Source organism: Pagrus major, chromosome 8 (assembly GCF_040436345.1).
Source record: "Pagrus major chromosome 8, Pma_NU_1.0".
NCBI classification, from domain to species: Eukaryota; Metazoa; Chordata; class Actinopteri; order Spariformes; family Sparidae; genus Pagrus; species Pagrus major.
The window spans coordinates 19,761,120-20,337,835 of record NC_133222.1 but is presented as its reverse complement, the minus strand read 5'-3'; the positions used below and the strand labels follow the sequence as shown (position 1 = coordinate 20,337,835).

Here is a 576,716-nt window from a genome sequence, read left to right as displayed (position 1 = left end):
TTCTGTTTCGAGACGATAAAGAAGACCCGAGCGAGGATGAAGAGAACGAAGACAGATTAATATTGTAAACAATATTGTGAAAACAAATTTCAGCAAGATTAAAATGTATTTTAGATACACTCGGGTTTGGGGTACTTGTGTTGTTATTCAAAGGTTTTTAAGCATTTAGGTGTAGAAAGAACGAGCGAGAGGTTGATTATATTATGAGAAGCTTATATTTGTACGTTAAATTGCTGGAATATTGATTTACAATGTCCATAAGTTATAAATGATAATGGCATTAGTGAACCTCACATGAACAGAGTGATTTGTAAAACATTTCCCACTGACGGATACACACTCACATCCTGAAAATTTGTAGCACACATCGATAATTTGGCAAATTATTAAAAAAATCAATCCGCATTCATACACACTACTGTCGGTCACTTTGTATGCAGCGACCGCCTGCAGGTTTCATTGGGAGTATTTTCTGACTCACACCACAGTGGCATGGATATGTTGAGATACATGAGAAAAATACTGCATGGGTAATTGCTTAATAAAAGGCAGCCAAACCTGCAGTCAGACTTGTTCTTCTTTAGCTCCATCGGAGGTAAACGCACACCAGAATCAGTGTATGTTTCCATTAATTTATGTATCAGAAGGTAAATCTTTATTGCAAACACACGGGAGACTGGTGAAGACATCAACACATTTTTGAGTTCCACAGGAAAAAACATGTATTCTCTTATTTAAGATACAAGTTACAGAACAATACTTTCTTCAAGCTGTCTTTCATTTTTAATCACCAAATGTTCACTCTTATGCAGGTGACTGAACATTTTGGGGTTCTGGTGTTTTTACAGCAGCACTCCAATAGGTGGCAACATCATTATCTTGACAAAAGCTTCAGTGGAGCTCTGCAGAGTCTCACAGGCAGAGGTGGCAAAAGTACACACATTCTTCACTCAAGTAGAAGAACAGACACTGTTGAAAAAAAAAAAAAAAGACTAAAAATACTGATTCAACTTCTTTACTCAAGTAAAAGTTATAAAGTACAGGCTCTGAAATGAACTCAAAGTATAAAAGTGAAAAGTATCCCTCTGAAGGACATTTCTAGCGCCCATTTCTGTGCAAAGCTAACTGAACCTCAGGACATATTAATATAACTCAAAGACTGTTAAACCTAAAGGTAGAATCAGTAGGATTTATCCGAGCTGATCTTCAACGTCAAATACCGACATTTTGGATTCGTAAAGCAGCGTAATCAATAATCAATTCCCCTCCAATGCATTAAGACTAAAGTAACGAGCCTGTTTTGAAAATGTAAGGAGTAGAAAGTTTGATGTTCGTACAGTAACGCTGACTTGGGCCACAGAAGCATAAAAAGTGTGAACTTTGAATTAACCAGCTCATCAGGTGGTCTGAAGATTTACATGTTTTTTCTTTGTACAAATGATAAACTAAAAGAAGAAGGAATATCTGAACCCTAAAAAGAAACAAAAACGGTGAAATGAAGCAAGGATGGAATGAAAAGCGATAACATAAAGCACTGGTTTTGTACACTTGATGGTGTTTGAACAGCATCATTTAGGGCTGTGTGAAACAGTGACAGTTGAACACTCCTGTAGGTGTATCATGAGTGGAAGTCATCGACTAATGCCTCTTAACAAGGATGTGTGGTTTATGGTTAATTGCCTTGAGAAGATCACATGACTGACTGATATTTCTCCTGCTGCAAAAACAGTGATGGAATGTAACTAAGTACATTTACTTAAGTACTGTACTTAAGTCCAATTTTGAGGTACTTGTACTTTAGTAGTAAAGTTTCCATTTTCTGCTACTTCCACTCCACTACATTTTGGAGGCAAATATTGTGCTTTTACATTTATTAAATAACTCTACTACTTGTTACTTTGCAGATTAAGCTGCATCAGAGCCCGAGTAAAAGATTTTTTGGCAATAAGATAGAAAAACACTGATTCTGAAAAATGCTGAATATTGGATACAATATTCATACCGCACTAACAGTACATGTAAATATATGTTTTATATATATGTTATGTTTTTGATACTTGAGCACATTTACTGCCAGTAAAATACGTTTGATACTTCAGTACAATTAATATCAGATACTCTAAGACCTTCACTCAAGTACTATATGTATGGGTGACTTTCACTTTTGACTTTTTAAGTAATATTTTAACATGATATCTTTACCTTTACTCCAGTATGACTTTTGGGTACTTTTTACAACACTGTGCAGAAACACACTGAACCTCATAGGAGCAAACGGCATCTTCTTTCAGATCAGAACTGCCAAAAGTTCTTAGCTCAGATTGATGGAAAATGATTTATTCTAAGAGAAGCACTGAGGGGGGACTTCAGCAAGGTACAGACCCTCTTCTGCTCCAGCCAGCCATCAGTGGAGGACTGGTTGTACTGGGCAGCCCCTCTGCAGATTCTGAATGAAAGTATGTGCACTACGTCAGGGACCATTGAGTAAAAGTAAGAAGAAAACCACAAAAACAAAATGGAAACAAAAGGTGAACATCATTAGTGGAAAATGAATCATGATGTATAACAGGAAATAAAACATTCCACATAAATCACTAAATTGCACAAACTGGAGCGGATGAATATCATGCAAATACATAATTACATTTTAATGTTGTTTTTCAGCCCTCAATAACATGTATTACCCTGTATGTACTGCCAATGGTTTGTGAAGTATTTGAGGTGCAGTGTTTCCAAAAAAATCACAGAGAGCTAAAGAAGTACTTGAAAAGAGGATAAATAAAGACCCTTCAGTTTTTTAGATGACAAATATGGGATGTAGGTTTGGAAATTAAGGGGATAATGAGCCCATTGAATGAGGGCAAAATCGAAAAACAGGATACAGTTGATCCTATTTGGTTGCACGGATGAATGCCAAATGTGCATCGGAGCAAATGTGTGCATCACACCGGAGCACACAAGAGCTGTCAGAGAAGAGAAAGAAAGAAAAGTGTTTTTGTAAAACATTTTATTTTGTTTAGAGGAAATGCAAGGAATAGGTGAAATAAATGGGAACAATCGATACCAGACATGCGGTGTCCAGGCTACTTAAAGCAATACATGATTGGTTAAAAAGCCAATTGCTCAAGTGGATGACTTATTAGCTCCCAGATGAGAGGATGTGTATCAAAATATGTGAACCTAATCTATCGGAGTATAAACAGTAAAGGGATTTGTGCTCTATTCCCCCTGAAGCCTTAAAAGCCTCATCTGTCAGTTGTTTTTACAGTCTTTCCACTCATGCTCTGTCTGTCTCACTGTCTGTCTGTCGGGAGAAAATCAGGATCCACATGGAAACTTCCCTGCATGACTGAGGAGGAAAAAAAATTAAAACCCCCTCTCTATATTCTGATAATTGAGGGGGACGGGAGGTTGAGGACTGATTCGTGGGTTGGTTTGGTTTTAAGCTTCTTTCTCAGCAGTAATCTAACAATCCCACTGTGCCAATGAGAATAGCAGTCCTAATGACACACAGCTGCTTTGAATGGGGCCCTTCCAGTTGGAAATTAGATGGTTCATATAAGAGAAACCAAGAAGCAAGCCCCCATCTCCAGAGAGAAGACGTGCTGCGAGTCGGGTTCCCAGAATCCTGCACCGCAAACCAATTTCAAAACCTGAGGCTTTGGTAGATGCTTCTTTTTAATGTTTGGAGGAATAGCTCAACATTTTGGGGAAATAGAGAGCCTGAGTACTGATGTCATGTCCGGGCTAGTTGCTGTTGCCCTGTCTTCTCACATTCAGCATTTACTCTTTCTGAAACAATGAAGCTCTTACTCTTACACAAATCTCCATCCATCATGTTTTGTAAGAAACTAATACCTCTGCGACTTTAACAAACTTAAACGATTACTTTAAGTGTTCTTACTACACAGAAAAACTACAGTACCAGAAACTACAAGAGACCTTCCCACCAACTTGCATAACCTCTACTGAAAAAGTTCTTCTTCATGTCCCTTGATTCAACTATTGGCTGTATAGAGAGCTGGAGTCACGCCCCTTCCCGTTTGCTCTATGGAACCTTACTTCAGAAAAACTTTGTATACGAATGAACAGTGAGAGACAAATCATCTTTTGATCCTGTTTGAATTGTGTCATGAACTTCACATATGATTTACGTTTGTCAATTTAGTCAATAAAGTCACAGTTTGTCATGAAAGTAATGAAATATAAGACTGTGAAAATATGTAATTATAAAGACTACACAGCCAACAGTTGCGTTAGTGGCGTCGTCTCGTTGAACGGTCACCAAAACGTGTAACTCAAACCTTGTAGAGCTGCTCCTGTATATAACAGCTCACAGACACTGACAAACTCTTCTTTCACATAACTGCAGTTGTCAAAATGACCAGATTTAATGTGATTTTCACCTTTTTTTAGTACCTTTTCTGTGCCAAGTTAGTGGACATGTTGGTGTTGGTGACGTGTGTTGAGCGAGACGATGTAGTTCACTGAGTGGTTTAACACAAAACTAGATGATCACATCATATGTGTAGTTCATGGCACAATTCAAGCAGGATAAAAAAAATTATTTGCCTGTCTCCATTCGCTACTATAAAAAGTTTTTCCAAAATAAGGTCCAATGGGGCAAACTGGAGAGGGCGTGACCTTGGCTCTCTATGCTGCTACACTGCTACCCACAGCTACCAGTACTGCTCTGTTAGGCAATATCCGTAAGCTTTCAGAAAGTGCTATTGGCTACTAAATCGCCAGTCAATATCCAGAACAAGTCCCTCCCTAGCTGCCTGTTTTTACAGTAAATGTGAAACTATGCCGAAGCAAATAGCGCTTCACTAGCTGCCTCATGGTAACTTCAAGTTGCCGTACTTTCTATTTGTAAAATCTGCTGTCTAAAAGTTTCTCTCCTCTCTCTATATGGAACTTGTGAGCTCGGTCATAACTTGAGAGGATTCAGGCCTGTATACGAAATGCCTGGTGTTCAAGTGGTTATGTCGTGAGAACTCCGCTGTTAGGCAACGGCATCTAGAAGCCACCGAGGCTAACACTTCAGCAAGCTAGCATGCAGGTAATCTAATATGGGAAATACAAAGGCATATAAAAGATGAGGTCATTGGGAAAATATTTTCGCAGGGAAACTATAAAATTGAAAAGAAAAACTCTACAGACTAAAATAACAATATATTGACTCACCATCTACTGAAAGATTAACTTAGCTTAGCATAAAGACTGGAAGCAGGAAGAAACAACTTGCCGGACTTTGCCAATGTTTTAAATCGGCCTGTGGATTAAACAAGATATATTTAATTATTAAGCTTCAGAGATGCCAATTTTGTTAACTTACTGCCAGAGCTGGGCTAGATGCTTCCCCTTGCTTCCAACCTTTATGCTAAGCTAAGCTAACTGCCTCCTGGCTCTAGCTTAATTTTTAGCGTACAAACTTGAAAGTGGTAACAATCCTCTCACCTAACTCTTGGCAAGAAAGCGAATATGTGTGTTTCCCAAATTGGTTCTTTAAAAAATGGGGTCTAGCTGAGAATTACCTTAACACATAGCATTGTGTGACTAGAGGTGCCTCAATGAGCACTCCCCTGTTGCATTTACCAGGAAATGAGGTAAAATTTCAGAGGAAATTAGCTGTTTACATTCAGATTTAAGCTAAAGCTAATATTTATTGACTCTATATAGTGTAACAGGCCCTTATGTGCACATGGGAGTGAGTATGGAGCCGCCCCCTTCACATGATCACATGGTAATTATTCACTCAAGAATACGTAGCGCTATTAACTGCAGCAACACAGACCAGCTGAGTCTCATTCGTAATGGGAACCAGCCGACTGACGTTTATATTTTCGCTTTCCTTCCTCGTTTTTAAAGCTCACAATTTTTCCATAAGGTAGTCATTTCCAAGGCTGATGTGAAACCAGACACCCAGGAGTATTCATGGTAAAGGTCCAGAAACAACAAAAAGCCGGCCCGACATCCTCTCACCTTCCCCAATCCCCCTCTCCATCTTGTGCGACTGTTCCTAGGAAGGTAAACACCCTTTCACCGTGTCAGAAATGGGATTTCATTCTGCTGCCATGGCAATTCCTTCATCTGGCCCTCTTTTCTGTCTCTCCCTCTCTTTCTTCTGCTCCCCTCCCTCCCTTTGCTGCCACATCTGGAACCCAGCTCCTCATTTATTTATGTGGTCTGTGTGTGTTGTTTCTTTTTTTTTCTTTTAATTTTTTTAGTCTTATTTAAAAGTCCTTTACCTTGTCTTGTTGGCAGTTTCTCTCCATCTGATGAGGTCTGCAATTACATCTCGCCATAACTGGTCACTCTGCAATTACATGCTCCACCACAGAGTCTTTCTCCCCCCTCCTCTGAGCAGCACCACTGCTCATATGGCAGACCGAAATAGAATAGTTTCATGTCTGTTTGGATGGCGGCCCAGCTGAAACTATGCTCGGCTGCTTGACTGACAGTGGGATGTGGGCTTTTTCTCCCCAAGAAAAACCTTTAAGGCCAGTCATGTTTAGACTCTGAGCAGTCGTACTCCAGCAGGCTTTGGTGGTGGTTGGCCTAGCTGGGGCTCCAAGACAGGAGACAGAGACTGAGTTAGAGAGAGCGAAAGAGAGGACAGAGACAGACGCTTTGCAGTGAAGAGGACAACAACCACGAGCTGTAACCATGAACCCTCCTGGGAACACTTAACCTTTCAGTCGCAGACCAAGAGAATGGGTGAGTTTGACAACCAAATCAGTCTAATCTCAACTTCTTGGAAAGATGCCGTGAGAAAGTTTGACATGAAAGTTGTTCAGATAACTTAAGCATGACTCGGTCGTGCTGCATGTGATTTAAATAGAAAACTTAAGAAGAATCACAAAACATCCCTGTCATGTCCTTCAAACTTCTTCAAGAGCAATGCAGTTGTTCACAAGAGAGTGTTTTCCAGTCAGCGATGCAGTTGTTGCATTGTGCAAGGTGCAGGCAGTGCTTTCAAACTCACGCATTTAAATGGGTGGCAACTTTACTGATGTCAAAGCCCCTTTTTGTCATAAAAGTGTTCTTGACCAACGTCCAAGTCTGCTTCTTCTTCTTTTTTTTTTTTAATCACAGAAATCTTAAAGATTTTCTAAAGAGGCATTCTGACCTAAAAGCTTCCTTATTTATAAGGGATGCAGTATTTATCATTTGGACAACCAGATTCTCACAAAACTTTTAAACATTAGATGGAGAGTGATGTTTTTTTAAATTCAAGAAGCTTTTGATTTTTATAATAACAATGTCACCCTTGCCAAAAACAGTTGTCAGATGAAGCACAGAAAAGTGCCAAGTCATACACAATTCAACTAAACTATATGCTAAAATGTACAGACTCACAAAGTGTATGTTGTGTGATAGAGTAATGCAATTAAAAAGATTAGATGTACATTTGGGAAAATAAATGTTTTGACAAATGTTGTAATACAAGTTAAAAACATCTTTTTGGGATTTTTAAAAACTGATATAAAACACATTTCTAAATTGTCCAAGATAGGAAATGTGATCCAAAAATAGCTCTGAGCAAACTGAATTACTTTAGTGTTTTAGCAAAAATCTGACCATTTTAAAGGAGATCGAATTAGTTTTTGGGCTCAAGGGGGCAGCACAACAAGCTGTAAACACAACAATGACGTCATCTTTTAAAGTTGGTATGGAAAACTTGTTAGCAAACAATTGACTATTCTCACATCCAGTAGCATTCATTTGGAGTCACATTTCTGGCTACCTGACTGATGTAAGGCCAATATTCACTCTCTTTAATCTCTGTTTTTAGTTGCCAACCTGTCCTGTGGTAAATATTCTGTGTTCATCAGCTACATGCTAATTGTGTGTGTCTGCTGTTTAGTACTGGACAGGAAGCAGTAGCCTATGGGTGGGCGATTGGAAGATTTTAGATCATCATCCATAGTGAAGCGTTTACAAGTTACTGTGAAGTCACAGTCTTTCATGTCCCCTTACTTCTGTTTCCAGACTTCACGTGACTCCACTGTCTCGAAGATCCAAGCTACATAAACATACCGATAGAGTGACGTAGCTTCACGTGGCCCTTCTGTGGGTGACGTAAACAATGCAACGTGGGTTATAATTAGCAGTATGATGAATGCAGGAGAAAATAGAAATGTTCATTGTCTGTTTCAAGTCCGACGATAGCTAACATTTTTCATCAGATCCCCCACCCCTAAGCAGCAGGGGTTTGCCAGAGCGTTTATGTTCGGACACCTGCTTGCAGCTGCTGGAAATGATGTAAACACTGAGGGTGAAACAAAACAATAAAGTTGCAGGCCCTAAAACCAAAACAATGAGCTGACAGATGCTACAATTTTAGAAGTTAGCTGGTCTCTGTAAACCTAGTGAATACATTGATGCTTAAGTCCTGTATAGATAGTTCTAATATGTATGCAAACACTTAAAAACATTAAACATTCACATTTTAAATCGCAATTAGCATCTCCCTCTTGTGGGAACTTGCACTTGCCAGCTGATGCTATCATTATAAATATGAAAGGTCCGTTCGGGCTACTGTTCAGTGGTCTCTCTCAATCGGAAAATATTTTATGTTTTTATTCTGAGTCATGCTGGAGCCGAACTCCATCGTGGCTAAAACAGTTTGGAGCAGGCTGATCTGGTTTGTGTGGGAGTGATGGCAGCTGAGTCTGTGGAAAACAACAAAGATTACAGTGAGGCTGACGGTAACGATCAGGCCACGGCTACCACATGTCTTCACTGCAGGCTTCCGTGTGTGTGATGTGGTGGTGGAGAAATGTGAACATGTGCATGTGTTTGAGAGAGAGATGGTTAGAGATGACAAAAGAGATGTGTCATTATGTTTTTCCATATGTACTCTATGTGTGTATTTGACAATTGTTGGTGATGTTTGAGCACGTGCACACTTCCTAAGTCTGAGTTCATGAACGTACAGTGTGTCAGTACATGTGAGTGCATATGACTCAAATCTTTGCATCTTATCTCTAAATATAACTGTTTCAGCTGATCATTTACTAATAAAAACATTATTTTAAATATTATACTCCAGTTCTGCCTAGTATACCCCTAAATCCTCCACACTGGACCTTAAACACAGCATTTCCTGTGTGTAAATCTAAATGTATTAGTGGAAAATATGTGTAAGGGCTCTGAATGTTAACAGGAACTGAACTGCAAATATGTCACATGAACCAGAAGCATTTCTGTGGCCATGTATGTCATGCTGTTACTATATAATTATATGACAGAACAGGGTACAGAGCTATATATACATGAACGTTCTGTTCCTGTGTGTTGCTCATTGTTTATAGACAGACCGACATGCTGGGACGGAAGAACTTGAATGCCATGAACTCTTGTACAGAGATTCATGCTCCCCAGAGGATGAATCCTCCAGACTCACAAGTTGGTTTGTTTTTCTTGACAACTTTTGGGTGGATTGCAACTAAATTTGGTGCAGACATTCCAGTCCAGCCAAGGATAAATTATGTGATCCTCAGACTTTTGATATTGCGCCATCATGAGATCAGTTGCTGAAGCCTATTGCTAAGCCCTCATGCGCACCCGAACGCACTGTTTAAAGCAAGTATATCTTGGCCTTAAATGAAACTACGTTACTTGCGCAACAGTTGGGCATGTAGTCTAATTACATGTTTTCACGGCAATGTACTTACAGTTTAAACGGCAAACTGAGATTTTCTTGAGTTAAAAAATAATCTTTTAAATTGACAATTTAGCATCAAATGATTTGATCGCCATACATTATTTTCTAAAATAAGGTCCCATGGTGGGAGAGGGACTTTGCCTCTCTATTGTCATTGCGAACTTGTTAGGATGCTGACGTTAGCATTCAGCATTGCCTCAGAGAGCCAGCAGCCATCTTTCTAGACTTCTTCTTTTACAGGAGCTTTCCGCATGTTATGATGCTAATTTTGGATCACCATATCCACTTAATCAGACTCTGCACGAGTGCCCTGCACCTGCTCATGTTTTATCAACATTCCTAAGTGCTCATAGACTTATGAATGCAGCATTTTTGAGTATTAGAGGAAGAACGAATGCTGTGATGGATGATCTGAGGACATGTAGGTTATTGAAGTTGCCAAAAACACAAAATACATCAAGAAGTAGCTGTAACATCCTCAGTGTCTTGCTCTGTTCTTGTCTTGTATCCAACATTTGGTTGCTGATTACGTCACACAAGTATTACAATGTTACAGGAGCCATTTTGGTATAATAATATGCTATGCTGCTTTTATCAGTCCTACAGGAAAATGAATGCTTAGCTTCAGCGGCGTTAGAAGCTCCATGCTTCATACTTGATGACAAGCTGTGACAACCACTTCCCATAAACATCTGTTTAGCACTTCTATCTAATGATAAATGACTGGCAATTACTCTCTGCCATGCATTCTCCTCTCGCCTGCCTGGTGAACAGCTGAGGAGGGCGCGGCATGCTGACCATGAACCGCACATGCAGGTGTGGCCCTCACTGTGTTGTTCATACTGTTTAATTAGGCTTTTCATGGACAAGGAATCATAGGGTTTCCACTGTAAAAATGATCATCTTGTCAGTCTCACACCCACATTCATTGTCTGAGACATTAAGACAACGCCTTGCCAGTGTAGTCTGATGAGAAGTGACTATCACTGAGGGTGCAACTGAACTCTGTGACCGCAGCTAAAGTTGGAAACGCGAAGCTGCACTTTGCTCCACACGAGTCTGGTTTTTGAGTTCCCCCGTGCCAAAACATTGTCTTCAAAATAGCGTACTCATGCAAAACATTCAGACTTCTTTTACTTATCAAAGACAGTCAGACCCATCCTGTATAGTTTATAGATTCACTTTCAAGACCCTACACTTGCCAAGTATCTGTTATTCTCCATTAGTAGATCCTTTCTTCAGAATGAGGTAGTTTCTTTCTTTGGCTGTTGATATTTTCCCAACCCTCGTCTTTGTGTCTGTGTGGCCTTGTTGAAGTCAGGGCCAGGTCATTTTGGGTCTCCTCCCACGAGTCTGGTGTTCTCCAGAAGCTATTTCTCACACAGCTCGGCCTGTCCTCTGTCACCGTTTTGATCCAGATACCCACTAATTGCATTTTCCTCTGGGAACACAGCAGTGTCACCGTTCCTTCTTATTAAAATAGTGTGGTAAGTTATTCTAGAAGTATTTTTTGTTATATTTGTAGAAAATCTAACATCCTGACAGCCATCCAATAGTCCTTTTCAGCCCGTATGAAAACATTTACAGGCTACCTATCTTTGTACCCTGTGCAGTCATTGCACATGACTGGAGTCTTCCACAAGGCTAGGCGGATATATTGCTAAAGCTATTAGTGAACTAGTGGCACAAGAATGGCAGAGAAAGTGCAGCAAAAATGTCCCAGTTCTAATATATTAGTTTGACAGTGGTGAGTACTAAATACTACCATGGTTGTGCGTTGTATGCATTCCTTATGATTTTATTGTGGTTAGCGATGACAATGATGTACTGAGCTCACAGTACACGGCCTCTGAGCCTGTCGTTCAGCGGCTGGCTAACTCAGTAGCACAAAGCAAACAGCCCCCGACTCAAAGAACAAGTGAGCAGCAGCAGTAGTGACAGACTGTTCGGTAGCTAACCAAGTAGCACAAAGCTCACAGCCCCAGACCCTTTATCGGCTAATTTTAGCATAAAGAACACACATACAACAGTAGGGAGTAACTGACGCGTTTGGTAGCCTTTTCAGACCGAGAGACGAAAATACAGGTATTTTTTTAATGTTTATATGATTGAAGCATTTAACAGAGCTGTTTATTTATATATTTATTTGACCAAAAAGTTGAACATAGCAATCAAGCCGCTAACTCATCTTCCTCAGGGCCAGCATGCTTCTGAGGGCTGAAAGGTGATAATGGGATTTTTTGGTTTGGATTTTTGTTTTGTATTTTCTTCACAATCTTACGATCCCCAGCTTTAACCATTTCACCTGTACTTTTGTTCAGCAAATGAGTACATTTACATTTCTACATTTGCAAGGCTGCGTCAACAATTGTGGCTCTGGCTGCTACCTTTGAGTTTCTGACCTTTGACCTCAGTGGAGTACAGACAACATCTTCCTCTGCATGGAGCCAGCAGCCTGTCTCCGACGTCAATCAAAGAGGCAGTTTTTATGGCTTCCAAACAACTGTGATCAAAGTAAGTTGTGTAAAAATCGTTTAAAGAACCTCCTGCTGTTTATTTTAACATTAATTTAAACAATGAAATGAAAAATAAAAGTTTGGTCGTTTGTAACCCAAAGTTTCTTCAGTGACTGAGCTTTGACATACACTTAAAATAATGTTGGACCACGACATGATGCAGCACCCATGAAAACTCATCACTTTCATGTTTCCTTTGGACGCTGCACATGTGTCACGTGTACTTCTTTGATGCTGCTTTATCGTGGGTAACTGTTGACACATCACTGTGATCAGGCTCATGACTCAGTGGAGGCTCTCTGTTCAGAGTGGGGACTCAATTAGGAGAGTGGAGATATAAATTTTTGCGTAGGTGGGCCCAATATGGCAGCCACTCTGGGGCCCAAGGCTGGAAGATAAATCAATATCAGACTGGTTGAGTTAGAGCGTCAGCGTGGAGCTTCTCTTACGTTTACCTCTTTTTCTTCAATCTCTTCTTTTCTTCCCATCTCCATCTGCTAATTGGACGCAGGTCATGGGCTTCAGTCTGTTTAACTGTCTTTCCTGTCACTGCCATCTACTGCATTTGCTTTGTGGCCCTTGTTACGGTTCATTGGGGAGATCATGAGAGGAAATGGAGGCTTCAGTACTTCTGTGCGTTTGTTTGCTGTGTGATTCAAAGAAGATGAATAGGTCAGCACCTCCTCCTCCTCTTGGAGAAGTCTTGATGCTGTTGAAAGCACCTTAGGGAGTCTTGAGGACTTACTACTTCTTCTCTGTGGTGGTGTCCTGTTCCCTCACTACTACGGTCTGTCTCATGAATCATCCAGCTTCATACGGCAGCAAGAGCAACTCAGTGGAGGCGTTTGAAAATGTGAAACAAACTGTTTTTATGCTCTCTAAACTGTTAAGGTTGATCTTTTTCAGTCAGCTGTGGCTTCTAATTTTGCTTTCAGTAACATTTACCTATAAGTCCCATAGAACATGTTTGAAAAGTAACTTAACTTCTGTTGCATAACGCTGCAACTAATAATGATTTTTGTGACAGGAAAAACTCAAGGAACAAAGTCCAAGGTAGACTGGAGCAAACCATTCATACCACATACTTTCTAATAAAAACATTTCAACACTATTTTATCTGAACCAGTGAACCTGTCTATCCTCTCCACTTCTAATTGATTGCTCCCTCCCCCTCTCTCCAGCCTGTGCTGGATAAGCTCCTAATTAGAGAAAGTTAAGAGGAAGTAAGTCTCTGTATTGTTTGACTCTGATAAGGACGCACATGATGTTGAAAAAGTTTGTCTTTTAATAAAAGTTTGTGGTCTGAATCCATTTGCTCACTTTGTTCCTTGAGTTTTTTCCTGTCACAAAAGTGTCCTGCACTGAGAGCACCAGACAGGCCTCCAGCTCCATGTGAAGCAGTTGAGGCGTGCTAAACTCCTTCCTTGACAATGATTTTTACTTTCTTTTAATTTGATGATTGTTTCCCTCAATAAATTGATTGTTTTTTCCATGAAATGAAAGAAGAATTGCACTACAATTTCTAAGAGACCAATGTTAGGTCTTCAGAACAACCAAAAGGCCAAAACCCAAAGATATTGAATCAACTCCGCCAAGGAGGTTATGTTTTCACCCATGTTTGTTTGTTTGTTTGAAACTTGGATGGAGGATGGATTTCAGCCCAGAATAGACCCCATTAACTTTTGGTGTGAATCTGGATAAAGGGACAGATCCAGGATTTGTTTTCTTCCTTTTTATTTAACTTTTCAAGACAACAAAACAATGCATTTTTGACGTTTTTGTTAATTTCTCAGTAATGCATTGGGATTGGATGAAAGAAATCTGGCATATTCAAGATATCTGAGTGAGTATCGAAGGGGACTATTGGGCCTTGGTGGAGGTATGCACTCTACCGAGTGCCATTCTAGTTAACATGATATCAAATGGAGAAAAGCAACACATTTTCACATTGAAGAACTGTTTGATTTAACTTCAATAGTAAATGTTACACCCTTTTAACGATGAATATCTCATTTTGAAATCACACTTTCTAAGTATTTATTTCTGAGGATATTCTGTATATCTCAAATGAGACATGGCAGACTCTTTTCCAGACTAATTACCCAGAAACTCTCACATGTGTTTACTTTTCGTGCCCCAAGTGGAAAAAATAGCACTGAAATGGCTTTTTGAAGTGCCACATGTGTGCTCGGTGGGCACATATGGAGCTTTTCTTGCATACCTTGCGATTTTTGCGGCCGCTATTTACTTATCACATTGACCCCATGTGTATCCCATTTGCCCTGCGTGTGCCTTCACTTCGGTGGTGGAAAAACAGGCGGAGGAAAACGCCTTGAAAAATTCCACCCTGCCCTGAAGTGGTGCCTGTGTTCCTTGGCTTAGATCTGGGCAGTGGACCTATCCTCCACCTCTGAGTCTTACTCTTCCCTTCTCCCCTAAACCCACACACAACACAGACCCAGCCCACCTAATTTACTCCCACCTCCTAATGTCAAACAGCTGTAGAGTTGACTCGCAAGGAATTGCTGCTATTACGCCCTCCTCCCCTCCCTCTCTGCTCGCTTCTTCTCAGCCATTTTGTGTGTGGCCCCTAATATCAGGTCACTCATGAGTCAAAACGTGATGTCTAAACCAAGCATCCGTTCATGGTTTATTTATGATCCAGGCGTTGGATATGACGTCATGAATTTACATTGTAGGTGCCCGTGGGCGGAGATGGATAGACCCACAGCTGGCTATAAATTGTGCGTATGGATCGTGGTTCTGTAGTAGCCCGGTCTCGCTGACATGTAAAGGTGGGCCGTAACTGGGCCAATGCCATTTCCACAGCACTTCATCTAACTGAAGGAGCTGCCTGACATAAATGCCAGTGAGGTCATTCTCCATGTGATTGACAGGAGAAGATCAGGCGATGATGCTGAGGGTTGAGAGCTCCTGCTGCTGTCGGGAATCTGCTTCAAAGGCCTGTTTTGGCCTCATGCCTGAAGTCCAACCTGGAAACTGATGACACAGATTTCACAAGAATTTATCACTAACTTTAAACCTTTGGCCGCAATATTCAGGACAATGCTGGAAAAGCAATAGACTGCAGATGGCTGATGAAACAGTACTTTATTGCAATGTCCAAAGTTTTTCAGTGTTAAGATCAATTAGATTAGCCAGAATGAAAAAAGAACAAGAGAAAACAGGCAAAATGAAAGCTTATATCAAATGACATAAAAACAAATTCAATGTCAATGTCAGAATCCTCACTCATCTCTCAGAGAGAGACACACTTGTTTGAGCCATATGTTGACTCTGTCCAGTCTTTGTGCAGTATGTTGGTCCTATTTAACTTGATGTGTGATTTAACCTGGAGTGGAGTTCAATAGTCAGGTAGATTTTTGACATGTGTAATGTTCACACTCCAAACCAAAGTAGTCCAATCCAAGGTGCTCAGCTGTTGTTTTTATGGCGCTTTTTCATTAAGACAAGCTGAGGTCTTGCTGTTTTATAGAGAACTCAAACTGAGTCTGAGCACTTCCACTAAAACAACTGGGAGTTTAAAGTACCGTGATGGTAACAGGTAGAAATGTAGTGTTGATGAGTTGAAGATGTTTATCCATTCATCCAGAAGCTTCATTAGCTCTACTTTCTGGTAGTGCCAATGTTTTTTAAAATTCACCCTCTCTACAGTTTCTGCTTATGGCGACTAAAGTATGGTGAGGAAATGTCAGCTATTGGGTTAGGCAATAAAAACACTGGACTGGGCCTAAGGATGTGTTTAAGCTGTGTCTTGATTACCCAACATCTTAGCCACTTATTTCTGGCCCATCAACCAATGATCAGAAACCTTGATGATGTGTTTACATGCCACAGTATCCAACTCTAGTTAGCATATTCGGGTGTCTCAAAACCCTGTCCAAACATCACAGAGAAACCTGATCATAACCAGGATATTCGTGGGTGAACACGGGCGAATCTCAACCTGGTCTGTTTGCTCTGCTGTGTTGAGCAATATATTTGTAATTTCAATGCATAACCAAGTTTGCTGTAACGATGTTTAAATATGTGGTTCTCCGCGGAGAACTTAGCGTTTCCTCAGTGTGTTGCAAAGTTTTGGAAAATCCCTGAATGTTATGTTTTGCACAAATCCTTCGATACTTTCGGTAACCAGCCACATACTTCATGACACTGTGGTTCCATGTGTTTGGATTTCAGTTCTTTTGTTCTGCATTGAGATAATCTGAGTTTTGACAACGACCCAGTCGGTCAAACCACAGACTTTCAAATGGATGCACTCCTGTCTCCTGGTTTCAACCTCAGTGTTTGTTGATATCTTTACGGCTCCCATGTGACTCAGCCGATGTTTCATAGGAAAAACCTGGTTTCTACTTTTGTTGCTTGCAGTTGGCCGTTGCTCGGCTCCGATTGGGTTTTCCCCTCATCTTTGCCACGAGGACTGCATCTCAGCCAATCATATTCTGTTTCTGACGTGGGTGTGGTAGAGGTTAGGTCATCCATGACAACACCCACCAATCTTGTTATTATGGACACAGCACTTTGCTGTAACTGACTGATCTTGCAGGTTTTCCATCCCACTCGATGTCCTCAGTCCTGACTCTTTTTAATACCACAGCACTAAAAATAAAAAAGGAAGTTTTACGAGACTAGACAGAGTCTGTCTGAGGATAAACTAGCACTAAACACACTTGTGGCCCGCTGTGTGTAAAGTGTGGAGCGCTGCAGGGTGATGACAGAATACTTTGTTAGGAACATGTGTCAAGTTGCTCCGACTGATTATGGTCATACCCTACATTTACCTGACCACGCTGTAAGCCTGTCTCCAATTATGTCAGTATGACTCCCCTATTAGCCATGTGGTGTATATGTGTGTGTGCCTCTCTGCAGGCCTCGCTCATTCATTATTAAGCAGCTCCTGATGTTTTGCTGGCTGTTGCTGCACCGGTGTCAGGTACCCACACGATCCCCTTCACTGAACCAGTCTAAGGCAGGATCCAGTTCCAGTCTCTTTGGCCTGTTGGAGCAGCTGAGCTCCACTCCAAACCCTTTTGTTAGCTCTGGTTGTTGTCTCTCTGCCGGCCGGCTAACTGCCGATGGAACTGGGAAGCTTAAAATGCATTTGGATATTTCTCTTGGCGTGACGTTGGGATATTTGAGCTCTTTGGAGGTATGGCGCTGCTATCATCTGTTTTTTGTCTTGAAAATGAGAATTACGGGTCCTTTTATAGCAGACCATTAAGTACTGAGACGACCACGAGTTCACTTTAGCAGACTTGTGGTGAAGCAATGTAGTTATTTATGCAGCTGAATTTCATCTTTTTTGGAGGGGTGTCTCAGGCTCCTCTGGTGTCTGAGGAATGAAAAAGCTGATGTTATTACTGCTATCAGTTGTAGCAATCTGTCCACTTTTATTAGTGTGACATTCAACAGTGTGTCAGATCATAGACCATAGTTGGGGTTCCCCGTCTTTGTGTATGTGTGTCTATGCGTGTGTGCAACTTGACCCTGTCTGATCTCATCCCCATAAGCGCAGGTTGCCTAGAAACCCCACAAGGGCACTTTCATATTATTATGCCAAAGGAAAGAATGCTCCCAGACCCGAATAGATTGCACAGTTTTTGGCCTTACAAGGGAATCTTTTCATTTAGTCTCGTGAGGAGAGTGTTGGGGAAGGATTTAAAGTTTTCATGCCCCAAACTGGGTCATACGGAGACAGGAGGGCAATTATGGCATGCGAGACAAAACCAAAACAGGCCTAATTTCTAGTAAACCTTTTATAGGCCGGTTTTACTGTATGCATGTGCTAAGAATAGCTATACAAGTGTCTAATGTTAAATTGGGAAAAAACACTGTTGTATGCTTTTGTTATCGTGAGACTAAAACTCTAAACTGCACAATTGCTGGATAATTGCTTTTCTAGTTGGCCTTTTTCACAAATATCCTTGCAGCAAAGTCTATTGCTCAGCTGATTGCTGACTGTAAACGTAAGACAACTGTTGTTTCCGTAAACTCCACAAGAGAAAAGAAAAAAAAAATGCTAGAGAAGCTTCCTCTTGTGCCTTGAGAGCCAGTGACCTCCTGGGTGACAGTGGATGGGTACAGTATGAGTGACACAAGTACAATGGAGCAAAACTGCTGTCAGGTACACTGTTCAGGCAAGTCAATCTTCTCTGTAGCAGCTGGTGACAGATGCTGACTGATCACCTGCTCTCTCCTTCTCCAAAGTGGATTTTAACGTTTAAGTCAGGAAGACTTAAATGATCCATTCAGGAGGTATTCTAGGTATACTTTCTGAGCACATCGACCCTCTTTTTCCACCGGTGTTAACTTTCTCACTCTTTTATCTCACAAAACTACCAGCAGTAACTATTTCAGCCCTGTGCCATCCCCACAGAAACTTGACAACCATTAATTCACTCAGCTTTCCTGATGCTGTACTGTTCAAATCTTAACCCGCCCAGCAAACTGTTGACAGTACACTGTAGAGATGAGACATATTGACCTTTTATCAATATACAGCATACTAGAGTCTCTTTTATTTGTGTAGCCAATGAAAGATGATTTACCGAGTATGAGAACTGCTCTTTATTTGTCTCACTATTTGGTTTGGTTTCTTTATTTTCCACTCAAGCCCAGATTCCTCCAGTCCACAAGTGTCCTTAAGTTAGGCTGAACACGCCTAAAATGACATATATCAGTTCCCAAACTGTGAACGTTGCAGCATACCACTGACAGGCATACTGGACCTTCATGTACGCTCACTGTTTGGTTAGGTTTAGGCACTAAAACTACTTGGCTAAGTCTCGGAAAACATTGTGGTTTGGGTTAAAACAGTGACATTAATGTAACCTCAGCTACAAACGTACTTACGCTATGTATGTAACTGCAGATATGTAGGTACATGATGTAACCTCACTATGCACTATGCTTGTTTGACACATGCATCCGTCCCCCCTTTCCTCATACTACTCAGCTAACTTCCTCCTTTACTGCTGTTATAATTACTACAGCCACGAGAAGTTGCCGCCGAACAATGCACAACAATAAAGATCGTAACAAGCGGTTTTCACAGATGACTTATATGGTCATTTTTTCTGATGCAGACGGGCAAGTGCCTTTCATGGTAGAATGATATGTAATGCATCGTAGCCTGCTGCCAAAGCTGTTTTGTGATCATGTGGGCACGTGCCTGAATGGGTAGATGGAAGCCAAATTTTTAAGTGATTTGGATGAAAAGAAATATATAAATGCAGAGTCATTAAGTCCATATTTGTTATATATTTGTTGGTAGTTGTCGTCTGTGCTGTCATCTAAGTGATTGGTTCCAGATGTTCCGCAGCATAATAAAGTTGACGTAGCAGTAAGACTGGTTTGTCTCTTGAGTGAAAGCAAAAATGTTTAAGAAGGTCATTAAAAGAGGCTGGTATTAGACGACAATTGAATCCAGGTAGAAATAATCTATTATCATGAAGATCATTTGGCTCCAACTATTGACCATTGCATTTAGAAAATGGTTATGGGCCATTTTCAGCAGACATTTGTGTAGTTCTGAGGCCTTTTTGCCTTGGAAGCAGACAGCAGAGAGTTGAGATGACATGCAACAGTGGTCCCAAAGTCGTCTTATCGAATATTCAAATTATAAGGACAGCAGCATGGTTCATCATAGTGCTAAAAACTGCAGTCAGACAGTCCAAAGATAAAACATCTACCACCATATAGTGTAGTTTTATCTTGCTGAAGTTTAATAGTAAGACTCCATGTAAATACCTTCCAGCATAAGAAGCACTCTTAGGTCTGCACCATCTGAAGCTCCTATGTTGAAGAAATATTTTGCTTTAACAAAACTTTACCAAAACAAAAAATGTTTTTTTCATGTCACAGTTTATACAGGTCTATGTTGCTACCCGCTTTACCCACAATCCATCCCCCACATTTCCCCTTGTCATTTTCTCGTCTTCTCCACTTCTTCAACTCTTTCAATCTCCTTCCCAAACACTGTGCAGCCTCTTTTTTATAGTAAAAATATGTGGAAACAGGAACGGTGTTTCTTTTCTATCCTCCTACACGTTTGTCTCTGACATCACGGTGTGTCCCACTCAAACCTGTGACGCTCCTGATGCCCCTGTCACCATCGCCCTGAGACATGTCAAGACGTTGACACTGTTTTTCTATCATTAGCCCCTCCGCTACTGTGGTGTTGTAAAATATACTGTCTTTAAAGGCATATTTAAATTGCAATTTCTCTAAAAGAACTAGCCATTTGTGATGATGCACACAGAGACAATACACAGGACTTCAAGTGTTATGTTCCTTTTTTAAATTGCATTATTAGGAGAATCTGGAGTTAACTTTCAGAGCTAACAGTGTTTCCAGTGGTGGGTCCCACTTCAGTGTCAGAAATGATTGAGGTGAAATCTGAAGGGTGTGTTATTTTGACAGACCACGGGAAGAGCTGGTTGTAGGCAGAGGGATCGCTATTTTAATACAGGATTTATATTAGAGTTCCTCCTGAGTGTATGTGGTCAAATGAGTATGAGTGTTCTTTATAGTCTTTATATCAGCTTTATAAAATTAAATCCATATTTTATTTTATTAATCTTCTATTGAGTTTTAAAGTGTATTTTTCTGAGAGCTTATCATATTTACCTTGTCAGTGTTGTAAGATTGATTACATGTTTTTCAGCACAGTCAAGAATCGTATTAACATGATACAATACATGGTCACAGTCAAAGGCATCTTTGATGGTTTAAAATGTGATTTTGAAAACTTTATTGTTTCATCTTTTAAAGTGATAGTTTGGGTCTTTTGGTGTGGGGTTGTATGAGGTACTTATCCCTAGTCAGTGTATTACCTGCGGTAGATGACCGTCAGCTCTCCCCGTGTGGAGAAGCAGCGCGTACCACCGACAGGGAAGCAGAGCATTGTACTGCTAAACCGTACCAACAGCAAGATGTATTTTAGCCACCTAGAAGAAAGCACACCTAAAAATATATATACATTTTTGGTACTTTACATTGCTGTCAGTGCAGAAATACAGACATACGGGATGTAGTCCCAAAATAAAGGGCTGGCTGAAGTGTCCGTAGGTAGGTGGATGATGCTAATTTAAAGTAAAGAAAAGTTTGCCATGCTTGATTAAACAACAGTGGGTTGGTCAAATTTATAAAACCCTAAGAAATCACATTCATGCTTGTAGACAGGAAAACCCAAGTACCCTGTAGACCTCAGTCACAGTTAACATTGGTTCAGGAGGCTCACTAAACCCCTCTGTGTCTGTAGCAAAAAATGCATGTAAGGGTCAAAAACTATGTACTATTTTTTATTATAACAAAGAAGTATTTATTAATTGATTTGAATGCCTTGCTCTGTAATAATAAATGATAAACTAATTATGTGAGTGTGAGGAAACTCCCCAGAAGAAACCGAATTCAAGTTTAATCTCCTGAAATAAACATTTTTAGACAGCTCTGGTGAACCTCAGGATTGATCAAGAGAACGTCTGCTTTACTCCAAACAATTTCAATACATAAACCTTGAGAACATTAATTAACATTAGATCCTGACCGATCCTGTCAGTGTGTGAGGATATTTAAATTATCATTAAAGCTAAACTGCTGTGCCTCATGCTGAAATGCATACTTACTCCTTCAGCTGCAGGTAATGTAATATTTTCCTCATTAATGATATATTATTTCACCCACCGACAATCCATCAGCTATAACTCAGAATGTTAATTTTTATGACCATGACCACCTAATTATCCTTGTGCATCATTTTTACTGCTTCCTCTACGCTCTTTTCCGTTGGGTTGTGTCGTTTGGTGACGACACAACCCAATGCTTAGTTTAAACATACAGGAGTCTGCTGACCTAAAGTGACAAAGTTAAAATTACATGGAGAATAAAAATGGAGAATGTACATATAGGACTCCAAAACACTGACCACAACACAGTACATAGCATACCAAACTCATTTTTAGCTGAGTTTCAGCCTGGCAAAAAAACACATTACACACATACCTAAAATAAGTTGCCCATGTCAGTGTTATCTGTGGAATGCACTGCATTTAGACTCACTGAGATAATGGTCAAGAGGGCTGGAGTATGTGGAGTATTAGTATGACCTTTCCAAAGGTGTACAGGAGACAAATTGATTGACAGTTCGGTCTGCAAATCTGCTGTTCCACTATTGTTCAAACACATTTTACTCTACTATTTTGGAAAGATTTAAATATCCTTTAATATATATAATAAAAGAGGATATATGTGTATTGTACTAAGTATGAAATAACTTGAGAGGGTTGTAAAAAGGATCATGGCTTCAGCCTTGAACAATGTGAGGAACGAGCTGACTCACCAAACGCTCTGACAGTAGCCGTTCACATCAGGCATTATCTGCTATCCTGAGTGGGTCTCTGTCCAAGTATAAGGGCCCACTTTGAGCCAGCCCACTGTGTGTGGGATGGGAATGTCTTCCAGTTGTTCCCACCCAACCACCCATACAGTACCCATCCTGCTCCGCTTTCCTCCCCACATGACAGCTCTGTGGTCAGACTGTGACCGCTGTCTCCTCCTGTGAACTGAGTCTCGAGCTCAATGATAGGACGTGAGCAGCACGGCACCATCAAGTCGCCTCTGCAGAGTATGTCCACTGTATTTAAGGGCCAAAGGCCAGAGACAACTTATTTAGTCGATGCTTTCTTTAGTCTGTGCGAGCAGAAGAAGAGGCATTTTGTACTTAGTCGTTGGCAGTTTTGAAATAAAGCCAAACCATAAGGAATCAGTTACACTGAGAGGGACCCCTGAAACAACAAGGATATTTAACTTGGAGTACACAGCCTGACTCACTCTGTCCTCAACTCCATCACTTTGATTCATGCTGGTTTTGGCCTCTCAAAATGGTGAGTGGCTTCGCTTGTTTCTCCTGATTGCAACAGTTTGATTTCTTCTGTTTTTGTCGAACAGAAATTCATTGCTTTTGGCACGACGTTGAAGCAAAGTCACAGTGGTGTGGTATTTTGTTTTCTGCGGACCAGTTTTTGTATTGCTTTGGTGGTTTCACCCGGAATCTGCGAGAGGCGTTCTGCTTCACCACAGAATATTATAAAAAGGACTGGAAATGTATTTTAAGCAGTGATTTCTGCAGCTATGAAGAGCACAAACAATGAGGTCAGCAGACAATGAATACTTGGTGGTACATTAGCGTGCACATATGCTCCATTAATTTGTGAGACAAAGAGAGAGTTAGGAATGAGACCTACGACTTAAACAAGCTTATAGGAACCAATAGGGAGGATATATCTGGTGCTACAGCATCATTTCCAGATAATCTTTTTTTAAACTGTGTCACAAGTCCTCTAACTTTAGAAAGGTACAATAGGCCTATGGAGATGAGCTTCTCCACCAGTCTGTCAAACGGGGGGGCTAAGTATTAGTGTCAGTCTTGGGTGGTTAGTATTTGTCTGGTGGTGGTGCCCATTCAAGGCAGCTGAAACAGAAATATAATGTAAACAATGACGATACATCTCTCGACAAATAGAGTGAACCATATCACTGTTTACAAAGGTTTAAGTTGTAGTACTGGGTGTTTTGTGATTTTCATTATAACAATGTGGTTTTCTCGAACCTGGAAGTTCCATTTCCATGTGGGTGCTCTGTGGCATCAACCTCTAAACACTGGCTCATTGTTTAGGCCGTTTCTCTGTGATTGCTCGTCACAAGCAGTTGAGCTATGCAGCCAGAACGTGTAACCAGAATGTGTAAAGGCTACTGGGCTCAAATAAGGAAGAATCGAGATGACTCATGTTAAATGCAGGAGTTGTCGTGACTAACTCAGACATTACACGAAACAACGCTAGAAAACTGCAAGTGACAGAAACTTGCACACAAGTGCACATACACAATACTTAAACCCCGTGTGCACACATGCAAAGAAAAAATACAAGTGCTGCAGTAAATCTGGAGCGCACGACGGACTGATTTCCCTTACACGCACAACTTTACTGAGTGGTTGTTATTTTACCCGGCGTGTGACATAAGGCCGAGACAGAGGTGTCCTTTGTATGGCTTACCTACAACCGACACGTTCTCCACGGCAACCGAGTGGGGAAACCCACAGGGCCACTCAGGTTTCAGCCCAGACATGAAAAGAAATGTCCACCCTAGCAAGAAAATTAGCCAGGATCCCATCAAAGCTGACCATCTGCTGAGGAAACTCGTGTTTCTGTAGCACTTGCAGCCTTTTTGTACACATGGGGATGTTTTAATTGCAGCTCAAGGGAAATACAGTCTTAAATACAGCTTTAGCTCTTAAATGTTATGTTACATAAATTATTACAGCATAACAGAGCACCGTCTGTGCCTAAAATCAGTCCGGGAGGCTGTAAAAGAAACCAATAACCTGCTGTAAACTTTGACATTTTGCTAAAAACCTTCCGCTCTCCTCCCTCATGCATCGTTTGCTGTTGGTGGCCACTCACGGCAGAATGACAGAGATCACTTTCAGCGCAATGGTCCTTAACATGGCACTTAGTGGCGCTCTCTAAGTGCTCAGGACTGAATTGCTTGATTGGACAACTCATCTCCATTTGTATGGTAATCCACAGAAGAGCGCTGTAGCAAGCTGGAGGCACCTGTAATGGAATCTGGTGGATCTGTGTCTCGTTGACGGTGACCCTGCGCTTCCTTATAGAGGCAATATAATTAATCTACACCTCTATTGTAATAATAACAGTGCAATTATAACAGATCTATTCTGTGGTATTCTGTTCTTACTGCATTGAATGTGTAGATGTGGGTTTTTCCCCCAAAAGAGAGTGCTTACTTCCAGCCTTCCAGATTTCCATGGACCTGGCACAGTATTGGTATAATTTCTGATTCGCTGTGATGCTTTCTCTGAAAATGGCCCCGGAGGAGCCATGCCAAGACTGCGGTTAAAAGACCCCCTCCTCTTCCCCTTTCTCCCCATCTCTGCATCTTCTTTTTTCCGCTCTCTCTCTCTCTCTCTCTCTCTCTCCTAACTTTCTGTTTGTATCTGTATCCATCTCTTCACTTATTCATCCATCTGGGTATATATTAATCTCAGTCACTGACTCAGTCACTCACCCCACAAAAAAAAACATTTTATTCCCTTATACATCATCAATTGTAGTCCCTTTGTGCTAACAATTACGTAACCCTGGGGAGTTTCGGAGCAATCGAAGCAAATGGTAAAAGAGAATCGGTGACTCCTCTAATGCATCCACCTCCAAACTCTACAGAACGGATCAGTTGTTCTGACATCTTTGGGCTTGAACACTGCGGCACTGAAAAGGCGAGCCATCGTGGGATCAAACGAGCGATGCCTCACGTGTATCACATGTCCCTGCATTCTCAATCGCTTTACCGTGAGTTCTCCTGTGTACGTTTATCGATCCCATAACACTCTGGAAGCATTTAATAGAAAGCAGGTCACGACGGCTGGAACCTGCTGCGTGACACTGGCAGGGTGTGTGTTTGTGTGCGTGAGAGAGGAATAGTCCCACATTGTAACTACCTGCTAATTATACTGCACAGTAAACATGAAATTTGTAACCACACCACTGCAGGATATCATTAACTAAAAGGATTAGAGTGTGGTTCAGGCAGGAGGGCATCTGTGGCTTCTCCCGATTGAAAATGGACTAATCTAAATGGGATACATCAATAAAACGGCAGAATAAAGTTGCGGGCACTTAAGAGCGTCAGCCTCTTTTGCTCAGGCTCAAAGAAGGGAAGAGAGTCACTGGCTGGCAGCCAGCCAAGAAATTAGAAGATAAGAAATATTATTCCACTGGCACACCAGCGGCTTGCAGCTATTTAAAACAGTGAGGTTTATTGATAATTGAATTACTTGGAGGAAAAAAGACAAGACAGGAATAGAATGCTTGGAGGCGGATCAATAAGGAGATATTGTAGTGGATAACACTGCGGTGGCATGCGACACAGCCAGGAGGATGCTGTGTGTGTGTTGTACTCACCGTGTGTGGTGAATGTTACGTATACTACATGGGAGTATTCAGTGATTACAAAATACTTTTGACAAACTTGACTTTATCTCATATTATAGCATAACAGAGTATAACAAAAGAGACTACCAGACCGCAGAAAAGAAACTTAAAGGTGCACTATGTAATTTTGGGGAAGACATTTTAATCAGAAGAGAAAGATCTTCATTGACTCCTTTTTTTCAGTTTAATGCCTAAACAAACTAAATAAATAAACGCCTTTATTTTCATGACTGAAGAAACTGAATACATAAACTGACTTTAAAGGAAAACACAATTTCATTGTTCACTGTTGTACTTTGTTTATATGTGGCGGACCCTGCCACCTTTATAGCCCCAAACAGTGTTCTGGGGACCTTATTTTCCTCTGAGAACAGCTTATTCAGTTATGGAAAGGTATTTCCATGGTATGGATTAGGTATTTCTGAGTTTGTGTTATTATCTCATTTATATTGTAAATATTAAAATTCTGAGTTTGAATTTCTTCAAAGCTCAGCAACCGATTTTACAGTCACACAGAGTAGTTGGAGCCCTATATCACAAAAAGACTGTCTGTGATAAGTTGTCTGTTGTATATGTTGCCAGAAAAGATGACCTCTGGTCCCGTCAGCTGACTTAAAACAAGTTGATAAAGGAAGACACTTTCAATTGTAACCATGATGTTTATGTTGAATGTCTTGTGTTTCAGGCGCTGAGCTGAAGTAAGATGGCCGCAGACAGAATGGCGACTCCTCAGAGCAGCTCCAGACAGAGCAGCTCGCTTTCTTCATCCCCAATGAGGCAAGTAGCAGCACAGTCTGAACTGATCTGAACACAGCACAGGCCAGCTCAAAGGTCAACACAGTCACAGTTGGTTCAGCAATCATGAATGTGACAAATTATATATATTTTTTTATTGATTTAAAAAGAGACGTTCAACCAAATCAGTAGCACAACATATTTTTCCCACTTGCCCCAGATGTTTAAGATATAAGCTACACTGAACGAAAGGTATATTATTTTTTACTAAGAAGTCTTCTGTCAGTGCAGTGAAGGGTGATTGGAATTGTACTAGCTGCCCAAACCATCGAAAAATCACTTTTAAATCAATATGTTAGGTAAGTTTAAGTTAAGTTTCTGCTTCCTGTGCCGTAGGCAACCTTTCCATGTCATGCTACTACTAACCATTACATGCTTTCAGACGGGGGGGGGGGCTACAAAACTTATAAAACTGCAGTGTCCATATCAATCACCATAGTGGCTGTCAAGGGTATAGGTGGATCAGAAAAGACAAATTCATCCATTAAAAAAATACAGATGCTGTCTTAAGTGGGGAGCAGACATGACTCGTCATGATTTAGGCCTATCAGAGTTACAGCTGCTTGATCTATTTGTTTCTTGTCAGGCCTCTCCTGTGTAAGGGTAGTAGATGGTAGGAAACATAAACAGATTCACAATTAGTTTTGCCACAATTTTGTATCGAGACACAGGTGTAGAAACACACAAACAAAACACACAAACAACATTTGGACATTAATACCCATGATAGAAACAAACAACCTTCCTTTTTTATCTGCTGAGGTGAGGTGAGGCCTCGTTCATACTTTGGCCCCTATCTCCTTCTGATTGTGTGTGTAATGGTGGCAGCTGTGTGAGGTACGCTGTTATCATGGCAGCTCTAATAGGAGCAGAGATTGAGGTTTACAGTGGTAACGCAGGGGTCTAGTTGTGTCACTGGTCATCCTCGGTGGTTTGTGACGAGATTAATGTATCAGAGATGTTTGTATTTGGTTCTGATTGGTCCATGAGTTGAAGGACTCACCATAATAATGTCAGAAATGACTTCAAGTGCTGTTTATCAGAGTCAATCAGCAGAATTAGTTTCTGCTTTTCTGTAATCTCAACTGCAAATGGTGTCATTCTAACCAACAAACCAACATTTTGGTCTCTGCATACTTAACTCTTTATATACTATAACGCAGTTGTATCGTTTGCGTGATGCACAACACTGGAACTGAGCTGAAACTCAGACTACATGAACGTTAGATGGGTCATGTGTGTGTTGAGAAAGGGTGAGGCAGCCCTGAAGCTGCTGAGTGAAATCACATCCTTCAGATCTGTCTTGGGAAATATTAACCGGGTGATGCTTGTTGGTTCAACATCACCAGACCAATATATCGGTCTTAGTCAGTATCCTAGATCAACGAATTAGAGGCGGTCAATAGCAGCAGGTGCAAAGGTCAAAACCTCAGTGACATTACAAACACATATACAGACACACACTCCCACACTCCCTGCCACGCACACACAAAACATCTGTCCACAGTTTGATTCCATATTTGAGGTGCATATCAGCACTTAAAATCCACAGACTGAAACCAAAAATGCAGAAAAATCTGTCAGACACATGTGGTCGAGATCAGAAATGAAGTGTGCACATACCAAACAATCAGAAACTGAAGCGAAAACAGAGCAGCGCTGCGTCCACGCTGTCACCAAAAGTTGACAGGGAGCACAAACCGGCCAGCTGACCAAAACTGGACTCTCGTTTCACATCCTTTTTTCCACGTCTTGTTAACTTACAGCCAAAGAAAACTCATCCAAAACCCATTATGTGTTTTCAAACCGTCATGGTCGTCAATCTCTAAATAAACTATTGCTCCTGACTTCCAGAAAAAGTCTCTTTTTGGAGACACAAGACAAAACTGTTGTCACGCAGCAGTGATTTATGTCTTTGTTGTGTCAGATGCTGATGCTTCTTCTTTTAAATGGGAAAAGCCTCCTCATCAGCTGCTTTGGTTGAGTGTATTTCAGTCATCGATAATAAATTTGAATATATATCTTCTGACAGTTGTGTGTTTACAAATGCTTACACAGCGTCGCAGAAGATGCGTAATGAATGCCCTTGGATATCAAATCAGTACAGCTGTCACGCCATACATAGGCAACCACACACGCACACACACACACACACAGACACACACACACAAACAAACATCTTCTACTCTCTTTCTTTGTCTGTCTCTCCTTTACACAAACATAAATCCTGTTTGTGCAGCACATGGCTCACTAACAGTCAGTAAATCTACTAATGAAAGGAGCCCAATGACTGAATTGTATTAAAATAAATTGCAAACACAGATGGAACGCCCACATGCACTCAGTTGACAAACATCTCCACAGCACTTTCAACCAGGCTTATCTGGACAATCCAGCCTCAGGTTTCACTCTGGAAGAGGCTCGGTCATTACGCTGGGTGCAGGTTAACCAAGTTTCTGAGCCTCCATTTGCCTGTGCATTTTCTTTTCTGCCTATATGTTGTGCGACCCAATTGCCAGAATAAGTGCATTTATGCAAAACCACATGATAAGATAAAACTGAAAGTTTCTTTATTTTGCAACTTTATGTTTGTTTAGGTTGAATTTTCTCTCTCTCTCTTGTCACAATGCTGTTTAGGAAAACATCATGGTTTGGCTTAAAATACATGCTTTGGTTGCCACAATCACAGATGGAGATGGTCCATGTATGTGTGTGTGTATATATATATGTATATATATATATATATATATATATATATATATATATATATATATATATATATATGGTAGATGGTCCATGTATGTGTATATATACTTTTATATATACTGTATATATATATATATATAAAAAAATGGTACAAAAGAACGTGGTACAAAAATCAACCTTGGATGCATCTGTGGTTTGCAGCACTGTTAACTGTTAACATTTCATAGTGGCAACTAGGCTCTGATTTGTGTTTGTGGCCCATGGAGGCATGTTGGAAGTTGCGTAAGTGTGGGTTTGCTGATGTGAGACTGAGAAAAATGGAACAAAGTGAAAGATGAGTCAGCTGGAGATGGTTTGAAACAGAAAAGAGCATAATATCTTGCACATATGCCTGCATTATGGGTACTTTCATGCCTTCGGTGCATGCAAACAGGCATGTGTGCGGGCAGGAGGGTGAGTCAGAGACACAGAGAACAAACAAAGGAGAGAATTAAGCTGGAGTTGGTTAGAGTGAGAGGAACAGACTCAGAGTTCTGTTCTAGGTGAGCCTGGTCTTGGCTGCACATTAGAGGCCGTCTGAAACATCTGGGAGTCAGATGTCTGCCTGTTGCCAGGATTCAGCTGTACCAATCAGAGGCCTCAATATCCCCTTACCAGGCTACTACTTCAGGAGGAGCACACATTTGACCTTCACCCATGAAATCAAGGCGTGACTTGCACATTTAAAAGTGCCATTAGCCATATGCTTTTACCATTTTCTTAGCTCATCTGTCACCCTTTTCCACAGTTTTCAGTGGAGCTGTATCCTCTGTTTAGGGAGTTTTGTTCAGAGTTCTCCTCAGCAATATGCTGGTTTTTAAGCAGAAGAGGAAAGCATTAACATCCTATTTGGTCTCTTTGTACTTTTGCCTCCAGATTTAATTCTTTCTGGGACAAGAGTGTCCTTGTTTCCTCCTTCACTCGAGGCCAAAGCCACAATGGTCTGGTCCTCAAAAATCTCGCAGCTCATTCTGCCCACATTTCCATTCACTCTGCCCCGCTGGACTGCGGTTCTGCTGTGGTATTTGAGAAAGATTTCCATTTGTTCACAAGTGACATCAGGCGTCAGGCTGCGATATTCATGAAAAACAGACACTGGACGACCATGAAGGGCTCCATCCCACTTCCATTTCTGAAAACTGTGTGGAGGATACACTGAACTGAATCCAGTCAGATCCAAAACAGAAATAAAAGTGTTAACGAACACATGTTGCTGTGCTTCTTCTCCAAACAAGCTGCTTGGCCTGATGGTGATACTGCATGAAGTCGGTGGACATTTCCAGATGTTTTAAAACATTTGGTGAGGGATTTTATCCAAAGAGTACATGGATACTTATACTAATAGATGATCAAACCCCAGAGCCTGCCAGTCTCTTATCCAAATAAAACTTATTTTCTTTTGTTGACACAATGTGAATATTTAATTTTTTTGTGTCTCTTTGTGTGAAAAATAAACTAACAGGCAGAATTTGTCGGTTTTCGGTGAAAGTTGGTAATCTTGTAAACATCCACACTGATCTCAGAGATGCATTTACTTTATGAACACACAGGAGACAAAGGAAAGGTCAGCAGGAAAATATCATAGTTACAGTTACCTAGTGTATTTTGAATTTCGGATATCTGTTCATTACTTTTTTTATACCTTTTATAGATTTTTTTCATTTGCACTTACTTTGTGCCGAACTGCAGTGCAACGACTTCCCTTGGGATAAATAACAGTTCTATTTTATCTTAAGTTATAGTATTAGTTGTTTAAGGACCTATTTGTAAGAAAAGTTGATTTTTGAGTCTCATTCCCAAATTGTCAAAAAAACGCTTTAAGATTGTAGGACGGGTCACCCAGCTGCCATCTTAAAGTGTACGTTTTGACAAATTGGGAGTTTAAGTCTGAGCTGTAACCCTTGTAAACCTTGCTATGGTGCTGGTTACACAAAATAAAGTATTTGTCAATTATAATGATGAAAAGTGCTCATTATAACTTTCTGAAGGCCAAGCCATCATATTTCTTGTTTTGTCAAATCAACATTCTGACACTTTCAGTTTAATTTTACACATTAAAGGGTGTACTACTACTGCATAAAAAGTAGCATAAAGCCTTTTGTTGGTCCAGAGGAAGCTGCATGTAATCTGATAAATTGTCTCCAGTGATGTCACTCAGTGGCTAAGTTGCATTGTGGGTAATGTAGGCAGCGGGTTTGGCAGGTCTGCTGTATCGATTTTAATAATTTGTTTTTAAACTGTCCATAGTGAGTCCAACAGTGTTATGGGAGTGCATAGCACCCCAGTGGACTGCTTTTCAAAACTTTGTGCCTACATTACCCACGATGCAATTTAGCCACTGAGAGGCCAACACTGGAGGCAATTTGTCAGATTATATGCAGCTTCCTCTGGAGCCACAAAAAATGTTATATTACTTTTTCACATATGCAGTAGTACTCCCCAAGACCTGTAAACATACTTCAATGTGTAAAATTGGTGGTGTTACCCTTTAAACCTATCTCTGTAACTTGCTTCATGTTTTCGTCCATAACAGCATGGAGCCCATTCTGTATTTTAAGACATGTTAATTTCACACACCTTCTTTAAACCAGACTGACCGAGCATCACAGGGCGTCTTCTCTTTAATTCAAAACATCAGTGGGATCATTTGCAGTCTCCAGCAGCAGCACCAGGGTGGCATGAAGTGCAGGGAAACCATTCATCAAGCAGCTAAAGCAGACATTACTCAACCTGTGCTCATAATCTATGAAGTGTTGCTTCTAGTGATATGTAGAACAAGCTGGTAATGGGCAACCGCCCCTGAAGAACAAACTAGTTCCTGCTGTGTAATAACTACCATAGTTGAGTGACAACAGGTGCTCTACCGCTTAGTTTCCAACCTGCCCGTCTGCTGCTCGCTAACCATCGAGCGCGACAGCACAGAGCTGATACAATATGTAAAGCAAATATGTGACTACCACTGTGGTTTAAAGCACTTTACTGTCATTTATTTTCACTATCGTCATGATGTGATTAGGGAATGACCCACAGTCGGCACACGCTATGAGATGAAAGCTTACAGTGTGTTTTCATGCGGACATGGTTTCTGTTTTTAGCCTCAAACAAACTGACTCAGCCTGTGATGAGGGATTCTGTAGGAGGTGCATCAGAGTGTTACTTCTGTGTCTATGCTCGGTGAGGGTTTCCCTCAGCATGGAGAGGCTGTCAGCAGATGATTCCATCTTTAAAGCAGCCTGTCACAAAGTGAAATTCACTGTGCAGCAGAGATTTTACACTTGGAATAAACATGGAATAGAAAATGTTTGCCTTGTTGTCTAGGGGTTGTCTGAATACTAATGCCTGTGATAAGTCATTGTCTTCATCAGCAACAAATTCTAGATACCAATTATTTTCATTCGAATTGTGATGTCTGTTTATAAAAAATAATAATGTTGCATTCACTTTGTCTGCAACCTAAGCATTTGTTGGCGAAAAGAGTATGAATGAAGCAAATGTGCTTCTCTTATTCCCTTGATTGTTGGTTTTGCTACTTGCAGGCTAAGGTTGTTATCCAAATGTCTGACCACATTATGAGAAGTATTTCTTACAGAGATAGAGCTTTTTGTTAAGGAGTAAGATCATTTTTGTAACCAGAATCCCAAATCTTACTCACAGAGAATTCTTAATCTGAAGTCTTCCGAGAGGTGAGTTGTTACAGGAAGATGACTGTGGAAACGTGAGTCACAGTTGGAGAGAGGAGTCTGAAGTATACCAAAAGGAAATGTCAGCAAGAATGAATTTCGTTGAGTCATGGCTAAATATTTTGCTGATTTCGACCATCAAGATGAGGCAAAAACTCACGTAGCGAGATTTCAGAGAGAGCATTCTCCTTGAGCGAGACATGTGTTTCTGCTCACAAAAAAGATGTTACTTTTTCACAAAAAGGTCTACCTCCATAGAAATAGTTTCTGTAATGTAGTCAGACATTTAGAATAACAACCTCAGCTGGTCTGTGGCAAAACCAAGCACTTTTAATGGACGTTACAGTCAGAGTTTCCCCAAAGGATTACGTTGCAGCCATTGGAGCCGTGTTGCAGATGGTAGCTCAGGCTATCTACTGCCGCAGTTTAAAAAGTTTTGGTATATATTGGAAATCAGTTACTTCCCAAAATACATCAACAGAGGGGCAAGGTTTAAAAAATACTGGAATTCCCCTTTAAATTGGATGTTTGAATATAAAAACAAACCAAATCCTGTTGAACTGCTTAGTTTTGTGACTGAACTCTGACTTCTACACATTTTGTACTTAACCACTTGTGAGGACCCTCATTGACATTATGTAATCACCCTGATCTTATGCTGCGTTCATGTCATACCGGTGTTATCGTAATTATGAGTTTCCAACTTGTAAATAGCGTTAAGTCAACATCAACTAGGAAAGTCAGAATTTTCAAAAAGCTTTGATATACCTGAAGTGGCGCTTAATGATATGGTCTTAAACCCAAGCTCAATATCAGCTGAAGTCTATTGTGCAATGTAATTAAAACCCTAATTAGATGGACATACTGTAGTGTTATATTGAGAATGGACAGTATTTAAACCCCCACACAGACTACAACTACATGTCTAACTACAGCCCTTAACCTAACTCCAACTCTAACCACAGTCCTAAAAGCAGTTTAGCCCTCATACACAGAGTGACTCTGCAGTCACAAACGTCTCTCTTTCATAAATGTGGAGTTGAGCTCAGAGATAGACGATTACTGAGCTGAACAGTCAGAGCAGCAGCCTCTCAGTGACTCATCCAGCAGAACAACTCTGTGTGTCTCAAGCACAAGAAAAGTTGAAAAAGTGAATCATTTGTAAGCTCTGGTTATCATTTTCTCCTGATGTGTTACAGGGAGAGTGAGCTCACTTTGATACCAGTCTTCTTTTGTAATCTTTATTGATGCCAATCAGCCAATCAGATTTCAGATTTCCTCAATTTTTATGTTTGTTCTAGCTATGTTTTCCAACAACGATTCTCATGTTAGATTGATTTATTTTCCATTATTTATTTTTTTTTAGGACGCACAGATCAATCCATTATAGCTGTAATATAATATACAGTAATATAACAGTATCTCCCTCTAATCTACGGAGAGAACAGAGAAATGAATCGACTTCCAAGCCTGGTACAAAAACATTTTGAAATTTTTCAGTCGCATTTTTACCCAACAAAACAACAAAAAGGACATCTCGTCTGTTGCTCAGTTTACTGACAGCCACCAGCAGATGAAAACGAGTGGTGCTTCATCTCCACAGGATCCCTGTCTGGGATAATAGAGCCGCTGTCGTCTGACCCTCTCCTGGCCCCGCATGTAAATATTTGTCATTCCCTGCGAGCTGAAGTGCACCGCTTCCCCTCCTTTGGAAAACAAGCCTATTATTATCATCTTTTTTTCCCCTCCCGCAGTGAGGGGAACGTTTTGTGGCTTGATGGAAGTGTAAATCAAGATGGCTTCATCCTTATGTAACTGTGGAAAATGGTTTGAAATAGCCACATTGGGTCAGATATGAAAAGAATTTTGCATATTGTTGCATATCTTCGATGGTTGTTTGTTCGTAAATTTCCTGCCTCACAGTGTCACTTTGTAGCTGATAAACATTATAGAAATATATGCTAACCAAATCTGAATATTTTCTCTGTTTCCGTGTCATCGCGTTTGAAAAATGTGCAGGTTAATTGGGTGAAATGAAGGAGAATGATGCCAATTAAGGATCAAGAGCTCTTCCCATCTCCGGTGGCAGTGACTCTCTGAGCTCATTGTGGCTAATTCAACTCACTTAGTTTGAGTCACTGTGTTATTCACCACTGTGTGATTAATATCTAACAAGAGATGAACTGGAGTGGTTTTAAAGAGGTTTTTGAATGTGAGCATATAAAAAAAAAGAAGCATGGTTCAGTAGTATTTTATTTGCAAGGAACATTTAGGAGAAATTAATTCCTTTAGTCGCAGAGATTTAAACCAAAACTCATATCTCATCTATTTTCAGAAGTCATGATGATAACTATGAGGCCATTTACCCCACTTAGTAGAACAAGCTCCATATTAATGATTACCACGCTGTGTGACACTGTGCAGTTATTTATTCTAGTCTACATTTACAGCTAATTACATCTTCATCCTTTTTCAAATTGAGGAGATTTATTTGCTTGAGAGAGTTTTGAATTGCTCGCTCCGTGGCCGACAGATTTGAATACTTCTGCCTCGTTATTCCACCTCCTCACCTGACAGGTGATTGACTGAATCTACATCTTATATACACAAATACAGTGTGGAGATTTGAGCTCCATACTTTATATTTTACTCCAACATTTGTGCTCTGTGTTTCAGGACCAATTGTGCTGAGACAAGATAATTTGATGAAAGATTTTAACTTAAAGTAAATCTCAAATTACAGTAGATGACCATAAAAAGGTATTGTTCTATGCACATTTATTTGAAATTCCCAAAAATATATAAATATATTTGATATATCTATGGTTATACATGTACTGGAAGACAAATAGCCTCTGTGTTGTGTTCAAAGCGTTGTCATGTAAATACAAAACTCTTAACAGGACATATAGCCCCAACACAGGTAGGTCCATCACTTATTACCACTTATAACTTAATATCACATATCACTTTTTTTACGCTATATTTTCACGAAAATAACTTGAAAGCACCATGTCAGTTTACAGCCAAACCTGAACCCGGACATTATTTTTACATTTTGTGTTCAGACCTAACCTAGCCTGTCAGGTTCAGTATCCATGCTTTATCCTATATTGTAATTTCTTCCTGTTTTCTCTGTTTTCTTCTTTTTCTCATCGTAAAGCTGGCATCCTAAGAGGAGCAGTTTATGCTAATGTCTTGTAGGTCAGCTGTGTTAATGTGCCCTAGCTTTTAATGAGACCTTTTTCTGACCTTAACAAAAGTCCACATTGATTTTCTTCAGCAAACGGCTGCCTTCTGTATGGTTTGATACTGGATTAGATATAATTGGTGTTGTGGCTTTTCTAATGATTGAGTCCCGTGCGACCAGCTCTGACTAAAAGCTGAAACCCAATACCTTCCTGGAGGATGTTATGTAATGACGTTGGCTGCGGCTGGCCAATGACAAATCTTTGTTTTGAGTGTACACACAACCACAATGCCTCTCTTGAACCAGATCAACCAATATTCAATCCCAGTGCAATATCTGTCTCCAGTGAGCTGCCATTTCCCACAAACTGCAGACAATACCCAGAGAGTCAGGAGGAAAATAACAAGCTTCATTAGAGACCTGTTCCATGTGTTGACTCACAGCAGAGGTGGCTGTTGTAGCCATCGACCTGTCTACCTTTCAGGAGCTTTGACTCGCTGGGTGCAGGACTCTGGTTTGCTCCCTTAAGCCTGCGTTCATTAGAGTTGGTGCTGGGAGAGATTGAAGTGGGGAGGAGTGTTTGCTCGATGGAGCCTGTTGTTAAAGCGTCTCCATGCTGAGGAAAAATGACGGTTAAATGAACAAGTGTGGAAACCGGCAGTTATCGGTGGATAATTGACCTCGAGCACACATCCCTGATTTTAGGATGGTGCTGTTTTAGTGCTGCAGTTTCTGATGGCCTTTGGAAATAACGTTAGGTTTCTCAGAATCAGAATCAGAATCAGAATCAGAAATCCTTTATTTGTCCCGCAAATGGGGAAATTCCTTAGTCACAGCAGCCAAAGGACAGTATCACACTTAAACAATAATAAAAAGTAAAAAATAAACAATATAATAGAGATAAGAAATAGAATTAACTCGTATATACATAGTATTTACAATATGAACTTGGTATTTACAATATGACATAGTAATATTCTATTACTAGAACAGACAAACTCGAGGTTTAATCTGTACCTTACTCTTGATTTTGGTAAGCCGATTACAAAGACATCACACTTATTACTCTTCAGTTTAAGAATATGTCTTTGTTGATTTTTTACTGTACTAAACCTACACTATGACCTAAAGTTTCTAATAAAAACAAGAAGGGAATACTTGGAAAAAGGAGGCGGAGGAGAACAAGGGTGGCACAGCCAAGTGAAATGATCTGTCATTATCCCAACAACCAGTTTGAATTTATGAGTAACCACTTCCTTCATTTTCTACTGATTAAGCGTGTTGTTTCTTGTGGAGGAGGCAAAGATGATTACGGTTTTCTCATATAAATCAGGCCAGGCTTTAGTCAGCAGGCCAGTCAGCACAAATGACTTCCCGGATCTTAGACAGTACTGTTCTCATCAACAGTATCTATGTGATACTGTTGATGAGGACTGTACTTTTGCATGAATGTGGTTCTGTTTGTGCAATAATTTGTACTTTCATTTATATATCAATAATAAGCAGCTGCTATGAAACCAAACAGTCAATTATATGTTGATTTCCTATCGGCAGATCAATTCAGAAGCAGGAAATGTAATTTTCTTTGCATACACCAATCAGTCGAGGTCAAGAGAACTTTTCCAGTCTACTGACCGCTCAAAGCACCCGTTCACACACACATTCATACACTGATGGCAGAGGCTGCCATGCAAGGTGCCAACCTGCTCATCAGGAGCAATTTGGAATTTCAACTTTATTTTGTAATAGTAATAATAATAGTAACCTAACGTAAACAAACTGAATAGATAGTGATAAGTTCTGTGTTGTATAGTCCATCAAAATCCAATCAATTCTAGGTCTCCTACCAGGTCATCATTCAAAGCACGTGCAAACTCAGTCAGTGCTGATTTGTTTTAAGGATTTTAATGTTGTGTGTGCCATTAAAATCAAAGTTTAAATCAACATTTCTTTCTTTGATAAACTACCTCTGACTAGCTTTATGTTCATTTCTCCAACAGTACCCGCATGCAGTCTCTCCAGGTCGACTCGGTCCAGCGCTGGATGGAGGACCTCCGCCACATGACCGAGGTCGAGTGTATGTGTGTCCTCCAGGCCAAACCCATCGGGGTGGAGGAGGACGCCCAACAGGGAGAGCTGATTGTAGCCGCGGGGGTCGGAGCAGGGGACCATGTGGCGAGGAACAACCTGCAGACACTCCTCCGCCGAGCGCTGGTGGTCAGCACGGAGCTCGGCAAGATGTTCCAGCGACTGGAGAAAGGACGCTGGCAGAGGGTCCACAGCACCGCCGTGAGGGCCAACTGCCACGTGCGTTCACTGGTGCACGAGTACAGCGCTGCCCGAAGCACACCACCTGAGATGCAGAAGGTGACTGTTGATTTTGGAATTCAGTTTGATGCCTTTACAAGTTTTTAAGCCATCAGAATTGATCTTAAGTACTGAAGGCACAGAGACTTCCCGACACACCAATTTTTTACGCTGTCACATAAAAAAAGCGTGATTTTAGAATGAGATCCATTTATATTTTCCATGGGCTTATCAGTCTAACAATAGAAAGTCCAAATGCTATCAAGTGAGTGCAGAGTCACGGCTGGATTAAATGTGAATTATCTTAACTTTTGAAGTTTGGGTATATGACAATGTACCACTATATTCAGGCGTTTAATGTGGATTATTCCTCTCAGTTAAATGGAGAAGGATTTTCTGTAAGGATATTTGATACAAAGCCATTTATTTTCTGTGTTTTATTGAAGATGTATGTGTTTCTTCTTTCCTTCGGTTGCAGTATGAGAAATCCTTGCTGGAAAAGTGTATGGAGCTGACCAATATTACAGAGAGGTAAAGCTCTTCAAGCTAATAGACAATCATAAGGAACAATAATAAAAAGTAGGTTCATGTGGAACACAATCCAAAATGACGTTGTACCCACAGGTGCCTTCACACAGACGATGAGTTCTTCCTGAAGTCCATGAGAGAGGCCATCCACGAGATCCTCACAGATGTCAGTGACTCCTTCAGCAACATGATCGACATGGCTTTAGCCAATGAGATCCGGGTAAGCAACCCCCAGCTCTGAGATATTCACATGATATATTCCTCCTTACGTGTTCCATCAGGTGTTAAATTGAGGCTGTCAGTACGCATTTGTTTAATCTTTTAAAAGTCGTGGTTGAGGTTTGGGGTAGTTGCACAAACCTGTGAGTTTGTGTGCGTGTGTCTGCCATTGACTCCATTGAGATACCCATTTACTTACTGTACTATACTTAGTGTATAATAGATTTAATGGAAATGTAAACATGCAGGACTAGACTGCATCATCTTTGAGTGAGACAGAGTTAATGGATGCCGCACTTATCTCTATTTATAGGTTTTAATAGCTTAATGCTGCACACGGGACTTGTGTTTGTGGTCCACAGTCTGATCAAGCTGAGCATTTAAGTTAGTCTTTTGAATTTAAAGCAAAAAAAGAAAGTGTTGATGAAATTGTTCAACACCTGGTATATAAGCACAACCTTGGGCTGTCATTGAAATGACATATGCAGTAGGGTGAGAAAATGTTTTCATTTCACTTTTCTTTTTTAAACTTTTGTGTTACTTTTAAGAGGATTGCAGAAACATCAGCAAGAGATGTCTTAAGAACTCACTTTAAAGACACTTAAATATAATTCGACAGCAACAGCTTCTGACAATGTGAACTGCATTGGTTAAAAGGTGATTGTATCTTATATTAAGTGATGTAATGTAATGAGATTTTTTTTTTTTTTTTAGAAATTAGACGTATATACTTTGTCAGATTTTGAGTTTTTTGCAGTGTTAACTTATGCAACGTTTGATCCTTGCAGGTCCTCATTAAACAGATTGACTCATCGGACAACATTCACACCATCGGCAGTGCCATCAGCAACCTGCTGTCCCTCACCCAGGACGGACCTCAGCTCTGCAGCATCATTGCCAAGGTACTGTGGACTCCTTGATCCTTTACTGTAACACCACCTTGATCATTAGTTTGGAGCGTCATTTCAAAACTGGGGCAACAAACACTTATCAAAATGTACCTGTAAGTGCATCACCACTGACGCAAAAACCTGTCAGGTCCGATCCTGACGTCAGTGACCAGTCAGCAGCATGATGTATTATGTTCCTATGTGTACGATTTTCACATGGCCCTCCCACCCAGGCTTTGGTAGAGGCAACTTCATTTGATACTACATCCCCACCGCTCACTTCATCCTCAACATAGCTGCAGATATCTCTTGATACAAGACTCTAAAAAGCTATTTCCCTGTGAGATAAGACAAGACAGACCAGACAGCAAGTCTCAACTGGACATTAGTTAGCCGACTGCTTCCAGGATGCTCTTGATAAGACTCTTCCTGATGGCCCACACACACACAGAGTAACACACACACCTCCTTTACTGCCAGCTTGTCAGATCAATACTGTCAGCTCCCATTAGGAGTGAGCATTGATCACAAATGCAGTTTGCTCAGGCATCTTTACCTTTCAATCCGCTCCACCTTACTTAACTCCCTCTGCAGCGCCGCGGGCCGAGCCCTCGGAGAGGTGTCTGAAGGAAACCTGCCTGCCAATGACTGTTAATGAATACCCAATACAAAACATCCTCCACCTGCCATCTGAATTAATTAGCTCTCACCAGTCTGTCTGTCACACTCTCACATATACACCCTTTACAGTATCTGCTGGCTCATATCCGAGCTCTTCTCTCATTATCATTTTCCGCAGCCTGCTGGTTTTACTCATGCACTTGTTGTTTTCAATAACTGCAATTAGCCGTTGAAATATTTGGCTGGGAACCTGCTGTTTCCGTCCTCTCCATCTCTTTACAAGCGTTGCTGTTGATAGACAGTGTTAAGTGAGCTGCGTATGGAGAAGTGGGGTACGTTAAATGTGTGAAAGTGAAGCCGACAGCATGATAAATAGAGATGAATCATTGTGTTTAAATCCAGACCAGGGTTAAATAGATTGGTACTTATCTTTTTGGTTTTATTCTGCTGGAAGCTGCAGATGGGAAGGGTTTAAAATAGTGTTGAGCAGCCTAATGGACACCAGACAGTTTAAGGCGGTGGCAGCTCCTCAGGGACAATGAGAGTACTGTGGGAAAATTGGGTATTAATTTGTGGCTCACATCAATCTAGCTTGCGTGATGATAATAGCAGATCCTTTAGCTCAATTTGCTTGTTATTTGTCTGTGAATACATCAGCTCCCATGACAGGGTTGTTGTTTGGTCATAGTCATCCCTTGGGTTTGGTCGGTGAACTAAAACACAGTACAAACTAAAGAAGTGTTAATATGATAATATGACTAATAATATTGTCATCATGTAAAGATTATATAGCAAACATGTTAGCAAACCTGTTTGCATATCAGTTGGAGTCACATGTTCTCACTCCCAACTCATCAAATTTGTCAGCTTGGTCAGCGTCCTTAAGCTTCAAACTATGCTGCTCTACTTACCGCTCTAGTAAGTCAGCAATAATACGTAATATGCAACATCTGGTTAGACTTTCAAAGTAAAGTTTGCTAACAAATAGTTCACATATTATGACATATGAGCTTGGACTGTTATTAATACTCCCAAATGTCTGTGTTTTTGATAAGCTTAGACTCCAAAACTACCCAGTTATATTAAGGCTCCAAAACTACTTGGTTAGGTTTAGACAACAAAACTTTTCTTTTTCTGGCCACTTGATAAATGTATGTCCAGAATTCACTCTGTTTTTAGCCCGTTTTGGTCTCCAAATACTCCTGAGGAAAATATCTGGCTCTGGTGCTGGACATGTAATGCGATTGGTCGATACGATGGGTTTTTTCATTCCTTTTTACTTAAAAAAGCTGCCTGCTGCTGGAAACAGCAATAATAGGAGCTCTGAACCAAAAGTGTAAAACAATGAGCTGAAATACGCTTAAAAACGTCTTAGTATTGAGGGAAACTGCAGAGTCGAGTGATAATTCTCTTTGGGTTTGTCATAATACGTGACTCATTTCACATACAAGTAGTAATTTGATCAGTTGTTAATATGAAAATATTGATTACAGCAGCTTCAAATAAACTAAATGAAATTTAAACTGATTATGGCAGGGCTGAGAGTATCTATTTGAAACTTTCTGTGGGAGCTAAATAAATCATATACTTTAAAATTAACGTTTAATTGACTTGTGGATGAGTTTTTTTATTTGTTTGCATATATTAAATTCAATGTATGCATGACAATGAAAGGAGCAGCTCTTGTTTTTCTTGTTCTAAGAGAACTACAAGCATATTTAGTGTTTAACTCCCTTGTGCCTCATAATGGATGTGTGGTTTATACTATAACAGGTTGTGGCTCCTTAAAGCACTTTTCTGCATTTGAGAATCAGACTCTGACTAATCACATAATCGTGACTGATTTGTCACGACTGAATGAACAGCGCCCATCTACCGAGCAGGTCAGAACAAATCGTACAAATTATTCTCAAACACCAAACGTATGTGCCTTTATCTGATGACCCACTCATAATGATAGAACAAACAAAATAAATGTTTTACGTATTCATCCAAAAAAGCCTTTTAATACTTGCTCCATAATCCACCAAAACAAGTCAAGCGTTGTGTCCTTTTCTCTAATGTCACAGGGATGAATCATATATAAACAAACACATTCATTCATTTTCATTTTGAACTGATCCGCGTGTTTGGAAGGAAACAGAAGCCAGTGAGAACATGCAAACTCCACACAGAAAAGACTAGATCAGAGATTTCTTAACAGTAAGATGTTTTATGACAGCGCTGACAGCGTTTAACACTGATCCATGTGCCACCTCATCAATCAAACAGCAGCTGGAGTATAAGAGAGCGACCGTGTCATGATGTACAAGTGAGTTTGCTGTCTCAGTGTTTACCTACTGTCATGATGGATGCTGATCTGAATGTGTCCATGTTGGCAGGCTCCTCATGTGTGTGTCCTTGCTCTCCTAACACTGAAGGCTTCAGACTGCAGGGTGTGAGAGCATGATGTGGCAACAACTCAGGCAGGGTGCCATCAAAACTATTTGGGTAGAGAGGGCAGAGAGATCTTTAAACTCAAGAAACTGCAGACGTTGTGTGTGCAACTACAACAGACCAGAGCACAGAGTTCACATTCAGAAAACTATGAGATGGAAAGAAATTACACGCTGTGTCAGCCTGTATATGCAAACACACAGATAGAGAGGCATTTATAGATGACTAGTCAAGTTTCACATGATTTTGTTAGTGCAGCAAGTACCACAATGCGTGAGTGTGAGAACAAATGCGTTCTACAGGCTCCATTGAAGGAATGAGGATGAAGTCAGTGGAAAGAAACGAACTGCAAGCCGTTTGATGGGGAAGGGAAAGAAACAACTGACGAGCCCAACGATCTGTGAAAAGGAAAAGCAGGAGAGAACTGTAGAGATGAAGCAAACAGAGAGGTGTTTCTACTGCAAACTGATGATTATTTGAATAAAACTGCTTTTTGTACATGAAGGTTTTCAAAGTGGGAGCCGGTCCATGTCAGGGGGCTCCAAACAGTTTTAAGGGGGACTCAGTGAATAGAAGTGAATAAATATTACATTAGTTATTACATTTGTTATCAAAAGGAGATCATACAGCATAAATCTGTGTGCTTTGATAAAATAAATAGTTCAGAGGTTCAGGTTTTTCTACTTTCCCAGTGTTAGAAACTATTAAATGCATAAAATTATTATTGGGCTATCTAACCTCAATTGATGAGTGTCGATGGGATCAAATAACATAATCATGATCCCATAGGCATCCAGAAATTGAGTGAAATGAAGCATGAAACTAGGGAGGATGATCGGGTGCCTTGGCCCCAGCTTTGTCTATTATGAGGCCACCTGGGGGGTCTCACTAAAAACCTGGTATTTCACCTGGATGGAAGCAGCCGTTTTGTTGGTTACATGAGAAGTTTTCTGTCGGAAAGTCTTTAGGTAGTTTGGTGATATGGTATAAAGATGGACAAAGGCTATTTTCACAGCAAGTTGTGTTGGTTAAATGGATCTTGAACATCACTTCCATGCGGGTGATGACAGTTTGTGTCCTGTGTGTGGGTACTACACATGCAAAGGTATTGTAGTATTTTGTTACTTTGTAAGTTAAATTATATCATATTATACTTTTTTTTTTCATTTTTAAAGTGACAAAATATGATTGAATGATAAGAACTAAAGCTCTGAAGTGAATTGGACCTGTCAGAGATTCTCCACAGACTCATTTTAGAAACAAAAATCCACATTTGCGTCACAATAAACAACAGGATCAACAGCCTCTTCATCACTACCCAAACACAGCTTGAATGAGCCTGCAAGCCTCTCTGGAGTTTCAAAAGGTTTACTGATAACTGTCTGACGGTGTGCTGGCAGTTCTTCCAGGTAAGGCGGAACAATATTGCGTAGGCAGCGAACAGGGAAGAGCGGTCAGGTTGGAGGGCAGGATGATTATTCACTCGAAGCCCCAGCATGGCCTTTGCAGCAGCATATGCAGCATGCCAGCCCAGTATAATGGCCTTATTAGGATAATGGTGGTAGTTACAGGCTTCGTCTTCCTCCAGGTAATTCTATCTATCTGCACGCTGCATAGAATTCAATACCTGCAAGTGTTTTTTGTCAGTCGGCTGCTGTAGTGTAGACATGGAGCCAATACAGGAGCTGTTTTTGTTTGTTTACACAAAGCATAATCCAACAGAGAAAATTCAGCTATTATGGCGAGTGAATCATCTTTGTTTCTGCTCAGTGTTTTCCATTCATGAAATATGTATATTCTGGCTGTTTTTATCTGACATGATAGATTGTGTGAGCCATTTGATAGGCTGTGTGTTTGGCAGGCTCGCTGAGTACAGCTGGCCAAATCCATCGGTCAATTCAGGTCTCCTGGACTCCTCAAAACCAGCCGGCTGCTATTGGCTCAAATCTGCAGGACCTGTTGGCTCCGTCAGTGCAGTCTAGAAAGGAGCAATTTGATCCATCATTTTGCACAATCATGTGTGCTTCAAGACAAGAGCTGACTATGACTTGTGGTGTATAATTTGGTGGTATGAGGCCTGTGAAAGTCTCAAAAGAGCTTCACTCTTGCTGACAGTAGTTTTCTAAATCCTAACCAGCTTTTGTTCTGCATTTACTTGTGATGCGGAAATCCTACAAGACAAATCATTGATGACCACAAATTTAGCTTCACACTGTCCTTAGAAATACAGATGAATCTTGTATCTTGCCAAAACTTTGAAACATACATATAAATGCAGTTTTTGTATCTTCTATCTATCTTCTATCTTCTTTTGTATTTTGTATCATCTTTTAAAAACATGTTGTTTTTCTTGTTTCATGTGTTGTTTGTTTTTATTGTTTTTAGTAGAACATAAAGAATTCATATATAGATGGGTTTACTTGGTGTTAAGGGTTTTAACTTGGAAAATAATTGTACATTTTGCTGTCTGCTGCTGCTGCAAAAATACCTTTAATGTCCTGTCTTGGTCGAGCTGAATAGAGAAAAACAAAACAAAGTAAAATAGGAAGAAAAAAAACGTTGCAGAGCGTAAAATTAAAGCAATTTTAAGATAATTAGGGGAATTACAGTCCCAATTATAGTTTTATAGAAATTAAAGCCTTCCAGAGAAACTTCTTCTTCTTCTTCTTCTTCTTCTTCTTGTGCCAATGAACAACGAGGAAAAAACAAAACAAACAAAAAACAAGTTCTTATGTCTCCTTACTGTACCTTATCCTGATTCAATGCAATGACCACCGGCTCGGCCCGCGGCGCTGCGATGACCATTTTATTTTATAAATTGTTCAACAATAACATGAAAACATGTTCTTACAAACTGTGAACAATGAAGGATTTAGAAGCTTTAACTTATTTAAAGAAGCCAAGACACACGGAGGATGATACTCAAAATACTTTTTCTGTTGTGTGGGCTGAACTCATCATGAAACGACTTTGTGTTGGTCCACAGGAAGGAGCTGTGGTGGCCCTGTTTAAGATCTGCAGGCAGGACCGCTTCAGGGATCTCTATGCTCACGCTCTGAGAACTGTGGCCTCTATCTGCTGCGTGGAGGAGGGCATCAACCAACTGGACAAGGTACATATCTCTGTCACACACACACACACACACACACACACACACACACACACACACACACACTATGCAACTCTTTTTACAAGCCCTTAAACAACCTTTGCAAGAGCTAACATAGGTTTTAGATGTGTTTTAAGGCCATATGTTCACATTTTTAGATGTAAATATAGAGCAAAACAGTCTTCTATTTTGAGTTTGAGTGTAAGGGACGTTGCCTGCTAATTCATGAATGAACTGTAAATCAGCAACAGTTGACCTTAAAGGCAAATCTGTAAATGTATTTCATGACCAGATTTAAAAGAAAACAAATAAAATGGGAAAATAAATGGCACATGTGCTCTAATCCAGATGTTCTTGTAACGGAAAAACGAGTATGTGGATGTGTACATGACAGAGAGCAATGAGAAAGTGAGATGACATTCATCTTAAATTAGTCCAGTACTTCCCGTAAAACACCTTGGCTCCCTTCAGTCCAGACAGAGCATGTTTACACTGATCAGCTGAACTTGTAGCTCAGACGGGCGGTTGTTCCTCTTCCCAGAAGCACAGTAAAGTCTGTCTCCTGTTGAACACATTCAGCCATGTTATGACTGCGAGAGTAGTTTATTTTCACAGGTGAATATGAGCCAACAATGGCAGCAGGAGGAGGTTTGGCTGCACACAAACAAAGTGTGTGATCATGGAGTAGAAGGATCAACAGTCAAACACACAGCATGTCATTTCTGCTGCGAGCAGTCTCCATCAAAACAATGAAAACAAAAAACGCGGTTTGTTGATGTTGTGAAGTAGAGGGGGATCTTGGGAGTTGTTGTCTTCATTCTGAAACAACTAAAGGTTTACTCAGATGAAAATCTATCTGATGTAACTCAGGTAACTCACAGATGAAGTAATGTTTGAAAGTTTTATTCACCTTATGTTGAGTCACCTTGAAGGAAAGGAGTCTGTCTTTTAACAAGGGGTTAAGCAGGAAAAAAATGACAATTGGGCAATGAAATCATCTATTCCCTTAACTTTTGACTGCAGTAGTCAAGTTCTCCAGCTTTCTATTCCCTTGATTAAATTTTCATGAATGAGTTCACAGAGTTCAGTTATGCCAGGGCAGCGGAGCCGGCATTAATCTCAGCTGTATAATTTTAGAGTAGGAGTCTGTGAGAAAATAAGCATCACATGGTGTATAGGTTAAGTATGTGTGTTTTTTTCTGATGACAGAATTGTACAGTATGTACACACAAAGATGAGTCATGATTTACAGTGAGTGTCCATGGTTTACAGAGATGAGATCATTATATGGAACCTCCTGACCGCTGCTAAGCTCACAGGTCAAACCTTTAGACCTGAATGACATCCCACTGTGTTTTCGTGTGTGCGTGAAGGAAAGAAGGTGACACAGCGAGAGAGAAAGCTAATGATACGTCCTTATTTGTTTGTCCTTGTTTGTTCTCTATCGAGAATTCAACCAAAATAAACAACAGACGCACCTGTGTCAAGCGAGCGTTTACAGAAAGACAAATATAACCTGATTCCGGCGAATAATGATGCCACAACGGTGTCTGTGTTCACATATAGAGCAGCTGGGACAGCATGAATCATCCAAGTGTGAAAACTCCTTAACGGGAACCTAAGTCCGCCCCAGATTAGCAGCCTCGTCCCCAAGGGAGAGGCTGTCAGGCAAGTCTACGCTACCAACCGCTCACCGGCAATCGCTCAGGCTTGAGAAACACAACTGTCACTGTTGAAGGGTGATCGGGAAAAGGGGCCTGTGTGCATGCAAGATGGACAAAGAAAAAGAAGATGACGGCAATATTGTGTCAGACTGAAAGTTAAAAGTTTGTCTACACAATCATGTTTTTATGAGAAAAGCTACACCAGGCCTGTTAAATGAAAAATGAAATTAAAAGATATGATCGTCCTGAAGTGACTGTATCATATCATTTGACGCAGCACACGCCAGGTGTGACATACAGACAGAACAAACAGACCTACACATGTTGAAGCTACATGTCCTGACATGTTGCCACGCGTCATCACTGTGATGGTGGTTGCTGGTGTGTGTTGCCATTTACAGTTTCATCAGGACTCCTCACTCTGGGGGTCCAATCACACCAGGGTGCCTTATTTCAGAGGAGGATTTAAGTGGTTACAAAACTATGAACATACTTTAATAGGGTCAGGAATCAGGACTGAATCCTAAAACCGGAAATAAGTTAGCATTATTGCACTTCTGGTTCCCTCGTCTTGAAGTCGGTGGATTTTTGAATGGGTTTTTGGTTAACAGAAGTATATGCCTAACTCTCTGAACCCTGAAGTAGTTTCTGGGCAATTTTCACTTCTGTCACATTTTTACTCACTGTGGGCTCATTTCACTGGACCTAGTCACACTAGTCCTGCATCTCTATGGAAACAGCACAGTAAGAAGTCAAGTGTCAAATGTCTTTTGTGCAGTATAAAACAGTTACAATGCCATAAATCATACAAAAAGAAAAAAGCAATTTGAATTTCTTTGTATGTATGAATGTATTCTACACAAAATGAAAAAGAAAAGGAGTTTATACATTCATAACATGCCCCAAAGTGTTAATATGGGATTTTTTAATGCAATGTTTAAAATGTAATTTAATGGATTCTAATGTTTTTTTTCAGCATCTGGTTAGAGCAAACAGTTTATTTCTAATGTCTATTTATAATAAATCTGTGCACTTTAGTCGACCTTGGACTTTTTCTTCTGAGTTTTTCACTTTTCACCTTCCAACTCCATGTCAAGCGGTTCAGGCGCACTAAACTCTTCATGTTGTTCTATGTTCTGTGACATAAATTACATCAGTCAATACCCCTATTTGAATTATTAGGCATTTACGTGTCTTAAAATAGGTGGTTGCTAACAAGTGGCTAAATAGACTACAGATATTGTCGGGCACAACACCAATTATCTTTACGCTTATTATCATCTTTTTACGCTGTGACTTCAGGTTCAAATTATTCTAACTTCTTCTTTAAAACTTGTAGATAATTTATAATAAAGTCTGTAAAGTATATTGTAGTAAGACGCTTAGTGTTGGTGACAGAGTCATGCAACTGTGATGTAGTTTGTTTAGAGCTCATTTTCTGCAATGATCCAAATTCCAGTTAAAAAATACCATAGGCTTTTTGTCACGGGAACCAGGGTGATGCTAACTTTCGGGTTAGCCTACAAATATGCGTTATCCCTGTAGCTTTCTTTAGTGCATGATTACAGCCTCTCTAAGGATTCATGATGTTTCAGCTGAGAAGAAACATAAAACATTTAATTTGGTTTGTAGGTTTAGGATTCTGCACTTTGGCTCCTGAGAACCACATTTCAATCTTTGTTGACAGGCTGAAAAACCTATAATAACAGGATGGTATTAAACAAAAACCTCCAATGAGCAGCAATGGTAAACTTTGTTATCACTCTTAAAAATGCAGAGAAGTTCTTTGGCCTTGGCCCTGACAATATAAACTAAATGAGACACATCCGGTGTATGGTTAGTGAGGTGAGGGAATATCCTATTTTAGGGAGGAGGCGGAGGTGCGGTAGGGACGGGGGGAAACAGAGGGGGGACGGTAGATGAACGGGGGTGTGGAGAGTGGATTGTTCCACGTCAGTGGGTCGCGCTGGCACACTGCTGCTGACGTCCACAGAGACAAAAATAGGGAATTGCCCTGTGAAGCTCAGCGCGCTGATGCTCGTCAGCAGATAAGACTGACAGGTGTGGCTGGCTGAGAGCTGATGGTTTGCCTCACTCTGGATGTCTGTCGCTAAACTTTTGTTTTCAGGAGTGTTGGCTGATGGTTGAAGATCATCAGAAACATTCATTTTCTTTTTTACCAAAATGATAACAATGATGACTGTGGTTGAGAAGTAACCGCAATAAAGACAACAAAATGTTTCTGATGTATCAGTTAATGGATTTAGCACCAGGACATAATTCAGGTGTCCAACACCACTCTCCAAACCAGGATCCTGCAGTTTATGACTATGATTTTTAATTAGAGTGGATGTTTTTTGAGTGTGTGCTCACTCATTTTCAACACTTACACTTATGCAAGACTTGATGAAAATGACTACTGACAGATGCAGAGTAACATCAGCAGCTGTGGTAAAGTTTGTATGTATTGTGCAATACTGCCCCCAAGTGGATGAAGTTCTGCTTCACATCACATTATTTCCAGAAAGCTCTTTAACACCAAATCACACACAAAGATGAGGTAAATATGACCTCATGCCCATGAGTAAACTCCTCTTTAAACAGAAGAGGATTTTCTGCTCCTCTTAAACTCTGATTTCCTCTACAAACCCGATGATGCACAGACCTCGGGTCGATGCCAGCCAGACATACAAGAGTTTCTGAGTGGCACATTCACCCTGGAGGTGGCCATTAAACTGGAGTGGTGTGTTTTAATTGTGATGGCTTTACGGGCAGAGCTGCAAGTTTCAGCCAAGATGACACGATGGACACTTAACTGTCTGGATGGCCAGTGATGCTGCAGGTGTTTTGTCAACTCTGCAGTGTTGAGATGAAAAATTTAAGTGAGAGTTCAGTTCTGGAGACAGATCCCAGTGAAAATAGATAAAAACTAAATGAAACTAGACATCAGAAAAAAAACAAACTTAAACAATACCAAATTCCATGCGTCTAGGTTAAAGTATCTGCAGGGGGTGCCCTTTAGGGGGCGCTAGTGAGTCATTTTGCCCCACCCGTTGCCAGAAACCATAAAACACACAGATTTTCAGCATATGACACACATTCATCAAGTTTCATGAGTTTCTGAGTTTTGTCCCACAAAAATGCAATTTATTTTGGGAAGAAAGAAAGAAAGAAAGAAAGAAGGAAAGAAACAAACAAACAAAGATTATTTGCATTTCATGAGGGTCCTCGCTGTAACACCTATTGTGAACTTCTTAAATGTTGCTTCTGATTAAATATCCCATATAAAGACACACAAAAACTAATAAAAACTAAACTAAAAGGCTCAGGCCCACTCTGGAAACTAACTGAATGTAAACTGAATTAAAAACAAATATGTAAATAAAAATAAAAAATAAAACTCAGAACTATAATAACCCTGAAGTGTGCTGTTTATTGTTTAATGTGTAGGTGGATGGGATCCTGTGCCTGGCTGATATCTTGACTGATGAAAGCAGCGTGGAAGCAGCCAGGGCCGAGGCAGCGGCGGTCGTGGCTCAGATCACCTCACCTCACCACACGTCCACGCAGCACCTCGCCAGCTTCCTGGAGAGCATGCACGACATTGTCACCGCGCTCATCAGTGAGTGGACGTGACACTGATGATGTAATCCTGACCTCTGCCTTATTGTTTGGAGGAACAGGATTTGTTAATAGTTGGAAAAGTATCTACCACTGAGTTTTACTTGTAGAGAAAAACAAATGACGGGATTGATTTCTTTTAAAGGTTTATTTAAAGGTGTTAGACCTCTAGACCAGATCGCCAAAAGAGAACAACCTCAGACTGCCTCAAATAATATGTGAGTCAGCCAGTGCCCTACGTGTATTGCTCTCAACTTAGTAAGTGATGTCTTATTCTGTCAGAGTTGTGCGAGACCGCCTCCTGTGGTGAAGTGTTCCTCCTGGCGTCTGCAGCCTTGGCCAACATCACCTTCTTCGACAGCATGGCCTGTGAGATTCTCCTGCAGCTCAACGCCATCAAGATCCTGCTGCAGGCCTGCAGAGACCGCCAGAGAGTCGACACTCCTTACTCAAAAGACCAGGTACACGTCTGCATGCAGGTGTTGTTTCTCACAAAATAGAAAGAAGAACTAAAATAATACGTTAATGTTGAACACAGATAGGTAGAGTGGATGTAAATGAATTTGACTTGTGCTAGTGCCATTGAGCAGAGCATGTGTGAGCTGTTCTGAAGCAAATAGCAGAAGGTTGTGGAGCTCTCACAAAGTATGTTAGTGAAAGTGTATGGTACAGCATACAGTGCATTTGCAGAGAAAACAAAAGCAAAATCATGTTTCTTAAATATTTCATGGTGTTTTGTCTTCTCAGGTGGTGACAATCTTGGCAAACCTGTCGGTCTTAGAGCAGTGTGCTTCTGAAGTCCTGCAAGAACAAGGCAAACTAATGTTTTTCAATGTTACATGTCATTGCTGTTTTCTGCTGTTGGATGAAATGCACCAGCAAGTGTTGAACAACTTATTAATACACATAAGTTGATGTACAAGTAAGAAAAAATCAGTGTAATTCTTCTTTAATCCTCAAGATGGCAGCATCAGATAATATCTGTGAAGTAGCCTGGAGGAGCCTAAATAAAACATCAACCACAGAGCTTAATGCAAATATTTATAAACAATTTAAATTTTAATGTTCTCTTTTATCATGTTTTTCTTCTTTCTATCATTTTCACTTTTTACATTTTCCATCTATATATCTCTATAAGATATATAGTAATAGATACTGTACAACACTAGGATAGATACACACAGTGTGTTTTCAGTAGAGGTCTGACAGTTTTTCCAGAGAATTTGTATGACTTGCTCTTGCCTCCTTTAGTGTGCATTTACAAAATTTGGTCATAGTAGCCAAAAATATTTATTTCTTTAGTCTGATTGAAATGTTTTTCAAAGTCAGATTGCTGCAGTCTTTGTCCCTAAATTGTCGTGAAGTAGAAATCAGCACAAACCTGAAAATTGATGTCTAACCACCCGAAAGCCTGAGTAACTGTGATTTTTGTGTTTTTAGCTCACCTCTTTCTTTTTGTATTGAGTGTTTCTGGAATATTGACTTTGCTTTCTGACTGCACTTTTGGTCTAAATCCATTCCCACAGTGAATCGTGTAATGTCTGGCTCTTTTCTAATTCACTCAAGCACTTTGTTGTGTCTGAGTCCCGTGTAATGTGATGTTTGTGACGATTCAAACTCATCGTGGAGTTGTTGTTGCGTCTGTATTCTGTTTTCTTACTGCATTGCATTGTCATTATCTTATTTAACTCATACCTTTTTCTGTTTTCCTGTCTCCGTCTGATTGTGGATGTGTTTCCTTCTTGATACCTTTGATTCTTTGGTTTCCTGCTTGGCTAATCTATTCTTGTTGTTATGTCTTTTAGGAATAGAGCGGCTGCTGCTGCTGCTCGGAGAAAAGCCGTCCTCCTCCAGTCCATCAGAGGGCGCTGCTTGCGAGCGTGTTCAGCAGAAAGCTGCTGTCACACTGGCCCGTCTGAGCAGAGACCCTGATGTGGCCCAAACCGCCATCCAGCTAAAAGGTAGTGTAGAAAGAAACACTGTTCCTCTATTTATACTAGAGTCAATAGTATTGTCTATTCATAAAAAGAAGAAAAACAAATCAAGTGCTGAAAACGGTTTAAACGGCAACACAGAATAACATTTTTTGAATGATAATCGGCATCAAAATGAAGGAGTGTAAATTCATAAACATAATGAGAACAAAGCTGGACCTGGAATTGAGCCTTGAGGTACTCCATTTGTAATTAAAGACGCAAAGACAACAAACCCATGAAGAGGACATGATGCCCTAATTCTGCATCCTTTAGCAGCTTGAATTTGTTTTTACTTTAAAGGTGCAATATGTAAGAATTTTAGTTTAACCATTCAAAAATTAACAACAGAGTGTGAAGAAAAAACAACTTTGACGTCGTACTTTTGACGTATGTATTGTGCTGCAGAGATATCTAAGCTAGCATGCACCAACCAGCAACAAGCCCCAGCCTGTCCTGTCTTGTAAACTTGAAAAACGACCTCCTCGGGGCTCCTAAGCTCCTGCGCTTCCTCTGATATTCCGGCTACCTGCATAGCTAACTGAGCTAACTAGCTAACGACAGCTACAATCATGGATGTATAAATAGAATGCAGTTAGCGGTTACTGTGGTGACAAACTGCTCCCTATTTGTTTTGAGTATGTATTCAGCAGCCTGCCAATTCTTACATATTGTAACTTCAGAGATTTATGGAACATTTCTGAATTTAAAATGACTAGACCTGTGTTTTATATTTGTGAGTTGTGTACTTACATTATCTGTTATATCATGCTTACAAAAATGTTCAAAGCCAGAGAAATCCCACATTTTATTCAAGTTAGCGATGTGTTTCATTTGTTTGCCTACCGCTGTGACTCCAGGGAAACATCAGATAAGACATCAGAGAGGGAGGCAGGAAGTTGGCAAACATGACTGAACATTAGACCTGGGTGATATCCAAAATGTTATATCATGATATTGTCCCCATAATATGAAATAAGAACTTTTAAATTAGACATATAGTAAGTGTAATAGTATAATATATTAAGTGCTGCTAGTCTGTCACTGGTGCTCTTCCCTCTAAACTCTAGAAGGCCAGCCAGGTGACAAATATCACTGTAATTCATTACTGTACAGTCAGAGCAGTGTCTGTCAGGTGAAGAATCACACAGCTGTTCGGTATTGTAAAAAAATATTGCTAATGACGGCAAATATCGCGATAATATCTGATATTGGCCCAAGCTTACTGAACATAATGTGAAAGAAAACTTTGAAACATTACCTCGTCTGTGAACATTTCTGCCTGAGTTACGTAGATAGATTTATGTTTTGTGCTGATTGAGAGGATCCTTTTGGCAGAAATCACATACTTTGTGTTTAAGGAGAAAAGAAGGTCTCACAAGATCATTTCACAGGCCAGAGGCAATGCAAGTTTATTTGTATAACACAATTCAGACACAAGGCAACTCAAAGTGCTTTACAGTACAAAGGCATACAATTATATTAAAATACATTAAAAACAAGGAGAAAGACATCAAGAAACAAAACATTAAAAAAACGTTAAAAATTGAAAAATAAGCTAAAATAGCTTTAAGAAAGGTTTAAGAAAGACAAGACAATGTCAGTTACAATGCAGCTCAAGATATTGATCAAAGCCTTAAAATTGCTTCAATAACAGGCAGTGGCAAACAAAAAGGTCTTCAGCCTTGCTGTAGAACAGGTGAGAGTTGGAGCAGACCTGCAGTTTTCCGGGATTTTGTTCCAGATATTTGGTGCATAATAACTGAACGCTGCTTCTCCAGGTCTTCATCCTATCGCTGGACAGAAACACCTCGACTTTAAATACAAACTTAATTTAATAATTATTCAGAACACACACTTGTCTGCACCACTGTTTAGTTGATATCAATGTCTAAGAATGGGACACGGTATAACAGAACGTTTTCCTCTGTCTTTAGCTGTTCCTCGTCTTATTGAACTGTGTCGCTCCCCTACTGAGAGAAATAACAGCGACTCAGTGTTGGTTGCTTGCCTGGTAGGTATAAACTATGTGTCTATTTACTGTGTGTGTGTGTGTGTGTGTGTGTGTGTGTGTGTGTGTGTGTGTGTATGTAGACTGAAACATATGAGTGTATGACTCCATATCCTGAATACAAATATATCATTTAAACATTCAATCTGCTTATTTTAGTCATGCCCTTTACGTATGATACATTTTCAGCTGCAATCAGTATATAGTACAAATTAAGGGCATTATACCACAGGCCCACACATGTAACATCAGTGGATCAAATGACTGTCCAATTTAATTACATCCAAAGGGCAATATTTGAAAATTGAAAATATATCACCACATCAGTATCTTAAAGCTGTGTTGAGATAGCTGACCGGTGCACATCATCTCAAACGTTGTGTGTTTAAATATGTACATATCATGAATAATATCCCTGCTCGTACTTTATCATTCTCTCATTCTGATCATCATTATTAAGACCAGATCTTAGGGCCGATGAGGGGATTTGAAGCGCATAATGGTCAGGCGCTTAATTGGGCTGCCTCGCTGCACCCAGAAATGCCCTCTTCTTCGCTGTAACTGTACTCGTCAGTCTATTCAAATTTCAGTCTATTCAAATTAATGTGATTCTATTTTATCCTTTTAGCCAAGGGTTAAGTAGAGCATTTGTAGGTGTTGAATTTTTACCTTCAAAGGACGCTGAGCTTTCACAGATCATTTGTAATCTTAAATGTAAATGTTGGAGGCTCTGGTGGTTTAAATTAGTTTGAGGCATCACACATGTTACTGCTTTTAAAATTACATGAGATGTGGGGAGCAAAACTGAAACAGCTCCTGGTCTGGAAGGACTTAATTTAGTACAGTATGAATACAGTTTGTTGTTTTTTACTGTTAACCTGCAGACACATAGTTTGTTTCTTGTTAAGGTGTTATTGGCAGGCTTTGAGAGTAATGGAATACAGGTAACAGGATTACATAAAAAGATGAAATTAGATCACAGATACAATTAGTGAAAAAGGGGATTATTAACAAGATTATACATTTAAAATGAAGAATGACATACTAGTCTGTAACTGTGCACATGTGCACACATGACAACACTTCACGAGTCTCACGCGACATCACTCTTTTCTCGAGTGAAACAAGCGTGTGTTCTTAAGGAATTAAGATTAATACAAGTCATCTTATTGATGTTTAATTTCTCTTGTCTGCATATGTTTGGTATTGAGGTAATCCAAAAGTAACACATTACTTTAATATTGTGATACTTGGATTACGTAACTGACTACAATTTTAACCGTTAATTGTTAACTGTACCGGAATACATTTTAAAGTAACCATCTCAACCCTGATTATTAATAACAATCAGCCACTAAATGTGACATTCTGTCTTCTATTGCATTCACGCTACAACACTGCTGTTGTTCGATCATCTGCCCCCTGAAATGGTAGCCAGTTTGTGCACTAGCTAACGTTGCTAACACTAGGTAGCAAATGTTAATGAGACTCTAAGTGCTGTATCGTAGGCAACTGGACGTGTTTCAGTTTCTTGACGACGTTTCACCTCTCATCCAAGAAGCTTCTTCAGTTCTAACTAACTGGAGGGGAGTCACAGGCTTTTAAACTCTGTGTGGGAGTGTCCTTACAGAGTCGTTAAGACTCCGAGTTTCAGAGTTGTTAGGGCCGCTTGTGGGTTGTTGACTTCATAGTTAATGAGACTCCTGAACTCATTCTCAACACTCCATTGTCTAAAATAGATGTAGCACGACTCAAGGACACAATCATTAGACAATAAAGTTACCTTGTACCTTAATGTTGCTCACCCTAGCTAACATCAGGGCAGTACAGTACACTTGGTACTCACTGTAGAACTTGGCCAGTCTTAGGTTTTTTTTCCACAAACTGGCAACCACCAAGGCTGCTGATTGCTGACGAAACACAGATAGCATGTGAAACCAATGGCGTTACACTATTGGCTCACAAACCTTGCTAGAAGCTGGAACCAGCTGTCAGAATTCTTACACAGAGATAAACAAAACAATCATTTTGGACCTGACAAACATTTTAAAATTATTGATTCACAATTATAATAGAGTTTTTAAGGAAAAGAGATACTTTTATTCTGTACCTTTCTATAAGCTCTGTAGATGTATTATTTTTTTGTCTACATAAAGACTTTATCAATAAGACTTTCTAATGTGCACGGATACAATTCTCTCTGCCAAGTTATCTGTATGTGTGATCGCATGTGTATTTATATGATTTCCGTGTGTGTTTTTGCACACAGGAGTGCAGTGTGATCGTGATATGTGATGATGCATATGTCTATGTGCCTGTGCACATGTATACTGAAATGTGTGTGCGTGTGTGTCTCCAGGCTGCCTTGAGGAGGCTCGCAGCAGGGTGTCCAGACAGCATCGAGGCAGCCGACCACCAACAGCTGATCAAACCTCGGCTGGTCGACTCTTTCCTGCTGTGTTCCAACATGGAGGAGAGCTTTGTATGACGGCCTGCACACCGAACACTGATAGTGGAGGGCTGAACTCATGTACAAGATCATGTGTCATGATACGGAAAGGACTAATGAGCAGTGACACTCCAAAATATCTCATCTATTTCCTGATTGGAGCTTCGGTTCGTCACTTACGGAGCCCTGACAAAATTTTGTTGCCCAAATTTCATCAAGAAAGGAGTGAAACTGCTAAAACGGATGCAGATGACATCTTTATGTATATGTACATAACTGTGTTGCCGTGAGCAACTCGGTAATCACATTAAATGCAATGAATGTGTACAGTGTTGTAGAAGGTCATTAGCTTATTTTATTCCACCAGGAATTTCATATCAGTAAATATATGGGTAATTACTTTGTACAAGTAGGTGCTATTTTTTTTTAAATGAACCCGCTTTGAAATGAAACACTTTTTATGCTATCACGGTGCAATTTATTTGATCTTGTCTGAAAGTATTTTATCCAAAGTATTTTGGCTATCTGAGACAGGAGGAAGATCCATCACACAAGTGGATAACACACTAAAATGACTTGATATGATCATCTGAAGCATTCAGCGTCTGAGTACCAAGATGTTTGTCTGATTAAATTCTTCTCAAGTCTTTTATTATTGGTCTGATGAAGAAATCTTTCCTTTTTTGACATTTCAATCAGCAGCCACTTTGTTGGGATAACCATTTTTACAGCTAAATTATTACAGTGAGATTAACCAGCAACATGTGTTCAGTTTGTTTGTTATTTGAGTACATTATTGAAGGGGAACTATTAGTATTTAAAATGTTTGATTGAGGCATATGGTCTTGAATTTGATTATGGAAATGCTTTTTTATTTAAAGAGAATTACCATTATTGTATGCCATGCATGGAATAAAGGCAATCATCTATCTGATGTTCAGTCTGTCCTGAAGTGAATTACTGTCTGGTTAATCTCTATGAACAGATATCTGCATACGAATGTAGAATCTGCTGGCAAGGGACAAGATTTTGGTATTGAAAGCGTTCTGGTGACTGACCAATCATGGCTGAACACACACTGGTTTCATGGAGGTAAACAATCTGCGTGGAGGGCAAAAGAGACGGAACACGGCTGAAATGAAGTCTTGGAACCCGTCAGCAACTATCTGATGATGGTTTAGTTTAGTTTTTTTTTTAACATTTTGAAATTGATTTGCAGTTAAATCAAGAGCCGTCTCTTAACTTTAATTCCATGCACGCGTCTCAAGTTGATTAATGGACTGTTAACGATGACCTGCACATGGAAGAGGAAGTCTTGGCCCTAATATCCGTCAACTGGGTATCATCTGGCTACACCAGAACATTGGCCATTTCCCACAGAGGCTTAATAGTCATCTGAAGATAGCCAGTGGGTTCCGCGATTTCTCAGAACCGTACTCAGAACATGGAAATCCTGCAAGAACACATCGTTAATACAGTGAACGTATGCTGCCAAAACAAATAGATATTCAAGGGGAAAGTGAGGAGTCGCTTAAAGTGATGACCCTACAGAGAATTATTATTCAAATCTGCAGCTCTCCTCAGCGTCACAGAGCTTTGAGTTAGTTTCAGCTCGGCTGTTTTACTGTCTGATCCATGAACTGACTGTTTTGGTTCACTTTTACTGCTCTCGAAAGAATGTTTTCGGTGAGAAAAGCTCTTGCTTTAACTTATCATTCTGAACTAAATACCAGTGTTGGACATCTTACTGAAGAAGTGTAATAAGTTACATAATTAGTTATGTTTCTTGTTATATTACTATATTACCTTTACCAAGTAACTTCTCCTGCAAGTTGTAACTTACCCAGCAACAAGCTTCTTTAGATCTTGTCCACTTCACGTCTCTCGACAATCGTGTCCTGATCTGAAATCCAGTGTCTGTTGTTCAGCCGAGGTTCATGCTGCATCACTGGCAATAAAAGCCTCATTTCCAGCACCAGTGTTTACTTCGACAAGTTCCACGTTGCTATGCTGCCATTTCAGATGCTTCAGTAATTTACATGTTGTATTTTTTGCAGTTAAAGCAGTTTGTTGCTTGCACAAAGTTTGCAACAGACCACAGTGTTGTTTGCATCTCTGACTGAGACAATACGACAATGGTGCTCTGTAACTTCTGTTAATTAGTTCTACATCGTCACTTAAGAAGTGAAGGCAAACATGCACACACACTCTCAGAGTTGAGAAGATGAAATTAAAATTTTAAGTCTATCTGATCTATTTTCAATATGCAGAGAATTTTGAAGCATTATTGAATAGAGAGAGATTAACAGACTGCACTTTAAATTTCATTCATATTTATTGTGCTCACATAGACACTGTTACACAACTGGTACAGCAGACCAACTCAAAATTTAAAATATCAAGCAGAAAGTCCCACCTTAACGCAGAACGAGTGCATTCAAGGTCCATGCAGCCAAAGTTCCTCGGAGGGCCCCCGACCTCCAGCTATCTCAGAGGAGCCATGCTCACACATTCTGTCTTGTCACAAATGCAGGCACAGAGATGAGAAAAGCCTTTGAATGAGACTCACAGAGAAAGAAACAGGCCAAGAGACGAAGAGGAGGTGGACCCAAAGGTCTACCTGTTGGTCCTCCGTGAACCACCAGGTCCTCTCATGAAAACAGGAGGGACATTTGGTATTTAAGCCTCCAACTTTCCAAAAAACCTCAGGTCTCGTAGGGAGGAATAGTGCAGAGTGTAGCTGTGTCCATTAAAAACTTGTCATTAAATAATCTGCTTTCACATGTTGAAAATTCATTCATTCACAATGGCTTTAATAAGAGTTCACATGCCCAAATGTAGCAGACATTTTCAGCTGTGACACGATACAGCAAGTGATTACAAAGAAATATGTGAGGACTTGTCTGCACAACTTGTCCTTTGTATTGTCATCTCTTTGATAAAAACATTCTCAGGTTTTTTTTCTCCATACGCCTTCCTCTCCTTGGAGAGACAATTGAAGGCCTTCTTGCTTTCTCTGTAGCTTCTTTTTCACCTAAGGGCACTGCTGCTGAGCCTGGACTTGTAACACTCCAGCCAAGTGTGGAGACAATTGAGCTGCTTCGTGTGCGCGTTGTCCAGCGTACATGTGGGACCGTGTTCAGAGGCCTTTGTGATAGAATATGCTCCTGCCTCGCTTTGTTGAGACCCGATGAAATATGTATCGACGCAGAGGAGAACTAAACAGACGGCCTAAAAACACAGGTTCCTTTGATATTGTTTTGGTTCGACCATCACCATGATACTATGAACTGCAGCTCAGAGTTTTTCAGTTTCTCTCAGTTTCTGAGCTCTTGAACTTTCCTTTTCCTTCTACTCCATCGTCTTCTGTCTATATGTTGCAGTGGTGGAGCAAGTACTCAACTCCTTAAGTAAAAGTACTAAAAATGTCCCCTGTGACTATCATACTACTATATTTTATATCATTAGATTATTATTACTCATGCATTATGTAAAAGCAGGATTACTGTTGAAGTTGAGATGGAGCTAATTTGTAACTACTTTGTATAGGACTGCAACTAATGATTATTTTCTGAAAAAAATCAGAAATTAGGGATAAATGCCATCACATCTCCCCTGAGCCGAAAACGACGGTTCTCTTGCAACCTATAGGCTAAAGGTAGCAAGTTACCTACACGTGTACACAAATGTAAACAAGCTAGCAGCTGTTACCTTTTTCTTTGCAGGGATTTAGTCATTTTAATCAGGGCATGGCAACTTTGTGGAACTTTGACCAGCAAAATTGCAGCCGTAATCAAAAGCAAAGACATGTGTGTGCTTGACCCCACAAACTGCCTACAAACCAGCAATCTGAGTTCTGTGTGTCTCACATCCTGCATTGCCCACAACCAGCACCGGCAGCCAATTTTTATTCATCTGCATTCATAGTAGCCTAAAACTAACTCCTAATATAAGCATCACAAAATAGTCAAATTATTGTACGCTATTGCTTGTTTGGAATTATTGATTGTACATCAGAAGGCAAAATTAACTTACAAATACAACAATTATCGTACATCTGGCAACGCTGGCACCATTGCTGCATCCTGGGCTTTGAGCCACCCAAGATGATTGTGACTGGTGTAAAAAAATGTATACAAGCCAGAGTGTTTCCCCTCTGTAGCAAAATGATAATGGGTGCAGCCAGACCTTTCCTCCAGAGCTGTGGAGGTAGTCTGACTATGCATAACATAAATAAAAGTGCAATAGTTCCCTCTGAGGTGATTGGAAGTAGAAAATGCCGTGAAAATAAATGCCTCAAGTAAAGTTTAAAAGCAATTGATACCATTTTAAATAAGACAATTTTATAATAATAATAATAATAATAATAATAATAATAATAATAATAATAATAATACATTAATTAATTAATCTATAGAGCTTTTAGAAAGGTGCAGAATATATTTTCCTTAAAAATATAGCTAGCAGTGTTACTATCCTTGTAATATCAAAGTTTTAAGGTGGTGGTCAATAATGAAAAATCAACAAACCGATCCAATCTAATCTAATTATTCATCAAAAGCGTTTCAGAATATCACAACCACCACTTTCTTTTTTAATGGAAATACACATTACAAATGAAACTTGGTACTTCATAATGAAAGGCCGAGCTGCACTACAGAGTCATTTTCATGTCAGCTTCACTGTCCCAAACTATAAATCACAGACACTTTGTGTAGGAAAGCTGAAGTCTAATGCAAGAAGACACTTCTTTGTAACTCTCTGGAGGCTTTAATATTTTATGTCCCACATCTTTTGCCTTTGCACTCTATTTTTCTGGGAAAGTTTTTCTCTGTGTGACTTCTTTTCTTTTTATTTTAGAAAATGATTGAAATTTCTTCTTCCTTTGAAAGTGCTTTCAGATGTTGATACATTAGACTTTACTTTTGCAAAACTTGCAAATTAGTCTGAAATGATTCAACCAAACTTACGAGTCAAGTTCCTTTGGCTTAGAGTTAAAAGTGCTTTACTTCACATTTTTCCAAGAAGCACACAATGAAATGTGGACTTTTGTTTTCAATGTTAGTCTATTGATGAACTGTAATTCAGAACCAAGGACTCATCAAGGAAGAGTTGAAGGCTGTTTTCACGGAGCCCCACTCTGGAGGAGCTCCTGGAACAATGTGATGTCTTAATATCGTGTGTTAAGACGCACATTTAAACAGCTTCTGTCGGTCCTATTAGCCTTCAATAACTTCAATAAGGTGTGAGGTTGTATTTTTGACGAGAGGTCAAGAATATGCAATATGCTCAATATTCAAGGCACCAAGATAATTTATCTGCATTATAAAACATAATGAAATAAAATTTTGTATTTTTTTCATGCTACACAAACATAGAACATATATACAGTTATTCATTTACATAAACATGTATAACAGGTTGTGCATTTTTTTGAAGTTGCATTTGTAGATGGCACATCCCCAATATATATATATGTATATATATATATATATATATATATATATATATATATGTGTGTGTGTGTGTGTATATATATATATATATATATATATATATACATATATATAATATGGAATAAATAATTTAGCTGTAATTGCAGCTTCAGTGTTCAGACTTTGGTTGAAGGACTGGGGAGGGAACAACTGTTTTACTTTGTTTATATGTGGCGGACCCTGCCACCTTTCTATCTTCAAACAGTGTTCTATCCTTAATTTCTTCTGAGTAAAACTTGTTTATTCAGTTATGGTAAAAAAATATATTTCTGAGTTTGCATCATTACCTCATTAATGTTGTAATCTGAGTTTGAATTTCTTCTCAAAAACTACATAGTGCTCCTTTAAACTCTGGCTCTTAACAGACACACAGACCATGCATGTACAGTGTGTGCCTGCATCTAACTGTTCGCGTGACAACTCAGCCTCTGACTGAATGTAAATCTAACCGGTTATTTCATTTCGTTTCCCTCTTTTTCTCCCCTTGTCTTCACATGATAATGCATTAAGAGTCACGACGCCTCAAGACGAGCATTGATTTCATGCTCAAGCTGAAACTTTTCAACTCACACATCATCTCTGTACAAGTTCACAAGACCAAGAACAAATTGAAATTCACTCATGTGTTTGCATTTTCTTCATATGCAAACACGCTCATTCTGCCTCAAAAATGTGCTTCATGTTCTGTCAGTTTTGGACCATGAAACTGTAAAAACTGAAACACACACACAAAGACTCTCTCTCTCTCTCTGTCTCTGTCTCTGTCTCTCTCTGTCTCTCTCTCTCTCTCTCTCACACACACACACACACACACACACACTGCAGCACATATAGACCTCACAGTAAAAATACTAATTATGACTTCAGTGCCATCACCTGTTGGACAGCCAATTAAGAGTGTAACATTTCTGTTCACTGATATCTCTCCCCAGCTGGCTCCCATTAGAGCACCCAGTGGGGATTTTAATTGCTGAAATACAACCACAACATTGAGAGTAAATTAATATCAGCACTTTGCGGTCTCAACTTTTGGCCAAAGTCAGTGGAGGGTAAAAGCCTAATGCCAAAAAATTTCAGGGGTTTGTGTACAGTGGTCATAGCTTCATCCTGTAACCGCAATGCATTGGTACTTCATGAAGTTTTAACCTCTGTACTGCACAAATCTCCAGTCATGATATTATTCTACGGCATGTGTCTTGATACTGCAGAAAATAAATAGTAAATCAACATAATGCTTTAAAAACTACAGGCTGAATAACCAGAGTTTTACCTTTTAGTTTTTGTATTGCAGGACTTCGTTAATATTCATTTAAAATGCTTAAATGAGTTGGTCCCCATTGTGTTTATGTTATGCTTATGTCCGTTCCACTGACCCACAGGTGGAGGTAATGTGCAAAGATGTGGGAATTCACCAGTAAAGACAGGGAAGAAGGAGCATGCAAGCTGGCAAACATTTCTGAAAACAATGCTGCATTTAAAATACCTTTTAAATACCAGTTTTGCAAATGTTTGATGGGGGAAGGAAATGCATTCAACACATTTTAGAGCTCAAGGATGCACACAATGGCTTTGGTGAGTAACAATGAATGCAAACTTAACATTTGTTGGTTCACAGGAAATGTCTACAGGGCACTAATTACCATTTTTACACCAAAGTTGGCATGTATATGCTATTTTTTTTTTAAATGCACTAAAAATAGGTGATTGACTCCTTTCCCATGGTCAAGAGGCGAGTTTACCTTTCATTTTGTTTTTGTTTTGTTGTTCCTCATGTGTCACACCATCATTAACAGAGAATTGGCATGTTCACCCAGGTGTTGTGTTGTCATCAGAGCCTACTATTTTGTCATTAGCCATACTGCCAGTGGCGGAGCGTGGGTCTCAGCACAGAGAGGGCGGAGCATTCTCGATGGGCCCTTGTGATAGTTATTTAAACATTGCATTTATTCCATTATTTAAACATGCCAGTCACACTAAATATTTCTGCAGAAGACAATGCCACAGATCACCCCCTCTGACACACACACACACACACACACACACACACACACACACACACACACACACACACACACACACACACACACACACACACACACACACAGGTCACTGTCTGAGTCAGTGGCTACCATGTCTAAGCCATGTAGCTACCATGTTAATTGTAGACTGTCTGTGTCCATTTAATGTTTATGTTGTACAAAGACATGGTAGCTACTGACTCAGACAGACATCAACCTGCTTGAGCTTTCCGCACCATAGACAGTGTCGGTCACAGACTGACAGTCAGTCAGACACAAATCAACTCAACTCAGTAACCAATCACACAACTCAGTAACCAATCACACAACTCAGTAACCAATCACACAACTCAGTAACCAATCACACAAGCAGCTCCATGGCTCCATGTTGTCCCTGTGTGATGTTCAGGACAGGTGAGGACAGTCTGAGGACAGAGAGCTCTGAGGTTGAAGTTTATAATTATGAAATGCACCGTGAATATGGGGTTCCATTTGTGCCAAAAATATGTCGCCATGCGCACTGTCTATGTCTACTGAACATGTGAGAAGACATTTGTCTATGTCTATTAAACGTTGAACTGTCACTATGTTACTATGTGTCGTTACTATGTGTCATTACTACGTGTCGTCTTGATGCGTCGTCTGACAACGTCGTTATGCCTGGCAACATATTTTTGGCACAAATGGAACCCCATAGTGACAGGTCTGTACGTCTTGACCACATGTCAGCTGTTCAGCTGTAGTAGAGGAAACTCCGCTGTTCTCAGCTCCACCGCGAGGAGCGCTTTTTTAAAAAAAAATTTTTTAATTTAGCTCCGGTAGCGACCCGGCTGAAATGCGTGAGGATGCGCGGATCCTGTGTATTTATCAAAGCTTGGTCACCGTGCTGAGGCACCGGGTTGGTTTGAGCTGTGTTCATGAAGTTAGAGGCTACTTTCAAACTCGTTACTCACTGGTCGTCGGCGTTTTAGCGATCGTACAGCCTGAGGCCAGTGTACAACAGGTTACAGTGTTGTTGTCTCTTTTCACCTCCTCTCTCCCTCGCAAAAACATGATTTTGAAAAGTGGGGGGGACATGTCCCCCCTGTCCCCAGTGGAAATTGCGCCCTTGTTAGAAGGTGTTAGTGGGTTTTGTAGAAGTAGACTGCAAGCTAGCAAACATGGATGAAAATAAATGCTGCATTTAAAATACCTAAAAAGAAAACATTTTTTTTTGTCAGTATTTAGCCAGCATCCACTCAGTAAAACCCAGCAATCCTTGCATTTTTCTAGCTTTTAATATGCAGAACCTCATTTTGGCACAATACAATTCCCTCTGCACCTGCCTGTTGGTTTGTGCTAAAACTACCACTAGACCAAGTCAGACTGTAGATTCTGGTGTTTACAGTAAACTTTCAAAGGCCTTCAAGGTAAAACAAAACCCATTTCTTCTTTGAGCTCAACAGAATTCCTGATGGACTGCCACGAATTTGTTCATTGTTGCCTGAGTGCACCTTAATTCGTGGGAGGCAGGACAGCAGGAGGTCGCTCTGCGTGGGTCAGAATTGACCCTCAAATAAACGCTCAGACAGCTCCTTTTTGTCCCAAGACGTGCGGCCTTGATCAAATGTTTGGCATATTCAGAGACGCAATTTATTTTTCACGCCGTGAAGTAAAAGATAAACAATGGTGATTAATTTTCAGCGACAGAAAATGAACATTTTAGAAGAATTTTTTTTCTTTCACTAAAATAACTCCCCAGCGCGGCGTGCAGTAGCTCGTTGGACGGAGAGCAGCATGCTTGTGGAAAAAGGAATGAATTAATTAAATGTGGTGATTAAAATTTGAGAAGCCACAGTCTTGTTAGTTTCAAAGGGTGTTTTTATTAAGTCTGTATTTTTTCATTTTGGTGTGTGTGTGTGTGAGACAGAAAGAGAGAGAGAGATCCTGCTGCTCTTTGGGGACTGGGGCTATTGCAGCAGAGAAAATCTGCCTTGAACAACTTGTGTACACACACACACGAACACACGTTTGTACCGCTGAACTTACGAGGACCCTCACTGACATCATTGATTCTAGCTCCTAAACCAAAATCATCTTGCGCACGTGACTACTAACCCAAACCCTTAACTGAAACTATGAAAATAATCTCCTCACTAGTGTTGCATTGATGTTTTCAAGGTTAATTCCCCAGATTCACAAAATCATATTTTCTCACTTACCTCTTGTGATATGGTTATCTATCTAACCTACACTGGAGTTTTCTTTTCTGTTATAACCGCTAACAAAGTGGCTTCACTAAGTCAGTTCCAAACATGTTTCATTTCCTACAACTTCATCACTATAAAAGCCCCACGTTAATTAGTCATTTAAAAGCTTTTATTGTGAAGCAGCATTACGGGAACATTGTGTTTTCACCAGCAATAACTAAACATGACTCCCAAAATAGCTGGAAGCCAACACAACAAAACATTAAAACACAACAGATGTTTGAAAGTACGAACAGGAAGAGAGAAACTAAAGTGATTCAGGTAGAAACTATGAAAGCACTGAGAGCTGGTCCATCGGTGTGGCCCAGTTTGACACAGCGTGGCCAAGGTGCTGGTGGAAAAAACGGCAGAAGGGTGGCCGAACTTAGGTCAGTTGGCTGCTTTGTACCTTCCGTGTCATGACAACAGCAGACAGCAAGGTGGTTGTGTTTGTACTAGTTGGAGGATGGCTCCCTAGCTGAAGGCTGTGCTCTGTTCCAGAGTGACGTAGATACGTAGCGGAGGAACAGACTGGACCACTAGAACACTGTTCACTGTTCCACTGAGGAGAATAACTCCCTTTGCTGTGGACTTTGGCTTTTGCAGAGAAGTTCATAAGCACACACTTTTACCAACAAATCAGACAATCTTGCTTTCTTCTACACATGCTCCATGTAAATATATAGGCTACACACACACACACACACACACACACACGCACGCACACGCACACGCACACGCACAGACAGAAATCTGTTTAGATAATTAGAATAAAACGTTTTCCATTGTCTCTTTTAAAAACCATCAGGTTACAGAACAGCCTAACTTAACCCCTGTTCACTACGGCCGATAACACACACTCACGCGCGCGCGCACACACACACACACACACTTTCCCCTCTCTGGTCCTCTGAGCCCTCTCGCTTTTAACAGGCCACCACAGCACGCCTTCTCCATTTAGGTCCTCCAGTCCACCCAAAACCTCCTGTGAACACACACTCACACTCCTGTTTCCTCTCTCCCTCCAGCGTCTCAGAGGATTTGTGGACAGATTGTTTCTCCTGCAGACGACCAGGCAGCAGAATTGTATTTGTTTTCTCTGCAGCGCTGCCTGTAACTGCAGACAGTAGCAAACCGCCGGACTGTGTGTGTGTGTGTGTGTGTGTGTGTGTGTGTTAACTGTCTATGTCGGAGTGTATCATGTAACAGCCTTTCAGTTTTATACGTCTAACAAGCCTGACAGTGTTTGACACTGTTTTGGATTGGCAGGAGCAGTTTTTGGACTCCTGCTGGATAGGAGGAAATGCCCACATGTTACAACTTACACATTCAATTTCTATTTTCTATTTATTTATTCAATATATTTTCACAAATTAAAAAACAGTTAAATAGACAGTTGATACAGTTTTTTAGGGAGAATAAAAGTAAATACAGATTGACCTCATGTCTGTAACCTCCTGTGTCCCAAAGTGACTCTCCTGGTTAAACATTAAGACGGGTGGCTGATTGTGTTTGCCCTCTTGTAGTGGCTGTTTGAGTCTGAATAACTGGTGTTTCTGGGGTTGTGTGTGGCTCTAAACTCTTTTCCTAAAAGTTAGGAATCTCATCCACACATGCATGTGTATTTTTTAAAACAAAGCTTTTTGAATGCATTTTGGCCTTCGTACACACGTAAATAGCGTTTTAGGTCGATGCAAATAGACCTTTTGAAAAAAACTCCTTCCAGGATGAAGATATTCAGTAATTGGTTGTGGATGCAGGAGGCATTCATAACATATGTTCTTCTACGCACAGAATTCTTTATTTTTATTAAGGAAGCATTCACACTATTGTTCTTCTGGAATTTATTTTATTATTATTACATCTTCCGGGTCTGATATTTTGGCCCTTAACTCAACATTTTTCAACGTATTCACTCCATTCAAACACCAAAATATTCATCTCAATTGGGAATTGACCACGTCTATTTTTCTCATTGATATCATTCATAATTTCAGGGATATTCAGCGTTTTTTGGCCATTTTTTCCCATTCAAGCAGAAGACAGAATGTCCAAAAAATCCCACAATTTCACAATTTTTCAAGCATTTTCAAAGCTTATCTAGTCATTCACACTTCCAGATAGAAACTCCATTCAAACTCTGAAATATTCCACAATTTGTCTACATTCAAGGTTGTATTCATCTTTCAAATCCCATTAAAACTTTTGAAAATATTCAACCTTCTTTGAAGCTTTGTAATATCGCAATTATAATGGAAGTCAATTAGAAATCACTTCAAACCCACTCATTGTCCAACTCTTCCCCCTCCTTCATACATTCTCATAGAAACTCCATTCAAACTGTGAAATGTTCACAAAGATTAGGACTTTCTCACATCAATTCAACTTTTTCACAGCATTCATACTTTTTGCACAGTCGCAGTTCAAACATTGGTAACTTTTCAGCCACTTTCAGATTTTTGCATTGGTGTGTATGGGGTGGAATGTTGACAGCCAGAGTGCAGGAGCCAACTGACAGAGTGCGGAGCAGCTCAAAAACATTCAGAAAACCTCCTCTTCAACTCGCGCTCGCTTCCACAATCTTCACTCCAGACGACATCAGATTCTGATTACAACACCAGCTTGTAGGAAAACTCTTGCTGGTCGCTAGAGTGGTTCTCTGGAGGCAATCGGACAAAAACTTTTGGCTCGGTGGGCGTTTAACTGACAGGAACACCGACCAACTGCCGCATTAAGTCCCATGAAACTGAGAGGAAAATATCTGGAGGCAGGCAAACACATCTACTTTTCTGAACTGCTTCACAAGACACATTGTTGACCACACACACACAAAGATTTCACAAAGTGCTCACAAGACTCTCATAGTTTCAACCATATCATTATTTGAGTGATAACAGTTACTGTTTTGGAGGGAGAAGCATGATAATGTGAGGTGAGCCTCAGCTAAACTCACTATTAAATCAACTCTCACAGTCCGTTACCACGACCACCCTGGTTACCATCACCGTGGCAACCGAGGTCAATTGGGCCAACACAGAGAGAGACAGATTTATCAATGAGTCAGTTTAATACACACAGTGACATACAGACTATATTTCCAAACATTGTAACTATATTTAACTATTATCTTTTCATTCATTCAAGCCAGAAACTCCATCTCAATATTAAATGTTCCCAATCACTGATGCACTGACATTTATTTAACTTGAATTCATAAAGTCCTGACATTGTTCAAAGTTTTCACAGCCAGCATTGTGCATTTGGCTTCAGCTTCTCAACAGGGAGCATTCACAACCGCAAGTTCTTCAGAACTTGCCTTCTCTAGTTCTAAGTGTTAATGTCTGGACGGGCAGATCCTGCCGCTAGGCATCAATTATGCAAATATGTGACATGGTGACATAGTGTGATGTCACAAAGTCACAGAATTAAAGGCGGGACTACTGATGAGGCGTTACAGGAGCGGTGTTTTCTGTTGGAGAGAGGAGCTTCTCTTGGTGCAGACTTTGGGCTTTTTAACTTCCAGGACCTTTTACATGTACAAGGAAAAAGTCTTATTCTTTAAACAAATTTGCTTTCTATCTGACCAACACTGCAGCTGCACTCTCTGTCTCTCGCAAAAAGCAGAACAGAGCAAAAAAAAAAAACGCCTTAAATCCAAAATAAAATATAACATTTCCATCTAGTTTTCAACACCTTTTATTGGGCACATTTAATTTTAAATGTTGCTTGTCATGTTTTTCTTTCTGTTTCATCTCTTGCTCTGTATAACAGCTACATGCAGACTTAATTCCATGTATCCCAGAACAAAGCCTCACACAGCTGCTCGGCAGAGAGCATCGAAGCCGCGGCCTCCTTCGACGCACTGTTTCTGCGCTGCTGCCCTCCGATCTAACATGGCAGCGACATTAAAATCTCTATTTAAATCACTCTCTGACACACAGACAAGGGGGGATACGTGGAGGTGGAGGGGGCAGAGTGCTTGTCAAACCCCTCCACCTCCTCCTCACATACCCTGACAGGGGAAATTACTCCAGCCCCTGAACTGAGAGGCTGGCCTGGCCTTCTCTATTAGAGACACTTGTAGACGGAATAAAGAGTCCTTCATTAAGAGGGGAAGCGAGTCACTGTGTGTATTTTCCAAGTGACTGGTATTTCCTCGTAGATGTACAGTCTTGTCAACAAGCTGACGATGGATTATCCTCAACCTGCTGTTAACACTTCGTCTAAGTATTCACTGCTTTCCTCATCAAACCAACTTCATGCTACTTTTCCACTTACCTCTCAACAATTAAACAAGAGCAGCACTTGTAACCAAAGCAGGTAAAGAAGCAGTAGATATTAACTAGACAGAGCACTTGACAGATGTTTTTCAAATACAGCACAGCACTTTCTCCCCCCCCCCCTCAAAAGAGACCCAACAGCAGCATTGAGGGCAGATCTGTGTGATTTTCCAGCTAGATGAAAGTGAATATGTGATTAACATGCTATAATTGCGGGCAGTCTCTCTTTTTATTTCAAGATGAAATGATGCGCGTTCTCTTCCAAGCCAAGGTCAGAGGCCCAAGCCTATGCAATACATATTTAATGGAGAAAGACAGAACGTGAACATATGTGACTGGATAATTGAAGCTGTACAGTATTTTTAAATATAATCCGCAGCTGGCCTGCAGAATACACGAGGCAGTCAAATAAATCACTGCATCTTTACGCTGCATTATTTATTATTTTCAATGTGTCATTAATAAGACATGTTTTTTTTCTCCAGTTTGGTTTCAATCCAGAGAATGATTGTTCATTTCCTCAACATCTAACATAACTCAGTAGCCAGACCACAACTCGAACACACTCTACTTAACATAAAAGTACCTCTGCCTCATGTGCTGACGTGGTTTCGTGGCTCATTCTTCATTTCCAGAGCGTTTCAGCGTTACCGCCATGCCGCCATGCTCTATAAACTGTGTCCCAACCGCCTGCACTGCTCCCGGCAAACAGCATCACAAGCACGAGTTCAAACATATAAAGTGAGCAGAATTTAGCTTTACGAGTGAGCCCCAAAGAATCAACCAAGGCTGGGACAAGACAGCATTGTTGGATGGTGAACACCCCGAAAGATTGTGGTGAGAGATGGAGCTGGTTAAGCTTCACTTTGCCAATGATATCAGATTAAGCAGAGCTTTCAGGGCCCGTCCGGTGCTGGCTACGTGGATGACCTCATCAGCTGTGGCTCGGGCGGTTTGGCAGCGAGGGAGCGTGTATAAGCTGTGGCAGGAGATGAGAGAAAACACAGTAGAGACGTTTTCTGCAAAAAGAGCATGTTGGTGCCGACACTGGCAGCATTTTTAATCCTTAAATGCTTTGTTTGATAGAATTAAGACAACAAGAGTAATGCTTTGGAAGCATTTGGTGGATTTAATCCTTAAAGGAATCAGAGACTTTTTATTCACTTTTTATTATATGTAAAAGCTTTGTACAGGGCAACGGTAGTTTAGACAGTGTGGTAAATTTTCAACAAAAAACAGTTGTAAGAAATCAGTAAAATGCCAGCAAAACACTCTGAAGCACTGAATCATTAACCTGTTAAAAAACAACCTCAGTGGTCTCTGGACTACAGTCATCACACATGTCTCTCTTGAAAGGCAAAACCTTATGGTGTTTTATCAAAAACTAAGTATTTAGCTGCATCACAATACCTATACTACTGTACTCTTTAGTGTCCCAGAAATACATTTAGCATTCCCCAATACATAATACATCAAATGCCACATTCCTCTGCAGAGTGCCAGATACAGTATGTCACTGAGCCGCTGAGAGATGATTGACAGATGGTTCCTCAATGACAGATAGCATCACATTCGCGTGAAAGTACTATTTGTTTATGTGTGTGCAGCAAGAGCAAGAGGTCAAAATTCAAGACGCAATGTTACATGAACAATGTTGGGTTACTGCGTTATCTACTGAGAAGAGTAGATGAAGCAACTGCTTCATTTTATTCACTGTATTTTTGGGGGGGACAAAAGGAAAAGAAAATACTTTTTTTCCAGACTATTTTTCAAGTAACAGATTGCTTTTATGAAAAACTAACTAAATAACGGTTACTTGCATCACAGAACTAATGCGTTATGTTACTTGTTACAACAAAAAAGTAATCTGAGTGCTGTAAGGGATTACTTTGTAACAACTTACCCTCAACACTGATGATGAAGTAGTTTGTCCCAATTGTATGCATACTGCATGCAATGTTCTTTGTAAAGGCAGCTGCAGATTGTACTAAAGTAAAAATAAAAGTATGCGATTTGGTAACGCGATGCAGGATCTGTTACAGCGACACTGAACCAAACTTACAGTCAAAAACTTTTTCCCAACACAGACTCATTCCAAAATGACTGAATACGTATGTATCATCGCTCCTAAAACTACGGAAAGAAAACTACCTAGTTAGGTTTTGGTTTGGATTAAAATTAAGTATGTTAATTATATTACATTATGTACGTGACGTAACTTTTACTGGCAACAGACAACAGAGACATGGGTTACTGACCAAACACTCTATAACCATGACCTATAACCACTGTTGCAATATAAAGGTATCTAATACTTATTTCTATTAAAAAAAACATTACTTACAGCAGCTTACCATTAACTTATCATTCTGAAGTAAATACTGATTGCACAGTGATGGCTGAAGAAAATTGAAGATTGGATTAAGTCAGTCTGCCATTGCGAAAAATCAAAACAGAAAGAGGCATTCTTTTCCCAGGTCGCTATCCCCAGGTTATGGAGGAACAACTGGAAAATTTGTGGAACCCCGCTAATGGAGGAAGCAAAGAAGGCGAAGAGGGAGAGTGATAGAAACCGAGGTAAAACAAGAGCGAACGATGGAGAGTGCTGGTGTTGTGTTTAAGTCTGTTCCCCTGTTGATATGTGTTTCCCCTTGCCACTGGGACCTGAGACAGTTCAATACTGGTGTTCTCTTTACTTGATCAGTAAGAAACAAAACCTGCCTACTTATTAATACAACCGGGTGTTTTACCCTGCACTGAGATCAGAATTTCAGGGTCAAATTGGATTTCTCTTGTTCGTTTTTTGCTTTGGACAGTAGCCAGGCTTCTAGTGGTTGCCATGTTGCTAAAACCATCAGTATTACCACAAGGAGACCCAAGGATGGGCGAAAGTTGAAAAGTTGTCTAGTTAAAATAACTCACCGTTGACTTTTGGGACACAAACAGCAGTCTCCCGGGTGAAAGTCCTGTGTTTAACCCATCCATCCCGTCCTCCTTCAGATGCCGACTTCCTCTTTTGCTCCCATCATAATTGCTATGGCCACTAAGGTCGCCACCTAACCAGAAACATGAATATGGGTTGAAGAAAGCTGCTTTCACAGTCCACCTATCTGGTCCTTTTTTTTTTAATGAGGAGGCTCTGGTTTTTCTTCGCCTTACTTTTCAAACTTCAAGAAGAAGCAAAAAAAGAAGTGGTAAAAATATTTTATAAATTAATTAGTTAGCTGATGGAAAAACACCATGTCCTGCTTCAAAGTCCATACATATAAATCAATGAGTTAGATACATCTTTAATTTCCTTTCCCTGGTCTCTTAAGGACGATACCTGTCGTCATCTTGAAGTTGTTGGATCATGTAAACAGTGACTGTGATGGAAAGAAGTCCAGGACTTGATTATTTTGATTAGTCAACTGATGACCTGACCTAAAAATATATTGGGATATTGTCCACAAACCACCCAAAGCTATGCAGACGTCTCCACCTAGAAATGAGTATTGTGTAGTACTACCTGAAGTGCAGCAGTAAAATGAATGAACACTCCTGCAGCTGCTCCAAGACGTGACACACATATCCCATCCACATCTCTGATCTGTCAGTGTGAGGGAACAATTAATTGCAGATGCAAAGTATTTTCATTCCCCATGCAGATCAACAATGTCTTTGGCAATTAGCCTCCCACCCCCTCCCCGATGGCTGAGGCCTGAATCCTGCATGTCACCCTCTTAACATAATGAAGAGACAGCGGGTGTCATGTCTGGACTTTGCAAACTGCTCCTGACATGAGAGTTAGAGTATTAAATGGACTAACTGCCGGCTTTATCATCGAGGAACACCGGTGTCTGAGCCCAATGATTACCGCGGCCCCAAACAAAAATGACATTTGTCTGACAATAAAATTGGATACTAACCTGTCTGAAAGCAGTCTCCATTTGCCTAGAACAAATGTTGGCAAACAGTTTGACACACTTTCCCCTTGAATGCAAAGAGAAGGCGAAGCCATCCTTTGGCTCACGGTAATGGCCCCTCATTGTTGGCCACAGAGGATGTGGCGCTATTCATACCGGTGGATGATTGAAAAGAAAATTGAATCCCTTTTGATGTGATAAATGTGTCTATTACTGCATTTGCACACAAAATGTCGGTGGAAATTATAGTGGGGAGGCAGGGCTCAGAGGAGAAAATACATAGGGATGGCATATTGGCTAGTTTTGATTGGAGCTGAAATATAAATATACTGTACCGGTAGATGTAATGAGTCCAAGCTCCCTGATTTTTCCACAGGAACTTCACAAATGAAAGGCCTTGACAGCCCCAATTGTAAGACTATATAAAAAGGTTAAATGTCTGCATAGCTCTCTCTCTCTTTTTCTCTTCAAAGAGCTGTTTGATAAAGGACACCAACAACTGTTTGCCTTATAATAAAAGGGAATTTTCTCTTTTCAAAAACTTCTGAAAGACAGCGAGAAGCCCGGGGAAGAAAGGAGCCAGGTATTTTCTGTTGCATAAAGTGCTATGAAGGACAGATTCATTTGAAATTGTTAAGACAGTTGATGAAGTGGTTTGATGTATACATTAAGCAAAAATGTTCTCTTACTGGAAGATAAAATATTCCTTTTTTTGCTATTTTGGTAGCAAAAAAAAAAAAAAAAAGGTAAGTATAATTATAAGAAAATAATACAGTATGGTAAAAACATCGGTGTCTCATCCACATATTGAAGTACAGTAGTATTATTTCAGCGTTATTAATGTGACAGTTCTTTTTGAGGGGTCACTTTAAGAGTTTACCTTCAAATAACTGAGCACTCTGTATGAATGAGGGAGAAACACTTGGAAAAATGTTATCTTTTAAAGGTAAAGATTTATAATATTACCTGTACAAGTGCCCGTGTTGGAATGATAAAAGATATGGAAGGTATTCTATAAAGGAATTTGAAGCATTATATTCAATAATGAAAACAAAAACAAGATGATAAGACATACAGTACACATCAACAAAGATCCTGTTACTCATGCGTACTCTTTTCTTCTGTAGTTTAATAAATATAAACCCCAGAGTCTGTTGATGCTGATGAATGTGGCTTTTCATTGAAAAATAGTTCAAAGTTCTTCTGAAGAAAATCTACTAATCGAAGGAATTCACATTGACGGCACTTTAAATGTGATCTCATTCAGTTGTATTCATTATTCATCAAATACCAGACTAATTAGAGGAGACTTGGTATTTAAAAGTCAAGGTTAGACAATTTTCACGTCATTTATTTTACCTTAGTTGGAATGACTCTATGTTCTTCTTCTCCTTTTTGTTTTATATGATTCGTATCATAAGTGCCAGTATCAATGTTAGACCACAGTTTGTAACATTAAGAGGATGTTTGTGTTGTGAATTTGCTGCAGGATGCCCACAGCCGTAACAGTTTGGCGCTTTTTTGGAAAAAAAAAGAAAACTCTCCACATTTTTCTTATTCTGTATACAGCTCTTCTCCAAGCATCTCCATGCATAACTGAGATTCAGTTTACATTCCATACACTCCAATTTATACAAACAAACAAACAAAGATGCAATTCACCTTTGGTAAGACCTTGCAATATATGCACACCTTGCTAACGGCTTTAATGATGGAAATGTGGGTCTATCGGTAGGTTCACCTTTGGTCCAAACTGAAATATCTGGATGGGTTCAGATAAAATGTTCTACAGATAATCTGAGGATAAATCCCACCACCTTTGGTGGTTTTGTTTTTTAGTGAATTATCTATACATCTATATAACATTGGATGGGATGTCAAGTAAGTACAGACATTCATGGTCTCCACATGATGAATCCCAATTAGTTTTGGTAATCCTTAGATTTTCTTTCGTCTTGCTCCACCAGCAAGTCAACAGCTACTGGATGGGTTGACATTTTGTGCCCAGAGGGTGAACCACATGAATATAGTGATTCCCCTGATTTCTCCTCTAGTGCTACCAAGAGATCCATATTTATGGTTTTGAGTCATATTTCTCAACAATTATTGGATGGATTGCCATGAAATTTAGGTTCAGACATTCAGATTCATACTTCAGTGACATTCCCATCAGCCTCAGCTGTTCTTTGTGTTTAGCAAATGTTAGGATGCTAGAGAGCTAGACAAAGTTAGAGAACAGGGTGAATGTTTTTACCTTCTTAGCATCAGCATGTTAGCATTGTAATGCTAAGAAGTATTCCAAAACTTCTGAATAGTCGATTGAACTGAGTCGGTCGATTGCTAGTGACTTGCAAAATGACAAAACAACACGACCAGTGGACAAGCGACAGGTGTACTGGACCATTGTTGTACATTTGCAGTTAGGTTAGGTTTAGACAAGAAAACCACATAGCTAGGTTTAGGAAATAATCGTGGGTTGGGTTAAAATAAATAAGTCATGTAACTTCAGTGACTTACATCACTGCCACTTAACCATCTTAGTCTTAAAAAATCTTAAAAATGTTCTTAAAAATGTCATCTTAAAAAGGTTGAAAAAAAACCCATTCACGTTTGGTTTCACACTGGCCATGAACAGCAGTCTCCTGGGTCAAAGTCCGTGTTTGTTTAACCCAACCATCCATCCCAACCTCCTCTTTATGCTGACTTTTTGTTATGGTGGGGTTTTCATTAGACCCAAATGCAGAGATTAGAGACACGTATTCAGGGAGCAAAAGATTTTTTTTTATTATTTAATAGTGATCTCTGGAGGGTAACGTGGATGAGATGACCAGGCTGGCAGGCAGGCAGGGCTTACTGGAGCTGGCGTGGAGGTACTCAGGTGAGCGGGCGAGCAGGAAGCAGAGCGGAAAGGCGCTTGAGGTTTCTGCAGACGAGCCAACAAAGACACGAGCATTAGCACAAAAGCAAATTACAGGTACACAAAATACTTAGAGTGATCTAGAAATACACTTGACACTTTTTGCTCTTTATACTACCTCACCCGACTTCTTCCTTTGCTTCCGTAATAACTGCTTTTGTATAGGTATTTCTGATTGTACGGCCTGTTGGTCTGATAAGCTGTCAGTCACATCCTGCCAGGAAGTGACCACAGAACTTCAGTGAAATTTGCAACACTGTCAGATTTTATCACTTCTTAATGAAACCTCACTCACAAATATGGCGAACATGTTAGAATGTCTACAGTACTTTAAATGATTGGTATTTATCATGTGTTATGTTACTAAATGCTAACAACCTTTTAAGCTCATTAGCTATAATCCAAACAAAGCCACCTAAATGCTGATTGGTTAGTGTAGCTGAGCTGTTTTGGCAAAGATCTTCGACCGCACTGATGAGTAGAAAAACTGCTGAAAATAGTCCCCAACAAATGCACAATTTTCTCCACAACTGTTTTAGGAAAATATTTAGTCTATTTAAGAAGTGGAATACATGTTTGTCTAGTTTTTAAAGTCATCTTCCGTAGGAACATAAGGACTTGGGGCTGATAGCCACTGACAGGCGAGAGTAGTCGAGTAGAATTGAGAGAATGACTCTCACATTTATTTATTTATTTTTTTTGTCATTTGATGGGATTTGTTAAACATAACAAAAATGAAGAATATCTCCAGCCTTATCCTTTAAAATGGAAAGTTGTGACCATAAAGCACAACCTGCAGCTGTTTCAGTTACTTCTCATTTTTTGCCAATCAATCCATCATCCAGAGAGCATGGAAAATGTTTAGTAGCGGCTTCCATTAGAAGGAGAAGTGAGGACTTAAATATAATCTGCAGATAGTGAAATCTTTCAATCCTCTCCTCTATTATTCTACTCCCACTCATTTTTTTCCCACATTTTCTTCAATAGGTATACCTGGTTCTTTTGCTTAAATGACTTCTGTGATCGTCTAAGTAATGTCAAGAAGTCAAGAGAAACTCCAGCAACATTAACTCAGTTTTATTACTCTTTCATGCTGTCTTCAACACAACTGGTGCTTTGGTGATCCTTTCATAAATGATTAATTTTCTAGGCTCAAAGGCCCAAATGTTAATGTCTGCAGACTCCATATTTAACAATAACGAGGGACAAGAAAAAAAGACAAGCCAGACATACAGTAAGTGAATCTGTCTGCAAAGTGTCATAACAGAATATTCATGCATGCATGGGTGGTTTTGTATGTCATCTCTTTTTCAAACCAGCCCTCTTGTTCGGCTGTATTTGAGAGGTACACGCAGCAACACAAACACAGACTGCGCTACTCGATTCTACCGCCTGACCCTTACATTTTTAATCGAGACACTCATCTCTCTTTCAATACACAACATCTTTGATGATGAGACACTCTTTGATGGCAAGTGAATTTCATTTGCGTCTAAAAGCTTGCAGAAGTATTCGGTTCAAGATGATCACCACATTCGTGACTTCTAGGCAATTACTGTAATGATGCAAAATGGTAAACATTGGCCCAACATCTAAATAATTTAACAGACTGAAAACATGCTGCTCCAATGTTTATGAAATTCGTTTTGTGTTTACAGAGTGATCATGTTGAAATGTTCCATGGCATTGAGTGAGCATGAAAGGTCATGTTTAACCCAACTAATTGTATGATATTTAAATGGGTCCTCTAGATGACAAGATGTCTTTGGTTAAACAATGGACTCCACCCTTTAAAAGTCTTTGCTGGCGCTGCACACAAGCCAAAATGTGATGCATCTGAAAATGATCAAAAGTGGCCTTATTGGGCTGATTTTTGTCGTATGCCTACTTTTTAGCTTGAATAAACTTCAACAAAGTAAGCTGTAACCTTAATTCTGTATCCAGCCTCTGGGACTTAGTGCAGTGATGTTTTGCAGCATGCTCAGTTTTTTCATGTTAGAACAGCGTGGTAGGGCATCAAGTATCAGAGAGCTGTGCCTAAATTGACTGCAAAGAGTTTTAGGAGAGAAAATATGCAGAGCTCAAATTGGACACAAGTGTCACATCTTCATGGCTGACAGCGCATGACATCTGTTTAATGACATCCAGTCCATACTGCGCGTTCACGTCTAGAGGCAGGGTGTCTCGATTCTCAATGAGATATAGGGGTAGGGCTACATGGCGATCCAAACAGAGATTCCTAAGAGGCACACTTCAAACTGTGGGTAATGAGATCTCTCTGTCGTTTCAAGGTTTTATGGTTCTTTTCTTTGTAACAAGTATAAAACAATCGGGAGCATTTTGCTGATGTCTCAGTTGCTAGCTTCTCTAGCTGGCTAGCTAGCTCTATGCATTACAGTCCCACATTTTGATGGATTTTAATGTTGCATTCCCCCCTTTAATGGCATATGATGCCCGTAACTTAAGTCCAGCAGTGAAGTAGCTGCAGTTGGTACCACTTCTTTAATGTCAGACATTAGAGTCATTACAGACATCAGAATTTTTCTCCAGAAGGTTTTTCTTTGTCCATGTGATCAGCAGCAAACTTCAGTCGAGCTTCAAGGTACCGCATCTGGAGCAAGGGCTTTTTTGTTGCACGGCAGCCTCTCAGCTCATGTTGATGCAAAACATGCTTGACTGTGGACACTGACACCTGTCTTCCAGCAGCTTCTAATTCACCGCAGACTTGCTTTTTGGTGGTTTTTGTTTGAGTCTTGACCACCCAGACCAGTTTTCTCTCAGCAGCAGGTGATAGTTTGTGTTTTCTTCCTGATCATGGCAGTGACACAACTATGCCATGCACTTTGTACTTACAAACAGTTGTTTTCGCAGTTGATCTGGGGACCTGTAACTGTAGCTGAAGATGCCATATTGCAAATGTCCGTTCATAACGTAAACACCATCAACTTCAACTGATGACGTATGAGGGCCCTGAAGGTTTGTCCCAATGGGTCCCAATTAGTAAATTTATTTACAGGCATACTACATGGTTAACACGATAAATTACAGCTGTAAGTAACTTTTAAAAATTTTTTATTGATGAATCTGATTATTTTCAAGATTAATCGATTCATCATTCAGTCTATAAGCTGTCAGAAAATGGACGAAATAAAATGCTCGTCACAATTCACCAGAGCCCCACTTGACTTCTTCACGTTGCTTCTTTTGTCCAGTCACCAATTACTATGAGAAATGATTAAGAAAAACAGCAAATCCTTAAACCTGGAACCAGCAAATATTTGACAATTTAGCTTGAAAAATGGCTGAGAGGGTTAACTGATTATCAAACTAGTTTGCAGATTGACTAAACCATTAACTGACTAATTGTTTCAGTTCCAAATTGAGTAAATATAAGTAAAAATCTGATTTTAAGGCAAATTTTAATCATCATCCTTTGGTTTGTTATTTTATCAAATGACTTCTCTTGTGGAATTCTGTCTAACACCACACGTGCCTGCAGCAGAGCTCCAACCACTGGTAGTTAATGTGTAAACTCTGCAGCAGTGGGGATGAAGACGTCCGATGGCTCTCAAATTATTCTGACAAAGCAGAGCAAAGGCCTCTGTTTTGGATCATTCAGACCTGTCTGTCTCACCGTGGCCTATGTTTGGATGGTGTGGACATAATTCAGCTGCTCTTAGAACTGAGTGGGAATAATATAAGACTTGTTGAAAATGGACAGAATGTCTGCTGGTGCTAGGAAGCAGCTTATCCATGTGGATGTCGGTATTGATGAGCTGGAACCTCGTAAAGGAATCCTGGACCTCTTGAGAAGACTCCGTCCTCATTGGAAGGCACAGGATATTCAGATGAAGGCAAGTGAAAGTTTGTGTCACCTGTGATTCACTAGCCACTTTGCAGAGAAAAAGATATGTCAGTTGGTTGAGGCTTGGTCATTCAGATAAACTTCTCCTGCTGTGACTCATGAACCCGCTGCTCACCTTGTATTATACAGATTGAGCATTGCACAAAATGCATATGCATTTTATCACGTAATGTCTTACTGCCCATAATAAGTAATGTGTAGCTCATAAAAAGGTGAGTAAACCCTGTTTGATTCAAAAAATCTTGGTGAACTGACTTTCATCCCATTCGCTGTTCAACTCCACTTCCTACTGCAATCAGCTGGTCATTTGATCGAGAAGATTTTTTAATTGATTTGGGGACAGTGGTATGGTTGTTAGCTAGCTTGTCTTGTTGTTTAACATGCTGTGAAACATATTTCTCTCTTCATCTCCTTGCTGCTGTTAATGTAGCTGCTTTGACCTATAGTATGTTAGTGTTCAAGTTTTCTGCTGTGTTGCAAAGTATTTTCATCGTTGTAAATTGTTGCTGATAACTACTAGATAAGATAAGTTACCTTGACCACATACCTTGACTTCCAGCGTCCTTGTGTCGACCATTAATTCCTGATAATGGACAACTCATTGGGCATTATCTCTTACATATTTGGGATCCATTAAAAATAATTGGTGTGTCACATTTTTAGTTTGCTCTATTTTAACTATATCTGTGCTCCACTAACTCTAAATGAGATGTTGAATGCCACATTTATCATGTGGCACGTAGACCTGTCTTTGACATTGTCACTGTGACATTTGTAAACTGCCTCTGTCTAATTTTGTATGTTTAGTATCTTTACACAAAAACAACAGCTGAAACTGAAATGTCTTATCTTCTGTACATTTAGCATGATATTGAATGACATCTTACTAAATACTAAAATACCAGCAGAAACTCCAAGGTAACAAGTCAACAAAGGTACCTTTCTTTTATTTTCTAAACCTGGGAACAGATGTCTAATGTTGTCAGAACAGGATAATCCCAGTCTGGTCCCATGTGCAAACACAAGGTCCAATCTTTCAGAGAAATAGGGTTTATGTTTGTTATGTGACAGCACATTGGGTGGGTGACCTCTCAATCTACACCAGGTCCTGTAATGTACACAGAGGAGTAGATGTTTCTCTTTCAGCCCTCAACAGTCCCTTTAATGATGTATTGTGTTCAACTGAGTGTACAAGGGAAGGACAGCGCCTACTGTTACACCTGCCCTTGTGTTTCTGTTTTATCTTGCATTTCATCTTTGAATCTATTTTACTATTCTTGTTTTTAAGCCTTCCTGTGAATCACTTTATAATCTGTCTTTTTGAGAAATGAAACAAAAGATCAAGCTCAAGGTGAAACAAGTTGAGGCAATTTGAATGCCTGATATGCACTTTAACTTTAAAAGGAATGGAAAACTAAGGAATACAAGACAAATTTACACAGGAGAGATTGTTAAAAAAAATAAAGCGACAGTGCTTCACACAAAAGATTTAATTAAAATAATTGCAAAGAGAAAAAATATATTAGCAAATCGAGAGGCAAGGCTGAAACAAATAATTACAAAAGGGAGTGTGGTATTTGCATAGCTTTTTTGGCACATTAATAAAAGCAGTTTAGGTTCACATGTTCAGAGTTCAAGCTTAGGAAGAGCTTTTAATAGTGAGTTTTTGTTTTCAAATGACAATTGATGCAAATAAGAGACAAAAGGAATTTGATAACAATGTCAAAGCTAGTGGAAAGTATCCACGTTGCCCTCCATCCACTATATAAATACATGATCAGATGTCAAGGTGGGCATGTTTGTTCACTTTCCATCTTGATGAGAAACTGTGGGCCTGCCTGTCTGAGGCTCACAAAATGCCTTGGGGACTGTGGCAGAGAATGAGAGACTTTGAGAAACCACTGAATGACAACAAATGTCCGATGAGGCCTTCGCAGGCAAACAGCGGTCACTGCGGTATTGTTGTGTACACACACGGAGCGGTTCAGGCTGTGCTGCAAGTGTGATCTGTAACGTGAACTCATTCAGGCTGCTGCTTTCTACAGCTGTGCATCTGTTTACATATCTGTCATTCAACTGCCGCGGCATGCACTCTACCTGTGCATGCCTGTCTGTTTCTCTACATGCAAGGTTAATTTTATGTTCATTTACTTCGGTTGTTTTCTGACTCAGTTTGGAAGAAGGATTAACTGTTAAAGACACTGTGCGGGCTTTAGTCTGTCCTTCAGGGTTTCAGTGATTTTACTGCTTTCATGGGAGCTTAGACCCTACCTCAAGGGTGCTCAGCTCCCATTGGCTCCCACTTATCTCAAACCCTGCTGCAGGTTCAGTAAAATCAGTCAGAGGTCCAAATGTAATTTCTATCCCTTCACTTCTTTACATTTCAGATTGTTGTCCTGTTCACAGACAATATCTTGACAATATCTTATGTCGATTAAAGTTTTGTTCGGAGGCTACTTTTTTTTTGTCATTTCCTGTTTTATTTTGGTAATTTTATCCTTGTGTGTCATGTGTCACTTTCTACTTCCTCCTTTTGTCTGTTCCCCTTTCTGCGCCTCACCTGTGCTCATTTAGTTAATCACTCCCTGTGTTATCCAGTGTTTTCTCCTCACTCTTCGTTGGTTTGTCTGCGTCTCACGTGTCCCCCCGTCCTGTGTGCTATTTGTGACTACCTGTGTTGCTTCCGGTGTTCCCTGTGTCTCCCTGGTTTGTTTAGTTTTACACTTGTTGATTTCTGTTTTGTTGACTGAGTTTTGACTGCCAGTCTTTGCTTTTTTGGGGATTTTCTTTGCCTGCCTTTTGGATTTTTGATTCTTGGATTTCGTGTTTTTGACTATAAGCTTTATTTTCCTCATCACTTTGCTAGTGACAATAAACTAAAATTAAAAAGAATATTTTAAAACTAGATTTTTGACATAGAGTCCTTCTTAAAGACAGAGCCACACCATTAGCTAATGATGATGATTAGATAATAATGATTACAATATGCAATTAATCAAATAAGCAACTCTATTTCATTCTGATATGAAATATGTTTTACACCTGTTAGCAATGAGTGTTAGTGATGTGTGAGTGGGCGTATATACGCATATCTGTATGGATGTTTGGTCTGTTATGTAAGTTGACAATTTTTGTCCTTTCTTTTTTTGTTCTTACTCACCTGCCCAGGGACTACGGATGGAAAGTAGCTAGTAAGCTAAATCCGGTACAAAGCATCTTCTCTCATCTCGAGACTTATGTCATTTTGTACATTGTCCCTGATACAAATAAACTTATTATTATTACCGCCAGACACTCAGTGAACTTAACACTCTTACTCCCGTGGGAGTCTGGGGCCCCTGTGCAGTCACCTGCTTTGCCCTTTTTGTTATCTTGCAGTATGACTGACATTATTTTAACAGAAACATCACTTTCACTTCGCTCTTTAGGCACAAATACTGGTAATGTCAATTTATGAATTATCAATAAATATATTTATGGTATAAGTAACCAATCCCAATTGGTGGAATGTAGGGTTAGGGTTAAGTACTTAAGAAGTGGGCTTAATTGTGATTTTGAGGTGCTTGTGCTTTACTCAAGTATTTTATTTTTATGCTCCTTTATGCTTCTACTCTTCTTTTAATATTATTCCACAGCCATATTACCAATTACTTTTCAGTTAAGAATTGTCTTTGTAAATGTACAATCAGTTTAGAAAATATGAAAGACTAAACTAGACACAGTTTAGAACATACAGTCGATGTCACTTTGACAATATTACGTTCAATAATTCATTAGTATTATGCTGATGTTAGTACTTTTAGTTTTGATCATTTAAGTACACATTCCTTCCAATACTTTTATATTTTTACTAAAAACGTACCAAAAAAAACATTTACGGTGGGACATTTACTGGTTTTGAGTATTTCTTATACTGTGTTTTTACTGTTTTTAAGGTCTTAATACTTCTACCACTGCTGATTCTTCATGTCTTGCAAGTTGTGGTTCCATGTTCACATCTGTGAAGATCTTTACATATTTGAGAAACTCTCATTCAAAGTACACATGTATTTTCTCAAGTTTCTTTTCTACTATACAATTACTGGTAAATGACCACTCTGCTTCTATAGTTTGCTTTTGCACAATGCTGTGCCTGTGATGGTAGGTCAGTAGAAAATTTTAGATAAACGAGCCATAACGGCAGTAAATTAGCAGCCTGTAAAATGATATGTTCCAGTGAGTTGTAATCCAGATCCTTAAACGAAACATATTGCATCTGTTAGCTGCACTTATTTACCTTCTAAAGCTCTGAGTGCAACCATGTTTGGTGTGATTTGAATAACTCAGACTGAGGTTTAGTAGTGGGCTGTTAAACTTTTACAGAATAGGGACATTTTGTAACTAAAATGGTTTCGAACACACTGCAATTGTATTGTCCACATGTAATAGCGTAAATGCTATCATTAAGACAAGTCCCCCTTTTTACAAGAGGTTGCGTTGTCACAGTTGTTATCTGTTAAGCATCAATTTCAAAGTTGATAGAAAGTCAGTGCCAATTTAAAATGTTGGACTATTTGGAGATGTTGAAGTGTTTCATTTGCTTTGTTCTACCCTGAAAAATCCAAGCTCGAAGTATTTTTCCATGTTCATTTCCCCTTTGATTTCCTTTTATTCCAGACATTCACAGAAGGAATCACCAACCAGCTGATTGGTTGCTACGTGGGCTCTCTCCTGGAGCCTGGTTGTGTTCTGGTGCGACTGTACGGCAAAATGACAGAGCTCTACGTTAACCGGGACCGGGAGGTGGAGATGTTTCAGGTCTTCCATGCCCACGGGTGTGGTCCTCAGATCTACTGCAGCTTCCAGAATGGCATCTGCTACGAGTTTGTTCGAGGAACGGTGCTGGATGATGAGCTGCTCCGGCAGCCCTCCATCTACAGGTTTATGCTTTTTAAATTGGGATTTATTTCTATTATTTGAATGTGCTGAGCATGTGTAGGTTTTTTTTTAGTGAATGTGCTGGTTCACATTGTCATTCACAGCTAGAAACTAGCCTGTTCAAGCACTAACATGATGAAGTCCCACAAATTGGTCATAAAAATGAAAAAAGGTTGGAAAAAAGCTGACGTTTCTTAAGAGTTCATAGTTAAAGAGATGAATCTGAAACAAGTTGCGTGCAGAATTTTCAAATACTAATGCGACTCAGCCTTACCACCAGTTTTGCCTTGGAAATGGTGTTTTTTGTTGTTGTTGTTGTTGTTGTTAATATACTGTAATTAAACATTGAAGGCAAAAAAAAAGGATATTTAATCATAAAACCAGAATTGGAAAAACACATGTGAACATTAACTAATGCTTTTCACATGAGTCGTGACAACAAATCATCGTGTTTGGGACACATGACATGAGTGTTCGTGAAACAGGTGAACTGTGCCAAATTTATATAATATGCCGTACCAGTACAGTAAAGGTCATCATGGTGTGTGAATGTAAAAATGTTGCATAAATGGCTACCTATTTGAAATTTCAGCTTTATAAGTCAAAACATAATATGTCGGCTAATACATAACTTACCACAGGTAAAACTTAGTGAAGCTTGGTCATTCAGTACCATCACTATCACAGAAAACACAACAATAGCTGAATAATGCCAATGCACATTATTTTCAGGTCCATTTAGTTGTCAAGCTGTGCAAATTCAACAGGTTTATTGAGAGTGATGTGAAACCTTCAACATTTGTTTTCTAACAAAACAGTTAGTGGTGTTTGTCATGAGGTCGTGTGTGTGTGCATATATGTTGAGCAATTCAATTGTGCTGATGCAGGTGTTTTTTTTTAAAATTACTTCAGTTGAGTCGTGTTTCATTTTGAGCAATGTTGTTTAGTCGTGCCCCCGGTTTCATTCATCATCCTCGTGATAACAGGCCAGCGTCATTATTCTCTCCATAGGACAGTGGGACACAACACAGCCAGCCAAGGCTGAACAGCCAGGGCCACGATACCCATCAATCACCTGCTCTGCCTGATACCCTCTGTGGGGAATACCCAGAAAACTTAGTGTCACCACTAAGATGCCTCGAGAATGAGCACTCAAGTAGTCAAAAGGTCACGAATGCAACAAGGCCCATTTTTTGAGAAGAAGAACAAGATAAGAGCGCTAAATGGAAAGGGAGTTGTGTTTCTACTCTGATAATGGTTGTTTGTGCAATAACAGCGTCAGCCAGGCTCATCTGAGAAAATGTTTTCTCTCCGCAGATTGATCGCAGCAGAGATGGGGAGAATCCACTCTATCCAGCCAAAATGTGGTCGGCCTGTTGAACCTCTGCTCTGGACAAAAATGTCCCACTTTCTCACACTGGTGCAGAACAGCATCCACAGCAGCCCAGCCGAGCAGCGGTGCACTAAAAGGTACAAAATTGTCTCAATGTTCTGGTGTTTTAGATATTGTACAGTAGTCATCAGAACACGTTTGCTTTCTGAACACAACATGTTAATGTTTACTATGCAACCACAGCTTTACGCTGACCACTGAGCAGTAGCACTGGCATTGCTCAAGAGCACCCCAACAGTAGCTTTTCTAAGCCAAACTTTATCTTGGAAGCTCAGATTTTGGCTCTGAAATTAGGTCTGGATAATGGATTTGTTGGACTTGATCAGCAAAATGGTGTTTGTTTGGCCAAAGAATGTTAAGTCAATGACATGACCCGCCACCTTAAAACTTAACAACTATTTTATTTTTTATACATAAATGTGACTCCGATTTATCACCTCAGATTCACTGACAACAAGATTTTGGTGGACAGAAAGGTGTCTACATCTACCAAGGGTTTAACTTCAGGTTTAGGGTTAGGACTGGAGAAAGGGTGGGGTGAGTGACTCTGGAGAAACATAGTTGATTGCTGAGTCTCATTCCCAGGTTGTGAAATGCGCACATTTTGGTTTGGTGGGTCAGTCAGAGCTAAAACAGCCATGACAACCCCAAACATCACTATTTAATGACCTGGAAATTAGTGTCTATCCGCTCTGACATAAACTAGAATGTCAGAACTAGCTTAACGTCAGCAGTAGTAACCTCATGCTGTGTTCTGTCAAAGGCCAAGAAGCAGTTAGTAAATGTAAAGGTCACGTTTAAAAAAAACAAAAAACGTTGCATTGGTGACTAGAACATGCACCGTGTGGAAGCTGGGATGCTGTCGTTTTGCCTGAGAAATACAGATTCAGGGGAGCTATTCCTGAAGGGGACTCCAAAGGTGCCACCAAAGGTAGGCCTACTGTTGTATTAAATGTTTATAGAAGAAACATCACTGAACACTATTAAACTATAGTGGATAATTAAAAGGTAAATAACTTCAGGGTTGTACCAGCATGTTAAAAGATGCAGCTTCAAAGTGAGAACATTGTGGCCGCATAGAGCGGTGCGGCAATGACATATTTTTGAAGGCTAATCTGAGAGTCAGCATTAGAAATTATCATAAATTAAATCACTAGCAGTAAAAAGCTAATATTAGGCTTTAAACAGACTACATTACGGTTGCATAACTTGAATGTCACCACCACTAAGCGTCTTACTACACAATTACTATACATGTTTTCTGTTAACTGATCTATGTACAAGTTGTAAAGTTAGAGTTAGAATTATTTGTAACTTAAGTCGCCCTGCCTCATTTAGCCACTTGTGTTTTTCCAGCTGATTTTAAGACACGTGAGCACTTTATAATTAAATTGTGGGACATTTAATGATGTATTTTATGTTGTAGAACAAAACGTGTAAATATCTTAAGCCTGTGGAAACCACAGACATTATATCAGGCATTTAACCGAAAACCAATTAAAAACGCTCATAGACTTTAAGACGAGGGAACCGGATGTGCAAAAATGCTAATTGATTTCCTTTTTTTAGGACTCATTACTACAGCACTCTATTGACGCACAAGATTCAATGTATAGAACAGCCTTGTAATAACTTTAAATGTGTTTTATTCTATTGAGTGCAGACATAAATAAAAATGTCAGACACACCTTTTGTTTTAGGTTAACTTTAGCAAAGAAGCTACTTACTAGAAGTGAACCAAACCACTGTGAGGCATATAAAGAGTTGATCCAGTCTTTAAAAACTTAAAAACACTTTGTTTTGCGTCTATAAGTTTTTCTGGTGCATATTAGTATGTTGTTTAAATTATATGTTTACAGTGATATTGGCTATTCCCCAGAGGGAGGTGGTCCGGACCCCCTGTTCCCCCTGTAATTTCTAATAAATTAATAAATAAGTGGGTACAGCTGATAAAGTTCTCATTTCAGCAGTCGCCAACTAGAAATGAAAAGAGTGCTTTTGTCTGCTTCTGTCTAAAATCACGAATGACCACGATTTTAGAGTCATTTTCTGCCACTGTTCTCGTTGTAAACTGCATCATGTGCCATACAATAACGGAAAGCTTGACAGGCGTAGCAACAGTAACTACTGGGGCAACAGTCTTGGTGAACGGTCGGCTGTCTCGTCAGGTGTAGGAAAGATTCAAATTAATGTATGAGTCAGAGAAGAAAGCTGTCAATTATCTACTGAACTAGAATTGACATCCTTTTAAACAAATACCTGTTGCTGGTGTTAGGAGGCACCTCAGAGTAAGATTTTTTACCATCATCTGTTTGATGGAAACCAGCAACATTTTCCACATCTTTATCTTTCAGGGAGCAGCACTTCCACTGATGCCTTATCATTTTCTCACATTTCTCAAACCTGCCCACAGTGAACGGTCAGTGCCCGAGTCACATTGGCACATTCACCTCTCTCAACACGTGGAAGGAGGTGGTATTGTGAGCTGTCATTGGTCGGAGGGATGAGGCGGGGGAGTGGCCTCCGTGGCAATGACATTGCATTATCTCTGACAGGGTCAGGGGGTGAGAGGCGAGAGAGGCCTTCCAGACACTACAAAGAAACAGAGCTCGGCCCACAAGCTTCCTGCAGAGCTCTCTCTTATCGGTCAAACGTTCAGCCTTGTTTATATTTGCTGCGAAGGGGTCGGAAGTCCACGCAAACTGAAGCTGGAAGGCCCACAGTTGCTTTTGAACAGCTTGAGTTACTTCTTTGAGTTTTATCACGTGGGCACTGGAGCCAGTCATCCATTAAGGAAAGGGACTGTGGAGGAGACAGTCTTTTATGATAAGAAGGTTTAGCTCCCTGGATTCAGATGTAAGAGAAAGCCAGAGTGAGTCAGCTTCTTTGTCATCAGGAAGACAAGACACAGACAACTTTTCTCGTTCCTAGTGAGCATTTCCTGTTTTGTCTACTTTTTCTTTATAAATCCATTTTAAGGACTTGCATTATCAAGCCCAATCTACTGATATTTTATTTTCTGCTGTCAGGGAGGAAAATCAGCAGATCTGATTGAATCTATCATCCAATCTTTGATTTTGACATCTTTCACTTCATCACCGACAGTTAAGTGAACTTTTAATGTGTTCAGCCAGCATAGAATGATGCATAAAAGGACACACTGCCACTGAAAAGGAAGGCACAGAGGGTGACATGAAGCACAGAGAAGGAGTGAACTGTAAACGAGTTGAGACTTTGTCAGGGTTAACGTCTACACGTCTACTCTCACGTTTAACTTTATTTTTCTTTTTAAGCTTCAGTTTTACACAGAACAGAGCAGTTTGGGAGTATAAAACTCCTCATTAGCTATTTTATATACAGCGTGATGACAAAAGTGAGTGATGTGTATGGATGAATCAACATATTACATATCTACTGAATGAGACTGCACCACATTTAGAGGCCCAATAGATGGTGCTATATTGTGAGACATTTGTGCAACTGAGGGGCTTGACACAGTCCACCGCTGCTCAAACAGACACACTGAACAACTCAATATCAATAATTTGGATATGTAGAATAATATTAAGTGTTTGAAAAGTAAGGAAAAATTGATGAAAGGAATGCGACCGCAGAATTTATGAGATTTGAGATTGAAGAGATGAGATTTAACAGGTTAAATCTCATGTCTATGGTGTGTATTGGCTTATATAGGCCTACTGGTCTCTTGAGTGTATGTATGACACACACACACACACACACACACACACACACACACACACACACACACACACACACACACACACAGAAGCAAAGACAGAGCAAACCAAGAATATATATATATATTAAAAAAAAAGCAAAAGGGATTTTAAACAGGCATCAGAGAAACTTTTGTACTTGAGAATGTACGAGTGCTGGTATGAATGTGATCTTCAGAGGAAATGGTAAAAGAAAGGCAGAGAGAGCAGGAAGAGGCTGCACCTGCAGAGGAGGTCTTCAGCTCTCAAGCCACCCGCTGTGCAAAGAGAGAGATACAGATACAGAGAAGAGAGGGAGAGGGAGCGAAGAGAGGCTGCAGCAGCTGCAAGGTTTCGGAGAGAGAGTGCACAGTACAAGTCAGAGATGGGAGAGAAAAGAGAAGAGAGAAAAGCGATGGAAAGCCGGAGTGCAGCGTCTTCTTCTCCAAAAAGGCCCCCTGCTACGTCTCCCGTTTGCACTCCCATGAATTGCATAAAACCGCAAGAAGACAAAAAAAAAGAAAGAAAAAATCAGCAGTGCTCGGCTCGTGTTTGAAATCATATGTAAATAAGGCACATTGATAATGAAGCGCCAGAGGAGGAAATTCCACTAATTACCTTACAGAGACTTGACAAGGAGCAGGAGGCGAATGTACTTGACATACTGTTTCTTGTGAAAAGGACAGAAAAGAGAGAGGAAAAGATCTGATGGCAAGACGACAGGTTTCCATTTAAAGTCAATGCAAGTCTTTCATTTAGCTTTTGACTCCGAGTAATCGTGGCTTTCTATGATAAAGTCAGTTTGTTAAGTTAAAGAAATGGATGGGTTGAAAAGGAATCAGGGTGATTCACCATTCAACTGTGTGCTTTAACTCACATTAGAGAGGAGATAGATCAATTATGCATGTCAGAGGGGGTTGATTTTAAATAACAGAAAGATTTCGTTCAAATCAAACACTCTGACTTCTGTATTCTAGGCCTGCAGTTTTTGAAAATACAATTTGGAATTGAATTTTACGGTATTTGCACAATTTCAGTTGACAACAGAAGTAAAATAATAAGAAACAGAACGATCCAAAATCCAGCAAGACACAGCTATTTTTGTATATATTTGTTTTTTACATTAAAGGAAAGCTAAGACCTCATCGTGCTTTTATTGAATCAATCCTTTCTTGAAAATAATACACAGAATTGACTGTGTTGAGGAGGATGTGTGGGAGGATTTAGCAGAGCCTCTGTGCCACGACTATAAACAAGGCTCCGCTCCTCTGCTTTTATTGTGCGTTCCTAACAGGCCTCACTAAATTATGTCTACAAGTGTGTATAATACTGGAGCATCTGTTTGTTCCCCTTCGAATAAATAGGTAGTGTTTAAATTACACTGTTTAAATTACCCTCTTATCGTGGCCTGACGACTGAAAAGGAAACACGAAAATTAATTAGAAGACGGATGCTTGCGCAGCATTTCTTCCAGGTGCATTTTGCACTGACGTCCAAGGACATTACTGCCTTGTTTGATAGATGGAGTAATCAACGGAGTGAAAACAAGGCATGTAACCTCTCAATGAGGCTCGCTGAACTGCTTCAGTTTACAAACATGTTGCTCAGAGAAGAAAAGTGTGGAGTTCATGACAAAGTCGGTCTTCCATATCTGCATTCTTTCAGCATCGTTTCTTTCTCCCTCCGACAACTGTGCCATTAAAGTCTGGTCTTCCATTCATTTATGCAAGTTTAATTCTGTTTTTTTTCCCCGTGACTGCTGTATACTCACATACTCTTTTCATATAACAATAAATGTTCAAAGAACCAACTATGAAGATTTCTGAATACCAATGTTTAAGGCATGTGTTACCAAAACAGTTTTTATGATGAAATCAAGGATTTTTAATTTTTTTAGGCTGTGTTTTTGTCTTTTCCCCCCCTGGTTGATAACCCTCTGAAACATCATTCACAGTAGACAATGGGAAAATAACAAGCAATCCAGACAAATCAAAATTCTTTTAGAGTGACCAAGTCTTAAAAGCAGGTGAGTCACCATGTGGAAGGGGAAATTTTCGGTTAAGTGAGCCCTTTTAAGAACAGTTGAAGAGGAACAAAGTAATAATAGTACCACTTTACAATAAGGCATTCTTGCAGTGTTCAAAACCAGGGTGCCCAAACTTTTTCCTTGGACAGCCAAAACTGAAATTTAATAACACCTATTGTATTGTATTGTATTGTATTGTATTGTTAAAGAATAAGATCCAAAGTTCCTTTAATTGACCTGTTTTCTTACAGAAAACAAAACAACTTTGGAAATTCTGACCATATGTGAAAATAAATGAATGTATGTAATTCACATGTAAAAATTTCTTATGTGGATGTTTTTATTTGTCATGTGTGAAAATGTGAACTACATGTGGCATTATTTGTTTTCACGTTCAACTGTAGTTCTCATGTGAAAAGGTGTGAAAATTCATATATGGGTAAAATTTGGATTACATGTGAAAATGTGTAGGAAATGTGGAATTTACATGTGAAGAAGCAAAATTTCGTGTAGTTTCATGTGCCGTGTTTTGTCTCCACATGTGAACATTTTAATCCACATGTGACAAAAAGCCAAGCACGTTTAAATAAAATAAATAAAGTGAGAAAAGCCTAACACTTGCGAAAATGTCCAGTTCACCTGTGACATTATTTTCTTTTCACGTTCAGTTGTATTTCACATGTGAAAAGGTATGAAAATTCACATATGAAGAGGCAAATTTCACATGATTTCATGTGCCATGTTTTCCACATGTGAAAATTTTAATCCATATATGACAAAAAGCCAATCACACATGAAAGTTTGCAATCCATGTGTGAAATGTAAATTTCTTGTGTTTCATATGTGAAAAAAGCCACTCACTTGTGAAAATGTCCAGGTCACGTTTTCAAGTTTAGTTCACATGTGAAAATGTGTAATTCACATATAAAGAAGCACATTTCACTTGATTTCATGTTTTCTTTCCACATTTGACAACTGGCCACATATAAATATTGTATTTCACATGTCAAAAAATACATTTCCTACATAATTTTATTTTCATGTTAAAATTGTTTTAGTACATGTGAAAATAGCCAGTTGCATATGAAAATGTTTTAATGTTTAATTTATATATAAAGAAAAAAAATGTCATGTGCCATTTTTTGTTTCCACATGTGACAAAAAGCCAATCACACATGAAAGTTTGTAATCCACATGTGAAAATTTGACATTTTCATTCATATGTGACAAAAAAAATGTCTAGTCCAGTTTTCTTTTCACATTCAGAGTTTAGTTTACGTGTGAAAATAGCCAACTGCATGTGAAAGTGTGTGAAAATATGGAAGTCACATGTGAAGAAGCAGATTTCACATGATTTTACGTGCCATGTTTTGTTTCCACTTGTGAAAGTTAAAATCCACGTGTGACAAAAAGCAAGTCACATACACACACATTTTTTGTATGCAATTCACATGATTAGAATGTAAATTGGAAATGTAAAATTTTTCATTCATATGTGGAAAATATCCAGTTCACAAGTCACATTATTTTATTTTCAAGTTTTAAGTTTAGTTCACATGTGGAAATATTAGGTTTACATGTGGAGGGCTGAGAAATTTAGAAAAATTTCACGTCTCATTTTCGTATTTAATCCCTTTAATGTGTTTTGCCTTGTGACATCCTATGATGACACAGTGTGTGATGACTTTGTTAAAATGAAATGTATCGGTGCTGCACTTGTCTCATTCAGTGATTCAAAGCTCTCGTCTTTCTGCAGCCTTTGGTATAAATCGTCACACACTGGTTAAGCTGGTCATCATGAATGTGAATGTTTACAGTTTATCACATTTGGTGTCTCTTGGGAGTTAAACTTTGACTCCAAATGTGCCCACTGCCTTGTACAGCTCTGAATGAAAGACGGCCCTCTTTCACAAAACACTCCTCAAAACGCTGGTGTAACAATCTTGCCTTCTCTGTTATGAAAAAAATAATAATAATTTCAGTGGTTTTACCTCTTACAGCCCTGCCACTCTACGAGAGGTGCCCAGCATCGAGACTTTGTCAGTTGAAATGGAGTCATTGAAGAGACACCTCTCTAAGATTGATTCGCCGACCGTGCTCTGCCACAACGACCTTTTGACAAAAAACATCATCTACAACCACACAGAGGGTGAGGAACTGTGGTGCACATCACTAAAACATGGTGGATATAATAATGAAAATAAGATAGTTTTTAATTATTTTTACATGGACATATAGTGGAAGCATTGAAAACAACTGAATGCTGTTCAGAACGAAAGACTGCCTCATGCTCTTTAACTGTAGGTCTGTGAATGAAGAGTCTGACGCTGAAGCTTACATGGAAATAGATTAATGTTTTCTCTTTTCAACAGTTTGAAGTAATGCGGCTCGTAGAGTTTTCATACTGTACCTCTTCCCTTTTTTTCCCATACAGAAGCAAACCTTTGCACCGCTGAAAAAGCATTCCCACTTTATTAAATATCTTACCTCATTTGTATTCTTTCATTATGATTGTATTTCTCTCACGTTTTACAAGGATGCCCAGTGTGAATGTCAGTCAAAAGAGACTCCCTTTTCCTTTGAGTCCCACAAGGTTCTGTACCTTCAATAAAGGGAGGGAGAGTCGTCAGTTTAACGCCCATACCTAAGATGTGTTCATCATGTTGTCCTGGTAACCACTGCCGCTGTTTTCCCTCTCCATCCTCCACCAGGAATGGTGAAATTCATCGACTACGAGTACGCCGATTACAACTACCAGGCCTTCGATATTGGCAATCACTTCAATGAATTTGCTGGTAGGTATGTGCTGTGATGAAAAGATGTTCAATTTTCTTCTGAATCTTTTTCATATAAGACGGCCTAATGTGGAATATCAAGTTGTATAGACAGTATGTGATATGAAGAATCATTGTCCAGTTTGTGCTGTCTCTTTGACTGTGATATCATTTATCTTTCTGCTATTATGTGCCATGAAACTATGTCCTTCTTCTGAAGCGCCTAAGACAAATTGCTGTGTACAGTGTGTATTCTGCGTGGTGATAGAAGTGGCTTTGATGTGCCAGCTGTGTCACAGCAAAGCTTGACAGGGTTAATTTGAACATTTGTGGAACAATCATCCATTTAATACGTTTAGACAGTTTTGAAGAACCATGTCGTGTCAGCTTTCATGTCAACTCTAAATGATTGTAAATGAAATAATGTTTGAGATAAAGCTGTGTTGTGCAAACTTGTTCCGAACAAAATGATCACGATGCCAAATTCTGTCTGGAACGAGCACAAAAATGTTCATATGTCCGGGCTTTTTTCATAACATCGTATAAATCCCTTTTTTCATTTCACATTTTCCTGTTAATACTACAGTCAATTATTATTATTATGTCAACTTGTCCTTCATTTACACCATACATCAGTTTTCATCTGTTGCGCATGTCATAAAAAAGCCCCCGCTTCTTATATTCTGGTATGTGTCCAATTAAATATTCAGTATGCAGTGGTGGAGGACATATTCAGGGCCCTTAAGTTAAAGCATTGATAACCCACGTACAAAAAAACCCAAAAAAAACCTCAGTTTTTAAATGCTGTACATATATAATATACAGTACTTAATGCAGAACAATTGCCTCTGTGAGTGTTACACTCTTTTATTAATAGATGTAGAGCTCATTTCAACTATTAATTGCCCTGTTAAGCAGTTTCTATCTATGGTAACCACTGACCTTTGCTGTGAAGTGGATATAGTGGAGTAAAAAGTACAATATTGTCTTCTGAAATGTAGTGGAGCAGAAGTGTAAAGTGGCATTAAATGGAAATACAAGATCCTAAAATCTGTGCTTAAATGCTGTTATACATGTACCAAGTTAAATTACATCAATAACAATATGTTTCTAACATCTAACTGGGAAGAGCATTTTCACTATTTTCTTTTTAAAAAACAAAACAAATAATACAATATGGCAAATAAGGGACATAAAACAAACAAAAACAGCATTCACGAGGTCATGGAAAATCAGTAAAAAGGCAAATTTATTTTAAAATAAAAGTTACACAGGGTTCAGTGTTTATGAAGGATTTGTCTGATTGTCTTTTTAAAGTAGTATGAAATAAGTAATCAGCTTGAAAAGATATGAAAATTGTACTGATACTAAAACCCTTTACTAAGATTTCTTTAATGATTGATGCCACATTTTAACTGATCTTTTAAAGCCAAACAAATAATTGTAAAAATTATTATCAAGTAATTGATCTTTGAAAATCATTAGTTGGAGTCCAAATTCTTTCATGTCACAGTGTCACAATTTTTTGAGCGCACATTTGCACCATTTTGATCGAAGATTGCTCAGGTGAAGATGCTGTCATGCAGTTTCCATGCTTATTTTTTAAAACCAGTGCATTATAATAAACGTGTGTGTAGCATTGTGCTCACTGAAGACTTATTGACTGAGAGGTTGAGCTGATCTTAGCACATGTGGCAAATCTTTAAAACTAGTTTAAGATAAGAAAAGAACAGGGTCCCACAACAGGGAACAAACAGGGAAATTTCAATTTCTACAGCAGTAAAGGGGTTTGCAGCATAGATAAGCGTCAATAAAAAAAAACAAAAGAAATATTAATGAATAAGTAAAAAAGCAAGATATGAAAAAGAGGAAGATAAAACAAGGAAAACAAGAAACAAACTCAACAGTTGAATTTTCACTATTGCACATAGGAATATTGAAATATAGGAATATTGCATTGTGTTGAATATTATCTCTGACAGTAGCTCCACTAACATGTGCATGTGTGTGTGTGTGTGTGTGTGTGTGTGTGTGTGTGTGTGTGTGTGTGTGTGTGTGTGTGTGTGTGTTTTATGTCCAAGGTGTGAATGATGTTAACTACAGCCTCTACCCGAGCCGGGAGCTGCAGAGAGACTGGCTGACGGCCTATCTGGAGAGTTACAAGCACAGCTCGGGACGTGAGGTCACTGTTACAGAGGCAGAAGTTACACAGCTCTACATTCAAGTCTGCAAATTCTCACTGGTGAGTGTCTGCTCCCTCCGACTTTGTTGAAATGTTGAAATATGTCATTATGTAGTGCCTCAACACTTTGGAAAGACTTTGGAAAGTGACAAATCTCTCAACAGTTATTTCCCGTTTTTAAGTTCTGCTCTCGGAGGGACTCAAATATCTCAATATTATGAGATTAGTGTGTTCATTTCAACAATATCCATGTGTCTGCAGAGCTCTGAAATGACAGGGCGGCAACACCTCACCATCACATTTTAACAATTTACTTTTCCAGCTCCCAGAAAAAAAAAATCCCCAAAGAAAACCAAACCCCATCCACAGCTGACCCGTCACTGTTCAAAGTTTGATGGACTCCATCTGAGTTGATTAGAAACTGCCGCAGGGAAAAATGAAAGACAGCAGCCAAAATTATTTTTCTTATGACCACAATTTTCATTCTTTGGTGGCTCGAGTGGTGCTGGGCTATCTGTCTAAAAGTGCTTTCATAGCTCAACACAATATGCAGAATTGTCCTACCAATTTCGGGGCGGTGTGAATGTCTCTTGAAATAGCCCAGAAATGATGAGGAAGCATATTACTTTTTAAAATAACTTGCGCCTCGGCCAAAAGACAGAGAGGGAGAAGTGAGAGGAGGGAAAAGAAATAAAGCCTGAAATGGGCTGAGAGAGAGGCGATAACATCACGTTGATTGAAATCAGATTTTCTATGACAAACCGAGGGGGACTCTTGACTCGAGGGAAGTGGGAGAAATTGATCACTGACGCTTAATAAGCCAAGTTTCCAGCTCCACTCATTTTTGACAGCCGTGTGTCAAAATGAGGGATACAGAGCCTGTTAATGGAGAAAATCACAGGGTCTGCTTTTCATAATGTCAAGGAATTTCTCCTTCTTTCCAGAATATTCATAAATAACAGAATTTTACATGTTGTGTTTCTGTATTTAGTACTTTGCTTGATTAAATTTGATCCTCAAAGTATTTCATTACTAGTTTTTCTTTGTCACAATATCTAATATTTCTTTTGTCCTCTCATGATTAAAGATCATTCGACACTGTCAATTCTCAACTTTATGATGATTAAGTACTTGTTTCAGCTTTTCGAATGTGACATTTGTTGTTGGTTTTTTAAAAATAATATTACATTGCCTGTCTTTGGGTTTCGGACAGTTTGTCCGAGAAAAACAAACAATTTGAGGAATTCACGTCAGACTCTTTTCTGACATTTTATAGATGAAATGATTAAACACAAAATGTTTTTAGATTATTTTGCTAGAGAAAATATAAGGCGTGTGCTGCACTGAGTTAGGAGTAAAAATGGAGTAATGTAGATGTAAAAAAATCACGTGCTCTTCAAGGATGAGGACAAATAAAAAATGTGACCGTCCAGCTTACTTGCAAAGAGTCTATGGTATCAGTATGTAGGCAGTCTGACTGAGCATCTGAGGCAAAAAAAAATCCTTTATTAACTTAATGACTATACCTACACATTTTGACTTGTAAGGGATTATTTTGCTATTTGAAAACCATTGTTATTTGTACCTAAACCATTTCCATCAGGAATGGCACAGTGACATTTGTGTCCACACAATTTTTGACCATTCATTTGCACAAACAGATCTCAGAGATGTCTAGGATTTTGAAAGTTGTTTCGCATAGTATTCGGTAAAAACAGATCATTTTTCAGAAGGGTTTACCAGCTTGACAAGACTCATGTAGTCTGATGCATTTTGATATTTTTGTGGATTTTCTTGTGTTCCCTTTTTTCATGAATTGTATAAAATGCTATTTTAACCTTCTGTATCACTTCCATATCACTCAATTATTGCTTGGTATAATCAAACTACATTGAATTCACACTATAGCTATGTCTCAGCAGATAAGAATACAGATGAATAGTCAAAACTCAGGAACCAAGGAAACCAGTGTGCACTGAAGGAAGCTGTGTGGCTCCGCTGTGTGGCATCGACAAAGCCTGGCCAGCTGCCAAAGCTCTGCGGCGTGAAGCTGCCTCCTCCGAATCGTAATCCCTGGCAAACTGTGCCAAGACGCAGTGGGGTCTTTACGACTCGTCCTCTCCTCCACAGGGAACCCCCGTGATGTCGAGGCTGAAGCCTGCGGCTCTGTGATGTCACTCCCCACACGTCTCTCATCTCCGTTTTTCTCAATGGCTCCCTGTCACTGATGGTCTCTGCTTAGTGTTAAACTAATGCTCTCTTAATGGAGAGCAGTTATTAATCATAATGGAAACACGCTCAATCTCTCTCTCCAACTCAAGACAGAGATTAGAGATGAAAATCTGCCAGGGAGGGGAGTAAAGCCAAGGGAAAACCGCACATTGCTCTTCAAGTATTTCATTCCACCCTTTATTTGATTATCAAATAAAAATGTGATTATATCACTGGGCCACAGAACAGAGGCCCGTCTGGATCTTATTAGGAGTTGCTATTAGTGGTCCTACCATGAAGATTTACAATAAGGGTGGAGAACAACAGAAATTTATGGAGGCATGGAAGTCCGCAAGCCTAAGTGAGCAAAGCCATTAAGGAGGGAACCATTCAATACAGAGGTTTGTCATTCTGACTGAGCAGCTCGCAACTGGCAGGCAGCAGCAGCAGCAGCAGTCATGGGAGCAGTTATAACACGACAACTGGAGGTCACAGAAGTGAGTTTTAACAGTTCTGCTGTACGGCACGGGGAAATGCAGCAAAACATCAAAGAAAAGCAAAGTTGGTGAATATTAAATTTACAACATATTTTCATAAGTGTGCAAATACCACAAACATACTCCAGATCTCTACACTTTTGAGACATATCACTGTTCTATATCAGGATCATGGACAAGCTGCATGTAGTTAATGAGCCTGTCATTCAATTAGATGGATTCAATTCAGTCTCTGTCAGCTGGCATTTGCCCTGCTGAAGTGTTCTCGAGCAAGACGCTGACATCTGACCCCGCTGTGACCTCCCTGCAGGGGGACCTGAGGAAGTGTGCTTTTGAAGCTCTAACTGGATCATGAAAAGGGCGCATGACAATTACATGTCAGTCACACGTTCTTGCTGCCAACAACATCAAGTATTGTACTGAGCATGCACGCACATCAAATTATGTTCTTTCATGTTACTGCAAGTGGTGCGACTTGTCTTCTGCTTAAGTATTTTTCCATTTTATGCAATTTTCTTCTTCTACTTCAGCACATCTCAGAGGCAAATACTGTACCTTTAACATGCAGCACATTATTGCAGCAGTGCTATTAATCCTAAAACATCCCATATAACGTTAAAACACTGACAGCGACTATTTGTCTGCAGAATTTGTACTTTTACTTTTGATACTTTCTTTTTTTACTAAAGTACATTCAGCTAATAATACCAACATTTACATCTTTAAGGTTTTCAATGCACAATTTGCAGTAGTAGGTTGTTTTCACAGCATGTTTTTACTAAAGTAAAGGATCCAATTTTTTTGGTATTACCACCACCGGTTATTGCTGTAATTTTGATAACAAAAAAACACACAGTGCTTGAATTCAATTTTTTTTTTAAAATGGATTACTACTTTTACTGCATACAAGTTTGAGCTCTCGTCAAGTAATTTCATTTTGCAACAAGAATGGCACTCAGTAAAGCACATACTTCCACCAAGGCCCAACAGTTACCTTTAATTCAATCGAGCCTAATTCAATATCAAATAAAACATCTTTTAATCTGCTAGATCTGGATTTTTATTGGGATTCGGATCAAATTGTTCTCACTAATAGATACCAGGCTAAATATGTTTATATCAGTCGTGCATACCCTGAAAAGTTAATGAAAATGGGGCAAAACATGCTATCTATCCCTATAATGTGAAAGAAAGTGATAAAAAATAAGAGTACATAAATAGTGATCTAAAACATGAAAACTAATGTCATTGTCCTTTCATGTTGTTTTCTTTCTCTTCTACCAGGCATCCAACTTCTTCTGGGGTCTCTGGGCCATCCTGCAATCACGGTACTCCTCGATTGACTTTGACTTCCAAAGGTTTGTATTTCTGACGTAGACAGCTGAAAGGGCCCGTAAAGATCGAGAGAAAAGCCTCTCCGTGATTACCTCATGTCCACATTGGGAGGTTTGCGTCTGGGGGTCATTTAGCATAAACATAGCCCTCAGAGAGGTTTGATATTGTTAATATTCAAATCAACATGCTCCTGACAGTGAGCACCACCTTCACATTAACACTACCTCAACAACTGTTTAATGTAGAAACACATGAAACCACAAAGAAAATTCTGACATCAGAGTAATTTCATGGGACCCCCTTTTTACTGACCATCATCATGTCACTTAAATAATCACGAATGGAAGAAACAATCCTGCAAATTCAATTCAATTCAAAAGCACTCACTATTTTATTGTTTAGACAAATAGGATCTTCATTAGGATTCCCTGACAAGGCCTTTTTTGCCAGAGAAATTGCAATAAAAGACTGTGAACTTGAGCCCTGAGTGTGGAAATACCTCATTTCTTTCCACCGGTGCTTCAAGACTTTGTGTACCGAGGATCTGGAATAAAGCAGGCAGGACGAGCACACTTCTTCTACACTTCTTGTCACTTCTAAAAACAGACAAACCATTTAAATTCTCTGCTTTTCTTCACTCTTAAACCACAAATTATGAAATGACGAAAGGCTCAGCTTTCACAAAGACTTTCTCAAGAAATCAAAACTCATTTCTTTTGTTTTTAAATATATTATGATCCACGTAGGGACTAGTTATCTTTAAAAAGTCCAGGAGAAATTCCTCAACACCAGCAACCAGACAATAAAGTTCAGGAGGGCGAAATGTTTCCCTTCACCCCCACTTTTTCTCCCTCCTCTGCGTGCCCCACACCCGCCACAGTTGTGATCGTGATCCTAATCACTATTGACATACGGCACCCTCCCCTCTGTGTGGCTTTCTCTCCTCGCTTGCTAGATCAGCGACAGGGCCCCCACCTCATTTCGATCTGGACCTCGGAGGAAATGTGATCCAGAGGGGTGCCGAGGCACAGAGGCACTATTGTTCCCATGCCGTCGGTCCTCCCTTACATATACGTCTCTCATCCCTGGCTGGGCCACATGCGCCTGCTAGACGTCTGCTCCTCTAAGCCGCTGGCTGAGGTTGTCCTAAAGTGCATGGTGAGGGTCGGGTTACCTTTCCTTAACTGGAGGGATAAACTGAAATGAGAGCAACAGTAACGGTGGGGAAGCAGGTCTAACATTTGAAGGCATTGCTACCCTGCCAACCTCAATGCACACACACACACACAAATATCCGAATTCCCTCTTTCAACAGAACTTTCAGAACCATGATCATTCATGCTGTAAAGAAAGAGCAGTGGTCAAGTTTGTGATTGAAATAGCATAAAGTAACCTACATTTACATTCAAGTAATTTTACTGTAACTTTCCTATTATGTGGAAAAAGGTCTAACAGAGGAGATGAAAATGGGTGCAATAGCTCACTAAATAGAAGTGAATTAAATGTTGCACAAACCTGAGAACAAAATGCCATGACGGAAGTAACGTGCATGCTACAGGAAAAGGAGATATAGGAATATCTGGCTACTTTGCCAGAAGAAATGTTACTCTCTGCAAAAATACAGATACGTTAAAACTGAATGTTTCTTTATGTTGCAACTTTTATCTTTGTTTAGGTTGAATTTTTCTATTTTTCTCATGTCACAACCCTGTGCTTGTGCTCTGCTTAGGCTAAGGCACAAAAACCACTTAAAATACCTGCTTTGGTCGCCACAAAAACAGCTGGAGATGTCCCCAGGTATCCTTTAAAAAAAAAAAAAACAGTTTTGTCGCCACAAAAACAGCTCAAGATGGTTCGACTTCCCGTGAAAAATAGCTGGCTTTGGTAGCCACAAATACGGCTGGAAATATCTCCACAGACTCAAACTGCAGTCGCCCGTTTGGCAGCCTTGTAGCTCCTAATAACACCACCACCTTCCCCTCCACCTCTGGCTGTGAAAGTCAGCCAATAAGCAGATAATGTGACCGTGTTATGCCACGTTTGGAGCAAATGTTAACCTTGGACGTATCTGTGGTTTGTGGATACGTTAACTGCTAACATTGTATCCTGGTGACTGTGCTGCCTTAGCTGCTAGATGTTCCACTTTTCTCACCAGCTAGTTGCTAACTGTCTCCTACGACAGTGAAGCTTTTTTTTATTTTGACCATTAATGATCTTTCAAAAACTTTACCCAAAGTTTGTTTTTACTATTAGGGAGATTTCTTCTTAAAAGAACCTGACACACACAACAAAAAACAAGGCTCTTTTTTGCTACCACACCAGCTACCCGCTAACATTTCATGTTAGCTTACAGGGAGTTTATCAAAGCCTCATTGCTGAAAACAGCTGCCTTTGAGAGGTTTGAGGGTTGAGAGGCGGTGAGACTGAACCGTAAAATTGTTTATGAATGCAAAACAGTAAATTTGCCATAAAGTTTACTGCAGAGTTGCGTAATCTTTCTCTGTGGGTTAATTACAGCAAGAGATCTTTATACATTAAATCCAGTCATTTGATTTGATTCAAAATATAATGATTAATGCAGCTTTAACCATGATTTACTTCACATGACCACAGCCGTACCCTAAGCTTAACCAAGCGGTTTTACTTCCCTTAACTTAAGAGAGAACACACAACACACTGTCGCTTTATGCCTTCGTGATAAACACGGAAAGAGATAAAGAGTTAAACCCTGGATGTGTGTGCGCGTGTGTGTGTGTGTGTGTGTTTCCTCCCACTGTTATCCCCCTGAGCCAAATCTGCCGACTTCCCAACGAGTGACAGGCGTCGCTGAGGCCTTGTGCTTTAACCAGGGCCAGATGTAGAAGTGACAATAGGGAGCCACAAGGGGAATGCAAACCCGCCCTCCCTCTACTGTCCATATTTGCTTTCCTTATATGATTTTATTCATGTGTTGAAAGTGTCTGCGAGTCAGCGGTTTAGATTTGTGGACGTGTTGGCAAGGTGAGCCGTTATTTGACAAAGACATTATTATGAGGAAATGAACAAGGAGGAGGCCCACTGTTTGGAATAGCCTGACTGCAAAATTGAGCGAATTGTGCACAAAAGCACATTGTGAAATGGAATACCTGCTTTGGAAGGAGTTCATTTTCCTCTACTTCTGCTAAATAGAAAAACATCTCAGTTTCATTTCTGATGATGATAAATGTTAAGCACGCTAGTTGTAAGTGTCACCCTTAATAAAAATAAGGATGAATGGGATCCAACGTGAAGGTTGCTGTTCTTTTAAATTGCCGGACTCAAATATAATTTTACTTATGAAAGGTGTGGGCATAATGGGTAATTAGATTAATAGAACAACACTCTTTGACCAGTAAGTTTTTTAAAGGTTTTTTTATTTGATACAGTGACATTGACGCTCTTTTCATTATATATTCTAATAATATATCTTTAATGACTTTGACATTCATCTTTTATACTAAATGCTATGGCTCAACATTTCAAGATATGTTAACTTTTTAAGAAGAAATTTAAGCAGATAATATTTCATGCATATTTCAAGAGCTACTTGATCCGAGTACTGAAGGTAAAAGTCACAGCATCAAGATCAAGCGGGATCATCTTAAGTTATTTTTATGATATGAAAGGAAGTTTAACTAAGAGACGCGACTGCTGAATTTGACGTGACATGGCTGGACAGAAAGAAGACGTCCAACTGAAGTAGAAATTTTTGGAACATCAAAAACACAAATTCCACTCTTGACCATAAAGGAGTGTAAGAGAGAGAGGAGGTTTTTTTTTTTTACCTCACAAACGATCTTTAGTCAAGTACACACAACCCTGAAACCCAACAACAGAGTTATGATTAATTAGCCACAGCTGATATGACCTGCTGCTGCTTTTGATGGGTGAGAGCCAGGTCATTGTGGAACCCACTGCTTTTCTTGCAAAGACCTGCCCTTCTATGCCTCTGATATTCTTTTCAAGCTAGCGCTTGCCACCGAGCTGCTTGTTGAGGGGCAGCCTGCCCTTCGGACATTCAGCCTGTCCACTCTCTCTCGCCCAGAGACACTCAGGCAGCGCAGAGAGGAGTATAATCCAAGAGGAGAAGCAGCCTGCCGGTCAGGAGAGACTACAACAGCCGAGGAGTGTAGTGTATTTATTGGGGAAACTAAAGGTCACAATCTGGTTATTAGCACTGCTGCTAAGCACCGGAGGAAAAGCCAAAAAATGCTATGCTTCCAAGCGGACCAATCACAGTCGTTGCAGTCCACGTTGCTGTGACGTGCAGTTCCATTTCTGTTGCTAAGGCATACAGCATGCACCTATGCAGAGGGTATATGCTGTAGGTGCACCGTCTATTCAATGCAGAAGCATAAATAAAGCATTAAGCATGACTTTTCCTAAATTCAGTAATCACATTACAGTTACTAATCAAACAAATATTATTTATAATTCTTATATAATCCGGACTACTAAACCATGCAGACGACTCTAGTGAGTTTGTTCGAGTCTGTTTCGCCCGTTAAATACGAAGTTAAGTTTAACTGTGTGTTTTTAAAGTCTGTCATCATCATCTGGTCAGGCCAGTCTATTATTCATATATGATATAGAGGCAATTAATATTTGTGCTAAGTGGTCAGGGTAGGGTTAATGATACAGTTTTATTTTGAGATCATTACTGCACACATCATCTTTCTGTTAAGTGCCCTTGGACACTTCATGTCCTGTCTATTTTGTGGTATTACTTTATTAAAGAACATAAAAGATCTTGTGTATGTCCTCCATGAGGATATGACTGATATGGGCATATGTAAGGTTTAACAGCTTTATTAACTGGCATTTACAGGACAGGGCATCTCAGGCAATGTTGAGGTGAAAGTAACGTAACAAGTAGTGTAACAAATTGTCTTCTACAGGGAGTAAATAAGTAAAGTAATGTATTCCTTCTTTAAAAAGTAACGTGTATTTCTATTTATGAGTAACTACCCCAACACTGTCCATAGCTGCAGTCTTGATAAAATATAATGCCTGAATGTACACTGCTCTTTCTAATAGCAAAGAGAGAGAGATTCTGTAACAGATTCATTAGCATCTTAGCTTGGTGAATCTGTGTATTTTGTTAATGTGTGTGTCCTGACAGCATTTAATTGGATTCATTTTAACTGATCCCGATCCATTAGACTGCCCAGATCGGCCCTGATGATGATCAGAGTTTTAAAATGATTCTGCATAGGCTTGGCTGATATTTTGCCAGCAATTTACATGAACTTATTTTGGAGGATAACAGCTGCAGTATGAAGAAGCAAAGATTTTACACAACACAGCCATATTCTGCTTTCATCCAGTCGCGTTTACAAAGCTTCGTTTTGCTGTCTGAGTGAATAAGAGAACTGTAAATCATCAACTGTAACACATAGTTTACAGCAAATTAAGTCTGTCCATAGAAAACGCCTTTTGAGAGAAAACTCTCTGTTGGTTCTACCAGGCCAACACCGAGGATTTCTATTACCTCACTTTTTTTTTTTATCAACTACTTTCCAGGGCAAAGGTTACACACATACTGTACTACATGTTTCTATCTACAAGCCACAGATGTACATTTTATATGTAAAGGTGGCTCATAAATTACCCAAGAAACTACAAGAAAGAAACTGAAAAAATTGTAAGGAGTAAACAACAGAAGCCAGACCCTGACACAACAATTACAGAGTAGTTTTACCCGGAGATACAGGTGGGGAACAGACTGATGGAGTACAAGTAACTAAAAGGCATGTGTCAGAATTATCTTTTTGTCTCACAAAGCAATAAGAGAGAGAAAACTGATTCGGCATTGAGGAGTTCAGTGAAAGCACTGATTAAAGGACAAACTCCTCTCTGTGCCTCCATTTTCTGAGCTTTTGAAACTTCACTTAATTTCAAAGGGTATAGTATAATGGCCAAGGGCAACAGCGTACTCAGACATCAGATTTATTGAAAGCCACTTTTCTCACAGTTAAGTTCTGAAATGTGCTGAGACTTTGGCACAGCTTTTAGATTCTCTGCTTCATTGAATAGAGACTTGATGCTATATTGTTACGCAGGTTTTGCAAACAGAACACATAGTGCCTACCTTGAGCTATGAGCAGGGTCTGCATTGTGACCTGTGAAGAAACAGGAAAAATGATTTTATGATAACTTCCGACTGACACATCCACAGTGCATCCTCAAGATGTTTGCTTTTATGTACACTGAGAGTGAGATAAAAAAAAGTTACAAGTGATCTATGAGTCGGATTTTTAAAAATGACAGTATGTTCTAACTCAATACTAAAGGAACGCTCTGGAGATTATTAGTATGTCAAAAAAAAACTTCAAATACAGAGTAACAGTCAGTATAGTTATTAATACAGTTAAAATTACCATATTACTAAAAAATGCTGTACTATTACTAATTTAATAGTTTTCATATCTGTATAGTGTATTAAGACACCTGCGATTATGTGCTTAATAGGAGCACTACCCCAATTTTGCAGATTGAAGATAAGTTTACTTATCCTAGTGAGTAACAGCCATGAAAGAGGATGTATAATATTTCCTATCCCACTGCAGGAGCTTTGTTAAGTGTGAGTAAATAACCCTGATTATGTCATATAACATTTTACACCAAAATTAGCATGTATTAAACATGGTTAACACGCATCTGGAAATTCAACATACATCATAGTAAAATCAGCATCCGCCCAGGATGTCGTGTTTCCATCATTGCTGATTGGAGATTAGTCTTCTGGGTCCTCTCAGTTTGGGCTCAAGAGTTCAACATTTCTTAAAACTTTTTACAGAAAATGCCAGTAAAAGTCCCCCAATTTTATGAAAGTTTAGTACTATATCGTTTGAGTACACTGTGAAGCAAATCTAAAAATAAAGGTTCATTTGTGAAACACTCAGGAGGTTACCTGCATCAAATCAAGTGAAATTCCAATTGTGCGATCAATTTTAAAGCAACATTATGTAACTTTTTTTAAAATCTTAAAATAACAGCTTCAAATCATTTTGATGGTTCAGTGTCTTGTAATAGTGTGAATGGTGTCTTTGTCTCAGCCACTCCGCCCCATCACTTATTTATTTATTATATTATCTACCTCTTGTTGCACTTTATACAGTATTTACTCCACATTTGTTACTAAGCTTCCTGCTTCAAATAAAGACTTGGTTTTAGACAGCACACTGGCTTTCAAGCAATTAAATGTGTGAAGTGGAAAAAGTAACCCATCGATGTGCAGTTAAATTCTGCAGGCTTTTAAGAGTTGCCCAGCTCATTCTCTGTAACTGGTGTTTAACCAGCACTCACTGGCCAAAAAGACTACATCCTCGTATTTTTGTGAAAATATTGAAGTTTGAATTGCTTCTCTAATCTGTCATCTTTTGCACATTTTGTTAAGGTGACATTCAGTGAGGAAGTTCTTTATTATTTTTCAAAACATAGACTATAATTACACTACAGAGGCCTGAAAATCAAATCTGGCAAAAGAGAAGGTGAAAAGTTATCTAATTATTGGATCAAAACTCTTTTATTCAAATTCCATTTCTTTTGCCAAAAATCTGGTGAAGTTAAGTGGCGAATCAGTTACTCTTTCCATTTATGTTCTCTGTATATACAATACCAAGGAGTTGTGATAGACAGAGTTTCGCTTTTGTGTCATTCACAACTATTTCTAGTGTCTCCTGCAGACCTGCACCCTCACAAAGAGAAGACATTTTTGATGATGATGATGTGCTGCTATTTTTAACATAATATACACAATGGCAAATAGGACTTTGTTTTGTTAGTTTTCTAAGGACGGATTTCAGTTAAATGAAAGCATTCAACATTAATGAGAAACAAATTGAAAAGATTACATGGAATATTACAGTATGCAGCCACTGTATTGTGATTATGCACCTTTTGAACATCCAAGGACAGTGGATGGTATATAGAAAAAAGAAAAGAAAATAATATTTGTGTGTTCTTTAATCATTCCTCGTTATTCTCTGCTCTCCTCCCAGATATGCCACTGCACGACTCAACTACTACTTTGAGAAGAAAGAAGAGTATTTTGGATTAATGATGAGCTAGAATGATTGGATAAGGAACCAGCATTTACACTGTGATGTGACCCGTGTTTTTTGTCACATTGTACAATCCTCTGTAAATCCACTGTGGAAATGAAGGCATAGATAAGCTTATAAATGTGCTCCCTATTGTTTGTTTTTCAGTCTGTAGCGCGAGTTAATATGTTTTGCTATCACTGTGATTTTTAAAATATTTGTTTTACCACAGTCAGTATGCCGATAAGCTTATTTGGCAAATTGAGATGAAGCTCGTGCCAGAGACACATTAATTGTTCCCACATTTAGCCGAGTCGCATGAAGCCACAAAAACTGAGCCTGATCATAAAACCCATAAGAGGGTTATTTGCATGCTTATTCAGTGCGTACCACAGTTCTGATGGAAAACAACTTTCTATTTCAACTTATTTACCAAGAAGTGCATTATTTTAAATCATTCTCTCAGAGGGACTGATGTTGTAAAGCTGCTTTTTATGTACCTTACAGGATGTTCACCAATCATACAGTGGACTGCAGACCTAAGATTTATTACAAATTAATTCACCTCATTTAAGTGCTAAAACAGTGAGTATCAAACAGTGTTTGTTTCTGAATTAGGTTTGTGGAACAATTTACAATTCATGTTACAAATTGATCCTGGGTTTTAGAAGGTAGTGAAATGCCCAGAGAGTCAGCCGTTTGTCCAAACGCACAACATACAAATATGGCCAAATCCACTGTAAATAGGATATTTGCTTACTGACTGACCGAGAGGGCTGTTACTACACTTCTGTCTGACCCTTTTCACCATGTCAAAGCAAGACAAACACAACAGCAGTTTATAGAATTAATAATAAGTTTGAGTCGCTGGTGCTACTAAACTATATAATACTGAGTTTTATAAATGCTTCAACAACTAAATTAAACCTAAACATTCACCTTATGAGCTGCAGCTGCAGCTGCAGTTGTCTGAGAAGTGTACATCACTTTTTACACTATAGCCTACAGTTGTGGGGGCATACTGTTGATATTGCAGGTAATAAACCTGTCAGTGTCCCAATTTTTTCAAAATCAGTAACCTAAGTGTTTAATATTTAAATCAGTGTATAAAGAAGTATTAGACAATGCACAGTATTTAATGTACTAGTGCAATGCCCCTTCAAAACATGCTGTTCAACTCAGATAGTCTGGTAAATTGAGGGGTTTCCAGATCCAGTCGTGCACCTCTTGAACTGCTCACAGACTCATTGGGGCCGCCCCGACTATATCAAACATGTTTGATATTGATGATTCAGAATTTGGATGATTACATCAGTACTTTCCAAGCTGGATCACAACAACCAATGAGAGAAGCATCCCATCCCAGAAAAAAACCCACGTGGACCACGCCTTGCCAGTCATCCAGACTCATTTAATCTTCTGCTTTTGTTTCCTTTCTCACTCACTGTGTTACAACGGCAAATTCTTGCACCCCGCTATTCTCCATTTTGTTTAGGTCTGCTTCCCCATGAGATCACATGAGGTGGTTCATTGTTCCCTCTGGTATGATAACCTAATCAGTAACGTGTCCCCCATGGGACCTTATTTTGGAAAAACTGTATGGTAGTGAATGGGGAGAGACAAATAATTTTTTGATCCTGCTTGATTTGTGCCATGAACTACACAAATTATTTTTTTCAATTTAAAAGATAATTCGCCAAGTCAAGAAAGTCACATTTTGTCGTAAATAAAGTCAAATATCATCTGTTTTGTGTAAAAACAGCTCAGTGAAATATATCGTCTCGCTCAACACACGTCACCCACACCAACATGATCATGATTTTTAGAAATGCAATTCCAGACATGAATGCTGTGTCAGTGATGGTGAAGAGAAGATCAGGATGAAGAGAAGACATTACAAGTGGGTGTTGATAAGGATTGAATACAGGGAGAACAAAGGATGTGGAAGGCTCCGTGCCTGTGTTTGCCTCAGTCCCCAAAATGACTAAATCTGGCCCTCTGTGTGAATGAATTAGAGAGAAGAAAATCGGTGACGATTTTAAAAGTTCAGTCGTGTGAGCCCAGCTTGAGTCTGCAGAGTCATGAAGCCAGAACACTGTAGCCACAGCGTTCACCATTTAATTTTAATGTGTTAATATTGAATCTGTTGGGTGTCCTAATTGAACCAAATTCGACACTGCACTCCCTCTGGTTCTCAGCAACACACCTGCCAAGTGTGAGTAGATCAGATGGAACGGTTCTTGAAAAATGCGAAGGACAGACAACAGACAGACAGAGACAGATAGACAGAGATTTCTTGTATAATTTAATATATAATGTCTGACTGAATTAAATTAAGAAAAGATTTAATATGTTCCACACCCATGCTCTATATTCTAGTTGGCCAGATGTGTCTGTCAGGGAAAGGACCACTACACTGTAACATCTTACAGACAGTTAGTGGAAACTTTTCTCATTAATTTAACATAAATATGGAAGTTTTGGTTAAATTTCAGCCTAAATAAACCCAAAAATTAATTTCTTTATTGTTTTCAGACCAATTAAGAAGACATAAGCATGGGTTCACCTGACTTTAAGCACTTGAAATGATGAGTTTTATACAAGTTACAAGGTTGAGTTATTTGGGCTGTTGTTGCTATTGAAAACAAATCATATAAATGGATGAATGAATAATCAGTCTTAAAATGAACTTTTGTGGTGCAGTGCAGAGGATGAATTGAGGATTGCTAATGAGAGGAGAGGTCATTAACCTAATTAAATTTCGAAAGAAGCAGCAGCAGCGTATTAACAGACTTCCTAATGCATTGTTTGAGTTAAAACTCGAGAGATACTCATCCTTTTTTTGTCATGTTATAAATCAATAAATAAATAAAATAAATTTTGAGATCATGGTTGTTTCTTTTTGTAAAATATGCTATACACAATGCAGTATCAAATTTAGTCCCATCTCTTATGCTTATAATTTAATAAAGTCACTAGGAGCAGCCTTGCATGTTTATATGCTGCAAAATTGCCTCCAATTGTTGCCACAGCTGTGTATTCTTCATGGCAAAAAGAAAATGGAAACAGGAAGCAAATTGGTTGGTAATGTTTGTAACTGAAAAGTTGTGGATTCAACTAAATATTGTTGTTGAACTTGTTTTCTCATGTTTGATGAAGTTGCCTCTGTTGGTTTCACATTTTCACAGCTTGTGAAGAATTTGATCAAATAATTCAACTAGTTCAGATCAGCTCAGTCGCCAAAATAACGACATAATATAGAAAATTGAACCTTAAGATAGGTAAAGTTGGAACATAAGAAAATTGTGAAGTTTCAACATGTCAGTGGTTTGCAAAATGTATATTGCTAATGCGCAACTCCAGTTTTAATTGGGTTGTCAGTTCATTCAAATTTCCGTCAGGATTTTGTTAAGATCATGTGAATATACAGTAAAAATCATATGACTCACGCAGTAGCTGAATGTGTAAATTGCTCCCTTTATTAGTGAAATGCAATTGCTAATGATTAAGTAATTCATCTTTAGATTTATTGTCTGTAAATTAATTTTAATTTATGACAAAAGAGGCCAGTCCCTGACATTTATCTATTTATAAGAGATTTTAGTGCAGTGTGTATATGTACCATGTACAATTAAAGACATTGTCAGCTACTTCAGGCAGTAGAAAATCTCCTAGTTTTCTAATGACATCTAAAATGCGTAACAAACCGAGTGTGGTGGACAAATGGGAGTTTCCTCCTGAGTATATTATGTGCTATTAAGTGCTTCTCATGATCTCTTGGACACTGCAAATGAAACTTTCTCTCTTCTGTATTTGGCGCTATGAAAGTATCAGATTGAGAATTAGACATAAAATGAGCAGTGTAATTAAAAGGTTTCCCACATGTCACTTTTTACTGAGCGAGCGAACGCTACAAGATATTTTATGATCTAACGCGTCCTTTATTTCTTTGTTTGCAATGGCCTCATAGTAATCAAAGTCATTCCTCAAGTGGTTAATGTGTCAAACACCACCTTGAATCAATAGGTGTGCATGTATGAGGGAGGGAACACTAGCGCTGGTGACTAACTGACACAAAAACATTAATTTCATACTGTAGTGCCATGGTGGCGTTACTGTAAGATGACCTTTCCCACAAATGATGTTTATACACAACTCATTTGCATTACCCTTCATATTCTGTAAAATGTAACTCCCTCTGGAATATGTTCAATAGTGATGTTTTTCTCCAGTGCAAAGTAGTGTGACCCTGTAATAGTGATGGAAGTTTGTGGTGCAGAAGGCGGGCTGGATGGCAGAGAGTACAATGCTCATTAGTTCGACTCTAATTCTTCAAATCACTTCTGACTTTTTCAGTATTAAACCAAGTTCACATACTTTCTCATAGTGCTTTGCTTGCCTACTCTTGTGATGTATTTGCCAGTACCACAGTATTTCCAGGACGTTAACCAAGTGCTTTAAGTTGCCTAAACATAGTCATGAAGCTCTTGATTATGATTAAGTTGCCAGAAGCAGATAGTGCAGGGAAAACAAAAGAAAAACATTTGGTTGAAAAAAAAAAACTAAATTAAATAAAGTTAAAGTCGAGGGTTTATTCTTGACCTCTGGAAATAGCAATTGACAAAACAATCTCACCACAAGGGTCGAGGTTTCTTTCCATCATATTGAATTACCTTCATAAGAGTATACAGTGCACCTATTTTCAATGGAAGTGTAGATGCCCAAATTTTGCTCAATCTTCTAAGCTAAGCTATTTAACTAATTTGTCATCCATTTTGGCTTTAAAATTTGTCTTAAGTTTTAGTTTTGGGATTTCCTGTTTGATGTTGAAAGTATTTCTTGTACATGCAAGAAAGAAACGCAAGTTTTACTTTCCACTTCCCGTCTTTTTCTTTTTCCTGCCCTTTTTCTGTTAGCACCTGTGTTTCATTTGTTACTTAGCCCCTGTGTATTTCAGTGGGTGTTTTTCGTTCACTCCTAGTTTCGTGCAGTCCTGTGTTTGCTCCTCATGTGTCCTCCAGTTTCCTGCTTTTGTTCCTTATGGCTTTCTGGCTTGCTTGAAGTTTTTGTATTTCTCTTCAGTTTTCTTGGATTTTACTTTGCCTGCCTTTTTGATGCCAGCATTTTATGGCCTGCCTTTTAATTACAGTACCTGCACTTTGTTTTTTTTTTAAAAAATTTATGATTTTCCTAACATAACAAAATTGAGGTTGAATATTTATTCTTGACTATAAAGTTAAAAAACAATTGAGAGTTGGGATCAGCGCATCATCATGTAACCAGAATAAATGTTGCCAATGTATGTTTCTGAACAGCATAAACATGTTGAAACTGTGTGTTTCTTTAGGTTCAGTTTTCAATTTTATATTGTGACAAAGCTTCTTTATGGTCTGGTTGGGTTTAGGCACAAAAACTTGTTCAGGTTTGGTTCGTTGCCACGAACAGGGCTGGAAACATCTTGTCATCTCGTTAAAAATATCCAGTGCTTTCACACTTACAAATGTTGAAACACAGTCTCGAACAGTGGTCTGGCAGCTGACATACCACCATCATTTCCGTTCACTTCCAGACATGACAGTCAGCTTATAAACATGTAATGTGAACGTGAGCTGACGTGTATTGTAGAAATCTTGATATGATACATATGACATGTACAAGTCTGAATGTATCCGTGGTTTGCAGAAACGTACAATGCCAACATTTTATTCTTGTGACTTGGCTGAAGGTTTAAACCCTCCAGACCAGTTGGGATAGTCTAAAGGATACAGTAACAAAATAATCTTAGCTCTACAGAGATTAAAACATGTACTATAGTCAGTTTGTTGAAATGTTACTTGATGTTCCCTCCTACTTAGACACCACTGAGCACTGTTTGATATAACATTGTACACTCTTTGTTGTTTAAACCTGAGTCTGTTCAGTTCGTCTTGTAAACAAACTGCTTCACAAACATTTTGAATCATGAACAATAAGTTGGTGTATAGTCAGTGTAACAAACACATCAGACTATGAAAAATGAACGCAATGTGCTCAGAAATATCAAGAGTCCCCTTCTCTGCATAACTGTGTCTAGTGTCTTTGTCTGCGAGGGAAGCACAAAAGGGAACGTGATTGTAAAATCCGTAGAAAGTATTATGGCGGGTGAAATGAGGGGAGGACTGGCAACAATGCAGTTCTTTACCTCCTCATGGTCGCACACAGTTCCAATCATCAAGGCTGCAGCCGTGTCTTTGAGTCAAACAATCCAGCTGCTTTCAAAGTGCATTTTTCGTTAAACATATAATATTTAATTAGCGGACTAATGCACTTAAAAAGACCCAAGGACTTTGCCTCAAAAAGGAAAAAAATGGCCTTTTGTCCATTGCCCATCCAAAAAGTGCTGTAGATTTTTTTCCTCACTTCTAATTGCATTAAAAAAAAGAAGTATAGGCCTTTATGCAGTGTTTCAAAGACATTGAAACACAAATGCAGCTAAAGCAACTCCTTTCAGAGTTTTTTTCCTCAGATTTCCTTTTATTCAGTTATTACATTTAGCTTTTTCGTTATAGTTGAAGGCCTCCCAAGGCTGCTGACCCTTTCTAATAAGGACTCTTAATTTACAGATGTTATCAGTTTTCATTTTGCTTAAAAGTGTCCAAACATGCATTCAATAGAAGGCTTTACTATGCACTGGCTAATGTAGAGTATATATCTATATTTTTTTACTGACTCTGAGTTATATCAGTACAAGTAGATCAAGAAATCTCTTTTTTCTTTTGGTGACACATTATATAAGTGATGCAGTGAAAAACCTGATTACTGTTAATTAAATCTTAAATCTAGAAAACACAACCTGCATTCGTGTATTATATAAATCGTACCACCATTGCAATTCGTGAGTACCTGAAAACATATTGTGTTCTCATAATTAGGATTCATCCTACTGCTTTTGGTGATCACCTGTCTTTTCTTGTAGCATCTCCGTGAGGTTGACATTTGTGGTTTCAGTGAAATGTCTCAACGACTATGAGATGTATTTCCATGAACCTTGGTAGAGACGTTTATGTTTCCCGCTGGATGAATTGTTGAGACTTTGTTGAACGCCTGACTTTTCATCTAGACCCCAAATCAATTTGTATGACAACATGCAAATCAAATGATGTGTTTTGTGTTTATTGCTGCTTAGCAAATATTAGCATGATAAGTTGCTAGCAGGCTTTACCTGTACTTTTGATCATTAATAATTAATTAATTATTGCTAAGTACATTTGATATAAGATACTTTCAGACTTTTACTCAAATACAATACATTCATACTTTTCACTCTTACCAAAGTAATATTTACATGATATCTTTACTTTTACTCAAATATGACTTTTGGTTGCTTTTTATAACACTGCTTTGAGTCTTGTTTCCCAGCGAAGACCTACTTGAGAACAGATATTTTGGAGGATGTCATGGAGGCCCAAGACATTTCACTTTTCATAAGTATAATGTATGATGAAAGGTAAATCTCAAATTGAAACAAAACCACTGAAAGATGCTGTTTATTTAAAAAAAATTGTGAAGAAAAATACATCCTGTCTGACCTCAACTGAACATTTAATTAACTCAGTCCAGATTTCTTGTGACACACTTAAAGCAACAGTTAATTGTAACCTGAATGTCCAAAGTCTCAAATGCTGACTCCAAAACACATTTGTACCTGCAAAATCACACAAACAGTGCTCATTGTGAAACGCAATCATCTCAGTGAAAGTGCGCGGGTCAATTTTTCCCCTCATGAATCAAACACACTTGAATGATGAAGCATCATAAGCTCTTAGCTCAAAGAGGATGATAGCGTGCTGCAGCACCGTGACCACTCTGTGCACTTTAATGAGTAGTGGAGCCTCCATGATCATAAACAGGGTGGCTTTGATGCCTCATTGAAAGAGCCTCTCCAACACGTCTGAAGGGGACTCCTCCTTTGTAATAACAATTTATAATTCTCTTGATCTCAAAGCCTGATTGGTAGGAAGGGGAAAAAGAAAGGATTTTGTTCTCTCTAGTCTTCAAGATGTTTTTTAAAAAAATCAAAAACTGAATTTGCCTACAGGGCCCATCCAAGACCAGGCTGAAGTGAGTGTGTCATTATGGCTCATCATCCCCACACACATCAAACCCACAAGAAAAGAAAGGTAAATTCAAAGCCTGTTCAATCACAGCTCCATTTATCACTATGTCAATTTCTCCCTCACTTGAGAGGAACATTTAGTGCAGTACCAGGAAGCAGTCAAGCTTTACTGCCAAATATCCAGTTTATACTCTTTCTTTAAAGGATAAGTTTACCCAAAAATGAAAATTCACCAATTATCTACTCTCCCTCATGCCGATGGAAAGTTGGGTGAAGTTTTGTCGTCCGCAAAACATTTCTGGAGCTTCACAGTAAACAGTGTTGCAGCATTTAACTAAACAGCTGAAGTAGATGAAGACTTTTGTTTAAAACATAAAAAATCACCTGGCATTCTGGGAATCTGTACACGTCACATCAATCTGCTCGTCCATCAATGACAGATGCCTTGGTTATATTTTGCCAGATGGACCACAGTAGACGCAACAGTAGATGGAAAAAATCATGTGTTTTTTGAATGTCTGATAGCCACCACTAACATTTAAGTCCTGTCTTATCTCGTCATATCATAGTTTTTATTATTTACCTATTTTTAGCTCTTTATCGCCTCGTCTTAGTTATGAAAAAAGGTCATCTACGGAGATTTTTTGTCATAGTTTTCATTAAAGTTACACAGCAAATTAACATTGCATCCAAATGGACATTGAACCATGTTTTTGTGATTTTTGTTTTGTTTTTATGTTCAACTTCATCTATCAATTAGGTGAAACCATGTGTGGCCACAGCAAATGTTCTGTTTCCAAAGTTAGTTAGTTAAATTCAGTGGGCCTTTTCCTTACCATACTAAATATAGTTTCTATTCATTAATAGGTAGGTATTATTAGTATGTAAGAGAACTTTTATATTTGGTAAATTAAAAAAAATAATGTTTCAGTTTGGAGATGTCACGCTCTTACCTCTTGTGACTTTACCACAGAAAACCACAGTCTCGTTTTATGTATTTTTCTGACTCACTTTCAGATGCACCATCTGGTTGTCAAACTCCGTGCACACAAATTCTAAAAAATATTTACAAATTTGACTTTTTACATTTGAATTTGTTCTGATATTCTAAGTGTGACTCTCTTTACATTAAGCTGCCAGTAGCTTTAACAACAGGGAAATCAAGCAAACTCAATGGAAAATCATGGCTTACATCAGTTCCCTTCTGGAATAATTGAAGTCTCTGTATATATATGAGTGTATGTATCGAGTTATGAAACTATGAATGCACTGTAATGAACTACTCTCTCCTTTGTTAAGGTGCTGAAAGCTTTGCATACACTCACACAACCGTGCACACACAGAAACAATCTGTCAACTTGCAAACAGCTAAGTGTTCATCCTGCAGAAAGGAAAAAGGAAATGTAAATTATGATGACTTATTTAACGAGATTAGCATGGCAACAGCACAAGTATGATTTCAAACACCCCTCCCAACTAAAAGCACCGCACACATATACACAAGTGCACACAAAGGAGTGTGTGACAAACTTGCCGGCGCCCCTCGCAGGGTGACGCTACAGTTGATTTGGGAATTACAATTAGATTTATGATGTGGCTGCATATGGCTGAGCTCTCTGTTTCTGTCTCTGAAATGCTGGGATTGGCTGCAGCGAGCACCGGCGCCGTGGCGTATACACCACAGCACAGTCAGAATGTGTGGCGTTTCCTAACACACACACACACACACACACACATGCACACAATGGAACAATAGGCCACATTTACTGTAACGGGCCACCAAAATATAAAGACCAAGTGGAATAGCTCGATGTTGGAAACAGAAAGCCTTGTGTTGGAAATTATTAGATCCCTGGAAAGTAAGAGCACCATTTAGAGCAATGGAAATAAAAATTCATGCAGCACTACCTGTAACTTGTCCACAGTGCTTTCACATGCAGAACACAATAGGTACGAGTGCTTTTCTGCAAATGAACACTTTTATAAAAAAATGCAACTTATCTTTCCACAAAGGTCAAAGATACACTTGAAAAGCAATACACAGATAGCCTGGAAAAAAATCTCAAGTCTTTTACTTTTCATTTATTTATTTATTTATTTTTTTGATTGTCTTTCTCACCAAGTTGTACTGACACTTTTTAGAGCCAAAGCTGGCTAATAAATACAATGAAATGTTAAAACGCACAATTGAATTTCAAATACAATACTCATCACAAAATATGTCTGACCAGGAAACTTATGTTCTGCTTCTGCAGGTCACAACTGATAAGAGCATGAGGTTACCTTTTCAAAGAGATCAGAGGTGATTCGACCCCTTTAGGCGGCACTAGAGCTGCGGCAACAAAACTTGCTTCAATAACTGAAATGCTTCTAAAGAAATGGCAATTGACCTTTGCCTGGCATGTACGAGGCTTCCTATAGAGTCCAAGCATGTGACTTTTGACTGTTCTAATTTATCATGTTGATAATCAAACAACAACTTCACATTAGTTAATACTAAAAATAAAAACATAGAATTTATATCCAGTGCTTAGGATGTGTATGACACTAACAGAAATGTCTATGCATGAGGCTTTTTTCCTGTGATGCAAGCAAAAACCAATGTTCAGTCCCAGCTTGTGAAGCTTTTCCAAGTAAAAACTGCCAGATATGGTCATAGGAAGAAATATGGCGTCAGAAGACGTGTGAAACAGCTAACAGCTAAACAGAGCACCCAGAAACCACCCGAGGTCACAGGTGTTGAAAATGGAAAAATTAGGAGTGTGGTGAAAAGAGACAAAGAAAAAATATTACGTGTCTTCAGAGAAAGAATGTGACATTTGAATAAAATAGAGGAAAAAGTGTGCACACCCAGCATGATGCTGACCGCTGAACCGCTGAACCGCACCAAGACGAAGGATTAACATCTCGCTTCAGACTGTGGAAAAACTTGTGTGCTCTGACTGGGGTGGTTGACTGAGAATTGAGAATTGTGCACCTTTTTTTTCCTCCATTCTTCTCTTAATAATTTACTCCTCTTCAAAATATACATGCAACGTAGAAAAAGGTACCCTTTTTGAAATAACAGACCTATTAAACCCATTTTTTTGCACTTATATAAATTCTTTTTTAAAACACAAGTTTGGTGTATCTCTCCCATGTGATGCTGAGAAGACATTTATAAATATTAACAGGCTAATAAAAATAGTAACATTTTGTACACTTTTGTACCGATTCAAAACACAATTCAAAATACAGTGAAGGGATCCAGAATATTAGAAACTCTTCTCCTACAGTAGGGTAATTTTGGGGCTGCTCATCCCCGATAATATGAGGCTGAATGAACTGAGCTATAGGTGCACCTCGAAGACTCTTTGAACTCTGTCTATACCTTTAGCCAGATTGAAAGGGACAGACTCAAATGCTAAATGTTTGATTGGTTACACCGCACTGCACTGTGCTGGCCTCACGGAACTATGGGCAATGTGGTTCATAAAAGCACCAATGCAGTGGAATTGAAAAACTGACGCCTTCGATGCTTCGAGGGGCTATCAGAGGGCGACACAATGTGTGTGTGTGTGTGTGTGTGTGTGTGTGTGTGAGTGTGAGTGAGCGAGTGTGATGAAAACATATCCTCCCTGAGCTCTGCCTACGATTGGGCCAGGAGGGGAGCCAGCAGTTACCGAGTAGGAACCCATCTCATCAGATAGAAAAAGCTGATTGTATAAGACTTTTTTGCAGCATTGGAAGTTAAGACTACAACATCCCAAGTGAATGTGAATGTAGGTTTGGCACATTTGAAGTAAATCTGTACAATGCCTGGGTACTTGCTTACTCAATAATAATAATAATAATAATAATAATAATCATAATAAAAATAATAATAATAATGTGATATTAGGGATTTTGCTCCCTTTATTTCATTGACAGTCTGAAAACTCTACCACTCTTTTTGTATGAAAACAAACAAAACAAAAAAAAACACATTCACAAGCTGGCACATCATACCTGAGCTGGGATATTTAAAAAAAACAAAACAAAAAAAACAGTAATGTAATGTAAGCAGTTTGTCAGAAAAAAAAAAGATGTAGATGCACTGTATTCGTAAGAAACAAAAGTAAGACTATAAGATTACAATAGCTAGGATTTATATTAAAACTTTTCAGATTTCAAGTTCCGACAGTCCAGAGTTTGTACAGGCAGTGACCTGTCAGAAAAAAGTCTATAGAACAAAAACAAAAAGGAAAAAACAAACAAACACAAAAAGTAAATACATAATGATGAAAACTAAATCACTCCTTAAACATTTAAGACCAAATAGCTGTTGAAGACCAAATCCTGATGCTTCAAAATCCATGCATGCTCTTTACAAACCACACAGCAATGTGTTCGTCGCTCATTTGTTCTTTGTCCCATTCTCTCTCATTCTCTCTCTTTCTCGTCTAGTTAACTCTTATTCGCTCCTGTTAAGATTGTCAAAGTGTCGGAAACTGAAGTTCATTGTCAGTTGGATGTCTGAATATCTGCTCGGTTTGTTGTCTTGGGTCACATTTTTCCCATCAGCCGTCTTCTTCAAATGGACGTCCATCAACACTGTCTTTTCTTTCTTTTCTCACGTTGGGAGCAGTATGAATCCTGTCCGGGCATGCTCAGTGTGTGACACAACATGTCCTGAAAGTTTGCCTGAAGGGCTCTGTAATAAATTGTGTTTTCAAAAAGCGTCTCTGAGAACAGGAGTTTTTTTTTTTTTTCCTCTCTTTGTACAACTGAGACAACTGAGATCACACTCAGTTGGCGCTGATGGCCTCCCGTGTCTCATGGTCACTGCTATAGTCTGACTTGGGCTCGTCCTCAAAGTCTTCGTACATGTCCATGTCGTCGTCTCCGTTGGTGGGGTCGCTTGGCAGATCCAAGGCTCCGACCCCGCCGACATTGTTGCCTCTGCTGCCGGGCTCGGACTTCACTCCGTACGTGCTCTGAATGACGGGGATGGCAGGTTCAGGGCTGGCGGAGTTGCTGGAGCAGTCTGAGGTCAGGTGTGGGGATGGTGTGGCTGTTGTTGCCATGGTTATGGCGCCTGGGTAAACGCCTACACCGGGTGGGGTGTTACCGAGAGGCATCGTTGGCTGAGGCCTGAGAAGGGAAGGGGAAAAAAGTAAAGTATTAAATGGAGGTTTGTCAATAAACATTAAACAGCCCTGAAATAGATACAACCCTGATTCCAAAAACAACTTCAATGCCAAAAACTGTTTCAAACAAGTTGGGACAGGAGCAACAAAAGACTGGGAAAGTTGTGAAATTCTCCCAAAACTGTTTGGAACCTCAACAGGTAAACAGCTTCACTGGTGGCAAGTGATAGTATCATGACTGGGTTTGAGAGGGGCATCCATGAAAGGCTCAGTTGTTTACAAGCAAGGACGGGGCGGGTTCGCCATTTTGTAAAAAACAGTTTATTTTCAAATGATTGCATTCTGTTTTTATTTATGTTTCAGGGCCCAGACACAACAAACCGTAATCAAAGAACTAGTGCAGACAAAGGCCAGCTGTTGCGTGACCTCGCGCCACCTGTGTCTTGGCCAAAAGGCTGCACTTGAACACATCATAAAGACTACAGCTGTTTGCTAACTAGCTTGTGCGTTACTAGCTCTTATACCATTCCATGAGGTGCCAGTAGTCTATATTCATCATTCAAAAGGGGGAACCGGAAGAATCAGGATCGCGGATATACAAACCGTTGCTATGATCAAGCAGTGATTTGCCTACCATTATGACACCACTCTTGCTAATATAGATCTACTAAAGGTTTGCGTGTATTAAAACGTGTGCAAACTCCTTGCACACGCAAAAACATTGTACAAACTGATTTACTAACAGTGCGCAAAAAGGGTTGCGTCTGTCAAAGGTGCAAAATAGCGCGTCTGCATCCAGTTAGTACGTTTGCAGCAATGAATATGCAATATGGGGCGTTTACACGCAATTGTGCATGTTCCGGGTGGAGAAAATGTAAATATTGAAGAAACACACTCCTCGATGTCAGGTCAGGTATTTAATGACAACGATGAAGGAGCCCTGCAGCAATACACAGAATAGCAACATAAGCTAAAACAAATAGCTAATTAATATGTGATACTGTGTAGCAAAGGTAACAGTATGAGCTTAACCAAGCTTGATAGTAATGAAAATAAAATACTAAGACTTACAGGAATATGAACAGAGATGAACCTCCAACCACCATAGCAGGAACATAATAAACAGATACTCACAAAATGGCCGACTACTAACTGAGCCAGTGTAGCACTAATAAGATACTGCTCCCTAGTGGCCAGGAGTACTCCTCATCCCCCCCAGTCCGTAAAGCTATGAACAGGAATAGGTTAACGGACTCAGTCACTTATCCAATGACCAGTCTCAGGCTCGTAGCGCCTGGGCGGCCTCCTCGTGCGGCCCGGCTGCACGAGCAGGGGCAGCGATGGTGGGGACTGTGACACCGTAGGAGACGCCTGCGGGGTGACATCTGCAGGAACGGGGTCACCTCGGGTCCCGAGGCCAGGGGATGTCTCATCAGGGGACGCCAGCGGGGAGGTGTCCAAAGCGGTGTCGCAGGGTCCATCCAATATCCGTGGGACGACCCCCTGGGGCATAACAGGTCCAGGGTGGACAGGCACGGACTGGTGTTCCAGGGCCAGCGGCAGCGGCAACGGCGCAGCTGGCTGCTGTCGGGTGTACGAGGAGGCTGGCGTGTAGCCGCGGAGGAATCGCCGGTTGCGCAGAGTCAGGCGCCCCGACCCGTCGACCTTAATCCGATACTGATCATGACTCAGCGACTCCACCACCACGCCCGACCTGTCCCACTTGCGAGGGCTCGGGCCTTGCTGATTCTGGAGGAACACCCTCTCACCAAGCGCCAACGGGCGGAGAGGCCTTGAATGAGCTCTCAAAGACTCCGTGGTGCGGGACATCCGGGTCCGAAGGGCATCTTCCTTCGCCGCCCATGCTTGGCGCCAGAGCGGTCGGACATGCGGGTTTGAGAACTTCTCGAGTCTGTTGATGAAGGATAATGAATCTCGAAGAGGTCGACCAAAGATGATCTGCGCTGGTGAGAGGTTGCAGTCGGGGTCAGGCGTATTTCGCAACCGCAACATGGCACGCAGGAAACGGTCATTATCAAGACAGCCTGTCGGGCCAGTGTTGGACATCAGGAGGCGCTTAGCAGCCTTCACTGCAACTTCCGCCCTTCCATTCGACTGTGGGAAGCCAACAGAGGACATGCGATGCTTGATGTGCCACAGGTGGAGGAAGTCCTCTGTATGGCTTGCCTTGAACTCCGGGCCACCGTCGCTTGAAAGTTCCTCCGGTACGCCAAAGGTGGCGAAGAACGTGCGCAGGTGGCGAACCAGGCCAGCCGAGCCTCCCAGATCGGTGCCCGCTGTAGAGCTCAGGACCTCTACCCAGCCTGAGAGTCGGTCTCCAACAACCAGGTAGTGCCGGCCCCCGTAGTCGAAGAAGTCAGCAAACACCGCCTCGAATGGGGTCGACGGTGGCGAGGATGGTAGGGGGGGTGTGGCTGCCTGTGATGGAGCATTGCGGTTACAGTCTGCACATCCGTGCCTGGTGGCTTGGATGTCCTTCGACATCCCGGGCCAGTAGACTATGGCGCGAGCCTGCTGCTCCATCGTAGAAATCCCTTGGTGGGCGGCATGAAGGTGGCGAAGGACCCTTTCACGCAGCGATGGAGGAACCACAACACGGTCGCGGAATAGTAGGACGCCATCCTGCGCGTAGACGGACTCGCATACCGGTGACAGACCCATCAGAGCAGGGTCGTTCGCGTCGATCCCGCCCCCGTGCTCAATCAGGTGCAGAAGGTGGCCAAGACATGCATCAGCCGACGTCTCTTGTGCGAGAAGGGACCACGAGATAGCCCCAAGGTCCTGCGCATCATCACGGATGGAAGCCATAAGTGCTGACTCTACGGCGTCGGGCACGCTTGGTGATCCCAGAGAGAGGCCATTCGCCGAGCCTGAGGGGGAGGGATGTCTTGAAGTCGCGTCAGCGGCATGGTTACTCTTGCCGGGCAGGTGCACGATGTCAAAGCGCCATGGGAGGGTACGCTGCTTAAGTCTGAACAGGCGTGAGTTTGTTATCTCATCCAGCGTACGGTCGCCGAAAATCTTCACCAGAGGCTTATGGTCAGTGACTATGACGAGGTTGTCACATCCCTGTGTGAAGTACCGAGTCTGCTCCAGGCCCCAGGCCACGGCCAGGGCCTCTCCCTCGATGGCCGCATAGCGTTGCTCTGCCGAGGACAGGAAACGTGAACCTGCAAGGGTGATCCTCCATCCACCCGTGCAGCAGTCTGGCACCCCAGAGGTGCATCCACAATGTTGTTGGAGTAGGAAGTAACCAATGCCGCGCCTGGACCAGTCAGGGCGGAGGCAGGTGCGTCTCTGCATGTCGTAGATCTCCACGCCCTCACGGATGGCTTCAACTATGGCTAGTTTGGACGTCCGAAAGGCTTCCTCCAGGTCAGGGGACCACGAGAATTTACAGCGTGGGCTCAGGAACGGCTTGAATGGTGCCATCGTGTCGCGCAACTGGGCGTAGTTGGCCACCTGGTTGACAAGGCCGAACCAGCTTCTGACATCCGTCGTAGAGTCCGGGGTGGGGAAGTCACGGATGGCGTCCAAGTACTTCGGGAGTGGTTCGATGGTAGTGTCTGATACCCGGAAACCAGCAAAATCGACGCACCTCTCCGCGAACTGAAACTTATCCGGGTTTAACACGATGCCCGACCGGCCAACACATGCCAGAAGGTCGATGGTCCTCCACCAGTGTTGCTCCAGGTCAGAGTCATAGTGGATAGTGTCATCCACACAACGTTCCTTACACTCAAAGTCCGAGAGGATGGCATCAAAACGGCGGTTGTAGCCATCACCCGACGATAGGAAACCTTGCGGAGCCCTGGTGTAGCGCCAGCGGCCGAAGGGCGTGATAAAGGTGGTCAGATGACGATCCGATTCGCGGAGAGGCACACTGTGATAGCCGTTCCAGGCGTCCGTGACGGTTTTCCAGGTGTCCTTTGGGATGCGACGTGCGAGGTGGAATGGGGACTCGGTGGCAAAAGTCTCACGTAGGCAGAACTTGTTGAGAGGTGAGAGGTCCACAGTCCTACGGGGGGAACCATCGTGCTTTCGAGTGACTACCATACGATGGCACCATGTCACCGGTTCACCATACGGGACACGTTCGATGACACCAAGGGCTTCATCCCGGAGGAGGTCGTCATAGACTCTCTGCTGCCAGTGTAGAGGCACGGTGGCCGCGGTGTGGCATGCTTTGGGTGTGGCTCCAGAGTCCACATGTATTTCAATGGGAGGCCCATCCATGCATGGCAAAGCTCGATGAGGGCAAGTGTTGAATGTAGATGAAGCATATCTCTCAAGTAGCCAATCCCTCATCTGGCCATTGTTCTCTGGAGTGCAAGGGAATGGTAATGTCACTGGGCGAAGCGGGGGGACTGCACGCAGGAGACATGAGCACTGGGCGTCATGGAGATCCTTCGGGTACTTACAGCCGCTGTTGGTGGACCTTGTAGCATTGACAGACGAGGGCTTGTTTGTTGAGTCAGGAGCGCCAGGGCCGTGCTCGTCTCTGGGTCCTCCTGCGCTGTTACTCGACGGGAAGTCCTTAGGCAAGAGGCCGAGGTCGAGCAATGACTCATAGGAAAGGTACATGGCACGGACCGAGCTGCTCACGTAGACCATGGAGCGGCAGGATTTCACGCCACCGCTGCAGGGAGCTGTAGAGAGCCTAGCAAAGAACGCTCCTTCAACTGCTATGGGGGAGCGGTTGGCGGCTGACAGGCTGAGTTTCACTGGACACAGGTCATCGTGCGAGAACCCACAGGCAAGGAACTCCTCCAGAGACCAAAGGTCAGACTGCGCCCCGGTGTCTGCAATGGCAGATATGTTCGCCTCGTGGTCCGGGCCCCGGGTGTTGGGTCGGCTTCCCGGTCCAACAGGCTCGTCGATCGAGATGGTGATCGACACACGGGGGTGGTCCCTCAGCTTGGCCCGCCTCCATCCTCCCTTAGAGAAAATGTGGTGCTCGAGCCTGACGGGTGTGGGTTTGTTGACATTGCTGAGTGTCGTTTGAGTACGGCATCGACGATGACTCCTGTAGTGTGGGCCAGGGCGGGCTCCAGATTGGACTGAAGAAATCTGGGAGATCGGCTCTGACTCAATGGCGGCCTGTTGACTGTCAGTCGATGGCTGTTCCCGCCTCTTTCGTCTGCGGGTTCTGTAGCAGTCGATACAAACTTGGTGAGGCTTGGTATTCCATCCACGAGGCCCCTCCGTGAAGACCTTAAAGGTGCTCTTGCAGTCTGGGCACGAGGCTCGCTTAGCCTTGTCTGCAGGGGCTTGGGTCGGGGCGGGGCTGGTTTGTGGATTTTTCTTCAGGCGCTGGAATGACGACATGGCTGATAGGGTGGACGACGGGAGCGCATTGCGGGCCATTTCTTTGTTTTCAACGAGTGCGACCACCTCGTTCACTGGTTTTGTCAGGATGTCAGGCGTCCCCAGTATGTCGCGGCGTATGTCCGAGTCATAAATCCCGTTGATCAAAACGTCACGGATGATGTGGTCGGTGTAGTCTACATCCTTGCCACACTCGCATACCGCCTTGTAGGCGCAGGTCTCTGCTTTACCCCGCACCCTGGCGGTGAAGGCGCGGAATGCTTCGTCGCGTTCCTGGTGTAACTGAAGCAGCTCGGTGCGCAGGACACATGTAGCGACTGGAATGACTGCTAGTGAACGCATGGCAGCGATCAAATCCGGCAAGGTCCCAGAAGTGGCGTTGGGGTTAGCTTTCAATAGGTTATCTCCGAGTGTAGGCCCAGCGCACTGAAACAACTGGAAAGGGGCCTGGGCCGCTCCTATGCCTGAGCCGGTGCAAAAGACCTCCCAGCGACGGATGAACACGTTCCATTCCTCTATCGATACGCCAACATCAACTTTAGGTCGATCGAGCTTCGGGCCTTGAGGAGCTGGGGCTTGGGCCAGCGCAGCCATGACAGGCGGTGGGTTCTGATGGGCAAGTCCATGATTTGTCAACACAGCAATGGCGAGTGCTTCAGACACGTCACCGGTGTTGAACGTGCAGTTGGGAACAGAGCACTGAATGATCACCATGGCTCCTTCATGAAGAAACACACTCCTCGATGTCAGGTCAGGTATTTAATGACAACGATGAAGGAGCCCTGCAGCAATACACAGAATAGCAACATAAGCTAAAACAAATAGCTAATTAATATGTGATACTGTGTAGCAAAGGTAACAGTATGAGCTTAACCAAGCTTGATAGTAATGAAAATAAAATACTAAGACTTACAGGAATATGAACAGAGATGAACCTCCAACCACCATAGCAGGAACATAATAAACAGATACTCACAAAATGGCCGACTACTAACTGAGCCAGTGTAGCACTAATAAGATACTGCTCCCTAGTGGCCAGGAGTACTCCTCAAATATATTAATTTAGCACACGCAAAGTGATTTATCAAACCTGAAAGCAATGTTGCTAATAGAAACTGCTTCTATATTTAACACGTCTCAAAGGGAGGTGCAAACGGTTTGTATGCGTAATTGCGCACACATGGCTGCGGTTATTGTTGCAAGACCGAGACGCCGAAACAATGGAAGGAGACGCCGAGAACGCATTTTTCACCCTTGTGTGAACATTTTTGGGATGAATGAGGAAACTATCATTAGAACATATCGCCTATCCAGCCTTGCCATTTTGGAGCAGATTGCACCTGCTCCTCAACGCTGGTCAGAGGCGTCTCATCCACGGTGCCCCCGCCTGTTTTATTTGCAGACCTTTTATTATACGCCAATTTTTCTTTTGTTCTTCTTCTGATGTCTTGGTGTCTCCTTTTCACTTCATCCACTGTTCGCCTGTTTTTTCCAACAGCATTAACTTTTTCACCGATTTTCTCCCACACGGCGTTCCTTTGCGCGACCGTCAGATTCCTTTGCTGCAGCTCACTGAAATGTTTATTCGCTTCCTCTACCAACACTTCTAATTCCAAAGGATTGAATTTCACTTTGCGCTTTCGCTTTCTCAAACTCGCCATGCTGAAAACCATGAAACACGCTAAACCCTCATTTAAATAGGCGTGTCTCCAACACGTTTGCGCCTGTTGTCATTTACAGTATTTATGGTCATTTATGGTAATCCATCAGATAGTTATTGAGACTATTTACACAAAACCACAAAAGTCAACCTCATGGTGGCACCAAAATAGTTAGCGGATCACTAAAAGTCAGAAGGATTCCTCCTCTGGGAACCATGGACCATCCGTCCAAAATTTCATGCAGATCTTTCTGTCTGGACCAAACTAATGGACAGACAGACATCACCTTTCTTACAGCAAAAAGACAAAGAAATAGAATGCATAAACAATAGCTTTTGTAATGATTAAATTATGAAAAAAAAAGGATGATTTGGTCATAGCAACAGTTCATATAGCATCTAGTTATTGTACAACGTGGACAGATCAGCATGTGATGGATTCACTCTAACCTCCTTTGAACAAACAGCTTCGAACAAAACATTAATTCTCAGGCCACTTCAGTTAAACGGCAGCGCTTCTCATCTGGCCAGGCATGTCCTAACATGGAGCTCTCCTTGCCAGCTCACAGCAGCACCGGCTAAATAACCTGTTAAGATATAGATGGAATGAGTGTAAACTCACATCACTCAAACAGGCCCTCTGGCTCCTCAAATGAGCCACATAAAGCAGGAAAATTGCTGTCACTTTTCTCACCTAACAGTTTTCCCTCCTCCGTCTCCTGAAACAATTACCGCTGTACACTCTGACAGACTCATTTTCACATTAAACGCTTTAAAACAACACTGGTTTAGTTATATGGAATGTGCCAAAAAACTGGTTGTGTACTGGCTCCCAGTGGCTATTTGATTTAGCTTTGATTGAAAGTCCAGGCCTGGAGAATCATAAGCTTTTTCTTTGCGTTTGCTTGACCACACACAGTAAATGTGGCATTCAGCCTGTGACGTCTGCCTCGCTCTCGTTCCCTCTCAAACATCTGCTTACATTTCATATTCCACTATGTCTGTCTGTGTCCAATTTCACTGCCCGCAAGCGCCCAGCATTGTCCTAATTTAATAAATGACAAGCTATTAAAAATCGCTCCTATTCAAAGCCGTGGCCTCTGGTAAATCCATCTCAAACACAGGCCACTGTGATGGCTTTAAACACATCCATGGCTGGTTCCTATTAAGACAATGCCACTGTTTTTCCCCTTACTTCACTGACTACACTCTAAAAAATATGCTCTTCAGTGAGTGAGTAAAGGGTTTTGCAGATAGAACCAAAGGACTCCAAGAAGAAAACTTTCATAAATGGTCCCTGATGACCACTCCACAAACCTCTAGCAAATGGATGTAGAATATTTATTTAATATTCATATTAAGACACAAAAAAATCCTCATGTAGTGCTACGAAACGGAGCAAATGCAAGAGAAATACTTGAATGAAAAATCTTCAAATCTTTTGCTAAAATACCCATACTCAGGCAGAGGTGGCTCGCAGGATGGCATGTTTATTAAAGAACTGAAAGGTCACAGGTGCAGTATTAAATCAAGTGTTCTTGAGCCGAGACTTGTGGATGGTACTGCACAATGTCCCCTCTTAAGAAATGTGCAAAATTCCTTCTTTACATTTTATGTAATGAAGCGATGGAGAAGAGTTCCTTCGAATTACAAAAAGTCATATTGAGAGTAACTTTGCAAACTGTCACATTGTGCAGTCATTGTATGGTTACACATGAAACATTCTGATTGCGTTTGAACAAGGCTGCACATCTTCTGTAAGCGTGCTGAGTAAAAGGTGAGAATGGGAACAATGAGTGAATGTCTCCACCACCTCCTTCTTATTCGCTAAGGGAAATCAATAGGCTCAAAGATGGTGTGGGTTATACTTACTTCATGTTGCACAATTTCGAGGATTTAAATCAAAGTTACAATTTGAAGGTCTTAAAATGTAAAATAGGCTTATACATCTATAAAATTTAATTTTCAACCCACACAAAAGGATTCTTTCAAACTAGTATGAGCAGGTACGTTAAAAAGTTAACTACAACATTCAGGGACAACTTTCTAACTCACCCCACGAAGAACTGCCTCATCTCCTGGCGTCGTGACCTCATCATCTGCTTGTACTCTCCGATGCGCAGCTTCTTGCCGTCGATGATGCAGGTTCTCTTGGGCCGTGGCTTGTACTTGTAGTTGGGATATTTCTCCAGATGGATCTTACTCAAGCGGGCCTGCTCCTCATAGTACGGCTGCTTCTCCTGGTTGGTCATGGCTTTCCAGCGAGAGCCTGGAGCAAATGATTGAGACTTTAGTTGATTCTATTTTCTAGTTTTTGGTTTTGTTTTAACTTTAATTTCTCATTAAATGTATATGTATCGTAAGAAATCAACACGACAGACTTTAGGGAGTGACAAATACGAGCAATATTGGCTAGTGACAGAATTTAAACCTCTGTAGATTTTTTGGGGAGTGACAACACAGGCAGAGGTGAAAAAAGTACTTAGATCTTTTACTTAAAAGTAGCAATACAATAGTTTAGAGATGCTCTGTTACAAGTAACATTCACACGAGTGCCTCGTCTCAGTGCCTGTTTCCGCTCCTCTAAAAGAGAGCAACAGTAGCTTGCATTGGTTTAAAAATGGAGTCTGCTAACATGAACTACTGACTGGCTTCCAGCACACACAGAAGTTCCAGAGAGCCCCTTTAAGAAATCAACACAACAGACTTTATAAAGTGACAAAAATGAGCAATTTCAGGGAGTGATGAAATTCAAACCTCTGGTTGAATGGAAGTTTAAAGGAGCAGAAAATGGAAATACTCCAGTACAGTAAAAAGTACAACAAGTACATCAAAATTGTACTTCAGTCACTGTTATTCACTTTTGGACACATGCTTTTTCTTTTTTTCAACAGTGTCAATAATACTTTCCAGCAGTGCTAACATTCTGTAATTTCAGCTACACTTCAATTTAATCATGAAAGAGTCACAAGGCCGCTGGTATACACATTAAAAACATCAGCATTTCTGGTGGTTTCTTCAGGTTGGGTGTTTTTTATCATGAGAACAGACACCATCAATTCTTTAACCAAGGAGGCTGTTTAAAATCAGGAGTGGATTACACTCTGCTCCCTCTTGGCTCAAGAAGAATGATACATTGTATACTTCTTATTTTCCACGCTAAGAGGACCTTCTGAACAAGTGGACAGGGCCATTACCGCAGGAACGCAGCACATCTGCGAGGCACTCCGACAACTGATTATACACACTCCGCCTCGCGTCTCTGTTTATCAAGGTTTATCACAAACTGGTCTTGTACTTTTGTGACACAGGAAACACAGAGGAGTTTTTTTAAGCTTGCCACCCACTCCCCAAAGTCCAGCTGTGTTATTATGTTGGAGAGACATGAATTGTACACATGCAGTTATATACACATACACAATTGTCCACTTTAAATTCTGCTTTATGTTCCTTTTTTACCACAGCTTTGATAAAATACTGAAGAATAATTTCTTAATGCCTCCTGCCAAAAGGATCTTGCGATTCATATTTGAGTGTAAACATGACTTTTAAAAAAATGATTTCACAATGACGATTCATTATAAAAAAAGGAAATAAGTATTGGTCTAAAATTGATATTCTCTCAGTGAAACTTTGCACAAATGACACATCATATAAATGCAGGAAGCATTTTGTCAAACACAAAAAGCCCCTGTATCAGAGGCCATTCAAAGCTCTGAGCCAGGAACACAGACCCACCTAAGAAACAGCAATTTGTTAATGTTGCTCAGGAGGAACATTTACATTCAGCAACCCTCGAGCTCACTGGAGCCCGGCATCGGACAGTGAAGGTCTTAAGAAAATTTCATGAACAACCGTTATGCTCAGCACCGTGTGAATGGCTATCTGTGTCGGGGAGGTTAGTATCAACACGGCTACTTTTTAACTGAATGCATCCATCACAGTAGTCAGGCTGACACAGTGGAGCTCTGTGTGTGAAGTGTTCCAGGTTTTAAAACACACTGGTCCTTCTTATAGTCCGCAGCCTGCTGGTAAGAAACCCTGTGAACTGTAGCAATGTGCCGTGTCTTTAAACAAGATAATGGAAGGAATTTAGTGTCTGATGTTGATACACAGCACATAATGGTCATGTTTTCTTTTGTTGCTCTTTTTAAATGTTAACTTAATAATACACAGGATTCTTAAAATAGTGGATTTATGTCCCAACACATCCACAAGGTGATGAGTTTGTTGGGAAAAGAAATAGATTGCTGCAGTTTATGGTAACTGAGGTCCTCTTATGGCAAGACCAATTCAGAAAGTCTAGAGAAAAATGCAAATAAGCTGCTGATTATATACTCGTGTCTCTTTAAATAACTACAAAAAGGTAATTCTAAAATACTACTATCTCTTGAATTTGTGTTTTATTTTTATTCTGTTCTCTACTATTTCCTAATATTCACCACAAAAGCAGTTAATACACACACATACAAAATGTAGTTCACCTCAACTTCTCACTTGGAGTTGAGAAAAAAATTAGGAAAATCCTCCAAAAGCAGACGATTAATGATTAGCAGACAGTCGAAATGAAAGCATGAACCTGAGAATGAGCGTAACATGGGATCTTTAAAGTTGAATGTTCGATGAATTATAAATCTGCAAAGTCTCACCAAGGATCTTGCTGATGTTGGAGTTGTGCATGTCGGGGAAAGTCTGAAGGATCTTTCTCCTCTCATCCTTGGCCCACACCATGAAGGCGTTCATGGGCCTCTTGATGTGGGGTTCGCTGTTGTTCCTGCCCCGTGCCTCCCTGAACACTCGTGCCTCTGTGATACTGCTCCCTGTGTGACACCAAGAAAAGACACCCTCTTTATGCCCCTCATTGACACAGTCATCTTTCATACTTTTACGCTTGAAATGCAGGATAATGCTCTGATAAGGATGAGCCCTTCCTCCTCCTTGGGAGAGGATGTATAACATAACAGAAGTCTGTTGGGGGTCTTTGCTGGGGTGCCCTCAACATGCTTACACAGACACACATAAACTATACACACCATAGTCAGTTTGCTTCCGCCTGATAGTATCTCAGTGCCTATGCTCCCATGTTTACTCATCTGATTCTAAACTAAACCACAATGAGCAGTCCTCGAGTCGTCATCGCCTGTAAACAGTGGTGCTTTATGAGCAACAGGTGGGATGGGAGAAAAAAGCCTTAAACACCAAGACAGTATTCTTACAGTTCAGAGAAGGAAACAGTATAACTTACTTTTAAATTTGAGAATTCTTATGTGCAGTCCACCTTATTGACCATTAACTACAAACAGCCTGCCTGTCCTTGCCTGCTTTTGTTTGCATACTTGTACTGGGTGGGATCTTGTGTCACAAACACTCCTTTCAAGAGAGTAAAATGTTGACATTGAACGATCTGTTTAGCTGTTGAGGGTGTCCTTCATCGTAGCTTCCTGAGGAGCACAATAAATATTTGTATTCGCTGAATACCTGCATGTTCTGGCTCTCTGGAAGATGCCCTTTTCTTTATTGTGGAGCTCTGAGATGTGAGACCGCCAGAAGCAGGGCCTCTTCTATGTGGGGCCCACAGAGTTAAGGGTCACTGGTATCAATTTAGTCAGAACAGGATGTGACTGCTTTTAACTTAGACTCTGCTTCTCAAGACGCCAGCATCCATTTTCTCTCATGCAGGTTGTGCATCTGCATACATTTCTGAATCACAAAGACTATATGCAACCAAAAGTGAGGAGGTCAAGAGTCAGAAAAGTAGGGAAACATTTATCAAGTTCACCACCAAAAGAAGAAGGCTAGAGAAAGGGGAATAGGGGAAGGCAAAAACCAGCGGAGGTTCTCACCATCCAGATCTTCTGGTCTCGTCAGATCAATGACTCGATGGACCATCTTACCAGCATCCTCTCCAAGCTTCCCCAGGTGCTGGCTCAGCGTCTCGTAGTGCAGCCGCTCCTGCAACACAGGAAAAAGGTTTGAAAGATTATTTCAAGCAGGCTGCAAATAAAATGAAGCTGAAGTTGCCAAAAAAAAAAACTTTTTTAATGTTTCAATCCCTATTCAGTTTTTTTTTTTTTTATCACTTAATGTCTGGACCTCGTCCCCATGTATGCCTGGAATGTTTAGAAATTGGGTCACTAGGAATTATTTGGATGGTAATCGTGATAAAACTAGCAGCTGGGTTCAGTTGGGGGTGATGAAAGTTTTAATGCATTTGAGGGTAATTATCAACTATTTTTACGCTGCGTCATTGCACGCTGCCTTCCCAACATCACAAAGAACAGTTCGGACAAATCCTACTGATTCGACCTTTTAAGTTTGATAGTCTTTGAATTATATTACATGACGTGAGGTTCAGTTAGCTTTGCACAGTAATGGCTGGTAGAAATGTCCTTCAGACGGATACTTTTATTTGTATACTTTGAGTACATTTCAGAGCCTGTACTTACTGTTACTTGAGTAAAGAAGTTGAATCAGTACTTTTTTTTTTTTACGCGTTTCTGTACTTCTACTTGAGTAAAGAATGTGTGTACTTTTGCCACATCTGGTTATGCAATAAGCTAATAGACATCTCATAGCCCCTTTAAGGCCACATCAAGCAACAGTGTCTTCTTCAGCCTCCCATCATCATGCACTCTCTCTGATTCTGCCTTCTGCCTGCCACTCCACTTCTGAGACAAAATAACTTCTACGAGCAGCCTGCCTTGGGCCCTTCCAGCTAAAATTACCCAACCACGCTCCTAAACTGTGGTGGAAAACATCGAGCCCTCCGCACAGCTACCGCACAGCTCCACTCCTCCTCTCCTCTCCTCTCTTCTCTTCTCCCCAGCCTCCCCTCCCTCCCTTCCTCCCTCTCGGCTCTCCTCCTTTTTCTGGTGACAGAGGCATTTTGTTTGACGCAAGGAATGGTTGCCGGGTGAAGTCATGCCGCGGTAGCCGCTGGCAGAGTTGGTGGAACTTAGGGGCCGGCGTGTATGTGTTTGTGTGTGTGTGTGTGTGTGTGTGTGTGTTCGTTCGTTCGTTCGTGTGTGTGTGTGTGTGTGTGTGTGTGTGTGTGTGTGTGTGTGTGTGTGTGTGTGTGTGTGAGTGTGTGTGTGTGTGTGTTTATAGATGAGGAGTCGGCGCGGGCCAATGTCAGCACTACGGCAGGGCTGTAATCAGGCCCACCACAGAACATGTGCCTGGGCAGTGCCATACTCACCGCAGGAAGCAACCGCCTAACAAAGGACTAAAGAAAAGAGACACAGAGAGAGATAGAGAGAGCGAAGAAAAGGGAAGAGGAGTGGAATGGAAAACTAGTCCACAGACAAGAATAAGGCCTCGACTCCACCGAGAATTTCTTTTTAGGCTTGCAGTGCTAAACAATAGCCTGGGGTAAGCGGTTGTGGCTCATGGTGATGCTTTCAGACTTCTGGAAGTCAAAGTTTGGTGCTCTAACACTAAAAGTTAGTGTCATTTAAATTTGAAAATTATGCTTAACATCATACTGTATTTTGTAGCATGTTTAGGTGCATTACAGAATATAATTACTAAACATCCAAAGTAGTTAGAGACGTATGAATGGGAGGAGACTGATGGAAAAGTAATGCACAGTGGAGTTACGCTTCTGGAAAATGGACTAGGACAGCATCAATAGAGGTAGACTGATCCAAATGCAGATTAACAGCAGACCTGGGTCAGAATTTGCAAATACTCTGTGCGGTTGGTCTACTTTTGGTCTACTTGAAAGCTCTTGTGGCAAATGCAATAAGGAGCTGTCTTTGCTTTGTTTAGTCAAGATTGAAATAGGTTTGGCGTGTGCGTCTGCTGGTTTCATACTGGACTGTTGCCTTCTGGAGCAGCATTATAGACTTTTTCAAAAAACTTTCTCTTTCATGAGACTCCATTTGTATTGTGTACAGTACTGGATTGTGCTCTTCTAAATGATTTTGCCTTAATCACAGAGGGATTACTTGGTTAAAAACAGTCAATGTCAGCGGTTGTGGAGTCCTGATGCTCAGGCAGTTAGAGTGAATAGGAAGCACACTTTTGTCTGGAATCTGAATGACTTTGAGGCGGGAAAACCCACCACCCATCAGACGCTTGATATTTCATTACTATTTAACCCAGGTATGAATTGGACCAAAAAAAGTTGCACTTGACTTCAAAGCGGACAAGTTGACTACCCAAGGACTAAATTAATTACACAATGAAGGTCATGTGCAAAGGCAAAGATAAAAATTGAGAATGACGACAAATTAAAAATATCAGGTTGAATTTACCACAGTAGTTACCAAGTACCACAGAAACAAATCCTGTCTGTGTGCTTTATGTTTAACACAATATTACTTTCACTGGGACTTAAGCCCAATATTGCTGCTGAATGTATATTTCTAAATTTAAGAGACACCCAACTCTTTTGTTCTGCCTGGTCTCCCCTCTCCTTGGCGTTTGCGTCTCTCCACCGTTGCTTAGGTAACGCTCCAAACATTGTTTTTTTTTTTTTTTTTCATCCACACCGTATTGAGCTCATTACCACAGTTACAACTCGCCTACCGCCAGCACGGCGTGCCTCCAGCTGACCCGCAACCGTTTACTGTCTCCTCCCGGGCCAATCAAGTTTGGCAACCTCCTCAGCCCCCCTCCCGGCGTTCCCTCTCTCTTCCCATTTTCTTCATCTTTCTCTCTCTCTTTCCTTCTCCAGACTTCTCTGTGTGCCGATAGAGCTGTCAGTCAGCTCTGTTCTGTTTTCTTTCCTCCTCCCCTCCTTCTCCTTTTCACCATTCCTCCTATTCATAGCCCTTAACACCACCACCAGCCCTCCACCCCTCGAGGCTCCAACCCCAAAGAAGTAGACACTCAACAGTCTATTTGCAGGTGCCAGACTCAGCTTTGTAGTGTACTTTATTATAATGTATATCATTCAGGCTTCAAATACAGCAACATTACGTCGACCTTTAATCAAGACTTGGAACAGTCTGAGCTGTCGGTTTCACAGGCTCACTTCCTACAAAGACCAAAATCACCAGCAGAGCCAATATAAACTTCTATACAACCATTTCCTCCCTCCTCGCCTTCCTCCAGATTTATTCTGCTCTACCAACAGAAACTGCGAGCACGCCGACTGATTGACTCAGCAGGGTACAGACGAACAACATTTCTCTATAATGGGACACATTAAATTAAAACCCTTAAAATTTAGAGATCTGGTACATTTCAAAACTGTACAAAAGATAGGAATACACACTTGCTTAAAGTACACAAATGTATCTGAGAGGAACGTGCATGTACAGTGTGTTAAACTTTTAAATTAATTTAATTAACAAGTATAAAATGTATGATTTATAAACTATAAATTGATCAATCTACAAGTTGGAAAGTTAGAGACAGAATAGTTTGAAAGTAAAGTCCGCCTGTAAAGACAGACTAGTGAGTAGATGAGTCTCTGTGTTTGGTGTGATGACGTTTTATGTCCCTGACAACCTCTGTAGTCTCATTTAGCCACTTGTTAGCAACCGACACGTTAAGTCAAATGTGGGGTATTTACTGTTGATTTTATGGGTTAAAATGTGAAAATCTCTTAAGCTTCTGTTAACCACATAAGTTATTTCAGGCATCTAATTAACTACTCTAACTGCTTACTTGAGTACTGTACTTAAGTACAATTCTGACCTACATGTAATTTCCATTTTCTGCTACTTTATACTTCGACTCCACTACATTTTGGAGGCAAATACTGTACTTCTCCTCCACTACATTTTTATGATAAAACGCAGATTCCAATAACTATAAAAATGCTGAATATCAAATATAATAATCAACCAAGTCAATAATCGGTCAGCCCCTACAGTAGTATAAAGTGTATACATACATGTAACTATATGTCTTATTTACTTGTGCTTTTGATACTTAAGTATGTTTAATATCAGATACTTTAACACTTTTACTTAAGTACTATTCGTATGGTAGACTTTACCAAAGTAATATTTGACATGATATTTTAACTTTTATTCAAGTATGATTTTTGGGTACTACAATTGAAACTCCCAACCCACTTAGTACAGCCACTGAGGGACCTGCTCACAGCAGAATACAGCAGGTTTCTGCACATCAACCCTTCGATCAACTTATATGTTAAGTAATGTGTACAGTACACCGACCCCGTCGCTCAGTGCTTGCAATTTAGAAAAAGCTGTTGAGTGATTGTGTGCACACCAAGCTTTATCCAAAGTGAGAAAGCAGTTTGTGCTCCTTCTTATTTGGCCTGTGGATTTACCTGCTCTCAGTCTGCCATCACCCTCCATGTTCCCCTCCTATGGAAACAGGAAAAGTAGTCCCTCGTGGTTCAAAGCAGTGTATTATTTTTCTACCATATTTCATGTAAACTTTACCACGCTCCTGTGCAAAGCTGTTTAAGATAACTTACCATGCACACTTCTTTGTTATTACTTTATATTCTAATGAGTTAAAGCCTGAGTCAAAGATCTACTGAGGACACATGGTTGAATTTTGTGTTTTTCATCCAAAACATGCCATGTAATGTGGTTATCTCTCAAAAACTTTTTTGTTTTCCTTTAAGTGGGTTTAGGGAGTGTTTTGTGGCTGTTTGGATGAAAAAGTCGCACACAGGCTTTTATGCGCGCGCGCACACACACACACAGACACACACACACACACACACACACACACACACACATATACAGAAACATACATGCACACACCCACACAGTCATACACAGTGGCTATTTCAGTGAGCTTTGGCAGCCACAGACCAGCTGGAAGCAACGTAAGCGTAAGGTGATACTCAACAATGCCACTAACTGGCCAGGCCTCTCGTCTGTACACCAGCTATAATGACATTAACATGGCCAAGGCCAGTGCAGAGCCAGGACACACACACACACACACACACACACACACACACACACACACACACACACACACACACACACACACACACACACACACACACAAAAGGAGCCCAGGATCAGTTTCAACTCTCAGGGAAATGTCTATGTCGTCTATGCTTTAAATGAATGCTGTGGGACAGAAATACACAAACAGAAAGCGAAATAAACACAAACACACACACTCAGACGTCACCGCGATGGCTCCCTTTGAGTCGAATCAGCGTGGGCAATAAATAGCTCAACACTCAATATTACACTGACATACCATTTGCAGCAGTTGTCTCATTCCCTCCAAAGAAGCCCAGTGTGCTGTGTTAGTACAATGTCATAAAACAAAAAGGCTCGGGCAGAGCCTCAAAGTTTCTGAGGGGAGGATTTGAGTAACAAATTTATTCGACGAACAGAAAACAACGCACAAATCCAAGGTAAAGAAAAAGAGCTGGTCTCACTGCCTCCCGAGGTGGAGCGGGTGAGTCACACTCTCAGCATCCAGCAAGTTCCATCCATGAATTGTTTAAGACAGAGCAAAGCCTTTGAGCGCTTTAGAAAAAACACACACACACACACTCACAAAAAAAACTTCTCCATCCCAAAGAAAAAATTATGTATTTAAAGCCGAGAGAAAGAGTCTTTGAGCTGCTGTTGTTAGGTAACGAATAACAAACTGACAACAAACACCACAGCCTGCTGTCGTCCCTGAACCGGAAACAATTACTTTGAGACTTTCCAAATGAGCTTTTTATTAGGAGGCATGGAGCTATAAACCAAATTACTGCATTGCTTTGGTTTTGTTCTTATAAAGTTGGAAAATATAGAGAGAGAGGCATGTAGGGCTCTCCCTGCAACACACTCACCTTAATCATGTCAAAGTTAACTTTGTGCAAAAAGCTCTTTAAAGCATCAACTTATTTGGGAACATCGGTGGGGTTTTTCACCAGACCTGCAGCAGACAAATCTCATTAAATCTTAATAAACAATTTATTAGTATAGGCTGTTGTATAATTTATATTTATGAGTTTCTCAGTGTTTACTAGTATAATGACTTATAAAAAAAAAGTCAACTTGGGACTGAGGATAAGTACAGCAAAGATATATTTTGCCAGATTTTGGATGTTTTCCTCCTGAAGATGCAAGGCAAACAAGTCCAAAAAATTCAAAACAGCCTATCCTTGGAGTGCACCAATCATGACCTAGTTGGGGTTGGTGGGTTCAAAGTCTCCACCCCTAAAATATTCATGAGCTCCTCTCCTCCCCCTTCTCCTCATCCTTGCAAGCAACATGGGATCAATTGCGCAGGAGAGCCGGTCTAATCATGTTCCTTATTTTACTGAATGTCTGATCCCTGGATCTGTGAGTGGCTGATCAGACTGATTGAAGATGTTTTGGAATATGGATTTCCCTCTGGACATGAGATCCTGGTACAAAGGCCCTGTCTCCCTCAGCCCAAGGGGGAGAGATGAGCGGCGGAAGAGGTGAGTGTGGAGGGGGGAGGTCCCTTCTCTGAGAAAGGCCCTTTAATTGGGCTAAAACCCTGAGGCCGGGATCCCCCCTCCAGGGCAAGTGGAGAGCTGGACTCCATTATACACACACACACACACACACACACACACACACACACACACACACACACACACACACACACACACACACACACAAACACACGCATACACACACACACACACACACACACACTAATGTTAACACCATCTCTTCTCCAAAAAAACACCCACTCAGTCAAGGCAGGCACACACACACACACACACACACACACACACACACACACACATACGCCAAAACCATCACTTGTCATTGGCCCAGCTGCTCCCTCTTCAAAGCTGTTGGCTTCTGGGTGGCCGTGGAGATGAGAGGAGAAAAGAGAAGTCCTCAAGAGCTGCAGCCCGAGCCAAACAACACCAAATATCATCCATGAATATTCTTCTTCAGCCTGATGCACGAGCTGAGCTGAAACCTTTAACACTCGGCCAATGAAATACCGGAGAAAATTTAACACCGGAGCGAGGAGTAGATCTATCTGTACACGTCCGTTCACATCTTTTATTGAAGAAAAAGTGGTGATACCACATTGTAAAAGTAAAAGTTTACTTATATGTAAAACGATGTAGAAAGAGAGTACTGCCAGCTCGTTGCTCAAGTATATGGGACCCAGTGATATTCATTAAGAAGCCTCAAAAGGCCTTTTTCATTTATAATATCTGAATCCAAGAAGGCTGAATCAGAATTTTGGCAAGAGAGAGTTTTTGTGACTGTATCCTGAGAGTGTTTGTTTGATGGGTTCTGTTAGTTGCATAACATTTTGTTGTGTGGTTTTACTTTGAAATTCATGTGGTGGAGGCTCGGCTTGATTTAAACGCTGGTCAATATAACCATCAAAATTTGTGGGTTGAACGCATGATTTGATTTGACTAACTGTAGTTGCTGAATGTGCAAAATACATTTTATTTACATTGAAAATGTTTTGAGATGTTTAAAGAAAAAAAAAATTGTGGTTCTGTCCATTTTTCTCAGTACAAGGAGTAATATTTTCATTGTAATCCAAATTTAATCCAAACGTATTCATTCTAGATTACATTTTTTGCAATCCAATCAAGGAGTATGGTTTAGACCTGCTCAATTTGGAAAGTGTCGTGAGATGACTTTTGTTGTGAATTGGTGCTATACAAATAAAGTCTGATTGATTGATTGATTGGTTGATTGACTGACTGATAGAATAGATTACGCAACTATAGCAAAAGTTGCCATGTAATTTGTATTTAATAACTGACTACATTTCAAGGTAATCTGATCCAACCCTGTATACTTACTGTCCTGTTTAGAGTGTCAAAATTAAATTACTGAGGCATTTACAGGTAAACAGCCTTTTACTTGGTTCAGGTGGAGCTACTTTAAACTTTCAAACTTTTTTGGAGCTACTTTTACCTTCTTTAATCCCTATTATGCAGCCTATTTTAAAGCTGATGAAGTGTTATGTGTGTAAAATCTTAGTCTGCAAAGTGAATAGTCGACTCAAGGTACAAAGTAGCATTAGATGGAAATACTCAAGTGATAGTACCTTGACACTGTACCTCAAAAAAGTACTTGGTGCCTGTCTGTTGATGTGTGTCACATGCGCTGTAAATCATGTATATCCTTCCATTTGTGTAGTTCATGTGGATGTGTGCACGCAGACCCATCAGCGTTTCAATCAGAATTCCTTCTCAACATGAAAGAAAATGCCTTTGAAAACTGCATTTAGACCATGGGATTCTTATAGACCTTATCAGCCAAGTCTGTCTGTGCATCTTCCTCTGTAGCCACACGTGATCTGTCTGTCCCTCTAACCTTGTTGCCGTTGTTGAGGGTCATGCTGCTCAGAGCTGACAGTTTGGCCTCCAGACTGTGGTGTCCCGGCTGCTGCTGCTGCTGGTGGTGGAGCTGCTCCCTCTGGATCTGCTCCCTCATGCTCCTCGCCTCTTGGATGGCCTTCATCACCGCGTCCTGGTCCCCAAACAGTGCTGTGGAGTTGAGGCTGGACAGGATGTCTGGGAGGGGAGAAGAGCGACGGTTTGTCACTTTGATTGGCAGCACAGGAAAGAAAAGCAAAGAGTGTGTGGCTTTGATACAAGAGGCAAGGCTTTTATCCTCAACCACAAATATTAAAGAATAAATAGGGAATGATTCAAGTTTAAGTCAGAGTACAACTAAGCCAATTTTATGTGGTTAAGTGGTTTGATTAGATTTGACAATAGCCTGGCTTCATGAGCAACAACCCTGCAACTGTCATCAGAATCAAATGTCGCTATGTTCTGATTGGTGTCGAAATATATATATGAGATTTATTTTTACCAACCAAACCACTTCTAAGTAGTCAGACAAGGACCGAGGAAAAGACAAATAAAGAAATCGATCATTTGAAGTCACAAAATTTGTTCCAACTTCGGCAGGAAATTGTCAGCTAAGTTAATGCTATCTGTCATACTAAAGCTGAGAATATAGGTTTTCTGGGTTTTTTAGTATCGTTTCATTAACTGTAACCAAGCAGTTCTTAAGAAACGGCGACTTACTGAAATGAAAAACTCTCATGTTCCAACGTGAGCCATTTTCTCTGAATCCCTTTTAAACTTTTAAATTATGCTTTATGTTCGAAGACAGCTTGTCCGGCGTAGTCCAAGTCTCTGGAAGCCCAGAGATCCCAAATTGATTTAATTTGGTTGTTTTTTATGTTTTAAAAGAAGTCCCCATCTACTTAAGTTGTTTAGGAGAGTGCTGCACCAGAGTTTTGCTGTGAAGCTCCAGAAATGTTTTGGCGACTACGAAAATTCACCTGTCTGGCATCAGGTTGAGTAGATAATGACTGAATTTTCATAAATGGCTGAATTTATCCATTTCAAATGTAATATTATTTTGACTAGAACTTAAACAAATATACTTGGTAAGATTTAGAGTCTTTGTTCTGTTTTTTTCCAGGTTACCTGAGAATCTGAAGAACCTAGTTTGTTGCATGTGCGTGATTTCATGCTCCTATAAGTCCACAGTGGGTGTGAAAACCAGAATCGCTGCATACGGACTCGTACAAAATGCTAGATAAACTTCTTAATAAATAAATTAATATTTCCAGTCTTATCAGGGGCAACTGCTGCTAAAGTTGTTTTCCAGTCCACTTGTGTCTAAACATGACTGAACCTCCTCCCCCTTGTTTATGCGCTTGCTTCACACTTTTGAAGCCGATGCACATTTGAAGAATGAGAAAAAAAATAAATAAAAGGATGCAAAGTTTCCGTCGCCCTCCTCGTTTAATTAGCAGACAAGTAGGAAGCCCTGTATGCTTGGGTGGCCGTTAAAATGGGCAAAAAATAACTTTGCAGGGAACACAAGCGACGCGTCCTCAAAGCCACTCCAGAGGAGCTGGCGAAATTGTTTTCTGGGGGGATATAATGAGAGGGTTTAGATTGGCCTTAATAACAGATAGCAGAGGTAGGGGCATAAAAGGTCTAGCGCGGGCAGACAATGATGTGAGGAAGCTCTTAAAAACCAAATAACGTGTGCTGGGTTTCACTGCTTCCGCTGCCGGGGTTTTCATTGGGGCTAAATACAGGGCTTTGGACTCCTGTAAAACACAAACACACATACACACACACACACACACCAATACACACACACAGGTCTCCTCGTGGGGTTGAGGTGTCTGCAGTCTATCAGGCGCATGCGACGCTGCCTGGTTTGTCTGTGTGTGGCGCGGAGAAGGGTGTTTGGGTGGGTGATGTTTTTGTTTTTCCGGTTGAGGGGAAGGCACAGTGAGGACGTGTTTGCTCTGGATGGATGTATAGTACAGATGTGAACAATACGCTGGTGTTTGAGTTTGTTTGTGTCTGAGAGAGCATGTATGTGCAGAGTACGTCAGTGTTTCCCCTCAGAATTAAGTCTTGGCGTGGTGAAACAGCATTTAGACTTGTGATTCTTATTGAACATGTCAGTAAAGCCAACGTTAATGTATTTCTTTTAGGCAGAGTTGCAGTGCTAATGCTGTGGCCCACCCTGTCTACCAAGTGGTAAAGGAAACACTGGTGCTGAAGTGCATGAATGTGTTTGTTACCTACCCAGAGAGGTGTTCCTGCCCATGTTGGAGATGGGGCTTGGGATTCGGCCCTTGCCCATGCCTGTAGGGCTGGTCTTGTTTCCAGAGAACAGACTCTGTGTCGGGGACGTCGGCGAGCGAAGAGGCTCGGCTGTCTTGGGTCTGGCTGAGAGGTTCAATGGCTGTGTGGATCCTTCTTCCTGTTAGTAGAACAGACACAACAGTGTTTGGTGGATCAGGATGTGTATTAAATGACACTAAAAGAAGCCGTACTTGCAACTGTATTAGTAGTTGTCGTTGCGTGTGAGGAATTAGCATGCGATCCTGCTTGTAATTCAGTGTTACTACTTATTGCTCGCATGTTTTAAGTGTGTTCCTCATTTTGTCTGTCTCTCGCAGCCCAGTCGCCAGGATATAATGTTAGCAGTTAATGTTTCTGACATTTCTTCAGTTACATCCAAGGTTGACACTGGCATTATTACAGCCAATAATTCTGCCAAATGCCCAACCACAGTTCGACTCAAAGCACTGGGTATTTGTAAGGACACCTGGGGATATTTCCATCCGTTTTTGTCGCAACAAAAGTGTTTTGTTTTTTTAAAGAGACCTGTGGACATTTCCTGTGGATTTTGTGGTGATCAAAACCAGCTATTTGTCAAAGAAAGTTGGACCATCTCCATCCATGATCATAGCAACCAAAACAGCTACAATCAGCCACATCATGATGTTTTTTTTTAACCCTAATCAAGTGGTTTTTGTGACGAGAGAAATAGAATAAATACGTAAAGCTGAAAGTTTCATCTGTGGTTTTTTGCAGAAATGTAGAAAGGCTTGCCAGTAGTTTTCATGTCATTCCACTGACTGACATATGGTGGCAGTAATGCACCAAGAAACATAGTACTGCAGCAACAAAATCAAGGAAGAAGAAGACTGCTGGCAAGCCGACGTACTTAGATGTTGTAAACATTGTAAGTTTCAAATTCTTTTAAAAATTGCAAAAAGATGCATTAAACATTTAAAATCAAACACTGTACGATACAATTTTGTTTGTTTCTATTTCCATGCCAGAAAAATCATATCAGGATGTCTTAAATTCATTTTGCGACCACTTCTGGTGGTCCAGGAACACCCCGCATCTCACCCTCTCTACATTCCCCACTAAAAACACGATTAACAGAAATGTCCTCTCTAGAGCTAGTGTTTGTTTTGTTCATTCAGGGCTACTGTAGAAACATGGCGGTGCAACATGGCGGACTCTGTGGCAGAGGATCCACTCCCTCTGTCTGTGGTTATACAATAATAAAAACATAATTATGATTATTAAGTTCCATTCCTGCCAAGATTGGACTCGATCTTACACACTGGACCTTTAAAGCAAATTCTCCACCCAAATTGAAGAGTCAAACACCACCTCCACCTGCTGGCTCGAATGGTGGTTGTTAAAAGATTAGTTGCCTCATCAGCAGACGGCAGCACATTCAGTCAGTACAATCAATTTCTGAAGGATTTCAGCTGTGGCTTGTTTTCTAGGCAGGAAAACTGCATCAAAACATGCACTGAAACGTCTCAATCCTGCAGCATAATCCACTTCTCCTTTTTCCATCCATTGCCACACTATGTTTCAAGTAATTTTACTGTAGTTCCCCAATAATGTTTTTGCTAAATACTAAAATAAAAAATATAAGTTTTGGATTGTATATACAGCGACACAGGCACTTTAAAGCGAATGTTTCTGTTGTGAAAATGGGTCACCATTGGAAGTGTAATTGACTGCGGGTGGCATGCCAAAGTGGGGGGGTGGGCTGAGCGTATGCGGAGGTTAGCAGAGGGTGGGGATTTTGGAAGGCGCAGCACTACTGTTTGAGTGCGGTGAGCTCTGACGCCGGTCTATTGTGACGCCGGTTTGCAGCTGTGCCCCACACACACACATGGCTTCCATTACTGCCTCGTCGTCGAGTAAAGATGAGGCGTACGCTCTCTCCAGTGAAGGGGTCTGGGCTCCTGCCAAACAGCAGCCAGCGCCAGTGTCAGTTTGTGAGTGTGTGTGTGTGTGTATCAGTGTGTGAGTTTTAAATAAGCTGTTTCTAATTGACGGTGAAGAGTACAGGCCCATGTGCAGATCGTTGTTTCAACAACTTCCAAATTTCCAGCCTCTCACTTTTACTTGAACTGCTTATCACAGTTATTATTCCTGTGTGTTTTCCTACCATATTTACTCTGAACTCACTCTTTTCTTTGTTTTATCATGTTGTCTGTTACTTTATGCATAGAGACCCTGTTTTGCTCCCGTATATATCCCTTATACTTTAATGTATTTCGCAGTTGGTTGTTTATTGAATATAGTCACATTTTTATGTCTCTGCCTACTGCTATCTCTTTAATCGCAATATTTGCAATCACAATATTTTCCAACTGACTCTGAAAATCCAGCTGAATCATTTAGACGACTCTGCCAAATCACATGAACCATTTTGCAACATCTGCAACAAAGGACTCACCTTAATCTGAGCGACAGGACTGGATGCTCGCTTCTCGCTCTTCAGGGCAGAGGGGGAAAGGGGACTGGAGGAGTTGGGAGCCTGCGGGAGGGGAGTCATCTTGGCTCCTGGCGAGATCTGCATGCTTGCCAGCTGGGCGGCATAGAGCTGCTGCAAAAAGGGAAGAAACCAGCAAAACCGACAGGCTATTAACATCGCTAGCCAGCAACTAGTCAGTGGCTTTCCTCTTTCATTCTCTCTCTATTTTCTTGATCCTGTTGTTTTTTTGTTGTTTTTTTTTTGCATCCACTCCCTGGTGCTGCTCGCATCTTCTGAGGTTTGATGAGTGTGTGTCTGCCAAACACACTCAGAAGTCATGGAAACAAATGTGCGTGTACGTACACACACCTACATCTGAAGTTGACAGGAGTGTCCCACACAAACGGAAAATTTGTTTGAGGGGGTGAGTCTTTATAAAGGAGTCTCTCCAGCAAAACATTTTTATTTTAAATTATCTACAATCCATCTCTGACACTTATTCTTTCAACAGATGCTGGGAGCAGCTTGTGTATCGATTTGCATCGAGAAATAAATCCAGACAATAGCTGAAGAAACATTTGAATGCTTTACTTGAATCCTCCTTAAGTTGTATCTGCACAAATCTGAGACTGAGTATGGAAATTAGATTTTTAGACAATGCCTGGCTCAGTATTGTGAACAATAAAGGGCTGGTTTCCTTTATATCTCAAAAAACAATGTGAACCACAATGGAAAAGAGCCACATGGCTGTTTTTGTAATCCTGACTATTTAACCTTTTTTAAAGTCTTGGCTTATGATAGTCAAATAAAATAAAATAAAATTAGGACTGCAAACAGTATGGGTCCTAGAAAACACTTGAGACTGATCATGAACAGTGCAGACAATTGGGCTTCTTCTCTAACTTTAATCCCAAAGACAATAGTGGCGAATCATGTTTAAGTAGGTGTAGTCATACTGAAATTACATTTTGGGCAAGAGTCAATTGAAAAACACTTTAACATATTGTAAAAATAATAGAAAGCCTTCGAAAAACACTTGGAAAGTAGAAGCCATCTGCCTTCAGGGTTGGACGAAAACATTAAATGTACAAAAAAAAAAAAAAAAAAACCTGTACCGATTTTCCATCCAACGAAAATCAAAGAGTCAAATACTCGGCCCAGTCCAGGGTCTTCTAAATCAAAGCTAGCTGGCCAGACAAACCACTGCCTGTAACCACTGTCAACCCCTGTCTAAATGCATTGGAGTGTGAGTACTGGAGTATCAAAGAGCCTGTCCTCAGGAAAACCACCCAGACGTGGCTGGCCTTCACTTAAGACTCCCTCCACTCGTTCTCTCTTTTCTGCTTTCCTGGTTTCCTCTCATTTTTCGTTGCTCTCACCTCATCTATACTCTCCCCCTCCTTCTACGTTTCTCTTTTACTTTTGTCCTCCTCTCTTTTGATCTCTCCCTTTTTCCTCTGGTCCTCTGTTTTGTTCCAGAATCGCTCTTCACATCTTCTCCATCCACCTCCATCTCTGCTTCTTTCTGTCTCTGTTTTCGCTCTCTGCCCCCTCAGCCTAAACGGCCCCCAGTGTTGTGAGATCTGATTTCCCTGCAGTCAAAACTGCAAAGCCTCCTGGGACCTGAGATCCAAAAGCAAAGAGTGCGCGATAGAGAAAGGGGGATAGAGAGTGTTGCGCTGCAGACACACGAGACCACCGTCGCTTCACCGCTGAAGCGCCAGGCTCAGTGGTTGGGGCCAGAGAAATTGGCTGGCCCTCTTTCCACTTCTCTCGGAGCGATATTAAACACAAACAGAAGGGGCCTCGCCGTTGAAACAAAGCCCTGATGTCACGCCGCTTATTTTCCTTGGAAGGCACCAGGAGTGCTCGGGCCAACCCCTGGCGATATGAGATCCCCGTAAGAATGTGCCTTGAATGGCTGGTGGTGAGGCCTCTCGCGTCAATCAAGCCGACCGCAGAGTTACTTCTGGTGATGCCTGATATTCTTACAGCTCTAAGGGGAGCAGACACACGAGTCTTTGAGGTAAAACACACAGTTAGGATCTCACACCCACGCCTGCTTGTGTGCAAACACACCCACGGCTATTGTGCTGTTAGCAGCGATTCCGTCAGCAATTCCTAATAAGAAGTGGGAACTGTTGAACAAACAAAAGACTGAGAATCAGAGCTTTTACTTTATTTTTCCTCTGTTTCTCAAAGACACTCTGAGATTGATTGGTGACTGGGGAGGCCAATGTGCAGCGTAAACAACCCCAACTACAGCTCTCGCCATTCAGTCAAACCCCAAGGGAAGACAATGTTGCAATTTCCTAAATTACAAATTGACAAAGAGAGCCTAGAGCCACGCCACAGCTGTCCAGACTATCTGACTGGCCTTTGGACGTTAGTGCTAATTTGACTCAAATCCAAATGATTAGTCCATCATTTTCGACCCTCCTGATCATCAGCAGGTTTTTCAATAGCCTTGGCCTACTTTGGCCTAATCCTTAAGCAGAGAGAAGGTGATGTTTTTGTGGTCTGGGTGTGGGCAGCACCATCAGACTGCTGTACTGTAGCCTGCCAACAGCCACCTCCGGGCTCAGACCGGCCTGTCCTATTAGGACTGAGTGAAGAATCCCTTTAGCCGGCCTCTTTAAGTGTCGAGCTGCGATCGATCTCAGGAGTACACAAAACAAATGGGGTTTTGTCTTTTTCAGCAGGTTTGCAGGGAGAGAAGGAGGAGGAGGAAGAGGGTGAAATGGATCGACTGCCACTGAACTAGCCCACACAGAGGGTAAATATTTCACTGGGAGGGTTAGTCGTGTCCAAGACAGTGAAAGAGATACACAGAGAGGCAGGCTGCATAAAGACAACCATTATCTCACTTCCAGTTCTCTTTTACGGAACAGATGCTTCGTTTTTAAGTCGAGACGAATCACATCTGATTGCCTTCCAATCATTGTCCTCATTTTATGACAAAGAAAGCTATTCTGGCTGAATTTATGTATGTTGGAGACGAGGAAGAATCCATGACTCTGGGGCACAGAAGTTTGTTGCTTACCATCGTCTCCATGTCGCAGACACTGAAACAGAAATAGGCAAAACACGGAGACAGACAGGGAGAAATGTCTTATGATTTCTACAAGAATGTCTGCTTAGCAACTGTATTTTACTCGCATTAGCCACGACAAAGGAGGTCTTTCTTCAGTAGGAATCCACTGTTTGTGAAGGGGTCTACTGCGAGGCTCTGGAGACAATTGACCCGATGAAGTTCCCACGCTGATAAAAACATTTGTGCTATTGAAATTGTGATAAGTCAGGCACAACAAGGCAGCTTTTACCAAATATTTCTGTTGTTCTGCCTTTAATTCAATAGGTTTCATCAGTTGATTAGAGCATAAAACAAAGGAGATGAACGATTATTGCTTTGCATTTGCGTTTTTCAACACTTATGAATATCTTCTCCGATGAGTTGGAGAATCAGCAAACATCTTGTTGCTTGCAGGTTTATTCTGTATGCACTGTTGACCATTCGTGCCAGCCAGCTGTCTGAAGGCATGCTAAGGGGCAGTCTATGAAACATCTGGAGGAGTCTGGCTAAAACATCTGTCCATCCTGCACTGAGTACAGATCTGGCATTAAACGGGTTTGATGCCAGCTGGTGTGTACTACATGTAGCAGAGGAGATTGCTAATGCAGAACTAACATGGTGTAATTGTGTATTTACAATGCCTTTTTATAGGATAATGCAGATTCACACACTGGAGTTGAGGCTATTGTGAAGTGGAGTGTAACTGAGACTAATGACTAAAAAACACTCAAAAACCAAGAAATTATCAACGCCTTCACAGCAGTGGCTTATTTACATCCCAACTGACTGACTCACCAAGACACAAAGGAAAAACATACTCTGTTGATCACAAACGATGATTAATGACTCATTAGTACATGCAACTTCATAAATTAAATCTTGTGTTTGCCTCAACCCATAATTCATTCCATATTGTATATGCAATTGCTTGTCTGATGCATTTTTATCTTATTTTTAGTGAGTTCAACAGTACATCTGGCCTCACTTCACACCAAACATGACAAACAACAAACAGCAGAGTCAAAGGGTCAAAGCCAGAGGCAAAGGCCAGAGACAGTTTCATGCATGGTAAATAAGTGATGAGCCATTCACAAAAATCGTGAGAAATCGGATTTTCAATGCTGTCGTTGTCCCTCACCTCCCAAAGGCAGAGCCCATAAAGAAAGCAGAGCCAGAGCTGAGAAAGAGAGAGAGAGCCACTGTGGCACTACAGCGTAACCGCGATGGCTACATGCAGGCCAAAGGGCTTAAGATAGTGCAGGATGTAGAGACGTCAAATGTCTCTGTTCTACTCGTCAGTTTTCTTGTTAATCTCTTACATCAGAATCACGTTAGTTTAGGGTTTCCTGCAGAAGTGGACCGCCTGACCTTAAATAAAGACCTGCACTAACATCAGGAGGAGTGATTACATTTAAACATGAAGAGGTGCTACATGACACAGAAAAGGTCATTTCTGTGACAAGCTGCATTGTGCAAGTTACTTTTTACTTATTACGCCATTACAAAGTAAGAATATTACTTTACTTATTACTTAGTATCAAAAGTAAAAAAAGTAGTTATGTTACCCGTTATAATACTGTATAACTTTGCGAGCTTCTTTAGGTCTTGTTTCACTTAACGTCTCTCCACAACCGTGTCCTGCTCTGAAATCCAGTTCAGTTCATTAGCTGGAGTGCAGAGAGCGGTACTTAGGAGTGCATGCTGCTTCCCTGGCAGTAGACACCTCGTTGTCAGCACCAGTGGGTTTTTTTGTTTTTTGTTTTTTGTTTTTTTTTCAACAAGTTCTGCTTCGCTGTGCTGCTGTATCAGAAGCTTCAGTAAATTAGATGTTGTATTTTTCATGGTTGAAAGCGTTTTGCTGCTTGCACAAAGTTTGCAACGGACAACGATGTTCTTTGCATATTTAACTGAATGAGACTCTAATTTCCAGCTGTTGAAAGTATACTCTCCCCCACATCCTATATTTTTTGTTCAGCTTTTTGGCTAGTGGCTGATGTGAAGTACCCTTAACCTGCCCTATGTACGTGTGTACCTACAGCAACACAGCAATGCTGCATTACTCAACATAGTAGCTGTAATATAATACTGATTTGGAAGTTCTGATAACCTACCTCATATAATGCATTATTGCTCAACACTGGTGATGAATTAGGCGTTTAGACAACTACACAGTAATTACATTGATAATGAGTCAAGATGTGTCCGGATCTGTCAGACTGACTTAGCTGTGGATCACATGATATGTTGACTGTGTAGTAATTATTAAAACCAATTACTTATTTTTCTGAGGGAAACCCTGTAGTTGTCGAGCTCTCCGCCACACGCAACAAGCAGCTCACACACAGCCAAGACACTCCAGATATATATGATAATATATATGATATAATATATGTTACATGTCTACAGCGGTCAAAGTGAAGTGTTGATTCACCTCAAAAGGCTGAACAATATCAACTCAAAGTAAGCATTAACTGCAAGGCTGTTCGACTGGATAGAAGCACACTATGCAGGTGTTTCATTGTGTCCACCCCGTCTAGTTTCTGTATGATTTCTTTTTAAAAGTGTTTTGTATCACAGCACAAAGAGTGCTGCTGGCAAATTTTTGAGATCAAGATACATAACTAAACAAGTACAACTCATAAATCTCATCATGATTGCTTTTGGCGGAGGCATTGTTGTCAAAACAATGTCCAAACATGTGCTGGGAGCCAGTGCCTCCGTCTCACAAAAATTCCTCAGATAATCATCCTTTTTTTCCTCTCATAAACACTTCCCCTATGCTCTCTGTCTTCTGTCTTCAACTCGATTTCAGCCAACGCCGTGATGAGAAGCTTCCTCTTTCATTCAGGTTCCTCTCTGCCTCTCATTCTCCACGTCTCAGGCAGTGTTTAAATGTGAATGAGTTTGCATCTCCGACATCATTCATCCTCTTACCTCTCACTCTTGTAAGAGGTAAGAGACTCTTTTGATCATTTCAAAGCCAGGAGTGGAGATAGGCTGCGCCGAGGCTCCCATCCCCTCAGCGCAGCACGGCGCTTTGCAAAGTCAATAGCGGCTAATGAGGGCCTCGATAAGTGAAAACCACAATTCAAATTGAATAAACTGAGATAAGGATTCTTGTAACATCCAAAAGCCATGCTATGGTAATGGCTGACATGATGAAGCAACATTGTTTGCCAGTGAAAAAGCTTTTGAGGGCTTTTGTTCTTTCCTCTGATAGTAGGTACAGCAGGAGGGGTGACGGGGCCGTGTTGAGAAATTCCAAACAGCCTTTAGGGAGTAACGATTCCATTTTTCTTTTCTTTTTTTTGTTTTTGTTTCACTTTGTTTTTTCTTTGCAAATATGCTCAATGATAACCATTATGGATAAGTGCTATTCTCAAACCACAGGTGTCAAGCGGCAATAAAATATTTGATGAATTGCCTGGGCCAGGTGTTGCGCTGGTGGGGCGGAATTCCTCTGTGATTCATCATAACAGCTTTTGTCTCACACAGCTGACAGGCAGGAGATAAGCGCTCTAGCATGTTAGCGTCGGGCTATAAAGCTTCATTTTTAACCATAGTGTCATGTTGTTTTATTGAAAAAAGTTAACTTGATTCAAATTCATAAAGAAATGCATGCATGTTGGGCCTCCTCCAGCTTCCATTTGTGTTTCCCACCCATTCAAACATCATCATTTTGCTCTTATCGATGTTTTTGGAGGGTATTTATATGCATAATGTATACTGCAACACAGTGCAGGAGAAGAACCAAAGTCAGAAATACTACTGGTCTCAAAGGCTAATTATAGTAGCAACTTTGTTTTTCAATTTAATGGTATTTTATTGGCCTGGAATCTGCACTTTCCAGAGATCACCTGTTTTTTGTTGTTGAAGTTAGACCTTCTGTCATGGTGATTACCACTTTTCATGCAGCTTCCTTTTTGCAAGTGCGTTTTTTGAAGAAAGTCTACTAGACACTCAGCAGGTTTTCTATTAGCCTTGGCCTCTTGATCTCCTCTGAGAAGTAAAAAAAGGTTTCATGCACCAGGTACTGATAAAATCACTTTTGTGTTGTTTGATTGGAAGCAAGTGTTTTTTCTAACTCTGAAATTGTTGCAGGTTGTTATGCCCCCTTGAACTGCGGGCGAGGTTAGAACAAGAAGGAGTTTCATTTAATTTGCCAAGGCTTCTTATCTTGACTGTCTTTTCTATTTATCAACTCACTTCTGCACAATTTTCTTGGGTTCTGGCCTGCTGGTTACACCCTCAAGATTAGATCCATATGTACTTTGTCACTCTACAAACCCTCACCCTCATGGCTCGATGTGTGAAACACTCACTCGAGTTATCATTGTAGATATACTGAAGAGGCACTTATTTAGTTTGCTTTGTTGGCCTTTGCCCTGACACAGTTTCCAACTCGGCACCTCTTTTTTACTCTGCTTTGAAAGGAGAAGTTGAACACAAGGTTTTCTTTAGTTTAAGTTAAAGTAAGTCTAACATCTTTGGTTTAGGAAGGACTTTGGGGTTTTAGTCATGGCTAAAATTTAAAAGTTCCTGCCAAAGAAATTTATAAAAATCACATATTTCCTGGGTGCAATGTTTTTATGAGTTGAGGAATAAATCCAGGTGAAAGTGAAGTGTATATCACACAGAAATAGACACCCACCAACCTCCACACCCTTACTTTTTCACACTTCACTGTTCACTGCTTGTGTGATCCTTTTGTTGTGAAAAGGCATTACTCATCCTTTCTTGTGCAGTTTCATTTTAAAGGTCGATTCCCTCCAATGACAAAACTGTGTTTTCTGTACATGCAGATAATCTTGGTCTTGTTAAGATTTTTGGGTGATTTGAATGAAATTTCCAGGTGTTTTCATCTTACCTGTAGTTGTAATGGGCTGAGTCCAGATGCTGCTGCAGCTGCCATTGTCGATGGAATGAACTGCATGGGGTAATTCTCACCTGTTGAAACACCAAAACAAAACATATTGTATAGAGAGGTGGGGGGAGGTACAAGAACTAACCTGCTCTTTACCTTCAGCCAGCCCTCTGTCTGTCTCTCTCTTTCTCTCTCTCTCCCTCTGTCTCGCCTTTTGTCTCCTTCCTTGTTCCTCGCTTGCTCTCATGTTTTTATTCATGGCAAATGAAACATGAAGGGTCACAAGTGTTTTATTCGAAGGTTAATAATAACGCTCATTGTCGGTACACATGGGTGCTTGAGACCAGGGCGAGCAGAGTTCAAGTCCAGCGCTCCCTCATTGGGATGCACTCATAAATTCATATACGAGCACCGTGTATAACCCCTACTGTTTGTCCCTAAAAGGCTTTCCATGTCAGAGCCTTTGTTGAGAACAGACCAAAGTCAAAGGAGAGTGTAGAATAATGGCTTTTTAATCCCTTTCCTCATTTCTGCCTCTCTTTGCAGCCTCGTGGGAGTGTGTGCTCACGCAGTAGGAATAAACATGAATTTTTCTGTATGAAGTATGAAGGGTCAGTGGTGTGTGGCGTCGGGCAAGCACCTGGAGGAATGCATAGAAGAGAGGAATGTGTGAAGGACGAGGAGAGAGCAAGAAAGCAGGTGGTGGCGCAAATCAGATGGTGTACTTGAAGTGAGTGTTTCTGCTTGTATAGAAAGTGTTTGGTGTGTCTGTTTGTGCAAAATCCTTGTTGCTTAAATGTGCAACATGCAAGCAATTCTTCAAGTGTGTTTTTGGGAATGCAAGCGATTCATCTGTCTGCATTTTCTGTATGTCTACATTGCTGGGTGTGTGTGCATGTTTGTGCGTGCATGTGTGTGTGTTTGTGTGTGTGTGTGTGTGTGAGAAAGTGTGAAATTCCATGTTGCAGATGTGTTGTGCAACTGACATGCTTTCAGCATGCCATAAAAGAGACATTCCAGTCCTTGCTGTGTCCAATGTATTGTTCCTGACGTGAACAAGCAGAGCTTGTAAATCTCTCCGCTCATTTCCAGAACATTCCTCACCTGACACACCTCATTAACATAGACTGGGATCCCAGTGTTTGTGTGCGTGTGTGGGAGACAGAGAGAGAGAGAGAGTTTCTTTTATAGTTAATGAGATCTGTCAGAGTCGTAGAGCTTTTGTTTGAGGGGGGCGAATGTTAATCCAAAAAACATATATTTCCTTAACACTCGCCAGTGTGTTATCTATTGGGCAATCATCCAATGCATGTGTGTGTTTGAGTGGGTGTGTGTGTGTATACCTGGCTTGTAGGACATGCCTGGTGGGAAGAGGAAGCCTTGCTGTGCAGCGGCGGCGGCAGCCAGAGACCGCTGGTCGTGAGGAAACACTGGGATCATCAGAGGAGGCATGTGACCCTGAACCTAAGAGAGAGAGGGAGGGAGAGAGAAAGGAGATGTTTGAAGGCCTTTCATGAAACATGTCATTAATTTAAAAAATCGGGGATGCTTTTTAAAAAACTACATAACATAATAATGTGCTAATCTTCTTTGACATTTAATCAATAAAAAACTGTACAAAGAAAATATATTCCCTGTTTCACCTCACCAACTTCATTGATTTTTGTAAATATCTGCTTTTTCTGAATTTAAGGCCAGCAACACATTTTAAACAAGTTTGGACAGAGGCAACAAAAGACAAAAGAAGTTGTGGAATGCTCCAAAAACACCTGTTTGATTGGTCACAGGTGATAGATTCATGATTGGGTATGAAATGGGAGAATCCCCGAAAGTTTCAGTCTTTCACAAGCAAGGATGGAGTGAGGTTCACCACTTTGTGAAACACATGATTATATAAAGGATATAACTGCATGGGCTCAGGAACACTTCGTAAAACCCTTGTCAGTAAACACAGCTCGTTTGCAAATGAATGCATGTGGGTGGGGTTTTTTTTGTTTTTTTTACATTTCCGTACACAGTATCCCAACTTTTTGGGAATTGAGGCTATGTGCAAATGTTGCACACATATACACACTGAATGCAGAAAGACCAGCAACAAAAAGAAATATAAAACAAAAAACGGTGGTCCAAATGGAAAAAAAGGTAGGATAAAAAGGAAGAAAGGAACAATATAATATAAGGATAGTCATATAAGGAGATGAAAGAAAGAATGCAAAATTCTTAAGATCAGTCATGAAGAGAAAAGAAAGAGTGAAAAATAGTAAATAAAAAATGATTGAAATATATTAAAAATGGAAAATGTTGAATTAACATTAAGAGAAAAGGATTCAGGAGATTCAGGAACACAGCTCGTATACAGTAAAAAGAAGAAAAAATACACTAAGTATTAAAGAATTAAACAATCAGCAGGGTTAAGGAGACAGAGTAGAGAAACAGAGACCAAACAACAAATAAAAATGTACATTCTTGAGAGACAAGTGTAGAAATGTGAAACAAAATGCCTTTAAAACAGCAGAGAGAAGTAAGAGCCGCCTTTCATGTCGGCTTGAAAGACTCTTAAAGACTGAGGGCTCGAACTGACGAGAGCAAATCAAAGATGCGCCTGCAGGAATCTATTAAGGCTGGTTGTACTAAACCACTGGACTGTCTCACTCTCTTCCCTTCCATCTCTCCCTTTAATCACCATTTTTCTCTCTGTTCTTCATTTTATTCTGACCTGTTAAATTGTTTGTCTCATTACCTCCTGTGTCTCCTTTTCTTGTCTTTCTCTCTGTCTTTGCTTCTTTTTTATTTCTTCTCACTCGTGTCTGAAAGTAAGGCATATATCTCACATTTTTCAAACATGCTAAAGGCATTAAAGGTGGAGAATTGGAAAGATGATTTTTCAGTCTCGTACCCAACTCCAACACTCCACTTTGGGATTGTAGGTCAGGTCAGTGGCCATCAAGCATCATTTCTTGATGAGTTTGGAATGAAACTCAAAAATCTACTTTTCTTACAAATAAGATAATAATTTAATTGATATTTGAATGACTTCTTATTGATCTTAGCTTCTATCAGTTACACGCATTCAACACTATAAGCAGAAGGAATGACAAGAAATTCACTTCTAAAATTAGTTATACAGTCAAATGTATTAAATTCTGCCATTTCTATTAACATTGTATAGCTGTCTATCAGTTCTCCACCTCTTTTCTCTCATTCTGTAGCATTTTCATGTTTTTATTTCCCTTACTCCTCTGTTTCTTAATTTGAAATTATTTTTATTTCTAGTCTTGACAGTCCCGATTCTTCATCTCTTGCTCTTTTTTCTCTCTTTTCTTTTTCGTCCCTTTGTACTTCCCACATTTTTTTTTTAGGTTTGTTTAGCTCCATCTACTTACTTCCTCCAATGATCAGTTCTTAGTTCGTCACTATGTTGTCTTTGCCTCTCTAAATACTGCTCAGTTCAAGTCATGTTTCCTCCATTATCCATCTTTATTTCTGCCCTTCCTTCCATCGCTCCCCGTTTTTTTTTTCTTTTTCTTTACTGCGTCACTCTCAAAAATGAACGCTTGTTGACACCTCTCTTTTTCCCTCCATTTCCCTTTTTACCTCTGTTCAATGCCATCCACCTCCATTCATCTCCTTTACTACCAATTCATTAGCCACACTGACCCCTCCCACTGTCCTCCTGGGATGTTTCATCATTAGAGCCCAAATTTACACAATCAGCATGTTGTGTGGTTACAGTGTTTTTTTTGCATTTGTGCTGCCGGGTTCACGTTGTTGAATTAGATGACCGTCCTCCTGGGATGTTTGAGTGTGTGAGGGGGGGGTGAAAGGAGTTGCGGTAGAGAGGTTCAAAGAGCATGATTAAATTGAGTGAGAGGGATGAACAGGGCCATCCTTGACTCGTGAGTGTTTGCTGAAGAGCTGGAGAGATTAGTTGATCTGTAAGAAGATCGACAGAAAATTAATCGACAACAAATGTGATGATTGATTAACTGTTTAAAGCATTTGGCAAAAAGCATTTGCCGTTCTAGCTTCTCAAATGTGGAGATTTACTGCTTTCCACTGTTTCGAATAATTGTAAATTGAATATCCTTGGGTTAGATATCAATTTGGGCTCTTTTGACTTTTTCCAACCATTTCATTTCATGAAAATAACTGAAATCCTTGTATGCAACCCACTCACGAAACAGAACTTTGTACGTGTAGTCGCCTTGTTTTTCTATATTTCTGTGTAGACCTTGAGAATGGGAAGTTTTGGTACTTTTTGGCTGTATGAGACTTAATGTAGGGTAGAATTAGGTTGTCATGTGTGAGTGTGTGTGTGTGTGTGTGTGTGTGTGTGTGTGTGTGTGTGTGTGTGTGTGTGTGTGTGTGTGTGTGTGTGTGTGTCTGAGAGAGAGAGCATACATCTCTGCCACAACTAAGCATCAGACGTCTGTAGTACCCACAGTTATCATTGTTCGGTAAGCATGCAGATACATGTGTCCCTCACCTGACTGATGTTGCTTAAGTCACAGAGGCCCTCATCACACACACACACTGGAAATTCAGGGCACATTTGAGGCATTCCCATACACATTCACAGACACCAGCCGTCCGACGTCTTGTGACAAGGAGAGAAGGGAATGAAGAGAGAATAAAAACAAGTCTGTCTGTCCGAACGGCTAGAAAAAAAAAAGAAAAAGAAAAAGAAAAAGAAGAAGAGAGAAGTGGGGGGGTGGAAGTTATAGAGTGGGACAAAATGCTCCCATTCATTGTATTCCTCTGGGAACACTGGGACTGACTGGGGCTGCTTCACTAGTGCAAACACACAAAGATCTTCTTTTACCGATGGGAGGGGGGGGGGGAGGCTGGATGAATGGACTGGGGAAGGTGGTGCTGCGGGGGCCCCGCTCTGCTCAGCCCCTAAGAAAACACAAGGCCCCCTTCCTCTAACTGCCCACCAGACACATCGACATACACACCTAGGCACAAGGAACATGTGTACACGCGCAGACACACACTCAGAATTAATGGTCCTCTTGTGTACGGGCAGCAGGGTTAGGGGGCAATGAGGACGTATGTGGTGCGTCTGTGTGTTGAAAGAAAGAAATGGAGTCGTCTGGTTGTGCAGTTGGCAGGTACAGACTGTGCAGTCCCTTAATGTTGTCCATCACTTCACTTGAGGTAACAATCTGCAATTTCTTACAGGTAAAAATCTTGCTTTGTCACTATCTTGATCCACATGAAAAATACCTACGATGTTTTTTATTCAAGAGACTTGGTCTTCGATTTCAGCATTAAATGAAAAAAATGAAAAAGAATTATGTGAATGAATTTCAAGGACAAGATGCTGCAATGCAGAAACGTCACAGCCATGAAGATTTGTCATCTTGGATGATGACTTTTCCGAGCCTGTCCTCATCAGAAAAACAACCATAGAAGTCGAAATGAAAGAAGCTTATTACAACTCATATGTACGTATATTACTAGGCGGCGACCTCTAGTGGCTATATTAATTATTAGAACTGCACAGGGGGAAGCTGGAGCAAAAAGTATTTTCAGGATGGAGGTCAGGAAACAGATTGTCGGGTTGAAAAAGCACAGAACTTTTAATCAGGAGACCGCTGTTCATGTCTGTAGTGAAACGAGAAGTCAGTGAGTTACTTAGACTTACTAACATAGTGAAGTAATGTCACTTACATAGGGTAATGAAAGTTACTTTGGTAATGTAGGTATGTTTGTAATGGAAGCTACAGAAGTAACATAGTAATTTTAAGCTAAATCACGATGTTTTCCTAAACCTAACCAAACTGTGACCGTATGACAAAGTGTGTCGCTGTTACTGTATGCAGCAACAGTCTTGTTGTTTTGGGAGACACTGACAATTGACCTATTGAGTCGCTGAAGTATGTGAAGTGTTTGCTGGTTTTATGCAGTGCTGTATAAAGTACCCAAAAGTCATACTTGAGTAAAAGTAAAGATGTTGTGTTAAAATATTACTTTGGCAAAGTGAAAGTCACCCATACAAATAGTTATTGACTAAAAGTATCAAAAGTATAAATACAAGTAAATTGTACATATATTTACATGTATGTAAATATTGTATACTATGGGTTGACTGATTATCAGCCTGGCCAATTATCAGATCCATACAGTGTTCATTACTATTCTGATTATCTGAATTAATGTTATCTGATTGTCAATAAAATGCGTTAATTTAAAAATGCACTTATTTGGCTCTGATGCAGCATGCAATCAGAAAAGTAACTAGTAACTAATGTTATCAAATTAATGTAGTGAGTAAAAAGTAAAATATTTTTTTCCAAAATGTAGTGGAGTGGAAGTACTTGAGTATTACTCAAGTAAAGTACAAGTACCTGAAAGTCGTACTTAAGTACAGTACTTGAGTAAATGTACTCAGTTACACTGATTCTATGGTACCCTATGTATTACAAACTAACATCATGATATATGATATCAGCGTATCTAAGGTATCTAAGTGACCGTTTGCTAACATGTTAGCCATAGCCACTTGATAAGCTAACTTTGCACTAGCGTGGAGCTGTTTTGCCCCCCAGTGGTCAGACTTTGCTTGATGCAGCTTTAAGAACATAGGTGTAATATACTTACAAATAATGACACCGCTCTGTTTGTTCTCTCACCATCTTGCTATGCCCATGTGAGCACAATGACACCGGAGGATTTTTAATTGAAGCACACAGGATTACTGTATGCTTATAGCATTTTTCTATAGGCTAACACACAGGTTAATACACTGGAGTGAGGGCCATTGTAGAGTCAAGAGTTAGCCATTCTCCATAGCTGGTGAGTCCAATCGACGTTATGGGCCTTCCATGGCTTTCCGAGTCATTGTGTCTGAAGCTGTATGTGCTGACATAGGAGCTGCCTGTCTGTCTAACAGCCATTTGCCTGCTCCATTAGTTCTTATGCATGTGTGTGTGAGTGTGCGATTATTGTGCTTGTGCCTGTTTGTCTTAACAGAGGTTTAGTAGCCCAGAAGAGAAAAGCTTCGATTTGGACTAACAGAGGTGAAAGAGGGGGTTTAGAGGAGTGAGAACTCTGTAAAGAAGCTTTTTAATATATCATGATTCATAAATGAGTGTTACAGTTTTTCCCGCAAGGAATGACTGCAGTTGAAACTCATTTCGCTGTCATGCATGGCCAGTTCTGTGTCAAAAGCTCTTTACTTTAATTAATCACAACATAAACACCAAAAACAGTGGGCTTATGATGTTTCAACAGTGGGCGATATACAGTAATTATGGAAGAGATTGCTGACTACATCATCCACAGAAGAAAATAATACAACGTGATGAAATTGAAAAGTAAAAACAAAAAGAAAACAACACTCAAGAGCTCGGAGAGGGAAGAGGAGGAGGGCAGGCGAAGGAGGAGACAGAGGAGTTATAAACGAAGAACAGAGAGGAGGAGGAGGAGGAGGAGTGTGGCTTTGCAGTCATTAATTAGCCCGTTAGCTAGGGCCCGGGCGGTGCGGTTAGGGCCTGTGCCTTTGTGGGCCCGAAGGAAATGGGCCACATATGAGAGCCATTATAGGAACTGACTTAACAAAGACACATGCCTGTCAGCCACCAGGCTGGGCTGGGCCGCTCTGCCTACGGCACACAAAGGGCCCACCACCACTGTGTGTGTAGTATGTGTGTGTGCCTATATGTGTGTTTTTGTGCGTGTGTGCCAGGAGAATATATATAAACTGTCCACATGTGTGCCTTCATGCATCAATATCACCTGTATCTACTTTAAGTTATTATCAGATGCCTGTTTATGTGTAAGTACAGTATATGTGTGTGAGCTTGCATGCACATTGTTCATTTTGTGCATCAATATCAGTTGTTCAGTGACGTTTCCTCACATGTTTGTGCGTGCATGCGTGCCTGTGTGTAACCATATCTATCAGAATGGGGCCTTCGGAAGCGTTTCTTTAACCCGTGGACATCCCCCGCTGGCTCTCCACACCATTTAAAACCACATGACAGGAAACCTGGGTCACTTTGAACTACACCCCTCCTCCTCCTAGAATGCTGCACACTTGCTGACAAACACACTGACACCACCAGACAGGAGAGAAAGACGGAACGATGAGAGGCAGAACTGGAGAAACGGGCTGAAAAGTTTTCATCGTCTCTGTTCATGAATTAAAACACAGATAAGACCCAAGTTTTATGCTGATTTATGAAACTTACAAAATTTATGATAATAAGTAATGAAATTAATGCTAGTTAATCACTGACGCTTGCTGTGATGATGTAACAGATAGCATGTTTAAGTCCTGCTCGCCAGGGAGTTGCAACTATTCCACTTTTCTAGCAAAAACCTCTCTCAGTTTCTTATTTTTTCCATCTGGACAACATTTAGTGCTTCAAATTAAGATATGAACAACAGCAGGCACTTCTAAAAAAGTGGCTTCACCACACTGAGGCCTATTCTTCTCAGCTGAAACAGTAGCATTTGGTCAGCTCCTCAGAGTATTGGCCTGAGAGGAGCTCAGGTCTGGATTTGATAAGTGGAAACAGACCGGTGCAGCGCTGCCTGTGTGTTTAAAGCCAACACACATCCGACACAGCGTAAACAGCCCATACCCCAGTGACTAAGCCCTGGAGCTTAGCCATAATAATTCTAAACCTCTGTACAGTAGATACACCATATGCTCCTATTGAGCTGGGTTTGTTCAGCAAGAAATGCTATTGTTTTAAAAATAACAAGAAGTTTCCCCTGCTGTGACGTGTATCATATTCAGCAACTGTTCAATGAAAACAAAGTGTTTGTTTTGATTTCTTTTGTGCATTGAAGTAATTCAAGCCATTTAAAATTAAATTAATCGTACAAAATAAGTGTGAACCAAGAGATACAGGGGAGTACATTTCACTTGAATTTACAGCAGATACTTGTGAAGCGCTACATGATAACGTGCTGCTCTCAAGAGCTATTTTCTGCATATCCCTTCATCCTCAAAACCAAACACGACACAGTATCCATGCTTCACAGCGTGCAAGAGGATCCGAGTTGGAGCTGGTTTTTATGGTCTCGCTCTCCCCTGGGGCTCCGAGGCCTAATGAAGTCCGATCTGAGCTTTATTAAGATCCAAGGGTGGGGCCTCGTAATAAAAAAAAAAAGACGAAGAGGGAGAAGAAACAAGTCCTCGTTAACTAGCTCTCACCTCCGGAGCACAGGGAGATCCAAAGCTCTGGACCGATGGGGGGTAAACGTGGCACGGGATGAGGCTGAACCGGTCAAGTGGACTCAGATCAGTCTCACTAGCAGCAATCCAACCACTTAAAAAAAAGACGATGAAATACAAGCTGGCAAACTTCCCACACGGCTATCGGCCACAGTGTGCAAATTTAACAGCATTTGGTTCCCAGCTGGTGGTAATTCCTCAGTTAGTATGTATGTATATACAGTGCATCAGGTGGCACAGTGGAACAGATGTAGGAAGGAGAGGAAGAAAAGTAAATCAAGGGAAACAAAAAAAACTGAATCAGGCATAATAAGAAGTGTGGACGAACTGTTTTTTCTTCATCTGCAGATGTCTCTCTGTAATAGAGAGATTGTTTATGTTTTTCTTTTTCTTGTTATGCTTTTATTGTTTTCTTCAATTCATGTTATGGGCTCGATTTATTGCAGCTGCAAAAGGGGTAAATAGAAACAGCAGGTGTAACGTGAGCTGTGAGGAACAATGAAAGGTAAAATAAAAGGTTTGATTGAAACAGACAGAGAGAGGAGTGCATGATGGGGTAAGGAGAGGAAACACATGTTGATGAATAGAGAAAGAGAGAGTAGGAAGAGGCCTAGAGGATGCTGGGATATTGATCGCTGAGTGATCAATGCTGCAGTAAATGATCCCGCCATAACCAAGGCAATTACTGGGCCATAGTTGTGTGTGTGTGTGTGAGTGTATCTGCTACCTCAGTATGCATGCAAGACTGTCTTGGTGTAACTGTTGAACCTCTCGCATCAAAGAAAAGGTCACGACCTCTCATGTTATTGTTGTTTTCCAATCAAACAAGACTCAATAATAATGGAGCTGGAGGAACAGGAGGAAAACGAACACTTAGATCATCAGGACGGAGGAGAAAAGACAGACAATTGACTGCTTCCTCACAGAGATGGACACAGCAAAGAAGAGATGAGGGGAGTCTGCGGAGGGCAGGAGGAGTCAGCTCAAAAATGTGAGGAATGAATGAAAGAAGTGTGTGTGTGTGTGTGTGTGTGTGTGTGTGTGTGTGTGTGTGTGTGTGTGTGTGTGTGTGTGTGCATGTGTGTGTGTGTGGAGGGAGGTAGGGAGGTGTGTCTGCCTACTAACCTGGATCTGTTGCTGGAGAATGTTTATCTTGTGCTGCTGCTGGAGGAGCTGCTGCTGTTGTCTGGCGATCTGCACACACACACACACACACACACACACACACATAGAGACAAAAAGAAAATGTAATAAAACAATAAAGTGTCTTATTTCTATATTGTGTTTTCCATAATTCTGAGCAGATGAACAATGGTTGGCCTCAATATGTTTGTTTAATAAAATATTTTTTTACGGGAGAAAATCTGCTTTACAATATAAATAATAAAAAAAAAAAAAAACTGAATGAAAGTCCCTAATGAAGACGTGAAAGCTGCCAGTCAGACTGGGTCATCAGTCAGTCTTCAGATTTTGTGCTTGGTGGCAAAAAGCGACGTTTGGGAACCAGTCTAAACACTGATGGTGTCATCATTCTATGGCCATTTCAATGTGCAATCAACATTTACTTCATAAGAAGCAAAACAAACTCTATTGCCAGGTTAGATAAAACACAGACAATGAGTTCTTCCAATGAGGTCAAAAATGTTTCAAAGTCAGCACAGTAAATCAGAAAGGAGGTACAGTAGCAGTAAGTTAGGTGTCTGTTTGACCTCCTGATTATTATCTCAAAGGCTCTCAGCCCAGTTTGATGGATGGTACAACAAATTCACACAATTAGCAGCGTGGAGAGTTCCTGAACAGATTTCTCAATTGACTCTGAGCCTGTGAGATTGACATGTTTACGAGGCCGACGAACAACACCCTGCGTGCCTCTGAAGCCCCGCCATGCACCCACCCATCAGCACTCATCATCAGGAGGGGCGATCATAGTTATTTCTTCCTCTGTTGATTTGATGTACAATTATCTGATAAAAAACACCTGAAGTCAAACGTTAAAGCATTGAGCGGCAGCCAGTGACGGGCAGCTGAGACTGGCCAGTCACGTGAGGTTAAAATCCTTAAAGGGGCAGCATGTCAACGACGTGATCCCGCCCACTCTGCGCCAGAGAAGTAAAGCTGCTGCCTCTCTTTTTTTCTTGAGGAGTCGTTTAGTATATTTATTCTGAAATGTAATTACAGGCTGCTGAATGGGAGGCGGCGCCCCATTTGCACACATGTCATATTTCATTAAAGGCAGATTTCTCAGGGTTTGTCTGTAGGGCATTATCCTATCAAGTCTCAACAGCCAAATGACTGGCTGATATTGGAATCTGTCTTTCTTTTCACTCTCTCCATCTCCCCTGTTCCTTTGTGAAGCTGTGAAAGGTGGAATGTGTTGTGATGGGAGGTGTGGACTTGTCCAAACAGAGCCTGTTGTATGCCGACCTACAGTAACGTGTCAGAAAACAGCGAAAACAAAGAGCAGCTCACCTAAACACATCTCTGCTCAGGTCGTCTCTCTCTTTCTCTGTCACACTAATTTTTCTACGTCTGACACCTGAAGACATCAGCATCAGTAACTTTTTCTACAGCTTTTGAAGCCGCAGACATACACATACACACATACACAAAATGTTGTTTTTCATTTCACAACTTAGGCCTTATTGTGGAAGTTGTGCCATCATTATTTTTTAGCTATGATGAAATTCTACAAACAAACTTCACCAGGAAAACAAGAATATCACTAAATCAAAGTCCAACTTGGAAAGGGTTATATGAGAGAACAGGTTAAACTCTCAGATAAACCATGTTCCTAGTGGTCCTAGCCTGTTCCCAACACGTCAAAAATACAGCTGGGTCAGCGGCTTGATGCTTCAAACTATGACACCGTAGGCATCCCTCAAGCATAGTAATATGAAGAGCGAGAAAAGTCCACAATGACTGGAGGTTGGTGGAAATTCAACTTATAAGAAGCTGACAACTTTAACCCCTCTCCACCTCTCATTGACAGTCCTCCTTCTGTCTTTATCACTTAACTTACTGCTAAAACTGTATACTGTACTTGAAACAAACCACAGACAGCTACTAAAAAGCTGCTGTACAGAGACCTACTGCCTACACTTGTTTTTCCTTTCTTCCCCTTCTCAACTACTTGAGTAGTTGTGTTAAGACACTCTGAGCCTCATTACCTGCTCCTGCTGCTGCCTGGCCAACTCCATCTGTTGTCTCTGCTTCTCCAGCTGTGAGGCGGCCATCTTTTTCTGCTCGTCATGGGCAGAGAGGAGCTGCTCCCTCAGATTGATCAGCTGACCAATCATGGTGGAAAGTTGGCGCTCTTTATCCTCCAGTGACTCTGGCGTACCTGGACAGGATTGAGAAGAAATTGCAAGAGAAGGAGGGATTAAAATGAGATGATACAGTATTTAATAAGCTGTAGAAGAGGACGGTTCATAGCCAGAATTAAATGCTTAATTTCCAATGTTTCTCATATGCTAGAGCATGGAATTAACTCTACATTGATTGGGTGCTCAGTTCCCTCATAATCCTCTGAAAGTCATCTCGCACTTATTCTTTTAATATCATTGTCAAACCAAACAAGCACAAAACAACATTAGGATAGCTGGCGATGACTCATGATAACATTTGATTTGCTATGATGAAACACGTTTTTTGTCTCTGGCTTGAAGTACGTTGGAACTTTTCCATTTATACAAACTCCCCACACTAAAACAACTTCAACAAATGGCTCCACAAACTAAAAACAAACACACAAAAAAATCACATTTGTTTGGCCAAAATGAACAAGAAACCCTTCAGAAACTCCCATTCCTAAATTCCCATAAATCATCTGACTTGTAGTTACATCTTACTACTTATTATCTCCTGTCTAGTCTCTACATGCCATCCATGTTTATCACTTAGTGTATGCTCCCAAGAACAATAAAATCACTTTGAGTTCACCTTTGAAAATAAGTAGCTGTTACAGGCTTTTGTCAGGTTTATGATTTAGAAATTCTTGGGAGGTTTTTGTGGGGAAGAAGAGCCAAGACCAAAGAGATCCTGTTCAATCAGTAGATTACATTGCATGTATGATAAAAGACGTGATGAAATGTCTCACCTAACGTCATTTCTGTCAATATTGTTACTACAAATAATATAGACTGCCTTTGGCTGTGCACTGGATTTCACACCCGCACCTATTTCTTATATCGAATGTGAAACACCCTCAATACTGTCTGTCTTTACTCATCAGTTATTGAAAACCCTGTTTTCTTAAAAGTATAAAGTAACAGATAATGGGAAATACTCAAGTAAAGTACAAATACCTCAAAACTGTACTTACTGTAAGTTCAGTATTTCAGTAAATTAACTTAGATGCTGATGTTATTAACATACAGTACAAAAGCCTTGTTATATGTAGCTTTCATTAAAAATATGTCATTTTATCTCCTCAAAGTTGTTTCCCGGTGTATCGAATTTGGAATCAAATATCGACATTGTATTGTTATTGTATCAAAGATAGAAATTCCAGTATCATGACAAAACTAAAGCACACGGGGGGATGTTGGGGTGATGTAGGATGCTGCAGCAGAAAAGGATGTTGGCACAAGTGTGTCGGCAGGGTAATGGCTCATTTCATCAAATGTCAGCACGCTGGAAAACTTGACCTGCCACTCTTTTAAACCTTGAATCCATGTTGAATTGTTGGGGTCTGTGTTGACAACTATAATCTTTATTGTGTGAGGGGGTACAGACACAACATGCAAGTTTATCTTGCTTGTGGGAGTATGTGTGTGGAACATCATTATCCACAGTGAAGTTTAACTTGTTTAGAAGTTCTCATGAGTGTGTGTGCATGTGTGTGTGTGTGTGTGTGTGTGTGTGTGTGTGTGTGTGTGTGTGTGTGTGTGTGTGTGTGTTTGTGTGTGCGTGTGTGTGTATGTGCGTGTGTGTAAGGTCCTGCCCTGGGGCCATGTAGGGAGACTGCAGGGTGGCCCCAACACTACCTGCATACTAACAGAGTCTCCATTGTAGTCCTGTCAGGCCCCTATTGTACCCCAGACTGCCCCCCCAACCAAACACACACACACACACACACACAGAGACAGAAATTACCCCTCAGTACCCCTGTATCAAAGGCAACATTCTCCTCTTCTTGTCTCTTGTCTTTTCATGCTTTCATTCTTTCTTTTTTTCAGTTTTCCCCAAACAACCTCCCCATCAGTTTCCAAGTCCACATTCTCCCTAAGGTCTTTCCTCTTTTCCTTTCCTCTTCTCTCTGCTCTCCTCATTCCTTCTCTCCTACCCTTTTGTTATTCCTTTGGTCCTTTCCTCTTCTCTGCTCTTTTGATTCCTCCTAACTTCTCCTTCCTGCTTCCTCGCCCCTCTTCTTTCCTTTCCTCTGCTTTCTTTGTTTTTCTTTTCCTCCCACCCTCTCCCCCCCTCTCTCCTCCTCTCATCATCTCCACCCTACTACTCATCTCCTCTTACTCATCTGTCGTTCCATCTTCCCTCCGCTCATCACCTCTCCTCCATCTCTTCTCCTCCCCTCTTTTAACATCAGCTCTCTTAATCACCTCTCTCCTCTTCATCACCTCCTCTCTCTTCTACTCTGCTCTTATCACCACTCTTCTCCTCCATTCTCCACCCCTCCCTAAGTTTCTTTTTGCCAAATCAGTCTTGCAACACTGATGGATACTTTATAATGCACTCACACTCACACACACAGGCTTCTTCCTATTTTGCTACATTCCTCGGAGGGAAGTAAAGCCTATTGTGTAATCGCAACAACTGCGATTACAGCTCCATGATTCATCTTTGTGGATTACGGGTTGTGCATTCCTAACACAACGTCTTGCGTTCCTTCAACGCTTCTGGCACCACTAACCATTTTAGACGTTTTCCGTTTTCCATCCATCAGGATTATTCCCGACACCTGCTGAGGGCACCAGCCAAAACACAAAGCCATTAAGTGTTTTCTCACTCTGTTTGGACGATGAGGAGGAACTGTCTCTGAACCATGAGCACCATGTCAGAAGGTTTTTACAGTTTTTGATTTATAAATATCAAATAGAGCTTTTTCTGTAATCTTATTGTATTCATATCACACATATTATATCAATGCTACTGTAGAATATGTAGTACAAAAATGCAAATCACAGTCATTGTCAGTAATATTCTAACAGTCAGTTTTTCCTACACCTCCCATCTACCCATGCATGTACAGAGTTGTACGCAATTTTTTTTAATTCCAAAATGTTTTATTGTTCTGGTTTCATTTTTTATTGCTTATAAAGTAAATTTATAGAGTAGATAGTCTTTATTGTTTTGAAAGTGGTACTGCAAATATGCAAAAAAAGTATCTCTTCAGCCAGAAAGAGTTGCTGTCTGATGAAAACCATGTTTCAATTTCAATTAAAATTAAAATATTGCCTCTTTAAATAAGTGGAGTCACTCAATATATATTTGGGCAGCTGTGGCTCAGGAGGTCGTTCACTAATCGGAAGGTAAATGGATCCGCCGGCTAATGTCGAGGTATCCTCAGGATGCTGAAGACACTGAACCCCAAATTGCCCCGATAGCTGTTCCATCACTGTCTAAGTGTGTGTGAATGGCCATGCATAGAAATATGGAGATGGTTAGGATAGGAAGTGCTGTATCGCTCCTGATGAGCAGCCTCTGCACTCAGTAGATTAGAAGCACTCTATAAATGCAAGTCTTTTTTACCATATGACAAAATCTTTTCCCAGCCACCAGCCCCCTATACTTACACAAACACACCTAATGACACACAAAAACCATGGTACAAACAAACAATCAAACAAACAAATGATCACACTCACAATATTACACCTCCTGACGACTCCAGGCGCCTTGTGCTTCTGCCAAACCACCATGCTTTATAACAGCATCTGTGTGCCAAACTCCCAGCATTCCTCTGTATGACTAACCCTTCCCCTCAGTGTCACACCACAACAAACACTCACACTTGACTTCCCATCAGCCCACAGGCCCCGAGACAAACACAGTCGCTACATTTTGTGCCATCTCCTCGGGGAGTCAGAAAGACCACATTTATCTGCACGCATTCAGGTTGACTGTACACAGCTCACTCCTCCAGACAGTCAGGAGCATATACATGAAAATAAAAAAGATGTAATGGGTAAGATGGCTGATTTAAGTGACTCTTGAATGTCAGTGTGATTATTGCTGCCAGATGTGCCAGCTTCTGCATCTGACAGGATAATCAGACACTTTCTGTCCATCTGTTCTTTTGAGCCTTTCCAATTTGTAAAAATTTAAATGTACAAAATTAAAAAATGCCTAAATGTATTAAAAGTTTCACTAAGAGGTGTGACAAAATATTCTGCAAGTTTTTGGATACAAAGTCTAGAGAGGAGAGAAGTGTGTAGACAGGAAGCAGCTATGAAGATTCATGATTTCCTTGAAAAGCTGGTACTCCCTTTTTTTAAATTATGCATCCTTGACAATATTTGCAAAACTCTGTTCGGACGGAAAATTAAGAGATATTTGCGCAAAAAAACATAATCTAGAATTTACCAAAAATAATAAATATAATATAATAAAATGAGAGACATTCAGACATTCTTCCCTGCATGAGTAAAAACACATTGTTGTTGAGAGCAAATAAAGGTTAGTCATACAGTTTTGTCAATAGATATGTTTGAACCTTGAAGCAGACTGGCTGCAGCAGCGGAAGGCCGAGTAGCTTTAACTCCAGTTAGTTAACAACATAATCATGAAGTTAAAGTGAGCAAATAATCACCGAAGTGAAGTGAAATGTCTTGCTGGAGCTGCAAAATTGGCTGCAGAAAAAGAGTGAAGTCATTCTGGACACATTCACAGATGTGTGTGTGTGCAACACTGAGACATACTGTAGTTAAAAACAACATGTGTACATATACATATATATAAGCACCATATAAAACATATAAATGATAAACATTTTAAGCATGATCACTGCTAATGAGCAAGAAGCAAGAAGAAGGAGGTCATCAGTTTTCTTCACCCTAAAAATAACTGCGACTGAACAAATAGGTTCAGGTTGTTGTGTGAGGAGACACAGAGCAACAGTTGTCTTTGTGTATTTCGGTCAGCCAGACTGGGCTTCATTTCAGCCATCAATGAATAAAAGTCTTCGACCCTTGAATTCAATCACAGCGAATCTTTGGTCAGGACACAGCTGGACGAACACAGACATCTGTGTGCGTTTGTTCATGTCTGCATGTATGTATGTACTGGTACATTCTATATTTATTCATGTTTATTAGTGTCTTGAACTAACACACAAGAAATTGATATACTGCACATTCCAGCTCTATGTAAAGGACAAGCATGCAGTTGTCCTAGGTCTTGTTGCCTCCAGTGAACCTCAGTCAAAATGTACTTACTTTAAAGAAGCCATGACTGGATTTTCTGTCCCACAAAAAGTCATGCCATACTCACTTTTAACAGTCAGCAATACTGAAAAAACATGAAGCTAAGATTTACCACAATAAGTATAAACATAATATCTGGTGTCTTACAAGCCAGTCAAATATGAGCCTTTGAGATCAGCTATTATTACCGTCCGTCAAAGGGTCCTTGTGGAGTTTTTGACCTGTAGCAGTGCTATAGAGCTGTATTTCTATAAGAGGGGGGCGTAATACACACCCCTGACTACACTGTTACAAGTGGGCCAAAAAAAGCAGTAAAGAAAAAAACTTCAAGCTAATAAACACAGATGTAAACAATGCTGGATTTAAAATACGTTTTATGAGGTGTTTTTGGTGAGTAACACTGAATGTAGACATGAGGTTTGTTTGTTTAAAGGAAAACACAGGGCACCTTTAAATCTAATCAGAATCCTTTAGTTATTTTGGTGAAGCATAATTTTTTTAAGACTTTTTACCCAATCCTCAGTCTCTCAGGCAGCACTTATTTCTAGGCTTCTCGGCTTCCCCTCCACCAACCCTGTCTCCTAGAAATTGCATTTATATATTACTAAATTAGTTTACCAATTACATTGTAGTAGCAAACATAATCACTGCCTGGATTACGTTCAGAGGGAGGGATTCTTTGAGTGAATGAAACGCTACATCCATGGTGGGAGTGCAGAGACCAAACTGTGACACCAGAATCCAGGTTGGTCGCCCCTGTTTGTGGTCATGTTTGGTGTCCTGCCAAACTGTGTATTAGACCCGCCAGTCTACAGTGTCAGTGTCACGTTTCGGCCTCGGTTTAAAATAAAGGCACCAAAACTACTTGGTTATGTTAAGGAAAAGATCATGGATTTGCTAAAAAAACAAACAAAAAAAAAACCTGTACTTCAGTTTGGGTTGATGTTAGGACTAACCTTTAACATCAAAACTTGGCCTCACACTGGCTATAAATAAAACACTACAAATAAACACCCAGCCATCCCGTGGACCTTTTGGATTTCTCAAGACAAAGACACAAAAAAGTCGAGTAATTCGTTTTCATGAGCTGATAAAAAAAAGAGAGAGAGAACAAAACAGTCAGATAAAAGCAGTAAGACTACTTTTTTTGAGTAAAAAGAAAAAAGTGTGCTGCTACCAGTACATACAGTATGGGTTAGGGTTATCTTTTTTGGACAAAGGACTTGATAACATATTGTTCACGAAACAAAGGTTTTAAAAGAGTTTGAGGACAGAGGTCAACAGAGTAACTTAATCTTATGTTAGAGGTTTGTTATTTTCAATAGACAAAAGAACCAACAAGAAAGCATTTTTATCTTAACTTTTCAATGTAATAATAATATAATAATAAGAAAAATAAAAGTGAAGCTGTAAAAGATCTTGCACTTGACCTGCATTTAGATTAGATTTCCCACTTTAATATTTTTAGTGAAAACAGACTGATACAAATATAAAATATTCTAAATTGGAAAGTGGAAATTATATGACTTATTTCTAAAAGAACATGATTCATATAAAAATAATTTTCAACTCAATAGATCATTACCAAGTCAAGTCTTAAAAAGCTTTTTTAATAAATTCTGTATTATTTTGCAAAAGGTGTTGAAGTGTGTGTGTGTGTGTGTGTGTGTGTGTGTGTGTGTGTGTGTGTGTGTGTGTGTGTGTCAGTGTTCGTGTGTGTGTGTGTACAGATGGAGGGTGTCAGTCAGTGTGAAGAGAGAGAGAGAGAGAGTCAATGTAGGTGCTGTTCTGCTGGAGAACGCTCTCTGTCGACCCTTTTTTCCACTTTCCACAGAGGAAATGCTTTCCATTTCAACGGGAGACGATCACAAACGGTTTCTCTCACTGAGAGGAGCTCGACTACAGAGCCATTAGCGGCTAATGTTACTGAATACGAACAAAATTTGATGTAGCTCCGGAGACTGAAGGCGTTTCTGTGTGTAAATTTATCAGTTGTCCACAGTCACGTGTTTTCTACCAGTGTTATCTGTAATTTTTCTTTCTAATTGTACAGTATGTCCTTACCAGGGCCGTTTCTAGCTTTTTGGGGGCCCCATATTTTGTGAAACTATAGTGGGAAGATTCCAACCCTATTTATTTATTTTGACATAATTATAAAGAACAATGTACAGTGTCCCCTTAAAGCATACACCTAACATATGTTGAGGCAAAGAAAAAAAATACTTAAGCACAGTGAAACACAAATCGTGTAATCGGATGTGCACTATATGATCTTAACCAACTGACCATTTCGGCCACCTTGAATTCTTATTGGAAGGTAGAATTACTGATCATATAAGTTAACTGTACTGTACTGTCAGGTCTTTGTCTTATTTTATGTTACGATTTCTTAAAAATGCATTATTATTGCTGAGAATTAATATAATACTCCATGTGTTTTGTATAAAAACAAAAACAATGTTTCTTATCTGCAATATAATGATGATTACAATGAGGACGATGGAGGACACGTTTTCTAAACAAGCAAAATATGCCATACGACATGAGGGGAATAAGGCCGAAAAGATGCTAGTTTTTGGTCATACCAATAAAATGGCAGCCTTGTTTGCTTTCAAAGGATGGCCTTTCATTCCCACCTGTCCCTCCTGCTGCAGCCGCTGAATGAGATTTTATCATAAGACCCCCGCCCCTTCACACACACACACACACGCACACACACGCACACACACACACAATGCTGCTATTTTCACCGTTGAATACCAGAGCATGTCGAGAATACATTTGCCTTGGTGCAATTTATAGCTTCATAAATGCTATTTGCTGACAAAAATATTGGAGCATGTGCGGCCTCTCCCTTCATTCACACCCTTTAATCAAAGATGCAATTACAACCTGTCCTGTGTAAAACCGGCCTTCACTGCTCGGTCTGTGGTGACAGGTAGGCCTGCCGACCATTTACTCTTTTGCTTTTATATGCAGAAACGCGCTGAAAGTACACACACGGAGGAGAGAATTACAACATGTTTGAATATCTCTAACCCTTGAATTTAGCTTTGCAAAACGGTGTCTGTTTTTTGTGCACATACCATTGGCTTGTTTTCTAACACTGCACATTTTTAGGTTAGCCAGAGAGAATAAAGATGTTCCTCAGCTGCTAAGTATCTGCAGGTTTCAGACATTTAGAACAAAAATAAAGTTTCTTTCTTTTTCTTTCCTTCTTACCAGCCCACATACACATGTATTGTTGTGCCATCTGTTGCAGAAGGCCACAGTGAAGCAGGGACAGAGATTGTCAGCATCCTGTAAACCTTGACAGCTCACTGTTTGTGGCTGTGAATGTGAATGTAGGTTTAGTTGTACAACCCCAATTCCAAAAAAGTTGGGACGCTGTGTAAAAAATAAATAAAAAACGAATGCAATCATTAGCAAAGAAACTGTGTTAACAGACAGCCCAGTAGTGCGGTTATATCCTTTATACAGTCATGTCTTTCAGGTGAACCTCGCCCCATCCTTGCTTGTGAGGCTCTCGCGGATGTCCCTTTTATCCTAATCATGATACTATCAGCTGTTAACAATGAACCTGTTTACCTGTGGAATGTTCCAGACAGGTGTTTTTGAGCATTCGACATCTTTCCCAGTCTTATGTTGCCCCTGTCCCAACTTGTGAAGCAATTTTTCTGGCATCAAAGATCTAGACTAAGGATATTTTTTCAAAAATCTATGAAGTTGATGAGATAAAACATTAAACATATTGTCTTAGTACTGTTTTCAATTTAGCATATGTCTAAAATGATTAGGAAATAATCACATTCTGTTTTATTTTTGTACTTGGCTTCACAACTTTTTTGGAATCAGGGTTGTAGTTGTGCATGTGGATGCTGGCCCTGAGGTGGATGTTATCTCTCTGACTTGTGACTGCTCTTACCTTTGACCTCCCCCAGCAGTTCGTTGGCATTCAGGCGGTCGACGCGCTCCTTCCAGTCCTTGGAGAGGAGCCTCTCCATGCAAGTTGGTTCTACAAAGAGACAGAAAATAATCACCATTACTTGTTGTTTCTTTTAACAGCTTAATTTTTACTGCCATATTCTTGAGATGACAATTATTCAGATTTGTAAAGATTTTTGGAGTAATAATGAAAAGCTTTCTGGGTTGTATTTTCAAACACGATGCAAGTACCACCTGTTGAGATAAAGCTAAAGACGTCTGAGAATATGTATTATGACCCACATATATCAACCTTGAAATACATAGCAGAAGCAAGAGAGGGGAAAAAGAAGAGACAGAGGAGAAAGGACAAGAGAGAAAAGATTCCATTCCTATGAATTGATAATTTTCTCAAAATGGGAACAACAAACCGTATCCTCCCTCTTTCCCTGAAATAAAAAAGAAAAAACTGCAGCAGCCATCCAGCTGACCAAATGAGAATGTCTGCATTGTTCTGAGACACTGTCTTATTTGCGGTTGTCCTCTTTCTCACAATATGTCTCATAGCCTCAGGATAATAGACATCACTGGTCCCACGTGGTCTCATAAGATTCATAAGGTCTCATTTGTTCGATTGGAGTCCTGCTGTGAACTTTATTTAAACAATGGGAACTTTTCAATTCTTAACCAGGCAGAGCAGACACGCAGAGACAGACATCTGCACACATGTTTGTGTGTGACTCGTCCAAAAGAAGACAGAGATGCACAAAGTCAAGTATACATGCTATATGTGGTGATACAGGTATCAGTGGTGAATTTTAGCTATATACATTTACTCAAGTACAGGTTTGACGCACTGGTAGTTTACTTTTACTGTTATACTGAAATTCAGGCATTTCCCTCTGTTGGTAAATTCTGCTCCTGTTTTCTATTCTAATCACGCCCACACAGAGCTGATCTTTATAATAACCTCATGAATTTATAACATATAGCCTTTTAACTGTTCCTGGATAAGTGAGCCGTTGCTTCTTCTGCAACAATGAAGTTAAAGGACCATAAACTTGTGTGATGACCCGTGGGGAGTGTTTTATTTCATGCCTGCAGTCTGTGTGTCTGTGTTTGTGTCTGCTGTTCATCCCTGAGAAATAAAAATGACCACAATAAGTGGTGACACTATTTCTAATAGTTTATCAGTGTGATTTATTGCCTGATCTGCTCAGGGCACAAGGACAGAATAGAACAAATGCCAAAAGGATTGCTGCAGATTTCGAGCCGACCACAGAGCACTGTGGCCCTATTGGTTAACAAGGGCACCAAAAGGAAGTAAGCAGCGCTTTCCATGCCCTTTCACCTCCTGCGTGTCCCCGGCGTTATATTGAAAGGGCAGAAAAGAGTGAGAAGTGCCAGTGTGTAAGAAAAAGTCATGGTACACCATAGGGTAAATTGCAAAGCACTGCATTATCTGAAATTAAGGTCTGTCACAATATAAGTTTTTTACTACATGATCATGGCAAAAATAATTCACGGTAAAGACATTATTTTGATATCTAGTGGTCTATTTTTTAACTCTGTTGTTTGTGTATTTTGTCTCCTTTTTGGCAAATAAATAATCCTCAAAATACGAGTGTGGGGAGGTAAAAGGGACTCTGTAACCTCAAGTGTAAAATAGTATTCAAAAAGAACAATTACACTTCGGATGAACTTATCATCATCATATAGTGTATTACAGTATTAAATAAAATAAAGTATTATTAACGTGACAACAATATTTCATTTTTTAATATCATGGAGAAAGAGAAATCCTATTTTTATTGAACTGAATTTGAATATGAAATTGAATTTCTCCTACAGTAAATGTACATCTTATGTTATCTTTATTCAAGGTAATGATGCACATGTACCGAACGCCAGCTGATATGTCAGCAAGTGAGGAAAGAGGTCAGCAAACACAGCTAAACATGACGTGAATAAAAACTTTAAAACATTACCTCGTCTGTGAATATTTCTGCCCTCGTCACATGAAATTGATTTAATCGACAATGGCAGCATGATAATAAAGACTCCCATGATCTCTCACTACTTCACCACGTCATCAATCTACGTCATTTTTGATTGAGAGACCCCTAATGACAGAAATTACGTTCTGTGTGTTTGATCATAAAATGTAAATACTTCTTCCACCAATTTTAGGTGTGCAATAATGTGAGTGTGTGTCTGCATGTGAAACTGCTCCCCGCACATACTGTACATGTTCACACACTCCTCATCTGCCTGCGTCCGTATGTATTCTCTGGATTTCGTGCCAGTGGACACGCCACAGATGGAGTCATGGTCACGCAGGGCCCCATGCTGAAGCCTCAGCCACCAAGGACGTAAAAAAAAAACACACACACACACAAAAAGGAGACATTCTTGGGTGCTGTGCGGAAAGCATGCCCCGAGGGCTTGCCTGATTTAGAATGGTTAAGTCAGACAATAGCTCATTTGTGGTGCCTTTATCCTGACAAAAGGCGCTATAGGCATTCATAAGGGCACATGGCCTATTGTGAATGGCTTAATGTTTAGTTTGTACGTATGGGCCCATTGTGTGGTCAAGACATGCAGTGCGCCGGCCGAGCACAACTTCCTCACCGAGTCCATTAAAGCCTTGCATGTTTACAGTCGGATTATGATTGTTGTAAATAAGCTAATGCAGCCATCCAGATCACATGGGATCAGTGTAAACAAAGGGGGGGACAATGGCAGCGAGGGAGGGGTGGTGCACAGCTACACAACAAAGACTTAAAAAAATACAGGAATATATGATGGTGGTTTCCCATATTTGGGAAAAAAACAGCAGGTATTTCCAGACAGGATGGTCCACATAGCAGTGAAATAAGGTAGTTAAGACAATTTCCCCACCCTCAGGACAAAGGAATCCACCCATATTTTCACAGATTTATTGGACGAGTGGCTCCATTGCATATGAATTTGTATACATTTGGTTCAATGGGTGATATTTACAGCCACTAAAGGGGGGAAGCTGGAGGCTGGGGTCAGATGAGCTGCTTTTTTTCTCATCACAAGACCTAAAGACGCCAATGTGCGCTCGTCCAGTGGGCGTCCTATAAAACAAAATTAGGGAAGACGATTTATGGGAGCACTTAAGAAGGAAAATACAACCTGTAACTCCAATGCATCTGCATAAGTCAACCGTGTGTGTACTCTGATGCACAATTTATACCCCACGTACCGATAAACAGATCGGACACAGAGACAGTGGGGGATGGGAGGGGTGAGGTGAGAGTGGGGATGAGAAGACGAAGAGAAGAAGAAGAGAGGGATGAGAGGGGAATGTTTTACCCTAGATGGCTCTCTATCTGTCCCCGAGACCGAGTCAGGGATCAAGTGCTGTTTAGATTGGAGGGTGGATAAAAATTCCTTGCTGTCCGAACACCGACTCCTTTATCAAGTGGAGGAGAAATGCGGAATATGGGTGGTTGAAAGAAGGAGGAGGGAGACGGTGGATGAATGGGGTGAGGAGAGAAGGAAGTGTGGATGAAGAAAAACAAGAGGGAAGGTGAGTTGAGGAGCAAGATTATGAAGATGCTTGTTTCATGCTCTGTAAGTACAGAGAGCTGTATGGAAGGATGAGAGAGAGAGTTTAGAAAAGTCAGCAATGAAAGACAATGAGGGGGAGAGATGAGTCCTCGGAACAGTAAGGAGAAATTGAGGAAGCCCTCGTTAAAACATGTTTTATTTGTATTATTTTGAACTGTAGCAGTAGCTTATCAATCACCTTCTTTATTCTCCTCGACAAAAAAACAAACAGACACAAGTGTTATTGGACGTTTCTAATTGGTTGTAAAACGGTTACAACACATGACAAGGAGGAGAGACAGAGAGAAGGAGTGAGTGAGCAATAAAACCAAAAAGACACAGAAGCGAGGCGAAGGCGATAAGAAGTGGATAAAGGGAGAGAGTTGTAGTAAATCAGCACCGAGACAGCCAGTCAGCCGGCGAGTGTTTAGGGTAAACACACTTTTATCACCTGTCCCCACGCCAACCTGCCAAGAGACAGTGTTTTGGGTGTTTTACACAAGCCACAGGCAGTGTGTAACTGTGAGTGTGTGTGAGGCAAGCATCAACACTCCCAAACATCCAGTGCCAAAAACAACACAGTGTGCCACAGGCTTCCACTCAGACTGAGTCGCTCTCTCTTTTCCCTCTGTCTGTCTTTTACTCTCTCCGTTTCTATATTTTCAAAAGTTTTTCATGGAATGAACTTTTCAATAAAATGTTCTTAATAGAGCACAATGGTAGTATTTTCCCATTTCAAAGTTTTCTTAACATAGAAACACAACGTCATACTGGATAATGAAGGTATTATAATTAACTTTATTATTGTTATGGTCGTCTACTTAGCTGTACTTTATTTTTGTCAAATCACGATTTTCCCACCAGTTTGGTATGGCTGACTACAATAAACATTAACATCAGCTGATGTTGATATGGACACAAAGTCACTCAGAAGTAAATTTAAAAAGCCTTTTTTCGCCATAATTGCCAAATTCCTCCACAGCTGTCCCACAATCTGAAAGTTAACGATGTTAGCAATGCACCAAAATAGCTGACAAAATATTTGAACAAAATGTTCAGACATAATGGTAATTCAATGGCCTATATAGTTTGAGTAAACTATACAGAGCCAGCAGGCAAATAGCTTAGCATAAAGGTCAGAAGCAAGGGGAAACATTAAACACTAAATAAGCGTATTCCTCAAGATGACGAACTATTCCTTTAACTCATATCATTCCATCTTTATGTAAACAGGATTGTACATGTAAGTTATTAATAGTTTAAGTTATAAAATGTTTTTGAATCAGTAGAGCTTGTTCAGTCTCATTGTACAGCAGCAGAAAAATGTCCAGATATGTGAAGATAAAGTTGTCACACCTTCTGTGGAACATCATACATGTCAAAACAAGACAAGTCTCCATTGTGGTTGTATGGTCATTAGCCAGATATATTTTTCTGTGTTTGGCTTCAGGTGAAAGTGTGAAATTTGACCTTAATTCAAATACACAAAAGAACAATAACAATACTTGAGAGAAAGTTCCCATTTGTTTTGACATGCAGTAGGTCTACATTCAGGAAGCTGGTATGTTTGCTTTATAGAAGCATACTTAGTTCACATTTTAGATTTGATGACTTTTCAAAAGTTCCTCTATAATTCACTTGACATTTGGATGGAAACACAGCGTCTCTTTCACTCACTTTCTCTCTCACACACACACACAATGTGCTGTGCCAAAGCTCAGGAGCTCCTGAGTCTGCAGTCAAACGCCAAAGTAAAGAGAGAAAAACATTAATCTGAAAAATTAGTTAATGTTAAAAACAACAAAGGCCAGTGTTCGAGCGAGTACCTGATGTTTGTGTAACACATCTACGGCTAAAAAAAAAAAAAACATTTCAGTCTTAACTCTGCTACTGAACATGTGTAAATGGAAGCTGACAGCTACACTTTGCACTTCCAAATTTATGTCAGTGGTGTGACTTTAGCTGCAGACCCCACAGCATCAGAGAAAGAAAGGAAAAGAAAAAGAAAGAAAGAAAGAAAGAAAGAAAGAAAGAAAGAAAGAAAGAAAGAAAGAAAGAAAGAAAGAAAGAACGAGCAGCTGAACAGACAAAAAGATAAATAATACAGAAACAGACAAACAAAAACAGTAAAGAAAGGTAGAGAGACAATAAAATTAAAGAAAAAGTGAAGAGCTGAAGCGAGAGGCTGACCGACAGAAACAGACAGATAGGAAGAAAGACACAGAGAGATAGAGCGAGAGCGGCTGATAGAGTGAAAGAGAGAAATAGAGCGAGAGAGGCACAGAGAGAGCAGCTGTCCTAACAGCTGGCCAGCAGGATTGATGTCTCAGTGAAATAAAACTCAACATATGTCCAAACATGAGGAGACAGGCCAGCCAGGAGGAGGAAAAAGATACACACAGACAACACACACACTCACACATTCACACTGATATGAGAACACTGCTACACTCTGAAGCACTTGAACATACAACACACACCACACACACTGATTAAAGAATGCCAGTACAGTGCTGAGACATTTAATTGCACAGAGTTTATAACACACACACCAACACACACACACACACTACACACATACACTTCCAATGGTCTATCACTGCTCGCTCAGTGTTGTAAAACCATTAAACTGCAGAGTGGTTAGCCTGGCTGCGTGTTAGCACGGTGTCCATTTCACACACACTATTTTCATCTGTCAGATGACACCGAGACTCTCTTGTCGCAGAACATGGCCTGAGAAAGCAGCCGGCCCCCGAGGTCGGAGGGGGAGGTGGGTTTCTGAGGGATAGTAGCCCTGTGTAACCCTCTTTTCATACGTCACCCCTTCATACACTCACACACTTATACACTTATACACACACATTCTCTTGCTTTTGCTGCCCAGTGATATGCTCAGAGTAGGCCACCTGTAACAATGCAACAAAACATTGCCGTGAATTAAAAATGTGGTATAAAAAAAAGGATAAATGGGGAGATAGAGTAGCTAAAATTCTGATTGATGGATAAATCTGTTGATTATTTTCTTGCTCGCTGGACTATACCGTTATTGGTCTGCAAAATGTCAGAAAATAATGAAGAATGCCTTTCACGATTTCACAGAGCCAGAACCAACATATTGCAGGTGACAAGGCTGCGAAGCCAGTAGCTGTGTCCCAATTCAGGGGCTGCATCCTTCGAAGGACGCAGCCTTTGGAGGGACCTTCGAAGGCCGCGTCAACCGTTGTTAAATGGGGTGGTCTAGCCTTTGGAGTATTTCCTGGTTGTGTCACCAGATGTTCCCGCCCTTACCCTTACGTCACGATTAGAGAGTAGAGAGTTTGACAGAAAAAAGTTGGAGGTTTTAAGGTCCCTTGAAGTTTTACATATCTGGTGTTGGATGTTCAAATGAGTAAAAACCAAGTATAAACCCAATACTTACATTTAAATGTCAGATCTGCGCCACTTGATGTTGCCATTTTCTTTCTTTCTTTCTTACTTCTTTTTCGGGACTGAGCAGTGGCGCACAAAGAATCTTGGGATATGGGAGGCCACGAAGGATAGTAGCGGTGCATCCTCCAAAAAGAGGGAAAAGAAGGCCGCATTTGTGGGGTCATTTGAAGGAACCTTCGAATTGGGACAGCCTTCGCGCGGCGTTGTGACGTAATTGCCGTCCTTCGAAGGATGCAGCCCCTGAATTGGGACACAGCTAATGACTGCTGCTCTAGACTGCTTTTCACCGTTTGTAAGTGAGAAACCACTAGATACAGCTGATAAGGGACCACTGAGTTCCAAAATTAGTAAATGTCACACCACTGGATTTTTTTGAGGAGACAATCTCCTGCCGTGTTTGTGGCGACATAACCTCCAGACAGCTCCAGCCATCTTTGTTGACCATAAGCACAGGAATGTGACAGGAGAAAAATTTATAGCAGAGTGAGTTAATTAGTATCTGCTACTCCAACCAGCTGACAGTCAGAAAGTAATTTCAGCATTTTTATATCCTGATCTGACAAAACAAAACAAATTAATAATTCAGCATAAAGATCACCTAATGGCAGTTATGGGCATACATTTACATGGCAACCAACCTACACCCTAGTTCTGACCTTTGATCTTTAACACAGAGCAAAATTAAACTGCTGTATTTAACTTCACCTGCAGCTGAGAGACTAAAGACAGGCCCCAACTTTGCCTGGATGGAGCTTTCATTCCCACTGGGGCCACCCACGCTAAAAATACTCACACAGTACTCCCTCCCGGCAGTGTGAAGTACTTTATGTGATATAAGGTGGCAGTGCTGCAGAAGGCGCTGGGTCAAAACCCTGCCGCCCTGAATTAGACAAAGGATAGTGTTTCGACTGAAGGTGTGAGCTTAAAACTAGAAAAGCCTGGCTGCTGATCCCTGCTGTGCCACCAGAGAGGTCAGGTCTGCCCTGAATTATGGCACTGATATTGACAACCAACAGTCTGAAGGTTGGGAAACTCACTCACTGCACTGATGGAGCAGCAAAAATTAAAGATAAAAATCTCACGTCATCAGAACTAATGAAGTCTGACTTACTCAAGACACGTTTGGCAACACGTGGGCAGATGGTACATCTTAATACTGGCTGATTTCATTTCTCAACTATCACTTGCTTTGTGAAGGAATAAAATCCCAACATTTTTCTCATATTTTCCAACTTCTCCACCTCAGCTCTGGAGCTGGAGAACAATCAAGCAAGAGTGACTGATAAGCTTTAAAAGCTGTACAAGCTTGGGCACATAATGATGCACAGCAGCAACAAGGTCACTTTGGATTTAATTAATTTTAAATGTTAAGTAAAACATCTATTCACTGTATTATTTTTTTAAAATAAAGTACATTTTGAGTTTCTTTAATAAGGTTTCTTTGTGGAGAATACATTATGTGAAATGTTTGTATTTAGACTGGATGGACAAAAAATGGCAATGCAAAGTCACTGAACTTGGGTCTTCAACTATCAAGAGACTGATAGTTTTAGATAGATTTCTCCACTTCATTTTTTTTTTTTAAAATCTTTGTTTTCAGAAAAAAAAGACTATTTGAACCTGAATAGACATCCAGTTTGAAAAATTGCTTCTTTGTTGAACGCACGCTTCCAAATCACCAGTTCAAGACCCGGGCTTCTGGTTCCACTTTAGGCATGATATATGAAACCCTACCCTACTTAGCGCACACACACACCGACACAGACAAACACACATACATACAGCGTGATGTGTGGTTCAGACACAATAGAAGCGTTGTTTTGGACCGACCCTCAGGGAAGCTGATGTGGGCTGGATCTATGGTTTAGGTCACAGAGGAGAGATGGGGGGGGCTCAGGGAGCCAAATATCAGTGGGGGGGTTGAGTTGAGTCGACAACCGCTCCACAGCTGACCAAAGAAGAGTAAAGGAAAGTGGATCCAACATGGCCACCTAAACCTCAAACCGACCCCAATCTGCCCCAACCCCAAACCTGACAACACCTCCATATCAGAAAAGTGTGCAGGATGAGATGGAAAATGCATCAGTGACACAGCTGCTCCTTATATTAGCTGTGATTGGAGCTATCATCAAATTCACATCATCAGGCATCATCTAGTTTATGTTTAGGAGTGGCATGTCCATGAAACAGATTTTTCAAAATAAATGTTTTACTTTTAGATTAGATGTCAGATACATTTGGTAAAAAAAAAAATAAAAAGGGGGGGGGGGAATCTGTAAGAATACACACTTGTGTATTAAGATTAAATAAAAGTCATCGTATTACTCTCTTGTCTTTATTTGCATATGTTTGATGTTGAAGTAATCCAAAAGTAATCAAGTTACATTACTTTAATATTGTGATACTTGGATTAGGTTACCGACACTGGTAATTAGTAACTGCATCAGATTACATTTTTAAAGTGACCCTCCCAATCCAGTTAAGTTTAGAGTTCAGAGCATACTTCCAGAACACAGAGGATCTCATCATGCACCAGATGCCTTCATATGTATTTATAACATTTTTAACTGTCATAAATAAAAAAAGACAAAGATCAAGTCACAGATTTATTCATCAAAACAAAAAAATCGATGACTCCAAGTTTTCAAGAAAATTACTTTGTAAACAAGTAAAATGATCTAATAAATTTTGGAAAAATGACAAGTTAATTAAAGAATGCACTGTATATCAAAGCCATGTGTGTGATGGTTCAACAGCAGATAATAGTCCACATCTTTGAAGCGCCGTGTCAAACACGCTCCACTGGCCTCAAACATGATGTATTTATTGGCTCTGACACAGGCAGTATCTTTTTTTTTTTGTTACAGTTATATCATGTTGGCCATTGCCAGATGCTGAATTATCAGGTGAACAATTTAGCATTTAACTGAAATCCTAGTGAAAAAAGGAGTACTTGATAAAATCACAATTTAATCTGATTCTTTTGGACGACATTCAAAACTGTTCCAGCAAACCACATCGCATGCGCTCGTACCATATGCTGGCTGGCCTGCAGCCAAACTGAGTAGCAGAGGGCTACCAGGCATATCCCACTGACTGTATTTGTAGTCAAGACCCACTGGCTGTGGCTGATCATTAGTAAAGAGATCCCTATCAATTACAGGGGAAGAGATTGAAATCAACCACAAAAAGTCCAAAGGGAGTCGGCCTGTTGGCAGAGCTGAGGAGAGCAGCACTGACCACTAAACACTCGGATATAGATCAGTAGATTCAAGATTTAAGAATGAAGCTTATGTTTGAAAAAAAAAAGCACAGACATTCTACACACACAGTGCTGCCATAACATGGAGAGTCAGGACAGTATTTTATGCACAAGCAGCTCAAATGCTAATCTACATGCACGCACACACAGAGACACACAGACAAAGCCTCTACCTGCACACAATCACAGCTCAAGCTGCCAATCCCATAAAGGAGGGCAAACATAGTGCCAGGGCCAAGACCCTGTTAATTAGCCAATAAGCTTAACTCTCGGGGCCGACCCAACTAGCCTGTTAAGCTGTCATCACAACTACTTCCACCTGAGTGTATGAATCCATAAGCCCTCACACACAAACAGGACAGGCACACAGGGCTTACAGGGCCTGCTTAAGTTCGAAGTTCAGTAATGCACCATAGCTTCATCTGCAGCTTAGTTGAAAAAGCCTGCAGATAAATTAATCATCAAGCGTTATTACTGACAGGCCCGGGCTGGTAGCTAAATTGCTAATCGGAAGAAAGATCCTTTTGTTCCCCTGTAACAAAAACAATATCTTGTCTAAGTCAGGTAGAGCATCTGCAGCAGGCATAGATGCTGAATACACAGAGGGACACTAGTCAAAGATGCGCATGATTTCGCATCAACCCCAACTCACCAGCTCACTAGACCCCCATCCAGAAGAGGACTTACTTTCAACAGTTTGAGTGGCTGTAACAGCGGAAATGTTGAAACAGGCTTTGAGCTGTGAGCAAGAACAAAACGAAGCCTGGCAGAATGTCTCTATTGTCACAGAGCAGCAGGGTTAAAAGCAGGCTTGGCCTTACTCTGACCTCCTCCACCAGCTGGGGAAGCCATTATATGGGTGATTGGGTGCCCAACTCTGGCCTGGCTTCCACTCAAGACACTGTGCAGACTCCTCATAACTGGACAACACAGGCTTAAACACACAGAACAAGGAAGAGGCTCATAAAACAGCTGCTGCACAAGAAGCTACTAGAGGTCACAGGACAAGAAGAGTGTTGGTGTGAAGGAGACAGTCAATCAAGAGCAAACTTATCCCCCTTACAGTACTTTGTGGATTACACCTACATTTATTTGTTAAAAACAGTTCAGACAACTTGGCTTTGACTGTAGGTGTCTTTGTAAAAAATAACCTATGAGGTTTTAAGGTCCTTTAAATTTGATTTTAAAACCAAAAGCAGTTGTTGTGGGTTCTGAATAAAATGTAGTTTTCATGACTAAATTAGCATAAATAATTTTCACAACTGAAAAATACAAAAACGTTTATTTTTAAAACTTCAAAAACTCTCTTAAACTGCTTCATTAGGACTGTGTGGGCGTGGTTTGATCAGACTTGATTGACGATTGGCAATGCACACGGACTCCCTAAAAAAATTGGTATTTCTCCCTTGGGTGGCGCCTTATGTCCTGGGTTGCTTGGTGTGTGTTGTTTGGTGATCATCACTGCTCCTGTCCCATTTGAAACCAAAAGTGAATTCTGATTTATTAATTTAATCCAAACCATGATCTTTTCCAAAACCTAACCAAGTTTTTTTATATGAATCTAACATTGTAAATTTATTTTCTAAACCTAACCAAACTGCAAATGAAAAATGGAGTCTAAAAGCCATAAAACAAAACTTGTTTTACTCATGGGACACAAACTCTGGTCGCTCACTAAAAAATCATAGGTACAATCCACTCGGCCAGCTCATTACTCAGATTCTTCAATAATTATGCATTTTTATACTCCATCATCTAAATATTTATAAAAGTTTTTCCAGCAGAAAACTTCTCATGAAGCCACCCAACAGTCTCACAAGGCATAATATCATCTTCCATGCACATAGAGGAGGTACAATACACAAATTGTTGAGAAACAAGATCCACTCAGAGCACAAGCAGAGACGGTCACAGAGCTCGCTGAAGCATGCACTGCACCATCCAGGCAAAATATAAGTTTTTAGGTAGTACCACACGTGAACAGCCTCTTAACTGTCACCAGATTGTGATAGCTTATTTTGATTGGTGCACTTTGTGACATCACCACTTTCCAACCCCCCACCTATTTCAAGCAAGTGACAAAGAGTACATACACAAATACAGAAATATCTCCTGAAAAAAATAAAAGATACAATTTAAGTTCACATAGGACTTTGTTTCTCATCATAAGAAGCTGATTGAGAAAATAGGGCTTTTATTCATGCAATGATTTATAACTCAACATATTTCCAGCTGAAATAGGACAAAAAGGGAAAATGGCTTCTAAATGGCATCTAATTATGAGTTCAAGTTACCACAAAAATGGATCAATTCATGATGACTTATGAAAAGAAAGCCGGATTTGTTGCATCGCAGACATGCACCGTCACATCATGTTGCCACTAATGCCAGCCTGGAAGCTGTGATGTTGACCATTTCCATATGATGGGAGGGGCAGCTGGCGATGTTCACAAATTTGAAACTGTATCATCAGTCAGGGTTTTGGTGTATGCCTAGAGGTAGTAACAAAACCTGCTGTTTTCTTTTAACAATTATATATTTCTGGGATCTATTCCAAATGTAATAATAAATTGTATACGGTTTTGATGCAACGGATTGTGCACAAACCTCCTAGACCAATGCCTCTTGACTGATGGGTAACCATCAAATACTGTCTGACTGCCTGTCAACACTGTGAATGTTGAGCAATCATGAAAAAACATGAGAGCAATGTCCTGTTAAATTTGTGAGTTGTATACAGTTGGAAGCCTCGTTCTCTCCAGTCAGTCTACGTGCTCTCATCTTAGACTGAGACAACAGCAGATGTGCTCTTATATCATCTGTAGCACTTAGAAGAAGAATTCTCAGACTTAACTCCAGTTTAGAAGTCGAATTCATAAATTAGTCACACAGGTGTCCGTTTTGTAACCACTCTGCAGTGGTACAGTGCAGCGGTAATTGAGCCCAATCTCATTTGCAAATGAAACACGTGAATTGTACAGTTATTCATACGGGCTCGAGAGTAAGCAGGGATTAGAGTGATGTTAAGTGTTTGCAAGGCGCCAGAGCTGCTCTAGGCACATTAGACGGCTGACTAAGTTGGCATGAGGGCACCGTGCCCATGCCAGGTCCCGTTAAGAGCGGGTCGGGGCCCGGGGAGGCACAACAATACAGATAATGATAATTCAGTCATCAAACTGAGGGAGCTTGATTGCACACTTCACTTGGTTTCGTGTCCATCAGGCAGAATGGTTTGGGTTGACATTCAGATAAATGTGTCCACTTTTGACTGTTTTTTTCAGTTTTGTATTGAGGGCTCAAGGAGACAAGGTGAATTCAGAGTAATGATGGCAAACAAGTACCCTATCCATGATAAGAGACGGGTTATTGTTCGGGTTAATTCTCTGTTTATTACAAGCTTTTATTTCCCATCCTCTTTATCTCTTATTTTTAGCTACAAAATGACAGAGGATGGAGGAGCGTTTCCATTCCACAGGATGTCTGGTGCCCACATTTTCTCTTCTGATGTTTCCTCATCCTGACCTTGAACATTTTATTCAGTAACCAGCCAGTTAAATAAGGGCTAAGTGCTTAGCTCCATATAGAGGATACCTTTTGTATGCAGCAAGCCCTTGTGTCTAAACCTTCTCACAATGCAGGCACAACCAAACATAAATGCAAAACCTCGGACCTTCACCCACTTGGTCATGGTGAAAGTCCAGACAGAAGGGATGTGTTTGCAGCAGCCAGCTGTGTGGCAACACGGCTGACACAATCCTGAAGAGTTCTTTATATCTTTTAAAAGCTGAGGCGGCAGTTGGGTTAAAAAAAAAAAAAACTCCCACATTGCAAAGCGAGGCCATGTCTATTCATTAGAACTGTCACAGGCACTTAGGGCTCCTCTGAGCAGCGGACAGCTAACAGCCTGCCGACAGGGGGTGAGCGCAGCGCGAAGGCTAACAACGACATCATCCACACTTTAGCTCAGGGCTACAGTGCACAGAGGGGTCAGCCATGTTAGGCTAAGTGAGTGCTCAGTGGCTAATAGGGTCTGTTCCATTTGATCATACAGCCAATCTAACCTGGGAGAGCTCAGCTGACTGGACCCTTTTCAGCAGGAGGCAGAGGGGGAGGCGAGGGACGGCATTGTTCAAGCTTTAATGTGCTTGCCTTTTGAGCGCTGATGATCAAATCTGGTCATACTATAAAAGGGTTCTGAACAAAACCATGTTTTCAGTGTCAGTCTAAGTTAACACATACCACAGAAGTGACGGAAAAAGATTTGGAGCGAATGCAGAATAAACCTGTGGAGCTTTCTGCCGTGCAACGTTTGAAATACAAAATGATCCACAGCAGGAGTCAGTTTATAAGCCTATTTACCATCATGGCCTTGCACTCCTGTCTGCATTACATTCGTACAACAAACAAAAAATCTGCAAGTAAATGATTTGCCTTTACCCGTAATACACAACAAAGCTTTATATCAGGATGTGAGCAAGGTTGCCTGTTAAAGAGGGTTTCCAAAGATGTGCCAAAAGTGGTTTCAAAGGTTCCTCAAGTTGAAGGATGAAAACAGAAAGGGAGAGAGAAACAGCAACCCCATCAACATACAGAGGGGAGTTGTAATGAAATGAAGAAGCACAATTCCAACAAATATAAAGAAAAAGGGTGTGGATGTTTATTGCTCAACGGTTTTCAATGTAACTGTTTGAATGCTTCATTTAGTGACATCTCCTTTACTGACATCTATTGATCAACGTCTCTCATTTTACCTAAACTCAAAAAGCTGAGGTACTTGTCAATCTCCATACGTAAGGTTGCATTAGGTTCTAAATGAATTGCATTTCCACAGCAGTGCATGAAAGACATTTTAACAATGCGTCTTCAAGGACCACACAGCAATTCACATGGATGTTTACAAGGCCCAGAGTTATTATTCATGCTAACGCTGTATGATTCAGTGTGCCTGGTTATATTGCACATCTTTATCTCATTTGTTTTTCTCTTAGCTAAGTGTTTGCAGCCTGATCAATGCCTCTTGTCATTGGGGACATCAGCTCTGCTACTTAACAAAGGAAGAGTAGAATTCAATAGCAAGCTGTGGGTTTTTTTCCCTTCTTTGTCCCTAAAGAAGGGGGAAAATGTGGAGGAAATCTGAGTCATTTTGGGCATCATTGGGTGAAATATTTCAGGCTGTATTTACAGATGAACTATGGTGCTGTTGTTGCATCTCTGTGTAAAACCCACTGCTTCTCTGTTTGACTTCATAGAGCTTGTCTTTTCAGACACAAGACAGCACAGACACCAATGAAAAGTGATTATTTACAGTTTTTTTGTTTGTTTGTTTGTTGATTTTCTAGCTAGAAGCTGTGACCCAAATCATAACTAAGGGAACCTCAAATTCAACATGACGCCCCTGTTTTCTGAATTTGAACACATCGTGCATTCTTTTCTGCCACACAGTAAACGTTTAGTAATTAGTCTTTTCTGTGCTACATGATCAAAATAATTTATTTTTTTTTAAAGTAAGATCACCTTGTCAGATTTTATCTTATACTGTTGTTTTTTAAGTTAAATATGTTTAAAAAAAAGTCTGTTTACTCATGGAAGTAAGTTAAAACAAGTCTATACTGACATTTGAACTTACTGAAAAGGATTGATATAACTCGAGTGTATGTACTGCACATCATTTGAAAGTCTAAAGACAAGTTAATTGTACACAGAATGAAACACCAGGCTGGGAATGCTATGTTTTCTAAGGTAATAAGAAAAGTCAACACTTTAATATACACATACTCAAAAAGTTCGCCACAAATCACATGATCACACAGGATCACACTTTTCTTGCTCATCTAGTTAAAAGCCATGAAATATCATCCAGTCCAATATGAGACTTGAAAGCTATTGTGATTAAACAATCAAAAATCCTGAAAAAACTAAAGAAGTTTTATTCATGTTACCTGTGACAGATTATTTTAGTCCCTTGCAGTTTTAAATGCTGCACAAACAACAAACTGCAGCAAACAGGAACATTTATTTTGATATATTCAACTGCACAGAACAGGGCCATACGATTTAAAAGAAGCAGAATCAGAAGCTAAGCGGGGTCGAGCCTGTTGAGGATGGGAAAGGAGCAACCTGCACATGTGATGGAAAAAAGTGAAAAGAAGACACACACTTAAAGTTGTCCCCCAGCACATCCTTCCACTCACGTTCCCTTTGATTTGACAGGAAGATGTCACAACACTTTTGAACACAGTCACACACACACATTCACAGGTTTTTCCTTTCTGTACTGTAGATAAGAGGCGAAGCTACCTATCTTTCAACTAAAGACACTGTGTACAGTATTACGCCTCTGGCTGTCCCACTCGGGCCCACTTTACTGTATCAATAACAAAGTAAAAACCTTTAAATGAGAGAGATCAACCGCTCCTCTGATATCATCATGATTACTATGTGCACATAACAGTAAAGAGGGGTGTTAGATGGTTTTAGATCTGGCTTGCTGTGGGGTGGGAAGGGGCAAGCTGAGGCATGCTGGGAGACTCTGGCGCTTTCCTGTATTAGTGGTGAAGATCAGAGGAGCAGAGGAGCAGAGGAGAAAGGGATACCAGTGTTTTCACTGATTGATATTGTGATCTAACAAGCAAGGGATCTGTCAGGTGTAATTTTAGATGTTCAAAGATCCTCTGAAGAGGATGTGTTCAGAAAGGGAAAACAAAATACAGGTAAGGCTGTTCTCGCTTTATTTGAGAGTGAGGCGTAAATGAGGGACAACAGCATCCTGTCTATTAAATATGAGGGAATAACCTCAGCTCTGAAACTGTTTTAAAATGCTCCTCAGTCACCTTCTATCAATAACAAAACTCGCTCGGGTTGCCACCTAGGATAGCCATCTCAGAAAAAATAATGGTTTTAAATCATCATGGTACTTTATATGACCATAATTATGACAGTAATTATAATTATTTTCAGTTACAATGACCCTTAAAGGGATAAAAAGAGTTGTTTAGTTTTTTTTAGGTTTTTTTTATTAAGTGCTATATTATAATTATAATTTTACTTTCAAAAATATGTCCTGACAGATTTAAAAAAAAAAAAATAAAAAAAAATCCATAAAATACCTGATTTCAATAGCATTGATAAGCAAATGTACACAGTACAATAACAGTAATTTTACATAACACAGTATACCTTGAAACTGGTATATCGCTGCAACTCTAAAACTGTTGTTGTTAAAAATCAACAATGTGCCACATGGTCAAATGTTCTTTAGAGTTATTGTGAAGCTGAAATCTGTATCTTATTTTTCCTAGAATGTCATTATTTCCTGACTGTTGTTAAAGATAAAAAAAAAAACACATTTAGTTGCTGTTTATGTGCTGTTATTCACTCTGATTGCTTTAGCTGTCTGGCTGACAATGCAAATAAAGTCTGTTCAAACCAGATCTGTTGTATACAAAATTACATAAACATAAAAAACACTGCAAAATTCATAATCCGAGTTTTGTATTTTTTGTATTAGTTTTTTATTTGTTGCTTTCTAGTCAAAAAATTCTCATTACACTTAATATAAGACACAATAACCTAGAAAGCAGTGTTGTAAAAAGTACCTTGAATAAAAGTAAAGATATTGTGTTAAAATGTTACTTTACTGGTAAAAGTGAAAGTCACGCTTATAATTAGTACTTGAGAAATAGTCTTAGAGTATTGTATTAAATGTACTTGAGTATCAAAAGCAATCTTCTGGCAAAAATACACGTAAAAGTGAATTATACATATTTATATGTACAGTATGTATACTGCATTCTTTGGGTCGACCGATTACCCACCTGGCCGATCGCAGTGAGTAAAAAGTATAATATTTGCCTTCAAAATGTAGTAGAGTAAAAGTTTTAAAAACTAATTTAAAGTCAAAGTACCTCAAAATTGTACTTAAGTATAGCAACTGAGTAAATGTACTTAGTCACATTCCAACACTGCTAGAAAGTAACATTTCAGTGAGACAACGGGACTTGTTTTGAGACCATTTTCACATGTTGCTAATGGCAGACACTTTTACTTGTTACAAGCAAGGAGCAACAGATGTATATTTTGTAAATATTACAAAACATACATTGTGTGCGAATGTATCCTATCAATCAAATATGTTACAGATTGAATAATCCAGATATGGGTTAACACACAACAGTATGAGATGACTTTACCAGCACATACGTGGTTTCTCTTCCTTTTGTTGTAGTTCCAACATCACTTTGTGATCGATTCATCTATAATACTTGAGATATTTGCAAACTGATGCACCAGTCAATTTAACTAACTATAAAAAAAAAACTGACAGTGAAGAATCAACAGTTCTGAAACTTACATGTCTACTGGTTGCTCTCTTATTCTACTATTGCACAGTGAATTACTCTATGGAAAGAAAAATATGCAAAAAGGGGCCTTTGAATTAAAGGTTTATCCTGCTCCAGTAAGGGAAATCCAAATGGGTAACATGAATGAGCTCCATAACTCCTTTTTTAGCATTATGAAACCCTTGAATAAGGCATTTAGCCGCAAATGATTGAACCTTGTAAGTCCTTTTTTGATCGTTTCCCTGCTTCCAAATGAGTTAAAAGATTATATGAACCTTGTAAGTCCTTTTTTGATCGTTTCCCTGCTTCCAAATGAGTTAAAAGATTATATGCGTTCATACCATTTTTCAAATCCATATAAGCTAATAAAATGTATTCTCTCCAAGCCCTTTAGAGAAAGCCAAAAATGCATTTTCATTAGACATTCAATGGTTTTTCTTAGATCTTGTTATGTTCATATTATGGAGATACAAGATTTTCACATGAGCTGTTGCTCATCTTTCCTTGGAGACATTACAGATAAAGCATACAAAGAAACATGCACACACATTACTGTGCAGACGTCTGCCTACCGTCTTGTTCTGTCTTGGTCAGCTCCACAAGTTTCTTCTGTTTCAGTGTGTCCACCACGTCGGCCAGGCTTCCTTTGCGGCGCTCTGGCGTCCCGAAGGCGAGGCCGATCATTGGCTCTCCGCGATCCCTGGAAAACTCTTCTGGCTTGGATGGAGAGGTAGAGTTAGTCCGGTAGGAGTAGACTGAGCAGCCCTTACTGCTTTCATTGTCCTATGAAGACACAGCAAATATGAGAAGCAAGGTCAAAACTTGATTGCCACCCTTTTGTATGTGATCGGCAAATGCATGCTGAGATGTGCCTTTTTCTTTCTTTATTTTTATTTAATTTATAATAGATAAATTATCCAACAGCTCGTATACCTGCACACTGTATATGTTTATATTGTTATTTTGGAGTCTATCATTGGGAGCCCTGTGGTGTCACCCCATTACATTCCTTTAAATTGTCTGCGTCTACTCTTGTATCTATTATTCTACAAATAGACATGCAGGTCAGTGTGTGTTGCAATTGAAGGTTTACAAAAATATAGAGTTGGGCCAACCATTTACTGCAAATCATTCCACATCTCTCCTTTCATTTCGTGTTATCTCTCTACTGTCAACTCTCTAATACAATTATTATGTCCATAACAAAGGCAAGAAGTGACATGACCATGACAAAGAAAAACTGTGAATCTCAGCGAACATCACAGACAGGGATTAGTAAAAATGCACAGCCCATTCACCAGAATAAAATGTTGGCATTGTACATTTCTGCAAACCACAGATGCGTTAAATTTGTACTTTTCATACATATCATATCATATCATATCATATCAACACATCTACATTACACACTGTATATCATATTACATTTGGTTTACGTGTAGTCTATATGAGCTTAACAGGATCAGGAGGAGGGAATGGTGGTGGCGTTCCAAAGTGAGAGATCGCTGTTTGAGACTGTTTTGAGATTAAACCGACATTTTGCAGCTGTCTTTGTGGCGGCATAACCAGAAATTTTAAGTCAAAACATTATCTTTTTCTTAACCCTAACCAAGTGTTTTTTGTGCTTAAACCTCACCAGACCTAAAGCACAGCATTGTCACAACAGAAAATTGAAATGTAAAGAAGCGTAATGTTTTAACATATCCGTGATTTGCAGAAACATGCGATGCTAACATTTATTATTGGGTTGAAATAAAAAACAGTGATTTGTAGATTCACTTAAATGTAACAAAAGTTTTGTTAAACCTGGACATTTGGCGGTTTTGTCATATCGGCTCAAAACTTTACATATACACTTTTGATTACTACTGATATTCTATTAATCGATCGTTTTGGAAGAATTATGGAATCACAATTAGAGGACGAAGTTCTCCAAAGTAGCACAAATTCCAACAATTTAACAACAAACCTACATGTTGGCACAGCTATGCTTATTGTCTACATTTTGGCTGTCTGAGGTAGCTCTAAATTACTGGTAGTGGTTACAAAACTGAAAAGGTATATAGAGCAGATTATTGATCTGTGTTGTAGTTTAGACCTAGAGAAGAGTTTAAAAATTCAGGCGAGGCATTTCCTTCCTCATAATTTGGATTAATTTGTGTATCAATGGAGGAAACACAAACTTGGAGACTTTAAACACGTTGATAACACATGATAGATGTCTAATGAGCCTTTCTATTTTGCGCTGCATGACCAGAGTGTTTCTCTCCCATTGCTGTTTGCTCTCATAAGCCCTTCAGGACGACCACATTGTCCCACACAACAGACACTTTAGCACAGGTGTTCTAACACTTGGGCTATTTCTGGATGCTTTCTCCTCCCCTTACAGAGTGGGGGGATCTCCAAGAACTTTAGGAGGCTTATGTTTCAAAGACAAGGGGCTTTGGCTAACAGCGGGATCTTAAGACGCCCTTGAAATGGCTCCAGGAGGCCCTGTTGTGCACTTTGTCTTTAAGCAGAAGATGCCTCTGTAATGAGGATTAGGAGATAGTGTGTCACTTGTGGATTGTTAAGGTGTGTTTTTTCAGGTCTGCACAGAATGCTGCTAAGGAGTTACACAAGCAGTGTGATGAAGACAGGAAGGCCTGATGGTCAGATCATGTTATAAACCGAAAGGTCATACGTTCAGTCGTCGCAGCAAACAATGAATGTCCATGATGACCTCTGTGAAGTTGTCAGTTGTCCTTGAGTAAGGCACTGAACACTGATCTGTTCACTGGATGTCACACTGGATACAAAGACAACATGCTTAAAAGTAAAACTGAAATAGTTGACTAAGTATAACTAAGTTTCGGTCAACTTTTTTCAGCTGGCCACCACTCATTGGGCACATTTTTTCCCCAATATTTGTTTTAAACTGTTTCGTTTAAAACTGTCCCATCTTTTCTGTCCTCTTGCTTGTTCATACTGTTTTGTGTGGTCTTAACACTTAATCCTCTTGCAATCTCTACACCAAAAACTACCTTTTCTATTTTTCTTTTTGTTTTGTTTTTTAAATTTAGAACAAATAAAAACAATCACTTCTTCATAGGTTCCTGTCGATCTCCTGTGGTCCCCAATAGAGTGATAGAGAGAGAGTATGTAAGAAAACAAGGAAAAGAAAAAAGAAAAGAAAAAAACAGAAAAGAAAAGAAAAGAAGAGAAGGTGAAAACAATTGGTTTTGCTTCAATTATTAAGGAACATTTTGCCTCAAGGCCACTCTCAACCCTACACTGACACTAAGTGAAGGCAAGTTTTCAAATAATTTTATTAATATTTAATTGCCTTTAAAGTTCCTCTTATTCACTAAGAACATAACATAACAGGGTTATAACCTCTACATAAAAGAAGAAGAAAAACGAAACAAAATGAAATCATGTTTTAGCAAAATCCAACAATCCAAGATTTAAATTCTTTTAAAAATCAAATAGGACTTATGTCTCGGAAATGTTAAATGTATTCTGCCACAACATTGATACCTGAGGAAACTTTCCTCTCAGAACTTTGCACTTTCCTCAGAGGCTCAAGTCAAATGTGCCTCTTCCATTAGGGACCAACAGAACCTGAAGCCAAGAAACCTCAACACACATACACACATGAAAACAGGCTGTGGAGATAAGAAGAACCATGGGCTATGACTCTCCAGAGGAGAACCCTCACTGGGCTGCCTACAGCACTGCCTGCAGCACACACACCACAGAGGACCACTGATGTGTGCGTGTGTGTGTGTATATACATGCTTTCACATGTATGTGCATTCATTTGTGCACAATCATCATTATGCATGAGAATTTGCACACCCTTTGTACTCCCGCATGTATTTCATGAGTGTTTTACGAGTTGTGTGCCCTGAGTGCGTACACTGTGTACACACACCGACCACATTTGTTTTATAGATTTGAGTTATAGCAACATATCTCAAGATAAGATATGGTCAATTTCTCAGCTCTGTGTGTAATTCATATCTCACCATCGCAGCAGGCACCATGTTCTCCCACTCAGCATCCGTCAGCTTCTCTCTGATAGGCTGCAGCTCGTCCGGGTGGGGTTCCGGGTGAGGTTGGTCATGCGAAGAGGGAGATGGTGTCTCCTTCAGGCCCTCTCGCTTGTCGTTGGCCCAGGCCACATTGTCCTGACCCATCGCTTCCTCCTCCTCAGACGCTGAGTTGAAGGGAGGCGTTGCTCGCATGGAAGACATCATTCTGTGAAGGAAAATAGTTTGTTTTTGAGTTTGTGTTTGTTTTCAGTTTGTGTTGAAGAAATTCACTTTTTGGTGCCGACGGCAGTACCAATTTTAGAAAGTAAAACAAATTTGCTACTGATGTATCAGTCAACACACACACATTGTTTGCAATGATCCCTCAAGTTTGATTATCAAACACTTGTGGTAAAGGATATTTTACAATTTCACGATTAACATTATTGTCTAAAATGACATTAGTGCACTGAAAGGGTTAACTTCATTGGAAATATTACGAGGAGAGGAGAGGAGAGGAGAGGAGAGGAGAGGAGAGGAGAGGAGAGGAGAGGAGAGGAGAGGAGAGGAGAGGAGAGGAGAGGAGAGGAGAGGAGAGGAGAGGAGAGGAGACTTCAACACACTCTTGATGGAAGAAAGCTCAAGTGAGCATGACCAACTGGAGGTCTTAACTTATGCTGCTGATCTCATAACGATAAAGAGTGAGAGATATTTATCACCAGTGATCTGTGACTGTAACCAAAACCTTCCTAAAGCATTGGTAAGGTTGCTGTGGAACACTGCAAGACTATATATATATATAAATATATTCTAGTGTATAGATGTCAAAATGTACAATTCAGCTTTACTTATTATATGTTCTCATGCATTATGTTAAAGTGCAGCTTCCATTTACTTATTGTGTCCACATGTGCACAATGTGCACAATGTGCACAGATTGAACGGTTGTAATTACTTGGATTATTGTAAATCAAATATCAGTATATCACAATCAAAGGAAAATGCAGGGTGATCTACTTTCAGCATGTTAAATAATAAAAAAAAAAAATTGTCCACCCAGACTGCAAATTGAAGCCACGAAAACACTGGAAATTTAAGGACGTGTGTTTAGATAGTTCATTCAGAACCACAACGTTATTTAAAATGCAGACACATGGATGCTGAAGATGTAATTACAGCTCGCTCACACGCAAGCAATTTAAAGTACATATCATATTTTTGGCATTTATCGGCCGTGCTCATGCTGAGCAATTTATAATGACACATTCACGCTGAATGTTCCTCACACAGACACCGACACACACACACACACGCACGCACGCACACACACATTAAGCACGTTCTGCCATGGGGATAATCTATTAATCTATTAAGCAGCATCAAGGCCTCTCATCACCTCAGAGCTGTTAAAAAAGCAGACGCAGAGTTTCAGTGGAAAAATCTCTCTGTTTTCTAACGTAGGCCTCAGGCTGGGTGAGTCATTAGGATAATACATCATTTACTGTAATGACTTCCCTTTGTGAAGACTTTCATTGACCACATTTATTCCTTTAACCCTTCTCTCTTGTATCCTAATCTCGGCCCTAAATTCTTAATTTAAATAAAAAAACATGCCCACTTTAAAGGATTTTTCTACATCTTTCTGTCATTATGTGGCTAATTGGGACCTTGTAAGTAATAACACACATACATAAACAGACCCACACTGAAACAATTCCACAGAGGCAAACACTCACACAAAATTACCTTGCGATAACTGACATTGCAGATTTCAGCAGAAAGGTTGCAGACTGTTATAAATTGCTTTTGCCCTGATTCCTAAAAACTGACCGCTCCACACAACTCCTGGAAGGTAAAACAGATTGCTACTACAGTGTTAGCATTCAGTAAATCACAGCAGCCCGTCCATCTCTGAAATATGCAGCCTCCTGGGTGCCCTTAAACGTAAATCTGACACTCAATCAAATGTCTGAAGGGAGAGAGCAAGGCTGCAGAGTGCATGTGTGGGGAGGCAGCAAAAGGTATATAGAAGTGTAAATGCAAAATTTACAGCGGGATTTGATAAAGAGTGCAATAACAGACTGAAGTCAAATGTCAATGTGGGATAAATTGAGAGGAAAAAGATTGAATAGACAGAGAATGTCTGTAAAAAAAAAAAAACATGAATGTAACAGGAAAAGTGTATGCAAGTGAAGTGTGAGGTTTATCAACGTTTAAGAAAACTCATGTAGTAAATCTAAGTGAGTTGTTATGTTCCATCTGAAAGAGCTCATTTCTATATGAGCTTGAATGTCGTACAGTGATTCTGAGGGTCATGATGTTCTGTGCATGTTGTCTTTACTGCCTGATTCAGACTGAAGGCACAGTGTTCAGAAGGTAAAATCAGAGAAGTGCTGTGTACATTCAGACTCACTCAACTCTGACCTGAACAGGCTGGAGGACCATTAATAGCACCCTATCATAATTACATCACTTTCTGGTGTAGATTGAAAAGCATTACTTCTCTAATTTACTCTTTTCTCGCATTCATGCTCAATGTAGTTTTTTTTTTTTTTTCTTCATTTTTACAGGCTCTATGGGTTGCTGTGATTCAACCTTTTCAGGCTATACTGTTCCCAAGGTTGATAATAAAAGTATTACAGATTTTTCTAACACTACCTAAGGACACTAAGGACAAAAAACATTTAATTAAAAATTTAAATTCAGTAGGGTGAAGTCAGGGTGAAGTTTCTTAGTTCACAAAACATGGAGCCCCACAGCAAAATAGTGTTCACAATGCATCATTCTCTGCAACAACTGAAGTAGATGGGAACATATAAAATGGCTCCATACATCTCGTCTCAACACAATCCAAGCCTCCAATAGCCCCAAGATCCCAAATTGATTTGAAAAAGACGTTATTAACAACCCTTCAAAAGCCAAAATCTTCACTGTAGCTGCTAAAGTGCTGGCACGCATCACATCTGAAGTGGGTAGACAAGCTCGACTGTGTGTCAAGATTGTAAATTATTTCTTTTCAATCAATTTGGAATCTCCAGGTTTCCGGAGAAGCCTTTTAGTTTCAGTCTATTTTTTACGTCCCCATCTACTTCAGTTGTTTAGGAGAATGTTGCCACACTGTTTTGCTGTGAAGCTCCAGAAATATTTTGTGGACTACGAAACTTCCCTTGACTTTCCATCGGCAGGGAGGGGAGTAGATGATGACTGAATATTCATTTTTAGGTGAACTTACGCTTCAAAGCTTTATATTAAGAATGGATAAAATGATTACATGAAAGAGTTAGTTCATAAGGATAAACCCACAGATAAACATCATCCAACTCTGCAAATTCTCTCAACTCCACAAAACATTTAAGCATCGTTAAGCAACTTCTCATCAGTGTCATTTTCTAATGGAGCAGGCAATAATTTGAGCGTGTAATGCTCAAAGATTTATTAGTAGTTTATTTATTTATTTTTTTAACTTGCCACCGTTGCCTAATTTGACTGATAGGAATAGCAACAGGCATCAGTTGGAGGTTTCAGTTTCTCCAGACCTTCGTTGTTTTACACAGCATTATGAGTACATGAGATTCTAAGACCCGCAGACAACCAACAAACACCAAATCACTAATCCACGATCAACTTCTGCAATCCACACTGGAGCGATGAGAGAGAAGAGATGGGGAGGGAGAAGGCAGAGGAGATCCTATATTTAGCCGACAATATTGCTGGTGCTGTGTTTATGGGGGAGCTTAAGACTTAGTTTCTTGGAACTGGTGTCTCATATGGCCAGGAATGCCCAGCCCCATAACTCGCTGCCACTGATATGGCTTCATCATGCAACAGTACAGGGGTTTGTTGATAAGCATGCCACAGGGCCTTTTGTGATTGGTTGGGGCAGGAAAACAGTACTCCTCATGCAGTCGTCATCAGGCAAGTATAACATTAGATGACTCCATTGTTTCACTAATCTGGGAAATGTTAAGCTCCACGAATTCAGTGCTGAGGACTGAGTTTAGGAGCTACAGTAGTTTTTGTCACGTGACTTGTTGGGATGAAAGGGGAGGTTTTTTTTTTAAACACCAAAAATAAACTTTTTGATAAAAGTGTAGATTTTTTGCCAGGATAAAGTACTGGCAGTTAACGTTTCTGAAAACCACTGATACGTTCACATTTGTACGTGTCCTATCACGTTCACATGTTTACGAACTCACTTTCATGTCTGCAGATGGAGGGGATGGTGGTGGAGTTACAGGTGACAAGGTTGGCAAGCCGGTGGTGCAGCTCGAGACTGTGTTTCAACATTAGTAAGTGTGAAACCACTGGATTATTTTGACATGGGACCATGGCATTTTAACATTTTCTGACAACGCGTTTGTGGCAACAAACAAACAGATATTTTTGACAGGAAGTCAGAACATCTCCAGCTGTGTTCGTTGCAACAAAGAGCCCAGTTCCCAGTATCTAATGTGTGTGGTTTTTTTTAAGGAGCTGTGGAGAAAATTCATAATAAATAAAATCTGTTTTTGTGGCCTCAATACCCAGTGTTTCTTAAGGAGAGCTTTGGACATTTCCATCCGTTGGTGTGGCATCAAAACCAGGTGTTTTTAGGAAAAGCTGCAGACATTTCCAGCATTTTTTGTCGCAACCAAAAATTTTCAGAGGAAATCGGGACATCGCCGGCCTTGTTTGTGACAACCACAATAGGTATTTTAAGCCAAAACATGTTCTTTCCCTAAGCATACCCAAGTGTTTTTGTGCCTAAACCTAACCAGAGCATGAGCACAGTGTTGTCACAAGATAACATTGAAAATTAAACCCAACAAAAAGTTGAACTGCAACATAAACAAATGTAACATTTCAAATTGTCTTCATGTTAATGATTTCAAACATTCATAATGTAAGATAACTATAAAACAGCATCAGAATAAAGTATCAAACATCAGGTATAACCATAGTGTGCTGTAACAGAGGAAGAACTCTCATCCAGTCCATTTATGTGTTGCCATCAGCATGCAGCTGCTACTGTCATGACATGAGGAAAAACAGAGGTACTGTGCTGTACTTTCGGATGTCAGCCATTACAAAAAACCGGACATCACTACTTCTGCAGACAAATATTATCACTGCAAGTTTTTCTTATTCAGACTGGAAGTTTAAACAGTCTTTTATGGTTAAACAAGGCTCCCTTTGAATCTGTTAAAGAGAACAACACTGCACTAAAAAAAAAGCAAACAAGCATGTATTTGTCTTAATTTCTGAAAAAGTGATAAACATTTCAGAGACGTCGGTCTTTCGTCTGACCGCAGCTCTTATGTCTGGAAATATCAGATCCTTCCCTACTGAGACGTAGGAAGAAATTGAGTGATTATAGCTGAAGGAGCAACCTTCTCCCAATGAGACTGACAAAAAAATGAGCTTGGCAACATGGAGAGACTCTCAGGAAATAGTAATATAACGATAATGTTACACTGATAGCTGAAAAACAAATTCATTTTTCACACACATCGCCTTGAGGCTCTCTAAAAGCCTTTTCAGATTGTCAGACATCTACAAAAACAACAACTCTTTCCTCTGAAAGCTGTTTTCCCGTCTAGATATTTCTCGGTAAGTGATACTGGTGAGATGACTGCTTAAAAACTAAACAGAGCATACACTGAGTGAATAGTTTTTATTTTTCAAGCATTTTATACATGTTTTAATGCGTGAAGTCAGGTTGAGATCATGCCACAAGTAGGGTTTACATCTCAGTTGTATAAGACTATTATGTGCTGTATACCTAATCAATCACAATAAAGGTATGCTCAGCAAAGTTACTTACTTTTCTCTTTGAGCATTTTGGTTTAAGTTCCCTTCCCTCCTTTGTTGCCTATGGGAAGTCTTACAGCCTTTATCTCAGAGACACATTTCGACAAACAAACTGTTGCTGGTGGACAGCTAGCTAAGTCCCCTTCTAAAACGTGGACAGTAACTTAGAATCCTTTTGTGAGCGGAAGAAAAACGAAAACCGGGGTCGGAATTTGGCAGGAAAGTGTTGTTCAGATCTGGCCTGGAACCTGGCGACTTGGCAGAAACAATCAGGCATTGTGGAGCGTGGACGGAGAGGGACCTGTGACAGATGAGAGCGGGAGAGAGAGGGCCCCCTCTTAGAAAAACAGTACACAAAGCGCCATTCACAACCCAGGTCCCTTCTGCCACTTGTGGAGCGAGAGAAGGGCTCCGACAAAGGCCTTCGACTCGACCAATTGGGTGTAAAATCTCCAGCCGTCCCAGCTGGATAGAACTGAGGAAGTGGGAAATACCAAAGAGAAAGAGAGACAGAGAATAAGAGGAGAGGGAAAAAAACAGGGCGAAAGAAAACTGAGGCCTTTCCTTGGGATTGTTTGTCTGTGTTGGACAGTCCCAACAAGAAAACACAGTGAAAGAAAAGCTGAGGGAAGCTGAAGGTTTAATGGAGAGAAAACAGAGAATGTATTCGCTAAATCACTGGAAAGATGACATAATTGCAAAAGCATCCAATACAATTGTCATTCTGTGCCCTTTAATCAAGGCACTTAAGGGATAATTCTGGTTTATTACAACTTGGATCCTATTTTTGTTATTATTTCTGTCCATACTAATAATGTTGAACTGACCAAAATAACTGCTGAGATCAGGTGACACAGCAACGCTATGTTGAAGTCTGTTGTGTTGAGTAGTCAGCAAGGTTTGCCAAGTAAACACATCCATAAGGTTGGCAATAATATCTCATTACCGACAAAAACTGTTTAAGCAATCTATGGCAAGTACAGCAGGTCAAAATTGAACCAGGAAGTCTGTATACTGTGATGGAGGTTCACAATGGACAGCCTGGGTCTTTTTTTTTTTTTTTTAGCAATGTTGCCATTGTGTCAGTATCCAATATCAAAGTATCCAAAGAGTCATAAATGAGTAAAAGTACAGATATTGTGTTCAAAAATTACTTTGGTAAAAGTGAAAGTTACCCATATAAATAGTACTTGAGTAAAAGTACTATTAAAGTGATATTAAATGTGCTTAAGTATAAAGAGTACATTTCTGGCAGAGATACATGCAGCATGCATTCTCCAAAGTGACTTATAACTAAAGTGATTAAATAGATGTAGTGGAGTAAAAAGTACAATATTTGCCTACAAAATGTAGTGGACTAGCAATATACAGTAGCAGAAAATGGAAATACTCAAAAATAGTACAAGTAATAATTGTAGCTACTACAACTAAAAAGTACTTGAGTAAATGTAAATGAGTTACATTACATCACTGCTCAGCATTTACTTTATTGAGGACAAAGCTATCAAGACCAATTGATGGGCAAACCTTCAAAAATAAGATCCAAGTTGTTACAAAGTGGAATTATCCTTTAAAAGTGTACTTCAGCAGTTCGCATTTGAGGAAGTCACAACAGACAAAGTATGATCAAAATCAAAGCACCAGAGGCCGAGACATCTTAGCTTTTGGTCTCTTGAATGGGTTGAGCGAAAGAAAACATGCTGGATCCTACACCAGCGTCGATCATCTGACCCCCTGCCTCCTACTACATGGCAACTTTTTTCAAACCTAATTGCTGAAAGTAAGTTGTTTGGTGGTCATCAGTTAAAGTCTGTGGTTGTATCAGGCAACTCCTAGGTGTGAATGAGTAGCAGGGCGTTGCTAAAAAGAACATGTGTGCTCAGTTACTTTTTCCTTGGATAAATAAATGAAAAAAATCATCGTGAAGAGAATTGGCCTTGTATGAGAACGGCTCTCCCAGCTCCTAAATCTTGGGTCTGTCTGGACTCTCATTAGATCATCGCAGAGCGCTGCAAACAGAGGGCACTGTCATAGGTCAGACATGTGGAATGTGAACACACACACTCTGCCCTGTTTTCTCCCAGAGATTCCCTCGTCCCAGCTTTTTTGCTCAAAATAGAAATGTTCAATAGCAACGCCATTTAGCCCCAAACCAGCCCATTTCGTCACTGCCTTAATAGCAAGAAAAGCAGTTTTGTTTTCCGAAATTCCAGCCCATTAACATGGATTTCTCTGTAAGAGGCAGCTCTGTAGCCAGCAGAGCCAACAAGTAGCTGCTCTATTTCAAAGCTGTTGGTGCTCATGGCATGCGACTGCAGGTATTCTCTGACCTTTTCATGACTCAAGTGAAACAATGAAGGGAGGTGAGCAGAAGGCGGATGCTGTGCGTGATGATCGGGTCAGAGCAACTTGTACATCAATCAGTTGTCACAACCAAATTCTCAGGTAAACAAAAGGCATTGTATGACCATCAGTATGTTACACTGAAGAGCTCTATGTATTTACACCGTATTTACAACCACACGGCACACGCAAAAGGACAGCATTCAGGCTAGGTATGGAGCAAAACTGAATCAACTCAACTTGAAATGAATGTTTGAATGTTGTTATCATTTGAAAATCTTTAATATTTGTAATCTTTCGGTTTTTACCCCACTTAAGAATATTATATGCCTCTGTGAGGAGAAGAAATTCGACAACTCTTGAAACCACAACATAAAACGATTAAATATGTGGTCACGGTGAAGGCCAGCTGACGCAAAACTTTCATCAGCCAGCAACAACATGTTTAATGTTTCATAAATGATTGTCTTTGTGCACTCTAAAGTTATAACCTATCATCAGTTTGTTTGGAAAAAACAGAACCTTTGGGGCATTTCTATGAGTGCTGACAGCCAGACATTTGTCTACTGTAAAACTAGAGTTATTTTTTATATCAAGGATATCTGTTTATTAGCTCTGGATATTTTAGGTCTGTTAGGAAGTTGCAATTTAATCAGAGCATCACTGTATTAGCCACGAACAGCCATTGCAATTAATAGAGAGTTTAAAGTCTAAACATATTGAATGTATTAAAGTTACCGTGATAGTCACCGTCACTGACTAGAAAAAGAAACAAACTGAAAAATCAGTAGAAAAAGATATCACAGTGCCAACGATGACATGTGATGTTTGGGAGGTTCAGTGCTGAAACACCACACTAATGAACACATGTTCAGGAGGTTAGGATGTTAATGGGTATTAGCTGGTTGATTATTGGCTGGCGGATATTCCCTGCATCCGTTTGGTGATGTTGGCATTGGCCTAGTTCAGAAAATCTCTGAACAGACGTTCATTTTAGATGAAAGGTGAAAACTGACATCGACAAACATTTTCTTTTTGCACAGTTACAGGTAGTTTAAGACCTTAAAATGCTATAAGCAAAGATTTTGAGGTAGCTAATAGCATCAAAAATATTTTTTAGTAAGTTCTATCTTAAAGCGTGTAATTATTTTGTGAGAAATGGGTGGTTCAATATTTGGTTTTCAAATAAATCTCTTCAAATATAAAATTGCCAAAACATATTCCCTATTTATTCCATGGAGGAAAATGTGGAGAGGAATTCACTTCATCCAGTGTCTACAGAGTTTTTCAATATTAACAAACATTGTAATTTAAGGATTTTGTCTCTCATCAAATGGACACCTGGAGCAAACATGGGGTTTGATGTCTCCATTAGTCCGGCCGATGGAAAATCTCAATCAAAGCCAATGATGGAATACTCAAAAAATTATGAATGCGTCGTTTGTACGGTGGGCGTAAACACACACCACTATGCCGGGTCTCTGTGTTCAGGGACCCGGACCAAAACCGCAGACCCCGAGAAATCCAGAAGTGGCCTTATTGACCAACACCCTCCCTTGTGCTTGTTATTTTTCCTGGCACGCGAACACACCCCGAGCTAACACAAATACAGTACACATATACATTTATCTACTTCGTGGCAACGATACAGAGTAAACCATTGAAGAAACCATTGAAGACCAAAGTCAACACTCAGTAGCTCAAAAGAACTGTTTGTCTGCTACCTCCCGCCCACGGTAGTTACAAGTCCCACAGTGTGAATATTTTGTCTGTTAATCCTTAAAGTAGACCACATTGTCCAGGTAGCTGTGCCATCATATAAACACAGAAAATCTGCCTATAAACAGCAGATTTAATACAGTACTTCATTGAAACAAACAATGAAAGCCAAATTACACATATTTTACTTGCTGTTGGTTATGAACATTTTGCCATCATGCAATATGTTTGGTGAATTCTATAACTGGGGGGAGTCCTGGATGTTTCAACATCTGTGTAAGCCACCACAAGACTTCTAGCCTGTTGTTTGCGATATATACTAAATCCAACAGTGTATAGCCTGCCAGCATGCTCTCTGTTTGCTTGAGGCCCGACGACTATCTCACTGATTGCATCAGAAGATTACTCGATTAATCGAAGACTGTTTGAGAGGTTTCTAGTGAGTTAACAGAGGAGAGTTGTGGTAGATTTGAGGACAGATATTTCTATATCCTCAGCATAACATTTCAAAGAAACATCAAAATTGAAAAAAATTACTTGACCCAGGGATAGCATCTAGGTTCAAAACCGACATAAAACAGAACCAGTAAGAAGAGAAGAGGACCGAGACTAGAACCCTGAGGAACCCCACAAGTTACTGCTGATCTGCTAGAGGTGGACATAACAATACCTAAACCAACCAGGAGCAGTTTGAACCAGTACATCTGCATGACATGAGCGATAAAAGCCAGCAAAAACTGACGCCTCAATAACATATCAGACAAATACAATCTATGACATTTAAAGGTCCAATTTGTAAGAAAGTTGATTTTTGAGTCTCATTCCCGACTCGTCAAATATTGATGCTTTAGAATGGCGGCTGACCACACAACAATCTGAAAGCATCAGTATTTGACGAGTTGGGAATGAAACTCAAAAATAACTTTTTTCTTACAAATTGGACCTTTATTAGTGCAACTTTTGAGCTGCATGCCACAAACAAACCCAAAAGCCTTCTTAAGGAGGGTCTGAACATAAACTTGAGCCTTAAAGGTGCACTATGTATTTTTTCTTATTTTCCTCTGAGAACAGCTTGTTTGTTCAGTTGTTCAGCGTTTGTATTATTACCTCATTGATATCATGAATATTAAAATTCTGAGTTTGAATTTCTCCACCAAAACTACATAGTGCTCCTTTGAGGATATGAAGCCACTATAAACTAACAAATGTATTAGGTATCAAATATTTCATTGGTAAGACATGTAAAGCAGAGAAGGAAGCTTTCATTCTCTCTCAACAATGATCTAAATGCCGGTGAACAGTCAACATCAATTTTAATGCATCCTCTTTCTTCATTCACATCTCTACAACACTCACTCCACTATCCTCATTATCTCTATTTCTTCTGTCCTCTTTTTACCTCTGATCTATATCAGCTTAAAGCTTATGCAGCCTGCCATTAGACAAACACCTTACAGGAGGTAATTCGTTGTTTACCAGCATGAGCTGATGCAGCAGCGAACCACCACATGTCCTCTCACTTCGAGCCAAGATCCTTATTATCCCACCAGTTACCTTTGACCTCTTTGGGTAAGAAACATAATGCCACTGTGATGCACAAATAAGCTTGTTGCACAAGTTCTAAGCCCTGTGGTGGGGTGACCTTTCGATATAGGTGACAGTAGCTGTAAACACAAGGATATCCTATTATCTTAGAATATAGATTATATAGATACAACGATGGATGCCCTTTTCCCAAGAAAAAGGACATTAACTGTCACTCAATATCCGTCCAAAAAGAAGATGCAGCTGGATATTTTTATAGAACACCCGAAGGAATGATGCTTTACGTCAAATAAATTAAGCAGATTAAGCAATCAAAGTGGGTTAATTTACCAAAGGGTTAAGTTTCAAAAGTATCATTGGCAAAGTCTATTTCAGGGTGACATCAAAAGTAGAAAGTCATGACAGAAGCCCGTGGCGATACGACAGCTGCCCTCACACATTTTTTAGAGTGATTGCATTAGCCCTGAGGCTAGCAGCAGAAAAAAGTGAGCTTTAATAAGTCATTATAGGACACTAGGGTCTCACCGTGGCTGAGAACAATCATCAGACATCCATATTTACTGTTTTTCAATGTAATCTACTGCATTTGTCTATCTCTGGTACACATCTATAATTCAGTAAATGTTGAGCTGAGCGGACATGACGGCACAAGGGGAAAAAAATCTTGCTACAACACAAAAGTGGAGAACAATTAAGATACATGTTAATTAGTTTCAGTTGTTGATTTGGCGGCAGACAAGAAAAACAAAGGCATAGGCAATGTACCATCTTAATTAGAATAAAAGTGGATACATTTTTAAAGAAGACCAATGGTTAAGTGGCACTGGAGCAGAGATTTAATGTCAGTGGATCAGACTGCATAAAGCCATTAAGACAAATTTATATACACCTTTAATGTTTTGCAAATTCAAATTAATGATCTATTTGTAAACTATATTTATGAATAGACCTGAGCGTTTGTGATTGTTTCTTCAAAATAGAAAAACAAAATCATTTAAAACTTTGATGTAAACAAAAGAATTAGAATCAAACAAGGAGCTCTGGAGTGTAACATCATCTGCAGGAGCGTCCAAACAGGTGGCTTTTAGAGCGCCCAGGAGGCGCGAAAGCCTACTAATCCCAGATTAGGACTGACAAGTCGTTTCACTGGATGCCCCCATTGTAATCCCAGTTGCCTCTCTATCCTCCGACAATGAGCTTTGTTCCCTATCTGTGAAAGAGCTTTGAGGATTTCCTCAGCTTTGTTAGCATGAAATAGCTGCATTATTCAGAGGCATGCTACTTTCAGTCAGTCAGAAAACAACATATTTTTATTTAATTATTGACTGCCCTGAATGTGTAATGTGTACAGATGGTTCTAACAAGTCATCTGTGCTAAAAACACAGGATTTAATTTCTACACATTTTGGCAGTGTCACATATAAGGGCATGTCAAGAGAAAGAGGGGAGATTTGTGGGAATGTAATTAAATGTTTTAACATATCAGGCATTCATGTGACACAGATGCTCCAGATGGTGTTAGGGTGAGTGCAACACTCCAATAATCTTAAATTCAACCATTATACAACGATGTTTGCATTATTTTACAGTCTGAGATATGAAATTCATAACTTCAAGAATTTTATATCTATTCCCCTATTTCATGACAAATAACCTACAGTACATATGTTTATGATGTGTCTCTCAGGGCCAATGTGGTCATTTTCTTAGGATTGGCTCCAGATAACGATGAATTTTTCCTGCTCTTTTGACAAATTTAACTTCATCAAATTTCACCAAATAGTGATGATGCATAATGTAAAAGTTTAAATGATCGTTTAACTTCCTTCTGTAAAATCTCAAAGAGAAAGTCAAATAAATCCTGAAGATGTAAAACACGAATTAAGTTACACAATAGACTTGAAAGCATTTTAAAGGAGGCAGAGGAGGAGTGATGCTGAACCGGCATGAAAACTTCTTCTCCTCTCCGCGAGCAGTTATCTTGTTTGGCGGTCGGAGGCATGTCAGTGTCCCCCGGTATGTCGAGCTGTCACAATCCACACTAATCCTTTCCATGGTGTGTACCCTGCTCGGGCTGAAGTCGCTCGTTATAAAGTCTATGTGAGTGTGTTTAGCTGTACATGTGTATTATGGGAAACAGGCTGGGTGATTTGAAACAGTTACGTGCGAGTCGATAAGATATATCTGATACTACGGACAAGTGGCCTATATACGATAAACACATCCAGTGCAGAAATGTTGAAGAGGCAGTTCTGTGGCCACTTCAGCACGTGAGGAAAGTGAATAAGTCACACTCTCTTTCTCTGGAATATGAACATAAGCAGGAGTATGTAAAAACACATGTACACATGCACGCAGTCACATACTTGAGTGTAGAGAGGTGTGAGTGTGTGCTGCAGGTCAGAGCCTCTCGACACTGCACGGTGCTACAAGGTATCCATTGTACTTTTCCGGCCCACAGCGAATATACATTGTTCACGGTGCACAAGGCCTCGCTTTAAAACATGCAGGGGGTTAATCTAGCCAATCACAGCAGCCGTTGTTCACATGGACTTAAGCCCTTGAATCAGGGCAAATATTTAGAACTCAGGTGGGGTTGTTCAGTCCAACATGCCTGACGTCAAGCATGGAAAGTCTGGCAATGAACTTTCATATCAATAATTTTCTATTCTGCTGCTCAATATAATCAATTTGAACAACACGGTAGCTTTTAAAACAGTAGTGATTATGCTGCAAAGACAGTTCATAAAAGCTTTTACATTTGTTGTTTTGAACGGCCCATGTTGATAGGTCTTTAATGAGAAAAATATTCTGGCGCAGAAGCAATGTGCCACATGTTTTCAGTTAGTTCGGAATAAATAGGAGAAGAATTGTATAGCGATAGAGAAAAAACAAAACAGCACAAACAAAGTGACACATCAGCAAGCGCACGTCACAGTGCTGCGCCCACTGAAACAGCACAATCACCACAAATGACAAATTGAAAACAGAAACTGGAGCGGGTGGATTAGTACTTTAAGTGAATGTATAAATATCCTCTCTTTTTCTTTCTGTTGCTTGTCGGACTGCGAGTGTAACGGTTACTTGTCCAGCTGTTGTGATTTTTATCGCATTAAGTATCATATCTTGACAAATCTCTCATGAGACTCAAGCAAGAATTTCACAGTTGCTGGAAGGGAGCAGCGTTTTTAATAAAGCTGCGTTTCATTTTCGCCTGCTGCTCCCCTGGTCTCTCTCTCTCTTTCTATTTGGCCATTACTCTCTCCATCGCAGCACTGGTCTTGCAGGCTGTAAATCACAATTAGGGGGTTCATTAGATATGGCTGATTTATTAAGACCCAGGGCTTGTCTCTGGGCCTTTCAGCCGTATATTAGCCGACTACAAGATCTCATACATAGTTATGAGACATGCTGTTTACTGTATGGCATATAGGGTCATATGCCAATAGACATTAATTATTGACTAAGACTCCATAGGTTAAATTAATAGCAATCCAGATGATAAATCATTTGCATTCGTATTTTTTTTTTCTGTACACAGCACTTCTGACTGCATATCCGAACATGTATCTTTCAATAATAACAAACTGGCAACCACATTAAAAATCTGTCTCCATTATCAGCGGGCGATCCAGCATTTGAAAGGGAGCCAAGCATTTTGGAGCCTCATCCAAAGGCTTTGACAAACATACTCCGGAGCTGCTTGCCCTCTTCAACACGCGCACATAAATTTTGGCATGTGTTCATATCACAGTTACTCCAGTCTTAAGTGTCCCTGGCTCACATAATACTGCTTTGTTTCCCCTGTAAATCAAAGTGCATTTATCGCACCACGTATCAGCTACTGTCAACAATCGCCTGTAAACTCACAACCCAGATAAGGTGCTGTAGACGCTTTCATGTCAAAAAGGAATACTGTCTTATTGTGCTACAGTGCATGTGTGCAAATAGCCCATTTTCTGACCTGCTATTGCTGTTCTGCCCAGTTTAAATGATAGAGTTCCATAAAGTACATTAACTTTAGAAAGGCAAAACAAAAACATCATGAAACTGCAATCAACAGCTTTTGATGTCCAAAACAGCCACTCATTAACTGGGCCTGCATTCAAAATCATTTCTCTCTCTTTATGTCTTTCTCTCCAGCATGCCTGTTCATCCTCTGGCACCTCATGGGCCGGATCACTAAACCTCAAGGGGAACTATGGAAATAGTTCTGGATTAGTTACAGCTTGAACAGGTGAGCTCCGACTTGTTCAGGCCTATTTATAGCGAGTGTGAAATCCTATTGTTAAGACTAGAGGAGGGTTTACTGACACAGAGTCGACGGGGAAGAAGAGGTGGAGAGAAAAACAGTGTTGGCTCAGTCAAAACGCTTCCTGTTCTTAATCTCGACACTGATCTGGTCGTAGATCAAGTCCAAAAACACATACATGCCTGGAAGGTGACATAAAGATAAACATCACCTGTGTCAGGTGTGTTTTTGAAAAGAGCTTTAAGAACTAAAGGATTTTAATGATTTTATCATTTTTAATTTTATACAATGATTTCCTTTTTTTAGCCTTTTGGTCAGAACTTTCTCAACATGAATTATAACATCCTTCAACAGAACTCAAAAAATAAATTGAAAAAAAATTATATAAATCACCCAAAATGTTGTAAGTTACTGTGTGCAATTTGCACCTTCTGCAGAGGGACTCAGATTCAAATTTAGGCTGCCCCTAACAAGTAAACAGTTAAGCATTTGTTTTTTGGAAAGTTGTGAAAAAGGTGCATCCCAAACTTCCCAGAACCCCCTAAAAATCCAAAGATATTCAATTTACTGTCGTGTAGGACTGAGAAAACCAGCAAATAATCACTTTTGATAAACTGAAAACTGTGTATTTCTCTGCATGTTTGCCTAAAAAATGACTTAGTTGCTGGTTAATTTTCTGTTGAGCTCTAATTCACATGCATGCAATCAACTTCTGACACTTACAGTAAATGCAGCAGTTAACAGTAAGTGTAATTAAAGCTTTCAAGCACGGGCACGTATCCTCACACACACTTTCCTCTGGCTGACTCCAGGTACGTGACTAATTGACGGTGACAGAGAACAAAGGAGAAGATTAGGGGATTGAGAGTGTGACACACAGCCACAGGTCAGAAGGACAGTTAGTCTTTAACTGTAATTACGGACGGGCAGGTGTCACCAGAGGACGCAGCCACAGCTGACACCTCCACTCCCTGCTGGGCTGCTTGTTCCCATCCCAGTGGGTCAGGTCTGCTGAGTGCACGATGTGGATTCCAAGACATGGACATGCCCCACCACCAGCGTCATTCAGACTAATTTAGATACATTTGTTGAGCAGACAGAAGAGGAAGAGATTAAGCAGGACTTTAGTGGAAAAGTGACATGAAGTCTGTCAATGTGTCAGAACAAGCCCTACTTTGACAAACCTGAAGAAATAAATATTAAAATCCAATCAATGCCAATCACTATGCCTCACTGCTTGTATTTTTATTTTGAAAGAAAAGATAGTCGTTGCTTCCTGCCTTATTGTTTAAGTTTATTTGTGAATCAAAGCCTTGAACTAAAAATCATGGAAATAATTCTCATTTCTAAGCCTATGAAAAGTTAATTCATGCTCTGAATTACTGCTCAATTGTCCACTTGTTATCTTTTGTGCTTTGAGAAACATTGTGTCATTAGTTTTAGTTGTCCAGCCTCTTTATCAGCGTAGCCTCTAATTGCTCGACGGCTCGGTTGATTTTGAAGCTAACCAGGAGCGATGTCATCCCTCTGCTCTCCCTACAATGGGGCTCATTGGATTAAGTTCGAGCAGGCTTTGTTAAAAGCTGGTGCAAATCTAATCAAGGAGGAGACCTCAATTATGCTAGCATGTACTTAAACGATCAGATCACTAAAAATGGAGGAGGGGGTTGGCCAGTGTGGGAATGCAATCAGCAGCCATTAAGGTCAGTTAATTTTGGCTGATGGCAGCTTTAAAATGAGGTGCAGGTTTTTTACTGTAATGGGAATACTGTAATTATGAGGATGCAGTGCCGTTAGTGTTTGGTAGTGAGCTGCATTCAGGGTCAGTTAAGTAGACTTCACAAATGGGAAGCTGCCACAAGTCTCTTAGAAACAGGTGTTAGCATTGCAGCAGAGACATTGTTGAGATGGTGCTTTGTGTCCCAGCCTCACACAGAAGCGACTCAAACACAAGCTATTTAAAAAACCCTCTGTTTTTAATGAACTGTTGAAGGAGACCTGCTGAAAACAACTTTTTTCCAGCTACGGCATGTTGAAGAATGTAACAAGCTGAAGAAGCAAATTGTTTGGAGAGAATAATATGCTGGATCACCATGATCTAAGGACCAGGTGTGGCGACCTTTGTAGCCCAGAGCACAACAGCTGAGATTGACCCTGACCTCTGACCTTCATGACCCATGACAGTTAAAACAGGAAGCAATTATCCTGAATGTCAGCAAGTGGGGGGGCATTCCTCAACAGGAGGCCAGAAGTCCGAGCAGATTGTCACAGTTGTCACCGGAGAAATGAGAAAAAAGACACAAGTTTAAACATGCAGAGTGAATGTAGCTGAATACACACTCACAGATACACGCAAGCTGAGTTTCTGTCCAACTTTGTTATTGCCAATTGAGAAAGCTGATTAGGAACTTTGCTTCAAATCATCTGACATTTTTTACACTTGTTTTTTATCTATGAAGACATTCTTTAATAGCAACAGGAACACTGAATTATCTTCATTTCACAACAGTTTACACAGTCAGGAATGTTGTGAACAATGTTGCAAAAATAAACTAGTTGTGTTACAATTACTCATACATTTCTGAAAGATTTCTAACCGTATCTGTTGATGTGCAAATCATCTACTTTATTTTTGTTTTGAACCTGTTGTTGTTTTGAAAGCGCAATTGTTTATGCTCAATCATCATAGTCATAACTGATTTCCCCCCCAAAAATAGAAAATTAAAGCATCACTGTAAAAAAGAATTCAAGAACACATTTACTTTCACCTCACTGCAACATTTTCCCCGCTCTCCTCCAAATTCAGACCTGCCGGTTCCCCGTGTACTACAGTTCTCTCCACCCTGCCAACTCCTCCGCTTGGGCTGGGTGTGTGTGTGTGTGTGGGATGTGCTTTTTCTGAAACATAGTCAGTCTTTTTTTTCATCATAAGGTTTATACTTCAACAAAATAAAACGCCATGTCACAATTTGGTTTTGAAATCAAAAAAATATATATTTTAAGTGCAAAGACTGTGAACGGTGTGTGTGTTTGTGTGTGTGTGTTGAGGAGCTAGTTCAAAAAGAAGAGGACGAGCAAGTCAAACACAAGGCAAATGCCAATAAAGGGGAGAGTCTTGCACCAAGATGAGTGAAATTTGGAAGCGTATGTCTTCTTCTTGGGACCGGTTTCACCCATTTTCAGCAGCAAACTGAGCAGAGCGGTGGGGCTTACCAATCAGGAGCACAGCAGGAGAAAGGGTTCCAAATAGGGAGACTCTGGCTAAAATGTTTGCAGGAGTGTTTGCAGGTATGCTGCTGAAGACATGCTGACCCCAAAATGTCTCGTCATCATTTTGATAATCTGACCTATTAAATCAACAAATATTGCACTCATATCTCCCTTTTTACTCTCACTATGTATGCATTTCATCATGAAAAACCCTGTATCCAACGCATTTGAGGGCAACAAGCGATGTGTAAGACACACTTGTTGCACAATATCAAAATGCGCTCCCATAACATTTAAAAATAATTTCCCATCACAAAACATGTCAGTTGACAAACAAACTTTAGTATTGTGTTGTTGGAGGTTTGACAATCTTCTCCAGGCATATTGACTCATCACCAGGAGCAACATGCCATAAACAGGGACGCTCCCTCTTCCCACCTGCCAACACTATCCACTGCTTTTACTCTATGCCATCCGATCATCCCACATTTCATACTCAAAGTAACTGACACCATGATTCCCGAAAAGTATATAATTTTCATCTTGGAAAACATGACCACCTGGGGAAATCTTTACATAAAGGCATAATGATTTCTCCTCCCTCCGCTGTCGACTGCAGCGGAGAAGACCAGCAGACACCACTCGCCACTTCCAAGTATGAGCAGTAGTCTCTATGTGAAGCAAGTGTTGCTGAAAAGGAGCATGCATCCCAGTTAAAGACCCTCTCCCTGGATAAATCAAAGGTTAAAATATAGATCCATCCTAGGGCTGCTCTCCTCCTTCACCTCCCTCCTCCTTTCTCACTCTGCCTCCTCATCTAGCCTGTGCATTACCTCATCAGAGGAGGATCTGCCTAAAGCCGCAGCGGTCACACAACAGACAAAAGCGCTCATCTCCAGGAAGCCGCTGCCGCTGCCTGCGGTTTTGGAGAGAGGAGAAGAGAGGGGAAAAAGTGACTCAGCCCCACGGCTCCTTTCTTCTCTCTGCCGACTTAGGGATAAACGGAGGGATAAAGCACAGGGGGAGATAATATTTAGAGCAGGCCCCATTTCAAGGGCAATAGAAGAGAGAAAGTGGGGTATGAGCTTGGGTGGTTTGGGAAGTAGCCACGAGGGTCGTTCTATACTGTTACTGGCAGAGGGCCTCGCACCGTGGATTAATGTGTAAGTGGGGAGGAACCGCTGCTGGCCCGGCCCTGCCTCTAAGCCCCAGCCGCTGCAGCTCCACGAGCCTCTTCAAAGCAAACCAGATGGGCCTCAGACGCGATGTTGATGAGGCATGAGTGTGCAAAACACAAACACGCATGCAAGCACAAACACAAATAAATTGACACAGACACAGCTTGGAAAACAACGACAACGACAAACATAACACACAAACATATGTACTTGTCGCACATGTGCGGGTGAGCTGGCACGCATGAACGAATGTGCCGACTTGAAGCGTGGCCGTAGCAGATCGCTCAAGTTCAGCTCCCTTTATCCCACAGCTAAATGGAGCTCTTTACCACAAACTTGCAAGGCATTCTGTCCACTCTAGACGTAAGTGGACGTTTCATATGTGTGGACAAATCAGATCAATTAGCTAAATGTCCAAGCTCAAGAGGACATAATAACTCACTGTTAACATAAGGTTAAGTACTGAGAAACGACACTAAATTTTGTTAGTAGCGCTGATTCGTCTTACACTGTAACGCAGTCAAGTTCACATACAAAGCCAAAGAAAAAGCAGAGAAGGACATTGTTTTTTGGGGAAGCCAAACAGGTAACCTCAGTGGATTCATTAGCTCATTAGCTCATTAGTTTACCACAAATCAGCCCAATGATTGCTTGCTGTCTGGTCACTTTTCTAACTCTTTGCAAATGACTGCCATTACAGCAACTATGTGTTACAACAGAGCTCTGCAAATAGGCCTGTAATGATGTATGAAGAGGCTGAAATGTTTTTTCAAAGTCTTTCCAACTGCTACTTACAGCTGTATTTAAAGGAGAAGTTCAACCAAAAATTAACATTCAGTCATTATCTATTCACCTCCATGCCGATGGAGAGTCAGGTGAAGTTTTGTAGTCGACAAAACATTTCTGGAGCTTCACAGCAGTGAACAACAGTGTTGCATTCTCCAAGCCACAAGGCTATCTTGCTGTGAAGCTTTAGAAATGTTTTGGCGACTACAAAACTCTCCATGGGCATGAGGGTGAATAGATAATGACTGAATGTTAATTTTTGGGTGAACTTCTCCTTTAAGATGTTGCGAGTTCAGCATAAATACTGTACATCTCTGATGATATATCTATAAATGCCATGCTAGAGCAACACATTGTGTAAATTTAGGGCTAAGTGAGCTGGGATTTCATTCTCCAAGTCGAGCACTAAACAGATTTTGGATACACAAATAAAAATCTGGATGCAGTTCTCCACACTCTGAAGGTAAACACACTGTAACCAATATGAGCCTGCTTCAAGACAGATTTTGTGAATCGTCCAGTGATTTCAGATCATCTGAAACATTAGTCATAGACACACCGCAGCTCTTCTTATCAAAGCCATTAGATACAGTATGTACAGTATAAGTCAAGGCCTTGATTTTTTTCCTTCCACAGTCCTATAAAACAAAGATACCATAAATTGTTGCTGTCACGACAAGATCGGTCCCCTATAAAGACTGTAATTTTGTTAGGAGGGTCCACTTGTCATCTTACCGCCATGTAATTAGATTTGAAAAGCAACTGCATGTTAAAAGAGACAATAATGTGATTTCAAGTTTCCAGATGAACTGATGAAATTAAGAGAGTCTGATGGAATTACAAGGGGCCTTTTTGTCCGGTTTTCCCCGATCATGACACAATTTCAGATTATACAGAGGGGAAAAAATGGATGGTAGGCAATAACTGTAATGTTTACTTTGTTTTATGCTGTTCAGCCATAAAATATAATCTTCTGTTACCAGATGTTACATCAGTTAGGTGCACTAGATAATGGTTCTCAACACTTTTCACATTCAAATGCTTAAACAGCAGCTATGGCTACTTGTGCACGATCTGACATTATAATTAATGCTGTCCAAGGCCTATCATTGAAACTGACTAATCATGTTTTTGTTATGTCATAATGGCTAAGTGACTCTGGGAAAAAGAACACTGTGAAAGGGTATATTTCAACCCAAACCATGTTTTCCTGAACCAGAGTATTTCTTTGCCTAAACCTAGTCTTTCTTTTTTTTCTTTTTGTTTTGTTGGTTTTGAAACAATATTAATTATGGTGTTCTAGGACAAATGCCATCATGGTGATATCAGACACGCCGTCTACTCTCAACATCTTGCCACAGGTTGAATTGGTCAGAAGGTTCTGGCCAGCTCAACTAGATTGAATCTTCCTCCTCAGATTATTATATTTTAATATTGTTAAGAGGTATATAAGGATGTCAAAATGCAATAATTCACAAGAATAAAAGAGGCTAAGATTTATCCAAGATCTATCTTCTGACGCCTTAATGGGTCTGAACCTCCAGGTAGTGATACAAGACGATTTAAACTAGCCATAAATCGAGTCTCTGAAAACTGACTCCCTGACCAACCAGCAGGACACTGATTATTAACCACAACAAAACACTGAAGCTTGTCTGTCCACTCTGCGAATGAGTTGCCAGTGAGAATCAAACAGGCCACTTGTTGACCTAGCAGTGACACGGCTCAAGGGCCACTAGAGAGGGCCTTAATAAGTATTCTTAAACAGGGGGATTAGCCAGATGGTCAGATCACTCTTTTCTCCAACCTCTCCCATCTGTACATTTCATATGTCCCCTGTCTCTGCTGAATCCATTGAGATCGGCCACTGCGACCTCACCAGCTTAATTTGGGCTAGTGTTACCTACAGCACTATTTGACTCCAGATATAATCTTTATTGCTCACAGAGAGAAAGTCCATTAAAAGGCATACTGTAGGTCCCGGCGCTGAAAGGTTCCTGGAGTGATGCCTGTGAGAGTCTTTAAAAGACCCCTTTCTTCACCCAAATGAAAGCAGCTATTGAGGGTGCACAGGGCAGAATACTAACCGGAGTGGAGGTCTGAATTTGCTGTGAAACAAATCAAAAGCGTTCTGTATGTGCCGATGGAGGAGAGAAAGGCAGTGGACATGCACAGAGTCAGCCACAGTTTTGCTTACATGGACACACACACATACACGTACACACACTAGACTTTGCGTGCCGCTCTGTTAACACAACCACAGCAAAACGAGGTGTGTTCAAACACCAGCAGGAGAAGCTCTGTTCAGTTTCAAGGAAACAATGATGTGTTCTCTATGAGAGATTCTTATCAGCCATTTGGTGGAAGCAATCATCCAAAGTGCCTAACAATGGCACAAAAGAATGAACAAGCTCACATTGAGGGAGATCAAGGAAATAAGCATCATTTGTGGGAATCAATTAGGGAGACTTACAGGAATAAGAGACTTCAACTCCAACACCCTCTTCTCACTTGAGGATAACTTTAAAATTCATGAACGTCACCTGAAAAAGAGGAAAACAGAAGAAAATTATTATTATGGCCATGTGTATTTCAACTTTTGTGTGTATGTTTTTCATCAGCAGCATTGATTAAAGGGTCATTTCATCTCAACTACTTCTTACATCTAGTAGATTCTAGCCATACAGATTAATAGTTTTGCTTAATTTTTTTCCGGTTGCAGAGAAATTCAATCTCAGTTTTCACTGTACTTTCTACCAAAGAAATAGCAGACACGCTGTTTCTGGAAGAAGATGTTGCTGTTAAATTAAAAAACAAAAACAAAATTCCTTTCCAAACTATTGGATTGGGGTTTGAGGCAGCAAACTTAGAGACAGATATCTTAGAGACTGGGTAAGTACAACCAAAACTATCCTGCTTAGTCACCAGAATAAAATGTTGGCATTTCACATTTCTACAAACAATGGATACTTTCATTTTTGTACTTTTTATTTCATTCAATTTCTACAAAATGGTCATACTGTGTTCAGATTACATGTATTTGAGCTGACTTTTGTGTCACAAGGTGGAGGGGTTGGTGTTGGCTTAACTTAAACTTAAAGTTTCATTATATCAAATGTAAAGTATCAACATATCCGTGGTTTGCGGAAAGGTACACTGAAAACCTTTATTGTGCAGACTTGGTTGAAATATCTGCATGGCTGGATCTATTTTTATTATTAATTTGTGTGAATTAACCCTTTGAATGAAGAGTGTGTTGCCAGAGGAATACATTTCAATGAATGCTGACCAAATTCTTTGCATCCTGCCAACAAATTGAGGTTTGACAAAGTATGAAAATTTTAATTGGAAAGTGTTTTTGGAGCCCACTGAATGCACTCTCGACCCACCTGAGGTCCCTCTGTAGTGGATGTTCAAGACAGAACAGAGGTCCTGTGTCAAGTCCACAGCAGAGCCAACAGAGGATTAGTGTATTTCTCACACAGCACTTTCACTGAACAAACACTGGCACGCACACAGCCACGCAACGTCTAACAAACGACAAAAAGCGTGATTCTCGGATGACGCTTTGAAGTCGAAAAATTGGCCGCAATTTGTCCTAATACAGTTAGTGATGCCTGATATTTTCTTTCAAAAATTGATTCCAATAAGGGCAGGAAAAGTAATCACTCTTATCAGATGGACAGCTAGTCATTCCTGGGCCGGGCTGGCTTAAACAGTCCACTCTGAGAGCTAACCCGGGGTCAGTCTTATTATAGCCTCACACGCACACAAGTGCACACAACAAACAGCCATTTGCTAAACCAGAGTTCGAAGAAAACAAATAATAACATCAAAGTGGTCAAACTGCTGATGGAGTACTTTGAAGGTACCGTGTTCAGGACGGTACCGCCCTGAGTGGGCCCCAAATTGAGAGAGGATGGGAGCTAGTCTTAATTGAGAGTGGGAGGCTGCTAATTAAAGAAAGAACTGAAGTGGATGAGGAGAGACTTAAAGAGAGAGGCTGCATTCACACAGACAGGCAACAAAATACAGCACAGCAGCAGTTCTCTGACACAACGCATCATGACGGCGCCTTAACACAACTTCTAAGTTGCACAAAGAGCACAACACAAACACGCCTTTGATTCCACAATTTGAGGCTAATTGAGAACAATGAAGAAAAAAGCAAACACTGGGCATGTATGATCTTTTATTCATGTCTTTAATCAACCAAATGATTCTCTCTTAGATGCATTTTTTTCTCTCAGGGCACAATTAAGAGCAATACTGACCAGAACAACTCAAAGGCTTGTACACTAAGAAGTTCTTGTGATAATAATAATGATAACAAATAGTCGGCAAAAACACACTTGTGTGGAACACCCCTGTGAATACTTCTGTAAGATGCTGCTTCTTTATTTTTTATTTTTTTGTGGAAGAAGCAGAATTGCCCGACAAAAGCTCAGAAGCAAATGACTCTAAAAGCCACCTCTTCAATCCCCTGAGCACCGTTCACACTCTGCGGCTCTCGATGACCCGTCTGAACACGTTCCAGATGTCTGCAGAACCAGTTATTCTGTTTCCTCTCCTATTTTTCTTTTTTTTTGAACCCCCTCTCTTCCCTCCATTCCTCCGCTCCACACGCCCTGCCACTCATCTGCAGATGGCAGATCTGACACCTGGAGGATGCTGGGTAATCAGAGAGACAGCTGGCTGCCCTGTAGAGGAGAGTTGCTGCACATGCTCACACACATGTACATTTTGCAACGGCCTTGTGTGCAGGCATATGGTCGCATTCACACTATAACATGCATGGATTCTGCACAAAGCAGCCCATGCTTTTCTGCCTATTCTGACATATTCATAATTCATAATTACACAACTGTATTTGAAAATGGCACTTCCACTTAATTCCACTAGAATTAGTGTATTTTGCATGTTGGATGGGGATAAAACATTCTTAAATAATAGGTCTAACTTACTGTGTGCTGTAGTAGTCACTGAGGGTGTGGCAGGAGAGTTTATGAATATAGATTTCAATACATGCCCCAAAAGCGTTTCAAGCTCGTACATGTGCATATCAACCCATAATTTTTTATTTTGAAAACTGAAGCCAAAGAAATGGCTGGGTGACGATTCAGTGTTGTCATCTTTTGGCTTTAAGTGGAATCATATGATCATGTTGTGTTCAAATGAATGATTCTCACAAACTGTAGTAACAAAGTAAACATTTTTGTTTTTTACACAAGTAAGAGCAACCCCAATTCCAAACAATTTGGGACAGGCAGAATAGGAGAATGTGCTAATCCTTTTCTGACATACACTCAATTGAAAACATTACAAAGACTATATATAATCAACAACCAGAGGCGATCCAGGCACTCCAAATGAGAAAAGGTTTTAAAGCGAAGAAGGAAATATTAAAAAGCTGTTATTAAAGTGGCCAAATCATTAATAGGCTAGACAAAAGCCAACATTTTGACCACTAGGTCTCTTTCAGGGCTCCAAAACAACCACTGCCGTGATGGAGACCTAGTGGTCAAGACATGTTGGCTTTTTTAATGAATGGCTTTCTAATGACTTGGCCACTGTAAGAAAGGCTTTTTAATATTTCCCTTCTCTTTTAGGTACTTGTTCTTGTTTGGAGTGCCTGGATTGCCTCTGGATTGCCTCTGGATTTTGAAGTGTTCTTTTCTTTTTTTCCAAGAGCACACAACACCATGTCCTACAATATCTGCATTGTGTTACATACATCAACAATATATTCAATGTTTTACCTCATTAACTTCATTGATTTTTGTAAATATATGATTATTCTGAATATGATGTTAACAGTTTCAAACCAGTTGCGATGAGCAACAGAATACTGAGAAAGTTGTGAATGTTAAAAAAAACACCTGTTTGGAGCACTCCACAGGTAAACAGATTAATTGGTAACAGTTTTTGTATCTAATTACGTTTTACACAGTTTTTGGAATCACAGTTGTAGTTTTTTTCTGATGTAAAACATGAAACACATTTCTCTAACTCAATATCACTGTCAACAATTTATGCTATTAGCTGCAGCTGACTCATAAAATAACTACTTAATTTTGTGATTTAATAATATATATGATAATATAGATAATATTCATGTGCAAGATGAGTCAAAGGCAACACTACAACACTTGCTTTATGTGTTTTTGAGGAGCAGGGAATCAAATCCCCCTCAAAAAGAGCAATTCCTGCACACTCTTATCACTTCTGCATTGATATATTAGAAAAGGTTGATGTTTCATATTCACACTGATTTTTCAAAGATAGATTTTTACTATTATCATGATTTTAACTTCAGCCATAATACCTGATCCTAAAGGCACAGAACCAAAGAATAAAAATAAGAGTGATGAGATGAGGTGTTGCTCCCTGAGTTACAGTACTAGTCACAGGAACCATTTAGCACTAAAACAGCCCCATAAAGACAAGCTGACACACACTCTCAGACAACAAGCCCACGTTAACAATATCCTCTTGTTTTATTGTCACTTTTGCTCTTCCTCCCTTGCATACACTCTCTTAAAAGGTCATCATGTTTATTTTTCTGTATTTCTCCATCTCACTCTCCCACGTGCCCAGTCCCAACCATTGCTCTTCTCCTCCACCTCTGAGGGGGAGCTGACATAAGAGACCCAGGCTATAAAGCCATTCCAGGCTCCTCCTGACAACTGCAGGAAGTAACAGCTACCTTTTTGGCCCACTGTCCAACAGCTGTAAAATGGCACATGTTACCCTGCCATTGAGCCAGTGGCAAAAATGCACCTGTCTGGAAAAGAAACTTAGAGCAGCAAAACGAAAGGCCAGAGACTTGGCAGAAGGAAAGTTGTGACATCATAGCATTACAGACAGAAACAAGAGAGGTAAGAGATATGGTGCACGACAAGGAGATACACTGTAAGAGCGACGCCTGCACCTGCACAATGAATGCAAGCATTCACGCAACAAAATATGCACAGTCCCAAATGTTGTCTTGTTGCAGCTGTCAATGCCACTTGTGCAGACGCGGACACACTGGAGTAAGAACAATGGAACTCTATGAGACAGAAGCGCTCTCAATGAGCTTAGCACCACATGAGGCTCTGTGCTGCCACTTCCATGTCTGCACCATAGGAAACGGAGTATGGTTCCAACTAATCATATGGGCAATTAAACCAGAATGAGCTTCATTTGACCCATAAATGATGAGCTTATAGCACACGTTGACTCTCAGTGGACCGCTGGCTATGTTGCACAGGCCTCGTAATGTTTCTGTTATTATTTCTCTAATTTCTCTCCAGGGCTGCAAGCAAGCTACTTATCTTCTTATCTCGGACTATTATTTTTGCTGAATTTCACACAGAAATTGTGACTGGTTGTCAAACTGGAGATTTTACACTAGATCAAATGGTTATGCCCAAAGCCTGCACTTTGATCAGAGTTCAGATATCAATCCCATTTCCTAAAAAATATGTTTATACGGTGCGTATCTCCTTTAACAAAAATGTTTTGGAGAAAAAGTAATTGCTGTCTACATTACATTCACTGGCATTGTCTTTGCCAATCCCTAATTTTTGACAGCCTAAAGCCCAAATTATTTGAAGCGAACTAATTCAATGTGCCGTACGACCATGTTTAAAGGTAAACATGTGTATAGTTTTCCTCTGGAAGGTGAAAAGCACGGCATCACAAAGAGGGGCAAGACGCAATAATCATTCAAAAGGGAAGGATGACAAACTCTTTCAGACAATCTTTTCCTTCATGGTGTTGCACTCATTTGTGCACATGAAACAGGACCAAAAAGAGAAAAAGCCTCACTACTTTACTTTCTCACCTTTACACACATACCTGGTCAAACTCTGTGTAAAACTTGTTGGACAGCTGGCTTTGGAAACTTTAAAAAATGTCCAAACCTGCTGACCAATTCCAATGTCAGGAAGGTGTGGGAAGAATGGGTTTCAGACACATTTTGATAAGGTAGAGGCATACTGACCCCGTACTGAACCAACTCAATCGCCAGGATAAAATGTTGGCAGTTAACGTTTCTGCAAATCACTGACACGTTCACATTTCTATGTGTCACTGGTCACGTGCCATATTGACATTGCTACAATAGCACCTTCACGTTACATGTTCATGACCTGACTTTCACATCAGGAGGAAGAGAGGATGGCGGTGGAGTAAAGCAAGAAGGCTGCCAAGCCAGTGACCACAGTTCAAGTCTGTGTTTCAACATCTGTAAGTGAGAAGCCACCGGGAAATTTGAAGGTGACCATGGGACTATTTCCTGCAGTGTTTGTGGCAATAAAACCAGGTGTTTTTAAAGAGACCTTGTGACATCTCCAGCAGTGTTTGTGGTGACCAAAGCAGGTATTTTGAGCCAAAACATGATATTTTCCTAACCCTAACCAAGTGGATTTTGTGCCTTAACCTAACCAGACCATAAGCACAGGATTGTCACAACATACAGCTGAAAATATGACCTAAAGAAATGCAAAGTTGCAACATAAAGAAATGTAAAGTAACAACATATCTGTTGTTTGCAGAAACATAATTGGGTGATTGAGTTTACCGAAGAGAGGTCGGAGATTGGTTGGTTAGTTTGGTGTACAAACGCAGGACTATGATTCCATGTGTGGTTGGGTTAAGGTTGCTTAAACTCTTGCTAAAGGTTGGGGAAAGCTAATCTTTCAATAGAAAAGAAATTGTGGTTATGTTGATAAAAAAGGACAGGGTTGCAAATATGCATGTGGGTGGGAAAACTGCTACTCAGAACACCTTTAATAAGAGGAATGAGCGAAGGGGATGTTTGCATGAGTGAAAAGCCTTTGTGTTCTGTTCACAAAAGACCTAGGTGAACATTACAGAGGCTTAAGTGACAACATGTATTCTCTCCCAAGTCGCTGTTAACATGAAACATTGCTAAAGTAAATGGCAGGAGGGAGGGAGAGGGAAGGTAGAGGCAAGCGCCAGCACATACATCTCAACCTCGCCCCTTCGCTTGCTACCCTTAGGAGATTACATTATGGCGCTCGCCATTGTTCCGCTTCTTCAAGACAAAGCCTGTTCCACTGTGCAAACAGCGCGCCTTGGAAAGATTGTAAAAACAAGAGGTGAATGTCAAAGGCAGAAGTGAATAGGATCTCTCCCTTCTTTTGTCAAGCTGGTAAGGTATGCACAAACACATCGCTGCGTGACAGGGAAGAAAGAAGGGCCTTGTGAGGGAAGGAGTCGGAAAAAGTTGAAGCGTCTTCACATGAAAAGACCAATACCGTGAGAAGTCCCCTGCCTTACTCCTGGGTCTATAGAAAAGCTCCTCTACAAGTATTTGGATGAAAGACCCCCAAAACACACAGAGAGCATTACACTACAGACAAAACACAAGGCCTGGAATGATGACCTACAGCTACAGAGAGAAAAACACTGTCTGAAAAACATTCAGGTTGCAAAACTTTTTGGGATCCAATAAAAGACATGATAGTTTAAAATAACATATTCATCGAGAAAGTAAATTTTCTTTTTTTGCTGCAAAGTGATATCAGATGTATGAAGACCAGCCAACCACTGCTGAGCTTCCACTGTCCCAGCCTGAAGTCAACCTTGTCACGACCCAAACAAGGCTTTAACTGTCACGGGCAATAATGAGCGCGACCTCGGCTCCCTCTAATTTACAAGGCCAGCGCCAGCCTGTAATTAATTGCTGCGTGCATAAATGTAAATGAGTCCACTGGGGAAGCAGAGGGAGAAAAAAAAACGGCTGTCAGGCCAATATTCCAGCAGGGAGCAATCTGCGAGAGAGGGAAATGATTTAGAGGACAGCGCACAAATCTGCTGCTCCGTAAAACACGGAGGAGCTGAATGTGAGGGGAGGCCTGTTGAGATGGAGGAGGTGGTCGTCAGGAGTGGTTAAAAAAAAAAACGAATAGAAAAAACTGTGGTGGCAATAAATATCAAATGTTTTACTTCAATCTTCTCCTCCCCCATATGTCTACAATTTGTAGTCCTTAGAGAAATCAAATAGTTTATCTCATCTGCCAGATCCAAACTCCCCCACCCCACTCTGCTCTGACTTGTTGCACTCTGGTGACATGTTTTTCTAAAGAATTAATGTACGCATTTCATTTTATAGAAACCTTTAGCATGCTGCAAATGTTTATTAAGGATCAAGCCTTTTCCTTTACTTAATTTTTCCACAATTTTGTATTACACAAGTGCTTCTATGTTGCTCTCTCCGTGGCTGAAACAGACTTCTTGCCTGCAAGAGGTCAGTGAGATTCGGTCTGACTGAGTGATTACATGGTTAACAGTTATTGATCTGATATCCACTAAGCAGCATTCTTTTAATGTGTTTGGCATTTTATGATGCTACTCCCATTTTGTGTCCGGTCATTATTTTTAAATGAAATAATCCAGGGAACATTAAGCAGCACTGACACACATTTGTAGCTGGAAATGTAACAGTCGAGCCCTGTGGGCCACAGCAACAACTCTACAGGTGGGACTGGGCACTTAAGCAGAGTTTAATTGGATTAATCAAGCAGTGACAGGAAAGTTTTATTACCATGAGTTGAGCAGGCACTGACTCGATTAATATAAGTCAAGCGAGTCTCTGAAGAGATACAGTATTTCTTTCAGATGTAAGTGTTTGGGTTATGATGAATTGGTCAAAGCTGATACACACTCCCTCCATCATCACCATTGTTATCTTGTTCTTTATCCTTGATCAGCAAAAGTCATGGAGTTGCACAATGACAAAGAGCACATAAAATCAAAGAGAGGCAGGCAGAAGAAATATGTAATCATTTATGTTAGCTACAATAGCAGCTCTCATTCATAAATCTTCTACACAAAAGGCCGCTGCTTAACTCCCTTTGTGAGCGCCATGAACAAACAGGCACCGAGACCATTGTTCATTGAAACCTGCACAAATGTGAGGAAAACACACGTGAAATCCACAATGTATGGGTCAAAGTAGTGACACTTAAAGACACACACATACACACACACGACAGGGCCCGCAGCAGCCACAATAGCGTCTTTATGACATAAGCTCCTTTTCACTACAGTGCTTTACAAAGGCAAATGAGATTTTTCCTATAGCAGGCCTCCAGTAATAACAATTGACATCACAGGCCAGCCTACGTATGTTTCCCATATTAAACAGGGAGACACAGCGTAAGCTCCTGGAGAATGAGACTAAACAGCTTGCTGAGGCAGCGATTTTCCCTCCTGCAGTGGCAGACCCTCCTACAGGGAACCATCAGTTTAAGGGACTGTGGCAAAGGCCCATTTTACTTGGTTACACACCGGCTGCGAGCCAAGACAAATTAACTAACTTTAACAATACAATACAATAGTACAATTGATCTGATTGGTTGTTTCCAGTGTGGTCTCATCTCAGGCTGAACGGGAGAACAAGTTCGTTCCCACATGCAGTGAACAGTAGATGCATGAAGTAGCCCAACAGGTGGGTCCCCTGAAGAGCCTGCAATTCTCTTCAGATGCCTCTCACACATGCACAGTGCTGCTTCCATTACCATTAAGTGTATCTTGCGTATTCTTGTGTGTGAAGCCTTCAGACACAAATGTCAGCAGGCCACGATGCTCCAACCATCTAAAGTGTGTTGGATTACGTGGCGGAAACCTGAGGTCTGAGCGCAGTCAGCTCGATACCCGAGCCAGCGCCACTCCTCTGAGCAGCCCGTCATCACTGAACTCCACACTTCTGCTAATCCAACAGCGTGTACAGAACATAGCATACCATATACAAATAGATATCGTCCAGGAGCGTGTCAGGAGCATGTCATTTATGAATACATTCCCAGGCGCTATATAGCCCTGGGAACTTCATGACACAAGGAATGAACCTGATGTGTGTATCTCACGAAGACAGCTCTGGAAGCAGCCGTACATTTCTATTCTGAGCCACACAGTAGATATACCCAGCCTCCCACTGCTGCCTCCATCTCTCCCAAACACTCACCACCATCTCAAGATGACAACGGCTCGATTAAAGACTTCTTTACGGCCTGGAAACCATGGCAACGCCCTGCGTAGACAAGCTGGCCAGCGACCAATTGGATTCAGGCTCCGGCGGGTGGGACCACGTTATCCTGGCCCTCACTACTTTACCACAGGGTCATTTCGGAGGCCTCGCACCCCGAACCCTGCTGCCACGCCCCATTACTCCAAACCACTACGAGTGGTAAAGTGAAGGTTAGCCAGGCCGCTTTTAGAGGAGCATGACGCTTCTACAGATGGGAGGAGCGGACTCAAACTATAAAAACAATGTAAACATGAGCTCAGGATTCAATCACACCATGCTTGTTTTTCACTTGAAAATTATTATTAAGCTATTTCACTGTGTTTGGCAAGCTGAGGCTGATTATTTGGGGCAGAAGGCAAGTCTTGGTCATCTTCAAAGAAAATCAAATGGCTCTTGATTAAGAGTCATTTTCAATAAATCATGGCGATGTAAGCAATTAATGGCAATAAGGAAAAATATTCTTCAAGAGGAAACTTAGTTTAAATCACTAACTTTACACATCAAGATCAAGTTAACTGGTCGTGGTATCATAGTGATGTCATCAGGCTTAAGGGCTACAAGCTTTCAACAATAAGCCTGCGTTAAACCTTGGATGCATGAGGATTGAAAGATCTGGGCATTTCCCAAGGTCTGACAAAGGGACACTACTGAGTTGCATCATGGGAAATTTAGCTTGAGCATTTTTGGATCTTGATGCAGAATTTGCCAAGTTAAAGGCTTGCTTCGAGCTGGACAATTTGTCTCATAATCTGTCCCTCACAAGTCCTCCGACCCTTTAAAAAGCAGCACTAAGTTGTTGTAGTGCCCCTTTAAATGGTACTCAGCCAGGTTTTGTTTTTCCATTACATTTAAACAAAACATGATACTTGTCTCCCAGACAATTGCCATTGTTTGTCTTTTTCCTATCCAGGCCTTTAAACTTCCAATAACCATCCAACCGTGTTTACACAATGCATCAATATCAGGTTTTTTCTAAAATAAAATAAAACGTCACGTCTAATAGAAAGCAAAGTAAACTCTCCTTTTGTGGTTTGGAGCCAAGAAAGCATGCTACGTGTGACTTTACATGCTGCTCAGTTCATATATGTCGTGGAATGTGTTGTATACCTTAGAATGCATGTGTGTTTGTGTATAGTGTGCATGTGTGTGTGTGCTCACTGTCCGAGCCAAAGTACGCATCCACTGTAACGTGTGGTTCTAATTTGTCGGTCTGAGCAGCGTTTGCCACTTTCAGCGGCTCCCTCAAAACAGTCTGAGAGAGGCTCATGGGAGCAGCACAGGAGGCCTTTTCCTCGCCACAAACATTTCAGCACATTTCATTCTTCCTTTCCATCCTTGAACGGACAAATTCATGGTGAAAGCTTAAAAAGAAACCAGCAGCGTTGTGCTGCAGTGGCTCTCGAAACAACTTGTATTAAAAATCTTTCAACAGCAGATAAAGAGAGAAATATCAAATTCACAGGCACGGCACCTGAGAGTGATTCTTGCAACATTACAAAAACAATATTCATCAAAAGGTAGTGCAAATAATTTCTTTTGTTTGTTTTAACCTGCAGGGAGTGCCAGAGGGGTGGGGTGTATTTGTCACAAACTGCATCACACAAAAGATGAGTAAATGTAGCTTTAAACACTTTCATTTGATTGTCAAAACTTTCGTGCACCTGTATTGTCTTAAATATCAAACCCCACCCATCTGGATCTTAAGCAGGATACACCAAACCAGAAGTTGTTTGCTAATGACACCCACTTTCCCGTATTGACTCCTTGCATTATGTTAAGTACACTCCAGGTTGTTATTGAAGTTAGGAGTCATTTAGGGCGTTTACTTAGAAACATTTGATATCTCCAGCATTTTCTGATAAACTTTTCTGTGGAGTTAGGAATGATCCCCTGAAAATACATTGAAAACTGACTGAGCGAAAAAGAAGGAGAAACAGAAGGAAATTGGAAGGGGGAGGAAAGACTGAAACTCTAAAAGCTCCTGGACAAGCAGACATGCTCACATGTGATTTCCCTTTTCTGTAAAATCATCAGGAGCAGTGTAATTGCCAAAGCATCTGCTGTTCCTGCTGCAATCCAAGGCCACGATTACTGACTGACAGATAAAGAGCCACTTGAGCACCAGAGTCAGTCACCTGGTCACCCTATAGTCTTGTTAGAGATACCAAGAATCTGCAGTCTGACTGGCTGAAAATAAAGAGACTGACCACAACACTTTAATCCTGTAATTTATGTCCATGTATTAGCAAAGAATTAACTGTGCTGGATGTTTTTTCCAGGACTCCTTTTTTAGCATTTACTTTTGGCTGCTGCTCCTGGCGAAACTTAGATGTCCGTCAAGTGAAAAAAAGGAGAGAAAACAGTCTGAATTATGTCTTTTTGCAAATGAAACAATAAAGTTGCAATGATGGGATTTCCATGACCAAGCAGCAATGAAGAAAAGCATGTGAGGCTAATCGATTTTGCACGCAACATCAGAGATTCTAAAGCACTTTGTTCTATTTTTAATCAGATGCGATACGTTTCTTTAGGGGGAAGAAAAATCAACAATTAGTATCCAGATCAGGAGTAAAGAGTGTCAACATTATGTCAACCAAGAGTTAAAGATGATGCTTTGGGATGGCGGCCGACCTACCTGACCTACAATCCCAAGGCGTCAGTATTTGACGAGCTGGGAATGAGATTCAAAATTTTACATTTGACATTTTCTCAGAGAATAATTTTCTCGATCGTGATGAAAAGAATCAGACGTATTTAGGAGGCTTTCTATGAGTGAGTACAGTTTGATGTGGGTCCAAATAAAAATCCAGATCTAGCAGATTTAAATGTTTTATTTGATTTTGGATCAGGCTCGATTGAAGTAAAGGGGTCTGTTGGGCCTTGGCGGAGGTATGCGCTCTGCTGAGTACCATCCAAGTTTTTAATATGATACCTTCATTAGACCATTTCTACATATCAATTTAACTGTCACTGTTTCACCTTTAATCCACTACTGCTTACTCCACTAAAATACAATAGAAAGAAAGAATTATATAACATAATTTGAGGAAATTAATTTAAATCTATATGCTTTCTTCCCCGTTGTCTCCGATTCTAAAGGGGGACCAGCATTAGGTGCAAACAGTTCAGTGTGGTCCTGTCAGCAGAACCAGATCGATGCGATAATGTTTGCCGAGTGCTTCAAATACTGGAGGACTCTGAGGTTGAAGTTATTGTGACCACATACAAGATAAAGCCTGCTGCTCACTATTTCAGTTTCGCGATCACGATAACTTCCTGAGGATGTTAGAAATAACCTGATATGGCTTCCCAAAACTACTTGAGCATTAAAGTAAAAACTGCTGTACCTTATATTTCAACAACCTGGAGAAACGGCAGTGTTACTGGAGAGTGTGATAGTGAGTTCTTTCCACTTGAGAAAAAGTGCTCGAAGCTGCGGTTTGCCATGCAAGCTGTTCACAAATTACAAAATAAACAGAAAACAACAAAATTGCAGACAACATTCATCACCGATAATCAAAATATTACGGGGGAAAAAAAGCAAGTGGTTTAAGTTTAATGTGGATTTAAGCCACCCCTTGTTATTTTTCTCTCTAGGCAGGAGGCCAGGTTTGTGACTGTGTTAACAGTGCAGCAGTCATTTGTCAAAGGCTCTTGTGTAAACCATGCATTTGTAAATCTTACTCAGTCCCTCGCAGGTAAATAATAGCCATTGTTAATGTTGCAGTCATCACACGACGGTGACACACACCCTGATGCCTGAAGAAAAAGGAACGAGAGAAAGAAAAGAGGCGAGGGAGAGGATGAACTGCGTGAACTCAGAGCTGCTCTGTGCCACCAGGACGCCCATGAGCTGCTGGACACCCCGCCGAAACAAAGATGTCGCCTAATACTGTATGTGAAGATGCGAAATGAATGTTGTCATTAGGAGCTGGTGTGCCAGGTAAGCTATTATCTGGAGCTTTGTGAGTGGATGGTGGGGAGCAGGGTGCTGGAGAATCAGCCGGCAGAAAGGAAAGGTGGCCCGGCCATTGAAAGAGAGGATGGAGGAGAATGAGCGCGTGCCTCTCCTTATTCTCCACTCCAGAGAAAAATAAGGAATCTGTTTCCAAGGTTATGTGGTGGTGGAGAACAGAGGAGGGATCCAGAGAAGCACGCCCACCAGCAGGGCACACACTCACAGTCATGAACATACATATGTGGCAGGCAGAAAGGCCACCCAGCATAGACACACATGCAAGGACACACCACAAGAGAAATGCTTTTATATGATACACACTTAACTGTGCACAAGGACATGCATGCATACATGCACACAGGTATGCTCAAGCACACACACATCTAAAACACATTGGAGAAGACGTCAAAATGCACATGAGCCCACTTAGTCACACAGAGAGGAACATTTGACGGATCTGATTATGTCCACAATCACAGAAACACAAAAGATACAGAAAATCCATAAACACACACACCGATATATGTACACACACACACCTAAGCTTGCATTGTGGTTGAGAAACATGGGGGCATCTGCCAGCGCGTTTCAAGTGCTCATTCTCCTGGGCTTCAACCTTTCTTTTTCTGCAGCAGCACTGCAATTTGGGTGTGCGTTGGGCCAGAGATAAGTATAGCTGACTAATATGCACTTAGGACCCAGGGAGAAATACTTAGGGCTAAATGTTTAATTTGTGTTTGTACAACACATGTCCAATTTGGGGGCTGGTGTCTTTTTCAAAGAGCCCGACAACAAATAATTAGGAGTGTCCGGATCGGCCACAGGCTCAGAACGTCGGAGTGACGGTTTTCTGATGAAGGTGAACGACATCTTCAAAAAAACAACATGTGGAAACGCTTAAATCTGCGACACAGTGGTCAGATGGAAGATGGGCGTTCAGCTCAGCAGACAGGGTAAATAAAATAACAGCAATGTTAAGGAGGTGATGCACCCCAAAACTGTAATTAGATGTGATTCACAGTCACAATCTCAAAATTCAGTCCTCCATCTCCTCTGTTCCATCATCCTTCATCTCTCTCTTTCTCTCAGCCGTCATATCTCTTAATCTCTGGTCTTTCCCAGCGGCTTGTGCCCTCTCTCTGCCACTAAAGAGTCCCTCTGTGCCACACCAAAGGAAAAGGCCCCTCCGAGTCCAAGAAAATATATGCAGCGTATTAGAATAACATGTGAGTAATGGATAGATTTCTAAGTATGAGAATTAGATCCTGCAGGTCGGCCTCGCATTACATTTACACCAGTGTGCACATTTTCAGGGCTCAACGTTGAAGGCAAAGTCAGAGAAATGGATGTTTTCAGAGCGGAATTTGGTTTAAAATGAGTGCTTTTTAAAAATAGATAAACATGTGTTGATCCTGGAAAAGAAGAGTGAGCGTGTGTTGTGAGAGATGTAATCAGAAAACGTATTTTCCTATATCAAATCAGAAAATGGGATCAGAAAAAAATAGATAAAATTATTATCTGTGAGGCTGCAGGCCTGTAAATTATGATGAATTTCATTTCTACCTGAGCAAAATGTTTTTTTAAAAATACTAAAATTAGAAGGTTGTAATCAAGATGAATCATTTTGTGAATTATTTCAATTTATTCTATACCACAGGTGGAGATTAATACACATTTGCCACAGAGAAAATAGTCATTTTACGCACAGCTCATGTAATTTTATGTCCCTGACAGAATCACTATAGACCACACAACACAGTGACCGGCTGCTGTTTTCAGGCTTGTCCGCCTGTTGTCAGCGCGGATCCCCACCGAAGAAGAAGAAGTAGAAGAAGAAGAAGGGGGGAAGAAAAAAAAAAAGAAAGAAAATCGCTGCAGGTCTCCCTCAGACAGCGGAGAGAGCGCAACCTTGCAGCCCAGGACAATGTGCTGAATTGGCAGCCTATATATAAGTCTGCCATTTGGACACTCTAATGCCACTTTACCTTATGAGGGAACTTCAACCCGCAGCACCTGCTCAAAACAAAATGCCATAGGAGATCAACTTCTGCGACCCCCCTGCTCGGATTGTTTTTCAGACAGACACTCTCACTTACAAGAGAGGGGGGGTCGCTGGTCTATAAATTGTTCTGCCAGAGTCCAAACAATTAAAACAACTTGTTGGAAATTGTGATTTACTGCGCAGGCCGCTGTGGGCAGGTCCGAACGGGCAACTGGAGGATCTGTCAAGTCGGGCAATTATAGCTTTTGAACAGAGGAGCGATTTGATGCGCAAACAAAAATGTGGATGCGTAAAACAATTAAAGCTGCTGCTGGAAAAATGCGCTTTCATGCTTAACACCAAACATGAGATCAGATGGTGAATCTTTCGGACTTCCTCTTTCAAACTCATTTCGTCCAGCGTGTGTGACCCTCCTCTCTCCCCCCTCTCGCTCTTTTTCTCTAAAAGCTCCTTATCTGCATGCGAGCAGCGGCTTATCTGAGAGGTGTAGCGTGGCTCTAAATATGGGGAACACCCTATAATGACCCTATCAGCCTTATCCAGGCCGTTGTCGTGCGCCTTGTCCTCCTGTACCCCCTGTCACATCCTCACCGTGAACCCACCAGGGCAAACTCTGACGCAGGAGGCAGACCCAGCTGATTGTCCGGGCTGCAGGCTCCTCACTCCGGAGAAGAAAGTGTCCCTGCCTGTGTGCATGGCTCAAGTTCACACACCCGCAATTAACTCAGCGCTGTCACTCTATCAGGCTGCACGACTAACAAGTGAAACTGGCACATTTGATCACAAAGACGCACGGTCCGAACTTCCAGCATAAGAGACAGACAATGATCGCAAAGAGGGAATAAAAATAAACTTACAAGTTATTTCTCAACTCTCCCGCCGTGCTGGGACACTGTCCTGTATCCCCCCCCCCGCCCCCCCCCCCCCCCCCCGGTATTGTCTCCCAGTGGGTCCGTGTTGGGGCTCCGAGTCTATTTTAATTTATGACTCACGCATTCTTCCAGGGTCAGCCTGCGTGACCTCCGGGGGGAAAGTTAACTCGGGCCCTAAAGACGCCTCTTCTTTTCTCCCACTTTTCTCTCACTCTCTACTGTCTATTTCTGTGTATTATACTCCGACACATGTGAGTGGAGACGCGGGGCACCACGGACTCGCAGCCGGCTGAAATGTGAGTCTGTGGAGGTGCAGCAGGAGGAGGACGGGGACGCGCACGGGGACGACGGCGCTGTCCGGCAGAGCGATTATGGACAGAAGGCTACCGCTGTGTGGCCGAGGAGGAAACTACTGAGAGCCATCCCACTGACTCCAGAGGGTCTGACTTCAGGAGCCTTTTCATTTCTTTTAACTAAAAATAAAAAATAAAAAATAAAAATCAAACTTCAGTGTCTCATGTTCTTGCATTTACTCCTATAAATACTGTCCTTGCACAGATTTTTTGCGCATGACGCTTCAGAAACTCCTTCTTAATATCTCTTAATTGGTTCTGAGCATTTATAGCCATTTTTCGGTGCTTAAAAACTGCTGGAACATTTATGTTAATTGTGCGTGACAGGGCTGTGGAGGATGGACCCTGCTATAACCACTTGCACAAAATATTTGCATATTTTATGGCTGAAATTAACCCTGAATATTCAATTTTCTATGTACATTCAACTGGGAAAAAGGGAGTGGAAATGCATTAATTTACACGTGTTTGGATATCAAATGTATGCTCATAGAAAAAATCACAGATTTTATGTTGTAACTGTACTTTTTTAGCCTCCCATCAGCAGCTTGAAGATGAGTCTGTGATGCAAAATCAGAACTATTTGTAAGGTTTTTATAATCATGTTCAGTTTGATTCTCAATTCACAACCACACGGTTTTTATGTTCTCATTACACACTTAACATTGGTTATTTTATAGAAAAAAATTATATTTGTTAATTTGCATGTTTATCAAAGCTAAAACGTAATTAACAATAATTGACAATTGACTCGTGATGTTGCTTCTTATTATTGCTTATTGTTTTATTATAAACCTACTTACTTTAATGCCTTGGTGTCGAAGTAGGATATGCATAAATTAATATATGAAATATTTAGTTGTGTTTTTTCATGATACAGAACGTTTTTAAAACTACAGTCTTATGTGAGTGAGTTTTTGCAGGTCACGTAGGGTCGACCGAGTCTAATCACGGTCCAACTGCAGGTTTACAGACACTGATGCCCCCTGAATCTGCTGCTGTCATCGCTGTTTGTTGTGAAGCACAGATAAGCGGAGTGCGCACCTACTTTTAAAAAACAAGCAGCCCGGAGGACGCGCCGGCCGGCTCACGGTCCCGGCGCTGTCCACATTGATGCAACAGGACTTCTCTTACCTGGAGTCACTTATTCGTCATTCGCTGCGTGTTTCTGGGCAAACTTGAAGGTTGTTGTGGCGGCGCGATGATCAAGAGTTTCAGCGACGAGACCAAAGTCAGTTCAAACAGCCTTCAAATCCCGTGCGTAAAGTCACCATCGCTGGAGCGTGTCTGGGGCTTTGGTAACTCCTCTGTTTGCGCTCCGCCGAGGATCACAAAGTGAAATAAAAACACTTCGGCGTCGTTTTCAGAGGTGCTGCTGAGTCCCAGGAGCTCTCGTTCGGAGGATTTTTTTTTCTCAAAAGTAGTTAAAGTTATTTCCCGTCCGGCACAATGTGGAGGTTAAGTGAGAGTGCGGGACAGTGTCGGGTAAAGAGGCAGAGGCAGGATAACCCCTCCTCTCTCTCCCTCTCTCTCTCTCTCTCTCTCTCTCTCACTCTCTCCCTCTCCCTCTCCCTCTCTCTCTCTCTCTCTCTCTCTCTCTCTCTATTTATCTGTGTCCGTGTCTCTGTCTCATTATCTTCACGTCAACGTTTCATTAAAATACAAAAACACTTTATTTTCTTTTTCTCTCTTAATCCTTATTTCAACTTTTCCGCTCATCTCTGTCACCTTTTCTCTGTATGTTTGTGTGTATGTAGCCTAAACGCACTTGTATGTGCGTGCGTGCGCGTACTGGTCACCTGCTCTTAGCTGTCACTATGAATACTAATTGTTTAATATTAATTGTTGTTTTTATTGCTTTAATTTTACTGGGGCCACTTTTTTCTTACAGACATTTTTTTTCTATGTGACAGAAATCACCACAGATTTCAAAACACACATGAAGTGCAGTCGCATCTTCGTTTCTGTTCATGATTGTGGAGAAACAAATACATGTAAAGTTTTCTTTGTGCTAATATTTTGAATTAAGGAATTCAGCAGTGGTGATCAAGCATTTAAAAAACTTTTCTTTTTTTTTTTTTACAAAATAATTGGGTATTAAATTAGATGTATGTGGTAAAAATTAAAAAAATATATTTTCAAAATTGTCCTCTCCCTTCTTCTCTGAAGCACAGCCGATACTGTAAAGTCTGGAAACTTGGATTAATCTTCATTTTGCACAAGAAATAATGAAGTGAAAAAAATAATAATATTTGCTGAAAATCATACAGGAAATGGTTTGAGCTTAGCTTGATCAATTGGACATAACGTTGATCGTATAAAAAGGGGGCGACAAGCCCAATCACAAACTTTTCGTTCATTACCTCGATGATTGTGTTGCAGAAATTGAGTTTTAGCGTCCTGTCAGAGGTGTGAGCCCCTCTGGGCTCTTTTTCTGTATTACGCTTACTCTGGCGCCACCTTTTGGCGGTTTTGGTACATGTCATCCAATAGAGGGTTCATTTTACACTGCAGGGCCACAGAACATGTCGATGGTGAAATGACAAAGTGAAATAAACAGATAGCCTAAATGTAATTTAATGAGAATAAGTTACAAAGTAAAAGGCCTACAAAAAACTAAAATATCCAAACTCAATATTTGATTTAATGACGCTCCAAGCTGAAATAATGGCGCCAGACAATCAAATCATCCTTTACTGATATATAATCTAAAAAAAATCCACATTTAGAAGATTGATTAGGTTATTTTTTTTGTTGTTGTTCAAAGCTGGAGTATGGGACGAGTTCACATGCTGCTGATTAAGCCTACACCCTCCAGATAAACCTCTGTATTGTGCTGTATCCCAGAGTTTTAAACGTGTCTGTGTGAACACCTGTAGCTGCAATTTTCCTCTAAATAATACAACTCACAAGCTTAATGCAGAGAAACCTAACAGCCACAAGGGGGAGACAATCGTTTCATACTCCAGCTTTATATTTATTTACATTTATTTTTTTCCTCAGTTGATGAATCAAAGACACTTCGAATCAGGCTTACAAGGGTAAGATAAGATGAGCAGTATTTTCTAATACACACTTTAGTTCATAAAATAATTAGGCTTGCTGTCATCGATAAAAGTCCCTTAAGCTCCCTGGCGTTGGACAGTCAACCATTAGTTAGCCTAATGAAGCACTTTATTATGTAAATTAGTTATTCAAGTTAGTTAGATAGTTGCCTACTTGCTGAATGAAATCAAACACGATGTAAACAAAACATTTCCACTTGTGGTCTGACAGAAGTAGCCTACCTGTTCCCCCTCCGTACTTCTGAGGACTTCTCAGTGCTTTGACGTCGATATGTGACCATGTTGTTCTACCTGTCAGTTCCAACGTCCTTAGTCAGTTCAATACGACACTTCTTCTTCTTCTTCTCCCTCTTCTCCCTCTTCTTCTTCTTCTTCTTCTTCTTCTTCTTCTTCTTCTTCTTCTTCTTCTTCTCCCTCTTCTTCTTCTTCTTCTTCTTCTTCCTCTTCTTCTTCTTCTTCTTTTGCTCCTTCTTCTTCTTCTCCTTCTTCTTCTTCTTCTTCTTCTTCTTCTTCTTCTTCTTCTTCTCCTCCTTCTCCCTCTTCTTCTTCTTCTTCTTTTGCTCCTTCTTCTTCTTCTGCTCCTTCTCCTTTTCCTTCTGCTCCTCTCCTCCTTCTTCTTCTGCTCCTTCCTCCTCCTCCTCCTCCTCCTCCTCCTCCTTCTTCTTCTTCTTCTTCTTCTTCGGCAGCTGTCATCCTTTGACACCTCCTCACATAGACATATAAATGTAAAATATATTTATATGTCTATGTCTCCTCATGCTCTCCTCAGTTTTTTAAGGGCGATGTATTAATTCCACCGGTGAGTGGCGGCAGAGAGTTGATATAACTGACTGCAACACTAACGAGGAAGAAAACGGAACAGGAAGTGACGACACAGAGGCTTGTTGACAAAACCAGCTAGCCTTTGCTAAGTGGTATGGTATTTCATTGACATTTTAGTAAAGCTTTCGGTCATAATGAGTTCTCCAGAGGACAGACATGGGACAAAACGACCCGCGTCTCCAAGTGAAGTGAGTAAAATAATAAAATGTTATCGTAATGCGTAGATGAAGGCAATTAATGACATCGACAGCGTTAGCGTCACGTTAGCGTGCTTGCTACCTCAAGGCTTCAAGAGCTTTGTCATGAAATCTGAACACGTCTGTTGTCAACATAAAGTTTACTCGCCTTTTTAGCCTGACTCTAAAATGTACTGCACGAAACATGCCACACATTGTTCTACGTTGTGTCAAATGTGGTCAAGACCAACAGGTTCGTTTTAAACCTATAGTCCGTTTGACAATGTTGACTGGAGGGTTTTACTCAGCAAGATTGCTGACTGGTAGTCTCACATTATCCTCTTCTAAGTAACCACTGACGTTATATGTTCAATTGTTAGTACATAGCATACAAATCACCATTACTGTGTTAAAAAAAAATGTTTGAGCCCGTTTCTACAATATTTTATCACATATTCATACACTATAACTGCAATGTTTTTGCAAAACCAGTGAATGATAGTTTTGCTGTTGTAAAGAAAAAAATATCCTTAATGTTTGTTGTAAAGATCATTTCGCCTCTCTAACAAGTGTTTTAATGATCAAATTGTGTATTTGCATTCTGCAACCATCAGGGGCTTTCATCCTCCACCATATTCTTTATTTTCTAATATATTTACATATTGCTTTGTTTTGGGTGCATGTTACAAACCGTTATGCCAATATTTGAGGTTTTATGCTTCATGAACTGCTTTGAAAAAGTAATTGTGTAAGTAATGAGTGTTATTTTTAAATTCTGCTCATGTTGAGCGCATGAGTCCAAATGGTAACAATGTTTTGCCTCAGCAGGATGGGTCCACCCAGTGGTCATCAGCTGATCTGGGAAGTAACGAAAGGAAACAGAAGTTTTTACGTTTGATGGGTGCTGGCAAGGTCTGTTTTCTGTATTGTTGACCACTGCGCTTTCAGACCACTTTACTGTGGGCCTGTAGTCCATAGCATAAAAAACATTACAGTTTTGTTTGACAAGTACAGTCACTCTGAAACTTCTAGAGAAGTTGTGATGAATAATATAAAATTGGATTTTTTTTGGTTTTCCAGAAAGAACACACTGGTCGCCTCGTCATTGGTGACCACAAGTCGACGTCCCATTTCCGCAGTGGTGAGCTTCTTTAGTTTGCTTTTGTAAAATGCAGCATTTGTTCTGCTAATGTGAGACGTGTCCTATCAACTGCCCCTTTGCCACTTACCCATGCTGCCTCATCCTTATGCCCAATGCAATTAACCCGGCTACCCCACTACACATCCGCCGCACAGATCTATCCATGCATGGATAGGCCTGTATTGGCTGGGTGCGCCTGCTGTTACTGGTGTCTCCTCTGCAGGGCAGGAAGATAGAAAGATGAACGAGCAGCTAGAGATGCAGTACCATCAGGGTATGGATGGAAAGCTATCGGGCCGGAACCGGAGACACTTTGGCCTGGGTTTCAGTGAGGTGAGGTGTCTTCCAGGGTACGGGGAGGAGAAGTGCTGTCTCTAATGTGTCAAACTATGTGTGCAGAGCAGTATGTGGCTGGTAGTGTGCAGTCGTTGTTTGTTATGCAAGTAATACGCAAACAAAAACACTGAACAATTTTCCAAAGTGTCATGACAGCATTCTCTTTGAATTCCATAGTCAGGCCTTAAAGGAAATGATAATGTTTGAATCTATCAGGATCACTACAAAATGACAGGTCGTCCCTTTGCCTAAGACTAGATATTCACCAAAATTCAGGGGCATCTGTTTACAGTCTGGGGTTTTAAAATGTGTTGTCAAACAAATGAATGTAAAAAAAATAAATCTTCTCTTTTTTTCTTGAACCCACAGCCTGAGCCGTCTCCTCCCCCACCTGTGCAGAATCAGACAGAAGCAACCGACCCAGAGAAGTCCTCCAGTGAAGAAGAACCCACAGACACGGAGGACAAAGGCTGCAATCCTAAACGGAAGGAACAGACCTCAGAACAGGCCAAGCCCAGCTCAGACAGTAGCGATGACGAAAAGAAACACAACTACAAAATGGCTTTTGTGAAGTCGGCATAGGCGTGCGGGAAGAGTTAGTTTTTGTAATCTCAAATTTGTACATTTTGATGTTATTTGTTTAATTAAAGGCGATCATCATTTCAGACCTTTTTACTGTGTAGAAATTTGCTCTCTACACACACACACTCATCATTGGATGACATCCTGGTGTGCATTTTGTCAAAAAATTAAGTCTGCAGGTGAAAACGTCAACTTTTGGTTGAGTTGTGTTATATCATGTTAAGATGGCCTTTAGTCCAGGTTTTATTTAGTTTGAACATTTTAACAGTCACTGAATTTGCCACAAATTGTGTTGAATGAAACAGGATTGCTTGTAATTCAGCATGATTGGTATATAAATTGTACATCTTGTGATTTCTTGTTTGAAAACCAATAAAAGCAAGTGTCAGTTGTAATGTGTGTTTTGTCCTTGACACTAGAACTACATTTGTCCTCAGAAAGAGGAAATGGTTTCTGTGTAAGGCTGTTTTTGCATTCTCCATTATGATTATGATTCCTTCCTTGTGAAAAACTTGCAGTGTGTTTGTTTTCTGCAGGAAAGCTCTCTGACCAAGAAGCAAATGCAGATTTATTCACACCTTTAGTGTCTGAAGGCAGCATTGGCACTGGTAATTAGTGCAATAGTTCCCTGAGAAATGTAATGTAGTGTAAGTAGTGTAACATAATATTCAGCTCAGGAAACGACGCCCAAAATTCTTTTTTAAATCAAAAATTAATCACAAGGAGGTCCCTGCACAGCACATATACAATGACTTAAATTATTTTCAACTTGACTACACCTAAGTAAATGAATTATTAACCTTTAAGGTTTATTCAACATGCACCAACTGCAAACTCAGAGGCCCTGAGAATAGGTTCTGGAGAAAAACAAATGAGTGGACCTATTTTAAAAATGTTTTGTCAGACATTGTTTATTGATTACAAGTGTGCGTCCTTATATGTTCTAGCAGTTGAAACATCTTCCAACCCTTGGAAACTTTCTTTCATTTTCTGCACAGGACAGGATATAAAAGAATATAAAAAGACAAAAATGCATATCAGCCTCATGTAACAACACTGAATAACCAATCAAATGCAAATATGCCTTTAAAATGAATATGTTTAGATTATCCTGTTAGTCTATGTTTACTACTACTTTATACAGCCTATGACAGAAATGTTTGTATGAGTGCATAATGGACCCAAACATGTTAAGCAAACGAACAACAAATGTATTTGTTTAATATTTATTTTCTGTAATGACTTTTAATTATTCAAATATTGTAATGCATGTGAGCCAACTGACAGGACCGTGATCAGTGGGTGACAGTGCTAAAGACAGTAGAAGCATGTCAAGCCAAACAATGTAATAAATAAATGATTCATGTCAAAACATTTCTATTTTAATCCGAGCGTGTTGACATTGGCTTTCATTTCACTCTTTTTTTATTCAGTCATAAAAATACAGACCAAACAGCAAAACAGGTAATTACATTTAAAAAAAAAAAAAGCAGTTCACTCGTGTTATAAATTATTGTTACACAATTGTGCAATGTAAGTGCAGAAGCAAGAAAACTTGATAATATTTCAAAACTCTGATCAAAACCTTTTAAAAAAAACGTGTCTTGTTCTCACTCATAAAAAAGCGACTTGTTACAAGTGAATCAATTAGTTGGCACCTGCTGAAAAATTATTCGATCCTTCCCCTTCACAAAGAATCTTTTCTGTTTTGTTTCGTTGGTCGTTGATGTGGGTCAGTGCTCTGCAGAAGCTCTCGCTGAGTGGAAGAAAACACAGTGAAGAAAATCAGTATTTCTTGTTGTCAGGACATCAGGTGCAGACACAGACTTAAATTCAAAAGGGTGTGTATGCAAATCAAACACTTATTTAATTTGCATAAGAATTTTGATTTTAAGATTGTAACAGTTTAAAGTTTGTGATACCTACAGGAGATTGGGCTCAAATGTTATTTGCAAATATAATGTGTATCTAAACTGAAATAATAGGAAATCAAACCCATGTGAGCTACGCTGCTTTAATACAGGAGCCACACACAAACCACTGTGCATGATCCTGAAAGAGTTCAATCAAGTATATTTTTAAAAAATTGACAGTGAACACAAACACACACGCACCAAACACCAGTTCACAAAGAAGGCCGCCACATTTCACCAAAGCAGTCCTGCCTATGCCACACTGACCATAAGGACAGTTGAAAGGAACCCAAAACAAAGAAAAGCAGGTCTGTGCACAGATTTGTTTCAGAGACAGAAATAAAATATCAGGTTAACTTGCAACAGAATTTTATCTGTGGTTCTTTTGAGATATTATTTACATCAGCAGATTTTAAAGACAAAAAGTGACTATTTCTCAGTTTAGGTTTGAGACTCCTTTGCCACGAATCTGTGCACATTCCTGAACCAAATCAAACAGCATATACTGAAACACACAACACAATACAAACCACCCAAAAAGGGAAATGGCAGGTATACCTGGACCAGACATGCTCACGGACTCTCCAGCCACTCAGTCCCTGCACACCAGGGACAACGACAAATAATGTGTTGCTTGTCTGAGATCGTAATCTAGGATGATTCCTGCTAAATTTACACCACTATACCACCATTTGTAAATTAAGAATGTATTTTGACTGCAGCTTTATTCTTCAACAACAGATTGGTAGACAGGTAACTTTAATAGCAGCTACTCCTGCAAATTCATGTAGTGGGAGAACATGTTTTATTTATTTTAGGTTTAAAGGAAACGAGGACATTTTTGGTGAGTCTTCTTCATGAGACTGTTTTAGGGCTGATTTGTTTTAAGGGTAAAGGTTAGGGTTATAAAAAAGGAGAAAACATGTTTTATAGCTGCAATGGTTTAGTTTTAGGGGCTGGGGGATGCATGATGTTAATGAAGGTGTGAGGGCACTAACCTGCGACCAGTTTGCTCTTGCGTGAAGCCTCGGAGGCCAGTGCTTGGGACACGTTCATGATCCTCTCCTGCTGCTGTAGAGCTGAGTCCAGCTCACTGAAGTCCAGCAGCGATGACGGCTGTATGTTCTGAACACTGTTGAAAGGACACAAACACTCAGGACTACAAATGGACAGAGACACAACCCAGTGGTAAAGTAGAACACCAAAAACAAAAAACAGCCCAGCTCCAGTGTCATTATTTGAGAGCTTCCTACCTGGACTTGGCCAGGATGTTCTTGATGCGCTCAGCCCGGCGGAAGCGTTCCTCCTGCTCCTCTGGACTCAGAGGCTCCTCAGAGTCAGACTCTATGTAGCGCTCTGGGATGGGAACTTTCTGCGGTTTGGACAGCTGCATGTTGGACAGAGAGGTAGTCAGTCTTATAGTCCCATATGTTAAGGATGTGATGCCAAAACTGTCCTGTTTTCTTATTTTTCCTTTCTTTATACGACAGATATTAAAATAATTTGCTAGGCAATAATTATAACCTTTTCCACAATGACAGTAAAGAATTCCCCCTCAGGTATTAATGCTATGTTACACAGCTGAACCTTTTCAACTAAAATTAAAACCTTTAAAAAAAATGTTAAAAACTACCACGAATTTAAGACAAAGGTAGTTGGCCAAGCAGATGTGTGTGTCTACCTCCCGGCTGATGTCCAGGTCATAGTCAAAGGGCTCCACATCCACCTCTTGTATGCGTATGGCCGTCGCCTTCACCCACTCATCTGATGCGATCCTCCCTCTCTCTTTCACTTGATTCCACCCTTCATCGCTCTGACCCTCTGCCAGAGGCCGCTCCTCCTGCCAATCAAACACCTGTGAGGGGGCAGGAGTCAGGATTACCTAGCTGGTCTGGTGACTGCAGAAAATAGGTTTACTGATATCATAACATCAGATATGAGTCTTTCAGGAAAGATAAAGTAAATATATATTAATCATAAAACCTCAGTGTTTTGAGGTATGTGTTCAAAAATGTTTTGGATACTTTATATGATTAGAAAATTGATTCTGAGCTATTGATATCAGTAAAACAAGCAGATTTTACTGGAGACAAAATGGTTACTGGTTCAATTACTCAAATTTGAATGCTTGCTGGTATTTCTCATTTACATGATAGCAAATTGAATATCTTTGGGTTTTGGACTGATGATCAGAAAAAATTGCATAATCTTGGGCATTTTTACTTTTTCAGGCATTTTTTGAGCAAAAGATTAATCTAGAATAACATCTGCAGATAAATCAATAATGAAAATTGTCGCTTGTTGCAGCCCCTAGTATTTTACAGACAGTGAAGGTTAATAAAAATGACTTACAACATGTTTTTACCTGTCATAAAGCAAAAGCGAAAAGGCATGGAGCAGAGGCAGACAGGGCAAAAGAGAGTAGTGGCAATCTCTTTGTGAATTAAAAGCAGTGCAGCTTCTGGGTAAAATATGAAATAGCACTGACAATAGCACTGTGGTAAGAGGAAGGAGGTCATCTCCACCATGGTCTCACTAGTTTTAAGATTCTTAGCAAGTTGTTTCAATAATTTATATATATTGTATATTGGTGTATACAGCAGTATTCAGCACTCGTGCCCCTTTTCCACCATTAAGGAACTGGTTTCATTCTGGTCCACACACCTAATTTTGAACCTTTCGGAGGACTTTAACCAAAAATAAATTGGTTCCAAAAACCTGAAAAGTTGGTTCCCAGCTTGATCTAAAAACAATACAGATTTTCCTTAACCTGAAGGGGAAAATGAAGTGGGCGTGTCATATTCTACAGGTCGTTGTTACAATGTCTCCGCTATAGGCATGGGACTATATGAAGATTTAATGTCACGATTACTCTGCCCAACATGATTCATGATATTGTCCTGACAAAAATATTCTTTAACTCTTAAAATAAGTAATCATAAATCATTAGGATCATCCTGTACAAATAAAGGATAAATAAATGTTGGTAACTTCATCTAACTGTTGTTCTTCATTTGGATTCTGTAGTATTTACAAATATTGGATTTAACTTGTGTTTGATCGACTTATTGCAAGTATTTCTTATCGAGAAAAAATCTTTGTTTGTCCCATCCCGACTCCATTGTAAACCAGAGAAAACACGGGCTGGTTTGCACAAAGAATCTTGAACAGAACTGTTAAAGAACCAGAGATAGCTGGTGGAAAAGCGGGCTACAGAAATGCCAGAAAGGCTCTCTAGTTAAATATGTAACGTCTCTGCAGTGGGTCGTGCCTCAGGTAGAGGGAGACAAACTCTGAACTGAATGGAAATCAGATATGATGTTTAGTATTATCACCACAGAGCCACAGAGCAGACCCACACACATGATTAGTTGTTACTGAAAGCTGTAATTACACACATACCACATCCTCCTCTCCAATGTACTCCAGCACATTTGCATCTATAAAAATACTTTTATTCCCTCGTGTGTACTGTGTGTGTGTGTGTGTGTGTGTGTGTGTGTGTGTGTTGACGGGTACTTGTGAGTAATCATCCAAGGAGCATCAAAGCCATGCATGCATCCTTCCCGCTCCAGTTGTCTGCAGCAGGGTCTGATCTGTTGCTGTGTTCACATGCTCTGACAAACACTGCATCCCATGCCTTGTTGTGCTCAGGAGAATCAGTCGCACACAAAAGGACAGAGAGAAAGAACACCATGCAGACACAGATTCATCAAACCCCCAGCAGATTAGGAAGAACACAGCCAAGAGGAGGTTCAGAAGCAAGAAACTCTTTATTGTCGAGTGCAAATCTCTACATGATAGAAAAGAAAAGGGAAAAGAGTTGTGCGTTGCTTCTCATTTACATAGAATTAGGTTCTGATTAGCAGTTCACGTCTCTAAATTCTCTAATATATTTCTACTCTTCAACTGAGCAACCTCCTGTAACTATTTTCTCTTAGATCTGTTATATTGTATGTAGCTGTGGAAGGATAAAAGCAATCTAGTGGAAAAACTTTCAAGGTTAATATTCGTAAGAAAAACAAGGAGCGGACAGCAGCTCCACGGAGAACCAAAACTGTATGTGGAGTATGACAACCACATTGATTTATCTTCTACATGTACAGTACTGTAGAGATTATTTATCTACAGTAACTTCACAGTTTTGATTATTCATTAATTGTTTCAGTAATTTGCCAAGTAAAAAAACTGCCAAACACTTGCAGATTTTTGCTGCCTTCTCTGTTTTATATCATCGTAAAGTGAATATCCCAACTTGAACTGTTGTTAGCTATTTTTCACCATTTTTTGAGATTCTGTTGGTAAAAAGACACACTGATTGAAAAAGATCCCAAATTGTCTAATATTTCCTCTGTGTTGCTCCTTTCTTACTCTTCCCACAGATTCCCCATGACAAAGTTGTCCGCTCCTTATTTACATTTATTTTTTTATTTTTCTATTGCATTTCAGCCCAGTTGCTTGAGCCTGTCCTGTATATTATGATGCATAAAACAGCACAGCATAGGCCACTTAAAAGTACTCAGATATGAGTACAGATTCTCTCCCCAACTCTAATTGTGGCAAATGTAATTATTAACCACTGTCAAACGATAAAAATATCCTTGTAGTCTGTACAAGAAAAGGCTGTTTTAATGAGGATGTTAATTCAAATATAAAAATGGTGTAAACGTGTTTTATGCTGGTGGAGTAGAGAAAATAAAATATGCTCTGGCGTTTATGCTAATATGCATTAAAAAGAAGTGAAAAGTAGTAGCAGAGGATTACAGCCTGTATTGCTCACTGTTACAGCGAAATTTGATTTCAAGGATTAATGGGAAATGTGGTCCGACTCTCACCGCAGTCTGTGTGTTAGTCTGTAATCATAATACCAAACTGGTAGTTATTATGTGACGTGATCTTAATGGAAGACTTTGACATTTTAGATTTCACTGTATTCCTTTTTTCACCCAGGCATGTTAGCATTGTTAGCATTTTTTACTGAAACCAAGGGTCAAATGTCAAAGCGTTCCTTTAGCGGGTTAAAACCAACAGAGTCCCTGCATCTTCCTGACTGAGTTCTGCTAGTACACAGAACAGCAACCTTAAAGTTAGCTCTTGCATCATTTCTATGATTCTGAGGTGGAGATGCAAGCTGCAAACAAACCATGATTAAATCAGATGTTGATTAAGGAGGTAAATTTGGGACAAAGGCAAAAAAGATCATCAGCAAAACAAGGCACTTAGATTTCATTTGAGGAAAAGAAAGAAGGGAGGTGTGATCATGATTTTTGCCACTAGCATTGCCTCTTTCTTCATTTCATCAACCTGAATACTTATTTTCTCTTTTTCCAACATTCCCTCTATATGCTCTATATACCAAATCTCTACAAAATATAACTGTACAACTGTATACTGAAAATATCCCTCAGTAAATAAATAAAAGTGTACAAGTACACAGTATGTAGATGTACATAAATGGGCTCTTCTCTCTACTTTCTGGTGATAAAAATAGAGAAAGGAAGGCAGAGTGATGCCTTCCATTCCCTTCTTTTCTCAATGGATTTACATTCAGAATTGTGTCAGTGAGGTCCCACCAGGGGGCAGTGGTAGCAAGGGGTTAAAGTGACCCCTGAACCTTTAAAAAAAATGTATTAAACAGAGAGTGACACTGTCCCGGTCCAAAGCTAGCCAAGATTTCCCCACAATCCCATGTGCTCTTTTTGTCTCCCATTGGTCTTAAAGCATTAACCAAGCTAGCTAGCCAGCCACAGTCAGTCCCGCCCTTTAGCTTGTTAGTGCTCACAGCTAACGTCAAACAACCATGGGTTACACAAGGCAGAGAGTGCTAGCATGTTAGCATTCCTGCTAGGTTATTATGTGGCAGGAGGCTGGAGGGTGGCATAGCAGCAGTGGTGGTGAACATGGTGCTCCCTGTGTCTGCTGCTGCTGCGCGAGGATGGGGGGTAACGTACGGAGGCAGAAGGATCTGAGGTGTTGGAGGGCAGCCTGGAGGAGGAGGAGGAACGCTGGGTGGTGACAGTGGAGGTGGAGTGGCCCGTGCAGGAGCGTTCGCCCTGGCTGAGGTTCCTCTTGCGCTCGCGAACTAGCGCCTTCTGGTGGCGCTTCATCCGCTCCAGCTGCTCCTCGGCAGTCATCCGCCCTCGAGTGCTCGGGAGCTGCAGGGCTTCTGTTGGTGAGGACAGACGCTCAAAGGCACTCTTAGGTCTCTCCGGCTGAAAAAGGGAATGAAGAAAGATGGAAAGAGAGAGAGAGAAGTAGGACAATTTTCCCAGTCCATAAAGAAACACTTAATCCTTTAGGTCATCAAAAAAAGACTGGCTATCACTCACACTCAAAATCAACAACCTGCATATCAAATGCTATCAAATACCTAATATTTGTATTGCATGTCAATAAATTGTTCTGTAAATATTTCTAGATGTCTGTATATTTCTGTATCTGTATGTGAATATGTGGCTCATACAAATATTTAATAATCACATGCTATACAGACATTTTAAATTCTATGATAAGGTATTATTTGCAACACATGAGGAAGTTATTGCTGTATATTATTCAGAATCTTTTACTATGGTCAAGCCTCACATTTAAAACCCTAAACTTGCCAGTAAACATACGATTGAAACTGAATTTCCTTTTTTTTTTTTTTTTAAATACTGAGAAACCCTACATGTCTTCAGCTGATCACAGGTACCTCCACTTCTGATATCTTGACTCACCCTTGCTGCAGAGCTCCCGGGGGCTCTCCTCAGGGTGACGTAGGACGAGATGGAGGTGGACTGGTTCTGTCGAGACGATGAGCCTACCAGACATAGTTGAGCATCAGCATCAGCAAAGTTTGTTTTAGTGTTTCATTTGCAAAGTGAAGAAAGCAGCAAGGTCACACAGTGAAAACACAGTGACAGAATAAAAAACTAAACATCTTATAACTGGTAAAAATGCAGAATGAATACTTCAGGTGAAACAAAATACACAAGGGTTTCCATTGTGAATGAGGAGTGAGGATTAATGTGCAATATATCAACGCTGAATATAAATGCCTCAACTTAATTGCTAAACATTTACACAATTACAACATTTACAACCTGAGATTTGTTTTATTTTATAAAGAAATGTCTCAAGATTTAGAAGAATTTTAATAAAGTTCCAGAGGATGATCCATCTCTTTGATATATTATGCTCCTCTTGTAGGTGACAATAAATTCTATTACTGAGGGATAATTTATTATCAGACAAGTACGACATTTTTCATGTTTTACTGATGAATCCTCTAGTCTGAATAGATTGGATTTCTAATAAAAATATGTGTCTTCCTGAACATAAATACACTTGTCAACTGCATATTCAAAGTTTCTAATGAATCTAATCAAAGCTTGCTAAGTATATTGTCCTCATACTTTTATCCTTAACAACAAAACCAAGTTTATTTCAATAGAAATAACTACCTGTTGCTCTGCTGTACCTCTTTGGAGTCTATACGTACAAAGACAGGATGATATTTGGCAGTATGGTGTGGTGTTATAAAGGTCTGTATCCTGTGTTAAATGTATGTATTTTACATGTAACTGTTCAGTTACCTTTGCTCTGGAAATACTGGTAGTCAACGTCAGACCCGGCGCTGTGGTGGCTTATTCCTGGCAGCTCTGGTTCACTCAGATATGACCGCAAATCAGTCTGACACCAGAAAGGGTTAGACAGAAAGACAGTATGTATACAGGCGATTAGTGCCTTTGCGATAAATATGGTAACAGATTTTTCTTAGGTCCTAAATGGCAGCATACCTTACAGTCTCCATTGACGACATACTGCCCGCTCTCCCTATCCCTCTTCCTCTCATCTGACTGGCGTTTCAGCCCACGCACCGATGTGTGGCGGATGACCGAGGCCTCTCTGGGTAGAGGAGGCACCACGGGGGGCGTCTCCTCGTAGTCGTAGAGGCGAGGCAGTGGTGGCCTCGGTGGGGCGGTGTCCTCTGCCTGGACGTTAACCAGGCAGAAAAGGATTTTAGAAGTACCATAAGTACTGCTATATAACTGATAACCCTTTTTTGGTGAAGGTTTTAACACCATCAGACTAAATCCAGCCTACAATTCCTGAAAATTAACATGAAGTATACTCTGCTCTGCATCATTTCGAAGCAGAAGAGGGACACTCACCCACTTTGGCACTGTGCTGTGAGGCAAAGTATGGGAGAGGATGGTGGGGATGGAGCTGCGAGGAGGAGGCTGGACCTCTGTGCTCAGAGAAGGCACTGCCAGGTCTGACACTGAAGGCACTAGTTTCCTCTCTGGAGGGGTGTGTGAACACAGAGAAATCAAATATTAGCAGGTATAAATGGATTTACAGTCAGAAAAATGGGGAATGTCTGACCACATTTTCACTAAGAATAGTAGGACAGACATTAGACACAGCTTTAAATAAATGCAGCCACAAGCTACACAATTGTCGTTTCCACTCATACTGTGACATCTGATCTTTAGAACAGAGCAGAACTCTAAACTAAGACAAGAATTATTAGTGTTGCCACAGAGAAAACATAATCCTACAAAAAATACTGTAATCTGACATGACTACAATATGTGAACAATACCAACTAACCTATATACAGTATTTAGTCAATGTGCAACTCTAACTGTATTTGCTGATAATATCTTCTGGGTTGCTGTGGTTCCCGACCTGGGTTCTGGACAGAGTCGATGGTGATCATGTAGTTTGCTTTGCTGGCACTCAGTCCCGCCATCACGTCCTCGATCCTCCACAGCTCGCGCTTCATCTCACCTTTCTCTTGCTACAGTTTGACATACAGATGTAAACACACATTTGACTCCACTTCTGGTTTTGTTTAACTTGGTTTTCACAGATTTGATCTTTCTATAAAAATTTCATCTGTGAATCGTTCTAAATTAAATGTTCTATCAATGAACTGAGGGGGGATTGTTTGACATTTTTATAAAAGAAAAAGATGCATGTAAGATTTTAAATTTTCTGAAAAAATGACACACAAACTAAATTCAAACAGATCAGAAACCATGGATACTGTATGCTAAAACCCAGCCTGTTGGAACAGGTAGATGTTTTAACTGAAACAGTCATGAGATGAATCTGCTCTGAGCTGCAGTTCCAGGTCTCACCTGAGGGGTGGCGTTGTGGTTCATGTGTGCCTGCAGCGCCATCCTCAACTGCTCCACAGATCTCTCCAGCCTGCTGTACTCCTCCCAGGCCAGTGCCATCTCCTGCGTTACACAAACACACAAAAAGTATTTCGTTAAATATACAGTAGTGCCTTAAAGGGACATTCCACCCCCAAATCATCCTCTTACTCTTGGTGATATTTATCCATCCAGACTGTAAATTTTGGAGATATCAGCTATAGAGATGTCTGCCCTCTCTCTGTGGAAAAACTCAACAGCAACATCCCCTTTCTTCTATGGTGGTCAGTGGGTGTAGTTATATATATATAAAGAAAATAGTTTCTACATGAAACTGCTCAAAACAAGGTCTGTGGATTATCTTGAGTAACCGGGTCATGATTTCTAGAAAGATACATTGCTGTTGAGTTTTTTCGAATGTATTTTTTTAGGCACTTTGAGCACCACAAGCTGAGTGCCATCTAGGTCCAATATATTCAAGAGAAGGCAATGACAACACACAAATATGCCCTTAAACATTTACACACATACATTTCCATTTTCTTGCATACATCTGTGTGATGTATACATTGTATATATATGCTCATTTTCAAAAAATATCTTTATAAATACACCAAACTCAACCACAGACAAATACACAAAAGCCTACATACGGTGGAGAGGCGTGATATTTGTGCCCTGATGGTGACCAGATCCTCCTGCAGCAGCCTCTGCTGATAGGCAATCTTTTGGGCGTGGGCTGGCTGCTCCTGGTACTGCTCCATCTGTTGGTGGGACAGATCCAGCACACTCTCCAGCTTGTCCTAAAAGAGTGTGGAGTCATGCAGCAGGAGGTCAACCAACGATACAAAGACCTGCTTCCCTTACAGAATGTTGCACTATTCAGCAGGTAGCATTCAAAGACGCCTCCAGAGGGCAGCATGTTTCTACAGTCGATCACGAGCCACCGTGAGATCTCATTCAACATCCTCTTATTTACTCACCTTGATGTATATGATGAGGCCTTCATTCAAGACCTTTATAATTTGTACTGAGTATTGTACTAAATTTTATTTTAAGTGTGTGCAGCCTGAATTTGGAGCCTTCAGTTTGGGTTGTATGTGTTTCCGTCCAGGTCTGTTAATCAGCCGTTCTAGCTTTGCCAGTCACGAAATTGTGAGTCAGAGTCAGAAACATCAATATCCTCGCCTCTCCTTCAAAAGAATTTCCTCTATGACTGTGAATGCTGAATCAAGAAAGAAATCCACCAGTGAAATCTGATTGTCCTGCTCTTCTCTTTGATAGCTGACTCACTGTCTGTTATCAAACTCCTCTGCAGCTCAACTAATAGCAGCAGTCTAAACGTTGTCCTTGAATGTGGCCACGTCATTCTAATATTTATTGTAATTGTCTAACATTTTCACCTGTTGACTCATCAGACTGACTAAGTACGGCTGACAGAATGAGAACATTTGATTGATTGAAAGCCTACATTTCTAGCAGAGCGTGTACCTTGTCTTCTTTCAGGGAGCTGATCCTCGCCTCCAGATCCTTGAGGATCTTGTCCTGCTCGCACAACCGACTTAACTTCACCTGCAGGGGGAGACACAGAGCTGAGTGAGCAGGGAGGTAGACAGAGCATTGTAGGAACCTGCACTCTCACAGATAAAGTGCGTTGACCTCTGGTAATTAAGTGGCCCATTTGCTTAATTACATCTTCCCCTTGTCTCTGCAGTTGTAGATAAATCCCTATGTGTACAAGAACCTGTATCTCTTTGTATAGTGATTCTGTTTGTATATGTGTTTATGTGCATATATATATATATATATATATATATATTTTATGTTTGAGTGCATATATGTAGTAGTGTTGGTAACATTTATATTCACAGCTCCCCTGGTCTTGTGCAGGTGTAATTACTATGAGCAAGCCCATTACACAAAGTGGGCTCGACCCACCTGTCACTTTTAATTACAGTGTCAGGAAGGCTCTGAGCTTTGTTAATTAATCCCCGATTACACTCTGCAAATTTCAAGGCAAAGGTTAGATCACTTTATCATCCTGAGGTAAAAGAACAACACAACTTTCATGTAGTACAGTTGTGACTGAACAGCTTGATATGAACAAAGTGCTTATCCATACACATTTTTATACACAACTCTAGTTTTTATATTCCATCAAATAAATTATTAATCCTGTTTTTGTCTCCACGGTGATGTTGTTGTTGGATCTGATCAAATATTCATCGCAGACAACGCTCTCATAAATTGTTTAAACTGTTGTGTATGAAGCTGATACTGAGGAATACTTTCACAGGGGCTATAAGGCTGTCTGAAAAAAAACCATAGGGAATTGTTTGGATTATCAAACTGAAAGAGTTGTGGCATTTACGTGTTTACACTCTCTGTGTTCTGGTTGACCCTCGAAGCTGAAGTGTGATAGTGCAGCACCTCTTCCCACACATTTTCCAAAACATCCATATTTTGTTTTGCTTTAATTACCCTTACATTTCTCCCAATTGAACCATAGCAATCAGCGCCGCTCCCTAAAACACACTGAAATGTCATGTTAATGTTTGGAGTGGAACAAAACAGAACAAGACAGAACTCAGAGAGTAAAACTGAACTAGGCTGAACAATCCTGTACATTTGTTATTTTAATGATAGCAAACATATACAGTCTTGGGGATCACTACTGCATATATGAAAAAGTAGTATAATGCCTTTTGTGGCTCCATAGGAAGCTGCATGAAATTTGATAATTGCATTGTGGGTGATGTAGGCACCATGCTTTGCAAGGACGTCCACTGGTCTAGCATTGTACTCCTCTTATACTGTTGGACTCATTATGGTCAGTTTAAAAAAAAATGATCAGAATCGATTTAGCAGAACCAGAGATATCCTCATTTTTATTACACGCATTCATCTTCTTTTTTATAACCTGGCACCTAAATTACCCACAACTTAGCCACTGAGTGACGTCACAGGAGGCAGTTTATCAGATTGCATGCAGCTTCTCTGGAGTCACAAAAGGCTTTACACTACTTTTTTCACATATGCAATAGAACTCCCAAAGACCTGTAAATACATTTTAATGTGTAAAATTGGTTGAGTTACCCTTTAAATTGCACATGGGTATGTCTTTGCCTCAAATGACATGAAAATAAGAAATGTATTGGCTACATTTGCCAGAATTTTTACATTTCATTTCAAGGAAGTACAGAAAATGGAATACACTAAGGTGTGTTTACAGTACTACTGCATACGTGAAAAAAGTAGTATAAAGCCTTTTGTGGCTCCAGAGGAAGCTGCATGTAATCTGATAAACTGCATCCAGTGATGCCAATAATAAAAAAAAATAACATCGGATATCTGCTGCACAGATTTTGATCTTTTTTTTTCTTTCCATAATGAGTCCAACAGTGTTGCAGGAGTCCAATGCTAGAGCAGTAGACTGCTTTTCAACACATGGCGCCCACAATGCATCAGCCACTGAGTGACATTACTGGAGGCAATTTATCAGATTACATGCAGCTTCCTCTGCAGCTACAAAAGGCTTTATACTACTTTTTTCAACATGAACAGTAGTACTCCCCAAGACCTGCAAACACACTTTAATGTGTAAAATTGGTGAAGTCATCCTTTAAGCTTGTACTTACATCCACATCACTTTCTGCAACCTTCACAGGTTTCCCTGAATCCTTCAGTGTCTGACTTCCAGCTACCTAGAGATGCAAAATAAACATTTCCAATTATTAGTTGTTCGGCAAAGTACAGTGACTGACGTGTGATACAGTGACGCCGAAATAAGGAGCTACAGAACACAGAGACCAGCTACAAACTACAGTATCACGAGGCTGAGACAGACTATCTGTGACACATTCTCCTGGCCTCATGTACATGACAATGTGAGTGAGTTTTGGCACACAAAATCAGCTCTTGCCATGAAAAACACAATGGCTATGGACACTTTGAAGCCCTGCACAAACTGACTTATCAATAAAAACTGTGAAAAAAAGAAAAGCAGTGTTTTTTTGAGAACAGGAAAATATGAGTTTTAGGAACACACCCTGAACTGCTGAGTTCAGGTGCTAACTGAAATTAACTGGGGTTACTGACAGGGTTCAGGGTTAAAACGCTCTTCTAGTTTGAAAAACATTAAAACAGTGCACATTTGCAATTCTAACAATGATATAATCACAAAATTTCACTGATGACAGCTCTTTACCGGTTTGGAAATGATTAGTTTAGGAGTACATGTACTCCTTTTTGGAATTAAGTAGAGACATGACACAGCTGAGTCCTGTGTTATTGTCAAGGAGGTGCAGCGTTTCAGAGACGATGGTAGAAGCAGCTGGCTTTTCAACCACCGGGCCACAGCCACAGCCAACAACACATGCACTGCCGAGCCATCCCATGCCCACTTTTCAGCAGCATTGTCACCATCACCACATGGGAGAGGGGGTGGACAGCTCAAAGGTCACATGGAGATAAGACATTTGATGCCATTCAAGCCGTGAATGCGGTGCTGTAAGCAATGGGATGGTCTTTCTAGAACAAAGACTCTCTAAACACACACACTCACATACAGACTACACACATGCATCCCTACTCTGAACACATGCACGAGCATAAATGCACAGACACACTACATACAACATTAGATCTCTTTGTATAGTACATATACTGGATACAGATACACACACACACACACACACACACACACACATACATACAGCTTACGTTCATTAGAGGCCTGAGAGGCCCAGCAGTGCAGTGCAGTAGTAAACTGTGAACTGCGAGGATCAGGGGCTCTAGAGCTCTGATCTGGGAGTCAAAATCACAAAGACACAGAGCCGCAGTCACAAAATGGCGGCTGCTTTCGTGAGATGCTTCTAAAACCACACATTTCAGAGTCTAATGGGGATATCTTGTCTCACAAAGATGCCAAAACAACTCTACTGAAGTGTGCAGTCTAATGTTTCGGCTCAACAGTTGGGCCCGAGTGTTAGAAGTGGTTGTCAGTAGGAAACACCCAGTGTGTTAGTTTGAGCTAGAGACAGTTCAAATCAGAAAAGGCACAGCAGAAATAGAACACTTGAATTCAAGCAGAAGTTAAAATGACAAATAGAGATCGGGGGATAAACTCTGTGCATATCTCACCTTTAGGTCCAGATACTCCAAGTCCTTCTTCAGCTGCATATAGGTGTCATCAGCCTACAGGGTGAAAACATGTGAGTGTGGATTATTGATTTGTGTCAACAGGAATTCAATAATTCACAATCAGGGTCACCTGAACCTGACAAAGCTCCGCTGACAGTTCATTAGTGGGATGTAGTGACATGTATGTGCCGAATTGCTGTTATGTGTGTGTACCAACATGCATCACAACTGACACACTCACACATACAGTAAAAGTCATTCATTTATCTTCTCAGAGACGATCCTACTGCAGCAAACAACACACCAGCACAGACCAGATCCATCAAAAGCTGCAGATACTGAAACATCGCTGAATTCAGCTTTAATTCAGTTTTAATTCAGCGCATATCACTCAACAGACGGTTGAGGTACGGCCGGAAATGACAGATTCACGAATCAGAAGACCAAACTGTCCAACACATCCACAGCCAGACGATTAGCCAAAGCATGGGATGGCTTTGTGGACATTGAAAAGTTAGCAGCACAACATGCTATGGATAGTGTCACTAGAAGCACGATATGAAAACTGACCAGCCAAGAACAGCACATGGAAAAAGAGGCAGATGGATCTATGACGGCTGCAAGGCCATCGTTCACAGATTAACCATGCCTGACGTCACACCACGAGAGCACAAGAGCTGTTGGGTAGAGGTTGCCACTGACATAGTGAGAGCTGACTGATGCTGCCGCTGTTATAACTTTTATGTTTTGGTTAGTCTTTTTTCACATTTAGATATACAGTATATTTACAGTTGGGGACAACCAAGTACAGGATCAACCCGGAGTTAGAGGTTTGGCCTAAGAGTGTGTCTAGATGTGGATGTCTTCGTGGCTTGGACCTGAACAGCTGGATATCATGACAGAAGAAGACTGTTTTATTCAGTAAGCTGATTTACCAAGACACTTTATTTTGCTTTCCCTGTCTCCCTTTTCAAACATCATCAGAGCCATAATGGAACCCAGATAGCAAAATTGTTGTGGGCCAGCTCTGGCCCACACCAGACAGGTTGATCCGGCCCACATACCGCGTGGAATGAGGGCACTTCTGTTTGCCAGATCTGAACCACAAGCCGCCACATGTCAGCTAAGAGCAAACCGAATAAACCGGAACTGGCCCAAATCTGGACCACAGTTCATTTCTATTCTGGTGGGATGGATTTGATCATAAGTCATCATCATAAGTGCCATCATTCCACGCGGTAAGAGAGCCAGATGAATATCTCTGGTAAAATTTTGCTATCTGGAGTGACTGATTTAAAGAATTTTTCAGAAAAGGTTTGACACTAAGGCTGTTTTTAATTCTCGTCCAATATTCATATATATTCAATTTACACAAGTGTTCCTAATCTGAGATCATCAGGCACCTAGTCTATGGTTGCTGAATGATCAGGATCTCAAATTGGACATGGTTACGTATAAAAAAGTCACATACAGCATATTTTGAAATATCTCCTATCTCCTGCTCTGTCAGCATGACAACCTGACCTGGCACTGGCACTAGAGAAAGTTACAGGAGGTTTAATGACTAGGATAACTCACCGCAAATGTAATATAAAACAAAATCAAAGAGTTGGATGAATGAAAATCCATCACCTGGGAATGGGGAATGTCTATAAATCATCATAGAAAGTCATTCAAATAGTTGCTGAGATATTTCACTCTAGACCAAAGTGAAGGACAGACAATTGACAGACAGACAAACAGACAACGGCATCCAAAGAGCCATGAATAATGTACAAGAATATTTACATTTCTGAATGAGCAAATGAAAATTGATAACACAAATTAAAATAACTAAACGTAAATCTGATTTAGGCGTAATGCAGCCCTGCAATATGTTTAGTGGCAACCTCTACCAGCCCATGGTAAAATGAGGGGTGGACAGGCAGGCGTGCCGCGGGGGGGCCCCCACCTGGGTGTTGAAAGAGCCCAGGGGAGCTGAGAGACCCACATGTCCGAGTTGGGACACAGGTGAAGGGACGGAGCTGAGGAGGGGGCTGTTGCTAGTGTTGGTACAAGTGAGGAGGTGGTTGTGGGGGTTCAGCTCGTTGGGACCGTTGAGCCGCTGCAGCTGGGCTAACGTGTGCTGACGTGCGGTGGCCATCTTGGCCCGATGCCGGCGCAGCTGAATGAGGAACAGGGTGAGCTCCTCGGGCTGTCAGCACCACAGGACATTACATCTGGCATCAAAACTGACCATACCAAACTTCAGTGAAACTTCTAATGTTTTTTTAAAAAAGTAGCCTTGCATTCACAGTGCTAGTGGCCACTTTGGCTGATGGACAAATATAACAAGCAGAACAGCAGTTAAATTTAGGAGTATTAATGGTGTTGAAACAAAAGGCAGGACTCACAGCAACACGCTATTCATGACAGGAAATGTCTTCCAAATGTTCAGCTACAGCCAAATGGCTCATGCCAACAAAAGGCTAATCAAGATTTGGTCTATATTTTGTTGTAGCGCAGAATGAATGCACTTCTGGTGACTGATTTCTTAAGTGTCTGGCGAGGAGAACACATTGTAAGAAACATAATACTTGACTAGAAGCAGACTGTGAGAGAGAATTGTACATCACTTTCAAAATAGGCCTCTTAAGCCTTCAGATTATATGATTAAATCCATGCCCTAATGTTATGTTTTTTGAAATATCAATATTTGCAATACACAGAAGTATATTTTGTTTTCATTCGAAGACATACCGTTTTGCCATGAAGGCTGGGTGCACTGACTGTGTGCGTGATGTAACCAGATGGCATTGACCGTCTGTCAATAGTAGCAGCCTGACAACACACAATGAAAACATTTTATATACACTGTTTGGAGTGTGAACACATGTTTAAAGTAAACATGTTTAAAATAAACATGTGTTTAGAGCAATTACAGAGTAAAGACGGTCCCACCTTACATAATAATTAAAAATGGTGAAAAATCTGCTATCGCAACATAAAATGGAAAGTTTCATATCACCACAGGCTACAATTTTTGTTTCAGAGGATAAACTATTTAAATGAGCTTGATAACAAAGTGTATGTAGTGTATTCTTTCTTATCACTTGGCAAAATGAAACTGCTTGTGGGAGAGTGAATTTACATATTTGTGTTAAAAAAGCGATAAGTAAATACTGATGGAGTTGCTCATTTTTATCAGTTTGCATTAATGTGACAAATGTTTTCATCCACACATACAATATATCTATCATTCAGTATATAGTAATAATTATATGTATACAGTCCCAATATAGTTTACAGTTAATAGTTTCTTTTTGACTGATTGCTGACACAGTTGAGGTAATTTAACAGTCTCAGTGCCTTCAGGATATGTCTGCCATTGTACCCCAAGGCACTAAAACAATTATCCTGTTCAGTGGAGCACAGTACTAACATCAGCCCCCCACTGTCAAGATGACTGACATTGTTCTGGATGAGAAACTGTTCTATTTAATATGTTGCACTTGACAGTGGAAAAAAAAAAACATTAATGGTCCAATCTTTCGATGAGCACAAACAACAGGCAGGATGGAGTCAGTTTCATGCAATCTATACAGTGACAACAGGAAATAATCTGTTGTCATCCATATGACATTAAATCTGTCATCTGTCTACGTTTGTCCTAAACTCATTTCTTGTATTATTACTTAAATATTCTGGGGACACTCGAATATTTATCATTGGATTGAGCTCTGAGGAGCTACTGTCAAAGTTTGGGTTTACTGTAATTTTAAATCACCTTGAATAACAGTGTTAGATAACTGTCTGAAATTCCCTTGATTGAGAAATGTCTCATTTGCCCAGTGAAATAGTAGAATTGTGTATGGACACTTTTCAGTGCACAGTAAGTCCAGTAAGATCTTTTTCATCTCCCCTCTGGTATGAAGCCTTACAGACTAAGCGTGGATAGTAAAACTCACGATGCATTACAACATTACCCAATAAAATATAATTATAGGTTGCAGTTTGTGTTGTTTGCAACAAAAGTGAAATTATGGTTCTGCTTCTGTTAGACCTTATTTTACCTTGAGCAGCTGAGATTTGGTCCTGCGGGGGGAAACAACGAAGGGGATGTCGACCACTGACCTATCGCCCACAGGCCTGACTGTCACACGTTCAGCTGGCGTGTGTGGCCTCCGTGTGGGCGACAGGGTTCTGCTGCTGCCAGGTGGAGGCCCGGGTGGAGGGATGTCTGCAGATGAAGGTGGTACCGACACACAGCGGGGTGGCCCTTCAGACCTGGGTGCTGAAGAGGAAGGAGGCACAGTGGATGGAGGGCGGGGGCCGAATGGGTACTCCGGGGCAGGGGTGTAGAGAGGCGCCGTGGGGCTGCCATGGCGGAACTGGTGGCGCTGCTGCCACTCATACAGCTGCCAGACGGTGTTGGACCCTGGGCCAACCTGCTCAGGGGTGAGGCGGAAGTGGCTGAGGCGGTCCTGGGCATACTTGTACTCGCCAAGTCGGCCGGTTGGGGGGCTCTGACGAGGAGTTCTTGGCAGGGTCTGATATGCATCCATTGTTGTGAACTTGTGCTGGGTTGGTGGTGTGCGACGAGGGAGGGTGTTCTCTCTGGAAGGCGGGCTGTGGAATGGGAACACAAAAGGATGTTTTTACGGCAGCGAAGACACATGATATCTATATAAGATTCATCTGATCTTACCTTGACTTATACTTAATGACTGAATAAGAAAACAAGAAGATTATACTATACATTGAATTTCTGTCGTAAACAACAATTAATCAAAATATTATGGAAATCCCAAAACAGCAAAGTGTGATATCCAAAGTGCAGGAGCTGTAATTTTGGTAAAATATGTCACAAATGAAGCACGGTGTGAATGTAGTTTTGTGGTGCTACAGAAATGCTCTGGCTTACAAACTTTATTCTCCAAACATCGGTTAAGGGAACATGCTTGTTTGGTACAGACCCTAGGAAAAATAATATAATCATTTTTATATTTTTTTGACTAAAAAAGAATGCAAAAATTACCAAAGACTAAAATCCTGACTGATGTCGCAATCCCAATTCCTGTTAAAATAATCGTAAAATGATTTCATTTGCACATCCTTGAGTCCTACATATATTTGAATCAGAGTTCACAAACTAAACATTGCATTTGAGGGAACTCTAAACTGTACTGATACAGTACACATTGGAGCGGTCATTAACTTATTAAACAAGGATTTTCTCTTTTATTTAGTTGACCTGATGTGGTGTCCATCTACCCTGTGTGTATGCTGCATAGCTGGTTTAAAATCAGGCTACAAAACTTAATGCTTAAGCATAAAATACATAAAGATGTTTTAACAATATGTTTATGATCATGTGCAATTCTATAAAATAAAACAATAAATAATAATCTTTATTTTCATGATAGATTACATGTGACATTGACCTACCCTTTGTGTTCAGCCTTCTGCACTTGAACCCACTGCTCCACTTGCTCCAGAGTACTCCTCCTCTGCACCTGCTTGTGTGTGTCAGCAGGGGGCGGCGCTGGGGCCCTCTGGTATGTCCCTGCTGCGATCCCGTTGGGCTCCAGAATGGGGCTGGGTGTGGAGACGAGGCCGTTCCGCGTGCAAACGCTGGAGGGCAGTGTAGAGGCGGCTCGTGAAGGTGCCCGAGATGGAACCCTGGACACGGGCGCTGAGGCCGACATGTGGTCTAACTGTGGGAGGGCAGAGGGTGCAGGGTTGGAGGGGAGGGATGTGTGTGTGTCCATTTCCAGGGTCGTACTTCCTATGGGGAGATCCAACATGGTGGTGGCAGGAGATTCTTTGTGGAAGCTGCAGCGTTCGTCTGCGTCACGGTGTATGGGCTCCAGGAGAACCTCGTGGATGATGGGTCTTGTGGTCTCAGAGTCTGGGGTCTTGGTCTTGTGGTGGTTTATGTGGTTTGTCTGTGGGACTGCATGCTGCTGCAACATGTTGAGCTTATCTAACTTGTCAGATGGTCTGCAGAGAGTAGAGATTACATGAAAAGCCTGGATGAATGTTGGCCCCCAAACTAATTTAAAAGGATAATCAATCTGTTTCTCCCTTGAACTGAAAGGTACACTACGTAGTTTTGGGGAAGATATTCTATATCCTCATTGACTGATTTTTTTGTTTTTTTTATGCCTAAACAAACTAAATAAACAAACTGTCTTCGTTTGCATGACTGAATTAACTGAATAAACAAACTGACCTTAAAGGACAACACAATTGTAACACACATATTGTTTCACTTTGTTTGTATTTGGCAGACCCTGCCACCTTTCTAGCTTCAAACAGTGTTCTTGGGAACCTATTTTCCTCTGAGAACAGCTTGTTTATTCAGTAATGGAAAAAAATAAGTATATCTGAGTTTGTATTATTACCTCATCAATATTGTAAATATTAAAATTCTGTGTTCAAATTTTTTCTCCAAAACTACATACTGCCCCTTTAAAATTCACACAAAGTTTCACAAATTGGGATATGTGTCTGCTGTGTCTGTTGATTTAATGGATGGGACAAACTGAGTAATTGAATTAATGGCCTGAATAAAATGTCTGTAAATGAAAGACTTTGTGTGATCAATACCCTTAACCATTATTTCATTTCATTGCTCTAAATGTTTTTTAATTATTATTTGGTTTCAATAAAAAAGATTTAATCAATGATGAAGATGATTTGATGGATTTAATTTTGTTTGGATCCTGTTGTGTCCTTTTACAGCGACGGTAATGAGCTGTCTGGGTTATGTCTTCAGTAATGTCACTGTCTGGCACTCAACTCTTGCTTTGAATGTTTGGATAAACAAATGCCAAAAGAGAAGTGGATGATAATTAACTATAACAGTTATCCTGACAGATGACTTTTTTCCCCTTAAACTTCTAAAAAGGACTTCAGTGGCTTGTACTTGATGTGCACCAATTCTGTTTCATTTGATCACTTCCCTGATTTCCCATTGACATTGTGTTTCACCATTTCAGAAGTCTTAGTCTTTGTTCTGTTGTGCTGAACTGAATGTGAACTAGATGACTGTCACATAAATGAGAAACTTTTAGCCTCAGCCCCAACTTTGACGTGAGGGCTAAATACACCACACAGACCATTTTAAGGCAGGGCAGATGACAAGCAAAGCCTTGTAACCACAATTACATTTTAAAGTCATTAAAGGAATAGTTCATTCTAGAATGAAATTCAGTCATTATCGACTCACCCTCATGCTGATGAGAAGTCCGGTGTAGTTTCTTATTCCTCAAAGTGCAGCTGGAGACCTGCGGGGCTACCTTCCTGCAGCAAAAATCCATATAACGGGCGTAAATGGTGTCCGAGACGAAAAGGTCCATAAAACTACACAAGTTTACTCGAAACGACGTCACTATACTATATTTGCCTGGACGCACGCTCCCGCGTGCACGCGAGTCTCCCTCACAGCCGTTTGCACTACGGAAGCCGCACCAGACAAGATCAACGAGAACTCACAATAGATACACACTGGACACCATTTACGGCCGTTATATGGATTTTTGCTGCAGGAGGGTACCCCCGCAGGTCTCCAGCTGCACTTTGAGGAATAAGAAACTACACCGGACTTCTCATCAGCATGAGGGTGAGTCGATAATGACTGAATTTCGTTCTAGAGTGAACTATTCCTTTAAGGAAATCCCGTGTGAGAAGAAGCAAGAGAAACAGCCAGGTCTCTGAAATTCAACGAACTGTAGACCAGTTTATTTTTAAATGAATTTAACAACCTCAGGGGCCCAAATGCCCTTTCCCCGGCTGGTCTGAATATATTTAATATAAATTAGCCCTATGATGATTGGTAGGTCCCCATTAGATTGTGTTAAATGGGGCATAGAAGGCATTATCTATTAGCTTGTAAGAGTAGTGTTGCTAGCAATAACTTTGCATATTGTAAAAGTAACCAAACTCTTGCAAAAGAAGTGCAACATGCCAGCAAATAATAATACTACTATTATACTTTTTTCAAACACTAAAACAAGGGGTGTAAAAAGGGGTTCAAAAAATATCCAAGTTGAAGCTGTTTCCAGTTAGATTTCCCTTCGGTTAATCATAAACAACTAATGTAGTCTTCTGGGATTCCCCTTCTAAAAACAAAAAATATAAAACGAAGGAGTACGAGCTGCGGGTGTCTGAGGCTGCCAGTGTAGGATGGGACGTTTTTGATCTGTGCTACCTCCCCCCGTCAACACATGAATAATACATGGCGTAAGCGACTGCTTCTTCAAAAACAGCATTTCACAACATCAGAATGTCCTCTTTGAGAGCAAGAAAACACATTAAAAAAAATATACACTCCACTCAGATGTTACAGCTCCAGGACTGACGAAGTGGGATGTTTTTCCAGGAATCACTGTAATTTATGTCACAAAGTGACAAGCAAATGGCAACACTTTCTAGGATGTACTGTGTGTGTTTATAGGATATAACAACTGTAGCTATAACATACTGTAAAGTACACAAACAAATACTATTATGTCACACAATCTGTTAGCAGATTTTTATGTTCTATGGGTTGCACTTGCAAGGATTGATCATTTTATTGTTTAATGTGTTTAAGTGTAGATGAGTACAAACTCAAGTCCATAAAATGTTGGGATGCTATCTTAAACCTATAGAACACAGAATGTGCTAATACTTTTGACATATACTCAATTTAAAACAGTACAACACTAATATATTTACTGTTTTACCTCATCAGCTTTATGCTTACTCTGAATCTGATGCCAGCAACATTTCAAATAAGTCAGGACAGGGGCAACAGAAGACTGGGAAAGTTGAGGAATGCTCCGAAAACACCTTTTGGAAACACCCTTTGGAAAATTTTACAGGTAATTAGGTTCATTGGTAACAGGTGATAGTATCATGATTGGGTAAGAAAGGGGCATCCTCAAAAGTCTCATCCTCAAGTAATTTTCAAGCAAGGATATTACTACATGGGCTCAGGAACACTTTGTAAAACTGTTGTCGGTAGACACAGTTTGATTGCAAATGATGTTGTTATATACGTTTTACACAATGTCCCAACATTTTTGGAATCAGAGTTGTACTTAAATATAAATCAAGAAAGCCAACAAACAAATGCAAGTTCAATGCAATGCCAAAAAAAGATGCAAAGCAAAGGGCCTCCTGCTTGATTAACAGGTGAAGTGTAGTACAAAACTACCACAGCACAGTACAAAGAAGAGCTAATGGGAGATGCCAATTTTAAAGTTATAGGTATGTGTAAGCTTGTGTATATACAGGATGTGTATTTTATAGTCAGGCCTGTTTAGTACACTAGTGATTCATGAGTGTAAGTGTAATCATAATTAGGGATGGGACATTAAATAACTTTTCATTTCAATGAAAAATACAAGAGATAACAAAAGTTTTCGTTTTAAGCAATGCTGGAATCAAAATATTGGCAAAAAAAACACAAGGGGGAGCTCATGGCGCAAGGTGGAGAAATCAATGTGTTGAACATGTAAAAGTTATGACCTGGAACTTTTTTTCCAACTTTTTTTATACATACATGTTTTGTGACTGAATCCACTCATATACTCATGTACCTCACAAGTATTTTGCTGGTATTCTGCAGCTGCTTGGGTGTGTGTGTGTGTGTGTGCGTAGCCCTACCTGATTAGTGTGTCGATGTGGTTCTGCATCAGTGTGGCCTGGTTCATGGCCCTCAGCCAGGTGTTCATGTCCTCCTGGGTGTCTGCACTGAAGTAATACGTCCGCATTCCAGTGTGCTCCGCCTGCGAGCCAATCACAGAGCTCTGCTTGTAAATGTACGAGCGCATACCAGTGTGGCTAGCCTATAGGAAGAGACAAGAGGCTAGGTCAGTGTTGAGGTCAGAGACAGAGAAATCGGCTTTGGTCAAAGAGACAGAGAGATATCATGCTGTCCAACAAGAGAAACAACATCAAGCATCGGCCAATACAGAGAGAGCCAATGAAGGAAACCACACAATAGAAATACGGAGACAAAAACGCCAGCCAGTTACCAGCAGCAAAGCCACAACTTTTAACCAATGACAGGAAAGATTTGTCAGTACAATGGAGGACAGAAAATGTTCAGACAAAAGAACCCCAAAGTCTCCTCACAAACCTGTTTTCGTCTTGTTAATTCAGCTCAAATATCTACTTAGAACATATAAAAGGGCAAATAACAGTTTACAAACATATACAGTAACTTAAAATATCTTTTTATTCATGCTTGCTATATTTTTCAGTTTATATAACAGTATATCTCACAGTATATCTCGCCAAATAAGGAAGAACATCAATTCCCGTGGTCTGACATGGAAAAGTGAGCACAGTGAAATGCATGCGTAATTAGATTCCACACCCTGACAAGGTAATTGTACTCTTTGATTTAAGTGCTGAGCTCATGACAGGCATACTCAAACTTAAGATGGATATTTCTTTGTATGCGCACTGAAAAGGCTATTAGTCAGGTGATCTAATATGCTATTGTCAGGGTGCGACAGTCAAGAGAACATCTGCACCATTTCATCATGGGGAAGCTGGGACTAGCTGGTGAATATAATAGTATAGAGTATTTAGCAGCTATTCACTACCACTTTATTGGGTTAGAATATTTACCTCCGCCAAGGAGCTTATGTGTTCACCCATGTCTGTTTGTTTGTTGGTGGTTGGTTGGTTTGTCAGCAGGATCACCCAACTACAGCTACAGAAAGGATTTCCATGAAACTTGGATGGAAGATGGATCTCAGCCTTGAATAGACCCCAGTGAATTTTGGTGCAAATCTGGCTAAAGGGATGGATCCAGGGTTTTTTTTTTTCTTACGTTTCATTAATATTACAAGACAGCATTTTTCAACATTTTTATAATTTTTTTTAGGATCTTGATGAAAAATTTCAGCTGTATTCAGGTGGCTGGTATCTATCAATGAGAACAATTTGATGCGGATAAAGGGGACTGTTGGGCCTTGGTGGAGGTATGCGCTCTACTGATTGCCATTAAAGTTACATTTTATGTTTAGGGCTTGTTCTGCTGCCCTGATGTGACCAGAAAATCAATCAACGCAGCTTCAACTGATTATTTTCAGTGCCTAGCTTCTTTGAACAGTAATTCTCTTCATTTCCCAGAGAACAAATGAGAAGTAGTTGTATTCCAAATGTCAGACTGTTCAAATAGGCAGACCCCAAAAAGTAGGGACGCCGTGCAAAACACACATAAAAACAGAATGCAATCATTTGCAAATGAGCCGTGTTTACAAAGATTGGTTTTAGAAAGTGTTCCTGGTGCCAATAAACATAAAATTGCATACATAAGGATGTATTTAATCTCAATGATGCTGATGTTATATAACATTTACTTTTTTGTCTTTGTAGTTTTCATTTGAGCATTTGTCAAAAAGGATTATCAATTTAGCATATTCTGTTTTATGTTTTTCACGGGATCCAAACTATTTTTGGAATTAGGGTTGTACTCACAATAGCACAGTAACTGCAGGAATGAAGGAGAGTTGACTTCTACCCAAAGGAAAATGAGAGCGGTTCCTTTCTAAAAAAAAACATCAACATGTTTCTGGCTGCACTGCATTTTGGTCTACTGAGACTACCATCAGTAGAGCAGTTGGTATTTTTGCTTCTCCTATCTACTATAGATTTCTGCCTGAAAGTTTGTTGTACTGTGCATGTCCAGAGAGAAGCCATGAGAAGCTCACATCAAGACGTTCACTATTTGATAATTCATATCGCCCAGTCAGAAAATGTTCCTGCTACGAACTTGTTTTTAGCTGTGCTGAAAATATCTCAACATGATGTCACTGATGTTATAATTAGCTAGCTATCCACAGGGATAAGGAAACACACCATGAAGCACAAGAACTGGCCAAGAAATCCAAGGAACAGTACATCACTAACAGCTGTTTTTTAATTAATAGCACTCTAAGTGTTTTTTGTCCTTGATAAAGATGTCCTTGCTGTGAAAATGGGGTTATTAGAAGCTCCTTTAAAGTGAGCTGCACTCCATTGAGCACAGCTCAATAAATGTCCTACTTTTCCCTTTCCTTCCTTCCTTCCTTCCTTCCTTCCTTCATTCACTGTTTTGCTGGTTGGGACTTGAAGACAAACGAGTGAACCCACTCAACAACAGATGCATGCAAATGAAAAGCAATAAAACACTAAATCCTCCAACCCTAATTCATTCACTGAATAATGAATGCAGGATAATAAGTGTGTTTGGTGTGCTGTGGTGGGATCCCACCATGGCTGCAACACAATTTCTCTGTGATTTCTTTATCTAGTTTATATTGTTAGAAACTTCTTGATTCCTCCGCAATTCGGCTTCTAGTCTGCAGCGTGATGACAGCCAGAAACATACAAAACACCCACTTGTGCAGTTAAATGTACACTCTGAACAATACCATGAATAATACAAAGACTGTCACCCCTGCTGTTTTATCTCTGTTACAATAAACTCTCTATAAACCCCAGCAGACAGATGCAGACATGTACACAAACAAACATAAATACTCCCATTCCTACATCCCTCCCAGGGTCCCCGACAGCTTAATATGTCACCTCCCCTCTGAACTCACTGCTGTCTGACTGCTAAAACAAGCTCATCTCAGTGTCTGCTGCTGTGCACTAATGAAATGACTTAAAATATCATTTCCTTATTCACTATGCTTGAGTATCTACTTGACCCTGATCCAGGTACATATTTTAAAACCTGGGAGTTGATTGCACCACTCACTTGAAGTCCAGATGACCTTGGAAGGTAGTATGGCAGGCGTGTACATGAATGCACTAACACTGGAAGTGAGCAGAGGCTGATCATGTCCTCAGCAATGGTCTTTATTATTTAAGGTTATTCTATTGTCTTCATGAACAGTAAAAATGTTACACCTAATCTACAAAGAAACTGGAAATAACTCTTCACACAATTCTATTAACTATGGAGAGCCCGATACAAGACATAGTTGATTGTTAAGTCATATTTCCAGGTTGTCAAATACATAAACTTTGGGTTGGTGATGCACAGCATCAGCGGTCTCCATAAACTGTTTGTAAGCTTAATAAACACAAATAATATCTAACCGTAATTTTTCCCATTTGTCCAGGACATTGAAATCCTCCAGGACACATGGACCAGTGTCAAACAGTGTTCGAAAGTATTTCACAGACTCCTGCAGAGAACAGAAATTTCAGTTGCATTTGAAAAATACTGCCAAGTGCTAAGCTGACATTCGTGTTTCAACTATAATATCGCGGTATAACACATTATTATTATCAGTTTCAATTACCCTTTGTGTGATGAAAACAGAACAGTTTCTTAGTTGAACAAATGCTTTCTTATAATTTCCCAAAATATTATGTCCTGACAGCTATTTAACTTGATATAAACCTGGAATATACATTTCTAAAAACAATAGTATGGTAGTATTCAATCTTGTGTACAAGCAAATGCACAGGGTATGATTAACGTCAACTTTCATATCATGGTATGCTGCGGCAATCCTACTCAACATCAGAGGCCATGTTGTATGCATGTAGTACTTATGTTTCTAAAATCCCTTTTTATACTACTGGAGACAGGCTGTGTGTGTCTGCTGTCTTAGCAGTTGGTCGACACACTAGAAGTGATTTTTATTCTGACCAAGTCTCCTTAAAGACTGTCTGATCAGATGCATCAGCTGCAGTGATGTTTGGTTAAAATGAAAATTGTGCAGACTCTTTCACAACAAGGCTACCCAGATGAAAACAACAGATGTGCACCACACAGGGCTCAGTTGGCCTGTCAATGTCACAGGAATGGAGATGTCTTTAGGCAGATTTGAGGACAGGAAACAGGCAGGGAAACTAGTTAGCAACCACTCATCCTAAAAACGAACAGGAGATGTGTCCAAAAACACCCCAAAAATCTCGACGAAAGGAATAACAGCATCCTCAGGAAGCAGCTGTCAAAACACGCCTGCCTGCTCACTCACCATCAGCATTCTGACAGACGGCCTCTTAAAGCTACAATGGGACAGGCCTCTTGATGAGAGACAGAGGACTGCGGTGCTAGTCAGATGTTTAGGCATGTGAGAGATACTGGCATGCGTGTGCAGCGCACACACACACAGTACAGAGACTACGGAGGAATATGTTGAGTCAAATTAATTCAAACCCTCATCTGAATCACAGAAACTTTAACCAAAGATTACACCCACATCTGATCTCTAATTCAAATCCTGTTCCTGTATTAGAGTCTGGCCAAAAATTTCTCCAAATCGTAGGCAAAGTCACACCCATGCAGCCTCCATCACACGTTTCAAATCTCGATTTCAATCTCTTAAAACAGCCGTGATTTTTTTCTTATTTTAACACATATACACACACACAGTATCAACAAGAGCCAACACACACCACCAGCACTCTAAAATAACATTAGGAGCCTCTGTCTCTCTTTAGCAGGAATGCTGAGTGGGTCATTCAGCTCTGAGTGCGTGACTGACACACCTACACACTGAACACATACACAGATAAGCCCCTTTGTCTTTATGTGGTTTGTGTCTGTGTGGGATTTTAAGGGTGTTCCTGATGATTTGTTTTCATCACTACATTGTTTAATGACGCTTTGTGGAAAAATATGAAAAGTCCCTCTCGCCATTTATTTCTCTCCTCTATTTAGCCGCGACTAGCCCTCATGGCTTCCTTCCTCTCCACCTATCGCTTCCTCTCTTTATTTAACTTTTCTTTTCCAGCCCTAATCACTTCCTTCCCTTTCTGTGTTCTCACTCCTTCAGCCTCTCTTTTTCTACAAACTGAAAAATATCACTCTGCACTCAGAAAAGGCTTACAATGGTGTCGGCTCGTTTCCTGCGGACAGCCCCAGACAAACACACACACACACTCTTTGTCCAGGCGCTATTTAAAGAGTCATTGTGCTCATACAGATAAGCCTCAGCAGCCAGAGCACCGCACAGCTTCTGATAAGGTACATTCTTCTAAATTTGCAACTGTAGAAATTGAATTTACACTGAAAAACATCCACACTGAGATTGTAGGTGTTTTGGTTTTAAATCATGCCTGCTTTGAGAAAAACATTCAGTGTTTCTACTCTGTTTGTAAAGAAAATCCTGTTATAGGTTAACCGGTAACAGGTTTCTCTACTTAAAAGTTTCCTTCAGCAGCAGCTGCTTTGGAAAAATCACCATTTGAGTGACTGTGGGGTATCACAGCCTGCTTCTCCTTACAGTGTTAACATGATTTCTTTCAGCTCTTCACTTCTGGAAGAGTAGTGTGAGGTGACGTGAGTTCCAAATAAAGTGACATTTTTCTCCACGCCATCAGAAAACTGCATGCTGGTACAGTAGATGTGACAGATGGAAGAGACAGCGAGAGTAGCACATAGATGAACGATAAGCCCCACACCAGATAAGCCAAATACAAAGATTCATATTGCGATAACAAAGACAACACGAGGGGTAGAGAGAGAAGGAGGGGGAAAAGACAAGAGGGAGAATTAAATAAGACAGAACACTGAAAGTAAAAAAAAAAACAGCACGACCAAGTCAGCCACATGGACATGTTATTCTCAAAACATGCAACCAACAGAGGAATATACACAGCTGCTGTATATTCTGTCATGTTTGGACCCAAAAAACCACACCAACAAGGATATATAACGTTTACATCTGTCAAAGTGAGAGCACATGTGAGGGTAGAGTACCTATTTATGGGAGGACTGTCACTGGACGACGCGACACACTCACAGGGAGGGAAGTCCCAGTCAGGCAGCCACGCAATTGGAACAAGAGAGGGAAGAGGATTCGGTGAAATGGGAAGGGGTCTGGAGGGTGGGAGGTTGTCGAAGCTCAAAGGTTTCATTTGTGGGGGTCATGATGTGTATGGGTCAATTTGGTAGTCAACAGTGAAGTATTCAAACACCATCATATAATACCCACCCCATCAGGCTCATTCAGGTAGCTAAATGATCCTTTAGACCTGGGTTTAGCAAATTATTTTAAATAATTAAAGTCACCTTGATACAATGCAAAGGTTCACAGACAAAAGGCTTGGGGGAACGCCTGACCATCTCCATCAGTGCCTGTTGATTTTCCCCTCTATGAGATCAATTATTGCGATTTTATATAGCTGCCATTTTTTGATCCTTTGGAAGGCATATATCTTACCCAGTTTGCAGTGACCATTAGTGAGATGTTTATATATTTTAAAGGAGACATATTATGCTCATTTCAGGTTAACACCCCCCGACCCAGCATTGCTAACAACAGCAGAGCAGCTGTGCTAGTCGAATTCTTAGGTACCAAATTAGCTGCTATGCATAAATTATGCACATGTCAGACATGGTGACATAGTGTGATGTCACAAAGTCACAGAATTAAAGGCAGGACTACTGACAAGGCTTTTCAGGAGCAGTGTTTTCTGTGGGAGAGAGGAGCTTCAGTTGGTGCGGGCTTTGACCTTTTTAACTTTTAAGACTTTTAACATGCAAGAACCTACATAAAACACTGAAGGAAAGGAAAAAACTAAAAAGCATAATAGGTCTCATTTAATACCCAGAGACTAAGCAAGGCCTTTAAGCAGTGAGAAGGTCTCTTTCCTGTTCAAGGAGAGATCAGGGAACGTGACTAGACTGCTACTGTTATCAAACCTTTGACCTTTTGGTACCAAGGCTTTTCTTCACACTTCAGCAAACATGCCACTCCATGTAATAAACCACATTAAAATGTAAATCTAATGTGATGACTCTCTGATGACAAAAAAGTAAACGGCTGTCTGTGATAGATGAAAACCTTGTACAAATATATGCACTGCATGTACATACACCATTTTAATCTATTAATAGAGTCGAAGCCTATATTCACATGTTGGCAAGTTGTTTGTGCTGTACAGTATATCAGCAACTTCACACGTGTCAGGCTCTTGTGCCTCAGGGAATGGAGAAGCTTCATTCCATTCCTGAGGAGCTTTTCTGTCTCAATAAAGACACTGACAGACATACGGTGGTAATGGACATCACCAGAACAGGTGGTGAGTGCTGCACAAAGCTGAGTGGGTGGGCAGGCAGGGATTTGATAGTAGGAAGATATTGATCTGTTTTATTATCTGCCATTACAAGGTAATTTAAAAAAAAAAAAAAAAAGTTAACATTTTGAACGAGAAGCAATAAAAAAAAAAAAACTTTAATTAACAGATAATTTTTTACTTCAAGGTGTTGCTTACAACCGGATGCTGGATTCAGATTACACAATATTAGCTATGTTAGCATGGACAATATTTCTTGATTATGATTGAAATCATTCTGATTTAAGATTTTGAGTCAACTCTTTAAATGGGATAGGATTAATATGGTCTGGTGTTTACATGCAACAACGAATTTAATTGAAACACCTGCATGACACGCGCAAAAGTGATGTTATACTATGCATTCCTCTTCCTTGTCAGATATTTTATCTCTCTTGGCCCGTGATCAGCTCCCTGTCCTGAAGATGGAGATCTATCGTCATCTGTGTAAAGTTCTCTAAGAGTTTGTATCAAAAACAAACTTTCCACAGTAGACCAGTTCACCTTAGAAGCCACCATCTTTGGTAAGTGGAGAACCATACGTCACTACGCATTTACATCAATACGGTGGGCATGTGCAGAAAGAACGCAGCCGGAAAATAATCAGGTTATATTATTGTTATTCAACCTATTTAAATTTTGTTCGGTATATTCTGATTGTGGTGTTTATACGGAGCATTTTTATTCTGTTTGGGCTTTTAAACCGATTATAATCGGAATATTAGGCTCCATGTAAATGCAGTTGCTGTGTCAGTTTGGGTCATTGTCAAAAACTCTTGCCATGGACTTGACCAGGAAACATGACAGACTATACGATGGTCCCCGACCAATCCTAGCTTTCAGGCTTTCACGACATGCATGGTGTTATTGGGTGGAGGTGCTTGGGTCAATGAAACAAGAATATAAACAATCAATGGCATCCGAAGAGGAGTGATACTGGCTGTCTTGTGTTTGGAAAAAAAAAAAAATCGAAGAAAAAAAATGTGACCTTTCCTTTGTGTCACAGTTCCATCTCGTAGCACCAACAACAACATTCCTCTACGCTTCGCCATGTATACAACGGAATTTCTCATAGAAGGCAAAAAAATCTCTAACATGGAAGTCGAGCGGGTGTCAGTTGTCATCCCTTATGATACACTACACAAGATAAGATGCCCCTGGTGCCCATTTTGAAGGCCTGTGTCTGTGTGGTCGGGCTACTTTTCGGGCTGATATTGTGTAGTCGGAATCCGGCATAAAGACGTGTTCTCATTACCATGATCCCTCGTTGTAAAAGACTCTTCAACGTCACACATACAGAAATGTTTTTTTTAAAATAGATAAATACACAATGTCAAGTTATAACTCATAATCTATGATTGACAGTATAGCACAGGGAGAAATGGACACATGCCACCAAACCTGCTGGTCAACATACAACAGATGCTGTAAAGAGGCAGCAGGTTTTCATTTGGGGAGGAACGTGTCTTACTTCTAAAGAACATTTTTGTCATTAACAATACAAACCTCTTGGAGGCAACTCTCATCAGTAGTGCTTTAAATAGCCTGAGGGAATACATTATTAGCACATGTGCCAAAAGCAGGAATAAGAACTTAGTATTCAACATTTTTTGTTCAAGTTTCAAGTCATTACTTAAACATGAAGCATCCTTAAGTCAATGATCATCTTCAACAGTGTCATCAACATTAAGTGTGCAGAACAGAGCTGCATTCATTGAATTGATTTCACTTGTAGAAGAATCCTGTTAGTGCCTCAATCACGTCATCACCATGGATACAAACTTTTAGTCAAATTAGCTTTAACTTTTACAAGTTTTCATGCTATGAGATAAAAAACACTTCCAATTTTAGTAATATTTACTCTTGTTGCAGCTTTAATTGGTCGCAAATGATCAATCTGCACTGCTTTTCTTCATTTTAGAAGGAATGATTCCTTGTTTTGTGTTTTGACTCAAAAGTAATTCAAAGATACAAATCAGCATAGTGTAGTCTGTAGAACAAAGAGAGGCGTACCTTAAAGGCATACTTGCGGCTGATGTGGTCCTCAGGGCCCACAGACGAAATGACATAGCTGGGCAAGGGAATACTGCCCAGTACCGATTCCTCTCTGCTATCTGGAGAGAGTGAAAGAGAGAGATGGCGGAAGGAATGGGAAGGGGGTGGGGGGGTGGAGTAGTGGATAATCAGGTCGAGAAAAGGAGCGAGAGAGATATGGAGGGAAGGAAAGAGCATGAGAATAAATATCACTCATCACCCACTAATTTCATCACTGCCTGCCACCGGTATCATAACACTCACACACACACCCATATGCCGTCATTCATACCGCGGTGTTGTGCCAAACAGTACACTCTGGTATCCCAGTGTCACAGAGCTACAGCTGGCTTGGTCCAACTGGCAGCCAGCCGCCTTTGCTCTGTGTCTGCCCCATCCGGCTTACATGCTGAGATCATAGTGAACACACACATACACATTTTTACATCTATGTTTGTAAGGACCCTCAGTGACATAATGCAGTCCTCAACCTTTCACCTTAACCTAAACCTGACATCTTAACTCTCAAAAAGCCCCGTGAAGAAGTGCAGAGAGCTTAAAATTCCCTCACTTTACAGAGGCATCCTTTCTCTTAAAGTCTTAAACTCAAACTGCTCCTCACAAAGACAGAAATAAAAACACAAACACATGTATGCAACCAGAGTATGTGCTATTTTGAATATTTCACACATCTATAAATAAATATCAAGAGTATCGAGAGTATTTGTTTTCCTCTGAACATTGTGACAGCGTGCTAGAATGTCTGTGTGTGTGCGCGCGCGTATGAGTGTGTACACAACAATTACTACTGTGTAAAATTTAGTAATGGTATGAAAATATGCGTGCACGGCATCTGCGTGTGTATGCATGCGTAAGTGTTTGGCTAAGAGGTGATAAGGTGGGACTGTGGATTAAAGGGGTAATGGGTTAAAAATAATTCAAGGACTTTTGGAGGAGACATTCCTTAACTGGTGGACGAGACGCTGAGGTCTTTTTATCGTCTGTCTCACTCACATGGACAAACATACACACACATACACACACTGAGCAGACCAGACTGTGACATGCGAAGTTTGATAACATCCAAACAGCACAAGAATGGTAAGTTTGATAACATCCAAACAGCACAAGAATGGTAGGATTCTGTCACTCCATTTTGTCTAAATTGAGGGTCTATAGATAGAGGGTGTCATATTTCTAAAGACTGTGAAGATCAATTTGTGATATTTGGCCACATAAATAATATTGACTTGGCTTGACAAACAGATCCTATTCTAGCTTCTTATCTCTAATTATTTTATGGTTATATTTATGACACTAAACTGAATATCTTTGGGTTGTGAACAAAACAAGACATTTAAGGTCATCATCTTAGGCTTTGGGAAATGATGACATTTCAAAGACCAAACAACTAATCGATTAATCAAGAAAATAATCATTAGTTGCAGCCCCACCCGCCACTCTTCTTAATTTATTCTTTATTTTATTTATGTTGCGTTTATTTATGTATTGCTGGCTAAAAAAATGTGTGAAATACCAGAATCATTCTTTGGAATTCAATGAATAAGTTTCTAATTTTGAAATGTGAACATCAGGCTGCTTCAACTCAGATATTTCTAGAAAAACACAAAAATACAAAAAACAAAAGACTCAAAAACAAGGACACGATCTCTATATAACTGACAGAAACCACCGATAAAATAAAGGGAATAATATAAAAAACAACAAATACAACGATGGGAGGTCTGATTGTTTGTGTAAGAACAAGAGATGAAGGCAGGGGATAAGTGATGCTGGAGACAGATCAAGCGTTTTCATGTTGAGAGGAGAAACCTTTGAACTGAGAGAGAAAGATGGCAAAAAGTGAGGAGAAGAAACGACAGAGAATTGATTTCATCCTCCTGTCGAGGCGAGGAGGCAGACGAGCGTGTCCCAAAAGGTTCGGTTAACAGTATGGAGATGAAAAAGAAAGGCGTGGAGAGGCAGATAAAGACAGCCAGAGGATGGAGACGGATGGTGAGGGAGGGATGTTGATAAGAAAACTGTGTGTGTATGTGTGTGTCCATATCTTTCCATGCAGTTGAGCTGTAACCCACTGAGAGACTGAATCACTGGCTCCTTTGTCAGCTGCAGTTCACTTCAAATCTACAATCATCTGAGTCTGATTCAAACTTCTGAACCTTGCCCAAACCTTTTTTTGCTAAAAGCAGTCATACTTTGAGTATAAATGTATACATTTTATCCTCCAAAGAAGGCTATTTCTTCTTGGGAGTGTGCATATTCCTACATTTTGAAGCCAAGCTGCCACACTTGGTTATGATCTCATTGGAAACCACTGGTTGTCATTCTACTCATGGTCCACTCACTAGCTAGCTCTGCTTTCAACAACATATCACAGAGATGCCATCTGCAAGTGTAGTTTGGTTCAGTTGTCATGGAGTTGGTTGAGTAGGGCTTTTCGACAACAATATGGAGTGGCCAGACAATGGGAAGCTTTTTCTCCAGGGGTCCCCTTTTGTAGACAACAATATTCTATTAATATTTGAAACCATGTCTATTCTTGACTGATCAGAACTTTTGTGATGGAAGACATTGATCTTAAAGACATGCCACAATGATAGTTAAAATGTTGTTTTGCAAGGAACATAAATATACTTTTATTCAATGCAAATAAGGAGCAACGCGTCTTTATTCCCATGTCTTATAGTTTATATTTTACGCATGTGACATAGGCCTATTTCTTTCACAACACTGTTGAGTTGCCACCCCAAAAGCTGAAGACATGCACATCCTCAACTACATGTCAGGGCTACAACAGCTACACTCAAAAACATGTTTTAGATAGAAGAGTTCAGATAAATATGTGCTAATAACTGTAGGATTACTCCACAGTGAATGGTAGCAAACTTTGTGTTCTCATGCACTTCATTTTTCAAACACCAGTGAGACAGCTGTAGAATACAATGCAGTCCAATACAATAATCTTTCAACAAATCCCACGTGTGAAGCTTGTAACATAGAGGTTTTGTTGAGACTTCCTAAAAGGTGTTGATGCAATGCAGTGGTAATTTTAAAGGCTTTGAAGGTGTTTAAAATTTAATTATATTGCAAGGTGTTTCTGTTATTTTGACCTTGCATGAATGAATGATTGTGATGGAGCGAAAAACACAAAGAGGCAGGAGGCAGAACAGGTAGTCAGTTTTCCAATGTTGACAGTACCAAGTGAAGACTCACCTTTGTAGTAAAAGAGACAGAAATCAGCCAGGACGAACCACTTCCTCTTCCAAAGACGCATCCCAGAACTGTCCTGCAGAAAGTAAAAGGGGTAAAGAGTAATGAATGAACGAATAATGAGATACCAAGTTGCACAGATTAGAGGAGATAACAAGAAAAAGTAGACAGATATCTTAAAGAGGACGAGCAGGGTGGTAATGAGAAAGATGAATGAGTGTTAGAGATCAGAAAAAATAGCGAGGGACAGTAGATACAGAAGTAATAAATGCAAAAGGAAGGTAGACATGTGCTGAGATAAAGCGAGTGAACAGCAAAGAGGAGGAGGAAGAGAGTGATCATTTGTCCTCGTTCACTGGCTCGCTGGGTCTGCCACGGCTGCTTTACTGCCCTCTCCGTCTTTTATGTTCTCTGGCTGAAAATGCTGCCATTTGAAGAGGAAAGGAGATACAGCAGGGATGAAGTCACCTCAAACACAGATATGTGCTTCTTTTTATGAAGCTACAACCATGTAATCCTGTGATATTGACGGTGTGTAACTATGTGTGTATAATGTGATTGAAGACGTGTGTCCCTGCCAGCATTTAAGTTTTTTTCTAATTAAAACATAATTGCACTGCAATAATAGACTGTATATGCATATGAGCGTCTGTGCCTGTGCATTTACCCATGTGTGCATTCCCGCCTGTGCCTGTGTGTATTGGTGAGTATGTGCCTCTGTGTGTGGTCATTAAAATATAATTGCTTTGCAGTAACATCACTCACTGTTTGTCTTGTACTGAGGCCAAGCGTTTTCCAGTGGGACGCTGCCAACTACAGATATTTTAAGTATAACTTCAAATACAAATAGAGTCTCCAGTAATAGCCTGTCTGTGATTAACAGCAGGTGCTCTATATTGCCAAACCACAAAATAAATAAATATATCAAGAAAAAAATAAAACTAGGCCATTGGAGGAACATTACAGGACGATGCTGTCTGGAACTCATCCCTGTAGTGGGATGAGAGAGACGTGAGGAGGCTGCTGTCTGTCAGTCATAACAGGAGGATGGTACTGTTTACAGTATGTGTTTGATAAATTCACAAACCAATCACCAGAATAATTGTTGGCAATGTATGTTTCTGCAAATCACAGATGTGTTAAAACTTTAGATGTCTTTATGTTGCAAAAAAAACATTCCATTTTATCTTGTTAACACTTGTTTAGGGTTAGGAAAACATCATGTTTTGGCTGAAAACAACTGGTTTTGTGGCCACAAACTAGGCTGGCTCCCGACTTCTTGTCAAAAATATCCAATGGTTTCACACTTACAAATGTTGAAACTCAAACTCTCAACTTTATCCTGGTGAATGGGCCTTCAATTCATGAACATTATATGGTAATAATGAGTTTCAGCTTCCATGACAAACATTATCTGACTAAATTATTTATAATGCATAGTTTAAAAAGGTATTTGAAGAACTATCCTGTTGATTTTAATGATATGAATTACTGTATGACTTAATTTAGAACTTATACTTTTCAATCATCAATTATTCAATCCACAGAAAATTAGAAAAGGAAAGTGAAGATATACATCAGAATTATAATAATCTGATCATGAAAATTATGTTTGCTCTTTCTTCTTGCTCGATTAAAAAAAGGCAGCATTTAATATTATGATTCACATTATTTGCTGTTTGTTTCAAGTGTATCTACCCAGGACTCATTGGAAAGTAGTAATGATACAAAGCGGATTATATTGGTGACATAAAAGAAGACAGAGTAAAAAGAAAAGTAGAAGTTTTGTTTTTATATTTTTTGACAAAACAAACAAAAAACATATGTGAAGAGTTTGGTTACACAGCTGGTTCTGTGCATTCTTCCACACTAGAGGTGACAATTTACTTCCTAAAAGCAAGTTCTTCTTCAACATGGCCTCAACCTGTCTTTGCCAGCTATTGGACTGACATAGAGCAGTGAATAGCAGACCTCTACAGCTTGCACTGTGGGTGGATATCTCTAAATTTGATTATACTGATATGCTATGACCATATTTCAGTAATCAGAAAATACGGTTTCCTGGAAAGTAGTCATTCAGATTCTTAATTTTATAATATGGCAGTAAATACAGTGAATACCACAGTGCAAACACAGTCAAAACACTGTCTTGTTTTGTATGTATGTTGGAGAGAGTGTGTTTCTCAGTGTGTGTGTGTGTGTGTGTGTGTGTGTGTGTGTGTGTGTGTGTGTGTGTGTGTGTTCTTACCTGTTTGTACAGCCATCCTCGGACCACCACAGGGACATTGGGATTCCTTTTAATGGCCTGCTCTCTCTTCCCAAAGCTGTGCACCTTGCCACTGGACCGGGAGCCCTGAAACAAACACAGAAAACTTTAATGAGATGTAAGTAAAAATTAAGCCCTCAGCGATGGCTATGAACAGCTGATAAAGTTACAAATGATGTCAACAATATCACTGTATCTAAAGAATATGGTTCATAAATGTACATGTGACTAAGAGATAACACTTTTGTCTCTTATCAATCAGCTGTTACATGTTTTATTGTCAGCTTGTTATTTAAGTAATAATTAATTTACTTTTCACTTCTAATTTGCTCATAAGCAAAGTTGTGCAGCTAAGTATTGAATCTCAACATTACAATTTGCAGTGACAAATTAGCTTGGTTAATGAACTACCTGAAAGCGACAAATAATAATGTCCAATATTTTAACCAGAACATTTATTCTCAGTAGCAGACTGTGGTTGAAAAGGCTGGGAAGAAAAGCGAGTTCAGCAGTGACTTATATTTGGAAACAGGCCGTCTGTGCCTCATCACACCATTCAGTCTTACTTACAAAATCACTGAAAGGACCTTCTCCCACACCATGATTATCTTTTTTCAGGTGCCTCTCTTTTTATGCTCCAGTTGTTACATAATTGCAGTCATTATATGAGCACAGCCAATTTTCCAGTAGACCTTGTTACAGTGTCAGCCATGGCTGCTGTGGCATTTGTCAAACACTGACAAAGCCTCAATAGACGAGAGGAGGTCAGAAAAGTGCTTGAGACCTGCAGGTCAGTGGTTCGACTGCCAGACAGACAACTGTTGAAAAGTCTAGGCAGCAAACCTGAACAGCTACCATCAAAGAGAGCAAGGCAATAACTCCAAATTGTTTCCGTGTCAGCAGTAACAGACTGGGAGCTGCTGTGTGTGTACACTGAAAGAGCACCTTTTCCTAGATTAAAAAAGTCAAGGGGTCGTTCTGTCCCCAAAATAGCCAGTGTATGTTAAATGTCTCCAACAACACTAAATCTCTTCATCTAATTCAAGTTCTTTGAGATTCACCTGCAATTTTCCTGCTGCTTCCATAGTTATGCTTGGGTTTCAGTGATATCAAAGACGTTATTAAAGTGTATATTCAAGCATTTGAAACTAATGTCAGATCATTGTTCCTAGAAGACAACTAAATCTCAGGAGAGCCTATCCAAGCACACATCAGATTACAACAGGGCTGGAAAACAATGATGTAAGCCCCAGTTGATCCTCCTGTTTCTAACACTCTCTGTGAATTGTGTAGGATTTGTGTATGTATTAAGCCAACATTTATTTAGTGAATGCACCACGTTAGCATAATAAATTAAAATAATAAAAGCCTTATGAAAGAACAAAGGGTTCTTGAGATAATGGAGTTGTTGCCTTAAAGCGATACTAAACTGGTAATTACAGGACACAAACACATTCATTTCTGTTGATATCAGAGCAGTAAAAGGAGGGGAAAAGACACAAGACCAGGACACAACGGAAAGGAAACATGTCTTCAAGTGAGGGGAGTAAAAGGCTTCTTTTCATTTTACTGTTATGCCAGCCCTTGTCATGCTTGTCATGATTTGATTATTGTCACTGAAAACATCTGAACCCCAAACAGAAAAAAAGCTAAGCAAACACAGCAAAACCATGCCAACTTCAAACAGAAAGGCTTGAATTTAAGTGACAGTCCTTTAATTGAAAAGTTCTGAACGACAAGTTGGAGAGATACGTGCATACAGATGGAATCAAACTACATCTCAGCTGACAATTGTTGAATTTAAACATTGGCGCAGATGGCACAATGGAAAATAGACCTGGAAATAAAATATTTACGTAAGTGTAACCCATTTATATATCACTATTATATATTCCAATTGTTTTAGTGATTAATCTGCTGATTATTTTTAGCGATTAATTAAGTAATTTGTCTTAAAGAGTGTAAAATAAAGAGTGAGAGTCAAAACAAAAATAGTTGAAATTATATTGTGAGGAACCAACTGAGCAGACTCACTAAATATGCCCAGCTGAGGTCCATTAGCTGTGTTTAACTCCTTGGTAGTATTTCCTACTGTTCCAGCCCATTAAGCTCTAATTCATCCAGCTGCATAAATGTACAACATCTGAGCCACTGACATCAATTCATATTTCACTGCACATATTAAAGAAATGCATCGATGCTGGTTGTCTCTCGCTCTCAAAAAATCACGACATTCTTGCACTATTGCTGTGTTTGTGTGTCCGCGACTGCTGTATAAGCCGGCAAACATACTTATACACTCTGCACATATTCATAAAATCTCATTTCACCATCCTCTACTCTGAAACCTGAGACTGTCCTCCCGGCACCGCACACACATGCACACATACATACACACAGACGCTTGTCACACTGTTATTATAATAAAAAATTGGTGTGACGGCTGCATCAGTGTGTCTATGGACTGGCAGCAGCACTGGGAGGCATCCGCAGCTGGAAAACAGCATACACACTTGCTAATTAGAGGAAGACTGGTTGGCCAAGCATGATGCAAAGACACAGAGCGGCTCCAACAATGTCACATCAGAGTCCCTTATCTATAAATATACAGTGTGTGAGTGTGCACGCGCATGTTTAATAGGTTTGTCTCTGCCTGTATGTGTGTGTACGATGCGGTGGTCTATTTTTAGGTTGAGGGTAATTCTGTGGAAAAGGCTGTGGTCCCTGCTGCAAAGAAGCGCTCTGTCTGGTAGGTGAGTGACTCAGGGTGCAGCAGAGCAGCTATTTGTTACATTAATGGCACACGATCAGACAACCTAAAAGCCCGGAGAGCCCAGTCTAAGACCTGGAGGTTGTCAGCTCAACTCCCCAGCCAGACAAGACTTATCTGGGAGGGTGAGCTAATTAAACAAGAGAGGTGATTTCCTTTCCCTTTAGAAATCTGGTTCAGGTGTACTTACACTAGGCACCTAATCCCAATCTGTTCAAGTGGATCTGATCAGTGGTTAACAGGAGCTGAGTGGAGTTGAACATGACAGCTCCAAAGAATGAATCTGAGTTTCTTTTAGTGCTAACAATTAATCAGAACGTACTATACAGCACTGACAGAATGTGATAGTTTGATTTATAACAGGATTTATTTCAAGTTTTCAAATGAGGCTTAATTCCTTTTTTCCGTCTTATATCAATGTAAATTGAATATCTTTAGAGATTTGACTGTTAGTCTGACAAAGCAAGTGATTTAAAGATGTCAACAGCAAATTTGAAATGTTTTTCCAGAAAAATAAACCAGATAACATGTAAAACATTGTGAAAATATGTTGTGTGTGTGTTTCATGAAGTCATAGTCACCTCATCACTCCACAAAGATCTGTTTCCATTCTCTTTTTGTGCAATGCTTGAACTTCTTTTTTTATTTTGAGCATATCCATTCAGTTTTGACAGGATAAAAACAAACTTAAACTGGCAATAGACACGTTTTCTACTTCAACATATCATTATAAAGTAAATGTTGATTGTACAGTGTAATGGATACAGAATCTTGAAACCATCACCTTTTACAATGGTCCCCTATAAACGTTGCTATCACTCTACAATTCAGTCTACAAAGCACACAGTCACCATGGAAAAGGAAGATTAACTGGTAATCCAATTCTATTATAGACTAAATGATTGAATGAACTCACTTTTTGTCCTGTGTTGTAGTTATTTGTGACTCTGGGGAAAACTGAAACGATCCAGTTGTCTTTGCAACAGTGGTGCCAACAACAATACCATTGTATTGGAGCATATAAGTGTGATGGGCATTTTTTTTACGAAAAGACTAAATGGTTAATTGAAAAATCTGTGTTTTATCTGATGTATCTCTGTTGAAGTCAGAGTAAACCAAAGTCATTAGGATTCATCCTCTCGTGAATATGAATGTCTCTAGGAAATTACATGAAAATCCATCTGATAGTTGCTGAGATATTTTCGTCTGTTTAAAGCGTTGGATCAGCCCAACAGCAATCCCACTAATATGGCTTTAAAACAACCGAACTCGAAAATTTCAAGGCTGGGTTCAGGAAAAGACAGTGATGAGCAAAGTAATATCCCTAAAGCAATGGATTTTCAAATGTGAGTGAGTCAAATGTGACTGTGTGAGTCTAAAACTTGGTGTTGCATGCTTAGGAAGCTGAAAAAAATATAAAACCTTAATAGCAGAAAGAGCAAAATTACATAAAGGATTACAGTTACAAGAATGTGTGTTTGTCAAACTGTACATCACTACATTAGGAGGTGTACCCCTAATGGCAATACTTGAGGGGAGTATCCTTTTCATTTCACTTTCAGCTAATACAGCAAATCAGAGAACTTTAAATGAAGAATCTTCCTTTAACCTATTACTGTCCAACCAAACAAGCTAATTGGTATGAGCTGGTTTTCATGGTCAAAGTGGTACTTGAATTTAAAGAGCAAGAAAAGCTATTCTCAAATATTGAGGCAGGGAACTGATGAGCCATATAAAGCTGCAAAAATTCATAACTGCAAACACAGAAATTACAGGAACTCCTAAATGACATTGACGACTTTGACAAATCCCAAAGAAGTTGTGCAGACTCGTTACGAACATAACATCACTAAATATGCATCCAGCGACAGAGAACACAAGTGCTCAAAGGAGAATTGTGACAGATTACTCGTGGGAGAAATCTGTCGCGTCGCTCCCTCTGATGTTTTGTCAGAGGCGGAATGGATATGACTTATTCAAAGTGTGGATTATTTCTTGACGGTGGTGTGCTATGCAAGGGGGACACGAATGACTCATCTTTCCAGTGAGACAACATTCCTTTGTTCAGAGTTTTTTTTTTTTGTCAGAATGAGGCTTCTGCACTATTTTCCTGCTGCTTGGTGGCAGGGGTGATGAGCCAGAGCACCTGGGAGGGCTGCAGGCCAGGAAAACACGGGGTGTGGAAATGGCGGCAGACCGTTTTGATGGATGCCCTGTCATCTATGTACCGCGCCCGATGACACATGTTCAATCTCAGTCCCGCGGCACCTGTTGATAGGGCAGGATGAGATTTCACGCCACTGTGAAGCTGTGTACGTGCATGCGTGCGAGTGAGTGAAAGGAGATGTAAGATATAGACTGAACGGGGGAAAAGTGATAGGAGGAAAGAGTCAAAATTGATAAATGATAATTAATAATTAAGCCAGAAAGAGAAGCTTCAGAATTCAATCTAGACATCTTTAAATTGCACAAAACTAGAACGCAAAGAACGTATCCTAAACAGGATCTTCATTTTGTAAGCTCATATTGGAATTTGTCAGCATTGCTTATGCTGACTCGATTCAACAAATTCCATAATTTAGGCGGCAACAGCACATTGCCTGAGCCGATGACAGCTTGAAGGGCAACCAGACAAGAGGAAATGAGATAAAAAGCGCAGGGTCCAAAACAAATTTAATTGTGTTTTGTTTTAGTGTTACTCTTCCCACATTTTTCCAACATCAGTATCTGATGATGTGTGTTGTATTCTAGAGTAGAGGTGAGCAGGAATATATGAACACCATTCTTATAACAGAATTTGGCACCTACAGTGTCAGTGTGACCAAAGAAATCCCAACTATATACAGATACAGTACAAGGACTGATTAAAAAGTAAAAGAGAGGAACAGAGATGGAGGATTTTCCTTTTTTCTGATGGTCTGTTAACCTTAAGCCAAATCTGCAGCCATGCTAGTGGCTATTAGTTTATTAGGATCCCTATTAGCTAATTCCATGATGTCAACAAGTCATCCTGGGGTCAGAAACAGCATTATCATTATATAATTTACTATAGAGTGCTGAAGGGATGATGTATTTATGTAGGCTAACCCAGAATTTAGCATCACCCTGGTTCCCTCAACAAAAAGTCTATGGCACCAAAAGTAAAAAGGAAACGTTTGGCTATAAACAAACTACACCATACTACATTGCTAACATCAGCATGCTAATGTAAACACAACAAAGATTGCTGTCATGTTTAAGTTTATCAGCTATACATTTTCTCATTTTTGTTTTGTGTTAGGACGCTAACATTTCCTAATAAGCACCAAACACAAAGTACCGCTAAGGCTAATGACAACACAACAGCAGAAGGTGAAAAGTTAAGAGATCTCAAAAGTGATTACGACACATTTTAAAAGGGACATGACTGTATGAACTGAATTTCATAGCCATCCAACAGTTTTTGAGATATTTTACTAAATGCCAAAAATGTCCTGATGGTGGCCATTGGGGACTAGTCAGAAGATCAAAAATCAAGTCATTAATTAATATCAATATAAAATTTCATGGAATCCATTAAATAGGTCCTCCTGACAGAACTAAAATTGCAATCCAACGGATCTACGAAGGCTAAAAGCGTAAGATATCATGACAGGTGATTTGATTTATAATTAGCCGTATTTTGCAAACATTTCAGAAAAGAGAGACTGGTCACGATAAAGTATAGAAGTTAATTTGATGCTGCAGTGGCAAAATGTCACTTGTTACATGAATAAATACTGAGTTCACTAATGAAATGTCAAAAACAATGCAGCCTTTAACGGTGAAACTGCCCTTCTGTAACCCTTCCTGCGCGACAGACAGGTAGGAGTCAATTTTAATTATTACAGTACCTGCCTGACTCTGAATCCTGCTTTAATAAAACTTAAACCACACAACTACCACCAACCCCTCCTCCTCTTTCTCCAATTAAGTCTCATTTTTCATTCCTGCAGGTCTGTCAAGGATCTTGGTGAACCACAGAAGACCTCTACACCCCCATTCATCATCATCCTCCATCCACACCTGGCATGAGCCGGCTAAACACTGTTGTTAAGCAAGTCAGTAAGGGTCGTGGCCATGAATAAGAGCAACGGCCCGACTACTATTGCTACTACTACTACTACTACTGCTACTACGGCTACTGCTACTACTACTGCTGCTGCTACTACTACTTTATTCATACATCATAGAACTCATCTCAACATGGAACACAACAATGAAGAGTTGGAAAAGATAGTTGGACATAAAGATGTAAGAAAACTGTGGTTGAACAAAAGCAAAATAAATCAACATTGTGTTCACATGCATATTTTGAGACATAAAGCTGCAGTCATAGCCTATAGGCTTATGTTTAAATTGCAAAGCCGAAGCGAATTGTATATTGTATAATATTGTGAGGACTAAATTCTCTCTTTCTATGCAAAATGTTTGGCCTTTGAACATACAGCTCTTGCTGTTATTTTCTATCTTACATCCAATTCAAATTTATTTAAAAAGCACATCTAAAACAACAGTTGGCCAAAGTGTTGAACAGTCAAAAATAGCAAAAAACAACACAATAAAACAGAAAGGCCATGAGAACAAGAAAGGCAACCCTCCCACTGAATCAAAAGCCAAGGACTAAAAAATGTGTTTTGAGACAGGATTTAAAAACAGGCAGTATAGAGGCCAACTTAACATGTAGAAGCAAGAGACAGGTTGGAGTTAGCCCACTCAATTATTTGTAGATAAACAATAAAATCTTGAAATCAATCCTAAAGCGTACAGGGAGCCGGTGAAGTGAAGTGAAGCCAGCGCGGGGGAAATGTGCTCTCGCTTTCATTTTTCTGTTAAAAGATGAGCTGCAGCATTTTGGACTAACTGCAAGCGTGAGATGGAGGCCTGGCTACCACCAACATAAAGGGCATTACAGTAGTCAAGTCGGGTGGCAATTAAAGCATGTATAACCCTTTCAAAATCACTAAATGATAAAAAGGACTTGACCTTAGATAAAAGCCTCAGCTGGAAAAAGCCAGATTTAATCACTGAGTTTATCTGTTTGTCAAAGTTAAAGTCTACATCACTCTATAAGACACAGATTGGTGCTTCTCACTCCTTGGAGGTTGAGGACATTAAACTTGTCCTGTTCTTGCAAGCATTGCAAACAACCTGAAACAGCTTTACAAACAAGGGTATCAAAAGACAGGTGCTTTTTGGACGCAAGGACATTTCATGGAACCAAAAAAGAGAGAGGTTAGACATGTACTCTGCATTGTAGTCAGTAATTCATTACCCAAAAATTACCAAGGCACACTGCTTTGCAAAAGTTAAAAAGCCCATTTATTGAAAAGTAGATGGTGTCACATATAGAGACACACCTGCAGGTTTAGATGTATCTTTGGCACGACAGGGTCATCCATACTAAACGTAATTGTCCTCAGCATGCCATGATGAGATTTAAAGACAACCGTAGCAGAATGACACTAAACCACACACACACATGCACAAAGACACACACAGAGACTAACCTTGGAGGCAGAGGTGCTGTCCACAGTGGACGAGGTGATGGCAGTGGAGGCCTCGCTGACGGTGGTGCTGGAGAGCTGCTCACCCGCTTGTTTAGACATCATGCGAGCACCCTGCGGCCTGGACAAGAACACACACAAAAAAAACAGGAAAAGGGTGAACACAAAAAAGGAAAACAAAGGAAAAAGAAATGAAAAGAGAAACAGATCTTGTGATCATTCAACTTTTAATGTGTGGCTCTAAATCTGTTTCCCTTTTTGTTTAACAATCATCCGTCATTGATCTGCATCAGTATTGTTAGAGGAATCTCAATCCGACCCCTATGACTGCTTAAAGGTGCTATTTGTATGAAAAATTGATTTTTGAGTTTCATTCCCAACTCGTCAAAAACTGACGCTTTGGGATGGCTGCCGACCCGTCCTATAATCCCAAAGCGTCTGTTTTTGACAAGTTGGAAATGAGACTCAAAAATCATTTTTTCTTCCAAATAGCACCATTAAACTTTTATTTTGTCATTTGGTTGATGTGGAATTACAATTTATTATCATCAATATTTCTAAAAGATTCCAGTAAAGTAAAGTAAGGATGTAAAATAAATAAGGCAATGAGGAGGGAAGGATGGATGAGATGTGCTTAAGTTTGAGGAGGAAGATTCCGAATAGCATATGTCTGTGTGTGTGTGTGTCTGTGTGTGTGTGTGTGTGTGTGTTTGTTTGTGTGCGTGCGTGCGTGCGTGCACACTCATGTAAAAGCCAGACAGCTAACATCTGACACTGAGACAGCTGAATGACCTGAAGACAGGGTGTCCTAAATTTTCTCTCCTCTCCTCTCCCCACCATTACACACCTTAGAGGGTTATGAATAAAGTCCTTTTTCTGTGTGTGTGTGTGTGTGTGTGTGTGTGTGTGTGTGTGTGTGTGTGTGTGTGTGTGTGTGTGTGTGTGTGCGTGTGCGTGTGTGTGTGCGCAAGAGAGAGAGAGTGTGTGAGTGATCTATTTTCCCTTTGTACCCTCAGGCCAGTGCAGACCTATTACCTTACATGACCGTCTCACAACAGGAAGCTGATAAATAGACGTACAAAGCAGGTTCACACAGGTTCAGCAGAAAAATAAAAGTGCACAGAGCAGCAGACTGTGTTATGTAACTGTGTACTTCAGGAAGATGAATTAGCACTGGTTCCTACTCCCAGTGTAAACTAGACAATACCGACACAAATGTGAGACTGGAGACATTATGTCACAGTCAAATAAAAGATTTTTTTCTATGCTTAAAAAAATTATTGTTGTGAATATATACTCTTGTTGGATATAATCTCAATTATGCTTTATGATGAGAAATGGAGTCTTTTCATGGCATTAAGCTTTTGTTCCCTCGAGAAGAGCGAAACTGAAAATATGGGTAAATAGAGGGAGGGCTGGCATGTGACGAGAGTCTGGGCTTAGACTCTGGAACATCACAGGGGAAAGCTAGGCAGACAGGAATTCCCAGAATTCCTCATCTGTACAGAGATTTACTAGAATGACCTCAAAATATGGCAGCATGTGAGTTGATCCACCTGAACAGCCTCATTGACAGTCAGCAGCTACCAGTTCAAGGTCTACTTCTTTCATACAATTTCAACTGGCTGGTGAAACAATGTCAGCAGCTGGTAAGTTTTCAGATTTTTTTTACTATGAATCCAATGATCCAGATCAGTAACAAAGTACAAATACTTTGTAACTGTACTTCAGTAGATTTTCAGGCATTTGTACTTTCCTTGAGTATTTATTTTTCTGACTTTGTACTTTTACTCCCTACATTTTTAAACAAATATCTGTACTTTCTTGCATTTTCAATACAGGCTTATTACTTTAGTTTTAATGCATTTGAGGGGAATCATGGATTATTTTTATTTTGCATTATTGCCTCCTTCCCAACATCACATGACTGATTTCAACCTATCTATAGTCTACCTATATCACGCACGGCAGACGTAGAGAGACGGAAACAGAGAGGGAGACTGGAATGGGGAGAAAAGGCGTGTTAGTGTCTCGTATCTGCAGAGACCCTGCAGCTCTCTGCCTGGATTTTCTTATTATGTCTCTTTGTTGCTGCACTCGGGACGCTTTACCAATCCAAAATGTCGCTATATGATGTCCTGGGAATGAGACACAACAATCAACTGTGTTCGTGGTGAGTTTACAAACAGCTCGGACAAATCCTACTGATTCTACCTCTAAGTTTAATAGACTTTAAATTAAATTAATACGACATGACGTTCAGTTAGCTTTGCACAGAAATGGCTGGTAGAAATGTCCTTCAGAGGGATACTTTTACTTTTATATTCTGATTACATTTCTGAGTACTTTATTACTTTTACTTGAGTAAAGAAGTTGAATCAGTACTTCTACTTTTACCAGAGGCTTTTTCTACACAAGTATCTGTACTTCAACTCGAGCAAAGTATACTTTTGCCACCTCTGTCGACACCCAAATGTCACCTTTTCAGAATCTAGTATAACAACCTTTTTACAGAATAACCACTATGTAATTTAATGTTATCCAACAGTTTAGGCCAAAAACAGATCTATAAACCTACCTCCTCCATGATAGAAAAAAAAGGACTGTGAATGAGTCTCGCAACAAAACAAACTATTCAGGGATCAACAAGTCATTTTCACACTTTTCTGAAAACATACAATAAATCATACTTTACTAAAAAGAACCATTAACACAGAAAAAGAAGAAAAACATGGCAGTTGAAGAAACGTGTTTTAAATATAATTTGTGATATTAAACACAGGTCTGAGTTGAGTATTGAAATGGTTCTGTTCGGGGTTTTGACTTCACTCTTTCACACTTGCACAGCTCACAGCGATATCCAACAGACTTCACATCAAACAGATTTGCTAACCTGCTACAATAAAATATTAACACATCTTCTCGACTGCAGTCTTTTCCACAGCTTATTAAGCTTTTGTTTTCGACACAGTCTTTAAAAAATTAACAGCAGCTCTCACTGGAGATCATGTTCTTATTTATTTTTTAGACAGGCAGTGCGTCTAGACAGTTGTGGATGGCTATCTTTTATCATTTGCCAAGGATAAAGGTACAGCATGACGCCTAAAGGATCATTACCAATTATTATCAGTACCCTCGCTACAGTCACACAATTTCAACAACTACACAGTATTGTTCATGTTAGTCAGTAAAACACAGTATTGTTCAAGTTGACTTTTTTGGATTTGGTCATTTTGATTTCATTTAAATCACTGATGTCACTGAAGCTTTAATCTCCGTTTGGGCAAATGTGCTGTTTACACCATCTGGCTATCACTATGAAATAGACAGTTGTCTCCCAGCAATATGTGAGGATTTTGACTGGTTGTTATATTTTGATGTGCATTGTGTGCAATGATCTTTAATCAGACTAAGGCTCAGATGTACACAGATCAAAATGACATGTAATACAACTGGATAAAAACAGGAATATGTCACAATACATAAACACAATTGGTCTTTTTTCTCCCAAAAAGTTACTGAAACAGAGACAAGATTAATCTCACAAAGTTGTTCGTTTGCTTCCGTCACTGCATCGTTATCAGTGACTTTTTTCGACAGTTTGTTATTATTTCAATGCAAAATTTTTGTGTTTGTGGGACGTTTGTCTTTGGTATGTTCTGCCCTTTGTATTACGTTTTGATTTATGCTGTGGCGATATCAAATTGCTGTTCATCTTTACATTTTTATTTTCCTCCCCTCATTTTCTTTGTGTCACCCTGAAAGACAAACATCACCTTTATGGAAGCTAATGAGGATCTAAACAAAGCTATGCTGCAATGATACAAGGTTACGGTCTATGACATCTAAGTATTACATCTAAAAGGTTGAATTTTTGTAGAATAGCTTTAACAAAAAAAAACAAAAAAAGACAGGACACACAAATCCCAACAAAACTTGACTGCCTGCTTGCTGGCTACACTCCTGAGTATCTGTTTTCACGATGACAGCCCCGTGATTGCTGCTGTCTCACTGTGGTGAGACAGATGAGACGTTCCACACTGGATGTTTTATTGTCAAAAGACTGACACCAGGCGGAGTGTGTGTGTAAATCTGTCTGATTACTTTCAGAAGGGAAAACACTGGCAGCGTAATGCATTCTTCCATCCAAGAATCCAACCTAATTACCTAGCACTATATTTTTCTCTTGACACACCCCTCAATCTTTTTCAAATAAATCCATATATTTTTAGTTCACACATTTGTGTGTCTTGAAGGCTTCCCTTCAATTCAGAACAGATCTTTCAGTGAACAAATTATGCTCCAATTCATTTGATTTAGAAATATTTTTTAGAATAAATCAAAAATATTCATCTCTTTTTACTTTATCTACTCCATCTTTGTCTCACTTTTTATCCTGTATGAGAAGATTTTGTTTTTCTCTTGCTGTATTCCTCCCCACATTTCTCTCTCTCTCTAATGCAAATCAACTGACTGAATGCACTCTCATCTTCCCTCCATATTACAGGCTGCACTATAACACACCAACACAGCCACCAGTTTCAGTACATTACCAACTTCTATCTAAAGATGCATAATGTAAGTCTCTCGAATGTGGTTGTGGGTGGGTTAGCTCTGTTTTCATTCTGCTGTCAAGAGAATTTCGTGCAAACATTTTAAAGGTCAGGAACTATAAAAATGTAAATTTGATGCATTTCATCAAAGTCAAATTAATGTATTCACTGGAAAGATTTTTTAAAAATGTAAAAAGAAAGTCCATTTTTTTTTCTCTCTCATAATTGGTATCAGGGACAGTCATCCTTCTTTGATGAAGAGCTAATGTTGCACATGGACAGGCAGTTGGCATTTGTGTATAATTTCCTTACCATAACATTATTCTTTATGTGTGACTTTTGGGGGAATTTGTTATTTTATTCAGCTTCTTGAGATGCCAGTTGCAAAGAGGCTGTTCAAAGGTAAAAGCGACAGAAGAGCAAGAGAAGAAAAAGAGTATTTTCTGACCTTGCTGAAAGAGAGAGGAAATCACCAGAGAGAGGAAAACAGCAGAGAGACGAAAGCAAGATGAAGTAAAAGACAGCCTTTTATATCTTCACAGAAGTATTCAAAAATCAGACAAATTGTACCATTAGTTTCTCTGCAGTGAGGTATACGACACTCTCCAATGTAAGGACACAGATTCCACAGGGAGTCTGTTAACTGACTTTCTATATAGGTTCAACTTCACTCAATTAAAAACCCAAAAGGGAGCTCCTGAGACCCAGTATTGAGAGCCTCTATTTGGCCAATGACTGCAGACTATAGCTCTTGACCTGAAGGGCTGGAGAAGGGTCTGACCTTCTCTTTTCAAGGAATGAATCCATATTCAACAATGCTCCTGGAGGTCCAAGAGAACACAACCCACTTATTTACTTCAAATGCCTGAAGAGGATGGGGTCAGTTGTGGTACTCTGTTTACTTCTATGCAGTAAACAGAGAGATTAAAGAGAGACTGAAACACAAAGAGTCTGAGAGAAAGAAAAGCAGGAGAGACAATGACAGAAAAAAAGGCAGAGCTATCTGAAAGGGCACAGAGAGAGCAGTCTACTTGCCGGTTTTAAAACTGTTCAGGCAACTTAAGGATTCTCATCAAGTCAACAAATCAAATGGACTGAACTAATTTAATTGAGTGGCCAAGGAGAAAAAGAGAAATAAGGGTAAGATGAGGAGATTGAGTAATTCTAGAGAGACCACATGAAAGGAGACCGTCACACTCCACTGAGCATGTCGCTCCATCAGTATGGTGTCCATACTCTAGCTGTTCAAGCTTTAATCTCATGTGGTGATGATTTCATATTATTGTATTCTATTATTTTTATATTTAATATGACTTTGTTGTCTGTCTATGGTGTGCATCTGTCACTTTAAATGCACTAAACATCAATTTGTTTAAAGCGTTGGCAGCCGTATTTGGATTAAATGGGCACATTGCCAACACCAATGTCAGGAGTCTAACCTTAGACCTCTCAAAATCATTTTTGCTTTTTTTACAGTCTCTTCCTGTCTATTGATATGGGTTTTTTTTTATTCAACTTCACATGTTGTTATTTATTCTTTGTGTATGGACTGGGAGAGGATTTGAAACTGTTGACAACATCAGGGTTGGGCTGATGAGCGGTGCCATGTCCATCATCGATGGCCATCGACTACTGAGCCCTGACCATCGTAACATCATTATTTAAAAGGCGCTCCACTGGCAAAGTGATGTGTCCCCTCTGAGTTGCTGTAAGATAGAGTTGTTGTGAAAATGAAAAGAAGTTTGTTGCTGGTCAGTGCATTAATGCTATGTCTCCATGTCATCGTCCATCATGATGTTTCTCTGTGGACATCATCATCATATGCCAATTCTTCAGACAGCGCCCTACCCTAACTGCCATTACATTTACCATTTTTTGTCTACCCTACAGATAACTTTCCATCAATTTAATTTCTTATAACAGTACCACATGTGCTGTTAATGCCAAGTGAAGTCCATGTAGTAACATATGTCCAAACACAATCACCAATGAGAGTTCATGTAATCATTTTGTACACGGAGACCTCCGATTTCTTGTAACATTAATTCCTGAGCTTTCTGTTACATTATAAGACATCGTTCAATCATTCAACACACAATACACTGGCACTCTGGGAGTTTCCAAATACTGTTAGCTACTAAGCAGTTCAAGTGGAGCAGCTTTGATTTTAGTGCTTTGCTCAAGGGCATGCTGATTGTAGTAGCCGAGGGGGCAAAAGCTTTATTCAGTTCATCTCCCTGCCAAGATTTTTTCAGCTGGTCTTATTATTCAAACTATCAAACATCCCGTTATCACTCAACAATTCTGACCTTTGACCTCTGATCCACATAAATTAAGCCCAATGTAAACTGGGTGCATGATGGTTTTACTGATTTTATCTACTGTATGTCAACATGTCACACATGGTAGCATTTATTGGCATGTGCTGTCATTGATTATTCTGATCAGAAATCAACAACATCTTGAAGATTCAGACAGGCAACAGCCGTCTGTTATTCCGCTGGAAAATCAGAATTAAGGGCGTCAACAAAGCGATGATGAACAAAATGAATCATGCACATAATTAATATCAAATGAAACATGCTACTCTTTGAGCTTGGTTGCTTCTGTTGAAGAGACAATGTGAGCAGTGAAGCATGTTTTGTTCCCACAGAAAGTGTTCCCCCTCCAGCTGTTGACTGCACACAGACAAATGACACCACCCCTTTCTTTAGAACGTGTTACTGTATGTAAAACGTACACACACGTTCCTTTAATTTTAAAGGGTCACTCCGCTGATTTTACACTTTATAGTAGTTTCCTCATCACAAAGAGTACTACTAAGCTTGTGAGAGCTTTTATATAATATCTTCTGAAGCTCTATCAAATTCAAAAAAATTAACTTTGATGATTTTATCAGAGTTATCTCAGTTTGGGCTTGAGGCTTACAACTTTTAAGGGGGTGTAATGAAAGATGCTATTGAGTTGTCATCCTTTAGTGAAGTGTCATTAAAAGGGTACTCCAATGATTTAGTACTAGTCTTCTATACAGTTTGGAGAATCACAGTAGACAGATTAATATAAAATTGTGAAAATCAAAGAGCAGAGGAATCAATTTTAGTCTGTGTAGCTTCAAAAACACTGGATCCTACAATTCCCACAACGCAACTCAATAGTCTTTTCATTACACCACCTTGAAAACCTACAGTAGTTTGACTGTGCGTTCATGGGCTGTCAGAATTATTGGAAACACGTTTTTCCGACTGTGAATATTCACATAAATGCCTCTTAAGTCGGAACAACAACTCAGAAAAGTCTGAGAAATTTTGGCACATGAATTGCCGAGTTGAGCATGACGCTGGAACAACAAAAGTAAACATTGGGTAGATAACGTTTTCCAACGTCATGTATCGTAGAGTCATTGTATGATTTCCTTTGCTCTTCCTTGTCACTCCATACTGTAAACAGCAGTCAACGTGTTGTTTAAACATTCACTAAAATGCGAAACAATTTCTTTTCGGCGTCGATTTGAGGAACACGCGAATGCAGCGTGTAATACAAATTTGGAGTGGTGTGCTTTCAAAGCTTGATCTATACTAAAGACTAAAAATCTTGATATTTCAGCCTTTGCTGCCTCAATTTTGACATTTTTTTTAATTAATCTGTCCCTGAACTTTATGATGTGCAATACTGAATCACTGTATTGAGTACCCCTCTAACAACACTTCACTGAAAGATGGATTTTGACAAATAAAAGAAAGTGATGCAGGAATGGAGCCTAATCTGGCAATCACTTCAGAGAAATCAACTCATCTACCCAAAATGCACTGGGCTGCTGTTTCACCCCCAACCCAAAGACAATCCTTTGAAGTGACTTCAAAAGCTAGAAGCTTCAAAATAAACTGTGCAAGCCTCATCCTCACAGCCCATCATTAAACAAAATGCATGGAAACATGGGACCAAATATCACTAATGAAGACTCAAAAGCACAAACACAATGTTCAGCTTTTGTGAAATCTTTCAGTGAATGCAAATATGCCATTTTACTTCTGCCCTTTCTGGGAATATTCATTGTTCTAGTCTATTTCTGATGTGACAAATGACTATGTGGAGAAGGAAAAAAAGGAGGCAAATAATAGTCAAGGGCACAAGATGAGCACTTACCAACCCAGCGAGAGTATGACAGGGCAGGAACAGGCAGATCTAAAGAATATTGCATAGTAATCTCACTCAGTGAATTGGTCATGAGTCAACAGTGAAACTACAGTCTGGGTTGGAGGGCATTATTGGCTGCACATCAGCAGGAAGGCAGTTCGCCTCCACTTTTCATGTCTGTGGGAGGAAGAAGCGGTCATGTTGTGAACAAAGAGACCACGCAGGAGATTTAATCAAACAGGGAATGTAATTGTCAGAAGGAATCTGACATTTTACAACAAGACTTTTCCTGTATTATAATGATACCTCTCGCCTGAACATGAGAAAAAGTCACTTAAGAGACTCAAAAACTTGGCAAACTCCTACAACCAAAGCTACACATAAAAAACACATACAGCTGCAATGAAATATGTCAAAAATCAACAGCGCTGGCAGCCCACACAGGCACAGCTGACATTTAAATACTGCCAGACTCCCCCCACACAGCTCGAGTGCTGCACACCAAAATATTCAGAAATGTTGCACTAAATTATCTGAGAGAAAAACACAGGTACTCTGTCCTCAAACAGAGAATGGAGATCATTATTTCAGCAATGACACATTGTTAAACCAAATATCCCCTCAACTGTTTGACGAAACTAAACAAAAACTTTCCTCTAAATATATTGGTAAGAACAGCCCATGTCCCAATTTTTAAAGGAATATTACTAACAGTTCTCCAAAAATAATCCACTCCTGCATCTCCAGCTTTAAATTCCCTGAAACTTCTATATAAACAAATCATTCAGCGTGATCGTCCTCCATGATGGTAATAGAGCTAAATTGTCTTATGCCTGTAACTTTGCTTCTGAGTTTTGAGCGTAAGGAAAAAGTTCATATTCAGTTAATTTAGTGGAATACGCTTTTTTGTTAGTTGAGTGAGATGACAAGATACCAGTCTCATATCTGTGTATGGAGTATGTAGCTCTATGGAGCTGAATAAAAAAATTAAAAAATGTACAATTACAGGCATCATAAAAGTAGACTTTACACATTAGATTGTTCAGGCATGCCTCTACCACTGAGTGTATGTCATAAGCATGGCCATTTGGACAGATAATGGCTACCAGTTTGCCTCTGCTTCTAATCTTCATGCTAAACTAGGATAAACACTTCCTGACCAACATATCCTAACTCCAAACTCGTCACATTCGGCAGCTTTGTCAGTGGCCTTAAGCTTTAAACTATGACACTCTACCTACCCCTCTAGTGTCAGTTTTGCACTTGAGTGGCTCCGCGGTCAATTTAGCACTAATACCTTACATGCAACATCTGGTTAAACTTTCAAAATAAAGGCTCTGTGGTTGAGTTAGCAACAATACGTAAAATACAACTTTTGGTTAGACTTTCAAAATAAAGCTGGCTAACAGATTGCATATTATGACATTTTGTACATTTTGGAATGATATTTATGATGTCACCGATTGCAGTTTGGAAAAAAAACCAATTTGGTTACTATTAGTAAAAAATAATCCTAGGTTAGGATTATGAAAAGATCATACTTTGGGTTAAATAACTAACGTAACTTACATCAGTGGCGTAGTATAGGTGACGTCACGTAGGTAAGACGAGGCACCAGCAAAGAAAGCATATAACAATTCTTCTTAAAATCATGAACTACATATTTAAGGTTTTGTTATACTAGGAAATACATTTGTTCATTAAGTGTTGTACCCATTGTGTGCTTATAAGAAAAACAGCAACTAAATTGATCAAGTTTAAACTGACTGAGTTTTGAATATTCAAAATGTGAGAAAATCAATGAGACACTCTTTGCCAAATCACACATACCATCTACAACTGTTTCCCTCTGTTTCAATTCCACACTGCTGCTATGGCAACAGTCAACCAAAGCATTGCCATGCTGCACCCCTGGCAAAGCACCATGTGTGCACTCATCACATTGCTGGCGTAGCTTCTCTTAAATCACCAGATCCCATATCAATGAGCAGGGGCAGGGTCAGAGACAAAAAAAACAATGTGGACAACCAGAGAGAGAACAGAAAAAGCTTCTGGAGAACATGAAGCGGAACAGAGGGGAATAACAGTGAGGAAGAATTGAGAGAAACAAATGTGACAAAAGGCAAGATTTTTTGTTCATCTCCATGCTTGATCTGTTCCAGCAAAACTAACCCTTTTTGACCTGCGCAGTTCCAGTGACAGGTTTGCATTTGATTCCAGAGACATAGTAAAAGACAGTTAAATAGGTGTCTTCTAAAAGATTTTGCTCTAAAATTGGTCTTGAAATCTAGACTAGAGCATGACAAACATGAGACAAGAGATGTGTGTTATGCTCTGCAACAAAGTTGAGCAGGAAATTCTGAAATTCAGGAAAGTTTGGTTAAAATTCTATATTTGGCTGTCAAGAAAAGAAAAAAAAGGACATTTCATCAAACTGTCCAGGAAACGCAACTTTTAAATTCCACTAGTATTCATGAAATAAACATTCAGACAGACGCAGTGCAAAACAGACTTAGACACACTTCAGATGCAGACAGATACTGAGACCCCGACAGCAGCAGCCAAGGAAGTTATTCCATTTCTCCTGCTGCCAAACTAAGAGCTGATAAGGTACTCCTAGGAGCTGTAAAGTCCTGACACTTTAGCCACTTTAATCGGTGATAACCCCTGGTGAGCAGGCCCGCTGACGCCAGCCTCCATACACACACATACAAGCCGCACCCCGCTGTAAATAACGCTCTCAGATTTAGTTTCAACTCTGCTTTGATGGCTTGTGAGCCGATGCCTCCATCAAAGTTGTAACTGACATCAAATGAAAAAAAAAAAGCCTGGCTGATGCAGCTGGAGCCGGAGGTGACAGATATATTAGAGCGTGAGCCCCAGTAAACTCCACAACTTGTGTGCCAGCATGTGGTATCGAAAGGGTGGCAGCAATCTAAAGGTTAGCTCTGCTCCAGCTGAAAGCCTCAGTGGTCGGCTGTCAAAGGTATGAATGTGTGTCGAAATATATTAATGTGAAGCAAGGTGATGCTGAAAAAGAGCAGCTCAGGAGGGTAAAAACTTCATCCTTGGATGAATTTCAAAGTTTACAAAAGAGCTTTAGCCTAAGTGAAAGCCTTGAGTGCTTCATGCAGCCTCATGGAAGCTTTAAATAGGAGCACAGAGATATTTGGAGAGTGCCTGGGGCAGCAGCTGAAATCGTTTTTCTTGTATTGTTTGCAGTGGTGTGAAGGTAATTGGAATATTAGGGTTCACAGCTAACAGACGCAGGGTTTATAATCCTAGCCTCCCATATACATTAATGGTAATTACATGACCTTTGTTTTAAACGGTACATAGTAATTAGATGAAAGGCACTTCATGACTATTTACAACCAAACATGTAACCCATAATACTACTGTTATGAACAACACAGGCAAGGATTATTACTTCACCAGAAATGGAAATTTTTATGGTGAGGGGCAAAAAAAGTATTAAACTAAAGCCCTATAGCAATAACACACAAGGTCATTGGATTTAATGATTATTGGCACTGACGTGTTGTGATTAAAAGAACTAGCCCCTAGCAATCCCACTCTTATTTAACTGAATTAAAGGCCCCAAATATATTGGATACTGAAATGCTTGAAATCCTCACTCTGTTGACTCAAATGCAAAAGTTTGACCAACAGTCTTACGACCTTGTTTCAAAAAAAGTTGGTCAGCTGTGAAAAAAGTGAATAAAAACGCAAAAATGCAAATGAACTATATTTACTGATAGCAGTTTTATGAAGTGCTCCTGAGCCCATGCAGTAATATCCTTTATACAATCAGGTGTTTCACAAAGTGTTGAACCTCGCCCCATCATTGCCAGTGAAGACTGAGCCTTTCGGGGACGCCCCTTTCATACCCGTTCATGATAATATCATCTGCTACCGAAGAGCCTTTTTACCCGTTTACCTGTTGAATGTTCCAAACAGGTGTTTTTGGAGCATTCCACAACTTAACTTTTGTTGCTCCTGTCCAAACTGCTTTGAAACATGTTGCTGGCATCAAATTCAGAATAAGCAAATATTTACAAATAAAAATCAAGTTAATAAGGTAAAACCTTAAATATGTTGATTCTGTACTATTTTTAATTCAGTATATGTATAAAAGGTTTAGCAAATGATCACGTTCTGTTTATTAATGTTTTTCACAGCATCTCAATGTTTTTGAATCAGTTATATTCATAAAATAGAACCCAAATTAAAATTTCATCCTCAAGACATAATGTAGTTTGCAATATTGTGGAAACAACCTTATTTGCTTTCTTGCAGAGAGTAAGATTAGATGGGGGGGATACAGCTAGCCTGGCTCACTCCAAAGTTGCAAAATCTGCCTAAAAGGACCTTTGAAGATCTTATTAAGCTTAAGATAACTATCTTGTTTGTGAAATCTGTCAACAAACACAAAATAACAAAACAACATTTGTGGTTCAGAGTAGTCTAATTATTTCTTGATGAACACTAAATCCATCCACCTCGAACTTCAGAATTGTTGTTTGCCAACCTTATGGTCACACTCAAGGAAGTAAGTATACCTTGCTGTATCTCAGCATGTAGCTGTAACTTTGTGCCCTTAAAGCACAAATTAGTGTTTTGACATTTCTGTTTGTGGATGGACAAAACAAATGAGATACGTGTTAATAAGTGAGCTTTAGAGGTTTTGGTTGGCATATCTGAACATTGGAGTGAGCCAGGTTAGCTGTATTTAAGTTAGTTAGTTTTTGCACCGATTTGGAAATACTGTAACTATGCCATTGAGGTTTACAGTATATGACACAAATGTTGCAGATAAAAAAAAACAAGCAAAAAGAAGTATCTTATATGAATAAAAAATGTCCACATCATGGGAAATGATCTGAAGATTCTTTTAAAACCAAGAGAACTTCATAACAGGCCTGAGTGCTATTCTGATGTCAGCCCAAACTTTTAGTTAAAAAAAAGCACACATTCTTAAAAATGTATCTCAAGACAGTTCAGCATCTTCATTCAACATCTTTGAATGTTTGAATTCTAAATATAGAATAAATACTGTATACTGGGATTAGATAGCTCTCTATTTTCTTTGGGCTCTTTTTTCATGAAGCTTCTTTGGTCAGTATTCATGTGTGGGTTCAACTAGTCTTCCAAAGCCATTATGCATTTCCCTTGAGAATGTTCTTTATTGTAATAATTAAGTTGGTACTTCGATGCTGCCGATGGTACTCAGCTGTGCTTTGCATAATCACAGCGTAGAATGTCCTCGAGTATGTCACTGCAATATTACGCTGAGGTACAAAGTAATGCAAGTGCACATCCTACATGAAAGCACTGGTTCCTTCTGTCCTGTGCATAATTCACTATCTGTTTTCATAACCATACATTTACGCACATCGACTGAAGTGCTTTGTGTGTGTTGCACTGACACATTATTATAGCAGCTTGGACAGGCCTGCTTCACGCCTACACAGCTGCTAATAAGACAGATCCATCAGAACATAGCAAGGAAAAATGTAACCTGGTCCCTCCTCGTCTAGAATACAGACTGACTAAAACAGGAGAGAGAGCGAGAGAGAGAGAGAGAGAGAATGAGGGGGAGTGGGTGAAGAAGATGTTAAGAAAATGAAAGAAAAGCAAGAAAGGGGGTAGAGTGATGAGACAAAGTGCAGAGGCATACGAAGAACCAATGACATACTAAAAAGAGTCAGACTGAGAAAGATGAGGAAGTTCAGCAACCAACTACTGTAGATAGAGGATATAGAGGGATATAAAAGGCATAATGACACAAGGAGGTGTGCATCTGTGGTCAGTGCCAGACGAGGGTGGGTGAGAAAAATGCATTACCTGCCATGAGAACAATAATCGTCACTGGGTGAGACTTTAAATGCTAAAAATAAAAAATGTGTGCTAGAATTGCTTCTCAGGCAGGCAAGTAGAATGGATTTTGCAACAAAAATCTGATGATTACATCTGAGCATTTATTTATATATATATATATATGTGTCATTTGTTATGTTTGTCTTTAATACTAGTTGCTTCCATCTTTAATACATTCTGTGGAGAGACGAGTTTACTTTTGTTACTCAAGTATCACATACATCAAAATGAAAACACTGAATTCCTCTGAACTAACTTGAGTTGAGTGAAAATAATGTATTTAAAAGTAATACAAAAGGGGAAGACAAGCAAGATGCAGGTGTGAAGAAAGATTAGAGATAGAGGTGCGTAAAGGGGGTAAAGGAAAAAGACAGGATTAAATAAAATAGAAGGAATAAAGGGGGAATAGAGGCTAAAACAAGCACAGTTCATGACAGAAAATATGAAGAAAAGATAAAGAAAAGAAAAGTGATTGGACTGGATGGGTGGAAACGGAGAGAACAGGAAATGGAAAATAATGAGATGGTTATAGAAATGGAAAAATTAAAAGAGAAAATAGGTTGGTTGCTAGAAATGGAGTCTGTGCAGTCGAACTTCATTAAATTTTAATGTGTTTCTTCATTTGATTAGCAGCTACGAAAGCTCTATTAATTGTTCTTCACTGAATTAGCCACATTTGTACAAGAAAAATGTTAATTGCCATAACCTTGAATGTAAGGGTTGTCTGTCACTATATGTCAGCTCTGTGATTAATTGGCAACCTGTCCAGGGTGAACCCTGCCTGTCGCACAACATCAGCTCAGCTGGGATTAGCCTCAGCCCCCGTAAGCTTATGTACAGATGCTATTGTGAGCCAAAAAATGTATCTTGTGTCTATGTTGACACGTTCATTTAACAATTTCCTGAGAACCATTCAAGACAATAAAAGCAACAAGACAGTGTCTTCTACTGCTACAAGTAAACAAGTGAATTTTCTTTATATAGTGCCAAATCACAACAAAAGTTATCTCATGACACTTTTTAATAAGACCAGGTCCAAACCAACAAATACGAAAATTCAAGCCAGGACTAGCTAACAAAATCCCATCAAGATCACAAATTTAGATGTGGGAGGTATGAGAACGATATTAACGATTGTTTTAGATGATGCCTGTTGTTTACATTATAAACAAACATAACAGCAAAAATTTTAAATCATTAGTGGGTTCAAAATGGGTAAAAAGAAGCAAAAAATGAAGTGAAATAACCTCATCGATCCTCATCAATATTAACATTTGTCCAAATAGCAAATAGCAAAAAAAAACATAACTTGTGAATACTAATGATCGAGACTCAAATCTGAGGAGTATCGAACACATTCACTCCACTAATTTGACTTGATTTGACGATTCAGTAATTCTATAGAAGGGAAATATCTGTCTGGGGCTGAGAGAGGCCTTAAATTCAAAGCCAAGGTCAACAGCACTGATCTCAGGTCAAGGCGAAGGCCTCAGCTTCACAGTCTCCCACTTATTGAGCTGTGGGGTCTCACATGCAGACAGGAGTGCAAGGAAAAGTTGAAGGAGAGACCAACATGAAAACCTGCTCTGGCGCTCTTGAAAGAAGAGCTATTTTATCAATGTATGTACCTGTACATATTTTAAAGGTCCTGCACACCCACGCAGACGTTTTTTAAGGTCACCAATCTCCGTACACACAAAGACACAAAGTTGTCCCACGTCTGCACGTACCATGCACGTTTAATCGGACAAAATATGGGAAAACAATTATGTTAAGCTTTATTTATTCAGGAAATCTAGTTGACATCAATATTTATTATGTCTGAGAGCAAATTACATATACACAAGATCACAGCAAGAAAAGGCAGTCACGCAAAACAATCATCACACACACAGAGACACTGATTACAACAATTATTATCATTACCAAAGTATAAGGAAGCAAAACTTCCTGATAGGTATAACGAATGAGTGTTTCTAAGTTTAGTTTGTTTAGTAATTCATTTCAGTAGTCAGATGGATAGCTCTGGAAACCTGTGATTTATAGTTTATAGTTAGCAGCATGAGAATATAGGATGTCTCCTTTTGAATTTTTACTTATGAGTGTGGCGTTCAATTTGAGTTATGTATGAATCTGCTCACCAACCAAATTCCTCAGTCTATATCACACTATGCTGTTACCCACTCTGAGGACATGGGTCCATGTAGGTTTATCAATTTTTTTGAGCACTTGTGAAATGTATATATATTTTTTGTCTTTTATCAAGTTGTTCTATGACACAACAAAACCAAACCAATGGCATTCAAGACAATATAGTCAATATACAAATCAGAAATGGAGACTCAGAAAGGTGGAAAAACAACAAAACACAAGGTTCCTCATATTGATCCTTGTGGGACCCCTTTGTCAGCATTGTGGGGCTTGATTTTAAAGGGTTGCAGGCTAAGAATAGTTTCAATTCTACAAAACAAACATGCAAGCTAAAGGTCATATTGAACAAGCAGAAAAGGTTGAAGTAGGTGCTGAATAAAAATATCTCTTTACCTTAACTTTATTATGATTGTGAATCAATAATTTTAAAAGTTTTGTAAGGTCCAAAATTTGTTTATCTCTGCGTAAGAATTCTGACAGCTGGTTCCAGCTTCTAACAAGGTTTGTCAGCCAATAGTATAACGCCATGGGTATCACGTTGTCTGTTTCTCGTCAGCGATCAACAGTCTTGGTAGATGCCAGTTTGTGGGAAAAAAAAGAAAGAAAAAGAATGTCTGAGTTCTACAGTACGCACCCAGCATACTTACTGCCCTAATGTTAGCTAGCTACCGTTGACCCAAACAAAGCAATTATCCTACTATGACTATGAAGATGCAGGGTTCAAATGCAAAATCTGGGGGGTCACAGGAAATTACACCATTACGTTACTGTTATTTTCTTATCATAGAAACATTTCAACCACACCATGATGACTGGCTGACCCATCCCATGTCCTCCACTCTCAGTTCAAGCTTTTACCATCGGGCAGACAATTAAAGGTACCAAAATGTCAAATCAATCGTTTTAAAAACTAATTTGTGCCTTCCTCCATTAAAATCCTAAATGGTAAGACAAAGCCTGAGCCTTACACATATGTCAACAATTTGCTGTTTTTATAGTTTAATACTTCTGTGCAATGCTTCTGTACAGCTCAATGATGATTTGTGAAATACTGATCCAGAGTGCAATGTTGTGTAAAGTCATTCAATATTTTGTTGCTTTGTTTGCTCGTCACATCTATTTTTATTGGCACTTTCATGTACAACACTATCGTATCTTACATTCCTCGTGCAATGACAGTCATATGTTCACTAGCACCATGACTGCTGCAAAGGAATGAATTCAATTTTATCTTTTGAACATTTTATGCATTTGCCAAATGTTTTCTGCAAGCATTCAAAACATCCAAATTCCACTTCACCTCCCAAGGCTATATGCAGGTATATTTGAATAGCTGACAGAAATGGAAGTAGGCCTGGAACAGACAGAGCCCCAGTCTCATTCTAGTCAGTCAACTACAGCAGTTAAATAAATAACTCAAAATATGGGAACGCTGTGAAACATATATCTGCATTTCAGTTATATTCCAGCCAAACTGGTTTGCTTGAAAGTGCCAGGAGCATGATTTTGAGTTATATTTCTCAAGTCTCAAACCCCTGAACACGTCAACATCTCTGTGCAAAAGTTCCTAAAAAGCAGCACAATGCTTGAGGTTTTATCTCGTCTGTTTTTCAACTGTAGTAGAGGTGGATTTTTTTGTACTCACGCTGCAAGAAATGTTTTTAAAAATCCACCTGTCTTTTGGATCTACATCACAATTTGGGGCAGCAAGAGAAAATAGCTTCCCTTCTTGTAACAGAGACCTAAGAGACTCTCTATTGTGGTGAAAGTCTGGTGTCGAGTTTAGTCACTGGCAGGACATCTTTGCCCAAACAAAGCCCTTAGAGTGCAATACAACCTGCCTCTTAAACAGACGTGAGTAAGCACTCTGACTTGTTTATTCCAGAGGGACCTGCACTCACCAGGTCTCTTAAAGTGATAAAGCATCATGGACTGGCAAACGAAGGTAAACATCAATGTGCTCAGTTAACTGATGTTAGTCAATATTGTATACAACCTTCAGGGAGATGGATTTAACTCTGGCATAGAGCCAAAGTTCCTAAAAAGCTCTCCAAGTGAATCACACAAAGACCCCCAAGTTTAGGATAAAAGGAATGGTTTATAGTTCGAAATATACTTGTCTGCCTTCTTGTTGAGAAATGGATGAAAGATATGACGCTATGAATCTGACTAACAACACCTCTAAAGCTCAGGCATGAACACTATATTTAATCAATACAAAAAAAGGTGGAACACAGAGGAGTTGTGATTTTCCAGGTTATATTGGGATAACTTTTTCTTGGCCAGGAGTAGTATCTCCTTGGAGTGAAGACGTCACCCTAAAGTTTGTCCGCTGCCTCCTGTCTTTATGCTAAGCTAAGCTAACCACCTGCTGGCTGTAGCTTCATGTTTGACTGGCAGATTTGTGAGTGGCAATGGTCTTTCATCTAACTGCCAGCGAGGAAGAGAAAGAGAAAGAGAAAGAGAAAGAGAAAGAGAAAGAGAAAGAGAAAGAGAAGATGCACTTTCCAGCTCCAATGGTCCGAACAGGAAGAGAGAGCAACATTTTACTGACTCCTGCTTCGACATCACCAGACAGTGGTCTGCACTGCCTGGTGACACACTCCAACATCACCACATGTCCTTGACAAATCCTCCAACATTTTCCTATTTCACTTCTTTCTTTAAAAAGCAGCTCTGGTGAAATGAAAGGCCCACATCTTCCCTTTAAACAACGTTGAACTTCGCTTAAGATCTACCCACCCAACAAAGTTAACAAACTTAAGGAAAAATATTCAAATGATAACTTTAAGGCGTGGGTATAATGTTTTCAATGTCACTGTTAAATAGAAGGTCAGGCAACTGTAAATGATACTCTCACAAACCATGAAACAGTCATCACTGAAGTCAAAGAGCAGAAGATTTCTTTAAATGTTTTTAGATTTTCCCTTATTTTCAGCATCTTTGCATCTTTTTTTCACAAAAAGTGATTAAATACACAGCTCACAGCTTGGCATTCAAGCCATGAATGAAAATAGATCAATGTCGTAGCCAATTTTAGTGCTGTTATATCTAAAAAAAATAGCTGGAGAAAGTCAATGGTTCTCAAAGTATCTGACATCAAATCAAAAACTAAGAACCTTTCTTTATTACTTGTATTGACGGGGCTGCAGAGAAGTAACAAACTCAATTACTCACTGTTCTTGCAGGATAAAATCCAAGTTCTCTGGAGATATCTGCCCGGTCACAGGATGGCGAAATGTTGTGGTCCTCTGGTTATGACTGAAGTGACAGAGGGAGGAGAGAGAGGAGACAAAATTAGCAACCTCGGTTGCACTGTAAACACTGTGAGGGCATCACCCTGGATTTTCACCCCCACTGAGTTCACAAGTACAGCGGACACGAGCCGATCATTCCCCAGAGGAGTAGCGGGCTTAGAGGCTCTATTCAAACCCTCCACCCTGATGGGCCTTCGTCCCCGACTTTCCCAGCCCTGTGTAGAATGTGAGGAGTGGCTGCAGGATCATCACCCCACCCCACCCATTCAACCCACCAAACCCGTCCTGTACAGCTTGTGTGGACTAAAATGTTGGGCTCAGCACAAAACGCTGGACAGTGCAGGGCTGGGCCTCCATCAGTTATAGACTCAGTCGAGCAGAGTGTAAAAGCATTTGACAGGGTAAACAACACAGGGTGATATGGAGGGTCACAGTGTGTGTTAATGTGAGTCTGTTCAGACAACTGTTCTTCAAATGAATGCTTCACAGCAGAGAGTTGACAGTGACTGCTGTGGTACATTGATGTTTATACTGACGTATGAACAGCTTTGAAGTCAATGAACAAAGAGGATAGGGGGCTACATCAGGTGTTCATCTCTTGTGGAGGGACACCCTATGCTACAAAATGAGTGTCAGTACACAATAAAATTTTAAAAAAAATTAAACTTTAAAGCACAATAGGTGGGGGTGGTTGATCTGGCCAAATCACAAATCACGATCCACAATCTAAATTGACATCTCATTCATCAATTTTGAAATGCCCTGCAGACTATAGCCAAACTTTAAATAGCCTATGAGCCTCTCCATTTGCACCATAAAAACACGATACAGCATTAAAGACAGTTTATTTTGGCACAAGCTCCTCATCTCCTAGCTATAACTTATGATGCCTTTTTTAACTAAACATCACCCGAGCAAGTGCCATGTGAAGTTATTTGTCCAATCAGCTTGGCTTTATCACTATTGGTTTGTTCACATAGGATCAGTAGTCAATTAAGTTATGTTAAGTTTGAAAACATTAATTACTGCAATCTCTATGATTTGCCTTCAAGATCACAAACTAATATCATCAGATTGACCTCCCCTAACAAAAAGTGTGCTTTCTTGTGCTTGCCATACTGATATTGACAGAGATACCAGGAAGTGAGCTCACATGCTGTGCCTTATGTTTGTAGCACTAGCATCTAACTGTTGCTGCAGCACTTTCCTCAGCCCATTTCTATTTTTTGGTTTTCCCCTTTCCCCCACACATGCTCTCATGTCTCTTGCTCTCACATTCGAAATCAAAAAATGATGCACTCCTGGGCCTTTAAGCCTGTGCATGGGCCCTTTTGGGGCGTGTCTTAAAGAAATATTCACATCTGCCACACCTACTGCCCAAGTAGGTCAGTCCCTGTACATACAGAATATATTAAAGTATTCAGAGATAGTCTCCATACGACAGTGGATGGATTTTCTGCAAACAATAGAGGATGAATTGTGGTGATTTGGAAATTTTGTAGTAAGAAGATTTTAAAACTTTGTTAATGACATATCTTTGTGTTTCGGACTGGAAATCTTTCAAGTAAAGCAGTAAAAACAACCAATTGGTTTGATCCTAAAATATGACATCAAATGAATGAGTTTTGGTTTCCAAATTACATCTATAAAGTCACCTGTCAGTTCAATAATATACACCTTTTAGATGTTAGTGTAGAGACTAATGTCTTTCTAAATCTCACCCTTAAGACTGGTGTATATAGAGACCACAGGGTCTCACAAACATGTACGAATAGTTTCAGTGCAGCATGCAGTTTGACACAGAATCACTAATGACACAAAACAACAATCTGCAGTCTACCTGCTTAGCAGTCACCATGTGAAGCACAACATTGACGAGAAACACCATGCACACTCAGCAAACAAACCCCATGTGTGTAAAGGTTCAGGTTCAAACCTTTTCCATCTCTAACAACAATCAATACGTAGTATCACTGTTTTCTTATTCACTAGCAGCTGACATTACTCTTGCTGTAGATTCCTGCTTCATGTAGCAGAAGATCAAATCCTACAGGACTATGAGGTTTCCCAGGAGACCTGGGGACATGGCAGCAGCAGGCTCCATAACAGGGACTTACAAAGCCATTATTAGCTCACAGCACAACACCTAAACACAACTTGTCACATGAAACTGATCACATCTAAATGCACTGTGGGTTCCTTCTTTTAAGCTCATACTATTGTCTGTTACACTCTTTCCTGCTGTCAGATGAGACACTTTGACCACTCAACTGCTCGTATTACTATACTAATAAGAGTAACATGAACATGTTACTTACTTAAAAGGTATTTTGCCTTGAGTTGAATTTACTGCTTGCCACCATTTTGTTTTTCTTCTCAAATTTGGATTTTAGGTTTCAGTAAGTGACAGTGAAGCCCAGGTGACATGGGTGTAACAGACTGATATATACAAGTAATCAACTACCAAAGCAGCTCAACACTTCTACACAGGATTACAAATTCATTCATTATGGGTTTTTTTTAGTTGAACTTAAAATCCATATCAGAATCTTCTAGGGGTGGGCTGTGTACCAGTTTCATCACCATCACTGGGGGCACGGTCTGCTACGGCATGGATTTCACAATACTGTTATTACCGTCTGTATTAAAAATAATGTGCTTTATTGTGACTACAATAATATGTAGTTAAAGGGCTAAACATGTACTCATAGAACTGGAGTTACATCCAGTGACTACTTTGTTTTTCTTGCTAATGCCAACTTTGGTACACAATCGTGTGGAAAGTACATGCAAAGCACCCCATTTTCTCCATTGTTGTCTGCAAGAACCAATACAAACTTCATCTACTCTCACCATTCGAGGAAGCAACGACCCAGTGGATTAACCGTATTTGTGATGGAAATGTTGCCACAACAACTGGAAAACTCTTACAGGCTGTGTGCGCTAACCCTTTTTACTTGGGACTGCCTTCTCAACGAGGCCCAGCAACGTAAAAAGAAAAATGCCTTTCAAAACTCAAGCTCAAGGAGGGACGTTTCTGAGTTCAAACTTGGTCTATTGTACCTGCTTACATAAATTTACCTCGGGGGTTTTTGCAAAAAATGCTCTTGAGATGCCTAATCTTTCCCCTTCTGAGAATTAATCAAACTGCATTTACAAATTACCTACATTATCAGGCAGTCTACTCCTCCCAAAACACATGTTGACCTCTTTTTTATTCCTATCCTGAATAAAAAATAATAATCTTTTTTCTTTTTTAAGATATAGTTAGAATCATGTTTGAGTGGAGTAATCCTTTTAATTATGTAGTACCATGATATAATACGATTAATGCAAAAAAAAGACTTAAATCAGACTTAAATTTTAGGTCATTTCACATAGACAACACATAGAGTACACTAATGAGCAAAACAGCAACAGAAATGTGTTTAAAACAGGGTTTAAACTAACCGAACATGAAATATCTCTCAATATAACACAGAAGTTACAAACTGTACAGTGACTGTGCTGGTTGTATACATTTTATTTCTGTTGTACTTTCGAGGAGTTGGACTTTTCTGCTATTTCTGGCTCCATAATGTCAACATTCTCAACTTCTGCAGGCTATGTGTTTGGTTGTCAGGTACTAAGAAAAGAAAAACATCCAGAGCATAATGCAAAGAATTTATAGTTTTCATAAGCCCTGACGAATCACCTACAATGGCCCTGAGGGGACTGTATGAATGTCTGACAGCTGGCCATAAAAAATCCCCTCAGAGTGAAATGCAAAAGAGTGTTTTGGGGAGCATCAAGAACCTTTGCTCCTAATCCACAGGGAGGAGAGCAGCGCTGTACTGGAGATGGCGTTAGTCATGCTGCGAGTCTTACAGGACAGAAACACCCAGTGCTCTAGATAGGAGCATCCCTCAGGGGGATACATTCTCTGTTTAAACATAACAAGGAGCCTTACAGCCCAGTCAGAGGCACTCTAAGAATTTATAATTGTCTGAATAGGATGGAATTATAATCGATCAGTTGTAGCATGAAAAGGAAAACAGATTGTCCTGACAGGCCTCTGAGCCATGAGTTATGACTGAGCTCTCTGCAGAGCTGCTACAAATTCAACACAGATGCTAAATGACAGCAGCAGTGTGTCAGCGCTGTTTTACTGATAAACAGCTACCTGGCTCCACGCAGGCGATGCCATGCATGTTGTTCTGTGGTTACAGATCTGGAGGAAGTCGTAGCAACCTGTTAAAGGTAAACTACTGACGCAAAAACACACAGTTAATAAGAGGAAAGAGTGAGTACACCTTTTTCTGTGCTTATTAAAACGATGAAAGTATCTGCAGTGTGGTAAAAAAGTACCCAAAAGTCATACTTAGGTAAAAGGAAAATAATTACTTTGGTAAAAGTCACAGTAGCCACACAAATAGTACTTGAGTAAATGTCTCAACTTATCTGATATCAAATGCACTTAAAAGGTCCAATTTCTAAACAAAGTTGATTTTTGAGTCTCATTCCCAACTCGTTAAATACTGACACTTTATGATTGTAGGTCGGGCCATCCCAAAGCATCAGTATTTGACGAGTTGGGAATGAGACTCAAAAATCATTTTTTTACAAATTGGACCCTTAAGAATCCAAAGGAATTTTTGGCAATAAATAAAATAAAATAAAAAATAGTCAAATCCAATAAATCCCAAGTTAAAGTAAAAGTTAATTATACATCTATTTATATACATGTAATTACTGTAAACTATGGGTCAAAGGATTATCAGCCTGGCAGACTATCGAATCCATTATTCAGCATTTTCTGATTATAGGAATATGTTGTGTTTTTAATCCAGTATCTGATCAAATATATTAATCTAAAAATATGTTACTTTGGCTCTGATGCAGCATGAAATCTGCAAAATAACCAGTAACTCAAGCTATCAAATACATGAAGTGGATTAAAAAGTACAACATTTGCCACCAAAATGTAGTGGAGTGGAAGTATAAAGTATCAGAAAATCAAAATACTCAGGTAAAGGGTTCTTAAGTAGTTATTGAGTAAATGTACTTAGTTACATTCCACTACATATTATCCGTATCTGTATCCCTACTCAGATAGGCAATGTTTAAACTGGAAGTGAGCAGGACTAGCTGGAAGTTGTAATTTTAAACCTGAAATTAAAATAGATTAGAGAACTATTTACAGAACAGCCTCAGATTATTGTTGTCAAAGCTTTTTCTTCAATAATGGCTGAATTTGCAGAATTTAAAACACTTTAAATAACAAGAATCAGAAAAAACTTCATATAAATATGTCTATCTACTTTGGTTGATTATGGTAATACATTCTTCAAATGATAAATTTAAAAGTTATGAATTTGTATGAGAGAGGCCTTTGGTGGATTATGTGAAAGGATTAGATTAAAAAAATTAAATACATTGGCAGGAAAATGTTTCATAAATGAGGACTTAATTTACATTAGTATGAAATTATGCTAACAGGATTAATACCATTAACATCATTATTACATTAATGGTTTATGTTAATGTGACTCCAATCCACTAAAAGCAAAGCTATTCAGTGAGTAGCTTCCTTAAGACTGCTCCAGACCACAGTGATAATCTGAGTGTGAATATGTGACGCAAGGCATACTCAAACACCTCTGTCTTAATGAATTTTTTTTTTAAATGCTGTTACATAGGACAATAAATCAACTCATGACACATAAGAGTTTAAAAAATGATCTTAATTTTGAACTGATGAAAGCCGTAAGACCATCTGTCATTCACACAAAAGTGTAAGAGGTAATAGAGGCATGCAGAATTCACAGCGATCTTATGAAATTAAATGCAATATGTTAAACCCATTAACTCCCATCTCTTTGCCAGACTATTAAGTGGCAAAGATGTATTTATGGCTGCTGAGGACTCAGTCACCTCAAATCCTCTCAGTGAGCCGAGCATTATTCGGATATTGATCGCATGCATTCAAACAAACGCTTGTTTATTTTTGAGCTGAAGTGTAGCACTTCTCCTGGGAAACTGATACATCCACGTCTGATTGCTCACAGAATATGAATGGGAACAGCGTGTCAATGTCCTGAGAGGTTGTTTATCAGCAGCTGTGATTTCACCCTGCAGCGAGGTTCAAAATAGTACAAGATATAATAGACGTGATAGTGTCATTTCAGATGAGCTGAGACAAGATGACCTGACCTGTAAAGGAAAAAATGTTGAAAGTAGCCCTAAAAGCTTTATATAGCACCCTTTTAACAACACCCTTTAACACTGGTAATAAAAGACCTGTTTCACAATGTACCCTGCATCTCTGGTTCCATTTGCCATTTGGTGTGTTCTGAATATATATATATATATATATATTTTTATTATTTTTTTTCCAGTGTCCAGTGCAGCTTCAGTGGAGTTGGATGACATAAAACTATCAGTGTCAGTTGCTCAGATTCAGCAAGAGGCTTCTACCTGGAGTGACCACTTTGCAACATTTCAAGAACTAAAAAATTACAGCAGAACCAAGACCAAGAGTCGTAAATAAGAGAAGCAAGATATGAGACGTGCGGCTGTGGCTCAGAGTGGTCGTCCACCAGTCAGAGGGTCATTGGTTCGATCCCCGACCCCTGCAGTCTACATCTTGAAGTGTCCTTGGGCAAGGACCCCCAAGTGCTCCCCTATGACTCTTCTATTGGTGTGTGAGTGTGTATGAATGGTTATTACTGCTGACGAGCCGGTGGCACCTTGAATGGTAGCCTCTACCACCTGTGTGTGAACGGGTGAAGGCTGACGTGTTGTAAAGTGCTTTGAGTGGTCGGTAAGACAAGAAAAGAGCTACGTATATAAAACCCAGTCCATTTACCATATAAAAGCAGTCCATTTACATCTACATGTAGGAAAATGGTGCCATTACATACTAAGCTATCACTAATGTTGAAGTTACCTCCATATAAAAGTGAGACTGTTTATTAAATGGGGCCATTTTTTTGACTGAATTAAGTAGAATAGGATGCAGGAGATAAAGGGAATCAATATGAATGAATGTATGAATCAAGAATTTTTTTAATTAGATTTTAATTAAATATAGATATAACAATGCCTGTCCGCTATGTGTTAAGCACAACAGCATTTAAGTTAAGTTGAAGGGGGCTGGACCAAAGTGGATACGTGTGTATCGATACTGTGGAAAACGAGTATTGAAACCTTTCCAAAAATTCTGACTCGATGAATGATCTCCCATAAATAATACTACTACTATAATAAAATATATGATCCAGTTTATACCAAGACTACTGTCAACAAACTTATCAACATAAAATATATTTGCCGTAACTAATTTTGAATGTTTTAAATATATGTGGTTCAGGTACATGAGAAGAGGTAGCTACACACCAAACAGCTGATGTTTCAGAAGGCTGGACATTTATAATCTGACAACTACATTTGAAATCAGGTTTAATCAGACACATAAAGGCACTTGACCCTGACTGAAAACTCATACATAAACAGTGTCTCATACAACGTTATCAGAGAACGGAAGATGTCATTGTTTTCAGGTCACAAATTTCTGTAGTGCGTTTGTTTTTATGTGGTTTTGTGGGTCTGAGTGACTGGAGTGTTTATATGTTACATTACCTCACTTGAAATGTGTATGAACTCACAGTACACAAACAAACATGTATTCAAAATGTAGCTGAAGTGGGTCAGAGAAAAATGTTTGTGTGAAGGCTTTAAATTCAAAGCTTCTTGCTCAGCCTGTCATTGTGTTCCTGGTGTACAATATCTCTCATTATTTCACTGTACTGTAGCTCACTGTGGCTGAGAGGTAAGTGCACCTGAAACACAGCATCAGCTAAAAGCAAGCAGTGCTGCTGTTAAAATGTATTCCACTCATCCAAACATTTCTGTTGTCCCACAAACTTTCATCTTGAAGGACAACTGAGGCACTACTCTACCGTCCCCTGCTCGCTCTCCAGCCATGAGAGACTTACATAACTACCATATCATTAAAAGAGCTACCTCTTAAAAAAACCCAAAGCCTACTGATTAAAATAGCCCACTTGATGCTGACATGCTGCATGCAGCTTTCCATGTAAGGTGTGGTATTTACCTGCACAGTAGCAGTGCCAACTACAGAAGGTTGATTAGTTCAGAGTCAGAGGATGTAAAGTATGCATGAGCTGGGTATCTGAAAATGCTGAATGCTATTTTACTCTGAGGAACAAACATTTTCTAAAAGCCCTCTCTTTCATTTAATAAAAGAGACAGCATTCTCAAATGGTAATGTTATAATCCTTAAGATTTTTATGATGCTTGGCACAGAAGTAATTGTTGGTTATCATTTGAACCTTGAACCTTGTCAAAAATGCATCTACAAAACAAGGCATGGTGATTTTCTGCATTTTTTGACAGCAGATCAGTTATAAATACAGCAGAGAGTAATATTTTCGAAAAGTAACTAACTCTGCTTACTGTGCTCGGGTGTTGAGTGACAGACTACTCTCTACCTGTGTGAGGTATGAAAGCAGATCAATTGAGTCATTATAAAAAATTGAAAATAAAAATACTGAATTGTATATTGAAACAACTTGTGTTTGTTTGTTTGTTTAACAGTAACATCAGTTGCTCTTCTGTTGTATTGACAGCGCTTCTCAAAGGGACCTGGAAGCACATTTGCTGTTACCACCAGTAACAACAGGTGGTGCAATATCAACCAGTGAACTGAAATCTTAGAATGACAATAAATGTTGTCAAAACACAAGCATCTGTGCAAAAACTATAGTAAAATTTTGATTTAAATTTGATCAAAGGCTAACTGAAAAATATAATTAGCTTTTGGCAATTGGCAGTTTTTGATTACCGGTGCTACTGAGACATTTCACTCAGTGTAAAAAAAGCATTGATGTTTGATAACTGGCCTCATACATTTACCACAATAATGACTTGACATTCAAAAGTCCCGCTGGTTGAATGCTTACTGAACTTATAAAAGTAGAAAAGTGCATTTATCTTTTTTTTCCCATACCGAATATAACTTGATTTATTTGAATGGTTCAAATCAATACAACCACAAGTCGACCTTTCTAATTACTCTCTACAGCAAAACATCTAACAGAAATAACTGCACACAGTAATACAAGTGTAAGCTCACAGTGAATAGGAACTTTTTAACTGCTAAGTGTGGGTGATGGGACATACTTCATGGTCTAAATCGCAGCCCTGCTCATGCACTATGTACAGTACCAACTCAGGTTACTCATGAGCACAGTGCCAAAAATAACATGAAACCTACATATTTTACATTTTACATGCAAGCAGTCGGACAGCAACACGATTTCTCCTGCAGGGATTCTGATACATTCATGCAGGGCTCAGACGGTTTTAACCTTCACATTGTCATTCAAAAAAATATTGTGATTTCCTCCAACTGTCTGCAGCAAATTAATCAAACTAGTTGATTCCTCCCTCTCACCATTAGTGTCAGTTTGTATTTCAAAATCTGAAGCCAAACTTGTAATGACAAAATCAGCTCCAACTGCTTCAGCAGGGTTTCTCAGATGCAGCCAGTTGAAGACTGTGATTGCACCAATCAGCTGATCTCAGACATATTGTATACAGCACATAGATTTCTTGTGATTCTGGCACCTGTTTCAGCACTCATCCCAGCAGGGAAAAATGTGCCTCTATCAAAATCATCAAATCCATCACGGTTTCTCCTCTGTGCACCTGAGATGTAGCCAGAAAAGTTAAAATGAACTTTTACTTTGTTATTGATCGCGTTTTATAAAAAAATAAGCTGACACAGTATCCAGACAAACTATTAAGACAAAACCCCTCATGACTTTGCTGACTGAGTAAGGCACAGTGACATCTCTCCCTTTCATACCAACATCCACTCTCAGACATTAATTCTTGGGTTTTGTGACACGAGACTGGAATCACAAAGAAGATATTCAACTAGTGCTTTCATGCCCTGTACTTTCGGACCAAAGACAGAAACCCTAACAAGCTGTTAAGACAAAATGGCTCATTATTTTGTCATCTGGGAGAAAAGCAAACCAAAGAGCACTCTGCCTTTCAAGCCAGTTGAGAACTTAAATTCTGTTATTTTTTGATCTTTTATTTATCTCCAATTATCAGAATAGTTCCCTTGCAGCTGAAGCAGACTTTGTTTTTTACTCAAAGGCAGGCGTGACATTAGGGGATTTAAACTGAGCTTTCATCTTACAAGACAATCTTGACCACTGAACTGCTGTCAGCTAGTATCCTCTGTGCCTCTGCGTTTGACTTTTTTGCCCTCGTCCCTATCCACATGACATTTATGAAGGACGGCTGGTAAACCTCCGGGGTTACGTAAACACGGCTCTGTCCATGACAGCACTCGCAAAACACATCTCACCTCTCATGCAAACACACATGATCACACATACCACACATGAGCTCTCTAACTTGCAAACAGTGCACACATTGCACCTGCTGTGTCATGTGAGACTGAAGTGTCACCCTGTTTTTCAAGGAACTCCATTTCCTTCACTCCTGTTTGTCCTTGCAGCCAAGTTACAGAAAAACAAACTGCAGACATGATTATTCTATTACTCAACTCTTTTAAAACAATTACCAACAAATTGGGTAATTTGTGAATTGTTTAAGTCATTTATTAATCAAAATTTACTATGTTGCTAGTTCCCACTGAGTCCCAATTGGCTGACAGTGACCTTTATAATTGCATATTGATAACCTGATTGCCTAATAAAGCAAAATAATCATTTTTGGAGGGAAAAGAACAAAGAGACTTGATTTGCAATCACATTTAGTCCAGTTTTGTAAATTGTGTTTTTGTCATTAAAAAGGTGCTCCATATTGAATTAAATCATTAGAACGTATAACTGCCAAATTTATCTTAATTTAATCTAATTTGGAGGAAATACTAAACAAAAGTTAGCACAGATGTTACTGGAGTCTGTAGCTCATATTCAAGGTACTGTAAGTAAGAGTCTGCATCCGAAATTCATAGCTAAATTATTCTATAGCTAAAATGACTCATGATTCTAACTTTTGCATCTCTAAAATGCAGAGCACTGCTCATGGACAGATTATTAATAATCATCTGCTAAACATAAATATTACTAATTTAAAGTTCTCAAAAATCAGTCATTTGCATGAAACCTTGGTGTTTTTTGAAACAATTGTTGCTATTTGCAGATGTCTCCTTGTATTTATTTCAAAGAACATGCAAGATGAAGGCCAGTGAAAGCTTTTTATGACAGTGTGCATTCATTAGAGCAAGGTAAACTAACTCCTAATGAGGTAAAGCTAATATCATGTTATTGTCTTAGAGCAATCGAGCCAAACACATTATATGAGACAGAGTGTAAAAGAGGCTGACTGAGGACTGCCAGGCTTCTCAGCTGGGCTTTTGTTTTGCATTCAGTTGTTATCCAATGACTCTGCCAAGGCTAATGTGGTAATGATTTACTGATGCTAAAATGCAACACATGGCACTCTGACATTTCCTTTTATTGATGATGGACTGATCAATGTGTCCCCATCGCGATGAGCCACACCTCCATGACTGTGAATGATGTTTCAAAAAGCAGAGCTGTTGGTGTTAACAGCAACTCTCATCCCAGGTAAAAAAAAACAGGAATTTGTCTTTGTACCATTTGTCACTGCACACACTGGCTGTTTTTTAACAGATGTGTAGCAGACTGTGCTTTTTTTAATTATTTGGTGAGTGGGTGTTTTCACAGTCAAAGGTCACATCTATTTAAAGGTTTTTTCCAGATGAAATGTGTTTGAAGTGCAGCGAGGGAGGGCGGGGAGGAGTGCTGCCGGTGCAGTATGGGGAAACACAGCAAGGTCATTCCCATTCAGAGCACACTGTACATGTTAAACAAAATATGTGAGAGAGTGTGTTACGTGTGTGCAGGTATTGAGAGAGAGAGCAATGATGCTTGCATTTCTTGTATGTGTGGGTGAGAGTGTGTGTTTCAGAAAAGGGTAAACCACAGCGATGTGTGTGTGTGTGTGTGTGTGTGTGTGTGTGTGTGTGTGTGTGTGTGTGTGTGTGTGTGTGTGTGTGTGTGTGTGTGTGTGTGAGTGTGTGTGTGTGTGTGTACAAGTACAGTACTGATACTCTGCTAAAATTTTACTGTTGATGTAGAAAGAAATAGCTTCATTAAATGTGCTCGGTAGAAGTTATTTTGAACACTGTGGCTACATGTGACCTTTTCAAGTCTAAAAAGCTAAGTGTTTAAAGTATTTTGGAAATAATTAAAGTAAAAAGCCAAATGACTCTTCATTTACTGGCAAATTGACACAATGCTGCACAAAAAATCCACATTTATCCAGTTTAAGACTGGGTGGGTTCTGGTGTGATTCAACTGGCCCAAAAAATGTGCTCTCTGTTAAGATGATAGGGCTGAACAATATGCAAAAAATATCATATTGCAATTATTTTGACAGATATTGTGATATGAGTTACAATTTTAGTGTAAAAATTAATTTCTGTAATTAATAACAATTTTTTTTTAATCTTGCAAGGCAGCTGGACTGCGAGATCATGTGATCAAGCTAGGTGCACACAGGTATTGAACACATAAGTGTCCTTTGAGGAACTACTGGCAGCTATAGAAGGCAGCTACAGGCGTGCTTTTAATGCGACAACCATCGAGAGAAGCAACTGGAGAGCATATTTCAATGACACAAGAACAAAGAACATCACTGAAGGTTGTCCTCTACGGAAAAGATGTGCTCTTCTCTCAACTAGCTTCAGTAAGGGTTTAATTAACCAACTGGCTCCACTGGTGATAGCACTCCCCAGTGCTGATCTGATTGGTCCAAGTTAGCCTGTGAAAGACGGTGATAGACAGATGGTTTGCCCAATAACCTGTCAAGTATGATTTTAATAGTGCCTGCACCTTTTCCAAACAGTATACAGCAATTCCTTCCGAGGTGTTTATGTGTGGCAGATCATTTGGCATGTGAGGTTAACAACTAATTGACACTTTGGTGCATGGCCTAATGTTTAAATAAAAATCTGATAATTGAGTTGCACAATGCCACAGCCGGGTTTTGGGGGGGGGGGGGGGGGGGGATCCTTATTTGGCTGCAGTACCAAAGTAGGTTAAAACATTATCACTGTTGATTTTCAGCAGCCAGCAGAGTGGGCCGCTGGCACGGCAGCTCTGATTATTTAAAAGCCACTGAAAGTCCGAAGAGCTCCCCGATGATCCTTTCAGCCTCCAGCTCTCAGGGACAGATGTTTTTTTTTTTTACAAAAACAGAAGTAAGACAAAGCACAAAGCACACGCTTAATGAATTAGTGCTCAACAATTAGTCAATGCATTGATTGGTTCATTAACAAAAAGTAAATGAATGCCAAACAGTTCCTGGTAAAATCTACACAGAATGTGACTAAATGCTATTCTCAAATTATTGTAAATTGAATAAATTGATAAATGTATTTCCTGTTTATTGTTGTAGGAATGCCTTGCCAAAAGATACGTGGCCGAAAGAAGTATGTGATTTTGTTAGGAGCTTGCCATTGAGCTGCTGCAGTGCAAGTTTCATATGCTACTTAAATTTTGATGATGTCATTCACAATTCCACAAATTCTAACATTTAAAGGTTATTTGGCTGAGGTATAAAAAAAAAACTTTAAATCCACTTAACAGATTGTCCAATTAAAATCAATCCTCATGTCAGAATCTCTTTCATTTCTCAGCCAATTTGGCACTGTAACTGAAATATCGGATCGAATCAGGACCTTGTGAAATTGGAATCGAATCAATTCGGGACATCAGTGGCAATCATCAGCTCTACTTATCACCCCAATCTGACGATAAGTGCATTTTACTGAGTTTAGCAGTAATGGCACAGGAAGGGGGTCATCCCTGGCTTACTTTTGTAGAATTTGGCTCGGGAGAAAAACAGTTTCCTTCAACTGCTCCTGACCTACCTGCACCCATACAAAGAGACATACTATCATAAAACTTATATTTGCAGAGCAGTCGAGCAAGCCAAACATTATCAGTCCAAGAAACATCTGTGAGTCACTTTATGTTGCTGGGTTAGTGCTGGCAGTAGAGAGAGAGCAGCCCTGCCAGCCGCTCAGTGCTGCTGCTGTAACATTAGAGCACACTTCCACCTTGTTTTGCCACTGGCACTGCAAAAAAAACTATGAAAAGATGTAGGAAGCTTCCTCAGCATAATGAAAAGCAGAAAACCATTTTTCTATTTTTTTTTTTTTTTTTTTTTTTTACCTGTGTCCTCACGGTCACTGCTGTCTGTGGCTTCATTACTTTTGTTCCCCTCCAAGCATGTGAAAGTGGATGAATGCAGCATGTACTGCACACTGTGTAACAAGGAGGAGGGAGCGCCAGCATGCTAGCTCAGTCCTATAACTGGCCAGGGGGTAAAGAGACGGAATACAATCTGACCACTACAAACACACACACACACATAGACATGCACACACACATAGACATGCACACACACACACACACACACACACACACACACACACACACTCAGTTACCCTGCTGGATTCCTAGCAGGCTGCTGCTGCCAGTAAATTCTTTCCTTGGCCCAGTGAGCATGAGGCAGTGACACATTTGGTTCAGCTCCATGCTGCTGCCACCATCTCTTGTTCAGGTTTCACAGCCATCCACTACCACCTACCCACCCACACATCCAGCACACATCACAAACACAAACAGCCTCTTTCATTTGATTTTCTCACAGTCCCTCTCTCTCACGCTCTCCCCATCACTCCCTTCCTCACTCCCACTCAGGCTAGGAAACATTCAGAATTGCCCCTTGTTTGATTAAATGAAGGTGTATATGAGTCCACAGAGGTTTTGTCAGGTTAAGTGGTATAACCAGACATATCTGCCTGTGTGACAGAGTGTGAGCTGAATGCTACCAGTGTGCCCAGTGGCATGAAAATCTCTGTAATGAGCATTATTAAACATCTCTTATATTATACCTCAGTCTATCAGGCTGATAAACAAGACCTATTATCACACTTGTAAAGCTAGTCTTTTGTGCCTCGACATGTTGGACACATTTCCTCTCAGTGGTGATGGCTAAGCTTTTAAGTTGCTTTATTATTAAATTGTGAAAGGCCTTTAGAGTTAGGCTGGATGTAGTGTACTGGAAAAAGCTTCAGTGAATCTAACTGGATTTTTTTCCCTGTCTAAATACAACAGGATTCAGTACTTTAACATAAAGAGGACTAACTACATCTGCATCTACAGATGGCATAATGCAGCTCACTCTGAAGCTCATCAATGACTCAACCCCTGCATCATCTCCCACTCATCTAGCTCCTTGTCACAAACATTATTTATCGTTCCGACAGGAAGTATAGGCAAAGTAGATCTGCTTACAACCCAGTGTGTGACCTCAAGCCTTTAGGAGCTGATGCATGACGCATCATTTTGCTCATTACATCACAGCACTTTTATGCCAGGCAGCTCCCCCATCTCTAGTTTCAGTGTGACCCAGTAAATTAAAAAGCATCTCCAGCAGCACAGAGGGGATGAGGTGGGACTGACAGAGGCAGGGCAGTTGCTCAGCACTACTGGCAAACGGAGGACAACACGGTGCCAGTAATAACTGAGGCAGACACGGGCATTGCTGACATCACTGGCATCACTGGAATGGAGACTCTGCTGCCAACACCCAGACAGAAATAAACTCCACCTGCCCATCAGTGCCATCTACAAATCTGCTACTCAATTTTTTTATAACCACATTTGAGGGATCACTGCAAAGAAGGTGTGTATATCGGCTAATATATCGATAGTGGAATTTTATACTCCCTAATATTGGTATCGCCACTGGCCCCAAAAACTGCATATCGCTCTAGCTCCAAAAGAAAATCTCAAAAATTTGTGAAAAATGCTCAACACAATTACCCCGAGCCCAAAGTGACATCTTCAAGTTCCTTTTTTTTGTCCAAGCAACAGCCAAAACCCAATGACCCTTCATTTACTGTCATAAATCCTTACATTTACAACCGGCAAATGTTTGGCATTTTTGTATGAAAAATGACTGAAACAATTGATTATCTTTATAGTTGGCAATCACATTTCTTTCAACTGACTTATCGTGGCAGCTCTCAGGTTATTTTTTAAATGAGTCCAGAAATATAAAAAAATTATTGGGTTTTTCACCATCCACCTGCATTCATATTAGATGGAAACATAATTGTTTCATTAGACATCTTTACAGCAGCAATTACTACCTATTTAGCCTCTTCATAATAACCATTATTACTCCATGATAATGAAGTTAAGGCAGTCCATACGGTGAAACAGAGCTCTGCAGTTTAAATGTTAATACTGACAGTAATGATAGTCTGGATCCCTTCCCACAATTTCGGATCTTGCCAACAGCCAAAGTCAAAGTGGCAGTAAAACACTCAACACCTCTCATCCCTGTGTTGTGGTTGTACCACTTGTATCACACAATAAACACTTCACATACACACCATTGTCTGTGTTGACAGCCCACAAAAGGCAAAGACTTCACAGTGCTGCCCAGCAGGTCCTTGAACAACACCGCAAACGCACCTCCAACGCATCATATGGTGACAAAATAAGTCCTGGCGCTATATGAAGGGGGGTGCATGTTTTCACGGTGCTGCTATGCTACAAATTAGTTATTTGCTGAGATGGTATTGGTATTTGTTTGAGTGATTTACTGCACACTAAACCCTGACATATGCCAAACCCTTTTTCTAGCAGGTGTTGCAGAATAAATCATCACTTGACAAAACCGTAGATCATACTGTTGATTCATTAGGAGCAAAAGAAAATAAGTTGAAGTAAAACTTAGTTGCAGTTTGAATGTTCTGATAAATGTGAGAATTTTTTTCTTTGTCATCCCCCAAAATAAATGAGTGAAATGATCAGCATTCATTATTCAAAACCTTTCGACCTGCAATGGGCACACAAGCTTGGAGCAAGCTGTACTCATAAATTTGAATGAGCAATGTTAACAAGCCAGTTTAATTTTCACCACATGGATGCAGATGGCTGATGCAGAAAAATGACTAAAATTCAACATATCTGTGCATCAGGCTTTGGCTCCCACTGGATCTCATTTCAAAACTGTTGTTAATGATCAGTGTTTTCAAGTTGAACAGCTGTGGTTCTATTGTCCTCCGCATAAAGATGGCTGCAGTAAACAACCAACGTTTTGTTTTTTTTGCTGTAATAGTGGTGTGGCAGTGAAAGGATGGCAGTGTCAGTCAGTCAGTCAGTTAACAGAAATCTCTGATCAACTATTGCATAGATTGCCATGACATTTATAACAGACATTTGTGGTCCCCAGAAGATAAACCCTAATGATTCTGTGGCCCCATGAGTTTTCTGCTAGCAACAAGAGAGGGTTGACATTTAAATGAAATGTCCGTACAACTACTGGATTGCAAGCCATGAAATCGGGTGCAAAAATGCATGTTCCCCTCAGGATACAATGTAATAACTTTTGTGATTCTTCTGACTTTGTCATCTAGCACCATCATCAGATGGAAATTTGTCATGTAGGTGTTTATTGAAAGACATTGGCATTCAGCTCAGCCTTAGCTATACTTTGAGTTTAGTCCTAATTAGCAGATATCAGCATTAGGGCTGGGCAACCTGGCCCTAAAAATAATGTTGTGATATTTTTAGGCTATATTGCAAAAGCACTTTATAAATACTAGGACTGGGCAACAAAATCAATTAAAAGATGAAGATATTTTTGACCAAATACCTTGATATTGATAATGCAACAATATTGTGGGGCTGACTATTGAGATTTTTTGATAATAATCATCAGTTATATGAATATAGTGACTGATTGGGTTTAGGCAAGGGTTAGAACAAGTACAACAGTGTGGTTAGTTCACAAAATTCACTTTACTGTAATGCAGCCTTTAAAACCAGGAAAAGACAACACTTGCCATGTCACGATTAACGATATCCAGAATCTAAGACAATATATAGTTTTGTACAGTATCACAATAACAATGTGATATCATTACACCACCCAGTCCTAGTCAGCAAGCTACTAAACTAAGATGGTGAATATGGTGCACATTATAATTTAACTTTGAGCATGTAAATGGTAAATGGACTGCACTTGCAAACAAGGCCTGGGAAGATGACATATGTTATGCATTATGATAGTGTCCTGTAATCTCATGTGGGATGGGCCAGATATTGGCATGACCCATAAATAAAAATTTACTAACTAACTAACTAACTAACTATAACTAACTAACTACTACATAGCACCTTACAAAAGCACAAAGCACTTTACAATTAGTGGAGAATACGAGTCTATTTGTGACAGAAGAGAACAGCAGCCATGTAAAGCTTTACAGAGCAAAGCATTTGGTCAATTTTATGATAAACACACTGTGCAGACTCAGGTGCATCTATATCACAACAAAGTCAGAAATATTAACAATAAACACACTTAAAAAAAGACAAATTACGAAACAATTTAACTGCATAGCCTACTCAACCATAGCATAATCACAAAATTCAAGATAAAATGATTAAATAAACATTATCTGAGCAAGTCAGGCAGACATGACAATCCACTTCTGAAATGCTCCCAGTGGGATAAAAAGCCAGGTGGAGGATGGAACAAAACAGCATCACACATGTCAGGTAACAGAGACATGCCCAATGGAATCATCGTGACAAAGCTGCCGTACAAGGTGTTTGCCTTTCTATTAGGAGCAGTTAACAGTTCGGTGTCTTGCCCAAGGACATCTCAATATGTGCACTGGAAGATGTCAGTATTTAGCTCAAAGCCTCACAGAGCTGCTAGCATGGCTGTAGATTTTGTCTTGTTACAGCAAACTTCCAGAAATAAAGTTACTCCTCGCTTCATTCCTGGGGCATTGTTTTGAAATCATCACCTTTCAATTTTTTTAATTAGAGTGCAGGAATGAAAACAAGTTCTGAATCCAGGTCTAGGACTGTGACCATCTCAAAGAGTTTTTCATGAAAATACACCATGTAAATGCAATAATAAGGCTGGATAAATCCCAGCAGGGTGACATTTACAAACCTAGAATGATACAGTATGCATTTACATAACTATATCAGCCGTTGATAGGCTTGACTCACAGTCACGAGGGCTCGTTCTTCAACGTTCATTGTAGTGTGTAAGCCCATTCCAATTATCCAGACCACTTTGCAGGAGCATTTCCTGAAAGCTCTACGGAAGTCAGCTCACTGCTTGTTCGACACTTGTCCACATTCAAATCAGCTGTGACGTTTTGGCCCCCTGCCTCAGCGCCTGACTGTTTCTAATTATAGCCACTCTTCACCCGGCTGAGGAGCAGAATGCCTATTAAACGTGCTATTGCAGAGATAATGAAAATATTTTGCATTAGCATAAACAGGAATGGCAGTGGAATGAAGCCCTGTGATTGGGGAGAGCATGTAGAAGAGTGAATAATACTTAGGCTCATTACGAAAGTGCCTGCGCTGCCTAAAAATTAGCCCTCATACTGCAATTTGTGCCTTCACAGCAAATAAGATTCATTGTGAGCACATTGAGAAGCTGCTTGAGAGAGGGGGGATTCGGGAGGCTATTAGGGGGCACAGAATATGTTGCAAAATAAGCAACTTTACGGATTTTAAAATTAAAACTGAAATACTTATGCATGAGTCAAACAGTTTCTCAGTTTTTTAGACAATAAAGTCATCATTTAATTGACGAGAATGAAGATTGGAAAGTAATAGAGGACAAAAATGTCCGAAATAAGTGCAAGGTTAACATAATCAGCAAAGTAACAAGGCTCCTATTTGCAGGCAGCACTTCAGCTGTGTGGCTGGTCTACATGGGCATGGGTCAACATTGAGTGGTAAAGTGTAGGAAAAATGTGTCAGTGGTATAACTCAAGCTGTTGTTCCAAGCCTCGAAGCTGCAGAATCTCTGCCTCCAGTATGTAGGGTTAATAACATAATGTGATACTTTATTGATCCCTGTCGATCACCCTCAGAAGAGCTCTGCCCCCTGCTTGGGATTCAGAGATTTGTTGAAGGGCACAACAACAGGCTAATGCTTGCAATAAAATTTAATTAAACTTAATCTTGAGTATCAATGCTTAAGACAAACAAGTGGTCTTCTTGTTAAAATTGTAAAAATAAAATATATAGCATACACTTAAAGGGATATGAATATTCATTTTAAAATATGTCTTGCTGCTGGTACAGTTTCAGCAGTACAAAGCTCCGCTTCTTGTCAGTGCTAAGTGCTGCTTCTCCACAAGCAGAGCTGATGTCATCTACTGCAGATAATACAAAATATAAATAAAAAAGACCTGACGTATCACTTTAAGCTAAATGTGAATGTCAGCATACCAATATGCTCACAATGACAATGCTCACACACAAATGTTCAGATAATGCCATCTTAGTTTATAGTGTTAGCATGCTAACATTTGCTAATTAGCACAAAACATAAGGTACCGATACAAGGCTGAAAAGTAAGGTGAACAATAAAGTTTTTACAATTCATCCTCTGGGGAACATGAATGTGTGCACAACATTGGACAATCTATCCAGTAGTTGCTGAGAAATTTCACTCAAAACCCCAAAGGTCAACCTCACAGTGGCGCTAGGGGAAAACTCAGAGGATCATCAAGGTCAAATGGATTCATCCTCAGTGGATAATGAATGTCTGCATAAAGTTTCATGGCAATCCATCCTACAGTTATCGAGATTCAGTGGAGCGATTGACTGACACCGGCATTCACAGAGCCATGTCGCTAACTTCGCTAAAAAATAATACAACAAAAAAATCAGTTTTTATGTAAAACATTTTCTGCAAATGTTCTGCAGCCTTTCACAATGAGGTTGACATATAAACATATTTATAACTGGTAATAGAATATCTTCAGGAAATTCCATCCATCTAAATTTCTGTGAATGGCTCAGTGCTTGCAATTAGTATGGGTGTTGAGATGTATGGATGGGTGGGGGCAAGGAGATAATGTTCTTACAGCTTCTTATTGTAAGGCTTGGAAGGACTACTCCTTAATCCTTTTAATTCTTTTGACAGTAATACTTATTGCTGCCACAGAATACAATGCAAGTACAAGAGAAGAGAAGAGAAGAGAAGAGAAGAGAAGAGAAGAGAAGAGAAGAGAAGAGAAGAGAAGAGAAGAGAAGACAGACTAAAAATAAATAATATATCAGGTATATTTAAAACATTACCATCATTAAAACTGAAGAGCAGCTTCGCTCTAGTTTGATCACTGTGGAGAGCTGAACTGTGACTAACAGCTTGTTAAGGAAAGAATCTGTCGACCACAGAACCATCAATCCCCCTGACAGCAGAGCGAACAGGTAGCAGTCCCTCTGCCATGGATGTACAGTATCTGTTTCCACCATCTCTTATCTCGCCTGTCCTGACAATGTGTGGACATGGAAGAATTCCACTGTTCACACAAACATGAGGACTCAGAGTAAACAGAGCAAGACCGGTGGAGCTGAATGCAAATATGCCGATGACAACAAAAAATATAACTGTGAATAATGTAACTGGAGCGGGAGAGAAGATGGCCGACATCAGATAACTGTATCCCACAAGTGATCATCCCAGAGAGACGTGTATGTTGAAGAGAGTTAGCCATTAACTTTAACAAACTACGATTAAACAGTAAGTAAATTAATAATTTAATATGGAGGATAAAATATTTATAATAAACAAAGAATTGAAGGAGATATGAAAGTAAAATATTCAAAAAGGTTTTTTATATAGTTTAACAGGAAATCCCAAGGATGAATAACACATATGGAAAGTTTTTGACCTTGATGTGGGGTAAATTTCTCCTGGAAACAGAAACACTTGATATTCGAAACAAAATGAATAAACTGCAAGTTCAACTTTTTATGTCAAATATGGATGAGAGGTCCCAGAGGTGCTAAGAATCATGGAAAGTTAGAATATCTTTCCTCATGGTAGCTGATAAAGACTGCATAAGAGAGGTGAAAACTCCTGAGCAGGAGAGTGAGTGGACCTTGAGTTAAGATTGTTTTATTAAATTCCCCTCCTCTCAAAAATGTGTTTTTCTTATTCTTACAGTTGAATTTTTAAGCATTAGTGTGTAGAACGATGTATGTGCAGAATTTTACACTAAAAGTTTTCACATTCATTGGTGATAGTGTATTTTTTCTCTGTGCTCAATGAACATCTGATTTTAAGAGGCAGACCTATGAGCATGATTTGTGACATCACAAATCATTTGGAAGCTAAGTACTCAGCATACAAAAGTTATGCTTGTGTTACTCGTGTTGCACTGTGTCTGGGCATACATGGATTACATCACTTGCCCACCACACCCCTACATTCGTTTTGCTTTTTGACGGATGCTACAATAATAAACTGAAGGTGTGTGCAACAGCAGCGCCAGCAGAAGAGTTACAGCACAGACTAGCAGGAGTCGCCATTTCACTAAAAACGTGTTGAGAGTAAAGAAAATTGTGCAACAAGATAATGCCAGAGGATTTGTTGTCAAAGCAAAAGACAAATGATTTAAACCCACAATGATAAAGAGGGAAAAGGAGTTGGTTACCTCACTCAGAAGTTGAAAGTGTGTAGGCTGTCACCTGCAGTTCTTTATCTAACAGCTCCTACTGAATAAAACTCCTCCATGAGATTTTTCAAACTGTTCATCTGTCAACAAATGCCCAAAATGGCAGCTTATGCTCTGTAAACGCGTCTTTGATGAACAGTGCTAAACTCACTGAATACATCGTATTTTCCTGTGTTTCGCCAGTTAAATGCTTTTAATGTGGAGCTGCAGCAGTAGGAAATGCTCACTTGGGATTAGCAGTGAATTAATATAGCACTCGAAAGATAGTGAACATATTTTTCTTATAAAAAAGCCCAGTGTACCAGGTAACACTGGTGTCGTCACAAGATTATTAGATGGGGGAAACTTTGCCATGTGGACAATTATAATAATACTGTTACTATACTATACTAACTATTTAGATGCATGCAACTGTCTTGATTTCAGCCGGGGCTTTAATTGCACGTCATCTCCCCAAGTCTCTCTCCATTTTTCTGTCCCTCTCTCTGCTGTCAACTATCAAATAAAGACAAAATGCTACATAAAAAAATACAAAAGAATCACAAATAAATTTTAATGCCAAGGTTCTTGTCTTGAAATAGTAATGTGTGTTCCCTCCACCAGTCTAGAAGAAGCATCCTCTAAACCCACATTAATTAAATTTCTTGTGCCACATGAGTCACTGTTGTTGCCCTTCACTTTGAGGTGATCATATTTTCATTGATTCCAGGAAAATCAACCTTCGTGCCCCTTTAAAAGTGTGTGCATATTACTATTTATAGAGCATCCGGCCTGGCTTGGCAGGATTAGCTATACACAACCTCACAGCCATGACTCCTACTCATGACCTTTCTTGTTCTATTATACCTGCCGTCTCCTTTCTATCAGGAACAGAATTTCATAATTTATGCTCTCTACAACTCCATTTTTTCTGTTTTTAATCTCCATTTCCTCCCACTCTGTTTTTCTCTTCTCATCGTCCAGGTCTGTTTCCTTCCTTTACTCTCCTTAACATCCTGCTTTTACAAAACACAATTTGATTGAATGTAGGAATGTATTTTGGACAAACTGCTGCCATTTATTTTCTCTTCATCACTGTCATCTCTTCTTTTTTTTTTTTGCTTCCACCCCAGCTCATGTCCCATCACAGCAGCTGCTGCCCCACTCCTCCCCACCTCCCACCACAACGCTCCCCAGACAGATTCACAGGTTATAAAGCTGCCTTGACAGATAATTGCAGCTCTATCAAGTAGCATGATTGAGATTCTTTAGCCCTGATGAGCCGTTCCATCTTGATTGTGGCTGTATTTTGGGAGGGTGGGGTACAGGGATGGTGTAATAGAGATGTCCATCACAACCAATCAGAAACAGCAGACGGAGTGGCGTCCACCTCTGTTGCTATTGGTGATGCCACAAGGCAGAAGCAAACTCCCCCCCAACCCTCAAGAGACTGCTTCGGGACATTTTGTTGCTATGGCAACATCGAGCGGAGGCCATCTTTGGCTTTAAATAAGCCCCTACTCTTTTCCACTGTAATAAATATCGCCAGATAGTGGTGGGATTTTATGGTAGGCTTTTGCAAAAGAAGGAGATTAGAGTGTTTACTACAAGCAACACCTCTTCTGAAAGTGTGTGTGTGTGTGTGTATGCGTGTGTGTATGCGTGTGTGTGTGTGTGTGTGTGTGTGTGTGTGTGTGTGTGTGTGTGTGTGTGTGTGTGTGTGTGTGTGTGTGTGTGTGTGTGTGAGTGTGGATGACAGAGGAGCAGCTTTTAGCCGGACAGCAAGGGACTCGGCATGGAGACTGACAGGCTGGCATGCTAATGGAAGACAAGTCAACACTGCATTCAAATTCAAAACACTTCACAGCGGCTGACGGGCCCCGTCTCAGAGAGGGGAAGGGGGTTTGTATGTCTGTGTGTGTGTAAAAATGTGACTGAGTGTGTGTGCAAGTATCAATGGGAGTCAAATCAAAGGCAGCGAGAGAGAGAAAAAGAACAAAAGAAGCATTTTAAATAATTAACCAACCAAAAAAAGGATGGAAAACTGGAATTTGGTGTCATGATGTTTCTAAAAGATAACAAGAGCTGTTCACAAATCTGTCTATGAGAGGAGGTGAGAGGGAGAAAGACTAACACCAAAATAAACATACTCAGTTGATGATGTATAGATTAATACAAAATGCATGTAATTTGGGAAAGCTTTAAGATGTTGACTATGTCATCGCAATGAGCCCGGGTCTCCCCTCTCTCCATTCATTTCCCTTTTTACCTCTCTACTTCCGCTGTTAGATAAACACAAAAATGCATTAAAAAGTACCTTTGAAAAGATACACAGATTTCTTTCCAGTTGAGTTCATTTTTTATATACATCATATATACATCAAAAGAATTATGGTGGGATCTTTAAAGCTGCAAAAACATTGCCTATTGATCAGCATCATGGACAAAACATTGCACCCATAACTGGTCAACAAGTGAGTGGGTGCCACATACTGCCTGCTTACACTGAAATGCAGCATTCCTGTGTTTGTGCAACTACAAGGCTACGCTGTTTTCCAGCCTTCAAGTGTAAACAAACGTACCATATAGTTGAATTTATGGTTGCATCAGTAGACACTAATGTGGGTCAGAAATCTGCTCTGAAAATCTTGTTGAAAGAGTGTTTTTATGGGTGTCTTTGTTTCATGATTGAGTAACAAAGATGTCGGAAATAAACAGGATATGAGAGATATGCTCAGATGAAGAAATGGAGGGATGATGGAGATAACTGCCAAGATTTCCTCTGATAACATTTATTCAACACAAACAGATATTTTCAGAGGCAGAGTTTGTGTGTGTTTTACAGGTTCGCTATAAATCATGAGACAAATAAAAAGCAGTAGAAAGAGACAATGAGCAAGACAGGTAAAAACAGTCCAGTTACAGAGAGACGGACACGACCACGCCCACACAAACACGCAGACGTTTCCCACTCGAGGCCAAATGACAGCTTCTTATTGATTCAGTTGAAAAAAAAATCTTCTAAATGCCATGCTGCGATACCAAATTACACCCTGATCTGACACTGCAGGACCCTCTGACATCAATATGACTCAATAATAATATGAATGAAACCACTGGCTCCCATGTTTGATTTAGCTAATATACTGCGCTAATCCAGGTGATGAAAAGTAGCAACAACGCATCTCTGAGCATTAATCATGATGAACAAATCAAAAATACCCCTGGGTCCTTGAACATAATAAAACATTTTGCTCACCCTGACAGGGAACAGTTACACTGTTACATGAATACAGAGTATACGACTGATCTTTGGAGTCAAGGCTCCGACCTAGTGAATCCCCAAAGCATAAAGTTAAATTTGCAGAAAGCAACGATTATAAAGCCCAACCTCTTCAAGAGAAATTAAATTCAGAGCCAGAAGGTGGATACTTGGTTGGATATAGACTGATTAAATGTAATATGTGATCAGCAGTGATGAGCCAGGCAGACACTGTACAGATTAAGCCTGATTTTAACCCACACCTAATTAAAAAAAAAACCTTCCTGCCAGATTGGTGGTCATTTGATGTGCTGTATAAGAGGGCAATTAAACGCCTGATTAATTGTCTGAACGATCAGCGATCTGGCTGTTGTACGATCGGACAGATTTCTGGCATGTCTGAAACTTTGGTTGGCTGTCTTGCAGTTTAAGCAATTCCAAGAAAGAACAAGAAAGAGATTTGTTATGAATATAAAGTGGGCCAAGCCAACTGGGAGTTCGATGCTTACGATCACTGTGAGCACCCATGTCCTGGCTGGTCAATTGATCCGAACAATGTAAGCATAAAAGTATCAGGTTCTGACAGAGTACAACCGTTGATCAAAACATGTCTTCTCAGCTTTACACTGAGCAAAAGACTAACGTCAGGCCACACTTTATACAAGCCCCATAACAGCAAAAATTTTAGGCATGGGGCGTCCTATACAATTAATAATTAGTGTTTCATACCAACTGGTAGGAAAAAGGAAGAGCATACCTTCACGATGAAAAGAGCCAAGTTAACTCATTTTCATAAACACTATGATAACATACGCAATATTCGTTTGTGCTGTCAGGCGGTCTCTGGCACCTGACTGACAGCAAGCCATGATTGATCTGACTTCAATGTGTAGTCTGACATGCAGAGCCCGCAAATCTCTCCGGAGATATTATCGGCCGACATTGGCCACCCACAGATATATCGGTGTCTGTGTATGTGTTGGCCGATATGTGCCGATATGAAAACATTTTTAACAGAACATAATGCAGAGACAGATGCTTGGGGCAAGTAATAATTATTAAATTCCCAGTGAAGTTTATCGTTTTAGTGGACTTGGACAAGTTAAATGTCAACAGAAAAATATCTGACCACCGTTTCATGCACATCTTTAAAACAAGTGTTTGATAACCACACTTCAGGGATCATTGCAAAAATGCAAAAGAATATATTTATTTTCTGTGTAAAAAGGAATATCGACCGATTTATGCATATCAGAAGTGTTTTACTCTCTTATATCAGTATCTGCATCAGCCCCAAAAATCCATCATCAGTGGGGCTCGACCAGAATGTGTTCTGGTAAAATCATAGCATGGAATATTGCAGAAGAAACTTATGACTCTATGATCACCCAATCTGACATGATGACAATCTTAAAAGGCAAAAATATTTTTGATTTGATTGTGGCCTTAACTGAGCATGACAGCATATGCTCCTTATTAAGTATGATCTGGATATGTGTAGCTAAGAGTACAACATGTCACTTGAAGGTTTAGAAGCACAACTCCAGTTCTCTGCCCGAATTGGCTCCCACGCTTTTCTCCCTGATCTTCACTGAAAATGTGTCAGACATTTTCTGTCAATTTGATGTCTGTACGATGGACACATTTGTGTCCATGTTTACATCTGCCACTACTTATGCTTCTGCAACTGAACTGCAAACCAAAGCACCTGTTTACATTTTCAGCCCTTCATTGTGTATTGGGGCTGTGAGGTCTGACTGCAGAGCAGTATTGTGGCCAAACAGATTCAGTGCATACAAGGACGCAGCTGATGCTGCTGTGCTGTTGACGTGCTTGTGCTGTGCAGCCCATGTGGATCATTCTCCAAACAATCTTGTGAATCACAGTGGGAGGAGAGGAAGGAGAAAGCAACAGAATTGAAAGAAAATCTGTCAAACTGACTGAATAATTGTAGATGACAATGTATGAGAGGTTAGCAAGCAAGGCTGTGTGAAATGTGCATCAAGTTCTGCACAAATTACTACAGATTTAAATGTTTGTGTGTAATGCATGAGGTATAGGGATACCTAATGTCTGCTGTTCATTTTGCTCATTTTGGTTGCTCACAGGTTTTTTTCACCTACTTGCAGAGAATATCAAGCCACTCCTGTGCTGGAATTTCCACATATTATAATGCCTATCTTATTATGATGGCTCACTGGCAGATGCAGACGTACAATGCTTTTCAAGTTTATTCTTTTTCATTCATGCTGCTTCCGTGATTGGCAAATGCAACATGACAATGGGTTGTGTTTCTCCAAAAGTTAAGTCTGTTTCAACTTCTTTACTGCAGCCGGCTGGATTTCTTTTTTTCGGCACCCCTTGCAGTCTGCACTGCCGCAGTCAAAACACACTACCCTCATTTAAATGAATGGGAGGACCTGCGTTTTCACCGAAAAGCCAGATTTGGTCTGAATGCAGCCTAAGGGTTTATATATTTAAATCAATAGCCTAGAGAAAACTGGGCTAATTTGAAATAAAACAAGCCTTAAGAGCAAAGCCTCACTCTGCTGGCTCAGTCTGAGCAGTGGTGAATTAAAGACTACACCCACATCTGAACCATTGGATTATTTCAGACAAGTATAAAATCCCAAATGTTAAAAAGTTAAAGCCATGTTTCAACAAAATCTCCAAAAGAAAAACTAACTCAGAAGTTCATACTTTTATCAGTGTTAGATTTACATTGTTTCCACTGGCCACAACGGCAGTATTTACAGTTTCACTTCACTGAGACTTGGCTTCAAAGACGTGAACACTTCCTCCCCCACGAGGCGGATCTGCAGCGGCATTCATTACCCAAGAAGCAAATGTGGCTATAAACTAAAAAGTTTCCCAATACAACAGAGAAATGCCAGCACTAAAAAATTATATCCATCCCTGCCCACGTGCTCCTTTTTAATTTAGCGGATACAAAGGCCTAATTGTATTTTAAGAAGCTACTGCTGCTGAAATATTGAAAGTATGGACCTCTGTGGCAAAACTCAGGTATACAATGGCACTTTATGCCTAATTAGAGGGTGGAGAGAGGAATCTGGTCTACCCACTGACACTGAAGAGAAATACTCCAGTTATGCTTTGGCCCACGCTTCTCTTGCTGAGTCCACTGAGACTTACACGAGACAGTTTCTTCTTGTTTGGAGTCCAGTGTAGGAAGTGAAATACATGCAATGGAAATGTGGTTGGGTTGTCCCTTTTGTCCTACTTAACTGTTTTCCTTCGCAGCAGATACTTTTTGCACTTAAAGCCTTGCTGCCGTGCCAAACATACTAAAGTTGGCTTCACAAAGTTACACATCAAGTGCTATTATGAGTTATGGTTGTATAAGGCGTACGCACCTAACAAGTCTTCCAAAATACACCGAAATGTAAACATGTAAAGTTCATCCTTCAACCTGCATTAATCAATATTTGTGATGATTAAAGTATATTGAATTAAATTGCTTTGTAATGTGAATAGATACTTTTAGCTAACTGCTTTGATTTCAAGTCTTGCACATTTATCGTGTGGTTGTTTGTGAGCTGCTCCTCAGTAAAGCAGCACCCTCCAGCAATAAAGCTCTGGTAAATCCACAATATTCTGCTCTCCCAGCATCAAACAATAGACAGACAAAGTTGCCAAGACGGCTTAAAGCATTTTGCTAAAGACCCAGATATTTTTCTCAGGTTGGTGGAATCCCACCACAAAGCTAGAGGGAAAGAAAATCTTGTACTTAAATCCATCATGTGGCCAGAAAAATGACTCCAAAGGAAGGCTGTAGATGCTTCATGTCTGATGGATGTGGAGGCAGGCAACACAAATTGTCAAATTTACATTTCACAGATTAAAGTAGGGTTGCATAATACTGGGAAAAAAAATGACATTGCGATATTTTGCTTATCTATCTGAATTTCCTCCAGATAACTTCAATAGCTCTTTTTGGAAAGAATTTATAATTCTATAACCTGTTGTGATTTTGTAGGGGAGTGCAAGATATGAAACACCCAAAGGAGGACCTGTTTTGCTTGATAAATTGATGAAGAATAATTGTGGGCTGCTGTGCATGCAGAGCCTACATGTCACTCACAATCAACAAACTCCCATGTATCCTAGAACCCTTAAATCCTCATAAAAAAATCAGACAGATGTCTCTTGGAGATAAGTCTGCTTGCTTTGCTTTAGAATCAAGCAGAAAAGAAGTTGTGGTAAGACATGTTGCCTCACTTAACACTGCACAACCTGCAATGTAACTATTGCACATTGCTATATTTGAGGCTGAAACGATATATTTTGCAGGCCTATATTCAAGTTAAGTAAACTGAAGTTTTGGCTGGCAGATTTTCTCAAGAAAGACAAAAGTTGTGTTGCCTTCATGCTACACGAGAAAAAATACTTTTTTATGTTGGAGCGCGGAGGATGAGTTAAAGGAGTCTCACAGCCTGAGGACAGAAGCTGGTGTTACAGCAGCCAATACTACCGTATCTTTTGCTAGACGACAGCAGGGTGAACAGACTGTGGCTGGGGTTGGTGTTGTCTTTCACTCACTTCACCAATATCACCGATGCTCGGTAGATGGATACCAATAATGTTCTGGGTAGATTTAATCACCTGCTGCTGAGGCTTCCACCTCCTGGACACATCCTAACTCCAGCTCAGTACTTAGCACAAATACACAAGATGTCAATCTCACTCTCGGAAAGAGATTAAATAAGCGTATTTCCTAAATAGCAGGTGCCATGGTGATGCTTGTGTTCTTCATTCGGATCAAGTTATCCAGCGGGTGGGTTTATCTCAGTGATCCCCACCCACTCAGTCAATCTGCATCAAAAAGATCAAACAGTTGGCAATAAACCTTGTTGTACACCTGTTCTGAATCAGGGATTCAAATTTCTACATGGAGATACTCCAAACAGACAAACATTTCAAATAAAGTAACTGTCACTTTAAGATCAATACAGTACATCCATACAGACTACATAATTACCTAATGGACGGCCTACTCAATCTTTTGTAATGCAACCAATCTCTGCTCATGTCTGATACAAATGCAAAGTTATTACTGATCTAATCTGTTGAAGGATAATAAAATTAAATGGATAAACATACAGCATGTCAAAGTCAACCTATAAAGACAATATAAATCTGTCTTTTGGTTTTGATGGTAACCATATGGTGTGTAACCTGTATATGTGTGTTTTTTTCCTGCACAGCCCCACCTCTTCATGCATGTACAGTGGATTCTTTGATTACACACAAAGCTGTCTCAGATTAGGCAGGGATTAGAGCTGTGCAGCCCACACGGACTGAAATGTGAGACCTAAGAGACTGTACAAGCTCAAAGGGTTTCAGTGGCAAACAGATGGAGAACAGGAAGCAGGCTGATAGCAAAATCCTACACATCCATCTCTGGAATGAAAGTAAGGGGTTGTTTCTTCCCCAGCGCACATCACTGATAAAACTGCTTCTTAAAATCTGCAGAGACTATAGACTCCATTGACATTAACAGGGTCTGGTCAACACCATTCACTCTTTAATGAGATAATTACAATGAAAAAAACAATACAATTTAGTCTAATTTCCCCTGAGTGCATCAACACATTATCATCCTAATATTAAGAATTAGTGTTTAATATCATAATGAAGCACCTAAATAGAAAAAAAAAATCCTGTGCTCCAAACTAATTGCCTTTGCACTTGAGACAAAGAACACGAGACTAAACAAGACAAATGTGCATCCAGAATCAGAAATCAAAATACCTTTACAGACTATTGTTTTAAATAATGCACTGATTAAACACATATCTGTGCCATTAAGCACCATATTAAAAGTTTCAGGAATAACCCAGACATCATAAATTCATATTAAAAACTGTTTCTTAGTCAGAACTGTAACAACAAAATAAACAAAATTCACATAAGCCTCAATGTTATATGAATGTTAAGATAAATGATGATAAATTATGACATCATTCATCACCATTGGCTGACGGTTATGCCCACTGAGCTCTTGACCATCATAGCATTGCAATTTAAAGGCCTACCAGAGAGAAGAGAAAAAGTAGCGTTTCCCCTAAGAGTTGACATCAGGCAAAGGTTTGTGGCATTTGTTACATGTGGTAGAGAAAATAAAAAGAAGCTGTTGCTGCTGGTCAATGCATTACATCCCTGTTTATTATTTTCTTATTAAACCTGCCCTATTAGGTAAACCAGAGATGCTCCATTACATTGTCGGCAGCAGTTTTTTCTTTTGTCCGGGCTGCTGTTAGTGTGTTTCTTTTAATTGTGCCATTTGTTTTTGTTTTTTTCTTAGCCTAGCATCCTCAGTAAAGCTGGCCACCTAACTTTGTTTCAAGCTTCAGAGGCTGGAGGTGAGAACTGCCAGCTCCCTTCACTGGTGATGGGAGCCAGACAGTTGGTGGTTGCTGTCAGAGCAACAGTGGGAAGCAGCGGTGACTTCAGTGGTGAGCTGATGAGGATTCTGAGGATTGTAAAGTCAAAAACAGAACTTACACAACGACACCTGCCTTATGCCCGCTGCCTTCAAATAACTATCATCGTCTGTCGCAATGTTTCTCTTTAGACACTGTCATATTCTAACTTGGTAGACATAAACCCATAAAGAGGGTTTTTAGAGGGAATTCTCTGAGAATGATGCTATGAAAAGAGTGAGTGAACCAGAACACTAGAGTTGCAGATTGGACAGCTAAACATTGAGCTGAAACTATATAAACAGCCTTGTAAAACCGAGGGGAGCTGCAGAGTGGTAATTCTTTGAAGGTTCAACACTTCTGTTGACTTCTTTTCAAATCGGGTGAGAAGATTGACACAGTACAGATTGTTTTTTACCCCCAAAATGCAAGGCCAACTTTCCAGTTAAGTTTCTCACCATTAATTGGAAGTATTGACTTTTGATGTAGACATCTTGGTGCAACATAAAGGCAAAGAGCTAGCCAAGAGTTACTCATTTCTCTCTCTCCAATGCTGCAACAATTCAGACCACTGTTACATAAAACACAACACAGACATGTTCACTGAAAAAAGGACGAAGCCATGTTGTACTAATATTGGTCTTGACAGAATAAGTGACTTTATTCTCTCCTACCGTCCGAGGTTGAGGCCCAAACAGAAGTCAACACCTCCCAAACAAGTGCTCAGCATCTTGTCTCCTTTCCAGTTCAGCCAAAACCAACAGAGGTGAAGCCTTTGAAGTCAGCAGCCTTTGAGAGGTGCTCTAGGCTACGACCCGTCCATCTGTACTGTACTGTTCAACTCTAATGACCCATATCCAGCAAGATTTTAGGTGCAATTTTATGGGCTAAGATATTTTCTCATCTTGTTGTAATTCAAACTGTTCATGTTCACAGCTGCCTTCTATCCTCTCAGCCCTGATCCTCTCATTCCTGCCACAGCACCCACACTACATTTGATGAAACCAACATTAAAAAAAAAAAAAAGACAGATTACACTCGCCACCAATGGCTTTCTAGGATGGATTTAGCCACCAAAAACCTTCAGTGAACTCTGCTACGAAGAGAAAAAAACTATGGCTTGCTTTAATATCCTCCCACTTGTCATGAATTAGGCAGGTTGAGGCAAGGACAAATCTAGAATAATAAGAAGGGTGACATTTGGACACAGTGTCCCATCTAAGAATGTAAAATGAGCTTGAAAGGTTGGAAATCATACTAATTTACCATCCTGGCTGTGCACAATATACTGTAGATGAATTGAGTTAATCTGGCTAATGACTATAGGGAAATCGCTGACATTAGAAAAAAATGTCACCAATGTCTTTTATATATCAATTTGAATTATGTTTGCATTGTTCTGCAATAGGCTGAGACAGTTTTATAGCCCTATGAATAAATGAAAAATGCATGGTATTTAGTTTCAAGCAAGCAAGGCTGTCTGTCACTGAAATGTTGACAATCTGGAAATGCAAGTTTCTCATCCAACAACAAAAATTTGAAAATGACAATTTTCTCCAAGCAGTCTTAGCTTCTACAGAGAAGTTAATATACTGTAAATCCTCATTGTGTAAAATCGCGATCCGATAATACGTTGTTCAAAAGCTTCTGGTACGGTTGGCATCAATATCTAGATGGTGATAATATTTTGGATATCTGCATATATTTCTCTAATGTATGCAAACATCACATCTAAGCCTTGCAAGTCACACAGTGAGAAAAAGTAAATCCTGTATACTATTTAAAAAATGTGATGCATCATGCTGCATAGATAATCATTTTATAATCACATCATAGCCCTCTTGACTCTTAATCAAAACAAAACATGAGGTTGCTAAAGATTCCCACCTGTCACTGACTTACTATGCTAGTTTCTAATTATAATTTGCTTAAAATTATTTTGGATACAACATTTTTGGAAAACAGTAACATAATTGGAGTGACAACTTAAAATAATTAATTGGACTTTCTATGTGTTTGATTAATCAATTTTATTTATTTTTTTGAAGCAACATTATGTAGTAAATGGCATTTTGTGCGATTTGGCACCCCCCACAGTTTCTGAGTGCAAAACCACTGTCGTAAATACAAATCCAGGTCTGTAACAACTTGTCAGACGTAATGTAGGTGCTAACTACAAACAAAACTCATTACATCTTACAACAATATTATGTGTTGAGAACGTGTATCTTGAAGTAAACATGTATGTAACTCTGTAATCCTACCCTCTCACTGAAGTTACATAGTGCAGAAGCAAGCAATAGGAAGGCGGAGTGGCTGAGACGGAGACACCATCAAAATTATTTGAGGCCATTATTTTAAGGTAATAAAGTAACATATTGGTGCTTTAAAGTCCAAAAAATTGTGAAAAATGTCCATCACTCTCTCAGAGCCCAGGGAGACTTTGCTCATTTCATCTTACAAACAGCCCAAAATATATTTAATTTAAAATTTTTAAAATTTTAAAAAGCAAATTCTTTTCATATTTCTATTCATATTTGAGAAGTTACAAACATCAAATGTCTGCCATTTTTGCTTGACAACATTTTAAAAAACTGTCGAAGATGCTGTTTTCTGTCAATTGACTCAAATAAAGGACAAACAATTATCATATGCTTTGATACATTGCAATATCCCTCTGATATAATCAATATGTAAGGTCTTCATACATTTTGCTCTGGAACTGGTTTGTTGAACTCTCGATTCACTGATCATATAAGAAACCAGGATAACTGCTGTCCTGTAGTTTTTGACTTTGTAGTGAAAATTGACTGACATCCACAGTTAACCCAACATCCTTTCAACACATCACGACTGTCACAGACAACCACCATGTCAAAGAAACCACAGCCATGTCAGCTTTCTCTCTTTAGTCAAGCCTCATCTGAGCCTGCTGCTGTGACAGCCCGGCACTTTCTGACATAAGGGCATCCTCCCTGAGAGCGACTTGTAGGGAATTCATTTTGTCAAAGTGTCAGTCGCATCAAGCATCCAGTCACAGCAGTGTGTCAACACTCAGGAGGAGGAGAGGGCAGCTACAAAGACTGAATGACAGATTCTCCTGGAGAGTCTCATGATAAGATGCTTGGTCAGATTCTTTTACTGTGGGGCCCTTTTCCTTGCACATTTCCTGTATATTTACAAGAGGCATTCAAGTGTGTGTGTAAAAGAGTTGAAATCCACTTTTGAACACATAATTAGATTTTTGGTTTATTTTAGCATCTAGGGTTTGTTTAATGTACTTTCTGCCTCCAGTTTCTACATGAAGCTGGAGGCAGGGCCATTTCCCCTTCCTCTGTCCCAAAATAATCTAGCTCCAGCCCTCAATTGTCTTATTTTCAGTTTATGCTGGTTGGTAATGTGAAGCTGGCTCACACTCTTATGCCTGGCTGCATGTTTATATTGCTTCTGGCTATGTATTCAGTTGTTTTGGTATTAAAAACTATGCCTTCTCTTGCCCAGAACACACTTGGCAAGAATATCTAAGTCAAATGCTGCCATGAATACTGTACAGTACAGTAATGGAGAGCAGTTGCACATGATAACATTTGGTAGTTTACTGAGGAAAAATTTGGAAAAAAGTGAGTTCTCCAAAGGATCAGAAGCATCAATTTATTTTAATTTCAAAAGGTATTTTACACACTAACAGATACATTTTCTTTCTAAGTGTCAATTACATTTTTTGCCTCTGGACATATACATTACTCTCTTTGCTACTTACAACCCCTTACACCATTACAGCGTCCCTCTCTTCGGAGTTATTACCTATGACACTCTCCTCACAGTTATTTCTGCTTTGCCTTCAGATGAAGTTTAACACTGAAAGCTCATTCTCATTCCCTCCTCGGCAAGAAATCCTTTTAAGCAAATGTATTTCCTGACCTAAACTAAAGATAACAGGGATGGCACTGCTATAATAAATTTCCTTCTTGTTGAGTTTCATTAGTCAAACACATTATTCAGAACACGTTTGGAGATTAGCAGGCGATCACACACACTTTGCCATCTAAATATTTGAGTAAGGTTAAGTCGGTGCAAAAATTAAACCAGAGTCAATTATGAGCTGTTAGAAGTTGAATTATGAAATTATTGTGTCTGTGTATGTACATGCGTGTGTGTGCGCATGCGTGCATGTGTGCGTGTGTGCGTGCGTGCGTGTGCGTGCGTGCGTGCGGATGAGGCAAAGGCTTTCAGACAATCTGCTCCATTCACCCCCCACCGGGCAACCAGCCCAAATCCATTTACATCCCTGAGCCGTTGTGAGTCTGACAGCCCTGCATGCCCCTACACACACACACACACACACACACACAGTACAGAGTAAAGTTAGTGTAAAAACTTCACATGCAGGTTTCAGTCGAGACAGGTGAATGCATCCGTGATGTGTGGGTAACTCAGCTCATGCAGCGCTGTAGTCTGCAACTGTGTCATGAACTTTGTCACCTGTCACTCCCCGTCACCTTTCATGGCTCTATCCAATAAATCCTCTCAGTAAATTCTGTGAAATATAGCGTACTGTCTGTCTGAATTTATTTATCTCTGAAGTAATATCCCAATTTCTTGAATTTTTATCGAATATTTCAACGTATCAACATCAGTAAGTCAAACATAGTAGATACGCCCACTCAGAAAACACTTTATTTCCAGTGCTCCACGCAATACCCACACACAACTACATCAATACTCTGAGGCACACACATGACGGCCCCCATTAAGGTTTCACGCTCACCTCATGCCTCCTTGGTTGACTGACGCAGCTGGCTTTTGCTGGATTAGCGCACCAAACAACAGAGTCTGGCAAAGGACTTCCTCAGACCGTGAATGAACACCTTGTCATTTGAATGTAAACACACTGGATTAAACAAAGGGCTGGGGGTGGAGTCTGGCAGAGTCAAAGATGAGTCTGTTGACAGGTGAGGTGATCATTAACTGGATCGACTTGCACAAGGATCACTGGACTTTTACTGAGTTCAAGGAACAAACTTCATTATACTGCTAATACTTCTATCAGTCTAATGTATTATTTTTTGCCTTTGTTATTAAAAAAGCAGTTTGAATTTCATGGGCTGCATTTGACGGTTCACAGAGAGACTCAAATAAAACGGTTGGAACATTTTATAATTTCATTGGAGTGACAAATGCAATATTGAAGCCTTATTGCCTCTTCCTCCAAGAGAAACTAAGATCTAATTTCAGTGCCGTCAGTCTGCTCTTCATATCCTATGAAATGTTCCCTTAATATCTCAAATGTAGAACCATTACCCCCCTATTGTCAGTGAGATGTAGGTGTTAACTTTAATATTCTACTCAGCAGTCGATCTTTTAATACAGAGGGAAAGGGAAAAATCCCCATAGGACTGTAAATCCAAAAAGAGGATTAAAAATCAAGATGAGAAGATGGGAAACAGAGCACAAATGACATTGAGGCACCAAGGAGGACATTGATGTGTTAACAAAATAAAGCATTAAAAGATGATATATAATACAGTCAGTAAATAGTTCATATCCAGCAGCTATCCAGTTTGTTTCATCTGCATCTTATGCATGTCGAACATTGCATTTATGCAGAATAAATGACAAATTTGACCTGAAAGCATAAAGTGGTTGGGCTACAGGTGGAACATTCATGGTGTGAGTCAGAGTACTTCACCATAAGAGAGTAAGAGTGGGAGTGAACAGCGATGGTTAGTTTGTTTTGGAGCTCAGGGCTGTTTCCTGGATTCCTGTGCACTCTCTTCCTATCTCGCTCTCTGCCATGAGCTGGCTGATCTGACAGGTCATTGACCTGCCCAGTGGTCTGAGGTATGACTCACTCATCAGCTAAATCCCTCTGCCCCCCGGTGCAGACCACCCCGATCGCTCCTGCTGCTGCTGCACCACCTCTAGCAGATTCACATAGCCAATGTGCACAACATGGATAGATGAAGACAAAAAATACCAAGCTTTCATAATGCATGTGTGCACTTGTTCACATTCACACTACGATGATTCATCATGCTATTCTTTTTTAAACTATGTCCTCATTACTCAACCACACAGGGAATTCATAAATAACTAGTAATGGTGAATCAGTATTCTGGTGGTTGAGCTCGAGCAGCCTTTAGAGGTTAGAGGCTATTACAGTATCCGACAGAAAAAGAGGCGTAGGCAGGGGTCTGTTCTCCCCTCAGGGAATGAGGATTGATGGTGTTCATTTGAGACTGGGCCACATCTGAAACCTTGTGATAAATGTAATGATGCCATTACTGCTGCCGGAGGGGGGGTAGACCAGGGACATAATGGAAGAAGACCAGTAAAGTCTTATGTAATCTGTTTAAATCAAGTGTTTTTCAGAAAAAAAAAAACAGGTTATATTTTTTCAAATACAGTATGGTGAAAAAGCTCAACAACCTGACTGTAGGAGTGTTTTTAAGGAAACATGATAACAGCTCTTCACTCTGCCACTATTGTCACACTGACCAACAAACCTGCCTATTTGCTAACTTCTTTTATTCTGTACAGGCAAAACCAGTTTCCTTGTTCTGTTCAAGCTGGGCGCCAAACAAATGTTCCTGACGAACCAGTTTGGTCACAACCTCTTGCTTTGAAGAAGACTAAAAACGTTAACATCTTGGCTTACTCAAAAACAAACAAGGCTGTATTCAATCAGACTCATTGGAACAACAACAATCCCGAATGGCAATCCCAATTTTCCCAACAGCGGGCCAAGCATTGACCTCTGAGGGAAACCAAAGATTAAAGTGATTAGAATCACTTTCATCTGCAAACATGGTGAATACACAGATATTTTTTTTTCCTAGTACAAAAATCTAATTAGAAACAAGATCTCAAAGCAAGAAGTGACTTCAACAAGTTACTGTAACTGCACTGAGAGAGTTTGGTCACAAGTTGGGGTTGTGATAGCATACCTGCAGGGTGCATGGTAGAAGGGATATCCGGCGTGAGGTATGTGATTGCAGTATCCAGACTGATTCCACATGGTGCTTCTCTTGTTCCACGTGATGACAGTTCACAAGTGCGGCCACTGTTTCTTTCTGCTTTCTATTTCTAGTGCTGTGGAATCAGACACGAGCTGCTGGGAGTCACATTAATCAGTGTCTCTTCTCTCGTCTCTTGAGTGGCTCCATGGGGAGAAAACGAGGGGTGGTGGTGGCTTTGAAAGGAGGGACTACTGAGAAGATGAGGTGAGAAAATGAGTTAAGGGGGCTGAGTCCAAACAGAGATGGGATGATGATATCAGATGAGTCAAGTCTGGTGTGGTTTACACACCTGGAAATGAAGTCTGCTCCTGCCGCCCCCCCGCTCAACAACGCCACAACTACTCAGCAGAGTCTCAGAAGACTGCCCCAGGTGAAGTCTGACATCACAGGATACTCCTTTAATCTTGCCTCGAGCCAGTCATTTTCCCTCGCATCTCAGGTGTAATCAGGTAAAACAGATGTTTTTGAGGTTAACCTTGCTGAGCTGTATCTTTTGCCTGTTAAATCATGCGTAAAACGCGCCTCCACCTTGCATCTCAATGATTTGGCTCACACCAGGGCTTTCGACCTCTCAGGCGCAGATCTACATCAGACAGTGTTCGAGATAAGCAGAAGATTTCAGAGACCTCCGTTGCTCCAACAATCCCTGATGCCAAACAGGAGCTGTTTATGTCTTTTACACGTGCAGTACATTCTCTCCAAAGTTCACAGGCGCCACAAATCCATCTCTTTCTGACATGAGCAGGTTAAATCCACAGCCCCTGTATCCCGCCACTGTATCTAGTTTGTCTCTGAGGTAGCCGGCTCCGGCACAAGCGCTTATTTCCCCAATCACAGGCTTCCCACCGGCTCTACAGTCTCACGAAACAACAGCGGTGCACAGAGCTGAATGACTGAGCATACTCACGGACAGGGAGAGGGAGAGAGAGAGAGAGAGAGAGAGAGAGAGAGAGGAGGGAGGTGGCAGGGAGAGAGAGAGAAAATGAGGAAGAGGTAAACAGAGCGGAGCTACATTCCTTTTCCCGCCTCATGCTCATCTGGCAGGATACACACTGCTGAGAGGAAGAGAGAGAGAAAATGTGTGTGTATGTGTCAGGGAGAGAGAGAGACAGAGAGAGACAGAGAGAGAGACAGAGAGTGAGACAGAGAGAGAGACAGAGAGTAGGAGGAGGACAAGAGGCAAAGTGAGAATGAGGAAAGAGAGACCATGACAGTGTTTACATGCACACAAAAAATGTTATTGCAATGTAATTTAAGACCTGAATGCAAACCTGGCAGAGGCCTTGTAAACAGCTTTATTTTACCTTTGCAAGGGCAATTATGATTGTAGCAGATTGCAGTTATGTAATCATAATAAAGTATGTAAAGTACTCTGGTATTGTTCTGGCCAGAAAGATCATGTGTGCATCTTAATTACATGAATGAACAATTTGTGCAGGAAAAGATGCTGGCGTAAAGTATGTTGTATGAGATCAGAGGATGAACTTAATGAGCTCATGTCACAACACGTATTGTCACATTTTCCGTTTTGATACCCGCATTTAACTTTTAGATAAATAAACATTGTTTCCTAGACAATAAGTTTTAACATAAGAGGTTATATTAAGAAGTTCAATGAAACCATATGATGAAACGTATGATATGATCATAAAATGCTATTATAAAACTCTTCATTTAAAATGAACAATTCCACTTCAATTCTACCTTGTATTCGTCATCAGTGTTTAATGTAATCTATAACCAGGGTTGCAATTAACTATTTCTTGCCCGATCATTTTCTCAGTTTGATCACTCAAAGGTATCATTTGTAACAAATGGCCAGAATTCAACGATAGCTCAAAAAGTATAGGGGGCAGCATAAACACTTGCTGCTGCTCACTATACTGGACACAGTTCTCTTTGCTGTAGCTATCGTTGGGTGTAGCAACTAGCTGCCATTAGCAGGAAGTTCAGTTAGCAGTGGAGCTAATGGAGGAGGTGATTGGCCTGGAGGTGATTGACAGCGACTACGACCAGGACTATGACTCCGGCGATGAAAAGACACGACAGAGGACAGAGAGAGTGTCAGCAGCGGGGACAGTGTGTAGAGCATTTTTTTAATCTTTTAAACAAAAATTCTGGTCATGTCTTAGAAACTGAACCAATGAACCACTTTGTCTATATAAATTGGTGAAAAATGATCCCCTTAATTTTTGAAAGCCTAAGGCAACATCTCCTTAGTTTTGCTTGATCTGTCCAACTAACTGTCCAAAATGCAAAGATATCCATTATTCATTTCACCATCACTAATGCAAATCCACACAAGTGAGAGGCTGGAACTATAAATCAATGGCTCAGGTGCACTGTTTATCTCAGTACTGGCAACAGCCACATTATGAGTGCATGTGAACACAGCCCATCTGGAACATACGGAAGAATATAAAGACTGAGAGAATACAAGTGAGAGAAGGTATAGAAAACACTAATGGGATGAGAAGCCAGACAGACAAATAGAAAGGAGAGCTCACAGCAGACAGTCTGTTTTTAGTGCACAGCAGGTTATTCACAGCAGCACACAGTCTGACTCCAAAACCTCCCAATCAGCACATGAAGCCTGCAGGTGAGAGGTCACCTCTGTGCAGCTAAACAGAGATGTGCTGTCTCCCTGGAGAGGTGGACTACTCCAGTGCCCCACTAAGCAGAGCATTGCTGTGACCCTGCTGCAAGGACGGCTCTGCTGCACCTGGGGAAAGGCTGGTGACACAGGCGTGAAGCTGGCAAGATGACAACTTCACTCACTGCGGGTCAAAGTCCTCATGTGTAATCTGATATGAAGACGGAGTTCGCATGGGAAGGTAGTGACTTGAAAGCTAAAAACATGTAGCAACTAGATTAGCTCATGAATAGTTGTTTTCCTTTTTGTATTCACTGATGGGATTTCCTCTTCACACCCCTGATAACTTGATGATGAAAGTTGTTAATTGGTGCAGAAGTGTGACATGAGCTCTTATCACATAATACATGCAAAAGGGAATGCTTACTGGTTGAACCTTTCCCTTTAGAGCAGATATACTCATTCCTTTTTGATATCTTACATTCTTTTATGACACTCTTACTATCATCTTGCATCACTGTCCTGTGTGAAGTGAAAATCCCTCAGCCTAATGAGAGCAGGGGCTCATTTCGCAAGTCTGTGGCATTCGCATTTGCAAGAAACAGTTTCTGATAGAAAAACACTGCCAGGGAATGTTTGGTCATGGCATTCATCGACCACTTAACAAACTTTTATCAAAAAGCGTCATGCAGATTTGATAAGTGTCCACACCAGGCATGATTCAATTCATTATAGAAACAGAATAAGTAGTGAGTCCTGTTGCATTTGGAGATATTTAACCCTAACTCAAACCACACAGAAGTTAAAGTGACAGCAAGAGCAGGATAAACCATGCTGACTGATTTATTAAAAGGTGCAAATTAACGCAACTTAACGTAACTTCTTCCTGTGACCAAAGTGTGACAATCTGAAGATAATTCTCTGGGGGAACTGTTCACAAATCATTGACATGTGTGGCACATGTGGGTCACAAGGAGACACTGCTTCCAGAACTGAAAATATTTGTGGATTTTTAACAGAATGTCATTGATATTTCAGCTTAAAGGAATAGTTCACTCTAAAACAAAATTCAGTCATTATCGACTCACCCTCATGCTGGTGAGAAGTCCGGTGTTGTTTCTTATTCCTCAAAGTGCAGCTGGAGACCCGCGGGGCTACCCTCCGGCAACAATAATCCATATAACGAGCATAAGTGGCGCCCGAGGCGAAAAGGTCCATAAAACTACACAAAAACTTTGTAATATTCCTCCATACTGCTCGTCCGCTGCAATCCAAGTGTCCTGAAGTGGCGACATCCAGAGTTTACTCGAAACGACGTCATTTAGTACATTTTTCTAGCCTAAACAGTCACACTTCAGGACACTTGGATTGCAGCGGACGAGCAGTATGGAGGAATATTACAAAGTTTTTGTGTAGTTTTATGGACCTTTTCCTCTCGGCCACAATTGACGCTCGTTATATGGATTATTCCTGCCGGAGGGTAGCCCCGCGGGTCTCCAGCTGCACTTTGAGGAATAAGAAACAACACCGGACTTCTCACCAGCATGAGGGTGAGTCGATAATGACTGAATTTCGTTCTAGAGTGAACTATTCCTTTAAGTCATTGATTTGATAATCGACTACCTGTTTTATTTTTCAAGCTAATTTGCCAAATGTTCTGGTTCTAGCTTCTCAAAGTTGCATTTCTTTGCCATACATGTTAGTATTTGAGTATTTGACTTTGATCGGTCAGAAGAAACAAGCAATTTGAAAATGACTTTTTGGGCTATATTATAATAATTATTTAACTATTTCTGACTATTTTTTTTAGATTGGTAGAGTTGCAGACCCTTTTTGTTTTTATTAAGGTTTCAAAACATCTTGCTTTTACATTTTATTTGTATTATACGTATGGACATTTAATTTTGAAACAAATGTTTGATTAGTGCCACTGGCAGCGTTAAAACCTGTTAACTGCACTAAATCTGACACATTTTGCCAAATATTGCGGAGTCACACGTTCCTGTCTGGTGATCTCTGACATCATCCAGACTTGAATTTATTCACACAGCCTGAAGGAACATCATCAACTGTGCTGTAATGGGCAGGTTACATCAGGCCTTTTTGCTGTGGTGAGAGCACAGACAGAGGGGAAAAAAGGGGAGGTAAAGTGAGGATGGTGGCTGAGAAGCAAAAGCAGGGAGGGGGAGACAGAATGAGAGAGGTAGGGAGGGGGTGAGGGATTGGGAGGGATGAAAAGAACAGAAGAGGTAGGAGGAAGGGAGGTGGGCATGTCCGTCTCCCGCTGGTTGTTTTTGTTGTGAAATTTTATTCCGGCACAATTTAACTATGGTTGTTAAACAGAGGGGACCCTGCTTCTTTGTTTTCTCCATCCTCGTCTGTCTCTGTCTTTACTTTCCTTGTCTGAAGAAGCAGGTTGGCTACACCTTTGCTTGTCTATCCACCCACACACGCTAACACACACAGACATGTGAGGTGGATTTTTTGCACAGCCTGACTTACACACAGATGTAAGGTACACATAAAAGATCTTCATGTGCAAACAGATTTGAGACACATACAAATGGCAATTGTACAAATACAGAAAATTTGTATGGATATACAGCACATGCACACACAGCACACGTACAGCGGTTTGCAGTCTTGCAGACAGCTGACAGCTGTGTTAAATCGTTATGTCAGTGGGTAAGATGGCAGGAGTGTGATTGGCCCTGCGGTTGGGCTTATCACACTTTTACAGTCTACACCTCTTCATAGCCGCTCGCCTTAAATCTACACATACACACTAACACAAAACCTCCTAACACACCTCCGACTCCATTTGCACGCTGTCAAGGTCAAATCTGAAGATTAAAAAAAAAAAACAACACTCACCTGCACCTTTTTCATCCTTCTCTGAGTGCAAACTACTGCCCATCAGCACAAACACAATATGTCTAGTTTTTGATCAATACCATTGATTGAGACATAACTTCATATTTCTGGCTTTAAAATCTAACACCGAAGAACATTCTCTACTTCTTTGGCAGTAAAACCTCCAGGACCTGATATTTTCACCTCAAAGATGGTGCTGTCTATTCAGAAATCACAAAAGAACTTTTCTACCCACAGGAGGGGACAAAATAAAATACACTATAATAGATAGATACCTGAGTAAAACTCTTCACTTCCTGTCCCCTCACCTGCAGCAAAGAATGTGAAATTTTATACAATTACTCCCACTGCTGGGGTCGGGCAATGCTGACTCAACTGGCATAAGACGACATTCACAGTGAAAAATCGCAATGGACGATGACATCGTTGTGAGGAGGGCTATTATGTGTTTCTGAATTTGAGGTAGTGTGTCACCTCAGAGTTGCTTCGCCCTGTCGCTTTGACAGCAACCTCCAACTGTCATCCAGCCAAGAAAACTGTGTGAAGGAAAGCAGATCAACTCTCACATCCCTGCATGGTGAGTGTTCGACATATGTATGTACATCCCCGTGCCGGGTTTAAAAGCGTCTTCGTCTTCACACAACATATCTGTAACTGTAACTAGCGTGCTTAGGGTCAGATGCTTGAATCAATATTAACCAGGTAGCTCGTCTGAGGAAGCTAGGCTGGACACAATAACCCCCCAAATTCCACTGGGCACGTCTGTGTCACATTCCAGCCACGACATGGCCGCAGGAGCTGATCACCGCCATTCTAGACAATGCTTGTGGTTCCAGGATTCAGAAGTGTCCCAGAAGGGGCTCCTCACTCTGCTCTACACACCGAGTCAAGCTGCACAGAGCAGATCAAGCCAGGCAGGAAGTCGGAGAGCAGAACAGAACAGTAGAGAGCATCCAGTCAATTTTCAAAATAAAACACCCTGTGCAGACTGGGATCTGCAGCACAACAAAGTCAGCAACATTAATAATAAACACACTTACAACAGATGAATAAGAAACTGTTTAACCAGTTAGCCTACTCACCCATGGTAGAAGCACAAAAATCAAGGAACAGTGATGAAATACACACAATCTGAGCAACTCAACAATATCAGGCAGCCAGACACTTCGCTTCAGGAGCCATGTGGCAGATGGAACAAAACCACGTCACACATGCAAGTTCACAGAGACGTGACCGGTGAAATTAAGGCGTTAGAAAACACACATAACAACGGAACAGTGGAGCAGAAAGGAAAAACCACTGCTGCCACCAATGTAACCAAGCGTTTTGCAAAGGTTTAATAAGAAAATAACAAACAGGACATGTAAGGTGCATTGAGCAGCAACTATCTTAAAAAGTTGCCAAGTGCAAGTTTAATTTTGCCCACTTCCACACACACACACACACACCTTCTCTCATTCCAAAAAGAGATACAATCTCTTGCTCTATCATTTCCCCTCTACTTCGCCTGTGCTTAGTCACTGTCTGGTGGGACTTTATATTGGTTTTCTCAGGAAACCTTGTTCAATCATTAAGCTGGTCAGAACTCAAGGAGAATCTGCTAATAGCACAAGATGCATGTCTCTAGATGAAAAAATGGACAGATCCGATCAGAAATATCAGTTTCATGTGACTCATATCAGAGTCCATAAAGGGGAACAGGAGCCGTGTGTGTTTTAGGATGAAGGGCTGGTGCATGTGTTATATCTGAGAAAGCTGGAGAAACCCCTCTGTTGGATATACTATTATCTGGCTCATATAATTCAAGAATGTGCTCCTCTGTCTAGAAGCTTTGCTAGAATGATGCAAGAACTTGTGTGTGTGTGTGTGTGTGTGTGTGTGTGTGTGTGTGTGTGTGTGTGGTGGAGGCGGGGGGGTGTTTGTGTCAATATCTCGGGGGATCTTTTGATCCAGATTCTTCAATCTTCAGTTACACACACACACACACACACACACAACCCTACTATTAATACTCTTTCTCTGAGCGCTTTCCTTTCATCATTCCTTAAGGCCTCACATCTCTACATCTTCTCCAGCTAGAATATAACACCACGATTAGAGGAAATCTTTAATATGCTGGATCAGATCCAGAGTTAAGAGGAAGGGAAAGACACTTTCTTCAAACGACTGGGATTGACTGGATTTGAACACCTCTCTGTACATGATTAGCATTGCATGCCTTGGTTCTGAAAAACAGGAGTCAAATAGAGATTCACACAGCCTGCAGCACGTCTTTGCATTATCAAATCAAACGGTGAAAGAATATTAAGATGAAATGAGAAGACTTCTGTTGGCAATATTTTAGCTCTTGGCGTGAAAAGGGCTGAAACAATTTTAATTTTAATAAAAATTTAGATTGTCTAAATAACATGTTGATTTCAATTACTTAATTATAGAAAATATAAATTCTTAAAACAAATAATGCACATTACGTCACTGAACCTATTCCCTTCACGTTGCACAGTAGCGTGGTTAACATGACAGAAGCGGATGACAAACGTTGCTGAGCATACTGAATGGAAAATTTATATTTAAAAAAATTGAGATGTGACCTCCCCTATTTAATGTAGGCCTACTTGTTTCAAACCTGCTGTTATGACAAACGAGTCGTGGGTTAAAAATTCCTACTGGGAGAGAGAAAACTCAAAGGAGAGAAACAAAAAAGCCAAGGAAAAGGCCAGTGTTTGTGCATTAAGGTGGACAATTAAAGCAACATTATGTAATGTCAGCAAACTGTTAAAGCGATTCTGAAGAAAGATAGTTGATATCTGAGTGTCATTCTCAGGTCGTCAAATACCGACGCCTCTTACATTAATATTCAAAAATTCTTCTCACTGCAAATATTGGTACGTTCAATTTATTTTAGAGTAATTCATCATAAAGCATGTAATTAATTACATAATTGTTTTTAATCACTTGACAGCCCTACTAAGAATCTAATCTCATGAAAAATCAAACTAACCTACCACTACAGATCGACATCAATGCTTACAGCATCTCAGCAGAAAGCATCCAGTCCACAAATCTAGTCCATAGAGCGGACCCAAGGTAATGTTCATGTTAGCATTTTATCATTATTGTGATATTTGTGTGTGCCTGCACAAGCTGCCATGTGAAAACAATATAATTGTAGATTGCAACAAACGTATAAGGCACTGCAGATGGATAATTGTTTTGTTTTTGTATTGTTTATGTATTGAAAAGATGCAGCTTTTATTTTGTAGACTGCTGTAGTCTGATTATTGGAAGGACTTTCTGTATAACAAAGTGAATTTAAATGATGAAAAAGTCGCCACCTGCAGTAATATAGAGCATTGGATGTCATACACTGAGATGCATCAAGATGCATCGTGATGCATCGAGAATCGTTTTGCATTTAAATCGTTGACAGCAGAATCGTAATCTAATCGAATTGTGAGGCCAGTGAAGATTCACACCTCTACTGCACACATGTTTTGGTGTTATGATATTATTTATAACTGGAAGAACTGGCTACAGGCTCTTCACTCACATACACACAAATAAAAGCCCTATTGGTATGCAAGGAGGCGAACACAATCCACGAAGACATAATGAAACTGTGATGATCCTGTTGAGAGAATTGGGCTGATGCAGGAGTAAATAGTAATGAGATACAAGATGAGAATTAAAATATGAACAGCAGCGTATCAACCTGTAGGTTATGTAAACAGACACTAAGGATAATTGTACCACTGACTTTGCCATGTATGTGTGAAAAGGTATGGTTTAATAGGTATGGACTATCGTAATGAGATCAGCTGCTGGTACAAATAGGACACTAATGCGCATCATATTTATCCAGCCCAACACACAACACAGTGCTTCACTCTGGAAAAAAAACCCATCTCTTTATGCATTGAGACTTTAATACACAAAGGAAAGAAGCAGCATGACTCTCCTCTTTTGTAAATCAAAGCACATAAGCTCATTCTCCATCCACAAAGAGGCTCAGGTTCAAATACAAGCAATTCTTAGAGCCACACAGACAGACCAGAGGATTTCACTTTTTTCCAGACAAAAAAAATAACTTTAATTTTAGACTTTTTCATTACACTGTGAAACTTAGTATCACAGGTAAAAGAAGTGTACTTAATGTGCTCTTGAATACGTGTTTTTGAATCTCTCCAAAGACTTTTTCTTCTTTATTCTTCTGAAAACTGGCTGTCAAGCAGAGGTTGACTGAGTCCTCTCTGAAATGACAGGTTCACTAACTGGTCATCTCTCTGAAGGCCAAACTCCCAGCAGCTCAGTCTGTTTGCGCAGGTACAATACTAAACCTGGTGTCAAATTTAACTTTGGAAGCAGAGAACTTGACACAGTGTTAGAAAAAGAAAAAATAGCAACCTAAAACTACACTTAATCTTGTTTGGATTGTCTGGTGCTTGTAAGGAGCTGACAGTTAATTTTAGAAGATGCCAGTAGATACAGAAAACATTCAAGTCCAGCCGCCAGGATATAAAGTTAGCAATTAACGTTTCTGTAAACCACATATGCGTCCAAGGTTGACATTTGTACCAAACATGGCATATCACGTCAAAAACAGCTTATTTGTGGCTTTGTAGAAACAAACTTAGCTAACATTTATTCTGGTGATTGCAAACCGTTCCTGTCTCTCAAACCCCTGCACCACCCTACTGCAGTTTTTATGACATGAATGGACACCAAGCACAATTGCCAACATGTGCAACATGTGCAGTATGACTCAAACTATGGGTGATATTTATTGTGTCGAATGACTAATTCTGTAGGAGTCTGATTACGGTAAATGTCCAGTTTGGATTGGAAAGGATGTCTCAAGAGCCACTATTTGATTTATCCTTTGATTTGTCCAAGCACCTGCTTGCTCTCTAGACATAAAAGGCTCATTCAAACACTAATGAAAACCGGATTATAATTATTATATATATATTATATATCTCAGTTTTTGTTATTCCTAACTTTTAAGTTTTAAATGTTCGAAGCTAAATCCTTATGGATTCATTGAGGGATTTGAGAGAGCTTGTTCAGTAAATGGATATGATACTGACTTCAACAAAATTACGTTTTGATACTCTTTCAATCCCAACCCTACTTGAAGAGTTTGGCTGATGTTAGTCATTGTGTACTGCGGTCTGTGTCTTTTTTATTATTTACATTGGGGTAAGAAAGAATTTTTTATATCCCTCACCAAAAAAAATGCATTCTGTTTGACTGTAATGACTCATCATTAAGTAATCATTAACATGGCCAATAGCCAGTTGGGGGAAATTTCTTAAAACACGCATCCCTTCTTCAAACAACATTTATTTTGCAAAAATGGCCACTATCCGTTTTATTTGAGGCCTTGCTGCTTTCAGTGTGGAAGTTGATAACACATGATTTGTAGAGTTTATACGCCTTGGCTGACAACAGAGGAGTGATCAATGGTGCATGGCTGAACAAAACCCAAGAACATCCTCGATAACTGCCAGGGTCATACCTCCCTATCAGATAATATTTTCTGGTTTGGACTCAAACGTATCTGTAACCCTGCAGCTCTGCTGAAGACGGAGCAGCAGAGCCACTTTCTATCTTCCATCAATGTTAAATCTCATCTCTTCAAGCACCTCACATCACCCTCTGCCTCCTAAATCATTTTTGTTCCTTCATTTCGGTCCTCTATTACCAGCACTACTATATAATCACATCTTAAAAAAAACATCCCTTCAACCACTTATTCTATTGCACCTATTTCTAAAATAATTTTTACACGTTTGGTCATAATTCTAGTCATACTGCCAGGGCAATTCAGCTCTATTCTGTCCTGTAATTTCAATGATACTAACTGTTTTAAACTGAATTAAACTGAAATGAATTTTATTCTCTTGCGCTATTCTATGGTGCAGTGCTTATGAGTGTCAGCTTAAAACTGCAATAAGAAAAATCCTCCTTAATAGGAGACCGGCTTTCATATCAGGCTTTCTAAATTATTACACAACCACTGCTTCTCTTGATACCATCAATGATTGCATAATGAATACTGTCTCAGTAGGCCAATGGAGAGAAGTAAACAAAAATGAGGATTCATTAGCTTTCTCACAATGTGGTGTCTGGAAATCAGGCCCTACAGTGTATTTGATCTGCTGTAGTTAAACATCTCAAAATGATATAAAGTGCATTCTAATACAGTACTTTGCCTCTGAACTAATACTCTTAAGTATGATATTGTGTGCATCTCCTTCTGCATTCACTTAGATGCTGATTGCAATGGTTATGACCACCAGTCCCTTGCTGCTTGTCTGTGACGGAGGAATGAAACAGCTCAACCTCCCCATCCAAAAGTGACCCCTTTCAGTTAGCCTTCAAAGGGCCTTGACAGTGAATGGCTTGACAGTTACTGCCAGGAACTGAAGAAGAGCTCACTGTCAGTCCATCACTGGCGGTGGTGACACCAAAGGAAATTCAAGGTTACACCTCACTGTTTCCACTTAAGTGTGAAAACGTGTCAGTGAAGATGTCAGAGACAGACAAATCTTTTAGGGTGCACCAGTAGAGTAATAAAACAGGAAGCAGCGAAGAGACAAAAATATAAAGACCTCTTACAAAAATAACTGGCAATTCTGACAAACACTTTGCATGTGTCTTAGCCTTTAGTTTCTGTTGATTAAATTGCACCTAGCATCTGTTCAGCGGTCTCATTTTTTTTTTTCACCTTAGCTATAATGTGCCTGCTTGTAATGACACGTTCATAATGTGTAAGAAGTGTAAAAGGAGAATTACGCATGAACAAAGGGTAGGAGTGTGTTTAATGGCATTCAGGCTCTGTAAAGCCATTTGCTTTGAGGGAAAATTGGGAAATTCTCCACACACTCATCTTTCTGTCATCACCTCCCCATTGTTTTGAAATGTCACATGGTCATACAGTGAAGGTCAATAGTTGACTTTTAATCACAGGTAAATTGACAGAGCAGAACTGCTGAGTGGAGAAGTCTTGGGTCATTGCTTTAAATGTCTACAACAATCACCAAAAGACCAACAGCACATAAAAAGACATCCGTCCTTTCTATTAAAATGGCAAGGATAAATGCATATCTGTAACATGTAGTGAAAATGCTTTAATGCATAAGTTACTCAATTTTAGACTTTTTTAGACTTTTTATGCCCTCAAGACCTTTAACTGTAAAAGCAAATCATTAGCAACATCTAATATTGACTTTTCTGAAATGTCTTTAGGAAAAGTTCACTGTGTCATGTTACCAAGGACGTCATTTTAAGTGGGAGAGAAATCTGAGTTGAGAAACATATTGATCTGCTCATCTCAGTCACCTTTAGTTATAACAATGCCGTTCAAAGCAATGAGCTTAACGAGCAGCAGTGAGCCATTTGCAGGCTTTTTTTTGTGTGCCGAGTTTTGCCTCTCAGTCCACATAAAGGCTGCCATATCATATTTGCAAAGGTTGCTGGGGCTGTAGGCAGCCGGAAGTGAAAAGAAATGCCTGCAGACATGACTCAGTGTTTATAAAAGTAAAAAACAGAAAGAGGAAGACAAATGTCAGTTGAGGATAAGACAGTAAAGCAAAATGGTCTTTGTAGATAAGATGAAAATACAACATTATCTATAAGATGGTATCAGGAATCTATAAATGTCAAAAAATATAGGGTAGAACTTCATGGACTTAAATTGTGTTTGTTTGAGGGGCTCTTTGGGCAGGGATAAATGTACAAATAAATTAGAACAAAAAAGGCCTTGTGGTTGAATGCCTCCACGCAACAGTCAAGTTGCTATTCCTGTGCTATGGCATTGAATAATGGGCAGAGCGTTTTTAGCAGAATATTCTGTTACAGTGCAATTAAACTCTGACCTTTTGGATATCAAATGTCATAACTTCGTAATTTTACCCTATAAGACATTTGTGTAAAATGTATTTATCACATTAATTCTTGAGTTATGGCCAAAAATATGTTCACAGGTCACAATCACAGTGACCTTAACCTCTGACCACCAAATTCTAATCAGTTCATCCCCGAGTCACAGTGGACATTTGTACCAAAATTGAAGAAATTCCCTCAATGCGTTCTCGGGATATAACAATATTCCAAGGCATTTTCTTTTAAATAATCATGGCATGATCATGTTGAACCTCAATCCGTGTATCATTCGTTCATTCGTTTTTCAAAATAAAACCAAAAATAAGAAAACGAAAAAACAATTCCTTTTCTCAGTATTCGTTTCCTAAACTAAAATGAAAAAACGGATAACGACTCGTTTTTTTCAGTTTTCGATTTTATGCTCAAATGAATAATGGAAAAAACGGATAACGAGCGTTTCCCGTTTCATGTTGCAAGCATTTGGTACCTACACCGGAAATTACCGTCACCCGGAAGTGGCCTGGAGCAAAGCTAACGTTAGCAGAGCCAGTCAATTCTCTGACGTTACCAGAGCGTGGTAGAAATCTCGGCATGCGTTTTACCATCCTCAAAAAGCTGTCCAATTATATCTGCATGATCCTCAAGTCCTGCCATTATTTTTGTTTTGCGCGCCCTCGCAGTACAGAGACAGAGACGGTCACTTCCGCTTCCGGCTCATTGAACTTTTTTCAGATCAAAATGGGATAAAACATGAAACGGGAAACGCTCGTTATCCGTTTTTTCCATTATTCATTTGAGCATAAAATCGAAAACTGAAAAAAACGAGTCGTTATCCGTTTTTTCATTTTAGTGTAGGAAACGAATACTGACAAAAGGAATTGTTTTTTCGTTTTCTTATTTTTGGTTTTATTTTGAAAAACGAATGAACGAATGATACACGGATTAACCTCAAAACAAACTCTGACATGTTGAGTCAGAGTTTGACAAGTTTCACAAGTGATTGTGATTTTTCATATCAGGAAACTATAAAAGAAACTCATGATTTTATCAAAAGTTATCAAGTCCAAGTGACAGACAAGATCACCTGTCACCAATGAACCTGTTCACCTGTGAAATGTTCGAAACAGGTGTTTTTGGAGCGTTCCACAACTTTCCCAGTCTTTTGTTGTGTTTGTTATTAACAAAAAAACAATGAAGTTGATGAGGTAAATAATTACAGATATTGTCTTTGTACTGTTTAAAATACACTATGTGTCAGAGAGGATAAGTAAATTATGACATTCCCTTTTTTTTGCAGTCGGGCTTGTAGTTTGGATTTACATATGAATGAATTTCATGTGCACCAGTTAAAGCCATTGTGTGCAATGAAATGCTAATGACCATTTGGCCACAAATTAAAACATCTGCATAAACAATTTGCATTTGTGATTATGATTTGCATGTGTAACAACCAGTTAGTCAGACACATTATGTCTAGACTCCATACCAGAATAGCTGTGTGGAAGGTGCCTTTCAAAGTAAAGGGCAAGAAAGCTACCTTCCATAGGAAGTAAAGTTAAACAACACATAAGATCCAACTCTGCTTTAGTTATGTGCACTAAACACCAATGGTTCACTGTGTCCACAGTGTCCTGCTGTCCAAAATCTCCAGCTGGGGTCTGCATATCTCATAAAAATGCTGAATGATTAACAGGGAGACTGGATTTTGTACCATTGTGTGTCAGTGTTCTCCTTGAATAACAAGTTGGATGAATAGAGGAGTAGGGATTGTAATACTGCTGAGACAATCAGACAAATATTTACTGGTGTGAGCTTTTCCAGTGTGAGGATTCACTGCTGCTTGTAATAACTGTTTTCTGACTGTCAGATAAAACGATGTCAAAATGTTAAAAAATATATATATATTTATTTTTTTCCCAATTGACATTTTATAGGCAGAATGATTTGATTTAATACTGGATTTGATGAAGCTGATTGAGTTTAAATTGATAATGAAAACAGTCATTAGTTGCAGCCCTACAGTACAATGTCCACCACTTAAGCTGGCAGCCAACAAATGCATGCCATATATCTATATACACTGCTGTACTGTTAAACTTTAAATATGGTATATTTCAGTGGGAACTTATATTGTACCAACTGCTGCTTTGATATCTTTAATAACACTACATGCTGCACAAAAGGAAAAAACATCTGATCATCTCTTATTCTAAGGTGTAAAATCTATTCATAAAACAGAACTGGGGGAAAAAACAAGTGATTTTTTTATTTAACTGCCTCCCACCACAGTGTGTGGAATATGATTACAATACCCCAGGGGTTTGGACAAAAGCAGTCCTTTTACTAATGGACTGCTTTTTACTGCTAACCTGATTCAGTCAAACACACAGTGCTTGGCGGCAACCAAACAGCCAATTCACTACCTGAATACCAAACAGGCTGGCCAATGAGTAGACAGCCTGTCAGGCAAAAACACTGACAAAAAATGTGTGACTGAACGTGTCCCAGTGGCTTGGCAGACTATTTTGATCTGCACACATGGATTGAATGGACTGAGTGTTGCAGAGATGACGCCAAGAAAGTCCACCATTCTTTGTCAGAACTACAATAATACTGAAACCTGCAAATTATTGTGAATAAACAGATAAAGCACTAATCTGTGAATGTGCCACGAGATTCCTAGAAACTTCAATCAGAAACAAGGTACAGCTTTGGGATTTTCCATCTTAACCCAACCCTAACCCTAACCCATACTCTATAGTGGCTGTTATGTGATAATAACTCCCCAATGGTTCAAAAACAATACTAAAATAAATCTGTGATCTCTGAAAGTTACTGCAAGAAATCTTGGTGTAACACTGGAATCAGATCTAATGCCATAGTCGTATCAATGCAAGTGTGCTTTCTCTCACTGTACTGGGCGCTCTGCATATATGACTACTTATTAACTGGGACAACTAGTCAGGGATGCACCGATGTGATACACCAGATAGGTATCAGCACTGATACTGACATCATCAAGTGGATCAGGTATCAGCTATGAAATAACGATTCCATATAAAATACTGTTTGTTGTCAAATCCATTAAATCCAAATAATATGCCGCAGAGGATGGCGTGTAGTTTGCCTGGTCCAAAGAAGAAGAAGAAACAATGGCACTGCTGTTGTTGTCACTACAGCAGTGTTTGAACACTGTAATATTTCCCCTTAAATAGTATGCAATTCATGTACTAGTGGTTTCATACTAAAATTTCAGGCACACTAAAAAATCTCACACACTGTTTTAACATACTTAGAAATAGGCTGGTAAGGAATATCAAAAGCAGCCAGTGTTGCTTTATTGTCCAACTTAATGCAAGCACACTGGCTTGCCTTGCCTTCTGCTTCTCTCTCCTTTCTATTTCTCTCTCCCAAAAACATCATCTTCTTTCTTTGTCAGCAGTATGTTTTACTAAGTCGCCAAAAAACTCACCTAACGTTTTGGATTTTTCCACTTGTTAACCCATAAGAACCCAGACCCATTTCTCCTTAAAGGAAAATTATGGGGGATATACCACAGACCAAGTGGACCACGTAGAACACATTTCTGATGTTTAAAAAAAAAAAAAAAAAGTTTGTTTCATTTACAGATATGCAATTTTCTTCCTGTAATATATTTTATTAATAACTAAACAATTTTACATTATTTTTTGTTTATATTTGTTGGTAGCTTATAATGCACTTAACTTAATTCAAAATAATTGAAACAGCGAAATTAATTTAGCTGCTTATTACCATTTTTGTTATTGTGACAAATATGTCACAGCAGGTTTTCCATAACTATTCCAAGGCTAAAAGCCCGATGTGACGTATACATCACAGCAATATTTTCGTAACTTGTTTTATATTAATTTGTTCAAGAAATATGGTCAGAACAGGTTAAATGTAATACAGAACCACTATTAAAGCATTAGAATTGTTAAATGAGTTTAAACTTACCTTTAGTAAAAACAAGTTTTTGAAATTAGCTACTTCCTTCACTTTGGTTTACCAGTTTTGGAGAAGTCACATCCTGCCACAGTCACATGACTGTCACATGACCACCACCCCCGGATGTTTAGTATATGTCACTTAAGGACTTCATGAGTTAAAATCAAGTATAAAGCTGCATAAGGAAGATTTTAGGCCATTTAAAGTGTCTGTTGCACGGGTGTCACCATGGGTTCTTATGTGAGCATCGTATAAGTGTAAGCTTGTAGTTAATTATGTAGCCAATCAAAACCAACTTGCACCAAACAACATTGCAACAACCAGGTGTACTTATAAGGTTGTACAACAACAGCATACAGTAGTTAGGCTTACATTAAATAGGAGAGGCTGCATCAAAATCAGTACATTTACAGGGGGGATGTAGTAACAGAGAATCTCTTTCTCTCCCTCTCTCTGCAAAGCATGTGTGCCTGACAGTAGCCAGGAGGTGGAGAGCAAGGACAGACCGATAGTTAATCGATTGTGGCTGGCGATAAAATGCTAAAATGGGTCATTAAAATGTACTTGGGTGGACTGCCCAGGTATGTTACTGGCTATGTGTGGGAAAGACTGGAGTTGGAACAAACATCTCGGATTAAAGACATGATCACTTTTAGCAGGAGTTTAAAAAGAAATCTGTCCTCCATTACTCTTAATTCAGTCTGAAGCATGTTTTGGGAGTCTGATGCTGTATTTTAATTGAACGTCTTTAATGCGGTATGAATATCACTTAAATGTCTTTGTGTACATGGAGTTATATATAAGTAAATAAGCCTTTTGAGAAATTAGAGACTGAGCCAATGACGTTGATCTTCCACAGGAATTAACCAGCACCCACGCATGAGACTGACTACAGAAGGGACTTTGTTCCGACACTGAAATGACTGCATAAACAAATCTGACATCCAACCAGGTAAAACCCTTCAGGGAGACTTGTAGACACCCGCTTGCCATTTCTGTCATAACTAAATCAATATTATTACCGTGGGTGAGTCAGAAAGCTTCACAAAAGGGCACCAAGGGTGGGGGAATGTGAAGAATCAAAACACAAGTCCTTCCCATTTTTATGTTACAGTGATCATCAACAGTGTCACATCAAGAGAGCACTAAGTAGCTAAATCCTCCTCCTGAATAATTGACTACATCTCCAGATACAGAAGCAACAGCCCTCCACCCGTGACAGATATTGAAGCTGACAGAATTAGATGCCTCCAGAGAGCTACTCCCACCACCGTTGCAAGGAGAAACTAACAGAGAACAAAGTGTTTCCAGTGTCAAACATGAAACATTCTTGTTCTGTTGTGTCAACAATGGTTGTGTTATAGTTAGGGCTGTCAACCGATTGAAATATTTAATCGCGATTAATTGTATTATAGTTAACTCGAAATTTTTTGGATTTCAATATGTGGGTCTCGCGCTGAGTAACCAGCCAATGGTAGTAACTAGCCCGGACACAGCGCTGCGGAGATAGGTCTGCTATGCAAGACTGTAACTAGTATCGGTATGAATCTTTGACAATCTCACAATTCGATTCCGACTCCGATTCCTGGGTGTCCAATTCAATTTGGAATCAATTTTTTATTCAAAACCACTCTCAATTCAAAATCAATTATCAATTGATTGATTTTCAGTCTTCTGCTGTAGTACTAAATCATTCGCTGGTGTCTTTAATCTGCTGAAATACAATATGAAACATGACTGGAAATGAAGATAAACGATCTGCAGCCTTTTCATTTTAAAAACTTAAAAGTAAAAAGCATTAATTAATTAATTTGAAAGCATACATGCCTGTATGTGGATAACAAAATGAGGGGGTGTGCTCTGCTGTGTTATTTATGTTATAGGTCGAGCAGTGAGAGATTCTGAGGTAAAACAGACTGAGCACCGAGTTATTTCTTTTAACATTTTGAAAAAAAATCAGAATCTCGATTGTTATATGAATCGAACCTCTGAGTTTCTGAGGATAGGTTCTGTCTAATAATAATAATAATATAAAAATAAATGAGTATTCTTGACTCACCAAGGCCAATGCCTCTCTTCTGCACCAGAAGTTTCTTTCTGTATTTCAGTGTTCACTTATTCACTTTTCACTGATACTTCAAAAACATAGAGAGCACCCCTACAGCAACACTTAAAAGTTTGCAGTACTTTTTTTATTGACCCTGTGAGAAAGGGGTATGATGAGTATGTGATGATGGGCTTTTGTCGACCAACATCTAAAAAGTAAAAAGATATTTCATTCTTTGCAGCATCAATTTTGACCATGGATGTGCAATATTCATTTTCAGGATTTAGGTGTTCGTGGAATTTTGTCCACCCCTATTTCAGAGATGAGGTGTTGATAACAGCACACAATAGAGAGAAAGACCGCCTTTGTTGTACAACTACACTGCAATACAAAAATCAGAGTGGTTTAATCACGAAAGCATATTAAGCCGCATTAACAATGTGTTCGATTGAATAATCTCTGTCATTTTAAGGTCTGAAGAGTATTCTTTTTTAGCTATTTAGTCATTTGAAACCTGCTTTTGAATAGTGAACCATCATCCAGTCTGCACCACAGTTTTCTTTGAGAGAATTTCAATGAATATACCTTTCATATCTGGATAAAAGAAAGCATCTATCTGTCGCTGTGCTGCAGCTCTCCGCCACACTTTCATTTCCAGCCACTGTGTTTGATTAAGAATAAATAAACCTTACACTCAAGATGGGTCATCAAGCCAGCTGGCATGTTTAGCCTCCCAGCATAGCCTGCATATTTACCATGTTCGGGTCTCTAAATGTAAAATAGTGGTACTTGGATTTGATGCAAATCCTCACACAGGTGTTTTGAAATTCAAATTGTTTCTGGGGGCACATGTGGAAATTCAATTTTTAAGATTCCATCTGGCCGCATATTTTTTCTGACGTTGTAAAGCACACAGCATCTTTTTTTTTAAGAAAAGCTTCTGTTTGGGCATCCAAGCATTGGAAACAGGGAAGTGCAGTTTAACTGATACTGCGCTTGGATGTGTACCAAACCCATGTCAGGTTCTGTCTGGATTTAGAAATAGAGTCATAACAGTGTGTCTACAAGAAAATAGGAGATTAATGCAGCAATATTCTATAATTTCTTGAAGAATACATCCTCTTCTGTCATCCCTGTTTCCTCAGCCTTGCCTGTGTCCTACAGCAGAAGGCAATCCACCTTTTTTACGCTCTGACCAGCTGAGTGAGGCTAAGGAAGTGCTGAGCATGCCAGTAAAGCTGTCATACAGCTCTCGTCAAGCTGTATTAATCTTATGTCTGCTTTCAACTGGGGATCAGGTTGAGTGTGTTTGTGTGTTTACAGCAAAACTCCACCCTGTCAGACAAAGCCACAACTGTGTGTTTTTGATGTGCGTATGTTCATTTCTGCACATTTGAAGCCACATAACTCTCACTAGGACTCATCCACAACCTGCACAGTGATTTTATGATTTTATGTCTCTTATGTTCCGTAACAATCCCATAAAGCTGACAAACTACAGTACACACAACTTGTTTTATTACGTACAAGGCGATGTAATGAAGAGCAAAGTACCAGAGGGAACAGTGTTTTGCCAGAAACCAATTGGTTTGGGAGCTGTAATCCACGTCATGCTCCTCAGGCAAAGCACAGAAAACTCCTGCAACATGAAAGACTCTTTATACAGGGTCAAACTGACACTAGAGTGGTCAATGTTTAGCAGTGTTGAGATGTAGTATTTTGTGACAGGCTTACCTTGTGTCACACGTCAAATCCCATGTGGAGAATTCATGATTATCAAGGTTAGTGACTACCTTGGCCGTCCCTGGCCAGGCAGCGTGTCGTTTGACGTGAACAAGCTCATGACCGGCCTCCAGTGTGGGGTCAGTGCTGCAGCAGGTACCCATCCTTCCACAACAAATGAGGTTTTCACTGATTCCAGACTTTATCTCGCTAAAACTTCTTGTGTAGTCACTGGGCTCTCTTGATTTGGCTTCCTTTTTCCCCGATTTTCATCTTTCTATTAAAGTATCCTCTACAACCTTTCACTGCTCTCTCCCTGCTGGTTTCTCTTCCAATTCAAATTTTAAGTTTCTGAGAATCTCAATAAAAAATAAACTGCGAAGGGCAGGAGCAAAGTAGATCGTTGATGCTCTCTCTTTTACCATTTTCAGATGTTCTTCTCCAAGTCCATTTCTTGCCACTTTCCCAACCAGTTTCACCCCTTCTATCCTCTCTTGTCTCCGACCTCCCCAGTGCTCATCACATGATTTCTCTCTCTCCGGGTTGCATTGCTAATGTTTTGGTGGCCTGGCCCTGGCAGCTTTGCCCTCCCTTCTTACAGTGACAGAAGTGTTACTGTCTCCCACGAGCAGCCAGACTTTGTAAGAGACACAACATTGTATTAACCATCTTGTTGAATTTCTCACTCGCTGTTTGCATCTATGTCTTTCAATCCCTCCTTTGTGTCTCTCCTCCTTTGCTCAATGTTCGACACAGATGGACCCCCCCCTCTTTCCACTCCCAAGCTTTTTGTTTGGTTCACAGACAACAGCCATGTAGAGAAGAGCGAGACAAGCTGGCCCTACGCTGTGGAGATGTGTGGGCTTGTCATGTGGAGAAATTTAACAAGTGCATCAAGCTTTTGCTCCATGTTTCCATGTGTGGGCTCCACATTTCATGCATTTTTTCATATCTGACATTTTTGGATTTAATAGCACGTCATATCAAAGTCATTTTAGACAAGTCTTGTCACTCAGCAGCTGTCTTGCCGTAGCCCCCGGGCAATTATTTCGGGCTATCAAGACCAGCCGCCTATCTAAATGACTGGCAGAGAGCCATAACTTCACTTTCATTGGACATGCTGTACTGCATGTATAGAGTCATGAGTCAAAGCTTATTAAAAAAAACTCTTAAAAAGCTTGGAGACTTTGCGCCACAATAAGGTTCAAGATGCTTTTCTTCCCACAGGTTATACTTCGAATTTGCATGCGCATGGTTTCACAACACCAGCCAGAGCAAAGTGACATGACACTGTCAACTCATCCCACGAGAGCATTTGAACAAATGCAAGTTTAATGTCTAGTGTTTGAATAACATCAACATCATTTTTTTTATATAATTCTGTGCATTAGCATCATATCCTCCTCTTCCATGCCTATGAGAAGTCAGTCTTCTGCCACACCAAATTGGTTCAAACTTTCATGAATCTCGGCTGTGCGCTCTCATCATCTCAACAACACAACTGGCTGATGTTTCCTGGTTCAACTGTTATAAAGCAGACAACTGTCTGAACTGACAAAAGTGCAATCTTTGGTGTTACAGACTTTTTCATTCAAAATGCTTCAAGTGGTTTGTCTCTGGTCATTTACTGCTATACCATGTGTGCAGACTTTTAATGGAAAATATTGTGATCTATGCACATCTATAATTAAACAGCCTCTTTTTGATCAAGCTTTTGATCTTGTGTTGTACCACCCTGAACCCAAAAAAGTTGGAATGCTGTGTGAAACATAAATATCAATCAGAATGCAATTATTTTCAAACAAACTGTGTTTACAGACGTTTGACAAGCTCCTTTTCATATACAATCATGACACCATAACCTGTTATCAATGAACATGTTTACCTGTTGCATGTTCCAAACAGGTGATTTTTGATCATTTAACAAATTTCCCAGTCTGTTGTTGCCCCTGTCCAAACTTGTTTAAAACATGTTGAATAATCATATATTTACTTAACTCAAAGAAGTTTATAAGGTGAAACATTAAATATATAATGTCTTTCTACAATTTTCAATTGAGTATATATCAAAAAGGATCAGCAAACTATTACATTCTGTTTGTATTTGTGGTTTACACAGCGTCCCAGCTTTATTGGAATTGGGGCTGTCTATCAAATTACAGAATTCTGTGCTTTTCAGTGAGTTTGCTGTTTCTTTAAGGCTTTACTGCCCTTTACTACACATTTCTGTTCTTAAGATCCACATTGTGCTGTTTCACGATATGGATTTTTGATTCAACCATATCTTTGAGTGCACAAATCTTGTTGAATTGTTTACTGACATGCTTCTTTCATGAGCTGTGAGGCAGTGTCATGCGCATGCGCATAAGTGTTGCACAACTGCTATTTTGAGAACCAGATAAAACAGGAAAATTGAACCAAGGAAAAATCAAAGGACGGAGGAAAAACAGAGTACAGTGCAAGAGAGCACTTGATGGTGTTTTTAAATCCCTTAGAGCGTTGCTCAGAGGTGGAGGGGTTGCAATAATTGTTCAAGGCCACAGGAAGTCAGACTGAATAAACACAGGGCACTTGGCTGGAAGAAAAAGAAACTTGCACATTGTAAAGTAAAAGGTTGCTCGACAAAGGATTAATTTCATAGACAAAAATACTCCACACAATACTCCAGAGTGAATATGCCATATGCTCAGGATGACGTAGACCCTCAAGGAAATCATCTGATCAAAGATCCTCCCAGACCAGGGCTATATTCATGTTATTTCTTCTTCAAACACAAAGTTATATGCTTGCTTTAGAAACCCAAAAAAGACTAATCAAACAACGGCAAAAGAACACAAAATATGGCACTGGAGCTCACCAGTACAAAACTTCTAGCCGAAATGCCACAGGTTAAGTGCTGCGGTCAAATTCTACCATGTAACACTAACACATCAAAATAATAAATTATCTGCCTCAGTGGTTAGTGTCAAGTATCAGCCCATACCCGTGCCAGGTTTAAAAGGGTCCTCATTTCCACACCACATATTTGTAACTTGAAGCTTGAAACAAAGTTAGCGGGCTAGCTATACTGTGGAAGTTAAGCCAAGAAAACGCAAATAATAACGGCACAATCGAAAAATTCTGCAGATAAGAAACACCACTGTAGGGGTCGACAGATATGGCTTTTTCTGGGTCGATACCAATAACGAGTATTAGAAATCAAGAAGGCCGATAACCGATGTTTGGAAATGATATTTATTTGCACTGAAATTTAAAATCTTAGAGAAAAATTAGGAGGAAAGGAAAGGAAGTACAATTTTCTCAAGTACTGTTTAAGTACAATATTGAGATAGTTTACTTTTCCTTTTTTTTCTGCTACTTTAATAATTTGAGAATAACTAACAAATAACACACAACTGTCTTTTATCACAATGTTACAATGGTAGAGGACTCAGTAGTCAATGACTTAGTCAGTCCTTAGTTTTTTCTCTTTCCATCCATTCAATCACCGCTCATGCTCATTCATAATTGCCTCTCATTATTTGGGGCTGTCTATATCAGCTACTCACATCAGCCGGGCACATCTATCCAATAGCACAGCAACACACCTTCATTGTTAACCTATCATCTTGCTGCTGTCTTTTTAAATATGATTGTCTCCTGCCTCTAGTTCTCAACTTCATCAGCCTATCTGTCTCAGAAGAGTCATCAACCATCACCACCACCAGTGTCTGGACTCCATAGGGGGGTTTCTTCTTGCTGCTGCTGCTCAGGACAGATGCCCTTCGATCACGAAATCTCCCTGTAGAGTCTAGGCGCCAAAGACTTTCTGACAAGACTCATTATCACTTATCATCTGCTGTAATAAACATTTTCATTCACTAGTCTCTTCTGATTGAACTACAGGTCTGTTGCCAGGACCCCTTGGGTTTGGATCAGGTTGCTTGTGGTGAGTGGATAGAGAAAGGTCCAACTTAAAGGGACTTGGGGCAGGATCAAGAAATAAGACTCCATAGTGACTCGCCGGCCGTTGCGGCCGTTAGGGTAACTGCAGCCATCAGCCAAGCCGGCGTGGGAGCGCACATGAGCTCTTCACAACAGTGCAGCTGATGCCGTCTCATCCCTATTCGTCAGACGTTTGACGCTTGGTCAAGTGCCTTAATGTGAGACACCAGACTGTTTTGTATTTTCCAAGTCAATGTTATGACTGTAACTGAAAGTTGTTCAATAAAATGTTTATAAAAAAAATAAATAAATAAATAAAAAAGCTTCGTCAAGTGCCCCTCGCGTCGATACCTGACGCAGGAGGCTTCCCCTTTGCGTTGGTCTTATCCGCTACACATGAAGCAGCCGGGAAGCTGCTCGCTGTGTGTAGCGACACACAAGCGCAGCGATTTACAGTTACAGTTGATGCAGTCTGAAAGGCACGGGCAAAAGCAAAGACGGCATAGTGAGGGACAGAAATATCGTCTCTGATACGGGATTGCTGTGTGTGAGCGGCTAATGTTGCTACACAGACACAAACAAACCGTTAGCCTGTGGCTACATCCAGCTGCTAACGTCACCTCCCGGATAACAGGTTGGGCTTTCGGTCCCATATATAAAGGGACATATTTCTAACTATTCGGTTTCAGACTAAAGGACCGTGGAAAATGCGCAGTCTGTAACTATTCAGTGTTACACAGCGTGGACTAAGTTACGTGTTTGCAGCTAACGCTACTTTGCACGTTAGGTCACTGGAGTCCTCGGTGATCTCATATGATTTTCAAATCAAGCTCTAAACATGACCTGTGATGTTTTCTTACCTGGTGACTAGAAAATGAGCCATGTCAGCATCCGTTTTCAGTCCCAGTTCAAGTTGAAGCTGCCTCCATGAGTCCAACACATATCCGATGTTTATTCAGGTGCCAGCCCGCTTTGCTCATAATTTTGTTTCGACTCACGACATGCTGTTGATAAAACCTTTGTTTTCTTCTTAGTATGACTTTTTAGTGGACTTTGTGTGATGGTGGGTCGTTTGCTGGCTGTAGCAGAATCCATTACTACCCAAACACTAGTTTGGGTCCGCCGCGTTTGTTTACTTCCTGTATCCAAGTCGAAAGCCGGTCGAGGACACGCATTCGGTGTCATCTGACGTCACGTCCGCAGGACTGCACGGGAAATTCGAGCCCGAATTGCAGTACATTATGCAGCACACAGCCTGTTCAAGGCAATGGAGAGATACGTGGGTGGACTCATTCTTTTTGGTTTTGACCGCTTCATCACCCATTAGCATTAAAAATCTTAAAATGCATGTTTATAATTTCACAGATCCTGCCCCAAGTTCCTTTAATGCAAAATTGTATAGACTTTCGTATCAAATTCTTCTTCTGGGAGTAAAATTTGTGTTCACATTCACCTTGGCATATGCACAGTGATGTGTTGATGTCTATGTCTTAATTCCCCATCACTGTCTTTGGACTCTTGTTAAATTTCATGCCCTGTCATCCTTTTATCTGTATTCAGGTTTCTGTGCTTCATGCTCATGAACACAATAACAAGTCTGCCTTTTTGCAAACACTGTACTGTCAAAACTCTTTTCCAATTTTTAAATAAAAGATTAAGACTGAGGGTGTGCGTGCAGGGAGCAGTGAGTTGGTAATGTTCACTAAATTGTAAAATAAATCCTGATCGAGAACAGTGACCGGAAAAAGCATGCATAATTCTGCTTTCTGCCTTAACATGCCGGAAACCAATTGCAGCTGTTCCCACTCAAGATAAATCAACATTTTTTCATGATGTGGTTGACATTTGAATAGATGGTATGTCTGAGTGAGAAACCTCTTTTTCTGGATGTGAAGGAGTGACATTTATTTGAATCACAATTTGTCGCAAAACTTTACTTTTATGAATATTAAAAGTGATCTTCCTTTTATTAAATTTTGTTTTAAATCACGGAAAGGAGCCACTCAGCTTTTAAACTCTGCACTATTGCACACTAATTATGAAAAAGACAAGAGGGACGAGTGAGAATAGCAAGTGTGTTCAAAACAAGAAAAATATTCCTTTATGATTGTTAAATGGGATTACACCATATTATTGATCAAGCTAGAAGTTTTATCACTTTGTAAACCAAAAGTTTAAAGATTGTTCATTGTAATGTTGTGGTATTAATCCTTAAACAGTGGCAAGCGGATGGATGCAAACGGCTATTTGTAGAGCACCAAACCACTCCCTCTGTGCATCTATTTGTGCATTCAAATTGGTAAACAGATAGCTGAACAGCAGTTTCCCATGCATTCTGTCGCCCTGCTTTGTTAACGCTTCTGACCAAACTGTGTTGTACTCATGTTCTCTATGAGAGTCTGTGGATTAATACTGCAGCCTCTGGGCAAGGTTAAATATTCAAGACATCTATTTTCAGACTAACCTCAAAGAAGGTATTCAACATACACAGACATGTGGCATTATAAAAATGACCCCAAAGAGTAATCTTTGTATCAGTAACAAAGGAGGAAGACGAGAGGGAGAGAATTAGAAGGAAACAGCGTATGAAGTGTACAGATAGCAAATGCGTCCTCCAATATCTCTAAATCCAGCACATTTCCATAAATAACCACAAACCACAAACAAACTGAGACACAGATAATTTACAAGACAACACCTTAACACCACAAAACTGAGCTAAAAATTAGCAGCTAACCAGTAACAAAAAGAATTGGACTTAAGAGAAAAAGTCATTGACACAACCCGTAATGACAAGATTTATATTAACAGCTTGATAATTACCCCACCTGCTCTGGAGAGATTATTCAGTCTAAGTGGACTAGGGTGTGATAGAAAAGATTTACTTGACAGTAACACTATGTGAAAATCAAACTGTATGATTTCCATCTTAAAAGAATAGTTCGACAATTACAAAAATGTGGACGTTTGCTCATTCGCTTTCTGGCCAAGTCAGAAGAGAAGTCTCGTCATGTCTGTAGGCTTATTATGCAGCAAAAGCCAGGAGGCCATTAACCTCACTTAGCATAAAGACAGCTAGCCTGCTACCAGCATGTTTAAAGCTCACTAATTAACACACATTTCATTTGTTTAAGCCATACAAAAAACAAAGGTTAAAAAAAACAAGTTGTGGTTTTACAGGAGTTAGACGGGGTAAGTACTTCTTGCTTCCACTCTTTATGCTAAACTAAGCTAATCGTCTTCCGGCTCAAGCTCTTTAATGAGTGTACAGACTCTATAAGAGTTGAATCATTCTTTTCATCTAACTCTCAGCAGGAAGGCAACTAAGCCTGTTTCCTGAAATATCAAGGTCAAAAACACATTTCCATTGCATTGAAGTAAGTCAGGAAAAAAATATTATTACTGACTATTTATAGGAGCTGGGGGGGTGGAGGGGTTAAGAAGCCAAGAAGTGAAAACTCGAATTCTTCACTATCTCATCACAGCTGTTTAGGAGGTAAATTTCCGTATACAAACTGAGTGTAATAAGCCTTACATTGGACCCTTGCTGGACAAAAACTCCCCAACAGCCACTAACATTTGGCTTTGGTCTTCAATTGGAAAAGGTACAATCGTTATTCATTCCAGAGTAAAATGGCTGCAGTATGCCAGGTATTTATCAGCTCCAGCAGGATCAGCAGTGGTGGAAACATGAAACCCGGCTGGACACCCTTTTCCCCCCCGTTAATATTCCATCCATCTCCATTCAAGCAGCGCTCAAAAATTGTTCAGTCTGTGTTGAGTTTGCAAAGGAGACTGAAGTAAAATATATTAAAAAGTAACTTCCAAAACATTGTCACTTGCTTCCACTTGCTTCCATGCTGTTATCTACTGCAACCTGTTTTCTGGCACGCTTGTGACATCAATCGAGACATACCAGAAAAAAATAAGAGGGGTAGACTACTGGCAATGGAGAATGGAGTACACTACTTTAAGCTATTTTTTACACACATTTGTTTTGTTTTTTAAGCTGCACATATATACTTATTTTGGTGTACAAATGCCATAAGAGTCCAGTGAAAGGAGGTTTTAAGAAAAGTGAAACAGGTATTTTGGTGGTTCAAACAGCCACCAGTGACTAATGCATCAGACTGAAGATGAAAGCTTTCACCAAACCAGCTGTCACACTATTAGGCACAGTCTGGCCATGTGTTTCTGTCTGTAGCTGCCTCTGTACAGCACAGAAACCAGACATGAGGAGAAACCACAGGACTGTTCATCAGGGATGACAAATAATATCATCTACTTGATTCAAGATTGATTACTTGCATGAGGAAGAAATCGATTTTAGTGATATGGCACCACTGGTTGTATGGAAAATCTATGCATGCATGTCTGCAACATTTTCCATCATAAAGGTTTTGATGCTTAGCTTATCGTCAGTGAGTACAAATAGTGTCAGATGATACAAAGAAATAAATTCTTATCTCACAAATGTCCTCCTTGAGAGACCCACACAACTGTCTCTTTCCTGTCTGTCAACAAAACAACAAAAATTATTAACGTGAATGGGTACAATCAGCATTTACTACTCAGTCAAATGACTCTGGAGTAGTCACGCATGAAGTGTTTATCGGCTCCAGCTCTGATCGGCAGTGATGGAAACACAACACTCGGGGGGGACATGCTACTATTCTCCCCTTTTCAGGCGTGTTGCTACGACATGCTCAGGAAAGAGTTTGAAAAAGAGACTGAGGTGAAAGATACTCCATAGTGGATCGGTACCGTACATGTGGAACTCTCAACAGAGATCAGAAAGAAGCAAGATGTCTCACTCTTTCGCAATTTCCGAAAAATTTATGGTGAAAAAACAGTGGTCCTATTATTCAAGTATAGCTGAAATACATGCCACAGTATGTCCTGAATTTCAGGGTTATTTGTTACATTTAGTGTGGCATGAGTAGAGATATTGTGGTTTTATCTTATGTGAAACTGGTAAAGAGATGTAATAAATTAATGTATTTGATTTTTGATGTCATCTCTGACGTTTACTTTCAGCAAGTGGAAAGAGAATAAAAGATGTCTTTCAAGTTGAGCATTTTCTCTTTTATCGGAGTTTGTCCAGTACTTTGAAACAAGGAGAGAGGAATGTGTAGAAGCATGCGCACACAGAGAGAGAGAGAGAGAGAGAGAGAGAGAGAGAGAGAGAGAGAGAGAGAGAGAGACAGAGAGAGAGAGAGAGTGCTTTTGATAAATCATTAGCCAGTGGTGATGCTGACTGAGTCCCTGTGGGGTTTTGGTATGAACACGGTGAGTCAGGCGTAAACACTGACTCAGTGCTCTCATCTCACTCCTTACCTGCACTTAACGTTCGTCCTTGATAACTGCAGCTCACAGCTTCAAATTCAAATTGTGAGCCTTTGAGCTTTTTAGATCAGAAACTTTTTCAAACTTTCACTCAAACTTCTAAAACATTAATGGCAGCTGTACACCCTGCATAACTGATTCTCTGTGATCTGGAGAAAAAACAGATTTCAACAAACTTTTGCAACTTCTTGTCAAAAAACGTGGCTGTTTTTGGCCACATTCTCTGCCAATTTATTAGGATTTCCAATGCTGAAAATATGAGTGAACATCTGCTGGGCTCATCAGTGATTTGGAATTTTGAAAAATTTAACTGGAGGCAAAAATAAATAGAGTAGATACAGATATTTAGCTGAAAAGGATGTAAAACATATAAAAGAAGTAAATCCTCACGATGGGGAAGCTGAGACAAGAATATTTGACATGTTGGCCTGATGAATGACTTTGATGATTCATAAATTATAGTTAATTTTCTGTTGACTGACTACTCAACTAATTGTTTCAGCACTGTTGTAAATACTTTTACTCTAATTGTTGACACTGTATTCAAGACAGTGTTGCTGCATGGCTTTCAGAATTATCACACTCTCTTGACCTCTAAGAGGTATAAAACAGCAAAGTTAGAGTGAAAGTACATGACTGACCAAAATCAGCTATCAAGACATCGATAGAGAGAGTGTGATAAGCAGAGCATGAGAGGAAAGTGTGAAAAGGAGAAAGAAGCTGCCTCAGCAGATGCTATCTCTTGGGAAGATTCCTAGATTTGATGAAAATGTACTCATCTTTATTTCCAATTAAGTAATTCACTCCAAAAAACACACCTTTGTCTTTCAAAACTTCTACTTTGTCTCACCTTCTGAGGCGAACAAACATGAAATCACTCCACTCAAGAGCCAACATTCCTGCACAGGGTGTTCTTTCTTCTGGCTTAAGGCAGACCAAAGCGTGGTGAAACTATTCTATCAAGCCAAACCACAACTAAGCTGTATCATAATAACATCAATACAGCACTGTGATTTTTAAATTCACCAAAACATCTGAAGTGTGTCCAATTAAGCATTCCTGACATTTCAGCTATGTAGCGGGTGACACTTAAGACCTTCAAATCACATTTGATCAGTTTAAAAAAGGAATTTCTGGCATTGTTTCTGCCAAGTACTTCAAAATCTCACAGTTTCAGATGTGCAAAAGGAAGCCAGATAATAGTAGGGAAATGATTTACCTCTGACACCTTTGAAAGTTACTTATTTACCCTCATAGTTTAAAGTCTACTGAATGACAGTCAAAGAGGCAAAAAGCATGTTTTAAAAAACTAAAAATAATCCTGGCAGATGTTGCTGAATAGAGCCTTTGGTTGAGAAGCAGGTGTCGGAAGCAAATATCTGGAGGGAACATCATTAAGTATGGAAGACAACACTGGATGTAAATGCTGTCCTTGGGCTGACATTTCCACAAAATAATCTTTAACTTTCCTGCTGTTCCGAAAGCAAACACAGAAACTGGAGAGCACCTCCAACCAATGAAAACAACAGAAAAGCTATTGTTGACAAAGCTTTCTCTTCCAGCCTTTATTTGTCTGCCAGAGAACTGTTGGTTCTTCGGTTTAGCCGTGGCTCCACGGCAAAACAAAGCGTCTTTTTCATCTGAGGACAAAGAGCGTTAGATGGCGAGTACAAACCAACCCTGCGTTCTTACGCCTTTAATATGATCCATCAGTTTTATTAGCAGCTTCCCAAAGATTCCCCATCAGATAGGAAAACAAGTGCTTTTTCTGGGAAGCTATTGCATGACGTTGTCTGTGTGAGCATAGAGCCTCAAGGCAGCCATTCAAGTGGACTCACCCGAATGCAGTATGGCCTTCTTTATAAACAACATATACATTTAGGTCTATTCAGTGTTGCGTTCACCTGGGGACCAAACATCTCTCATTCAAAATCCAGACTTGAGAAGTAGCCGTTAGTACATCGCCCTGCTTACATCCGTCAAACACAATCCTTCCAGGGACACTGGGATATTTTTTTTTGTGACTCATCAGTGATTTACTTCCTATTGGTTACTGGTGAGGTTTCTGCTTTCGTAATTCTACCTTGAATTACTCAACCACTATAAAAGTATAATAGTACAGTAATTCAAGGTTACCCTACTGTGCACGGAGAAAGTGTTGGGCATTACTATAATTCTTTTTTTTTTTTAAAGTCAAGGGAAATTGTGTTTTCCCATTTCCATTCATGCTGAAGGACTGAATGTGTTTCATTGTGAACCAACACTTTGCTGAGTAAGAGCATTAAGAGCAGTCATTAATAAAAACATTACAGGACAAAAACTACTCTAGTGGTCTTCTACAGTCACTATAATACAGAGCCTTAAAGGGTTTAAGTCTCACAAGGCCATACACTCCTGACATTACTGTAAGCTGCTTTGAGATAAGCCTCTTTGTCACGGCTTCGTGATACTATCATTGTGCTTACGCTGCCAATCATGCAGTGCTCAAATCACTGCACAACCAATGTCAGGCTACTGCCCCAAAGCATCACCTCAGCAAAACTGCAAAACGCCTGAGTCATTCAGTTTCACTCTCATTCGCTATAAGTTAAAATGAGTTGTATGAATTAAATCTCAATCAAGGCAAGCCAATCTACAGCAGCTGTCTGTTTTAAAGTGTTTATAGGGGGAAAAAGTTTAGGGTATATTGTCTTTGGTTTTTTACCAGTCTTACATTATCGTTTTTTTCTACCACCTTTTTCATGTTTTCTATAAATCATTACACGTTTATCATATGCTTTGTAACCTCTTTGTTTTATGTTCTTGGCCAGACACAGTAAAACCTCATCCCTCATTAGCTACAGTCGTTTATACACAGATTAAACACGTTACCTCCTGATCTTATCTCGGAGTACTCATCTGCATCACAGCACAACAGCAAAATCATTTTCTTGGGAGACTGAGGTCACAAAGATTCTGTTATCATTCCTATATTTTATACAGGGAGCTATCACAATATGGGGTCAATGCATGATACATTATTTTGTGAGTGTCTAAGTTCAATCTTGATCTTTGTAAACAGGAGTTTGACCCCAAGAAAGTCAGTGAATAAAGATCACCTCACAAGCAGTTTCTGAGGTTTCAACCATCTCAGTCTTCATCAGTATGGAGACTGCTTGGTTGCCATGGAGATAGCTCAGATGTCATCACATGTCCCATGTATGGTACTTTGGTCATAACAAGTAGTTGTATGTTGAGGTGAGTCATAACTCCCATCTCTGTTTCAAAGATGGTCTTTGAAATCAGATGTGATTGGCCTCCTTGAGCTAATGATGATGTTGAGATGTACTTGAAAGATTCAGGAAATAGCTACTAATTGGACCTTAAGGTACTTATTTTTGTAAAAGTACCTCAACTGCAAAAACGCAACTGCATGAACAGAATAACAGAGATTCTGCAACATTGCCGCAAACAAAGGCTTGCCTTTAAACCGCCTTTGTTTGTTCACACTGAACCAGTCGCTCCAGTGTGTCATTTCATACTGCATGCTGCCATTGTGGAACCAAAAGAGGCATTACGGTACACATCATAACGTTGAGATCTGTGCGTTTTTTTAACGTGTTTCCACCTGTAAATCTAAACATGTATCTGCCGACTCTTTATAATCAATGGATGCTGTTATAAAGTGGTGTGTCCACCATGCATCGTGAAAAGTGACAAAGACACGTTTTTTTTCTAAATCACATCACATAATTGCCATCAGTAAATAGCAATCCCTGTCTGGCTCCCACTCGTGGAGAGGGATGCTGCTTTCCAGGGAGGAGTTCAGTGAAGTCTCAGTCGGGAGGGCTGACCGTCGCAGGGACTTTTCCTCAGTAAAAATTAAAGTAAAGATTTTTTTCTATATAAGCTGCCATAGACAGAAACTAAAACAACACAATAGTGGAAGGTGACAAAGACATTGTGAGTTAAAGATTTTTTTGTGATTTGTGTAAGTTGTCAGACTGTGAATGACATCAGGAGGACACAGCCCTGTGCTGCACTGCCAGGGCTATTGTCTCTCGATTCCTCTTCTTTATGATCATGTTGATTTCTTGATGATGATCTGTATAACACTATGAATCACAATTATTTTGGCCAACAAAACCATGACATGAAATTTTCATATTGTCCAATGCATACTTGGGATGTACCCAGTGAGTTAGGTTGTGGCTGAAGGCAACAGGACTAAACCAGCTGTCTTCTACCACAAACAGGAATCACTCACATCTCACTCTCAGTCTGACTCTCTCACTTTTTGTGCGTGTTTCTGGGTCTTTATTCTCCCTCTCCCTCCTGCCAGCCTTAAATCCCCTTCATTGAAGCCAGTCATGCAGACGTTCCTGCAGGAGGTTTATCCCTCCTTGGATCTGATCGGCTCTGCTCCCCACTTCCGTGCACCAGGAGCCCCCTTGCTGGGAGTGGCTGCAGGACAGGGAGGAGGGAGACCCATCTGGAGGCCTCTCTGATGTAAGAGAGAATGACACAGCATGTCTGTTTGCGTACGTAGGTATGAGTGTGAGCAAACACGAGACAGAGACAAATAGTGAGAAAGTTAGAACATTCTTAGACAAACAGTCTTACGCACACGGAGAAGAGAGGTATGTGAGAGTGGGTTTAGCCCGCAGAGGTGGAAGTCGTCAAACAAACCAAACTCATACTTACGTACCACTTGTCCATAGGGGGACATAAGGGGGGATTATTAAAGCAAGCCCAGGCAAAGAACAACTGAGTGTCAACATTGGGAACAGACATGAACGAAGGAGCAAGAAAACAGCCAGAGGCAGATAAACAGTCTGACTGTTGATGCTGCTGCTACGTCTTACATGAGCTCATCAATAGTTGTGGGAGTCACAGCCACAGAGGTGTACTGACGACAATCGCTGTCTTGAGTGCCAAAACTAAACACTAAAATTTTTATTCTGCTATTCCAAACGATACTCACAAGGCAAACTGAGATACCAGACTGTGATCATTTACCTAAAAAACACATTCAACATTTACGTGCCCTAATGTTGGTTGTGTTGACGATTCGATCATTCAGACTACCTCAGAAGTTTCAGAGATGTCACTGCTGATATGTGGTTTGGTCGCACGTCCAAACCACATCAGGTCTTACAGAACAGGAGGCATTAAAGCTGAACTGAACAACTACCTGCAAGCTCAAGAATGTGCAATAGTCAAAGAATACAGCAGCATAATCATCCTCAACATTTACCTTTTTATTTTATTTTCTTTAATCAATGTTCAGTTCAGTATACTACCTCTAAAATGTTTGAGACACGTTTGAAACAAGCAATTTGTTGTACATATTCATCATTTTATTTATTCAGTGTTTAACATAAAGCCATTTGGTTGGTTGGTTGTGTTGAATGTTTGTCACCTATTCATTCTGACAATAAATAATTGTATTTTATAAACCATAATTAACCTTCTGGTTTGTTTTGGGTTCTGCCCTAAGGAAAATACTCTTAAAACTGTCAATTCAACATTATTATTGTTAAATATACTGTATATCGTGATCATTATCGACATCGATCAATATAAAAAAACATATCGTGATAACAGTTTTGGCCATATCGCCCAGCCCTAGTTCCAGCTAATCAAGCCTGACGATTTGCTGCTTTTCTTGGTTTTATATAATTAGTGAGGTTTCCATCCAAATGTAATGCAAATTTTAACAAAATATCCACTTAAATCTGCCAAAGACAATGAAAACTAATGTTTTTCTAACCCTAACCATCTGTTTTTTGTACCTAAACCTAAGCAGAGCACAAGCACAGCATTGTGACGAAACAGAAATAGAAAATTTGACCTAAACAGATGTAAAGTTGCAACATAAAGAAATATTCAGTTTTGACTTATCTGTGGTTTTGCAGAAACGTGCTTGGCTAACATTTATCCTGGCATTTGGGTTGACCAATCAAACCTCAAATATTGGAAAACCATTGTTTTCTATATAAATTTGTCATAAAATGTGATCTGATCTTCATCTAAATCAAGGGTATTGACAAACATAATGTGTCTAAAATAATAACACAAAAAAATTCTGATCTTTCATGTCTTCATGTCTATTGAACACACTCATTCAACATTCAAAATGGCAGTGGACCTTTAGTGAACCCTTAGAATTAATAACTGGTTGACCCCCCCTTGGCAGCAATAACCTCAACCAGGCGCTTCCTGTAACTGTGGATCAGACCTGCACATCGTTGAGGAGGAATTTTAGCCCATTCTTCCTGGCAGAACTGCTTTAGCTCTGTCATATTCTTTGGACGTCTCATGTGTATGGCCCTCTTCAAGTCAATCCATTGCATCTCTATTGGGTTGAGGTCTGGGCTCTGACTTGGCCCCTCCAAAAGGCGGATTTTGTTTTTCTGAAGCCATTCTGTTGTGGACTTGCTCCGGTGTTTTGGGTCGTTGTCCTGTTGCATCACCCACCTTCTACACAGTTTCAGCTGACGTACAGACATTCTCACATTATCCTGAAGAATTGTCTGATATACTTGGGAATTCATCTTCCCCTCAATGATTCCAAGTTGGCCAGGCCCTGATGCAGCAAAGCAGGCCCAAATCATGATGTTTCCTCCACCATACTTTACGGTTGGGATGATGTTTTCATGATGATATGCCGTGCCCTTTGACGCCAGATGTAGTACTGTGTGTTTTTTCCAAATAGTTCAATCTTAGTTTCATCAGTCCACAAAACATTTCACCAATACCGCTGTGGAGTGTCAATGTGCTCTTTTGCAAACTTCAGGCGTGCAGCAATGTTCTTTTTAGTAAGCAGTGGCTTCCTTCGTGGTGTCCTGCCGTGGATACCCTGCTTGTTCAATGTTTTACGTATTGTAGACTCATGAACAGAGATGTTAGCCAGTTCCAATGATGCCTTCAAATCTTTGGCTGTCATTCACGGTTGTTTCTTTACCTCACTGATGAGTCTTCATTGTGCTCTTGGTGTCATTTCAGTCCCAAAGTGTCTCCATTTGTAGATTGTTTGCCTAACTGTAGACTGGTGAATGTCTTAAGTCTTTGAAATAACTTTGTAACCCTTGCCAGCTTTATGTAAATCAACAATTCTTGATCGTAGATCCTCTGAAAGCTCTTTTTGGCGTGTTCTTCTTGTGCAGAGCAAACTCCAAAAGTTTGAGGGTTTTTTATCAGTCAAAGTAGCTGTAGTCCACACCTCCAAACTTATTATCTTAACGAGACACCAGGTGTACTAAAACCTGACTCCAATTAGCTTTTTTGAGGTCATTAACTTAAGGGTTCACATACTTTTTCCACAAGCACTATGAGGTTTTTTTGGTTGTTCTCAATAAAGACATGAAAGATAAAAAAAATGTTGTGTTATTATTTTAGACACATTATGTTTGTCAATACCCTTGACTTAGATGAAGATCAGATCACATTTTATGACAAATTTATTCAGAAAACCATGAAATTCCAAAAGCCACTGTATGTATGTTAAATATATTAATTTGAAGACCTTTACATTCTCCTCATCAAATACTTTTTTTAAATATACAAGCTCAATCATTAGATTAATCAAAGAAGAAAGCAATCATTAGCTGTATGATGACCTAATGATGAAGAGAAAGTTAAGATGTGCTCCATCGTGTTGTCATCTTTAACAAAAAAAAAATATCTGTGTTATATAAGAGATGAATACATTTCTCTAAGGGCCCCTAACTTTGATCTACTGGGTTTGTTTGGGTACTAAGCCACAGAGGATTTTTCTCTTAACAGCATTAAAAATGATAAAGGCATCTGAGCAACCATCTCCAATCCACTGTGAAATACAACAGCTTTAATAGACACTGTCCTGTTTAAGAGTTACGGATGAAACTGGGCTTCTTTTCTCAGAAAAAAAAAGCTGATACCAAGAACTCTGTAAGCATCTGAAAACAATGAAAAACATGCAGGCACACAGAGGGAGCTGTGTTGTTCTTTTTGCAGTAATAAAAACATGAAAAACATTTTTAGGATAGAAGAGGCTCCAGAAGAGACAGTGGTGGAGCCCTCGAGGGCTGTTATATAAACATGGCCTCTAGATAAATAGCCCCCCTCCAAAGTGAATAGGATATTGGACTTCGAGGTTGTTATTACTTCACCTTGTTATTTCTGTTCAAGAAATACCATTCATATGCCAATTAAAAGTTTTGAGAGGGAGACAGAAAATACACAAATGTGCAACTCAGACAGTAAAAAGGAGTGTCAATTACTTTTTTCCATCTAACCTTTTATAGACCTTTAAGAATATGAAATGTCTGAAAATAATGAACAATGCCCATTAGATGTGCTCAGAGTCCAAGGTAACACGGCTGAATGTCTTGTTTTGTCTTTCCAACAGTTCAATCAATTAGTTGACTGAAAGAAAATTAATCTGCAACTACTTTGACGATCACTATGTTTTAATCACTTTTTTAAGCAAAAATAATAACATCTGTCGGTTCCAGCTTTTGATGCTTTTCTTTTTTATACATGATACCAAACTGAATACATTTGTGTTTTCAGCTTTTGGTCAGATAAAACAGGTAAATCTGATGACATTTCTTTGGACTGTGGGAAATTATTTTCACTATTTTATTTTATCTTATAGACATTCAATTCATTGATTAATTGAAAAAATAATTTAAAAAATTTAATAATTAGTTGCAGCCCAAGTTCGAACCAAAACAGAAAAAAGCAGCAAATCCTCATGTTTGAAAAGCTCAAACTAGTGAATGTTTGGCATTTTTCCTTGATAAATGCCTTCAACTAATTATCGGTTACCAAAATTGGTGAAAATCTACTTTCTGTCGATGATAATGCAAAACGTAGCTTCTCTGTCCTGCAGAAGTGAAACATGATCAAGCCAAGAGTTGGCAATGTAAGCATGAACAATAGGATTTTCCCCTGAACGCATCTTAAAAGAGCAATCATGTCTCAGGATTCAACAATGGAAGCAGGACTTTAGTTGGGTAATTAATTTGATAAACACTTAATAAATAAAACTATTGTATAGGGGAATGTAAAAAACGACCTCAGGCAAGTACACCTCTGCTTGCAAGCATAATAAACACTAACATTGAACTTGTCTGTGTCTGACAGTAGATTGACAGGCATCAGTCACTGTTAACAGGGTGATAATTATCTGTAAAACTGCTTCACTCCAGTCTGGTAACAGGAAGAAGCATAAATTATCTATGTTATGCTAAGGTGAAGAACAAAACAACAGTCCTTGACATTAAAATGGAACGTGTATCAACAGGATGGACAGCGCAGTACAAGGTTGTATTGCCAGAGATTGCTCTACCTTTAGAGAATCAGGGCTGAATATTTACACATTTTTCTGGGAAAATACAGAAAGGCACCACAGTCTTCCAGGCAAACACAACATTAAATCTGACAAAACACAAACAACTGCCTGCTAACAGCTTGATAACCAATTTAGCTACCGAATATGTTTGAGCTGCATGTTAGGGCTAAACAAAAGAAAAAGTGTGGTAAAAATGAAAGGTTCATTTAAAAAGAAAATCCCAAAATAGATATTCAAAAACAAAGTAATTGCCAGTTTCATGCATTTTTCTATGATTCCATTCAGGATTATTTTTAGAGGGTGGCAACAAAAACACACAGACACAGACACATGCGCGCACACACACACACACATACACAATCTGAGTCACACATCAGTGCAAAACACGTCAGACAAATTCAGATGAATTTTAATTTATGTCTAACACAACAAGATGTTTTGGAATAAGCCTGTAAGCCTTTACTCAAATGGCTTTCACTCAAAAAAAAAAATCTGTTTGTACTGAAGCAATTAACATCAACAGCAACATAAATGACCTTTGCCCTCTTTCATCTCTTTCATCTCTGTCAGCTCAGTATCTCAGCACACTAAAACACCAAATCCAGTTTAGGGTGTTAACAGGACTTCAAACAGATGATCAGTCAAAATGTAGAAGTACTGTCTGTATAGGAATATTCAACAACTGCAGAAATTAATTATCCACCAACAAACCCACACACAGAAAATCATAAATGCCAACTTTGCTTGCCAAGGCAATTTGTACTAGAAACTATTCAACTCAAATGATCTTCCTGTTGCTGTGTTTCCTCTATGCTGTGTCGATTTCAGTGACCTATATACAATAGTTAAGGAATGTAAATATTAGCCAAATATTGATCAAATAGTTCATATCAGCAATCTTTATCCTCGAGTCCCTAAACTTTAACACTTAGCACTTTAGCACAGAAACTTAGCAATTGATAATTACTGTATGCAGGGTCTTTACCCATCAAAGACAAAATTTCAACCAAGAGACATTAAAATTCTGCAAGTGTGGGATGAAAGCAATGTTTGCAAATCAAAAGTTTTGGAGGTCCAGAGTCAAGTTAAGAAAATTAATTCCAAGTCCTCAACCTTGTTTTTCAAGTGCTAAACATGCGTTTGATTCCAGTCTGTCTGCTCCTCCACTGCCAAACACACCTTCCCTTCCAGCTCGTCTCGTGACCCGAGTCCACACTCCTGCCAACTATTGTTTGGTGGTTAATTCTTCTAATTATTGCAGACAATAAGCCGAACTATGAAAAGGCATGGTGGCACTGCAGTGACGTGTTTCCAGTGCAGCTACAAGGGAGGAATTAGTCGCTTTCTTCACTCACATAAAACATTAAAGGTCAAAGAGCAAGGGCTTCTACTGAGCTAGAGCTGCAAAAAAAGCTGCTGCGATTAATCAATTTGTCAGTCAAAAGACAATTAATTCCCATTTATTTTGATAATTGACTCATCGTTTCAGTCATTTTTCCTGTTCCAGCCTCTTAAATGTGACGATTTGCTGATTTTCTTTGTCATTTATGATAGTAAATGTAGAGTCTTTGGACTGTTGGTTAGACTAAAGAGGCAATTTGAAGATGGCATTTTGGGCATTTTGACATTTTAAAGGCTAAACGGTTAATCAATTAAATAACAGGCAGGATAATCGATAATGAAAAATAACCATTAGTTGCAGCTGATACTGAGCATTTTGTTTACACATATAAACTTTACCACAGAAGAGGCAGGCAGATTAATTGCAGCAGGACAGCGTCAACAGACCAGAATGCGATGTCTAGTGTAGTATTTCAAATTTGAATTTATTTCACCTTGCTTCTGCAGTCAAAGATCTCATTGTGAATGTTGCTATGTTATTTACTGAAGTGATAAAATTACACAGAAGTCATTCCAACACCTAGAGAGAGCGACTCAAAACATCTGCTCAACAATTCTCAACAGCAGAGGACAGAAAGCAACAACAGCACCTATACCGATTTTAGATTTTCACCACACTTCATCATAATAGGCATTCTTGGTTATTGTGGTAGTTTTGCTCTTTTCTCCATCTATATACAATCAGTTTATTAAGTGCAACTCGATATTACTAAAGCAACCTTACATTACATTATATTAAATTATACATATTTTTTCTTGGATTTCACAGATCCGGACTGAATAACACTTAACCTAACCCAGTGTTTTTTAATCCTGCTCCTGGAGGCCCCCTGTCTTGCATGTTTTCGATGTTTCTGTCACCTGAATCAAATAATCAACTCGTCATCAGCTGATTATTTGAATCGGGTGTGTTGTGGAAGGGAAACATCTAAAACATACACTCCATAGTGCAAACTAACACACTGTATGTTTGTTCTTTGTGAAGGTCATGCATATTGCACAAATAAATATACACTGCACCAATATTGTACATTTGAGCTAAATGTGACCACATGTGCAGGACCAGGATTAAAGAACACAGCCCTTACCCTTTACATTTTGTAATTATACTGTTGTTCATGTTAACAATTGCTTAATAAATGGTTTATAAAGCATTTCATTGTTTGTTAACAGTGAAGTAATTATCAACTTAGTTTAATTCTGTACAAATGTATTTATTATTACTATTATTACCATTTCATGATGGTTACTATAAGGAGTTACTATAAAAAATTGCCATAAAGAAATGGTATTAGAATTTGGTTGTTATGTGTTCTTGTAAAAAACACTGTAATGGTTGAAATCTTTATTCTATTTAAACGACTTGTCATTCATTTCCAAGAACAGGTACTTTGTGTTAATCAGAAGATTAGGAGCGAGATAAATGGTCTGTTGATACATGTTTTAAGCAAAAATTACAAACCTACTGTCTCATAAAGGACTGTTATACTGTAAAACCTCATGTGAAGTGTAATTTAAACACTCCAGAGGAAGACAGACTTTGATTGTTGTGTGAGCTAGGTGAAGTTAAGAATGAAATTAATTTCTTGTTTTGTTGTCCTGTCTATGAGGATGGGATGTACTTTTGACTAAAATGTCTGCCACTTATGCTGATTTCTTTTGATTGGATGATTATGAAAAACTTGAGCTGTGCTTTAGGAAGGGAACTTTTTTTGTTGCAGATTTTCTTTGTCAAGCATGAGAGAGAAGGCAGAATACTTTGTTGAAGGCCGAGCTGAAAAATAATTTGTCATTTTGTAATGAAATGAAAAGTAATGAATTGCTCAACCGCTGCAACTGTATTTTTGGTGTCATGTAAACCCATGAAGGTCTATGTGCATGACACGAAAACAAAAAAATCAATCATCATCATTGGCCAATATCTATATTGTTTGTAACATTTGTGTTATCACATGAACAGTGTCGGCCAGGCTCCAATACCTACTAAACTGGAAACTGATCATATAGAGAGACTATGGCTGAATGCAAAACATTGTTCAAAGTATTTGTGAGAAAATGGATATAGTAGAAAAACAAGTTGAGGTAAAGACATAAATAAACAGTACTACAAATTAACTGCCGCGTGTAAGCTCAAAAAACATCTAAGCTACATGCATCAACGCAGCAAAAACGCATGCAAACAGATCCAGGCACAGGCATAACATGATAAATATAATATCTGCATCTCATCCAGGGCAGTAAATGAAAGCAGTGGGGTCATTAGAGGGTCAGCAGGTTAACTCGTCCCAGTCACACCCCATTTAAATCCACACTGCCGCTGCAGTAATTAGTGCTGCTAGTAGCGGGGAATTAACGTTGGAGGCAGGAGCCATATTAAGCTGCACGGTAGCTTCAAGTAATGCGTATGTGACCAGAGCAATAAAGGGAGAAACGTTACTTACTTTATGAAGAAACTGGCCCCTTCGTCCGTGAAACCTTCCTCCCATCCCCGAGGTAGGTCTGAAATAAACGATTGACTTGTTCGTGACACCTGAAAGTTTTCTCCCCTCGGGCTGGGCCCAAAATACACAATAAAGTTGGCAGCCTAGACAAGCTCGTTATAAAGTAAACATGAGGGCATGAGTGAACAAACACAACTAGCTTCACATAGCTAGCCTACCTGAGCGGATCATGTGTCCGGAGTTGACAGGCTCACCGGAGCGGGGATGGATCCAGGTAGTAGTCCGCGTCTCATCGCTGCCGCACAGACACACAGAGGAGAAAAACACCTGTTACACCACCGGGAAGGAAACACCAGCACACCTCGCTAACTCCCGTTAAACCGGGATAGACGGTGCGGTAAAGCGCTCATTATCCCACTCACTTGATGAAGAAGACCCTGCCGTCCCCGCAGACACCATAAGACCAGTGTTCAGGTAGGGTGTCCCGCCCGAGAGGCGCCGCCATGATCCGGTCTGAAGTCCTATTTCATGTCATTGCCTCTCCATGGAGTCTCCCGGGAGCTCAATGATCACCGCCAGGGCCGGCGCTGCCTTCAGGGACTCCTCTGAAGCACGTACATCCGAGCACCGCTGAAACATGCTCTGACTCTGAAAACAGGGTTGTTAGATAGAGGAGTCGAGGTTTAACAGGCAGTCATACATGAGAGTAAAAGTAAAGATATCGTGTTAAAATATTACTTTGGTGAAAGTGAAAGTCATCCATACAAACACTACGAGTAATTACGTCTTATTATCTTCTTAGGGCATAACTGTCTTTGTTTACTGTCTAATAAAGACCATATTAGTTCTAGTTTTTGAATAATTTGATACAAATTACAACAAATTACATCTTATTAGTTTACTTAGGGTATAACTGTGTGTATTTGTTTTGTAGTTAAGAACATAGTACATCCAGTTTCTGCCTAATTTGATACAAATTACAACTAATTACATCTTATTAGTTCACTTAAGGTATAACTGTTTTTGTTTACTGTCTAATAAAGACCATATTATTTCCTTTTATTGTCCAATTTGATACAAATTACATCTTATTAGTATAAGTGCGACCTATACTTTAGTAATTGTCTTAAAGTATCTGATATTAGATGTACTTAAGTATCGAAAGTATAAGTAAATGTAAATTATATCTACACATATGCATGAACTGTATACTATGGGTCGGCCGATTATCGTCCTGGCTGATTATCAGATACAATATTCAGCTTTTATAAAAATGATTAGTCAATGTTTTTATCATCCGATTGTTGATTAAATAAAGTAATTTTAAAAATGTACTTATTTGGCTCCAACACAGCATGCAATCTGCAAAGAAACTGCTAACTCTAGTTATTAAATAAATCTGTGCAGTATTAAGTAGGCTATATTATTTGCCTCCAAAATGTAGTACATAGCATAAAATGGAAATACTCACCTCGGAATTAATGAAATGTTACAAAGTACTTAAGTACTTTGTAACATTTCATTACTGACAGGTCATATCCTAAGTAATATTTCTTTAACATTAGTGGTTTATAATGACATAAAGATGCATTTATATTCTTAATTACATACATTTTACACATGCAGTGTTTTCTAAGCCTGATTCTAACATGTTTTTGACCGAATTTTGATCATTTTTTGGCCAAAAAATATTTTTCACCAGATTTACATACCTTGTACCAAACTATAATGCGGTGAGGTAAAATGTACACAAAACTGTAACTGAACAGTTCAATTAACTTTCTTTTTTTAAATACGTTAATATTTTAATGAAGTTTGGTCAGTAGCTTGTCAATGATTTCTTACAGGGGTGAGGTCCTGCCAGGGGAATTTGGACTTGTGACCTCAGTTTTTTCTAAAATCCTACTTAGAGCTGTAGTCATGTGAGGCAATCTTGAATATGAGGCAACTAAGTTTTGCCTAATGGGGCATGCTGGCCATGTTGTTGTGTATTTCAGCAGCCAAAGATCTCTGTTGCATGTCATCCTCTCATCTCTCTCTTCCTTCATCTCCTGTCAGCTTTTCACTGGTCCTTGTATGAAGTGCACACAATTGGTTATACCATTTTGTCAGGAGTGCCCCAAAGTAAGCCAATTAAAGATGTGTAGGAAAAAAATTGTTTAAGTTGTTCATACGCACACAGAGTTTTAGGAATAGCAATAGGTGAGATAATATTTACCACCAAGCCTTTAAGCCTTTTAGCTGAGGGGGAACTGCAGCTCAGGTGGAAGAACACGTTTTACATTAATCATAGGGTTGGTGGTTCAACTGCCTGCTCTTCCTTTAGCAAGACACTGAAATCCAAACCTGTATTATATAAACATTTACTACCTTATCATCACATCTCTATCTATCAGCAGAGACACCGACATGTCATACAGGGGTTATTAAATGTGAGCAATCCATAGTTACAACATTTTTCTAAGAACTTAAAGGCATCACACAGCCGGCTCCAACAGTGAGAAGAGAGAGGAGGAGAGGAGCTGCTCTGCCAGTGTTTTTCAGGGCAGTAATTGGGGAGAATTAATGAAAAAATGTGCTGATTTGGGGTTCTTCAAAATATGCGCCACCCTTGTATTTGGGTGATTCAACTGGGAAGGGGCTGATTAGGAGATTAAACACTTCCTTTAACCAATTAGGAATCTCATTTAGAAGAGCTTTGATTTTTAATTACTCTTCACACAGGTTAATTCTCACCCAAATCTGCCTGCATTTTGTCGGACACTTTATTTTATGTGTATCATTACGTATAAGATACGCTTGGCAGCAGGGGTTGATGCAACATGTTGGCTAAAACTTACTGATACTGGATTTTTGAGGCCGATGCTGATATCAAGACAATGTATCAATAAATATTGCTTTTTTTTAACACAATAACTTCACAATATCATTTGCGCAATTAAGGTTCAAGTTTCAAGGTTAATTTAGTCATTTTACAAACCAGGATGCAAAACAAAATTTAGTTTAAGCTCATTTATACTGAATAGGAGAATCAACACAAAACAAAAGTGTGGAAGGATGAATTGATGAGTCTCACAGCCTGGGGAAAGAAGTTGCTCCATAGTCTGACTCTATGGCAAAAACTTAAAGGTGCTATTTGTAAGAAAGTTGATTTTTAATCTCATTCCAAACTCGTCAAATAATGATGCTCTGGGTTTCCCAACTTGTTCAGTTGGGAATGAGACTCAAAAATAAACTTTTCTTACAAATAGCATCTTTAAAGCGTTGAGTGAAATGTCTGTAATGATATTTTACACTCGAACAATAAATATTAGTGTTTAAGATCCTGGCCATGTGATTGTAATGTTTGAATTTGAGGATGGGAAACTTTGTTGCCCGTCATCGCTTCTTTTACTCCCCTGTCACATCACTACTGTCCGCCATCTAAAACGAATAAATAAAGGGAAAAATGATCTAAAAAATGCTTTAAAGAGGTGAACTTTATTTGAAATTCAGTCATCAAAATACTTCAATCAAGTAAAATAAGTTCAAAGTTAAAAATCATGACTGGAACACTGATACAAGTCCATAATTTCCTACTACTTCACAAAGAAGTTCCTGTATGTTTATTAATCCTTCATCAGTTTTGTAAAAAGTAAAAATCACCCATATAAACAGTAGGCTACTTGAGTAAAAGTCTTAAAGTATCAGCCTAGGCGATTATTGCATCTGATATGCATTTTTTTGCTTACCAAAAACAGTATCAGTAAAAATTTGCTACTTTGGCTCTGATGCAGCATGCAATCTGCAAAGTAACTAGTAACTAAAGTTATCAAATAAATGTAGTGGAGTAAAAGTATAATATTTGCCTCCAAAATGTCGCGGGCTAGAAGTGTAAAGTAGCAGAAAATGAAAATACTCAAGTATAGTACCAATACCTCAAAACTGCACTTACGTACAGTGCTTAAAGTAAATGTATTTAGTTACATTACATCACTGTCATTCATTTATTATTGTAAACTTTCTTCTCCCAGTGTGATTAAATGTATATTTGCTGATAGATAAACATGGCACGATGGGATGTTCTGTTGGCCTGCTGTACACTCACTAAGGTACTTAATTAGGCGTATACTTGAAAACAGTGTTCATTCTTGGAAACTTCCTGTGAATTTAAGAGGAAATTGTGATGAGATAATGTGACGAGCCAAAATAAACCAATAGTATCTGACTGCTGGTATGTCAGTCAAGCTCTAATGTTTACATGCAGCAAACATGTTATTGTTGGTTTTCCTCAGCGGCTCATTAAGGTAAATAGACCCTCCGTCAGCTGTCAGACATCGTTTGTTCTGAGTCACTCATCGGGAACTCTGAGCTCATTGGAATTTCATTTTTCCAAAGTGGCTCCATACCCAGGAGGCGTGTGGTGGCGTGCTTGTGACAACATCCTGACACGTTTCCCTTGCAGCCCTATTATTTTAAAATCCACACTCGGAACAAAAACAGTTCACCTGAGCTGCTGTTAAGTTCACAGTTGGCAGGACTTTTCTCACCATAAACAGTAATTTGCAAAAGGCTGGAATCCAATGTGAGGAGCAGAAAGACTATGTTCATATTCATCACACCGTTTTTCATTCAGCAGTCCCTCGAGCGTGGGATTTTAATTCTGCACAGAGACAGCCAAGAGTGCATTTTGTAACACTAAAGCATGTTGAACTTTCTGTGGCTTTTTGGTGATTTCTTTGTTATGTAATCATTCGTAATCTCTCAATTTCAACTCCGGTTTCCAGCAGGTCGGACTGCCAGATTCCCAGATAACCTTGTCATTGCCATTTGACCATTTTTCCAAAACACACAGAGGTTAGCATATTTTTCACATCTGGAGACTGTTGTGTGTGTGTGTGATTCCTCTCCCCCTTGTTTGGTTTCACTCGGCTGCACTCAGTTTGGAGGCACCTTAACGTCAACAAAAGAAACTCCTGACAAGGCGGAGGGAGCTGAAGGGCAGGTAGAGGTCGGCACACACAGCCTGGCCGCTGAAAGCCCAGGGGATTTTTACACCATTTGCAGTGTATTTGTGTGAAAAGATCAAGTGCTAATATAGTAGGAAAGAACAATGATGAAGTTTCCAGCCAAGCAATGATATCACTGGCTAACACATCGGTAAATCAAAGCTAATAATACTGCAATGAGTGTGTGTGTTCAGGTGCCTGCTGCCCTAATGCTGAACTTACACACATGCTGCAGAGTGCAAATTAAAACACTTAAACGCACACACAGAATTGAAAACATGGCTTTCATATTAAAGGCTACACCCTTTGATTTAAATGTAAGATATACTTCACAGCTGACTGGAAAGCAATAGTTTTAAGCATTTTTCACCTATGACCAAAACCAGTATCAATGCTGGGTGCGGACAGAAATTAGCTCTGTTGCACCTGTAACCACACCCAGCCATTATGTCATAGGGTCCTGGAGTACACAAGTACATCACAGCAGTGAAGTGGAAAAGTTAAACTGGGGGTCAGCCAAGACGAGAGACAAGATTTTCAAGGGGTGTAAGTCACTCATTAAAGGTCCATTAACAGTGTCTAGTTGTGAGGCTGCAGATTACAACCAAATGAGCACCCTTCGTCTCACCAATTCCTACAGTGGCCGCTAGAAGTTATGGAGTTGGGGGTGCCCTGATAGCTCACCCCGCAGAGTCCTCAGCAGGCCTCGGTTTGATTCCAGCCTGTAGTCCTTTGCTGCATGTCTTCCCCTCCCCCCCCCCATCTCTTGTCTGATTCTCCTAGCTTGCCTGTCCCTATAAAAGCCCAAAACTATCGTAAACAAAAAAGTGATGGTTGTTAAGTTATGGCAATGTTATGTTAATGATAGCAGTGAGGGTGAACCAAAACAATAAAGCTGTGGGCCAGGAAACCAAAACAATTAGCTGAAAGACACTAAAATACTGAGGAGAGTTGCAGATATTTCTCTGTGGGTTCGTCACACTAGAACATCTTCCACATACACATTGTCATTTGATTGGTTGTTTGTATAAAATATTGATTAGTGCAGCTTTAAATAATAAGTGGGTATATATGCAGGGACATGCACTGTGTTGATGAAAGTGTAGTATTCACATCTCCCAACTGTATCAATTTATATCAGGTCGTGTCTGATTAACCTACCAGATAGAAATCTTGAGTTCTGTGTCATCACTCTCTCCTTTCTTTCTTCGACATAAGAGCACACAATCCCTTATGCACAAAGACAATTACACCCACCAAGAAATACAATATCTCACTGATTGCCACAGGAACCTCCCTTATGACTGTATTTCCTGGATTAGGACTCAATTATACTAAACTTCCTTTGTCATTGCAAGCTTTTTATTGCAGCGGGATCACGTGTGAGCCCAGCTTCAGTCTGTAGCACCATGAAGCCAGAGCGCTGAAGCCCCGCCCCCGCTGCTGCATGGAACGGTTTTCACTGTTTGCTCAAAATGTATTGACATTTCCATTTGCCAATTGCACCAAATTCAGCCCTGCACTTCCTTGGATCCACAGTAGCAAGTTTGAAGTAGATCAGATGAACGCTTCTCGGGATAGGTGAATAACAGACAGACAGATGGATAGAGATTCCTTGCTATAGTTAGATGTAGAGAGATCTGAAACATTTTCCAGTTGCTGCTTTATGGACACATGATTGTGGCCTGAATAGTCAAGAGAAACGCCTGCCTTTTTTGGTGACAGAGCACAGAAAAGCTTAGATATAGAAGAGAACTGAAAACAAAGGCAAAATTGACATCCACACTAAGGATTCTTTGTGCTGACAAGAGTTGGCTGACAGGAATGGGAGTAGTCTTCGTTTAGCTCTGGACCATTGCAGAGACATTGTGGGGTCTCTTAAGCTCACTTCAAGTAACAGTTATTGTATGAACCATTTTGTAATACATATTTTTATGTTTTTAATACCTGAATTGTATCAAAAAGTTGTAAAACTAAATTGTTGAGTACTTCAACCAGGGCCTCATTTTGACTGTCAATAGCAAGAGTACAAAAAAGAGAAGTGAATTTGGCAAGTCAAAGAGTTTATTAAAATTATTTAAGAGGAAGTGAGTCCTGAAACAAGACTGCAGAGACAAATGAAAGTGAGATTTTCAATTTTATGCACAGAAATTATGGGATAAAACTGCTAAACGAGAAATGATGCTAAAGTATACATACCCAGCTTGTCTTTTATGCTTTATACCAGCAAGGAAACACAGAAACACCTGATGCCAAGCTTAGCCCGTGTCACTCAGGTCTACCAGAAGTTGTCATTCGGGTAAACCGGGTTAATCGTCAAGGTCTTAGCCAGCGGGGACAGGATGTTTTCCTATCATTTGCCTTTCAAATTTAGATGTGTTTTACATAAAGGTCCAGTTTTAGCAGCAGTATATGGCGTGATTGTTCATGTCATGGCTTTATTTCTCAATTTGTTTCTTTTACCATCATAAATAAATGCATTTCTTTGTGAAAGTAGCAACAAACAAATTTTCCCCCCGTGTTTCCAAGTGGTATTATTGTTGAACAAGTGGATTATTTCTGTTTTCCTTAGAGTCACAAATAACAACAACACAGGACAAAACATGAGTTTATTCAATCATATAGTCTGTAGTAGAAATGGGTTCAGTTAACTGCATGCCCAGTGGCAGACAATAGTGATAGCCAGGTTAGTATAGAACAAATGGAAATGCATGGTTTCATTATTCTATATCCTTTAGATTGTGCAATCAACCTTTACTTCATAATGACACGCTGAAGCAGAAAACGTGTCTATTGCCAGTTTAAATACTCCTGTTTATGTATTTTCTGTTTTTTAAAGGGTCAGTTTTAATCTACACTTTATGTGGTTACCAGATGATTGTTATTAACCATATACTGTTATTACACAAACTCCACCCATCTGGCAAAACAGCACAAAACAATAATTATTTGAAATAAGTATTTGCGGCTACCATATATTGTAGGTCTGTTGTCTCCTGTAAAATGTTACTGTTGAATGCAGACTGTAATACAGGTTAGCATTTCTGGCATTATAGCTAAAATGACTTTTCAAGACAGTTAAGCAAATAGCAACACTTTCATCCAAAGTCTCGCCAATTCACCACAAAAGAAAGCCATGATTGCAATATAAATCTTTTAATCGTTTTGTTGTTGGCGCACCGTATTACGCAGAACTATTTCATCATGGTGAAGGAATTCTGAAGTAATTCATGTCTAATCCAACCTGTGTTTATTTAACAATACCACAAAGCCTGTTTTGGCTTCAAGCCCTCGGCAAACAGAGTCCTCAGTTAGAGAGAGGGAGACAGACAAATGTGCACGGAAACAATATCAGTCTTTATCTGGCAGTCTCTGCCTCCCTCCCTCTCGTCGTAATGGGTAACCAAGGCTCTCAGGGATTCAGAGAGGAGTTTGAGGGTCTTTGCCCTCGTCCATATTGCATCAACATCCGTTGGCAGAGCAGCAAAAACCTCAGGTGGCAAAGAAACTCAGAGAAATGCTCACACACTGAACACACAGCTCAGCCGTACACAATTCTCGCTCGGTTATGCCCCATTGTGTCTTATGTAAATGTAGGGTGAATAATGCATGGCTCGGCTCCATATGAGAGCTTGGCCTGCAGGCCCGATGGAGCTTCAACCACCCAGCTCAGACTTTCTTAATTTAAAAGCTAAATTTATTACCTGAGGGAGCCCGGTGGATTCAAAACTTAACCTTTGGACTCCAGACAACAACCAGAGAAACAAAAACAATCCAACATTAGTCATTTTATGTATTTATTTATATCGAGATGAGCTCAAACTCTCCAGTCACTTTCAGGACCTGGAAATGTGGAAATTGTTGCTGGAGAAATCAATTATTTTATGCCAATTAAATGTTTAAAAATGACAGTGCAGAGCCAATCAGAAGTACAGTGTCATTTCTCAACCTTGAAACCACTGTGTGATAGAACATTGTAAACTCAAGTTTCACTTACTTTTTCAAGATCTTTCTGTGATTTTTGCATCACAACACTGAATTTTCATATTGACACCACATGATGACACCAGAGCAAGATCCCCAGACTGAAGACGGCTGTGGGATGTGGTCAAAAGCTCCAAAAAGAGGGATTTTCTATCACAAATATCACTGTCAAAAAACACATATGGGGTTTTCTGTGTCAAGCAGCTTCAACTGAACTGAAAAAATTTCCTAAATTATATCATATTAATTTTCTATTATATATTCCTGAGTGTATATTGTGAATGATCATTAAATTGTCATCAACAAAACCATCTGAGACATTTTCTACATTACTCTGTCTCCCTCCAGTGGATGTCAGATATCATCTTCCAGCTGACTAAGACATAAGTATTCAGTGCAGATGGTATATTGATTTTATTTCATCTAAATATGTTGTAAAATGTCAACAATATATGAAAAGGCAAAATCACTAAAGAGCTTTGCTGATGGGAATCATTACAGAAAATATTTTCCAGCTTTTGCATACAAACAAATTTAAGTCAAGCTGTTTCCATGGACAAAAACATCAACAAACCAGAAAATAAATAAAATGTTCCTGCTCTTGGAAGTGCCAAATATTACCAACTGAATTTGTGTATAAAACTTCCTAGGTCACAGGAAAAACACATTTAGACTATCTAGATTAAATCAGAACAACAAAATTATTTTTGTATAGGCTAATTTTGTTGATGTTGTGAAGAACAAACAAGAAAGACAAAAAATGTATGTAAATCGTAAACAGAAAGACATAAAGGGAAAGTTAATCCCATAACACAAATTGTCCTAATTGTCCTCATAGACAGTTTTATTGTGATTCTCTGAGCTGTAGTTTACACAACACAAATAACACAGTTCTTGATAATTCATGGATTCATGAATCCCATTGTATCTAAAAACTACTTTCTAACAAAGTACATCTGCCAGCTGTCAGAAGACTACACAACCTCTGTGAATTACACAGAGCATCTATGTTACAGACTACAGATCAAGTGGTTGAATCACAGCCATTATCCATCAGCCTCAGCAAAACACACCAACCCTCAGCGTTTCGACTGCCCTCTGGGTGTGCATTTGGGTGAACTTTGCTTTTAAACTGACTGCAACAATTTGGATAGATGGGATCTGGGGCACATTAGAGCTTAAAGCAACATTACGCAACTGTTTTACCTTAAAATAACAGCTTCGGAATCATGTTGATGGTTCAGTGTCTTGAAATAGGTTGAATGGTGTCTCTGCCCCACTATCACTTGTTTCTGCACTATGTAACTTCAGTCAGAAAGTCAGCTTTACATACATGTTTACTTCAACATACAAGTTTTCAACATTGTTATGATGTAATGAGTTTTGTTTGTAGTTAGCACCTACATTACTCAGAAACTGTGGGTGTGCCAAACCGCACAAAATGCCACAGGTTGCTTTAAGGGGTTCCCCTCTACTCAAACATAAGTGTTTCTATTTGTTCCAACAGTTAAATGTTTGAGTTTCACTGTGCATAATGATGTGTTTGCAGAGTTTGACAGCAGGAGGCTGTTTTCACCTTATTGCAGCAAGTGGAAAGTTTCCATGTGCTCATTTGAAATCCCATATTTAGGGTTGGGCTTACATGCATGATTTATGACATCACAAATAGTTTGTAAGCCAATCCCGGTCCAGTATTTGACTTCCATAGGAAACACCTGTTGCCTAGCAGTTCAACTTATATTTATGGATTCTTGATTTTTAATGAAGTAGAAGGAGTAGATGTCATTTCAATGGTTTAAACAAAATAATGTAACTTTTTGAAACGATACAAATTATGATTAGAAGTAGAGCAAATTATATAACATGTCCAGGGTGATCTTTAAAATGAGTCCTCTGAGTGAAGACTGAGGACTGAACAGTTGTCTGCTGAACTTTGAACTTTCTCACTGCTGTAGAATTCCTCTATATGATGGACGCAAAGCTGTTTGGTGAATAACATGAGTGCAGCTAACTTTAGCACCACTGACAATGGAAAGCCTAACCAGTCTGAGGGTTGCACGTCATTATAGAGGCACTTTGTTTATTCACACTGACTGACAGATGATGAGGATGTCACATGGAAAACTCTTTTCAGTTTTAGCTGATGATTACACATTCTTCTGTGGGCTTATTTCTTTGAATTTTGGCACTTTTGGTCCTCCTTAAATGAATCCAAAATTTAAATGTATAAATGTATGACCATCAAATCTCTGATGAAACACTTGAACAACCTTCATAAACTCCAAAAACAGCAGGTTAAATGCCTTGTCGTCCTTTCCTAGATGATCCCAGGAAGTTCATAAACTTAAATGTGAGGCTTTGTGATCATAAGCTTGGTTCTCCAGTAAGAAGACCACTGCTGCTGGTCAGTCAGGAGCTGGTCCATCAGCCGGATCAGAGTGGGAAATCCCCCTAAAGCAGCTTAGTGGATTGGATTAAAGTGTTGTTCTCTTTCAAGCCGCTGAACGAAGATGATTTTGCTGTTTACATGATTCTTGGGGACCTTGTTGGAAAATCTGTTTTCCTCTCCTTTCAATACAGAATTCTTGGCATAGAGGTCCAAAGTCAAGTCAGTTGTAAAAAATAATCCAGATTTAAATGTTTTTGGTGGGAAAACATGAATTTATTATGTGTTCCTTGTCAAGGTAAATTTCTAAATGTTTGCATAGGTTACCCCATTTCTTTCCCGAACAATTAGCTGTCTAATTCTACTCCACGGGTTCTATAAGATACAGGAAGTAACAGACAGGCTTGATAAATGATCAGCAAGATTAAAAGTTTTAACTGGAGCTGATTCTGCCTTTTTCTTTATGATCAACTGGGGTCTGAATTTAAGATACAAACAAGTGTCTGCAAGCCTTTTCTTTTGGCCTTGATGTTGTGAGTTTCACCACATGAGGGCAGCAGAGTTACATGGTTTTTTGCCTGAGGTGAAGTTAATAGTGTGTGTCCAAATATGGTCCTCTGGGTATAGCAGGAAGCTCCAAATATGTCCACAAGTTGTAACAATAAACAGAGGTATGTTGATGTCATGGTGACCTAAAATTGAGGGCTGCGCCAGTCTGAAAGACCAAAATAACCCTCCTGCTTCCTTTTACGACAGTAACTGCAGTCAAAACAAATGTAATAGGTCTATATATGATATCACTTGTAATTAAGTATTTTAAGGAGTTGTGTTTTACAGATAGGAGACAAAAGACAACACACATCCACACACACACACACACACACACACACACACACACACACACACACACACACACACACACAAACACACACACACAGCAGTTCCAGATACAATAAGATTGGTAAAAGTGACATTAAAGTTAAAATTAAAATACAACAAAAGAGACAATGGCAATAATGATACATGCGTAAATCAATAAACAAATAAAATGACCTGAGTGGATCTTTGATCAACCAGAAAGGAAAAGGAGTTCTTTTTGACACATTTACTGTTTAAATGTGAATTTTGGCATTAAATAATTCTGACTCTAACACAACCACCTGCAGTGTGATGGTGGAAGGCTGACATGTGATTATTGCACTTGTTGTGGCTTTTTTGTGCTGTCATCTTTAGATAGCCATGATGTGCAGTGTCATGTACCAGAGGAGAGGTGTGTCCCCCAGTGGCTAAAATGAAACATTACACCTATTTAAACTCTTCACTGAGCAATGAGTGTGCTCACTGGGTGTTGGTCAGACAAACTTATCCTCATGAGCATGTGTTGGAGTAGATAAGTGTTCACCACATATGTACATGTCACATACTATTCATACTGTCTGTTTCATCATGTTAATAATTTTTTGCTGAGGGCATCTGGAGCCCCATTAGGGCTTCACAAGGGTCCACGGCCAGGTGAATCTAAGTGAAACTATTAACCCCCTGTGAATATGGAGGAGGCAAACTGCCAATATCAAAAAACATATATAAATAAATAAATTAGTCATCCAATTCATTAAAATTCTAATAAATGCATTAAAATAACATTGAATGAATTTATAAAATGTGACACTGATATTTCTGTTTTCATTTGCTTCTGTGTGGATTTGCATTAATTCTGCTTACATTTACATTCCCATTTTATTTTCCATTTTATTTATCCATTTATTCCCTTTGTAAATTCTACTAACCAACACAATAGGTGAAAAGCTGACCCCATGACAGACTGTGAATGACAGGAGAGCTACCCCTCATTTGCAGAATGAAGCAGAAATACATCAAGAAATGTAAAAAAAAAAATAATAATGGGAAATACATTAACTCATAAATAAAATGGAAAATATAATGGGAAAGGAAGTAAATAAGGGAATTAATAAAAAGGTAAATAAATACAGAGGCAAATTAAAACAGAAATATAGATGCATAATACATTTGATAAATTATTAATGCCTACATTTCTTTTTAATATTGTTTCTATTATTTTTTGTGCATTTAATGACACATTTATTTATTAATTGTATCAATTATTTATTTCTTATTTCTTTGGATTTTGGCAATTCTGTTCCTCGATAAATGAATCAAAAATGCAAATGCATATAAGCATCGGCTAGGCTATGATTTAATGGGATTCATAAAAATAAAGTTTAAACTTATGAAGTTTAAATGTTTAGGTCAAAAATAATGTCGAAAATTAGCAGATGAGGTGTGGACTCTGCTAAATATCCTGGTGTTTTGTATGTAAATTGTACCGTACAATACACAGGACAGTTAGCTTTTGTTTCCTTTTGCATTTCATGTGGTCTGTCTGCATGAGTTGGTGTCAGACACAATAGCTGCTGGTAGATTGCATCATCAGCTAATTGTGACCCAGGAGATCCCCTTCTCTGGCAGGCGAGAGAGAGGGGCAACCACATGTGTGTATGTGTGTGTGCGGCTGAAAACCCACTGTCTCTGCTGCTGCTGATTCTGCTGCTGCTGCAATCACCTGCAATCCTTTCAACGCCTCGCCACTCCTGCTGGTTGCCTGGAGACGGGGTCGCCTAGGCCACAGAGCTAATGATGCTGGGAGAGGATGAGGAGGAGAAAGATGGAGACAAAGATGCAAGGAGAGGAGTGGGTTCAAAAAGGAGAAGGGAAGGGGGCGATGATAGAGTAGAAGGTGGAATTCATGATGTAACTGGGAATCCCGCTGTCTGGTAGACATTTGCATCTTGTTGAAGTGCCCTTGAGCAAGACACTGAACCCTCATCTCTGGATGAAAGCTCCTTGGGTTGTTTTCACTAACAGCAAAATCAGAAACAGGGGTGGCAGACAGAGGGAGATCAAACAGACAAATGCAACCACCCGTCGCCTTGTCCTTGCACACCAAAGAAAAACAGATATTAGAGTTTGTTTTTCACTTTCTCAGCTCACAGCTAGTGTCAACAGGTCAGCGTCAGAAGCCTCAGGAACAAAGGCACGGCATCTAGAAAATGTACACTCTTGACAAACTGGTTCCTCATGCTTGCGTCGTAGAAAGCATTATTGTGAAGGCTGTCAATAAGTAAAGATGCAAGAAAAGCTCTGTAAATCTGAAGGTTTGTTACAAAATATTAAACTCAAAGGTCCAATTACAAGCTAATAGTCTTGGAAAAGCTTATAAAATTCTAATTTACTTACCAGATTTACATATAAAGCTGAAAATCACATATTTAACTCAAAGGGGTTTAAAGCAAACATCTTCTAGTTTCAGTCAATTCATACATTTTTGTGTTTCTTTTAAATACATGAGATCCTTGTTTATTTCCAGCTAAATTTTTTATACTCTGGACTGGAATTTGGGCTGATTGGTTGGTTGAATGTCATGGGATGTGTAGCTATTCTTGGCTTAATAAAACAGGATTCAGACTTTTAAATTATTAAAAACACTTCCCTGAAAATGGTTTTCTTGCCTCATACCAGAGCAGAGATTTTCCTGCTGCTGCGAGAAACTGAAGCGACATGCTCGAGTGGTTCCACATCGATGCTCCATGATGCTTATAAATGTATTAAAAAATGCTTTAACCAATATTAATATGAACTCTTTTCACATATTGTTAAACATTAAATTGATGTTTGAGTTTTTTGGTTCAAATTTGAACCACTAACATCAACAAAGAACCTTAATTTTTCTGTGTGCAACACCAGCAGGAGATCAATTTACATAGACAACATGGATGAGGGAGGGTGGGGGAACAAAATCAGCAAAAGACCCACCGCTGGGTTGACACAGCAACAGTGTCAGCGATTGCTCACCTTTGCACCATCTCGGAGTACGTGTCTTTGTGTGAAAACAGGAGGGGTGGGGTGGTGAGAGCGTTGGAGACCTGCTAATTGATTTCATGTCTCTGGAAAGTCATTTCATCATCCTTGGTGTTTTTAACCCTTGTCTTACGACAGGCTTACAGCAGTCAGTCTGCACTGAGACTCACAGTCCTCTGGGAAATTATAAGCTCATGAGTAAGTGTGTGTGTGTGTGGTGGAGAGAGAGAGACAGGATACAAGAGAAAGGAGTCTAAAAAATGATGCAGGGATTGTTTAGGATGATGAATAAAGCAAAAACCTATGTATGAGAGAATTTCTGCACACTGCAGATATTTAATTGCATCCTAACTATGTTAGGCACATAAGAGGGAGCAAATATTACAGAGACTGCAAACATACTGTAAAACCCAAGACACTGGTTTGATTTTTGCAGAAGACTTGTTTTACTTTTAGGTTTTATATATACTGTATATCTTTGTATAAGTGTTTGATAACCACATTTAAGGGATCACTGCAAAATCGTGTGATTATCGGCTGATATATCAACATTAGGAAAGTCGAGTATGAGTCGGGCTCTAATATTTATTTGTAACATAGACAAAAATGTTACTTTTTCAATCTAGAATTAGCCAGGTAGGCATCCTGATGTCTTTGAACTTTCTAATTTCTACATGAATGCTTATGTGGAAGTCAAAGTTTGGTGTGAATATGTCACTAAAGAAGAACCAGGTTATGCAGTTATCCTCTGTCCCTCCTTGTTTCACCATAGGTGGAAGTCACACACAGGTGTGTACTGGTATGTTGGAAACCTTTCACCCAGTTTGTTTAATTTTTTGTTTGACCGCTGTGAGGGCGCTGCCTGTTGTGTTAGATACAATAGGTTTCTTCAAATCTTTGTTTTAAGAAGGTAAAACCATGTGGATTTTCTGCCTGTTGATTCTGTTTTGGCAGCTGGAACTGTAGTTGTGATTGTGGTGCAGTATTTTAAAAATATCAGTGGCACAGATCTTTTTAAAGCATCTGAACTGATTATGTCAGGCTGTTTCCCAAGAATGTTATCTTGCCAGGCAGATGGGATTCCAGAAGTTTTGATGTGACAAACCATCTGGTCCATCAGGTTACGCAGAATGTGTCCTCACACAGCTGATAACATTGCATGCATTTTGAACTTAGGAAAAACAGCTGAGAAATTTGACCTCCTGTGTGTGCTGTTTACTTGTTCTGGGACTTTGTGTACTGTACTTCACTGATACGCTCAAGGCAGGAAATGGCAGACAGACAAGTAATTCCAAAGAAATTTGCATGACTCAACAACAGGAAGTGATTCTGGTCAGGGTAAGCTAACTGTGTGTCATTTGCTCCTCTCTTATTTTAGTAACATAAATCTTGTGTTACACCTTGTCCGTCTCTTGAAACTGAAAAACAGAAAAATATGATACATTGTGACAAATTTTATTGATTTGACAAAGCACCTAATGACAAATTTGCTACAAATGATTTTTTGAAATATTTTTGGCTACACGATGGTACCATGAGAAGCTGAGTGAGTCACAGGACAAAGTGTTCTAACATTTCCAGTCAATATAATAATGAAGACATCCATCTTCAAGTACAAGACAACATAAATAAATAACTAAAATATTTGAACAACAAGACAAAAATTGCACCAAAACATTTTATGTATTCATCATGCTTAAACATAACTTTTCCAAACACTTTGTACTGTAAAGCTCTGCTTTCTTATGTTAGCATCAGTATCTACTTTTAACTTCTAGATTCACCACTGTTGATTGTTCACACATTTAAAAATCACATAAAAACAGTCAAAACCAAAAGGTAGAAAATAAATGACAAGCTCCATAGGGCATAAATAAGTTACATTACTAGGTCATTAGTATATAAGGCATACAAAAACAACATTCCACACATCAATGCTGAGGTTAATATAAGAAAGTGTCAGTCAGTGCAACAGTCACACAATTTATAAAACCTTTTGAGGTACAAGGTTGTTCAACTTGACACTGAACAATAAAGTTGGCCTAACATCAAATTTCTAATTGGCCTAAATCAAAATCACTGTTGCATTGCAACCAATCACAAGTTCTCATCCAAAAAGGAAATTAAACATTCAGTGTTCAGGACTTTTATTTATTTCAAGGCACCGTCCAGATACGCCCGCATCATCTCCCTGTGGGGCTGGGTGAAGCAGTGGCCGATGGCCTGTTCCGTTTCCTGGATCCGCCTCCTAAAGCGGTCCCGGTCTCGCACCATTTCTTCCCAGTGTCCTTTACGAGATGCCTGTCGAGCAAATGGCCAGGTCCGCATGACATGGACTTGGACCAGAGGAGAAAAACGCACCTGAAATCCAGAAGAAATGGAAACAAATGTTCAATAATAATAATTTGGTTAAAATGATCAGATGATGTTTGACTACATCTTTTAGGTTTATAACCTGCTACGGATTCAGGTAACTTTTTCATTTTATTAACTTTAAATAAAAGTTACTACATTTATGATTATTACCACTCAAAGCTCAGTATTATGTGCATCAAAATCTATGGGAAGATACCCTACAAATTAAAAAAGAAAAAAAAAAACTACACAACAAAGACCATGTACTTCCCACCACTGACAGGCGTGTACTAAGAGTGTAGCGTGTAGACTAAGACTGTGACTTATTTTTCTGCCTCAGGCTCAGGATTTGTTTTTTGTGCCTGATGTAACAGGGCTTTAATGTATAAGTGATTCAAAATGACTTTGCAATACTGCCGCAACTTCATTTAGTCCACGAGGAAGTAAAACTCTCTGCTGACTTGCGAGGATCACATGACTGGCTTAGTCATGACGACCAGTGGCGTTGCTAACCAACAACAAACAACAACTCAGTTTAGCACACTGAGCAGTGCAGTACGTGTCTACTGAGCCAGGAATCAACCTTCATCCTAGACTGTCTCACATGAGGGTGTTAAAGTCAGCAGAAGACACTCCCTTGATATATTACTTCCAGTTTAAGTGATTTGGTCTACAGCAGATTAAAGTAGAGTAGTTACATTTATTTAATCCTTTGTCTTGATGTATCAAAGCTCATTATAACTCTCTGTGGTATTTACAGAAAAGACTTATTATTTCAAATCCCACAGGGATCTCATTTAATGCTGCATCTAATCCTGTCCGGCAGTTTTACTATGAATTATTATAGATAATAACCTTTTTCTGGGTGGTGCTGTCCTTGCTTTCTTTCTTCTCCTCTGGCCGGGACTGAGGTGTTTGTCCTGGTCTTTTCCAGGGTACCAGGGTTTTGTCTGGGTGGGAGTGACTCTTTAAATGTCTCTCTGGCAGAGTGGGCTTGGTGACTTTGGATCTTCTGGGCATTTTTGCCCCCTTTTCACATTTCTTGGCCTTCGTAGGTGATTTTTTTGTGTGGTGAACATCAAGGGCATCTTGATCTTTTCCAGACTGGAGTGATGTTTTTTGAGAGCTCTGGAGGCAGACCTGGAAGTTGAGAGGGTGGTACGGGTCGTCATTTGTGCAGAGAGACTTCCACAGCTGCTCGTCATCCTCCTCTGTGTCTGTGTCAGACTTGGAAGGAGGTGCAGGAAGTGGGGCCTGTTGTTTGGAGACTGTGGTGGTGTTTTGAGGCGCTGTGCTGCTAACTGTGCACGCAGTAAAGCACATGGGATTGTAGGGGTCAGGGCTGCTGAAAAACTCCAAGAGTCTTTCACTCTCTTCGTCGATGTCGGGGCTCGAACCGTCTGAACTGGCCCAACTGCTCCAACTGCTTTCGCTGTCAGAGCGACTGACCCAGATATTCAGGCCTCGAGGCCCTGACATCTCCTCGCTGGTCTTGCTCACTGACATAAAGTCAGTATCACTGCTGTCCCTTGCTTCGCTTTTACTTCTCCCCATGTTTGTCTTTGTTGAAATGCTTGCAGAGAAAAAAAAGGGGTTGTAAGGATCACTAGATTTTGACAGAGACTCCCAAAGCGCCTTACTTTCTTCACTGTCAAATTCTACAACGTTTGGGTCTTCCTCGCTGCTCCAGTGAGAGCTTCTCTCCTCTTCTGAAGTGTCCTGTTTGAAAATGTTCTCTTTTGAAATATCCTGTTTGAAGCCTCTTTCACTACTTTTACGGCAGGTGTCACTTGAACTGGAGCTGTCGTTACTTGATACAAAGATGTTCCACTCGCCTGGGAACCCCATTTTCCAGCTGGATTGGTGTCCAAGAAAGATGCCGTCTTCTTTGCCAGTTGTTCTGGACACAAAATCATCCACTAGTCCGCAGCACAGGTCGTCAGCACGCAGACTGGACAGCAGGGCCTCAGCAGTGGATTTCCCAGCGAAGGAGTCGCCGACATCAGCACAGAAGTTAGAGAGGGGATTGGAACCTCCAACCATCACGCCGTTGTCTCCGTCAAACAAGGAGGAGAACAGGAAAGATTCGGTTGGGTTTGCTGCCGTGGTCATGTGCTGGATGTGTTGACCTGTCTCGTCTGTGATTCTTACGTGAACCTCAAACCTGAACATCTGGAAAACTGGGAAATCCAAAGAAAAGTGTTAGAGTGGATTGAAATTCAAAAGAGAAAGTTTTAAAGTTACATTCGGTGTTATGTTAATTATCATCTCTTTTATCGCTTCTTTGGGTACTTGGTTATTTTAAATAAACATAAACTGCCCTGTGCTTAAAGATCATAATAATAGAACCATGACATGGCCGGGTGATAGTAAAAATATAATTGTCATCAGAACTTTACTTTGATATAAATATACAGTACCCATTTATGCCACCTAGTGTCACTTTTAAGTATTTCTATAGTTAATCTGTGTTAAATCTGACAGCAGAACTGTTTTTTTAATGACTTATAACATAATCTAATAATATTCAACTCACTATGAAGAATCAACAGCAACTTGACGGTTATTATTAATGTGGTAGATGGAGAAGTACAATAAATGGATTAAAGGTACACTGTGTAGTTTTGGGGAAGAAATGATCATCAGGAGAGAAAGATCGTCGATTGCTGATTTTTTTGTTCATGCCTAAACAAACTAAATAAACAATCTAGTTTCCATGACTGAATAAACAAACTGACCTTTAAACAACACATTTCATACTGTTTTACTTTGTTTATATGTGGCGGACCCTGCCACCTTTCTAGCTCCAAACAGTGTTCTGAGGACCTTATTTTCCTCTGGGAACAGCTTGTTTATTCAGTTATGGTAAAAAGAAATATTTCTGAGTTTTTATTTTTAACTAATTCATATTGTAAGTACTAAAATGCTGCATATTAACTTCTTCTCCAAAACTACATAGTGCCCCTTTAAAACGAAACAAACGACGAGAGCTTTATATATCTGAAAATAGGTAATAAACACCTAGATTTAACTTGTAGTTAAAAGGTATTATTATGGGGTATCATAATGAAGGTGTATAGTGAATTTACGTCGTGGCGTTAAGTATGTTAATAAACAAAGGAGAGTGTCGTATAGTTAGCGACTCCACGGTCCCTGGTAAACACATGAACGTTAACATTAAACCACAACTTTTCCACAGTAATGGCGGGTGTGAAAGCAAATAAACAAATACAGGACAACAAAGTTTTTACATTTACTTGGTTCTTACCTGATATGAAGGTGTAGTAAATGACCTGAACCAGCAACCGAAGCTGTTCCCACAGTACGGTGAGTATTTGTTTAGTCCAGGGAAGAAGCGCCATTCCTCCACTACCGAACCTCTCCATCGCCGCCCGCTCAGAACCTTTATCGGGACCAACAATCGTAGCCATTTTTACTTCTTTCCTCTCGGCTTGTGGCGGTGATGTAAGGAAAAAAAACCCTCACGTATTCTGATATTCCTCGTCGAAAACAAACAGATTTCGCGTATTTGTCAGTGACAGATAGGCGTCGATGTGCTGTCGCTTCATTTTCCGGCAAGTATGTGCCATTTTTCGATCTCCTTCGTCAAATGTGCTCATATATTTTCTCCATGTTTCTCTGTTGTGTTGTCTTCGTTGTCGTAGTAGAGGCGAATGACTCGTTGTTGCAACACTATCCGTTAAAAGAAACAAGCGTCGTGACGTCAAGCGGCGCTGATTGGACGCAGCGGGGTTCGTTCACCGAAAGTCCCGCCCACACGTAACAGACATCTCCCCCAGATTACGAGACATCTGACGCATGGAAAGTGCCCGTAATTTCCTCGGTCTCCAGGAAGCCCTTTCTATTGGATAGCCTCTCAGATTAAATCAATACAAAGCGAAATTAGGGTAATATTGTGGGAAAGTCTTAAACACTCACACATTTTCAGTTTCCATGTAACATAATTGCTTTGTTTGAACTTAACACTCCCACATTCAATCGGGGTCACTTTAAAAATGTATTCTGATAGTTAATTAAAAATGTAGTCAGTAATCCAAGTATCACAGTATTAAACTAATGTAACTTGATCACTTTCCGTTAGGTTTGGATTACCTCAACACCAAACGTGAATAAAGACCAGAGAAAATAAATATAAATTACTTTTTAATAACAAGCCTGTTTTGTTTCACAAAACTGATATTGTGTTTGACTCATGAGGCAGTTGTGTGTGCATGAGTAGACTCATTAATCACTTTATTCTAAATTGCAATCCTTTTTTGAATCCCTTCTTACTAAATGTATTTAATTACTTTTCTGTAACTTTACCAGAAGTTACTTTTTGTATCCTAATTACATCCCATTACATGTTTTCAATTAATCAACAAACATGCATACAATGTCAGTGCTATAAACCATTGGCTAAACCATTTCTTGTTGAGATTTCATGATAAACACAGGATTTACTAAACAGTAACTTAAATAAAAACACAGCACAATTTCCAATTTCAACTGTTTTATTAATCCAAAAAGTGTAGAGTTTATGCCACCAGAGCAGAAGCTGTAGAGGACTCGCTGTAAACAGAAAGAAAACAAACCATTAGAGGGAGCACTCCTTATAAATTAGCATCACAGTACATAGTCAATTTGTACAGTTTGTGGTTTGATTGTAATCTCAGACCAACAATCCATGTTTGTGTTAAAGTAAAATGACCCAAAACTCAAAACTCCAAAGTCAGTTAGTTCAAGGTCTAAAGTCTTGTAAATGAATATAGAAGAAAACATGTAACAAAATATATGGTTTCATTGTGTGAAGGGGACTGGCAAAGATGGCACCAAGTAGCCACTCTGCTAATTTACCTCCAGCTTTTTTATAGCACAACAGAAATATCACAACTCTTAATAATAGGAAGAGCAGGACAATGATTTGTGCATCGTTCCATGGAATTAAGCCCATGTAGATCAGTTCATAGTAAATCTATGCAACTGTTGAGTTCAACTTTGCTAAAAAAAAAGTTTGCTAAATTACATTTCATTTACAAATTCTTTGATAGAAAAGGAGCAACTGAGCATACACTCCAGAAATAACCTAGCAGGTTGTAAACCACTCAGCCACATGCAAAAACAGACCAACATTTGGCTTGTGATCTTTGTCCAACATTTAAAGAACAAGTTAAGAAAAACCAGAAGGAATACGTACTACTTCCAGTTGGGGGCCAGTACTCTCTTGGTCTTGTAGTAACGGGCCAGCCTGTGGATCCTGCTCTCGATGAGAATCAGGCGGAACTTGGCATCCTTGTCCTGCAAATAAAGCAACAACATGTTATATTATGTATGAAGTAATTACTGAATATCTGCATTCTCCAAAGTATACCGCATTAATAAGGAAGTTATTGTGCTTTATTTCGAGCACATTTATCATTGCTGAGCTTTCTTTTGTATCTTATTCCTTGAGCATTTTAATTTCAGTACAAATTTAAAACTTCATGAGACCAATGTCAGATAAAAAACAAAAACTGATTGCTACTCAAACTCAACCTAATAGGAATAGTCTTTGAAAAGCTTCCTTATCCAAGTTGGCATGCAAAGCATTGGGTGGCACTTGCAAATTACAAGTTTTGTTATACCTTTCTGTTTCTCTCCAGATGCTTCCTGACTGCCACAGCCTTCTTGATGAGGTGGTAGAGATCCTCGGGCAGGTCAGGGGCCAGACCCTTGGACTTGAGGATCCTCAGGATCTTGTTGCCAGTGACGAAACGCACCTGGGCCACACCATGGGAGTCCCTCAGAATCACACCTATAACACGGTGACAAATAGGTTCAAAAGTTAGAATTTTGTTCAAATAAAATCTGCTTTATGCTTTGTCCTGTCAGCTTGTCAACAATTTGATGTTTGCAAACACATCGGGTTATGTAAATGAGATTGAGCTCGTGCCAAGCTTTTTAAAACTAAACGGATACAAAAAGCCTTCAGCAAGGTACAAATCAAACATTTTTTGCTTAAAACAGATGTTGAGAAGTTAACAGATTACATGACTTAATTTTTGAATGTTTATCAAAATTGATGAATCTTATACAGTAATCTAACAGCCCTAGCAGGATTCTTTACTAATGTTTGGATTGTGAAGGGTGAACTTTCAGTTCTAGTAGGGCATATTAAGTGGGCCAAGATTCAGACGTTTGAAGCTCCAATAGAGCCAATAAAAAGTTCAGATAGAGGGAAGAAAAAACATTTACTGTGAGGAGCATCATCTACAATCAATGACAACTAATGTAGTTTTTGCCAGAAAGATTCCCAACTTGCAATGCAATTTTGTTCCAATACTACTACATTAAAACATTTTTTTTAAATGTGTGCATTAATGAGCCCACTAAGGTATGCAATTACACTCACAGCTCCCTATTGTAACCTAAGCACTTGTTTTCACGAAAGAGATCGTTTTCCTGCCACTTTGTGTGGACACATTGCTGATCTGACAGCGGCACATATGAACTGCCCAGCCCTGTTCTTTGTTCTGACCCATGCCACAGCTAACATTTCACTGGACCAAGTTCATAAAGCTCAGTTGGCAGCCGATGCAACATAGCCATCCACTAAGTACCAGCGCCCTATGTTAAATAATACAATGACAGTAAAACTAGTAAAACGCTGTTTTACTGCAACCCACAAGTTGCCCTACTTGAATATACACTGGGTTTTTAACAGACATAATTGACTTATAAGGTCTGTGAATGGTCATGGGACGTAAAATTTGTATCTATATTACCTTCACCATTTGACAGTGGTCACATCCACTCACATTTGTTTTTCAAAGTATCCTTCTCATACTAGCCAACACAAAAATCCAGTTTAACAGCCTTCAACAGTTTTGTAAAGGTCCTTTATAAACTGCTACATTTGTTGGCACTTCAAATTCAATTTAACATCTAACACAATAAAAAAAAAGATAGGCTTCTTAGCAAGCATCCACATACTCAATGTGGCACAAACAGATGAGTTTTTCCTGCATACCAAGTGCAGTTGGTTGTCACACGGTCAGTCCTGCTATATACTTACTACTTTAAGTGGCTACTAAATATACAATAAAACAACATTTCTCTACCTACGTATCTCATAGAAAAACTTACCAATCTGAGAGGGGGTCAGACCCTTTTTGGCCAGCTTGAAGATCTGCTCTTTGACATCGTCAGATGTGAGCTTCAGCCACTGCAAGTAATATTTACATGATTACCGACTGACCAGATCGATCGATCCAGAATATGTGTACTCTTGTCACTGAATGAGGCTGAAACACATTTCTGAATACTTACTGTGGGAACACTGCGCCTGTAAGGCAGAGCTGACTGGGACAAGCCCTTTCTGTTGAAAAGAAAGACATGCGACTAGTTAGACACCATGGAAGTTTGACGGAGAAACGTGAAGAGAAACAACACATGCATGTTTCACAGTAATGAAGGAAGCCAATATCTAGACGGGCCAGATAGCGTCAGCGCCACACTCGTGCTAGCGCTAGCTATTGTAAACTTGACGTCAAGTTACTTTACATGAGTTAGTTTTTGTCGTCAACAGCACGCACAAATCTTGCATTTAGAATACAAATGTGTAATGTGTAACTGTCTAACTCGGCCGATGAAGTCAAGGAGCTAAATCGTGGTGAGCGGCTAGCGCCGTTGGCTAATGCTAGCTAGCTGAAGATGGATGTCGATTTGAAGGTGCACATATTTTAGTTATTTTCTCGCTTCCATGTTGAATTTAAGAGCTCAATTTGTTCCTTGGCCGTCCACACCATGTTTACAAGCTATAACCTGCCGTCAAAACCGATCAAGAGAGACAAAATCTTTACTTAAAATGATAAAAAGAGAGCTCACCCGGGAGCGTGCATGCGACCCATGATGGCGGTAGAGGAAGAGAGGCCGCACACGCGACAGAAAATGGTATTTTGCGCCTGCGTCGGAAATGACGCAACGACGCAAAGAAGTCTTTACGCTGATGACCCTTCTAGTCTGTTCCAGTCAAACACAGCGATCTACTATTATGTAGAGTTTTAGTTTATAGTTTTCATATAAATGCATTTCTATTTACTGTCATCCTGACAATGTGTCGGTAAAAGTTAATCAGAGAAGGATATCAGTCCTAACTGTTCAAACAGTGACGCATTATTGTCCCACTCCTGTCCTTGTAATTTCTGCTCCTAATTTTTGATCAATTTTTACTTTGTTTTTCAAAAATATTTTTTATATCTATTCTTATTTTATTTATTTATTTAATATTTCAATATCTATTCTTATTTTATTTATTATTAAATATTTCAATTCATGGATTATCTTTATGGATATAGGTAACAATACATTTCCAACATGGTCCCTGATGTCAAAAAAACAGGATGGGATAATCCTTTGAATATTCTGCAAAGTAAATAGGCATCCCCTTCACTTTACTGCATGCTTTACTTTGTATCTCTGTGGTGTGGAGTACAGGGTTATTTCTCTAATCCCAGGTTACACCAAACGTCTAATTTAGTAAACATATAGTGATTTATTTCCCCTAAAATATTATGTTAGAGGTTTCATTTTCAGTAGCACAGATGCAACTAAATGCTCATAGAAATGCTATAGGAATATTAAAGGATTATGACAGAAAGCAGTGAGTCTCAATGATCCTCTCTCAGCTACTTGTCTTTCACAGGGTTCAGATAATCTAAATCTATAGACAATTTATTGCATGTTAAATTCCATATCAACAAACTCATGTTTCCATTCTTTAATTTTGTTTTTCAAATTTAGCATTTATAAATTTCATATTGGGAAATAACATTCACATAAATATAAATGAAAAAAAAAAAAACCCTGACTTATTATAATTATGATGTGATATATTGTTGCAATCGGTCTTTTATTGAATTATAAATTATTTTCATTTGGTTACTGAAATACAATCAATCTTAGTCATACTATGTTATGAAAATAAAAACATACTTCTTTTTGTTAATGTAGACTGTTATAAATATATGTTTTGCTATTATCTCCTACAAGTTCAAAAATTAAAACCATTTGTGTATTAACAATAATAATAATAATAATAATATTAAATGTTAGCTGTGGCTGATTAGCAGTCCAGACAGCTGGAATGTAAACACATAGAGAAAGTAAACTCTTTATTACCCTCTTAAATTTTCTCTTGTCTCTTTCAGAAGTGATCTGCTGTGCAGACGGACTGGATGTGGAATAAAATGTAAAAAGGCAAACTATAACGATGCACATGTCCCTGTACACCACAAACAGAACAGGTCCCAATTATTCCTCTCTACTATTTGAAGGAAACAGGCTGAACTGCAAACACACAATGAGCTAATATTGCTCATCAAACTAAAGACACAACTGAACAAACCGATGTTTAAATACTTTTTTTTTTTTTTAGAAAAATAGAATCACATATTACAGTATGTAGTATTGGCCTATAGTCTTATCTCCTGTCAATCAACTGAATAGAATATATAAAATTTAATTAGATGCTTAGAAAAAGCTAACAGCAAGCTGCTTACACAAACTTTTGTTAACATTGAGGTGTAAAATAAAACAAAAAACAAAGAGACAATGAAAATGAATGGAATGATGGACTTCAACACATGGTGACATCACCTGGTGCACCAAAGACCAGCCAATAGCAAGTGGTGGGGTCACTTCCTACACTAAACAGCAGATCGTCACTGGTGTGTCCAAATCCCCATTACTTTTCCAGTTTTAAACACTAAACATCTTTAAAAAAAAACAAACAAACAAACAAACAAAAAAAAAAGTTTTTGGTTTTGACAGGAAATAGCAAAATATGTATGTTGACATCCATCAAAATTTGATCTTGGAATAACGCTGCCAATTAAACTTCATAAAGAAAAAGCAAAATGTTTACCAAAGATTTCATATTTTTCCTCCTGACCTTTCTGTAGCTGTCTTGCGAAACTTAAACATTTAATTAGATTTTTGCAGCTCCAAGTCTTTTCCCACTATATGAGTCAATAGTCACCACCACACTGTTTTTTAGTCTTTAATATTTATTTAAGTAATTTTGAATTTGAGCAGCTACAACTCAAAACTTGCTTTAAATTATTTTTCAGTCTGAAACTGAGACCCAGCTACCCTGTGATGAAACGTAGGTTTTAGTTTAATTGACAGGTTAGTTAGCCCACACTCAGCTGTAGTTGGCGCCACTCCCACCTGAGCTGCATTCAGACTCTAGCTTCTCTTTACCCATATTAGGACTTCCTGGCTGCCATAGGAAGTGACTGTGCCCTGTGGAAAAGCCCGAAGTCCAGGCATTTTTTAAAATATATATATTAGGCATGACCACACCCACTACCATTTCCCCTGCACCAACAATTCCTGCTGGTCAGTCCAACAAATCAACAAAATGTTTTCGGTGCACTTCCTGTTTGCTTTCTCACTTTGGTGCAGAATAAAAAGTCTTCTACTTTGCATGGTTTGTTGAACCACAGAGATGATTATGATGTCAGAGTCTACAGTCTGAGCTCCACATCAGGACCAGCTCCTGGGTGATCTGGTTTTCTTGTCAGCGTTGAATTCTGGTGACCAGGTAATAAAGCAGGAAGAAGACCAGGACCAGGCCCACAGACATGTAGCAGAGGATGCGACGGTTGTCTCTGCCGGATCGGACCATGGTGGAGAAACGTTTCACGCTGCCGGTCAGCAGACCCGTTGCACTTAGGAAGTTCGAGTCCTTATAGACAAAGGAGAGGAGAAAGGGTAAGATTGTGAAGGGGATTTCACAAATTGGAGAGAGTAGCAGGCAGAATATTTGAGAATCAAATCTGTAATTTAACACCCCTGTACATTAAAAAAAAATGCATTTAAACCCAGAAGAGTTGTGTGGATGTATCTGAAGATCAGCTGACAGCAGCATCCCTTTTTGAAGCCTTTTTAATGGCAGTCACTTGATGTCATATACAATGTAACATTCCACGCAATTCAATAACTACAGCTACCATGAGGCTTAAAAAGTATACTGATGGCTCCGAATCACGGGATGTGTTGTTGTTGAATGGAAAAATAAAAATCACCAGAGACGGATGGAAAAAATCATCTGAGAGAAAGAATAGATGATGCATATCATTTAAATTGACGCCTGTCAGTTAATCAGAAGTCAGCTCTTTCCAAGGATGTGGCATGCAAATGAAAATTCAAAAACAAAGGCTAATAATTATACATTCCTATATGGCTTCATAGATTGGAAGGACTCACCATGCCATCCAGATACTCGTTCTGATCATCTACCTCTCTGTCGATGTCGTACGCCAGCTGTCAGATTCAGAGACAGGACGGAGGATCAAAAGTTAAAATGGCAGGTCTTGCACTAATTACAGACATAAAAGAGAACATCAATGCAGATTTCAAGAAGGAACATACTGTACATCATATTCGTGGCTTCAGAGGAGCAGTAATTTCTTATTGATCTTATTGTCCCAAATATGTCTCAAGGGGCTTTACAATCTGTCCATCATATGACACCCTCTATCCTCAAACTCTCTTATCCGATTCATGTTAGTGTCACATTAATACTCAAAGCTGTGTGGACTGTAGGTCAGACTGAATTAACCATCTGAGGAATCGCCTCGTCTAAAAACCATTAACAGATCTATTGGAAATTATGATACTAGTAGATGAAGAGAGTGCTTGTTGGTTGTGACTCACAGATTTCAGTCTGGAGACTTTATTGGCCAGGTTCTCAGCTATCCTTTTGTTTTCGGCATCCAGCATGTCATCCACAGAGCCATGACCTGGAAACGCACAAACATGTCAGATGATAAATGAAACAGTGGTTAAAGAAATGACTTAGTTTGGGTAAGGTTTATCAGATTACATCCAGCTTTCTCTGGAGCCACGAAAGGTTTTATACTACTTTTTTCACAAATGCAGTAGTGCTCCTCAAAACCTGTGAACACACATTTTAATGTGTAAAATCGGTGGAGTTACCCTTCAAGTTTTTGGCACAGCTAGCAGATGACTGGCTGGGGTGAGGGATAGGGAATAGACCCAGATTTAGGTAACAAGAAACATATCCTTTTCCATGTCCTGTTTGTTCCTCGATGTACCGACAGTAAACAAGCTATCATTTCATCCTCGGAGTTTTAGATGGCAACTATGTGCTCATATTAAATAAGCTTATCACTAACACCAGGAACAATAATGTTGGCATATTCGTCGTGGTCTAGACCTGTTTCATGTTCGGACAGCAACATGAACCCAGAAGCTCTAAAACGTTAAACTCCTCAGCTAGTTAGCCTGCTAGCTAGCTCCAGACTTGTGTTCGGCTCTAAGTGAAGGAACAAACCCAGACACAGAGTAAACTACTAGTCTGAACTGTAGTTTATGTTATAAACTCCATTACATGGCTGTGACGTTAGCTCTGTCCTGCTAGAGGCGGTCAAAGGCTCAACATTTAGAAATGAATACGTGTCAAAAACATTACCTCTGTCCCAGTCCGCCATGTTGACGAGTGACGTCACGATCAGCTGTGCGCAGACAGGTTTGATGATACTTCCTGTTTGACACAGACGTTTTCTTATCTGGATACAGGTTTAAAAACAACTGCAGTTCCAGGGTTTTCCAGAAACACCCAATCAGACTCGTACTCTTCTATTCTGATAAGAAAAATAATGCTGTTATAAAATGAGTAAAACCTGTAGCTGTCCTAAATTATGATCCCAGTATTTACCCTTACAATTATTTGTTAAAACTGGTGGGTGGGAGTAGTCTAGGGCTCAGTTCAAAGTCAAAATGTAAGTCCTTTAACACGTTGTCACCTGTTGAAGACTAATTTATTGATTTCTTTTTTTTTTTTTTTTTTTACAATTAATTGCTGTGGTGGGCCACCACTTCTGTATGAGAAGTATAGAGGAATATACAAGATCTGCAACAATTAATCAAACGACCAATTGCTTGTCAACTAAATTATAAGTCACCAACTATGGTGATTATTGATTAATCAGTTAATTAGAGTAAAGTTAGAGTAAATTCTCTGATTCCAGCACCTCCTCCATGACAGTAAACTGAATATCCTTGTGTTTTGGCAAACTTTGGGAAAATGCAGATGGGGAATTCACTATAATGGGAGCTCAAACTTTGTCCCTTGCATGGCCAAAACTGAAACTTAATGGTGGGAAGCAGGCTTAAACCAAGCACATATATTTTTTTGTATTGTTAAGAGGCTCTATGATATTAGGATCCCAAGCTCTCTTATTTGACTGACTTCCTGCAAAAAGTGTTACTCTTCCAGCCATGCAGATTATGAAATATAATGAATAGTTAAGGATCTTACATATTTAAAGAATGTTTAAAACTGTAATCATTATTACTTTTGCTAAAAACATCTGGCAGGCCACCTTTCTCCCATCTTGTCTTGAACTAGCCAAATTCACATCTGCATTAATGGAGGCAGTCATAAGTGTAACTGCAGTAGTAGAAGTAAGTAATTGTACCTATACCATGTAAATGGTTTGAAGGAATACAATCTTATAGGTTACTCACTCTTATTTGGATAAAAATAGGTTAAAAAGCACCAGTATATATTTGTGCATCAAAACATATTTATGTGCCACTAGCTGGCACTAGTTGCACTTATGTGATTTTTTTTATATGTACGGTAACTGTAAGAGCACTCACATATAAGAATTTAATTGCCAACGACTGTTTCACTGTAATGGTGCATGCTGTTTGACAATTAACAACTTGCCATGTGTCTATAATTCATGCACTTCACCTTCAGAACACCCAACACATTTTATACAACAGAAACAAACAAAACGTCACATAACATTTGTTCCAAAAACATTTAATATGCTTTAGGAAAGAGGGATTACAGTACACACTGATCCATTCGGGTTACAGGTCACCAATTAGGAATAAATAACTGGCCATGTTAATACAAACTCTGCTTGCGTTCTTTGTACAGTCACTAAAAGAGTGGATCAAGTCACTAATATTCATAGTGTGAGTGTTGCCCTTAGATCACAAATGTCTTGTAGATCTTCTCCTAAAAAAACTTTTCAGATAAATTCACCTTAATTTCTTTATTAAACATTAACAACAATTTATAGTTAGCGAGTGGAGAGGAAAGCAGCTAATCTCTTGCTCAGGATCTTGTTCCCTTTTTGTGGAGATGTTTTAAGATAAAGTTGCCTTTAAAGCGCTGATCTATGTTCAGTTTGCCTCAAAACTCAGAATGTTTTCTCATGTGAAAATAAAACCTTGCTGGATCTGAACTTCACTGGCAGTTTAAGTTATTGATAACCTTTTACCCATTTAATCATCACGGCGTCATTACACCACTATTAGGCACTGGGAGTGAGTGTGGTATTGCTGCCTGAGCTGAAACAGCCTCATGTCCAGACTCCAGTTTTTACTCAGTCTCTAAACTTCATTTTGAAAACTCTGATATGTGGTTTTAAACCACCTGAAGGAAACACTGAACTGACTTATGATCAGCGATATTGAGCAACCATAGTCTCTTCATCCAGAGCACAGACAAGAGTGTTTCAAAGCTTATGATACAAATTCCCCTTTAAGGTGTGCTGTGTGAAAATAGTCAAGTAATCAAGAGAGACCTGGTAGTGTGCATTTAGTGGCAGTCCACTGTTACAAAAAAACCTTTAGACCTGCTCTGGAAGAACTACTGATATAGCTTTACAGAATATAGATTTTTATTTAATAAGGACATATCAGATTGTTAATAAAATATATAGCAGTAAGGCCAAGATGAGCATTATAGAGATTGTGAGCACAAACAAAGGCACCCTGTTCAGCTCCCTACTCGGGAGAGTGGTATGATTTACTTTCCCTCTCATTACTTTTGGCACATTCTTGGGGAATCATAAGGTCACTGATGATTTCCTGGAGTCTGGTATGTTGGACTAATTTACCCAGAAGTGTCTGCTGCAAAGCAGGAAACCCTGATGCCTCCTATTTGTCTATATAGAAAATAAACAAGGAAAATGTAAAAATGAGCCCCCTTTCTATTCCTTAAAAAATAAATGTGTCAATCTATATATACTCTTTTGAAAGTAAGCCGTTTTGGTCCTCTAATATCAAAATGTACAAAACATTACAGCTCTTCGTTTTAGTTTAGGAAAAAAGAGAGACAAAATAAGTGGAGATTGTTTTAGCACAGAAACAATCTTGATTAGTTAAAGAAAAATAAGGGAAGAATGGAGAGCAAGGTTCCTCTTTGAGGGTTTGAGAATCGGCCTGTTTGATCGCCCTTTGAGGGTGCGTCTGAAGGAGTTTTTAAGTCTGCATTCATGTCATATGGGAATAATCACAGAAGCAACATGGTCATTGTTACAAACAAAGGTTTGGAGGTGTTCAACCTTTGGTAGCTTTAACAATACCATGATGAAACTCTATAGAATCAGCCGATACTGATCAGTTATCCAACACATATGTACTTAGTAATACATGCTTTTCATCTACAAACTGTAAAAAAAATGGTCCATTTGGTTTGTTAGATTTGAAATGAAAATATCACAATGTATACTTAAAATTTGATGATGTCAGAAATCCTTGAAAAAAATGAGAGGCTCCAGACCCCCCAAGTGCTGAAGTAAATTTTTATGAACTGACACTGAGGTGATTTTCAAGTAAGGCCGCATCTGCCACCTTTCCCATGTGATGTGAATGCAGCTTGTATCTGGAGAGGTCGGAGAGGCAGTTAGGGGTTTAGAAGTAGGGGACGGCCGTAAGTTTGTACCACTTGACCGTCTCCTTGCTGAGGTCAAAGTCTTTGAGTCTGAGCGTGATGCCGCCCAGAAAGTAGTTCTCACGCAGCGATTCGGCGCTGAGCACGCTCAGTTGAAGCTCCCGCAGGCCCAGGGTTTCCTTGCTGTAGCCATTGTACACCAACTGCGGAGGAAGAGGAGGGACAAGTGAATTTTTATGTTTACTTTTATACAACCAAAACCATGTCTTTGAGTTGAGGAATATATAAATATAGGCAATAATGTTTTAGTATTTCCTCACCATCTCATTGAAAGTAGGGTTCCTGGTTTTCCTCGAGATCTTGGTCTTGCGTTTGGAAGTCTTGTGTGGATCTGGAAGCAGGTAGGTTTTCACATATGGGTTGGGATCTGCTCCTTCTTCGGAAACCTGAGATGGAGATGATGGATTAATAGTATGACAGCAGGTAGATAAACAAAATAATAATGAAACAGCATTAACTGTCTCAGGATATGTATGAAATAACTGGTGTGTTTACCAGATCTCGGATGTGCATGACCATGATGAAGAGAGTGCTGTTCCTGTAGGAGATTGAGAGCTTCACTTCTCCTTCCACCCGGCCTGAAGTGGGACTCAGTGGAGGCTCTGCAACAATCAGATACAACATCACATTCATGAAGTTGTTAACACGAGAATACACCCATATCAAATAAACACAGCCTTTGTTAAGAAATAAAAAAAAAATAGAATTATTAAATGATTACCAACATTACAGCTGAATCGTTTAAGTTGCAACCTCCCTGTATCATACTCACTGTATTTGTCGTAAATTGAGTATGACAAATACTTGAGAATGGGACTTTAAAATGCAGGTTTTCTTTACCTGGTGCTTTGGGTGTGGCATCTAAACCTTCTGTCTTGTCATCTCGTGCAATTGGATGAAAGAAGGTGTAGACCAGGTCACACTAGAAACAAAGAACAAGTTATTATTCACTGACTGGAACAGAATACTAACATTGGCCCCAAAACCAATGGACCAGCTTGAAATGCATGTTTTCTTAAAAACAAAACAAACAAACAAACAAAAAATCTCCAAAATTAAACCGTTTATCATAGCCAGAAACTTCAAAACAGAAATTATTGTGGTACTTTCAAATTCAGGTAGGGCTTTAATGAACCATGTACTGAGGTGCTTATGTCTGGAAAAGAAACCAAATCTAAGCTTAAAACAGTAATATTTCCTCCAAATCACATTATTCTATAAGTCTCATTCAAAATTTTGCATCACCTGAACACAGCTGGGAAGAGTTTAATCACTAAGCTGAGAGCAACAGTCATGTGATTAAAATTCAGTTATTATACTGCAGGAGGGGGGAGCCAGAACGAGAGGACAAGTGGAGAGGCAAGTAAAAATGTAAATATTTCGGTATGCATAGCATGTGGAAGCCCAATTTTTTCCATTATTGGTGAAACTTGTGGGCACTTGGAAAAATGTTTTTCATATTGATTATGTTTTTTTGATTTTTAAATAAAATAAATATTTTTTCTTTTTAGGATGTATGGCATTATAACTGCTATACTGCACAAAAGACAGTTTTGAGTTCTCCCTGCTTCTAGCTATGATTGTGCTGAGTCCACAGTGAGTAAAAATGTGTGTACCTGCGTGACTTCTGTGGAGCTCCTCATCAGGTTGTGGACATAGTTGTTGAGCTCAAGCTTCCTCTTTGCTGCCACCTCTTTGATGTGAGTGCGACCGAGCACCATCTTGTTAGGGAAACTAGAGAGAAGGCGACAGGCAAGGTATATTTACTATTTGACAGAATCTGATGCAATTCTCCTCAATGTTACTGTACTGAGGTAACATCTGCATAGCATCCCCAGAAGGGAGAATATTGAATGGGCTTGCAGCGTAGGGATATTATTCCAGAATGTGTGCATGAGCTTCTATTCGAAGCCCTGATGTCAATAAAAAAAAGTACTGTATCACATTTTTCTATTAAAGAATTCAGATCAGTAATTTTGACACAAAGAGGTTGAGGGTCAAAAAGGCTGTGATGCCTTACCTTGGGAGCTTCCAGAGGGGGAAGAGGATAGTGAGTTTGTTGTGAAGCTCCTGAAACTCATCAAAAGTGCGGAAAACAAACTGGGGCTCATTCTGACCTTCCCTCAGGATCCTCACCACATACGTCTGCACAGACATGACAAGGAGGGAGATCAGATGTCAGTACAGTTTACATTCAAAGATGTGATGAAAGACAGAAAAGACAGACAACCATGACACACTGAAACTCACATAGTGCTTGTCGGGGTTGTATCTCTTCTGGAAGGAGAAGATGGAGGCATGGAGGATGCGGCCCTCCTGTTTTAGGGTGTAAGTCTTGGGGGAGAAAGAAAGGATGGGCTCGTCGTTGGCTGGCAGACCAGAGAATCGTAGCTGGGCTAGGTTGTGGATGAAGAAGTTGAACTTGGTGGCCACACTGCCCAGACTAGACTCTATCAGCCTGGAGAGGAGGGGAATAGTGGGCAAGGGGAGGAAAAGAAGAAAATCAGAGAGGTGGAGGTAAAACAATCCAATCAATATTCTGTTTTCTCTTTGACACAAAGTTATACACAAAGTTGTCACAAGGCAACAAACTTGGTTAAAAACTGTCCCACAAAAACAAGACGGAGGTTTTGTTGCTGTAATGTGAAACAACAGCTATTCTGTTCCCTCCTATGCCTATAACGCCACCTGGTGGATATTTTAGATAATAGCAGCAAAGAAAAAAAAGTTGGCCTTGAACTCAAGATAAATGGTCGGGGCAAAATAACAGCTCTGCAACATGGGAATACCCTTTTCCTTGTGAGGTTTCCAATTTAAAGGTTGTGTAAGAGTTGTGCAATTTATTATTATCATTTATTTGTTATTTACTGAAACAGGAGTGGAGACCATTCAGCGCTGGAAGAATAGAAGGGAATGCATTTACCTGGTGAAGAAGATAGTTGCCTCAGCGTCTGTATTGTGGGGCTGAAGAGCATCAAACACATACTTGAGATCCTGAGAGCCGGTCAGCTCTGGGAGGCCTGAGGACGTCATCTATGACAGAGACACACAACGAGAAGGGATGAATTGGGGATTTTTGGGTCATTTCTTTAGAAGTTCAGAACAAATTTATGTTTTTTCTTTTTACAGTCACAGTATTCCATACAATCTACAATATACATATATACCACATATAATAATAGAATTGTTAGGATTTAATCCTGCCTTTATATAATCTTATACTGCCCTTTGTGTTTATGATAAAAATATAATTTACCCTTTAGGAATACAACAAACTGTAGAAATTCTTGTGAGAAACATCAAGAGGCCATATACTAAAGCATACTCTGTAAAACAGACATTTCCAGGACAACAGTGAAGCACTGATTTATTATCAAGGCACAGCTGCTTTGTTTGCATATGTCCTCATCTGGCTCTTGCAGGTGCAAAAGAAAACAGCACAGCTACACAAGGAGGACACTTTAAAAAGGAGGCCAAAATTACTAAAAAGACTGACAAAGATGCTGAAATTCTGCAGCAAGATGCAAGAAAAATAATCTAGAACAATGCACTACAACTAGAGCTGCAACATTTTGCTGCTTTTCTCTGTTGTTTTATAAACTGAATATCTTTAGGTTTTGTACTGTTGGTACAACAAGACATCTTAAGATGTCATCTTCAACTAAGACAAATTGTGATGGGTGTTTGTCACTATTTTCTGATACTTTATAGACCAAACAATTATTTAATCAATCAAGACAATTATCTGCAGATTGGCCAATTATAAAAAAAAATCTTTTGTTACCTTACTTTGTTACCTTGTCCTCACAACAACTACCTAATGTAACACTTAAGTGACAGAATGTGCTGTAATCCTTTCTGCTATGTATGTATGTGTAGCTGGTGTCTATATGAATCTATGCCCCATCTGTTCATATGTGTGTGTATATATTGTTTTTGTCTGTGTGTGTGTTCTGTCTCACCAGCGACAACAGGTTGAGGAAAAGCCCGGAGTGCTTGCGGATGAGGTTGTAGGCCTGGCAGCACAAGTCTACAAACAGCTGGAAACGACTGGTGGGACGCTCGCCTCCATTGATGACGTACGCCATGTCAGAGGTCAGAACGAATGGAGCTCGGTCCCTGATGGGAAAGGCAGGAGGGAGAAAAGATTTAAAATCGGCTTCTGACAAGGGTTAGCCAAGAAGTTTTTGAAAATGGTTTGTGGATCAAAGGTCTGTGGTTTAAATCCCTGGGAAAATCTGGATCAGGAAAGTGAATGCACCTTCTTCCCCTACAATAACCTCAGGGGCACCCTGAGGCAAGATACTACAAAGCCTCTAAATACTTCAGTGGAGATGCTCAGTGGCCAAAAATAGAAGCCAGTTGTGGAGCGGCCCACCTGGACAGATCCCAGCTGGGAATGAGTGCAGTGTGTGAGCTACGAACCAGGTCATGCTTGAAAATACACATTAATTTTGCAAAGTGAAGTACACCAACTCCGACACTGTCAATTCAGTGACCCACAAAGGAGCCTTTGACTCATTTAATTTCTTATACCATTTGTACACCAAAATTAGCAGGGTTTAGATTATTTTAATACAGGTAAACCAACTAAAAATAGGCAATTGACGCCTTTCTGTTTTTTTTGTTTCTGGTGTGTCACGATCAATGTCAGCAATGCATCAGAGAAAGGGAAACAGTAGAAAGCTGCATGGATGCTGTTGACAATGTCATGGTGGTTACTTTTCTTAATTTTACGCCAGTCTCTCTCAGTCTTAACACTGACTGAACGATGTTCGAGCGCTGCTTGAATGGAGATGGAAGGTAAACTATTCACACGCCAATATACTGAACTTCAAAGTGCTTTAATAGCGCCAGAAAAGGGGTGAAAATTAGCATGTCAGCCGGGTGTTTCTATCACTGCTGATCGTAGCTGGAGCTGATAAATACTTGGGACTACTGCAGAGTCATTTGACCTAAGAATGAATGCCATTAGCCATGTCAGTGGGTTTTTGTCCAGGGGGGAAAGAGGTATTTGTATTTTGTATTTGGCCTTCTGCTGATCAACTCACCTAATGAGGAGATCAAATTATGCCATCAAATCGATTCATGTGTCTTTATTAAGTAAATTCTTCTGGTGGGTCCATTGTAACTCTCTGGCATAGATTACAACTGGGAAACATTTCTTAACTTTGAACAAAACTCTGGCACTCTGTGGGCAAAAAACAATTTGCCCACAATAAAACATAGAAATTGTTCTTTGGGAGTGGCAGAGTTTTGTTCACCATTGATTCCTGCCACTTCTGTGCACCCATCATGTTTTTAAGCTTTGGAGATTGCTATTTTTTCAATGTGTTAACTTTCCCCTACTGAAAATCAGCTGTTACCTTTCACATATCATCTGGTAACATCCTGGTAATAAAAACACAGTCATAGACATCCTGTTACACCCTGAAGGAAAACCTTTAAACCCTGATAGCGCTCTAAAGCACGTTTTAGCTGACAAGCACTTGCACAAACGCATGCACACAAACAAGCCCTAAACAGCATATCTGATTTTCACCTTTTGAAGCTGCCAAACATCTGGGCATGTCCCAGGAACTTCCCGAAATCGATGTGGAACATGTGACCAGTGGAGCGCAGCATAATATTGTCATTATGGCGATCACAGATGCCCAGCACGTAGGTCGCCACGCAGCATCCTGCACATGAGTAGATGAAGTTCTCCGATGCCTGAGAAGAGGACGAAGAGAGAAAGAGTGACAAACAGAAAAGAGAGGAACAAATATGAATTATCTCATATATATATATATATATATATGTGTGGTATAAAAAACACTGTATTAACCAGCCTCAGAAATCCATAAGTGTGTATCTAATGACATGTTTATTCCTGCGTCATGCTTAAAGTTCAGGGTCAAATTTGGCGCAGTAGATCTTTAGGGTCAGAGGTTGTGAGTCAGGAGTGCGGTTTCTCATTTATAGGTGTCAAAGGTCAGAAACTTCTACAACTGCTATAAACTTCAGGAGTGCATGAGTGTGTGTTTTTAACTCCTACAGAGCCAAACCACTGTGTCAAAGGAAAATTGTGGCTTTAATATCTGAGCCCTTACTTATCATTCGACACTGAGAAGCAGCTCAGTGCATTTTTCAATTTGTAGGGTTGAAGTAGTTTTACTGCTGTTTGCATATACTATATGTCTTTTTACCTTCTCATATTCATCCTCAGCAGGGTTGTACTTGCGGAGCCACTCTGCCAGCGGTTTGTCCTTGAAGGATCCGGTTACTCCGTACTCCACCTGGATCTTTCTCAGGGTGTCGGAGGACGGCACCAGCTCCACCATACCTAAACAACACATCACAACTTTTATTAACACAATGCAAATACAGAACAGTCAACTGTTGTTGTTTTGCCTTGGATGATCAGAATACACCAGGCAATCATAACCGGAGGCTGTAAAGGAGATGGCATTACATAGATGTCTGCTTGTGAATCATAATTGAGTTTAATATGAAGTCTGTTTGGATTATTGGACATCATTTCTGCCTGTCCCATTACAACAACAGAACACTTCCTTCTTATAAGTTCACACACCGGTAATGATTTTATCTGTTCTTCTCATGGCCATGGTGTTTTTAATCTCAGATAGAAAGGCAATTTCCTTTCCTAACATTGTAGTTTGACGATGACTAATTACTGCTTTCAACATTGACTAGTTATATTAACTTATGTTTATTTCTGACCTACTTGTGCTGTGAAGTTTGCAGTATAGAGTGTTTCTACAGCAGGTTTATGCTTTGGTCAGAGATGGTACAAAATATATGTTGACTGACTGATGTGAGTGTATCAGACCACATTTACCCCACGAGGTCACTTCATGTGTTTTTGGCAGATAAGATAGCTGTCCAATCTCAACAAAGCTGACTGTAAATGAATCAGAGAAGCATTCAAGATGGACCGAAATCTTTTCAAGATGCATTCTAGTCAGACCTCAAAAAGGTGTAAATCCATCTGTCTTTCCAAGATGCAAATATAATCCTCCAATAGTGTAACTTTGTCAGTAAATTGTGGCAATTGCCACTCACTGTCGGTTTTCTTAATACATCTAAAGTGTAGCTAAGTTACACTAATTCATTAATTTATGTTTGTGTTAGCTCATGATGGTGGTTCGCTAACGCTAGCCAAGCTGTTATTGTTTTAAGTAAACTGCTAAAGTGCAGAAGTTTGTCATCAAATGTATTACAGCCTCCTCCTGGACTAGAAACGGACTGACTCTAAATCAAGACAGATTGTAATCAGAGTTGTGATCTGGCTAACAGACACTTGAATTGTAAATGAAACCTCTGTATGTCTTAGACTGTTACCTTTGTCCTTGCCGGTGGAGATGCATTTGAAGTTGACAATACGGAGGTCCAGCCCCTCCTGCAGCCAGATGCGGTCCATAATGCGGATCATCTGAAGAGCCAACATATCCTGCCTCAAGTCTTCTCCAACCTAAAACACAAACAAACAGAGACAAATTACATCAACGCAGTGCATTCTTAAAATTACTTCAGCCACCAGGGGGAGCAGTGCTCATATGAGATGCATGTAAACAACAGTTGGTTACAACAAGTTTTGATGTACCTGATGACAGCTGCCCAGTCTAAGTTAAAGTGTGAGAGACACACAAGAACCAGCTACTATTTAAAATACTAATGGCAGTTCATGAGGTTCATCTGCAGCATTTTTCACTTGCAGTTCATGCTGCTGTGTGTGGGTACAGTACCTTAAACATAACATTGATCTCTTCTCCCAGTGGGTCGGCGTTGACCAGGGCCAGCTTGAGGGGAACTGCGTTGGAGTTGAAAAAGGAGCAGGCCTACACACACACAAACACATGATGTTATATTCTGGACTATATTGTGCTGTTTGTTGTTTTTAATATCCAAACAACAGGATTGAGTTATGTCTTTGTTATTGTTTTCTTTGTATCTTTGATTTGTTTTGCGTTTTAAAAGACACTTTTTGTTTAGTTTTGTTACCAGGGGCCACATACTCTATGTCATCATTATGCTTCGCCAAAGAAAAGTCACCATCCAGCGACTGAAAAACCCGTTTTTGGTCGAAAGTGTCAAGTAGATGCAATTACTCTCTCAAACTATGTGGAACATTGTGTGGATCATATCCATATAAGAGACACATTTACTTACCAATTATATTATAATAATCTATAAAGCCTGGGGTAAAATGATAGGCCAGGCAGACAGGTTGATTTCACCTATTCCTTTTGTGACAAGCAGTGATCATCATCTTACTTTTGGGATTACATGCAGATATTCCGAAAGTGATATCAAAAAATTATCTTTGATGAATATCTGTATGAGATTTTTTCCAAATATGCACATGCATGTGTTTTATATTTTGGTTAAATTGTAGTTTAATGAGCTCATTTCCTCGGCGGTTTGAACCACAGAGGTTCTACAAGAGGAGGAGAATGTGACTGTTTCCTGACCAACAGCTCTGTTAAGGGTTCTCTTATTCTCCTGCTCTCTGTACTTCTATTCATTGTTACAGTAATGAATTCACTAATGCTAAATTCTTTGCTGATCAGTTATATCCAGTGTGATGGAAGGTGTTTTGACCTGAATACAATTATGAAAAATTAACTCAACATTCAGAAGATCTAATTTTTTTGGCAAAATTGACTATTTCTCTTTATCCACGGTCCACGTATCTTACCTTGATGTTTAGCTCCTTGGCCACCAGACTGGGGCTGAGAGGCAGTCGGCAGCTGTTCCTCTGGAAAAAGTTCTGAACATTTTCAAGACCCTCTTGTAGCGCCACCTGAACAGACACAAAAAAACAAAGTATAACACACACACATAGAATATATAGTAACATACAAAATTACAGTCAGATCACAACCCCACACACACACATACTAACCTGTCGTGTGGACCCCCCGGCCTGTCTGACTCTCTCGGCCACGGCTCCCAGCAGGGTCACCAGGTGAGTCTGTTTCTCCAGCTCCGCCCTCAGCTTTGTTCCACACAGACACAGCAGGGCACCCAGCACCCGCTCATAGCGTCGTCCCCAGGCAGGATCCTGCACAGCATCCTTCAGTAGCCTGCAGCCATTACACCCATTGGATTTAACAGGTAACCAACCTCTTATTCCTCATTTTCTGTAGAGAGCCTCAGCACTGAGATCATAATTTTAAAAAGTTGATTATTACAAACTATGTCTTTGTTTTAATGAGTTACGAAATAGACCCTCTTAATGGAAGAATACAAGCAAAACAACATAGTCTGTATGTCTATTCTAAAAGCCACCGAATAAGACAGGAAATGAGGCAAACTTGTGTTTAGACCAATTGTATTATGAATAATGCTATAAATAGCAATGTCACAATTCACACAGAGCGAGGTGCAGATCTGTGTGAGTTTCTAAGCAAGTCTTCTTGCATTCTAAGCAAATGATTACCAAGTGTGTTTTGTGGTGACCAGAGCTCATCATGTCATGAAATGTCATTTTCTCAGATGAGACTCAGTTCTCGCAACATTTCCTTTCAGGTGCTTGTTTGGAAATAACTACATCAGCTTGTTGCTGTTTCAGTACTGCTGTTGACTCACCAATAGAGGTAGTGAGCAATGTTGATGTTGCCTTGCGCTCTGGACAGCAGGAACATGACGAGGGCGCTCTTTAGGTGACACTCAAACTTAAATGCCTGGAAAGAGATAAAAGTGACTTAGAACGGGGGCGATAGTAGCTCAGTCTGTACGGATGTAAAATATCTTATGTATTTGTGCGTCTATTTTTAGCTTTACCTGTACAAGCTGTGGCAGGTAGTCAGCCAGCTCATCATCACTGCTCTTCTCAATCCAACTAACAGCAACATTTCTCACTTCGGTGTCTGCAAACCTACACACATACAATACATACACATGCATTAGACTCAAGACATACAACAAAGATCCACAGAGCAAGGACTGATGATGCCATAGACCAAATATGTGTATTAATGTATACAGTGCATACTTTGAGTCGAGCATCTCCAGCGCGGTGACGGGGGGCAGAGGGGGCCAGTGGTGCAGCAGGGAGTGGATGTGAGCTATGCTGGCCCAGTCCCAGCTGGGCACACTGGCCAGCACCTTGGGGAGGCTGCTGGGGTGGTCCTTCTTACAGTGGAGCTGATGATCCCATAGGAGCTGGTGGTCTGCCCGCTTCAGCCTGGAGACGGACAGAGGAAAGACGGATTAGATGGTACTTGTAAAAAAGATGAACTCAAATTTGTCCCATCTTATTTTTCAGTATTTAAAAACTACCTCTGTTTCAATACTATAAAAATAAACAAAAGGAAAGTATCAAGGACCTCCAATTGAGGATTTTACTTGGCAGGATCAGCAATAATGGTTAAAACAGACAGGAGAGACAGAACATATAAATAGAATCACACAAAAACAAGTATATTGACAGCAACGTGACACGAAGTTAACTACTGCAATTTTCTGAAAAATGTCTGAGAAAATCTGTATAAGGTAAGTGAGCAATACATTCTCTACACTTCCTCAAGAATTATAACTCAATGTACATTTAAACAAGGAATACAGCCCCTACTTGAAGCACTTCCAATATATGCAGTGCAAATCCTTCTAGACAGCTTGAAAGAGTGTGAGTGTGTGCACTGTGAGACACTGTAAGGGTCCCGTGGTGGGCCCTGAAGCAGAAAAAAAAAACGAGGTTAAATTCCTTTGACAGCTCTCTTTCCCCTCACTGAAGATGCTAGCGATATTTGTTTTTACCTGACCTCTATATAGTAATAAAAATACAAATTTCTCCTTTGGGATGGATGGAATATCACACACACTGAATCAACACGCGACAGATCAGTGAGACTGCAGTCTTGTGCCCACAAAGGCTGTAGAAATGAATGAGCAGGACAGAAAGCAGGCGGTGAGAGACCAGTGAGAGAGCGCTCTGTGCTAAAGTGCTGGTTGAGTCTCATGGATGTTGGCAGCGTGGAGGAGATTTGGCTGGCAGCAGGCATAAGAGAGCATTTAGCTGGGCCTGGAGCAGCTGGACGAGAACAGACACACTGGTGCAGACAACATAGAGGCGTGTATGGGGAACTGTGGCTGGCAGAGTCAGTGGCATCTTTTAAAATCTCTTCTTAAATCTACTAAGTCCAACGGATTTTGGGTGGTCTGAGAGTCTGCCAAAAAGATGTCTGCTCAAGCAGAAATGTTACATGAAATACTGTTTCTGTGCAAGTTATTTAGACTTTTGTAACACTAAGTACTGTAATTATAATTAAAAGTAGAATTTGGAAGAACATAGATTCAAGATTAAACCAAACACCTTTCAAAAGCCCTATTTTGATTCCCCGGCGGTCACATTTTTCAATGAGGCAACATGCATTACAAACACTAAGAAAACAAAGCCAATTTTATTAAATTGCTCTCAAACTTGTGACTGTTATCAACAAACACCCTAGTACAAAAATAGTGATGTCTTCAGCACACATGGCTTTAAACCAAGTTTCCCCATAGCGATACTTTGCAAAGAATATCAGGTTTTGTTGCATTTTGACTCGTGCAGATAGACATTTTAAACAAAATTTAAGAAGTTAATAAACTATCCAGATGCTTTGAGGCACTTGTCTTTGCACAAGAAGCACTGCATTGTCAAATGTGAATTTCAGCTTTTTGGCAATCAGCTTTTTTGTGTTATGTTGCTCAGCCTGATGTCTGTTTTACACATCAAGCTGAGCAACATTAAGACCATCTCTCTTGTGCTATTAATTGAAGTCAGTGCTTTTATTTGAAATCAGTCCAGCAAAGCAAATTTCCCTAAAATCTCTCAGAACTGAAGAGATGGAAACAGCCGAAAAAGCTGACACATTAATTGTTAGAAATGTTTATCATATCTACTCTCAGATTGCATCTCACGGGTGACATTCTCCTACCCAAAATTGGAAGCTCGGCTGCAGATTTTCTCTAGTTTGCGCCGCAGATCGGGGTCCAGCTCCTCCTGTGTGTTGGGCTCTGGGCTTGGGGCTTCCTTGGGTCCCACGTATAAAACATCCACTGCTGAGTTGGGGAAGTCCACCTGACAGTATCACAAATACCAAAACTGGAATCAGTTTATTCCTGTGAAGTATCTTTAATTCAAGTAGACACATTTCTTCAACTACAGAGCGTTCCTTTAAAAATACCCTATATTCTTTCTGAGAAAAAAAAAACTCCAAAACAAAACTAAAAGGTTGTCGATATCACAGTTTGACAAGAACTGGTATTATTAAAACCAAAGTACTTTTTCAACTACTGAACCTTACAGTACTGCTACTTTTACGTACTATCACTGGCAGACGATTTTGGTGTATAAGTACTCCTGATAAATACAGCAATAGTTGTAGCCGCCATTGTGCATTAGTTCTAGTGATCATGGAAATTAAATCCGTACAGGAGTAGTATTGTAGCAGCTACAGTGACCATGACAAAAGGCAAAAAGATAACTACTGCTCTACCACCATGACTGCCTTGATCACTACCTATGACTACTGTAAAAAATCACATACCCAATTGACATAAATCCAAATGAAAACAGTACAAAGACAATATATTTATTTACATGTTTTAGTTCATCAGCATCATTGACTTTTGTAAATATACATTTATTCAGGGGGTTGTACTACAGATGCTGTTAGCACCACCACCGACCTGTAGTACTATTCGCTCTGCAGGCACCCTCTTGCGGCTGCCTGTAGAGCCAGCGGCAGCAGCAGCTCCCTGGGCAGATGTCCACAGACACAACAACCTGCTGCCCCTGGCAAGCACCCTGAAAAACACATTCAGCAATAAACAAGAACAACAAACCCAAAACAATCAAAGTAAGGAATTTTACTGGCATATTACTTCCACTGTGAAAAATATGTAAACTTTAATGTGTCAAATTGTAAGACTGAAACTGTTTAGAAAACATCTTTCACAACTGAGCGATAAGTGGGAGATCCAGCCACCACCAGCCACTCCTCTCTCCTTACCCTCTAAAGTCAAAGAGCGGCATAGAGACTTTGCCCAGCAGCTCTGGAGCTTTCCTCTGTTTGTTGGAGTCTGGGGAGCTGCTGGCATTCTGGTTCAACACCCCGAACAGAGTGAGGCTCAGTATGGACTCCAAGGGGAGAACAGCTACTGCTATGGGGAAGTTGATCCTATGAGAGACAAGGAAAGTGTTGTAGCAGAAAGACAGTACAAACAGCATGTTGTTGTTGTTGTTGTTGTTGTTGTTGTTGTTGTTATTGTTATTGGAGAGGAGAGGAGAGGAGAGGAGAGGAGAGGAGAGGAGAGGAGAGGAGAGGAGAGGAGAGGAGAGGAGAGGAGAGGAGAGGAGAGGAGAGGAGAGGCCAGGGCAATCACTCACAGTTCGTCCCATTTGATGTGGTAGAAAAAGCTTTTGTATGTGCCCACTCTCTTGGACTGGACCGGTTTAAACAGGTTCTTGCCATTGTGTGTGAGTGAACACACCAGGAAGTACTTCTCATAACTGCAACAAAACAACACAATAAGTTTTGTTACTGCGTCTTTTTATACAGCCAGGAGCTTTGACGAAACTGTTAGAGTTAAATTTTGATGATGCTTGTTGCTTTCATGCTCTTTAGTTGCTAGGATACGGGCATTATAATGGTAAGGCACAGGAGTGACTATATATGGACGTACTGGTGCTTGCATGTACACTTTTTTATTTAGTTTATTTTACATTTAAGACACAACAATCATGCTTTCCCATTTTCAGCAATGACCTTTTTCACAGAATTACAGTTAAACATACATCCACTTGGGAGCAACTGTGGGCTGAGTGCCTTGCTCAAGGGCTTTTCATTGGTACAATATGGAAGGGGACAGCATCTTGTTAATTCAAACATACTTCCCCAACAGTTTGGAATTTTCCAGCAACCTTCTGGTCTGAATCAGACCACTGCTTGCCTGTCTATGTAGTACTAGTAATAGGCCCTGAACACCCATGCAGGTGTTTTCAGTTATTCTTATTAGACTTCAGTGATTCTTAGATTGAATTTTCTAAAACCTTTTTTTAACATTTATTTACTCAGGGAAAGCTGCTCTGTACCTGCCCACACAGAAAGGAAGAGGTCTAATCAGGCAACATAAGAAAAAACACCTGTGTGGGTGGACCATGGCTGTGCAGGAGCCTTTTACCACTATAGAGTATTATAACTCTCCTTTACACTCACACAATCTGCACCTGAAGCTGCCTACAACAACAGTCTCATCTGCTGGTCACTGAGCAGCTCCACTGCAGCAGTTGCAGCAACTTGAGCGACCTGATTTATCCTGCCAGGTTAATTTCTCTTCCATTAATTAAGAATCACAAAGTCAAAGTACAGGACAGTGAGGGAGAAGGGGGATGTCAATTAAGTATGGTTGGTACACTCCCAGGAATAATCAGGCTGCATCAGTGAAAACACCTGTGGCTGTGTCGAGGTTTTGGTCTTGGTCTTTTTTTTAAAATAAATAAATATTTTCCTCAACATGTTGGCTTCTCGTCCACATGAAAACAAAGTTTCATGTGATCAAAACATAGATTTTTGAAAAACCTCTCTAAGGGTGAGATTTTTCAAAACTCTGGTTTCTGTGTATCCGAAATATATGTGTAAAATGTAGAGTTTTGGAAAAAAAGACATCATCACCCCAATTTGCGCACACCAATTGTTACTTTGTGTAATGACCATGGGCTAGTGGTGGGCTACTGGTTTGTTTATGTCTAGTTAGCACTGCTAGGTCGTGTGCCAGAAAGGTAAAGTAACATGTAGCAAAAAACAAAAATAAATACTTTTGTTTAAGTTTTTAAGCTTTCTCCAAAGTAAAAAAGCTCACTACACATGCTGAGAATCTTCTTTCCTGGTATTTGATGTATTGTTGGTGTAGATGTTATCACCACATACTGGCCTAACATGCTTGTTTGGAAAATATGTGTTTTAAAAAATATTCATGTTGACAAAACCTCAGCATATACAGGAATTAGGAACTATACAGGAACATACATTACCTTACCTCTATATGCTTTCATGTATATACAGTACTGTATTCAATGTAATAAAGGCCAATACTTTGTATCAATAAATAAATAAATAAACAAGAAATTTATATTTGTGGGATTTATATTTGTGATGCTATGTGCGAACAAATAAATCACTCCCAGTATTTAGATTAGCTGCCCTGCTCAACAACACCTCCCAAAATAATAACTATGTTTCAATTAGAGACGTGTGAGATATGTGAGTGGAGAGTGAAAATACAAGCACATCAGTTACACATTTTCACCACTACGGGCTTGATCCACTGCTCAGTGCCATCTGTGTTGGCAGCTCCACCACTAGTCACTGTGTCTCAATATGCTGGCAATGCCATGGCATCTACTGAGGCTCCAGATGGATGACACCCTGGCCACAACAACGCCAAACACTCAGACCTCAATAACTGAGTATTATAGTAACACCACAACACAACAGATATGCCTAAATACTAGTCTGGGCTGGGCAACAATGTACTCGTTGCGCCCCGCTGGCCTTGGGTTGAGAGGAGCTAAATATTTTAGGAGGTGTCTTTGGAATGAGTGTCACTGCAGCAATGTTTGGTGCTGGCTTTAAATAGCTGCTGGAAGAGGCTGAGCTGGAGTAAATAGGCCTGTTATTAAGCAGTTCCTCTCTTTATATGAAGGCCTCACTGGTTGACCAGAAAATTACCATGGAAGGAAGGGATGGCAGCTTTGAAAATGCCTCCAACTCACATTGATAGTTAAAGTTTCTTTATTTCTGATTTCAAACGGCTGCATTTTTAATCTGATGTTGACCAGAATTGGACTTGGTTGGCGTTCATCATGATGTAACTCAGCAATAAAACAACAGCTTTAGAAATTTATTGCTGAGGACTATCCCTTATTGATGGTGAGGTGAAATGACATGAATCTGAACTCCTTTTTCCAACAAGATTATCAAAACTGTGTTCTCATACATTTCTTTCCAAACCTATGCAAATGTGGAAGGGCCTGTCTAAGATGTACTGATCCTGGTCAGTGATGCGTGACAGAGCTGGGAACGGAAAATTTGGCTCTGCTCTGTTCCAGACACACACAGGAGATAAAGTCAGGGTGAAACTGGACACTGGCATGGAAAAATAAGATGTGGGGAGCAACACAGGAGCCGTTTGTTTAGTAGAAGAAAACAAGACTATCTGCTGTGACAGCACAGCCTGTGACACTGTGCTGCAATGTTGTAGTGTCACAAAAATTCTCTCCTTGGTCCTGGCTGCTTACCAATAAATTGCTTGGTTTATTCTGCTGTTGCACTCATTGTATGCACTTGGCAAATAAAGTGATCACAATTCTTATCTGGCTTCCTCTACCTTCTGTCTTCATCTTTGGCCCTACCTTGCAGAAGTGCAATTAAGTGAAATGTGGGTGGCCCGAATAATAGTAATTATCCTGCAGCAAAGGACTTGAAATGTTAACACACATTAACAGCATCATCAGCTACAGAGTCAGATCACCTGTATTTCTGAGGCGCTTATCTGTGTCACTCTACGGTTTTGTGGTACAGGTAGAATACACACTTAGATGAGACACACTGATGTTATCTCAAAAAAAAAGAAAGAAGAGAAACCCCTTAAAATAAAAAGTAAGAATAGAGTATGTTCATCCTCTGACTGTTTACCTGCTGACCCAGTTCCCCGGGATGCCATGCAAGGCAAACAGAGTGAACTGAAGGTGGTCTGTGGTGCCTGAAGCTTCTTTGCTACTCCCCCCCTCTACACTTTCACCGTCTGTAGCCTGGGGCAACGGAGGGGAGCTGAAGGAGGTGGATGGGGGGCAGAAGGAGCGCAAGTAGAGCTTTGCCAGGTCGTACACAGCCTGTGTCAGCAAGGCCATGCTCTCCTCTACGGGACTGGTGTGACCTGTCAGAGTCAGGTAGTTATCAGTGAGGGGTCAGATAGAAATCATGGTAATAGTTGCGACTGCAAATACAGCATTTAGTAGGAGGTTATGTGTGACTGCGTGTATGTACAGAACTTACCATTTGATGATTGACCAGATGATTTGGACCCATTCTACAAAGCAAAACATATTCTTAGAAAGACATTCTTACATCTAATACTTTGTGAGCATGTATGATTCGAAAGCCTACCTTGGGTGAGCGTGTCCGGGGTAAATTGACGGAGTGTCGAAGCCTCTTCATAGCCTCTGTGATGGCTTGCGTCTCCACCTCATCTAGAGCACAGCACAGGTTCTTCAGAGTCTGCGCCAACCGGTCCACTGTCTTATATTGGGTACTCTGAATAAAGAGATACAGCGCAGGTTATTACAGCATTTGTGTCACAACTGCATCAATCTTTACATACTCCACGAGCCTGTTGTGAAAGGGATATCCTCCTAATGTGTACTTTTCTTTTCAGCTTGTCTTTTAACAAAAGAAAACCCATTGTTAAGAACGACACATCAGAATGTCTCTGTGAGCGAACAACCACCAACAATTCATTAAACAGATTCTCATCTAAACTTTATTTCAAACTACAGCCTACTGTGTGTGCATGTCTGTACAAACAAGGCTCAAAACAAACATACTTTTGCATTCTGAAAGCAGATTAATTACAGTACACGCTATGATCTTGTCATGGTTCACTTAAATAAATCTTGATGTGATTATGAGGTTTACGATGAGTTGAGGGCGGAGCATATTTCTAACTTTAGTCTACATTCAATTACTCCGCAATAACCTACACTGGCTGAAAACAGATGTGCCATTTCTAGAAAGCCTGCTTTCCAGGAATGTCCTAGTAAACTTACATTTATGTGTGAAGTATTTGAATGGACACAAAACCCTTGAGGGGAGTTGAAAACAGTCTTTGGAGGCTTTCGTTATACAATTCAGTTCAACATTTTTGTGTTAACAAAGTGTAGCATCAGAGGTGGGATCAGAGGCTACATGAGTCTCAATATAAGGGCAGCTACACAAAAATTCAATTTTAAAATCCATACCTTTGAATGCAGTAAAAGATTTCACAGTAAAATTAATTGTTTGATGTTTTAAGACTGGAATATAGTCAAAACAATTTTACATCCTTTGAATTTTTCTTTCCAGACCTGCACAGGGACCACATGTACCTCATTTTGTTGGCAGATGTTGACTTGATTGTGATAGCCTTCTAAATAGTCAGCCAGGCCTTGTCTGCAAGAAAACGCATAAAAAGAGATTAGATGAGGAATGACAGGAGGACTTAAGACTGTGCTTATTATCAGCGCTAATCAGTTAAAGACTGAATATACTGTAAACTTTACTTCAGTTAACTAAAAGAAACTTAAGCTCTTTGAAATCATTTCAGGGAATTAACATGACAAAAAACTGTATGTAATTTCCAGAAGCTTTCTTATTAATTTGTTAATCCAGCATCCTAAACTAAAAGTGCACATTTAACTCAACCTAGAAGGACCAGACTCAGGAAGCAACTAATATTGGATATTCATATATACTGAAATTCTTAATGCAGGAGATTTTAATGTGGTAAAAATATTATTATTTTCTGAATAACCATGTTGGTAACACATTAGAGATTTGTTTTTTGCATGCCTTGATACATGTGTGGAGGGGATCTTTAAGCTTCACAACTCCCTTTTTTAATTTTTTTTTACATTTTCCCAACTAGTGCAGGACCCTCCTACCTGGTGACATTCTCCTTGAATGGCCTGTCCACTTGGCCGAGGTGCTTCTCTAAATCTATGGAGGAGTTGTCATCTTCCTCCTAAACAAAAGCAGTCAAGATTTACCAACCAAGCATTTCAGGTGACAGATAAGCAGGTGCCAAAGTCTCAGTGATATCTAATCATAACAAATCATTGAGATCATCATTTTCCTGAATGAGAATCAAGTGTCGTCAGTTTCCTGCATTGGGTCAAAAGTTTAAAAATGAGTCTCAGTGGCACAACATAAAATGTATTATGTCACAGTTCAGTAAAATACTCCTATAAAGTTTATATGAGATCATATGTTCATTTGATTGAGTGACTTACGGTGCGTGCCAAGTCTCTTCTCATGGTGGAGTGAGAGAGTAGCTGTAATGTGATCTCATTCTCCCACTTCCTGCAGTTCTGGACGTACTCGTGGCTTCCGAGGCTGTGTTTACTGTGGCACAGGGCAACAGAGAGACAAGGTTCAGAAAACCACACTATATGTTGAGGATAGTAAGGAGCAGTTATTGAAAAAAAGAAACAAGACAGAGACAAATATCTCCTTCAGTTGAGTGAATTGTGTTATTTCTGTGTAAACCATAGATACTTCCCTGAAATGCAAAGTAATATTTATTTACTCTGTATTTTGGGGAAGTGCTATTTAATTTGTGTTGGCATTCTTTTGTTTGCTATTTTTGTCACTGATGTTGTTTGGAAAGGTGTTAAGGCCACTTGTGCACCCACCACTCAACAAAATCAAAAGTTTTCTGTACAATGTAATGCAGCAATAGCACCCATAACAAATGTCCCAAATTAGCTTTTGGGCTATTCTAACAAGCTGATAAATAGAGCTGATATTACGAAGCCAATTTTTTTTCATTGACTTAATAGTTACAGCATCTACTCACTCTGTTACAGTAGATTGTGGTATGCAACTTTAAATTAGACAAAGAATGAGAAGAACAAGCACAGCATGCTTTTGTCACGCTCCTGACATAAAACTGCTGCACTTAGGTAGAGGGTAGAGCAATGCAGTGTAGCCTTGAGAGCCAAACATGTTGTTGGCTCACTACAGCTTATCTTTTCATACCCTCAGGAGTGTATTAACTATAGATTATAAACTTAATTTTAGAATACAAAAATGTAAAATGTAATTTATCTTATCAGCATTAACCATGAGAAGCAGGTTATTATCGGTTATCGATTTTGGCCGAAAATAAACAATTTTGTGCATCCCTAATATTTTCAACGTTTGGGATTTGGCAGATGGTTCATAGCTTCAGGCCGGATCCTGTATCGTCTTTATACAATAACTATCAGTGTATGTGTAAGGTTTGAAAGTTTTCTTCTAAGTAGCAGAGAACAAAAATAGTCACAGAGCAAATGAGATCTCTAACCGTTTCCATGGTTACCACAAGAAAAAAAATTATCATAATGTAATGATTAATGGACATTCTCAGTATGGCCAGAGCGAGGCTGTAAAGACTAGTTACATTATGACAGAATGAATGATCAACATACTAAACATTTGTCAGTTCAGCAGCTATAACCACAACATATTACTGATGCGGCTTTGAACATTTGGCTGCACTGGGCCTTTAAGTCCTGGTATGGGAGTAACTATTCCCATGTTTCCAAGATTAGAGGGAGAAGAGAATTTCTACGGTGGAGGAGGGTACAGGCGAGATATAGAAACATCAGTGAGTCCCTTCTGCACAAGATTTTGAAAGGATGCCAAGATAAGAGTAATAGAGAAGAAGATAGAGAGAGGAATGAGAGACATTAAGAAAACAAATAAAATCCATCAAAACCATATGCATAATTAACAAATCTGTCAAGTCAGCCTGGGAAAAGCTGTTTCTCCCAATTCCTTAAATGTTAATGGAGATATGCATGTACTTTGCTGTTGTAGTGTACTCACTTCTGCAGCACCTCCTCCCGGCCACACACTTTGAGCAGGTAGCTGGAGAAGTCGACCTGGTCCAGGTCATCGTGGACCCAACAGAGAGTCTGACTGATCAACAACTCCACTGGAGAACTCACTGAGAAAGGAAAAGGATGGAGAGATGGACGATGAAGAAGATGGTGATGGAGGCCGAGAGGGAGGAAGAAAGGGTGATCAGGAATATTGATGGAAAGAAAGGGAACCACATGAGAATAATGTGAGGGGCGGGCAGTGAAATGGAAAAGCCAGAAAGAAGGGAGGGATCAGTGGTTGGTGAAAAAAGACAGAAGGAAAGGGAATGATGGAAGAGACCAGAAAGAGAAAATATGTAATGACAATAGCGTCAAATACTTTTAAAACTACAAGATTATGCCTCAGTTTCAGGACACTGAAACAAGAGGGAAGCGACACGATACAAGACATATCAACAATTTATCAGGGGGATCTGAGGTCATGTCATGCTACAATATCAAAATTATCATGTAGAGTTTTGGCCTGTTAATAGACACATATTTGCTGCTGTGGGAACTGAATTCTAGAACTCACATTTATCACAATTTCTCTCTAACTGCAAATCATCCTGCCAAGTTTTGAACGGCTCATGTTTCACTTCAAATCAAACCTCTTTTGGAATCAAAGGCATTACTGCTGTGAGTTGTAAAACGATTTTAAGTGGGGAGGATTTGGGGTCAAGCTTAAGGTGTTTGCGTATGCTCTGATATCTGATGTGTCCGGCCCAGGGAAGACTGGGTGGAGAGCGTAACCTGATACACAGCAGATTATTTTGCTGTTTGGCTACTTCTATAGAGGTTTTAGCAGATTCTTAGCCATACACAAACACGGCCAGACAGATGCACTTCATTCAGAGGACTATCTCAGCTTTGGACTAAGCACACGCACACAACTTAATATACGTTCACATGGACACAAGGGAGGGAGACCACCCCTGGCTCTGGCAATAACAGACCTCCACCCTTCAAAGGAATGGTACATCTTTTCTTACTGCTTACATTCGTAGTTTTAGCTTCACCATCCTGTATGTGTAGACGTGGTGGTCAACGAGGTTATACATTTGTTGCAGTGTTTTCTAACAAAGCATTTAGACATGATTTTGTGAGCGCTCTGAGGTGGTAAGGGAATTCCCAGCAGAGCACTTTTGAAAGCACCAGTTAAAAGAGGAGAAAATTCCTCCGTCACTTGCCTTTAACCGTTTCACACATGGTTGGGGAATGGTACACACATACACAACTAAGGACAAGGAAGTAAAGTGGGATGTAATATAAATCTATCACGGTAACTAGCATAATGAGTAACTTATGATGCAGGTTTTGGGTCCAATCATGGTCATGTAGGATCCACAATGGAAAGGCTGGCGAGAGGGCAGAATAAGGCCAGAAGTCACTCAGCACTTGTTAAATCCACAGGACCCAACATATTTCAGATGTAAAAGAAGAATGATGTAATTCCTACATGACTCAGAGCAAATAGAGATTTCCAACGGTCAGACACAGATTCAGAGACAAAAGGAGAGACACAGAGGCAAATGGAAAACGGTAACTAGAAGCAAAAGGACAATGTTACAGTATAACAGAGTGGTAGAAAATTTAAGCTTGAAAAGCATACAAGTTCCTGATTATGATCCCAACAACTCATCTCATGTACTCTGGTTTTCTTTAGTTCAGCACTCTGCTGAACTCTCACCCACAGCTGAAATCACCTGCCTTTCACGCTACATGAACTCAAACAAATGGAAATACAAAGGGACTGTCAGGGAAAAAACTGAAGTACTAAACAGATTTACCTGACAATTTGAATTTGCAGAGTCACTCCTTCATAACTCCTCGTGGTATAAACTTAATATAGAGACTGAAAAAATTTTTGTGAGCCATAGTGTATCCTTATAGTTTTCAGTATAGTATAGTTTTTGGCTAATTTACATTGGAATGATGGCACACATGAACATGGACAAGTTTAAGTCAAATTCTGTGAAACTGACACCACAATGAAGTGAAGAAATAAAAAAATTGTTGCACTTGGCCTTTTTACATGATTTTTTATTCTTCAGTCAAACAGATATCGTGATGCATGGTTAGATGATTGTCTTGCAATCAATTGATTATCACAGAATTGCTGTATTGTGATAATTATCGTCATTGTTGGCAACATATCATGAATTGTATCATATCGTGAGATACTTTGTATCTGAAACAATTCCAACAATACAGACAAAACAAATGTACGTAGTGTATATGAATAAATAGACTGGCATTTACTTCTTGTTCATATCATTTTTATGTATTTGCGTTAGTATCCCTCTCCGTTAGTGTCAAATTCCTGCACATTTTAAATGAAAAGGTTCTGAGAGTCTGTGAAGTTTGTCTCTCCACGCCTGAAAAGAGAAACATGGTTGTGTTCCCTCCTCTCCAACACTCTCACAGCCGCAGACAGTAACCTGAGCCAGACTTCCTGCATTTCTTCCGTCTGTCATCCTCCCTCCATCTATTTGATCTATTTTATAATACATCATTTTTTCTTTGTATCTCTAACCCTACACCTTTACCACTTTCTTTCTCTTATATCACTCTCTTCCCTAGGTCTCTCCCTTTGTATTTCTATCTTCCTCCTTCTCTCTGCATTCTTTTTCTCTTTTGCATTTCTTTCTATGCATTGCTCTCTCCCTCTCTCGCTGCTTCCATCTCCCCTCTTCAACCACAGTATGCTAGGAATCCCCAGAAGCCAAGCAGTTCACAGCCAAGCCCTGGAAGAATCGATTGTCTTTCTTTCTCCCTGCCCTCTAGAAAAAGGCAAAGACTAAAAGCTACAACAGCATGACTCAAGCATAAAACAATGTCAGAACATCCTAAACTCCTTTTTGATCTGTTGGGAAATATATTTCCAACTTTTCATGATGCAAATCTTGTAAATCATTCTTAAATCAAGTATTTTTTTCATTGTTAACGTCACATGAACACAAGACAATGCAATATTGAGGAAAAATCTACACAATTAAACATTTCCTCAGAAGAGAAGAGTCAGGAAGAAGTAGTATAGCAAGTTTAGGAGGACAAAATAAGAGAAGATAAAGCAAGAATAAGAAGAGATGAAATATAAGAAAGAAATGAAATGACAGTCCAGAGAGGAAAACCTCATGTTAATCTGTACATAGTCGGAGGTTATGACAGGATTAAGAAAACAGAGTGAGACAGAGGATGGGGAGAGAAGAAGGGATAAGGAGATGCTGCACGGAAACAAGGGTGGAGGAAAATATTGTCATGCAAGAGAAGGGAGGGGAGACAAATTGAGTAAAAGGGAAACAGGAGAAAGTAGAGAACAAAAGTAATATTGACACGGAAAAGCAACAGAAAGGGGGCAGAAGAACAAGCGGAGAGGCAGAAAGAATGACAAAAAGGAGTGCAAAAGTACCCTTTCTGTCCTCTATTTCCCTCTATCCTTCTATCCAAGCTTTGAGCAGAACTGAGGCCTATTGTTCCGACGAGCAGATTCCAGCAGTGTCCAACCAGAGGCATCGAAACACCAACAATGTGGGTCAACATGCTGCTGACAACATAGGAAGTCAACCAGGAAATGTACTAGACATAATTTTAGGGAAGAAGGAAGCGTTTCTGGGAAGTGACCTAGAAAGGAGGTGAACTGAGCAGAAGCAGGAAGACGAGGAGTCATCGCAGGAATCTTGGAAAGGGCAATTAGGATGTAGAACGTGGAAAGTAGTAAATATACTTCCTATAGGCTGTTGCTGTTGAGCTGGGGTATAAAAGAGTGAGTGGTGTCTGGGTCAGTAGGACAGTCTGTTACATACACATAGTAGAGAGTGCTGAGGTATGGCCTATGTGTAAATATATGGGTTGGCTGTCATACAAGAAACAAAACAGACCCTTATAGCAGACAGTCTCACACACATACTAACAGACTCGCATTACCACACAAACACACTCACAGTGGTCTAATGCTGATCCTCAGGGACCTACATAGACAGTGGTGAACTTGGTCACACAGTCGAAATAATATGTCTAACAAAAAAGCCCTCTGGATTGGCTGACAGCCTCTAGTGTGCTTGGCTTCAGATCCCAAAAGACACGTCAATCACAGCGGTTGTAGTTTTGTGTGTGCTTAACGAGGGGTTAGCCAACAACAGCAAACACCCAGGGTAGGAAACCAGAAATCTTAGAGAGAAAAAAAAAAAAAAAGACTAGAGTCCCTTTTGCCCCAACATGGCTTCTCCAGGGCAAGGGGACAAACCTTTATTTGTGCGGAAAAGGAACAAAGTGTACTTCCCACGACAGAAAAAATGAAAAGAACAAGAAAAAAATGAGGTGAGGAGGGGGTAAAGAGTTTGGCAGCTGTGAATGTCGTTTCCTCCTTCAGAACTCTCATATCTGCAATCTGAGCAGCTCACTCTTAAAGGCAAAGTGGTACAAGGTTTCCTTTTTGGCTGACTTAAATGCGATGGTGTTCAATCTGTATAGAGGATTTTCTGCACTTTTTAACACTAGGCTATTCTTGTGGTTAAATGTATGTCCATACTAGGGGAAAAAAACTGTTGTCTAAAATACAGAAGATGAAGGCTGCTAAAATATTTTTTCTGATCAACTGGTTACTTCTCTACTTGCTTACTATCATGTTAAGAACTGGTTCAAAGATGGCTTATATGATAGCTATGGGATGCTTACCGTCACAGGTGAATGTTACGGGCTGCTGAGACTCAGAGATTTCAATCGAAACCTTGACAGAGCAGCTAGTGTCACCTCCGCTGTCTCTCTGGGTAATGACAGGGCTTAGGACATAGCCAGGGTTGGTGGACATGTCGCCATGAGGGAATTTGGAGCGCAGGCTGGTATGGAAAAAAATACAACAGAGCAGAGTCAACACTTTTCTGTATTTTGGTCTACTTGGCCAGTAAAAACAGATCGGGGGCAGCCAGAGCCAGCCTAGCATATGGATCAGATTACTTGGATGAGACTATTGGATACATCATGGGCAGTACAACAGGAAAACTGGATGGGGGGAGGCAAGAGAGGAAGAGATTATTTGAATAAAAAATGTATTTATATGCACACTGATACGGTTATGTAAAATCATTTGAGATTTACCATTTCTATCTGTTCTCCCAAGTTGAAAGAGTCTACATGAACAATGACTCATCAGTCTGCCTGTAATTTTTATACTTTGATACTGTTGGCATGGGTAATTGGGAGGGTAAAAGATGATGAAAATGCTATGAAATTATTTTTTACATGTTTTCATTTACACTCTTATGAGAGGTTAAGTTCCTTTTAATTGCAAACTATCTAGAGAGGGTGCTGACCAACAAGCAGGCAGGGTAGATGCTGGGCAGACAGGGGGCGTTGACTCTGTTATCGAAATGAAAGTGGATTCCCTGAGCGCAGCTTCATCATCACTCCACCCAAACTAAGTACTGGAGTGAGAGATTCTGTACAGGCTCAAGGAACAAAACATGCAATTATGTGTATGTATGCATGAAAATGTGTAAGCATGCATTTACGCTTGCATACAAACACGAGAGGAAATGTTGGTCAGTGGGTCCGCCACATCTGTTTGTTAAGGCTTATACTCAATACTTCATTGCCTGTAGGTGGCAACAGCACCATCTCAAGATTTAAACCGTCTCTTATTATTTACTTTTCCTGTAAGTCCCACACGTTGCGTGTGTAGGACTGCAACTTGCCCAATTTGAGTTTGTGAGACAGTTGAAAGCCAGCTCCATAGCATGCTTTGCGTCTATAAAATGTCATTATGAATTTTGAAATGTAAAAGTCAGAGGAGGGCTTAATATCACAACAATGGGAAGGATCTTACGTTGCTACGTCTTCACAGAAGGCGACAACCTCCAAGTTTTGAGCATCCTGTTCTTCCAGCGCGGCATTCTTCACCAAACCTTTTCCTTTTCCCTTGTCCTACAGGAGCAAAAGAGTCACACACAACACACGAAAAGAGTCAGGGAGCTAGAAATATACATACAAGTAACCTGCTTACATATTTCAAACAGAAGCAGGCCAGATAGAGACAGGCAGCAGAGCACATATGAACTCCTTCTATGAGTTTAAAAGGATTGATTGTGGACATGAAGCTCACAGTCTTCATGGTGATTTGTGTTTGAGGATCATTGCAGGGGCAATTTAATTAAAAACACCTCAGAGCTATGAATCCTACAGAGTGAATAAACATGTCAGTAAGAGCAAAGGTCTGACACAAAGAAACACACACACCAGCTCTGCAGCTCTTTTACACCTTTGTCTCTTAAATTCTAAAAAAATGTTTTAACCCTCTAGGGGCTGAGCTGGCTTACTCTTATATTGGAAAAAAATGTCAATACATGGAGAAAATAGTTTTTACTTGCTTATATTTTTTTCATCTCTCTCTGTCACACACGCACACACGCGCACACACGCACACACGCACACACGCACACACACACACACACACACACACACACACACACACACACACACACACACACACACACACACACAGAGCTCCCTTTCCCGGAGGCTGGCCTGTTGCCGGGAACTCGCAGTTGCATTCTGCTTTTTACTGCTGTCTTACTGCCAGTGGCTGAGGAATGCACTTCCTATGGCACAGGAAATGAGGAGTGAAAGGGCCCCGCCCCTTCCTGCACCAGGCTCAGTCTGCAAAAGTGCTCTGTCATGGCTTGGAAATCTGGGACTCTGACATCACTCCCAACAAGGGAGAGAGAGGTTTGCAGACCAGGCAGGAGGGGAAGGGAAGAAAAAATGAGAAAAGGTGAGGAAAAATGTTTGGAATGTCATAGTAAAAGCTTATGTTCTCTCCCCGGAGACTTCCGGGAGACTGTGAACACAGAGGTTTTTTGATAAGCCAAGAGGGAGTAGAGTTGGTTTTCATATGCAATGACAAGGAGATGGAACAATTAAAAACTTCCTACTAGTTGTCTGGCAACTTCTATTTCTTTTTAACCAAAACAATACTTCAGATCATCTATTTTTTTTAAATGGCAAACAATTTTGCTATCAATGAGTCATTGTCATGAGTTGCTCTTACAATAAATTATAAAAGGTGTCATACATTTTCACTGGTGATAATCCAGTGCATAAAGGGCCCAGTATGATTTGTATGATCATTTTCTGTCCTTACATTAATTAATTTTGAAATCACACCACAGCCACATAAGACACGCTTCAAAGGATATTATGTCATGAAGTTAAAACTATACCCAAGGCCCTATCCTTAAACGTGAAGCATTTCACTAAGTATGTGTCTGCTGTAGCTTTAAAAAGTGAGGACAATCATATGGATTTATGTAAGAGATACAAGGTTAGGGCTACAACTAACAATAATTTTCATCGTTGATTGTTCTGACACTTATTGTCATGATTAATTGATTCATTTGTTGGTATATTGGAGAGAATTTTCCCAGAGCCCAAAGTGACAGCAGCAAATCCTCACCTTATAGAAGCTGGGACCAATGGATGTTTGATATTTCTGCTTATAAAATACCATAAAACCACAATGTCCCTGGTTCAACAACATCAGCCAATGATATTTTTTTTACGTTGATCCCGGTCCCCTTTCTTCCTGTCAACTGTCACTAATCCACAAAAACTAATCTTAAAATGAAAAACAAGCATGCCAACCCTAATTACCAAGATCACAACATCTAGCCAATTAATCTGAGATATGATTTAGACCAAAACTGTGCAGCCCTGAGAGGAGAAGACATCTTGTTCAAAGCAGCGAGCTGACCCGACTTAACACCAGGAGAAAGAAACCTCAAAGTCAGCATGGAGCTTGGAAAGGAGGCCAAGCCTGACACCAAACCACCTGCTTCTCCCAGCAAGGGAGCAAGGAGACTGGGTTCCTGCCCGCACAACTTCTGTCTCAAATTTTGAATATTTTTTTTTTTTGGTTCAATATGAATATTTGCAAGATAAACTAAAATAAAACAAGAGAAGAAAATCAATAAACAGTGTCAGGCGACACTGAGAAAAGGAAAGAGAGAGAAAGACAGAAAACGAGATTAAAAAACAGAGGGTCAAAGAGGGAGAGAGAAAGTAAGGTTGATAGAGAGACTGAGAGAAAACATTTGAAAAGCCAACGAGAAAAGAGACCAACAGAGCACATGAGCAGTGTTTATGTTTGGAGTCAGGATTGCCTCAGCAAAAACAAACATGGGCAGATACGCCAATGAGGCCGAGTTAGCTGAGTGTCACACAACAGCGCACACAGACACACACTCAGCAGGCTGTACAGTGGGACAGGCCCATCTTTGTTTCACTCTATCGATTTTGTCAGACCCGGACGCAGAGCTCCTGGTGTCTGAAGTCATGAGAACGGCTACATATGATTCACACATTGACTAATCCTTCATCCTCTCTCTGGTTTTACTGTGATGTGTCAGGGCACTGACTGTAATGCCGGGAACACACTGTACAACATAACGGAAGATTACAACCCTAATGATGGCTGATCTTCAGGGTCAAACAGTACACTGTGGGGTGTGACCCAGTAGTTTAAGCTGGTTGATGACAGACATCTAAACAGAGATGACTATAATCCACAAAAGTCAGTTGTGGAATGTGTGATTCTGAGTCTTTTGACAGTCGGTTTGGGTTTTAAACCCTTATTGTGTACCAACTGATGCTTCTAAGGTTTACACATTAGAAATGAACCCCTCTTTTGGCTAAGAATTTAAGCATCTGTAAATCTAAAACTCACCACACTGATGTGAATTTCTTCCAACTTTCTGAATGATGGACTCATTTTTCCACACTAATAGAAAGACAAGATATGGAACTTGTCAAAGGTTATTTTTCCACACTTTCCAAACCTGCTGCTGAGAGTGCTGACATAACCATTCTGACAAATGTCTATGTTGGCAAGATTCTAGTCTGGAAAAGAGGCGTTGTTGTACTGGGTGTCCTACATCACTTAGTTGGCCACATTCTGCTCCAGAGTGAGACATAATCAATTATGAAATATGTGACTCCTGCTTCCACAAATTACACAGATGTAAAACTATTCATGCTATTTTTCTAGGGTAACTTAACCTTGGAGTTGACTTAGACTCCTAGACTCATGAGCTGTTACACAACCTTCAAGACATTTTTTCTTCAATGATATATAACATTTTGGAAATCTGCATTTCAGCTAAAGTTTTTGCTGGAGACAGACTAAAGGCATCATTGTGCTTCGGTGCTTGCCAGAAATCTCTCCACATGCATTTTTCTGACAACAGAATTGGGGTGGCCGTATCTAACAATTTCTGTTACCTCCAGAAATCAACAATCCAACAAGCACGCCCACTGCATGGAGTGCTGGACCAGGTGTGCAGCTCCTCTCTCAGCTCTCTTTGTTTTATTCTTCTTGCCATTACTTTTCAAGTGCTCAAACCAATGCAACACAATTAATATTTCTAAGTGCTATATGTAGGCAACTGGACCTGGATGACTGAGAACCTTCATCAACATGTAACACAATGAATAATACTTTTGAGGAAAGATTGTCCGAAAGTCTGCCATCATCCCCACTTGTACGCTTTTTTGCATCTCGCATCTCTCTATGACGTCCTGCCATCGCGTACAGCTGTTTGGAAAATGTATAAACACTTATGCCTCGGGATGTTGTTAGAGGACTCTCACTATGGACCAATGTTCTCATGAGTGGGTTCCAATTTTTCTGTTCTGGTGCATGCGCAAACGGACGCACATGGATGTGCATGTGGGTGACACAACACATAGTCGTGCCAATGGTTCAACAGTATTTCACTAATCAATAGGTTGTGTTAACATGCCATGAAACAAAGAAATGATCAGGCAAAATACAGGGAAGAAGCGGACTGCTAGTGGCCGAACTGGGTGGTTGCAATTTCCAGGATATCACATAATGCACACTGGCTCAAAATGCATCACCTTTGTACATGTTATCCGTTTTATCCATGATCTAAACGGTGCAAGTGCCAAAATTTTAATTATACTAAACATAATGTTCCATTCAAAAAATTTGTAGAATTAATTCAAAAATATGGCGCAAGCAAATGATAAAACACTGATGAACAATTCTTATTTATCAACCTTCCGGATGATTAAGTGTTCACAGAAAAAAAACAAAAAACAGCTAATTCATTGCTTGTGTCATCAAAGTTTACACCATCTACACCAATGCCTACTAGCTTCTACCCTACATCTCTCAAAGGCTTTTCATGCTTGCTACTGATCAAGGTCTGACTTTAAAAAAAGAGAAGAAAAGTTTCAGCAAGAACAGTTGTGTTGTCCCTTGAGATGAGAACATGGTCAGCTTGAGGAACTTTGTGGACACAGACAGGCAGGAACTGAAAGGCTCAACTAACCGGCTGGTGGTAATTCCACGCCCAGCATCAGTATTGACTTACAGTACACATCTAGATATCAGACACCTCTTTTCGTCTTTATGCCAACCTAATGAAAATGACCCCAGACTATCCACAGGAAACCTGCACTCAAACATTCAAAAGCCACTGTCAATATCTGAAAGCCTACATGTTCAAAAATCAAGATGTACAGCAACATACTGCATGATGGCTAGTTATTTTTTAATTTTTTCCACTACTGCTCAACTAAGTGCAAGAAAATGTAGACAGGAGGCTTCCTTTCAACAGTAAAACTGTGTGTGGGAAATGCTGAGTGATGCTGTCATGCTGATCCAGCACTTGCTGAAGAGATGAAGATTGATTTTAATGGACTGTGAATACTCAGCAACCTCTCTCAGCTAAAACGTTTTTGGCTGCATATATGAACAACTTTTCATACAGACTTCTCGTTTGAATACAGCTTCATTGGTGAGACTTTGCGCCGTGGTTGACATCAGCGGAACAAGCTGCATAGAAAACACAAATCTACTTCTTCTTTCGATCAGGAAGTGACTGATGGCTAACTAACTCACACTTCCTGAGATGAACTGAAATCTCTGACTTAATAAAGGTAGGTCAAGGGACACTTGGATCTGTTTTCTATTAGGTGGCTGGAAAACATTTACAAACACGAAACTCTCACCAATCTTGACAAATCACTGGAATAGCTTTCTCTGAAACACTGCAGAATTTAGTCTATTCTCCAAATGCTTGTTAGCAACGTTTCTATTATGTGCATTAGTATTTTGTTTCTACCTGCTTCCTCACGCCATCTTCCACAATGCGACTCCTGTTTTCTGCCAGTAAACAAGGTCAAAGGTTAGGAGACATAGAGCTGTTTCCCCAGTGAGTCACACAGTTAACTGGAATGCATGTCACATCCTGGTACTACAACATCTTTTAACCCTGCAATCTGTCTGGCAGAACAAAATTTAGAGAGTGTTGAGTATGCTGCAGCATTTCATACTTCAGCTTAGGGTGTAATTAGACGATAATAAAAGAAAATGGTGTAGAGCCTGCAGTGGGATGGCATGGAGGTGTGAGAGATGTGAAAGAGCTGCTGGAGGTCTTAAAGTCTGCGGGAGAAGGAGAGATTTGACAGTGTTTTAGGTTGGAAAAATGTACAGTGCATGCACCAAAACCCACAGTGCAAACCTACATACTGTAGGTTTTAGTTTCACACATGCACACAGTGAACTTGAAACACAGCACATGCTCAGATAAAAATCTGCTTCCAGGACATTTTGAAGGAAAACTGCAAGAACAAACAGGCAAGCTCAGTAAAACTGCAATGAAAGGGCAAGCAAGGAATTTCAGTGTGTGTTTTAACACTACTCCTCAGAATGTAATTAAGTTGACTAGTTCAGGAGGCTCGACACATGATTATAATCTATCTATTATCTATTAACCACAATCATACTGTGCAACTTCAGTATTACATTTTCTGAAAAACTGGTATTGTTAAATAGATCAAAAGTCATTTAGTAAAATGAAACAAATTCACCTCAGATTTTTCTACACCTTTCATTGTTTCACCTTTGCATAGTTAAAGACATTGTGGCTTGATTCAGTCTGTGTGTATGCACTCACTAAAAATCCTTACCATTTCTTCTCTGGATTTGAAGATCTACTAGACGAACCAAAAAACACTTTACACTGCATCAAGTGGAGCTGCACTTCTTAAGGGTAAGTAAAATTAGTCTGTGTTGCCAGACATGGCCATGTGTGGTAAATGACGCATTAACTTTTAGTGTTGCTTTGCAAACAGTAAGAGCCAGGTCTGAACAGGCATTGGTGCTGTGAGGAATGACGGCTGAAGTGCAGATAGAGCTATTTGTTTGACTGCTGATTATCACTTACCTACTGCTTTATATCTAAAGGCCAAAGCAAGGGATTAGTAGCATAACAGGCAGTCAGTGAATAAAAGGAGGAGGACTACTACCATTTTTACAATATTAGTGTGTGTAAGTGAGATTTTTAGACCAGTATAAACCACACAAAGTAGGAAACTGACTCCGTTTTTGAGCGCTGCTTGATAAAACAAAGACGGGTGGAAAAGTGTTGATGTTCCAACGTCCTTACCCTAAACATGCATCATAGCATCGTGACAGACAAGGGGTAGAAAATTAGCATGTCCACCGATAAACACCCGATAAACACCTATGACCCCTGCAGTCATTTGACGCGGGAATGACTGCAGATAGAACCCCATCTCATTGAAGACAAAAGCCAGATGTTAGTTGGGTGAAGAAAGGTAGACAAACAATTGTAAAGCAATAGAGGTTAAGAAATTAATTGAGATACTGCAGAGAAAAAAGAGCAGACAGTAAATATAGAAAGAGAAAGAAAGCAATGAGTGAAAACCAAAAGAAAGTATGAGACAGACGGTTTGGGTGACAAATCCACTACAAAGTCTAAAGGAAGAGGAAGAGAATGAGACATACGGTAGAGCTGGTGTGACTCCACAGTAGATAGCCTGTTCTGACTAAGCCTCCAAGTTCAAGCTCGTTTGTTCCATTTTAAACCCCTCTGTCCACACGACCACATCTTACACTAAACTCAAGCCAACCACAGCAAGGCTTGGCAACTTCAGGCGGACTTACAGCCATTAAGACACTCATCTTGGAAATAATTGTATTGAAAAAAGCCTCTTGGGACACATAACTGCAAGTGAAACAAAAGTGTAAAACAATTACAATCAAGCCTAGGGCAACACTTTTTGTGGATAAAATGTGTCGTCTTTTACATTTAGTTTTCTGTGCAGTAGGAGTTAATCTCATGTTCATGGGGAGATAAAAGAAAAAAAAAACACTGGTTTCTTTAAATAAATCAATTCCTCAAGGGCTTCTGTTAGGCCACATGTTAAGCCAAGTTTGACCCCATTAATATGTGACATTATATGGAACTCATAACAAGATTGTATCCAGAACCAATCTCACCACATTTGTCAAAGTCACAGTACAGCCTGGAATTGTTTGCTTCCTCAATTGGACTGAAATGAAAAACTGTTTTGTTTTATTTCCAGTTAAAATTTAATGTTTTTGGAAGAGTAAAGAGATTATTTATGTGGCATGGATGAACATTTCAGTTTACAATCACAACCATGATAAGACTCGAACCAGTATTTCAGAATGTGTTGCGAGGCATTTCATTAAGCTTTTAGAGCAAGAGTTAAGAGATGTCTGTTGCCTGGATCTGTTCTGTAACTCAACACCAGTGTCTCTAGCAGGAAAACCTACACATACTGTAGACTGTATCTGTTGAGTTGTTTTTATCTGTCATACTTTCATTAAACAGAGGTGGGTGTTTACTATCATTGCCAACACTTATTGATGGGAAGTTTGCGCATTAAAGTAATTGCTCTACAATCAGCTGTCATAATAAGTATAACACCACACAACAAGTTCCTGTGAAACTGTCATAGATTCACATTATCTTAATGCCCATGACTGCTTTTTGTATGTCCTCTGTGTATGATTTTCTTCAACAGCTCATGAACTCAATGCTCTTTGGTACCTCACTGTCATAATAGATCTTGTATTTCTGGAGTCCCTGACAGCATTCTGTGTTAATGTACCAAGTGTCATCAATAAACGCCACACAATTACAAAGTAACTTTGGCAAGAATAAAACAAGATACATTCACTAGCAAGTTTCAAATTGAAACCAGAGGCCATCTGAAATGGTATGAAAACCACTCAATCTACAACATAACAACATGCTTTGAATTTTTTTTTTTTGCAGTGATGTAAATAGATATGTAGAAAAGAAACACATGCAAAACATTGGTTTGGTCAAAAACAAAACCATTTTCAAGTACATTTTAGTCTTTCTTGGAAAGCAAGGCCAACACTCTGTCCTCAACCAAGCTGTGTCATCACTGTAAAATGATTCGCTCAATACATGTGGCCCACGCAGGCAACTTAAAGAGAGCACCTTTGTAAAAAGACACATTATGTGGTTTAGTAGCTCCTGGTATTATAGTCTCTGTGAGATGGCCATGAGAACATAAAAGCAGGAGTGAAACTAGACTTGCAACCACAGACATCAGCCTCACTGTGTTCAGACTGTTGTTTTTTTCGTACTGTTGCAGATATAGATTCTGTGTTATGCTACTGCTGCTGCAAACTTAATACTTCAAGCTATTGCTTCATATAAAAACTTTCCACACAAAAACTACTGCAAACCTCTTATTGTGAGGCATATAAAGGAATTATTATCTTATATTCCCACAGCTGCTCAAAGTAGGGTATCCCACAGGTTTCCAAACTATAAGGCAATACAACATCTCTCTGTCTAAATGAGCTGCAGCTTAGTGTGATTTCTGTGTGATTGGGTCACTCTTGTGCTTCTGCAGGGCATAAGGGAGCTGTACGGGCTTGTTCCTGTTTATTACAACATGGGCTCCAACTGCCACGCAAGCAAGCAAACACACATACCATCTCACCAAGACTGCAAACAATATGGATGAAAAAAGCAAGAGTCTAAGGGCCCCAAGTTGAAACACAACATGGTAGTCTGACTGACCAGCAAACACGTGCTTGAACCAAGACATAACATATAGATAAATGTAAACAAACACCATTTCATCCTTTCAAAGAAACAGACATTCCTCAACCCTGGAAGACACCGCTGGGTGTGCAGACTGAACAAGTTGCCTTTGATGAATGGTAAAGTATATGTCTGTAAAGTATCACGCATAGACTTGAAGGACCTACTGGAGCAGTACATTTAAACTGCCCTTGACTGGTCATGGTTATGACCTTTTCCACAAGGTTTCTTTATATTTTCTGACTGTACTGTATAGGTATCTGTCCAAACACTGTTTTCAGATTGTGGCAAATTTCATGGCTTTCTTCAACCATGGGGAATTTCGGAAATAAGTCATTTTTATAGTGCTGCAAGGTTAATTATCACCCTAGTGTAAGAAACATACCACAGAGACCAATTGTTTGGTCATGACACAGAGAAACACAAAGCACAGGAAATGGGCTTCTTGAAAACTGCAAAAAAAACTGATACAATGTCCAACACAATAGCCTGTCCTGACCTTAAAAGTACTCTGTGGAGTTTGAGATCATTGGTGGTAATGTAAAACAATATCTTAATGTGAGGGTCTGGGTGTTGTTCGTATTTTGTACTCTACCCGCACGTGGCTGGGGAGGAACAAGCACGAGTTTGAGTACATGGGTGACTTAACACATTTTGTGAGAGCAGTAAAACATATTGACAGCCAGACTTATCACGTCAAACTCCCCCTGTCCAAACAACCTAAAAGAGCTTTTCACTTCTGTCACAATAACTTATAGGCACTTCTGATGAAGCCTGTAGTATCTTTTACTCATTCATTTCCAGGCAGAAGATGTACAACTTGGTTAACGTGGTTAATCTGACTCTCAAACACTGAATAAAGAGGAAGGGACATGGTGACGAGTTCATGTTTGGCCAGCAGGCCTCAGTACTGCTGTAGACTAAAATGCTTGTCATGTCTGAACTCAGGGCTGCCAGCAGTACAACCATACTGAGGCCTACCAGCCAAATGACAGATGGTTGTTTAGGTTTAGGGGGAAAAAAAGATTTAGAAGCAACAATATCCCATGCCACTTGCCCACAGCAGTGTCCCAAATGAAAGTTATAAATATTCATCACAAGAAATTAGATCACTCATGTCTTTGCATGGCAAAATTAATCACAAAATGTGGTCAAGAGAAAATTGTGGGGTGAAACAGTGGGTAGCTAACCACGCTGAAAAACATAATTACAGGGAGCAGAAGTAAAGAGGATGCTTAGCTTGTGCTAGTGATTGAATGAGGAGTATACATGAATGTACAATGAGAAGTTGTACACACGACTTTGGTGGGTGTTTTGGTTGAACATGAAGATGCACCATTATCTGTTCTGAATAAACTTTACTCACTCAACTTAAATGCAATGCATGATTATGCCTATGCTGTCAATACTATACGAAGACAGTTAGTTAGCTGTTAGTAAAAGGACTTTTATGGGTGGCACTGGTCTAGCAGGTAGTATGCTAAAATCCCTGGTCATGGACATATTTGGGGATGTCGAATGACCAAAAACAGCCTATTAGTAAGGTAGTTAGCCAACTCGTTTGGCTAAACTGCACAGTGGCTAACTGCAAAAAGACTGCAAATGATTGGTGCAGTCACCAGGTATAAATGTGAAACAGAATACTTGACATTATTCTTCACAGGTGAAGCTTATAACATTAATCCTAGCTCTTTTTAATTAAAGGCCTTGTCAACACAATTTTTGAGTTTTTGTAAAAAATGATCGCAGTCTAGACGAGGTGAAAAACACATATGACATGACCATTCATGTACACTGGGCCTATGCTTGCCTATTAAACGATTTCTACTTTCGCATACTCTTTACTTACTTTTACTTTCTATCATATATGTCACAGGTAACAGGGCTTGTACTGAAGCAACAAGTATTTTTTCCTCAAACAGGCAGAAAATGACAAGGCAGGAGAGCGTGGCTGCTTTCCATAGAATCCCCCTAGAAAATACTTTTATACAAAACATTTTCAACAGACGTTTTAGTCTTTCTTTGTATCACTATTTTATCAATGTCTGTTTGTGTCTTTCTAAACATAGACAATATAACATCCAATCTATCCATGTACCTCAAATACGCCACGATATGATAGCACATAAACCAAGTTCACATTCACCATTGATACTACATTCACAGATAAGTCCCATTTAGGAAGCAAACGCGGGTGTCTGCGTCATTGTTTCCAAAAATCTCTGTTTCTGCCCGTCCAGACATGAACACTGAAAACAGAGTTTCTGATTATCTGTGTGTTTAAGTTTATAGAAATACCTGTGTACACATGGACAGGACCCTAAGTATCCATTAGGCCATGCCATTGAGCCAGCATCCAAAAAAACAGGGTCTCGGGACTCGCACATTTAAATGCAATCCATTCATTATTAAAAACCCTAAAAGTTTTTCTCTACAACATTACGTATCCACAACTACAGCTGATGATTAAACTAAAGTTAAAGTTCAGAAAAATACCGCATTAGTTATTCAGAGTTCTGCTCCATCAGAACTGTGTGGGTGTGGTTTGATCAGATTTGATTCATAGGGTATATATTACAAATATTGCTAAATCCTGATGTGGTGCACATGACACCACCTCTTTCCGACTAAGCCCTGCCCACATCAAACCAGTGAGAAGAGCACAGACAAAACAGCACAGAGAAATGTCTGATGAAACACAACCAAGCCTTCATCTAATTATGTATGTTTATGTAGGACGCACGTGCACATAATAAAAAGTTGATTGAGGAAATAAGATTCAGGGCCTTTTATGTTAATAATCATTTCGCTATGACTAAATTTGTAGTGTGAAAAGGCCTACAGAAATCTCTGCCGACTTTGCCTGAACTAATTTTCACTTTTCAAACTTTTACATTTTACTGTGATCCTACCTGACTGTTTGGTTTGTGCTGGGAGGAGGTCCCTGGGATGTTAAGCGAGTGACTCCTAGTGACAGCCGCTCCTGTTGATGCTCTTCTGGGCTGCGAGCGAACTGACAGTGATGCTTTCACCTCGGGCTTGGGGCTGCTGCTACTACTGTTCCCTTCAGTCTCGAGCACTGCATCCCAAGGATCCCCTGCAGCAACTCCTGGTACCGTCTGTGCAGTGCCTCCTGATGCCTGGGATACTTCCTCATTCTCAGGTTTACGCTTTGTAAGTGGGTCCAGATCCAGCCAGTCTATGCGGCTGATGCTAGAAGACTCCATCACTGCTGGCTGCTGGGGTGGGGGATTGGGTGCCAGAGAAGCTGCGCCCGCTTGAGAGGAATCTAGGTCAGTGCTGGCCGATTTGCCATTCTTCAAGTATTCTGAGGTACTGGCAATCTTGTCGAACAGTTTGGCCATCTCTGGGTCCACGGTTGGCTGTGGGAAGACCATGGCAGCAGCAGGCTGGATGGGAGGGAAGGCCATGAACGGTGTCTGCTGTGCCGACAGGGGCATGAAGGGTGGCATGGTTGGAGTGAAGCCATTCTGAAATGTGCCTGGTTTAGGGAATGGAGCAGAGGGGAACAATGGTGCAGGCTGATGGGTGGGAGTGGACACACTGGAGCTAGACGGGGTGGACATAACAGGTGTCCACTGGCTGCTCTGGAAAGGAGAGGAGCTACAGACATGGCCTCCAGGGTAGGAGGCACTGAGGTTAAACCCCATTAGCGATGAGGGGCGGGACACTTTGCTGTTAGCCCCAAAGTTCTCATCCAGCAGGAGCTTTTCAAGTTCCTCATTAGTCAGCTTGTCCACATCAATATCCCTGAACTTGTTTTGCTCTGCCTGCTTCTTGGTCTCTGGGAAGACAATGAGGTCCTTTTCTGGTCTATTAGTAGAGGGTAGAGGTTGAGGAGCAGTAGTGGCAGATTTTGATGGTTTTGGTTTTGAGAATGATGAGGATGCTGCAGAGGAAGATGAGGGTGTTGAAGCTGAAACGGTGTGTCTCTTCTCCCTTTGCAATTTTGCTAAAGCCTCTTCCTCCATGCGGAGGGCTTCCTCTTTACCCACAACCCCCTTTGACTGGGGGACATCCAGCTTGAACCCATTACCACTTGATATCTGGGCCATTCTGTCAACTGGAAGGTGCCATGAGTGTGACAGCTGTTAAGTCAGTGTGGCCCAAAGGATTGCGTAGCAAATCTTTATACACCTAAAAAGGAGACAAAACATTTGGGTGAATTTCATCAAGAGGTAGACAAATACATTCAAAAAACTCGAGATATATATATAAAATGAGATTATACGAGCAAACACAAATGACTGACTCTGACAAATTATTATTTTCACAATTAAATAGTTCACAGAGAAAAACTCCCCAAAAAGCATTTGTTAACCTGTACCTGCCTGATCATAAGGGTAAATAAGCTGCATTTACACAGCACATTTTTTACCAAAGCATTTCACAATGTTCGACCCAACACATTAACACACACACACACTAAGGCATGACGCTGGCCTGGGCACCCAGGGTTTAGCGTTTTGCTCCAGGACTCTGCCGCATGTGGACAGGAGGAGCATGGGACTGAACCACCAACCCTTTGTTGTAGCGATTGACCTGCGTGTGCTTCCTCCGGTGCTGCAGCCACCCAAGGGCATCTTTTGTTAAATGGCAGTTCTTTATCTAAAGTTTCCCTTGGCCTTGCTGCTCTAACCAGGCTTTGATTGCTTATTGATTGGTAGCCATTTGTCACATATGCACACCCAATACTTGCATGTGCTTGTTTTGGAGTCAAGGGCATCAATTGGGGAAAATAACCAGCACGGGCTTCATTAGCAGCATGTTCATGACATTTAAATTGATAAGCTCACACAGAGCAAGCTGTCCTCTATCAGTGTACCATAACATTGCGAGGTGCGCATTGCAATTGTTTAACCAAGCAGCCGGGCTGACCACATAACAAAAAAAGACTAAATCAAACAGTTGCACAAAGTGATTTATAACACTGAAGCAACATATGACTCACACTATGTATCGGCATGCAGTTGGGTTACAAATCGGTGTGCTACTGTGCAAGACAGCAGCTAACAATTCATCTAATTTTTCTCTCATCATGCTGTTTGTTTTGTCCAAAATTGATGCCAAACAAGGACATGATAATCTATTTTAGCCGTCAACAGGAGGGAACCAAGAGTATCCCAAGTCAATAGCATGAGAAAAACATTGCTGCAAAGAGTGTTTTGTGGTCCTAAAATGACACAGCGCCTCCTCAAAGCAACCATTCATCGAACGATCACTGCCCCAGGGTTGAGTGAGTTCCTTCCCTCCCCAGGCGTCACCGGCCTCTCCTGAGCTTCCCCTCCCATTGTGGTGGAGAAGGCTGGCTGTGCTGGGGCTCAGGCTAGCCTAGCACTATTGTGCAGCTGAGGAATTTGGCATGCTAAGCAGCCCGACGGGTCTCTCACTCTCTCTTCCTTTGGCTTTCTCTCACTCTGTTAGCATTATGTTAGCACCATGGCCCAAGATTGTCTTATCAGCTGTGCTAACACCAGCGGGCGGTGACAATGTGGCTGCATTCATTAAGCATTTGACTAGGAGAGCTCAGTGCCAACTTTGCCAAGAACACAGCTTGTAGACACTAAATGCATAAAAAGAAAGGTCATCGTCTTTTGGTGCCTGCTGTCTCTGATGGCTTCATTCTGTGCAGAAATATCACATGCTCTGACCAAAGTAGTTCATCTGTATATCATTGATTTTACACACAGTAAGAATGCATGTCCTGACAAGTTGAAGCTCAGAAGTTAAAGTCAGTTTTGCACAGAGCTCCTTAACATATTGAGCCACACACTTAACAACAGCTACTTCCTGATTCTGAATGTAAACACTGTCAACCTGGAAAACCCAAGTAATATTTTCAAGTTCATAAACATTAGTCTCTTTTTCTTGACTGATTTCACTGTATATCATTGCATCAGAAAGATCAATCCAATAAAGTTCAGACTCAAAGAACGCTGAGAAAAAGACAATGGGTTGTATGCAGTTATAACAAAGGAGATCCAACAGGACTCGAGCTACACTAAGAACAAAACTAAACACGAAAGATCCTGAATCAAGATAGCCATATGTTTAAAACCCATAAATAGCAACAGGAGAAAATACAAAGGAGGAATCCCCCTTAAGGGAGTCAAGTCAATTGCAGCCAAGACAAATACTGCAAACTCTGTTACACTGGTAAAGGATGGCAGAGCCAAGGTCCTGTAAGAGCTTCATTCAACATTTAAGCACATCATTATTTTTGCTGAAGTATTTAGAAGACTACAGCTACCCGAGCCATAACCCTCCAGTCAAATGCTTGCTTGAGAGGACTGATTTAAGGATGCAGAGGTCACATTAACAAACAGGACTCTGGGAGTCTCGATAATTCCCAGATCTTTAGCTTGATGGTTTGACAAAACCACCATCATGTTTTCTTAACCCTTAATATACAGTTTATTTGTTTACTTTAATTTGTTCTGCAAATAGCTTTAAAAATCATCTTATTCAACACTGACAGACAGCATCACATAATTTATCATCTTGCTCCAGATTTTCAATAAAGCTGAAAGATGTTTACTGAGAGAAATATATTTACAAACTGGATTCCATGTTTTTTTTTTTTAATGGTAGCATTACTCCATCAAATGTAAAATTTTTAAATATTTTCGCATAATTTTTTGTGTTTGGCTGCAGAGCATGGCATGAAGTTGCACTCGTACTCTGTAGAGATTAGAGGTTAGGTTTGTAACTTTTCAAGACTGTCATGGCCATGTGAACATTGTCACAGGCTCTTCTTGCTGTTGTCATTCCTCCTGCTCATACTGACCCTAAAGAGATCTGTTGAGGGACGGAGGACAAAACACAAAGAAAATACATAGTATATCTGATGCTAGTTTGACGCATGAAGTGGATGTTTTCCAAAGTTACATTCAGAAGAGAGGATTTCAAACTAAAAAGACTGTAACTTTGGAAGATATCCGCTTCATTTAACTAACTCAGACTGCTTACGATAAACTGTGGAATACATTTTGATTTTTCATTGTAGATTTTGTCTTCCATTGTTTCAGTTGAAAGTACATTAGGAAGGGATCTCTTAATGTCCAGTAAGAACAGGAAAGATGATTATACCCAAACAAGACCTGTTTTAACTTTCATATGTGCACCTGATTATTGCTTTAAGACAGATTTCAAAAACCTATCCTTTAATTTAACGGGTAAGTGAGTAAGTGTGTTGCTTTCAACAGCTGTGCAAAAGTGCTTGTGTTAGCACTAGCAAAGTGAGCAAAGTACAGATTACAGCTTTAAAAAGGAAAATTAGTAACCCAGTCAAGTTTATAGATTTTTAGGATAGGTTCTGTGGTAGGTGGGAAGGAAACAATGCAGTTGAACTTCTTTTTCCATGTTCTTTACTTGTCTATTGTTGTAGCTCGCTTACGCAGAACAGAAGGAGATATAAAGAGAAACAAAAACAAAAACTGACAGGACCATTTAAGAGCCCTCTCCACTTGGCCAACACCCCAAACAAGTCATATCACTGTGAAACTATGGTTTACTCTATTAAATCCTATATTTTTTACAAATGAATGCAACATAAAAAATAAAACCTCCAAGTTAACTTTATCTTTTAAACTGCCAGACCGTTAGTTGGACAAAGAAATGCACATTTGGTGGTTGTGATAAGCAGATAAACATGCAATCACAGGCAAAACCAATATACAAGATCTGCTGAAGTTAGTTGTCCAGCTATTTTTCAAAGAGGACTTGATATAATGTTAATCACTGCATTGAAATTACCTGAAAAGCAGGACTTTCCCTCGAAAGACTGGAGAAAACACTGTTGATTTGGCAGCAGTGGGGTATTGCGTTAACACGTAACATTTTTGGAAGACACTCAACCAACAGAAATAGGATATGTTTGTCTTAGTAACGCAACCTGTCAGATGATAAATTATCGCTAGAGAACAATTGCATCGAGCACTTTCTAGCGCTTAACTAGCATATTTGTAGCTAGCTAACCTGTCGGCTGATGCTCACCTGACACCAAATGATGCGTTGTGAATTGTCAATAAGTCGTGAACGTCTGCTTTTCACACACTGTACACATCATAAAATATGAGCTAGCTAGTTGTTAATATGAGATAACACTGACTCTCAACAGACAATAACACAGTGATCAAGCTAACTAACCCGGCTAGCCCGATAAAATGTCACTTTCTGACACTTTTGTTGGCGGTTGGAACTTTAACTTTTGACTTTGTTGGATGCTAAGTTAGCGGCTAAACCAAACAAAACGGGCAAACATATCGTCCACGGGAACATAAACACGACTGAATTTAGCTACACAATGTTAACTTATACGTCTGCTCTGTACTTTAAGGAACACTGATTTATTAATTTAAAAGTACCCTGGCAACTGCTTTGGTCCTGCCAACTAAGTGCCCACAACAAGGAAGAAATGCAGGCTTTGTCAAACGGGAAACGGCCGGAAACTACGGAGCCGCAACCGCCGATTTCAGGCAACTACGAGCTAAAACTTTACCACGCAGACAGCTGCTGTATAAAGGTTCATTTCTTACCTTTTAGCGGTGCCGTGTTTGGAGCCATTTTTCCTGCAGCTGCATTTTTTCCATCCACTTGCACCGAAGAGACGTCAGTTCCTGTTGAGGAGGCTGGATGGAGGTTTGGTTGGACACAGTTGGATTGCATTTCTGCTTGGCTCGGTCGCTTCACTGACGATTAATTGGGGAAGCAGCGCCACCGTGTGGAGGAAAGCAGCCAGTGTCGAAATAAAGCTGTTTATTATGTTCAGTCTGAAGGGATGTTCTGAAGTTCAGCATGTTATTTCCAGTATTACATCATTACAACACCGCATTAAAATATTGTTTATCGCATCTGTAATTATAATCCAAAAACATCTATCTATCTATCACCCAAATTCTTGTCCCGTACTGTAGGAAACACGAATTTAGCTGAACCCAAATTATTAACAATTTAATTAATTTGATTTAATTATTTTCTGATGTATCATTCATTTTTATTTGTTTCTCTTAAAAATAAAATACTCATTAGCGATCACATTAAACCAGTCTATACATGTACAGCTACATCACTGTTTACATGAAAGTTTTTTTTATTTTTTTTACTTATTTGTTTTGTGACCTGTTATCACAAGTGCATCAGAAGTAACAGGAAACCTTGTCAATGATCAAATTTAAGACAAATAATCAATACAAAATGAACACTGACATCCTGTGACATGGAAATAAACACATCCTTATGCCTTGTGTATTTTGACTTACACAATAATGGCAACTTTTATACAAATTTCACACAAATGATACAATTTTGTATGTGGTAGATTCGTACCCATTGGTGGAATGAAGCTAAGTACATTTACCTATGTACTGCAATTCAGTACAGTTATGGAGTACTCATATTTTACCTGAGTATTTCTATTGCATGCTACTTTACATTTCAAATTGTGCTACAATCCAGCTGGAAATATTTTTTCTTCATCATTTTTACGTTTTGATACCGCTACTTTTACCCAAATAAAATACTAAATGCTTGCTTATTTATGTTTTATAGGCTACAGGTATGGCTACACTGTACAAGGCACAGTATTCTCCATCTCCTTTCATTTATTTTGCACTGACCATATGCTGTCGTGTACAAACACATAATAAAGTATTGCCATCCAGTTTTAAGCTATGAATAATGTTTCGCTTCCTTGCATCAAACACTAACTCCGCCCTCGTCGGAGGTTGAAGAACGCCACGTACAGTTTGGCTCAACGCACCTTAAGCCACGGTTTGACACTTTGATACGCTTTGACTGACAGCTTGAGCGTCCAATCAGCTCTCAACGCGACTGTTTCACAAAGAAAGTGTACTTTTTCTGTCCAATAGGCACGACCGGGGGCGGGGCGTTGCCATGGTGAACACAACCTTTTTCTGTAGGTTGTGGCCATTAGGAGGCTTGTATAAATGACAGCTGTAAACAAGCTTCAGAGAGGCTCTTTGAGGGAAACTGGACGTTTAAAGCGCGGTTAAGTGTAAAAAGAGGAGCTCAAAGTAAGTGTCCGTTTACAAATAAGTGTTATTCTACATGCGTTATTTACTGTATATGCTGGAGGTTGTTTTTCAGCTTTTCTACATCAGTGGGATAATGAATTAGCTACCATCTTTACTAAACCTTCCTCACTGAACAACCCGTTGTTTAAATGATACCGTTAGCTAATGTGTTTGTCATGAATTGTTACAGGCTCAAAATACTTACTCAAGTTATAAGGCAGAGGAATTGTTTTAAAGTAAGCTCTCTGTGTCTTTATCCATCAACACGTGCACAGTCCTTTGCATGTGCTAAAGAGTTTTGAGAAGACTAACTTGCATAATCTCATAATGTCTCAAGGTGATGTTGTGGCTTGTTCCCCCTTTGCAAAGCTTGAGAAATTACGGGTGTTGCCTTTTGTAAAGATAAAGCACCTGCCCACATTGTACTGGCTAGACACTAGCCGCTATCAGCATTCTGGTACAATTACAAAGCTCTGTGAGAGACGTGTGACGATCAGGTGATATCGCAAATAACTCTTTTCTCTCCTTCATGTACCAAACCAGATGGTGAGGGGTAAAGCCATGGCCCACTGTGGGCTGGTTCTTCTGAGTCTGTGGCTGTGTATCCAGTCAGTGCCTATCGGTGTGGACAAGACCAAAGACAAGCCTCAAGAGGAACTGGAGCCACCACAGAGTGCTGTGAGTCACTTGGACAGTGTCGGGGACAGGGATACAGGGATATTGCAAGTAAATCTGGGTCTTACAGATAATTACACTAAAGGAGGGAACCATATGGGCTTACAGTGTCTCAGACAGGGCTGTTTCTCATGGAGAGGACACTTGCCTGTGGGTATTTGCTCAGAACAAACAAGAGCAACATCAGGGTAAATTATCTGCCTCAATTCTTTTGCAAGTGTTAGGGCTGCAGTAAACGTCGTTTTAGCTAACTTCCTGTCCATTTTGCAGTTAGCAATTCCCTCCCTCCTCTCTACATCACCACACCTGCAAGACTTCTTTCTTTTCTTCGGGGCAGCTCTCTCGTTTTTCATCACTTGGCCTGTTTGGTAATATAAACTGTCACCAGGAGTGCTGGCATTGGTAGGTTTCTCTGTTACGCCATTGCTGGTGTAGGTACCAGAACGGCAGGATCCTGTTCTCTGGTATTCCCTGAGCAGACAGGACTGTCTTTTTATGGAATTCTTCATCCTGAATGCATAAAATGTATTTTCTCTTTTACTGCATGAGCAGAGGGAAGAGAGACATGAGTTACTGACCAAACACTTCATAACAATGATTACTGTTGGAAAATATAGATATTTGACACTTATTTGAATAAGAAAATAACACTTACAGCAGCTTTAATTGACACAAGTGTTTTGCATTTTTGTACATCAGGACACCGGGCTGCACTACGACCGCTACCTCAGGGAAGTCATTGAGTTTCTCGAGAAGGACCCCCACTTTAAAGAAAAGCTAAAAAATGCCAACATGGATGACATCAAGGTCTGTCTGCATACTCACTAAAAACTCCATTATTTTGTAAGCTCTTTGTTGACATAAACACTTTGTACTGAACTGTGGCATGTTGGTTTTCTGCTTGCAGCAAGGTAAACTTGCCAAAGAGCTGGACTTTGTCCACCACAATTTTCGGACTAAGCTGGACGAACTGAAGAGGGAGGAGATGAGCAGGCTACGGATGCTCATCAAAGCCAAACATGACATCCAGGAGGGGAATGGTAAGTGTCCTTTCTTGCTGATGTTTTTCAGAGAAATTTGTGCTTCTTTAAGTTGCACAAGAAGTTTTGTAATAGACCTACACATCAGCAGTCTGGTCATCGACAAAAATAGGATGTGGTTGCTAGACACAGGAACATGATGTATTACAGCAAGCACCTCAGCTAACACTGACTTATAGTGGCCAGTGTGAGCTGCCGAATGAAAGGTTCTATGGAATTGGATTGAGAATATATCAATGTTAATGCATTTGTGGTCGAAGAACAGAAGTACAGGTTGAACTCATAACACAAAACAAAATGGTCGGGGATGTTATGCAAGATAGTGGAAGTTTGAGAAGATGTGTGAAAAATTTTAGTCATGGTGTCATATTAAATATAAACACAGAAATCCCTTGCTCTGTGCTTAGAAATACATTTATAGGTACTTACTCTTACTTAACTCTTTTCCAGGGTAGATTTGAGCTGAAGCTTAAGGAAACAAACTGGTTGTGTGATAGCTACTTCCTGATTTACAGGAAAGAGTAACCATTGAGTTAGTTTACGTAATGACACAATCTCTCAGTTTTGGTGAAGTTAGTCTAAAATAAATAAAATGTCTGTTTCATCTTTGAAGTCCAAAATCCCTGCAAAACTCATTTTCATCTCATTTTCATTCAGCAAAAATTCATCTTCATCTAATTGGTTTATGGTAGAATACAACGTTTCATTATTCCCTTGCTTGCAGGCCGGACGGTGGACCATCAGGCCCTGTTGAAACAGTTTGAGCACCTCAACCATATGAACCAAGACACTTTCGAGGTGGAGGACCTGGACCGTCTCATCAAATCGGTACAGGCAGTGATGACAAAAACATCTTTACACTTTTTTACTGAATTACTTTTTTATGAAGTATTTTTATTTGGCAACAATAGTTGCTTCTCCTCACTGGTTTGAAAGTTGACCATTAAAGAGAAAATTCATCAGGTATGATAGTTGCTTTTTAGAGTAACCCTATTAACTATCATAGCTCATCCAAATGACTAAACATAAAGCACAGCAAAAGTAAAGCAAAGACTCATTACCATCAGCCACCTGGAGCAGAGGGATTGTTCAGTTGTTGAATATGTTAGTCAAGTCTTTTTGACTCATCCATCACTTTATCTGACTGAAGTTTGTGCAAGTAAGAATCTATGGCTCCGACCATGGTTCTGAAATAGTAGCCTAACTGTGCTGTGCATTGATAAATGCATGACGCTTTCCTTGGTGCCGAAGTAGTAGTATATACTATGTCTACTCACGTCTATACTATATTGTTGCACATATACTATAAAGAATTGTGTCACCTTGATCAAAGCGACAAGTAGCAACATGTATTTGCAGATGAGTGAGAGGATCATAGAGACACACTGCTGCCTGTTGTATTTCTATAATATTTCTCCTGTAATATTTCTATGATCATCATTGTTTGTGCTGTTGAAAATACACACCCAGACCAAGCTTGGGCGGTATATGCACGCATCTGTGTTGGTTGGTGGTGTGGGAGAAGGGGGTTCGCCATCCCCCTATTACAAATGAACAAATCACTGAGTAGGAATAACTGTTGTTGCCTGATTTAGGCATATCATTGACTGTTCAAGTAGCAGAAACAGCTGATAATTTGTTTGGTAACAACCTCCCACACATACACAACATGGCAACCACACACAATCATTTAGTCATCTTAGATACAGATTTCAACATTTTTTGGAGTGATTTATATTTTTTTCTTACACCCTTGGATGGATAAGACTTAATAGCTTCTACTGACCATGTTCCACTACACTGTTTGTGTGTGCTGTAGTGCTGCTGCTTATATGTAACTTTTTCACAGTCGTACATATAATCACTGCGAAAAACTGCTTTGCTTCATATAAGTGCTATATAATTAGGATGGATGAGCTGATAGACAATTACAGGTGTGAGCTGTGTTTCTCAGAACTGCTCATTCATTCTTTTCTGCTGGCTCATGTGTCCGCTCAACCAGTCCGGCCTTTCTACGTCATTCACGGCTTTATGTCCTTTTTTGGAGAGGGCTGTTTGCTCAGAAGTACACTCATCAGTTTCGAGAGAGCAACGTCAATAGGGAAGTCGGCTCACAGTAGAGTTTACAATCAAATGCATATACATTTTTTTAAACTCATTTATGTACTATTTATCCCTGGGGAGTGCCGATCAAATGCAATCAATACTGATAAATGAGTGCTTGCTTTGTGCGTGAGACTTTTATTTGTCCCTTAACTGTCCACAAAAGTAAAATTTCCATAGACTGTATACGGAGTATCTGCAGGGCTGTGGATTAACTAATTGCCTGTACATCAATCTAAAACAATAGTGCCAGATTCAGAAAGTTAGTTAACCAGATGTGAATCATCCCTTCTTCACTTTTTGTTTTCATTCGTAGGCGACCAGCGACCTAGAGAACTATGACAAGGGCCACCACGATGAGTTCAAGCGGTATGAGATGATGAAGGAGCACGAGAGGAGGGAACGTCTGAAGAACATGAATGAGGAGGATCGCAAGAGGGAGGAGCAGCACTACGAGGAGTTGAGAAAGAAACATGCCAAGCATCCAAAAGTGAACCACCCTGTAAGACTCCTGCTGTAATGAAGTTCATGAATACAATAAGAGCTTACAACTCATTTAGTAAAGTAGCATTAAGAAGGAGTCAGTTAAGCAAGTTTTATTTAAATGGTCATAGGAGGGTTGTTTGTTTGTGTGTGTGTGCAGGGCAGTGAAGACCAGCTGAAGGAGGTGTGGGAGGAGGCAGATGGTTTGGACCCAGAAGACTTTGATCCCAAGACCTTCTTCAAAATGCATGGTAACCAGATACCATATATTTGTCCAAAGAGCCAAGAATGAGAAATGACATCAGAGGTTTCCACAGTTCTGAATCTTGCATTGAATTGTGATTCTGCGGTCTAGTGACAGACATCTTTTGCCAAAAGTGTTGTGCATAGGTGTATTAAAATGAAAAAACTATCAATGGATTAAATGATCTGATCAATGAATTAAAAATGTATTTGTTTTGCAGACAGCAATGGAGACGGCTTCTTCGATGAGAACGAGCTTGAAGCTCTCTTCACTAAAGAGGTATTTATGTTGATGTATTGACGTCTAAATACCTGGATCTCCTGCATGTTTTAGCATTATGTAATATATAAATGAAGAAGCCTTTGCCGAAAATGTTGTGTCCATTCGTGTCTTCAAGCTGGAGAAGGTGTATAACCCTGACAATGAAGAAGACGACATGGTCGAGATGGAAGAAGAGAGACTGCGAATGAGAGAGCATGTTATGAATGAGGTAAGCCACCCCATTAACAGAACAGATATAAAGGCTCTCTCATTAGTGTTATTATTAAAGAAATGATCAGCCCTCATCAGGCCCCGCAAAGAATCTTTGAATGAAGATTCAGACGTTTTCTATTGGAATTTTTTAGGTTTGAGTATTTAACTCCAAAACATAGTTCCAAGTAAGTCACCCCTCCATGTTTTGCCAAAAGTGGAGCTTTGATATCTAAAATATAATGTTGTAGTTAAAAATCTTCTCTCAGTTGTAGCAAACCAGTTAGTCTGTTTTTTTTAAACTCTGGATTACAGTGCAGAAATGCATTATCTATCCAAGCAGTGCTGAAATCAGAACAGTAGAGTGTCAGATATCACTTGAATTAGATCAAGATTGCTGGGATAAATAATAACTGCGTTAGAGGCAGTGCTTTAGCAGGAAGTTGAAAGGTCGAGGCTTCGTCCTTTCTCCCATGATTAATCTTGAAGACCATTTATTGTCCTTGCCGTTAATTTTAGAAGCTTCATGTGTCGATACGCAGGTGGACACCGATAAAGACAGACTTGTGTCAATGAGCGAGTTTCTGGCAGCTACAAAAAAGGAGGAGTTTTTGGAAAAGGACGAGTGGGAGGTAAGAGCCAGGTTTTATAGAAAAGTCTGTCATTCTACAATTTATTAAATTCTTTACATCCTATAATTCCCTGACCTCTACAGACTTTAGATCAAAACCCCCTTTACACTGAGGAGGAGCTGAGAGAGTATGAACGGCAACTTGCTAACGAAGAGAACGACATCAACCAGAAGTCGGCCGAGCTGCAGAAACAGAGGGAGAAGCTTGAAAAGAAACAGGAAGAACTTAACGCTCAGAAGCTGGGGCTACAGCAGGTGAATTTAAAAAAAAAAACAACAACAATTATTTGCAGGTGAAATACAATTCAGAATCAGATTTTCTTCCCTCAATAAGTCACTTCACAAGTGCAATAACTGGAGAAATAGCCACACAGTAACACAAAGTTCAAATGTTTTTAAATATTTTCTGACAATTTTTTGGCATGTGAAACATTAACTCCCTTTTAACAGCACTAGTAAGCTGCACCCAAATGTTATTGTTTTCTGTAGATTCTGTGCACGTACAATATCTCTTACTGCTGCCAAGTTTGAGATGCAGTGGGCGGGTTAAAGTAAACAAGATTTAGCTATTTTTGTCAAAGCTCAGAGGATATAAAGGCATGTCAGACTGTAACTTAGTGTGTAGTTATGGCACCGTTGTGTTCCTCACAAAATATTTACTTTGATAAACTGAACAGAGGTTCCCACTAACTTTCTGATGCTCTAACATTTTCCATCTTGTTTTCTCTGCTCAGGCGGTAGACGAAATGGAAAGGTTAAAAGCCCAAAACTCAAATGCTGAGGTCAAACGTAAGTATTGCACTGCAATGATTGTTGTTTAAATGAGCATTGACACAGACCACACTTTTACCTTAACACGCACAGTTAAAGGGCTACTCCTGCTATTTAGTATTGCACTCATATAAAGTTGGAGGACTCATAGGAGACAAAAGAGAAGAATCAAAGCAGCAGAGCCCAAGATGACCTGAAAATTAGACTCCATTATCAACTATCTTTCTCTAGAATTGCCTACTTCAGCTTTAAGCTCCAAAAATGCTTGAAGCTACAATTACCATAATGCAACTCAGAATGTCTTTCCTAAGCCTGAACTACTAGACTCTCAGGAGTGGCACCCAGAAAGGCTCGAAAACTGAGCTGCCATCAGTCAAAGTTGCAAATAGGGAGGGGACATTTGAAACAAACAAACCTAGTACTCTAACCTAAAGGCAAAGAACTGATCGATTACCCTCCTGGAACATTATCGAATCCGGTACCTAGTAAGCGAAGGTATCAAATCAATGTAGTGGAGTAAAAAGTACTGCCAAAAAAACAAGCGAGGTGAGAATTACTAAAACACATTAAAAACAAATAAAATGTAAGAATGACCAGTTCAGGAGACAGCCATTCTGGGAAAAAAGGGTTTTAAGAGAGATTTAAAAGAAGAACTGATCTCCTCTGGCAGCTTGTTTCAAAGTTGCGCAGCCCTGAATCAAAAAGCTTGGTCTCCACTTGTTTTAAGCCTCAACTTAGGAATTAGTAACAGTCCTCTGCCGAAGGATCTCAGGCTACATTCAGGCTTTTAGGGGGTTAGTAGGTAAGTAAATGTAATCATTTAAATGTTAAAATCAGTTCTAAAATGTACAGAGTTGCTAAAATAGGCATAAAATAGTCCTCATGATCATGTAAATTCAGCTCATCAGCTTGGTCCAATATGACTCTCTGTTGCAGAGCCGGCAGCTCCTGTAGCTGGAGGTGAATTTGTACCAGGAAACAGTCAACCACTCCCCCCCAGTCACCAGCAGCAAGATGTACCGGTGCCAGGACACTCTTAGTAGACCTCAATACTTTGTGAGGTGTGTGTGTGTGTGTGTGTGTGTGTGTGTGTGTGTGTGTGTGTGTGTGTGTGTGTGTGTGTGTGCCTTTGCCTTGTTCCAATTTTCCCTTATTGTTTAGGATTTTCAAAAAAACACTTGATAAAAATATGCCTAAATATTAAGAGCACATAAAAGAAAATCTGATTTCAGGCTTCAGATTTAGTGCCAGTGCCCATTATGCCCCATTCGGCTGCATAAATCAGACTGGAAATGTGGAGCCACTCCAGGTTTTTTTTGTGAACAATCATCCCTTTTGTTTTTGTCATTTTGATCTTGTATCACAACAAGTGCTCCCATGTTCTCCATGGGAAGTACTTTGTGGTGAAACGGGGAGGGCTTTTAGCCTGATATGTGAATGTTTTGTTTAGTGTACACTGTAGTTCATTGTCACTTATAGAGGAAATACTGATTTATTTCATTGAAGAAAGTTAGTTATTTCTAAAAAAAAAAATGAATGTCAGAAACTTAACTTTAGAGTTTATGTTGTACTACTGACTAATGAATGAAATGGTCCTATTAACAAGCTATTATTGAAGCAGTTTTATGAAGTAATGTATGAATAATATATTCAGCATATTTACTGAGAGGGGCAAACGTGGATCCACGTCCCTTTTTTAATAACTTGCACTTAACCATGTTCATGCTCACATTTCTTTATGGTTTCATTTAACACTGTGAACATGTACACCTACAGTATGTTGGTGTAAAAGGTTTGCTATCAATCAATATTTCAAAATAAGAGTTTATTTTGTCCTTCAACCTGTTACCTGTTTTTATCAAATCTCTTCAGGACTGTAACAGTTACCTCTTCTGCCATCATTTTATTATGTTTCTGCTTTTTCTTTTCTATTGTGCTGTGAAATTCATCTGAGCTTTTTTCTAACCCCCTTTTTTTTAGTTTATATCTACATATATTGAACTTTCTTTCAGTTATATTTCTAACTGTTGCCTCCTTCGTACCAGATGACTGAAGAACACATTTAGTTTACAGATAGTTACAAATTACATATATTATATTTAAATCTTTAAATTTAATATAATGTGCTGGTGTTTAGAGTGACAATCGTATGGATTCTGAAGTGGTTGTATGTGTTGTGTGTGTGGCGCTTGTGAGTGTCTGTGAATGTGTCATTTTTCGCGATAGATTACTTTTAATTTATTTATTCTCTACACCACCGTAAATCAAACTGGAGCAGGTTAAGTTTGACTTTGTCTCTGCCATAGGAAATGGAAAGCCTGAATTTAACTCCAAAAGGAGTCACAGGGTCAGAAATGTCTTTATTATAGATTAATATAACAGATAAGAGATTGAATAAAGATACAAACATAGTTACAGGTTGTTTTTATTTATTTTTTTATGTCCCTTTCAAAAAGCAGTTAAATCCGTCCACCGGCCAACATCCTGAATTCATGAAACTGTTGTACAAGGTTTGAATGTGGACAATAAAGTGAATGTGCTTGCAGTTTTGGGATTTGTTTTGTTTGTCTTTTTATCACATACACATGGCTCACTGATTACCTAACAACAGTCATATTCAAACAAGAATTAAAAGTATAAAAACATTGTGGGGTCTCAAGTAAAATATTCATAATTTTGGTAAAAGTAACTATGATATAACACGATAAAAGACTTTCCAGGCATGTCTTTAAAACTCAGCAGGGCTCCTTAAACAAAATGGTTCAGGTCCGTCTATATGACTCATTCAAGCGTTGGATGAGGTAATCACCGCCTGTAACTGGAGGGTATTTGTTGGAGCCGTCGCAGCAGGTGATCAGAGCCTCATCATCTGGCTGGACAAAGAATGCCACAGACTGTCGTGTGTGGGAGTCTCCAGCAGGGGGCAGCAAAACTCTGTGTACCTACAATAAGGAGTTTGTCATATTATTGATGCTTTTTTGGGGTTACTTAATGAATTCAAAGTGAACTTGACAGTGTTTGTGTTAGTTTAGGTAGGATTGGTATCTTACAGCATTTTTTAATACAATTACTGTTGTTCTCTTGTAGAGATGAATAACATCAATTACCATTAATAACACAAATTTTCGCTGTTAAACACTGCAATTATTGCCTCTGCATCGCAGGCCATATATGCCATTTTTTCAGTGATGAATGAAGTGAAACAAAATGGTAATTTAGCCTCATTATCAGACTGAGCCAGAGTTGAAGGGTAACTCCACCAATTTTGTACATGAAAGTTTGTTTACAGGTCTTGGATATGTGAAAAAGTAGTATAAAGCCTTATGTGGGTCCAGAGGAGCTGCATGTAAACTGATAAATTGCCTCCACTGATGTCACGTAGTGGCTGAGTTGCATTGTGGGTAATGTAGGCATCAGGTTTTGAAAGGAAGCAGGAAAAAGCTGATATGTTTGATGTTGCTGTATCAATTTGTTTTTAAAATGTCCACAATGTATCCTTCAGTGTTACTGTAGTGCAATGCTAGACTGCTTTTCAAAACCTGGTGCCTACATTACCCACAATGCAACTAGCCACTGAGCAACATCACTGGAGGCAGTTTGTCAGATTACATGCAGCTTCCTCTGGAGCCACAAAAGACTTTATATTACTTTTTCACATGTGCAGTAGAACTGAATATCAATTATTCATTGTATTCTGATATAACCTACTTTATTTATTGATGGATTACTGTAAGTTTTTCAGTTATTTTATTATATTTGCAGGGATTGGTAATTCTGCGAGACACCTTGGCTGATCTCATAAAGAGACCGGTCAGACTTTAAATATGTCTAATTAAAAACCATGAACATACTTGTGACCTTTTTATAATCATAATTTGTATATCCCTGTCAAACAAACTCACCAAACTCAAATCCACCAAAGCCTTTTCATCCAGTCATGAGACATACTGTATCAGCAAAACCGCCTCTTCACTCACCACAGAGATGAACTGATCGCTGGTCCAGCGCTGCAGCAGGTCAGCGATATTGATGAGGACCGCTCCGGGGATGCTGGGAGCACAGATGAATTCACCTGAACGACTACGCACCTGTAGGTGAACAGGTGTCAGGTGGATTACATGCCTAAAGATTTCTTTGTGCAGAAGTAGCCCTCAGTTTGTTTTAAATATGGAAAAAGTAGTTTGTAGTTTGTCAGTGGTGTTACCTGCAGACCTTCAGAGCTCTGAAACAACAGGGTGATGGTGCCGTAGTCCGAATGCTCTCCACATCGCAGCTGACCCTCCTTTGCTTTCTCACTGTTTACTGGAGGGTAGTACAGAGACCGCAGTGTTGTGCCATTCTTATCAGCTAGAGGAGACACAACAACACTGTTAAAACTTGACTGGTATATTAGTATCACAGGAGTTTACATTGGGCTTAAGATTCAGTACTATACTGGGAGGTATAGTATTTTTGGCTGTGATATAAGTACAAGAAGGTACTGTAAGGCTTGGCAGTGTGAGGAAATGTTATGTTGTTACAGTGAATATGAGCCTGTGGGTTATATAGAGAGTCTTCCAAGATGAAGATTTGTTGATGGTAGGTTGGTGAATGAACTTTTTAATTTTTTTTTTTTTTTTTTCATCTTTAATGCTGTTGTTTCTTGTATTATCACTAATGTTGTGAGATGACATTTCTATTGCAATGTTTTCTTTAAGGGATCTTGCTTAAAGGCGTAGTTGATTCACTAATCTAGTGTTTATTTTGTCAACAAAAACAAGACAAAAAATGAAAAACAACCTTTTTTTTCATGACTGTTGTACAAATACATCTTTGATAAGACAAATTATGACGAAATGTATGTTTTGACGAGACTGGAAGTAAAATGTTAGTGTTTGGCTATCATTCAAAAAATGAATGATTGTTTCCCATAAGTGCCTCTAGTCTGTCTGTTAGAATACATACAACCAATATACCCCTGTCATTGATTGATGTGTCCAAAATCCCAGGTGAAGCTGTCCCAAAACAACAACATGATGGCTTTTGGAGAAAAGATGGATGCACGCAGAATCACAGCAGCTTCTTCTGGTTTAATGTTTTTACATAAATGTTTTTACATGTCTGATCTTTTATATACGTCTAAGGACTCCTCTGCTACTCTTCCTATTAATGACTTTCTTTCTTTGGGTCTTGTCGGCTGAATGCTGTTGCTGTTGAGAACAATATTCACTCACATGTATGTCAAGTGTGTAATATGAGAGTGAGTTATAGAGAACTTGAATAGATCGAAAAGGAATAGATCTGTGGACACACTTCATGTATAATTCAGCAAAAAGGAAAACACAATGCAATAAAGGGAGACTGAGAGATGACCTGTGCCTACAGATTAAGTAGATAGAACACAAACGACCTGAAGGACAGCTGAAGTTAGCTAACCTTGACTTTAAGTCCTCATGTAGACTAAGCATATTTGCAGATGTTCAATTGGTGTTACTGAACAGTTGACTCTATCAACTTACAGCAAATTTGCTTACAAACCACACTGGCTGAGCCGAGCCTGAAACCAGTTTTTCTTGTGAGAAAAGTTTGCAGTTTGCAGTAGCACAATAATAATGGAGTACAAGTATGAAGTTGCATAAAACTGAAATACTCAAATAAAGTGCAAGTACCAAAATTTTGTTTGTAAGTAAACAGAAGTACGTAAGTAAAAATACTTCCTGACATTATCACTGAATGTGAGACAGGATGTGCCTGAGAAGATGCTCCGAATACCTTATGCAGATAAACAAGGACTGAGTCAGAGTGTTGCCAAATATCAGCTGATCCAGACTCATTGACTGTCCTGAATGACAAGCAGCTTGAACAACAACAGCAAGCTCCACAGTGACAGCAATGAATGTGGTGTTTTGTACATACTTCCCATCAAACGGTGTGCACTCAGGAAAACCTCGGGGTCCAAACCCAAACTGTGAGCCAACACCCTCATCACCCGCAGACTCAGCTCTTTACAGCGCAGGAAGAACGACGTCTGGATCTCCTGGAAGTCTGCTAGAGCGCCTGACGGCCATTTCTACAGCAGGGGAGAAAAGAATTAGAGCCTGACTGATACTGACATTTGAAAGTTAAAAAATGTGATCACAATTTATTAGCCGCTATTTCCTCTTTAACATAAACACATAACGTAATCAAACATTGATAAAGAGTCCTTTGAGTTGGTTTAACAGAATCACAATTAAAATATGGACTAAGTAAACTGAGTGACACTTAAAAATAAACTGATTATAATGAAATAGGGACTCACCTCAACCTCAAACACATCTTTAGCATTTCTGTAAAGCAATTTACTGTTTCAATACTAATATCTGTGATAATCAATATTGGCTGCTAGTATTGGTATTCCAATCAATCAAATGGGCTACAAACAGAACGGAGTAAAACAGTTATAGAATCACTTGTACTTTTACCCTAAAACAGATAAACTGCAGAACAAAGAGGGATCAATCCACTATTGTTATGTGACCAAACAATCAGTCCTCATGCAGGTTTGAGGTAGTATTCAGATCCTTTACCTGAGTAAAAGTACAAATACCACACTATAAAAATTCTGCATTTGAAACCTTACTTGAGTAAAAGTACTTCATGTTTTTTAATGAATGTTACTTGCTGCATTAATGGTCATGTCATCACATTTTGTTGATGTAGACGTTTAAGGTTGAGCTAATTTTAATCACTTTATATACAGGTGGGTAGTTTAATCTATAGCAATGCATCATATTCTATATGATCATCATACATTTGTTGTGTCGCTGTCCTGTGAGAACCACATCTATAAAAAAATTTTAAAAATCGGAAATGAGGAAATATAAAGTTGCCCTATTTATCAAATGTGTAGTTTAGTAAGTACAAAATTTCAGCTGTGATGGAATGTAACCAAGTAGATTTACTCAAGTACTGTTGTAAGTATTTGTTATTTACATGACTATTTCCATTTTCTGCTGCTTTATTCTTCCACTCTTTACATTTTAGAGGCAAATATTCCTACTTTTTACTGCTTTTATTCAATCATTTTAGTTACTCGATACTTTGCAGATTGCAGTATCAGAACTAAAGTACAACATTTTTCAATTTATTTATTTTTATCAACAATCGGATTAAAAATACTGATAATCGTATATGTAAGTATATGCATAGTTTGTTTTTAATTTTACTTTTGATACTTAAGTACATTTAATATCAAATACTTAAGAGTTTTACTCAAGTACTATTTGTATGGGTGACTTTCAGTTCTACCAAAGTAATATTTTAACACAATATGTTAACTTTTACTCAACTTTTGGGCACTTTTTACAACGCTGGCTCTGAGTTAGGTCTGTTGCATAACATTAATAAAGTTAAACATTGAGAGTGAATCATTACTATGTCAGGGTGAAGTGAAGCACTGTTGAATGCCTCCTTTAGATCTCCAGGTCGACGTGGATTCAACCTGAAAAGCAGTTATTCAGAACGTCATTTAGAAAAGTGTAAATTGTGCAGATCAGAAGTGTGTTGTGTTCATTCTCTGATTTCCCACCTCTCAGACTCCAGAGACACCCAGCCGTGGTTCGGATTATTGGCAAAGCTTTTCCTGCTGAAAGGTTGTTTCAGCTCATCTGGCTGCAGGAAGAATTTCTTAGATATGTCCATAACACGATCCACCTGTCCAAACACCACAGGAGAAAAGACGCATTCAACTTTGAGCCCTTAACACAAATCAAAACCCCACATTCTACTTTACTTGCTCTTCTCACCTCCTCCTGAGTGATCCCAGTGCTCTTCAGAAAAACAAAACCAACTTCTGTAAAAGCTGTCTTCAGCTCTTTGCTCAGGTGGCGCATCTGCTCGTCGGTAACATCTTTCTCACTCAGGCTGTATGCACCAAAGTCCACCACCGGGATGCTCATTTTAAGATTTAAAAGTGTATCTGAGGGGAGCTGCAAGCAGAGCTGTAAAATATCTCACACAACATGAGCAGAGCAGGAGTTTAACAGTCAGGCGTTGGGTCTTCATTCGGCTGTCATGTGACATCTCCAGCCAATAGGAAAAGAGATCCTAAAGACACAAAATTGCACAACACTTGATCACCTGCCCACCTTTGGATGATGTTTGCAGTTGATGTGAACGTGGCAGGTCCCATCAGAGATCTCCATAATTTTAATTTTTACATCACAACAAGTTGGGTTCGTTTCTGTGATGGCTTTGTACAGTGTTGACTCTGAGAAGATGATAGATTTGAAGAAAGAGTGGAGCATCTCGTTTGCAGGATGCGGTTTTATGGGGATTTATTATGTTGGTGCCACCAGTTGTATCCTTGAGCGGTTCCCTCGCTTCATACAAGGCGCCTATAAAATCTACGGAGCCTCTGCAGGTTCTTTGATGGCTACTGTTCTTAGTGTTGGAATCCCCCTCGGTGAGTTGTGGGTCCCTTCTCCAGTGACCAAACTTCATTAAAAAATCTGTAATTTTAACGCTACTTTGGAGAATATCAAATATACTATATTTAATGAAACAATATTCAAGATGTCATTTAAATCACTGCATTTTATAATTGAATTCGGCATAGATCTAATGCGCCAAACGGCATTGTACTTTGATAAATCATGTCAATGTCCATACCAATATAAACACCATGGGGAGTATTTTTTAAACATAAATATCATATCATATATTGATTTTGTAATTGCTTATCCAGGTTTTTCCTCTGTTTCTTCCATGACAGATTAATTTTTAATGAGATTCATATCACTGCTTGGACCCATATTAGTCTCTTTATTGACATACCAGAAAGCCACTGTTGACATTTTGATCTGTGAAGTTGTTGATGTGAGTGCATCTGATTGAGACACCTCTGATTTAGTGACTTAGCCAGACGAGCCTTAGTGAAAAAGAACACTAGATAGGTACAAAAAAAATTCATATTGCCAATATTTTTGTCAGATATTATGATTGTGACATGATGGCCTGAGGTTCCGTGCACAGGTTGACACCAAAAATCAGCTCAAGCCCACTGACACTTTTACCCCAATACATGTGGACATACAGTACATGTTTCGGTCAAACTTGGATTCATCCTGTGTCTGAGTTGGGGGGGTCATCCGTAAAAAAATCAATATCCTAATTTGGGTCTCTCCTTAACATAGTGTTATTTTGAAAATATATATATTTCCTGTTAACCTATAATTATAGAAACCCAGTTCAGAAATTCAACTATGTGTTCTGTGTTCCTCTGTGCAGAGAAATGCTGCGCTGATTTGATGTCTATGGCCAAAGAGGCCAGGAAGCACAAACTGGGGCCCCTGCATCCAGCCTTCAACCTGCTGCAGATCGTGAGGGACTCTATGCAGGCGAGCCTTCCAGAAGACGCTCATGTTCGAGCCTCTGGGAAGCTGTGTGTGTCCCTGACCAGAGTGTCTGACAGGAAGAACGTACTAGTGTCGCAGTTTGACAGCAGAGAGGAGCTCATTGAGGTATATTTCACAACTTTCATCCAGTGTCTTCTGTGGTACAAGGTTCATTTATGAGGCGCAAGGTTTATTTATTTATCACCCTACAACACAGGCTTGTCCCTTTATGCTTCACAAAACAATAATAGATAATATATGAATGAACACTAGGTCAGGCCAGGAGACAGTTTAGTGGCATAATTACCAACATGATTAGTAGAGTAGTTAAAAGAAAGAAGTATTATCTCTCTGATAATACAGTTGTAATTTGATCAGTTATGATTAAGATTGTGAAAAGCTGACCAGACAGATTTTTGCACCAGTTTTGCAATGTGGAGGAAATGGAGATGGAACATATGGAGTCAGAACTGGAGGAGTGATTCTGCTGTTTACCGTCATATCTAATGTGTCTATTAACTCCTTATTTGGAAAAAGGGCTTAATAGAAATTTTGCTCCATCAACATTTTTTCTTTTGTAAGAAACCATTTCTCAATTCTTTGTGTTGGTCTAAACTGGAAGTTCATGTTTCTAACGTGACTAATTTGCTGAAACATCTGTCTTTTCCAGGCCCTTATATGCAGCTGTTTTGTGCCTTTCTACTGTGGTGTCATTCCACCCACTTACCGCGGAGTGGTGAGTGAACCAGCAAGCTGCTATACTCGAGCTGGGAATCTTTCTTTTAAGCCCACTCAATCTTTACTCAATCTCTCAGAATGCAGCCCAACTTTATTTAGCACTTGTTAAGGTGAACAGCTTACCGTGAAACCCCATCATCCCCATGCTGAGTCCAAGAGGTAGACATTGAATGTAGCCTCAAAAGTCAAAATTAGGCAAATAGGGGAATGTTTAAGTCTAACTGTACATTATATTATAGTTTCAACACATTATGACTTGAAATCACACTGAGTGACCAGAAAAATAGAAGCAGTCCCACATCCTAAAGGTGTAATAGTAAAAAGTAATCCCTCTCAATCATCACTTATGAGCCACAGCAAGTGTTTTTATTTTCTTATTTTGTTGGTATTTTCTTGGGCAGTGGGTGTGTAGCCTCAAGCCAATAACAGTGCAAGGTCGAGGCTCTATAAAAACTTAGCGACCAGATTAGATCGCTGTGTCATCTCTCTCTTCTTATCGCTGTCTATCATAAAGAGCTGCCTTTAATGTAATGCAATATACAAGCCCTGCAATAAATACTCTCACTCACTCATCGCCGTTGTCACTCTGAGGTGAAACATAGGCCATCAATGGCTTGTATCCATCGTAGACAATTTTGGGGGACCTTCTCGAGTCTACTCCAGGTGTATCCCCCACGTTTTCCTGATGGATTCCATGGCTGTGCCTGTTTGGTTATATTGTCCTAGGACCAGGCTGCTGAGCGAGCCCGGCGGTGGGGCGGCGTGGCTTGAAGAAGAACCTCTGCTGGCTGCGCTGTGGGGCTGCTGGATGTGATGGTGCCTGTGATGAGACAAATTATCTGTAAAACAAGACAGTTATGACATTAGTGTTAAAGATTCTGCAATAAATACCACCTTACAGGAAAATAAAGCAAAATGCAGCAAACTACAGCCTGCAGAACTTCTATAAGTTAATCTACAGCTCATGGACACAGTGCAGTGTCAAGAAGAAAAGTTTCACAAAGTTTTATTTGTACAGGACTGTTGGATTGCACTCTAATATACATCTAATGAATAATTCACATGTTTGAAACTTCATTCTTCCTCAAGATGAACCTGTCAAATTGATTTAGTCATTGCATTATCACAATATCTTGGACAGTGTTCATTAATCTGATCATTTGGGAACATGTGTTTTTGAATAAATTTGTGGTTCTATACATTGATCAACACCCTCCCTCTCCACTCAGCGTTATGTGGACGGTGCCGTCAGTGACAACCTGCCTCGATGCCACCTGAAAAACACAATCACGGTCTCTGCGTACGCCGGTGAGAGCGATCTCTGCCCTCGAACGAGCTCGCTCAACTTCCACGAGGTACGCTTCAACAATGTGAGCATCCAGGTCAACTCAGAGAACATGTACAGAGTGACCAGTACCTTCTTCCCCCCAGAGCCACAGGTGAGACACCGAATATTTGGGACCGATATTCATTTGCAGTAAAACAGAAAATCAACCAGTGATGAGATAAACCAGAGTACAATTTACTCAAGTACTTTTCTTAAGTACAATTTTCAGGTACTTTACTTGAGTATTTCCATTTTCTGCTACTTTAAACCTCCTCTCAACTACATTTATTTGATAAATTAAATCTATTAATTGTGATCTGTTACCAATCAGATACTGTTGTGGGTGAAACATTGTGTGAGAGGAAGCCGCATCAGAGCCAAAGTAGTACATTTTTAAATTAGTTTAATTAATTGGCAATCTGACAGAGAAATAACAGCTACCGATAATCCGAAAATGCTGAATAACGGCCCCATAATCAGCCAGGGCCAATAATCGGTCTACCCCAACTCAAAATGATGATATTAATGGTGATGACTCACAAAGAAGTCTAGTTTGTGCTTTTTTGGTTATGTCGGATATCAGCTCGACAAAGATTAAATTAACATCAGTTTGACCTCATTTCTAAGACTAATATCTGCTCATATATACTTTTAACTAATATCCACACATACAGGCCATCTACAGTATTGTTTCATCTTCTCCTCTCCAAAGAAAATGAAAACATGTTTCCAAAGCTTGTTGAGAGATAAATGGCTCTGAGACCAGTTTAAATTTCTGTTTTATTACATTTTTACTATCTCTTTTCTGCCGTCTGCTGGTCAGAAAGTGATTACTGCAAAGCACACAAAGACTCGGAGGCAAGTCTTCCATTTATTTTGACACCAATGGACAGTGAACACTTGCAATATTGTATAGATTAATAGATGTAGCTTGAATACTCATCAAGCACTTTTGGATTTTACAGGCAATGGCTGAAATCTGCCACAATGGCTACGTAGATGCTCTCCGCTTTCTGCAAGAGAACAGTAAGGAAATCTTGTCTTAAATACTGTTGATATTTATGTTACCAGAAGGTGGAGGGAAAAGGTTTTTATTCTATGAGCCATAGTGGCTGGCAGTGAGTAATCTAGTGCTTCTTATTGCAGAAATCAAATAAATTTGAATGCCTATCACAGATCTGATCAGCAGTGAGTGCCCCATGAGAAGTCTGGAGATAGATGCACCCAAACCAGCCTGTTGTGAGCTGGCGAGGGAGTCAGATGAAGCTGAAGAGTCCAATGAGAACACACAAAAGAAGCCACCTGAGGAAGAACACTGGTGGCTGGATCCACAGCTCATAGAAAAGCTCCCAGTGAACATTAAAAAAGGTGAAGATGGTCTGCGAAGGGCGGCTGACGTGATCAACAGGGAAATCCTCCTTGTTGGGGGAAAAACTTTGATACAAACTGAAGAAACAATAATATTTCAATGAGGACAGTAAATTTAATACAATAAAACTAAATGTGTAATTTTTTTTTTTTTACTGTATTTGTGACAGCGTTGTGTGAGGCCTGTAGAGAGACGCCAAGTGCTGGAGGTCTGTTGTCTCACATGACGGGGTACCTGCCAAAGATTCCCCAACTTCGGCCTGTGCAGTCGGCTCGCTCTCTAGCCCAGAGGTACAATGACCTAACCTTTATTCAACCTGTTAAACCACACCCAAATTATTTCTAATATGTTAGGAGGCATTTCAGTATTTTCCCATGTGATCATCAAATCATTATCCTTGTCGTCTTGATGCTGTTAATTCCTGTCTGGAATTGTTGTTCATACAAGTTACGACAAATTCTTCTTCTTTACTGCAAATACAAGTCAAAGAGTATTTGCAAGAAGTCAGGGGGATCTTGTTTTATGGTACTATGGAATTGTGTCTTGTATTGTTCTGTCTGTAATTCATGTTGAATACTACATGTTGTGTTCTTATTGTACATACAAATATATACTCAAGTAAAGATACCTGAAAAATCAAAAAAGAACAGTGACGAAGTATTTGTACTTCGTTGGTTCCTACCTCTGAGGGACAGGCATTGAAAATTAGCTGAATAAATGCTGTGGTGTTTGACATTGGGTAATGCTACAAACTGTACTTTTCCCTATATGAATAAATAAATATTGAATTAAATAAATAAGATGCATAAATGACATTGGGTTATAAAGGTTTTTTTTTTATCCTAGGGAGTTCAGTATCTTGCAGATAAACATGCCTCATTATTTTTTTTGTTCCTACACTATATTTCAGTTGTCAAATTAACTGTAAGAATGGTAATGGATTACTTTCCCTTTATTGGTGGCTGATTTTACTTTCACCGATTTTGTTTACATCTCCAATTCCAAAACGTTGTGTGTGAAATGAAAATAAAAACAGAATGCAATAATTTACAAATCCTTTTCAACCTGTTTTTAATTGAATGCAATCCAAAGACAAGACCAAATAAGTTTGAGCATCATTATCTTGTCTTTGTACTGTATTCACTTGAATATAGGTCACATATGCATTCTGTTTTTGTTTATGTTTTAAACAGCATCCCAACTCTGTGGAATCAGGGTTTCCACCACTGCTAATTTTTGCTGATTTCTGCTTTAAGGCTTGTGAACTGGATCCCAGACGTACCAACGGACATGAGTTGGCTTTATGGCCTGGCTGGAGGCATATATAACCAAGCTGGGGAGAGCGAGGTGGAAGAATATGACCGGTAAGCAATGTTAGAATCATTTCCTTTCCAGGTCTTCATAAATGTGCAGACTCTTGCAAGTTGCTTCAAGAGCCATCATGCTTTACGTGATCTCAGTTGTTCATTGACCTGAATGCAGACATTTTCTTTAACTTAAGAGTTATGCAGTAGTTAGTTGTGGCCCGTTGGTCACACTAAAAAAAAAATTAAAAAACGGGGTCTCTTGAGAGATTTCCAAAGTGATGGACTAACACAACAACAGTGCTTTTCCTCAAGCCACAACCCCATCATGGCTTAAACTGAACCATCCCTTCATCCCTGTTTCCACACTGTGCTCTTTCCAGTGAGACTCCACTGCGCCGAAGTACAAGTCTACCATCAGGCCTGGACCTGCAGAATCGGAGTGAAGCGGACAGAAACGCTCTCCCATTGACCCCAGAAGCTACTCCCACCTCCAGTCTGACCTTCACCTGGGACACACATAGTGCGATTGACTACAAGTCCCTGACTCCACCCTCTACACCCACCTTAATCCCCATCGTTGGGTTTGGTGAGGCTGCTGCGGAGTCACCAAAAGGTGCAGGGAGCGGCTGGGGTTTGGGCAGAGCTGTGGGGTGGATCAGAAATATTGCATCCGAGCGAACTTCAAACTACATCAAAACAGAAGATTCACAGTCTTCTGCTGCGTCCAAGTCCACATAGATTTAATATTGCACTGAAAGAGGAGAAGAAGAAGAAGTGAAGTGTTGAATAAAGGAATAAAAAATGTTTTGTGTTTTGTGGTGCCACTATCAAATGTCAGTGGGTTCCTTTAAACTATCTGTACAACTGCACTGTGATTTTCCCTGAGGTAAGCTTACATGTATGTCCTGTCCTCTCCTGTTGGAAATGTTCCTTTTGTTCTGAGTCCATTTTAAACTTCACTTACCCATGTTATAATTATTAACAATTGGTCACATTACTGTGTATAATGTAATGTGTACATGATTGCAGTTCCAATCAGCTCATTGAAGCCTTTTATCATCTCTTATTGTTTTGGTGATCTGGCCTGCAATTTAACTGTTTCAGTTCAGTCTCACTGCTCAACAGCAGCAGCAGCAGGAAGCTGTGACAAAAAAGCACTTATAAATCCGATTGTACACCATCTGCACAGCACCAAACAGCAGGCAGACAAAGTTGGCGACTATGTGGTCAACACCATGGAGTAATGGCATCTAAAGAGCCAGATATTATTCTCAGATGGTGGATGAATATGGTACATACTACATTCATCAGGAAGACATAAAACCAACTCTAAATGAACGCTCTGTTTCTAATGATATGTAAATGGGATGCATTAAATGTTAATGCAGGTTTAAAGTTAAATGATTACTACTGTGTTTGTTTTTTAAAATTTGAGCACATTTCAGTGTAATAAATAAATTAATAATAAATATAAAACAAAAGATGTACATCAATGTCAGAATTCCCAATCAGTTGACTTTATATCAACACTGGCCTTGTAAAAATCACAGCAGATGGTTTGTTGAGCCACATTCAACCAATGAAATGAAGATATTTCTTAAATACTTTTTTCAAGAAATGCATTTCATATAATTTGATTTACAGATCAAAAACATGTTTGAGTGTGAAGTACTTCTTTAAATAGCCTACTTCAGCTCATCTGAAGCTTTGGGAGCGATGATGGTTGAGCCAGCTAAGTTTTTACTAAATGCTAACCTGATGCAAGCAAAATAGTTAAAATGTTGAGATGCTGAAATATTAACATTGAGTACAGTGTGGACAGAAAAGCAGAATCAGGAGAATTTGTCAGTAGATTTCAGTTTTTCAAAAAGATGAAAAACCAGAACTCCTAATTAGGAAAATAGGTTATAATAAGGTTATAATACGTTTCTATATCTCATAATGATACATTTATTGACTTGTACCAATATTCTGTCATGAATGATGCCCTTTTTCCCCTTTATCTGTTATCACATGTCCAAAAATACAAAAACAAGTTAAGTACAAGTTGAAAAATCACTCTGAGTTTGTTTTGCCCCCTTTGGTCCCCCCTACTTGTGTACACAGTATAGTGCTGGTTATGAAAACCATGTCACATGTCATGCAGCTGGCCCAATGCAGTTTGTGAAGGCACTCATGTTTCTATTTCCTAACATGTGACGTTTGAGCCAAGTAGGTTGTGCAACACCACAGAGAAGGTGCCCATTGAACCTGAGAGAGTATAGCGGAGATAAGACTGTGGTTTACATGTTGATAAAATACTGAAGGGAATCCAAATGCACCAGGTGAACTTTGATAGGTGATTTAAAGGAATACACTATTAGATATGTGGTTTTGAGTTTGAGATCTTAGAGAAGATGTTTAACTGGGACGAGGAGTGGAACATCTCTTTTGCAGGCTGTGGGTTCAGGAGTATTTATTATCTGGGAGCACTGAGCTGTATCCTTCAGGAGGTCCCACAGCTCGTTCATGGAGCCTCTAAAATCTGTGGAGCTTCATCCGGTTGTCTCGTGGCTGCAGCTCTGACAGTCGGGATTCCCATCGGTGAGTTGTATTGTACATTGCAGATTTTTTTTCCGGCTCAAATCATCATGAGATTGGATGGGCACTTACATGAGGACCTTTTTGGCTAAAAACATACTCTTGCTGAGATTTGTCATCTGTCTCATGATGATCAACCAATGCATGTAGGTTACAGTTGTATAACCCCTTACACTACACGATTACATGATAAAATCTGGTATTTTCCTCTCTCTACTATATAAAAATAAAGAAGACCTGATCCTTACTTACCAAATAGATGTTTTATGTTAGGAAATCTGGTATTTTCCTTTCTTGCATGTGTCTAAGATAAACCCTGACCATGACTTTGCAAGTAAATGACTAATATAAGTTATTTCTCAGTGGGTCTCAGTTATTTCTGAGCCCTTCACTGACAGTGTGACAGTATGGATCTAGTTATGATTATATTAAATAAGTGACACCTGATGGAAATTTCCATTGTCTTCCTGTAATAAGTGAAAAAAGCGGCCAGTCAGAAAGGTCAGGTTAGCTCAGTGCAAGTGCTGTTATTGATAGTTGAAGTAAACAATGTACTTGGTGGGTTCATTGACACACACACACACAAACACACACAGTAAATGAGAGCATATTCCAGAGGTCACATGGAGTTTAAAACCAAGGGAGGCCGAATGAGGAAACAAACCTGTCAGTCACTGCCTCTCTACTCTTATCTCATTTACTTACTCATAAACACACCACAAAACAACAACAATTTAAATAAATAACATCACAATTAAAATAAATAAGAGCATATTTACAATATTGATCATGTAACAAATGTAAATCCTAAAGATAAATGATAACAGTGTTTCCAAGTAATTAAGAAACAACAAGCAAAGAACGGTGAGATAGGAAAACTACCATTTGAAACAATACATCAAAGACTTGCCTACTTTTACCCAGAAGACATTTCGCAGCTCACACAGAAGGAGCTCAGTGAGTCTACAATTGAGTCAGGGTACAACTTTTGCATCTTCAATACATAAAAAAAAACAAATGGAAGCATAAAAACAATATCAAAAGATAATTTTATTAAACCAATCCCCCAAGTGCAGCTGTAATTCATGACTGATTTTGTCACATTTTCCTCCTCAGAACAGATATGTGTTGATGTTTTGACGGTGGCAAAAGAGGCCAGAAAGCACACTCTGGGAATTTTCCACCCGAACTTCAGTCTGCTGCGGACAGTGCAGGACGCCCTGCTGGAGAAGCTCCCGGCAGATGCCCACCTTCGGGCCTCTGGAAGGCTCTGCGTTTCCCTCACCAGACTGACTGATGGGAAGAATGTTCTGGTGTCAGAGTTTGACAGCAGAGAGGAGCTCATTCAGGTAGAAAGAAGTAGATAGAGGGACTGAAATACTTTGTAGCCTGGTCTGATTTCATAGCACCTGCATGTACTGGTAGCAGTTCATCAAAATGAGGAGCTGAGGGTCTGATACCTGATGTCTTGTCCTGCATTGTTTGCCTCTGCAGGTTCTCATCTGCAGCTGCTTTTTCCCTGTTTACTGTGGTTTCACCCAACCTTCATACCGTGGAGTGGTAAGTAGATATCCTGTACATTTACTAAGTTGTGTATGTATGTTTAAATAAGGGCTTTAAGGTTTAAATAAGGGCTTTAACTAACAAAGACCACACTGTAGAAAGTCATAATGGAATCTACTATTTCCCTCCTTTTAATTTAACATAAATATATACTATACATTTATTTCAAGTTTTTATTTTCAGAACTATACACAACACAAGTTCTTCAAACTTGAAGTCTTTTGACATGACATGATGAGTTGGATGAATGTACTGTACATTTGAATCAGTCAACTCATTAAATAAACAATCAGGATATGAATACACTTCCCAGCATTTTGAGAGTTAAAACTGTCCGGAGACCCTTCTTTTTTGTAGTTCGAAGAAAATATATGTAACCAAGTTATGTAAACTAAATTTGTGTTGAGTCAACTAGAGCGATCTAAAGAAACTGAATTGTGAAGTTACATAAAGTAAAGATTTTACAGTAAAGAATGATTATTATTATCAAGTCTATATGACCCTATTTGTTTTGCATCATTACAAAATTACCTCAACTTGTTTTCTCAAATACAGTCAACTTAAAATTGTAAGGCACGTTTTTCTTGGTGCATGGAAAAGAGAAAAACATTGAATAGGACAATATTCCAGCAACACTTTTAGAATAATACGATGAGAATGTCATCAACATTCAATACATCTGTTCTTCCTCTCAGCGCTATATGGATGGAGCCCTGAGCAACAACATGCCCCTGTTCGAGCAGAGAAACACCATCACTATGGCCCCGTTCTCAGGTGAGAGCGACATCTGCCCCAGAGAGGGAACATTCAACTTCTTTGAGGTGCACTACGGCAACGTTAGCATCCAGGTCAACACTGGAAATGTGCATCGGGTCTGTACGTCCTTCCTCCCACCAAGACTTGAGGTGGGTACCTGTGCAGGTTCGTTTTACTTTAAAAGTTAAAAAAAAAAAAAAAAATTTAACAGAGAGCTTTCATAGCAATATTCAGTTTAAGAGACAAATTAATCTTGAGTTGCTGCAAAACATTTTTTTTCATCTTTTGTGCGTAACAGAAGCTGGCTGAGATCTGCCACAACGGCTACATGGATGCTCTTCATTTCCTGAGAGATAGAGGTGAGCTCTTCCACCTTTTTCTGGTTCACACCATGAAGTAACAACCAAAACATAGTTAATGGTCAACTGTCTGTGATAGATCTGCTTGGAAAGCAGCATATTCCCCCCAGTTTGGAAATGGAAACGGACACAATCAAACCTTGTTGTGAGCTGGTGGAGTCAAAGAAGACACTGTTGAATGGACAAAACTCTCATCAGGAGGATCATTGTTGGCTGGACCTGAAAGTCATAGAAAACCTCCCACTTAGCTTCAAGAAAGGTAAGGAGGGAAGGTAGGACTGGCTCGTAATCAGCAGGTCACAGGTTTGCAAGTCAAATAAAGAGTTAAGTTACTATAGCTTCAAAAAGGTTAAGCAGAGCAGCAAACTAAACCTCTTTTTTTTATGCTTCAGTGAACGGTACGCTTAAATGTAAGTCCTGGATTTATTGGAAGCTTGTTTCTGGACAAGCATTTGTTCAAAAGCCAGGAGGCAGGATACACAAAGAGGGAATAGGAAAGAGAAGAATTAATCTTTGACTAAAGCACTAAACCACATCATGCACCTATGAAGCTCCTCAGTGGAGGATCATCAGTGGAAATGTATATTTTAGGGGGTATATTCGAGGCTCAAATGAAACATAAAAGTGTGGTAGATGAGACCCAGAAAAAGAAACTCTCACAAATCAACTTAGCTCAAACTTACAGAATAAAAAGTAATTTTGAGATGATTCCTTTTTTTTCTAATTTATAATTATTTAATTGTCTTGATTTGTTTATGTCCTAAGAAAAACATTAATTTGTAAAATATAGAACTAAATTGACTTCCTGTGAACTGAATGTGGTTTCAGCCCAAAAACTAAATCTACCACATGTAAAATAAATAACAGATATTACAGTTGGTGTTATGTCCTACATGTTGTGTGTTTATGTTAGTGCTGTGTGAGGCATGCAGGGACACTCATGATGGCAGCAAGTTTCTTCCATTGAAAGTGGTTATGAATCTGCTGATCCTACTGATGATGCCCATTGAGCTGACCGTCTTACTCATCAAAAGGTAAATAATTCGACCATCAGACCAGAGGGGAAGGGAATGCACTAAAAAACACAACAGTCACTCCAACTACTTTTTAATTTTTTTAAAAAACTTATATAATTTTTCTTTTGACAGCATGATATTGTCAGGCTGTTCAGTGATTTTCAAACAGTTGACGCTGACCGCAGTTTTCTGCAGGCAGACATTGAGCAGCAGACGTGAGGATCTCAAGAGGTTTGAGCACTTGAAAACTCATAATTAGATTTTTTTTAACCCTTAAAGCAACACAATTAAATATTCTGGATAAAGGTAGTTGATTGCTGAGTCTCATACCAAGGTCGTCAAATACTCGTGCTTCGGGTTTGTGGCAAAGGTTGTCCCCAACTTAAAGCATCCATATTTGAAGAACAGGGCATGAGATTTTATCCAGAAATGTACTTAATTAATTCTAATCTCAGTTATTGTTTTGGTAATTATTTGTTATTCTTTATATACACAATTAAATACACTATTTTTAATTATGCTAATTTAAATCTTTGTGCTCTCATCTTTGTGTTATCCAGTGCATCTCCAGAGCAGAGCTGCAGCAGCAGATCCTCTTACTCAGACATCAGAACCCAGACAGGAGGACACAAAAACATTAAAACTTTGACCTCAACAACCACCCCAAATTCCAACAAAACTCTTCACTGCAACAACAACTGTAATCTGCACCTCCTCACCCCTACATCTGGAGGTCCATCCAACTTCCACACCAACAAAACACCTACATGTGGCAAGGTTGCTTTAAACCACCGAAGTAAATCAACTCTTCATCAAACATAAACCAGACAGAAAAAAATAATATTTTATAAATGGTATGTAATATATATCAATTGTGTTGTGCAATAAAGTGGATTTTCTCAATTATACCTTAAAAAAAAAAAAAAAGTACCCTGACCTTAAGGAAATAAGCAAAAAGTGCTGGTGAATGCCCGACATTTTGAACGCATGCGTACAATCACTCCAGAGACTTCGTTTGGTTAAGAGTAGAGTAAGAGTAGCCACAATTATCTGCTAAATGTCCCAGTTTTATCTGGGTTTAATCTGGGTTTTAATGGTGTGGCACTGATGTAGTATTACAAGTTCACAATTTTGTAGTTACAGAAACATTTCCATATGATGATAAAAGTAGTACCTTTAGTAGTATATCATACAAAACCTTGCAAAAATTCAACTGAATTCATATGAAGATTTGAATGTTTTCTACTTTATCTTACAAATATGTGACTTGTCAACTACCTCTGAGTTTGTGGTACATTGCTTGCAGTAACAAGCACCTATGTTGGAGTGTGAGGTATATTTTTAAAGCAGCTCAATTTTAGGACTTTTACAGGGCCAAGGCTCTGGCACTCTGTCACCATGACTCTAAAGTAAAGCAAGTAACATAACTGAAGGGTTGAAAATCAGTCCTGTGAATTTCAAAATTAGTTAGGGATATTGGATTATGTGTTTATATATGTATGTGCATGGATATATGGTCAAATGAAATATGTTGCATTATTTTTGGGGATCAAAAATATTTACAAAATACAAAATAAAAGTCACAGATGAGAATATCCCTAACTAATTTTGAGTAGTATATTTTCAAAGCCACTTATGGTACATACATCTTTGAATCAATGGTGATTCTGTGCTGTATGACACTTACAATTAGCAAGAACGTAATCCAATAATGTAGAAAAAGCATCATCAGGACATTTTAATGGACAATTGTTTCATAAAATTCCTTGTGAATAACATTTTCATAAACATACAAAACATAATTCTAAAATTCCTAAAGCAAAAAAGTGATAATAGCAAAGATTAAAATAAAACCTGTAACATTACATTGAGAGGCTTGTCAGATATTCCTAAGGTGGAATCTCTGACATCCGTGAGTCTGGTTGAGTGATCACATTGGATCGTAATCAGTTCATAGCACCATGAATGTAGAACATTAATGCTAACTAAATCCTCAATTCACTGAGGATCAAGCTTATAAAATAATCATCTAGAAAGTATCTACTGTCAAAACAGTAGATGTGACCGTTTACAGTTACTGCATCACAGTGCAGTATGGTACAGTACAGTACAAAGGCAAAACAAACATTTAAATACATGACCTTCTCCAAGGACAGTCAAGCATCATTGTCAAGTCCCTGATTTCACATATTTAAAAAGACTGCCATGAAGATGATCATACATGTTTACAAGACCACAAAAGAAATAAAAGTGCAGAAAAAATGTTCTGCAAAATCTCTAAAAAGTCCACCAATGTGTGTATATCCCACTTGGACCCTAATAAAAAGGAAAACGATTCAAAACCAGACAAAATAAGTCTTTTCCTCATACGCTGCCTTCTTTTGGACCACCGCTGATGTCTGGGATCTGATCTGCAAAGGATTGGGTCATCCACTGTCCGTCTGGGAGCTGGCCTTCTGCTATTTGTGACGTTGCTGCCTCCTGTGTTTCTTCTGGAGACAGACAACACACAGACTGAAGCTCTCTGCTGAGGATAATCTGACACAACTGATATGAGAATTATTTTCAAGATACTCAATCACTTCAGGAGGACAAATCATTGGCAACATGAAAAGTGTCCATGTTGCTCACACATTTTACTTTCTAGTTGTCTGTTCCTTGTCATGTAATTTACATTCACACGAGACAGCATGTTACTCAGATAAATCAGGTAACACAGGATATTGGTCAATGTGTATCCCCTATATGCAGGATCCGACATTACTGTGTTGATGTTGTTTCTCGAACATCATAATTTATGTGGTTCCAGGACCATCATTGCAAGTGACCAGTAATGCTGTTGTGATGTCATTGCTTTAAGACTTGAGAAAAAGAGCAGAAACATGCGCACATGGGAGTTATCTTATGAGCTATGAGTTATTCTTTCTGAAATGTGGTTAACATTGAGAAAGGGTGTATTTTACCCAACCATCTTTCCCTAAACAAAAGTATTTTTGTTGTCTAAACCTAACTGAGCCACAAAAGAAAACTGAAAAAATATTATGTGAGCTTAGTGTAAAAATAAATCAACAGTATAACAATATGTTCAAAGCTCGGTATGAACCCGAGTGTCTTGACTGGGAGTCCTGTCCGTTAAGGTGCTATTTCTATCCTGTGCACTGATTAGAAACCTGGTTTCACATATACGTTGCTTTAAAAATGTAGCTACTCCAGGAACAGCTGACCAAGAATTCAGAAACTTTCAGAAATATTTAGCTCAACGATGGTCAAAATATGTGTCTGAAAAAAACTCATGCTGCACTCTGATTAGATGAAAAATGGAATACAGTATGCAGAAGCAAACTGTTTCAACTGTGTGTGTGTTACCTCTGTTTTCTACAGATGAGAATGTACAGTGACCGTTGGTCTGGCTCGGGGCCTGCTCTCCTTCAGGTCCTTTCTCTGCATATGCTCCACCGTAGGCATCTTCATAACCAGGATCGTACTGCTCCTCCTTAATCGCCATCCTCTTGGCATCCTCTGTTGATGTAAAAAATAAATAAATAAATAGATAGAAAAGGGAAGATTTACCAAATATGGTCTGACCTAGAATCAGAGATCAAACTAATAGGGCAGGTTTTTAATATCAGGATGCACAGAGTATCAATCCAATGACGCTACTACCCTCAGTGTCTAATTCTTTGTACACTATCATACTGCACTCCAAGTGTAAATGATGATCATTGCTTTATTCATTATTTTATATGTCACAGTGCTGCTTTATAGTTTCAGTTTTAGATAAAAGTTTGCCATGCCACTCAGTGGTTAAATACAGGTTGAATAACTTTGATGCCAGCTAAACCCGTCCATTCATCCATGACTGTGCTTACCCTTGGCCAGTTGCAGGTTGAATGAGTAGTCAATCTCCTCAATCTCAGTCTGTTTTCGGATGCCCTTCAGCTGATCTCTGAGCTCCCTCAGTTTGATGTAGAAGTGCACTTTGTCCTGAGCACGAGGGAACTGAGCACAACGAGCGCTCGATGAAGGCATCAGATACAGAGCCTGTGAAATGGGGAAATGACTGTCAGGTCAATTCTTCAAAGGTAACATCTCATCTCATTTAGCTTTCATTCCTTAAATACAATAAATATTTTAGATATCCTGCAATTTTTGAGAATGCACTACTATCACTTCTTCAGTGGATTATGACTAGAATCAAGTAGTGGTCTGATCTATTAATTTTAGTGTCTGGGGTCAGCCAAAAATGTAGAAAATCAATCCTTTTTGAGAAGCCAATTTGGAAAATGAGGCTAACTTTCATGAATATTTGAGGATCTTTTATGGAGCTTAAAGCAGTTGGGTACTCACCACGTCACACTCGGGGATCTTGTGTGGCTGCAAACCAAAGTCAAGTTTCTTTGGTTTTTTACCAAACATTTCTCTGCAGAACATTTCATAAATACCTTGGGGGGGAAAAACAGAAATATTAGTTGAATTCTCGCAGATATGTTACTGTAACCATTGCTATGTAGCAGTGCTTACATTTTCCATTGAAAACAGCAATAAGAGGTCTGAATTTCTTCAACTTCTCGACGAGAATTTTGCCTCCTTCGCGCAACTCTTTACTGTTGAGATGAAAACAAAAGAAAACGTTTAAAATACAGACTTATGACAAACTTCTAATCTCAACCATTATGATTCCTGTTTGCTCATCTAACGTCAGCACAACTCAGATTGACCCCTTTGCCCTAAATATAGATTTTTCTGGCTCTAGTAACATCAAACATGATGGTTAGCAATCAGATCAAAATCCATCAGTATATAAACCTACCTTGACAGGTCTTTGCTCCCTGGTGTCGCCCTGGCCACCATGTTGGTAAAGCCCATTTTGTACTTTGTAGGTAAGGTGGTGTCATGCATGTGGTTTAGCTGCTCCTCAGTAAATCCAGACAGAAACAGGCACTTCCCTGAATTAAAAACATTAGCCATCATTAATCTCCTTGGCTAACAAAAAGGATGTATTTTTATGGTGTCACAGCATTCTGCTTAATCTTAATTTCTCTTTTCTTTTCATCTGAAGGTCTGAATCTTTAAGGAATAGTTTACTCTAGAACGAAATTCAGAAATTATCGAATCACCCTCATGCTGATGAGCAATCCGGTGTAGTTTTTTATTCCTCAAAGTGCAGCTGGAGACCAGGGGGGTACTGTCCTGCAGCAAAAATCCATATAACGGGCGTCAATGGTGCCCGAGACGAAAAAGTCCATAAAACTACACAAAAACTTTGTAATATTCCATGATCGTGACTGTATAGTGACTGTTTAGGCTATAAAAATGTACTAAATGACGTTGTTTCAAGTAAACTATGGATGTCGCCACTTCAGGACACTTGGATTGCAGCAGACAAGCAGTATGGAGGAATATTACAAAGTTTTTGTGTAGTTTTATGGACCTTTTCGTCTCGGACACCATTTACGCCCGTTATATAGGTTTTTGCTGCGGGACAGTATCCCCGCGGGTCTCCAGCTGCACTTTGAGGAATAAAAAACTACACCGGACTTCTCATCAGCATGAGGGTGAGTCGATAATTACTGAATTTCGTTCTCGAGTGAACTATTCCTTTAAACTCCTTATAAACCTACTACAGGATCACGCTCTTTATGTACTTCTTAAGACCTTTGGACAATCAAAACTATTTTCCATCCTCTGATCATTTTTGCAGACCAGCACAGGAACCATTTTCTACCATTAACTAAAAATGATTCTTGTCACAAAACTTACAAAAATGATTTCCAGGACCTGGAAACCACCGTCCAATGTAAGCTGCCATCAATCCTGGATTGATACCAATCTGAAAGCAAAACAGCACATGTTTTTGAAGCTTACAAAATCAAATTCATTCCAAATAGCACAGTGCTTGGTTCCACTGTAAAAACAGATGATCCTTACAATGACATAGTCCAGGTTGTAATCCAGCAGGTCTGGTAAAGTTTTCTTCATGACTTCCTCCTCTGACATCCCCTTGAAGCGGTCAATTTTCCTTTTCACCTTCTTGAAGCTCTCATCAATCTTCTCTTGCTTGCCGTCTGCTTGAGCCTCAGCGGCCTTCTTGGGCTTTGGACCTGGTTTAGCTTTAGGTGCATTTGGGTCTTTAGGTGGCTTCGGTGGCTTCGGTGCCTTCGGTGCCTTTGGTGCCTTGGGGACTTTTGGAGGTTTTGGTTCCTTGGGTTCCTTGGGCTGAGCTGCTCTGCCTCTCTTTTTGGCTGGGGCTACAAGAAAAGTTCAGAGGTGACATCAAAAGGAAGAAATGTCTGAACCTTGCACTTTGTTGAACTGTTGTCAGGCTGCATACTGTAGATTTCTTACTTCATATCACTACATTTAACTTTTGTCGTGTCTCGAAGTATATAAAACTTCAATGCAAACCACAATAGTACACAAAGTAATTTCAAAAAGCCAAATATATTTGACAACACTGTTACCAACTTCCAAAATGCTTCCTCGCAAGCATGGTAATGCAATGCAGTATTACAAAGAAAGCCCTTATCATTTAAGTATTATTGTGCAGAGCTAATGTTGGCACACATTTTATGACAAATTAGAAAATGTGGGACATGACCCAAAACCAGCTGATCTGGTAAATATAACATATCTTTGAGGATATTTTATTTAAAAGGCATCTTAGTACGTTTTGCCAGGTTGGCAGGTTGCTGCTGATCCATCATGGGCTCTGGATTAGCCATGTGTGCCATGGCTGTCTCTCCTGCCTCCCCCTGTGGGTAGTGAAACTGATGGTCTGGGTTGAAGCCTGAATATTGAGCCTGGAGAGCTTGAAACTGCTGTGCAGACTGAACCCTGTGGTGGAAGAATAATTTTAAAAGAAAGGGGGAGAAAATTAATACAACAAGCAAAAGGGTCGTGGGATGTGCTGCCGGGTTAAAGCTGAGTTAGACCAGTGCGTTGTGTAGCCTATGTGCCGTTTGGTTTGGTTATTTTCTGCATTTGATATGTTACCCAGTGATGATAAATAAACACAACTGAGGCATTTTCTCTTACAATTGTTAATCAAAGTCAGTTAATCCTCACAAAACGATCCTTTATGAGAACTTAAAGGTCCAGTATGTAGGATTTAGTGGCATCTAGCAATTGATGGCTGATTGAAACCAACTGAACACCCCTCATTTCACCCTCCACTACGATTGCTATTAAGAAAGTAAAAAGCCCTCTCGATAGCCAGGGTTTGTTTTGTCCATTCTGACCTACTTTATAAACAAACATGACAGAGCAACATGGTGAACTCGGTAGAAGAGGACCTGCCCGTCTGTAGATATAAAAGGCTCTAAGGTAACAAAAACAAAACGATTCGGAGTTTCAGGTGATTATACACTAATGAAAACATTATGCATGTTATAATTCACTGCAGCCAATATTATATTCTACTTCAGCGCCTAAATCTGTTGAGTTGAAAGTGTTTTTAGAGAGGTGTTAGTGGAGCATGATGTCGATGAGTGTGAACTAAATACTAGAAACACATCTTGTATAACTCAACATTTTATTTATTATATAATTGTATATCACTTCTGAAAATGTGGAATCTGAGTATGTCTATGCCAGCAGCAGACTGATCTGTATATTTTCCTACTTATTTTCACAGCACTTAGAAAACCCAGTTCCCAGTCAATGATGGTTAGTGAATCAACAAAGACTGTAACGAAGCACCACATCATATTAAAAGGAAAAGATCACAGACATTTCCCCAATATGATGTTTACTTTGTTCTTTTTGTATCAAACCACAGTAATATAAAAAATGATCAGTGAAAATTATCAATCGTGGTGCACAAAACCAATTATTGTCTTCATAACATATTATGAAGACAATGTTAAAACAAAAGCCAATAAAGGGCAGGTGGGCACACATGCTTTCATTTCATTTTCATCACACTTTGCCATTCAGAGGTTTGCTGGTATGATCAGACTCCCACATGGCCACATTGGGGTGAGGAGAAGACTCACCACTGATGAAGGTACTCCGGGGAGACAACAGGGTATGATCCATTCTGCTTTTCGTCCATCTTTTGGGTGGTTTTGACTTTATTAAATAAATCAGTAGGGATGTTGAGGATACATAGCTTGATAATGTACATGAAGTTAAGTATATAAAAGAGTCTGGCAGTGTGTGAAACTGAATGCATGTGCCAGGGCATTGTAAACAAACTGTAGAGTTAACAACAAAAGATAAACCATAACATAAACAATAACAAAGGATAACTTAAATGGTGATTACACATTAAAACACTTTTATACGAGTTCAACAGCAGATATCCCAAACCCCAAATCATGCGGCTACACATCCCCACCTGCTACAATGCTTCCCCCTTCTTCCATGGCTATGCTACCTCACAAGCTAACGTTAAACCCCAATGAAAAACAACTCTCAGTGTGCCATTTTAAAACAGGTTTAACATACAAAGTCGGTGGGCAAAAGGGACGCGGTTATAGCTATCTAATTTCAATAACAGAGTTTACGTTTTCCATGTAAAAGCCTGAATGGCGACGTTAACAGCAATTCAGCAGCAGTGCCACAACCGCAGCTAATGTTAGCCAACAGCTAGCTGTTCGGCTAATGTAGCATGGATGAATGGTTTCGCGTCCACTGAGATTCCTCGCAAATAAATTGTACACAATTTACCAGTATTGAAAAACTTATACGAACCTGGTGTGGGTAAGGTTTAAAATAGTTTCTTCTGTACAGATAACTGTTTATTTTCCATCTACCCCGGTCTTCTATTCACAACATATTAGGTGCAACACAGGCAACAAAGAAATGACAGCACTGCCGGTCAACTTTGACACCGGAAGATCTCAAGTCTAAGACGTAGGGGTGTGAGAAGAAAAAGATCTTTGAGTGGAAACAAGAAAAATGACTCTAAGGAGCATATTTTAGACTATTGAGTATTAAATCTCATAATTTTAATAAAAGCGTCTGAGCATGGTGTTTACGAATACTGCACGATAAAATTGAAAACGAACAAAATGGTGCGCATCCGTTTTAGCATTGGTATGAGCTGCTCGACTTTTAAACTCCCTGAGCTTTCTTCCTATTGGCTGATAGTCTGTGGTTTTTAAATGGACATGTTTGCAGTTTGATCCAGTTTTTAAGTATTTTGAGTATTGTTTATTTTAATTTGGCAAGTGAAGTCGCGACTGCCATCATTCCCACTATGCTTTTAAAGCAGAATTAATTCAAATGAAAATAATAAAACCACCTCTCTACTGAAGGCCTTTGTTCCGAATTTTAAAGGTTTCAGTGAGGCAATTTTATTGACATGTAATTATTTCTTCCTCGTCAATTACAAGCATGGTACAAACTGGAGGTTGTGCAAAAGAAGTCAGTGCAACCTGATAAAACATCATTGGTGTGCTTTTGATTTCTTCACAGCAGAGAATATGAAGGCATATTACCGTGCTGCAAGATACCCATTTTTGAAATTGATTTACTTTTGTTTTTAAAGACCTAAATAATTTTCACAGTCCAGTGAAAAGCAGATTGACACCATGTACAATTGCATCCAAATAATACATATGTATTCAACAAAGTATTTGCCTTGTGTGTATTCTAGCCAGAAATGTGTAAAGTGGAATTATTTCTAAAATCATTATAACGGTCTTTGTGATTTTTACGTCTGTTTTTTTATTTGTAGTCGTTCAAATATTAGTGTTTGTCTGAACCTATACACTTAATTTAAATTATGCATCAATGTATTGACTACAGGGCTACTGGGAAGAACAATAAGCAAGTGAATCATCAAAATATCTGAATGTTGCTTCCTTTGTCATAGAGCTTTCCACTCAAGTAGGTGTGTTCTGATGGCGTGCTTGTGTTTCCTTACATTGTAGGTTATATATTACAGCTTCACATGAATGACATAAACAATGAGACAATAAATGTCAGCTTTAGAAGAGATTTAATAACTCTGTAATTAGAATTAATTACATCAGAAATCCCAGTACAATTACCTATTTATGCAGCTGATAAATCATAAAAAGTCATTCTTTTAAAATACAAAAAATAAGTCACTGAACACACGTACCATACAAAATGCAATAAATAGTGATAAAAAATGACAACAAAACATGCACAGTCTGTTTGAGTTAGAAAATGTAACCGTTGAGGGCACTTTCTCCCTTGTGTGTCACACTGCGATGCCTCAGGAGACTGTGTGACTCCTTTTGTCTTGTGGTGTCATCAGAAGGTTTCGTAACCTCATTGATGCATCATGCTACTAGTACAGCTGATATCTGGTATCTGTTGAGTGAACATCTCCGGCTGCAGTGACTCCATGTCATGTTGTTCGCTGACTGGCCAACAATGTCCATTTCTGCAAGATAGCACAATAAAAGATGATATGTGCTGCTTACAGAACTTTACTTTATATTTAACATCCATGTTTACTAGCATCAGTCTTCTTCTTTCCTGCCTTTACCACTGCATTGCTGCAGATCTTGGCATGCTACTGCCAACTGTAGATTGGTGTAATAGTGTTAAACCATTGGCAGGAATGTGTATAAGGCCAACAACGTGCACATGCATGTTTTGTCCTTGTGCATGTGCATGGAAGACAAACTCATAAACGGCTTCACAGTGATACTAGAGGTCAATAACTCCACAGGTTTCCTTGAACATTAATGGCAACAGCTTTTTCACACAATGACATAATCTCAAAGATTGACAAATCCATTCTTACTTCAAGGGTGGTTTAGGTCATTGTTTCACTTCATGTCAGTATTGTATGAAAATCAACTCAGACTTCTAAATTGCTCTTGATAGGTAATCAGTCACAGTGGTTTGGAGTCATTATTTACAGTTACATTATATGCAGCTTAAACTCATGAGTGTTTATTCTTTTATGAATACAATGATTCGATCCAGTTCCAGCTACATTTAATTAGAACTACATGGTAACTACACTACCTGTGTGCTACCGCAGACAGCCCTGTTTTTTTCACCTCTCCTCCTTCTTTAGTTGGGTTGTGTTGCTGCTTTGCCTTGCGTTGTCATGCAGGCCGCTACAGCTTTCATACTCTGGATCCACCTGCTCTTCTTTGATTGCAATCCTCTTTGCATCCTCTGCAGAGCAAATGCAACATGAGGGAGTTAGATCTTCATGTAAGACATTAATATATCTGTAAAAATGACAAAGATGTACCCTGCCCGATAATTTTTCCGTTTACCTTTAGCTAGCTGCAGATCGAATGAATACTTTGTCTCTTCAACCTCCTGGCCTGGTGCCAGGCCTTTCATCTCGTCTCTCAGTTCCTTCAGCTTGATGTAGAAATGTACCTTATCCTGTGCACGGGGGAACTGGGCACAGCGAGGGCTTGATGAGGGCATCAAGTAGCAGACCTAGGTGAAAGGAAATATGCTATGAGGAATGTTTGTATTGTTGGGTTTATTTTAAGAATGATCCAGGTACTGTTTCAACATACCGTCTCAGTTTCTGGGATTTTGTAGGGCTGCAGACCAAACTCAAGATTCTTTGCCTTCACACCAAAGGTTTCTTTGCAGAAGATTTCATAAATACCTGCCAAAATAAACAAATGTCAATACACTGTTTCCCAGTGGCTTTATGAATATGCCATCTTAAACACTTAAGGTACAGAAAAGTAGTGTTTCAATCATTTTACCTTTTCCATTAAAAGCTGCTATTAATGGTTTGTATTTCTGCAGCTTTTCAAGTAACTGTCGACCTCCTTCACGAATCTCCTTACTGGGACAAAAACATAAAACCGGAAAAATATCGTCAGTGTTTGTTTTAAGGTGAAAGTTACTCACTGTCATCTTAGTATCTTCAGTCTCAGTCTACTGTAGCACTAGCTCTGAATCATTCTGTATAAAAAGGATAGATCAATGTGTTTTTATAATTCACCTGGAAAGATCTTTGCTGCCAGGTGTGGTCCTCTCTACCATGTTGGTGAAGCCGATGCTGTAATTCTCTGGCAGGTTCTGGTCATGCATGTAGTTGAGCTGCTCGTCAGTTAGACCAGAAAGAAACAGACATTTCCCTGGATAGAAAAGAAGAGTTTAAAGTTTAACTATGCAAGTGCCTATTGAGACATAAGAAATACATCTCACAACACTGGACCCTGATGTTTTTTTAATGGGTTACAGAATATTCTAGTTACTGCAGATGCACTGAATCTTAATCAGTAAGAAAATTTAATTTCAACCTACAGAAATGGTTTCCTGGGTTTGGGTAATGGTGTCCTTTGAAGGCTGACAATAGTCCTGGGTTAATTCCAATCTGAGGAGAAAAATGAATGTGTTACCATGGCAACAGACCTAAAAATGACAGCTTTTTGTGTCTGAATACACTGTGTCGGATTTTTTTTGTACAATAGCCACAAAAAACACCACTTCACTACTAATTCAAATAAACAGATATATGAATTCTTCCAGTTAATAACTCACTATCAAAATGTCAAGATTGTAGGTAATAACGTCTGGCAGGGTTTTGGCCATAACCTCAGCCACTGACATTCCATTGAAGCGGTTGAGAGCCCTCTTGGCTTTTTTGGCGGCCTCAACCTCATCGTCCTCCTCCTGCGTCTTGCCCTCCTCCGCCTGCTGTTTTGGAGGCCGACCTCTCTTTTTCTTCACTGGCGTCACAACTACAATAAAGAGAAGGAATGTTTTGAGGTATGACAGTGATTGTTAAAAAGACAAAGACACCTGAATTCACAAGAAAAGTCACATTCAAGGGAGAAAATACAGTGGACAATGATGTAGACAGGGGTTGGTTAAGAAACAGCACAAGCCACTGAGAGAATTTTGACCTTTGTCCTTTAACTGCAAGACTGAGTCCCCAAATCATTCCAGAGAATCAATGACAACCACTATTTGCCAGCAAAATGTAGCTTAAGCTGGCAGATGGACTACTACTAAAAGTAGAAGATATTTTAATCTATCAGATGTGACAAAATAAAATGTTTGGGATGTGGGTCAGAATTACGCTGATCAATAATCTCCTCCGTACCTTGAGGTGGACCAGCAGGCTGAGGTTGGTGTTGAACACTCGTCTCCTGCTGCTGTACTGTATGTTGATGCTGGGGGTGGTGCAGGTGTGCAGGATGCTGCTGCTCTCTGTAGTTCTGCTGGTAGGCTGGCTGCTGGTAAGCCGGGTCCTGGTAGTGGTTTGGGGCTTGGGGGTAGTTCTGATTAAAAGGTTCTTGGTAAAGAGGCTGCTCCCGGTGCACAGACAGCTCAGCCATGACAGGCTCATCTCTGGGACCTTCTGTGTAATGGCCCATGTTGTGATAGGGCATCCCATACTGCGCCTCGGGGTGCTGCTGGCTGGACTGGTACCTAGAATAGAAGAGAAGAGGAAGAAGACGAAGGTTAAAGAGAAATGGGAGAGGAAGGTTATCAGAAGAAGAAAAAAGAAGATCCGGAGACGGCAAGAGAAGACAAATTATGTCTGGTGTTCAATGGGGTGCGTGAACAGGAGGGTGAGGCAAACTTACAAGACACGATACTTACAAACATATAATACATGCGTTGATATACACCTGTTTGTATTCTCTGCATTTAATTCATTGCATCAGTGTGTATGCCAACCTATGGTCCCTTGCTTTTATTGTGCCTATCTGATTAGTTTTGAGCACATAACCTTGTCTTTTAACACCAACTTTGACGTGCGTTTAGATAAGGCTGACCAGAATGGAATGAAGATGTACAAACAATTGGTAGGGCTTGCAAGAAAATTGTGACTGTGGTTAATATGAAGTCAACTACAGGTCAAAGAAGTGAAGAGTTCCTTTTCAGGCAGCATCCAGAAAGAGAGTAAGACCCAGGTGTATTTATAAAGCCTGTAGCAAGTGATGGTGTAATAACCACTGGATAATGTAGTAACATGTCAAAATTTTAATACATTTTCTCTTAGACTTGTCAAACTAGCTACAGAATACATTAAACTGACATTTACTGCATCTATTGTTTCATACCTGGACTATAACCCTGTTTGTGTAAGTTATTAGTCCTGCATTGTTATTGAGAGCATAGTTTTTACATTTTGACAGGTTATTATCCTTAATAATTACTATCACTTGCTAAAAGCCTAAATATAAAGTACATACATATGCATGATATCGTGTGTCAAATGCTATTTATCTTTCTCCATCTCATGCATGAAAATGAAGACGTAGAGAGGGAAATAACATGAGAAGTTTTCCAGGACCTGCAGCCACCTCCAGCACCAACTCACCACTGCTGAAAATAATCCGTAGGAACCGTCAGTGATGTATACTGGTTTTCTTCCATCTTAACTGTTGACTTATCTAAATAAATTAACATTCATTCTTCTGACAGATGCATTAATACACACTGGAGACATGAGCTGTGTGAGGATTAAGTTATAGCACAGAGGGACATTGTTCGGCACAAAGAAGACGGACGGACGCTGCTACAGGAAGCTGGAAGCTTTAGCTAACAGTAAGCTAACAACATTACGCGGTCCAACAGCTATCTTAAAACCACCAGTGACCTCTACATTAACGAAAAAAAAGGTAAATGAGAAAGCTAACGTACCTGTCATACATTTTGTTCTTTAGTTTTCAATTAAATAGACGGGGGGCTGGGAATGCTCCCAAAACAAAGACCATTTAAACGCTCAACATCCCGTTTAGCTCCGGTTGACTGAAGGCTTAACGCCACCTTTTGGTTAGGAGGTGTACTGCACGGGTCAGACTGAAATACAAAACTATACTTTTACAACCAGTGAGGGATAGTTAATGAGTAAAACCGCACAGGTAATTTATTCATTTTTAACATTATAAAATACACACAGGATTGAAGTTTATGGTCCACGAATTGCATGAGTTCGCACAAGCTGCCACTAGAGGGCGACGTGTCTCGTCTGTGAGGAAGCGCCAACACGAATTGTCGCTGCAGAAGAACGTAACAGCAAAGATGGTGTGTTTTTCGAAAGAACGCGTCACTCAGTAGTAAAAACAGGACCCCCCAAAATACACACAAAGTCCATTTTTAAACGTCCGGATTATCCAGTGCGCTTTCCCCCCAGAACTTTACCGATGTACCTGTTTCAAATTGGTACAACAATGTAAACGTTGAAATACATAGTACAACACGATGCGTATGGCTTGCGAGTTTAGCCGTTCAAAGAAAACCCTAATTTAAACTGGATCTTCGGTCACCAAGTAGACTGAAATCTGAAATCTAAATCTGGAATAAACTAATCCAATCCACGTCAACCAATCAGTTCACATAAGTGGAGCCCACAGGCGCTCAAACAGGCGACGGGAGACGGAATATTCTTGGTATCAGTAAATAGGGTCAGGGTGAGACCTCTTTCTCTTTGAAATTGTCTTCGTGTTAGCTAAACAGCATGACCTGCCTGTGTCCCAATGACAGACAGTTGGGTTTAAAATGGTGAAAATTAGCTTCACATTGCGGCCATTTAATTAATTTGCGGCGTATTAAACAAGGTAAGTCTTACTAGCATTTATGGCTATTGCTCTGTCAGCATTTTCTGTTTTTTAAACTTCTAGCCTCGCTAACTGTTACATCAGGGCTAGCAAACATTGACAGTAGCTAACATGTAACTGGGTTTACTGTGCAGCTGGACAGCAATCATATAATGTTACAGTATATGTGTGATATGTGAAATGCACACTAATGCTGATGCATACTCATAGTAGCTGTATATATAGGATCTCAGTATGCAGTGTGATTATGATACTGTCCAGTTAAATGATGTGGCCCAGATTATGAGGCATACAATTTAACAGACAATAACACTTTTTATCCAGAAAGAAATTATTGACTTGGCCTCAAAATGAAAAGAAGAGCAGACAAAGATTAGATGCTAGCTTTTGTCACATAGTTTTGATTTGTTTTCTCTCCCTATCTTTTTTTCCAGGTTTAGGAAGTCTGTCAAGATGCCAGCTGGTGTGTCCTGGCCTCGGTACCTGAGGATGTTTGCTGCCAGTGTACTGGCTATGTTTGCAGGAGCACAGGCCGTCCACCAGTACTACCTACCTGATCTGGTGAGGGTTTTCTGTGGATGAAATCATTAAACAAGGTTGCAAAGTGTTGGAATGCCATGAAATTGTGATGATGATTGTTATCAGGTTTTTGAAAGGTTTTGAAAATGTAAAAAAACTCTGCTACCAATGCTGTACAAACAACTGGCTATCACAGTGTAGTACTATTGTGATTACATTGTATAGTTGTTATATAGCCTAAGTATTCTTCAATTATATATCAACTCATACTATACTTTATTTCTTTAGTATTTTCCAATGTCATCAATGATGGGCATTTTCTTATATACATTCTGATTCTGATTCTGATTCTGATACATCTAGCACTGCTTGGTCAGAATCGGCTCCAAAAAACTCAACAGTTTACCAGTTACGCATGGGAATGGAGAAAAAAACACAAGACCACCCAATCAAACAGGCTCAGTCTTTCCCTATGTGTTTAACAGTGTTTGCTGTTGTTTTACTTTTCAGAGTATACCAGAGATCCCACCGAAGCCTGGGGAGCTCCAGACAGAACTGCGGGGCTACAAAGTCAGAGAAGAAGCTGCTGCTGTTGCTTTGGAGCAACTTAAAGCACAACAAAAGGTGGACTGATCGACACATCCTCTGTGAGTGATGGACAAAAAGCTAGAAGCTACCACATGCCGGGGAGTAAAATCATTTCTGGGACATCTTCAAATGGACATTTTCTTTGTTTGATGTTTTCTTCTAATGGAAGAAGGTAAAGTGGAATAAAGTGCTGCACTGTTGGAGTCTGGCTGCTCGAGATGAGGATCATATCTCTATCAAGCTCATTTGGTTATACAACTATTTGCATCTGTCTGCTAATACAGGATAAACATCTCTTACTGTTTTTCAATGTGTTTGCATTTTTTGACCTGTGTAAGAGAGTAAGAAAATGCTTCATGAATACGCAGTAACTGCTATCAGACACAATAAATTTTAAATAAAAATATCAAAGTAAGCCTTTGTCACTAGTAAATGTGAGCGCTGCATATGGAAACACTTACAAGCTTTCAAAATGAATCCTCAGCAATTTTGATTGGCTTATTGATTGATCTAGTTCAAATCACTTATCAAGCAAGAATACCAAAGTGTTTCCAGTCTCTAAAATGAGAAGATTTTATGCTGTTCCCTGTGTTGTATTATTGTAAATTAAATATCTTTGGGTTTTACACTGCTGTATTGAACTTGTGATGGACATTGTTCTGTATTTTTGACATTCAATTCAAAAAACGACTCATCAAATTGTCAGGTAAAAGTAGTTTTAACTTGATCAACAGTGAGGGACCTCACAAGTGTACACGACAACAAACACGTTCGTGTGTGCGCGCGCGTTAGATGTTGGTGTATCATAGCAACGAGTTCAAACAAAGTGAAGCGTTAAAGATGGCGACGCAGAGAGAGAGAAACGCCGCAGATTATCTCAAACAACACAGAATTATGGAGCTCATGGACAACCTGACCAGCATGCTCTTCTTTCACAGACCTGGTTAGATCTTATTTCCTGTCTTTTATAGATACAGCACCGTAGCATTATGTGCTGAAAAACGCTAGGTGTTGGTAGCAGCTAGCAAACCATTTAGCTCTGATTATAAAACACAAACCACAACAAGTTTTTGGTTATCTTCTCAGTCAAAAATCAGAGTTTATTTAGCTGACTATGTGCTGGATTAGGAGTACTGTCCTTCTGACTCTCCTCATGCTAGATGGTAAACAAAACATAGGCGAGCTATCCCAACATCACAGGTGTAGCTAGACATTTAGCAATAGGCTTACTGCCATTTGAAAAAATAGTGATGTGTGTCACAGTTTGAGGCTACTTACACACAAGCCAAAGTTCTTCCCCTGGACATATGGACCTATGTGTTGATAGTGACTATAAAGTGTATTTAGATAGAACATTAGTTTTGTCTTTGTTAGTTATTATTCTTATTAGGTCTTATTCTGATGATATTATACCAACTTTCTCCTGATTGTTTCATAATTGAAACACCAGACACACACACATTTGAATGATTTACACAGTGATTTATTGTGATTTATTCTTTGATTCAGAGAATCCCAGAGAGTTTCTCGTTGAGCAGCTGGAACAGCTGAAGATTTCTCGTCAGAGTGATGTGATAGGGCCAAATCTGTTCAACAACACCAACCTGAATGCAGTTTTCGGGATACTGGACCCTACTAATCAACAATACATCACTTTTGCCCAATACAAGCATGGTAAGCACAGGACATGGGGCTATCTTGAGAGGAGAGGCACTCTCAATATGATTAAATACACAATTGTTGTTTATATTAGCAATATAATTCGAAGATGACTAGAACACATAATAAGCAATATCTTTGTCTAGTTATTTGTAATAATTCAATGTTTCTGCATTAGAGCCAATAATTATTGTAAAATGCCATACGTATATAGTAATTCATTCATTCATTCACTCGTAATTTAATTTTTTTTCTGAATAATGACACTGTGGAACTAAAACAAATACTCACAAAGCATTTTTCCCCACAGCTCTGACCACACTGGGCATTAAAGACATTAATGAATGTCCTGAAGGTGTAAATGAAGACAGAATATCCCATGAGACTTTCATAACAGAAGCGTAAGAGCAGCTTGTAAAATCTTACAGCACAGTGACGACAGAAATAATCAGAATTATAAAATTCACCTTATTTTGAAATTAATGTTTGCCTCGTTTTGTTGTTGCAGGATCCAAGGCCTGAAGAGATGCTCAGCAACATACTGTGGAAAACAATGGACTTGATATGATGATATGCATTTGGATGTTATTGTTGGGACTATGATTTATGTGGAGCTGTGTTTTGTAAAATTACCACATTTTTAATTATTATTGTCATTAAACTGCTAATGTTATTTTTTCTGATTCAGGCAGTTTCATTTTCATTGATTCATGCATTTCAGTTCAATTTTTGCAGTTAAGTCAGCATGTATCAAGACTTTATCAGGAGCTCTCAGATAAGTAGGATAACAGAGAACAAAAGGTATTATGCATCTTAAGTCTACATCCTAGCTTTGCATCCCAATTCTGGGTGATTTTCCTTTTCTACTTTTATATTGACAAAACAAGATTCTTTCCAGGTGGCGTAATCTCACACCGTTGGTCAGTTTAACAAAGTCTCAAAAATACAGGATACATTTTATAAGTTTTCATCGAACAAGAACATACTTTGGTGCACTCCTCAGCATTATCTTGAGGATTATCTCTGAGGGTACCCACCTCAAGTCACACCCAAACACACCTTCTGACTGCATGATTCTTGAGGAATAAATGCTCACAGTAAGATAGCCTAAAAAATAAACACAGTTATGAACACAGTGTTTAATAATGATAATGATTACTCATGAAAATATAACATTCTTCCTACAATATACCATACACCCACCCAAGCCACAGTCTGTTCACCCTGCTGCCATCTGGCAAAAGATACAGAAGTATCTGCTGTATACTGCAGTGTATAAAATAGATTTCTTATTATGTAGAATAAAGGGACGTCCACTCCAAGTCTCTGTTTACATCCATGCAGCTCTCATGACAAGATGGATTTACAAAGTTAAAGGTTCATTTAATAGTCATTTAAAATACCATAACCCTAACCCTTTTAGAATGAAATTGAAGTTGTTTGTGTCTGTATCTTCCATAATGTATCAGCTAATGAAAAAGTACAAGTGTTATTCTTTTGTTTTTGCTTTTGTTTACAGTTATAAATAGTTACTATTGCAAAGACGCGCATTTGAATTTTTCAGTTTAAATTTCATTTACTTAAAGGTGCACTATATCATTGAGTATCAGTAAGTGTACTGGTGGTACCATTTTTTCCCCCATAATGTTGTATACTTTTTTCTTCATTTTGCAGCGTTGTTGTGTTGAACGCGCCCCCGCAGAGGGCGTGGTCAGGAAGTGACATGGCCGCCTCCTTATACGGAGCTTCACTGCCTTTCTCCGGTTACTTGTAGGTTAAAGAAATTGGTCTTTATTCCCCCGCACGCACAAAGTTTCTCCCACATTTCCCGGGACAGCACCCTACGGAGCTCAGCATGGGCACCGTCCATGCCAGGGTAAGGAGAAGTCCGCTGACCGTGTTAGCTAGGACTTTGACCTCTCCATGTTCAGTGGGTTTATCTGACAGAGCGGCTACTGTGCTGCAGGAAAAGGCCCTCACTGTACATTCAACAAGGTCCAACAAGGCTCAGGCATTCAGCTCTCTGATAAGAAACTGAATTACTTCACTGCTAAACGTGGCTGCGAGTTTTTAATGTTGCCATTAAAGTAAAGTGAAGACACTGTTTGGTGTGTAGTTAGATGGAAACTATAGACAGTAATGACACATGCTAGTGACTCGCCTCCTTACTGTAGTCTGCCCGCAAGAAGCTCCACTTGTGCTTACTGCATTCATTGTGTTGTTTACTCCAGTTAACTTGCTCGTTTTTCTGATCCATTATTCTTTACAGGGCTGTAGCCAGAGCCAGACTAGTCAAAGATATAACTAGAATGCATCAATAAATATTCTTGTGAGCTAAACGATTAAAATGTAGTGTAAAAGGAAATGGGCCTATAGATTTTATTCTGTTTATTTTTATTTTTCAATTCCCTCTCACACATGTTTAATTATTTATCCAGCCCCATTCCCCATGCAACATTCTCCATTTTCCTCACCACATTTCACATTTTCTTAATTCATTTATGATGATTAGATCTTTCTGACTGTTCAATGATATTTTGGCAAACTCCCTGTATTGTGGTGTGGTGTACAGTAGGTCTGAAACAACTGATTGCTTAATCGATTGGTTGACAGAAAATTAGTCAGTAACTGATTTGATTATTGAATAATGTTAAGGTCATTTTTCCAAGCAAAATGTCTCTGGTTCCAGCTTCCCCCGATTTGATGATTTGCTGATTTTCTCTGTTCTATATAATTGTAAACAAGTAAACAACTGTTTATATTCATTTAAGGGATCCCCATTAGAAGCACACGGTTGCGCCCCTAGTCTTCCTGGGGTCCCAAACATAAAAATACAGTACAGACATGCAATACGAAAGAACAAACTATTTAAAATTTGAAAACAGTCAGACAAACTATGTAGACACAGGCGAGATAAATTAATGATGGGGTGATACATACAGTATACAGTAAACGAAATATTTGAAGATGATATCTTTACCTGTGAAAAAAACATGTCTTTCTTTTACATTTTACAGACCAAATGATTAATAATTGAATAAATGAAAAACATAATCATCGGAACAAACAACAGTAAAAATAATCATTAGTTGCAATCCCTGTCTGCTGTGTAGCATTTTACTGTTTTGGAGAATAATAAATTCCTAGGTGTAGAACTGGATTAGATTCAGAATAAGTCAAATTTATTTATATAGCACATTTTATACCACAGGCGTAGACTCAATGTGCCTAAAAACAAAAACAAAAAGTAAATATCATACATTAAAAAATTGTATACAATAAAAATATGTAAGATAGAGAGCTATAACATATGTAAAATAGAGTAAAATCACCCAACATGTATAAGATGTGTGTAATTTAACAAATGTAATATCCACTTTGTATCATTATGAACCCCCAAAGATTCCCATTGTTCCAGTTCTTTGATTGTGATTATATGTTTGCTCATATTCTGTGTTGTAGAGCCTGGACCCTCTGCCCATGCACGGGCCGGAGCTTGGAGTTCATGCTGACGACATTGAGGCTCCAGAGATTGAGCAGGAGCCAAAACAAGAGGTTCTTGAAAACAAGAATGTAAGATATGTTTTGTTCAAGACAGTAATTATAACCAGACTCTTTCAATGGGAATGTATTTTTTGTTGGATAATGTTTCTAATGCTGTCTGTCCGTCCTGTTTTTCAGGTTGTTGTTCAACGAGTGCACATAGATGGGCTCGGAAGAACCAAGGAGGACCTGTTGACTTACGAAATCTCTGAGGTCTTCCGGGCAAAGAACTTGATTGATGTAGGTGCATGTTAAAACAGCTGAACTAATTAATACTTGTTCAATTTATGCTTGCAAGTAGCCGTTCCTGGCATCGACACATGGTTCAATCTGTTGTGCAGGTGATGCGAAAGTCCCACGAGGCCCGACAGAAGCTGCTGCGTCTCGGTATCTTCAGAAGAGTCGAAGTTGTTATTGACACATCACGAGGTGACCGGTCTTGAAAAAAACGCATGATTACACATAGGCACTTTCCAGATAAATGTATTCATTATAGTTATAAATTTTCTCTGATGAGCTGTGAAATCAGGTTAGTAATAATTCTCTGTTACATACGTCATTGTTTTAAACTTAGCATAAAATAACTCTGATATTTAGTTTATTTTCTCTTCACTTTAGGTGAGGATGCTCTTCCTAACGGCCTCGACGTGACGTTTGAAGTCACTGAGCTGAGACGGATGACGGGCAGCTACAACACCATGGTTGGAAACAATGAAGGGAGCATGGTGAGCACTATGATGGCTCATGTCACTATCTACTTACTGATTTGGATCCAATCTTAGTGTCATACTGATAAATGTATTTCAGCTCGACCCAAATCAATTGATCTGTTTGTGTTTTTTATGCATTTATTTTGTAGACATATTGATTCAAGATTTCTTTTAACACTTGATGTTGTTATTTGTTTATTAGCCTCTAAATACAGAATGAAAAACCTTGTCAACTGACCCATTTTAATTTTAGGTACTGGGCCTGAAGTTACCCAATGTATTTGGTCGGGCAGAGAAAATGACCTTCCAGTTCTCCTACGGCACGAAAGAGACATCCTACGGCCTGTCCTTTTTTAAACCTCAACCGGGAAACTTTGAACGCAAGTAAGACATTCATAAAATACATTTGTTTTTAGGTCTAATCAACTTGATACATGGTATGCATGTGTGTCTATGGTACTTTTGCTATAAGTTATCCAGATCAGTAGCATGGTGGCGACATTGGGATATTAAGGTGACTCATGTGGTTCTTAAACTTTAGATTTGGGCCCATCAGTGGAGGAGGTAAACGCCAGGGTAATCTATGCAGTAACTATAAAAGGATATATTTAGTAATCACCACAGGGTTATGACCTTCTTCTTCTTGTCTTTCTTTGCTTTCAGTATCTCTCTCAACGTGTACAAAGTAACAGGTCAGTTTCCATGGAGTTCACTGAGGGAGACAGATCGAGGCGTCTCTGCAGAAATGAGCGTAAATACTCATACTTTCTATTTATCTGCCTGATTCTTTCACATTTTGTGCAATTAGAAATGTTGTTCGTAAAAACATTGTTCTAATCTTTTGCCTCTTTGCACATGTATTAACATATTTAGGTTTCTTTTTATTACGTTTTTCGACCATATGTCTTACACTAATATTTACATATCATTTATGGATGGATGATGAAAAAGACTGACCAATGAAAGTCTTTTGCAGGCTTTCACATCGCCATTATTTTTTTTTTGCTATTTTACAAACACTCTATGCTGTATGCTCATTTACTGCATAAAATCTGTACAAATAAAAGTAATAAACTGGTTTTTCATTACCAATTTACCACCCACAGTTCCCAGTATGGAAGACCAGCCAAACCCTGAAGTGGGAGGGAGTGTGGAGAGAGCTGGGCTGTCTGGCTCGCACTGCCTCGTTTGCCGTCCGGGAGGAGAGCGGTCATTCACTCAAGTCCTCACTTTCGGTATTTGTCTCCTATTTTACATTGAGGACTTTACTTTTGGCTTTGAAATAGCTGTGGATAAAAGATTTTTGCACAAGTTACAATAACTAGTAACTTATTATAAGTGAATGGTGGATTTTAATTACATTGAATTGCAGTAAAAGACTGAATATCCAATAAAAAACTGTTATAAACACGTTCTAACAGTAGTTGTGTGAATTGTGCTTTTTTGTTTGACAGCATTCTATGGTCATCGACACCAGAAACTCATCCATCCTTCCCAAGAAAGGTGGCCTGTTGAAGATCCATCAGGTTTGTCGTTTGACACTTTTGCAAATGCTATATGACTGAACTTGGAAACCAATTTGATGTTTTGTGTTTTGGTTGTGTAGGAACTTGCTGGTTACACCGGGGGAGATGCCAGTTTCCTGAAGGAAGACTTTGAGATCCAGCTCAACAAAACACTCTTCTGGGATTCAGTGAGATTCTACATTTTTCGATTCAGCATTTTGGCAAATTATCTCATCTGTGGGCACTTAGCGTTGTTTAACTTTAAGCAGTTGGGCCAAAGTAGAAACTAGAGGATAAAGGACTATGAGATTATTTGTTGGTTTAGATTATTCTTGTACAACAATTAAGTGCGAAGTTAGTAATTCAAGCAATATACCCAGACTTCATTGTGAGCATGGTGTGTGAGGAGAAAAATTACCTAACCAACAGACTAATTTCCAATAACCTTGGTGTAGTCCTTCTTTCGCCAGGCACACATTTTTATGTTAAATAAGAAAAATAACCTGACATTTGGCTAGTTTGTTGTTTCTGTTAAACTATTTGACTTTCCCTTCCAGGTCCTTTCTGCCTCATTGTGGGGTGGTTTGCTCTTGCCCATTGGTGACAAACCAACAAGCATAGCAGACAGGTACAGAAATACAGTACACCACCCTATTACCATTACCACAAAAGTCAGACATTATGGGTCCCCCTCAGACAAAATCAAGCTTGAGCCCTGTTTTTTTTGGCCTATATTTGTGTAATCTTGCACACAAATTGGCACCATTAAAAGTATGCCAAATTGGCTATTAGCAGTTCCTGTTTACAGTGTACCCATTGATGTCAAGACAACTGTCACTGGGTTGTTTTGATACTGAAGAAAATGATTGTCAAGTCCTGTGACTATAAAGGGCCTCTTTCTTTCTATGATTTCAAGGTGGATTTATTGATTCTTATTTGAGATGGACATTGTATTATATCCTTGGAAAGTGTAAGTTCCACTGAATCCAAACATAGGTGTATAAATTTACTGCTGATTGTGTTTTTAAGCAGGCAAAAACAGCTATAAACTATAATAACTAATTAAAACAACTAAATTACTACAACAACTAATTAAAACAACAAAATTAACTGTAGGGTTCTTTAATTGATTAATAGACAGCTCATGATTGTATTGTGTATTGTATGATTTGTGTGTCTTTGTTTCCTCAAAGGTTCTATCTTGGTGGCCCCACCAGTATTAGGGGATTCAGTATGTACAGTATGGGCCCACAGAGTGAAGGTGAGACATTAACTTGGCTGAGCTGCTTGGTAACTACACTGAAATTTAATGGCTAATTGTAAGGTTATTTGCTGGTATTACTGGTATGGCAGGCGACTACCTGGGAGGAGAGGGCTACTGGGCTGGAGGCCTCCACCTCTACACTCCTCTACCCTTCAGACCAGGCAGGGGGGGCTTTGGTGACCTCTTCAGAACACACTTCTTCCTCAATGCAGGAAACCTTTGTAACCTCAACTATGGTGAGTAGTTTGAAACAGACCACAAATGTAACGACCATTAAAGGTTCATGTTTTATAGAGCAGACCTTGAGATTTATGACAGAATTCTGTTTGTTATAATTGGGTGACAATTTAGGTCAGGTTTGGAGCGAGGTGTTTTGGTGAAGTAGATGCCCTTGACTTCTGTCTGGCTGAGGTTGATGTTTCTTTTCAGGTCAGGGGCCACGAGCACATTTGAAGAAACTGGCAGAATGCATCCGCTGGTCATATGGAGTGGGCATTGTGCTGCGTTTGGGGAACATTGCCAGGCTGGAGCTGAACTACTGCATTCCCATGGGAGTCCAGAGTGGAGACAGGTAGGGCTGGTTAGGTTAACTAGGGTTATGTAAGATGATTTTGAATGTCACCTATTGGAGACACACTAGGTAAATTTGATGTCCAATAGCCTGCCTGCAAACACACGATGGATCGTGCACTTTAGTTACAAAAGACCAATCACATTAAAACTGCCTATATAGGTGAGCCTCTTTATCTCATGCCTTGTAACTCACACATTTGTCTACATGTGTGAAATATACTCAAGGGCTGATTAATCCAAATATCGTAAATATTGAGCAATGTCATAACCTTGTTCTATCAAAGTTGGGAGGCAGATCCTTTCACAATAAACATAAATCCTTCTCTCTACAATCACATAGACACATGTGATAAATTATATACACATACATTTTTAAGAAACATGTATGTGCCAAAAATAATCAGATTCTTGGTTTGCTTTGATATCCATTTTGTCCAATTTTCTCCGGTCTTTGCAGGATATGTGACGGGGTCCAGTTTGGAGCAGGAATCAGATTCCTATGAAACCACATGACTTGGATCAAGAGCTTCCTTGTGTTTCAACATTGTATGTCAGAAACTTAAATGTGGGGTGATTGATTTTGGAGAAAGATACTTGAGTGTTGAAACTCATTCCCATGTCGTTGGTGTTTGATGACCTACGAATGAGACTCAACAATCAACCATCTTCACCATAATGGCTTGCCACACCTTTAACTGGAGGTAAAATTGCTTGTACAGAATTGTTGTTGCAACTAAGTAGTTCAATAAAAGTGTTTGCACTGACTTTATGTTTTGATTTATCTATTCTTGTCATATGAAATCATTGCAAAAATGTGTGTGTGTATATATTCTGGCAATATAAAAATATCGACCAATGACTGCATTTTTGTACTCCCTTATATCAGTATCGGATCGGCCCCAATAATCCAGTATCGCTCAGTTGTAGCTTAGAGACACATCCTAAAAAGATAAATCCAACAAATATTACATTTTAGAAAATTATAAGCATGTCAGATTAACCTAACCATTATTGAAAATTATAACTATATATATATATAACTATACACTATAACATAACATAACATAACATAAAAAGAATAGAATAATTAAAATACAGTACATAAAATGTAATTAAGTCAAATAAAGAGAGTTGTGTCAAACAGACAGGTGTCATCACGAGTAATTTTACTGCGCACCACTTCAGCGCATACTCGCGGTCACGTGTGTTGTAAGTCGTCAGGCGATTGGTTAAACGTGCCCATGCGCTGTACTCATTGTTCCGTAGCATTATTAGCCAGCACACCAGTGATTGCGGGAAGACAGACCGTGGGGGGTATTCATTCACGGGCTTCTCGAAATTTCATCTCCCCGTCCCCTTTCCGAAAATCATATTTTCGGATAGTACGGCGTTGTTTGTGTTGTAGTCGTTTGAATCGGCACAAAAGCGATCCGAGAGGAGTTTTCGTCTGCGTTTTTATCGGCGGTCTTATCTGTGAGCGGCAGGCACCCGGACGCACGCTGATGGCGGTCACTATCGAGGATCTCTATCGTAGCTACGGGGTCCTTGCTGATGCTAGTAAGGACAACCTCGGCCAGGTAAATAAAGGCATATGTGTTCATTTTTAAACACTGGTTAACCGAGAGGTTTGTTGCTGTGCCATAGTATCTTATTTTACTTCCACTGTTGTTAACTTTGTTGACATAACATTGTTGTGTGCGTGCTAGGCTAGGCTAAGGGTAGCTAGCCAACGTAACAGTAGCGTAGTGACCGGGGTAATGTTAATGGCCTCGCCATAGTGACCCTTACGATAGGCGGTACTAGCTCGAGGTTCATAATTTTTAAGGCAACCAGACGCCCATTTATTTATTTTTATTAGCGAACCCATTTTCATTCATTTTGAAACTAGGGCAACTCGTTTTAGCCTTTAGCCTTTAGTCTGTTGACTCTAATTCACCGCAATACTTCTCTTTCAATGTTTTTTGTTGAAGTCGATGGGAACTATGTGAATGTTGTCAACGGAAAATTTGCATAATTCATATCAAATCTGAGTTAAATTGAGCAACACAAAGAGCACATAGTTTTCGTTTACAGTGAACTGGTAGGTTTTTGCCAGGTCTGTTCAGTCGATGTACTCCCATAATAAAAGGCACACTTTCTATTTGTAAGTGACATGAGTTTGAAACCACCCAGTCCTCGTGCGTATCAGAAACTCATAGGCTTGTTTTCCTCTATAATTTGAGATTTCTTGATCGCAAGCCTACACCTACGTCGGAATCAAGAGATGCGTTAACAGAAGGTTAAAAAAAAAAAAAAAAACAATGCAACAGAGCCTGAGATTCCCTGAAGAGCCTGTTGTAGAAATTTTTGTCTACAATGCAACTTCATAGGAGCTTTGTTATAGTATCTTATTGTATTTTTAGGTTTTGCGTGAATCATAATGTGATGCTAGACTTATATATCTTGCACATGTTAACTTATGTATTGTCCAATATTTTACAGCACAAAGATGCCTACCAGGTCATCTTAAATGGCGTGAAGGGTGGCCCGAAGGAGAAGCGCCTGGCAGCGCAGTTTATCCCGAAGTTCTTCAGCAGCTTCCCAGAAATGGCCGATGCAGCAATTAATGCTCAGCTTGATCTTTGTGAAGATGAAGACGTGTCGGTGAGTATTAAAGAACAGAGGTTTCTATCTAATAGATTCAATGGTAGTTGGAGTTTGTCTTGATCTTTAAATTCACTATGGTAAAAAATAGCTTGTGTCTTCCTTGGTTGATGTGGAGCTTCTTCCGGTGACTGTATGGATTCACGGGAGTCATTTTTATACCATCATAACAACCCCCTCGTGTGAATGTGTACTTGTCTTCATTCAGATTCGGCGGCAGGCCATCAAAGAGCTCCCACGGTTTGCAACTGGTGAGAACATCCTCAGAGTTGCAGATATTCTCACCCAGCTCCTTCAAACAGGTATTGGATGACTCGAACTACACACTTGGGCAATGTTACTATCCTATTTCATTTGTTTTCCCAAACTACCTAACAGATTGGTGTGGTTTTAACCTTTTGATACATTCATGTTGTTTACTTCAGTCATGGCTTAGGTCAGTGTAATGGCTTGGGTTTTTTGGAAATCAGATTGACTTTAAACAGCACATTGGGCTTTGATGTGATTCTGTTCAAAATTTGAATCCTCAAGAATGACCACTGAAGAGTCTGTTATTGTTTGTTCTTTCAGATGACACAGCAGAGTTCAACCAAGTGAATGCAGCACTTGTTTCTATCTTCAAGATTGATGCTAGGGGTGAGTATTGTTTTACTCCAATGTGGAGTTAAATAATGCCTTTGCGCACTTGACACAGGAAACTGAGAACTGTTCTTCTTAATCTCCCTCCTTGGGATACTTATGAGTGAGATTTCATTCTACTTGCTGAGAATGACCTGTGTTGTCTTGTTACAAGCTGTTTCAACTATATGTCCACAGGAAATTCTGTGTGAACTGCCCCTTTATGAACATGGTCAATCTGCGATTACAGCTAGTAGATCTGAAGTAGTTTGTTTAATTAAAAAAAATAAGTGCCCCTTTTTTATATTGAGGAGTAGGACCAGAACATGATGTAATACTGTATTTTAGCCTACTAAAATGGATGTACAGATTGTACTGTTTTGTAAACACGAGACATCAATTGGTCAGCTTGCTGTGTTTTTCATGATCATTGCATCCCTCATTCAAATAGGGGTTGTCATCCCATTTAATTTGTAATTCTTCACTTTCATTGACACATTGTGTAGGTACTCTTGGAGGCCTCTTCTCTCAGATCCTGCAGGGTGAGGACATTGTGCGGGAAAGGGCCATCAAGTTTCTGTCAGCCAAACTGAAGACCCTTCCAGAGGATGTCATGACAAAGGAGGTGGAGGACTACGTCTTTGCGGAGACAAAGAAGGTTCGACCATAGTGTAGAATTGATTTATTATCTTTACCACTCAATGGACTGGAATTAGGATGTGTGAAGACTGCTGCTGGCCAAAACTAATTGTTTAGGCTATGACTGGTAATTTAGCTGAATTATACATTACTTGGCTGATACAATGTCAGATGTAGTTCAAACATTGTGCACTTGGTGAATATTAGCCTGTGTGAAAACAGTCCTCATTGTTTTTAAGAGTATCCTTCTCTTCCCGACTGCCTCCTCAGGTGCTGGAGGATGTGACTGGAGAGGAGTTTGTGCTGTTGATGCGGTTAGTATCTGGCCTGCGGGTGCTGCAGACCGTGAACGGGCGACAGCAGCTGGTGGAGCTGGTGGTGGAGCAGGCTTTCCTGGAGCAGGCCCTCAACCCAGCTGACCCAGACACTGTTGACCGCCTGCTACAGTGCACGCGCCAGGCCTTGCCCCTGTTCTCTGTGAGTACAACCAATGCACCTTTACATCAACCAAGTTCACTGATCAGTAATGTTTTAAGATATAACAGAAACCACTGTTGTGCTGGACTAGAAGTTATATTCAGGTTTTAGTTTGCTTCCCTGTTTTTTTTTAATTTGTTTAGTAGAAGGTGGAGTGCCAAATTATTTTAATAATGAGAATTGAACATTGGTTAGCACTACAGCAGCCAAACCAGTGAATGCTTCATAATCAGGAATTTCAGTAAAGTTCTCTTGTCACGAAAGCCTAAAGTTGCATCTTTGAATTTGATGTGAAAATATTCAGTTTACTATTACATAAGATAAGGAAAAGCAGCAAATCACCACATTTGAAAGGCTGGAACAAAAAATGTTTTGCATATTTGCATGAACAACAACATAAACGTTTAATCGAATATTAAATCAACTAATGGACACATCTTTACACACAGTGCTTTTTGTTTGTCTATAGGCCTACCTTATGATGTGTAATCATTGTTTACTGTTATTAAAAAGTGTGAATTAATCATATTATTTCTCCTGTTTTGTAGAAAAATGTCCATTCCACACGTTTTGTAACCTACTTCTGTGATCACGTCCTACCTAACCTCAGCACCCTGACAAGTCCTGTGGCTGAGCTGGACATTCAGTTGGAGGCGAGTTCTACTTTCACTGTCTAACGAGAAATGAGGACTTTCTTGCTTTTACTTTTTTTGATCACACTCGTACCACCTCTTGGATTGGCGTCATGGTTTTGTCCAGCTGGCTATTTCAACCATAGTTCTGCAGGTCTTGAGAATTTGTGGACCAGCAGAAGTGGTTGTTTTTATTAGTACTGTTGTGAGACATTTGAAGTATGAGTTGTAAAGGCTCTTGGTCCTTGAGTAGGTTTAAAATATCACGTTTTTTGATATCTTTATCAATGATAATCAGTCACCGTTATCATAACCTTATGGCTTTTTTATATTGTACATTGGACTTGGCTGCAAAAACAGTGGTTGCAACTATTGCATGATTTCCAGTTCTAGGTAAGTCTACCGGAGTTTAAGAAGATAATTAGACTAAAGAATGGGGGGACAACACTTCCAGAACCAGCGGCTCCTCCAACTTTGCAACCTTGTAGCCCAGTAAAAAAAATACTAGCCAATATTTCCATCAGACAAATGACTAGTTTCCCGACCTTGATTTATTCAGTCCGAATCAGCACTTGAGAGGCCCGATGAATATGGCCACTGGTGTGAGGTCGATATTCCTAATGTCTGACATTTGGTGAGCGGTTGTAGTAGTAAACAAAGTCAGCGTGGCAGCCACCTGTCAGAGGTGTCAGCCAACTGCATGTTGTTAATGGGTCATTAGTCTGCACCACGCAACACTGTTTCTCATTAGCAATGCACATTACACTGTGTGAGGGGCTCTGCTAAAGCTGTGTGTGTATTTGTGTGTGTGTGTAGGTGCTGAAGCTGCTGGCTGAGATGAGTCCGTTCTGTGGAGACATGGACAAGCTGGAGGCCAACCTCAACATGCTGTTTACCAAGCTGCTGGTGAGAACGGATTGTCCTGTTGTTGTTGTTGTTGTTGGACATGGAGGAATACAAATGCGCTTAATAATCAAAATATACGTTGGCAGTTTTTCAACTGGCTCCATTTTCAGATTTTCTTGCTCTTGTTTTAGTGTTTCCTTGCTTTACAGTCATATTGTTGCACACATACATGCTAGGTGCTGGTCCTCTCAGTCAGCTTTTTACTCTGGGCCCCGGCCAGCTGAGGATTAAATTTCTAGCTAAGAATACGTAGTCAGATTGTCCCATGTGGTCTTGGTATTTTGAACCAACAACCTTCCCTTTTAGCACCTACATTTTTACAACTATTCCTGGCAAGAGTTCTTATATTCAAAGTACAGGAGAAAAGAGGTTGTAGTAATCAACTCAGGTCAATTTAAAAGTGTCGTTCTTATAGTAATGATCTATAATTCACATTAAACTTATTCATAAGATATTTCGGTGCAGACTCCACAACGTTTAAAATAAATACTGGGAGACTAAAACTCTATTCCGTACTTTCTTTTGTTCCAGTAAACTCTCAATTTCTCACTTCAATTTTAACACTTAAGTAGGGGACACAAAAAGGTTCCAGTGATGATTTTTAATGTGTTTTATGTTTGTGTAGGAGTTCATGCCCCTGCCACCAGAAGAGGTGGAGAATGGGGAGAACTCTGCAAACGAGGAGCCCAAACTGCAGTTCAGCTACGTGGAGTGTCTCCTCTTCAGCTTCCACCAGCTGGGCAAGAAGCTGCCAGACTTCCTCATCGACAAAGTGGACGCTGAGCACCTCAAAGACTTCAAGATCAGGTGAGAGAATGGTGCATGAAAATGTCTCTTGGAGTGCAGGTAGTTAAATGAATGATGAAACTGAAGTGTGATTTTTTTTTTTTTTTTTTTTTTTTGAACATGTTGGGTGTGTTTGATGGTTTTGCTTAATTTACAGACAAATTCTCTTTGGTCATTTTATCCCAAAACACCTTTCATATGGAACTGAATGTGCTTTGTCTTACAGGTTACAGTATTTTGCCAGGGGCCTGCAGGTTTACATCAGACAACTGCGAGTAGCACTGCAAGGCAAGACGGGAGATGCTCTTAAGACAGATGAGGTAACAAATACTGTCAACTTAAGTTTGCATAGCTTAAGTAGAAACTTCATGCATAAGCATAGTAAGTTGCTTTGTGTTCTTTTCTGCTGTCAAATATACTAACTTGTCTTTTGTGTGTAATCAGAACAAGATCAAAGTGGTTGCTCTCAAGATCACAAACAACATCAACGTCCTCATCAAGGTAGGGTGTTTGTCATATACACTGAGAGACCAGAAAAATAAGAACACCTGTATGAAGTAATGCAACACAACACAATAAACCTGCATTAAATATAACCCCAGCGCTCCAACTTAAAAAAAAAGAAGTTGGCATGCTGTGTAAAAAGTAAATAAAAGCAGAATGCAATCATTTGTAAAAGAACTGTGTTTTATGAAGTGTTCCTCAGCCCATGTAGTAGTATCCCTTATACAATCATATGTTGAACCCCGCCTCATCCTTGCTTGTAAATGACTGAGCCTTTCGAGGATGCCCCTTTCATACCCAATCATGATACTATCACCTGTTACCAATGAACCTGTTTACCTGTGAAATGTTCCAAACAGGTGTTTTTGGAGCATTCACAGGTTTCCCAAACTTTATTATTATTCCTGTACCAACTTGTTTGAAGCGTGTTGCTGACATCAAATTTTGAATAAGCTTTTACATATTTACGAAAATCAGTCCCTCAAATGTTCGTACTACACAACTTAAAATTTTCAGTTTTTATCCAGACTTCTGCTCAAATTGTGTACGGAATTGTTTTTGTGGTGGGCTGCAATATGTTAAAAAAAATGTAATCATTTATTCATAAAAGAGAAGCAGTAACACCTGACAATAATGACTTCCATTGCAACAACACAAAAGTAACCCAGCACCGTTCTTGTACCGCGTAAACGACAATAAAGAATGACATTTTGCAAGGAAAGTATTTATTACAAGAACGGTTGGATTAAATTGTATTACAATGTACGGGGTTTCTATTCTCTGGTCATTTAGTGAATCTGGGTAATAAAATATAAACTCTGCATTATAATAGACAAGTTTTTTTAAATTTGTCTCTACAATCTTTATTTTCATTTCAGGATCTCTTCCACAATCCCCCATCATTCAAGAGCACAGTCACTCTGTCCTGGAAACCTGTCCAGAAGGCGGAGGCAGTAGCGTAAGTCTGCTCCCACTTCTTGTCACCAGTGTTGACCGTAGTTAAAGGTGATAGAAACCCCTTTCATCACCTTTCGTCATCTTCATCTTCTTTCTGTATATGTTTTTAGGCCCAAGCGCCCGTCAGGTGAGGAGATGGGCTCCAGCGGAAGCACAAAAAAACAGATCCCTCCTCAATCCCGGAGGGACGCACGGCAAATCTATAATCCCCCCAGCGGCAAGTACAGCGCCACAATTGGCAATTTTAACTATGGTGAGGAGCACTCGGTGGCATTTTTTTTTCTTTTCATTTTTATAAACACTGTTGTGTAGCATGTACACCTATAATTTATTTCATACTGCACTTTTGTTTATTTGAGTCATTCATAGCTATATTTACTGTTTTCGTATCACGCACGTGTGTGTAAGGACTTAGATTTGACACAACATTCAAGGGAAACCTTCACTGTCTATGGAAGTAAAAACATTTGAAATGTAGGTGTAATGGTAGCTCTGGACAGTTTGAACTCTTATCCTTAGAGGACAGCAGCTATAGTCAGCTTTGATTCGCAGTAGATTGTTTTGAGTCGTCACAGGGAAAAAGCATCAAACTTTTCAAAATACACCTGCGGCATAATCCACGTCTCCATTATTAATCTGTATAATGATATGATTGATAAAATTATCTCTTTCCCTATAAATATCCAAATGTGTTGCTGCAAATGGAGCTTCAGAGCCATAAGATGATGATGATTGTGTGACAAGAAAATAGTGTATTTAAAGGAAAAGCTCACCCAAAAATGAAAATTCAGTCATGGAAAGTCAGGTGAAGAGTTGTAGTCCACTAAACATTTCTGGAGCTTCACAGCAAAACTGTTGCAGCATTCCCCTGAACAACTGAATTAGATGGGGACTTGTTTTAAAATGTAAAAAACAAAGAACTGCACTTTTAGCTCAGTAGCTACAGTGAAGATTTCGGCTTATGTTTTGTTTTGTTTTTAACATTTTTTTAACAAGTTCCCATCTACTTGTTTATATACAACACTGTTTGTGTGTGAAGCTTGCAAAATGTTTTGTGGACTATGAATCTTCATGCATCATATGACACCAGTCACACACATCTGATCAAATTAAAATTATTTTTGGAATTCCAGACTTTTTAGATATACGCATTGAAGTTTTGTATTATTAAAACTATTGACAGCAAATACAAATAAAAGTGGTAACAATATGTAGGATTATAATGTACTGTTTTGTTTTTTCTGCTATAGAGCAGCGTGGTGGATTCAGGGGCGGCCGAGGACGAGGCTTTGGGGCCAGAGGCAGCAGGAGCCGAGGTCGAATCTATTAAAGACACACACACAGTACATATTGCTCATTGAACTGCATTGCATCAAGATCTCAAGATCTTCTCTGCACCAAGATGGACTATTTGTCACCTACTCTTCTTTTTTCTTTTTTCTTTTACTTGTCTCAACGCCTTTTTCACTTTCCCAACTGACACACCACAATTTGTTTTGTTGTTTTTGGAGGGGGGAGGTGTCCGGGGTTTGGTTTCCTGTCTTCAGAATATCACTCAAGGGACTCAGACTTTTTAACATTTACTCCCAGTGTTCCTCTTGGCCAAGCGGTAGTACTAGTAAATCCACATGGTTTTTTTTCTTTAATTTTACAAAAAAAATACTATTCTGTGTATTTTTGTGGAACAAAAGACTGCCAAGTTGTAACTGATGAATATTTTTTTTGTCAGATTGTTGTAGGAAAAGATAAAGATCCTCTTGTTTTGCGACATGTTGATGAATGCATTACTTTCTACCTTTTTATTTAATCTTGTTTTCTTTTTTATTAGAGCTTAAGTTGGACTGGCTGACTATGCTACTTTGTATGAATCAATGATGTTGTTTCATTGGATTTTTATCATAAACTTGTATGGAAGTATGAACTTTTGTCTCTTGTTTGTGTACAACATTGCACTAGTTACATTGCAAACTACTGCTTCACATTTCTTTTTTTCTCAATGCAAAGCTTCTATTGCATCTTTTAAAACCTTTTCCAATCTTACCTTCTCCCATTCTGTGCTCTCATGTTCCATTCATCCCTCACCCACTCATTCATCCCATTTATCCTCTCCATCCTTCTCTTTCCTTTTCCCTCGTCTTTCTATTTGTGCTCACCTATATCTGTACCAAAACAGAGGGAACTGGGGGTAATTTTAGCGCGCGTTCTGGCGTCTACATTTAGAATACGCACACACATACACAAACGTGCCTTCTCAGCCGTCTACATGTCTGCATCAACACTGCGCCCCCTCCCATCAGTCCAGTATGTGTGTGTTGAGGTGCTGGGGGTGGGTGTGACGGCTTTGAAGTAGAAAAGAGTAGAATCCGGCTCTCAATAATTGAAGGAGCTATAAATAGTCTTTGCCATGTTTAGAACACACATTTTATTTTACACCCAGCTCTGCACATTCAGTCATGCACACATTCTCCCACACACACACAAACCCCTTTATTCTGACATACTAGTGAGAACCTTCCATCCACAACACTGACTCCCGTGAACGTAAAGTGAACTTGAACATTATATCAAAGCCCTAATCTTGAGTGACGATGAACAACTTCATGTCATTCTGATGGGGTTCAAGTTTTACCAAAATCCTCTAAAACAACCTTTAGCCAGTGAGCTCTTAGTATATCTGAAGCCCGGTCTTTAATTAAAGGTAGTTAAACTTTAAAGTGTCATTCTGGGTCTAAATCTTTGAGTTAAGAACAAAAATCTGTCTGGTGTACACAATATTTTTGTTCTGAAAGGTGTTAAATGCGTTGTATTCCTTTTTACCCATTCTGAATTTTACTCTTACCATCTGATCTAAACATCTACCTTTACCTGCCAAATATCTTATATAATCCTAGTCCATATTTGGTTAGAATCCTAAAATTACATGAATTTTAAACCTTGAACCTGATTTGTTGTGTTCTGACTAAACTCAGCACGCACCAGGAGCTTGAGTTCTGTTATTTCCCTCCATTTTCACCTGAATTAAAAATGGTTTCTACTCGGCCAGACACGTCATTGTGTCTGGTGACTCTGTTAGCAGTCGTGGCATGTCTAAAATTCACTTTGAACGTAAATAACAGTGACAAGTTCAGGCTTTATCAGGATTACAGTGTGTGCAGAACTATTTCTTGGTCAGGTGCAGTCACTTCCCAAGGTCTTGTTGTCACAGACTTCCTGTTGTAAGGTCATTCTTGGTTTTTGCTATCTATTTCCCCTGTGTCAAGTCTTTGTGCTATGCTAAGCGGAGGAGTTGCTAGCAGTAGCTTTACATTTAAGGTTGGGGGGGATGGAAGGGGGTCATGTGTCCTTAATATTTGTAGTGACCAGTAAACAAATTGCTTCCAAAGCCAAAAGAAAGCTAATTTTCTGTCCTTGATATTCAGTGTTAAACTGACTCTGAAGCACTCTGGATGTTCACTGAGCTCCGGCTTCATGTTGGTGTATGTGCCAACACTCAGTTCAGGGGCCGGTGCCAAATTCTTCAGCTATTCCGGATCCTCCTCACGCCAGGTGAAACACAGTCTGTTTAAACCACAGCTTCACGGAGACGCACTTTAAACACACACACCTGTGTGTTCCTGCTCCAGTAAACTTTATCAAAATCCTTCTTAAAAACACCTAGCCATTGAGCTCAGTCTGCATTTATCTTAATGTTTGCTGTCTACTGGCTTAACCTGAAGCCTAGTTTTCTCAGTAGTTATGGTTTTAAGTATTATTCTTGGTGTAAAGCTGTAAATTAAAAAAAAAAAGAAAAACCTGTCAGACAATCATTTGATATGAAAGATGTAAAATGTGTTACCTCTACTTATACAGTCCACACTTGGTTGGAATCTTAAAATAACATGAATTTTAACCTTAAGCCTGAACTAAACCTGTTCAATCTGTAAAAGTCTTGTTCTTGAACTTTATTCAGACATGAAAAACAAGGAACAAATTCACGTGCACTCCAAAAGGTCCAAAAGTGGCTCTCATAAAGATAGAAGACACAAACACACAGAGCTCTCAGTGGGTGCTACAGGTCTGCATGTGAAGACACGTGTGTGCTGGTGTGTGTAGGTGGATGCTCTGGAGGAGGAGGGGCGCTTAAACTCTCAATTTTTCTGAATCGACTGTGGCAGCATTTTGCAGAAAGGCAACCATGAATAGATTTAACTCAAAACCCTTAAAACCAAATAATATAAAAGTTGCTAAATAGCTCAAATGCAGCATGAGGTGTTTTTCTTTGCTTGGGCAATTAGTGTGTTATCATATAATATAAAACTGGTTTCCACTGTCTGTAGTCAGTGATGTGCATGAAAACCAACCACTCACACAAACTTCTTTCAGATGCAGGATGAAGTTTATCAGTGTCTAGCTCAAATTGTTCTTAAAGGATTAACTTCAATGCATAAAAAAGATAAATAATTGACAATTTAAACAGCATAAACATGTCTCAGACTATAAAAATGTGGCATTTGCAAAAAAAAAAACTGACTCCTTACATACATTGATTAGAAATACAGTTTTTTGTGCAGACTATTGGACTTTTTATTGCAGAAAATAAAGGATAAAAGAAGCGTGTTCATCCTGTCTCCCCTCTAGAGGGCGATCCAGACCAGGGTTTTCCTCGCAAAGCAACCAGAATCTATTTTTATCCACACCGAACGAGTCACTTAAAGCTTTCATGATGTCTTTTTGTCTCTTTGTATTTCTGCTCAGGTTAAGGCGCATGGAGGAACACTGTGATCTTGGCGAGCAATGCAGAGAAGAGGTTCCTTCTCATGACCCAGGACGGACATATTTAGTGATTAACAGCCTGGTGTATTTGTCAATTACTGGTCAAGTAGGATATTGAATCAGGGCTGAAATGAACTCACAAGGGCATCACAAACTGAGCTTTAGTTGGTTGTTTTGGATGCAATATTTGTGTGTTTAACAATAATACTAATGTGCTAATGTGACGCAATGAGCTGAAACTTCTTTACAATGCATAAATCTCGTCCACCATTTAGTTTCTCTTCATTTTTCCTTCCCTTCATCCTCTCAGAGTTGCAGGCTGATGGTGTATTTTTTGCACAGATACTGTACATCTTTTGGCACAGGCATCATGGTGCGTTTAAGGTCTACGTTTAAGTTCTCACTGCCTGACAGTAGGGGGCGGTGTGCAACCAACATGAACCCTCTCCTCATTGATCGTGACCAGGTATTTCCCAAACCAGCCCGGCAGTCAGTCAGCCAGCCAGCCAATGCCTGGCACATGCGTTTGTGTGTGTGTGCGCGCGCGCAAACACACACACACACACACACGCACACAAACCGCGGAGCTGAAAATAATCAAGTGGTGGAGGAGGAGTGGGCGGCAGCAGCAGGAGAGGAAGCGAAGACGACCCTCAGAGAGAGAAAGAGAGAAAGAAGGAGCGACTGTACGAGTCCATGTGAGAGTAGAAGTGAAGGTAAATCAATAGTCCTGAAGCACTTGGTGGAACTCAACGGGTTTCCTCACTTTATTACCAACCTTTGGGAGGGAGAGGAGGGTTGGTGTTGATAAAATGAGGCCTTCATACTGTACCCCAACAGACCTGAAGCAAAATCTACACTTTGCATGAGCAGGTGACTGTTTCCTGTGATTTTTAATTTTTTTTTTTACTGTAGTTAATAGTCTTAAGTTGCAGTTTTCATGATTTTGTTGCAGTATTGAAGTGTTTATGTTTCAGAAATTAGCATAAAGTTGTGTCAGGTCAGGCCACGCTGCTCTATATGTGGACGGTGCGTTCACGTGTCAGCCAACAAAGTGTAGTGTTGCATTCACTGCTCCTGTTTTGTGGGATATCCGAGACTGGTGTTCTGAAACAAACAATGCGACTTTTGCATTCACATTTGATTGGGATGTGATGATACACTGACGCCAAATATGGACATTTTTGTACAGTAGTACAGTTTTAGACAGTTTGACTTACAAGCGTCACTACTTCATACGTCTTTGTGGTGTAAACTTCTCTAAACTTAATTTACACAGATTAAAAATAATTGGTCAGGTATAGTTGTATCCTTCCTTACACATTTTAACTCCAGAGCTGTTCTGCTTTCTGGTAGCTCAGACTTTAGCCAGTTTATGGCTATTTTACATTGGAATGGAGGCAGACATGCAAAAACAGTCTTACTCTCTTCTCTTTTTCAGGTCCAAAGAAGGGCTTGAGCCTGAAACATCACACATGGAGGTAATAAATGTTCATGGGAGCATTATCGAGTGTTCAGACTCTGTTTTTGACTTTTGAGTTCTGTCCAGCAACCAGTGCATTGTGGTGTCACTGCAAAGTGACACCACAATGCAGTGAATTAATACATAATTTCTGCACTTCGCAGAGAATTTGTGTTCTTCAGTTAGACAGTATCATGATGTATGGTTAGATGATTGTCTTGCAGCATATCGAATATCGCAGAGTGGCTGTATCGTGATACTATCGTGGGCAACGTATTGTGAATCGGATCATACAGCTGCAAGTTCAAATTAATAGTCCATGTGTGGTGGTTTTTATGGCTGCCTTCCTGTTTCCATATGGTTCTCTTTTAAACCGTAGCCTGCAATATCATATGGTGCATACACTGGTGTGATTACAGATTTAATCTTGATATCGTAGATGAAGGAAGAAGTTTACATGCTTCACGTGGAGCAGCCTGTCCAGTGCTCTCAGATTAGGGCATTCTAGTGTAAGGAAAACACACGTGGCGTCAAAACGTTTGTCGTTGAATTAAAGCTTCTTGTGCTCCAGTACACTCAGGACTGTGCTCCTGAAGTTTTAACTTAACCTTGAGTTTGTCTTTGTTTTGGATACAATACTTGATTTTATACCGCAACTTCTAGTGCAGATAGCAAAATGGTCTGCGATGTCAACGACCAACTTTTGGTGTTCACAGAAAACTCTCAGGGCAACTTTCAGTTTTCTGATCTGTCAGACAGCACCTGAACAGACCGTTTGAATCATATCAAACATGGGTTTGAATAAAGAGCGGCTGTTGTCAGGGCTGCCTCACAGACGTGCCCGGGACAAGATGATCTCTGAAGGCCCAAAAAACTGTTATATTTTAAGAGTTTGAGGATCATTTTGGGCTCTCCTATGACCCAGGGCCCGGGACAACTGAACTGGTGTTCCCACCCTGTCAACGGCACTGGCTATTGTTCCCCAAATTGGAATCAAAATGTAATAACTTCAGTCATTTTCAGGTCATTATTAATAGGCCTGTCTATAACGTCCTGGAGGCTTTTGACCACATGTCACATTTGAAACTGGAATCTTTTTACTTACCACCCTAAATGGACCGGCATTTAATTAAAGTGCTTTTCTGGTCCTTCAACCCCTCAATGCACTTTCAACACTTGCCACATTGACCTATTCACACCCAGAGGCTGCCACGCAAGGTGCCAACTTGCTTCACCGATGATATTTCTATGCTCAGCCATTCACAGACATACACACACTGATGGATGGAACAGCCATCAGGAGCGATCTAGGGTTCAGTTTCTTCTCCAAGGACACTTTGACATGTAGCTGGAGCCGGGTTGAGCCACAGCCGTCCTTATTAGAATTACAAACTAAGTCTGATATAAACTCTGAGTGTACTTAAACAGCTTGGATGAGAAACAAGGGGTGCTTTTGAAAAGTATTTTGATTAGTATCTGAGATAGAAGACCTGGAAGTATCTAAATGAACTGCCGGAATACACCCTTTAATTCCTGTTTTCTTTAATTTAGCTGCAGTATGTGCAAAAGTAGAGAATACTAATGTCACTCTTGTCATTCTCAGCTATTTGATTTTATTATACGGTGCAAACTTTTTGCATCAATGAATATTATGTCCAGTGAAAACCCAGCTGTCATTTTCCCTATAGCACCACAGTTGTCTTTTTCAGGCTTTTCACTCGACTTCTTGATGTTTTCCATCAATGTTCAGGAAAAGTTGTTTGGAGATGGAAGAGGATCACAACCTGAAACACTGAGCGGCTGAGTTTGAATGGAAACTGTCCTTGGTGCGGAAAACACACTGGACTTGTGAATGACATGCAGGGTTTCACCAAGGCAGATCTTTGCTTGACAACTATAATGAAAATTAATTTCATCAGTCTGAAAGCAGCATTTGACTGAAACATAGAGCAGGTACTTACTCATTTAATGATTATTACATTACATTAAACATTTGCTAGTTCCAGCTTCTTAAATGTAAAGATTTGCTGCTTTTCTTTGCTGTTTATGACAGTTAACAAAGAGGCTTTGGGTTTTGGACACAGTTGATTGGACAAAAGAAAGAATTTGAAGATGTCACTTTGGGCTCTAAGAAATTGTGATGAGCATTTTTCACAGTTTAATTTGACATTTTACAGACTAAATAATCAGTAGACTGATCAATAAAGAAAAAAGTAGTTAGTTGCAGCTCTGATAAGGTGTCAATAGTTAATGTGTTGTGAGAACATCTTGAAAATATTTAAGAGTCCTGATTTGAGGAAGGCATATTTTTTACTGCCCATTGCTCCACAGAGGTCAGAGGTCAAGGTCAGCTACACATCATGGATGCCTTGTTAATGGATGGATGGTTGACTTCTGCATGCAGCATTATCGGCTCTTTTTGCTCAGGCATTCATTTAACACCAATCAAAACTCTTCCCCATGGTCACCCTTCCTTCTTGAAATCGTAATGGCCTTGAACTTGATCGTCCCTGGGTCTGGTGAAGTATCGGTGGCAGATAGCAGGCGGAAAAATAAATCAGTTTTGAAAAGGGAACTTTTTCTTCCCTTTTTATATAAAAAACAACAAAAAAAACGCACCGTTCGCCCCCTCATGTACAATGCTGGGAATAGTAACAGCACTGTGAGGCTGGGCTAAATATAGCAGCCAGTGAGTGTTAACATGTCAACTTCAGCAGGAGTGCAGGGAAGCGGCTGCTGCACGTGTGACCGCCATGGATGTACGCAGCGTCGCTATAAATACCAAGCAGCCCTGCTATCTGCCGCTGGATGTTACAGGCATACCAAGACTACAACACAAATAGCTGATTTTGTCTGTAGTCAACAGTCACAAATCAAATCTTTGAATTTATACAGCATCACCTTTAAAGTGAGATGTTGGATTTGTGCTCATAAATCCTCATTATTAAGCGACGAAGATGATCATCCACATCATCTCGTGATATTTACACGACTCCGCTGATGAAGGACGGGGTTTGAAATCCAGCTTTCGGATTGGGGGTGGATGATGGATTTTGCGAGGGTAAGGGAGGGATGGAGGGAGGAGGAAGAGAAGGGGAGGGGGCAGTTTATTTTTATCACGACCGCCTTTCAGAAATAGAAGGCAGACTAAAACAAAACAAAAAAAAAGAGCTCATGAGTTCTTCTCAATCGAAGACGCTTGTGCAGCAAACCGTGCATTTATTTGTGATGGAGGGAGACTTTAAACCCGCCCCCCCCCCCCACCCACCACCACCACCACCACCCCCCCCCCCCCCCCCCCCCCCCCCCCCTCCAACTCTGTTACGTAATCCAGCATGTGAATGTCAAGAGACAGAGCGAGTCGTGGTGAGAGAGACAGAGAGAGAGGAGGGGGGGGGGTATTTGGTCTATGCATAGAGCTCCCAAAACTCATACCCAGGGAACACAGTGTACTCCGGTGTCCCCTAAGACCCCAAGCCCCCTCCACATGCGCACACACACCGTGCACGCGCACGCACATGCACACAAGTCGGTGATTCCACCTGTAAGGACAAAAATCCTCCAAAACAAGCAAATAGTGCGCAAACAGATCAGGAGAACAGGTGGCTTCCCACATTAATCCCCTCTGTCCGTCCATTCACAGACTCTCTGCTGGAGGAAGCGTGTGAATGAGTGAGAGAGTGGGAAAGTGATGAATGAATGAATGACTGCACGAAATGAGTGAATGAAGAGCAGCAGCAGAAGAAGAAGAAGAGGAGGAGGAAGAAGAAGAAGGCAGGGGGCGCGCATCGCTCCTGTCCTTCTCAATGGGTTTTTTTTTTCCCTTTCTTCTCCTGCAGAGGGAAGTACGGCTGCACGGGCAATAACCAGGCATGGAGAGCAAACACATACAGTACACACACGGTAAAGGAGTGGGGGGGTTATGGGGCAGGGGGGGGCGAACATGTGACAAAGCCGTTCATAAATATTCAGCGGCTCGATTCATGCGGATTCTTCTCTTGAGGTGGTTTATTGTGCGCAGCAGAGCTCCCAACCAAGCATGTGATGCCAAGGATGGTTGGTGAAGGGTGTGTGTGTGTGTGATGGGGGGTGGTGATGGTGTGGTGTTTCTATAAATAGCATTATAGCGCTGCTTCCATTGACATCATTTAGGCAGGAGAGATGGAAAAATAAATAGGGGAGGGGAGGGGAGGGAGGAGAGGGCGCAGGGTTCCTTAATCTGGGCTTGAAATTCAAACAAAACCTGGCCAGCCATCCCTCTGTACACACTCTCAACAAAATGGTCCTACTAGACTCGAATCATTTCAAGCTTTCTCTTTGACTTTTTGTTATTTTATGAATCATCATTTACAGGAGCTAAACCAGAAGACCGCTTTAAAGGTGCACTCTGTGGTTTATTGGAAGGAATTTTATTTATTTTTTATGCATAAGAAACTAAATAAACACACTCTCTTTGTTTTCATGACTGAATAAACAAACTGACCTTAAAAGACAACACAATTTCATACTGTTTTACTTTGTTTATATATGGCAGACCCTGCCACCTTCCTAGCTTCAAACACTGTTCTGGGGACCTTATTTTCCTCTGAGAACAGCTTGTTTATTCACTTAAGGAAAAGATAAATGTGTCTGAGTTTGTAGTATTACCTCATTCATATTGTTACCTTTTAATATTATGAGTTTGAATTTCTTCTCCAAAACTATTTGGTGCACCTTTACATGTATCTTTTCATTTGGGGATTTTATTTTTATTCATATTTCTGACCATTTTTGGAATTTACCGTTTAACAATACTGGTCTTTGGACTAAAGTTACCAGTTTATTAAGCCAGAAAATAAGGAAACAAATAAGAGAGGCTTCAAAAGTCAAACATTAAGTTATAGCTGCAACAATTGTTGACCAGTCGTTCGAAAGAAAATAAAATGATTTATCATTTCAGTCATTCTTCAGGCAAAAAACGTCAAACATTTACTAGTTTCGGCTTTTTAAATGGAAAGATGTGCTGTTTTTCATTTTTGGTAGTAAATGAAGAATCTTTGTTGTTTTGACTGTCAGTTGGATAAAAGAAGCAATTTGAAGACAGTTATTTGTTGGGCTATAGGAAATTGTGATGAGCATTTTTTAGACTGAATCATGAAATAATCAGATTTATCAATAACCCAAATAATCATTACACTGTAAAATCTGACAAAGTGACTTTCTCTTAAAGAAATCGAGGAAACTGATTACCTCAAAATTACCAAGTAAAGTAGACTTTTAACTTTTAGCTCGTACAACTTCAATTTACTAGTCTACTTGACTTGGTAATTCTGAGCTAATTGGTTTTCTGACTTTTTAAAAGTAAAGTCAACTTTTAAAATTTACAGTGTAGTTGCAGCCTATATTAAAGGGGCACTATGTAGTTTTGGAAAAGAAATTCAAAAGTTAGATTTGTAATATGTATATTAATATTTACATATTTTTTCCATAACTGAATAAACAAGCTGTTCTCAGAGGAAAATAAGGGCCCCAGAACAGTGTTTGAAGCTAGAAAGGCGTCAGGGTCTGCCACATATAAACAAAGTAACTGTGTTGTCTTTTAAGCTCTGTTTGTTTATTCAGTTTATTCAGTCATGAAGAAAAAGAGAGTTTCTTTGTTTGTTTTCTTTAGGCATTAAAATCAATCAGTGTAGATTCAAATGTCGTCCACCAAAACTACTTAGAAACCCAAACTTTAAACCAACAACAACAGTGATATTGTACCCTTCTCTGGGGTCTCCTCTTTTAGTTGTAATGGTTCGACACACCCTGGCAGAAGATCCCTTGAATCCCTCTCTTTTCTGTGTGTCTTCATCTACTGGGGCCCAATAGTAAACATCAGACCAAAACACACACTGTTTCCTAGAAAGACGCAGCCTACGAGTCGCAATGGAAAGCCACAAGGCAGATGGGAGGGGACATCAAACAAATTAAAAGGACCTGTGTGTATACAACAGACACACACACAAGCAGAGAAGTGGAAAAGACGGGGGCCCTGATACACCCAAGGCAAATGTTTTGGAAGGTATTATTATTGTATTGACATGCTTTAAAAAGGGACAAGGCGGAGGGTTGAAGCTCAATAAGCCGTATAGAGGGAGAGGCATTTTCATTTCGTTATCAAGGCTAACATTTCCGCTCAAACAGGCTGACTGACTCGTGTGTTTATGTTATTATGGAGGAGGCGCGCTGTTTTTCCATGGTCGGAGTGTCTTAGTCACAACCAGGATCTCTCTCTGTCTCTCTAACTCTGTCGTCAGTCTTGGCACTGACCCCTGAATACTGCGTGACTTCCATCGGCGCTGATGACGTCCTCTATGATACATTTCTCCCCATGTGGGTCCTCCGCCTTATCCTGCTATCACACATGTCCCACAGCTTGTGCCTGCACCCGCTAACACTTGTTTACTTGTTATTGTTTTTCTTTTTTCTCATTTTTTGTCATTCATCTTTTGATTCCTGTGAGGTCAGAGGTCAGCAGCAGTCAGAGAGCCTCCTTGAAGCCTCCTCAGAGGGCCAGACGTTTGCTTCAACCCTGGACAGACGCTCACCAGTTCAACCTGCCACCCTTGAATCACAATAACCTGGGGAGGTCAGTGTTGCATTCATTTATTTCGGTGTAGATTGTGCATCGTTCCTCTCCGTTGTTGATCACACACTTACTCCTCCCAAACAGCACTCACACTGTTTTTTTAGTGTGTTTGGCTCACAATTCTCACAGCAAAAACCTGAAAGGTGTAGTGCTAAATGGCTAGCAGACGTGAGATGGAGCATCCTACGACATTTGAAATGTGTGTCTCTCAATTCGAGAGGATGAATCATAATGCCTAATTCAGTCCTAATGGTGAAGTATTTTTACCACAGTCTCTCTCCCTCCTCCTCTGTATATATCTTCTTCTCTCTTCTTCTTCTTCTTCTTCACTCTTTTCTTCATCTGTCTCCTCATCTATCACACATGCAAAAATAGTCTCACTTTCTGTCTGCACGCATAGAAAAAAACAAATAGCAACCCAGTGACTAAAGTAGGTTGGGCAATTTTTCAATGGAGCCAGCCTGAAAATTCAAAAACAGGTGGACAGGTTCCACATCAGTAGCCAACATCTGCATGTACGACGTGTGTGGTGTTGTGCATCAGTGACAATGTGTGTCTTGGAGATGGGTGCAGGCAGGCAGTTATTTCCCAAAACATCATGTCTCTTAGTCATGTTAAATTAAAGGAAAAGTTCACCCAAAACGGAAAATTCAGTCGTTATCTTCTCAACCTCATGATGATGGAAAGTCAGGTGAAGTTTCATAGCTTCACAGAAAAACAGCGTTGCAGCATTCTCCTAAACAAATTAAGTAGATGGCGACTTGTTTTAAAATGTAAAACAAAACCCAACAGGAACAAACATAAAATGGATCCATACAGCTTTTCTGGCATCATCCAAGTCTCCGGAAGCCCAGAGCTCCCACATTGATCTGAAAAGACGTTATTTACACCCTCCAACGTGTTTTAGTTTAGCAGCTACAGTGAAGATTTGGGCTTAAAAGAGGGTGTAAATAACATCTTCTCAAATCGATTTGGGAACTCAGGGTATCTTGGATTACGACGGATGAGCTTTATGGAGCCATTTTATGCTTTTGCTGTGACGTTGTTTTGCTGTGAAGCTCCAGAAATGTTTTGGAGGACTAAGAAAATGTTCACAACTTTTCATCGGCATGGGTAGATAATGACTGAATTTTCATTTTTTGGTGAACCCATCCTTTAAAGACAGAAATGACTGATATTGCTCATAAAGATATTTCTACAAACTATAGTTTCTTCACCTAAACTAAAATAACTTTCTACAGACAGGAGAACACAGAGTGTAAAATGTTTGTTGAATTTTCTGCTGATGCTACCAAGGAAATCCTACTTCTAGTCTCTCAACTCCACAGGTAGGTCAAAGACAGCGTTCCCTGGAGATTTCTCAGTGAAAACCCACTGACAAGATGGGTAAGTAATCACACTGGATATTGAACTGGTGACCAGCGCGTCAACGATCGTCTTCAAGATCACTTGACACAGTGATGTATGCGAGTCAACAATAACCCCCAGACAGAGTTTGACAAATAAAAAGCAATCTACTTTCTGAAAAACATTCATTTACGCACATCAGTTTTGATTGTTTTTTTACTTTGACTGATACTGAAACACCGTGGGCTATGAGTCTTTCAACCACTTGGACAATTTCTCCTCTACTGCAGTCGCCAGTAAAGTAAGTAGGAGTTAGCTTGGATAACTATGTATGTAGATTTTGTTTTATGGTTTTTAGCTGTAAAAAATAAAATGTGAAAAGCTGCCGCGCCCAAATCATGGAATGGTAGAGAAAACTGTACTAGTTATCTGTTGGCTAAAAATATTGGTGACATTGTAATGTAAACAGGAACAATGACATTTTTGTAATTATCCCTAAAATGTGGTTGTCTGGTGTTGTATATTTGACATTTTAATGATTTGACCTAATACCTTATTGCCTAAAATGTCATTGTTTCATTGAAAGACTTGACTGGGAATGTAATTATTCAGATTACCTCATCCTTGCCGCATCTTTCACTGCTTTATATGTCTAAAAAAAGTTTCCTATCACTGCATATCGTACAACATATTCACAGATAATAATATATCTGTGATATTGGCCAACAGATATATCAGGCTGGCTCTAAATGTGACACTCTGGATAAGTTAGTAACAATGAGGACAATAAATTCAGAGGAAACCCAGTGATATCATGAGGGTTTTCAGCTTGTAATGACATTTCAGCACCACGGACAGCTTCTGGAGACAATACGCAACAATGAAATTGTCGTCTAAATCCAAATACACTTCCTTCCTTCTTTCAAAAGCTCTTTTACCCTAAACTAAGACCAAAACTACTACAATAATACAGAATAATTCTCAACGTTGGTTTCATCATTTATTCCTAGTGCTGGTGGCATAGTCAAGTCCTTTGAGACTTATCATTTAGGCTTTTTAAAACATAAAACATGTTCCAAAGCAGCAGTGAAAACATATCTTGATCTATATATATTTTATATATTGAGTTGTGTGTTTTTTAATTGTATGTATTAAATGGTTAAGTCTGCTATCTTAACTGAAAATGCCCAAAGAACCCAGCATCCCAACAACCTGTAGAATTACATATGCTGTCTGTCTGCCTCTCTGTCTGTCTGCCTCTGTCTGTCTGCCCCCTGTCTGTCTGCCTCCTGTCTGTCTGCCTCCTGTCTGTCTGCCCCCTGTCTGTCTGCCTCCTGTCTGTCTGCCTCCTGTCTGTCTGCATGGTGCTCTGGCTCCTTGGCTTTAGGAGCTGCGGGTTAAATGGGGAAATGGTTTTCAACATAGTCAGCTGGAGGATATTTTTAGACTGATAGAGCCAGACAGAGATAGAGAGACACAAACCTATTCTGACCTGTTTTTTTTCATCACATTAATCAGTGTTTTCTTTATTTATGCTTTTGTTTTTATTGTCTCTGTTTTTATACATTTTAGATTTTGTATTGTTCCCTCTCTCCACATCGAGCTCCGGGTCTTTAGGCTTCAGATATCGATGTGTCTGGTCCAGCTCTCCGCCCCAGTCTGCTTGGAAATGATGGTGGTCGTGCAGGGAGATGTGGAGGGGGGGATAAGAATCTCAGAATAAAACATGCTACCCCCCACTCCTTACCCAATACCTACCCACACACCCCAACCCCAAACACTTATAAACCCCACCCCACTCTCCTTGCCAGCTGAATTAATTTGATACTATTTTTGAAAGTCAGTGTTTCTAAGGGAAACCTAATGACGCAATGACGTCAATGCAGGTCAATAGCACACTGCTGGAGAAGAGGACCAGGGAGAGAGAGAGACAAACACACACAGAAGGAGAGAGAGAGAGAAAAAAAGAGAAAGAGAGGTGGTTCGTGTGTGTCGTCGAGACACTTTTCCAAAGCTATTCCCTGTGTTGTGACATGAATGACTCTCTCCTCCCGGTTCTTTCTTTTCTCTTTTCTTTTTCCTTTAATGAATTCCCAATCCCTTCCCGCGAGCTGCTTTTTGCCTCGCGTTGGTCCTCGTGCCTTTTTTTTTGTTGTTGTTAAAATTGTGCCAGATTTATTCGTCTCCCGGCGGGTTTGTGCCGATAATAGCCCGGACTCCCAGTCGCGCTTCTCCTGCCCCATTCATGGTTTCCGTCTCTCTCTGGAAGTCATTCACACACACACACACACACACACACACACACACACACACACACACGGAGACACGCGCGCGCGCACAGACAGTGAGAGAGAAAGAGAGAGAGAGAGTCCATGCAGTGAGGTGAATCGTGTTGCGCGCCTCCCCAATTGCGTAAAGTCCCCCTGATTTGGCGGGCTCTTTCTATCAGCTGGCTCACATTTGGAACTCTGTGTGCGCTCCCCCCCTCCTCTCCAACCACCACATTTCCACTCCCAAACCCCCTTTCACCCCTCCCTCCACCACGACCCAACCAGCACCTTTCCTTTGAGCCGGCTCCCTGAATCCTGAATGGCATCACCAAATATTTTAGTCTCCGACAGACCGGAGAGAAGACGCACATCGGTCTGACCTGCTTTCTCCATCCTGACGCAGGGGCAGAGATTGTAGGCTGCCCTGCTTTTCACTCTCTCAGTGTCTCCTCTTTCTATCTCAGCCTCCACAAAGCCACTCTTTAAAAAAAGAAAAAGAAAAAGAGACAGAGAATTTGAAAAGAGAAACAAATCTAAATAAAAAGGTAAGTGATTTCTTTTGTAGACGGCGCAAGTCCCGACCCAGAATGTGCTGCACTAGTCTGGGAAGTTTGCAGTTAGACCACGCGTAGATATTTTAGGACTCAGTGGTCCTTAGGTGCGGGTTGCCCCTCGTTTCTAGTCTGGATGCATCTTTTTGACACGATGATCTAAATCAGGTGAGGATGTCCTTCTCTGTGAACATTTTGATCACGATCGTGGAGTCTCATCTGTCGTAATGAGCCATCAGTCTTATTTGATGCACACGAGACATCCAGGGTGACTTTATTTGGGTTCGTGCTGTCAGACTGAGGCAACTGAATGCATGCAGGAAAGAGATCTTTTGGTTTTTCTGTGTGTGTGCGTGTTGACAACGGATTAGATTTTGCAGACACTCAAAGAGAGCGGGCTGCGGTAATGCGTAGGAGTATTCACGTGTTGGGGATCCTCTGCTTTAGGCTGCCTGCTCTGCTGAGATGCCTAGTAACAACTCAGAGAGAGAGAGGGAAGCTTTGGAAAAATACCGTTTGTGAAATCTGAGATGTATTTTACTGCTTTGGCTTTGGCAACACTCGTTTGTTCCCTCTGGTGCCAATAAAGCAAATGTGTGGCGTGACAGCTCCTCAGTCATGTTATGTTTGAGATTTCCCTTTAGTTCCGCACTTGTAAACAACTTCCCGCAGCGGACTTGCGTCTGTTCACACGTGTTGACTGTGCTGTTTCATGACAGATGAAATCCTGCATGTTTTCCAACTTTGAGCTCGCGTTCAGCGTGAGGCAGCATCAGTTTGAGCAGGTAGTGAAGTGTGTTGTGTAAACTGCAGTGGCTACTTCGTGTAACAGCAAGGAGGTTGTTGGAAAATTGGACACGACTGAGCTGTTCAGCACCGTGGACAGCTCATATTTTTGCTCAGCCCACACACACCAGCACCGGAGTCAAAGTTCATTTAGGGCTGTGAGACACCCCGTAATCATTAATATCGGATGCCGTTCTCTGGAGTTTCACCAGCTTGACTCCATGATATATCTTCTTGAAGTCGTTTGAAAGTGTGTAGTTTGAGTGCAGCTGGTTAAAAATATACATTTATGGCTTCAAATGATTGCAGCAGGCGTTGTGAGGTTGTTTTAAAGTAAAGAAAGCACGCTCCTGGTAATTAATCCGTTCTGTTCCGGTCCTTATCGCTGTGAGATGAAGTCGGACAAAGGCTTCACAAAAGAAAAAGAGAGAGAGAGAGAAGTCTGCTGCGGCTTGCAACTTGCAGGAGTCAGGAGTGCGTACTTTTTTTAAGGAGGAGGAGGAGGAGGAGGATCTCTGGCTGGGTTTGTCGACATCCGGCGGTGATCTTGGCGCACTGCACTAAAGGAACCTCGGCTGCAACTCCCATTGATACTGCTCCCTGTTTGATTGAATGATTCTGGGCTACAGGGAGCTGTGTGTGTGTGTACATGTGTGTCTGCATATGTAGGGTGACTTGTGGTGGTTTGTGTGTAGATGACACACTTGACTGTTGTCTCATGGTGTCGTGCCATGCCTTCATTTTGTGTAAAAACGAGAGCCAGGCGTGAACCAAAAATATCCAGAACATAAACCCTGACCGTGTTCTCTCCTGTCTTTATTATTCTGTGCTTCATTATGCTGGTTATCTCAGCGTATGACCTGCTAAATCCGCTCAGCGTGTCAGTCCCCATACATGCACTCGCCAGCAGTCACGGACATACAGTTGGCCTACAGGCAGGGATAAAAATAGCACAAACCGATGCGACGGGCGCAGCCCTTTTCCCTTCTCAGAGCCGACTTTTCTAGGTAGCTGCCACTCAGTGGATACTCACCAAACCCCCAACACACCATCCCCCTCAGCTCACCCCATCCCATCCCGTAAAGTCTCGTGAATCTCCACGCGGCATGAGTGCAGATGGACGGCATGTGGAGAGGGTCTTACAGTAAAGGTGTTATAGATATAGAAGGGGAGGTGGGGTGAGAGACAGAGCATACTGTGGAGGGAGGTTTGTTTGTGCGCCTTTGCACGGACAAGTATGCGCTCCCCGTGGGTCTGTTCCGTGGGTGAGCGGGGTCTGATGCGTGGGCACGGCCGGTGAATACAGGAGCTGGAGGAGGCAGCGGCTCGCTGTGTTATCCTCTCCTCCGGCTTAGAGATGCGGTGTTTTGCCCGCCAAATGCACTGGATGCTGGGATAAAAATTCTCCAGGACCAAAACAGCACGCTTGGTGGGGGGATATATAGAGACAAGGGAAGGAGGGAGGGAGGGAGAGGAGAGGAGGGAGGCTGGATGGAAACCCAGATGCTCCAGCATTAGAGGAGGGTTTTTACCAGGAGATAACCTTCTCCAAAGCTGCACTTTCCACGAGTCCACACCACATTATCCACCTGTAACATGTTCCTGTTTTGTCGCTCATTTTTTCCACGGCACATTTGCGGAGAGCTGATCACAGAGCGGCAGTGTCTTTAATCAGGCTCTACGGGCTGTAAAGTGAGAGAATCTAAACGTGACGTCAATGCCTAGTAACTGACGCAGCCCTTCAAAAAAAAAAAAAAAAAAAAAAAAAAAAAGCCCGGCTTTTTATTTATTATTTTTCTTCTTCTCGTCAGCAAAGCTTAATTACTAAATTTTACTGTGCTCCGTCGACTAAAAGAAAAAAGAGAGCCCCGCAGGGAGCGTCGGGTAATCCGCGTTCATCAGTATTTGGACCTATTTTGCGTTCATGAGTTTGAGACTGGGACTAGAAGCTTCTGAAGAGGGCGACAAGACATCAAATATTGTCGACGATACTGGCAGCGACGGCGACTTCCAGATTTGTAGTTGTTTGGGGTGAAAGTAGAGTGTTTTAAAGATGAGAAGGAGGTGGTGGCGGTGGTGGTGCTGTTGGAGGCACATTGGGCTCCAAAAAAAAAAAAAAAAAAAAAAAAAAATCACTGCAATGATGCAACGGAGGGGAATCGGGGCTCTTGTGCAGAGTTGGAGAGGCAAAATTAATTTACATTACACGCACTTCACGTAACGTTCCTAAGCGATGCCTTTTGTGAGTGTTTTTTTTCCTCCTTCCTCGTACTGTGACCTAAAAATAGCATCATAGTTTTGATCGTGCGCCAGAAATAGACAGACGGGTATCACTTGTATAAAAAGGGAGGCGATCCTGAGCAAACTTGGACGTGCCACTGTAAGCCTACATAATAACAAATGGAGGACTTAATCTGTTGCATTTCTTCCAGACTCTTGTTGCGGCTTTTCACTGAAAAAAAAAATCTCAATCTGTCTCTGTTTTTGTCTCTTTTCTCCAGTTTAGAGCGAGGACGCGGCTGCAGCACGGTGAGTGAGACGTTTTGCACATGTAATGTTTAATTCCGTGTACTTTTGTGTATTTGGTCGTGCATGCTCCCGAGTGCCTGTGCTGTTTCTCTTCTCCCAGATCTTTTGCCTCCTCCTCTGTCTCATGCACGCAGAAAACAAACAAAAAAAAACACACACACTTGACTCCCGGTCGTAGGCATGGATTTTATTGGCATGCTTTACGAGCCATGTATGACTGTGGAGCCGAAGCACAGAGCAACCCTTCCTGCAGAGTAGGAATCACCCCTTTTGGTAAATAAGCAAGTGCAAAAACTCCCTTTGTCTGTTGGCGCTGTTGAGTCTCTATCACATATTTATTTCTTTCCCTCCCATCTCCCTGCTTAACCGCGAAAGCGAGGGGAACCCTTCTCTGATGAGCGCTTAAGGACGCCTTTTCCCCTCCGTATTCTTGTTTTTAAGAGGAGTCGTACTGACAGAGAAGCGGCGGTGGAGGAGGAGGAAGAGGAGGAGAGAGTGGAGTGAAGTGAAGGAGCTGTTGCTGCAGCAGAGACCAGGCGCACCGCATGGGGAAACCCGGGAGCTGTCCAGCAGCAATGGTGCTGAAACTACACCAAGTGGCGGTAGTGGGCTGTTGCTGGTGGTGCCTGTGTGTGTTTGTACGCATGTCTGTATGTGTGTGTGTGTGTGTGTGTGTGTGTGTTGTTCCTGGCCGCCAAAAGCTTTATTTACTCCTGCTTGGAAACCAACAGCATCTACTCAGAGTGAAGCGACGTCGGAGGAGAAATACTGAAGCACGCCCGCGTCCTTTAAAAAAAGAAAAGAAAAAAAAATCCCCTGCGCTAACTGAAGGGAGACATTTGGCTCGTTTTAACAGAGTTTTTCCCGCCTGTGTAGTTTGACAGAGAGAGAGAAAGAGAGAGGGAGAGAGGCAGCAGCCGGACCGGCTTGGATCAGCTTTTCTTCTGCTCACGTCAGTCCCGTCATTTCCTCCCGTGAACTCGTAAAGGAATCAGTCTGATTCATTTACCAATCCAGCCTTTTTTCCCTTCTTTTTTGAAGTGAAGCATCTTACAATCACCAGAAGACGTGCAGCCGGTGTCAAGTTTGCAGTGCGCTTTCAAAAGTAGTGGAAAAAAAAACAAAGAAACAGCCGAGATATTCTGCGTTTGAGTTCAGCAAGGCGCGCCTAACTTGATCTAAGAGCTCCCAACACGTAAACTTTGCGACGATGAGGGCGAAAGGAACATAGCTATACCCGCCTCTCCTCCAAGAAAGAGTTTGAAGGCATCATCCTTTCAATTAAAGGTATCAGTGTTGAATTAGCGACCCGGACCGGCAGGATGATGAATAGGCTACAGGCGTCTGCACAGCTCTGCAGCCCGACTGGGAGACGAGAAACCGCGCTCGCACCAGTCCCAGTCTGCGCACGACTTTGGCCAATTTTTGAGGCTACCGTGCCACAGATGCAAAATCCCGATTGCACTTCACCTGCGATACATTCCTCCACCTCCCCAAACACACACACACACACACACACACACACACACACACACACACACACACACACACACACACACACACACACAAAGCAACAACTGTGATTCCTCTTCGGTCAAAACGCGCAAATACCGACTCGAGAGGCCAGATCTCGGTCAATAATTCAACAGCGAGCGTGTAATTTCGGTGGAAACAACACGGATTCCCGAGTCGTGACTGCTAAAGTGAGTAATGTGCGCGTTGGCTGCGTCAGGAGAGGCAGTCACTGTGCAGTGCAGACGGTGGGGGAGAATCGTGACTGACTGGGTTGCAAATGAAAAGACCACCCAATAAAAAAAATAATAAATAAAAAAAAAAATAATACCCACACCAGGAGGGGGGAAAAGGAAGAGGGGGGCATGGCGAGAGTGAAAGGGTGGGGGTCTCGGGTCTGGGGAGGGCTTCAGACTCTGGGTATGTACTAACCTCCACCACCACCGCCACCACCACCACCCCTTCAATCCCAAATACCTCCTTTCTCCCCAAAGCTTGTTTTTAGTGTGAGCCCTGCTGCTTGCTGGCATGCTGGCAGCCAACTTGAATGCAGACGAGTTTCATCAGTGATAGTGGGGCGGTGTGGAAGGAGAGAGAGGAAGAGGAGGAGGAGGGAGGGAAGGAAGGAGGGAGGAGGAGGAGGAGGAGGAGGGGGGTATGTTGGTTCGGGATCAAACCTGGTATAAACAAGGGGGGAGCGGAGAGAAAGGGGGTCCGGATCCAGATCGTGACCCGGCCTCCACCTCGGTACAGTAACTTGGTTGTATAGAGAGGGGGGGTAGATTTTGTGAAATGGCTTCTGAAAACTAATGGAACTGTTGCAGGATTAAAAAACAGGTAAGTTACTCTCTATTTGATTATTACATTTGCTAAATTTCAGCAACAATAAGAACCCACATTAAAGATTGTTTGAACTCGTGTGAGAATGAGTTACGGTCGTGATTAACTCTTGATGTGATGCTCAGCAATGTGTTGTTGTTTTTGTTAAGTCGCCTTACAAGCTGTACACAGCCGCACTGTATCGTAGTGGTCATTTTTTATTTTGTATTACTGTTATTCTGTGTTGGTTACAACCTTTAACACCACTGTAAATGAGCGAACAGTCGTGGCTCCGGACTGAATTTGCAGTCCGGAGACCCCCGTGTCGGTTTCGCAGTGGTACCCTCCGGTGAACTCTATAGGTGACCATGAGTCGCCTCAGATGCTTCTTTGCTATGTTGTGATGCGATGTGGAGGTTCTGTGCCACAATTTCCCGACATGCAACTCTTATCTTTATCATCATACATATATATATATTTTTTTGCTTGTTTGCATTTAATTTGTTGTAGCTTGCAGCTGGCTCGACAACGGGGGCGTTATTTGTGATCAGAGATGAAAATGGTTTATCCTTCCTGTCAGATATCTTGTTTATTATTGTGATTATGATTATTATTATTATTGTCATCATAATAGTGTTATTTATCAGGATATTTATAGAGCGACGGTCAGTCTCGCAGCCTCGTGAGACGCCCTGCAAACGCAAAACAAAATGGAGATTAAAAAAAAGAAAATGCACATAAACAAATAGCCGCATCAGATGCTCATATCCCGACATCAATGCATATAAGTATACACTTTCTCTTGTATAGATCACAATTTGGTTAGCCCTGTCTATTTTTTTCAAAAAGGGGGGTCCCTATATGAGCGAGACACCGATTGGTTGATGACGAGGTTTGGTTTCTCCAATAAGATCCCTCCCTGCTCTCTATTTATTGCCAGCAGTTTACAGCCTTGCTCTCTCCTCACCCAGAGCTCTGGAGCGGCTGCAGAGAGCCAGCGCTTCACTATACGGGAGACACACCACGGACCAGGGAATATAATACAGAGCGAGAGCGAGCACACTGACAACAAAACGCATCGATGCATTGCTCCCAGTGATCACACGGGCTCTGCACATCCGAGCGTTTGGATAACGAAAAAAAAAAATTAATAAAAGAGGAAGGAGAAGGAGAGGAAAATATGAGGGAGAGACAGAGAGAGAGAGAGAGAGTGGGGAAGGGATGAGGGAGGAGAGACGAGAGGGGAGATAGAGGAGAATCAAACTGGAGAAGGAGTGGGGAATCAAAGCGAAAGGACCTTGGACAGCTCTCAGTTGCAGCAGCAGCCTTGGCATCCGGACACCCCCCCTTTTTCTCTCTTTCTCTTTCTCTCTTTCTCTCCATCCATCCTCTTCCCCTCCTAGTGCGTGTGTGTGTGTGTGTGTGTTGGAGGGACACACTCGCCTCGGGTTGCCGATGGCTGGAGATACAATCAACTGAGCCGGGATGGGAGATAAATTCACGGAAGCGAAAAGAGAGCAGACTCCCCGGGTGTCACGGAGTCTCCGTCGGATGGCAGCAGCAGCAGCAGCATCATCAGCAGCAGATAATGTCCTTCACGAATCTTTTTGCGGTCTGGGCTTGCTGTTCATAACTATTAATCTGGGAAGCCCTTACCCCAAAAAGCATTTGCGGAGGGCGCAATCGCCGCGCCGAGACATCGACATCGGAACACGGCTCCACTCGTGGAATTTTACAATCTTCCATTTTTATAAGGGCTTGTTTGCTTTTTCTGCTCGAATTTTCTTTTTGCATTATTGTTGTCCTCATTTGCTCTTGTTATTTCCGACATTGCCACGGCAGTGGCGTTTTTGTCACGGTTGCTTTTCAGCCCTTCATGTCTATTTTTTTTTTCTCCCAGTCAACAGTTTTCTTCTTTGTTAGAAATTGTGGCGAAGCTCTGCAGCCACGTCGCACCCAAGTTTTGCTCCAACTCTTGCGTGCCTCAGTGTCCAGAAAAACAAAAAACAGATTATTTTGGTCAACAAACATGTCGAAGGACCCAAAACTTTGAGCCATGCAAGATTAAGTCATTATTTCAACCAAACACACACCCCCTGCCCCCCCGTCCCACACTGAACAAGTGACAGTGGCCCCCAGCAGAGCAGAGTGTAAACACGGGGAGACCCTTGCAATGAACAAGTTGCACGTGGGCAAAACAGTGGAGTGTGTGTGTATTTGAGGGGTGGGTTGCCACTTTACTTGGACGTCACCAAAGCCCTAATACCCTTAAAAACATAATGTGGGAAACACACACACACACACACACACACACACACACACACACACACACACACACACACACACACACACACACTCCACTGTAAGCAAAGTGCATATGCAAGGGATTCCCCAACAAGGCCACCCTAACATAGAGAGAAGCCCAGATTGACAGATGGAGAGGAATAAGGAACATCTGCAATCATACACTGACCGTGTAGTGACTCCGTGTGTGTGTGTGTGTGTGTGCGCCCCCCCCTCCCCCATCAAACATCCACGCAGCCTCCCCTTTAACACACACACACACACACACACACACACACACACACACACACCGTGGAATCACACACGTGTCTCCCTCCCAGTTTTGTGAATAGAAGTTAATCCACCTCAAGCATCGCCCACCACTGCTCCCATGTCCCCCACAACACTCCCCCACAACACTCTCTCCTCTCAGCCCCGAACCCTCAAGATTCAAAACAAAAGCACACAATTAGAAAGACAAAGACACAGCTTAATTCCTGCAGCTTGAGGACTCGGTCAGTGTGCTCAAGTTCTGCAGCGGAGTAAAAACTCTTGCCTCCAAAACTAAAAGATGTGTGCACGCAAAGTGGTCACACCGGTGAAAACAAAAGTGAGAGATGAGCACTCGCATTCTTAAAAGATGGAGTAAAAAGTAGAAAAGAAGATGCGATTCAATTTAGCCTCGAGAAGAAAAGCACATGCAACTTTGTGCTCAGTTTCCTCTCTGCTGTCCCATCACAGTTTCAGTGTGAATACTCTTGATTTATGCTAAATAATATTTGCAATATAGAGCCAAACATCAGCCAAGTGTAGTCTTTAGGTGGAGGAAATGTAGGTCCACTGATAAATGACGTACACTATGAAATATTAGCCTCAAGACCTGCAAGTCACAGGCCAGAATATGTACCGTCATGCTGGGAAAAAGTGCACGTCAGAGAGCAGAGAGTGACGTAATTGACATCAAAATCAAAGCGTCTAGGCGTCTGCTCTCTGCGCCGTGTGGACATGACGTATAGAGTCACCAGAAGAGGAAACTTACAAGTCAGAGAAAGTTAGAGCGAGATGCACACACCTTGCTCAAAAACCCAGCAGCAGGCGTCTGTGTGATTCCCGAGAGTGACGTGTGACCGAGCCCATGACCAAAGCGCTGAACTGGTGAGGCAGTCTGCGCGGAGGATGCACTTGGATGAATGAACGGCCGTCTCGGAGGTGGACCAAAGCCTGAAACGTGTGTTAGAGTAGGACACGTGTCGTTAATGAAATTGGCAAAAAAGAAAATAAAAAGCTGGTGACGTCAAAACAGACAGAGATGACGCTATTCTCTTCAAGGGGAAGCTGTGACCTCTGACCTGTGGAGTCGCCGTGTGTTTCTCTCTATTTTTAGTGGGTAGTGTGACATAGACCGCTGTTTTGTGAAGGATAGGGGAGGCTGATTGAGGTGGGAGTGTGACTGAAGGCAAATTTAGAGGTATATCTCTGACAGGTGACGTCATTGTTGCATTTTACTGTATGGATTTATATCGACCTGGTGCATAAAAGTGGGGACTTTTCTGAACTAGTTTACTTGTGGCTGTGTGGCGCAGTCTGATTCCAGCCGGCTGCAGGTCATAAAGTTTCCGCCAAACTCTCTCCAAATCCCTACTTACGTCACATCACCAGACTAACTTTATAGACGCTTAAATCTCACTGTTCGTGTTCTTTGTCTTTCTGTCTGGCAGGAGAGAACAATGACGACAAAACTCAAGAGCAAAGACGGAAATGAGGTGACTTGTGTGCTCGGCTGGACTCTGCCGCTGCTCTGGGAGCCTCCAGCTGTGCGTCGGAGAAAGAAAAAAACAAAACAAGGGACCCAAGTCTTTGGATGTTTTCACCGAGGAGCGCACAGTGACAGAGAGAGACACCGACCGTCCGACCGACCTTCCTCCTCCTCCTCCTCCTCCTTCTTGTCCTCCCCCCTCTTCCTCATCTCGAGAAAGGTAATTGCACGGCCTGAGATGTGTTAGAGGATGAGGATGACGTCAAACCCAAATCACCCTTTAAATTGCATTTTGCGTGAGGCTCGTGATGACTACTCGGTGCTTGTGAGCAGGAGTTGTGTCTGCGCAGGGGCTTGTGGTGCTGGATTTCCTTCTCTTCTTTTTTCTTGTCTTAATTCAACTTATCGTAGGCCTCAAAATGATTACATGACAGGGACGGTTGTGTCGTCTATATGTTGAATTACTGTCCAGAACGTAGAGGATTTTTCTGAGACATTCAGTTGTCAAAAACATCTAAAATGATGCGTAAAAGTGGCAGTCTGTACATTTGGATATTAAAAGCCTTGTATATTCCGATGGTATATCTATAGGTGAGTGTGTATGAGTGAATATTTCTCACATATCCTGTCATATCAAAATAATTTCCCTCATCAGGATTATAGTTTTACTGTGATAGCCTTTATGAGATGACCTCGGCGACATTTTGCACGTTTTGTCATGCGTAATTTTGAATCGTGCTTTGCTGTTGTCCTCTTTCTTCAACATAACTTTTTCACGGATCGTATGAGCAATATGTTATTATATTTTTTATAATAATGAAGCAAAAAACCGTGCACAGGCCTGTCGCTTGTCATTCAGTTTGATATTTAACATCTGGATGCAGCTGAACTTGGGAAATAGGCTGCACTTTTTTGTCGTTGGGTCACAGTTCACACTAGGATATTCAGTGTCAGTGTCGGTTGTAACACCATGTGAAAGTTATCAAGTAATTATATGTTTATGGATGATATTTGAGGAGTGTAAACGTACGCTATGACTGACTGTGTGACTGTACCACTGTATCCGCTTTATACTCTTTGTTTTTGGCACCCGCAGCTGTAACGTCCCCTCCCAAATACCTGCTATGTCACCTCTCAGTGTGAGTCATCATATCATAGACAGTTCAGGCAACACCTCGACGTCACGTTGGATTTACTTGCCCTTGTAAGAACGCTGTAGTTACCAGGACGAGCAGAGGGCGTCGTGACGTGGCGCAGCAAATCAAGCCAAATTTTTCTGTAATCAACCAAACAAAAAGTCTCTGCCTGTAGACAATATGTCTAATTATTGCAATAATTATCAATTTCCACTGAAAAGTAATTGTGTCCAAGAGTGGGACAAAATTTACATTTACAGGTTATAAGATAATGGTGATGTATGCAAGTTATTTTGGCAAGGAGGGGTCAATAGACTGGCCCTGACCTGCACCTGGAGACATTTCATTGCAGCAAATTTGCATCCCTGTTAGAAAGACTTTGATGGTGCATTCAGGTGCAGGAAGTGGTAATCACCTAGATTTGACAAGCATATGCTCTTGGCTGGGAACATCAACAAAATGGATGCTATAGATGTTTTAGTATGTGTGTGAATGAAAATGCAGTTAATATCTTGCTTAAAACATGAATTTTATTTGTTGTGTGTAAAGTAGTATAGTATTTCTTTTTACGTACGACAGATTTACATTTTTGATTCAAAGCCTGGTGTGAGTATAAAATGGCATGACAGCAGGTTTGGGTTAAGAAAATGATCATGGCTAAAGTTAGGGGCAATTGACGAGGAACATTAATTTGGGTTAAAGGATAAGATCACCCAAACATGAACATTCAGTCATTATCTTCTCACCCCCATGCCAATAAAATAGCAAGTGAAGTTTCGTAGTCCACAAAATATTTCTGGAGCTTCACAGTAACCGAGCAACATTCTCCTAAACAACTGAAGTTGCTGGGGACTTGTTTTAAAACTAAAAAAAATGGCCCCACACAGCTCATCCGGCGTAATCCAAGTACCCGGAAGCCCTTATATCCCATAGTGACTCGATAAGATGTCATATTCACCCTCGATGCACAGTCGGGCTTGTGCACTCACTTCAGATGGGGTGCATGCTAATGCTTTTAGCATAGCAGCTACAGTGAAGATTTGGGCTTTAAACAGGTGTAAATATTGTCTTTTCAAATCAAGTTGGGATGTCAGGGCTTCTTAAGACTTGGATTGCGCCGGACGAGCTGTATGGAGCCCATTTATGTTTGTTTTTTTACCCGTTGTTTTTTTTAAGTAATGTAGTCCACGGCTACTTCAGTTGTAAAGGAGAATCCTTCAGTGCCGTATCGCTGTGAAACATGTTGAATGTTGAATGTTGAATGTTGAATTTATTCTTTAAGGTTTGGAAGTCCTAAATTTATTTAAAGGGTCATTACACTTAAATTACCAAAAACGTATTTTCTCACATATTTCTAGTAGTATAAACTGTAACTATGCAGATATTTTGGTTTTATTTGTTGAGGTTTTGAGATATCTATCTATCTCTGATATTTCTGCCTTCATCCCCATACAATGGAGGTCAATGATTTTGTTTTTGGTGCTCCCAGCATTGAAAAAACGTATTTACAGCGTCCTAATTTATCAGTATAATCCTCAAAACACACTGTCAACAGATGTCTGGGACTTTGTCTTTAATAAAAAATAGTTCCAATGAAAGTTGTTGACAGTGATGTCTGTTTATTACCAGACTAGTAAAGTTGATATGTTTTTGTTGAACATCTAAATGCAATTTTCCAATTGCTGTGAGCAGGGTTGGGCTGGTGGCAGGAATCTCAGAGATGGATCTTGAAATGTGCAGAGCAAAAAATATCTGCATTGCTCAATACAACATGAGAAAATAATATTTCTTTAACTGGCTAAGTTGAGTCTGTACAGTTCTAATTTTTTGCACCAATCATACGGATAAGGGACATTTGTTTTTGTAAAACTGTGATTTTCTTGTGAAGACCAGCTTGTGTGTGTGTGTGTTTTATATTTTTTAAAATCACAGCTCAAAACTGTTTTTCCTGTTGGCTATTTGGTGTTTTATTGAAATTATTTTCTACTTGTTTGATGCTGTAAAGTGCTGTGGTGATTGTTTACTCCCCTAGACTTGTATCACTTCCTTGCGAGTACAGTCGGCAGGATGAAATATTGACAGTTACATTTTCAGCAAACCTTGGATACCTTCAAATTTGTACAGGCATAGGCCTACGTACTGTATTGACATCTCCACATAACATCTCATATCACGTTCACGTTACATGTTTATGACCTAAATTTCATGTCAGGAGGTGGAGAGGACTGTGGTTTCGTTATAGGTGATGATGCTGCAGTGACTGCAGTTTCAGTCTGCATTGAAATGTTTGTAAGTGTTAAACCACTGGATATTTTTAAGGGGACCTCGCGACAATTTCCAGCCATGGTTGTGATGACCAAAAAACTTGTGTTTTTAATGAGATCTCAGGACATCTCAGCTGTGTTTGTGGTGAGCAGGTATTTGAGGCTAAACGGTGATGTTTTCCTAACCTTGACCGAGTGTTTGTTGTACCTAAACCTAACCAGAGCAGAAGCACAGTTTTGAGACGAGAAAAATATAAAATTGAACCGAAAGAAACGTAAAGTTTTAACTTGTCAGTGGTTTTGCAGAAACACACTTAGCCACCAATTTATTCTGGTGACTGGGTTGTCATCGCACGTATTTTAACCAAATACTCTAGTTGTTCCTTCCTGTGTTCTGAGCTCAGAATTATTTTATTTTCGACATCAAATAGTGACTCAACACAGTGACTCAATTGGGGATGCAAAATGGTCCGCCCTGAAAAAGTGTGAATTTTTTGGTGTGTATAGTGGATCCTACTTTTCAGTCTGTGGATATTACTGTAAATAGCATAAATTAACAGTCATCAAATGTGAAAAAAACTATACTTTGGTTGTTTTAACTCACGTATTTTAAACACTACGAATAGAACCATTCCAAAATACAATAACTCTGTACTTTGAGGATACACCCATGATCTAATCATAAGTATCCAGCATGACTTATGACTCATCATGACGTCTGATTATTTACATCCTCTACAGCTCTAAATATACCACATGAATAATTACTTTAAATTACAGCTTTCATGGGACTTTTTAACAGCCAACATATCATCATAAGTGTCGTGCAGTGTGTTACCTGAAACTGTAAAATGAGTATTTCTGTCCTGACGTCACCCCACTTGTGTACAATAAATCATGCTCCACTCACAATGTTTTTTTTTCCTGTTTAATACGAGCGACCAGTGCAAAGCTATATTTGGGCAGATTATATCATTTTTAAAACTGAGACCAACCGGCTTTGGAGACGTAGGCTAGAAATGGCTACGATCAAATCTGGGTGCTGACATCACAGCAGCCAGTCTGTGCCGCGTTAACTTGTTATCAGAGATAGACAATATTTATTTATGCTTTTATCTTTGCAGAATTTATCCCATGGGGAGCAGCTGAGAAACGTCATAGTGTGGTTTTACAGTGATGATTACGTCTACAGTCTCTTGAAGACCACATGTTGATGCAGCCAAAATCCATGTTTGACTTATTCTTGAATGTATCTCTTTATCAGAGATTAAATATTTTCAAGTAATCTGACCAATGTAGACAGCTTGAAGTATAAACACATATGCTAGTAATGGAACATTTCACCTCATTTATTCACTGATCGATGAGTGGGGTATTTCTTTTTCATGACATTGTTAGTAGTTTTCCATGAGAAAGACACCTCTACATAAGGAAAAGCTAAACATGCAAAGAAGATTTATTTTCAGGTGTTTAACAATTTGATTTTAAAGGATAAGGCTGGTGAAATTTGACCTTTTTCTTGCTGTTTACATCGAAAATGAAAAGACCAAAATCAACCAGAATGGCACCCAGTAGAGCACATACCTCTGCCAAGGCCCAACAGTGCCCTTTAAAGGTGCACTATGCAACTTTTTTACTGTCCTATAAACAAACAGAGACAGAGCTCTTGATAAAAGGGATAGCAGTTTGCAAGAGCTAAGGTCAAATCTTGTCTGGGACTTCGGTTGATACCATTGTTCGGCCCAAATTATCTGGTAATGTGAGGGGTTTACAGATCAAGTCGTAAACCTCCTGAATGTGAGTTTTTAGATGTATTTTAAAGTCATATGTTTACATTTGTATGTGCAAACAGTAGAGAAAAAACAGTCATCTATTTTGAGTATTGGTGGGTTGTGATCAAAAAGAGCCAAATTCCTGTCTAAAGGTCCTACAGTTCAAGAATATAGGTTAAAAAAAGGTACATACTGCACCAATAACTGCTTTACCATGATTTAAGCTCACCAGATGTAGGATCCACATCACATTGTACTCACCCATAGAAACCAGCCACCTAAATACACCTGATTTTTTTCATCAAGAGCCATGCATTAGTCCCTAAGATTAATAAAAATGTTAAATAAAGTGAGAAAAAAAATTCCTGCATCGGTCCCTTTATCCAGATCTGCACCAAAAGTTCATGGGGTCTATTCCAGGCTGAGATCCATCCTTTATCTAAGTTTCGTGGAAATGTGTTGAGTAGTTTTTGTGAAATCTTGCTGACAAACCAACCAACAAATTAACAAACAAATAAACGGACATGGGTGAAAACATAACCTCCTTGGTGGCGGAACAATGACGCGATCCTTGTAACAAGTATCGCCGCTGTAGCCAAAGTCTGATATACTGTATTCCCCTTTGCTGTAGAGCTCTGTTGGTGTCCTAAAACAACGAGGTTTACTGTAGTTTATTTTGAATTAATCCCATGTACACTGTCCTGCTGCCTGAAATACTTTTGAGAACCAGATGTGTATTAATCCACGACTAAATTTTCCCCATTTACCCCTGTTTGAGAAACATTTGATAAAAACTACAACGACCAGCTGCTTTGGTTGATTACTGAGCCTTGTTAAAAAAAATGACTTTATATATTGAATATATGTTTTTTAAGATTGGAAGATATATGTCCTCAGCTGGAGCCAATGGGTTTGATACTGAATGTCACAAACAGTGTAGGGAACTCGGAAAGAATTGAGGGACCGACTAACTCACTGTTGGATTTGGTCTTTTCCTGGTATTTGTTAGCAATAACAAAAAAAAGCAAATCTTTCTCCGTTTAGAATCTTAAAACAACCATGAAATGAGACGTTTTATCATAATATAAATAATTTGTCACTGTTGTTCACTGCCTTAGTATTTACAGTCATAAACTGCAGTATGATATCTATAATTCTTCCTGACACACATGCTTTAGTTTCCAACACATTCATTGTACATATTCTACTAAAACTCTTAATCTTTGTATCACATCCCACAGAAAGTTACCACCACATTTTTTGTGTCAATCTTATGACTTTTACTGTGATCGTGTACATAATTCTCTCCTCGGTTAATGATTGGTGTAAAGGGCCAGTTCAACAATTTAGGTTAAAGTTAGGTTAAAGCTCTAGTGTGTAGGATTTAGTGGCATCTTGTATTGACTGAACTGAACATCTTTCGTGTAACCCTCCCCAGTGGTGGCTGCTAAAAATGTGAAGGGTCGTCTCTAGACTCAGTGTTTGTAGTCCACTGTGGGCTGCTGTAGAAACATGGCGGTGCAACATGGCAGACTCGGTGAAAGAGGGTCCACTCCCTCTGCAGATATAAAAGGCGAATACAATGGCAACAAAAACACAACAATTCTTAGTTTCAGGTGATTATACAGTAATGCAAACGCAATAATGAATATTATATTCCATTTCTGCCTCTAAATTTCCCTGAATCGTACACAGTGGACCTTTCTTTTCTGAGTCACATTGTCTTCAGTGTTTTGGACATTAAGTGGCAGAAGAAAGGCATATTTTGTAGGGTGTCAGTATGTCTGTTCTTTCTGATGTATTCCCTGTTGAAATCTGACTTTTTATGCAAACTGAACTGCTTTACTATACTTTATATTCTTATGAAGCTTCATTACAACATCTCACAAGCTCTATAAGGTTTTAGTTTGGAAAACATCCACTGAAAATGGATTTATGCAGACCCAGACCCTACATGGCAAGTGATGATGACATGACTTGCATCTCAAATTTTTTATACTTAGCAACCAAATCGCAAGAATAAATGTTGGCATTGAAAGTTTCTGCAAACAACAGATGAAAAGTTTACGTCAACTTACCATTTCTATACTTCTCAATTTTCTATTTTCTATCGTGACAACACTGTGCCTTAGGTTGGGTAAGGTTTATGTACAAAAACTACTTGGTTAAGGTTAGGAAAAGATCATCAGTGGTCGCTAAAATGACCTGGTTGAAGTGGTCTTGAACAGTTGTTAATTGCTTGGTAGCTGTCTGGGTGTCACGCCATCACCATCCCTTCCACCTCCTGATGAGAAAGTCATCTCAAATGCAGGAAATCTGAACATGATATGGAAGGTATTGTAGAAATGTTGATATCATACGTATGAAGCTAACGTAAATATGCGTAATTTGCAGAAACATGCAGTGCCAACATTTTATTCTGGTGGCTGGGATGGTACTTAGATGTTTAGAACTATCCCAACTTTCATGAAACGCAATTGTCACAACATCTTGTCAGAAATATCTGGTTTTGTCAGGGAAAACACAGCTGGAAAAGGTAGAAACATCTTGTTAAAAATATCTGGATTTGTTGCCTCTAACGCCACATGTCTTGTTAGATATACCCAGTGGTTTTGAGCTTACAAATGTTTAAATGCCATCTCAACCAGTCGTCTCTGGCTTGGCAGCCGTGTCCCCTGAGTGTAACCCCTCTACCTCCTGACATGTACTGTAAGTCAGCTCATATACGTACATGTAATGTGAGCATGATCTGACACGTATTGAAGAACATTTGATATGATACTTATGACACATACAAATTTGAACTTTTTATATGTATTTCTAAATAAATTTTCTACACAACATTTTAAAAATAACTTTTATCTATTCTTGGTTTGCAGAAAGTTGAAATGGCAATATTTTATTGTGGCTACTGGGCTGTTTTAGGGGTTTTGTACTGGATTGCATTATTACGTAGCCTGTTTGTGTAAATTTCATTTAATGTAGATAAGCTACACAAAAAATTCATCAAAAAGCACTCAGAGGTTTCATGTTGTCAGACATCAATTTGTCACTTACTTTTATTAGATGAAAAATATCAAAACTATTTCATCAACACTTTAGTGGCTGTTGAGGGACTTGAGTTTGGCACCATTGGCAGTTGTTGCAGCCTTTCTACCAATTTGGTGTGCTGACTTAACTTTGGAGGCAGTCACCAAGAGAGAACTCTCTGTCTGATTAGTTCTGAAAATGAGTGATTTCACCCATTTACTGTGGTTTCTCCTTCATCCATCTGTTCATTTCCACAAGCAAAAGACCATGGCTTGACAACAACAGCATGACGCGAAGCAAGAGCAAGAGTGCCAGCTTTTTGTTAAACATATTCTCAATATAGATTTCAAACATAAAAGACAGATTCCCTACAGGATGAAAATGCTTATCAACTTAGACTTTATTTTTTCTTTCCACCACTGATTTTGAGTTGTTGAAAGTCGATATTTCCAAGTTGGTATTCCCGATTTCC

The 576,716-nt window shown here is 39.9% G+C and overlaps 19 protein-coding genes and 1 non-coding gene across 38 annotated transcripts; 10 read left to right on the top strand and 10 right to left on the bottom strand.

The window, feature by feature from the left end:
• Nucleotides 1-26,937: 26,937 nt before the first annotated feature.
• LOC141000960 (protein inscuteable homolog) lies at nucleotides 26,938-58,496 on the top strand. The gene is made up of 12 exons (XM_073471849.1): nucleotides 26,938-26,996; nucleotides 38,630-38,996; nucleotides 39,415-39,467; nucleotides 39,561-39,684; nucleotides 40,472-40,585; nucleotides 46,617-46,742; nucleotides 51,854-52,025; nucleotides 52,307-52,485; nucleotides 52,772-52,838; nucleotides 53,830-53,985; nucleotides 55,935-56,011; nucleotides 58,368-58,496. The coding sequence occupies exons 1-12, from the start codon at nucleotides 26,938-26,940 to the stop codon at nucleotides 58,494-58,496; spliced, it is 1,623 nt and encodes a 540-aa protein (XP_073327950.1).
• Nucleotides 58,497-82,875: 24,379 nt separating this feature from the next.
• LOC141000804 (ethanolamine kinase 1-like) lies at nucleotides 82,876-115,168 on the top strand. Of its 2 annotated transcripts, XM_073471669.1 has the most exons (9): nucleotides 82,917-83,154; nucleotides 87,822-88,084; nucleotides 89,400-89,552; nucleotides 97,218-97,366; nucleotides 97,929-98,012; nucleotides 100,073-100,233; nucleotides 104,166-104,239; nucleotides 105,172-105,374; nucleotides 112,238-112,421. In XM_073471669.1, the coding sequence occupies exons 1-8, from the start codon at nucleotides 83,014-83,016 to the stop codon at nucleotides 105,341-105,343; spliced, it is 1,197 nt and encodes a 398-aa protein (XP_073327770.1). In that variant the 5' UTR covers nucleotides 82,917-83,013; the 3' UTR covers nucleotides 105,344-105,374; nucleotides 112,238-112,421. The 2 variants fall into 2 exon arrangements, with proteins under 2 accessions (XP_073327771.1, XP_073327770.1); XM_073471670.1 differs by lacking the exon at nucleotides 105,172-105,374 and having other exon boundaries at nucleotides 82,876-83,154; nucleotides 112,238-115,168.
• Nucleotides 115,169-124,238: 9,070 nt separating this feature from the next.
• LOC141001389 (transcription factor SOX-6-like) lies at nucleotides 124,239-245,057 on the bottom strand. 2 transcript variants are annotated; one of them, XM_073472452.1, is made up of 16 exons: nucleotides 244,705-245,057; nucleotides 226,819-226,888; nucleotides 203,517-203,748; nucleotides 200,079-200,289; nucleotides 180,899-180,988; nucleotides 171,763-171,935; nucleotides 169,721-169,789; nucleotides 160,746-160,866; nucleotides 159,406-159,485; nucleotides 151,448-151,597; nucleotides 148,972-149,149; nucleotides 146,717-146,916; nucleotides 138,335-138,443; nucleotides 137,141-137,311; nucleotides 134,547-134,760; nucleotides 124,239-125,486 (listed from the first exon to the last, which is right to left on the bottom strand). In XM_073472452.1, the coding sequence occupies exons 3-16, from the start codon at nucleotides 203,745-203,747 to the stop codon at nucleotides 125,141-125,143; spliced, it is 2,343 nt and encodes a 780-aa protein (XP_073328553.1). In that variant the 5' UTR covers nucleotide 203,748; nucleotides 226,819-226,888; nucleotides 244,705-245,057; the 3' UTR covers nucleotides 124,239-125,140. The 2 variants fall into 2 exon arrangements, with proteins under 2 accessions (XP_073328553.1, XP_073328554.1); XM_073472453.1 differs by having other exon boundaries at nucleotides 124,483-125,486; nucleotides 138,386-138,443; nucleotides 244,705-245,041.
• A 2,446-nt stretch (nucleotides 245,058-247,503) lies between these two features.
• On the top strand, nucleotides 247,504-250,087 carry c8h11orf58 (chromosome 8 C11orf58 homolog). Of its 2 annotated transcripts, none has more exons than XM_073472039.1 (5): nucleotides 247,504-247,645; nucleotides 248,462-248,545; nucleotides 248,714-248,774; nucleotides 248,998-249,107; nucleotides 249,480-250,087. In XM_073472039.1, the coding sequence occupies exons 1-5, from the start codon at nucleotides 247,592-247,594 to the stop codon at nucleotides 249,690-249,692; spliced, it is 522 nt and encodes a 173-aa protein (XP_073328140.1). In that variant the 5' UTR covers nucleotides 247,504-247,591; the 3' UTR covers nucleotides 249,693-250,087. The 2 variants fall into 2 exon arrangements, with proteins under 2 accessions (XP_073328140.1, XP_073328139.1); XM_073472038.1 differs by having other exon boundaries at nucleotides 247,511-247,645; nucleotides 248,459-248,545.
• A 498-nt stretch (nucleotides 250,088-250,585) lies between these two features.
• Nucleotides 250,586-402,157, bottom strand: plekha7a (pleckstrin homology domain containing, family A member 7a). 4 transcript variants are annotated; one of them, XM_073471314.1, is made up of 27 exons: nucleotides 401,995-402,157; nucleotides 401,791-401,867; nucleotides 401,573-401,630; nucleotides 318,667-318,750; nucleotides 298,775-298,892; nucleotides 290,459-290,563; nucleotides 288,214-288,286; nucleotides 284,959-285,059; nucleotides 275,533-275,714; nucleotides 271,324-271,878; nucleotides 269,949-270,504; nucleotides 268,636-268,716; nucleotides 265,897-265,950; nucleotides 264,393-264,458; nucleotides 262,246-262,326; nucleotides 261,408-261,557; nucleotides 260,737-260,838; nucleotides 260,282-260,393; nucleotides 259,762-259,892; nucleotides 259,387-259,581; nucleotides 259,183-259,279; nucleotides 258,325-258,407; nucleotides 257,557-257,817; nucleotides 253,287-253,460; nucleotides 252,859-252,992; nucleotides 252,604-252,737; nucleotides 250,586-251,448 (listed from the first exon to the last, which is right to left on the bottom strand). In XM_073471314.1, the coding sequence occupies exons 1-27, from the start codon at nucleotides 402,075-402,077 to the stop codon at nucleotides 251,426-251,428; spliced, it is 3,870 nt and encodes a 1,289-aa protein (XP_073327415.1). In that variant the 5' UTR covers nucleotides 402,078-402,157; the 3' UTR covers nucleotides 250,586-251,425. The 4 variants fall into 4 exon arrangements, with proteins under 4 accessions (XP_073327415.1, XP_073327416.1, XP_073327417.1 ...); XM_073471315.1 differs by having other exon boundaries at nucleotides 275,533-275,654; XM_073471316.1 differs by lacking the exons at nucleotides 401,573-401,630; nucleotides 401,791-401,867; nucleotides 401,995-402,157 and adding an exon at nucleotides 357,978-358,904.
• Nucleotides 402,158-418,245: 16,088 nt separating this feature from the next.
• LOC141001337 (uncharacterized) lies at nucleotides 418,246-422,837 on the bottom strand. The gene is made up of 3 exons (XM_073472386.1): nucleotides 422,430-422,837; nucleotides 420,017-421,341; nucleotides 418,246-419,167 (listed from the first exon to the last, which is right to left on the bottom strand). Exons 1-3 carry the CDS (start codon nucleotides 422,590-422,592, stop codon nucleotides 418,958-418,960), a joined length of 1,698 nt encoding a protein of 565 aa, XP_073328487.1. The 5' UTR covers nucleotides 422,593-422,837; the 3' UTR covers nucleotides 418,246-418,957.
• Nucleotides 422,838-423,657: 820 nt separating this feature from the next.
• rps13 (ribosomal protein S13) lies at nucleotides 423,658-427,085 on the bottom strand. The gene is made up of 6 exons (XM_073471559.1): nucleotides 427,028-427,085; nucleotides 426,470-426,518; nucleotides 426,287-426,365; nucleotides 424,786-424,955; nucleotides 424,359-424,459; nucleotides 423,658-423,733 (listed from the first exon to the last, which is right to left on the bottom strand). Exons 1-6 carry the CDS (start codon nucleotides 427,048-427,050, stop codon nucleotides 423,700-423,702), a joined length of 456 nt encoding a protein of 151 aa, XP_073327660.1. The 5' UTR covers nucleotides 427,051-427,085; the 3' UTR covers nucleotides 423,658-423,699.
• On the bottom strand, nucleotides 423,963-424,093 carry LOC141001813 (small nucleolar RNA SNORA19). The gene has a single exon (XR_012179609.1). It is a non-coding gene; the product is annotated as a small nucleolar RNA SNORA19 (small nucleolar RNA).
• Nucleotides 427,086-428,549: 1,464 nt separating the features above from the next.
• Nucleotides 428,550-431,678, bottom strand: bet1l (Bet1 golgi vesicular membrane trafficking protein-like). 2 transcript variants are annotated; one of them, XM_073472945.1, is made up of 4 exons: nucleotides 431,640-431,678; nucleotides 430,862-430,947; nucleotides 430,412-430,468; nucleotides 428,550-429,890 (listed from the first exon to the last, which is right to left on the bottom strand). In XM_073472945.1, exons 1-4 carry the CDS (start codon nucleotides 431,656-431,658, stop codon nucleotides 429,723-429,725), a joined length of 330 nt encoding a protein of 109 aa, XP_073329046.1. In that variant the 5' UTR covers nucleotides 431,659-431,678; the 3' UTR covers nucleotides 428,550-429,722. The 2 variants fall into 2 exon arrangements, with proteins under 2 accessions (XP_073329046.1, XP_073329047.1); XM_073472946.1 differs by lacking the exon at nucleotides 431,640-431,678 and adding an exon at nucleotides 431,144-431,406.
• Nucleotides 431,679-432,985: 1,307 nt separating this feature from the next.
• On the bottom strand, nucleotides 432,986-479,158 carry pik3c2a (phosphatidylinositol-4-phosphate 3-kinase, catalytic subunit type 2 alpha). Its single transcript, XM_073471509.1, has 33 exons — nucleotides 479,075-479,158; nucleotides 473,429-474,674; nucleotides 461,402-461,499; nucleotides 460,255-460,415; nucleotides 455,543-455,663; nucleotides 453,964-454,075; nucleotides 453,616-453,695; nucleotides 453,061-453,124; nucleotides 452,084-452,230; nucleotides 451,973-452,006; nucleotides 451,613-451,853; nucleotides 448,306-448,428; nucleotides 447,929-448,096; nucleotides 447,606-447,723; nucleotides 446,852-446,994; nucleotides 444,925-445,116; nucleotides 444,714-444,807; nucleotides 444,519-444,613; nucleotides 443,833-444,013; nucleotides 443,626-443,730; nucleotides 442,673-442,765; nucleotides 442,269-442,398; nucleotides 441,113-441,249; nucleotides 440,467-440,636; nucleotides 438,887-439,043; nucleotides 437,848-437,957; nucleotides 437,175-437,382; nucleotides 436,945-437,069; nucleotides 436,541-436,658; nucleotides 435,765-435,846; nucleotides 435,420-435,526; nucleotides 435,185-435,310; nucleotides 432,986-435,067 (listed from the first exon to the last, which is right to left on the bottom strand). The coding sequence occupies exons 2-33, from the start codon at nucleotides 474,590-474,592 to the stop codon at nucleotides 434,885-434,887; spliced, it is 5,187 nt and encodes a 1,728-aa protein (XP_073327610.1). The 5' UTR covers nucleotides 474,593-474,674; nucleotides 479,075-479,158; the 3' UTR covers nucleotides 432,986-434,884.
• A 1,314-nt stretch (nucleotides 479,159-480,472) lies between these two features.
• LOC141001539 (nucleobindin-2-like) lies at nucleotides 480,473-489,534 on the top strand. The gene is made up of 13 exons (XM_073472645.1): nucleotides 480,473-480,571; nucleotides 481,115-481,249; nucleotides 481,946-482,053; nucleotides 482,154-482,286; nucleotides 483,011-483,114; nucleotides 484,706-484,891; nucleotides 485,033-485,123; nucleotides 485,337-485,395; nucleotides 485,514-485,606; nucleotides 486,130-486,219; nucleotides 486,303-486,473; nucleotides 486,953-487,007; nucleotides 487,926-489,534. Exons 2-13 carry the CDS (start codon nucleotides 481,115-481,117, stop codon nucleotides 488,027-488,029), a joined length of 1,329 nt encoding a protein of 442 aa, XP_073328746.1. The 5' UTR covers nucleotides 480,473-480,571; the 3' UTR covers nucleotides 488,030-489,534.
• Nucleotides 489,399-495,016, bottom strand: LOC141001540 (uncharacterized). The gene is made up of 7 exons (XM_073472646.1): nucleotides 494,756-495,016; nucleotides 494,539-494,663; nucleotides 494,385-494,451; nucleotides 492,885-493,038; nucleotides 491,194-491,336; nucleotides 490,967-491,077; nucleotides 489,399-489,931 (listed from the first exon to the last, which is right to left on the bottom strand). The coding sequence occupies exons 1-7, from the start codon at nucleotides 494,906-494,908 to the stop codon at nucleotides 489,752-489,754; spliced, it is 933 nt and encodes a 310-aa protein (XP_073328747.1). The 5' UTR covers nucleotides 494,909-495,016; the 3' UTR covers nucleotides 489,399-489,751.
• A 105-nt stretch (nucleotides 495,017-495,121) lies between these two features.
• Nucleotides 495,122-501,890, top strand: LOC141001789 (patatin-like phospholipase domain-containing protein 2). The gene is made up of 9 exons (XM_073472960.1): nucleotides 495,122-495,414; nucleotides 496,239-496,471; nucleotides 497,016-497,081; nucleotides 498,313-498,522; nucleotides 499,376-499,436; nucleotides 499,587-499,778; nucleotides 499,949-500,069; nucleotides 501,036-501,143; nucleotides 501,467-501,890. Exons 1-9 carry the CDS (start codon nucleotides 495,198-495,200, stop codon nucleotides 501,822-501,824), a joined length of 1,566 nt encoding a protein of 521 aa, XP_073329061.1. The 5' UTR covers nucleotides 495,122-495,197; the 3' UTR covers nucleotides 501,825-501,890.
• Nucleotides 501,891-503,310: 1,420 nt separating this feature from the next.
• Nucleotides 503,311-508,268, top strand: LOC141000798 (patatin-like phospholipase domain-containing protein 2). Of its 2 annotated transcripts, XM_073471653.1 has the most exons (9): nucleotides 503,311-503,669; nucleotides 504,783-505,015; nucleotides 505,161-505,226; nucleotides 505,925-506,134; nucleotides 506,284-506,344; nucleotides 506,424-506,603; nucleotides 507,258-507,378; nucleotides 507,493-507,591; nucleotides 507,921-508,268. In XM_073471653.1, the coding sequence occupies exons 1-9, from the start codon at nucleotides 503,483-503,485 to the stop codon at nucleotides 508,180-508,182; spliced, it is 1,419 nt and encodes a 472-aa protein (XP_073327754.1). In that variant the 5' UTR covers nucleotides 503,311-503,482; the 3' UTR covers nucleotides 508,183-508,268. The 2 variants fall into 2 exon arrangements, with proteins under 2 accessions (XP_073327754.1, XP_073327755.1); XM_073471654.1 differs by lacking the exon at nucleotides 507,493-507,591.
• A 796-nt stretch (nucleotides 508,269-509,064) lies between these two features.
• Nucleotides 509,065-516,163, bottom strand: tdg.1 (thymine DNA glycosylase, tandem duplicate 1). Of its 3 annotated transcripts, XM_073471650.1 has the most exons (11): nucleotides 516,055-516,163; nucleotides 515,355-515,430; nucleotides 514,028-514,194; nucleotides 513,289-513,608; nucleotides 513,121-513,190; nucleotides 512,171-512,306; nucleotides 511,882-511,964; nucleotides 511,708-511,802; nucleotides 511,230-511,401; nucleotides 510,727-510,879; nucleotides 509,065-509,852 (listed from the first exon to the last, which is right to left on the bottom strand). In XM_073471650.1, exons 2-11 carry the CDS (start codon nucleotides 515,411-515,413, stop codon nucleotides 509,725-509,727), a joined length of 1,383 nt encoding a protein of 460 aa, XP_073327751.1. In that variant the 5' UTR covers nucleotides 515,414-515,430; nucleotides 516,055-516,163; the 3' UTR covers nucleotides 509,065-509,724. The 3 variants fall into 3 exon arrangements, with proteins under 3 accessions (XP_073327751.1, XP_073327752.1, XP_073327750.1); XM_073471651.1 differs by lacking the exon at nucleotides 515,355-515,430 and having other exon boundaries at nucleotides 516,055-516,133; XM_073471649.1 differs by having other exon boundaries at nucleotides 515,355-516,117.
• Nucleotides 516,164-517,289: 1,126 nt separating this feature from the next.
• Nucleotides 517,290-522,000, bottom strand: tdg.2 (thymine DNA glycosylase, tandem duplicate 2). 7 transcript variants are annotated; one of them, XM_073472057.1, is made up of 11 exons: nucleotides 521,926-522,000; nucleotides 521,603-521,675; nucleotides 520,376-520,704; nucleotides 519,811-520,010; nucleotides 519,574-519,643; nucleotides 519,269-519,404; nucleotides 519,027-519,109; nucleotides 518,829-518,923; nucleotides 518,574-518,745; nucleotides 518,349-518,469; nucleotides 517,290-517,720 (listed from the first exon to the last, which is right to left on the bottom strand). In XM_073472057.1, the coding sequence occupies exons 1-11, from the start codon at nucleotides 521,930-521,932 to the stop codon at nucleotides 517,606-517,608; spliced, it is 1,401 nt and encodes a 466-aa protein (XP_073328158.1). In that variant the 5' UTR covers nucleotides 521,933-522,000; the 3' UTR covers nucleotides 517,290-517,605. The 7 variants fall into 7 exon arrangements, with proteins under 7 accessions (XP_073328158.1, XP_073328159.1, XP_073328160.1 ...); XM_073472058.1 differs by having other exon boundaries at nucleotides 521,603-521,663; XM_073472059.1 differs by having other exon boundaries at nucleotides 521,603-521,670; nucleotides 521,926-521,983.
• Nucleotides 522,001-522,715: 715 nt separating this feature from the next.
• Nucleotides 522,716-524,364, top strand: uqcc6 (ubiquinol-cytochrome c reductase complex assembly factor 6). The gene is made up of 3 exons (XM_073472306.1): nucleotides 522,716-522,842; nucleotides 523,277-523,403; nucleotides 523,872-524,364. Exons 2-3 carry the CDS (start codon nucleotides 523,296-523,298, stop codon nucleotides 523,992-523,994), a joined length of 231 nt encoding a protein of 76 aa, XP_073328407.1. The 5' UTR covers nucleotides 522,716-522,842; nucleotides 523,277-523,295; the 3' UTR covers nucleotides 523,995-524,364.
• A 374-nt stretch (nucleotides 524,365-524,738) lies between these two features.
• Nucleotides 524,739-526,232, top strand: efcab10 (EF-hand calcium binding domain 10). The gene is made up of 4 exons (XM_073472924.1): nucleotides 524,739-524,892; nucleotides 525,459-525,623; nucleotides 525,919-526,009; nucleotides 526,117-526,232. The coding sequence occupies exons 1-4, from the start codon at nucleotides 524,742-524,744 to the stop codon at nucleotides 526,169-526,171; spliced, it is 462 nt and encodes a 153-aa protein (XP_073329025.1). The 5' UTR covers nucleotides 524,739-524,741; the 3' UTR covers nucleotides 526,172-526,232.
• A 1,089-nt stretch (nucleotides 526,233-527,321) lies between these two features.
• samm50 (SAMM50 sorting and assembly machinery component) lies at nucleotides 527,322-533,967 on the top strand. 2 transcript variants are annotated; one of them, XM_073472672.1, is made up of 15 exons: nucleotides 527,322-527,484; nucleotides 529,071-529,181; nucleotides 529,290-529,391; nucleotides 529,493-529,580; nucleotides 529,770-529,876; nucleotides 530,115-530,245; nucleotides 530,525-530,612; nucleotides 530,968-531,096; nucleotides 531,316-531,387; nucleotides 531,468-531,554; nucleotides 531,924-531,994; nucleotides 532,560-532,627; nucleotides 532,720-532,866; nucleotides 533,060-533,201; nucleotides 533,661-533,967. In XM_073472672.1, the coding sequence occupies exons 1-15, from the start codon at nucleotides 527,464-527,466 to the stop codon at nucleotides 533,704-533,706; spliced, it is 1,410 nt and encodes a 469-aa protein (XP_073328773.1). In that variant the 5' UTR covers nucleotides 527,322-527,463; the 3' UTR covers nucleotides 533,707-533,967. The 2 variants fall into 2 exon arrangements, with proteins under 2 accessions (XP_073328773.1, XP_073328772.1); XM_073472671.1 differs by having other exon boundaries at nucleotides 527,366-527,484; nucleotides 532,560-532,629; nucleotides 532,713-532,866; nucleotides 533,661-533,797.
• Nucleotides 533,968-534,457: 490 nt separating this feature from the next.
• Nucleotides 534,458-543,286, top strand: api5 (apoptosis inhibitor 5). 2 transcript variants are annotated; one of them, XM_073472696.1, is made up of 14 exons: nucleotides 534,458-534,780; nucleotides 535,685-535,846; nucleotides 536,055-536,148; nucleotides 536,417-536,482; nucleotides 536,971-537,122; nucleotides 537,374-537,580; nucleotides 538,129-538,233; nucleotides 539,029-539,118; nucleotides 539,744-539,925; nucleotides 540,131-540,224; nucleotides 540,349-540,405; nucleotides 541,287-541,366; nucleotides 541,476-541,618; nucleotides 542,616-543,286. In XM_073472696.1, exons 1-14 carry the CDS (start codon nucleotides 534,706-534,708, stop codon nucleotides 542,693-542,695), a joined length of 1,587 nt encoding a protein of 528 aa, XP_073328797.1. In that variant the 5' UTR covers nucleotides 534,458-534,705; the 3' UTR covers nucleotides 542,696-543,286. The 2 variants fall into 2 exon arrangements, with proteins under 2 accessions (XP_073328797.1, XP_073328799.1); XM_073472698.1 differs by having other exon boundaries at nucleotides 534,617-534,780; nucleotides 541,476-541,582; nucleotides 542,616-542,794.
• Nucleotides 543,287-576,716: the final 33,430 nt, after the last annotated feature.

Coding starts and splice junctions, on each gene's coding strand:
- LOC141000798 (XM_073471653.1), top strand. CDS start 503,483: ATGTTTAACTGGGACGAGGAGTGGAACATCTCTTTTGCAGGCTGTGGG. Junction 505,016..505,160: donor GCAGAGAGGAGCTCATTCAG/GTAGAAAGAAGT, acceptor TTGCCTCTGCAG/GTTCTCATCTGCAGCTGCTT. Junction 505,227..505,924: donor AACCTTCATACCGTGGAGTG/GTAAGTAGATAT, acceptor TCTTCCTCTCAG/CGCTATATGGATGGAGCCCT.
- bet1l (XM_073472945.1), bottom strand. Junction 430,469..430,861: donor AAGTCTCCAGACTGAAATCT/GTGAGTCACAAC, acceptor TGAATCTGACAG/CTGGCGTACGACATCGACAG. Junction 429,891..430,411: donor ACGAGTATCTGGATGGCATG/GTGAGTCCTTCC, acceptor TTTGTCTATAAG/GACTCGAACTTCCTAAGTGC.
- tdg.2 (XM_073472056.1), bottom strand. CDS start 521,691: ATGTTAATTTATTTAGATAAGTCAACAGTTAAGATGGAAGAAAACCAG. Junction 519,110..519,268: donor GGCAGCAAAGATCTTTCCAG/GTGAATTATAAA, acceptor TTTTTGTCCCAG/TAAGGAGATTCGTGAAGGAG. Junction 518,924..519,026: donor AGCAGCTTTTAATGGAAAAG/GTAAAATGATTG, acceptor TTATTTTGGCAG/GTATTTATGAAATCTTCTGC.
- tdg.1 (XM_073471649.1), bottom strand. CDS start 515,545: ATGCCCTGGCACATGCATTCAGTTTCACACACTGCCAGACTCTTTTAT. Junction 513,609..514,027: donor ACCTGCCAACCTGGCAAAAC/GTACTAAGATGC, acceptor CTTTTCTTGTAG/CCCCAGCCAAAAAGAGAGGC. Junction 511,402..511,707: donor AGATCCCCGAGTGTGACGTG/GTGAGTACCCAA, acceptor CCCATTTCACAG/GCTCTGTATCTGATGCCTTC.
- LOC141001389 (XM_073472452.1), bottom strand. CDS start 203,747: ATGATGTCTTCCATGCGAGCAACGCCTCCCTTCAACTCAGCGTCTGAG. Junction 160,867..169,720: donor TTCTCCAGCAACAGATCCAG/GTTAGTAGGCAG, acceptor TCTCTCTCTTAG/GTTCAGGGTCACATGCCTCC. Junction 149,150..151,447: donor GTCCTGTCGCTCAGATTAAG/GTGAGTCCTTTG, acceptor TTCTACTAACAG/GAAGAAGGATCCACACAGCC.
- c8h11orf58 (XM_073472038.1), top strand. CDS start 247,592: ATGAGTTCTCCAGAGGACAGACATGGGACAAAACGACCCGCGTCTCCA. Junction 248,775..248,997: donor GACGTCCCATTTCCGCAGTG/GTGAGCTTCTTT, acceptor TCTCCTCTGCAG/GGCAGGAAGATAGAAAGATG. Junction 249,108..249,479: donor TTGGCCTGGGTTTCAGTGAG/GTGAGGTGTCTT, acceptor TTGAACCCACAG/CCTGAGCCGTCTCCTCCCCC.
- samm50 (XM_073472671.1), top strand. CDS start 527,464: ATGGGCACCGTCCATGCCAGG. Junction 530,613..530,967: donor GCGTCTCTGCAGAAATGAGC/GTAAATACTCAT, acceptor TACCACCCACAG/TTCCCAGTATGGAAGACCAG. Junction 531,097..531,315: donor CACTCAAGTCCTCACTTTCG/GTATTTGTCTCC, acceptor TTTGTTTGACAG/CATTCTATGGTCATCGACAC.
- efcab10 (XM_073472924.1), top strand. CDS start 524,742: ATGTTGGTGTATCATAGCAACGAGTTCAAACAAAGTGAAGCGTTAAAG. Junction 524,893..525,458: donor GCTCTTCTTTCACAGACCTG/GTTAGATCTTAT, acceptor TCTTTGATTCAG/AGAATCCCAGAGAGTTTCTC. Junction 525,624..525,918: donor TTTTGCCCAATACAAGCATG/GTAAGCACAGGA, acceptor TTTTCCCCACAG/CTCTGACCACACTGGGCATT.
- LOC141001789 (XM_073472960.1), top strand. CDS start 495,198: ATGGCTTTGTACAGTGTTGACTCTGAGAAGATGATAGATTTGAAGAAA. Junction 495,415..496,238: donor TAGTGTTGGAATCCCCCTCG/GTGAGTTGTGGG, acceptor TCCTCTGTGCAG/AGAAATGCTGCGCTGATTTG. Junction 499,437..499,586: donor CCGCTTTCTGCAAGAGAACA/GTAAGGAAATCT, acceptor TGCCTATCACAG/ATCTGATCAGCAGTGAGTGC.
- rps13 (XM_073471559.1), bottom strand. CDS start 427,050: ATGGGTCGCATGCACGCTCCCGG. Junction 426,519..427,027: donor GGTCGCATGCACGCTCCCGG/GTGAGCTCTCTT, acceptor TCTTTTCAACAG/AAAGGGCTTGTCCCAGTCAG. Junction 424,460..424,785: donor ATCTGGAGAGAAACAGAAAG/GTATAACAAAAC, acceptor CTTTATTTGCAG/GACAAGGATGCCAAGTTCCG.
- LOC141001539 (XM_073472645.1), top strand. CDS start 481,115: ATGGTGAGGGGTAAAGCCATGGCCCACTGTGGGCTGGTTCTTCTGAGT. Junction 484,892..485,032: donor ATCCAAAAGTGAACCACCCT/GTAAGACTCCTG, acceptor GTGTGTGTGCAG/GGCAGTGAAGACCAGCTGAA. Junction 486,474..486,952: donor AGAAGCTGGGGCTACAGCAG/GTGAATTTAAAA, acceptor TTCTCTGCTCAG/GCGGTAGACGAAATGGAAAG.
- uqcc6 (XM_073472306.1), top strand. CDS start 523,296: ATGCCAGCTGGTGTGTCCTGGCCTCGGTACCTGAGGATGTTTGCTGCC. Junction 523,404..523,871: donor AGTACTACCTACCTGATCTG/GTGAGGGTTTTC, acceptor TTTACTTTTCAG/AGTATACCAGAGATCCCACC.
- pik3c2a (XM_073471509.1), bottom strand. CDS start 474,592: ATGGCCCAGATATCAAGTGGTAATGGGTTCAAGCTGGATGTCCCCCAG. Junction 454,076..455,542: donor CGGGAGGAGGTGCTGCAGAA/GTGAGTACACTA, acceptor CCTGTGCCACAG/TAAACACAGCCTCGGAAGCC. Junction 444,014..444,518: donor ATTGCTCACTACCTCTATTG/GTGAGTCAACAG, acceptor TAATGGCTGCAG/GCTACTGAAGGATGCTGTGC.
- plekha7a (XM_073471314.1), bottom strand. CDS start 402,077: ATGGCGGCGCCTCTCGGGCGGGACACCCTACCTGAACACTGGTCTTAT. Junction 262,327..264,392: donor TTGCAGAAAGTGATGTGGAT/GTAAGTACAAGC, acceptor CTCCCCCTGCAG/GTGAAGTTAAGTCGGTTGTG. Junction 259,893..260,281: donor CGACTCTGTCCAGAACCCAG/GTCGGGAACCAC, acceptor ACACCCCTCCAG/AGAGGAAACTAGTGCCTTCA.
- LOC141001540 (XM_073472646.1), bottom strand. CDS start 494,908: ATGAGCATCCCGGTGGTGGACTTTGGTGCATACAGCCTGAGTGAGAAA. Junction 494,452..494,538: donor GTGTCTCTGGAGTCTGAGAG/GTGGGAAATCAG, acceptor ACTGCTTTTCAG/GTTGAATCCACGTCGACCTG. Junction 493,039..494,384: donor CTTCACTTCACCCTGACATA/GTAATGATTCAC, acceptor CCCCTGCTGTAG/AAATGGCCGTCAGGCGCTCT.
- api5 (XM_073472696.1), top strand. CDS start 534,706: ATGGCGGTCACTATCGAGGATCTCTATCGTAGCTACGGGGTCCTTGCT. Junction 537,123..537,373: donor TCTTTGCGGAGACAAAGAAG/GTTCGACCATAG, acceptor CTGCCTCCTCAG/GTGCTGGAGGATGTGACTGG. Junction 539,119..539,743: donor TGCTGTTTACCAAGCTGCTG/GTGAGAACGGAT, acceptor ATGTTTGTGTAG/GAGTTCATGCCCCTGCCACC.
- LOC141001337 (XM_073472386.1), bottom strand. CDS start 422,592: ATGGCTACGATTGTTGGTCCCGATAAAGGTTCTGAGCGGGCGGCGATG. Junction 421,342..422,429: donor TTACTACACCTTCATATCAG/GTAAGAACCAAG, acceptor TGGATTTCCCAG/TTTTCCAGATGTTCAGGTTT. Junction 419,168..420,016: donor ACAGCACCACCCAGAAAAAG/GTTATTATCTAT, acceptor TCTGGATTTCAG/GTGCGTTTTTCTCCTCTGGT.
- LOC141000960 (XM_073471849.1), top strand. CDS start 26,938: ATGGCGACTCCTCAGAGCAGCTCCAGACAGAGCAGCTCGCTTTCTTCA. Junction 40,586..46,616: donor TCTGCAGCATCATTGCCAAG/GTACTGTGGACT, acceptor GTTGGTCCACAG/GAAGGAGCTGTGGTGGCCCT. Junction 52,839..53,829: donor TGAAGTCCTGCAAGAACAAG/GCAAACTAATGT, acceptor TATGTCTTTTAG/GAATAGAGCGGCTGCTGCTG.
- LOC141000804 (XM_073471669.1), top strand. CDS start 83,014: ATGGACAGAATGTCTGCTGGTGCTAGGAAGCAGCTTATCCATGTGGAT. Junction 88,085..89,399: donor CGGCAGCCCTCCATCTACAG/GTTTATGCTTTT, acceptor TTCTCTCCGCAG/ATTGATCGCAGCAGAGATGG. Junction 104,240..105,171: donor ATTGACTTTGACTTCCAAAG/GTTTGTATTTCT, acceptor CTCGCTTGCTAG/ATCAGCGACAGGGCCCCCAC.